The 557,500-nt window shown below is 49.1% G+C and overlaps 15 protein-coding genes and 2 pseudogenes across 36 annotated transcripts in view; 9 read left to right on the top strand and 8 right to left on the bottom strand.

Moving 5' to 3' along the window:
- Nucleotides 1-102,092, top strand: part of Trerf1 (transcriptional regulating factor 1) — a 212,864-nt gene extending 110,772 nt beyond the window's left edge. For 2 of the 7 annotated variants that reach the window (XM_036167830.1, XM_036167829.1), the window contains 15 exons: nucleotides 32,060-32,174; nucleotides 61,223-62,924; nucleotides 64,498-64,544; nucleotides 65,842-65,995; nucleotides 67,275-67,592; nucleotides 70,444-70,831; nucleotides 72,182-72,248; nucleotides 73,680-73,819; nucleotides 73,942-74,045; nucleotides 76,044-76,119; nucleotides 84,845-84,933; nucleotides 87,399-87,512; nucleotides 96,051-96,254; nucleotides 98,452-98,699; nucleotides 101,541-102,092. In XM_036167830.1, the coding sequence (XP_036023723.1) occupies nucleotides 61,482-62,924; nucleotides 64,498-64,544; nucleotides 65,842-65,995; nucleotides 67,275-67,592; nucleotides 70,444-70,831; nucleotides 72,182-72,248; nucleotides 73,680-73,819; nucleotides 73,942-74,045; nucleotides 76,044-76,119; nucleotides 84,845-84,933; nucleotides 87,399-87,512; nucleotides 96,051-96,254; nucleotides 98,452-98,699; nucleotides 101,541-101,862 (3,714 nt within the window). In that variant the 5' untranslated portion in view covers nucleotides 32,060-32,174; nucleotides 61,223-61,481 and the 3' untranslated portion in view covers nucleotides 101,863-102,092. The remainder of the gene's footprint in view (nucleotides 1-32,059; nucleotides 32,175-61,222; nucleotides 62,925-64,497; nucleotides 64,545-65,841; nucleotides 65,996-67,274; nucleotides 67,593-70,443; nucleotides 70,832-72,181; nucleotides 72,249-73,679; nucleotides 73,820-73,941; nucleotides 74,046-76,043; nucleotides 76,120-84,844; nucleotides 84,934-87,398; nucleotides 87,513-96,050; nucleotides 96,255-98,451; nucleotides 98,700-101,540) is intronic. The other 5 variants (XM_036167832.1, XM_036167836.1, XM_036167833.1 and 2 more) reach the window with 5 other exon arrangements.
- Nucleotides 102,093-105,924: 3,832 nt separating this feature from the next.
- LOC118569822 lies at nucleotides 105,925-106,699 on the bottom strand (annotated as a pseudogene).
- Nucleotides 106,700-120,717: 14,018 nt separating this feature from the next.
- On the top strand, nucleotides 120,718-131,051 carry Mrps10 (mitochondrial ribosomal protein S10). 2 transcript variants are annotated; one of them, XM_036168504.1, is made up of 7 exons: nucleotides 120,718-120,783; nucleotides 124,074-124,138; nucleotides 124,220-124,289; nucleotides 128,219-128,355; nucleotides 129,300-129,408; nucleotides 130,252-130,341; nucleotides 130,707-131,051. In XM_036168504.1, exons 1-7 carry the CDS (start codon nucleotides 120,736-120,738, stop codon nucleotides 130,788-130,790), a joined length of 603 nt encoding a protein of 200 aa, XP_036024397.1. In that variant the 5' UTR covers nucleotides 120,718-120,735; the 3' UTR covers nucleotides 130,791-131,051. The 2 variants fall into 2 exon arrangements, with proteins under 2 accessions (XP_036024397.1, XP_036024396.1); XM_036168503.1 differs by having other exon boundaries at nucleotides 124,217-124,289.
- A 7,878-nt stretch (nucleotides 131,052-138,929) lies between these two features.
- Nucleotides 138,930-145,652, top strand: Guca1b (guanylate cyclase activator 1B). Its single transcript, XM_036167237.1, has 4 exons — nucleotides 138,930-139,136; nucleotides 142,738-142,887; nucleotides 144,676-144,796; nucleotides 145,525-145,652. The coding sequence occupies exons 1-4, from the start codon at nucleotides 138,930-138,932 to the stop codon at nucleotides 145,650-145,652; spliced, it is 606 nt and encodes a 201-aa protein (XP_036023130.1).
- A 2,041-nt stretch (nucleotides 145,653-147,693) lies between these two features.
- LOC118569319 (guanylyl cyclase-activating protein 1) lies at nucleotides 147,694-157,416 on the bottom strand. The gene is made up of 4 exons (XM_036167039.1): nucleotides 157,117-157,416; nucleotides 149,086-149,235; nucleotides 148,158-148,251; nucleotides 147,694-147,947 (listed from the first exon to the last, which is right to left on the bottom strand). Exons 1-4 carry the CDS (start codon nucleotides 157,315-157,317, stop codon nucleotides 147,784-147,786), a joined length of 609 nt encoding a protein of 202 aa, XP_036022932.1. The 5' UTR covers nucleotides 157,318-157,416; the 3' UTR covers nucleotides 147,694-147,783.
- Nucleotides 157,417-164,929: 7,513 nt separating this feature from the next.
- Nucleotides 164,930-188,196, bottom strand: Guca1anb (GUCA1A neighbor). Of its 2 annotated transcripts, XM_036167050.1 has the most exons (3): nucleotides 187,890-188,196; nucleotides 184,246-184,333; nucleotides 164,930-165,271 (listed from the first exon to the last, which is right to left on the bottom strand). In XM_036167050.1, the coding sequence occupies exons 1-3, from the start codon at nucleotides 188,087-188,089 to the stop codon at nucleotides 164,930-164,932; spliced, it is 630 nt and encodes a 209-aa protein (XP_036022943.1). In that variant the 5' UTR covers nucleotides 188,090-188,196. The 2 variants fall into 2 exon arrangements, with proteins under 2 accessions (XP_036022943.1, XP_036022944.1); XM_036167051.1 differs by lacking the exons at nucleotides 184,246-184,333; nucleotides 187,890-188,196 and adding an exon at nucleotides 172,444-172,452.
- C18H6orf132 (chromosome 18 C6orf132 homolog) lies at nucleotides 187,832-219,453 on the top strand. The gene is made up of 5 exons (XM_036167049.1): nucleotides 187,832-188,232; nucleotides 197,913-198,019; nucleotides 212,240-212,315; nucleotides 214,553-217,754; nucleotides 218,001-219,453. Exons 1-5 carry the CDS (start codon nucleotides 188,088-188,090, stop codon nucleotides 218,116-218,118), a joined length of 3,648 nt encoding a protein of 1,215 aa, XP_036022942.1. The 5' UTR covers nucleotides 187,832-188,087; the 3' UTR covers nucleotides 218,119-219,453.
- Nucleotides 219,454-240,584: 21,131 nt separating this feature from the next.
- Taf8 (TATA-box binding protein associated factor 8) lies at nucleotides 240,585-253,485 on the bottom strand. Its single transcript, XM_036168088.1, has 9 exons — nucleotides 253,430-253,485; nucleotides 252,284-252,440; nucleotides 250,846-250,944; nucleotides 250,448-250,510; nucleotides 248,953-249,077; nucleotides 245,573-245,720; nucleotides 244,756-244,898; nucleotides 241,897-242,033; nucleotides 240,585-241,728 (listed from the first exon to the last, which is right to left on the bottom strand). Exons 1-9 carry the CDS (start codon nucleotides 253,466-253,468, stop codon nucleotides 241,716-241,718), a joined length of 924 nt encoding a protein of 307 aa, XP_036023981.1. The 5' UTR covers nucleotides 253,469-253,485; the 3' UTR covers nucleotides 240,585-241,715.
- Nucleotides 253,486-257,511: 4,026 nt separating this feature from the next.
- On the top strand, nucleotides 257,512-348,685 carry Ccnd3 (cyclin D3). 4 transcript variants are annotated; one of them, XM_036167043.1, is made up of 6 exons: nucleotides 257,512-257,592; nucleotides 329,029-329,096; nucleotides 343,828-344,043; nucleotides 346,463-346,622; nucleotides 347,053-347,189; nucleotides 347,587-348,685. In XM_036167043.1, the coding sequence occupies exons 3-6, from the start codon at nucleotides 343,873-343,875 to the stop codon at nucleotides 347,752-347,754; spliced, it is 636 nt and encodes a 211-aa protein (XP_036022936.1). In that variant the 5' UTR covers nucleotides 257,512-257,592; nucleotides 329,029-329,096; nucleotides 343,828-343,872; the 3' UTR covers nucleotides 347,755-348,685. The 4 variants fall into 4 exon arrangements, with proteins under 4 accessions (XP_036022936.1, XP_036022935.1, XP_036022934.1 ...); XM_036167042.1 differs by having other exon boundaries at nucleotides 257,512-257,697; XM_036167041.1 differs by lacking the exons at nucleotides 257,512-257,592; nucleotides 329,029-329,096 and adding an exon at nucleotides 341,946-342,955.
- Nucleotides 314,768-315,503, bottom strand: LOC118569323 (annotated as a pseudogene).
- Nucleotides 348,686-348,793: 108 nt separating the features above from the next.
- Bysl (bystin like) lies at nucleotides 348,794-360,667 on the bottom strand. Its single transcript, XM_036167040.1, has 7 exons — nucleotides 360,099-360,667; nucleotides 356,054-356,216; nucleotides 352,969-353,107; nucleotides 352,584-352,717; nucleotides 351,470-351,630; nucleotides 351,215-351,317; nucleotides 348,794-350,590 (listed from the first exon to the last, which is right to left on the bottom strand). The coding sequence occupies exons 1-7, from the start codon at nucleotides 360,361-360,363 to the stop codon at nucleotides 350,245-350,247; spliced, it is 1,311 nt and encodes a 436-aa protein (XP_036022933.1). The 5' UTR covers nucleotides 360,364-360,667; the 3' UTR covers nucleotides 348,794-350,244.
- On the top strand, nucleotides 360,447-374,111 carry Med20 (mediator complex subunit 20). Of its 3 annotated transcripts, none has more exons than XM_036167047.1 (4): nucleotides 360,447-360,556; nucleotides 364,245-364,399; nucleotides 370,418-370,671; nucleotides 372,692-374,111. In XM_036167047.1, exons 2-4 carry the CDS (start codon nucleotides 364,255-364,257, stop codon nucleotides 372,905-372,907), a joined length of 615 nt encoding a protein of 204 aa, XP_036022940.1. In that variant the 5' UTR covers nucleotides 360,447-360,556; nucleotides 364,245-364,254; the 3' UTR covers nucleotides 372,908-374,111. The 3 variants fall into 3 exon arrangements, with proteins under 3 accessions (XP_036022940.1, XP_036022939.1, XP_036022941.1); XM_036167046.1 differs by lacking the exon at nucleotides 360,447-360,556 and adding an exon at nucleotides 360,761-360,870; XM_036167048.1 differs by lacking the exon at nucleotides 360,447-360,556 and adding an exon at nucleotides 363,034-363,105.
- A 5,744-nt stretch (nucleotides 374,112-379,855) lies between these two features.
- On the top strand, nucleotides 379,856-453,310 carry Usp49 (ubiquitin specific peptidase 49). Of its 5 annotated transcripts, XM_036167605.1 has the most exons (9): nucleotides 379,878-379,906; nucleotides 384,696-384,777; nucleotides 404,499-404,573; nucleotides 441,718-443,092; nucleotides 444,884-445,088; nucleotides 451,272-451,380; nucleotides 451,870-451,924; nucleotides 452,007-452,075; nucleotides 452,921-453,310. In XM_036167605.1, the coding sequence occupies exons 4-9, from the start codon at nucleotides 441,746-441,748 to the stop codon at nucleotides 453,224-453,226; spliced, it is 2,091 nt and encodes a 696-aa protein (XP_036023498.1). In that variant the 5' UTR covers nucleotides 379,878-379,906; nucleotides 384,696-384,777; nucleotides 404,499-404,573; nucleotides 441,718-441,745; the 3' UTR covers nucleotides 453,227-453,310. The 5 variants fall into 5 exon arrangements, with proteins under 5 accessions (XP_036023501.1, XP_036023499.1, XP_036023498.1 ...); XM_036167608.1 differs by having other exon boundaries at nucleotides 379,856-379,906; nucleotides 451,870-452,075; nucleotides 452,921-453,179; XM_036167606.1 differs by lacking the exon at nucleotides 384,696-384,777 and having other exon boundaries at nucleotides 379,874-379,906.
- Nucleotides 453,311-459,147: 5,837 nt separating this feature from the next.
- Nucleotides 459,148-460,725, bottom strand: Tomm6 (translocase of outer mitochondrial membrane 6). Its single transcript, XM_036167478.1, has 3 exons — nucleotides 460,526-460,725; nucleotides 459,601-459,701; nucleotides 459,148-459,424 (listed from the first exon to the last, which is right to left on the bottom strand). Exons 1-2 carry the CDS (start codon nucleotides 460,651-460,653, stop codon nucleotides 459,605-459,607), a joined length of 225 nt encoding a protein of 74 aa, XP_036023371.1. The 5' UTR covers nucleotides 460,654-460,725; the 3' UTR covers nucleotides 459,148-459,424; nucleotides 459,601-459,604.
- Nucleotides 460,726-460,756: 31 nt separating this feature from the next.
- Frs3 (fibroblast growth factor receptor substrate 3) lies at nucleotides 460,757-477,425 on the top strand. Of its 5 annotated transcripts, none has more exons than XM_036167475.1 (8): nucleotides 460,757-460,886; nucleotides 461,086-461,255; nucleotides 469,478-469,620; nucleotides 471,163-471,251; nucleotides 471,977-472,163; nucleotides 474,326-474,487; nucleotides 475,289-475,440; nucleotides 476,059-477,316. In XM_036167475.1, exons 4-8 carry the CDS (start codon nucleotides 471,186-471,188, stop codon nucleotides 476,974-476,976), a joined length of 1,485 nt encoding a protein of 494 aa, XP_036023368.1. In that variant the 5' UTR covers nucleotides 460,757-460,886; nucleotides 461,086-461,255; nucleotides 469,478-469,620; nucleotides 471,163-471,185; the 3' UTR covers nucleotides 476,977-477,316. The 5 variants fall into 5 exon arrangements, with proteins under 5 accessions (XP_036023368.1, XP_036023366.1, XP_036023367.1 ...); XM_036167473.1 differs by having other exon boundaries at nucleotides 461,086-461,702; XM_036167474.1 differs by having other exon boundaries at nucleotides 460,757-461,702.
- Prickle4 (prickle planar cell polarity protein 4) lies at nucleotides 460,852-465,764 on the bottom strand. The gene is made up of 7 exons (XM_036168071.1): nucleotides 465,680-465,764; nucleotides 465,084-465,229; nucleotides 463,905-464,012; nucleotides 463,117-463,254; nucleotides 462,637-462,840; nucleotides 461,887-462,091; nucleotides 460,852-461,445 (listed from the first exon to the last, which is right to left on the bottom strand). The coding sequence occupies exons 1-7, from the start codon at nucleotides 465,762-465,764 to the stop codon at nucleotides 461,123-461,125; spliced, it is 1,209 nt and encodes a 402-aa protein (XP_036023964.1). The 3' UTR covers nucleotides 460,852-461,122.
- Nucleotides 477,426-505,704: 28,279 nt separating the features above from the next.
- On the top strand, nucleotides 505,705-512,880 carry Pgc (progastricsin). The gene is made up of 9 exons (XM_036167007.1): nucleotides 505,705-505,763; nucleotides 507,267-507,426; nucleotides 507,809-507,926; nucleotides 508,744-508,862; nucleotides 509,273-509,472; nucleotides 510,742-510,861; nucleotides 511,414-511,561; nucleotides 512,327-512,425; nucleotides 512,728-512,880. Exons 1-9 carry the CDS (start codon nucleotides 505,705-505,707, stop codon nucleotides 512,878-512,880), a joined length of 1,176 nt encoding a protein of 391 aa, XP_036022900.1.
- Nucleotides 512,881-557,500: the final 44,620 nt, after the last annotated feature.

Here is a 557,500-nt window from a genome sequence, read left to right as displayed (position 1 = left end):
AAAGGGCCACTTTAAATGTGTGGGAATGTTGAGGACGCTCTGGGTCTTCTCCAGTTACACAGCTGGTCCAACCCCCTCTACCTGTGGCTGCTCTCTGACCAGATGCTACTTCCCTGCTAAGCTTTGGACAACATCTCTGCAGAAATCATGGCAATCAGTGTCTGCCTGGGCTTCTCGGGGCTCACTGGTGCTCCACAGCCCCCCAGGGAAATGCATCAGAAGTCAGAGCGTCTCTGGTCGCCTCCTGCGTCCTGACTTTGTCCCCTCCCTAGGTGCTCACTCGCTCTGCAGTGATCATTGATCCATTGCTGTGGTGAAGCAGTAGCGCTGGGCACTTTATAAAGAGAAGTTTGTGTTTGTTTGTTTTAGGCTTATGTCTACAGAGTCCAGTCAGCATGGCCCAGGCTCTGATGCAGGCTCCCTACCCTCAGCATATCACAGTGGACGGCATCTTGGAAGTAATACATGGGGCAAAGGAGGATCACATCAGAGAGGAAGGCAGAGAGAGGGGTGGGTGCACATCCTTAATGACCTAACAATCTCCCATGAACCTCTACCGTGTAAAAAAAAAACCACCATGCCTCCTATATCTTCTTCTATGAATCCTTGGGGGACAAACCATATCCAAACCCTCCCCCCATATGTGTATTTATGTGTAAGTTTTGTGTGTGTGTGTGTATGTGTGTGTGTGTTATAAGTGTGTGCAGGTATAGGTGTACATGTGTGCCCATGCCTGTAGAAGCCAGAGGTCTGATGTCTTCCTCAATCACTCCCCACCTTATTTATTTATTTATTTATTTATTTATTTATTTATTTATTTATTTATTTATTTATTTATTTATTTATCCATTCATTCATTCATTCATTCATTCATTTATTTATTTATTTATTTATCTATCTATCTATCTATCTATCTATCTATCTATCTATTTATTTATTTATTTAGAGATTTAATCTCCCACCGGACTTGGAGCTCACTAAATCAGCTAGATTGACTGGCTAGCTATCTCCGGGGACCCTCCTGAGTCTGGGATTACTGATGTGTACTGCCATACCTAACTTGAGTGCTAGGGATGAAATTCAGGTCTCCATGCCGTAGCAGCACCAAGCATGATGTTGACTGAACCATCCCAGCCCTATATCTCTCTGACTCTTGCTAAGATCAGTATTCCATTGATTAGGTCACAGTGACCTTGTCATAGCTCTGGTGCCTTGCACATTCCTAGACACAGCAGGCACTTAATAAGTAAGAGCTGAGTGAACCCTGAGCATCAATGTGTTCATGGTAGGACTGAAATTTGTTCCCAAGACTGCTGGCTCCCCATTCCAGGGCACTGCCAACTTGCCCTGAGCCGTGTAAGCCACGTGTCTTCCTTTTGGATTTCTGAGCCAAGTATTGGAAGCAGGCAGTTGGGTAGGACACATCTGTACATGCAGAGCTGAGGGTGGGGAAGGAGTGACAGAGTTCCCTCCCTTGGGAGAAATAGTTGTCCTCAGAGATGGTTGCTTGCTCTGCCCTAGTATATCTCAGTCGGTGGAGTAAGTTAGCCTGCAGAGGACTTCCTGGCCAAGGCATATAAAACACACAGATACACACATTGGTGTCTCTGTGTGTTGCTCACATGTGTAGAGTTGTGTTTGGTGTTCTCTTGTTTTCTGCCCACAGCTGATGCTCACCTGAACCAGTCAAAGAGAGGGGCAAGAGATCTCTGCTTTTTCCTTGAAATTTTCCATTGCTTTGTGACTAGGAGGTGGTCCCATGTGGCCGTTGGGACTTGACATGCCTTTGGCTGGGCATCTTAGTATCCGTTGATGGGTGTCTGTGGGGCAATTTCCTCTTGATGTTACGTAACCACCAGAGGGGCCTGTGTGGCCCTTGGAAGCTCCTGTGTTTTTTTCCCATGGAGTATGAAGTCCAAATTGATACCAACTCTGGATTTGTGGTTAGTTTCCAATTCCTTTTGCCAGTTAGGGTGAGTGGGTATTGGCTTTTGGTGGTGGGAACCCTGCATCCTTGTTCCAAGCCTGAAGGATGGTTTTTCTCTAACCAAGAAGAAACCTTTCCCAGGACATAGTAAGGGTGGCGCCACCACTGATGGAGCTTCTGCAGGTTCTGCTAGACAGGACATGCGGGGGGTGGGGTGGGGTGTAGGGAGTCAGCTGGGAGGGAACAGCACAGCTCCGGGAAGCAGGCAGACACAGGGTTCACTGGTGTGTGGTCACATGTATTGACAGCAGTCCTGAACTCCCAGAAACACATTGCCTCATTGGTGTCAAATCCCAGAAAATTAAAAGCAAGATGTGACAAATCAAGCTTTGGAAAACCGGAATACATTTTCATTTACTGGTGACTTTTTTATAAAGGAATTTTATTTGATTTTTAATTATGTGTATATGTGTGCACCAGTGTGTGGGTATGGGCATGCATGTGCAGGCATGTTTGTGAGCTGCCTGACATAGGTGCTGGGAGCTGAACTTGGGTCCTCTTCAAGAGCTGTGTGTGTGTTTAACTGCTGAGCCGTCTCTCTGGCTCCTTAACCTGAATCTTTTTTTTTTTTTTTTAAGATTTATTTATTATGTACACAGTGTTCTGCCTGCAGGCCAGAAGAGGGCACCAGATCTCTCATTGTAGATGGTTGTGAGCCACCATGTGGTTGCTGGGAATTGAACTCAGGACCTCTGGAAGAACAGCCAGTGCTCTTAACCTCTGAGCCATCTCTCCAGCCCCTTAACCTGAATCTTAATGATCAGGGCACTGTCCTCTGAAATTCTTAGAAAAAAATTGAAGAAGCCAATAGGAGTCATCCTGGGTAGTCCCTGGGAGAGGTCTTTGGTTATGTGAGTAAGTGAGGGGTATGGTGATGGAGGCAGACTGCCTAGGCAAAGAGCCAGGATGTCCTTGCCTGTAGAGGGAACTTCCTCTTCATCAGGGAGGTGATACAGTTGTCTTCCCTCAAGATCATGACAGATGCTCCTGCCCCCCCCCCTCATCCAGAGAGGCCTTCCCCACCCCAGATCCTCCATTTCACTGTTGCCTACAGTTCAGGAGATAAGGCAGCCTCGCTTGCTTCCTTTCCATAAGAGCTTTTGCCTTCCAAGTCCATCTTCTAATGGCAGACTGCCATCTGAGCCATCCTCTCTGAAGAGACCAAAGGAACAGGTCATGTTTCCCTGGGCCTCGTCCCACAGACTATACCTCACCCCAGTCCCTCAGGGACAGTCTCTCCTCTGTGTAAGAACTGTCTTAGCCCGAATTCTGTTATAACTAAATACTAAGAGTAGGGGTACTTTATAACGAATAACGGTTTATTCTGCTTGTTGTTCTGGGGGACAGTGGGGGGATTGTGCCGGGTTGTACCATCCTTGATGAAATGGAGCAAATGAGACAGAGTCAGCACACTTTGATTCCAGAGCTACTTCATTGATGAGCTAATCTGTGCATGAGAGCAGATGATTTCCGTTGGCCCAGCCTCCTCCCGGAGGTCCCGCCCCTGCCCCTTACCACACAGTGAGGATGTTTGGAGGGAGTGGTCTTTACTTTTGGAAATGGACTTGTCTAGATTAGTTGCTTTTTCCGCTGTTGTGGCCAAACACCTGAGAAGCTGTAAGGGAGGGAGGGCTCTTCCCGGCTTAAAGGGTTTCTAATGCTCGACAGAGCACCATGGCCAGCATTAACTTGGGGAGGAGAGGGTTAATTTTATCATACGGTATCTGACGGTTTTAGTCCATCATCCAGGGAAGTCATGGCAGGAGTTGGTGCACAGGCCATAGGGGAACACTGCTTACTGGCTTGCTCCTCGAGGCTTGCTCAGCCTGCTTTTTTTCTCCTTCCTTCCTTCCTTCCTTCCTTCCTTCCTTCCTTCCTTCCTTCCTTCCTTCCTTCCACCCCACCCTAAGATAGGGTTTTTCTGTGTAGCTCTGCCTCTCCTGGAACTCACATTGTAGACCAGGCTGGCTTTGAACTCGGAGACCTGTCTGCCTCTGCCTCCTGAGTACTGGGATTAAAGGCACCCCCCCTTTTTTTTTAACAGCTGCAGAACCACAGCACAGGGATGGCACCACCCACAGTGATCTGGGCCCTCCCACATCAATCATAAATCAAGAAAATGCCTCACAGGCCAGTCTTATAGAAGCATTTTCTGAGTTGAAGTTACCTCTTCCAAAATGGCTCTTACGTGTGTCAGATTGACATGAGACCGTCCCGCACAGGCTGAGGAGACACAGACCGGCATGGTACTAGAGGCATGGTCCGGTGCTGCCAGTTCCTTCCACTCCGCCAAGCGCCCCTCGTGCCCCTCCTGGACCCACCCGCAGATGTGCGGTTTTTTGTCTAATCAAGCTGGCGTCAGAATCAACTATCTCATTCTCTTTCCCAACTTTTTGCTAGCGCTCAGAGGAAGTGGCAAAGGTTGCATGCTGGGGCCTGGTGGTTCTGCTTAACTCCTCTTTATACATGCAAGGCTAATTTGCATTCCATCAGCAACCAATGTGCCTACCCCTCTCCACCCCGTCAGTCAGTCCTGGGAGTGGTGGTTTGTTGTAGTGATGGGAGCTGAACCTAGGCCCTCATGTGTGCTAGGTGAGGGCTCCACCGTTGAACCATATTCTAGCCCTCTTGCGTGTTGTGCTGAGCACTGTTTTTTGTGTTACAGCATGAGCATTATGTAGGATAGGTTCCCACTTGGGTGTGTACACATTGACATTTGATGGATGGTAATCAATGGACCAGGGTCCTTCCGGTTATCACTAGCTTCTTGCCTACATTGCAGTAGGGTACAAAACTCATTTCCATTTGATAGGCTATTTCATCTACATCTTATCGATTTCTCCTGAGGTTAACTATTTCCTGTGTGTTGGCACTGGCTGTATTTCGTGTTTTGTGAATAGCCTATAACTAATTTTTCACCATGCGTATTTATCATTTCCTTAGTGATTTTTTTTTTAACCTTCTTTATGTATTAAAGACATGAACATGCACTGAGAAAATAAATTTCATTTTATGGGCATTTAATTTTATGTGGGCCTTGCTGTTCATTTACACACAGGATTAATAACTTTTTAACAGTTGAGCTTAGCTGTTTGGTGCCTCTGTGCTTGCTCCCAGGTGCACCTGAACTTCTGACTTGCAGGGTAATGCTGCCTGCAGATGTGCCTGGGTTTGAGCTCCAGGTTGTGGTTCTCAGTTCCTTTGGAAGACAGTCAACCCATCTCCTGGGGGCTGCTTAGCCACAGCTGGAGGTTAGAGAGTAGAAGGCTGGGTCTTGGAGAGATAGTCCCTACCTGCATCTCCACAGTTTGACCTGGGTGTCACTAGACAGACTGTATGATCTGCTGCACACTGGGATGTTGTAGAGGAAGAGGTGTGGCCATGAGGCAGCTGATGATGCCCGTCTCAGGAAGCCCCTCCCTCCTGCCACTGATATGGGGTCTCGAGGCCTCGTCAGGAAGCGTCTAGGACCATAGGAACCAAGGCAGTTGTCAAGAGGAGAGGCCAACCTGTCCTCGTCACATCTGTGCACTCTGACTGAGCCCAAGAGAGAACAAAGATGGACAAGTGGGACCATGCTTCTATAGACCACGTGACTTGGTTCAGCTCTGACTTTCTGTGGTCACAGCCCCATGACGTGGGTCAGTGTTATTCTATCAACTGTCCCATTCCCCACCCCCAAACCCCACTTAACAGAGTGACTTCCCAGTGAGAGCTGCTTGGGGGATGCTGGTAAACTGCTCTCATTGTCACTTGCTGAGTGGAAGCTGAGGGACTTCCAGGATCAGGGCCACTTGGCGCCTTGTTCTCTCAGCCAGTTCCCTATGGCTTAGAAAGTGTAAGCAGTTTTTAAGATGTGTTGACAGCCCTGGGGATGCAGCTTAGTGGTAGGCAGCTGGCCTGGCATGTGTGAGCCCTAATTTTGGTCTCCGGCCCTCAGAGTGATGATGATGTATAAGCAGTACTACAGTTTTCTGTGTGCCTGTATTTGTGTGCTGTGTGGGGTGAATACATGCCTGCATGTAAAAGCCAGGAGACAATATAACATGCCATTCCTCAGGGTTTACCCATCTCTTTTTTAAGGTGACATTTCTCACTGGCTCGGAACTCACTTAGTGGAGTAGTACCTGTTTCTGACTCCCTAGCATTGGGATTACAATCAAGTGTCACCTGCCTGGAACTCACTATGTAGACTAGCCTTGAACTCAGAGATCCACCTGCCTCTGCATTCTGAGTGCTGGGATTAGAAGTGTGGGTCACCTACCATGTTGGGTCTTATGCTCGTGGGTTGGCCAGAGCTCAGGTTGTGGAATGGTTGAGACAGGCTGAGCTGTCTCCCCAGCCTACCCCAGGGATTCTGTTGTTATTTTTCAGCAAGGCAGGCCCTCTGACCAAACCCTGTGAACAGCCCTTAAAGACAGCCCAGGACAAGCCTGCTGTACAGATGGATAGCCCACATTTTCTCATAAAAATTAGGGGTGACAATTGGACATAAAAGCCAGACTGGTAGCTGGGCGGTGGTGACACACACCTTTAATCCCAGCAGCACTCAGGATGCAGAGCCAGGAGGATCTCTGTGAGTTCGAGGCCAGCCTGGTCTACAGAGCGAGCTCCAGGACAGGCACCAAAGCTACACAGAGAAACCCTGTCTCAAAAAACCAAAAACAAAACAAAAAACCAAAACCAAACAAACAACCCAGACTGGTAACCAAAAAGGTGTGCTCCCTTCTGGCCTGCGAGCACACTACATGCATGCCGGTCCGTCACCTGCTCTTCCCTTCCCCAGCCCTTTGGACTACGTCTCTTTTCTTCACTTGGGTCTTCTCCATTGCACCCCCAGAAAGGCCTTCCCCATTGGCCATTGTGGCTCATGTCCTCTTACCCCTACTTCACAGGAGTGTTACAACTTCAGTAATAACAATAGCAACTGTAGCTAATATTACAGAAGGCCAGGTTCATGCCAGGCCGCACTGTGAAGCTTGGCATGTGTGGATGCATTTGGTCCTGGTATTAACTCCTTGAGAGGAATATTGTTTTGGTTTCTTTAGATACTATTTTTAATTTTAAATAGTAACGTTTTGTTTGCCCTCTTTAAATACTATTTCTATTTTATGTGTATGCGTGTTTCGCTTGCATGTAAGTCTGTGCCCCACGTGAATGCCTGGCGCCCTCAGAGATGAGAAGAGGGTACCAGATTCCCTGGAACTGGAGTTCTGAATGTTTGTGAGCTGCCACGTGGGTGTCTGGAACTGACCCAAGTCCTCTGCAAGAGCACCTAATGCTCTTGACTGCCAAGCCACCTCTCCAGCCTAGAGACGAACTCTGCCAATGCTCAGAAGAGTGAAACCAGAGCCCAAGTGAGGTGGATATGCTTGCTCATTCTGGCCATGCCATAAGCTTGATTTCGAGTGTTCACGGAGGAGGCTTCATTATAGAACGTGGGGTACAGAAATGAGTGAATGATGGTTCCTTGCATCTAGTCACGAGAAGACCATCCCTAAGACCAGGGTGGGTCAGTCACTCTCTCCTGAGATCTTGGATTTGTTGCTTACACCGGTATCTGAGTGTTAATTTTCCCATCAGTGAAAGTTAATAAAAGCACCTGCTCCTTCACTTAAATCACTCATGACATGCACGGGGCACCCAGATGTGGGGTACTACTGAGCACCCTCCCTCTGGGAACAGATGGTAGCAATTATATTCCCTCTTCTGGAGGAAGGAAAGAGAATCAGCCACCACTTTTGATCCCAGTTGTACTAAGTCTCTCAGAATTTGTCCCCTCCCTTACTTACCAGGCATCTCATAGCGTCAGGGGACTCTAAAATGTACCAGAGATTTGCTAGAATAATTTTTCCTGCCGTGTGTGTACACACACTGTGTTGAAGCCAGAGTCTTGCTGTGTAGCCCAGGCTGCCCTCAGTCTTGAGATAGTTAAGTCTAGAGTTCTAGAACTACAGACATGCTACCACGCCCATCTTCTGGCTAGAATCATTCAAGAGATGCTGTGATGTTATACCCAGCCAATGGAATTACAGTATTCAAGAGAGGAGCCGCTTCTGGTGGGGAGTGCCCAGTGGCTGTGATCTTCTCGAAAGTGCCCTTCCCACCTGCTCTGCGCTTCTCCAGCCCGCCCCCAAGCTGCCTCCTGAGACCACCTTCCCCATCTGCTATTCGACTTTGCTCGGCCCGCGGACAACCTGGAAACCCCTGGTCTATAACTGCCTTCACCCCTCAATGGAGACCGTGTGGTTTGGCTTCCAGCCTGGCTGTTTAATCCAGCAGCTGTTATCTGGGAGCCAATGCACAGCTCTGTCTTGCTTTCTGTCGTTTCCCCCCAAGAGTATTCATTACAGATCCGCCAGTCCCCACGGAAGCAGGACCGCCTCATGTCCTCTTCCTGAGATAGGCTTCCAGTCTTCTCAAAGCTTACCTAAGAGGAAGTGTTCGCCTCTGGTTCAGGCCCGCCCCACACGTCCCCCTTTTCTGTCACTCATAGATTGTTTCCCGGGTCTCATGTGCTGCTTGGTCTGTGAGAACCAAACATGCCCTCCCAGGTTGAGGGATCTTGCCGAGTGATAGGGCAGCTCTGCTGCAGGCTCCCCTTTTCAAAACAGCTGCTCGCTCAGGAATCATCCGGCCTGCCGGTCCCACTGAGTCTGTGGTTTTGTTCAGTCCGTCTGCCTGGTTCCCACCCTGCTACAGGCCAGTGGAATGTTATTTTTGAAATTTCCATCTCATGTCTTCATTGTATATGGTTCTGGGTGACAAGCACGTTTTCATCCAGTCTGAATTGTATTCTGTGCATAATCTCCCCCTTCCCCCTGCCCTCTCCTCTCTCCCCACACCCCTGGGTCCCTTTGTTCTTCTAGACAGTTGCTTCTACTTTCATGCCATGCATCTGTATGTGATTTTTATGTCTCAGTTATCTAGGAACCACATAGGACAGAAAATATAGGATGTTTGTCTTTCTGACACTGAATTCGCTTTCTGTGATTGTCTCCAGTTGTGTCCCTGCAAATGACACAACTTTATTATATGACTGAATAAAACCATTGTTCGCACACACACACACACACACACACACACACACACACACCACACACATACACACACACCTTTTTGAGATTTCTGTGTGTCTGTGTCAGGGTATGTGCATGTGAGTGCAGTTGCTCACACAGGCCAGAAGAGGGCACTGGATCCCCTGGAGCTGGAATCACTGCCCTTGAGAGGTTCCTGATGTCTTGAACTGAGCTCAGGTTGCCTGCAGGAGCAGTGTACAGCTCTTAGCCGCTGAGCCCTCTCTCTAACCCCATATACAACATTTTCTTTATTCATTCCTCTATTGGTGGGCACTCACTTAGTTCCATCATTTAGCTACTGTGAATAGTTCTGCACTGAACACTGATAGAAGCACTCACTTTTGTGTACTATCTATGGTCGATCTTGAGCTATGATATAACGAGTGAGTCACCATCCCTGAATGCAGAGGACTGATGCGTTAGTAGCAGGACACGTGAGTTCAGTGAAATGTCCCAAATCTGCTAACTGGGACCTCTTTGTCCCACCACAGTGGAGGGCAGGTTGTGGCCAGGAAGGCTTCGCACAGGAGAGGACCTGGCAGCTTCCTGGCAGCCGAGTCTTAAAGATGAATTAGGGGCTGGCCACATCCCATCCATTCACCTTCTTCCCCTCTCTCATTCAGACACTGAGTTCCTGCCTCAACCTCACCTTCTCTGAGTTGCCAGCCCACCCTACGCCATCAATCCCCTCCTGTCCCAGACATGTCACTTGATCAGAACACCTTGACAACATCCTGTCCCAAAGGATCCTCCACTGCGCTGTCTCATGTTGGCAACGACACCCTTTGAAACTCCCACCAGGTCTCACAGGCTGCCTTCGCCCACCGAATTCTGCTCTGTCTTCTGGAGCTGAGCATGACCGGCCTCCTCGAGGTTTTCCTCTTGGGCTTGGGGGTATTTGATTGCACATTGACACTTGATTGGCATTTAATTGTACCCTGCTGGGGATCGGCCTCTCCTCCCCCTTGTCAAAAGGATTCTCATCTTGCTCCATCTCCTCAGGAGACAGGGCTGGCCTGTGGCAGTCACCATCTATATTAACTGATGAAAGTTGGGGAGCAGCCATTGGGGTGAGGCACACATGTAATCTTGTCACATGGGGTGGGGCACACATGTCCTATCACACAACTGGTGTAGGCTTCTCTGGGTGAGAAGCCCAAGTCTAGCTTCAACTTTATGGCTAGTTCAAGGCCAGCCAGTGCTACACAGGGTCCATTCTGAAGGACGGAAGGACAAGGTGACTAGTGACTGGTATCTCCTTTAGAAGCCTTATACCCTGGGGCAGATCCGTATTGGTCAGTCTGTGTTCAGATGGACTCCTCAGGGTCCTGGAGTGTGGGAAGCGCTGGTGCATCCTCATTTACAGCTCACTGCCTGGTGGAGCCTGAGGGGTGAGGGCTGAGGCCTGAGGGGTGAGGGCTGAGGCCTGAGGGGCGAGGGCTGAGGCCTGAGGAGTGAGGGCTGAGGGCTGAGGGCTGAGGTACCTCAGTGCAACTGGGTCTGGCCAGTAGGGGGCGCAAGTAGCAGCTAGAGGAACAGGAAGAAGGAACAGCTGGAGTGCACGCTGCTTTACAGCCCCTGGCAGTGAATGGCTGCCCCACAGCTCCGCCCCTGCCTCTGGATGCTCCCGCTGGCCTCCAGGCCTGGGGTTCAAGGGCTTCCAAGTCTGTGGGGGCCACACTGTGTGTTGCTCATGGCTTGGCCCGTTTGTTTACAAATCCTTCTGGTGCTTTCTGTAGTTTACTGCTTCATTTTTGGGGACACCGTGTCTTTGGGGTGTGGGGGTCAGGAGTTCATAAACATTCCTTTTCTTTGAGGTTCACCCCACCCCCACCCCGGGCCATCCCTGTCACCGGCCGTCCCTGTCGTCACTCACCTCCACGTTTGCAATAATACAGGTTCATTTCCTCATACTTTAGAAATTATCGCGGCTTACTGTTTTGACAGATGACAGTGTCGCTCACTCACATCCCCTCTGCCGCCCTCCCTCACAGCCCCACGTCAGCGCATCATTATTTATAGCGCCTCCATCATTTCCTTTCTGAGGAAGAGTCTTGGCTGTTGCTCCTTTCTCCAGCTTCTCTTGAGTCCATGTTTGGTAAGATGACAATACTAGCCCCATACCTCAGCTGCTTTGCACACTCCATGTGTGTGTGTGTGTGTGTGTGTGTGTGTGTGTGTGTGTGTATGTATATGTGTGTATCTGTGTATGTATGTATGGTATATATGGATTTGTGTATGTGTGTATATGTTTATGTGCATGTGTGTATTTATGTGTATGTATGCATGTGTGTGTGTGTGTATTTATGTATTTGAGACAGTGTCTTGCCATGTAGCCCTGACTTCCAGGAATTTGCTATGTAGACCATGCTGGTCTCAAAGTCACAGAGATTTGCTTCTCTGCTGAGATTACAGGTGTGCGCCACAACTCCAGGCCTGTCTACTGATCTTTTAAGGTTTATGACTAACACTGAATGGAAGAAAATTGTCAGACTGTCATTCTGTTGCTGTTGACACCACCATGACCAAAGCAACTCGGGAGGGAAGGGTTTATATAGCTTGTGCTCAGGACACAGGTCAGGGAGGGAGGAACTTGCAGGCTGGTCTGCCTGCTGTTCCATATAGAGTTAGCTCTGGCCCAAACACTCAGCTTCACAGCCACAGAGGAACCAGAGGCTTCCTACAGCAGAACTGCAGGCTGGCTGGCAGGCGGGCTCGGCTAGCTTTCTTACTTTGTCCAAAGCCACCTGCTTACATCCCCCAGAGTGGGCTGGTCCACTACATCAGCTGACAGCCTACTGTAGACATGGCCGTAGGCCCATCTGATCGGGACAGTCTCTCTATTGAGATTCTCAGGTGACTTCTAGACTGTGTCAAGTTGATAGTTCAATCCAACTAGGACAAGGGAAAGGTAATTATAGCAGGATGCCAGGCATGGTGACTCACACCTGAAGTCCCAGGCAGGAGGATTGCCATGAGTCTGAGACTGACATGGATACAAAGTAAGTTCCAGGCTACAGAGAGAGACAAAACAACAAACCCTACACAATCAGGTGTGGTAGCACAAGCCAGTGATTTTGGCACTCAGGAGGAAGAAGCAGGAAGATCAGAAGTTCAAGCCTACCCTGGGCTACAAAGTAGCTTTGAGCCAGCCTGGGCTATGTGAAACCTTGTCTTTAATTCCAGCTCCTGGGAAGCAGAGGCTGTCAGATCACTGAGTTAAGGCCACAGTACTGAAAGTCGAGGGGACAGAGGAAATCTCTCCAAGGGACAGGATTGTGAATGGCTTTGCTTCCTTTTACTTTGAATTCTTTTGTTTTGTTTTCTTTTTTGTTTGTTTGTTTGTTTTGTTTTGTTTTTCGAGACAGGGTTTCTCTGTGTAGCTTTGCGCGTTTCCTGGATCTCGCATGGTAGACCAGGCTGGCCTCAAACTCACAGAGATCCGCCTGCCTCTGCTGGGATTAAAGGCGTATGCCACCACCGCCCGGCTAATTTTTTTGTTTTTGTTTTTGTTTTATAGGTGGGGAAGAGTAGCTTATCTTTTAAACTATTGAAGAGGGAGTTGGCTCCTATGAGAGGGTAAAATAAGGCACTGACTCCCACTGTGCATGCAAGCATGGTCCGGAGAATGAACTCAGAAATTCCCTTGGAACAAAGTCTCTCCAAGGCAGCTGCTCTTTCCCACTGCCCTGGCTAACTTTGTGTCAGCTTGACACAAGCTGAAGTCATCCGAGAGAAGGGAGCCTCAACTAAGAAAATGCCTCCATAAGATGGGGCTGTGGGCAGGCCTGTGGGGCATTTTTAAATAAGTCATTGATTGGGGAGGGCCAAGCCTGTTGTGCGTGGTACCATCCTGGGTCGATGGTGCTGGGTTTTATAAGAAAGCAGGCTGAGGCCCAGAGTGTTGGCGTACGACTTTAATCCCAACACTTAGGAGGCAGAGGCAGGTGGGTCTCTATGAGTTCAATACCAGCCTGCTCTACAGAGAGAGTTCCAGAGAGCCATAGACAGACAGACAGACACGCACGCACAGACACAGACACACGCACGCACGCACGCACGTGCGCGCACACACACGCACACACACGGGAGAGAAAAAGAAAGGAGAGAAAGGCTGATGGAGCCGTGGGCACAAGCCAGCGGGCAGAGGCAGCGCTCCTCCATGGCCACTGCCTCAGCTGCCACCGTTTTATTTCCCACCCCGGCTTCTCTCAGTGGACTGTGTTAGCCAGTTAAATGTTTTTCGACTGTGGTATTCCATCATGGAGGCAGTGACCCTGACTAAGACACTGACCTTCCCTCAAGTTAGCGAAGCTGTGTGAACAGCGGCCATGCAAGGATACTAGCCTTGTGCCCACACGGGCGATCTTTTCACTCACCTCAGATCCAGCTCCCAGATCCAGGGTAGTAACAGAGATCTAAAGTAACTCCAGTTCCAGGGTCCCATGCCCTCTCCTGACCACCAAATGGCACTAGGCATACGTGTGCTACACAGCTACACATACATGCATGCAGGTAAAACATTCATACATATAAAACAAGGTGAATAAATCTAAAAGAATAAAAACAAATTCAAATTAAAGTGAGGAGCTGAGGATGCAGCTCAGTCAGGAGAGGGCTTGCCTAGCATGCAGGAAGGTATAGGTTCCCTAGTACCACTCACTCTGGAGGTGGAGGCAGGAGGATCAGAAGTTCAAGGCCAACCTTGGCTGTTCAGCATGATGAAGCCAGCCTGGGCTACAGGCGATACTGCCTCAACTAAATAAACAGGTTAAGAATGAGTGACACGCTAGAAGTCAATTCCATGTCAGTCTTTTATCATCCAGCCCCTCCCCTAGACCTGTGGACTTAGCTGGCTTGTAGCGCTGCCAGGGGTGGCTGACCTGTACACCCACTCCCCCTCTCTACCCTCCCCCTCCCCACCCGCCGGCCACCGCAGTGGATCAGAAGACACCCCATTCTTCTGTGGTGATCACTGTAAAGTTGAATTGGATTATTTAGGCTTCTGTTGGCTCCTCATTTGCATACTCCAGGTTCTCTCTCTCTTTTAAACAAGATTTCTCTGTGTAGCCCTGGCTGTCCTAGAACTCGCTCTGTAGAGCAGGCTGGCCTTAAACTCAGAGATCCTCCTGCCTCTGCCTCCCAATTGCTAGAATGAAAGGCATGTGCCACCATCCTCTGGCTTTTAAGAGCTGTTTGTGATCTTTGGGGGTTTTTTTGTTTTTGTTTTTGTTTTTAAGATTTATTTTGTGTATATGAGTGTTTTGCCTGCATGTATGTCTGTGTACCACATGCATGCTTGGTGCCTGAGGAAGCGGAGAGCCACCATGTGGGTGCTGGCAATTGATCCTGGGTCCTTTGCAAGAACAGCAAGAGCTCTTAACCACTGAGCCAACTCTCCAGCCCCATCAGGTTCTTATTCCTCATTTGCATACCCCGGGCTCTGGGCCCCTCATTTGCATTCCCCAGGTGCTAGGTTTGTGGTACTCTTCCCTTGACACCACCTAAGTCCCTCTTCAGCTTGGGCTGTGTTTCTCTGATGGTTTCATTCTGGGTGTGTTTGTTTTTGTTAATCTTGGATGTGTGTGTGTGTGTGTGTGTGTGTGTGTGTGTGTGTGTGATGACATCCTTACACTCATTCCTCCAGAGCTGTCTACTGTGCTTTTAAGATAAAGTTTCTCATTGGCCTGGACTTGCCAAGTAGGCTGGGCTGTCTGAGCAGTAAAGTGCCGGAGACCTACCTGTCTCTCATTTCCCGTGGTTACTTATTTGATCCTTTCTTTCTCTCTCTCTCTCTCTCTCTCTCTCTCTCTCTCTCTCTCTCTCTCTCTCTCTCTTTTCTCACATGGCTTCTGGGCTTCCAACTCAAGGCAGGCAGCTCACTGGATGAGCAATGTCCTCAGCCCTGATGGCTTCATTCTTGAGGCCTGAGCTTTCTGTACACTGGGTCTGAATCATCGACAGACCTGTGGTGTTGCCCAGCCCTCCGCCATTTTTATTGGCATCTGTCTGCTTGCAAACAGGCTCCTTGACCATGCTGTGCTTGACCCCCCATTGTCTACGCCAGCGTCTTCCTTTAGCTCCAGGTCCGCTTAGAGAAAAGGCATCACAACTTCCTGGCTCTGCTCTTGCCTGTGTTCCGAGAGCCTAGGACCTTCCCCTTCATCTCCACCCTCACTGTGTCCCCACCTTCAAGATCCAGTGTCAGAGATTCTCAGCGTTGGTTCTGTTGACATCCTGGACCTGATAATTCTGTAGGGAAGGACTTACTTGTTCAGTATAGTGTGTTTGATATCATCCCTGGCTACCCAGTGCCAATCAGAGTTCCAGGGCTGGAAAAATGGCCAAGTGGTTAAGAACCATGATTGGTGCTCTCCCAGAGGACCCAGATTTGGTTTCCAGCATCATAGTGCGTCTCCCGATCACTCCAGCTCCCAGGGATCTGACTTCTTCTGGACCCTTCAGACACCACACTCACATGCAAACACACATGCTTATATATGGGTACACAATTAAAAATAAAATGTTTTTATAAAATGTATCCAGGCATGGCCAAATGTCTTCCAGAGGTTAAAATTACTCCCGGTGAAGAATTAATACCTTATAAGATGGAGTCCCCATGCCTCTGTTTCTCTGCCCGTCCCACTCTCCACACTCAGGGCCATCCCTGCTCAGAGCCACTGCGTCAGCTGTGACCACTGCGTGAGCATTCTCTCCTCAGAGCTCCCCATGCTGCTCAGTTTGATCATGGCTGAACCAGCCTCCTTTACCCCCCCAGACATCCTGTTTGTTTTAGTTTATACATTTTATTTTCCACACGGTGGGGGGGGCACGCATGTGTGCGCACACATGTGGATGTGTGCACACACATGTGGATGTGTGCACACACATGTGGATGTGTGCACACACATGTGGATGTGTGCACACACATGTGGATGTGTGTAGTGGAAGTCAGAGAATACTTCCAGGAAGTGGTTCTCCTCTTCCACTGTGTGGGTCCTGGGATCACAATCGGGTTCCCAAGTTTGACAGCAGGTGCCTTTACCCACTGAGCCATCTCATTACCCTCTAACTCCCCATCCCTGTTTTCTAAAACAATCTTCCAGCCGGGCGGTGGTGGTGCGCACCTTTAATCCCAGCACTCGGGAGGCAGAGGCAGGGGGATCTCTGTGAGTTCAAGGCCAGCCTGGGCTACCAAGTGAGTTCCAGGAAAGGTGCAAAGCTACACAGAGAAACCGTGTCTCGAAAAAAACAAACAAACAAAAAAAACCAACAACAATCTTCCAAGTGTCTCTGGTTCACTTCCTGCTCCTTTCCCTTGCTCTCTCTGGTCCAGCCACCATCCTTCTTGCTGAAGTAACAGCAGGCATGTGGCCCTGCTTCCCATCTGTCTCTGTGGGCCCTGTGACCCTAATTAGACCAAGCATGAATCAAAATAATCTGTGATAAACACTCTGTCTTTTCTGAACACTTACATAGTTTGGCTTTGACATCATTCCCTAAAAGACACAGCCAATGTAAATGGCCATTTGTGGAGTGTTTGCATCTTACTGGGTATCCTAAGTCCTCTGGAGATGGTTTAAAGTAGATACAGAATTGTGTGCAGGTTACATGCAACACATCAGGGACTTAATCCTGGTACTCAAGTGGGATCCTCCCATGATACCCTAGGAAGAAAACATATTTTTAAATTATTTCATTTTTATCAGTTAAAATGCAGTTTCCAGGGCTGGCAAGATAGCTCAGCAGGGAAAGGCGCTTGCCACCAAACCAGAGTCCCCCCATCTGCCCACAGCTGGAAAAGGTCTGGTTCTCCCTGGTTGTCCTCTGACTTCCAAACATTAACTGTGGCACACGTACCCAAAGACATACCACAGAGCATACAGCACACATGCTTGAGCACACACCCACACACAATAAATAAATAAAATTTAATTTTTATTTGGGGAGGGTTGGGTTTTTGTTTATTTGTTTGCTTTGCTTTGGGACAGAGTCTGTCTGTGTAGCCCTGACTGTCCTGGGACTTACTATGTAAAACAATCTGGCCTTGAACTCGCAGAGATCCACCTGCCTCCGCCTCTCAAGTGCTAGGACTAAGTTTTTAAACCGAGAGACTTTGCTTGAGTTGTCTTTTTGGTAACTTAATAACACAGTTCTCCTGCATGAAGAACTCTGTAGGTGACAGAGTGACATCACAGTGTCAAACAGTTGGACGCACCTACAAGAACAACATGCTTCCTACAGATGTTTACAAAGAGGATCATAAAGGCTGTTCCAGGCATCCCATTTGCTCCAAGTTCCTTTGACTGGCCATAGCTGCAGTTCTGACTTTAATTGTAATTTGCATTTGCCACGCCCTAGTTGACATTTTAATTTCCTATTATGTACATGTGCTTTCTAAGAGTAGTTTTTAGTTCATATTTGATTAGCGTAAGAGGCCAGGCCCACCACTATGGCGGTGCCCCAGGAAGAGCTGTGTTTGGAGAGTGTTGAGTCAAAGCTTTGCGTTCCCACCCCAGGAGCTTCCATTTCTCCCTCCTCACTCCAGCCTCACCCCTTCCCTCTGCCTCCTCTTGTACTCTTCCTTATCTCGACTCCCCGTCACCGCCCCCATGGCCCATGTAGACCAGGAAAGCAGAACCCAGGAAGCCCCGAGCATTCCCAGGCTCTTCAGAGGCCACAGCAGATGGCTTCTGCCACATAGTTACAGAGGCAGAGATCTCACCCAGTGCTCAGTGGAGGCTTGTGAGGCTTCCAGAAGTGCTGTCCCAGGACAGGTGGCCCAGGAGAGGACACACCTGAGCCTGTGTGCCTCAGCAGGGATAGCCAGGGACAGGAGACAGGAAGAAGAGGGGAAGCACAGAGTAGACCCTCCGTGTGTGTGTGTGTGTGTGTGTGTGTGTGTGTGTGTGTGTGTGTGAGACCAAGAGGAGTGGGGGCCAAGAGAGAGGGGAAGGGAAGAAGCAGAAAGGGGAGAGTGGAGGAGGGGCAGGATGTAAGGAGGAGGGGAGTAAGAGGGGGGCAGAGTGAAGAGAAAGGACAGGAGAGGGGGTAGGAAGAGATAGGAGCTAGAAGAGGAGAGAATTCAAAGAGACAGAGCCAGCGAGCGCACACAGGAGAGAGCAGAGAGAGCGGCGTGCTTAGGAGTGAGCTGTTGCTTGTCACTTGGAGACACCTGATGGGAACATTCTTCCCTCCTCTGCTTCCTGCACTGCCTCTTTGTTCTCTGTGTCATGAATCTTGTGAACGTGTGAATAGAGGAGCTTCATCCTGCAGTTATTTTTACAGGGTCCCTTCTCTGCCCTGATGACTCAGAGTGGAGATCTGCTCTGGAAGATGTACCCTGAGAAGCACCAGCGAGTGGCTGAGCCCTTGGGGATCTGGAGGGCAGGAGTGGGGACCAGCCCCTGACCTGCTCTTTTTGTTTAGAGCCGTGTCCACTGGAGGGAGGACACTTCCCCACTTCCTGTCCTGTTTGCCAGCGCTTCCCCTCAGCATCCTTCTCCTTTAGCAAAGCCTGCCATGCCTGCTTGCCAATCAGGAGAGAAGCAGACACAACCCCAGGGTCAGCACTACAAGCTGTGGGTATACAGGAGAGGCCTGCAGCCCCAAAGGTCTGGTGATCCTGGCTGAAAGTTAGTCAAGAGTATTAATGGCGCCCACGCCTGTCCCTGTTAGTCATGCTTCTTCTACACACCACAACTGGGTGTGTGGAGGATGGAGAACCATGTGCTCATGGGCTGTGGTGGGTTCCGTGTTCCAGAAGGTTCAGATACCCAGACTTTCCAGACCTGGACCAGAAGTCATCATCACACTCAGTGTGACTGACCTCTGATCTGATCCATCATGTCCACTCTGAGAGTGGGGAGTTGGGGTTTTTTTGTTTTGTTTTGTTTTGTTTTTGGTTTTTTTTTTTTTTTTTTTTTTTTTTTTTTTTGTGTGTGTGTGTGTGTGTGTGTGTGTGTGTTTCTGTGTGTGGCTGGGGGTGGGGGGTGGAGTAGAGGTGGTGTACGTGTGTATTCATGCACACATGTCTGGAAACCAGAGGTCAGCCCCTCCTTGTTTTTCGGTCTCTCACTGGCCTGGGGCTCGGGGCTTGCCCATGGTCAGCCAGTCCTGGCAGCCAACTGATTGCTCCTTCCTCCCACAGTGTGCCCCCTTCCCCAGCTGAGGATCCAAACCCAGGTTCCCACGCCTGTGTGGCAGGCACGTCACCCACGGAGCAGTCTCCCCTGGCCTTGGCAGTTCCATCTTTCCAGGGAGAATGCTGAGGCTCAGGAGTAGGGCTGGTGAGTGAAGGCATTTGCCTCCAGGCCTGGCAACCTTGATGGAGCCCACGGAGCCCGCTGATCGCCACATGTGTAATACACAAACGGCCACACACATACCCACAAAGCAAGCTTGAGGTCATTTTAAAAAGGTTTTTAAGACTTGGATTCTTCCCTGAAACTGCTGTGTCCCCAGATCCCAGAAACTGGTGGTAAAGACACTCCCTCACTGTTTCTGAACAATCTCCAGCTAACCCTTCAGGCACAGGGGCCGCCCACCACTTTGGGAGAACCAATCTTCTCCTGCCACGCAGCCATCTTTGGGAGAAGGATAGTGGGGTGTCCTACAATGTGGCTCTTCTCAGGCAGCCTTGGGGAGAGTGGCAGTGGATTGAAAAGTTCACTCAGCAGTCAAGAGCTGCTTGTTTGCTGTTGGTCTGTTGGTTTGGTTGGTTGTTTGGGCTGCTGTTGTTGTTTTCGAGACAAGGTCTCTCTGTGTAGCCCCAGCTGTCCTAGAACTCACTCTGTAACTCAGGCTGGCATCGAACTCAGAGATCTTCCTGCCTCTGCCTCCTGAGTATACACGACCATGCCCAGCTTCACAAACTGCCCTTGCAGAAGACCTGAGTTCAGTTCCCAGTAGCAACATGTGTTTCACCCGGGGCAGGTGTCTGACACTCGGCCCTGCTGACATTTTAGGAGAGGTAATTTGCTGTTGTGAGGTTGGTCTGAGCATTTCCAGTGCTTCACATCACTCCTGGCCCTAACCGTAGATGTTAGCAGACACCCCATCTGTGACATCAGGAAGGTCTCCAGGTTGCCACTGCAGGTGTCCCGGGCTACGTACACCCTTCCCAACGAGTTATCCAGCACAAGACGGACAGTGCCACGTTTGAGCTGCCTTTGGGAGTTCTGTCTAGTAGAACCGGGGTGTTTCCAGTGAGCTAGGGCAGCTGACCTCTCTGAACCTTAGTCTCCTCACTTATAAAATATGGGCCAGCAAGATGCCTTAGCAGGTGTGTCCTTGCCACCACGCCTGGCAATCTGCGTTCAGCCCCTAGACTCATGTGGTAGAAGGAGAAAACGCAGCTCCCACAAATTGTCTCTAACCTCCGCACTCATGGTGTGACACACAAAATAAATAAATAGATAAAATAAAATAAAGTGGAGCAGACTTGTGCCTTGAACATTATTCTGAAGTAGGCTCTGGAAACATCCATTCTGTGCAGCTCAGTCGGGTTGCCACAACCTCTTGTGACTATTGTGTGTCTTTAATGGCTGAGGGAACTGAGTTTTTCTTCAGTTTAATGGGTTTTTTAAAAAAATATTTTTTTCTTTTTTTCCCTTAAAAATGAAACAATTCTTTTTCTAGGCTCCATGGACCAAGGCTATATCCTAGTTTTCCACATCTGAAAGGCATACTTTAAGAGTCTCAGTTCTGGACATTTTTATTGAGCAAAGAGACTATAAAAAATGAATCACTGTGTCTTTTCAAGGAAGAACAAAATCAGATCTCCACAACAGCCTGTGTGTGTGTGCATGTGCCTGAATGTGTGTGTGTGTGTGTGTGTGTGTGTGTGTGTGTGTGTGTGTGTGTGTGTGAAATGTTAAATGTCCGTGGTCACATGTAATGAGTCTTTTCATGCCCTGCCAGCCAGTTCCCAAATAATGACAGGCAGAATTCTTATTAATTACAAAAGCTCTGCCTACAGCTTAGGCTTGTTCCTAACTAGCTCTTATAACTTGAATTAACCATTTCTATTAATCGGCAACAGTCACAGAAAGGTCCTGCTTCTCTTCGTTAGGAATTCGAACTGCTGACTGTGTCACTACTTGGACGTCTGTTCCCTGAAGTGCTCAGTGAAAATTCTCCCCACCTTGGGTTCCTTCCCCCATTTTTTAGACAGGTTCCACAGTCTCAGTACCTGTCATGTGACCAAACATGGCCATGGCACTGTTCAAATGCTTCCTCCAGAGTCTCTCCCACAGCAATGCGCATCAGCCATATGATTCCAATATCCTTACCTCCCACTGACTGGTCCTCCTTCAGGCTGTAATCTCTGACATCCTCCTCTTCTCCATGACTGCGGCCTGCAGCCTTGTTTTGTTTTTGATTGTACATGTGTGTGTGCCTGTGTGGGTATGTGCATGTGAGTACAGGTGCCTGGGGAGACCAGAAGGGGGCATGCGATTCCCCCTGGTGGATGTGAGCTTCCAGCCCAGATGTTGGGAGCCTAAGTTGGGTCCATTGCAAGAGCAGTACATACTCTCAACCACCAAGCCATCTCTCCACTTCCATTTTAGTGATTTTTAGTTGAAATTGCTGTTGTGGTCCTGGGGAAAGCCAGTGGTTCTCTCACATTCCAGCTCACCCAGGAATTATGTGGGGACGGCAGAATCTGGGGGTGAGGACTGAGTCTCCTGAAGCCTAGAGCTCCTGTCTGAGGGCACACTTTGAGTAAGTCAGAGTCCTTCCATTTGAACAGGGGAGCTTATTCACCTCTAGGCTGAGTAGAACCTCACCTGAAGTGTTGCTAACTTCAGATTTGGGGGCATCTGCCTGTATTAATGAGATTTCTAACGGCCCCGTGTGTACACATGGGTTGTGTTTCTTATGTATGTAACACATACAAGTTAAAAGGTAACTTTATGTAATGTTTTAATACATTTTTACTTCATTTACCGGTATTATGCATATATGTCTGTGTGCACACATGCCACCGTGTGCATGTGGAGGCCACAGGATAAGGGGGATTTTTCTTCCCCTTCTTTCTTGGATTCTGAGGATTGCTCTCAACTCATCAGGCTTGTGTGGCCAGCACCTACTGAACCGTCTCACTGGCCCATAACTTGACATAGTTTTTAAAGATTATGTTCATGAAATGATGTGACAGTGTGGAACTTTCATACATGCTTGCCTGTGTCTTTGTTTTTTTCAGACAGGATCTTGCTCTAGCTGGTCTTGAACTCATAGAGAGCCTCCTGCCTCAGCCTTCCAAATGCTGGGATTACAGGTGTGAGCTGCTGTACTGGGTGATAGTGTAGAAATTTCTCCCTGTGGTGATTCAGGTTTTGGAACATTTGAGATCAGGGATGTGGAACTGATACATCCCAGAAATGACATTTCTGCCCCCTGGAAGAGTCTGTTAGAGCACACAAGTGACAGGCAGTGGGAAGTATGTCTGTGACATCAAACGTATGTATTGTTAACGTGGCCTCTCTGAACCTGAGTCTCCTCATCTGTGAAACACAACAGTGGCTTTCCCTGCTCCGCAATGCGATTCTGAGTTAGAAAGCACCACAGCCGGCGCCTGGCCTACACTCAGCACTCAAAAAATAAATAGCCCATACTTACTGACGCTTCAGAAGAAAAGGAATCATTTACACAAATCTGCACCACCTTCTAGGCTGTGGTTGAAGTTACTCAGCATGCTCTTTAAGAATCCAGTCCCCAGCCAGGCGGTGGTGGCGCACGCCTTTAATCCCAACAGAGGCAGGCGGATCTCTGTGAGTTCGAGGCCAGCCTGGGCTACCAAGTGAGTTCCAGGAAAGGCGCAAAGCTACACAGAATCCAGTCCCCTAAAAACTTTTGGCTGCTTAGTAAGTCGGGGGCCAGTCAGGACTACATGAGACACTGTCTCCAAAAAGAAAATACAAACTAAGGGGATTGGGTGTGTTTGCACGTTGTGCACTGCCATCTGTCCCAGCTAAACAAACACTCTCCACCCCACCCCTGCCCCAGACGACATGGAGCTGCCCCGCCCCCTCTGGATGCCATGGTTCTGGGTGTTCCTAGTATTTGATTTATTTCTTTGATACGTTATACTCAAGGGCCACCATGTTTTAGCATTCCCACCTTCCTACACCTGCATGGTTTGTGTCGTTGAATGGGAACAAATGCCCACTCCTGGCTTGTTGGAGAAGGCCAGACCAGGGCCCACCGTGCAGAGCTCCCCAAGCCCAAGGCCCTGCAGCCAGTTTCTGCAAAGAGCCTCTAGAGATCCAGCTCCCCAGGGCTGGCCTGGAGGGCCCGTCCCAGTATGAACTAGTTTTTAACTTTCCTGGTTTTGTTAAAAGAAAGAAAAGAGGAAAGAAAAAAAGAAAGAAAAGGGAAAAAGAAATGAATTTAGACATTCTGCTGTCCAGGAAAGCTGGAGACATTTTAGTGAAAAAGTTTGTTTGTTGTTTTCTGAGACAGGTGTCTCTACATAGCCCCGTCCTGGAACTCTCTTTGTAGACCAGGCTGTCCTCAAAACTCAGAGATCCTCCTGTCTCTGCCTCCCGAGTGCTGGGATGAACGGCGTGGGCCACCACCTGGCTGAGGCAGACTTTGCTCCAGGTACTTCCATTGCTCCAGGAGTAGGCCAGGCCGTTCTTGCGGCTCTGAGGATGAGGGGTGGACCAGGGTGAGCAGACAGGAGTAGCCAGATGAGGAACAGCTGGAGAAAGGAATTGCAGTCCTCTTAACAGCAGGAGTGTCTCTCTCTTCCAGGCTCGCTTCGGAATTCATCTCTAGGCTGGAGGGCAGCATGCTTGTGTGTGTGTGTGTGTGTGTGTGTGTGTCTGTCTGTCTGTCTGTCTGTGTATTGGGCATGCCATGGCACCTGTGAGGAAGTCAGAGGACAACTGCTTTCAGGAGTCAGTCCCTCCACCTCAATGTAGGTCCCAGAGATGGAATTTAGGTCATTGGGCTTATTCGGTAAATACTTTACCCTCTTAGCATCTCGCTGGCCTCAACTCTTGGATGGTCTGTTATATGAACACCCGGAGGGAGCAGGGCCCTGGGGAACTCACTTCAGGCTTGCTCTAAGGCATAAAAGGGCCTCTTCCTTCAGGCATCGGTCTCAGGGTTGGCCACACACACTTCAGGCAGCTGGCCGGCTCTCAACATTCTGCTTACTTATTCATCCACTCGTGACAGCATCTCTCAGGTAGCGCAGACCGACTAGAACTCTCCATGTAGCTGAAGGTGACTTTCTGGCCCTTCTGCCTCCACCTCCCAAGTGCTGGGATGAGACCTGGTTTATGCGGTACTGGGGTTGGTACCCAGGGCTTTGTGCATGCCAGGCGAGCGCTCTATTGACCGGCTTCCGCCCTCAGCCCTCAGCACTCTAGTCTGGTAGGTCTGTGGTGGAACCCAGGCATCTGGGTTCTGAAGCTGCCTGGCTGCTCTGAATGGGCAGCCGGGACTGAGAACCACAGCCGGGACTGAGAACCACAGCCGGGACTGAGAACCGCTGTGGTAGACAGACAATAGACACAGTGGTGGGAAAAACAGGTGAAGGACGTGATGCCGAGCTTACAGACTGGATGGGGTGCCCAACTCCTTACTCAGTTAATTGGTGGTGACTGTGTTAATTTTCTGGAGGATTTGAGATGAGCCCCTGAGGCTCTAACTTGGGCTGTCAGTAGACATCCATCAAGGGAAGCTGGGGAGAGGCGTCCTGGGCAGTGGAGCTGGCATGTGCGAAGGCCCAGGGATAGGGACGGAGCTTGGAGTGGCCAGAGACTCAGAAAACCATGGAGCTGTGGATAAGGAGTGTGGAGGACAGGGCTGACCTCCGTCCACCAGAGACCTGGGCTGAGGCCTTCGGGGTCAGTGTTTGAGATGCTTCAGTGTTGACGTGAAAGGCCCAAGCGCCTGCATCCTGGAGTGATCGAACACGTGATGGCTGGATGAAGTGGCCCGCCTGTATCTCGCGATGGCTTGGGTGGGGGTCCTCACCTCCAGTTCATGAAAAGCACCCTTTTCTCAGCCTCTGTGGGGTGTGGGGCATCTGAAGAAAGAGAGAACAGTTTGGAGAAAGGCTAAGAGTTTCTTCATGTCTAATTCGCTTCTGGTCCTTGCTTGAAAATTCTGTTTTGGGGGTCGGTGAGATGACTTAGTGGATAAAGGCACTTGCTGCCAAGACTGATGACCTGAGACCTGTCCCCGGGTCCACCTGGTGAAAAGGAGAGAACTGACTTTTTCCTGCAGGTTGCCGTCTGACCTCTACACCCCCATCTGTACAGCAGTAAGTAAGTAATGTAAGAAAATGCAGTCTCCTTCCGCCCTCGCCACTGAGGGAGTGCATGTGACAGAAAGCCTGGTGTCTGAGGCGTGGCTACAACATCCCAATAGAGACCGCTGAAGGAAGGGCATTTCCCTGGGACTCCAGTTCAGGGATACAAGCGTTGTGGTAGCAGGTGAAGAAACGTCTGGTCACAGTTAAGGAGCAGACAGCACGCAGTCCGCGCTCAGCTGGCTCCTTCCTTTATTTTATTTTATTTTTTTAGCCTCAGGCCCCAGCCCATGGGTGATGCTGCTTCCACTCAGAGAGTCTCTCACCCCAGTTAACTTAACCTAGACAACTCCTTCATAGACCAGGGGCTCTGTGCCCTGGGTGAGTCCAGATCCCATCACAGAGAACCCAGAGTCTGATTTTTCACCGAGTTGATGGCTGGGTACTGCTTCTGGAATGTTCTGTGGAACCTATTGCATCCCTCCTCCCTCCCTCCTCCTCCCCACCTTCCCCCTTTTTCCATCTTTGCCAGTTTCTAGCTCACTGTGGGTGGCTGGCAAGGAGGGCATTCTCTGCACTTCATTTGGTCCAGCTTCCCATGTGGGAAGTCCAGTGGGCTATACCCTGTGTCCCTCCGTGGCAGACCCCCGACCCCTGCAGGTCCATTCCGTTTCAGCTGCTATCAGGCTGAAGGGAACAGCCCGTTACTTAGACGTCCGGGTCTCTGTATGTGTTCCCCACAGGACGGCCCGGGGCAGGCAAGGTGACTCCACTTAGAGTACTTGTCACATGTCTAACAGCCTGAACTCAGTCCCAGGACACACATCCTGGAAGCAGAGCACCAGCTCCCAAAGCTGTCCTCTCACCTCCACAGAGGCGCCATCGCACACGCGCACACACGCACACGCACACGCACTGCACACGCGCGCGCACACACGCACACATGGGCGCACATGGGTGCACACGCACACGCACACACACACACACCATCAGTGCAATAAAACCCTTTTTAACCTTCGTCTTCATTCTTCCTGATTCTAAAAGCTGTGTGGTGTGAGAGCCAACATTTGCTACCTTCGTTGTGCCGTATGGAGACGGAGGCTCAGGCGGAGGACGAGAATGTCTGGTGGATCTGGCTTTGCTGGTGGCCTGCTGTCGGCCATGGGTCCTTGGGAAGACATGCTTCTTTCCTGAGTTTCCTGGATGGTCACTTGGGAAGCGGCTCAGTCTGGTTTCTGTCCCATGAAGAGGACGGCAGTGGGGCCGAGAGGAAGGGCTGAGTGTCTGGACTCAGCCATTCCGTGTGGACTTGGGCAAATCACCAGGTCTTGGTTCCCATGTTTGTGTCCTAGTGACCTCAGTAGTGATTCAGAGGTGTGTACGATTGTGTGGGTGTGGGTGTGAGAGTGTGTGGAGGCCAGAGGCCAGTCTCAAGTGTATCCTCCTCAGGTGAGGTGGCACCCATCTTATTTGCTGTATTGGTTGCTGTATTTTTTATCTGTTTGCTTTGAGACTGGGCCTCTCACTGTCCCATTAGGCTAGACTGGCTGACCAGTGAGCCCCAGGGACCCTCCTGCCTTTACCTCCCCATCACTGATGACAGGCACATGCCACACCGCACCACTCCCCAGGGTCTAAGGATCCTCTCACTCACACAGCAGAGCTTTATTGACCGAGACATCTCTCCTTGCTCCTGTAAGGTGGAAGTCCGCTCACCATGCCTGCCTCCAGGACCCCTAATCATTAGTGATGGGTTTGGGGCTAGACCTAGTACCTAGGTCCCCAGCCCTGAGGCCCTGGGTGGAGTCCCCAAGTGACAACAGTATCACTCTGGGACCCAGTACGGTAGCTGTGAATCCTTGAAGACTGACCAAGAACCCATGAGTCAGTCACAGAGACTGACCTCCGGCCTTGCACAGCTGTCCAGGGCCTGACTGGGCAATCCTTGTGGATTCCTCTGGATTTTCACATTGAGGGAGGATCATGGCTGTCCCCACAGTAATGGCCACCCCATTGCCAGGGCCTGTTGGGAGCAGTGTAGACCGATTCATGGGCCCCTTGTGGGTGGGACATCCTGTCTCTCTCAAGGAGAAGAACAAGGCTGTGTGGCCTTAAGGGGCAGGGCCAGACTGGAGTCGGGTCTCCTTAGCCTCACCACCCATGGTCTGTACATGAGTCGGGGTGTTCCTCCTTACAGACTCATGAGGGTCCTGCAGCCCTAAGTTTTTGCTTCCCTGAGGACTGAGCCTAGGGGCTGTGTACTCAAAGTGAATACCACCGAGCTACACTCCCAGGCCCAGCAGTGAGTTTAATAACCTCGGCCTGTACATGCACTGCCCTTCTTACATCAGCGCTGCCCAACTGATTTCACCGTTGGCCAAATTGAAGTTCACCAAGACGCAGAGGTGTAGAAAGAACAGTCCTAGCTCACCCAGGACGTCTCATACACTGGGAGGAGGGAAAAGTGGCCCCTATTTTGAATACTCCGTGCCAGCTTAGGAAGAGGGAGGAGTTAGCAGGGATGCATAAATAGCTCCTGGTTTCTTCCAGGTAGCCTGGTGGAACTAATTAAAAACAAAGAAAAACCACTTGAATGCCTACCTTGACTGACACAGAGACTAGAGTCTGGGGACTAAGCCAGGAATCGGCTTACAGCTTACGTCCTTCCGCCACAGGACCTTTGCACAGGCCCACCACAGTGAGCAGCACGGTTCCTCTGCACCCTTTCTTCTTTGCTTCACAGGGCTCGTTTTCCTCTTTGTGCTGGCCTGGTACTGAAGCAGCCACTTGTTAGAAAACCACAGTCACCATTGTTTCTGATTGACACCAGACCTAAGCTCCCTGGAGTCAGGGCAGAGAGGTTTCACGTGACTCAGGTGCCGGCCGGTTCTCGTTACTGCCCATCAGACAGCTGCATGAGCGAATGGATGCTTGACTGGACTGCATTAGTTAATTTAATTTGCCTTCCCTTAATTCCAGCCACTGAGTTCATCTAAGTAAGAAAGGGCAATTGTAATTATCTGGTCTTGGACATTTTTATAAATTGGGGGAAGAGGTGTTGTTTTGTATATGGGATATGTATGTATGTTGTTCTGTATGTCGGATGTGTGTGTATGTGTTGTTGTGTATGTGGGATGTGTGTGTGTGTTGTTCTGTATGTGGGATGTGTGTGTGTGTGTTGTTCTGTATGGGATGTGTGTGTGTGTTGTTCTGTATGTGGGATGTGTGTGTGTGTTGTTCTGTATGTGGGGTGTGTGTGTGTGTGTGTGTGTGTGTGTGTGTGTTGTTCTGTATGTGGGATGTGTGTGTGTGTGTGTGTTGTTCTGTATGTGGGATGTGTGTGTGTGTGTATGTATGTGTGTGTGTTGTTCTGTATGTGGGATGTGTGTGTGTGTTGTTCTGTATGTGGGATGTGTGTGTGTGTGTTGTTCTGTATGTGGGATGTGTGTGTGTGTTGTTCTGTATGTGGGGTGTGTGTGTGTGTGTGTGTGTTGTTCTGTATGTGGGATGTGTGTGTATGTATGTGTGTGTGTTGTTCTGTATGTGGGATGTGTGTGTGTGTGTTGTTCTGTATGTGGGATGTGTGTGTGTGTTGTTCTGTATGTGGGGTGTGTGTGTGTGTGTTGTTCTGTATGTGGGATGTGTGTGTGTGTGTTGTTCTGTATGTGGGGTGTGTGTGTGTGTGTTGTTCTGTATGTGGGGTGTGTGTGTGTGTGTTGTTCTGTATGTGGTGTGTGTGTGTGTGTGTGTGTGTATGTATGTGTGTGTGTTGTTCTGTATGTGGGGTGTGTGTGTGTGTGTGTGTGTTCTGTATGTGGTGTGTGTGTGTGTGTGTGTGTGTGTGTGTGTGTGTGTGTGTGTGTGTTGTTCTGTATGTGGGATGTGTGTGTGTGTTGTTCTGTATGTGGGATGTATTCTTGTTAGCGTGGGTGTGTGCACGTTTGTACATGTGCGTACAGATACTGGTGAACTTGTGTAGCGGGCATTTTATCGAGTCGTGTCCCCCCCCACCTCAGGCCATAGCTAGTTGTTTGTCTTCCTTAAGTCTCTGTGATGAGCCCATCGTTGGGGAGTTAGAGGGCACCCCAAGGCTGACCACAGTAAATGACAAGCTGAGTTGCTGGCCTGGGCTCAAGGCTTACTTGAGAGACAAGCCCTTCCAAGAACTGGTCCACAGGGAGCCCAGGATAGGGGCTATGAACTGACTCCTCAGCTCCCCGGAATTGAGCCTTACTGCACTTCCCCTCTGCCATCTCCTGGCTCCCCATAAAGCCCACTGTTCAGATGCCAATAGCTATATCGACTTGTACACAGACATGTCTCCCCCAGAACCTTCTCCTCGCTGACGTTCAGAGTTAATGATGTACCATCTCCGGAGCGGTACAGACAGCCTTCAAAAACTTCCGTTGCCATAGGAATGTTTACGACGAGCCTCTTGATAGAATTTCGTGAGCAGCCAACTCCAAAATTGCAGATGCTTTAGGTTAGAATGGGGGAGCAAGGGTGTGTGTGTTTGCATTAAAAAGAAAACAAGCCTTTGAAAGGGGAAGTTTTCTTCTTCTGGGCTAGCTGCTTCTAAAGTTTAAAATAAGAACTGCTTAAAAGCAGATTCGTGGAAGCTCTGAGCATTTGCTCTTGAGTATTGAGATGGGTGAGAAGGGCCTGGAATGCTTCCCTCAGGCACAAGGCAATCGTGAAGACGGGAGGCATGGGAGGCTCCCCATCCCCTTCTTCTTTCTCCCTTCCCTCCTTCGTTACTTCCTTCCTTCCTTCCTTCCTCCCTCTCTCCCTCCCTCCCTCCCTTCCTTCCTTTCCTTTTCTCTTTCTTTGCTTTTTTTAAGCTGACTATCACTACAAAGGGTTTCTTGATTTTTTTTCTTTCTTTCTTTAATCAAGATGGCTGGTCACATAAAGGTGTCCCTGGGCCCCACATAGTGGAAGGAGAGAACCAACTTCTACAAGTTGCCCTCTGACTGCCAGTCACTGTGACTCCTTCAAGTCCCCCCCCCCCATGATCATGTGCACACACGCGTGCATACAAATCTGATAAATGTATCTGATTTTAATTTTTTAAATATTTGTTTGTTTTAATTTTGTGTGTACTGTATGTATTATTTGTGTTTACCTACATCTGTTTGCATGTCTGGTACCCATGGAGCCAGAACTGGGTGTCCCAGTTCTCTTGTGCAAATGGTCGTGAGCCGCCATGTGGGTGCTGAGAACTGAACCTGCATCCTCTGTGAAAGCAGCCAGAACTCCTGGTTGGTTTTGTTTGTTCTTCTTTTTCCTTCAGTTGTTTCTGTGAGGTGATGGCTTGCTGCTTGACGAGCTTACCACACAGGCATGAGGGTCAGGAATTTGAATCCCCAGAACTCATGTTAACGCTATAAATGTGGAATGAGCGTGGCAACCTGTATGTAATTCCAACACGGACTCTGGGTCCATGTAGCAACTGGTCCAGCTCTGAGCTTACCTGAAAACCTGTCCAGGGAGTAAGTGAGCGGTAGAGGAAGACTCCGTCAGCCCTGAGCCTCTGCACACTTGCGTGAGACCCACGAGACAGGGGTCATTTTTGTTTTGGTTTTTGTTTTTCGAGACAGGGTTTCTCTGTGTAGCTTTGCGCCTTTCCTGGAACTCACTTGGTAGACCAGGCTGGCCTCGAACTCACAGAGATTAGAGGCCTGCATCACCACCGCCTGGCTGACGGGTCATTTTTATAGCGTTAAATGGAGTGAACATGAGTGGCCCTCTTAATGTTTTGGAAACGATGTACTTTCTATCATAGAGGCCTCGTTGTCCTTGATTGGGAGGTGACTTGAACCCAGGTTGGGAAGGCGCAAGGGGCGCTGGGAGACAGATGAGCTTGCATTTCATTTCCTGATCATGGCAAGTGGGTGACGGTGCCTATCTCCACATGGCTGGAGACACTTCACCAAAGTTGTCATTGCGGTTCCTCTTTCTGGAGAGAGACCCTCATAACTAACTTTCCGTGTCCAGGGGAGACTTTGAAATTACTCCTTATGTATGCACTCCCTGAACCAGGACCCCAGCCAGACCTTAGGGGGTGTCTGGGTTGAGCCTTAGAGCACGGGTGTCCGTGCAGCTGTGCTCCACAGCTGTGCTCCAGGAATGGGACTCGCCAGTACGGTGTCCCTGCCTCAGTCCATGAAGGAAGCCAGAAACTGAGAGTAGACACTTAGGAACCATCACATCCACTCGACAATAATCTGAATAATTTAAAAATTTAAAATTTGAGTATCTTTCCATTTCTTTAGCAGTTAATTTGTCGTATATATCAGAAAAGTATTTGTCAAATGTTTAGAAATTAAGATGCAAAACAAATCAGTCCTTTGTTACAAATGGTTGGAAAAGTACTGTGTCACAGTACCTGTAGTTAGGCAGGGATGGTTGGAGAAGTACTGAGTCACAGTACTTGGAGCCTACACATACAGCTTGAGCAGTGCTGTTCTGTGGCACCATAGCTCCCTTTCAACTTTGTCTTGCTATTTTGGGGATCTCATCTAAGTCATCTTAGTGGCCTCTTCCTCAGAGTCCTCTGGACACATTGTACAGCTTGGGAAAGGTCTGTGGTGTGCGTCTGCCAACGGCTCCCCCAGTGCAAGGGAGGGTGAGGGAAGCTTCTGGAACAGTGGCCTCTGCCAGATGATGGTGATGTGGGAGTGAGTGATGGGAAAGTCACCCTGCCTTATCCTTTTCCCTCAGACCCAGGTCGCTTCTTCCCTCCTGCCCAGCAGTATGAGAACAGCATGACTGGCCAGCCGCAGGAGAAGCCCCCAGAGCCAGGCCCCCAACGCAGCCAGCCGCTACCAAGGTCAAGGTGAGCTTGCTTGCTTCTAGGAAGTAGATGCTTCATGTAAACAAATCGTATGTACCGTTTTCCGCCCTTGTGGTGTGCAGGAAGATCAGAAGGTTCTGGGGAAACTCAGGCACAGCCAGGCCCACACCTTTAATCCCAACACTTGGGAGACAGGCAGATCTCTGAGTTCAAGGCCAGCCTGGTCTACATAGGGAGGTCCAGGCCAGCCAGGGCTACACGATGTGAGAGCCTGGCTCAAGAGAAAACTGGCGAGCAAACACACAAACACCTTGGGTTGGGACTGGAGAGATGGCTTAGTTGGTGAAACGCTTGCTGGAATCCCAGATACAGTGGTAAGTGCTCCTAGTCCCAGTGATGGAGAGCTGGGGGCTGGAGGCAGGCCGGTCCATCCTGGAGCTTGCTCAGGAGCTAGTGTAGAATCCTCGGGGAAAGTTCCAGGCCAGTGAGAGACAAAAGGTCGAAGACAAGTTACCACGCTCCGAGGGAAGCACTTCGGGTTTTCCAGTTTGTGAAGGGTATCCCCGTCACGGTGGGAAGACGTGCGGCTGGAGCCGAGGCTACTATGTCTGAAGTCGGGAAGCAGAGAGCGCTGAATGCTGATGTTCCACTCACATCCCTTTGTGTATTTATTTTGAGACCCCAGCTCATGGGATGGTGACATCCCACATTCAGGGTGAGTTGTCATCCCTCAGTTAAAACTTCCTGAATACCTCCTTGACCCAGAAGTCTGTTTCTGGTAATCCCAAGTCTTGTCAAGTTGACAGTAAAAAAGGACCATCACAGACACGTGGTGGAAAATTCTTCTTGACGTTGGGGCTGCTTCTGCGTCTCTGTAATTTCTGTCTGTTGGCCCCTCGCTGCCACCTGGAACCTCGGACTCATCTTTCAGACGTCTCTGTCTTTGAATTTGAAGAAATACCTCATGATATTACTTTTTTTTTTGCATAGGTCATTCCTAGACACTGATATCACTTACTGACCTTGTCCCTCTGTCCTTTCCGTATTGGAAAGGACTCCATTAATTCTCAAGAGTCTTCCATTCCTCACTCACTGAGACAGGCTCTTTGCTCTGTTCGAGATAAAGAAAGGCTATAGCTGGCATGGTAGCATAACCTGTGGTCTCAGCGATTGGGGAAGGGGCAGGTGGTGTCCAGGCCAGTCATGGATTCATAGTGAAAGCCTGTCATGAAGAAAATAAGGAGGAGGAAGAGGAGGAAAAAGAGAGGGGCGTGGAGAAAGATAGACAGACCTATATTATTTCTCTCCTTAAAGTAGATTGGTTGTAGATTCTCTGAGAGAGTTTGGAGTATGTGTTGAACTATTCTTGTGGAATCCTTCATATTTTATATACAATCTCTTCAATTTTTAAAAAATATTTTATAAGTCCATGAAAGTGTTCTTTTATTATTGCATTTAGTTTTGTCTACATGATCAACACAATAAGGTTGACTTTGGGGTTTGATTTTGCTTGCTTGCTTGTGTTTGAGACAGTCTCTCTGTGTAACCTAGAACTCACCATATAGACCAGGGTGGCCTCAAACTCTCAGAAATACTTTGGTCTCTGCCTCCCAAGCACTGGGACTAAAGGCGTGAGCCACCACACAAGACAGTTGTTCTTTGTGTTGTTCAGATCATCTATATTATATCCTTTCCTGATTCTGCATGTTTAATCTGTTACTTATTGAAAGAGATGTGAACTGGGAGCATAGCTCGGTGGTAGTTTTCTTGTCTCACATGCATGAACTCCTAAGGGTCAGTCCCCAGCTCCACAAGCTCCCGAAAAGAGAGAGAAAAAAAATGTGTTAAAATTTCTCATTGGATTTGCAATGCGGACGTTTTTATTTTATGTATTTAAAGCAATGCTCTTTGATGTGTGACTTTGGTTATTTTCTGTCTTGCCTGGTAGATTAGCATATTCCTATCATTCCAGCACTCAGAAAGCTGAGGCAGGAGGATTCCAAGTTCAAGGCCTGCCTGAGCTACTGGTTGAGATGCTGACTTGAAAAACCATTAGAAAAAAAAGATTCATTGCATGTCTTAACGATGAATTAGGGTGGCTGGTACCATGTGAATACTTTTGTAAGTTTTCTGTTCTTCCCTCTGAACCAGTCTCCCCTTTGTTCAGGCCTCTATCTTAACTAGAATCTGTGTATTTTGTGCCTGTTTTCATGGGTTGCCCCGGATATTTTAACAGCTATATTAAAGTCTAAAATTAACCAGTGTTTCCCCTCCTCCCAAATAATACAGAACTGCAGGCTGCTTTCATTTTAACCCTAACCTCCCCCAACTTCCATTCGCTTGTGTTGCCCCTGATTTCCCCCTCAAACCCAGTTGGTCTTGTTTCCTAGTTTTTGTACAGATTCCCCTCATGCCTATCTACCTTCTCTTCTCAGACTTTGGGTTGTTCTTTCTTGAAACTGAGGTCATTTCTCATCTCCCTGAAATACATTCTTCGACATCACCCTGGGGTTTAACCGACAACTCCTGGGATGCGTATGTGTGTGTTTAGAGGTTTTCTTTTCGTTGGTTTCTATTATCAATGACTTTTCTTGTGGTTGTGACAAAACACCTCGCCAAAGCAGCTATGCTGGTGCAAGTCACAAGTGGTCACAGCTTGCTAGTGCTCAGCTGGCCAGGACTGCAGCCCGGGGCACGGGCCGCCCAAGGTTACCTGCAGCCTGGGACATGGGCCGCCCAAGGTTACCTGCAGCCTGGGACATGGGCCGTCCAAGGTTACCTGCAGCCTGGGACATGGGCTGTCCAAGGTTACCTGCAGCCTGGGACAGGGGCTGCCCAAGGTTACCTGCAGCCCAAGGTTACCTGCAGGTTTCCCCACTTCAATTAGCCTAATCTATGTAATCCCTCACAGACACGCCCAGAGACTTGTTTCCGTGGTGATTCTAGTAGGGTTTAACAGCCAAGGGTGAGGACCGCAGTGTAGGGAGTGCTTTCCCATGCTTTGTTTTGAAAAGTGCCTTTCTAGTGTGGAAATCACTGCACAAGGCCCCCAGCACTGAATCTTCCCAGGAAACTTGATTCTCAGAAGTTGTTTGTGATAGGGTCTCACTATGTAGTGTTGGCTAGCCTTGAACTCCTGGAGATCCCCTTGCCTCTGCTGGAGTTAAAGGCATGTGCCCCTTATTGTTTCAGTTAGAAATGTCGAGTGGAGGCCATGGCCATGCTCCCATGAATGCGACTGGACTTGTCTCATCTCAGAAGCTAAGCAGGGCCGGGCCTGGTTAGTACTCGGATGGGAGAAGTGTCAAGTCGGGTTTCTGCTGTTCCATCTTGTCAGGAAGCCTCTGTCTCTCTGTCTCTCCCCACCACCACAAAAGTGCTGTTGAGCAGAAACTTCTAATCCTTTTTCACTTTGGAGTGAACCAAGGTCCAGAGAGGTCACTCTGACAGGCTAGTTGGGGAGGACTTGATTATGGCCCTCCTCAGCCCCTCTTTCCCACCTTCCCTGTCCCCAAGACACCAACGACCATTTTGGACAGTGATGTTGATGGAGAATGTCAGTTTGTCAGGGTGCTTCAGATAGCTTTGGGAGATTTATTTGAGTCTGTTGTTTATCTCCCACGAGACAGGAAGTGGCTTCCGCATATATGGCGGTCTGCTTCTTCAGTGGGCACCAGCAAACCTTCCTGCTTTGTTTCCGTCCTGCCAAGGGCTTCTGGACCCCAAAGTCCAGCCCAGTGCTTCTCCTCTGGACCCTCACTTGCTCACCTCACTTTTGCCCCTTCCTCTCATGTCCCCTTCCCCTGCCACCCCGTTCCTCCTTCTATGGTTCTTTCTCTTCCCCACTGGTGAGCCTTTTGTGGAGGATGGCCGTGGAGCTCCTGGGTCAGGTGGGGTATGGCTGTGGAACACCAGGTTGGGTGGGGGACAGCTATGGGGCAAGAGGAGCTAAGTGTGACCCAGCTGTAGCATTTCCAGCCTTGCTTCTCTGGGCTTCCATCTTGTCACCCAAGGGCAGTAGCCGGTGCTGTGCCAGCGATGAGGAGCGGTGACCTTGTAACCTGGGCCTTGGAGGCCGCTGAAAGCACTTAACAAAACTCTCTGGCAATTAGGGATGAAAGGGTTTATTTCAGCTTACAGGTTACAGTCCATCATTAAGAAAGTCAAGAGTTCAAACATGAACTTGAAGGAGGGATGCTGCTTTCTGGCTCACTCACACTCCCCCGCCACACACACACATCACTTAATGATCAAGATGTGATTACAGGGCAGCCTGATCTAGGCAGTTGCTCATGATCATGCTGTGAGACCAGATCAGAACATCTTTCATGGCTGTGCAGAGGGACCAGATCACTTGGTGGCCGGTGCTTTTGTTCAATAGTGCTTCAAGTGGATAGAGCTGGTTTAGGAAGTGGGATGAAAGTGGAGTTGGGAATCCAATGTGAATGAAGAGTCCCAGCCTCACTATTGATGCCAATCTCTGAACTGGAGCATTTAGCAAATAAACCAAGGAGCTGTGTGTGACATGCTCTTGTCGTCCCGGCCATTCGGAGGCAGAAGCAGGACAATCACTTTATATTAGAAACTTAAGGCCAGACTGTGCAATATAGAGATCCCATTTCAAAAGCTGGACATGATGGTTCACACATACAATCCCAACACTTGGGAAATTGATACAGGAGGATCACTATGAGTTTGAGGGCAGCCTGGGCTACAGGTGGAATTTCAGGCCAGGCTGGTCTATAGAGTGACATTTTATCTCAAATAAATAAATAAAATAAAATAATTGGAAAGTAGAGACAACACATGGCTAGCCATTGCTTGCAGAGGGCATCAGCCTGGCTTCTGGAGGTGAGCCTGAGCTATCCCCACCCTCCACATACTGCTGTACCCCTCTCCTGTTCTATGCCGTGTCACAAGGGGCAGTGGACCTTTCCCTTACGGAGCCTTAGGTTTGGGGTGGCATAACTGCCCATAACCACGGACTTCAGGCCAGGGGAGAATGATCCCCGACATCCTTTCACCTCCATGTTGTGTGTGCGTGCCTGCATTTGCATGGATGATGATAGCGTGGGGTGATGTACACACCATAGCAAGAACACAGCAGTCGGAAGACAGTTCTGTGGAATCCACTCCACCTCCACATGGCCTCCAGGAGTCAAACACCTTTACCCACTGAGCCATCTGCTACCCATCTCCATCCGCCAGGTTTATGTTAGATCAGGTCCTGATTTGATATTGATTAAGTAAGTAGCCACTGTTGTCTGGGTGTCTGCTACTTGTGTGACTCTGGGCTCCGTGTGATGGGCATGGGGTATCAAAAAAGGTGTAGAGTCGCTGTGAACCTACAGGTTCCCTAAAATTAATTGATGAAAGAAAAAGACTCATAACCAACAAGTACATAAAGGATCAGGTTTCTTCATAATGCTGGACATCAGAGGGGGTCTAAGGAAGAGAGTGATGTGCCTGGGAGTGGTCAGGGAAGGCTTCCTGGATGAGGGAGACTGCCAAAGTCAGTGGTGCAGGTAGGTGAGGTGGCAACAGAGGGAGTTTGGTGCATTCGGTTGTAGAAATGGCAGGACTTACAGGCGGCGAGACCCTGCCGGTGACCTTACAGGCAGTGAGCACTTCCATGCCCACAGCTGGCCTCCATGGCCCCTCTTGCAGATCGCCAGCTGCTAGCATATCCAGATCCCTGGGAAGCCCTGCAGTCAGTGGATACCTGTGTATCCCCAGGCTCCTTAGTCTGTCTGGCCACTCATGAGTATCTTCATCTTGAATGACCTTTGTTTTAAGTTTTTCCCAGCACCTGGGTCCCCCGACACAGGGATTGGCACTTTTCTCTAAAGCCTCAGAACCATCTTGAGTTGCTTGGTTGTTTGGAGCGATGGAGGTAGATGGGCATGCTGGCCATGGAGGTGGGTGGGACCAGGGAAGAGATCTTCTCTTCTGCAGTTAGGAAACATGACCCGATGTTCTCAATCAAATGAGTGGCCAGGCCCACAGCCTGGGGCCCAAGGCCCAACCCCATGGTAGACCTCAGTCTGCTCCCAGCCTCCCTGCTGGGTGATTCAGCCTTCCTGCCCCTCCTTGCTTCCACTCGCCCAGAGCTGTAAATCGAGGTTGATGCTTACATCCAACTGGCCTTGCCCATGGGGAGCTCAATGTGGAGATTAATAGTCCCCCTGGTGATTTCCCCAGGGCAAGGGCTTGTCCTGGATACACCTGTGGAGATCATTCCAGAGCCGGGAGGCAGGGTGCTTCACGTCTGGGGCTGTCTGGGGAGCCTGGGCTGCCAGAGTGCCTGGGTGTGGAGCCAGGAGGTGCCCCGGGCCAAGGGCTCCTGTGCTTTCAGAGTCCCATCAGAGCTGACAGAAACATGTTCCCGTCTGAGTCATTAAGTGCTGTTCTGGAAACTAGCCATCCGGCTCCTCACTGTTGAGTGAGTGGTCTCTCTTCTAAAACTACCTTAAGAACCTGACTGGCGGCACTCATATGTTTGAACCATTCTGTTATTTCTATATCTCTGTGTTTACTTGTTCATTTGTGGATTTTTGAGAGGTCTCTCTCACTCTGTGGCCTAAACTGGCCTCAGGCTCATGGAGACCCTCTCGCCGCCTCAGTCTCTTGAGTGGTAGGGTGGCAGACACCAGCCACCGTGACCGGCTGTGTGCCTTTAAAATTATGTTTATGTGTATGTGTATGCTCGTGTATGGATGCATGCACATATGCGTGTGCACGTGGAAGCCAGAGGACAACCTTGTGTTAGTTTTTTGGGGGCGCTCTTACCCTGCGAGGAAACATCCCGAAACATGACAAATCCACAGAAGAGTTTTTATTAAGATGGGAGAGAAAGAGACGGACGTGAACAGGCCTGTGGGAAACACACGTGGCCAAGAGGGAAAGGAGAGGCCGGTGTAAGATGGCACCGGCTTATAAAGGGTGGGCCGCGCATGCGTACAGGAACCCATGTGGCTACTCCACACATGCGCATAGATCACATGGCTGCACGTGCTTTACGCAACCATGCAAAGCCACAGAGTCCTAGTCACGCCAGATGTTTTGACCCGGAAATGGCTATTTTGAACCGGAAATAACTAGGTGGAAGTGTCTAGGTTCGCCGGGCATGCCCAACCATGTGGGCATGTTGTGACTTCATATCACCTTGACCTTAGGTATCCTCCTTGGAGGTCTCACAAGAGCCTGGAACTCACAGATGAGGCTGGATTGGCTGGCCAGTGAGCTCCAGGAATCCTCCTGTCTCTGCTCCCCTGTGCTGGGTGCAGTACCCAAGGAGGCCATAAGAGGGGGTTAGATTCCCCTAATGTGGTGATATATTGTGTACCCTAATAAACTCCTGAGGATTAGAGGACAGAGCCAGCCACTAGATTAGACATAAAGGCCAGACAGTGGTGGCACACACCCTTAATCCTATCACTGGGAGGCAGCGATCTGGATAACTGAGTTCAAGGCCACACTGGAAACAGAGCCAGGCAGTGGTGGCACATCCCTTTAATCCTGGGAAGCACACACAAGTTTAACCCCAGGAAGTGAAGGCAGGGCAGAGAAAGGTATACGAGGCATGAGGAAACAGGACCTAAAGCAGTTCAGCTGAGACCCTTTCAGGTAAAGACTCAGAGGCTTTCAGTCAGAGGATTCTTGGAGTTGATGAGGTAATGGGTGGTGGCTGTGGCTTGCTCTACTCTGATCCTCAGGCAAGTTTATTAGGGTACACAATATATCACCACACTGGGGTGGAGTTATAGGCCATTGTGAGTCACCATGTGGGGTGCTGAGAATCAAATCGAGGTCCTCTGGAAAAGCACCCAGGTGCTTTCAACTGCTGAGACACCTTTCCAACCTTCCTTCCCCAATAGGATCGGTAGATCTTTAGGGATTACTTAGGGTACTAGTATGGAGGAAGAGCTGCTGTTTCAATATCCTGGCCCAGGATTTTGGGGTGTCCTGGGGATCATCTGGGAAACCCCTAACACTGAGTTCCCTCTTGAAGCTCATGGTCCTGCACTCTGCAGTCTGAGGTGCAGGAGCAGAAGTCACTGGCCAACAAGGTCACAGAGCTGGTCCTCTGCTGTTCAGGCCAACTTATCTTTATGTGGGGTTTGCATTTCCTGAATCTTTAGCAACTGGGTAGTGTTGGGGGAGCAGGGCAGGGGAAGTGGGCTTAAAGGAGCCCTGTCTCAGACTGTCTCAATTTCCGGTGACAAGAAGATTATCTGTGAGCTCAGAATCAAACAGACACAGGGAGACTTGGTTTGAGTCCAGAACGCCAAGGGTGGAGGGAAAGGATGGCACATGAGAGTTGTCACAGGCAGCAGGGCATGGTCAGTGCCGGCACAGAAACAAATAGAGGTTGGTCTGTGTTCTTGGAGAGTGCTCATGGCATGTGTCATCTGGCCTGGGCTCCATGGAGGCGCCTGACTTGAAAGCCGCTGACTTCTGTTCACGGACCGTCTATTGGGATGTGGACCTCTGGACTTCCACCTCCCTGGGGCGCCCAGCACCCAGCTCAGGATGAGTGTGCATCAGAGAGATGTGTCCCTCAGCTTGTTTTTTGCAGAGTTGACTTCATGCTTTTTTCTTCTAAGTCTGGGAGGCTAGAATGAGATCTGAAGGCATGGGGACCTTCAACCATCTGACCAAATGATACATGTGGAGCTGAGGCCGCTCCAGGCCTGCATCCCTGGGATGGCCCTGCTAGACACTGTATCCCTAGTTCCTCAGTGTGACTGTCACCCAGTGGGAGGAAAGGGTGCAACCTAAAATAAGGCAGTGGTGGCCGTGCTGCCGGCTTCCTGAGAGCTTGGGCTTCTTGGCACAGGAAATGACGAAAGCCTTACCCTCTCTGTGCCATAGCTGAGCTGAGCTGACTCCAGGCCCCCTGGGTGCACCCTCTTAGACTTTCCATTAATGGGTATTATTGTATTTTTGGTGCTTTAAATTTTAAAAAATAATTTTATGAGTGTTTTATCTGCATGCATGTTTATGCACCTTGGAGGCCAGAAGAAGATCCCAGATCCTTTAGAACTATAGTTGGTTGTAAGCTGCCATGTGGATGCTTGGAATTGAACCCTGGACCTCTGGAAGAGCAGCTGGTGTGCTCTTAACCACTGGTTGGTTTGTTTGTTTGTTGATATAGGGTCTTACTATATAGTCCAGACTTGCTTTGGTTATGAAATCCTCCTGCCTCAGCATTCTAGAATTGCACACATTGCTATGTTCCAGGTAGCAATGACACTATGATTTTTCTTTTCCTGGGAGGCGTGAACTGCTCAGAACCTGGCCCATCTTGAAAGGTCTCAGCTTTGGAGTCAGGCTGTCTTGGATCCTGGGGTAGTCTGGGAAGGTGAAGGTGTTGTGTTTCAGAGGAAGGAATGTGTGACTGTGAGGTTGTAAGGAAGTGGGGGAAAAGACCCATTTAGTTACATCATGTGACTGTGTCACCGGTAGCCCCTGAAAGCTCAGAGCCTGGTGACCTGACACCTGTACACAGACAGAACCAACCATGAGTTGGGAGAGAGATGCAGTTGTGGATGGTGGTGGCCTGAACAGTATCTGGTCAGGTTCTAACACACCTTTGTTACCTCTAATACCAGGTTAGAGAGCCTGGCCTGGCCCATAGCCACATTCAGAGCCCCCTACACACTCACACACCTGCACACATGTGCCAGCATGAACTCCAGGAAGCTACCTACAAAGCCAAGCAGAGGTGTGAGTTTTGTATTTTTTGGTGACTGCTCTGCCTGGTGGGGGTAACTGAGCCTTCTTCCTGTGGCACTTTGGATCTTCACTCTGGAAGCACCCTCATGCATTGGTTCCTGGGGGCGGAGGGAGGAGTAAGCAGGGTCATTGGTCCTTACACACAGAGGACCCCAGGCTGCCGAGGCTTTGCTCTTCCCTCTTAAATCATTTCATAGTGCTAATCGAAACAGGGAAGACGGAAGGTTACCCAGGCAACAAATTACCAAACCCAACTAGTCATGACTGAGTCACTGGGCTTGATCGGAACTGTATCCGTGCTAAAACTAAACATCAGAAACCTCACCCCGTCCAACACTGCACCCATCCTCAGTGGAGCCAGGTGTGGCCTGTAGTCTCACTGAATCTCCAGAACATCCAAGGGTAGCCGCTGCTTTCCTCTTCTGCAGATGGCAGAATTGAGAGCAAGAGGACACAGGTTAGAGTTTCCAACACCTACATGGTGGCTTACAACCTTCCGAAACTCTAGTTCCAGGCGATCTGACGCCCTCTACTGGCCTCCAAGGCTCCAGGCAGGTGTGGTGCGAACAAACACTTGTGAACATAAAATAAAAAGGAATCTTTCAGTGGGTTTTTGTTTGTTTGTTTGGTTGGTTGGTTTTGGTTTTTCGAGACAGGGTTTCTCTGTGTAGCTTTGTGCCTTTCCTGGAACTCACTTTGTAGACCAGGCTGGCCTCAAACTCACAGAAATCCGCCTGGCTCTGCCTCCCTAGTGCTGGGATTAAAGGTGTGTGCCACCGCTGCCTGGCAAGGAATAATTTTTTTTTAAGGGAAAAGAAGAAGTGAAGACTGAGGTTCCAAGGCTGAAGAGTTGGCTCAGTCAGTAAAGTGTTTGTCATGCAAGTGTGAAGACATGAGTTCCATACCCAGGCATGGCGGGTGGCTTAAATCCTGCTGCTGCTGCTGCTGCTGCTGCTGCTGCTGCTGCTGCTGCTGCTGCAGAGCCAGAGGCTCCATGGGCCTGTCCTAGCCAAATCAGTGAGCCTGGGTCCCCAGAAACAAAGTTGACCTCTGGCCTACCCACACACCCCAACAAAAACCTGCGCAAGTGGTGTGGACCTGTAGAGGTTCCTCACCTTGCCAGGGCAGGGTCGGGAGTTGAACCTTGACCTTCTGACTCCCAGATGCTGACTTTGTGAAGAAAGCCATTTGACCTCCTCTGGTGAGATGTTCAGGATGAAGGGCTCTTAGCCCTTTAAATATCATTGATTTATTCGTTTTCGGTATAAAGTATGTCATGTTCCCTCTTTTATTTTATATTTATTTATATGTGTTTATGTGCATACAGTCAGAAGAGAGAGTCAGATCCCCTGGGGTTATAGGCACTGGTGAGGTGCCAGATCTGGTTGCTCAGAATCAAATTCCCTTCCTTTACCAGCTCGGAAAGCCTAAAATACACTGTATTCTTTCTCCCACTTCCAAATTTACATCCATTTCCTGGAGGGCTAACTGTCTTGGAGCTGATGACTGCATCCCAGGACGCTTCTGTTCTTCAGTGTAAGCTGACGACCCTTCAGAAGTCAAAGCTGAACAAGGACCCAGCATGAGGGAGGCAGCCTCAGCCTAGTCAGATCTGCCGTGCCGAGCAATGCTCTGTGCAGAGTACTGTGCACGCCTCATCCTTTGGCACCAGAGGATTGGAGGGGGCTGGCCATTTGGCATCCATGGTGTGACCTTAAGACAATCCTGACCTGGTCTGGGATTGTAGCTCGGTTCCTTTCTACGGCCTGGGTTTCACTGCCAGCGTGGCTTAAAGCCAGATGTGGGGCACACGCTTGTAATCCCAGCACCTGACAGTTACTAGCACCGTGGAAAGCAGCATGGCAGGGTCTGTGAGAAGAGCTCAGACCCACTTGTCAGAGCGGACGCAGGAGGGTCAGGGGTTCGAGGTCATCCTTGGCGAGAGAGTGAGCTGGAGGCCAGCTTGAGTTACAGGCGGCTCCATCTCCAAATAAGAAGAGCAAACAACAAAAACTGGACAATCATCTCTTCGTGTCAATTTCTCATCTTTGAAATAGAAAGAGAAAACAGTTCCTACTGTCAGGATTATAGTGGCAACAGAGTAAAGTAATGTATGCCCATACTTTGTAGAGTACTTTCTAGAACGTTGCTGGTGGCCGTGAAACCTGCAAGCCTCTCGAATTCCTCGCTGTCCTTATGAGAGACCGTAGAGTCGGGGCTGTGTAGCTGTGACCCAGGAAGGTTGTCTGCTGAGTCCCGCTGGTGTCAGGGGAGCCCTGTGGACACTGCTTCAGCTCACTCTGGGTGTCCCCGCCAGGTCCCCTGCTTTGAACTCCACCCCCTGGGCCGCAGAAGAAACAGCCATGTTTAAGTCTTCAGGTCAAACTATTTTAACCAGAAAAGGGGTGGAGAAAGAGAGTTAATTTTGTTTAACCACCAGTTTTCTTCCCATCCCTCTCCCCACTGTTGTGAGTAGGACTGTCAGTTTAAAAAGTGTGTGTGTGTTGAGGGGCAGGGGGTATTATTACGTCTGTCTATATGTGATTATCTTGAGTGTGGGTTTGTGTTGTGACTGCAGTACCCAAAGAGGCCAGAAGAGGGCGTGTCAGATACCCCGGAGCTGGGTTAGAGGCAGTTGTGAACTAACTAATGTGGCTGCTGGGAATAGAACTCAGCTCCTCTGGAAGAGCATTATGTGCTCTTAACTGCTGAGCCATCTCTCCAGCCTTATATTGCCACTGTTTTAATTTTTGTAAGTGATGTTCTGGGTAATAGAACATAATATTTAGACGTGCTGAGCTGACAGCTAACAGGTATGTTGTCAATACACTACCATAAATCGTTTCCTAGGGTGGGTTGGGAGGCAGCGAGCGTGTGCACAGGTATGCACACTTGGATAATTGAAGGTGACTGGGGAAGGGTGTGGTGGGTCTCTTTGGAAGCATGTCTTGTGGCAGTCAAGCCATGGGTGTGGGTGGCCCTTCAGAGCAGGAGTGGAGGTTGCCTCCATTGTGCCCTGGGGAGATCCTATGTCCCAACTGTGGAAGCAAGCTCCTCCTTTCTATCTGTGTCACATGGTGGGTATAGATATGCTGCGTCCCTTCAGAACAGACTGAATGGGGCAGTCCTTAGGAGAACTGTTCTGACCAGTGTGCTGAGTGCTATAGGAAGATGTATTGGGTCCAGTCTTGCTCTGTGGGCATTCTTTTTAGTTAATTCATTAATCAGTCCATTAATTAATGTGTTGTGGAGGATGGAGGTCAGAGGACAGTTTTCAGGAGTTGATTTCCCTTCCACATGCGAGTCCCAGGATTGAGCTTAGCTGCCTAACGGCAACAGGCATCTTCATTCACCGGGACGTCTCTGAACATCCTTCTCATGTCCTGTCTTCATTTCCCACCTGTTGTCAAGAGCCTACAAATTCTCTGGGCCTTAGAATCCCTGTCCAGCTGCTGGGCAGTGGTGGCACAGGCCTTTAATCCCAGCACTCAGGAGTCAGAGAGAGACAGATCTCTGTGAGTTCAAGGCCAGCCTGGTCTACAGAATGAGTCACAGGACAGCCAAGACTACACAGAGAAACCCTGTCTCAAAAAGAAAAAGAAAAAAGAATCTCTGTCCAGGAAGCTCCGAGACAGAGCCCATCATAGGTGTCAAAATGAAACAAATTTCCCAGGCTTCATTTTGAACCCAACTTCTGGATGACACTCTGTCACCCCACACCTGACTCTATCACCAGGTCCCAACTGGCTCACTGTATCCTCTCCATCATCTCCCTCAGCTGTGTTATAAAAAGACGTCCCTGGCACCCGACGTTCTTAGGGAGCAGTGTCGTGTCATGACTGTTCACAGACGGCTTCTTCGTCGCACGTGACAGCTGGCATGGTACTGTGGCACCCAGCCGATAACGTCTTTGCCTACCTTTACATAACTGAGGGACGACCAGCTTTCTCCATAGCTGTCTTAGAACTGGCCAGGATTAGCAGCAGGACAAGTTAGATGTCATTCATGTGGGCACCTCCCAGGGGGTCCAGCTCACGGGCACAGCACTAGAGTTTCTCTTGCTGTTCTGAGTGCCCACCCCAGCTGACTTCCACGAGGTCCTGGGTATGCCCCAGGCTGCCAGGGGCTCTCTCACAGCCATCCTAAGCTAAAGTCTGCTCTGTGACTGATCTTTGGCTCTTTGATTTCCTGATCTTTAACCACGCATACAGGGTCATGGTCAACAAACTTGGTCACTGTGTTCATAAACATTGAGTGAGTCAGCTTTGAGCCAACCCCAGTGGGAAGAGGAGGAAGAGACTGCCAACTGAAGCAGTATGACCCAGTTCCACTCCTGAGGAACTTAAATCTAGTCGTGGTTGAAAACAGAACAGCCATGTTTCCCACTCTGAGGGGTGCTCGCCTGGGCCTACACCACACCCAGTGAGGGTTCAGGTCTCCAGTCTCCCTGCTCCCCCGGGCTTCGCACCCATGACTGTTCTGCAGGGCCTCTAGTGTCCTGGAACTTCAGCCTCCGGTCTCCCAGCATCAGGAGAAAGTTGTTTGGCAAGAAGCTTGGACAGCGAGATAATGTGGGCCAGTGGCCATCAGGGTGGCTGCCTTGAACAAGTCCAGGCAGGATCAGGGGTGTCTCAGGAGTGACAGGATTGTCAGAGGGAGAAGAAGCAGGTCCAGAAAGGGCAAGCTGTCCTCTACACTCCTGAGCCCTCCCCGTGCAGACCCAGACAACCACTCCCATGACACCGTCCACTCACAGAACTCACCGCACTGGGCTCCCTGGTCAGCTTCATCCTGCAGCACAGGATCTGCAAAGATTGTTGTGACACCCACTTTCTCACTGTTGTGACTCAGTTCCTATTAAAACCCAACTTCAGGGAGGGGAGGTGTGTTTGGGCTCAAGAGCAGAAGAGATACAATCCATCGTGGTGGGAAGAGACAGTGAGTGGGGTGGTAGGTGTCTGCTAGCTAGATCTGTCCCAAAGATCCCATTCTTCCCCAGAGCGGCATCCCAGCTGGGCTCCAATGTCCAAACACATGAGCCTGTGGGGGAGTTTACGTTCAACTGTAACTGCTCAGTTGTGAAATGCCATCTTTCTTAATCATGATGTCCTGCGGTTTACAGCATGTTGAGGATAAGGCCCTCCTGTCTTGTCTTCCACTGGGCCCATGACTTGGCCCTGTCCTCCCAATTCATTCCTTCATCTCTTCACACCTTGCGTTCCCCTCCTGGAGCAGCTTTGCAGGGGCCCTGAGAGCCTGGGTATGTCATGGTGCACAAGGCTCCTCCAGGAACTTCACATCAGGACTTCTCTCACTGATGGTGTTTGCAGGGCCTTGCTGCCACAAGGAAGGACAAAGGGAGTTCACCAGGGGCATCTGTAGAATTGAGTTAAGTCTCGGAGCTTTGTCCTGAGCCCTGAGACCTGTCCAGCTCCGTTGAGGTCATAACTCCACCAGGGTACCTAGAGGTCTGTGAGACACACAGAGTGATGGTGCCAGCCACACCCTTCTCCACCGTCCCTTGCAGGGGAAGCTGGTCTGTGTGGTGCTGACCTGGAGCTCTCTCGGCTGCTTGGAGTCCCCCACCCCCACCCCAAGGCTGTTGGGTGTGGTAGAAATGGAGCCCTGGGACACTTGTGTTTTCTCAGCTTAGTGGTTCACCTGAGACTGTAGGTGGGATAAGAGATGGTCATATCGGTCTTTTTCCTCCACCTCCCTCCACACTCCTAAGGTCTTGATGGAGCACCTAGGAAGATGTCTCCCCCATCTTCCCATCCTGCCCTGCTCATGGCAGCTCTTGGAGGGCATCCTTGTTCTGGCTGAGAGCCCAGGGCTGACTCAGAAGGTCTTATATTCAAGGACAATAGTAGATATTTCCTGAGAGCCCTGACTCCACACCTCTCTTCCCTACACAGATCCTGCCTGGGTCGCTAACAGCAAGGACCTACCCAGCGCCCCCTGCCAGGCCCTGACTAGAACAACTTTACTGTCCCAGGAGGCTGGAGGCCTAAACTATGGCCTATACCCTAGAAGGTCAGGATTGCCAGAGAGACCCCTCTTGTGGAGGAGCACCTACTCCTTGTGAACTTCCCTGGGGGGCTTTTGTAAGCACCTCCAACCTGCAGGCTGTGAGGTCCAAGGCACCTCTGTCGTAGCCGAGTGCCAGCACAGCGGTCCTGGGTGTGGGTTTGTATGAGGGAATTTGAAGAGTGGAGATGTCCATTTCCAAGCATCGGCCAGCCCACTTGACTGTCAGCTTCACAAGGCCAGGGATCCCGACCTCTTCCTCTCCCCTGAAACAAAGCGGTGCCTATTATAGGTTCTGGAATTTTCCTCAAAGCTGAAAGTGTTTGTGCCCTTGCCCCCTAAACAATTTTCAGGTTGATGCTATGACCACAAACACCAACTGCATGTACTTTCCGTAGGCAAAGATGGTGTTGAGATTATGTGGATTTTATTCAGGCTCTGTGTAAGAAACTTACTTCAATTTCTTGGATGTGTGAAAACAATGGTTGAGCACAGGACTTCCACAGGGTCCTAGAGAGTCTGTGGAACAAAACCCAGGGCTCCACGCTCTATCTCTATGCCCCTCCAGCCATCTCACATCCGCTCAGTGCCCATGGCCCTGACCAACCAACCAGGCACTGGCCAGTTGTAAAGGAGAGAGACTTGTGAGCGTGCGGAGACCAGAGTCCAACCCTGGCTGTCTTCCCCTGGGACTCCGTGTATATTTTTGAGATGGGGTTTCCCACTGAACTTGGATCTCACTGTTTCATCCAGACACGCTTGTCAGCAAGCCCCAGGGATATCCCACAGTCTGTACCCCACCTCAGCATTGGGATTGCAGTCTTATGCCACCATGGAGAGCTTTTGTGTGAACACTAGGGATCCAAATGAGCCCTCTTGCTTGTACAATAAACACTTCCCCACTAAGCATCTCTCTAGCCCATTGGTTTGACTTTTGGGGGAAAAAAAAATAAAAGAACTCAGATCTCCAGGCTGGCCTTGAACCCAACTTATAGCCAAGGGTGGCCTCGAACTCTTGGTCCCCTTGCTTTTGCCTCCCAAGTCCTACGGTAACAGACATGCTTCACTACAGTTAGCAAATGTTGCCTGGACCAGAGAAAGATGGCATTGACAGTGAACACCCGGGGTCTCCACACAGCAAGAGCCGGGAAGCAGTGCCCAGCCCGTCTACTTGGAAGGTTCCCGAGCTGAGAGTCAGGCTCCTCGGGCTTCAGAGGAGCAGTGATGTCACTGCACTAGAGGGTGGAGCAATCAGTGTCCCTCAGAGCCAGCAGGAGATCCTCCAGCGACAGAGAGGAACAGGGCCAGGAAGGAAGGCTCTCAGGAACTGTGCTGGGGAGGAGTTAGGCACTAACCACCATTATTGGTAGAACATCACTATAATCTGTTACTGGACTGTAAAACACCTCCAGTCTTATTTAGGAGACTAATCAGAAAGCATTTAGGACCGTGACATCCTCTGCTCAAAAGAGGAGGACAAGCCCATGTCCTGAAGAACCTTCCTCTTGTAGCTGCTGCCTCCTGGGGGAGGGGAAGGAGACAGACAGGCAGAGAGACAGAGACACAGAGAGAGAGAAAGAGAGAGGAGGATCCCAGAGGGATCTGAGTTAAGCATCTCTGAAAGCCGACAGGAAGATTTGCCTAAAGTGTAAGCCAAAGCCTTTGGGGAACTGTGTATACAGTCTCTAAATGATGCCCTGGCCGGAAAAAGGAAAGGCCTCTTGGATTTTCTTCCTCAAACAAGCGGTGGTGGTCTGGCAGGAGCAGGGTGTTACCCCTTCTGAATTGTAAGCAAACAAGTTCTACAGAGACTTCAGCCAAAGTCAACTTTCCTCCCCTCGTGTGCCTGTCTGTCTCTCTGGCTCAAAGGCTGGCCCCAAGACAGATGTCCTCCTTGAAGATTGTACCCCCATCTCTTGGCACCCCACGCTGGAGGGTCAGGGGAGACTTTAATGCTGGAGACAAGGGCCAGACTGTGGCTTGGGTCAAGTCCAGCCACATCTATTCCTGTGCAGTCAGTTTAGCTAAAAAGGAATGTGTGTGTGTGTGTGTGTGTGTGTGTGTGTGTGTGTGTGTGTGAATATGGCAGCCAGAGAACACTACACATCCTACTCCATCACTCCCCATCTTACTTCTTTGAGACAGGGTCTTTTCACTGAGCCTGGATCATTGCTGGCAAGCCATCAAGCTCTCCTCTCTGCCCCTCTACATGTTGATATGGTTACATGAGTATTCACACCCAGGATTTTGCATGGGTGCAGGGGTCTGACCTCAAATCCTTATTCTGGTACAGCCAAGCACTCTTTCCCACAGAACCATCTCTTCAGCCCACATAAGGAGGCTTTTTAATAAAAGAAAAACTATAGGAAGAAGATGGGGGTGAGGGAGGCTAGGGCTTTACTTCAGTTGGTGAAGTACTTGTCTAGCATGTACCAAACTTTGGGTTCCATTATCTGTTCCACATAAATGGGGAACGGTGCTGTAATCACAGTATTCAGGATGTGAAGTTTGAGGTCAGCTTATGCTAGAGACCCTGTTTTAAAAAAAAGTTGTTAGACACACCTTTAATCCCAGCACTCAGGAGGCAGAGGCAGGGGGATCTCTGTGAGCTCCAGGCTAGCCTGAGCTACATAGTAAGACCCTGTTTTTTCCTTGCCATAAGAAGATTAGAGGAGATTCCAGTTCCAGGGTCCATAAGTGTAAGCCTCATGAGGTCAGAGCCTTGTCTTGGTTGTGTTGGAGCATGCTCACACGCACCCAGTCTGCAGCCACTTTCATGGTATGTCTGTACCATTATAACAGACACCACAGTGCCCAGCTAACAGTACTTAGTAACTGGTCCTCTCTGTGCAAGTGTGCCGGCTTCTACGAGGCCTCTGCAAAACCTTGCTGTGGTCTATAGCACTCCATAACTCTGGTGTGTTGGGGCCCTCAACGCTCCAGAAAACAGAAGACATTTGTTGCTTATTTCATATCAGAGGCTAGAACCTGGGGGTGAAGTGACCCAGAGCAGGTGTCATTTGCTTGCCTCAGTATTTTGGTTCTGCAACTGTTCACTGAGTACATGTGAGAACCCAGTCACAGAGACACAAGATGCCTCTGCATGACTGGCTTAGAAGCAATGGGTTGTCTGTCCCAGAGTCTGTGTGGCAAGAAAGATGGGTTCACCCCTGTAGGGGAGTGTGGAGGTGGAGCTGAGTTCTAAGTGGTCACTTATTTGTCTGACTCACCCTGGAGCACCTGAGCTCTGTCTGTGGTACAGAATTGACAGAATAAATGTGTGAGTCGTGGTGTTGCTCATGTGTTAAAATGCTTCTGGTGCCAGTTACCCAAGAGGATGTGGACACCATGAGCAAAGCTGTTACCTCACCAGGAAAATAACAAGGTAACAAAAGCAATAAAAAAAATTATCTAAAAGTAAATAAATAAGAAAAAGATTACAGTAACATCCTCAGTATCCCAGCCGTTCTACAGATTGACGAGCCAGAGTGAAAAAACGGTTTCTGGGTTTTCGATGATGTGTGTAAAGTGTCAGTTTGGCGAGATGCTGACCTGGGGGCCTAGCGTGCTACCATCTGTGTCAGTGGGGCTGTGTACAGCTGGTCCCCAAGACGTGTAGGAGCCTAATTGTTCCTGGAGGGCTGCAGGGTGGATGGGGACTGAAGCAGGAGGGCTCTTCATAAACTCTCTGTCTGAAATATTGCTATGCTTTTTCACTTTATTTTCAAGCATTCGTTTGGGATCTTCTGCATGTTATTTTCAGCCTTTGAATTTTGAACTAAGTGTGAATAGGCATTCAGATAAATACACAAATTGTAGGCAAAATAAATAGCATGTGGTGCTGCCATGGCCTCCCTCTGCTGTGTGGGGAAGTCATTGTCCTCTCTGAGTTGAGCAAGTATTCATGGTGGCCAGGAGCCAGGCACTGTTCCAGTCTCAGAGGGCACATCTCTGGGTCTCAGTTTCTCCATCTGTATTGTGTGGAGACTAGATGACACCTAAGACTGTGTATGACCTTCAACTTGAGCATACAGGAGACACCAGGAAGTCAGGACACAGACTGGCATGGTGGCTGCATGTCTATTATCCCATCACTTGGAAAATGGGGGCAGAGGATAAGAGGTTCAAGGCCCTTTGCTACATAGCAAGTTTGAGACTACCTGGGCTACCTGAAACCCTTTATTAAAACAACAACAACAAAAAAGATGTAGACTGCTAGGTCTTGCCCAGAGTTTCTGAGCTTTGGGTCTGTGTGTAGCAGGAACACAGGTGGTATATCGGGTATCCTGGAAACTGAGAACTCACTAGAGGTCCACGTAGGGCCTGTGTTTATCAATAAGCCACAGTCCTGCTGTGGGTAGACTGAGGAATAGAGAATCACTTCTTCCAGCTCAGAATGCAGAGCCATCCTCTCTCCCCTGCAATCCAGGAAGACTTCACACAGAAGTGTGACATGGTCTAGCTTTCATACCATGTATAGGATGTCTGTGGTGAACGACATGTACAGGCATTTGCCCAAATGCATGTATGTGCACCATCTGTGTACCTGGTGCCCTGAGAGGCCGGACGAGGAGGTTGGATCCCCTGGAACTGAAGTTATAGACAGTTGTGAGCCAGCATGTGGGTGCTATGAACAGAACCCATGTCCTGTGCAAGAGCAGCAAGTACCCTTAACCACTCAGCACTTTCCCGTTTTTTTTTTTTTTTCTTTTAAATTACATTTTGTATGTGCTTGTGCATAAATGCTCCTGTGGAAGTCAGAACACAGCTTGGGAGAGTCAGTGCTCTCCTTCCACCTGTGGGTCCCAGGGATTGAACTCAGGTCGGCAGGCTTGGCAGCAAGCCCCTTTACCCTCTGAGCCATCTCACCAGCCCTGTTTCTGATGAGGATGTGATGCCCCAGTGTGGACACCTGGTTATACGGCTTCATTCGTGTTGTTCCCTTTCTTTCTTTTTTAAAATTTATTTATTATTTATTTATTTTGGTCATTCACCTCAGCAGAATGCCAAATGCCGTTTATTGAAGGAGGTAGGAGGTCTTAAATACAGGCCCTGGAGGGCAGAAGTTCGCTACTGATGTTTTACAATCTTGCATCTAAGCTGTTAATGCCCAATATGCAGCATAGACAAACAAGGAACTTCCCTCAAGCATTCAGGAGAGTGGAAACTGGCAGGGAATTAGCATAGGGAGGATATCAAGGTCAAGGTCAGCAAGCAAGGCAACAGTTACCCAAAACGGGGTCCAGGGCCCTACAGGTCCCCCCCTTTTACTAAAAAATGAGCTTCTGACAGAGCCTTTATTTTCAAGCTCAGAGCTTGGACTGTCTATCCAACACAGCAGTGAGAGCGGAGAGCCCTGAGCCCAGGCAGGGTGGTTTTAATCATAGCAGAGGTTGGTATAGGGAATGTTTGGAATGTCAGGTATTTCCTCTTAGATGCAGGCCCTCCCTAGATAAGGTCAGCATATGGCTTTTCCTGGGTCCAGGTGTTGCCAGCCAGAATCTGTGTCTGGGCCTATAAGCCTGTCATAGCAGCTGTGTGTTCAAGTTGTTTTGCCCCCCCCCCATTCCCCTCTTCACAAGTACCAATGACAGTACTCAATCATGAGTCCTGTTTCCCCAGGGATTTAAGGGTATTGGGACGTAAGAACCATTAGCTAACATAGTTTTCTAGGGCAGCAACATCTGTATCTATTGCCATTCTAAAAAAAAATTTTTTATTATTTATTTGTTTGTTTGTTTATTTGGTATTTTGAGACAGGGTTTCTCTGTGTAGCTTTGTGCCTTTCTTGGATCTCACTCTGTAGGCCAGGCTGGCCTCAAACTCACAAAGATCCGCCTGGCTCTGCCTCCCGAGTGCTGGGATGAAAGGCATGCACCACCACGCCCAGCTTATTTCCATTCTTAAGGCCCTGAAGTTCTGACCTTTGAGTCAACTGACAACTCTGACCCTATTTTCCTGGTATGTCAATGGGTGTTGTAGTTAGCCACTTTGTCCCCTATGCCAGGGAGTTTCGTTTTGATGCAGCATTTCAACCTATTTTGGGTGGGGAACATGAGGCAATGTATTCTCTTCTAGAACTGCTTCAAGCTAACATTGGGACATTGTTGTCAGGGCTCCAAGAAAGCCTAAAAGGCTAGTCATAGGCTGGAAGGCTGGTCAAAGGCTGGGCTGTAAGGCATCTCTCAGAAGCATGTGGCTATCTGACCTAGCTATAGAGACAGGGAATAATCACGTTGGCTGGGCTGGTCCACATCAGCTTTTAGCAAGTCTGGAGCTCACAGTCATCTGGAGCAGTGTGGTCAGCAACTGAAGCAGGAGGCGTCTGCCAGGCAAGAGGAAATCTGTTGAGACAAAATTAAACTAGGAACAGAAGTTAAAATTTATGAACTTATTTGGAACCTTCAGGCCCATAGTCTTAGTAATTGGGAAAAGCAGGAGTCCCAAGACCAGGAGAGAGAAAAATACCATCCTTAGGAATAGCCAAGTGGGGAAAATTTAAGCTGTACTTATCTAGAGTCCTTCCAACGTCCGTGAAGTGGATCCAGGTTTTATGACTCTTTTAATCTTCTGAGGCCTATATGAATTATGTTACAAAATGACATAAAAGTTTTAGATACATTAACATTACCAATCTGTACTGAAATCTGTATCATAAACAAAGCAGGTGATGGACGTCTGTAAAACAACAGAAGTGGACTCACACCTTTGAGTGCCAAAAAGAACTACAGATTTGGGATAAAAGCATGTGCATTTTCCCTCTGTCCAGAGAGCCAGGTATAGACTGGACAGAGTTTGGTTTGGTTGGTGGGTTTTGTTGTTTTGTTTTCTGTTTGTTTGTTTGGGGTTTACTTTGGTTTTTGGCCTGATGAGATAAGAATCACTTTTAAGTTTAAATGACAACCAAAATAAATCTAAAATGTTGAGCTATCATTGAACAGTAAGTCTAATGCTCTACCAGCTTATCAGAACTCTATTAAATGTCAAGCTCTGAACTTTTATATCATAGAAGGGGAAAGCAATCTGAAACATTTCTTATAATGTAACCCATTCATTTGTATCTTCATAACTTGCATAGACTTTCATATGCTCAGACCTTTTTTAGACCTATATTAAAACCTTTACGACTTATCTTAGAACTTTTTTTTTTGTTTTTTTTGGTTTTTGGTTTTTGGTTTTTTTCGAGACAAGGTTTCTCTGTAGCTTTGGAGGCTATCCTGGAACTTGCTTTGTAGACCAAGCTGGCCCCAAACTCACAGAGATCCACCTGCCTCTGCCTCCCGAGTGCTGGGATTAAAGGTGTGCGCCACCACCCGCCTGTAGATCAACATTTTAAATGCCATGTTCTGCAAATCTCTAAGTACAAGGGCTGTCCAGGTATATCTGAATAGAAAAACTTTGTTTCTAAGTTATTTGTTTTAAGCTCAACCCTGGAAACATATGCAAGGGACTAAGTAAAGCTTATCCCTGTGATTAATTACATCATTACTTAGCATGACTACAATTAAAGAGCTTGATTATTTATAAGAAGACTGACTATTTGCTTGTGTTCTCTAACAGTCGACAATAAGTGGCCTTAAAAACAATGATTTGGAATTGAAGCTCTTCCAGTATCAAATATGGGTTCAGTAAAGAAACCAAAACAAAATAGCCATATTGTTAATGGAAGGACCCTTAGTTCCTTTTACCAGAGATAAGGAGGGTGAGTCCCTTTTTAGGAAGTAGGAACTTTCTCCAAGCCCCTGAGAGAATGGGCGGATGGAACTGAGGGTCGGGTGTCAGGAAGCAAGTTACAAGCTGCTTGCAAAATAGTCCCGAAGCCATCTCCAGGGTCTCTTATCCTAGGATGATAGGGACACAGAGAGAGATGGAATTAAGAAAGTATCAGGGGGCAGCAGATGCTTCATAGGGTAAAGGGCTTTATACAAGCCTGATGACTTGAGTTAAAGCCCAAGAACAAAGGTGGAAGAAAAAAAAACCTCCATAGCGGGTGGTGGTGGTGGCAGTGCACACCTTTGATCCCAGCACTCGGGAGGCAGAGGGCAAGCGGATCTCTGTGAGTTCGAGGCCAGCCTAGTCCTCAGAGTGAGATCCAGGAGAGGCTCCAAAGCTACACAGAGAAACCCTGTCTCAGATAAAAAATAAAAATAAAAAATAAACTTCCACCGACCAAGTTGTCCTCCGATCTTCACATGAGCACTGAGGCATCTTCATACCCCAACACACACATACCCACATCATGTGCACATACTACAAATTAAAATTTTTATTTTTCATTGTGTGTGTGTGTGTGTATGTGTGTGTGTGTATGTGTGTGTGTGTCTGTGTGTCTGTGTGTCTGTGTGTGGGTATATGGACATAATGAACACCAGTGCCAGGGGAAGCCAGAGGCATCTGATACCACTGGATCTGGAGTGACAGGTGGTTGTGAGCCACCCGGTGTGGGCACTAGGAACATATTGCAGGTCTTTGCCATCCTTAACCATTGAGCCACCTTTTCAGCACCGAATAAGCCATTTCTTAACATTAAGAAGGGGCTGGATGTAGCTCAGATCATGGACTGCTTTTCTTGTATGCATGAAGTCCTGGTTTCGATTCCCAGGCACTACACAAACCAGTCACGGTAGCAGCAGAATTGTAAGTTTAAGGGCATTATGGGCTATGTAATGGGTTTAAAGCTAACCTGGGCTACATGAGAGCCTGTCTCAGAAAACAAACAGCAGATGGTTAGGAGATGCAGGTGAGGTGTGGAGGTTGGTTAGGGAGAATACAGTTTCATGACAAAATATAAGAAAGCAGCCTAAGGGCTGGGGAAGGCCTCGGCCATCAAGAGTGCTCACTGTTCCTCTAGAGGACCTGGGTTTGGTTCCCAGCACCCACATCGAGCAGCTCACAACTGCCTGTAACTCCAGCGCTACGAGATCTGATGCCCTCTACTGGCCTCCTTGGGAACACACCCACCAGCACATGTGTTCACATACTTAGACACAGACACATCCACATCAATAATTTCTTTTAAAAAGAATAGAACCTTATGTAAACTTGCGGTTGGGTCAACTGGACTTGACTGTGTAGCTTGAATTGTAGCTGAAAGTGACCTGGCAAGTGGCTAGTTGGAGAGGTGCCAGGAAGAGGAAGAACTCTTCATAACGGGGAGACAGCATGTCCCAAGGCCCTGTTATGGGGACAGAGCATGTCAGGTTCAATATAAAGGATCCTTGAAAGGTCAGCCAGTCCGACAGATGTGGCTGAGTTGCTTTGAACTTGACAGTGGTGGATGGAGTCAGCAGCTGATCCAGAGCACATGAGAACTGAGTCAGGTGAGATTGTCCTGGGAGAGGTAGAGTGTCTCCTCAGACTGGGGCACAAGGCTCTGAAGGGCAAGAATTACAGGAGTGGTTCTCCTGTCTCTGCCTGTCCATGCTCATCCTTACATGGGTTCAAGACTTCACCTCAATGCGGCTAGGTCGGTTCTTTCTGGTGGATGTGCACACCAGCCCCTAGTCATAGCTGGATCCCTGCATAAAATGAAGTTTCTGTTTTGGGATGTGGTAAATATACCTGTGATAAAATACCCTGACAAAAGCAAGTCACAGACGCTGGAGAGAGGTCTCAGTGGTTAATCACACTGGCTGCCCTTCCAGAGGACCTGGTTTCGATTCCCAGCACCCACACGGCAGCTCACAACCATCTGCAACTCCAGTCCCAAGGGATCTAATGCCCTCTTCTGGCCTCCACAGGCATCACACACATGGTGCCTAAGCGTGCATGCAGGGAGAACTCTCATACACATAAAATACAAATAAAGGAAAAAATTGAGCAACTTTGAGAAGAAATGTGTTTGTTTTAGTCCACAATTCCAGGCTATAGTCCATCACTGTGGGAAAATCACAGGGGCAGGATCTTGAGACAGCTGGTCACATGACATCCAGTCAAGCGCATGCATGCTTATTTGTTCCAGCATGCTTGTGTTCCTCTTGACTTCTCCATGCATATGCAGTTCAGGAGCTCCTGCCTAAGGAATGGTGATACCCACAGTGGCTGGGTCTCCCCACATCAGTCAGTTAAGACAATCCTCCATAGATATGCCCACAGCCCACCCAATGTAGACAATCCCTCACTGACACTCTCTTCCTGGGTAACCCTGGGTTGTGTCAAGTTGATAGGTGGGTCTGAGCAAGAGCCTCAGTTGTAAACTTCTAACCAGCACCCTAGTGGTCAGTGAGGGACCCTGCTTCTGGAACACATCACCCCCATTCCCAGCACCTTTGTGCATCTGCTGAGAAGCTTTCAGTGACTGCCTCACTTTCCATTCTACCTCAAATTCAGGGTCAACTCCAGATGCCTCCCCTTAAAAATATTCCCAAAATTAACTTTGTAAAACTCCTTAGGTTTTTTGAAACGGGATCTCATGTAGCCCAGAATGACCTCCAAGGCCTCCTGATTCTCCTGCCTCTGAGCACTGGGATTACAAGCATATGTCACCACACCCAGTTTAGTGTTCAAGTTTACATCTACAGTTTTTATCATGTCTACAGATGTGATTTCCAGCATAGTATAAATATTGATATTTTTAAGTGAAACTATGACATCATTTTTAAATTTATCCCATGGAATCTAAACACCCTAGCCATCCGGTACCCACCCATTACTCATTTAAACACATGTGCGCGCGCACACACACACACACACACACACACACATACACACACACAGTGTCCTCTGTTTTTCCTTGAAAATTTACTTGTATTTTACTTCCTCTAGGAATTTGATGTATTTTTAGGTTTAAAGCTCTTTTGTTTGTGCCCCATCCTATTGGTCTGTAACAACTTTATATAAAGTTGACGTTTTTCATTTCCTGAATCTTGAAGCTATATTGAAAGTTTCTTCTGGTTTGAGTTACAATTTTTAAGAGTACACAACTGATCAAACCATATAAATGTATAACAAATGGATAAATGATAAACAGTAAAGTTAAGTTTAAAATGTACCTCAGGACAGTGGTACTGAAAGCCGCTTTAAAAATAAACTTTCGCTGGCTGCAATGTAGCTCAGTTAGTAGTTTGCCTCGTATGCCTGATCAGGCCCTGGGTTTGATCGCCAACTCTGTGTAAAGCAAGAGTCCCCATCCTGTAATCCTAGCACTTAGCAGGTAGAGCTACAAGGCAAGCTCAAGGCCAGCCTGGGCTACATGAAACCATGGAGAGACAGCTCAGTGGTTAAGAGCACTTCCTGTTCTTCTAGAAAATTAGATCGGTCCCCAGCACCCATGCTGAGGGATAGATAACCCACCCCCCAACCCGCTACTCTCCCCCACCTCACACCTTACCCCCCTTCTATTCCTTATCACTCCAAGCTGTCCAGAGGGTCTGTCTCCTTCCGCCTTCCATGAACCCACTTTCATGTGTGCATAAACACATGTATCCATACATAAGAAACAATTAAAAACACGTCTAAGGAGATTATCATTAGTGTGAGAGCAGGACAAGCACTTTCCATCTATCCAGACATAAGACCAGAAAGCCACTGTTCACATTCAAGGAAAATCTCAGGACTGAGAGATGGCTCAGTGGTTAAGAGCACTTGCTGCTCTTCCAGGGGACCCGGGTTCAGTTCCCACCACCCACATCAGGTAGCTCACTCTGTGTCTCTGTCTCTGTGTCTGTCTCCAGTTCCAGGCACCCAATGGTCCGTGGCCTCAGCAGACACTGTGCACACATGATGCACATAAATTCACACAGCTACATACACACATATGCATAAGTTTAAAAATGAGGGAATAAGTCTTAAAAAAAAAAACAAAAACAAAAACAAAAAGAAAAAAATAACTCACTGCTGTTCAGTGTGTGTGGTGCCAGGAACCCAGCTCTAGTGTCTCTGTACATGTGACCACTGAGCTGTAGCCCCAGGTCATTCTGTTAAGCACACATTGTTAAAGCAAGCCACTCAGCTCTTTGATCTGCTTCTGAATTCTATACCAAAAGTAACATTGAGATCTAGCACCCAAAATTTTCATTTAATTATTTATCTTAGACCTTCCTTTTAAATCTTATTTATTATTATTATTATTGCGTGAATGTGTTTGGAAATGGGTAAGCATGCTGGGGCGTGGCTGTTGGAGTCAGAAGACAACTTTGTAACATCATAAAACTTCCTTTGGGATTTTTTTTTTTTGTAAGATTTATTTTATGTGTGTGTTTACATGTGTGCAAATGCCCCAGGAGGCCAGAAAAGGGCATCAGATCCCCCTGGAGATGGAGTTGCAGGAGGCTGTAAATTTCCCGCCTTGGGCACTGGCACCTGAACTCAGGTCCTTCTGCAAGAACGGGGATGCTCTTTAACCACTGAGCCATCTCCCCAGCCCCTTGGAACTTAATACGAAAAGAACTAGAAACAAAAAAGAAGGCCAGTGAGATGTCTCAGCAGGTACAGGAGCTTGCTGCCAAGCCTGATGATCCAGGTTCGCTCCTTAGAACGTACATGTAGGAGGAGAGCGCTGACCCCTGCGAGCTGTCCTCTGACTTCCATATGTACCGTGGCACGGGAGCATGCTCGCTCACGTGTCTGCTCCCACCCGCATGCACACACAATAAAGAAGTAAATGATGAACCCGGTTGACATATCCGGTGGAGGAGGTGAGAGTTCGCCTTTGTGTGAAGCAGGAGGGAAGACGGAAAAGAACCCCTCTCTCGTACCTCTCTCGTCCAGTTCTGGGGAAGCCCTTCTGCGTGAATTCGGGAATGTCAGAGCTGCGGCGCATGCGCAGTGCTTGCAAAGCCCTCGTGCTCACAGAGACATATGGCCCGGTTGGAAAATGACTGAAGAACTGAAATTGGAGGGGGAGGGCTTGGAAGGTGGCTCACTCGCTGCACAAATATGAGGGCCTGAGTTAAAATCTCCAGCACCCATATAAAAGGCTAGGTGTGGCTATCTGGCCGTAACTCAGCACTGGGGGTGCCGTGGGGAGGGAATCACCGGCAATTGCTGGCCACTAACACAAGGTTCATTGAGAGACCTTGGAATAAATAAGTGGGAGGTGATTGAGCAGGTCATGCAATGTCCTCTGATTGCACATACTCAGACACTTACACTCCCTACATGTGAGTATGCACACCATACGCACCATGTGGCTCCCTGGGTTTGAACTGAGCTCATCAGGCTTTGCAGCAAGTGCCTCACCTGCTGACCCAGTGCCCTAGTCCTACCTGCACTCACCTTTATAAATCATCACTATATATAGATATAGATATATAGATATATAGATAGATCGGCTTGTCAAGAAACGTCCAGGGAAATAATTCTGCCCTTCGCATCCTGTCTTCCAGGTGTGAACAACGTTTCCCCACCACGGTGGTGTCTGGTCCATACCTCAGCCCGGGGGAGGATGTAGACACCTCGGCTCTGCAGATGAGTGGTTCAAGCCAACACGAACCCCTGCCTCCAGCCACCCTCACAGACATGTCAGCCGTGGAGTAGGGTGGACACTTTGTCTCATCTTCTCAGGGTTTCAGGATTTTTTATTTTCTTCATTTCCTTTTCGTTTTTTTCTTTTTGTGGCTGAACGTTCATAACCAGGAAGACATCATGGGGGACCAGCAGCTGTACAAGACCAACCACGTGGCCCACGGTGGTGAGAACCTCTTCTATCAACAGCCACCTCTCGGTGTCCACAGCGGGCTGAACCACAGCTATGGGAATACAATCTCTGGGGCTGCAATGGACGCCCCGCAGGCCTCGCCCATCTCGCCTCACTTCCCTCAAGATACTCGGGATAGTCTGGGTTTGCCAATTGGCTCCAAAAACCTTGGCCAAATGGATACCTCCAGGCAGGGAGGATGGGGAAGCCATGCAGGGCCTGGGAACCACGTCCAGCTTCGTAGCAACTTGGCCAACTCAAACATGATGTGGGGGGCTCCGGGCCAGGTAGAGCCCACTGATGGTTACCAATACACTTATTCCCAGGCCAGTGAGATCCGGACCCAGAAACTCACCAGTGGTGTTTTACACAAGCTGGACTCTTTCACCCAGGTGTTTGCCAACCAAAACCTGCGAATTCAGGTCAACAATATGGCCCAGGTGCTGCACACCCAGTCAGCAGTGATGGATGGAGCCTCTGACAGCGCCCTTCGTCAGCTGCTCTCTCAGAAGCCCGTGGAGCCCTCAGCATCAGCTATAGCTTCCCGCTACCAGCAGATGCCCCAGCAGCCTCACCCTGGCTTCACGAGTGGACTGCCCAAACCAGCCCTTCCGGTCGGGCAGCACGCTCCCCAAGGGCACCTGTATTATGACTACCAGCAGCCCCTGGCCCAGATGTCAATGCAAGGAGCACAGCCACTGCAAGCCCCTCAGGTGCTGTCCAGCCATATGCAACCAATGCAGCAGCACCAGTATTACCCACAGCCACCGCCTCAGCAGCAGCAAGCCGGACTGCAGCGGCTCTCAATGCAAGAAATGCAGCAGCAACCCCAGCAGCAGATTCGCCCCTCACAGCCTCAGCAGCAGCAGCAGCAGCAGCAGCAGCAGCTCCAACTGCAGCAGCGGCAGGGTTCACTGCAGATACCTCAGTATTATCAGCCCCAACCCATGATGCAACACTTGCAAGAGCAGCAGCAGCCCCCGATGCACCTGCAGCCCCCTTCCTATCACAGGGACCCTCATCAGTATACCCCGGAGCAGGCACATGCTGTCCAGCTGATCCAGCTGGGCTCCATGCCCCAGTATTACTACCAAGAGCCTCAGCAGCCCTATAGCCACCCCCTCTACCAACAGGGCCACCTGTCCCAGCACCAGCAGCGTGAAGACAGTCAGCTGAAAACATATTCTAGTGACAGGCAGACTCCAGCTATGCTGAGCTCCCATGGGGACATGGGGCCTCCTGATACAGGGGTGGCAGACCCCACAAGCTCAGAAATGACCCGAGCCGGCAGTACCCTTCCTCACCAACCGCTCCTGTCCCCCAGTGGGATCCACCTCAACAACATGGGGCCTCAGCATCAGCAGCCGTCTCCCAGTGCGATGTGGCCGCAGGTATCTCAGAATTGAAGTTTCTCCCCATATCTGCACGTGCACAGGCTCTGCCAGGCGTGAGTCTCGGCAGTGCCCACTTCTCTCTCCAACCTTCATTCTTTCCGTTCTTTATACATGTCAAAAATGCTAACCTACACGTGCCAGGCACTTGGAATACAGAATCAGTATGGTTTCAGTCCTTGGCCTGAGGATTTGTCATGTCACTAAGGAGGTGATGAGAATATTGTCGTATGTCCTAAATGGTTGACGTAATGATCAAGACCTAGAGTGGGGCTAGAGGGTGGCTCAGTTCCATCTTGGGATGCAGGGCAGAGCTTGGAGGCATGAGCCTACAATCCCAGCCCCGGGGAGGCAGAGGCCAGAGGGCCCCTGGGCCTCACTGACCAGCTAGCCTAGCTTACTTCCAGAGTCCAAGCCAGTAAGGAAAATCACAGGTCAGGCTGTCATGATGGCTCAGAGGGTAAAGGCACTTGCTGCCGTGCCCAAGGCCCTGAGTCCATCCCCCGAGGACCCACAAGTTGTCTTTTGACCTCCACACATGTGCTGTGGCAACACATATACACACATGATAGATAGATAGAGAGAGATAGATAGATAGATAGATAAATAAATAAATAAATAAATAAATAAATAAATAAATAAATAGATGAATGTAACAAAATTAGCCATGTGGACAGTACCTCCACTCATGTGGCCCACATGTGCATACATAACCCAATGCACTGGGACACATACAAACACATGTGCACAATTGTCTAGATCAGAGACAAGGGAACCACATAGTGAGTACTTCTCACCCCATTGGATCTCTATCGTTGGGGTATTCTGCACAAACATTGTGCACATGTGTGCTCCCCTCCATCACACACACACACACACACACACACTGTACATGCACTCATATACACGAAGATTTTTGTTGTTGTTCTATCCGGTCTCCTGGAATGACGCTGTGCACCCATTTCCTCCCTGTCCTTTGGAAGTGTAGCAACGCCCGCGGTACTACGGGTTCACCATGTCCAAGCGAGGGGCTGAGGATTAAAAAGAGAGACACAACAGCGGGTCATTCATCTCAGTAGAATGCCCTTTATTGAAGGAGGGAGGAGGCCTTAAATACAGACTTACAGCACAGTGGGAGAACCTGGGAGGGCAGAAGTTCACTATAGCTGTTTTACATTCTAGCATTACACCAATATGCAGGATCCGCAAACAAGGAACCTCTGGTAAACTGTTTAGGAGCAATGAAACCGGCAGGGAATTAGCATAGGGAGGACATCTGGTCAAGGTCAGCAAGAACGGGGGCCAGGGCCCAACATGGAAGGATAGACCCTGTTAGTGCAGAGTAGGTGCAGATGGAATAAGGAGGATAAAGGAGGTCGTGTCCTTATTTAGGGAGTAGGGGGAAAGAAATCAGATGCAGAACAAAGGCATGAGTAGACTTGCAGGGTCATGAGCAGAGAAAGTTCTAGAAGGGTGGATCCCAGTGTTCAGGCCTCTTGAGAGTCCTCCCTTTAGAAATACATGTTTGTTTTTCTCTCGTTTTCTTTCGGTGTCCTGTTTGGCTCAAAATCAGATGCACCTACCTGATGGGAGAACCCAGCCAGGGTCCCCGGAATCAAGGTACGCTCAAAGGTTTGGGATATTTGGGAGGCTGTGAGTTTTCTGGATTTTTTTTTTTTTTTTTTTTTTTTTTTTTTTTTTTTTTTTTGAGCTGAGGATCGAACTCAGGGCCTTGTGCTTGCTAGGCGAGTGCTCTACCACTGAGCTAAATCCCCAACCCGAGTTTTCTGGATTGTATAAATGGCTCATTTCTAAATTCAAGGCCAATGTTTCAAAGAAAGTATAGGAACAGCAGTAGCAGCGGTGTTTGAACACTTAACTGTGTGCTTAACTCACGTGTCATATAAAGTAAAACCGCAGTGAGGCAGACATTGCTGTTGGGCTGTCAGGTGTCAGCCCCGGATTCTTGTCAGCTACTGCTGTTCTTGTTCTGGAAGGCCGGGCTCAGAGCTGAAGGTACACCTGGAGCAAGGAGCTACGGTAATGGCTTTGGCTCCCAAGCCTGTGCGCTGTTCTTCAGCTATCCAATCACTGAGCACTTAGCGAGTGCCTTCTGTGTACTAGGGTTAGCACTGGGCTTTGGGCATGTGACAGCAAATAGTACAGGCTCTCGTGCCCACAGTGGGTGGGCATTTAAAGCTGAGGATGAGCAAATGCCTGAAGGGCTGGAAAGATGGAGGGTGTATCTTATGTGACGTGATTTTAAGAAAGCCCTTTCTGCTGGGGAGACGGATTAGCAATAAAGAGCACTTGCTGGTCTTACAGCAGACAGTGTTGGGGTCCCAGCAGCTCACAAGTGTCTATAATCTCAACTCTAGGGGACCAGACCCTCTGGTCTCCCCAGGTACCGGGCACACACACAATGCACATACGTACAAGCAATTCAAACACTCAGACAAACTCAAATGTAATTTTTTAAAGGAGAGAAAGCCCCTCCCAGGCCAGTGAGATGGCCCTCCAGGTACAGGTGCTTACTGCTAAGCCTGATGACCTAAATTTGAACCCTGGGACCTATATAGTGACAGGAGAGAAATGACTCCAAGTTGTCCTCTGACTTGGGTGCATGCACGCACGCACACGCGTGCACAAACACACAAGCACGCACGCATGCACGCACAAAGACACAAAATAAATCTAATTTAAAATTTTACTTTTTTTAAGAAAGAACGTCCTTGGTCCATCTGAGCCTCAGTTGTTCCATCTGTACTTGGTCTTGGTTCTTTAGAGGCTATTAAGGCTGTGCACAATGGAAGATTAGATAAATAAAATGGGTACATTGTAGGTGTGAGGCCTTGTGATAAATTTGTGTTTTCCCTCCTCAATGTGTGTGTCCTTCCCATGTGGCCCTACCTGTCAGCAGTGGTCCTGCCAAAGGAGCGTTTGGGGAACAGTTTGATGCCAAGAACAAGCTGACTTGCTCCATCTGCCTGAAGGAGTTCAAAAGCCTGCCCGCCCTGAATGGCCACATGCGGTCCCACGGGGGCATGAGGGCCTCCCCCAGCCTCAAACAGGTCAGCAAGAGCCTACCCTATCCTTTGCAGGCCACGCACTGCTTGCTTCGCTTAGCCGCTGTCAGCGTGAGACAGAGGGATGTGTGCCGTGTGTGGGCGCCACGGGAGGCGCAGTCCTCCCTGGGAGCCAGCCAGAGCACACAGTCCCCACTTCCCCGGCTTTATAGACAAGTGTCCAAAGAAGGGTACTGGAAATTTCTTTAGGGGACACCATCTCTTTTTCCTAGAGAAGGGTGTGGAAGGAACTATGAAAACGAAGTCTACAAATCTGTAAATGCAGACTATGTAAATGTAACATAGATTGTTTAAAGCACTCAAGATCATATAATCAGATGGTCTCTGAGATCTGTGGTCAGTGGCTAAGAAAAAGCATGTAACTCTCAAGCTCTTGGCCAAAAGATTCTGTTCATCCATGCCGTGGTTGGCTACAGGGAAGGTCCAGTGATCCTGTAATGCCCTCAGTATCCAGGTAGGTAGTCAGGTAGGAAATCATCTCCAGGTTAGGTTAGAATGCATAGAATTTTCTGAAAATTCTTAAAATACTGATTTTATGAGATTCAGTCTCCCATCTCTATTTCCCACCTGTGCCAGATAAAAGAATTTGTCTTCACTTTTTAAAAAATAGTATTGTTGCCAGGTGGGTCACGGCTCATGCCCATGTGATCCCAGTGCTCAGGAGGCATAGACAGGAGGATCCCTGCACGTTGCAGGCCAGCCTGGTTTATATAGCAAGTTCCAGGCTAGCCAAGACAACATAGCAAAGCCATGTCTCAAAAGCAGAAAAGGGAAATGTGTTTTAAGCCTGGTGTGGCATTACACCCTTGTAATCCCAGCACTGGGGAGGCTGGGCAGGAGGAGCCTGAGTTTGAGGCCAGTTTGTGCTTAGACCTTGTTTTCAAGAAACAAACAAAACCATAGCACATTCTGCATTTTCAATGTGGTTTCCCAATTGAATAACATGTCTGCTGCAAAGACTGTTTCCATTAGATACCTGAGTAAACTGAGGCCCGGGGAATGGAATGCCCCCACATACGATCACATGTTCAGTTTTGACTGAACAGCAGTCCCTGTTCTTAACTTCGAAAAACCATGGAAGCCACCAGCTTTTTAATATTTCCATAGAGAAATGATACCTTAAATGTAGCTCAGGGACCCAGAGTCACAGGAAGGAAACCACCCAGCTGTGGTTCTCTGTCTCCCCACCACTGATATCCTGGAAACTGTCCCCCTTGGGAGAGCTGCTTTCAGCCCAGGATCAAAGCCTTTATTGTCTATGTAGGAAGAAGGAGAGAAGGCCCCACCGCCTCAGCCTCAGCCTCAGCCTCAGCCTCAGCCGCCACTGCCGCCTCCGCCTCCGCCGCCACCGCTCCCTCCTGAGGCGGACCGCCTCACGCCTATGGTCATGCCCGTGTCTGTCCCTGTCAAGCTTCTCCCACCCAAGCCCAGCTCTCAGGGGTTCACCAACAGCGGCGCTGCCACCCCCTCGGCCAGAGACAAGCCAGCCAGCTCCATGTCGGACGACGAGATGCCTGTGCTCGTGAGGATGAACCTCTCTCCCCCTCGCTCTCCCCAAGGGGCTGCCCCCTGTGCGCCTGCTGTGAGTTGCTGTGCTCCCACACCTGCCTGGGGTGGGGACCCCTCTTTGCTTTCCTGGAGATGAGGACAGCTTTTCCAGTCGCTGGCCCAAGCTCAGACCTAATGTCTCCCTCTCGGCTCAGGCTTTCAGGCCTCCTACCGATGACCAAGCCATACTTGTTACACCAGGATGATGGTGTGGATCCGATTCTGAGAACTGAGGGGTTCTCAGGGGTTCACCAACAGCGTTTAAACATACATGATAATCCATTTGACAGAAATCAAGATAACCTTACCAGTTGCTAAGATATGGAAGGTATCTCTGCCCCGGATAATGGACAGCTGTTGCCCCTGGCCCTTTCCCAAGACCGACAGGTCTCCCCAGATCCAGCTGCCGGAGACAGAACCCTTGGAATGGCAGGTCCTCTGGAAAGTAGCCACACTGTCTGCTCAGATGATCTGCCTTGTCAATAGCTTCTGACTCACACCTGCTTAAATACCCTGGGGACTCAAATCCATTACAGTCCCCAAAATAAGCCCAGTGAGAGCCATAGGCTGTAAATCTCAGGAAAGCAAAGTGATTTGTGTTTCTCAGTCACTGTTAAATTCTCTGCCTTTGTCACGCCCTCTCTTCCCTCCGCCCCTTCTCTTCTCTCTGCCCTGGGGAATTTATGACCTCCATGGGGCCCTACCACACCTGTCCCTGCCCACAGTGTAGTGTATTGGGCCTTATGTGTCCTTAGAGAATGAGTAGGAATCTAGAAGACATAAGGGTAGGGCTGAAACACCCAGAAAGAACTAGTTTGGGTTCTTGTGTGACAGAGACTCAGAAGAAGAGGGATGGCCTCCATATTCTGGCCGGAGGGGCCTAGCAAAGAGGAAATAGCATATCTACTCACACACACCCCTTATCTGGGGAAGTCGTGAGATTTGGTGTGAAAGGCATGTCTATCCTGGAAGTCTTCATACCCAGGGCTTACAGCCACCCATCTCATTCAGGACAGTGAACAGATGAGGGAGAGCTAAGGAGAAAGCTATGCAGGGGCAAGATGGAAATACAGATGTCTTCTGCTAAAATGGTTCCTCAGACATTTTCAGCTTGGCATACAATTAAAAGTTCTACTCACTGTCCTTTGGATTTTTGGACCTTGGTCTTCTCCAGGCTAGTGACATACAATACCGTCTTCCCTCCTGACTTTACGCCACAACTTCCAGTCAGCTAAGCGATCATGAGGGAGAGAACAGCTAGAGACTGCTGTGCACTGGGCTCTGGAGCTAGGATGCTCTATGGGTGGGGTGCCCTGAATTCATTTTTGACTTAATTTTTTGTTTTACTGTGAATTACTCGGATTGTAGCCCCGTCATAAATCAAGGTACACCTGTATACCAGGTGGGTGGGCCCAACAAGCAAGACAGTATGGTGGTGTTTTTGCTTAGGAGATTGCTTAGGAGATCGTTAGGGGTTCTAGTTGGCTGAGTTGGAAGAGGTGAACTTGGTTTAATGCAAGGGTGAGAGAGACCACGTCAGTCGACAGGCAGGCTGAAGTAGAAGCATGCGTGTGGAACGTATAAGGAGTGAAAGCCAAGTCCTTGGTGTAAAAACAGTTAAAATCCAGAAAAGGGCTCGGAAATCTTCTCTCAGCTCTGAGGTAATGCCAGTTAAAGAATGTCCCTCTCAGAGCCTCAGTTTCCCCCAGAGTGGTGGCCTTCCCCCCCCCCCCTAGTTAAAATCCTTCAGATGTGACCGGGTGTGGCATTTTGAGCAGCGCCTCTGGTCCAGGTGGCTCAGAGAGGCTAGCCTGAGCCTAAAGGGGGCTTTTGACCCTGTGATCGCAAGTTCGAGCCCCAGGGCGAGTTGAGGTCACCGAGGTCACCGAGGTCACCGAGGTCACCGGGCACAGACAGGGCTTAGGTTTCCAGATCTGCTCCTGGGGGAGGGTGGGGATGGCAGAGCCCTCCGCAAGCGTGCTCCGCAGCAGCCTCTCCCGTCCTGGGGGCCTCAGGCTGTGCAGCGCCCCTGCCCGAGGGAAGGAGGGCGGCTGGAGGGGCTGTCTGAGGAGAGCCCCCTGCCCTCCCCTCCCCTGCCCTCCCCTGCCATCCCCCTGCCCTCCCTCTCCCCTTCCCTGCCCTCCCCCGTCCGCTCCTGCCCGCCCCCGCCCTTCCTCTCCCCTCCCCTGCCTTCCCCCTGCCCTTCCTCTCCCCTCCCCTGCCCCTGCCCTCCCCCCGCCCTCCCTCTCCCCTCCCCTGCCCTCCCCCACCCTCCCCCTGCCCTCCCTTTCCCCTCTCCCCGCCCTCCCTCTCCCCTCCCCTGCCCTCCCCCTCCCCCGCCCTCCCTCTCCCCTCCCCCCCGCCCGCCCCCTGCCCCCCCTCCCTCTCCCCTCCCCGCCCCTCCCCCGCCCCCTGCAGGCCGAGCGGGGAGAGGCAGGCCGGTGGGGGGCAGAGCCCGCGCTCCCGCTGACAGGCGCCCAGCCGAGTGAGGGGCGCCGGGGCAGTCGGGGCCTGGAGGCAGCTAGTGGTCATGTGACCCGGGGGCTTTCCCATCACCCCTTGCTGCGGGCTGCACTCTGCGGCACCAGCAGAGCTGCTGCTGGGCACCCCGGCCGCCCCACAGGTACCCCGGCCGCCCGCGGGTCGGTGGGCGCGGGGCTCGCACCCGGCCGCCCTCCGCATGCCCCGCCGCCGCCGCTCGACGGGACGTGCACGGCCCGCCCGTGGGCCCCGCCGCACAGCTGGTGTGGCAGGCCCGGCAGGGGCTGGGCTGGGCCCGGGCCGGCGGGGGGAGGCCCGGCTGCCCCGACCCCGAACTTTCCAGACCCCGGGCAAGCCTGTGGAAAGGCCGGGCGCGAACCCCGCTCCCCTTCCTCCCGCTCCAGGACGTCCCCCGGAAGCACCCCCCACCCGCCGCCGCCAAAGCCGAGGAGCCCCTCAAGACCCTACCCGAGAAGAAGAAGTCCCGGCACCGGCCCGAGCCGCTCTTCATCCCGCCGCCGCCCTCTGCCTACGCCCCCACGCCCACCCCCTTCTCGGGGGCCACGCTGTACCAGAGCCAGCTGCGCTCCCCGCGCGTCCTGGGCGACCACCTGCTCCTGGACCCCGCCCACGAGCTGCCCCCCTACACGCCGCCGCCCATGCTGAGCCCGGTGCGCCAGGGCTCGGGGCTCTTCAGCAACGTCCTCATCTCGGGCCACGGCCCGGGAGTGCACCCCCAGCTGCCCCTCACGCCCCTCACGCCCACGCCACGCGTGCTGCTCTGCCGCTCCAGTGAGTCCTCTCACCCCCGTGTCACCCTGTCGATTCCGGATACTACCCCGGGGGGGGGGGGGGGTCCCCGCTTTCTTCAACAGGCTAGTGTACCGCTCGGATTTCCGTGAAGTATCAGTTAATGTGTTCCAGATACTTTGCAAGGTTCTTCCATCCTCAGCATCTCCTTTAGTAGCTCAGGGGACCCAATCTGAGGAGAACAGCAAGTGCAAGAGTCTTTGGGATGAAGAAACGGGAAATGTGCACACTAAGACTGCCTTGGATGGTCATACAAGATGCTTAAGATAAATATTTAACAGATGTACAGGGGGGGTGCTATAGGCAAGAGTAAATCTTAATATTTAGCGTGCTTTATGAAGAAGAAGAGGAAGAGGAAGAAGAAGAAGAGGAAGAGGAAGAAGAAGAGGAAGAAGAAGAGGAAGAAGAAGGAAGAGGAGGAAGAAGAAGTACAGGAAGAGGAAGAAGAAGAAGAGGAGGAGGAGGAAGAAGAAGAAGGAAGAGGAGGAAGAAGAAGAAGAAGAGGAAGAAGAAGAAGGAAGAGGAGGAAGAAGAAGTACAGGAAGAGGAAGAAGAAGAAGAGGAAGAGGAGGAGGAGGAAGAAGAAGAAGGAAGAGGAGGAAGAAGAAGTACAGGAAGAGGAAGAAGAAGAGGAGGAAGAAGAAGAAGAAGAGGAGGAAGAAGAAGAGGAAGAAGAGGAAGAAGAGGAAGAAGAAGAAGAAGAAGAGGAGGAAGAAGAAGAGGAAGAAGAGGAAGAGGAGGAAGAAGAGGAAGAAGAAGAAGAAGAAGAAGAAGAAGAAGAAGAAGAAGAAGAAGAAAGAACCAATCATGAACTCTGTAGGCAGCACACGAGTGTAACTCCAGTTACTAAGGAGCTGAGGCAAAAGGATGGGGAATTCAAGGCCAGCCTGCGCAACACAGGAAATCCCCATCTCCTCAGAGCTGTTGAAGGGACAGAAGTGAGGACTGAGATCTTTGTAGCTAGGTTTCTTTCTGGTTGCCTAGAAACCATGTAGCTTAGCCAGGCAACTTGTCCTCACACTATGTGAGAATGGGTGGCCTACTCCTGCAGACCCAAGCACTGGGGAGGCTGTGGCTTAAAGCTGTAGGAGAGTAAGTTCAAAACCAAGTTGGGCTACACATCAAGACCCTTGTCAGGGGAGTGAGGGAGGAGGAGAGAAAGAAAAAGAACATCTCACATATTCATCCAGTTCTCTGGAAATTGATGTGGGTTGGGTAGAAGAGCCTTGTTATTGCTGATTGGCTAATTACTGCTCAGCTAATTGCTCATTTGTTTTTGTGTCTTAGGAAGTTTTCCGTGTTAGCCAGTAAACTCTAGTTTCTGTGTTTCAGGCAGTATCGATGGTAGCAATGTGACGGTCACCCCAGGACCTGGAGAGCAGACTGTGGATGTTGAACCGTAAGGAAAAGCCAATGATTCTTTCGAGCACAAGCCTCAGATAAGGAAAGATCTGGAAGCTTCTAGAAGGGCAGTCAGTACTTCTGTAGTCAGTGGCCACTGAGAGGGGAAGTTGTAGAAATGGTAGGACTGTGGCTTTTCTTGAGTACTATTGTTCCCTTATAGCTGCTAGTATTTCAGAGTCTTCTTAGGACTACATGTGAATGAAGCCCTGGATTTGAAGAATCTAGCATCCCCACCTCCACAGGCTAGCTTCTAGACTGGACACTTTCATACACCAGTGATAGTGAGGCCTCTCTCTTGAAGGTCCTCCTGAATGTTCTTCTTCCTAGGTCCCTTCTTGAGACTCTTGGCCAGTCTTCTGAATGGGCTTGTTGAGTATTTGAATCTCTCATGATCAGTGGGGTACGGCACTCACACGCACACTGGTGGCTTGTATGTCCCGAGACTCCAGCTTTGGGCACCCAGAACCTCTGATGGTACCATACCCTGTGTATAGCCACTACAGTACCTCAGTAGTCAGTCTGAAACATCAAGACTGCTCCAACTGACTAACAGGCAGATATCTTAGACAGTGCAGATACTGTAGACAAAAGGATGAGACATCTTTTCTCTGGTCTGAGACATAAAAGTAGACTGGCTGGAGATTTCATCACATTACTTAAAATGGCATGAAAGTAACATGCAATTATTTACTTCTGGATTTTTCCACACAATATTTTCAGACATTAGTTGATCATGAGTAACTAAAAACCACAGAAAGCTGTAGATAAAGAGGCACTTCTTTACTATGGAAGGGCAAAGTCATTTCATGAATGCACTTGGAAATGGTACAGAGCTCTATAGAGTCCAGAGTTAGAAAGCTTGGGTTGACACCATTCTAGTGTTGATCTATACCGAGTCAGTTTTTCGAGGCCTTTGTTGGTTTCTTGAATGGGAATCCTGATTACAGCCTTGTTCATATGACAGGCCTTTATGAGCTTAGATGGCAAAATATAAGTGAAAGTCTGGGAAAGATAAATACTTATTTTCTTCATTGTTGCACACATGGACCCCACTTCCAGTTCCATGGTATTATCAGCCACATTCTAGGCAACTCTCCTCTTGGGATTAGCTGTCCTCCACTATGTCCTCAGGGAGCTGAGAATCCCCAGGCAAAGGGCTCCCTTGCCCCTCCCCCGGCCACCAGTATTAAAGCTATTCTTAACAGTGAAAAGGAGTTGGGGATTTAGCTCAGTGGTAGAGCGCTTGCCTAGCAAGCGCAAGGCCCTGGGTTCGATTCTCAGCTCAAAAAAAAAAAAAAAACCACAGTGAAAAGGCCAGGCCTGGACTTGCGAGAAGGAACTGCTCTCCTGTGTCTTCAGTTCCTGACAGCTGCCTCTGGCCCAGGCCATCACACTGAAGACCACACTGTTTTTCTTGTCATTAAAGACGCATCAACATTGGCTTGAGATTCCAAGCAGAGATCCCAGAACTGCAAGATGTCTCCACCCTGGCTCAGGACACACACAAGGCCACACTGGTGTGGAAGCCATGGCCTGAGCTGGAAAACCAGGCCCTCCAGCAACAAGGTACCTAGGAGGAGCCGGGTGGGTGAGGCTGACTTCTCGAGTGGGGACATCTGGCTCCAGAATGGGTGTGGGCTTTCAGGGCACTGAACCTGTCTGATCCAGTGACTTCTTCTTCTCACCAGTGGAGAATCTTCTGAATTTGTGTTGTTCCAGTGCGCTGCCGGGCGGAGGGACCAATTCTGAATTTGCTTTGCACTCTCTCTTTGAGGCCAAAGGTGATGTGATGGTAAGGAGGCTGCAAAGGATACTTGGTACTTTATCTCAGTGAGCAGGACCAGACCTGAAAGCCTACAGAAAGAACAATTCCAGTTAGACTCTTGCTGACATACCTGTTTCTAAATTATAATCAGAGCACATCTGCTCTTGGAAACTAGAATTTCACTTCATGTGTCAGTGATGGAGCTAGAAGGAAAGATAGACTAAAACAAGAATTGGCCTGAAGGTCCTCCCGGCTGTGGAAATCAGCCAAATGTGCATGCTTCCAGACCCCTTTTCTCTAACACGTTAATTGGTTCATTTTTTTCCACCTTTAACATGGTTCTGAATGGGGCCTAGAGAGATGGCCCAGCAGTTAAAAGCAGTGGCTGCTCTTCCAAAGATCCTGAGTTCAGTTCCCAGCAACCACATGGCAGCTCACAACCATCTCTAGTGGGATCTGGTGCCCTCTACTGGCATGCAGGCATACATGCAGACAGAGCACTCATACATTTAAAAAAAATTGTATTTTATTTTCTAAATAAGTTTTAAAATTGAAAAAAAAAAAACCATAGTTCTTAATGGTGGAGACCTTCATTGGGGACACTTAGATATCCCTAAACTAGAACTATGGAGCCATCTCCCAGAGTCAGGGCTGACCATTTGTCTAGTTAGCCTTCACTACCAGCCAGATAAGTCTCTTAAGCACTGGGCCATCTCTCTATCAAAGGTTCTGTGTTTCTTTTTTGTGTGGGGGTGGGATTTCCAGACAGGGTTTCTCTGTGTAGTTTTGGTGCCTATCCTGGATCTCGCTCTGTAGACCAGACTGGCCTCGAACTCACAGAAATCCATCTGGTTCTGCCTCCAAGTACTGGGATTAAAAGTGTGTGCACCACTGTCAGCCTAGGTTCTAGGTTTCCAAGCAGCTCCTAAAGGATCTTGAGGCTGGTGATCTGAGGACTCAGAGCAGCAAGATTTCTCTGCCTTGCTCAGCCCAAACCCATCCACTATCAACTCTGCTGTTGCCTTTTCTTAAAAAACCAAGATGGAGGCTTTTCCAGAGGACTCAGGTTTGAGTCCCAGCACCCATGTGGCAGTTCACAGCTGTCTGTAACTCCAGTTCCAGAAGAATCCAATACTGTTTTCTGGCCTCCATGGGTACCAGGCACACTCATGATGCACAGACATGCATGTTGACAAAACACTCATACACATAAAATAAAAATAAATAAATCTTAAAAAAAAAAAAAAAACCAAACTGGATTTGGTGGCGTGTACTTGTAATCCCAGTGCTGGGGAGGCAAACCCAGGCACTTGGGTTTCACTGGCCAGCCAGCCTACTCTGCTTGGTGACCTACAGGCCAGTGAGAGATGTTATCTCAAAAACAAGCACTTGAGGAATGAATGAGAGACTGAAATCTGACCTCCACATGCTCACACACATTCACCTGCTCACACACACATGAACACAGACTACATACAAGCTAGCTGAAGAAGGCAGATCTGAAAGGTTTCCTTGATGACACTCTGGAAGGACAGTGTGTGGTATACTTGTTATTAATACCTGTTTTCATTCAGTGATGAGACCTATGATTTGTCTATGAAACAGTTACCAGCCACCTACTCCTTCCTCTCAACCCTCCCCCAGAGACTCAGCCTCCATGCAGGGATCTCACTCACCTCTGTGAGGTGTATAGGCCTTCTCCAAGGAAGCAGCACTCAAGTCTCAGTGGCTGTTTGAGTTTTCTGTCTTGGGATCAACTAGCTTCAGGCATGGGCTAGGGGTTGGGGGCAGGGGCAATGTTAACATGCTGAGTCCTGTTGGAGCTGAACAGAGGGGAGATGCCCATTAGCATCATCCGCCCCTGGCTTTCTTCCCAGTCCACTGCAGTGCTACCCCTGGTCTCCACTTGGGTAGACAGGTGGTCTTCCCCAAGACACACACACATACACACACACACACATACACATACACACACACACACACACACACACGACTGACTTCTTCCTCTTCTCTCTGAATCTGCAGGCTACTCTGGAAATGCTGCTGCTTCGGAAGCCAGTCAGGTTAAAATGTCATCCCTTAGCAAATTACCACTATGCCGGTAGGTTGCCAGGAACCCTGTCCCCTCTTGCTTCCTGAGAGTGGGCAGCTCTCATGTTTGGCTGTGTGTCATTTTTTTAACAAATAGATAACACTGGGTCTTTTAGGCCAACACTCTGTCCCTGTAAACACCTGCCCCTTGTGAATGTTCTAAGACCTGGGAGATAGTGCATAGTGGATGCCCACCTGGCAGTGGGACCTGTGTACCAGAGGAAAGAGCAACAAGGCTACTAACACAGCAGACAACTATTAGCAGCCCTGTGGCTTTGGAGTCTTGAAAGGTAGGTTCAGGTTTTGATCGAGGTCTAGGCACTCTGGAGACTTGAATGTTTTCCCACTCAGAATGAGGTTTAGGTTCCATCCTTCCAGAGTTTTTATGAAGGCTAAAGCCAGTGTATGTATCTCAAGGTTGAAACATCCTCCTGGCTATTGCAATTCTGCCATTCAATGACTGTTTACTGGGTGTAGAGGATTGTACAAAGAAGAGGCAAAAGTGTACCTCGCAATCTGAAGGGATCCTGGGCTGCAGATGTAGCTCACTGCTTGCCTAGGGTATCCAAGGTCCTAAGTTCTCTTCCCAGTACCAAAAAAAGAAAGGAAAAAGCCACTCCAAGGCCAGGATAAAGACTTCATGCGTGCAAGTGTCTGGGGTGTGTGTGTGTGTGTGTGTATGTGTGTGTGTGTGTGTGTAAGTACAGTGCCCACAGAAGCTGGGAAAGGGCACCAGATTCCTGAAAGCTGGAATTAAAAGCAATTTTGAGGCACCTGTTTGGATGCCCTTTGCAAGAGCAGTATACACTGGTGTCTCTCCAGGCCACGCCCCTTGATTTTTAATCACTTGAGAGTTTCTTTGGTGCCTTGGGCAGACCTCCCCTAGGTAAATGCTGAATGCATCGTCGTAGGGGCCTCATAACACTATTAACAGTCCTTCACCAGGCAGCCAGACGCAGCCCCAAAGGGAAGGCTTCTTTACAGGTCCTGGGTCACCCACCATTTGTCTCCCCCTTCATCCTGTCCTTCACTCGTGAGTCAACTTTGGCACCTGCTGTCACCAGGTCGAAAGGCCTCACGGCTGCTTATGACCATCCTGAGCCCTCCCAGGGGATCAGTTCCAGCTGAACTGAAGAAAGCTGGAAGAAAGAAAAGCACAAAATGGACGAGTGAAATAATGGCCTCACATAACCGGGGACCAAAGGAGCCAGCGTCATCATTTCCTGCTTGTGTGGGTAGAAAGATGTGGGAGGCCACCAGCCTGCCCTAAAAACAGTTTTACCTCTTAATTCCCAGTGTCACCTGCTGTCCATTAAACCCAAGCAAGCCATCCCAACTTCCTGGATCCTATCCCGAACTTCTCCGCATAGGGGTGAGGCTGTGGGCTGGCTAGAAGAAGCTTCCAGACACTGGCAGACGCAGCTGCCCTTGGCCCCAGGTCACCCTGCCTAACCAGAGCCCCAGTGTTGGTCATGGCCAGCTGAGAGCCACTTCATCTAGGACACAATTCCTCTCCAGTTGTCCCCTGCATGGTAAACAAGTACTGTTTCACTTTTATGTACATCATGACACGAAAAGACTGGAAAGCCATGAGCTAGTCCCAGGCAAAACAAAACAGGAAAATGTTACCAAGAACTTTAAATCCATTGAGCTTTTGGGATTGAGGATTGCTGGTTAATCCTCCCCACCCCTTCCCCGTCGGGTAGCTTTGAAACTACCTTGCTTTCTGAAATCATTCAGCCTTTGGAGAGCAGAAGCAGAGGTTGCCAACACCCACATCTTCCAGTCACTTGCCTTTTTCTAGAAGTGATTATAAGCCAAGCCTCAGATGATATTCTAGAACTATGAGTGGATGGGGCAGAAAACACTGTCCCTGAGGTCGGACACGAGTCCATACCTTTAACAGTTGCCAACACATCATGGAAGACAGCTGAGTTCGTCCCGTCTTATGTCCCAGCCGCCATACCATACTCCGGCTACACTCTGAAACCCCCGAATTTGGATGTCACTGAATTCTGTCCATTCCAGTGCTAGCCTGCCTTGTCTCTGTGCCCACAGCCATTCTTTTACTCCCAGTTGGAACTTCCACTCAGTTTCAGCCTCATTGGAACACTTACCTTCTCGTTCTCTGCTGGCTTCCTCTCTAAGGCTGCGACCCACCTGCCTCCTGGAATTTCACTTTAGACTTCTAGTTACTCTTCTGGTTTGGTCCCCATTGCTGTGATGAAACACTGACCAGAACCAACACATAGGAGGATGGGGTTTGTTTGATGGATGTCTTACAGTCTATCATTGAGGGAAAGCCAAGGCAGAAACCAGGAAGTAGGAACTGAAGCAGACCATGGTGGAACACAGCTTACTGGCCTGTTCAATCTGGCTTCCTCTGCTACCTTTCTTACACAGTCCAGGCCCACCTGCCTAGAGATGGCACCATCCATGATGGCTGGACCTTCCTCCATCAATTAGCAATTAAGAAAATGTCTCACGGATGTGGTCACAGGCCAATCTGATGGAGGCAATTTTTCAGGTGAGGTTCCCTCTTCATAGGTATGTCAAAATTTGTGTCAAGTTGACCAAAAACTGACTGGGACACCTAGAGAAGGAAGTCAGATCTAGGCTTTCCTGTGCCTGGGGGAAAGACAGCAGGACAGGGTCCTGGGCAGAGGAAACACCCTTCTCAATAACTCAGGACCAGGAGGAGGAGTACTATGAAGCAAAGGACCAGTGAGGTGGACATCTGGCCCAGACCTGAAGCAGCCTGGCAGAGCTGGAGCAGCCTGTCCAGCATCCTCAGAGAACAGCTGTGCAATGCCTCCAGTTCACACCAGGACACCCTGGCCCCCTCAGCTCCATCCGCCCACCTGTGGCTAGCAGGTCTTTGCAGTGGTTTCCCTTAGCACTGGTATTGGGTGGGGAGTGTCCCACTTGGGGAGCCGTGGTGGAGAGGCACCTGGTTGTGGTCAGTAGTCTTGAGTTCTCCACTGAACAGGTCCTTGTGCAGATGTGTGCAGTGTTGGGGATGGTAGAATTGGATCTAGCTTCTTCACAGGGCACAGCAAAGACTTCTGTCATGTCCCACCACAACCGTGAGCATCCACTGAGTCCTCAAACCCTGCCTTGAGTTTTGAAAGGTGAATGAAACCTAGGAGAGACACCCTTTCCATAAGCAAAGCAGGGGCTCTTGTCTTGGATGCTGCCCAAGGTTAATAGAGACAGAATTATGTACTTGCTAGAATTACTTTGCAAAGAACACAGCTGTGAATGCCTTTTTCTTTTAACCAGAGTAGACTTTTCATGACAGGATCTGAGTCATTACATTCTCTGTGCCTCAACTGATACGCATTTGCAAAGAAAATGTTTAGTGACAAGTTCAAAATCTGGGTTCAGATTGAGGCTTTCCTCCATCCTGCACCTAGAAGAACCTAGAAGAACCTCGGCTAGCAACCTGCATCCCAAGGGGGATCTGACCTGTATGTATAACTCTGTGTTACATTGGACGTCTGTGTAAAGCTCCTGTCTTCTGCGGCCAGCATGTCTCTGCTATAACCACAATAATGACGCCAATAAAAGTTTGTGTGTTTTCTTTTAATCCTGAAAAGCCAGAAAGACCCTTTAAAAAGATACTGTGTCCAAGTTCTCTCTGCCCTAGGAATGTCTGTTTTTAATTGCCTGGATATGCTGTAGATTGCCCCCAAATTAGCCACCGTCCAGAGCCTGTTTCCCAGCAACGAAAGCTTGGTGCATTTTTCCTGTAGATACTACTCCAGTGGCCGTTTGATCCAGTTAATTAGGCTCTTCATCATTAGCCTTAATCGGCTTGTTAGGGGGCCCTGCTGATAATAGCCCAACAGCCAGGCATCCCCAGGTAGAACAAGAGTGTGGGGGAGTGTCAGCCCACTAACTCCACTTGCCAGCTGAGATGGGGGTGGGGCTCTTACAGAGAGAGGCAGAGCTGTGAAAACCCAAGCATGGAGTTCCAGCAGGGACAGGCAGCCTTGACGTAGTCACATATCAGAGGGAGAGTGTATATCCTGTAGCCCGAGCTGATACAGAATCTGCCCATGTGACCAGTAGAGAGACAGAGCATGTTGAGCACATCAAGCAGTGTTGATCACCGTGAACTGGCCACCATCCCCAATTCAAGGGCAAAGAAACTAAGAAGTGGACTTCCCTGCTGTCCCAGAAGGAAGAAATGCCTGGGGCACATTAACAGTCGAAGCTCTCCTGACAAAAGTCACCCTCTCTAGAAGTGACTAGAGATGTCATATGTTCAGATGTCATTTTATCTGTACCAAGAATTCAGTCCAAGGCCCAGGGGTGGAATTCAACGCCTGTGTGTAGTTCCTAGTCTAGAGGCCATCTCTGGTGTGTGTGTGTGTGTGTGTGTGTGTGTGTGTGTGTGTGTGTGTGTGTGTGACAGGTTTATTGTCTGGTCTAGCCTCCGCTCTTCAATTCATAGATGCTCCGTTGGGCACATGCACACACACACACACATACAAGTGCTGTCTGTCCCTTTTCACTCCACCACACATCCTAGGACTGTACAAGGGCCACCCTCTCTAGGCTGTGCTTCCCACCTGTCACTGTAGCCTCAAAGTACAAGTGACGAGAAGAAAGGGAACCACCATCCCACCTCTTTCCAGGACTAGTGAAGATGTGCGTCAGAAGACCTCGTTACAGAACAGCACCCCAAGGCACCCCCCCCAAGAGGTCTCCTTTCTTCTTGAAGTGTGGGGACTCCTGCCGAGCAAATGGACCAGCAAGCCTTGTGGATACAGAGGAGTGGATATCTTAAAAGGAGGCAGAGCTGGGAATGTAGCCCTGCTCTTGGGACCAGCAGTGAGATAGTGAGCCCGGCAAGCAGTAGAAGTAAGCATAGCCTGCATAGAGACGCTGCGGGCTTGAGAAGGCTGGATGACCCTGTCGGTGTCTCCAGGTAGAGTGGCAATAACTCCAAGAAATCTGTGATCTGAAGTTGGAAAGAATTTTCATTGATCAGCTTGGAGGTGGGTGTTAGCGGGAATGGGTGTTTCATCTGAGGAAACACCAAGGACCACCATCCTTGACCTGCAGGGGGCATCACAAGAGCCCCTGCTGTGACTGAGCTGTGTGACAGGACACCAGCATCTCCTTCTGACACTGTCTTTCTGATCCTCTCACCTCTTTGCTGTTTTGATGGACGCCTGAAGGGGGAACCATGACTCTTCTTTAGTCACTCAGCTAAAGTGGCTGGCTGGTGAATCTGCTCTGCTTTCTTCCTCTTTCAACCTCTGGAAACCCCCTCCCCATCAGGCCCAGAATGTTGGGCCTAATCTGAGGAACGTTACAGAATGACTATGAAGGTACAGATGTTCCCACCCTCCCTTATACATGTTCATATGCACACATACACACAGTTGTAGTGGTTTGCACATGAAGTCAGGCTCTTCAAATCCTGAAGATCTGGAAGAAGATGCTTCTCTACAACATTCTCTTCAATGCTGTAAAAATGCAACCTTAAGCTAGGCAGCTGTGGCACACGCCTTTAATTCCAGAGAGGCTCTCTTCATTCACCCAGTTTTTGCATACTCGAATAGAAAATGCTGTTCAGATTGCCTGTGCATAAGTCCTAGCAGACGGCCAGAGTAAAATGGAAAACTTGGACCTGCCCGAGCTAAGAGTAAAGATGCTGTGGGGGTCCGGCATGGTGGCACACACCTGTGATCCCACACCTTGGAGGCAGAAGCAAAGAGATCTCTGGAAGAGGCCAGCCTGGTCTACCCAGTAAGTTCTAGACCAGCTAAGGCTACATCATGAGACCCCTTTAAAAACAAAACTGCAGTTTTTATTTGTTTGTTTTTCGAGACAGGGTTTCTCTGTAGTTTTGGAGCCTGTCCTGGACTAGCTCTGTAGACCAGGCTGGCCTCAAACTCACAGAGATCCACCTGCTTCTGCCTCCCGAGTGCTGGGATTACAGGCGTGCGCCACCAACGCCCGGCCAAAGCTGCAGTTTTAAGAGATCTGAGAACGGTGATGATGGAATGTCCGTGGCCTGCCAGCCATGTGCCATCCAGGAATCAGAGATGTAGAGAATTTGGGAGCCAGAAGAACAGTATGGTTTTCTGTGTGCCCACCACGGTAGCTAAACCTTTCCTAGCACAGCCAGAGCTAAGAGCCCTGTGTTTTCTGTTGCTATAATGAAATGCTTGAGGTTGGGTATTTTATAGAGAAAATAGATGAATTTAGGCTACAGTTTTTAAAAATGGAAGCCTGTGTTTAGGTGCCCTCTGGTGAGGACTTGGTGGCAGCGTGGCAGATGGCACCCTCTTTGCAGATTGACTATAAGAGGGAAAGATCACTTGGTTGATGGCAAGCCAAAGACTGACTGCAGAGAGGCCGGGAATGACTTCCCACTCGGCCCCACCTCTCAAAGGGCCACTTCTCAACACCACCACACCGTGGACCACGATTATAACCTAGTGCTAGGAGTGCACATTTAAAGTCACCCAAACCACAGCAAGCCTCCCCCTGCCCAACATGTGGTCTGTGTTTCTCACTCTGGATAAGTCAGTTATATTCTGAATCCAGGTTCCTGGCATATCCTATTGCGTTGGAAAGGAAAAATCATTGAGTTTGATCAACAAGATATAAATGGCATGTTAGGACCACGGCAGTTTTGCCCCAACAGGCTACAAATCTGCTAACTGCTCCCCCATCTCTTCAGCCTGATGTGCTTCCCATTCCCCGAAACCTAGAACCGAGCCCTGCTAGAGGACCTCTGTTTCCTCATCTGTAGAGCAGGACAGTAGTAGAGACAGGCCTTACGGGGTTGTTAGTCAAGCCCAGGGACTAGTAAATACAAAATACTTAGTAATCTCAGATGTAGGGAATGTTCTTAAATGGCAGCTTCTTTTAGATGGTGTGAGTGTGTGTGTGTGTACACACTCTTCATGCTTGGGCACATGCAGAAGTCAGAAAAGAACAGGGCATCTTCCTCCATCACTCTCCACCTGATTGTTTGGGACAGTCTCTTTCTGAACCTGAAGCTTACTTTTTCTGGGAGGCAGGCTGGCCAGTGATACTGCAGGACCCACCTGTCTCTGCCTCCAACATAGGCTTCTGTGGGCCATGCATGCTTTAACATGAGTGCTGGGGATTTGAACTCAGGTCATCCTGTTTTCACAGCAAGCACTTACCCACTGAGCCATCCCCAGTCCCTGATAGTTCTTTTTTCCTGACACCGTGGCTTGCTTATACTTGACACCTGATAAGCATACTTATCAAATGAATGAGTGAATGAAGTATGTTATGCTTGTCTGTGAGTTTGCCCTCGGCGTTCCTGCCCCAGAATTCCTATCTCTTGCCTGACTGACCTTTGTGTGACCTTTAAAGTCCAGTCTAGTATTTTTTTCTACCTCGCAGCCTCCCCTGCTGCCCTGGCCCTGATCTGAACGCAGTGTCCCTTCTCTGTGTCCCACTAACTGTCACTTACCATCCTGGCAGTAGCTGTCGCCATGAACAGCATGGCCTTTGGCCTTTGTAATGGTGGAGACAGTGAACCTAGCCACACCCCCAGAATCACTGACTACATGAATACTTACATCGTAAAATAATAATTAGGTAAAAGCTGTAGATATGCTGCACCAGTGAGCACTCAGTCTCCCAGTTATCAAGCTGGGGGCTTTTGTATGGGATTGTTTTGTTGTTTTTCAAGACAGGGTTTCTCTGTGTAGCCCTGGCTGTCCTGGAACTCACTGTATAGACCAGGCTGGCCTTGAACTCACAAAGATATGCCTGCCTGATCCTCCCAAATACTGGGATTAAAGGCATGTGCCATCAAAACCTGACTCAGAAGGGTTGTTTTTTGTTTTTTGTTTTTTTTAATTTATTTATTTTTATTTTCTTGGTGTTTTGCCTGTATGCATGTCTATGTGAGGGTGCTGGATTCCAGAGTTACAAACAGTTGTGAGCTGCCATATAGGTGCTGGGAATTGAACCCAGGTCCTCCAGAAGAGCAGTCAGTGATCTTAACTGCTGAGCCATCCCTCCAGCACTCTGGGATTATTTTTATCCCTCACAAAAATCTAATTACTAACGGGGGCAGTTCTAGTTACTGCTGCTCATTGATTACAAACAGAAGTCTTAGGTTAAGTGACTTGCTGAGTTTTGAATCAGAATCAGGCCTGCTGGCTATTACATTTCACTGGCTGTTTTCTTTTTTTTTCCTTTTCTTTTGCTGTTTTGCTTTTTTAAGCAAGGCTTTCCTACGCAGCCCCAGGCTGCCATTGGACTCTCGGCCCTGCTTCCTGCTGCTGGGATTACAGGCACACACCACTGTTCCCAGCTCTAGACGAGCTTTATATTCAGACATGAATTTCACATGTGTGGCCCCTTTTTCCTGACACTCGGATCTTGACTTAGACCAGGTGAATGTTCAGAGAACTGGGATCTGCTCTTTTTATTGTTCTTGTTTTGAGACAGAATTTGATGTAGTCTAGGTTAGCCTTAAATTCACTATGTAGCGTAGGCTAGGATTGAACTCAATCTCCTGCCTCCTCCTCCTCCTCCTCCTCCTGAGTGCTGGGATGATGGATATGCACCACCACCATGCCAGACTTTTTTTTGGTGTGTGTGTGTGGGTATGTGTGTGTGTGTGTGTGTGTGTGTGTGTGTGTGTGTGAGAGAGAGAGAGAGAGAGAGAGAGAGAGAGAGAGAGAGGGAACACTATCCCTAATGAAAGTTCTGTTTTGTTCCAGGTTCTGACAAGTGGACATCTCTAGAAAGAAAACTGTTTAATAAAGCATTGGCCACTTACAGCAAGGACTTTATTTTTGTACAGAAGATGGTAAGCCTCTTTCCCCACTGCTCATTTGAAAGGACTTTTGAGATTCTGGACATTACCTTAGTGAGATGCTATCCTTTGCTGCTTTTAGAACATCCTTGAGATTGCATTTCTGATGGCACTCTCCTAGGATGTTGTAGAAGGGAGGGAGGGAGGGAGGGAGGCAGCCTTCCCTTACCTAGTGTCAGGATTCTGGAGTCAGACTCAAAATTGTGACAGTAATGATAGCAATTAGTATCTGCCAGGCATGGTGGCACACACCTGTACTCTCAGCACTTGGTAGGTGGATCTCTGTTGCATTCAATGCCAGCTTGGTCTACATGGCAAGCTCCAGGACAGCGTGGGCTACATAGTGCGATACTATCTTAAAACCCCACCACCCCCAGAAAAGAGGGGGAGTGATAACTATATAGCCTTTTACAGAAGAAAGATAGAGAGAGAGGTAGAAATAGAGATAGATAGATAGATAGACAGACAGACAGATAGATTTAGGTAGGTAGAGATAGAAGATATAAATAGGTGATAGATAGATGATAAGTAGATAGACAGATAGATAGATAGATCCTCCCAGGGTTGGAATATAGCTCAGTGGCAGAGTTCCTGTTAGCATGCATGAAACCCTGGATTCAAAAGGAAAAACAGAAAGAAGTAAAGAGATAAGGCACCCACAGAGGAAACCATGCGTTAATAGATAACATATTTCATAGGCTTTAATTGACTGAGAGTGATTTAGACAGAAAATTAAAAATATTTCAAAGTATTTCAACACTTTATAGTGAAAAGAACCCACCGTTTGGTGCCTGAGGTAGTCCCTTTGGTTTGGCCTCTGCTCAGAGCTTAGTGGCAGGTGGCGTAAGCAGAAGGGAGATGTTTTCCTGAGACGGAACCAGAGCTGTTGAGGGTCGGCTCACTCTTGGGACGGCTGCTCTTTGAAAAACTCCCTTAGACACAGGGATATGGCTATAAGGGAAAGAGTACCTTCTGCGCAGGCGTGAGGACTTGAGTTCAAATCCCTAACGTCCACATCAGAAATCTAGGCGTGACTATGCATGTACCTGTAACTCCACTGCTTTTGAGGCAGAGGCAGGAGGATCAGTGGGGACAGTTGACTGCCGACTGAGCTCCAGGTGCACTGAGAGACCATTTCTTAAAGAAATAAGGCAGGGCGTACTAGACCAGGACCCCTGGCATCCTCCTGCTTCACACACACACACACACACACACACACACACACACACACACACACACACCAACCTGACGCCTCCCAGGGTAGTGTTCCTTGAGACCTAATGGCCTTTTCTGAGAGGTTCCCTCCCCCCATTTTAGCAAGTTCTCACTATGTAGACCAGGCTGGCCTTCCTACTTCCCTAGTGGTGGGATTCAAGCCGTGTGCTGTCATTCCTGACAAGCCCCATTTCTTAGAAGTGTCACACCTACCCTGGGGACGAAGCTCCCAACACATGAGCCCTCGGGGACAAGCCACACTAACACTGTAGGATGCTGCCTGTGCCTTAGTTAGTCCTGAAAGGCTCTGACGTGGCTTCCTTGACCAGTTCATGTGCGGCATTTACAAGTCAGTACAGTTTTTTAATCAAGGGCTCTTTGGGACTGTATCTTGCTCCTCAGGGGTGGAACCCATGTAGTAATTCCAAATGGCAGGTGGCCTCCTCCCATCATGTAGGTAGCTGTATATCCACCCTCCCATCTTCATACCAGGGTGACTGAACCCCACCTGAGTATAGAGGTCTATGAACTAAACAAAGGAAGGAATGCTTCATTCCAAAACATGTGCAGGTTGAGCATCCCTAATGTGGAGACCTGAGATCGGGAATGCTCCAAGGGTTAGAGCAGATGTCTTCCAGGTGAGAGACTGCAGCCAGGGAAGGTTGTGCACGTCTACATCCAAGCCTGGTACTCTCTGCCCCTTGTGAAGAAAACGTGGTGGAGGGAAGAATATGCATTTGTGCTGGTTGTTATTACCTGCATAAAGAATTTCTGGAATGCGGCCTAAGATAATTGAATAGTAGAGGGTCAGTTAGATGGCTCAAGGAGCTTGCCCCCAAATCCAGTGACCCGAGTTCAATCCCCAGGCCTCACATGGTGAAAGGAGAGAACTAACTCCCACAAGTTGTCCTCTGACCTCCACACATGCGTGGATACACTCAAGGAAATACACATGAATAAATGTTACCTTTTTTTAAAGAAAGGATTAGGAGAACCCATTTGTGTTGCAGATGTCCAGGTAAAAACATGGAAAGAATAGTTCCTTCTCTTTGGGTTTTGGTTTTGTCTTTGTTTATAAGAGTCTCACCACGTAGCCCTGGCTGACCTGGAACTCCCCATGTAGTCCAGGTTAGCTTTGAACTCTCAGAGATCGGCATGCCTCTACCTATTGCAGAATTAGCTGGTCCACCAAGCTTGCCTGCCATCCAGTGCTGGAGCTAATCGTGGGCGCGCTTTCTTGGCAGGTGAAGTCCAAGACAGTGGCTCAGTGTGTGGAGTACTACTACACCTGGAAGAAGATAATGCGGCTAGGGAGGAGACACCGGACACGCCTAGCGGAAATCATCGATGACTGCATGGTGAGTGTCCTTACTCAGTTGGTTCCTCTGCCCCTACCTCCACTCAGACGTCATTGGCCCGAGGACATAAAGTGCGGTTTGGGGGGGGGGGGGGGGTGTCTGCAGTCACCATGGCAGCACAGTAAACAACCTGCAGGAGAAAGTAGTTCAGTTCAGCATGACTCAGGAGCCAGTATCAGTCCAAACTTCAGGAGTCTGACCTAAGTACTTTTGTAGGTGCATTTAAGCACAGCAAGTTCAGTGAAAAGTTTCTTGGTGATAATTAATTCTGTGTGAGAACTCTTTCTTTGTAAAGCACGGGTAACAACTTCCGTAAAGATGGGTTCCATAGATGACTGCATGTGACACCTTCCTTAAAGATGGGTTCTTAGATTGACAAGCTCATGTTAAGGGTCTGGAGGAGAATCTGGTGTCCTCTCTTCCACACAAATAGCTCAAAGGTCACCAGGCTATTAACCATGTCTGCTCCCAGCCTTCTGGGAAGATGACAAGCAATATGTCCCTTCTTTTGAAAAGACAGCCCTGTATGTTTACCATTCTCGGTTCCACCGGTGCTTATATGTGAGCAAAGGGACCTCCTCACCTCCCACGATAGTGCGTCTCAGAAAGGTGAAGCCATTCCAGGGTTTTGTGGCATTCTCTCTAAAGCATGAACGGCCCTGAAGAGCTACTGAGCAAGTATGGATGATTCCAGTCCTTGTATCACTGTCCACTCGGGGCATCGGTCTCCTCTATTAGCAGACAATCCTGGGTCATCTTCATATCTAAACCTAAGTACTAAGATGGAAGCTGAGAATGTGGCTCAGCTCGTAGACTGCCTGCCTGGCATACACAAAGCCCTAGGTTTGAATCCCAGTACTACATAATATTGGGTGTGGTGGCACTCACTTGTCATCCCAGCTCTCAGAAGGTGGTGACAAGGAAGATCAGAAGGTCTGGATCATTTTTGGTTACATAATTCATGGCTAGCCTGGGCTGTATGAAAATCCATCTCAAAGAAACTAAATAAAAATAAAATTTAAAAGTAAAGACCTGGGGCCACAGAGATAGCTTAGTGTGTAGAGGGTACCTTGCTCTTCCAGAGGACCTGAGTTTGGTTCCCAATGACAAAATGGGGAAGGCTCACAACTTCACGGCACCTCCAGCTCCAGGGGACCAGTTCTCTCTCCTAGACTCCTATGACACCTGCTTCCATATGTACACATATTCACACCTAGGCAGGCATGCGCACATACACACATACACACACACACACACACACACACACAAAGTAAATCTTTTGTAGTCAGCAGTGGTGGTGCACAGCTTTAATCCCAGCAATCAGGAAGCTGAGGCAGGTGGATCTCTGAGTTTGAGGCAAGCCTGGTATATAGAGCAAGTTCCAGGACAGCCAAAGCTATACAGAGACACCCTGTCTCAAAGAAACAAAATACATAAAGTCAGTCAGTCAGTCAGTCAGTCAGTCAGTCTTTTAAAATTTAATATATGAAATACGAAAGAAAGAAAGAAAGAAAGAAAGAAAGAAAGAAAGAAAGAAAGAAAGACAGACAGACAAAACAATACAGTATCCTGTGGTTCAGCCAACCAAAAGCAATTAACTCCCACAGCATACAAACAATATGTGAGCTGGAGAGACTACTCAGAACTCTTGCTGAGGGCCTGGGTGTGGTTCCCTGAACTCCCATGTTGTCTCACAGCTGTCTGTAACTCCAGTCTCAAGAGATCCAGCGCCCTCTTCTGGCCTCCTCAAGCAGCAGGCACAAACATGGTATATATACAGGCAAAACACTCATGCATGTAACTTAATTCTTTTTTATGCAGTTGAAGAAAGGCATTTATTGAGAATGAGGAAACACACACATGCATCAGATACACAGAGACAAAGACCCTCTGCAAAGCAGAGGGGACTCAGGAAGCCAAAAGAAAAGAAAATCCCAATTTTTTTTCCTTAATGTTTAAACAGCAGTATGTGTGGGTGTCAGCAGTCAAGATGCTAAATGGTGTCTGCCTTCTCTGTCCTCACCACTCACAGGACATATTCTAGTTGGGATGATGTCATGCTAACAATGACTGTGAATTCCAAGAGTATTTGAAAACAGTATGAGGTGAGAACCAGAAAGTCTTAAATGCTGCAAAAGGATACTCAGCTTCATGAGCTGCAGCCTAGGAAGGAGGTTTTCCCAGGGTCACTGAGCCATGCTGTCCACATGAGAGGAATCATAGGAAATGCCAGCCTTAGACCTAGGATCTCACTCCCTGCTGAATTGTAAAGTGAGAGAGATGATTTCAGTGATTTAGAGTGATTTGTTTCTGGAATATTCTAGACCATGTCAATGCTGTGTTTGGGGAAAAGTCAAAATCAGATATCAGGGACTAGGGAGATGTTTCAGTGGTTAAAGTGCTTGCCCTGCAAGTATGAGGACCAGAGTTTGGGTCCACAGAACCCATGTAAATGTAATTCAGGCATGGCTACATAGCCATAATTCCAGCATTGAGAATGCTCAGAGATAGGGGACCCTGGAGCAGGCTAGATAGCCAAACTAGCCACAGCTGTGAGCTCTGGGGTACATTGAGAGACTCTGCCTCAGTGGATATGTGGAGAGTGATAGAGAAAGACTCCTTACCTCCACCTCAGGCCTCCATACACATGTGCACACATGCATACACAAGCACATGAGGGAAAATCACATGATATGGTCTGCTAAGAGAACGTCATTTCTCAGGTTCTGGTGTAACAAAGGCCTAGGGACAGTGCCCAGGGAGATACTTATAATGGCACTCGCTAAGTATTTGTCCAGTGAATGAACGGTTTTCTGAGACAGGAGTCACTGGTCCATAGTAGCATCCCTCTGTGAACTCTGGAGGGAGATGGGATGAGCAAAGAGATGCTGAGCAGAGACATGCTGTGGGAGAGACAGCATCATACAATGTAGAAGAGCCATCTTGGTCAGTGTACATTAATGGAGGAAAGGCCAGGCCACAGTGCAGCCTCTGATGAGGAAGAGAAGTGGAGAAGGCATCTCTCCTACTGGCTCGGTGACAATGAGCCGTCGTCACTAGGCTGCATCAGTGGCATTCACACCCTTGTGCTTTACATGTTCGGGGAAAGCAAAGGGCTTATGTGAAAAGATGACTCGGGCCCATGAAAGCAGTCTTTGTGTAGGACCTGAGACATAGCTCCAGCTTCCCCTTGGCTTTGTGAGTACAGTCAACATTCTGAGCACCAGTTGCCAAGTAGAAACGGGAACCTGGGAGGGCAGGGTCGCATGCACATGCTCTTCTTCCTCGGTATTTTGTCAGAGGGCAAGGGAGGGTCCAACAAGATGGCACAGCAGGTGAAGGTGCTTGCTGCCAAGCCTGGTGATCTGAGTTCAGTCACTGGGACCACAGATGGAAGAACCCACTACTAAAAGTTGTCCTCTGACCTCAACATGTGGGTCTTGGTGTGTGGTATACACACACACACACACACACACACACACACACACACACACACACGTTAATACTGAAAGGCAAGTGAGCATTTTCTCCCAGAGGAAGTTCAAAGGGGCTCCCTGAGGGAGTCATGGGGATGGTCGGGATGGGCGCAGCATAATCACTTGCTCAACAGGACAGCGTGAGACCCAGCCTAGGCTGTCACTGGCCTTAGATCTTCCTCTTAGAGGAAGATTGGAGGAAAGTGTGCCTCCCACCTTGCTTTTTGAGTCTGGGTCTCCCTGGAATCCAGAGCTAATTATTGAGGTTAGGCTGGCTGTCAAGTGATCCCCTGTCTCCCTCTTCACAGCTCTGGGATTACAGGCATATGCCACCATGCCAACCTTTTTTGGTGGATTCTGGGACTTGAACTCAGGTCCTCATGATGGCAAAGCAAGAACTTTACCAACTGAGCCATTTTCCACATCCTCAATTCAACGCTCTTGTCAAGCTGTGTGAGCTCAGGAACGACTTACCTGCCTGACTTCCTGAATTGCTTAAGAAAGAAAGCTGTAGAGTTTTGGGAGAATCAGAAGTCTTACGGGGTGGCGGAAGGTGCCTGATTGACACCACACGTTTAATACCTTTTCTTCATTCCTTCACTACTGTCAGAGCAGCCCTGACCCTCAGACGTGACTTTGGCAGATTCCGGTTGAAAGTCTGTATTTCAGTTTCCCTGTTTCTTGAAGTGTGGCTATAAAAGCCCCATCCTCTACAAGGAGCTCTCAGTATGCATAATCCAGGGTCGGGCGCCATGTTAAATATAGATCCTCAGGCTGGAGAGATGGCCCCGGGTTAGAAGCACTTGCTGCTCTCCCAGGGGAGCTGGGTTTTATTCCCAACATCCACTGAGGGCTGCTCACAACTGTCTGTAACTCCAGGTACAGGGGATCTAACACCCTCTTCTGGCTTCTGCAGGCAGGGATGCTAGTGGCCTACACTTGCACAGACACACACATACACATACAATTATATCAGATAAAACTGTGTATACATATATGTATGTATGTATCTCCTTCCTCCCAGATTGCCATCTGAAGTCATTCTAAACACTTCTGTCTACAGTGCGTTGTACAGTGGCTGACATGTAGCTACAGAGTGCCACATGTTGGGGTTTGGTCCACCTATCTTTGTATCTCTGAGTCACTTTGTCTTGATGATAAATATGTTGTGAACTTGTACAGATTGCCAATTGAAATAAAAGCCCATCTGAATTCCTGAAATATACATAACCTCCATACAGTCGAATTCAATCAAGCTTTGTGGCTACGTGAAATATGTCTTCAGAGTTCTTAAGCCAATCGATGACATTGTGCGAAGACTGTAATTATAATAAGTACCATGGAACAAATGCCATTGTTGTCAAAAGTTTTGTTATGAAGCATGTTTCATAAATGCCAAACTGGAGACCATGGTCCACTTAATAACTTGAGACTACAAAGTCCCCATTCTTTGAAAGTAGGCGTTCACGGTTTTGCCTGAGACTCTGGATTTGAAAGGTGATAGATGAGTACAGAAAGAAGACCACCTATGTAAACTCAGCCTGTGTGTTCTCTACTAACAAGGGGCCTTAACTAGAAACTACTCCACAATAGGCGCTGGTCCTGTATCAGTTCACATTGACTACATAATCATTACTAACTGGTCACTGAACTGGCTGGAAACTGGCCACTTCTTACACATACCATGCTAATGCAACCTCTTGAATATACATCTACATGGTGTTACCCGTGACTATGGCTGAAACTAGGAAAAGTAGTAACTGCCTCGGGTTGGCTGGTATTATCTCTGTCATTCTCCCACAGCTCTCCCCTAAATTAAAACTGGAAAGAGGCCACATATGGTATTGTACACTTGTAATCCCAGCACTCAGGAGGTAGAGGTACAAGTTAGTCATGAGTTAGTCTAGCTTGGAATACATAGTGAATTTTAGACCAGTCTGGACTATAGAGTGATACTTTGTCTTAAAGGGGGTGAAAAGGAGGAAGAAGGAGGGGCTGGAGAGATAGCTCAGTGGCTAAGAGCACTTGCTGCTCTTCCATAGGACCTGAGTTTGATTCCTAGCAACCACATTGGGTACCTCACAACAGCCTTTAACCCCAGCTCCAGGGTATCTGATGCCTCTAGCTGCCAAGGGCACCCACATGTACACACCCATATAAAGACACACATGTATTTTAAAAAATAAAAGTTAAAAAGCCAGGTGTGGTATCACATACCTTCAATTCCAGCACTGGGAAGCAGAGGCAGGTGGATCTCTGTACTTTCAAGGCCAGCCTAGTCTACATAGTAAGTTTTAGGCCAGCTAGAGTTATGCAGTGATGAGACCTTGTCTGAAAAAATAAAAATAAAAATAAAAATAACGCATGAGAGAGGAAACCTGCGGTTTCTGGATCCGGGGTACGGCTGTTCTCAGAAATCTTTTTTCTTCTTGGAAATTCTTGCTTCTGGTTTCTGAGAATCAAAGGCTTGCCTAGAGCTTCCTGGCTCGGGAGACACACAAACTGGAGCTTGCCTGCTGTAAACAGTGGGTGTACAGGGAGGGCCTGGCAGAGGCAAATGGTCTGTCAGGTAAAGACAGCTGGGCATACCTTCTATTTCCTCGTTTGTACCATGGGATGACTTTACAGGCTCTTCCATGCATAATAAGTATGCAAGCCTCTTGTGAATGGTACAAATCTGGCTAGAATGAAAATCTGTCGCAGAGAATTCCTGTGTCCTGGTCCTCAGCGGCTTCTGAGCACGCAGGAGCCAGCCACCTTCACTCTACCCCGGGAAGACAGAGCAGAGTCAAGTAGCTGCTCAGGCAGGAAGTAGATGAGAGTTTCTTAAAATCCTGTGTGTGGCCAGGCTTGGTGGTGCATGCCTGTAATCCATCACTTAAGCTGAGGAAGGAGGATTGCAACTTCAGAGCCAGTCTGGGCTACATAGTGAGGCCTTGGCTGGGGAGAGAGGGGGAGGGGGGTATGGGTATAGGCTATGCTTACAATTCCAGCACTTGAGACATAGAAGTAGGAGAATCAGGAGTCAAGGGCAGCCTTGGCTACATAGCAAGTTCAAAGTCTCTGAGCTACATGAGACCCTGTCTAAAAAGGGAAGACAAAAAAGATTGGAGAGATGGCTCATCATTGGTACCCAGCACCCACATTAGGCAGCTCATAACTATCTGTAACTCCATCTCTAAGGAATTGCCTGCTCTCTGGCCTCCTTGGGCACCTCAAACACATGGCACACATAAACTAATGCAGGTGTAGACACATAGATAAATAAAAATAAATACAACTCTTTTTTTTTTTTTTTTTGGTTTTTTTTTTTGAGACAGGGTTTCTCTGTAGCTTTGGAGCCTGTCCTGGACTAGCTCTGTAGACCGGGCTGGCCTCCAACTCACAGAGATCCACCTGCCTCTGCCTCCCAAGTGCTGGGATTATAGGCGTGCGCCGCCGCCGCCACCACCACCCGACTACATCTCTGTTTTAAAACCAGATTAATCCCGGAGTTCTTTCCCAGCCCTACCCACACCATACTACTCAATCACTTGCCACTCTAAAGCCTATTATATGGGTATGAGTGTCTTACCTGTATAAGATGCCTCATGCCCGTGGAGTTCAGAAGAAAGCTCAGAGCCCTGGGAACCCTGTGGGTGCTGGGAATTGAACCTGGGTCCTCGAAAGAACAGCAAGTGCTCTTAACTGCTAAGTCATTTCTCTAGCCCCCCACCCCCACCTAAAGTTATCTTTATAAAAGGTTTATTTTATTATTTTATGTGTATGTGTTGTGGGCCTGAATGTGAATTCTCTACGTGCACCACATTCATGTACGTGCCTGTAGAGGCCACAAGAGAACATCATACACCCTCCAACTAGAGTTACAAGTGGTTGAGAGCCACCTAGTGAGGGTGCTGAGAGCTGAACACTGGCCATCTGCAGGAGCAGTATTCACTCTTAACTCCTGAGCCATCTCGCCAGCACTTATTTTATCTTTCATGAGTATGTATGTGTGTCTTGATAAATGTATGCCACATGTGTGCAGTGCCCAAGGAGGCCAGAGGAGGGCATCAGATCTCCTGGAGCTGGAGTTCTGGACACTGTGACCTGTTGGACTTTGAGCTGGGAACTGAACTTAGATCCTCTGAAAGAGCAGCAAACACTTTTTTTTAAAAAATATATTTATTTATTAATTTTTTAAAATTTTACATACCAACCCCTGTTACCCCTCCCTGCCCTTCTCCCGCCTCCTCACCTCCCTCCCACTCTACCCCCACCCACTCCTCAGAGTGGGTAAGGCCTCCCATGGTAGTCAACAAAGTCTGGCATACCAAGTTGAAGGAGAGCCTAGCCCCTCCCCATTGTATCAAGGCTGAGCAAGGTATCCCACCGCAGGGAATGGGCTCCACAAAGCCAGTTCATGCACCTGGGATAAGTCCTGGCCCTGCTGCCAGGGACCCCACAAACAGATCAAGCCACACAAGTGTCACCCACATTCAGTGGGCCTAGTTCAGTCCCATGCAGGCTGCCGAAGAGCAGCAAGCACTTTAACTGGTGGTCCATTGCTCCAGTCCCTCCACATGATCTTCGAGACAAGGTCTCTCCATGAGACTGAGGCGTAACTTCTTGGCTAGATTGGCTGGCCAGCAACCTAGAGGGATCCTGTTGTTTATACCTCCCAGCGCTGGGGTTACACACACACACACACACACAGACACACACACACACACACACACACACAGCTTGTATCTGGGGACTGGGGCTGGGACTCAGTCCTCATGTTTGTACAGCAAATGCTAACCCGCTGTGCTGTCTCCCACCCCTAGGCAGGGCACCTTCACAGCTCTACCCCCTGCCTGAGCATGATTTTTCTATGAGGGGTCAGGGGGACCCAAAGTGCAGTAGGTAGAGTGCTTGACCTCAGGATCCCAAGTGTCCAGAGATCAGCACGGCAGACTGTCACTTGCCATAGGAAAAGAAGTCACAGCCCTAGTGTCCCGTGAGCTCCTGGCTTGTGATTGCTGTCCACCACTAAAAATACCTTTTGGGGATATTACCTTCTTGCTTTTCTTAACACCAGACGAGTGAAGAGGAAGAAGAGGCAGAGGAGGAAGAGGAGGAGCCTGAGGAAGATAGGAAATCCATAAAGGAAGAGGAGAGTGAGGTGCCCAAGTCACCAGAGCCACCGCCTGTCCCTGCCCTGGCTCCCACTGAGGGGCCACCGACGCAGGCCGTTGGCCAACCATCAGGCTCTTTCATCTGTGAAATGCCCAACTGTGGGGCTGTAAGTACCTACCTATTGTTGTCCCTGGCTCTGGGGACATGAGGGTCATGCAGCTGTGCCTAGTCTAAGAGCAATGGCCATCTGGCAGAGGTCACGCCATGTAGCTATTACTTTCTTAATCAGCTGGACCAGAGGAGAGTTGACTGTGTTCTCTGTCGAGCATGATGCTGCATGCTGGAGAACTTAGAGGGGCCCCTAAATGTGGTAGCACAGGCTTGTAATCCCAGCACTCCCAAGGAACTGAGACTTTGAGGCCAGCCTACGGTATATAGTGAGACCTGGTCTCCAGACAGAAAACCAGAAAAGGCTGCTGCCCTCAGGAAGTGTGTGATTGACAGCTCCACAGTGAGAGCAGGCCTCCAGAAGGTACACTTGTGTGCTATACCGTCTCCTGGTAGGTACCTCTCTGCAGGCCCTCAGACTATATGTCAGATTTATCTTGTCAACATGCATTTAAACTCACTGGAAGAGCCTGCCAGGGTTTCCCTTTCCCAACACGGTGACTCTTAAAGCCTAACACATTTGGAAAGACAAGTTCCAGGGGTGTCACCCCCAAAATGAGGGCGTCCCTCCCTTCCCAGGGAGCATCATTGTCCTAAGCACATCTCTGCTCATCTAGTGCAGAGTGTATTGAATGTTGTGTATGGAGTCTGCCGTTTAAAGAAAGTCTTCAAACTGTTCACATCCTGGCTGGGCAGGTGGCACACGCCTTTAGTCCAGCACTCCGGAGGCAAGCCAGGCCTACATAGTGAGACCCTGTCTCAAAATCAAGAAATAAAATGTTTATGTACTCATACGGAAAATTCATGTTATTTACATTTTTTAAATGCAAAGGCTTTATAAGAACAGAAGTGTAGAGAACACGAGAACTGGCCAGCGGGTCGGCTCGCTCATGGCCTGGCCTCTGCATCCCTGCCATCTGCCCAGATCGCTTCAGTTCTGAGTTAAGATGTGACTTTCAGTGGCAGTGTTTCTTGGTAACTGTGTTCAGAAATTGGGTGCTTTTTCAATTCATGGGTTTGGGGTACAGTAACTGTTTGAGTTTGGGGTTGTTTGCCACGCAGGGCAGTCATCTTTTACTTTGCCTAATCAGACACACTCCGCAAGACAGACATTCTTAATGACTTTTTAAATCTCTCCAAGGACAGTGTGGCAACCCACTCCGTGCCTAACAACAGAGGCTGGGTTCAGTAAATCAGAAACAGACTTGTTTTTCTGTAACAAAATAAAAAGGGCCCATGAGCAAAATGGAAAAAAAGGGCTATAGGATTGGGAGTATGGATTATAGCCCTAGAATTCAGAGGTTCTGGACAGAGGATAATTTGGTCCTGTAAGGACTAGGAAGGTGGGACCCACATCTGGTTGGAAGAGGCCACTAAACACCCACTGTGCATGGGAAAGTCCCCAACTATCCAGCCCCTAGTATCCATAATTCTTAGGCCAGGAAGCCCTGTTGTGTGTCAGTATTTGTAAAGTTATCCAGGTGTGTGGCGCACACCTGCACTCCCAGCACTTGGGAGAGGCCGGCAGGAAGATGAAGAGTTAAGCTACACAGAAAGGCCAATACCACCTGGATTGTAGATTGAGACTCAAACAAAGTCACTGGTCTGCATATTTCCAGCCAGGCATTGTGGTTCATGCTAGCACTCAGGAGACAGAGGCAGGAGGATTGGCTCATGTTAAAAGCCTGGCCTCTTGTTTAATCCTGTTAAATTTTGGAGGTCTTAAACATGGCTTCTGCAGTGCACTTGGGTTGCAGTGTAGCTCAGAGTGAGAGCATTCACCTAGTGAGTACTCAGGTTCCATCCCTAGCATCACAGAACCAACAAGAATTAAAACAGTGGGTTACCGAGGGAGGTTCTGACTCCTCTCATTTTGTACATGGGCGGGGGGTGGGAGGGACCTTAAAAGCCAAGTAGGTTCAACAGCCTCTGTTAGTTGCAACAGAGATAGAATTTAGAGCTAGACGCTGGGTCTCCTGACTTCGAGGCCGTAGCTTTGTCCTTGGTGCTGAGCCACACTGCCTTGGGCTTAGGTTAGACCGCTGAGGAAGTGTCATTGGCACTGCTTGTGGTTGGGGTGTTAGAGCCTTGCTTTCTGTGCTGTATGCCCAGGGTTTGCTTGTATGAACCGTATGCTGTTTCATGTTTCACATGTTTTACCACCGAGTAACTAACAACCCTAATTTCCTTTTCAGGACTGTAGATGTCATGTGACTCCCTTTCTTCCCCAGGTGTTCAGCTCCCGACAGGCACTGAATGGCCATGCCCGCATCCATGGTGGCACCAACCAGGTGACCAAGACCCGAGGTGCTGTCCCCTCTGGGAAGCAGAAGCCAGGTGGCACCCAGAGTGGGTACTGCTCAGTAAAGAGTTCACCGTCTCACAGCACCACCAGTGGAGAGACAGATCCCACCACTATCTTCCCCTGCAAGGAGTGTGGCAAGTAGGTACACTGGAACCACGGACCAAACCCAGAGTCACAGTGAATGACTGTCCTGTGTGGGCTGTTTCTCCAACTAGAGAAAACAAAAAACAAAAAAACAGACTCTCAGGGTTCCCTTTGATACCATCCATGGGATCTGCAGGTAGACCTTCTCACTACCTCTGTTCATGCCTCTGCCCACAGCAGACATCACTAATCAATTACCACATTCTCTAACATCACATTAAGGCAAGGTGTCCTGTCTTTTGTATCATGATGATGCAAGCTGGCACGGCGAGTTGATTAGAGTCCATGCACATCCCTTCACATATAACTTAAAACAACAGCTAAGGGAGGAAGCTAACAGTAGGTGGGATGTTAACAGCTAGTGTCCATCACATACTTCATGTGTGTGAACTCGCTTAATCCCACAGGAAAAACTCCATCCAATCCGAGTTGTTTTCATGCTTATTTTACAAATGAGGATTTAAAGTCAGGTAAAGTGACTTGTCTCAAGTCACAAAGCCAGGAAAGCAGAGCTGACATTTAACCCTTGCTATGTCCAGATGCAGTGCCTGGCTTCCCCACACTGTTCCAGCCTTCGGCTTTGTTTTGCCTAGCTACTTTATCAAGAGCTTAACTAGTGGTAAAATACATGGCTCCTTCCCAGTTTCCTGAGTCTGCGAAACCTACAACAGCATCATAGCTTAGAGGCCATTGGGGGCCTTCGCTGAGTTTCTGTTTATAATCTCAAGGGTCTCAAACACAAGAATGGAGAGATACCTACCAGTGCCTCCGAAACTGTCAGGAAGATGTTCCTAGTTCCTTAACTGAGGCCAGTGGGGACCTCTATGTCTGTATCCTCATAGACTGTGTCAGGTTGGCTGGAGAGCTGGCTTAGCAGTTGGGAGCACTGGTTGCTCTTCCAGAGCACCTGGGTCTGCTCCTGGATGGTAACTAACAACAATCTGTAGCTCCAGTGCCAAATCTGATGCCCTCTTCTAGCATCCATGGGTGCTGCACACATGCAATGCACAGAATTACATGCAGCCAAACGCCCATTCACATAAAATAACAATAAAATAAAAAGGATAGTTGTGAGCCGGGCGGTGGTGGCACACGCCTTTAATCCCAGCACTCGGGAGGCAGAGGCAGGCGGATCTCTGGGAGTTTGAGGCCAGCCTTGATCAACAAAGCGAGTTCCAGGACAGACACCAAAGCTACACAGAGAAACCCTGACTTGAAAAACCAAAAAAAAAAAAGAAAAGAAAAACAAAAAGTGGGTATAAAGCATGTGATGTGAGCCTTGTGCTTAGAATGGATCCCATCTCAGGAAGTCTCACTGTGTGTACAGATGTGCGTACATTTGGACAGGGGTGCTTGCCTTATATTTCATGTTTCTGGCTGCTGCTCAAAGGCACGCAGTGAGCATTTTTTTCTTGTCTTGCCTTTATGTTACTTAAAAGATCTCTTCTTTCTGTTTGACTTTTCTTTGGTATTAGTGTATGTACCCATTGTACATGTCAGGGCATGTGGGAGGCCAGGGGACAGTTCTGTGTAGTCTGTTCTCTCCTGCCATCTTTATGTGGGTCCTGGGGCTCGAACTCAAGGTGGTTGGGCTTTCTCAGCAAACACTTGTACCAGCTGAGCCTCCCACCTGCCTCTTTTCCTATCAAAAGTTCGAGTAAGACTTTACAAAAACTCGAACTGCTTGCTGGGGTTCTCCAGTTAGGACTAACCCTGAGCAAGTTCGTAGGCAGCTGCTGCTGCTCATTTCCCTTTCAGAGTCCTCAACCTGGTGGACAGTTGGCTGATTAGCTTGGGAGAGTCACACAATCGTATTTATGCTACTCTTTCTCCATAAACACAGGCTCATACCTGGGCTAACTGTCCTGAAAATGGCTAGACGGCAAATCCTATAGAACGTACAGGCCATGCTGTCTCAACACCTCGCTTTCCCACCATATCCCAAAAGCAGTAGGGAAATTCAACAGACAGACACAGCGGTGTGCCAGTGGCTAGAATAAAAAGGCTGGACCCTTGATCTAAACAATCTGGCATCCTTTTATCCGGGGTTGTGGGCCCCATTGACATTTTGCATGATTCCTTGCCTGGGGGAGAGGCTGGCCTTTAAAATAAGACATTTAGCAGCGTCCTTGGCCTTTGCGTGGTGCTAGACAGACACCTTCCATCTCGGATACAGCAATCAAGTATGCCTCCAGACATTGCCAGGTGTTTCCTGGGAGGGCACAGCCTTTCCTGGCTGAGACCCACTTTCATTCTAAAGAAAACAGTATGAAATGATGATGATTCTGGTGGCCCAGAGGGGTCTGCAGCAAAAAGGAGTGGTAGATGGGGCTTGTCAGCCCAGCACAAGAAAGCCTGAAGAAAGGCCGTTGGAATCGGCTGCACCGGTTACTGGTTCAGTGAGGTTGAAGTGGAAGGGTCACGGGTCTCATTGGAAAGAGTGGAATGAAAAGGGGTGCATCAGGTGTGTGTGGACCTGTCCTTAGAGGACTTTGACTGGAAGAAGAGGCCCAGGAGCCAGGGGTAGGAGGTGGCCTGTTTTTTATGGTAGGACTTGGGATTCTCCAGTGTAGAGGGTGCTGTTAGTGATGGGGACAGGAGGGGCCATAGGAGAAGCAAGTGTGCCTGTGACTAGACAGACAGGACCCAGCCTCCGGGACTTTCTGTCCCCGTTCTTCTTCCTCATAATGCCCAGAAAGATGACTGGCCACAGCAGGAAGAAGGCACCCCAAACCTGCAGCCTGCACCCCAGTCCCTACAGGAAACGGTCATCTTTATCTGCAGGATCTCCACTGTCCCCAGAGTCTCACAAGCTGCTCTCTGCCTCCTTTTCAGGGTCTTCTTCAAGATCAAAAGCCGGAATGCGCACATGAAAACCCACCGGCAGCAGGAGGAACAGCAGAGGCAGAAGGCTCAGAAGGCAGCTTTCGCAGCCGAAATGGCAGCCACCATCGAGAGGACTACTGGGCCGGTGGGGGCACCTGAGCTGCTGCCCCTGGACCAGCTGAGTCTGATGAAGCCGGTCAAGGACGTGGACATCCTGGACGACGATGTGGTCCAGCAGTTAGGGGTCATGGATGAGGCTGAGGTGGTGGGCACAGATCTTCTCTTGGATGATCAAGATTCGGTTTTGCTTCAGGGTGATACAGAACTCTAAGCCCCTGTTCATCACCTAGAGACACAGAAGCCACAGCCTCCACCTTCATCAGTCAGGAAAACCTGGACTTCCTGCTCCTTTGAAAACCCTTTTAAACTACCTGTTTAAAAAGCGGTTCTTTTCTTCAGGTTAAGGGAGGGGGAAAATCCAGTTCTTTTCTCTTTTACCTTCTTTTAAATTGTTTTTGTTGGGGGTTGGGGGGAATAAAAAATTGGCACAACTATCTTTAAGAGGTGTCTCATCTGGGCTGTGTTCTCGCGAGGCCGTTTCCCGCGGGGATGAGCCTCACATGCGTGTTGCTTTGCTCTCAGATGTCAGCCACCCTGGTTGCCTTTTATCTCCAGACTTGCTGTGTGTGTGTGTGTGTGTGTGTGTGTGTGTGTGTGTGTGTGTGTGTATGCATGTGTGTGCGTGTATGTGTGTATGCATGTGTGTGTGTGCGTGCATGTGTGTGTATGTGTGTATAGGAAGCAGGTTACCCCATTTATGCTGGGACTTTAGGCCATGTTTTCCCATCAGGAATTATTTTTATTCTGCTCTGACCTGCTAGAAAGCATTCTCTCAGGTCAGAAGAACCTATTTCTTTCTTTCTTTCCTTTTTTTTTTTTCCAACATGGTTCCTGGCCAGTGGAGTTCTGAACTTACTTTGCACCACTTGAACATACTGTGAAAACTTTTCACTCCGATTTGCTCTCAATTGTGTGTGCTGGACTGAGGTTTGCCTAGATGTTAGCTGCAGAGAGATAGTTTTCTAACACATAGAAATAGCAGATGCAATGGAAACCGCTTTGAAAGCCAACAAAAACGGGCTCAGATTCAAGTTCGCTACGATGCTTGCATTCAAATCCTGAATGTATTCGTTACAAGTCACTTACCAAAGCGATTGTGGACTTCTCTAAGCTACATGACTCTGCTCTGCCCCTGACAGCAGGGGGCGCCATTTGTACTTGAAGGCAATAAACCTGTAATCCTTCAGAAATGTCCTTGCCCAGGCTTTTGGGCTCAGTTGGGCTGACCCCTCCCATGTTAATACACAGTCAGAGTGGAACTTGCCCTGGTACAGAGGCGCTCCTGTGAGCCCCCTTTCTGTGTTCATGGTCTGTGGCCTCCAGGCCAGATGTCTTCAGGTCATAACCCTCCTTGAGTAGACTAGCTCCCCAGTTCTATGTAAGTGTGGGTGTCATGCTGGGCCACTGTGCTGGCCCATGATCAGCTTGGCATTAGAGAGGAGGGAGTGGGGCTGGACATCCTTGACATGGGAATCTACAAAACCATTTGGCACATACTTGGGGCCAGGGCACCGTGGCCCACCACAGCCCCACTCAGGCAGTGGCTTCTGAGTCTCAGGAAAGCCACAAACAGAAGACTGTTTTCAAAGATTCTTTCCTTTCCATCATTGTTTTTAGAACTATCATGAGGTCCTTTCTAGGTGAGGGTGGGGGGATGTTTTCTTTGCTGTTGTTTCAACGGGTTATTGTAGCCTGTGTATGATCTCAGAAGTGTTGAGTTAAAACCTGCCTGGGCATCATGCATGAGCTTCCTTTCAGAACCATCCAGCTGCCACTCAGTGGCAGACTGCAAGGCCCCGTCTGCCTTGATGTCTGGAAACGCATAGCCACACGAAAGAGCAAATGCCCAGACAGCTTTAGGAAGTCCATGCACTCCTTCTGCTTGGGGATTTGCCCAGTTTGAATCCTTAGAAATAAACTGACCTGCCACCGCCAATATCCAATGCATAATGTAATTTTGATTTTTCCGTGCAGTAGAGCATAAAGGAATATTTTGACTTGAAATAACCAAAGAACTCCTCCTTAACGAGACAGTTCACATACCTGAGTTAGTATTTCCCAGCTATCAACTTAGAGAATTGACTTCCTGTTAAAATATTGCACTTTTTTTTTCTGGAAATGATTCTACCTGCATGTGCGTGTTGTGTTTTACCTGCACCCCACCTCACCCAGCCCCAAAGAACCTTTCTTCCTAATGGTTAATGTCTTCACATGGCTCCTGGTTGACGCAATGGTTTTTCAGTAATGAACTTAGACTCCCTTTGAGAAAGCTTGTACATAAAAAGTTAACAGATATATTTTATGGAAAAACCCATCTTATTTTCAAATATATTTAACTGCTGTTATATTTTATTAGAGGAAGGTTGTAAATATTTTCTAGGAGTTCTATTGTAAAGAAAAGTATTTTTGAAAAAAATTAATGTAATAAAAAGGAAACCGTTTCTAACTAGTGGCTGTGACTGCTTCCTGCCCTGCTTCTTCCTGCCTTCGTCCTTGTGTCCCCAGCCAGTGACTTGCATGCCTTCACAGCAGGATGTAATTCAGGTTTTCAGTGTTCGAAGTTGACATCGTAGTTTCCAATGTGCTTAACTGTATGTTCCTGGAATGCCGCTCCCTTGATGCACAGCAGATGCTGTGTGTAATCTACTTATGGTCTTTCTTTTGTAATGTGTGTATTTTTAATAAGGATTTTATGTAACATTTTGGCAAAAACAAAAAAATGAAGAGGACAGTATTTTCTATGAATTTTATATAACATTTTGCTAAAAATGTTTCTTCCTAGGTCAGTTTTTGTTAAGGTGAACCAAAAGTCTTATTTTCCAGGGGTTTAAAAAATAAAGTTTGAAGCTGGAAAGCAAAGTTCTATTTAAACATCATATGTAACAAATGAATAAAGATGTTTTATAGACCTGTCCTTAAAAGGTGCATTCCTTAACTTAAAATAATAATGATGGTGATCTGAAGTGTCCTATGCTATCCCCTGCCCTGGACGGTAAGCGTTGCCCTGTCTGGAGCATCCTACACTGTCCCCTATCCCGGGGATAAGGGGTAAGCCTTGTGTTGTTTCTGGTTTTGTTGCGGTAGCGCCCACGCTACCGCCACCCGTTTACCATGTCCGAGCGAGGGGCTGTGGATCGAAAAACAAGAGACAAAAGACAGCGGTCATTCGTGCCTGGGGATGCCGAATGCCCTTTATTGAAGAAGGGAGAGAACCTTAAATACAGGCTTACAGCACAATGGAGGAGCCCTGGAGGGCAGAAGTTCGCTACTGACTATTCTACATTCTTGCATCTAAGCTGTTTACACCAAATGCAGGATACACAAACAAAGAACTTCCCTTAAGCATTCAGGAGGGTGGAGACGGGCAGGGAATCAGCATAGGGAGGACATCAAGGTCAAGGTCAGGCAAGCAGGGCGGCAGTTACCCAACTTGGGAGTTCCAGGGCACTACATGTTTTGATTTCTTTTTTTAAAATGATCACAATGCATTTGCAGAAGAGGAACAGAAGGCTATTGAGGAAGTTCCAGAAACCTGACCATTCCCACAGATGGCCATTCACCGGGTAGACATATAACCAAATACACAGTCACATTTGTCTGTGAAAACCTGTCTCAGTGTTTCAGCTGCCCCGGAATAAACTCACCTTTTTTAATGTCCCTTGGCTCACTCATTCCTTCTTTGAGTCACGCACGACTGGACACAGGGCCAGTGCTGGCTCTGCTATCTTGTCTGTCTGATAACTTCTGTGGACAGTGGGTTTAGTCTGCTGGTCAGATTCTACTCTCAGTAAGTGCTCCTGCCTGGGAAAATAAGGACTGACCTTGGCTCCTTGGGTAATAGATGAGCCACTTGAAGACATGCTATTTTCCGAACTGAAGTATTCAATCTCAGCACTTGGAAAGCAGAGACAGGCAAAATCCCTGAGAGTTTGAGGCCAGCCTAGTCTACATAGTGAGTTCCACGTCAGCCAGGACCACACAGTGAGACCCTCTACCCCCCCCACACACACAAAACAAGAAAGGAAATCTTAACTGTAAGTCCTCAACAACAGCTGTGTCCACCCTGATTGATTTGCATTTTAATATGAATTTCCAAAATTTTATACGCATTTACTTTTTTTTTTTTAAACTGAGCAGTTTTTATTTTCCTTTACAGTTTAATAAATACTCCTTGAGGGCAGCTGCATAGGGTAGACAGCTTGATAGTATTCACAAAATCACAGTGATGGTGTTTTGCTAAAGGTGGGTAGTCTTCAACGGAAGTAAGTCACTATCAAACTGCATTTATGCGTCCATCACTTTCAGGGTTGTTGGTAACTTGGGCATACTTCCCCCAAATTACCTTGCCTCCTTGTGTGACGAGGCGCAGCTCACTCCAGTCCACTCCAATAACTGTACCTTTGGTGACCACACCCAGAGTTGTATATAATGGGGAGGATGGATTCTTTTTCACACCAAGTATTGGCAGGCAAAATGGAGCTTTCAGCTCAGGATGTGTGACATGGGCTTTTTTGAAACGCAGGCCCATTGGCCTAATGAATCTGTCATATTTAGGAAGTTTTCTTGTAAAACCATCACCAGCAAAGCAGGCTTTAGTGACCATCCCCTTCCATGCCTTCTGTTTTCTTTTTCCTGTTCGAATAACTTTCAATACTTCTGCTTCTCCTTGGGCCCGAACTTTGGGTAGAGGGACTCCCCACTTTCCCACCTTCTCTTTGCGTTTCTGCTTAATCATGTTGGAAAGTGCTTTTGCTCTAGACTGTCCCTCTCTGTCCAGCAGATAGGCAGGTACTGCTCCCTGTGGGGGCTTCTCATCATCCTTTTGTTTGGTGTTTCTCTTTCTGTGCATCTTAATAGTCTTTTTCATTTGTATTTTCTCAGCATGGTGCTGTTTGTGGTAGAGCTTAGCCTTCAGGCCAATCCTTTTTTTTGGCCTTCTTTGAACGTTCATGGGCCTCCCAACTTTCTTTCTTTCTCTTTTTCTCATGGTAATCCAAACGTTATTCATAGCGTTTACGGTGTAATTCAATATATTCATTTTGTGGCATGATGATGTTAGAGTCGGTGCTGAAACCAGAAGCTTCACTCCGATATTGGGTCACACAGAAACAGTTTATTTTACGAGTGCACACGGGTCAATCAGTCAAGCTTGGGACTGAAGACCCCAAAGCTCAAGCTCGCAGGCTTGTTATAGGGCAGTTTCACATGGGTTGGGGAGTGGGGTCGCTCGGAGGATGGCTGGACCACACATGGGTTGGAGAGTGGGGTAGCTCGGAGTTCACCATCCAGCTGGATCTTGTGGCTTTTAGGTGGTTTTACAAGGTGGTTCTGCCACAAGCAGCTTATTTTTGCAAGAGCTGCGGGCTAGCTTTACAACGTGGAAGCCTTCTGTAAGAGCTAAGCAGAAATATTTTCCACTAAGCAGAAATACATTTCTCTACTGGGATAGAGCCTAAAATGGAGCCTTTACATTCCCTCCTCTCCTTGTACTGACCTTTAATCCTAAAGGTCGGTCTCTGGTATAGGCTGATATCTTTGTCTCAGGACCATCATTTTAACCCCGTCTATTTGGGACCGAACAAAGCCTGAAATCCGATTCAGGACACAGGGTCCAATAATTAGTACTAGGAGCAGGACAATCAGGGGCCCCGTGAGGGCTGAGAGCAGGGCGGTCATCCAGGGTGATTTTTCATACCATTCCTCAAACCAGCTCTGGGAGCCCCGTATGGACCTTTCCCTTGCATCCAGTCTCTCTCTGAGTTTTGTCATGGATTCCCTTACCACCCCTGTGTGGTCAGTATAGAAACAACAGTTTTCTTTTAGGGCGGCACAAAGTCCTCCTTCTTTTAAAAATAGTAAGTCTAGGCCGCGTCTGTTCTGCAAGACTACCTCTGACAGGGAGGTTAAGGACCTTTCCAGAGCAGTTATGGATGTTTCTATTGCCCTTAGATCTTGCTGTATTGCGGCTTCTAAAATCCCTAGCTGTCTAGGGCCCTCAATCAAAGCTGTAGTTCCAGTCCCGACCCCCGCCAATATACCTGCTCCTAATAGAACAGCCAGGGTGACACTGACAGGTTCTTGTGTGAACTGAGTTCTGCCCAGAAAATGTCCTTCAAATTCTTCTGTTGAATAAGAAACTAACCTTGGGTAAATCCGGACTAACACACAAAAATCCTTAGATTGGCTAAAGCTAGCAATTGAGACACATGGTGTGATCCCAGTATTGCATGCCCAGTATAAACCTGATGAGGGGACTATGTACTGAGATGTGTCAGAAGAGGACACACTCACTGTACGTGCACAGAGCTTGCTTCCCAGCACTTGGGAGTGTCCTAGGCATGTTCCTAAACCAGTCACCTCAGGTAAGGTTAGCATATGCTTTGTTCCCCAGTCGCAGCTGTTGGAGGTGTTATAGGTGAAACTCCCATTAACAGCTATCCCTTCATAGTATGGGGGACTTGCTTGGAGGCAAATCCAGCAGGATTCAGTAAGGTTGGGCTGAGTAGAGTTGAGGGCTTGGTATCCCCCTTCAATTATGTCTATCAACCGTTTTCCTGACCCTGGTAGAGTGGGATTCGTGACAGCCGGTGTGGTCAGCGGGGGGGGGGGGGGGGGGGGGGGGGGGGGGGGGGGGGGGGGGTGCGGGGGGTGGTGGGGGGGGTGGAGGGGTTCTGACGGGTTGAGTTAGATGGGGGTATTTGCCTCGGGGGTACCCGTTTATTATTTGTTTTAGGAGGAGGAGCTTTCTGGTCCTGTAATACTTTATTAGGGCCTATCGGCTAAGGGTCGGCGTTTATTATTAACTTGATTTTGAATAGGACTCCTGGATCATAGGCCGTCTGGTGATATACCCTCAGGCCCCACAGTCTACCTTTTATCCAATCTCTTGATGCTTTTCCTGCCTAGGTGAAAGTGATGTTCAAGGGGTTGCAGGCAAACTCTGTACAAGGTCCCAACCCGTACCATAGGGTCGTGACTGTCCTAGGTGTGCTCCGGCAGTAATCTTGAGAGAGTGGGGGTTCATTCCCACCTGTCTCCCTCTTTACCTGGATCAGATCCCAGGATGAGCTCGGCTTCCACCAAGCGTCCCCTGTAGTTTCACATCCCCATGACTTATAATAGTAACTTTCATGCTGCCCACAAGAGCACGCTAGCGACCTGCTTCTCCCATCCCTAAGACACACATAAAACGGTCTCTTTCTCAGGGCCACTCAGGCCCTCGGGTCTTGGCACCCTGCCGGGTAACTCGAACAGGGGCAGCGTCCACTTTGGGTGCACACTTCTGGTTCACCTGGGTTTGCCGGGTCAGTGGTTGGGATGTCAAAATCTTCTGCTCCCGCCAGCATGTGGCAGAGATCGGGTTCCAGGGCAGGCCACCAAGTCCAAAGGGGGTGCCTACCGGTTTTCTCCCAAACCACATCCCCTGCCCCTAACAGAACTTGCCATGTTTGGCTCACAGGTTGGTTCGGATTAGTTCGGCTGATTTCCACGTCGGATCCGAAGCTTGAGGGGATTGTCAGTCTGTTCCACAGTCCAGTCCAAATCCACATCCAGAGCAGAAGCGGGCTTAAGGTGGGAGCCATGGATCCACGCAGCAACTCCGTCAACTTTAACTGCCGTCGGGGTGGTCAACAGGACTTGATAGGGACCCTTCCACCGAGGTTCTAGGGTCTGATGTTGGTGCCAGCGGACATACACGAAGTCCCCTACATGGAACCGGTGGGCAGGACCATCTCCACTGGGCTGGTACGCAGCAGACAACTGTTTCCACAGGGTGTGCTGGACCACCGCCAAGGCTCGCAGTCTGTCAGATAGGAAGGAAGGCATGATTTCCCCTTTCTGGAAAGCTAGGTCCTTAACTGGGGGAGCATAACCAAAGAGCAGTTGAAAAGGGGTAAGGCCCTTAAGGGAAGGGGTATTCCTCGCTCTAAAGAGGGCATACGGTAGGAGCATCATCCAATCTCTAGAGCCAGTCTCCATGGTCAATTTGGTTAAGGTCTCCTTAATGGTTCTGTTCATTCTTTCTACCTGTCCTGAGCTCTGGGGTCTGTATGCACAATGCAGCTTCCAATCAATCCCCAGTACCTTTGCCAGTCCCTGACTTACCTGGGCCACGAACGCTGGGCCATTATCTGACCCAATTACCTGAGGCAGTCCAAATCTTGGGAAGATTTCTTCCAGGATTTTCTTAGCGACTATTGCTGCAGTCTCCTTTTAGGTGGGGTAGGCTTCTACCCATCCTGTAAAGGTGTCTACAAACACTAGTAAATACCTTAGGCCATATTTAGCCGGCTGTATTTCAGTGAAATCTACTTCCCAATGTTGGCCAGGCCAACTTCCTTGTAGCCTCTTTCCTGGAGCCAACCGACCAGGGTATGCATTAACCTGTTGGCAGGCTTGGCAATCCGCTATCACTTCCTCTGCCATCCGCTTCCTTTCAGACGGGGAGTGAGTTTTATTTTCTTCAGTGAGTTGAACTAACTTTCGGCTACCCAGATGGGTCAGCTTGTGGATTCGCTCCAGCGTGTCCTTCAGGGATTCGGGGGATGGGGGTTCTTCAGAGACCGGGCTTTCAGGGGGTGATAGGTGGACTATCAGGTGCCTGGTGCCTCAGAGAGCTGCTTCCCTTGCTTCCTGGTCAGCCCTCCGGTTTCTGACCACAATTGGGGAGTCACCTTTCTGGTGCCCTGGGCAGTGCACGATGGCCAGTGCATGAGGCAGCATGATGGCGTCTAATAATGCCTCGATTTCTTTTTTATTTTTAATTTCTTTTCCGGCTGAAGTTAACAGTCCCCTCTCCCTGTATATGGCCCCATGCACATGCGCGGTTGCAAATGCATACCGGCTGTCTGTGTAGATGGTAGCCCGTTTACCGGCTGCCATGGTAAGTGCTTGGGTGAGCGCAATCAATTCGGCTTTTTGAGCCGAGGTTCCCTCTGGGAGGCTGCTAGACCAGATGACCTTATTTTTGTCCACTACTGCCGCTCCCGCTCTCCGCTGGCCCTCATTTAGGAAACTGCTGCCATCTGTATACCATATCAGGTCAGGGTTGGCCAGCGGTTGGTCCGTTAAATCTGTCCAGACCCCGGTTTCTTCCGCCAGAATGGCACCACAGTTGTGAACCGGCACCCCCTCCTCTTCTTGTTTAGCAATTGGGAGGAGGGTGGCCAGGTTCAGGACGGATGGGGGCCTGAAGGTGATGCGGTCCCGGTCCAGGAGAGTCGTCTGATAATATGTGGCCCGAGCATTGCTAAGCCATCGGTCAGGCGGCTGGCGGACAATGCTCTCCAATGCATGGGGAGCTATCACAGTCAGATGCTGTCCCAAAGTCAATTTGTCCGCATCCTGCACCAGCATGGCTGCTGCAGCCACTGCCCGGAGGCAAGTCGGCCATCCCCTGGCCACAGGATTTGAGCCGCTTGGATAGGTAAGCGGTTGGCCTTTTCCACGGACTGAGGGCTTGTACTAGGACGCCGACAGCCACCCCACCCTTCTCATGCAAGTACAAAGTGAATGGCTTCCTCACATCCGGGAAAGCGAGTGCCGGAGCGGATAAGAGCGCCCTCTTTAACTTTTCGAATGCAGCCTGGTGTTCTTCCTGCCAGACAAAGGGGGTCTTTTCTTTTAACAAGGGAGAGAAGGGCTCTGTGATGGCAGCAAACTCTGGAATCCAGAGCCGGCAGTACCCAGCTGCACCCAGGAATTCACATAACTGCCAGCGGTCCGTTGGAGCCGGTATGCTGGCCAGATTCTCTTGCGGGCGTCCGTGAGCCACCTCTTTCCTCCCTCCAAGGAGTAACCGAGGAAGATGACTTTGTTTTGGCAGATCTGCACCTTCTTGGCAGACGCCCTGTACCCCAGGCTGGCCAGGGTATCCAGAAGTTTCTCAGTCCCTTGTTTGCAGGCGTCCCGAGTCTCAGCTGCCAGGAGTAGATCATCTACATACTGGAGGAGGGTGACATCAGGGGTGGTTTCTCGATACTCCCGAAGGTCTTGGTGTAGGGCCTCATCGAAAATAGTTGAAGAGTTCTTAAATCCTTGCGGAAGTCTGGTCCATGTCAGTTGCCCTGTCCCCCCTCCCTCAGGGTCTGACCATTCAAAGGCAAAGAGCTTTTGAGAATTGGGGTGGAGAGGGAGGCAAAAAAAGGCATCCTTTAAATCCAGAACAGTATACCAGTTGCGCTCTGGAGGTAAGGTACTCAAGAGGTTGTAAAGGTTGGGCACTGTAGGGTGAATGTCTATTACCCGGGAGTTTACTTCTCTCAGGTCCTGGACTATCTGTAGTCATCTGTTCCTGGCTTCCTTAAAGGCAGGAGCGGAGTATTCCACTCTGATTGACATGGTTTCAGTATGCCCAGTTCCAGAAACCTCTTGATGTGGGGTTTTATGCCTTCTCGGGCTTCTCGACTAAGCGGGTATTGTCTTACTCGCACGGGTACCACGGTGGGTTTGAGGGTGACCACCACTGGGGATTGCTCCTTAGCCAGTCCGAGGCCTCCTGTCTCTGCCCACGTGTTAGGGAACCTATGAATCCACTCCTCATTGTTCGGTGAAACAGTGGCTACAGAGGCTTTTGCCACTGCTCCATACAACCGGTATTCCTCAGCAGCTGGGAGTTCTAGCGTGAGGAGATGGAGGTCCCCTACTTTCGGGTGGGCAAATTTTAATTCTGGGCCCCGAGAGGTAAAGGAGATCTGAGCTCCCAGTTTTGTCAGGAGGTCTCTACCTAATAGGGGTGCCGGACAGTCAGGTAAGACCAGAAAAGAATGTTGCACAGTACCTTTTCCCAAGTTGACTGTTCTCTGGGTGGTCCAGGGTCTCTCTCTGCTTCCATTTGCTCCTTGGACCAGTGACTTTCGGGTAGACAGAGGGCCTAGTGGATGCTTGATGGCTGAATAAACTGCCCCCGTGTCCACCTCAAAGTCCACTGGGGTCCCCTCCACTTCAAACGTTACCCGGAGTTCGGGGAGGGGGTCCGAACCCTGACTCCCTCAGTCCCCAAGGGCGAGGACCTGCCGGCCCCGCCCTTTCTGCTTCTTCGGGCATTCTCTGACCCAATGACCTTCCTCTTTGCAGTAGGCACATTGATTTGGTCCCAAAGGAGGACGGCCTCCCCGACCTCCTCCTCCTCCTCGCCCCCGTGGCCCCGGCCCGTCTCTTACCGTGGCTGCAAGAATCCGTGTTAGATCCCGATTTTGGCGTTTTTGCCGCTGTTTTTCTCTTTCTTCTCTTTGTTTTTCTAACAGAGCCTCTTTTTCTTCCACAGTCTCTCGCTTATAATAGACTTTTTCTGCCTCTTTAACCAGGTCCCTCAGGCTCAGCCCTTGTAACCCATCTAATCTTTGCAACTTCCACCATATATCTGTGGCAGACTGCCCTATAAAGGCCATGTTCACTGCTCCCCTCAATTCCTCTGACTGTGGGTCAAAGGGTGTATACCTTCTATATGCTTCCATGAGTCTCTCAAGAAAGGCAGAGGGGGGTCTCTTCAGACCCTTGAAGAACCTCGCCTACCTTAACCAAATTAGTGGGCCTTCTGGCCGCTGCACGGAGACCTGCCATTAGAGTCTGGCGATAGAGGGACAGATGCTCCCTACCTTCTGGAGTGTTCGGATCCCATGTTGGGCACCGCAGGGGAAAACACTCATCAATGAGATTGGGGATCTGAGTTGGCTGCCCGTCGGTCCAGGGACCAACTTCCTAGCTTCCAGGAGGATGCGTTCCCTTTCTTCTGTGGTGAAAAGGACCCCCAGAAGTTGCTGGCAATCGTCCCATGTAGGCTGGTGGGAAAACATGATGGACTCTAGGAGTCCAGTTAGGCGGGAGGGGTCTTCAGAAAAGGGTGGGTTATTATTCTTCCAGTTATATAAATCTGAGGAAGAAAATGGCCAGTATTGGAGGGCAGGCATGTCTCCTCCAGCCCCATCATCAATAGTTCCCCCAACGGGGCGTAGGGGCAGTGTGACTGCCAGTGGGACCTCATCATGAGGGCGTGCCCTTCTCTGGCGAGTGCCCTGTGCAGGCCCCGAAGGGGAGACCGGGACCGGTCCAGATCCTGCCCCCGCTGGCGGCAGCGATCTGTAAGGCGGCGGGGGGGGGGGGGGGGGGGGGGGGGGGGGTGGTCTAGGTCAAGAGAAATGAGATCAGCCTGAGACTCTGGCAGGGGTGCAGGTGTCGGGATCAATGGGGGAGTGGAAGATTTAGGTGAATCAGAGGTTTTGGTTAGAAGGAGAGAGGTATGATCAGTAGGTGGTGCAGACGGGCCGACCTGAAATGACCAAACCCACTTAGGCGGGTCCACCACTAAGTCTTCCCAGACCCAGATGTAGGCTTGTTGGTCCGGATGCCCATGTGAACCTGGAATGAAGTTTTTTTGTTTAACTGCCCTAATAAGGTTCAGATCGAAAGCACCATCAGCGGGCCACCCCACGCCGAAGGTGGGCCATTCAGATGAGCAGAAAGTCTGCCACTTTCCCTTCTTCACTCGAACTTCCAGGTTCGATGCACGAGCCGACACTTCTGACCAATGAGAGAGAGTGAGAGAGAGTGGTGTAGAGGCAGTTTGTCCCATACCGAACAGATAAAATAAGACACCGAAGGACACAAATGAAATCACAACACACAGAGACAGGACAAGCCGGCAAAATGGCATAGAAAATGAAACCAAAAGATTATCTAGCGGCCTGGGCCTTCTAAAAAACCTCCTAGGCAAGAGGGTGTCCAAAGGGGTCCCTCTTACAGGATCCCCACACTCTAGAGCGTCCTCCAGAGTTGCAGCCTGTGGGTTTCCGGACACGTCTGTCCCCCACCGTCCAGGAGTCCTCACAGCAGCCTGGACAGCTGCTCACCCTCCCAAGCCGACTCACCACCAGACGTGAAGACAATCTCGGTGGAACCTCCAATGTTAGAGTCGGCGCTGAAACCAGAAGCTTCACTCCGATATCAGGTCACACAGAAACAGTTTATTGTACGCGTGCACACAGGTCAATCAGTCAAGCTTGGGACTGAAGACCCCAAAGCTCAAGCTCGCAGGCTTGTTATAGGGCAGTTTCACATGGGTTGGGGAGTGAGGTCGCTCGGAGTTCAGCCATCCGGCTGGACCACACATGGGTAGGGGAGTGGGGTCGCTCGGTGTTCAGCCATCCGGCTGGATCTTGTGGCTTTTAGGAGGTTTTACAAGGTGGTTCTGCCACAAGCAGCTTATTTTTGCAAGAGCTGCGGGCTAGCTTTACAAAGTGGAAGCCTTCTGTACGAGCTAAGCAGAAATATTTTTCCACTAAGCAGAAATACATTTCTCTACTGGGATAGAGCCTAAAATGGAGTCCTTCAATGAGAGCCCCGGAGCAGGCGTCCACGACCTCCTGGGTGCCAAAAACCTGCTGGGTCTTGCTGGTCCACGAGCCCACTTTGCATCCACATTTACTTTTTAGTAGCCAGCAGCAAACTTGAGAAAAAATTTGAAAATCTGTGTTTTATACAGTTTGCCCTAAGTGAAGCTTTCTCATTCAGCATCTTGATCTTCGAAGCCCCCTCTTTTAACTTGAATTTTAATTGTTCTTTTAGATGATCCTATATAAAATTAAACAGCTGATCTAGATGCAGTACACATATGGCGAGGATTATAGCTGAGGCGGTTTCTAGAGGCCAAGATTCCAGTCCCACTACCGCACTCAGTCTCCTCGTGAGTCGCTCTGTACCGGACACTGTGGAATGTAGGAACGCTAAGATGACCTTGCCGATTCCTTCACTAGGAACTGAATACTGAACAAGGCACACGAGGGGGGGTGGGGCGCGGTCCACTTAGCCACTGGAAGAGCAAAGTGTAGACGTTACCAATACCAGGAACTGCCTCACACACACCTCCAGGGTGATTTATAGCCAGCACTCCACAGCCACCCGGTAAAGCTGTTCTGTTCTCCCAGGTACACTCTGTCTAAGAAAGAGCACTCATTCTTTTTAGAATGAAAGTCGAATTTGAATTCCACAAGGGTCATCTTCCCTGGGCACAGCCAGTCAGCTGAGATGTATGTTCTAAGAAATTGGGTGGGTTTTTTCATCAAAATATAATTAGGAAGGCACTTTAAGGAATTGAGCAATACATCCATAAGAGAAACAGATGTGATCTATGGATCACAGATATCTCTACATAAAAGAATATTTGGGGAAAACAAAGTAATTCTAAACAACAAAAGCTCTAGAGAGGTGGATTGCTTCCTTTATGCAAGAGAGGCAAAGTTGAGTACGGAGGTGCTTGCCTATGATCCCAGTGCCTGGGAGGTGTAAGTACTAGGGTCAGGAGTTCAAGACCAGCGTTGGCTACATAGCAAGTTCTAGGCCAGGCTGGGCTACACAAGACCCTATCTCAAAAAGAGATGGTGAGATGGCTCAGCAGACAGAAGGGGCCAGGCCTAATAATCTGAGTTGGATCCCTGGATGGGAAGAGAGAACCAACTTTTGAGAGTTATACTCTGAGCTCCAGGACATGACACTCAGCAGGCACATACACACAGAGTATACACATACATACATACATACATACATACATACATACATACATACATACATAAAAGAAGAGAACGAATCTTTTGAAGGGGGCTTTCTTCAAAAACAGAACAACTGAAACAGTCAAAATAGAATGGAACCTAGAATTGCCTGCACCTGCCCTGCTCTCTGGGCGGAAAGCAAGGTGCCCTTGCAGGAACTCTCAAGAACTGCCCCTCTCAGTGGGGTGGGATGTTTCAAAGTTCTGGCTGTAGGAAAGGGAACTGTAATACTTGCCCAGCTTCAGAACGCTGCTAGTGCCCACACAGTATGCTCCCAGGATCCTGTCTATACCCAGAGTTTCCAGACTCACCTGCTGCCTGTGGCCTAAAGAAACCAATGAGCAGAGACAAGAACTGAATCTTTAAAACTACACTTCATCCAGAGAGCTGTCAAGCAGACTGTGGACTAACAGCCTAAACACTGACCTGAAGTCTCATCTCTTATTAGCAGATCATATGGGGGAAGCAAAGGCAGGTTGTTGGGTTTTTTTCCTCTTTGGGCTCTTTACTCTTTTGGGAGCCCGGAACCCAGCTCCCAAACCATGACAGAGGCTTATTATTCCTTATATTCCTTAGCTTGGCTTATTGCTAGCCAGCTTTTCTTAAATTATCCTGACTACCTTTTGCCTCTGGGCTTTTTCCTTTTCTTCTGTAATCTTACTTTTACTCTTACTCCATGACTGGCCCCTTCTTTTCTTACTTCTTGATCTCTTTTTTCTTCCTCCTTCTTTTTCTCCTTCTGTCTATTCTCTCTGCCTGCCAGCCCCTCCTCGCTATTGGCCATTCAGCTCTTTATTAGACCATCAGGTGTTTTAGACAGGCAAAGTAACACAGCTTCACAGAGTTAAACAAATGCAACATAAAAGAATGCAACACATCTTTGCATTGTTAAACAAATGCTCCATAGAATAAGCAAATGTAACATATCTTAAAATAATATTCCACAACAAAGGCAGTCTGTAGTGGGTAGCTGTTCTGTCTATGGCCTTGAAGCACCACCCCTAGAGATGCAGCAGGTGATTGATCTACCTGCCTATGACCTTGAAGTACATGCCCCTGGGGCGTGGCCTCAAGGAGACCCTTAAGTTCTGAGATGCAGGTAAGCCTCTCTCTTCTCTCCCTCGTGGGACTTGGATGCTGGGACAGTCTCAGGTGCAGAACAGTGTGGGACCTTGCCTCACATTTTCCAGGACCCTGCGACAGTTCCTCTATTCTGTCTTGTGAAGTTTCCTTTCTTTAATAAATCCCTTTGCCGGCTGGAGAGATGGCTCAGAGGTTAAGAGCACTGCTTGATCTTCCAAAGGTCCTGAGTTCAATTCCCAGCAACCACATGGTGGCTCACAACCATCTGTAATGACATCTGGTGCCCTCTTCTGGTCTGCAAGGACACATGCAGACAGAACACTGTATAATAAATCTTTAAAAATCAATCAATCAATCAATCAATCAATCCCTTTGCCCTTTAAGCAGACTCTGTGAATTTCTCGCTATAGCAGTCTGTCATTTAGAGGTCAGTCTCTCCCCTCTGGGCAGTGATTGGCCAGGTCTCTAAGATTTGAGGTCTCTGTGCCTCTCATTATCACCCCCATGCACTCCTCCCTCATTCCATGGGTCTTTGGCCCCAAACTCTGCTTGAAACCCAGAATGTAGAGGCCACCAAGATGATTCAACAGGTAAAGGTTCTTGCTGCCAAGCCTGGAGACCTGAGTTCAATTCCCCAGGACCCATATGGTGGAAGAAGAGAGCCACTTTCCAAAAGTTTTCTGTTCTCTGACACACACACACACACACACACACACACACACACACTAACACACATACACAACTAATAAATAAAATATGTTGGAGGAAAAACCATGAATCTAGTTATTATCTGTCAGTATCAAACCTCCTCCAGGGACATTGGGGCTGGGAGGAAGAGTTAACATAGACCATGAACAAGCAAACCATGACCGGGTTGGGGATTTAGCTCAGCGGTAGAGCGCTTGCCTAGCAAGTGCAAGGCCCTGGGTTCGGTCCTCAGCTCTCGAAAAAAAAAAAAAAGTTCATTTAAACAAGCAAACCATGACCAAAGTGTATGTGCTAAGCTAATAATGGCATGTGTGTGCCAACTCCTTTTTTGCAACGTGCAATACAAGTGTGTGTTTTATACAGAATGTGAAAGTGGCTGACCCTGTCATGCCAGCTCTACTGATGGCAAAACCTGGCTTTTCCTTTATAGTGGTTGCTGGACAAGCTAAAGTCTCAATTAAGAAAACGTCTCTCTAAGATTAGGCTGTAGGCAAGCCTATAGGGCATTTTCGTAATTACTGATCGATGTGGGAGGGCCCAGAACATTGTGGGTGGGGCTACCCTTGGGCTGGTGGTCCTGGGTTCTATAGGAAAGCAGACTGAGCAAGCCATGAGGAGCAAGGCAGTAAGCAGCACCCCTCCAGGGTTGTACTGCTGCATCAGCTCCTGCCTCCAGTTTCCTGGCCTACTTGAGTTCCTGGCCTGACTTCCTTTGATGATGAACTGTGACGTGGAAGTGTAAGCCAAATAAATCTTTTGATCCCCCCACATTGCTTTGGTCATGTTTTTTTGTAAAAGCAGTAGAAAACCTGACTTGGACATGGTGACTCCCACCTTGTCCTGGCTAATTGCACAAGGTTCATACTTGCCGCTGAGGCATTACACTGAAATATAGTTTATGACTTATGACCTGACTTACATGAGGAGAATGAGGGGATCAGTAAACCCCCACATTTGATCACAGACGTGGGGAAATCTGAGGAACCAAAGGCAGCTGCCATGGCCACATGTAGAGTCCTGAGCGAGCTGGATCTCACCTGCGAGAGACCATCAAGAGAAAGGCCAAGCTTGGCCTCTGAGGAGTGGAGGGCATCCAGTCCTAAGGCTACATAAAGCACGTCTCTCTGGTTCCAATGAGCAGATCATGCCACCAAGTCAATAAAAACTCAACTCTCTTTTCTTTGTGAAGTGGGGGGTAGGGGAGGGTGGGAACCTTCAGTCCCCTCCTCCAAAAGTGACAACAAAAGCTGATCATCATCATAGACAGACCCAGCCCACTGCACAGGGTAGAGCAGGCCTTGAACTAGGATTGTGAAGATGATTATGGATTCAGTTGTAACTCATCATCTGACCTTGACCAATTCAACTAGTCTCTGAGCCTCAGTTTCCTCACCTAAAAATTAAGATACAATTATTTTCATGAGGATGAGATTGGGTAACATAAGTGAGAATCATTTTCAAGTGGCCCATCATCAAGGATGCGGCACACTCAGATAGCTGAGGCCACCCAGAAGGACAGGAGACTGGCAGAAGAACCATCGTGGAAATGCCATACAGAGCCATGGATGCAAAGTTTAGAAGTAGCAGGGAGATGAATGTTGGGGTACTGTCAGAACAGTACCAACAGTACCACAGAGACCACCTTGAATGTCACAATTTAGAGAGAACCTAATTCTGAGGAGGCCTCTGGGTGGCCTGTCCAGGTAGGGCATAGCCAAGTCCAGCCAAGTACTAATGAAGACTCTGTTTCCATACTGAGGCATGGAAATACCCCCACATAGCCAGCCTGGGGAGCAGGAAAGTGGTTCATACTCTTAGATCTTTCATCCATTTGCGCCATCTGGACCAAATCATTCTACTCTTGGCTTAGTTCTCTCCCCTGCTGAATAAGGCAACCAACACCTACTTGGGGGAGACACAACTTTACATTTGCATGGTGCTTTATTGAGATACTATGTGTCCTCATGAAGTTGATCCTCATCCATCTCCCCAGCAACCTCTTAAGACTCGGGATATAGAAGAAATCTTGTGTGACAAAGGAAGGCACTTATCATGTGGCAGGTATTGTACTAAACACTATACAGTATCTTATGAATCCTCTACTCTAAGTACACTTTACCCTCTCATCTCTACTCGGCATATGAGAAATGGGTTCAGAGTAGGGAAGAAATTTGAACAAGTTACCCAGCTAAACAGACACCAGAGCTCCTAACTGTAGAGCTTTCCAATATGTTGAATTGCATGTGAAGATATTTTGAAAAACAAAGCTTAAATTTTTCTATTAACAAACCAAGCATTCTAGTTGGTGTGAAGAAAGTTTAAGAATAAAACAGGGTTTGCAACAAGGTAAAAATGTTAGAATTTGGACTCAGTAGTAGCAGTAAATTTCTTTTCCAAGTATGTGTTTTGTTGTGTTTGTCTCTAACCAAACTGAACCACCCAAGACAAACAGGATTTTAGGATAAACAGCGTTTGGTCAGAACTTGGTAACTAGATAGGGGCTGAAGCCAGTTTACCCACACCACAAAAGCGACACACCCATTCAAAAAATTAAATGAATGAGTTAATAATCAAGTAAGTAAGTAAATAATAAAGTCGAAATTTAAACAAAAATCAAAGAACCACGTCTCTGTGGTTGTTTCAGGGCGGGAACACCAGGAGACGCTCTCTCTCTCTCTCTTTGTCGAACTCTATGGTCTGAGAACAACGCTGTGACCCCGGAAGCGGTCCTGAGAGGTCAGGGCACCGAGATGGCGGCGCGCGCGGCGAGTGTGGCTGTGTGCAGGCGCCTGCAGCAGGTAAAGGGGCGGGCGGGGGCCCGGCCAGCCGTAGGCGCCGTCGCTGGGTCTCGCTGCCGCCCGCCGCCCGGCCGGCCGGAGTCCTCCTCCAGAGTTGCGACCTTGGGTTGTTTACAAGCGACAGGGCTGGCTTTTCTGTCTCGGGACCCCACGCCAGTTGCTGAGATAGGAACGAGGACTATCGACGGCAGGGCGGGAAAGATGGGAAAGTCTGTTCAGAAACCCACCTTTCACGTTAGGCAGGGAAATGGAAACAGCCCTGGGCTCCGAGGAGGCGGGAGCTAGCCTCGGACACTGGCGTGGCACTGCACCGAGGCGTCTCCTTTCTCCGGGGAGACGGACGCCGAGGTGTCGGAGGGCAGGGCGGGGGGAGCTCCGAGAGCGTCTCTGAAGACGGAAATCCTGGCCGGCTTTCTCATGCCTTTGATCGCAGCGCCGGGGAGGCCCTGAGGCAGGAGGATTCTGAGTTTATTGAGATCCTGTCGCAAAATAAATACTAAGAAACTTAACAAGGCGGTAACTTTGGCCTCGCAGCCTCCGTGAGTCTCACCAGTGGCCAGTTAGTAGTTTAGAGAATTAAGCTGGGAACTGGATGTGATGGTTCACACTCTGATACCAGCACTTGGAAAGCAAGAAGATTGCCACCAGCCGGGCCTGCAATCGAGACTCTCCAAAAAATAAAGACACATCCTAGCGCTTGGGAGGCAGAGGCGGGAAGATTTCTCTGAGTTCGAGTTCAGCCTATCCTACAGATCGAGGTCCAGGGCTACACAGAGAAACCCTGTTTCGAACACCACCACCACCACCCCCAAAAGAAACAAATGAATGAAAAAAAGGGGGCCCGAGAATGTAACTCAGTTTCTAGAGTACTTGACTAAAGTGCTTAAAGGTGGTCCTTGGTTGGTTCTATATCACCACATAAACCAGGAAGTGGTGGCCCACACTGTTCTACCAGCACTTGAGAGGTTGAGGCCAGAGGATCAGAAGTTCAAAGTCATTCTCAGCTGCACACAGAGTTCAAAAATAGACTGGGCTCTCTGAGCTTGTGTCTCAAAAAAAGAGAAAAAAAAAAATCATGCTAAAGACTGAACCCAGGGCCTTGCCCACAACAAAGGTCCTGCCGCTGAACTGCGTTCCTAGCCTTCAGTGGAACTCAGGTCCTCTGCGTTGGAGTCTTCACATGTTTAATAGTTAACACTTTAGAAAGGTTTTCAAAAGCAAATTTAATGAAGAGTAATGTTTAAGTGCCTGATGCTTTATTCTCAGGTCTGTTTCTGCATTCTGCCTTTATTATACAGTACAACTCATGCAGCTTTGGAAACATCCACTGTACACCTGTGAGAGAATGAAAACAGAGCTGAGGACCGAACCCAGGGCCTGCGCTTGCTAGGCAAGTGCTCTACCACTGAGCTAAATCCCCAACCCCAACAGAAAAGTATTGAGTCATATCTATTGTTACTATGAAACGGTTTTGGTTACAGACCTTCTGAAAGGTCTTAAGGATTTCTGAGAGGTCCTAGCCACACTTTCATATCCACCAGTCTTAAATATACAGGGCCAAGAGAGGTGGTCCAGTGGCTTAAGCACTTGCTGCACAGCTCTGAGGACTGGGATGCAGCCTCAGGAGCAGGGCTTTCGTGCTCACTGGTGACCCCACTACCAGGGGTCACAGGAAGGCTCCTGAAGCTTTCTGGCTTCCAGACTAGCCAAGAAAACCTAAGTCTGGGGATGGGGAGAGACCCTGCCTTAAAGAAATAGGTGAGATGACAGAGGATGACACCCAACAGCTTCCTCTGTCCTGCGCATACATGGACATGCATGTAGACACACCCATACAAATGAAGACATTTTAAAAAAAAAATATGATGCTAGAGACTGAAACCTTTGCACTTGTAAGAAAAACATTTTCCAGCCAGATCTGCACACACCCTAGCCCTCAAAGACTAAATAAAGCTAGGTGCAGTGGCTCACAGCCAACACTGGGAGGTGGAGGCCACGGTCATCTTCCAGTTGGAGGCCAGGTGGTGCTGCATGCAACCCTGCCTCAGAAACAAACATTTTAGAGATGAATATGACTGGGAGTCATCATGCTTGTTAGGTTTTGGGGTCACCGATGTAGGAGAGCTTATGGTATGAGTGAAGTGGGGAATCACACATGCTCTTGCATTGTGCCTGGTTTCTGTTCCTGCATGTAAGCCAAGTCAGATTGGATGTTGGTATCTCACAGCATGAGTGAGGAACAAGGAAGCAGAAGCATGGGCTGCTTTGGGTGTTTGTTTGTTTATTTGTTTTGAAACAGGGTCTCAATGTAGTCCTGGCACTTGCTCTGTAGACCAGGCTGGCCCAAACTCACAGATACTCCTGCGTCTGCCTCCTGAGTGCTAGGATTAAAGGTGTTCGTTCATTCACCACTAGGCCATTGAAAACAGGCTGTTTTAAATGCACTGTTAGCTAAGCCTTACTTGTCCTTAAAGATTACTTACTTGTCCTTTTTAAAGATTTCTTAAATCATTTTTTTTATTTATTTATTCGTTCATTCACTCATTCATTCATTCATTCGTTCATTTTATTTATTTATTTATTTATTTATTTTTTCCCTGCTTCCCAGGGCTACACTGTTCAATCTCGGGAAAGTTTAAAGGATTACTGGGTGGATGAGAAACCCCAAGTTCTGAACAGTGCTGGTTGCCTCCTAAAACAGTTCCACCAGGGGGCGCTCACTGAAAGGGTTTGGGCAGTGCTGAGTTGGGGTGGCTTGCCCTGTAGTAATGATGGGTATGGGCGTGATGTGTGTTGTGTTTCTTTACAGGCAAGGTGCTTTAGCCAAGCAAAGATTATTCCAGCTGTTAACAGATCAAATCACACAGACATGTAATTTTAAGATTTTTGTTGTTCTGTTTTGTTTCTGAGACAGAGTCATTCTAGATCTGGCTGTCCTTGAACTCAGGGATCTTCCTGCCCCACTTCCCAAGTACTCCAGTCAAAGGCATGCACCATCATGCCTAGCTGAGTGTTGTCTGTGTGTGTACCTATCTATCTGAGTTTTCTGTGCATCACATGCATGTGAGTGCCCATGGAGGCCAGAGGTCACCAGATGCCCTGGAGTTAGAGAAGGGTGGGTGTTGGGAACTGAACCGGGGTCCTAAGAGCAGTAAGCATTTTGTTTTCGATGAAATCTAATTTGGTCATTTTCATGCCCAGTATCTTCCTCAGAAAAACCAAGACCCTTAACTGAACACCGTGCACCTTCTGACTTGGGGTTTCTGACACCTGCGTTTCCCTTCCCTTAGGAACTGGGGAATTTGTCTGTGAATGGTTCTAAGTGCAGTACAGCCCAAACTGGCGGCCTCCTGCTGTAAGTATTCCACTAGATGTGCTTATTGTGCTAGAAAACAGGCCCGTGCTGTTTGACCGAGACCTCTCTTCCTCACAGCAGCACCAATATGAAGTGGGCACCGTTGTCAAACCTGCACATTGATGTTCCAAGGGATTTGACCAAACCTACGGTAGGTAACCCCCATTAGGCAGGGCATGGCAGTGCAGGCCTCTGGCTCCAGCACTTAGGAGCTAGAGGTAAGATATCCTCAATCACATAGCAAGTTCAAGGACTGCCTGGGCTATGTACAACCCCATCTCAAAAAACAGCAACAGCAAAGGGAGTTACATTAACAATTTCATTTTTTTTCCCCCTGATTATTTCATTCCGGCCTATTTCCCACACACCTGCACCATTTTATCCTAGAACACCAGCAGATGCACATTGCGGACTGTCTGAGGTCCCTGGGAGCTCCTGTGCTGTTTGCATGCTATCCCAGTAAGTCCTAAGGGAGTGTGGTATTTATTCCAGATAACTGCTAATGAGTGCTCTCTTACTCTAAGCTCAGCATAATTCAGGAGTGCGATAATTAGCAATGCTGAATCTTTGATGTTACAGAAAAATAATCTTTCTGTAGCCTTCAAGTCTTATCTTTTGAATATTGAGCCTGGGCATTTGCCATGCTCTGTTCACATTGATGCAGATCATCAGCACAGTGGGAATACACAAGTAGCTATGTGACCTTGTAGAGTTTAAGACAAGAATGCTGTCTAGCCCAGACTAGTCTTGAACTAGCTATGTAGCCAGGGATGACCTTGACCTCCTAATCCTCCTGCCTTGTATTAAATGATAAGGTTACAGATATGTTTGATGTAGGATGTTCTCTATGCTGTGAATGTATTGCTATGATTGATTGATAAATAAAATGCTGATTGGCCAGTAGCCAGGCAGGAGGAAGTATAGGCAGGACTAGCAGAGAGGAGAATTGGAAGAACAGGAAGGCTGAATCGGAGATGCTGCCAGCTGCCGCGATGAATAGCAAGATGTAAGCTACCGGTAAACCACGAGCCACATGGTGAGGTATAGATTAATAGAAATGGGTTAAGATATAAGAACAGATAGCAAGAATCCTGCCACGGCCATACAGTTTATAAGTAATATAAGTCTCTGTGTGTTTACTTAGGAGATGCTAGTGAGAGAGATATGTCCTGACTGGGCCAGGCAGGACCAGGAAAACTACATATGTCTTTACTCCTAATTCTTGCTTGGGTGTTTGTTTTGTTTTATTTTCCCTTTTTGTTGTTTTTTTCAAGGCAGGGTTTCTCTGGATAACCCTGGCTGTTCTGGAACTCACTCTGTAGACCAGGTTGGCCTTGAACTTAGAGATCTGCCTGTCTCTGCCTCCTGAGTGCTGGGATTAAAGATGTGCATCATCATAGCCCATTGGGATTTTTTTTTCTAAAGTTGTAAAAATTCCAAATCCTTCCATTTCTACTTTTTAAAAAACAAAACGAAAGCCAGGTAGCAGTGGTCAATGCCTTTAATCCCAGCACTCAGGGGGCAGAGCCAGGTGGATCTCTGTGAGTTCGAGGCCAGCCTGGTCTATAGATCAAGACCCAGGACAGGCTCCAAAGCTATACAGAGAAACCATGTCTCAAAAACAACACAAAACAAAAAATCTCTTTTCAGTTTGGTGTGAGTCCATATATATGGTTTATTCAGGCCCATGGAATCATTCATCCACAGTGTTCAACTGTTTCCTTTTTCTTTATTCACTTAATAAATACTAGAAATATTGGGGCTGGAGAGATGGCTCAGCAGTTAAGATCACTGATTGCTCTTCCAAAGGACCTGGGTTCAATTCCCAGCACCCATATGGTAGTGTAGGTAGAACTTTCTGTGCTGCCCACCAATTCCCAAATAACCAACAAGAAGACTCAATTACAAATGTTCAGCCAATTGCTCAGGCTTATTACTAACTAGCTCTTACAACTTAACCCATTTCTTTTCATCTGTGTGCTACCCCAAGGCCCATGGCTTTTTCTCAGTCTGGCTGGTGACTCCACTGACTCTGCCCTTCTTCCCAGCATCCTTTGGTCACCCCACCTATTCTTCCTGTCTGGCTAATAGCCAGTCAGCTTTTTATTAAACCAATTTGAGTGGCAGATCTTTACAGTATATGAAAGGATTATTCCACAGCATGGCAGTTCATAACTCTCTGTAACTACAATTCCAGGGAATCTGGCATCCTCACACAGACATACATGCAGGCAAAGCTCCAGTGTACATAAAAAATAAATAAATCTTTGAAGAAAAAAAAGAGAGATATCCATGAGAATGTATATGTAAATGCTCCAGCTCAGATGCTCCACGACCATGCCTGTGTGTGAGAAGTGGTGGAGGGCTGGAGCACCGCGTGAGAACCCAAGTTTGGATCGTTTGGATCGTTTGGATCTCCAGCATACACGTAGAAAGCTGGGGACAGCAACATGTGCTTATAATCCCAGTGCTAAGGGGACTAGATAAGGAGTCCCTGGGGCTTGCTGGCCTGCTGGTCTAGGCCAGTCAATAAGTACCAGGTTCAATGAGAAACCCTGTTTCAAAATAGATGGTCCAGCCAGTGAGCTGACTCAGTGGCAACGGCACTTACCACTCAGCCTGACATCCTGAATGCAGCCCTAGGATCCGAACGGTAAAAGGTGAGAGCCGTTCATGAGAGGTGTCTCAGGTGACCGCCGAATGTGTGCCACGGCATGCACACAGACAAGTTAGTGCATGCCAAATGTTTTGTTATAGTGACCTAAATACCAGAAAGATGGTTCAGTGGGTAGGGGCACTTCATCAGCCTGACCTGAGTGCATTTCCCAGAACCCACATAGTAGAGAAGTTTTCCTTGGGCCGCCTTCACGTGCATGCCAGGGTGCTCGAGTATGTGCAAGCCACACACACACAGTCTCCTCACTGCTTGTCCTAGTCACTTGAGGACCTCTAAGACCTTGTAATGTTAGATGTCTAACTATTCTGTGCTAAATCGATAATGTTCTCACAAAACATTTCGAGAAATCTGTTGAGATTCAGTGCAAATTCACAATAGCTTTAGAAGCCAATAGGGAAGCTTGAGGCTAGCTCAGTGGTAGAGTTCTTGCCTAGAACTTTCTAATACCACAAAATTTTAAATAAATAAGATAAACCCTGCAAGAATCAAACAGAACACATCTTAGGACTGTAAACCTTCTCTACATCCCCAATTTTGATGTAGAGATAGTTAATTCTGTTTTTCCAACCATCTTATTTGGAATAATTGAGAATAGATGTCTGCCTTTCTATTTACTAAGTAGCTATCTTTTCAGGGGTGAAGTCATTTAACCCTGACTCACGGATTAGTAATAACATTTACCAGTTAATGGGTGAAGGAAATGAAGATAATTCACCTCTTGGAAGATAGTCAGAAATGTCAAGCCCATTATTTCTAAGGTCTTTAGGTATTAGTGTGGAAGGTCCAGCTAGTGTCATAACATTTTAATTAGACATGAGTAATTTCTGTGTGAAGACAGGCCAACCATACATGAATAAATCCTAATAAAAAGGATGAATAGAGCTAGCTGGGCTTTGTATAACAATTACAGTGTTCAGCAGTTGTATAGCAGTGTGTAACGATTGTAAGCACTTTAGTTTGTGTCTTTGTAGCTTTTCCTCACAGAAATGCTTGAGCTTTAGCACAAGTGTGCTACCTTCAACATGAGTACACGGAAGAGGCAGGAAATCAGACAGCTCTCTATCCGGCCGCCAGAAGATAGCTCTTCAGCCCAGCTCCTTCCCACGTCATCTGTTAGCAGACCCTGAATCCTCTCTTACTAGAATCTGGGGCTCAGTAATAATGAATTTGGAACATTCATGGTGATTTTGTAGTAACCTTGAAGGTTGTTTGATCCTCTGTGGATTGACAGGTTTGGAAGGTCATTTGGCAGATCGGTGTGACTTGGAAGTAGTTAAGCTAGTTGTTTTCAAGAATCGCTTACCATTTTTCTCATTTATTAGAAAGTTGTTCAATCAGTAATACGTTAAATTTGCTGGTAATATTACAAGAACCAAAACCAAAACTTCTCTCTTTTATTTTAGATAACCACTTCCGATGAGCCAGACACATTGTATAAACGCCTGTCCATTTTAGTGAAAGCTCATGACAAGGCTGTACTAGACAGTTATGAGTATTTTGCCGTTCTCGCTGCTAAAGAACTTGGCATTTCTATTAATGTGTGAGTATGACCTTTCCTAACCTGACTTGTCTGCCCTCGTGTGATTAGCCAGGAACCTGACTGTGTAAAACAGGGTAAGTTTGTGGGTAAAGCTGAAGCCTGCCCTGTATTATCTTGGAAGTACCGTCACTTCATGTCAGCTAGAATTGTTAAGTACTAGACTGAGTAAACAAGGAAAATTAAAGAAACCATTTCTAGACGTAAGTCAACCCAGGAAGCCTTCTGTCTGGGATCCACGAGAGGCAGTGCTCCATTTATACTCTGGCCATGGGGGTTCACTGGCTAACCCTCCATTATGTGCAACCACCCTGAGCAACACCACCTCCCTGGAGCCTCAAGGAAGATGAGCTCATGAGGTCTCAAAGTCACTGCAGGGTAAAGGGAACTGCCTCTTGGCACCTGCTCCTTCTGGTGTTGAGCAGGGCTGTCTGAGGCATTGGCAGCCTATCCTCATAGCACAAACGAAAGACTAAATTGTTTCCCCAAACAGACTGTTCTGGGATTGTCAGTGTATCCGTAAACTCCCCTAACACAGCAGACATTGTAGTTCTGCCCACACTGTTGCCATTCTTCATAACTGGTGTGCTGGGTGCATGAGGGAGGGAGGGCCTTAGGAAGGATCAGATGGCGTGCGCGCGCGCGCGTGTGTGTGTGTGTGTGTGTGTGTGTGCGCGCGCGCGCACGCGCGCGCATGCTCATTCTTGCATGGCACTGCTTGATGGGGCTGTGGGGAAGGTTCCTCTTGCTGTCTGCAGTATTTATTTTGGCCTGAGATTTGTAAAAGCAGCTGTTGGAAATGAGGTTTGGCAATTGGAGTCAGTAAGTGGTGGTTAGTGCCTGTAGTTGAGCGAGTCTGACCTGCAAAGCTGCAGACTGAGGCTTTGATAGCAGTGACTCACATGGGACATCACGGAGCTAAAGTTTGTCCTGTCCATTCATTTCAGACACGAACCACCAAGGAAAATAGAGCGATTCACTCTTCTCAAGTCGGTGCACATTTTTAAGAAGCACAGAGTTCAGTATGAGATGAGGACGCTCTACAGATGTTTAGAGGTGGGTTCAGTCAGCCCATCTGCATCTGTGCAACACCCAAAACCTTTCCTTAGCATGTAGCTGAACTTTTAAAGCCTTTCATCAGGTTCAGTCAGGGGATGGATACTTTTCTTTCTTTCTTTTTTTTTTTTTTTTGACATTTATGTATTTGTGCTGAGTGGTGGTGGAGCACGCCTTTAATCCTAGCACTGAGGAGGCAGAGGCAGGTAGATCTCTGAGTTCAAGGCCAGCCTGGTCTATGAGTTCCAGGACAGCCAGGGCTACACAGAGAAACCCTGTCTTGAAAAGTAAAAACAAAAACATTTATCTGTGTGGAGAGGGGCACAGGCCACATCCGTGTGTGGAGGTCAGAGGATAGCTTGTGGTGGGGGCTCTCCTTTGACCACGCTGAGTGCCAGGGATTGCAGTCAGGTTGTCAGGCTTTGAGGGCTACCTTGTTGGCTCCTACATCTTAAAACAACAACAACAACAACAACAAAACTTCTTTAGCTTCATTAATTTTTTGTGTATGAGGTCTTCCTGCATGTATGTCTATGCATCACATGTGTGCCTACAGCCAGCAGAGGTCAGAAGAGGGAATTGGATCCCCTGAAACTGGAGTTACAGGTTGTGAGGCATTGTGTGGGTGCTGGGAATTGAACCTGGGTCCCTGCAAAGCAGCCAGGGCTTGTAACTACTAAGCCATCTCTCCAGCCTCCTGTATGTTTTAAAATGAGATTCTGTATAAGATCTCTTAGAACAGGCTTCATCACTGGAGGGAGCATGGTAGAGAGTGACAGGGACAGAGAACTCAAAGATCTGTGATCTGGCATTGTGGCAGATGTCTTCATGTTTCCGTTTTAGTTAAAACACCTGACTGGGTGCACAGCCAGTGTCTACTTGGAATATATCCAGCGGAACTTACCCGAGGGGGTCGCCATGGAAGTAACAAAGGTAAGGCTTGGATTCCTGCCTCAAGGGGCCTAGCTGGGTTGTTTACTATACAGCCTTGTCCTAGCTGTGGGGGTGAGGGCCTGTGGCACCCTGGGAACAGAGTTAGGCCCACCCCACCACCACAAACATCCTCATTAAGCCACTGTGGAAGTCTCTCTAACAGACGTTTAGGCTTGGGGAGCACAGGACAGCCCTGGTCACTGGGTCAGACAGCTTGTGCACCATGCTTTATGCTCCCTTCTCTCCTTGAAGGCAAAGGGATCAGCGAGAAGCAGGAGGATGTTGCAGGTCAATAGATCTGGTTGTAGGCAGAGTCCATTTCAAAGTCCACACTGTATTCCAATTGGGTTTGTTTCTGGTTTTAGACACAGATACAGCAGTTGCCAGAACATATCAAGAAGCCAATGTGGGAAACCCTCACTGAGGAAAAAGAAGAAAGCAGGTCGTAGCCTTGGGATGCCACCTGGGCCTGGATCAGAACCAAGCAGGCCTGCTGTGAGTTCCATGGACAGCTCCAGGTGAAGGCAAGTCAGGCCCGCCTGACCCTGTTCTGTTGACTCCTCACACACTGGAGCCTTCATGGCAGGCTGAAGAAACACTATATCTGTTCTTTTCTACCTGACATTGCTTCTGTTCCAGTTTGAACAAACATTAGCAGACTTCTGTATAACTTGAAATAAAATATCCAGATTTACACACTTACATAGCTACCACTGACTAACTGTGCTAATTTTATTATTGTCTTTATTTATTTATTCATTCATTTTTATTTCTCAAGCTCACAGAGATCCTCCTCTGCCTCCCAAATACTGGGATTAAAGGAATGCTCCACCATGCCCAGCTCGTTTGTCCTAATTTTAAATGTTTACTTGTTCATTCAATAGAAAATGAATGATACAATTTTCACACACGTTTTTATTTTGAAGTTCCCAGAACAACCTGTGGTTCATGGACTGCTGAGCGGTTAGGAGTTTGGCTCTTCCTCTGTGCAGCCCGGCATGTGCTGCCTGCCCGGGCCAGCAAGTGACCTGATGGCAGTGCTCTGTTTCAGAAACTGAGTGGAGCCTGGAACCCGGGGACTCAGAGCCACTGCCCATGGCCACGGCAGAGTTGGTTCTTTCAAGGAATTAGCATCATTTCGTCCCCCCTGCGAGTCATTCACGCTTCTGTGCAGTGTGCTTTGCCCTGAGAACTGCGTGAGCCAGTGACTCACTGGATCCAGTGGCTTGCAAGTAGTGGTGGGTTTAAGTACTTTTCTTAGTCCCTGCAGATGGCGTTCTTGTTTGGTAGGTGTGCCTGCCTTGTCTGAAGATACACATCTGTGAGATTCAATTGCATGTAAAGCCCACGATAAGGCAGGACTCCACTGGACTGAAACCGTTGCGCTTTTTGGCGTTTGGCTTAGAAAGTAGAGAGTGGTTGGCATGGCACTCGCCCCCCACCCCAGGAGAAGGCTTCTTTTAAAGCATACAGAGGCCTGTGTCCTGTGGGTTTCCTTCACTTCTCTGCCCTGTACACTGAATCCCTGACCTAATAGCAGGTGACTGTGCTCTGAGTACATACTGCCTGCATGCTGGACTACATCACTGCCATCACCATGGCCTGTCGCTCGCCTGTGACCTTCCACTCAGGTGTTGGCTGCCATTCACAAGGTAAGCCTGAAGTGTACTTACTCATGAGTAAAGCTCGCTCAGAATCAGGAGCGAGCGCTCGGGATTAGGAAGGAGCTGGTGCTGGGTCTGGCGAAACAGCGCTCTGACACACTTGTATCTAAAAGGTGGTCAAAGAAATCGGGACCCACATAAGATCGGGGGCTTTTCCTTTTGTAGACAGTAAAAACGGAATAGATGAATGCTCGCCTCCAAGGACCAGTCCTCATGAACCACTTCAATGGCTGTACGTCCACTTCAGCTTTTTCAGACAAAGACCCATGAGCCAAGTTACTTAGTTCAGTCATACACAGTCACATCTTGAGCACCTGTGGACTGGATAAGACTGCTGCAGCGTCTGCACCCCAGTTCACCCCCAGAACCCACCCAGAAGGAAAGAACTGCCCCTGGAAGTTGTCCTCTTATCTGTGCACATGCATGCCCAAACACACAAGTAGAAATAATTTTAAAATCGCATTTTAAGATAAAGATGCAGCTGACTGCAGTCCTCTAGAGCCCATATAAAAAGCTGGGCACATTGGTGCAGTTCTGCAATCCCAACCCTAGGGAAATGGGACTTGCTACCAGCCAGTCTAGCTGGTTGGCAGATTCCAGACTCAGTGAGAGAGCCTGCCTCAAAAGATAAGGCAGAGGGGCAGGGGAGATGGCTCAGTGGTTAAGTGCGTACCATGAAAGCACGAGAACTCACATAAATAAATACCAGGTTGACATGGTGACCCATCTGTAATTCAGCCTCCGAAGGAGACCAGCTCCCCCAACAAGCTGCCTGGTGAGAAGAGCAGAGTCGGTGAGCTCCGAGAGACTATGCCCAGTGAGCAAGGCAGACGTCAGCTGAGGGTGATTTCCCATGTAAACCTCTGGCTCCACATACACGCATGTCCTGTGCACGCACACTCATTCCATGTGCTCACATACATATAGACATGTACACATGGAAGAAACATGGAGAGCAGCTGAGGAGGAGACACAGCTTCTACCCTGGCTAACACATACACGGACATGTCCAGCCCAAGGGGTGACTGAATTAGCTGGAGCCCGTTTGTCAGCTAACCGCTCATCTGTTGATGAGTGTCCCTCCACTAACAGAGGAGTGTGGACTTAAGTCAGACAGACTTACCACCTAAGAGTTCACACAAAGTGCTGTAAACCCAGGCAAAATGCTTAACCCTACCACAGCCTGCGCTTACTCTTGAGTGGGATGTAGGAAACTACCTACCTTTTAAGCTGGGTGCGCTGGTCTAGACAAAGCAGCTTGGTAGAGCTGGGCTCATGAAAGGCATTCACTAAGCAGTGTAGCTGGCAGCGGCATCCCTGGGGCAGTGGTGTGATGCTTGTGTGTTGTGTTAAGAGACACCCAGAAGAGATAGGGAGAGAGACCAGCTTAGAGCTGGCTAGATGGGACACATGCGACATGCCCATTATAGACACTATGCCATGCCGAGTCTCTCCCAGGCGGCCTCATATGCACGTGCCATCTGATTTACAGTAACAATCAAACCCTTTACATCAGAGCCAACACTTGAAGAGCTGCACCTGAACCCGGGCAAGAAATGATGTAATTGACTTAAGTCCAGGGGAGTGACGGGGACAAACACACCTAAAGGGGCTGAGAGCCAAGCGTGGCGATTCACGCCTGTGACCCCAGCACTGAGGAGGCTGAGGCAGCCTGGGCCACAGTGAAACCCGTCTCAAAAAAAGAGAGACTGTAGCCAAGCATGGTGACTCGGGAGGCAGAGGCAGGCGGATCTCTGTGAGTTCCAAGTCTTCCTGGTCCACAGAGCGAGTTCCGGGACAGCCAGGGCTGCACAGAGAAACCCTGTCTAAAAAGGAAGAAGAGAGGCAGAAAGAAAAGAGGCTGTGGACCACAGGTAAAGGGACTTGCCTCTTGAGCCTGACAAGTTGGGTTTGGTTCCTGGAACTGGCATGGTGGATGGAGGGAACCAACTCCAGAAGGCTGTCCTCTGCCCACCACACGTGCAGTTGTACACACACACACACACACACACACACACACACACACACACACACACACCAAACAGCTTCAGCTACATAGCACGACCTTGTCTTACAAAATAAGAAAACCCCTACTGCACCAGACTGCAAGATGGTTCAGCCAAGCATGGTAACCGAGTTCAATCCCTGGAATCCCCATGGCGAAAAGAAAGAACTAACTCCCCAAATTCCCTCTCACCTCCACACAGATGCAGTGGCATGCATGTGCACCCACACACTCACATGATTTTTAAAAAGCAGCTTTGAAGAGCTCAAATGTACTTGTTCATTTCAGTATATTCAGACCATATTTCCAGTTCCCTTTCCACGGTTCCTTTTTCCCCATTAAGAGACTGATTAGGGGAGCCAGGCAGGGTGGCGCACGCCTTTAATCCTAGCACATGAAGACAGAGCCAGATGGATCTCTGTGAGTTCGAGGCCAGTCTGGTCTACAGAGCCAGATCCAGGACAGGCACCAAAACTACACAGAGAAACCCTGTCTGGAAAAACCAAACAAAGAAAGAAAGAAAAAAAAAAAAAAGATTGACTGGGGGCAGGGGTCCTAAGGAATAAATAATGTACGCAAAGGGAGCAGACACACATGGCTGTGGTAGGCCCGATGCTGGCACAGGCCAAGCATGAGGGGACAACCCAGTGTTCGGGCCTCAGCAAGGCAGCGGGCTCTGTTGTGTGGGAAGGACAGCAACATGGGAACTATGGCAGGGCTTCAGCCAGGCCTGGCGCGGGTCAGTGGACTCAGCGCCTCTCTGGTGCCTTCCAGGGTTCCTGCAAATGCCCTGCTCCATGCTGGGCCCTGCCCTCTTTAAATCCTACTATTGTTATCCCTTCAAGCTCCCCTCCCCGCCATAGATTCTTAATCTTCTTTAAAGTGATATATTTACACCTCAGTAGGTCAGCGGTATTTATAGGGCAGGTCATGGGCAATTGGCCCACGTGAAAACCCAACCCAGAGACTATGTCAAGTTGTGTTTCATTCATAGAGTCTTTCATCTGCCTTCCCCTGGGTACTGGGGATTGAACTTCATACATGCTGGGCGAGTGCTTACTGCTGAGCTAAGCCTGCGTGCTCTCGCTCTCTCTCTCTCATACAAGGGTCTCACTAAGGCTTTGAGAATATATTTTTCTGTTCCTGCCCTCCTAAACTGGAATTATAGTCTGTGCCAACAGGCCCACATACAATTTGTTTCTTCTTATAATTAATTTTTGAAGGTTTATCTTTTATGTGTATAAGTGTTTGTCTCCATTTACGTCTATGCACTACATGCATGCTGTGCCCGAGGAGGCCAGAAGAGAGGGTTGGAGTCCCTGGAACTGAAATCATAGGTGGACATGAGCCACCACGTGGGTGCCAGGAACTGAACCCGGGTCCTCTGTAAGAGCAGCAAGTGCTCTTAACCACTGAACCATCTCTGCAGCCCCTGTTCATTTCTTTTTCCTAGAGGCAAAGCCTTGCTATATAGTCCATGCTGGCCCAGAACTCCCAGCCCTCATGCCTAAGCCTCCTAAGGGCTGGAATTAGGGCCTGAGCCACCACTCCCAACTCTCAGAGCAGTGTGTGAGTCATACCCGCTGCTCTCTGGCTTTAAACCTGCAGCTTCCTATTCATATGATGGCGCCTGTACACTCTAGCCCCTGTCCTCGTCCATCTTCACGTCCCACTTCCCTCCACAGACACCAGATTCAGGCGAGGGAGGGTTAGGGTCTCGGGGATTAGTGGAGGGTGTGAGGGCAGTCATCTTGAAGGGGGTGACTTCGCTGGGGAACCACCCCTAGGGTGACAAGATGCAGACTGTGCCTGGTGCTCCAGCGGCTCTCAGCCTCCGGGGTGTAGGCTGGGGTTAGGGCATAGGCAGGGCTCCGCTAGGCGAGGGTTAGATGGGGAGGTCAGCGTTCCACAGGAGACAGCTTCAGCAGGAAGCCGGCCGGTCAGGTGAGGATTAGCTGCGAGGTCAGAGTTCCACGTGGGGAACTGAGAGCGTGTTGAGCTGAGCGGTGACAGAGGGTGAAAACCAGTGTCGGCAGGCTGCCAGTGTGGTCCGGTTGGTGAATTACTGCAGTGATGGAGTTAATGTAAATGAACTGGAAGGGGAGGAAATACCAACAAGATGGCTGACTTTCAGAGACAGCAGAGAAGCTGGTCGGGCAAGGCCCAGTGCTTTCAAACTCCACTGTGTTCAGGGCCCTGCAGGACTTTCTGAACAGTGCTGTGCCCCACCCCAAGGTGCCTGAGTCGGCTCACTAGGAGTGGACACCTGGGAAATTCTGTCCGTAAAAAATTCCCAGAGGCTGCTACTGTTTGGACCACGGGTGAACAGGGGAGGTGGTGAGGCATTTTACTACTAAACTGGCGGAGGGCAGGAAGATAGCCCAGGAGGCAAAAGTACCAGTTGCTGATGATTCGAATTCAGTCCCTGGAACCCACAGGAAAAGCTGAACATGGCGGTGTGCACCTGCAGCCCGATGCTCACACCGTGAGATGGGAGATAGAGACAGGAGAATCATCTAGACCTTCACAGGGGTAGGAAGCAGAGCAGCAGAAACAAGAGAGACCTTGACTCAACAAGGTAGAAGGAGATTCCTGGAAATGCCCTCTGACCTCCGCATGCACAGTGTGGAACATGTGCCTGTGCTCACACAGACACAGATTAATTAGCTGAATAGACAACAACAAAAACAATTAGAGGCCAAGGATGGTAGTCATCCACGTGGCTGTTGAACTCATGGACACGGCGCCTGGGGACAAGTGTGACATTACTCTTGAAGGACAGTAACAAGGAAGAGTAAAACAGAGCAGAACATGGCCTCCTAAGGGACAGACATTAAAATTTTTATTATTTGTATTTATGTGCATGTGCTGGCCTGTATGTGCACCATGTGGACCTGCAGAGGCCACAAGAGGGCGTTGGATCCCCTAGAACTGGGATCACAGGCAGTTGTGAACACTCACTGTGGGTATTGAGAGCCGAACCCAGTCTCTCTGGAAGAGTAGAAAGGATTTGTACCTGCTGAGCCATCTCTCCAGCCCTGGAACGGACAGTCTGAGGGAGAAAAGGAGCCGTCTGAAGAACGGTGGGGTGTGAGGAGAGCACTAGCCTCAGACCCAGAGGAACGTGGGATGTGGGAGAAAACTTCACTAGACCATGAAAGGGAGACAGCAGAATCCCTACACTGGGATTGAGGGATGAGGCTCAAAGAAACTGGGGTATCAGCTGACAGAGATCGCTGGAGATGAGCTCCGGCCTGAGCACATCATCAGTTCCAGAATGAGCCTCCCTTCCACGGTGGAACCGCAAGTGTGCACTACCACGCCCACTTAAAGAAAATAGGTGCGGCCAGGCCCTCTGAATGTGGGTGAGTTATGTAGCTAGATCTGTCTGGAGAGCCAGGACTCATCCTGGGTGCATGAAATGGCTTTTTGGACACACTCCCTAGGGTGGGATACCTTGTTATTCAGTCTTGACACGCGGAGGGCGGGGGATGCTTGGTCCTGCCTCAATTTAGTATGCCAGACTTTTAAACTCCCCAAGGGAGGCCTTACCCTCTCTGAGGAGTGGATGGGGGTGGGATGGGGGAAAGTAGGGGTCAGGAGAAGGGAAGGAGGGGGAACTGGGATTGGTATACAAAATGAAAAAAAAAAACTTTATAATAAATAAATAGGTTCTGCTTGGCTGCTTACTGGTTAAGAGCTTATGTTGCTCCTCTAGAGACCTGAGTTCATACATCGACACCTGTGTTGGGTGGTTCACAACTACCTGTAACTCCAGCTCCATTGGATCTGACGCCCTCTTCTGGCCTCCGTGGACACTGCACCTACATGACCATACACATACACAACACACACACACACACACACACACACACACACACACACACACACACACACATAATTTTAAAATAAGAAAAATCTTCAAAAATAAAAGAAGCACAAGGGTTGGAGAGATGGCTCAGTGGTTAAAAACACTTGTTGCTCTTGTAGAGGACCCAGACTCAGTTCCCAGCATCCAACGTGCTGGCTCACAATAAATGTAACTCCACATCTCGGGGAACCGACACCTTCCGACCTCTATGAAACACTGTGTGTGTGTGATACACATACGTGCATATATACAAACAAACACCTGTTCACGTACAATAAAAATAAAATGCAGCCAAGCGTGGTAGCCTTTAATCCCAGCACTTGAGGCAGAGGCAGGTGGATCTCTGTGAGTTCAGGGCCAGTCTGGCTTACATAGTGAGTTCTAGGACAGCCAGAGCTACAATGTGAGAACCTGTCTTAAAAAAAATAAATAAAATCTAAAAGATATCATAAATATATAATTTGATTGTTTTGTTGTTGATGTGTTTGTTGGGGGGGTGTCTTCCCGTGTCCACAGGGTAGCCCAGAATTGCTTTGAACTCAAGATCCCCCTGCCTCTCATGAATATGTAATCGAATATATACTTGGTCAACAGAGTGAATATGTAAGCTTGTAAGGAGATTCATGTGGCCTTCCACGTAGGACACTCCCAGATCCTGCCGGGCGTTAGTGCTTGCGAGAGTTCAGGCCTTGAGTGATGGCTGGGGAGAAGCTTTTGTCCTTTAAGCTGGAAAATGAAGAATTCCAGATTCAGGCGTGGCCTGTGAGGGAGCCACAGACACTGGTGGGACCGAGAACCCCGTCTGCTGCCTCTCACGGGACCTGTGGAGGGGCGAGGCCGAGGCAGCTTAGCCATGTGGAGGTCAGACACTTTGGGAATCTTCTAATGGTCTTACACAGCTAAGCTGGCCCGGGCTGCCCCCCCTCTGGAGGTCCTTCACCACCGATCAAGGCCAGCTTCCCGGAGACAATGAAAGCGCTGGTCAAACCAAGGCGAGGCAGGCGAGGGGCCGGAGCCTAAGGTCAGCAGAGGCCTTCGAGGAGCCGAGATGGGGCAGCAGTTTAGCTGGGAGGAGGCGGAGGCCGCCGGGGAGATGGACGTAGCGGAGCTGCAGGAGTGGTACAAGAAGTTTGTGGTGGAGTGTCCCAGTGGGACCCTCTTCATGCACGAGTTCAAGCGCTTCTTCAAGGTCACGGGCAATGAGGAGGCCACCCAGTATGTGGAGGGCATGTTCCGGGCCTTCGACAAGAACGGGGTAAGGAGCCCTCCCTGCAGGTCCCTGAACCCTCAGAGGAAACCCTCCGTGCCCTGCGCCCTTTCTGTCCCGCCATTTCCCCACCCCTCGCTCTCCCATCATGTGTCCCTCTCCCTTCTTCTCCTTGGCTCTCTGCATCCTCTCCCAGAGAGCCAGAGGTCACTGGCACACAGCCTGGGCCTTCCCTGTGCATTCTGAGTCAGGAGCCGCAGCAAAAGGGCAGTTTGTCGACCCCCGTAGAGCCCCTGCTGCTCTTAATGCAGGGAACTGGGAGGTCCAAAGCTGTGTAGCACAGAGGAAGAGCACCCCTTGCTAGGGTCCTTCAGATGGAGGCCGCTGGGTTCTTCCCTGCTGTGGATGCTGGACGGGGCTTCACACTGACTGGGAGGTGGGTGGGTAGTTACCAAAGTCTCTTTTAACTCTTAAAAAAAAAAAAAAAAAAAAAAAAAAAGATTAGTTGTACATGCGCGCACATACCTGTGGAGGCCAGAAAGGGGCATCAGATGCCGTAGAGCTAGAGTTATAGGGTGTTTGTAAGCTGCCCAATGTGGGTGCTGGGGTCCAAAAATGCCAGTCCTCTGGTAAAACAGTTAAATTCTCTAACTGCTGAGTCTTCTCTCCAGCTCCCCTCTCCACTCTTTAAGACATGAATCAAATTCCAGAGTTTCTTTAAGCCTTCCAATGGCACCAGCAGCTAAAAGACACTAAATTACATAATAAACATATGGTAATCGGGCCTTATAATTTGTATGTATGTGTGTTTGCATTCATGTGTTTATGGATGGGAGGTACATTTGTGTGCATATGGAGGCCAGAGGTGGATCTCAGGTGTCATTTCCTAGGAGGCATCCATCTTGTTTTAGTGACACCATCTCTCATTGGCCTGGAGCTCACTGATGAGGATAAGCCGCTTGGTCAGTAAGCCCAGAAATCCTCCTGTATCCACTCTCTCAGCAATAGCAATAGATGCCACTATACTCCGTGTTTTCAAAGTTCTACTGAATTTTAAACTGTGTGAGGGTTTGTGCACATGAGTGCAGTGCCCATGGTGACCAGAAGAGGGCAGTGGATCCCCTGGAACTGTAGTTACGGGTGGTGGGGAAGTACCCGCCCTTGACTGAAGAGACATCTCTGGGGGAGGGGGCTGCCCAGCATTTGTATAGGTGCTAGGGAAGGAAATGGGGGCTTCATGATTGCATGGCCATCTCCTGGGTCCACCCTAATGTAATCCAATGCTCCTGTCCTTTGAGAAGCCCAGAGCCACAAGTTCTTAATGTCTCTTCTTTTCTTCCCAAGTTGTCTCTCTCTCTCAACCCCAGTATGTAAAATCTGTACCAAATTCTCTTAGATTCTAGCTTTGCTTCAAATGTGTATTTTAATTCAGGGGCTGGAGACATGGCTCAGTGGTTAAGAGCACTTACTGCTCTTGCAGAGGACCCAAGTTCAGTTCCCAGCATCCACATGACAGCTCACAACTGTCTGTAACTCCAGTTCCAGGGGATCTGACTCCCTCATACAGACATACATTCAAGCAAAATACCAATGTACCTAAAATAAAAATAAGTAAATTGATTTTTAATAAAAGAAAGAAAGAATTATGTGAAAAAAAAAAGGACTTGGTTTTTAAAGGTTATCTAGTTCAGTGTCCTGAGGTCCTTTTTGTTGTGGTGTGTTGTTTTGAGTTTTGTTTAAGACAGGGTTTCACTATCTAGTCTTGACTGTCCTGGAACTCTTCAATAAACCAAACTGGCCTCGAACTCACAGAGCTCCAACTGCCTCAGCCTCCTGAGTGCTGGGATTAAAGGCGTGCACCACCATACCCGAGCCCCTGCAGTTTGTAGTTTGGAATAAAGACCAGTTTGGCTCCCTGAATTGAGGGGACACACAGGTGATCTGAAGAAAATGTCTTGCAGAAGAACTTGTGCCAAGTTGACTCGGTGGGAATGCCACCCAAGGTCTAAGACATTCAATGCAATGGTCTTCTGTTGAGATCAGCCATGAGACACCCACAGGGCACAGAGCCAACTTCCGACCTCGCAGGTCACCTCCTCTTCTCCTCAAGGCTGTAGGAGGGGTGGTTTTTGTTTTTGTTGTTGTTGTTGTTTTGTCCAAATTAAATTAAATGATAAAAACAACTGGGGTGAAAGGGGGCACATGGACAGCTAGGTATGGCAGTGTATGCTGCCATTCAGCTCTAGAAAGCATCGCTAGTGTGAGGCCAACGCTGACCACACAGACAGACTGTTTCACACCAACACATCAACCCAAGAAAGTGAGCCCGTTTGTCCAAAGTCAAGTACTCATTCGGGTGTCTTAACTCCGGGTCCAGTGCTCCTCTAGGACTGGGAATTTTGTTGTTATTTTGAGATCTATTTTATGTTATGTATATGAGCGTTTTGCCTGCATGTCTGCGCATGTAGTCAGCATGTACCTGGTGCCCATGGAGGTCAGACGGTGTCTGATTCTCTAGAATTGTAGATGTCAGCTGCCCTGAGGATGCTGGGAACTGAACCTAGATCCACTGCAAGGATCTTAGCCACTGAGTCACCTCCAGCCTGTTTATTTTGAGACAGGGTCTTACTAGGTAGCCCAGTCTTGCCTAAAACTTGAGATCCCCCTGCCTCAGCCTCTATCTCTGCCCCTCCTCTCTCTTGCAACACCCTCCTGAGAGTAGTCTGGGGATGATGGAGTTTTGAAAAAGGAAGACGAAGGGTGGAGATATGGCTGGAAGTTCAGTGGACCCAGGCTTGATTACCAGCACCCACATGGTGGCTCACACCCTCCATAACTTCCTTCCATGTGATCCAATGCTCTCTTCTGACCTCCATGAGTACCAGGCACACACATGATATACATATACACATGCAGGCAAAACAGTCATACATGTGAAACAAAATAAATATAAATCTACAAAAAAAATGTAAGGGGTAGCTGAAGCCATCTCTTTTGCTAGTCAGGATTCCTTCTCTTTGCTTGCTGAACTTTGGAGACTGTGTGGTCTGGACTGGCCCCCAGCACAGGCACCAGTTTGAACTTCCTGTGTAAGAGCTGTAGGGCCAGTGTACCCCACAACCAAGCCAGGGAAGTTAATCTCCCAGGTGCCTCCAGCCTGTGCTGAGGATATGGTGTTTCCATCCATCTCAGGCTGCCGTGGGTAATTGTTGCTGACCTATGCAGAGATGAGATTAACCCCAGCCAGAGGTGTCCCAGAAATGGTCGGTCCCAGAGTATCCATGACCTCACAGGGAGGAGGCTACACCAAGAAGGAGCTATGCCAGAATGTGCCTCATAAAGCATGGGGGTCAGTGTGGAAACTGAATTATGGTGGGAGATAATATTATAAGAATAGAAAACTCTGGACACGTGAAGAACAATTCTCTAGCCCTGGTGGTGTGGGCCTGCCATCCCAGCTACATGGAAGGGTGAGGCAGAGAATGAGCAGGGTCCCAGGGTGAGAAATGGCATGCACAGCGACACAGAGGCCTCTGGTGTGCAGGGGAGAGGGAACACTGGGTCTGGGGACATAGTCTCAGTAGGACTCACGCTCTGGGGAGGAGAGGCTGGGGATCTGGGGCCTCAACACTGCCCACACGCAATGCAGGACAACACTATTGACTTCCTGGAGTACGTGGCGGCCCTGAACCTCGTGCTAAGGGGCACTCTGGAGCACAAGCTCAAGTGGACCTTCAAGATCTATGACAAGGACCGGAATGGCTGCATCGACCGCCTGGAGCTACTGGACATCGTGGAGGTCAGTATCTGCCTGTGAGCGTGCCCTGTCCCCTTCTCACTTCTGGGGCATGGTGGCCCGCTCAACAGGGAGCCACCTGGCACTGAGTCGGGGTAGACGGGATGGAATCATTTACAATGTGTTATCTGGGGCCATGAAGATGGCCCAGCTGCTGGGTTCCCACCACCCCTGGGATCTATATGGCAGAGTGGGAGAAGGGAGTCCTGGAAGCTGTCCTCTGACCTTCACTTGCCCACCGTGGTACACATGTGCTCGCATATACAGAATATACCCTCCGACACACACACTGTTACACACATGCACAACAATAATAATAGTGATAATAATAACAACAAATTTTACTTTGAGAAAAGAAAACAAGAATGCCAATGATCTGAGAAGCCACCTACAGAAATTAAAAGCCAATTAAACCCAAAGAAATTAAAAACAAGAAGTGAGTAGGGTAGAAAACAAAGCTCACGCTGCGATCTCAACACACATGAGGCTTAAGGATGAAGGTGGAGAGTTCAAGGCCTGCGCGCCGGTGTGCTGAGTCCCACGCCAGCTTTGGCTGGAATGAGAGGCAGTCACAAAAGGAAAGAAAACACATGCCTGAGAGGGCAGTCTGAGTCAAAACTCTCACCGCTGGGACGAGGGAAGAATTTAAAACAGGAAGGGCTGGTTTGGTTCCTGACCAGAGGGTCTCACTCTTCCAGTCTCCTGTCAACCATGGGCAGAATACCGCGGTGACCGACCGTAGCATGTAACCAGGGCTAGCGACACCAGGAAAGACACCCTTCTAAAGGCTGTGTCTTCTAGGCTCCACGACCCGCCTTCCACAGTCTCCTCGGGGTTTGTGCCATCAGTGGGTTAAAGCCACTCATTCCTCAGAGCCTCTTAGGTCTGCTTGGCTCTAGAAAACACCTCACTTATGTGGAGGTGTACTTGACAAATCCAATCAAGTTGACCGTCTCAAACAACTAATGTTAAGAAACAAGTCAATGAAAATCAAATTTGTGCCGGATGGTGGTGGTGCACGCCTTTAATCCCAGCACTCGGGAGGCAGAGCCAGGTGGATCTCTGTGAGTTCGAGGCCACCTGGTCTAAGAACAAGATCCAGGACAGGCACCAAAACTACACAGAGAAACCCTGTCTTGAGAAAACAAAATTTTTTTTTTTTTTGTGGGGCAGGCAGCATATGTGGTGTGTGTTTGTAGTTATATTTTTTAAGCAACTTATATTTTGCTTTGTTATGTGTATGGATGTTTTTCCTGCATGTACAGTGGTGTAGCATTTTTGTGCTGTGCCCTCAGGAGCCAGCCAGAGGAGGGGTCAGATCACCTAAACTGGAGTGACAGGGGTTTGTTAACCATCATGTGGGTACTGACAATCCAGCCCAGATCCTCTGGAAAAGCAGCCAGGGTTCTTAACCACGAACCACGTCTCCGGCCCCTATACTTTTTATTTCTTTGTTTGTTTGTTTTGAGAAAGTCTTTCATTCTTAAAGCTCTCTGATTCTACCGAGTGGCCTGGCCCGTGAGCTTCAGAATGGCTTAGCCCACAGTGGCCTGAGCCCGCCCACACCCATTATTAATCAAGAAATGCTGAAGTGCCCAACAGACTTGCCTGCTGGGGTCGTCTTCTCCATTGAGATTCCCTCTTCCCTGTCAAATGAACAAAAAGTAACCGGGACTTCTGGGTCAGGTGGTATGAGGGTGCTCCGCCTGGAGGCCCGCGCTAGGGAGGTGGCGCTAAGGGACACAGGTCCCTGAGGTCAGTCAGAGGAGCCTAGTTCTTTCTCTCTGACAGGCAATTTACAAACTGAAGAAAGCCTGCCGGGTGGAGCTGGACCTGGAGCAGCAGGGCCAGCTGCTCACACCCGAGGAGGTCGTGGACAGGATCTTCCTTCTGGTGGACGAGAATGGAGACGGTAAGAGAGATCTGCGGAGAGGCTAACCTGAAATCTCAAAGGAACACGAAAACACCAGAGCACATGTTTGTAGGGGTGCAGCTCTGCTGAGAGTGGCCGATCAAGGCTGAGCATGAAAATAAGAAGAGTTATTTTAATTTTGTGTTGTGTACATGAGTGTTTGCATGCATGTACATCTGTGCAACATGTGCATGCAGTACCCACCAAGGGCAGAAGAGAGTAGTGGACCCCCTGAAGCTGGAGCTACAGACAATTGTGAACCATCATGTGGGAATCGAACCTGGGTCCTCTCAAAGAGCAGCCAGTGCTCTTAACATCTGAGCCATCTCTCCAGGCACAAATATATTTTTTAGAAGATAAAAAGGTGCCAGAGACATGGTTCTGTGGATGAAGGAGCTTGTCACCAAGCCTGGTGACCTGAATTAAATCCCTGGTTGAAGGGGACAACCAGCCACTGCAGTTGTCCCTAACTTTCACACTCACACTGTGGTGAGTGTGTATGCCCACACACACACACACACACACACACACACACCACACACACACACACAACTTGTGAGTTGCAGGAGGCTCCTGTGGACTCAGAATTGACAAGCTACGGACTAGAATCTGAGGTTTCGGTCTGGTTCATAGCAGGGTGAGGGCCCAGACTGGAAGAGGCTCTCCCCATGTAGCCAGGCCCGGCTCCCCTCCACCCCCTTGTGACCATCTCTCCCATCCTTGCTCAGGTCAGCTGTCTCTGACAGAGTTTGTTGAAGGTGCCCGGCGTGACAAGTGGGTAATGAAGATGCTCCAGATGGATGTCAACCCTGGAGGCTGGATCACGCAGCAAAGGCGGAGGAGTGCCATGTTCTGAGGGCCTGGGGACCCCGCAGGAGCCCTCTAAGGCTCCAGGGTGCTCCAGGCTTTCAAAGTAGCAGGAGGCCCCTGGCCTGGTTGGCTCAGGCCAACTCTTGCTTGGGGTGGACTTCCTGATACTCAGGGTGTAGGAGAACAAGGGTGTGAGCAGCGGCTGCCGGGTCTGCAGAAGCCCACTGGGGTTCAGCCCATCCTCAGGGTTACTTGTGTTGTAGGGAACTCTGTCACACTGCTCCTCGGCTGCTCCTGGAAGAACTGGGCTTTGGCTGGGAGCTGTGGGGCTCCTCTAATCTTTAGGAGCTGTGGGGGTGGTAAGGGGTGGGAGTCATAGATTGGTAGGAAGTAGTCAGAAGAGAGAACAACGACGGGGAAGGACCATGATACAGCCCCACCCACCCTGAGCAGCCTCCTCCCCCAGGTGGCCACCAGGCTTGACAAAAGGGGCAGATGGCAGCAGACAGTTACATCTGAGATCTTCCTGCTCTTGGAGACCTGCTGGGCTTAGCAGAGAAGGTGTCAGCTCTGCTGAGTACTGCTCCCCAGCTCCTCCTCCTCCTCACCCCATCGCCAGTGTGAGCCTGCCATCATTTCCAGCCATAAGCCCACATGCCTCCTTAAGACACCTCTTCATCTCTGGGGAGAACCAGGAGCCTGTGCACTGGGGTTCCAGGCCAGACTTTGCCTCCGACTGCTGTTGGACTCCCTAATGTCCTGCAGGCTGAGTAGACAGTTTCTAGAGAATCATGTAAACAACTTTCATGCAACAAGAATATAGAAGTTAGATTTACAGGGTTCCCTAGTTAACCCTTTCCATCAGCGCAGCTGCGGAAGGCCCCTCAGAGGACAGGAAGTGGGAACAGTGTCAGGCTGAGACACTGAAATGTGAAGCCTGATGGATTATTGGCTTTACCTTGAGTAGATATGTTTTTACGTTTAAATAAAGTAAACTAACTTATTGACCTTGAGGGGAAGTTTCTTTGCTTGTTTGAAGAAGTTCCCATACTATAGCTCAGGCTGCCCTGGAGCTCACACTATAGCCCAGGCTAGCCAGAACTCCTGCTTCAAGCTCTAGAGCCTTAAGTGTGAGGCAATAGGCCTAGGTTTTTGTTGTTTTTGTTCCTGGGTGGGGGGAGGTTATTTGTTTTCATTTTGTGAGGCAATTGAGACAGTTTCAGAAGCCCATGTTAGCTTGAGACCCATGGCAATCTTCCTGCCTCAGCCCCTTGGGTGCTGGTATCACAGGTGTGCACCACTGTGCCCAGCTTGAACTTGAGTGTTTTTTGTTTTATTTCATTTTTTAGTCTTATTTTTATTTTATGTGTATGGGTGCTTTGCCTGCATGTCTGTGCGTCGTGTGTGCAGTGTCCACAGTGGCCAGAAGAGGGCATCCAATCCCCTGGGACTGGAGTTATGAGGTTTGTGAGCCACCGTGTGAGTGCTGGGTCCTCTGCTAGACCAACCAGCTCTTGCTGCTGAGCAAGCAGCCCCTTGGGGTTTTGTATATAAAAGTTGCTATAAAGTTTCCTTTAGAAATCACTTAGATGAAAACGGTCCATGAAAAATACAAACAGTATCCCAGGTAGGAAAGGAGATTTGTTCCCCGAGTCATGGAGGTGTTTGAAGCGGTCTGGAGGATGCTCAATTAGCACTGACAGACAGTAGAACCTCAGTAAATGTCTGTTCATCACTTGAAGCCACACAAACAGGCTCCAGGGTCAGGGCAGGGTGTGACTGCCTCAAGCTCCGTAAGCAGATGCCGGGATTCCACTAGAGGTCCAGGAGCCTCTTAAACTTCCACATCCGAAAGGACGTGGCCTGGTAATACAGCAGGGAAGTTGGGCAAGAAGATGTGAGGGGCAAGAGAGGGACGTCAGGACGGAGAGATACCAGCAGGAAGCACCAAGCAGGAAGGAGGGACCAGGGACCATCCTCTGTGTGGGAGGGGAAAGGGGGCGGAGTGTGTAGGGGGGCTCTCAACTCCACACTACTGCCCTCCACTGGCACTATGCACCCAAAGAAACAAGCCGAGCCTCTGCAGAGTTCAGGAGAGTCTATGTAATGCAATTAAGACAAGAACAAGACAACCACATCAGGCACCGCCCAGGCCAACCCTCAGCATGCGGTGAGGCTCAGCCCGCAGCCTCTGCTGCGGGGTCACCAGCACCTGCCTCCTCCTGTTCACCATTCTGGAGTCTGCGCACAATGCGGGTCAAGTCCAAGCTTCGGGTCAGCGTGTCCAGGAGCATCTGGTCCTTCTGGACGCCTTCCATGAACTCCTCCAGAGACAGTTCCCCTGGGATGGAGAGAAAGGGATTCGCAAGATGAGGTCTCAAAGAGCGAGGACAGAGCCAGCTCTGGGGGGCAATGGTAAGTAAGGGATCCAGAGCCCAAGATCTGGTGCAGGGCTCCCCAAAATCTGGTTCTGAGCCAGAGCAGAGGTGGGTGTCTGGCCCCTCTCCATCCCCTGCCATCCCCTGGGGAACCCCTTTCTCGGCCCTCTCACCGTCCCCGTTGATGTCGATTTTGGCAAACACGGTATCTGTGAACTCCTCGGCGCTCATGGATGAGTCGCTCCAGGGATTAATGGTTCGGATGGCCTGGGAAGACAGACAGAAGTCAGGACATCCGTCTCAGGGGTGGGAGGGCGAGCAGAGCAAACTTGTCAGACCTGAGAGCCGTTCAGAGTGGAGATCGTGGTACCTCAGGGCCTCGGGTGCTTGGGATTCTGAGGCAGGGTTGCCTCAAATTCAGGTCATTATGGCCAAGTAGTTGTGAACCAATCTACACTAAAATGTAAGACCTTGTCATTAAAAGGGGGACAGGGGGTGTCGTGGTGGCACATGCCTTTAATTTCTGTACTCGGGAGGCAGAGGTAGGCAGATCTCCATGAGTTCCAGGCCTGCCTGGTCTACATAGTGAGACTCTGTCTCAAAACACAAATGCTGAGATGGCTGTAATGCTTGCTGGGCTGGAGAGATGGCTCAGAGGTTAAGAACACCCACTGCTCTTCCAGAGGTCCTGAGTTCAATTCCCAGCAACCATCTAATAATGAGATCTGGTGCCCTCTTCTGTATACATAATAAATAAATAAATCTTTAAAAAAAAAAAAAAAGTATGCTTGCTGCCCAGGTAAAAACTGGGTGTGGTACTGCTCCTGTAACCCAAGGGCTGGGGGTGGGGGTGAGGGTGGGGGTGGGGCAAGAGGCCTGCTGGGCTTGCTGGTCACCAACCTAGTTCCCGTGAGAGACCCTGTCTCAATAAGACAGAATGTCAGAGCAAGACACTTGACACCCTCCTCTGGCCTCCCATATACCCCCCACCACACACACACACACACACACACACACACACACACACACACACACACTCTCAGCCCTGGCACCCACCCTTGACCACGCACCACTGGCCCAGCCCTCTGCACCTGAAGTTACCCGGATGATGGTGAGCAGCTCGTCCTTGTCTATGCATCCGTTGCCATCGACGTCATAGAGCTTGAAATACCAGCGTAACTTCTGTTCCACCTTGCCCTTGAGGACCAGGCTGAGCGCGGCTACATACTCCATGAAGTCAATGTAGCCATCCTGGGTGAGCCGAGGGGTGAGGCGGGGTCAGCACACCAGGGCTCCGCCCACCCTACACAAGCCCCGCCCCCCCCCCCTCCAAGGCTCTGCCCAATTCTCCCTCCTCACTCCCTGCCCCCACTCCTGCATCCGAAAGCCCTCAGATGCTAAGTAGAAGGGAGCAGAGACCTGTGCATTGTACCACCAATATCTGTCTTTCTGGACGCTTCAACATTGCCCGCCTCAGAGGCTGTCAATCAAACCTGTCAGAACCGGAGAGCTCTCGAGTTGCTGGCCTGGCAGGTAGGGGGAGGATGCCCACGTGGAGGCTCTTCCCTCTTGGCTTCAAGCTCCACTGAGCCCTGTTGTATGCTAAGTCTGTGAGGACTCGGAGCTCAGTGAAAAGTCGCCCTGTCCTGACAGGAGTTCAGTGTTGGAGGTGCGGGTTTGAATCCCGCCTCTTGGCATCTCTGAGTTTGAGGATGTGGAACTTAGCATGTCCCTTCTGTGGCACTTCCCGATCTAGAATAGCGGCAGTGGTGGCCGGGACTATCAGCATTGCTTTTGGTGAAGTGAGTTCCTGGAGCTTGAGCAGCAGGCACAGAGGAGCACAGGAAGCCAGTGAATGCTGCTTGCTTTGTCTTTTTCTCTCTCTTGGTTTTATTTTGAGACAGAGTATCTCTGTAACCCTGACTGTTCTGGAACTCCCTTTGTAGACCAGGCTGGCCTCAAACTCAGAAGTCAACTTGCCTCTGCCTCCCGAGTGCTGGATTTAGCCAGGAGGTGGTGCACGCCTTTAATCCCAGCACTCGGGAGGCAGAGGCAGGCAGACCTTTGTGAGTTTGAGGCCAGCCTGGTCTACAGAATGAGATCCAGGAAAGGCGCAAAGCTACCCAAAGAAACCCTGTCTCAAAAAAACAAAAACAACAACAAAAAATTTATTGTACTGGAGAGATGGCTTAGCAGTTGAGAGCACTGACTGCTCTTCCAGAGGACCCAGGTTCAATTCCCATCACAGCTGTATGTAACTCCATTTCCTGGGGACTGGACACCCATGGCAAAACAGCAATGCACATCAAATAAAAATAAATTAAATATTTAAAAACATCATTTATTTTTATGTGTGTCTGTGTGTTTGCCATATGTGGGTGGGTATTCTTGGAAGCCAGAAGGGGAGGTCACAGTCTTTGGAGTGGTTTTGAGCACCCTGATGTGGGTGCTGGGAACCAAGCTCTGGTCCTTTGGAAGAGCAGCAAGCACTCAGCCATGTCTACAGCACCTAACTCGTTTCTCAGTTGTGTGTGTGTGTGTGTGTGTGTGTGTGTGTGTGTGTGTGTGTTGCCCAGTGGGGTGTGTGCAGATGCGAAGGTGTCAGATCTGCTGGAGTTACAGGCCACGGTGAGCTGCCCCACATGAGCAAGTGCTCCTAACCACTGGGCCATCTCTCCAGTCCCAGGATGACGACTGTTATGACCAGTACAAAGTCACTATGGGGTGAGGGAAGATGCCTATGCCATCACAGTGCATCCAATACCTGGACAGGACATTCTAGCATCACCCCAGCTCTGATAGGGCAGGACAGAAGGGGAGTTCAGATGGCCCTTAAGAGAAGGTGGCAGTCCCCCTGGGTATTGAAGGGGGGTGATCATGGAGGAACATGTGACTTTCATATGTAGCATAAAGTTGTTGCAATACTGGAGATTTAACCTAGGGCCTCAAGTACCTCAGGTAAGCATGCTACCCTCGACTATGTCCCCAGCTCAAGGAGCACAAGACTTGTTTGTAGGACAACCCTCCAGCATCCCCACTGCTCTGCTGCTGCCTCCTGTTCAATCCCAGCACATCAAGGAAGGGCAAGAGCGGCAGTCCCTGATCCTCCACTTACAACCAAGATGTCCAAGCAGGCCGATCAGAGCTGTAAATGGAGAAGCCTGTGAGAGGGCCATCTGAGTCAGGAATGAGATCTCTGTCATCGGATGCATGCAAGGGGAGCTGGCAGGATGGGGAGTGGCAAGATGGCCTCTGAGATCCCCCTGGTCTGATTGGCCATTGGCCTTAAGCAAGACCTTGACCACCCTGAGCAACACAGCAAGGATCAGGCTCAGAGTGAACATTTGCGTAGTGCTGTCTTGTGTTCGAAGGCTTCCCGCACACACCTGAGCTCATTCCATCTCTGCTCAACGTACCTCCCCAATGGCCATTGGGGTGGAACAAGGCCCTATGCAACAACGTGTGAAGAGAGAGAAAACTGCTTGGCACGTAATAAGCACTAAAGAAGCAGGGTCTTGTTATGTAGCCCAGGCAGGTCTGGAACCCGGATCTTCCTGCCTTGCTTCCTGAATGCTGGGCTAAGAGTGCATGCCTCCAGCCCTGATGACTTTTCATATTCTTGTATTACTGAACATTCTAACAAGGAGTTATAATAGTGTTGTGATTTTATTTTTAAATGACTACAAAGAAGCAATGGAAAAACCAAAAAGACCGAAGCCACCTCTCGGGAAAGAGGTGGCCTTGGACAAGTCACAGGGTTCCTTGGAGTCCCCATGTCCTCAGCGGAGATGGGAAAGACAATATGAACTTTCAAAATTGTAGCAGGGTGCTACACACTTGTAATCCCAAGAACTTGTGAGGCTGAGGCAGGAGGATTGTTTCAAGTTTCAAGTCATAGTGGGCTATATAGTGAGTATCAGACCGTAGACACACACCTTAAAAAAATAATTTAAATAAAGAGATTGTGAAATGGATTCTCCTCAGTAACAGCACAGCTGTGTGTGTGTGTGTGTGTGTGTGTGCGTGTGTGTGTGTGCGTGTGTGTGTGTGTGTGTGTATGTATGTATGTATGTGTGTGTGTGTGTGTGTGTGTGTGTGTGTGTGTGTCTATACTTTTGGATGCCAGAGGTTAATATTAAGTGTCTCCCTCTATCACTCTCCTCATTGTGTTTTGAGACAGGATATCTCCTGGGACCTGGAACTGATTCAGCTAAGTCGGCTGGCTAATGAACCCAGGGACCCACCTATATCTACTCCCTTTCCCAGGGCTAAAGTTACAGTGTGCATCCAGCATTTTGGGGGGGGGGGGCGGATTCGAGACAGGGTTTCTCTGTGTAGTTTTAATGCCTGTCCTGGAACTCGCTTTGTAGACTAGACTGGACTCGAACTCACAGAGATCCGCCTGCCTCTGCCTCCTGAGTGCTGGGATTACAGGCGTGCGCCACCACTGCCTGCAGCATCCAGTTTTTTACATGGGTGTTGGGGATCAAATTCAGACCCTCACACCTGCATGGCAAGCGTTTTACTGGCTGAGCTATTCCCCTAGCCCTTAGTCCTTTTATCCAGCACTTTCCATGGACTTCCTGTGCTGAGAATTCCCATTCGCTCACTTCAACCCACAGCTCCTCCCAGGAGCTGCCCGCTCCTGTCCCCACTCACGCTGAAGCTGAGAGCCATGAGGCCGCACAAGTAGCTGAATGACAAGCCTTGTCTGGAAACTGGTCTTCTAATCTCTACACCAGGGCACGGACACAGGACAAGCAGATCGGGGTATGGTGTGATGACCCTGCACAGTCATGCCCTGGAGAGACTAGCAGGGGGCAGGTGCAGCTCCCTGGCACCCAGAGGGCTTCTCACTGGAATGGCTAACTTTTTTAAAGGAGTCGTATACATCAGCGTTTCAGCCAGACAGTCAGACAGCAGCCAGACAGGCAGAGAGCAGACAGCCACTGTTATTTCAGTGCTGCTAGAGTAATTTTTTTGAGATAATTTGAGATATTTTGAGAATAGAAATCCTTTAAATAAAAAATCTCTAAATCTTTTTATAAGTCATCAACTCCCTATATAGCCTGGATAACTTTGAACTTCTAATTCTCCTGCTTCTACCTCTTGGGTACAAAGACTGCAGGTGTGCACCCTCACAGCCAGTTTATGTGGTGAATTGAATCCCAAGCCTTGAGTACGCTATGCAAACACTCTACCAACTAAGCCGCATCCACAGAACTCAGAGCCTTGTGCACACTAGGCAAGCATCTACCATTGAGCTATATCCCAGCCCCATCGTTCTTAAATAAGTGAGTATAGTATGCTCTAATAAAACTTTATTTACAAAGCTAGATTCTTGGATAGTGAAGCATGGTGATGCACACCTGTATCATCAGCACCCAAGAGGCAGTTAGAAGGATCAGACACAGTTCAAGGCCAGCCTTGAACCAGTAAGACTCTGTCACAAAAACAAAAGCAGGGGCGGGGGGGGGGGGGGAGTAGCCTGGTTGGTAGAGTGCTTGCCGAGCATGCTTCAAGTCTTGGGTTGGGTTCCCAGCATGGTATAAACCGGTGTGGCTGTGCACCAAGGAGGGGGAAACAAACATTTAAAGTCAGCCAGGTGGTGGTGGCACACGCCTCTGATCCCAGCACTTGGGAGGCAGAAGCAGGCAGATCTCTGTGAGTTCGAGGCCAGCCTGGTCTACAGAGTGAGTTCCAGGACAGCCAGGGCTGCACAAAGGAACCCTGTCTCAGAAAAAAAAAAAAAGTTCAAAGTCACCCCCAGCAGGGTAATGACTTTGAGGCTAGCCTGCACTACATGAGACCCTGTCCTTGGGCTGCCATCTGAGCAACTGCACTTTAACCGTGCTCTGCTTCCAAAGGAAGTGGTCAAGGATGTGTTCCATCTCAAGGCCGGGCTATTAAACCACCCTGTGCTGATGCCATTGGGCCAAGGTCAAGACAGTGTGGCCCACGGAGCAACTGAATACAATGGTATGGGAAGGTACTATCCAGACTCGTGTGTGTGTGTGTGTGTGTGTGTGTGTGTGTGTGTGTGTGTGTGTGACAGAGTCTTGTTATAAATGTTATAAGCCCAGGCTGGCCTTAAACCTGTGATTCTCCTGCCTCAGCCACCTAAGTGCAAGCATTACTACCATGCCTGGCTCTGCTCTTCATTATAATAATTGCTTAATTAAATTAATGTATATTATAAAATCCATATTAGGCCATAAGGCTCAGGATTTCTCATATGTTCACTTTCTCATATAACTAATGTTCCGGCACTGTCCTGAATCTGGAGCCACAGCAATCAACAAGGTAAGTCCCTGTCCTCACACCTCAGCAAGGAGAGTCAGACCAGAGGGGTCAGAGCTAGTTAATATCCGGCACCAGAAAACAAGAAATTAAATGAATAAATTTTTAAATTAATAAGTATGAATTAATAAAAATAAAAATAATTTTTTTCATGCATGTGGGTATTTGCCACATTATTATTATATATTATGCACCACATGTATGCATTACCCAAGGAATCCAGAAGAAGGAGCTGGATCCATGGAACAGGAGGTTGCTCCATATGGTTGCTGGGGATCAAACCCACGTCCTTGGCAAGAACTCTTTACAGCTGAGCCAACCCTCCATCCCAAAAATAAAAATTTAAAAATGAAAGCTGCTCTGGGTAGAAAGCCATGGCTAGGAACAGCAGAAGTGTGGCCAGACCCAATTATCTCAATAAAGTTTAAGCCAGGGAGTGGGTTGGTGAGATTTGAGCAGAGATAGCAAGGGAGGCAGGAGCCAGCAGGCTCTAGAGCACTGCTTCTCAACCTGTGGGTCGCAACCCCTCGGAAAACCCTGTCTCCAAAAATATTTACACGTCTTTAATCCCAGCACTCGGGAGGCAGAGCCAGGCAGATCTCTGTGAGTTCGAGTCCAGCCTGGTCTTCAGAGCAAGATCCAGGACAGGCACCAAAACTACACAGAGAAACTCTGTCGCAAAAAGAAAAAAAAAAATTATGATTCATAATTTATTAATTCATTATTAATTCATAATAGTAACAAAATTGCAGTTATGAAGCAGCAATGAAATAATTTTGCTGTTGGGGGTCACCGCACATGAGGGACTGTATTTAAGGGCCGCAGCATTAGGAAGGGTGAGAACCGCTGCTCTAGAGGGAGAGGGCCACAGCGACACAAAGCCCCGGGGCAAGGTGTGCAGGGTCACAAGGAGCCAGGCTGGGCAGAGACAAGAAGCTAGCTGACTTCCTGTTGTTTAGGGGGCGTTGTGGGGAGGGACAGGGTCTCATGCACCCCAGGCAGGCTGGTAACTAACTGTGTTGCTGAGAATGAACATTTCCCTGCCTCCTCTTCCCACATGCTGGGATTGCAGCAAGCAGCAGCGTGCCCAGCCCCTAACTTTGAGTGAAAAGGATTGAGTTCCAGCTCTCACACGCCACACAAGCTGAAGAGATGGCACACAGTGGCTGGGGTTAGGTGAACGTGGGGGAGTCGGGTGGTGTGTGACTTGGACTCTTCCTACAGGTGTGTCTGGACACAAAGGGCTTCTGTAGCAGATGGGGATGTTTCAGGGAGTTCGGAGGTAAGGTCTTGGGGCCCCTCCCAACCTGACCAGGAGGGACCACTACTTCCCCTGAAGCGTTTTGGGGTATCCACCCTGAGGCGACTCCTTCACCTCAGCACCCTATCTCAGGCTCTGTGGCTCAGCTCCCCCCATTGGAAGAGCCCTCAGATACCAGGACACTGCCCTTGAGCTGGTCCTCGAGTTCATAATCCTATTCGGCCTCTTAACTCACATATTAGTGAGTTTTAAATAACCACAGCAGGATCTTGGTGTTCCCTAGAAGCCCTGACCACAATGGTGTGTTCAAGGGGCTCCCTCTGCCACAGTGGGTATGTAGCCCCCATCGCTGAGAGACCCCATGTCCCAGTGAGAGGCTAGCCCAATTGATGAACAGCAGGGCACAGGGTGGGGAAGCAGGTCTGCAGGTTTGGATTGCTCCATCATTATACCTGACCAGATAATTGGCAAATTGACAGAAGAGCGCCAACAAATCTGTATCTCTGTCTTTGCCCCTCCCCATCTCAGACAGGGTCCCACTATGTAGTCCTGACTGGTCTCACAGAGACCAGGCCTCCTCTGCCTCCTGAGTGCCGGGATTAGCAGTGTGCACCACCACACCCATCTCCAACAGAAACCTAGCCAACAGCGCCCATCCTCGAAGCAGGCCAGGTGGACGAGCTGATCCTAGGTTCAATCATGGGCTCAAGGCTGTCCCTCCAGCATCTCCATAAATCCCACTCAGTGCATCTGGGTAGTTTCCAGGAAGACACGCAGCTTGTTCTCCACCTGCACCTTCAGACTGCCCTGGGGAAAGGTGAACCGAGGTCCTGGGAGTTTGGGAGTTAGATGTTTGGGACCCAGCCTGGATCCAGTCCTAATATTCAGAATATCATGGAAACGCTGGTATGGTGTGCCTGCCCAGACCAGCTTAGCCTCGGCAGCAACTGTTCTCTCTCTCTCTCTCTCTCTCTCTCTCTCTCTCTCTCTCTCTCTCTCTCTCCACCCCTCACTCCTCACATTCAAGGAGCTTCTAGGGGTCTCTGCATAGGCAGTACACCCACCCTGAAACAGCACCTCAGGGTGCTCAGTGGCCATCTTGGACATGTTCACACCTGTCTTGGAAGCCACTGAGGTGTAGAGCAGAGGACAGAGAACACCCTTGCTTTCATCCTCTGACCTCTGCTTTCCACTGTGAAGTGGGTCTTCTTACTGCTGCATCCCCAGGGCCTAAAGAGGACCCTTACCATCTGCTGATCAAATCTCTAGTGTCAAAATCCACCTTCCAGACGAACAAGATGCTGGAAACACCCATTGACTCAGCTCCCCGGTGGCTAAAGCCGGGCATGGCAATTTACACTTGTAATCCTAGCAACTAGGAAGCTGAGGCAGGAGGATCACTGTGGGTTGAAGTCCAACCTTGGCTCCACAATAAGACAGCCTCAGAAACAGTGAAAACCTGAAGTAACTGTTAGGATGGATACTTCCTTTCTCTTGTTCTCTCTCCCTCACCGCCAGCTGCTCAACCCCCAAGAATCACCCCCTTCCCCTCCCTCCCAACCTCGGCCCACCTTGTTGAAGTCAAAAGTCTCGAACATCTGCTCCACATATTGGCTGGACGAGGGGCTCAGGTTCTTGAGGCCAAAGAACTGGCGGAATTCGTAGAGTGTGAGCTGGCCGGAGGGACACTCCGTCATGAACTTTTTGTACCACTGATGGCATTCGGTGCTGCTCAGCTCCTCCACCGACTTGCCCTCCATGACGTTGCCCATGGTCCAGGCCCACCAGAGACTGATGTCCTAGATGGACAGGTGGGTCCTGTTCCCTAATGTCCCCTGCACAAGGTGGCTTGGCTTTACAGAACCTGCCCTCCCTTCTCTCAATGACTCAGATGGTGCAGGCAACTGGAAAGGGTGGTGAGCAGGCTGTGACTCCCCTCCAAACTAGGGGATGCCAGAGGACTGGTATTAAAACCAAATCCTTACACCAGTGGGGGCTGCAAGGAATGGAAATAGCATAAGCTTAGGGACCCATGGTCCTAAGATTACAGCCTTGAGCTGCAGATGAGAGGGACATTTCTACCCAGTTGGCAGTCTCTAATCCCTTAACAGGATCCAGTGGGTGGCTGGCCAGCGGCTACTCTGATCCTATGACCTCCATGCCCTTCTCGTATTCCTGCATCCTCAATGCTCTTGCCTTCGGACATGGGACTGCCACACACGTAAAACAGACCTGGCTTCTCTCCCAGAGGCCACACGGGGCCCTGATAGCCTGCTGTGCGCAGCTGTCCAGGTGCACACTATACTGAGAGGTCACTGAGGGATCCAATCACACAAGAGCTGCTGTGTGGATTCAGAGTTTAGGGGCTTCTAAGACATGTCCCCAGGAGCTGGAAGGAACCCCTAAACATGCACACTCAAATCCTCACTGATGTTTCCTCTGGGTTAAAGCACCCCTCCTGGAGAGAAAGAAAAAGGATCATGAAACTCCCAAGAACAAGATTTAAAGGTCTGTCCCAGCAGGTACAGGAGCAGGAAGTAATTGCTGAAGGAGAGGAGACCGTGGACCTGCCTTCCTCAGGGGGCTGGAAGGAAGAAGCTTTCGTGAGAGTCATTACCCATTGGTAGGGCTTTTCCATGACAGAGCTGACCATGTGTCACCCAGGCTCCTGTAAATGCTGAGTCCCAAACCCAATTGGCACTTTCCTGTAGCAGGTGATGGCAGGGCAGACCCTGCTCATCGTCTGAAAAGAGCTTATAATGGCAAACCCTTAAGTTTCTTAAAAATCTGTAACAGCGTCTATGAAACCAGTAATTGAACAATGACACACAGCAAGGGTGCAAAACGTCACTACCCAGGAGCTACAAGGTTGATGGGTGAAAATCTTGGTGCCATGGGTAGGCTACCTCCCTAGGAGTTTTTGACAAGAGGTCTCTGGGGTCCCACACACCATAAAGGCCTGCCAGTGCTGTGGGCTGCGTCCCCAGCACTCAGTGGCAGGTCCCTACTGCTGAAGACATGAGCTGGGCCTGAGCTGGACACTTCCTCTCTGTGTCCGGCTTTCATAGTCCCAGAGGGAGAATTGTTTCCAAGCGTCCTCCTGTGCCACACTGTGGTTAGAATGTGAACTGTCCGCCACAGGCTCATGTGTGCCCAGCTGGTGACATGTTCGGGAAGGTTGTGGGTCCCTGAGGAGGTGAGGGCTGGAAGAAGAGGGTAACCAGGGTGGGCCCTGAGGTCTTATGGCCTGGCCCTACATCCTGGGCTAATGGGACATTTGAGTCCTTTCCTTGTAGGCACAGGTGAGTGACAGGTACAACAATAAAGAGCAGCTGTACCTCAGCCATTCGGAAGACACACACATACCACACCGCATATATACACCACACACACACATACCACATACAACGCACACACACACACACACACACCACATAAATAAAAATGTAATAAAATATTTGAGGCTGGGGCAGTGGTGGTGCACGCCTTTAATCCCAGCACTTGGGAGGCAGAGCCAGGCAGATCTCTGTGAGTTCAAGGCCAGCCTGGTCTACAGAGCAAGATCCAGGGCAGGCACCAAAACTACGCAGAGAAACCCTGTCTCGAAAAAACAAAAATAAATAATAAAATATTTGGAAATACATAAAAACCATCTGTTCTTTATAGTGATTCGTAATGAATGTATGTTCACATAACCCAAAGGATGGTCATCTTTTGGAGAGGAACCAGTCAGGTCTGTTTTGCATCTGCTCTCCTGAAAGGATGGGTTTAAGGTACACAAAGGGGGATCCCTAACTTTGATTGAGTTCTGTAGACTTGTAGTACAGAAATCGTGTAGTGCGAATCCTAATTAGTCTTAATAATAAAAACCTGAAGCCAGATATTGAGGTAAATGCTGAAAAATCAGAGAGACAAAGGAGCAAGCCACAGCCACTTCATACCTCGCCAACTCCTTAGCCTGAAAGCCCCCCATCCCAGCTCCTGTCTCCACCTGCCTTTTTATAGTCCCTCCTCCTCCCAGCCAGATCACTTCCTGTCTCCACCTCCCTAGTGCTGCATCAAAGGCACGAGATCCTAAGTGCTGGGATTAAAGGTGTGTGCCACCACTGCCTGGCTTTTATCACCATATTGAAGTGTATAAGGTTGAGAGACATTAAAAGATAAATTTGGCGGGTTGGGGATTTAGCTCAGTGGTAGAGTGCTCACCTAGCAAGCACAAGGCCCTGGGGTTCGATCCTCAGCTCAAAAAAAAAAAAAGATAATTTTGGTAATGCAAGTTAGAATAGGAAGTGAATTAGGTACAACCTTTTGGATTCACCAAGATAGGATAAATATGGAATATTTTCTCTGTATTTGTGAATTGTTAATGGACTAGATGTATTTACTGCCTGTATATATTGTATGTAGTTATTATATTCATTGTATGTAGTTTTTCTTATATTAGTTATAACTTTTTTTATTTTAGACAAAAAAGGGGAGATGTGGTGATATTTTGTTTGTGCCTAACAAATAAAGCTTGCCTGGAGATCAGAGTGCAGAGCTAGCCACTAGTTAACCATAGAGGCCGGGCAGGGGAGGCACACACCTTTAATCCCAGCACTTGGAATCTCATGCCTTTGCTCCCAATACTTAGGAGGCACAAGCCTTTAATCCCAGCACTAGGGAGATAGAGACAGGAAGTGATATGGCTGGGCAAAGAGAGGAACATAAGGCAGGAGGAGACAGCCTCTTTTCAGGCTGAGGAGTTGGCAAGGTAAGAGGTGGCTGTGGTTTGCTCCTTTGTCTCTGATCTTTCAGCATTATCCCCGATATCTGACTCCAGTTTTTTATTATTAAGACAATTAGAATTCAGGCTAAAGGATGGTCCCCAAATCTCAGCAGAATTCATCTCCCCTGCAGCACCACTGACATTTGTTTACATGCTATATGAGATTTCTACACTGCAGAATAAATTACAATGTAGCCACTTAAACGGACACATACTCATCATTCTGCAGCCCAGGGTCCCACATGCTGCTGTCGGGGAGTCAGTGGGTGGTGCTTTCCTCTGAGCGCTCAGCGGAAGAACAGCCTTCTAACTCACTGGAGCTGGGCCAGGATCCCTGTCCTTGTCCCTGTGTGGCGGCGGTGGCGGCTGCAGTTCTCTGCTGGATGTTGTCTGAGGACAGCCACAGGCCTCAGGCTGTCTTTCTATAAGCTGCCACAGCTCCTGTTCCAGAGTCTTCCATGGTGTGCCTCTTACTCCAGGCCAGTAAGGGGAGTCTCCTCCAATCGGCTAAGTGGGAGTCTTATACAATGTAGCCTCTCGAATCAGTGACATACCATCACCTCTGTCATCTCTGTCACATTCTATGGAGCCTGTGGAAGCAAGTTCCAGGCCTCACCCAGGGAGAAGACTATACAAAGACAGGAAGTCACCAGGGATCTAGGATCTGTGGTATCATTTGTGGTTGGACAATAACAGAGACACAGCACTCAATCCTTCTGGGTCTGCAAGTAGTTGTCAGGCCAGGCTGCCCTTAGTAAGCTGGAAGTTTCCAGAAGGCAGACATTTGCATTCATCTCCGTATGCTTCATCACATGCTATGCTGTGTTCACATGCTGATTCTCCCCTTCATCGCATCTGTGCAGCCCAGAGCCTCCTCAGACACTGATCCCCAAAGACTAACACCTGTAGACTGGCTTTCTCCGTCCTCTGACTCCAGCTGGCTCGTCCACTGAGGCCTCTAGAGACTGGAGGGACAGGGCAGATGGACTGGGTGTCATTGCCTTCACTCCCGCTGCTGGGCACAGTGTAGAGGACTTTCTGCTGGGTTCAGCCCCAGTTCTGGAGTTCCCTCCCTTCACTCAGCAGCTGTGATGTGTGTCAGAAGAGGGTGTGGGATGCTCTGGAACTGAAGTTACAGACTGTTGTTAGCCACTGTGTGGGTGCTAGGAACCAAATGGGGTCGTCGGAAAGAGCAGTCAATGCTCTTGGCCACTGAGCCATCTCTCTAGACCCCTTGATTAATATTTTTCAAGAGTAACATTTTGATTTGTTTAACTGGGAATTGAACCTAGGATCTCACGTGTGCTAGGCAAGCTCTCGACCACTGAGAGCCTCCCCAGGATCTTTTTACTTTTTATTTTGAGACAAGGTCTAGCTAAAGAGCCCAGGTTGCTCTCCAACTTGTGGTTCTCCAGCATCTGCTTCTTGCATAGACGGGATCACAGGTCTGCACAACCAGACAAGGTTTCAGATTAACACTGGAGAGGAGTTGGGGTTCAAATACATTGTCAATGGACAAGTGAGCAAATGAGTGATTGCAGAAAGGGTTGAAGTATGAACAGATACAAGCGTGGCTGCAGAATGTGCGTGCGTGCGCGTGCGTGCGTGTGCGTGCGTGCGTGCGTGTGCGTGCGTGCGTGCGTGCGTGCGTGTGTGTGTGTGTGTGTGTGTGTGTGAAGAGTGCAAGCATGCACGATTACAGAAATGGGGAAGTGTGAGACACACACGTAATTGCAGAAAGGTGTGGAGAGAATAAGGACAAGTCCTCTGTACAGGCAAGGCGCCATGCTGGTGTGAATAGTTTTACAGCTGAATGGGCCAAGAGGCGTGGGGCAGGAGAAGGAAGGCAGAAGTTGAGACAGGAGGTTCCTCCAGGGTAGTGGATGAGCTCACTCTGACCCCTTAGAGACACAACAGAATCCTGAGCAAACTGCTAATCCTGGCATTAACCCACCCCAACCCCGGGACGGCCGGCAGTTTCTTTAAAGGGTGTCCCTGGTGGCTACGCTGCCAAAATGCGGCTCCAGGGGGCGCAGAGGCTCTGGCTCATGGAGTTGAACTCCCTCTGAGAAGCCTGCCCTGCACCCTCCGGGCCAGCAGAACAGTCTGGGAGAACACAGATGGTTCTAGCAGTATCTCTGCGTCTCAAAGAAAGACCCAGTTCTCGCTGTTGTGGGAAGACTAATTTATTGAATAAATGATTAAGACCTCTAATTATACAAAGACTGAACACAGCATGTATCTCTGCTGCGTTTACAAATCTCACCAAACTGCAATAAATGATTTTTTAAAATGCAGGTCCCCAGAGATTAAGGCAGAAAGCAGACAAGATGAGCATAGTGGTGTGTGCCTGTAATCCTAGCACTCAGGAGAAGCCGAGGCAGGAGGATGGCAAGTTTCAGGCAGCCTGGGCTACAAGATGGGACCCCACCTCAAACAAATATGGTAGAAAGTAAGTTCGGGGGAGCTGGAAAACGGTGATTTATTATGGTGGAGAACACTGAGACCTCCGTTTCCTCCATGAGGAGAAGACTGCTGGACTAGCTCAAGGGGGCGTGCCAACACAAACCAAATCCCGCCACAGAGGCCTAGGAGTCTGGGACGCACAATGTGAGAGTCGTAAGAGAGGTCGAAAGCTGTGTGTGTGTGTGTGTGTGGGTGTGTGGGTGTGTGTGTGTGTGGGTGTGTGTGGGTGTGTGTGGGTGTTTGCTAGGTTCTGTTGCATTTATTTTTTTTTTTATTTATTTATTTATTTTATTTATTGTTTATTTATTTTTTAGGTAGGGTCTTACCATGTAGTCCTGGTTGACCTGGAACTTGGTATCTAGACCAGGCTGCTCTTGAACTCATAAAAATCAGTCTGCCCCTGCCTTCTGAGTGCTGGGATTAAAGGTGAGCACCACCAGACACACTCTGTACAGCTGGAGAATAGGCCTCGGAGGCCTCTGTCCCTGGTGACCTGCTTGAGAGCTATCCTGCAGGACTAGTCCAGAGAGGCCCGAGTCTGCAGCACAGTCTGGGGAGGAGGAGAGGACCCCCTGAAAGTGGAGAGCCAAGGGCAAGTTTGTAGAATGAACTGTGATGACAAGCCCATTCTTTCCCAAACTGGTTCCTTGAACACTGGCTTGGTTTCTGTCAGGGTCGGCAGGCACTGGAGGAAAGCCTCGAAGCTGAATGAGTACCCACAGTAAGCAGATTGAAGCATGGGTTCCTTCTGCAGGGACAGCCCCTCTCTAGGGGTCCTTTTCATCTCTTCCTAATCATCAGAAAAAGGTATCCTATCGCTCCTAATACCAGCCTCAGCCCCCGTGTGGCAGAGCCACGCTCCACTGCCAGCCTCAGCCCCCGTGTGGCAGAGCCATGCTCCGCTGCCAGCCTCAGCCCCCGTGTGGCAGAGCCATGCTCCGCTGCCAGCCCCAGCCCCCGCGTGGCAGAGCCATGCTCCGCTGTATTTATGGTAGAACTGTGACTCTCACAGATGAGAGCAGCCCGATGCACCCAGGTGTGCTGCTGGCAAGCACTGGCCAGCTTGTTGCATAAGAAACTCATGTATAGGCAATTGCCATTCGGTGGCATAAGTGATGTCTTAATGACTGATTCCATTGTCTCTGAAATCACAGAAATGGAAAGTGACTAACACAGTTAGGTGTGGAAGGCCAGCATGAACATTTCTCAGGCCACTGCTACAGGCTTAGTGATCTCTGCCTTCACCAACCTCTCCATGACCACAGACCCATAAGACTTTCAAGTCTTAGCAGGGCGATGGTGGCGCATGCCTTTAATCCCAGCACTTGGGAGGCAGAGGCAGGTGGATCTCTGAGTTCGGGGCCAGCCTGGTTTACAGAGTGAGTTCCAGGACAGCCAGGGCTACAAAGAGAAACCCTGTCTTGAAAAGCAAAACAAAACAAAACAAAAAAATCCAGAAACAATTAAGTATGTTGCTTAATTTGTAGAGTCCTTGTCTAGTCCTTGGGTATGAACCCAAGTAAATCAGGAGTGGTGGTGCATTTCTGTGATTCCATTCCTTGGGAGGTGAGGCAGGAGGATCAGAGGTTCAAGGTCACTCTCAGCTACATAGTAAGTCTGAAACCAGATGAACTATATGCGATCCTGTCAAAACAAAACAAGAGGTCATTTTTCCAGGAATGGCTTACCAGAGACTGGTCCATTTGCTGTATTTGTCCACTCTCCCGTGGTTGTTACAGGGGTAAGAAGACCTCATTGAGAAGACAGGATGCATATTGCCAGCAGGTGGATGTCGTTTTAGTTTTTGGAGGCATCACCAAGTGTGGCCCACGGGAAGGCTGGGGTAAGCATTGACTGACACTTGGGCCTGGGAGAAGCACATTCTTGGGGGTACTGGGGATGACAGAGTAAAACCTTCCAACTCTTCAGGCCCTCCCAGAACACACTCACCATGTAGCAACCTGTTCGTTAGATGCCAGGAAAGGAAGGCCAAAGTTTATTGCTGTTGTGAAGAAGCCTCCCTCTGCTGTCACAGCACACCTGGCTAGCCCAGGTAAACACTGCTCCTCCAGGAATGAATGGCCTTTCCCTCTGGGGCCCAGGACCACGGGGGTAAAGGTGCAGGGTGGGGACTTCCAGATGCTGTGGACTTAGGTACGCCACAAGATTAGATTCGCTGGAGGAACATCGAAAAGTTTGCGGGTGTGGTCAGTCTCCCTGCGGTACAGGTAGCCACAGGTGGGTTTCTGCAAGGTGTAGAAGGGGTTCAGAGAGTTGGAGTACTGGGAGGTGTAGAAATTGAACCTGATGTTATCTGGGTTGTGCCCCCGAGGATCCACCACTACTGGTACAAAAGCTGCCACCAGGGACTGCTCTCGGTCTCGTTTCCACGTCTGTGACAGCGGTGGTGGCCGGGGTGACGGCGGCGTCTTCACTTTTTTGTCTGATGGCATCTTTTGTCCATGGCTGGGGGTTGAGGATTTTTGTGAGTCCTAAGAAGAGAAAATAAAGGAGAAAGTTGCCAGGTCTGAAAGCTGGGGAATCGGACTTAGATTTGGTTTGCTAAAGCCAGGGCCAAAAGGAAAATGTGCCCTTTGCAGCGACCCCAGAGCCACCCTGGAACACAGTTCTACTGGCCAAGATTCTAGAACAGGGGGAAGAACCTAGAACAGATGGGACTTCCCTGCTCCTGCGGACTTCCTGCCTAATTATCAGGGGCACCCGCCAGTTCAGAAGGCGGGGAGCCTGGATGCTGCCTTCCATGTCTCTCCTTCCTACAGCCGGTCATCACTTCTCCCCAGGGCCATTGGAGCATTGCTCCCCAACACCTGACACTCTACTAGGCCTTCATCCTCTTCCTCCTGAAGGATCACCCCAGCATCCTTTGAAGTCATTCTCTCTTCAACCTCTTGCCTTTCCCTTTCACTCCAGAAGGTACTTTCTGTATTAATAGCTAAATAATCCAGATGTTCTCAAAGCACCTTTCATGTCTACTACCTGGAAAATAAATCCTAAAGCTTCGAGCCTAGAATGCAGGATGTTTAATGGAGGTGTGGTGCCATCTCCCCAGCTTTTTATCATCCCTTAACCCGCCGTGTGTCGTGCCACGGTGGACTGTCACCCAGACCACACTTCATCATTCCAGACCCTCCAGATCATTAGAGAATCCCATCCGTGAAGGCCAGTACAAGCTCTCTTGCTGTATGTAGGAAGACCCCTTACCTGTGACATAGAAGCCTTGAAAATTCTGTTTCTTTGCTCCAGACCAAAGCATTTAGAGAGTGCTCAGTAAACGTGGTTCGCCTCAACTGAATTCCAGTATAGGGCAGCCTAGCTTCCAAGCTGCTGGCCCAGTTCTGTTTTAGAACCTCTCATTGTTACCAAAGGTGTGTCCTTTCTACCTAGGCCCACCTCCCCTTAACCTCTGCCCTTGACTGATCGGGGGTCCGCCCACCTCTACAAGTCCCCCATTGTCACATTGGTCATGCGTACTGACATTTATTTACCCTCTGCTATCACCCTTCTTGACTTCCTATGATGGAACTGCTTTGCTCCTTGAAACCCCCAATGTCTTCCAGGGACCAAGTGTCCATTTTATTTACTTATGTGTTTATGGGTTTGGTTTGGTTTTTGCTTTTTGGATCGAGTTCTCTTGTTGCCCAGGCTGGTCTCAAACTCAGTGGGGTAGCCAAAGGTAGCCTTGAATTCCTCATCCCCCTGTTTCTACCTCCCAAGATCCTTTTTTCTTAGACTTACAGAGTCAATACAATCCAAAGCCTGGGCTGCCTGCAGGTGACCATCCACCAGCGTGCATCAGGGTACATGAGTTCTGTTCCCAGGGCTTCCACTGCCAACTATTTTCTTCCTGCCCAACCTCAGGGCTCAGAAAAGCCCTGATGATGTAGTTAGGGAAGGTGGAGTCCTCCTACGGAAGCCCCTGGCTCAAGTGAGGATAGAACTTTACTTCCCAGGCAACACATGACTGTACAAGGCCCCCATTTCTCCTTTTTGAAATTCTCCCTGTCTTCCCTGGGCAGGCAGCTCTCTTTACTGCCTTCCTCTCCAGAAAATGTTGTCCCAAGCCTGCCACATCCCACACCCCATCCTTTGCTCTCTGCCACCCCCAAAGATGAACACCACACCCAATCTTGGGCAGACCCCCATTACCTCACAACTTTGTCTTCCACAGTCTTTAGAGGAAGGATATTTTCTTTCATGTTCTTAAGTTTGACCAGAGAGAGGATCTCTGGGCCCCCTCTAGCCTATCTGTTGTGGAATATGTTGGGAACTGCATGCTGGCAATGGGATCAGAGGCAGGAATGGCCTACAGAAATAATCCTTGTTCTTATTATTGGTAGAACTGAAAAGTACCCCACACGTGACTATGGATGAGGACCGGCCAGTCCACCGTGAGAAGGTGACAAGCCATCCCCCGTTGAGGTAAGGCACTCACCAAAACACCTACATACACCACCCCCCTCCATCAGTCTCTCAGCAAGATGAAATTTGGACATGAGTCCTCTGTCTTCTCCTCTACATGAGTAGAATCACTGTCCCTCAGCATCTTGTCTCATGACTTAATTCTCCTGCTGTGTGGAGAGCAGCTAGACCTGATCTGCTCACATTCCCAAGATGTTGTCCTTTTCTAGGAGGGACTAAGGTAGGGACATAGTTTTTTAAAAAGTTGCAAACTAGGCCTGGAGGAATAGCTCAATGGTTACAGGCACTTGCTGCTCTTCCAGAGGACCCAAGTTCTGCTCACAGCAGCTCACAGCCGTCTGTGACTCCAGCTCCAGAGATTCTACGGCGCCCTCTCCTGGCCGTACATTCACACACACACACACACACACACACACACACACACACACACACACGCACACACACGCATGCATACACACACACAATACACATAATAAAAATAAATATCTGGCTGGGCAGTGGTGGTGCACACCTTTAATCCTAACACTCTGGAGGCAGAGCCAGGCAGATCTCTGTGAGTTCGAGACCAGCCTGGTCTATAGAGTGAGATTCAGGACAGGCACCAAAACTACACAGAGAAACCCTGTCTCGAAAAACAAAACCAGAACAAAATAAAACAAAACAAACAAACAAACAATCAAGAGAAGTCATCTCCCTGAAACTTCTCAATAGTTCAGGAGACAGCCGCCAGGGCTGACAGAGGCAATGCTTCAGAACGGTGTGGGGAGCTGAGAAAGACCCCACAGTAGGAAGGGTAATGCATTTTGCGACAGACTGTCGCATCTGCTGTGGTGGGTGGAGTGAGAATGGCCCCCACAGGCTCTTATATTTGGATGCTTGGTCTCCAGTTGGTGGAACTGTTTGAGAAGGATTAGGAGGTGTGGCCTTGTTGGAGGAGGTGTGTCACTGGGGTGGGCTCTGAGGTTTCAAACGCCCACACCATTCTAGTTGGCTCTCCTATTGCCTCATGGTTGTTGTCTTAACATGAAAGCTCTCAGCTACTGCTCCAGCATCATGGCTGCGTGCCTGTTGCCAGGCTTACCACCATGATTGTTATGGACTACACCCCCCTAAAGCAGTAAGCCCAATAAACTCTTCCTTCTCTAAGTCTCCTTGTCATAGTGTCTCTGCACAGCAACAGAAAAGGAACTTAGACACCTACCAAGTCCCAGGCACTTGTCACTCAAATGTCAGTCACCTCTGCCAAAGCTCCTAAGAGACAAGTACGATGTTAGCTCCATTTTTCTAATCCTGAAGCAGAGGCTCATGGGTATCTAAGCTATCATCAGTTGGCACTCACAGTTTGTAACAAAGCACAGAGTGCTTTTCAGAACTCTCACAACTGACTTAGGCAGCAGCCAGAATTCCAACACAGCCTTCCCTCTTGGCCTCAGCCCAGGGCCTGGACCCCCCTGCCCTGGGCCCACCTGCTCTGGACCCACCTGCCCTGGGCCCACCTGCTCTAAACTCACCTGCTTTTGACTCACCTGCTCTGGGCTCACCTGCTCTGGGCCCCCACCTGCTCTGGGCCCCCACCTGCTCTGGGCCCCCACCTGCTCTGGGCCCACCTGCTCTGGGCCCTCACCTGCCCTGGGCCCCCACCTGCTCTGGCCTCACCTGCTCTGGCCTCACCTGCTCTGGGCCTCACCTGCTCTGGGCCTCACCTGCTCTGGGCCCACCTGCTCTGGGCCCACCTGCTCTGGCCTCACCTGCTCTGGCCTCACCTGCTCTGGGCCCCCACCTGCTTGGGCCCACCTGCTCTGGCCTCACCTGCCCTGGGCCCCCACCTGCCCTGGGCCCACCTGCTCTGGACCCACCTGCTCTAAACTCACCTGCTTTTGACTCACCTGCTCTGGCCTCACCTGCTCTGGGGCCTCACCTGCTCTGGGGCCTCACCTGCTCTGGGGCCTCACCTGCTCTGGGCCCACCTGCTCTGGGCCCCCCTGCTCTGGCCTGACCTGCTCTGGCCTCACCTGCTCTGGCCTCACCTGCTCTGGGCCCCCACCTGCTCTGGGCCCCCACCTGCTCTGGGGCCTCACCTGCTCTGGGCCCACCTGCTCTGGGCCCACCTGCTCTGGGCCCACCTGCTCTGGGCCCACCTGCTCTGGGCCCACCTGCTCTGGCCTGACCTGCTCTGGCCTCACCTGCTCTGGGCCTCACCTGCTCTGGGCCCACCTGCTCTGGGCCCACCTGCTCTGGCCTGACCTGCTCTGGCCTCACCTGCTCTGGGCCCCCACCTGCTTGGGCCCACCTGCTCTGGCCTCACCTGCTCTGGGCCCCCACCTGCTTGGGCCCCCACCTGCTCTGGGCCCCCACCTGCTCTGGGCTCACCTGCTCTGGGCCCCCACCTGCTCTGGGCTCACCTGCTCTGGGCCCCCACCTGCTCGGGGCCCCCACCTGCTCGGGGCCCACCTGCTCTGGGCCCTCACCTGCTCTGGGCCCCCACCTGCTCTGGGCTCACCTGCTCTGGGCCCCCACCTGCTCTGGGCCCTCACTTGCTCTGGGCCCCCACCTGCCCTGGGGCCTCACCTGAAGGCTCTGCCCTAGATACTGCTGCTGCCGCCACATGCAAGTGCCTTACTACATCCAGAAAATGGCTCCCACAGAAACTGGGGCAGAAGGACAGTTCAGGGGAGGTGGGGGAAAGAAGAGAGGAAGGAAGAAGAGAAAAAAGTACTGGAGGAAGTTGCTAGGGAGAGGGCTCATCAGTTAGGAAAGTTTGATCTTCTTCCAAAGGACTCCAGTTTGACTCCCAACAACTGTGTTGGATGGCTCACAACCACCCGTAACTCCAGCTTTGGACTCTGCGAGCACCTGCTTACATGTGACGTACACACATACACATAAGTGAAATAAAGGAAATCAAGAGAGAGAGAGAGCACAAAGAAGGTGAGGAGGAGGAGGAGGAGGAAGAGAGAGCTCGCAGCCTAGCCTTGCCCTGCCCCTCCCAGGGGCCAAGCTGGGCAGGCTCTGGGTGACTAACCCAGCGGGCTGAGAACTGAAGGAGGCTGGGGCCTGGCAGCAGAGTTTCCGGTTAGCACCAGTTTTGTTAGCTCTTTCCTGTCATGCCCTTCTTACTTTGGGGGTGGGGGTGGTTAGAGAGAGATCCCTCAGTGCTCAGGGGAGCCCACACCCCACCAAGAATTCTCACTGCCCGGGATCAGCAAAGCCAAGGTTGAGGCCTGGTTCAGAGCCTGAGGGAGACACTGTAAGGTGTCACTTACACCTCTCCTTCGACAGTCCGGTGACCGACCTTGAAGGGCAAGTGGAGAGGATCACATCCCCTCCCTTCCCTTTGGAGCCCTCTTTCATTTCCAAGCTAGAGCCCAATCAGTGCTCCCTCCCTCAGTGCCACAAGCAGCCCCAGAGGCCTCTGGGACGCACCTGTGGGCATGTGTTTGTCTCTTCTGTCAGGATTTAGAACAGGCTGGGGCTGGATCGAGAAAGTCCTCTGGGGCTGAGATGTTCCCTCCAGTGCATAAGAGCACTTGTGCAAAAATAGGTACCAGAGTTCAGATCCCAGGGAGAAGCCAGGGCAGCTACACACACACACACACACACACACACACACACACACACCGGTAATCCCAGCACTGTGGAGTTAGGAGCTACTGACCACTTCTAGCCTAGCTAGCTCCAGGCTCAGTGAGAGCGCCAGTCTCAAGGAATTAAGGTGGAGTGTGATAAAGGAGGACACCACACATGTTCCTTTAGTCTGTGCACGCGAGCACTCATACGCCTATACACACATGCACACATCACATACACACACACACACACATACACACACACACACACACACACACACACACACACACAAAGAAAAAATCTGACTTTCTGAGTAGGGTAAGCCCTCATATGATATCAGAGTATGTCTTCTAGGAAGGCACTCTGCCCTTTCAAGTCCTCAGGCCCATGGGTACATGGCCTGAGCCTGGGTACCACAGCTTAGAAAGCCGATTCCACACCAGCCGAGAACCTTTTTAAATCTGCGTTTCTGATGGCTGACCCCAGGGTCTTGCTTTTTCTAGGCAAGTTCTCAGACCACTGGAGTACACTCTCAGCCCTGGTCCAGGCCTAGATTCGTCCATTAGCATCTCACATTCTGGCAGCTAGCCTTGTGCCCTAATGAAATGCTCATGGCATCGGGGTGAGGCACCTGGGGAGTCTTCCCAGGGCACCTGCTGCTGTAGAATGTGTCAGGGCTCTGCAGTTTGAAGGCTGAGCTCTGGCCTGTCTCCGCCCTCAACAGGTCAGGCAAACTGAATTTTTGCAAAAGGGGCAAACTACGGCCATCAGCCTCACCAGCTTGTCGTGGAATGAGGCAGGCAGTGCTGCTGTGGAAATGCAGGGCACACTGTGAGCAGATTGGCACATAGCATGGCATCCTTACCAAAGCATGCTGCCTTGCCCCCGGGCAGAGGGGCTCCAAAGACAGCAGGTGGGAAGGCCAGGCTTCCTTACAGGGCTGGGTGGCCCAGGATCTGGGGCTAGCTACCCATTCAAATGGTAGCACCCCCCCACACACACACCAACTGAGTATAATCTCTGAGTATATTATAATACTCTATACTTGGTTCCCCTCTTGTAAAGTAAGAAGAAACTCTAAGGGCCACTGAGAAGGCTCCGTAGACAAAGGTGCTTGTGCCTGAGCCTGAGAACCTGAATTTGATTTCCAGTACCCACATGGGTAGAAGGAGAAAACCAACTTCTGCAAAATTGTCTGTGACTTCCTTACATGTGCTGTGGCATGCACACACACACACACACACACACACACACACACACGCACAGGCACAGACATACACATGGACATACCACACTCAGACACATGCACACACACAGACACACACACACACACACACACACACACACACACACACACACACCTAGATTTAAGCACTAACTTAGCAGACTTGACTAGGAGATGATAACTGAAAAGTCTGGAAAGCACGCTGCAGAAGCCAAGTGTAAAGGGATCAGAGGAACTGGGAGGTAGTGTTCCCCTCTGCCCCCTACAAAAGACAACAGAGGCCCTCAGGAAGTGAACAAGTCAGGCAGTGACCCTGTAAGCCAAGCCCCAGCTCCAGGACCACAAGGGGACCTGGTCAGGGCATCATCTCCCTCACGCCATTTCAATTGCTCGTGACCTTGGACTGCCCATCCCCCCCCCATGTCATCTCACTTTCAGCATCCTTGACCAGGGCCTTCCTTGATGGTGATGGGACTTCCAGTGGTCAGGGCTCCAGAGGCACCCAGGGACTCTTGGGAGGGCACTAAGGGTGCCAAGGTAAGGGGCCCTTATGTGGGGCTTGGGGTATTGTGATGTCTCCTTACAACATAAACTCCTCTATCTTCCCAAGGAGACACAGGTGCGGGGCCTGGGAGGGCCTTTTAGCTTTGATGCTCTCCCTCCCTCTTCTCATGTACCCTTAGAACCCCCGCAGGGTGGACAGCGGGGCAAGACATTCATTCCTGCTCTATCATCAGGTCCCCAGTGTGTCACAAGACGTCACTGGCAGAGAGGAAACAGACCCTCTCTCTTTCTTTTGGTTGGTTGTTGTTTCGAAAATAATGAATTTATTTTATGTTAATGAGTATTTTGCCTGTATATATATATGTATGTGTACCACAGAGAAGCCAGAAGAGGGCAGCAGGCCCCTGGAACTGGAGTTACATCGGTAACAGTAAGCCACCACTTGCTGGAAACTGAACCCTGTCAGCAAGTGCTCTTAACCACTGAGCCATCTCTCCAGCCCTGAACACTGTTGTTAGTGACAGGCTCCCATCTAGCCCAGGCTGCCTTCAAACTTGCCACACAGCAGAACTGGTTCCTTAAACCCTTGATCCCTCTGCCCTCTGAGAGCTGGTGTCTCTCTCCTCACCTGTCCACACACCTTCTAAATTATAGAGAGAAGGCAAGTGCTGAGTCAGCACAAAAATGATCGGGGATGAGGTGTTGCTAGGTAGCTGGGGCATGGACCAGCCCTCCTGACTGGAGCCATCTCTGCCCCTTGGTTCCTCCTGTTTCCTTTACTCTCCATTCTACAGCCACCTCCTATTCTGTCCTCAGAAACTTTATAGATGTGCCTCCTCTTACACTGCTTTGAACCAGAGTCAGAAGTGAAGGAATAGAATGCATTGTTGGATAGACAGCTAGCTGGCTGACTAGGAAGTAGGTGGATGGATGATGGATGGATGGATGGATGGATGGATGACAGGCACTTGGCTTGCTGACTAGAAAGTGAGTTGATTGGTAGATGAACAAAATGGACAGATGGACAGACAGTTGACTTGTTGGTCAAAGAAGTGAGTGGTAGGTATGTAAGTAGATGGACAGATGGATGGATGGACAAGTAGATGGACAAACAGCTAGATTGCTAACCTAGAAGTAGGTGGATGGGCATACAGATAGATGGGTAGACAGACAGTTAGCTGACTAAGAAGTCAGTAGACTGAAAGACAGATTGGCAGGTGGTTGGGCGGGTAGGCAGACAGCTTGCTGGCTGGGAAGTCAATGAGCATATGGATGGTTGTAGCACAGAGAACAGATTGTAGCTGAGCCCCACCTTTTAGGTGTGTGACTCAGGACACACTGATCGACCCTCTTTGCCTCTTTCTCCTCCCGACTGTTCACCAATGGGTGAACCGAGAGTCTCTTCTATCAGACTGGGGCAGAGCTGATAGGACGATGACCAGGCACAAAATCATCACTGCGCAGACACAGCAATCACTGTGTGGGCAGCTAATTGGACTGACAGGTGGGTGGTTGAATGGTCTGCTCTGAACTCATCTTCAAAAACAAGGCCAGGGGCCTGAGGGGTGGCTCAGCAGTTAAGAGCACTGGCTGATCTTCCCCTAGGACCAGGATTCAATTCCCAGCACGCACATCACAGCTTAGAACCGGTTGTAACTACAGACCCAGGTAATGTAACACTCTCTTTGGCCTCCCCAAAAGAGGAGGTGCACTAGTACACTAGATGCACAGACATACATGCAGGCCAAACATCACACACATTTAAAAAAGTAAACAAACTTTTATAAAAAGTCCCTACCCATTAGGGTCCTGCCTCCCATGCACCACACTTGACGGGCACCTCCCCAAAACCACACATGTAGGAAGGACCCAACTTCTCTTGAGGATCAGTAAGCTTCAAGAGGAGGAAGACAGCCCTGCCTGGTGCCATCTTGCTGTCTGCTGCCTGACTTAGGCTGGTCCTGGCCTTGTTTGTTTTCTTCCTGGCACAGTCAGTGCTGACTATTGGTGGCAGAGAGGACTTTGGGGCCCACAGGCAAACTGGAAGTGGAGGTGTTGATAACGTGTAGGCTGTGCCTAGATCTCGTACCCTGATGGTAATAACCCCTAATTTCTCAGGAGGCTGGGAGGGCTGAGCACTGGAAGATGAGGCCCCACTAATCAAAATACTGAGATGTTGGTCAGGAAAAAGGAAGGTGGGAGAAGTGGCTTTTCAGCAGGGTGGCCAGGCTCTCTGGCCCAAGGGAGGAGGCCTGGCTTTAGTCCTGGGCCTGAAGAAACTTTCAGAGGAGACTGTGAGGCAGGAGAAGGTTTGGGAAAGATGGAGAGGGCAAAACTTAAAATACCAAGTGGGCGAAGGCTGGTAGCCCAGAGTTCTAGGTGATCGGAGACAGATCCTGAAAACCTTGAGACCCAGCTTCCTTTTCGTTCCATGATGTTGAACATTTGATGGTAGATGTCTTAGTTAGGACTTCCATTGCTGTGAAGAGACACCACGACCCCAGCAACTCTTAGAAAGAAAACATTTCATTGGGATGGCTCGTCTAGTTTTCAGAGGTCCAGTCCACCATCATCATGGTGGGGAGCATGCTGGCTTGCAGGCAGACATGGTGCTGGAGAGGTAGCTGAGAGTCCTACTTCTTGCAGGCAATAGGAAGTCGACTGTCTAAACAACGGAGCACAGTGTGAGCAAAGAGCCCTCAAAGCCCACCCCCACAGTGACACATTTACTCCAACAAGACCACACCCACTTCAGCAAAGCCACTTCGATGAGACTGTGGGGGCCAATTACATCCAAACTACCACAGTGGGGTATCCTACCGCACTCTTAGGCTCTTAGGTGGGGACCCCTACATGACTACCAGACTAGGCTCTGCAACAGTGTCCTTAGCCCAGACCATGCCTCTTTGCTGTGGAAATGTTATGGGGGAGGTAGCCTGGGACATCCCCTTAGGAAAGCCTAGCCAGGCAAGCCTTGACTGTTTATTTCATTTGCAAATGTTGTGATGGGTGTAGAAGTGATAGGCAGGTGGTAGAAGCATACACAAGGCCTGAGCATCAGCTCTATAAGGCTGGGCATAGTGGCGCACAAGCTTTTAATCACAGCACTTGGGAGGCAGAGGCAGGTGGATTTCTGAGTTTGAAGCCAGTCTGGCCCATGCTAGTCAGGGCTACCTTCATACTATGACGCTGACTCTAAATAAATAAATAAATAAATAAATAAATAAATAAATAAATAAATAAATAAATAAATAAATAAATAAATAAATAAATGCATGTATCCATGAATGAATGAATGACGGCCTCTGCATTCACTCTTCCTGGGATTGAACCCCGGCTCTGACATTTCTCAGCTGTGTGATTTGCACAGATGACTTCACCTCTCTGCCATCTCCTAATCTACTAAGGGGAAGGAACAGTAGACTTGCTCTTGATGGCTCCTGGGAAGGACCATGAACTTAGAATATGACATGCAGCTTGGCAGTGCTCTGAGTTACCTCCTCACTATTTCTAAACTGGATACAATGCTGAATCAGTCCCGCCTCCCGGAAGCCCTGCTTCTGACTTATGACCTCATTTTATTCGTCCTAGAAATTCCCAGAAGGTAAGGGCTGTGGTCCCTCCTCCACAGTGCTCAGCGGGTGTTTGGGAAAGCTAGACAGAGCCAGTGGGACTCTGGGCTGACCCAGAGCACAGGAAGAGCCACCATCACCCTACCCCTTGCCTCCCAAAGCCTCCAGCCTCCCTGCTGGCAGGTGTAGGTGGCTGCAAGTGTCCGAGTACTTACGCCTTGCTCTAAAGACCTGGTTCTGGGGCATCTTCCCTACCCTCCTAAACCTGCCCTGTGGCTTGTGCAAATGACTTAGTCTCTCTGGTCGTCAATTGTTTTTCCTTTGATATGTCTTAAGTATAGAGGGCTGAGGTGTTCATCCACTTGGCTTTCCAGCAGATGATCACTCCAGGTCCACACTGTATTAATTTTTCGCCTTTATCTCCCTTCTTCAATGGCATCCCTGACCCAGCCAGTCAGCCAGAGGCCAGCATTAATGAATATCTTCTTGCGCGTGTGTTCTTGCAAAACCTACACTGTTGTTGGGTATACAGGTAGTTTTCATTTGCATAAGTAGTGGTATTGTGTGTTTTAGATCTCACTCTGTTGTTTGCTTTAGAGTTTGATTTCTTTAGAAGATTTTTATCCGTCCCTGCAGTTTCGAAGCTCTGATCCAGTTGCTGGGAGCATCTAGCTGCTCACTTCTGACCTCTTCCAAGTCCTGCGTGGACGGTGCCCACATGTTCCTTCCGCTTCCAGGAATGGAGCTGTATGCCTGCTCTCCATCCCACAGATGACTTCACCTCTCTGTGCCAACTCCTAATCTACTGTAGTGCAGTGGCACTACAAACACGTTTTTCCAAACTCCCCTCAATTGTTTTTTAATCACACTTACTTGTTTGTGCATGTGATGTGTGTGTGCAAGGATGCACATGCCACAGCACACATGTGGAGATCAGGTCAGAGGACAGCTTGTGGGTCTTGCTTCTCTCCTTCCACCATGTTAGTACCAGGGACCAAATTCAAACCATCAGCCTTGGCTGCAAGACCTTTACCAGCTGAGCCATCTTGCAGTGCCCTCTTTATTTTTGAGGCAGGATCTTGAGATGTTGCCAAAGCTGGTCTGGAGTGCCTGTATTCCAGCAATCCTTCTGCCTCAGTTCCAGAGTAACTAGGACTGCAGACTTCATCAAGAATCAAAGCTTGGGCCTCAACACATTCAACTGCTGAGCTATATCCACACCCTCTTAAAAAAAAAAAAAAAAGTCCCTTTGAGACAGTCTCATTATAGCTGAGGGTGGCTTTGAACTCTCCTTATTACAAAGGATGACCTTGGATTCCTTGATCTTCCTTCCTCTGCCTCCTAAGTGCTGGGACCATAGACATGGGCCACGACCCCTGGTCTAACTTTCTGTTTTGATGTAGGGTCTCACCAAGTTGTGCTGTGGGATATTGGTACTCTGTGTGAAGATGCCTTTCTGTGATTGGTGTAATAAAAGCTGGACAGCCAATAGCTAGGCAGGAGAGTGTAGGCAGGACTTCTGGGCAGAGAGAGAATTCTGGGAGGAAGAAAGGTGCCGGATACTGAGGAAGCAGCATGAGCAATATGGAGAGATGAGTAATGAGCCATGACACAAAACATAGATTAAAATAAACGGCTTAATTTAAGTTATAAGAGCTAGTGGGACGAGCCTAAGCCAAGGCCGAGAGTTCATAGTTAATAAGAAGTCTCTGTGTCATTATTTGGAAGCTGGCTGGCGGGACAGAGAAAGACTCGCTACAGAGCTGCCTGGGGTGTCCTTGGACTTCCTTCTGCAGGTTGAACACCTTTGATTTTTGATACTCTGAGTACCTACAATCACAGGCCTGCACTACCAGGCTCGGTTCTATTTTTTGAAGTGTACACATGCACATACAGTCTTTCAGATTGTGGGTAGGTCTCCCTGGCCTTCAAGGTGACCTTGTGGGTGCCTGCTCCAGGCCTTGCTGGAATTTTCCTTCTTAGCTACCTTTTGAATCTACACTGATCTCTTGCCTGTTCTTTTCTGTCATTTTTGTTCTGTTTGGTACCTCTGAGTCCAAAGTTAGTGCAGTGGGCAGGGCAGGGGCAGGGCGGGAGCAGGGTGGGGGCAGGGAAGGGGCACCTGGGCTGGCGCCTTGACCTACCTCTCCCTGAGTCTTGTGACACTTTGAATACTTACATCTTGCTTTCCACAGGAACAAGGAAGGCCAGGAGAGGTGACTGTGGCCAGGGTCACAATCCTTAAGACATGGCAGGGCCAGGAGTAAAACCTAGTCTGTACCCACAAGTCTCCCCCCCGGAGTTCAATCCCACCAACCCAACTCCCGGGAAAAAGAAAATCAAGAAGCTAGAGCTTTGGTTCATCAGATAGGCCTGCTTGCTGCTCTTCCAGAGGGTCCAAGTTAGGTTCCCAGCACCCACACTGAGCAGATCACAACACCTGTGACTACAGCCCCAGGGGGATCCGACACCCTTCTCTGGCCTCTTTGAGCGCCTGCGGGCACATGGTGCACCCACAAAGTAAAATACAACAACACATACCTTTAATGCTAGCATTGGAGAGGCAGTGGCAGGTGGATCTCTGAGTTCAAAGGCCAGCATGGAGCCTGGTCTACACAGAAGTTCCAGGCCAGCCAGGGTTGCATTGTGAGACTCTGTGTTTTATATATATATGTATGTATGTATGTATGTATGTATGTATGTATGTATGTATGTATGTATTATGCAGTGTGTGTGTGCGCACGCGCTCATGCACATGCATGTGTGCTTGTATAAGTAGATAAATAGGAAAGTGAACGTCTTCCCAGCACCAAACACAAACTCCCTGGTCAGGGCACACACCAGAAGTCCACACCTCTCAACGCCAGCTAAGCAAGTGTTCCTGAGCCCTGTCAGAAGGAAGCTCACAGTCCAGATTTCCATTTAGCACGGTCACTTTTCCAGAGAGAAGACAAGTAGACTAAAGTCCCCCCCTCCCCAGACTCCTCCCCCACAGGTCTCCAGGAACTGATCTGAGGTAAGATGTCCTCTGCCTGGAAATAAGATGCTGCGCTGCATCCAGGCTCAATTGGGCTCCCGGTAGTGGCAGTTCCGGAGAGCTAGCCACAGAGACCAGGGGCAGGATGGAGGTGTGCTGAGGACTCCCCAGACTCCCCCATTCAGAGAGAGGTGGGATGGGGTTTCTGGATAGACTGTAACTTCCTGGGCCAGACCCCACCCCACATTCCAGAGCTGGCCAGGTTACAGGTTGCTGACTAATGGCTGAGTAGAGATTAATTACAGGATGGATTTTTGTCTGTGGTGATGGGTGCCTGCTGTTTGGCTGTTTCTTTTACTGGAAGAACAGGCATGTGGTAGTGGTGTTAGTTGACTAAGTCCAGGTTAGACAGAGAGTTAGGCTCCTGGCCCCTCCCTCTCCTCCCCATGTAGCCAAGGATAACCTAGAGTTTCCATGCTCCTGCTTTAACCTCTCAAGTGCTAGAATACAAGGACTCAACCGTCATGTCTGTCTTATGTGATGCTGTGGGTTAAACACAGGGCTTGCACATGCCAGGCAAACACTCTGCCTACCAGGCCACATCCTCAGCCCCAAAGCAAGCCCTGACTCCGCTGTTTCCAAAGCTGTTGGGCCGACAAAATGAAACTGGGAGTTAGGGATGGGTTCTCTACATGGAACCAGGATCTTCTGTAGAGACCACCCCATGCCGGAAAGCAGTGGAGGGAGATGAGTGCTGGGAGAGCCAGCCTAGAATACACTGACACCCAGACCTCAACCACAAACTTCTCTGGTATTCACAGGTCACAGCAGGGCCTCAATGTCCTCCATCCCCAGCCCAGCCACACCCATAGGCGCAGGGAGAAAAGAACAAATATTTAAGGGTGTCCCGTGTGTGCCAGGCACTGTAAGGGTGCCCCTTGTGTGCCAGGCACTGTAAGGGTGACCCGTGTGCTTTGCGCTATGGTCTCCCTAACAACCTCATCCTCTTGTAGTTCCCACCCATCCTCTTGTGCCACAGCTGGAGAAACTGACTCAGCAAATCTGCCTTCACATGCCAATCATGCCCAAGCCCATTGTTTTTTAAGTCGTTCCACAGACTAGCAATTATGCCCTTTCTGTTTGCAGTGTGAGCTCACGAGTCCCCACCCTCATCCTCTGACCAGTTGATTGACTAATCAGCTAAGTGATTTCCTTCAGGCCCTCTGCCCCTCCTTCCCGTCACCTTTCCTGGAGCTGTTAGGTGAGACATCCATAACACACGCGGTAGGGATTGAGGTGTCGTCAGGTGGCCGAGCATGAGGGGCTGGATCCCCTTGCACCATTAAAACAAACAAACCCTATGTTTCCAGTCTCCTTACCTGCTCAGGAGCCTATGTGGGCATTCTGATAGCCACTGGCTCTCAGCGACAGCCTGCCAAACGTTAGCCGACATCCTGTTTTGCAGGTGAGTCAGTAAGCCGAGAGAGGTTGCCACATTTTTAGTAAGACCCTCTGGGTAATGTCAGTGACGATGGCTCAGAAGATAAAGGCACTTGCTGCCCAGACTTCCAACCTGAGTTCCGTCCCCAGGACCCACATGAAAGGAGGAGAACCCACCTCTCCAAGTTGTCCTCTGTTGCAGCCACCACCCCTCCCCCAATAAATACAATGTAATTTTAAAATAAAATAAATAGGACAAGAGATGGCTCGGCAGTTAAGAGCACTTGTTGCTCTTCCAGAGGACCCAGCACCTGCATGGTGGCTCACAACCACCCTCTTTTGACCTCTAAGGGGACCAGGCACACGTATGGTGCACACACATGCAGGCAAAACACTTACACACATAAATAAATAAATCTAAAAATTTGCTGGGCGATGGTGGCACACACCTTTAATCCCAGCACTTGGGAGGCAGAGGCAGGTGGATCTCTGTGAGTTTGAGGCCAGCCTGGACTATAGAGTGAGATCTAGGACCGGCTCCAAAGGCTATACAGAGAAACCCTGTCTTGAAAAAACAAAAAACAAAAAACAAAACAAACAACAAAAAAAAAAAAACCTAAAAAAATTTAAATAAATAAACAAAATAAAAGAGACATCAAGGGATTCAGAAACCTGCAGTTGGTGGACGCACCAGATCCTTGTAGACCAAGAGCTCTACCTGTTTTTATTTGTTTGTTAATTTACCGAAGTTGGGTGTTCTGTAGCCCAGGCTGGCCTTCAACTTGTTCCCTGGCCAAGGATGACTTTAAACTGATCCCCTACCTCCATCTCTCGCAAATGCCTTGTGAGATTAACAGTGTGCAACACCACACTGGCTTTATTTCCATTTTAATTTTTGAGACAGGGTCACACTGTGTAGCTGGCCTGGAACTCACTATGTAGACCAGGATGGCTTGGAACTCAGAGAGATTCTCCCAAGTGCTGGGATTAAAGGTGTGCATCACCCTGAGCAGCTGTTTCTAACTTTAAAATGGGAAGTGCGTTTAGATGAGGTAAACTTTCTGGAAAGTCTCCCTCCCCTTGACCTCCTCCCTCAGTAAACACTTTTACTAGGTTTTAATTTATGTTTTCAAAGTTTCTCTGGGCCAACAAAAACAAATGAGAGCATACTTACCTGTCCCTTGCCCTTCCACAACGGCAGGCCACTGCTGCACAGCGCTGGCTGAGACTTTATCGTCGCATCTCGGAGATGTCTGGGTCAGGTCGGCAGGCTTACTTATTTCTCTTCCTTTCCCAAGATGGTACTTTACTGTGTTAACCCTGCTGGTCTTGAACTCCGGGCTCCAGTGTTCCTCAACCCTTAGCCTCCTGAGTGACTGGGACTACAGAATGTGTCACTGTCCCTAGCGAGTGACATTATGATCTCATTGTGTTGATATGCCATAATTTATTCAACCAGCTGTCTTCTGGTAGACATTTGGTTGTATCTGATTATTTCAAGTGCCTTTCTTATTTTAATTTTTAAATATTTTCAATTTATCTTTGGGAGTTTTATACATGTATACAACGTATTTTAATCACATCCACACTCCTTTTCATTTTAATATGTGTGCAGTATATGTGTATGTCTTCCTCAATCATTCTCCACTTTATTTATTTATTTGTTTGTTTGTTTGTTTTTTGCGACGGGGTCTAACATTGAACCTGGAATTTACTTTTTCAGCAAGACTGGCTGGCTAGCCCGCTTGTGGGATGGACCCACCTGTCTCTGCCCCACCCCGCCCCCCAGCACTGGGATTACAGCTGCACACCACCATACCTACCTTTTATGTGTGTGCTGGTGATCTGAACTCAGGTCACATGCTTAAACAGAAAGCACTTTGTCCTTTGAGGCACATCTCCAGACCCCCAGCTGGTTTTCTTAGCCCTCCATACTCTGGACAGCCTTATTGTTGGATCCGTACCCAATTCCCAACTCCATCTTCCTCACCCCTGCAGATAGCTCCTGTGTGCTCTCCCTTAGTGCCCAGCCCCTGTCTCCATCTTTCCTCCTCCTCTTTCAAATTTGTCTCACCTTGGCTCTGCCTGTCTCTCCAAACAGCCTACAGCAACTGAGACTCAGAAACCAGGTCTTGGATTCATCTGGCTCCTTCACAGTCCGGAGCTGGGCACACAATAGTTTTCAGGAGCAGCATTAAGTACGCAGTGGGTGTCATATATGATTGGAGCTATGGAGGATGACTCTGCCAGGCCACGTGCTGGATCTAAGAGCCCAAAAGCTACTCAGAGCAAGAGAGACCTCATGTCTCTTAGGTCTCCAAGAATGAAGCCTCTGTCCTATGCCTAAGTGTCTAGATAGAACACTTGGGTGGGTCATGATGATGTCCACGATCCCATGGGGATCCTTGCGGGGCTGGGGAGTCCTTGTGTCCTTTCCATTTGGACAGTAGAGGAAACCATGATGTAAAGACAAAAGGTAAAGGGATGGGCCCCTTCAAGATGGCTCAGTAGGCAAAGGTACCTGCTACCAAGCCTGTGAACTAAATCAATCCCCTGGACCTACATGGTGGAAGGAGGTAAGTAACTTCTACAAGTTATCCTCTGAGCTCTGCAGGCACACTGCCCCATGCTCATGCACATACAGGCATGCAAATAAATAAATGTGATTTTAAAAAATGGTAAGGGAGTCAGTAGTTTGCTTCTTGCTCTTCCAGGGGACCATATTGGTTCCCATTACCCATGTCTGGTGGTTCAAAACAGCCGGTCTCTCTCCCTCCAGGGGATCTGATGCCCTCTTCTGGCCTGTGGGCATTCACACACAGGTTGTACATGCAGACAAATAAATATCTTAACTGAAAAGAAGGTAAAGGGATTATGGGTCACATGGCTCTGTGCACTGTCCTGGCTGGATTCTTTGCTGTCTCAGTGACATCTGTGTCTTCCTGCACAGGCCAGCTCCAATCTCCATTTTTAGAAACCTTCCTGGACTAGCCAGTGCCTGTTGACCTCTGCTCCTGTGAACTGCTCTACGTGTCAATGATGGCCACTGCAGCGCTGTCCTTAGTCATCCCCAGTCTGCCACCTCCAGTCACACAAGCCTGTCTTCCTGCTGAGATCCCAAGATCCTTGTAGGATAAGAAAGTTAAAAAAAAAAAAAATGACCTTACTCTCCCAGTGGCCACTTTACCTAGTCACTACGTGGCCACAGAGAGGTCTTCTATGGGTTCTGTGTCTCAGGACTGCTGTGGTCCTGGAGGGGACAGTGTCGACCACAGTTGGATCTCTCTGGCCACAGAAACATTTGGAGAATACAAGATTTTAAAGTTGTTTTTCTGGTTTCTATTGTTGCTTCTTGTTTATTTGTTTTGAGACAGGGCCTCCTGTAGCCCAGGCTGGCCTTGGACTTAGAGTGAAGCCAGCTCCTGATCCTCCTGCCTCCACCTCTTGAATCATAGGTATGCACCACCGCACCAGATTTATGTGGTACAGGGGAATCGAACCCAAAACCTTGTGCTTGGTAGGTAAGCACTCTACCAACTGAGCGACACCCTCAGTTCCTATGAAGTTTTTAAAAATGACCCTCACCCCAGGGTTGAGACTGTAGCTCAGTGTAGAGCCTTTTCCTAGCACATCTAGCATGTTTGAGGTCCTGGGTTCTATTCACAACACTACCAAAAAAAAATTAAGCCCAATCCATCCTCCTATGCCAAGTGTTACTCCACCCCTGCCCATCTGGTTTACCTGGAAAACAATGTCCGCACAGCAGCAAGCCCCGAAGGCATGGCTCTTCTTGTCTCTTGAAGCCGAAGGGGACTTCTCAGAAATGTCACTGTCATGGAAAGCAAACAGGCAGAGAACTGTGAAATTAGAGACTAAAGGGACAGTGACAAATGTCCGTGTGTGGCTCTGCGGGCAAAGAACTGAGAAAGAAGAGATGTTTGAGGGAGAGGGACAAGCCCAACAAAGTGGACAGTGAGTGATAACAGTGTGTTAGTGTCAGACGTGTGTGTGTGTGTGTGTGTGTGTGTGTGTGTGTGTGTGTGTGCAGGGCATATGTGTACATGTGCATTCAGGTGTACAAACGCTTGTGTGGGTACATGCAGGAGCAGATAATAATGTCACATGTCTTCCACGGTCACTGTTGACGTTACCAGTTGGTTGTTTGTGTTGTTTTGTGTTGTTTTGTTTTGGGGTTTTTTTGGGGTTTTTTTGGTAGGGGGGTTGGTTTTTCGAGACAGGGTTTCTCTGTGTAGCTTTTTGTGCCTTTCCTGGGACTCACTCTGTAGCCCAGGCTGGCCTTGAACTCACAGAGATCCACCTGCCTCTGCCTCCCCAGTGCTGGGATTAAAGGCGTGCGTTGCCACCACCGCCCAGCTCCACCAGTTTGTTTTTTAATTTTTAAAATTACATTTATTAGCCAGATGTGGTGGCACACACCTCTAATCCTAGCTCTGGGAAGGCTGAGGCAGGTGGATCTCTGTGAGTTGGAGGCCAGCCTGGGCTACAGAGCTGTGCAGAGCGACTGGGGACGAAACCCAGAGCCCTGCACTAAGTCGTATCCCTATCTTATTTTTTAATTTATTTTAATATTTTTAGATAGAGTCTTGCTAAGTTGCCCAAGCTAGACTTGAACTGTCTTTGTAACCCAGATAGTTCTAAATTGGGCACCCTCCTCCTGCTTCAGCCTTAGAAACAGCAGGGATTACAAGGCTGAACCGCCAGCCTGGCTCCAGATATGGGTTTTTGGGGGGTGGGGGGAGTTGAGACAGTGTTTCTCTGTGTAGCTTTTTGCCTTTCCTGGAACTCACTTGGTAGCCCAGGCTGGTCTCAAACTCACAGAGATCTGCCTGCCTCTGCCTCCAGAGTGCTGGGATTAAAGGTGTGAGCCACCACCACCCAGCTGGTTTTTTGTTTTTTGTTTTTGTTTTTTTAAAGATTTATTTATTTATTATGTATACAGTGTTCTGCCTGCATGTATGCCTGCAGGCCAGAAGAGGGCGCCAGATTTCATTACAGATGGTTGTGAGCCACCCTGTGGGTGCTGGGAATTGAACTCAGGACCTCTGGAAGAAAAGCCAGTGCTCTTATCCGATGAGCTATCTCTCCAGCCCCCAGTTTTTAAGGTTTTATTTATGGGGCTGGAGAGTTGACTCTGAGGTTAAGGGCACTTGTTCTTGCAAAGGACTCAGGTTCAATTCCCACCATTCACACAGTGGCTCAGAACCATTTGTAACTCTAGTGCCAGCAGTTCTGATGTCCTCTTCAGACCTCCAAAGGCACCAGACAAACATGTGGTAACATGTATACATACAGGCAAAATACTCATACACATATAGCAATAATAAAATTTTTAAAGATTTTTTTTTTATATATATACCTTGCCTGGTGGCATATGCCTTTAATCCCAACACTATGGAGGCAGAGGCAGGGGTGGGTCTCTGTGAGCCCAAGGCCAGTCTTGGTATCTACATACCAAGTTCTAGGCCAGCCAGAGATACACAGTAAGATCCTGTTTCCAAAAAATATTTTTAAAATTTTATGTGTATGAATATTTGTGCTCATGTATGTATGTGCACCACATGCGTGCAGTGCACACTGAGGCCAGAAGGGGGCATCAGATCCCCTGTAACTGGAAGTACGGATTATTGTCCACTGCCATGTGGGTGCTGAGAATTGAACCTAGGTCCTCTGGAAGAGCAGCCAGTGCTCTTCTGAGCCTTCTCCAGCCCCCCAAATCTGGTTTTTAAAAATTGCATTCACAGTTGGGCATGTAGTACACCTTTAATCCCAGTACCTGAGAGGTAAAGGCAGGCAGATCTCTATGAATTCGAAGTCAGCTTGGTCTATGTAGAAAGTTTCAGGCCGCCAGGCGGTGGTGGCACATGCCTTTAATCCCAGCACTTGGGAGGCAGAGCCAGGTGGATCTCTGTGAGTTTGAGGCCAGCCTGGGCTACCAGGTGAGTTCCAGGAAAAGGTGCAAAGCTACACAGAGACACCCTGTTTCAGAAAATAAACAAACAAACAACAAAAAAAAAAGAAAAGAAAAGAAAGAAAAGAAAAGAAAAAGGAAAGTTTCAGGCCAAAGCTACATAGTAAGATCCTGTCTCAAAATAATAATACAAGAAAAAGAATCTGCTGTCTACAAAAACACACCAACATTCCCAATGCTAAGTTCAGGCCATGACGTGGTCATTGCGCCAAGGGACTGACTACAGTGTGGTGACCCACACAAGATTCGGCTGATGAGATTAGCTAATATTCCAGCAGGCAAAAATAACTGGACCCAACAGATAAAAAAAAGAAAAAAGAAAGAAAAAGACAGGTGGTGGAGGCGGCTCACGCTTTTAATCCCAGCATTCAGGAGGCAGAGCCAAGCGGATCTCTGTGAGTTCAAGGCCAGCCTTGTCTACAGAGCGAGATCCAGGACAGGCACCAAAACTACACAGAGAAACCCTGTCTCGAAAAAAAAAGGGGGGGGGGACTGAAGGGGAGAAAGGATGGGCTGGGGTTGTGGGGGAGTGGAAGAGGGAGAGTTTGCATGGATGTGCTCAAGATGTATTGTTTATATGTATGGAATTGTCAAAGATGATTTCATTAAGAATATATTAAGCCAGGCTTGGTGGCCCAAACCTTTAATCCCAGCACTTGGGAGGCAGAGGCAAGAATATGTCTGTTTGTTCGAGGCCAGCCTGATCTACATATCAAATTTCAGGATGGCAGGGCTACATAATAGAGAGATCTTGCCCACTATATATGAGATATTAATATGTATATTTATTAAAATCTCCTCTTTGGAGCCCTAGCCATGAGGACAGTTTCTTCCTGTGTTCTCAAGAGTGAGTGGTACAGAAATTTTGCAATGATAGCTGGCTTATAACTTCCTGTGTAGACCAGGTTGGCCTCGAACTTATGACTATACTCCTGCCTCTGTCTTGCAAGTGCTTTTTCTTGCTTGCATCACCTTGTGGAACCCTGCTCGCTACCTTTTTGCTGTTTTAAAGGCATTGCTTATATTCCTTAAAGTCTCCTACCCACGTGTCAGAGGGTCCACAGGATGTGTTAGCCCAAGCTTGTTTGGCCGGGTAGGTCCCTTTGCTGGGACACAGGAACCACGTCTAAACTGCCCACCCTCATCTGCTCAGGAACGGCCCACAGAAGTAAGGAACTGGCTCCAGGCCTTTCCTGGCCCAGGGAAAAGGTGGTGGACTGGGCGGGCCGTGGAACCCGGGGCAGGGGGCGGCTCTTCTCCCAGGCAGGGCGTGGGCCGGGCGAGGTCCTCAGCCCTGCGCACCGTGCCAACAATGGGCTGTTGTAGAAGGAGGCAGGAATGTGGCCCGAGGAGTTGGGCGGCGGGGCGGAGCCGGGTCCCAGCGGCAGCCTCTTACCTGTCCAGGTAGCTCGCATTTCCAGGCGAGCGGCGGCGGCGCCCGCACCACCTGTCGTGGGGTGCGCGGGCGGGGAGCGCGGCTGGGGGCCATGGCCTGGTAGTGTCCCCTGCGGAGACGCTGCGGAGTTCAGTCAGGGGCAGGACAGAGCGCGGGAGGGCAAGTCCTTCCCTCGGGGACAGACAGGCCTGCAGCAGCATGAAAAAGAACCAGACGATGCAGGGAACCTTCAGCAAACTCTTTGGGAAGAAGCATGCCAACTCTGCCACCACGTCCCTCTACGCCACCAACCCACCCTGGATTTTCACCCAAGAGGCCCAGGAGGAGGGGACCAGGGACTTTGGTGAGTGCACCCCGGGGGGGTGGGGGAGAACAAGGGAGAACTGATGGCGCCTCCTGCCTCCGGGCTCTGGCGTCACTTGGGCGCTGGGAAGGCGGGCAGGGGCAGGGACACGTTGGAACCTGCGAACCGGCCAAGGAGATGCTGGGAAGGGGGAGGAGACGCCGCAGCCCGAGTCGGAGAGGTGCAGGGACCCTCTAACGCGAGGCCGGCGAACCCTGCCGCCCTCACCTGCCATCCCGGCCCCCTTCGCAACCTTGGGTGGGGTTTCGGTTTGTGTGGCTGTCTTTGCTGTGTCTCCCACCCCACCGCATATCCGCATTCTCTCTGAGTCAGAAGTGTTCCTGAGATCTAGGCATCTGTCCCTCACCCTTTCCGCTTCCTCTGCCCGGCAGAGAGCCGGAGCCTGCCTCAGGTGCCTTGTGTTTCCCTCTGTTTAGTAAGACAGGCAGCCACTGCAAACAGGTTGCAGCCCTTTGCAACACCGAATTAGTTTTGTTTTGTTTGTTTGTTGTGGGGTGGGGGCGGCGGGCAGGGTCACAGGCTCCTGCCAGGTCCACTAGGGTCTGGGTTGTCTACTGTCTCGGGTTAAAGTCAGAGGTGTGACAGTGGAGAGTAGGGAGCCCTTGAGTCAAGGGTGGTTGTCTTCACAAACTTCTGGAAACAAATTGGCCCTGCTCCAGGTCTGGCTACGGGTCACCTTATCTCTTCCTCGATCTACGGTTTGTATACTCTTAACCGAGGAGAACCGGGGAGATGGGGGGCAGGTATTCACTTCGTTTTTGATAAGTGTGTGTCTCTGAGGGAGACAAAGGTGTGTCACTCTATTTTCTTCAGCACCTTTAGGGCCACTGTTTGGGGCCACAGAGGATAATGCAGCCTCATTGGTGTTATAGGTTGTTTGACACCTATATATACTACATTGGGAGCCAGGACAACAACAAGATGTCACCTGACCCAAAGACCTCTCACAGCAGGCAGACGAAACTAGCAGTATGCTCTCCCGCCCTTTGGGTCCTCAGCTGTAAGACAGTCTTTGGGTGCCTGAGGAAGAGAGAAGAGATGCCTCTAAGAGGACCTAGCCTCAGAGTGGAGGGCGGGGTGTTCCTGGCAGAGCAGAGGCTGCAGCACAGGGAAACAGAGCAGGGCAGAGTGGGGGTGTGTCTTAGGAACTTAAAGACACCCTTGCAGGCCAGGTACTCAGGAGTACTCTGTGAGGCCCCAACACCTGAATGAAGCCTGAATGAAGACGTTAATAGCAAACTGTCCCTCACCCTTGCCGAGCACAAGCTTCCGTGAAACATTTGATGTTGACTCACTGGGTTTTGTCTCGTGTAAGATACTATTGTTGGCTTTCCAGATGAGGACACCAAGGGCCAGGGAGGTTACAGAACTTGTTGAAGATCACAAGATTGAAATGGTACAGCTGCAAACAAATGCTTTGCAGTAGACTACAGACTTACAGAGCTGTCACAACCAAGTCTGAGAATTTCTGGTACTCCAGAGTCTCGCTGGTGAGAGAGCCAACGTCTAGACCCAGGTAGAGCTCTTAGCAGCTTTGCAGACTTTACTCTGGAGGAAGGGATGTAGGGTGAACTGGGATAGCAGGTGCCTTAAGAACCAGCTCCCCCGCCTTCCCACAGTCCCTCTCTATTTTCCCAGGATGACGGGACTGTTGCTAGGGATCGGCACTGGAAAGAGGAGAGAGACAAGGTACCCTGTCAGCGCTTACCAGTCTAGGCAGGACAGGAGTCTGGGGACTGCTCCTCCCTGTCCCCAGGGCAGGGCCAGGCCTTCAGCTGACTCAGTTAGGCTGTGTCTGCACTGGGCTGGGGTTTTGGGGGGCAGAGAGCACCAACCCAGCATGCTGGCTCTCCTGCTTTCTGGAGTGTTCCCTGGGGTGTTCCCAGGCATGAGAACCCCTCTTCCTTGCTGTTGTTGGGGTTGAGGAGGGGAGGAACCGGTGCTAGGGATTCTGGGTGGTAGTGGATTTGACAGCCTTACCTATCTGCGCCTCAGAGTTTTCTGTTCAGTGTGTAAGGTATCAAGACTGCTTAGATCCGTGGTTCTCACCCTTCCCAATGCTGTGACCCTTTAATACAGTTCCTCATGCGGTAGTGACCCCCCAACTATATAATGATTGTGTTGCTACTTCATAACTGTAATTTTGCTACTGTTATGAATTGTAATGTAAATACCTGATATGCAGGATATCTGATATTCAACCCTCAAAGGGGTCTTGACCCTCAGATTGAGAACTACTGGTTTAGAGGGACTGCTTGAGGTCATGTATATGGCAATCTTTGAAAACACAAAGGGAAGCTGGTCTGTGGTGGAGCACGCCTTTAATCCCAGCACTTGCAGAGGTGGTGGAGGCAGAAGCAGGAGGATCTCTGTGAGTTTGAGGCCAGCCTGGTCTACACATCGAGTCCAGGACAGACAGGGCTGTTACACAGAGAAACCCTGTCTTGAAAAAACATACAGACAAACAAAAAGAGGAAGCTGCCTCAGTGAGGAAATAAGTAGTTGCAAGAGACAGTTAAAGTCTTATTTGCTGCCCAGCCTTTCCAGAAAGTTCTCCAGCTATTTCCAAATCACAGTTTGTTACACTCAGGTCAATGAAGCTTTTTGTTGATGTTTGTTGATTTTGTTGAGATGTTGCCCAGGGTGGCCCTGAACTCTGGACACTCCATCGATCTCCCTGCCTCAGCCTCCTAGTAGCTGGGACCACAGCATGTGTCACTGTGCCTGGCTCAGTCTCACTCTGAACTTTGCCTGTCCCCACCGACTTCATTTCCTTGTCCTCAGGTGGCCATCGTACTCCAGAGGAAACAGGCGCGAAGAGGCACCCCAAGGTTTTGAGGGCATTCCAGGTCTAAAGCCCCCCCACCCCCAGACTGCGGCATCTGCCCGGTTTTCAGTGCTGGGGGACAGGTGATGGATGAAAGGGTGGGAACCAGAAATCCATGTCTAGGTACATGAAGGAATTGTGGCTACAGCCACGTCTCAGGTCCTGGTCTGTTTGCACAAGGGTAGGCTGGGTTTGGATAAAATGCAAACAGGCACAGGCAGTGATTGGTAAACTTTTCTAGACCGCGTATCTGCTGATTACAGCCTTACTGAATGCAGTCACAATCCTAATTAAGCCTTCTGCCTCCCAAACAAGAGCTTCAAAGGGCCGTGCGATTGTCTTTTAAGTACTGGAGAAAACAGATTTGAATCTTCACAGATCTTTGTTGTCTCTTTTGATAAGAGGCTGGGCCACAAAAGCAGCTGCTGGAGCAGCGGTGCCCAAGCTGCCCAAGTTCCTGATGCTCTCTCTACTCGGTGGCCTCTTAGCTCAGCTCATCTGAGGTTCCTTCCCAGCTGCTGATCCTCCCCATCCCAGCAACGGGAAGCTGGGGACTCTCCTGCCCAGTTCTACTAAGTGAACAATGCCTGCCTTGCACAAGCACGCCAGACCCTCATCTGAGGCAGATTCCTCCGGGCCCAGGAGCTGGGCTAGCATTCCCTGCGTGCCTCATTCCCAGGTGGTTCTTTGCACCAGATGCTCTGAGAATTCTTGGGATTTCCTTCCCCCGCTGGAGCTGAGCTGCTGGCTTTCTCCCAAAGACCCCTGCAGGGTATACAGCAGGCTAGAAATAAGTGTGTGGTGAACTGTGGCTGGCTCCTTATCAGCATTCCCTATGATAGTGCTGGTTCTAGCAGCCTTATTCCTGAGGCTTTCTCCCTAGCCCCCCCCCACACACTTTGCATACCAGGCCAGGCTAAAGGGTAGCAAGCCAGGACCCTCCCAGAGTTGAGCACCTATGTCCAGCCAGGGCTGGCCTGTCACCGGCTTGTAGAAAGCTGACTTGTGCTTTGCTGGGGTGTGAAGGAATCTTGTTTACACTTCTGTCACCTAGAGTAAACACAGCCTGCAGATGCACTTTTGAGATGGGCTGTGGCTTCCTGGTTCAGCACACACTTGCACATACACCCACCCCATACCAGATACACATGCACACTCTCTCTGTCTCTCTCACCCTCACTGTGGCCCCATTATGTAAGTACCTATTTCTGCTGTAGCTGACTCCAGAAAGCAGGCCCCTCCTTGACCCTGCAGACAGCTATATGTAGCCCATAAGTTAATAATGATCATAGCGTTTTTCTTTCTTCTAAGGTGTCAGCGATAGGACTCCAAGCCTGACTCATGTTAAAGTGCTCTACTGTGGAACACACCCCTAGCCTGAGTAATAGCTTCATTATTAGTCCCCGGACCCGAGCTTGTAAAATCCATCTTGTCTATATCTTCCTGTATCAAGACTCCTTGGTGCGTTGAGGGGCTAGGCATCAGAGTGCACCCGATCGCACGGGCTCTTGTCAAGATCAGTTCCTGATTTGACAGGTTTGGAATGGAGAGGTTCAGAGTTTCTAGCAAGTTCCAGGTGAGATCATCCAGCTGTTCTGGGCTGAGACACAAGCCTTCCCTAGAGAGTGGATGGCTACCTTTGCTGAATCCGTGTCCTCTTCGGTCCCTGTGCTAGACTAGTGTGCTTTGGGCTGATCACCAATTTTTGTCAACTCCCCTGCCCTACCTCTCTTCCGCCCCAGTTCCGTCCCCTCTGCCCTTGGACAAAGGCCTCCCTCTGGTGCTTAGGTCAGACCTGCTAGGGCTTGCTGGGACAAACTGGCCTTTTCAGGTTCCTGTCATGTGAACCTGCTAATTAGCAAGGAAGGGCCTCATTAATGTCATTTGTGGGCTACATTCACCCCTTTTTGCTGCCCTGGAAAGCAGGTGATCTCCAGTAGTGGTAGACTGGAAGTCCCAACCTTCCCACTCCACTATACAGGCCCCCACTGCGAGTCTGCCTGTGTGGTAGAAGCAAGGGGAGGTATGTTTGGGGATTCCAGGTTACTCTGGATCAAAGCCGTAAGACCCCTAAGGTCCAACCCCATTCTTCCTAAGTCCCTGAAATCCAGTAGATCTGTGACCAGTGCTCTGGAGGTCACCAGGGGCTCCTGGCAATTTGGGACTCTCTGTCCCTTTTCTTACCCCTGATGGCTTCACTGCCATGAGCTTGGAATGCTTCCTACAATGTAGGAGTCATTATCCCCACTTTACAGGTGGAGAAACTGAGCCTGAGAAAGTGCTGGAAGTTCATAGGTGTTGCCTAGAGGAGCTGAGCCGTGAACCTGGCTATGCCTCCTGGGTCCTAGGTCCTTTTGCCTCCCCGTGAACTACACTGACTCCAGGACACCCCCAAACTCTGAGTTCTTCCCTGCTACACTGGCTGTGACCAAGGGGTTAGATTCTAGGGGCATGTTGCTGGCCCTTGAGTAGTGGCCCCTCTTGTTCACCAGCTGTGGTAACTGTGAGCATATAACCTCTTCCAGCTTCAGGTTCCTCCTCAAAATTAAGACCCTTTCAAGTAGTTCCCCAGGATGGCAAGATGACTCAGTGGGGGAGGCAGATCTCTGGGTTCGAGGCCAGCCTGGTCTAATGAGTGAGTTCCAGGACAGCCAGGGTTTCACAGAGAGACCCCATCTCAAAAGAAAGGAGTGCAGAAGATGGTCCAGTGGGGAAGGGTGCTGCTGTGCGGGCATTGAGTCCACAGAACCCATGTGAAGACGGAAGGTCTCCTCAGGCACACTGTGCCTCCCTCACAGATGCATGAGAACATGCACACAGTAGTAACACATTTCAAAATGGTTCTTTAGAAACAGTATTTCCCTACAGGAGACCTGAGGGCTTAGAGGAGGGTGAGAGCCTGGAGTGTGGTTCCCTGTGGCTCTGAGCTTAGCTCAGTGGTGGCAGACTGGTTTCCTCACAGACACAAGGCTCAGGTTCAGTTGCCTGGAGTGCAAGATAAAGAATCCGGCCTACACCAGTGTGGGCAGCTCAGGCCAGTGAGTTCCGGGCCAGCCTGCGCTAGCGTAAGAAGAAAAGTGCAGAGGTCATATTGTATGCTTAATATATACTAAATAGCAATAGCTTAGCTGGGCGGTGGCTCACGCCTTTATTTTTATTTTTATTTTTATTTATTTATTTTATGTATATGAGTGACCTGTCTTCATGCACACTGAAGAGGGAATCAGATCTCATTACAGATGGTTGTGAGCCACCATGTGGATGCTGGGAATTGAACTCAGGACCTCTGGAAGAGCAGCCAATGCTCTTTACCACTGAACCATTTCTCCAGCCCATGGCTCACGCCTTTAATCCCAGCATGCAGGAGGCAGAGGCAGGCGGATCTCTGTGAGTTTGAGGCCAGCCTGGGCTACAGAGTGAGTTCCAGGACAGGCTCCAAAGCTACACAAGGAAATCCTATCTCAACAAAACAAAACATATATATATAGTTGTTAGACATTTATTTATTTACTTATTGATTGATTGATTTTCTTGCTACTTTGTACAGATCTAGGATTTAGAGAATATGAGCTAAGTCACTGTCCCAGAATAGCTATCTCAATGACCATGGAGATCCATCACCAGATTTGGGTCTGGGGAATGAAAAGCATTTTACTAAAAGGCTTTCGACCTGAGCTCTGTGGAAACAGACATACAGGAGATCCCGTGGCTCCTCCTCTTGGGAAAAGGGTAGGAAAAAGGACTCAAGAGTCCATAAGCAGCTTGTGGTGAGTCCTCGGCTTCCTTGAGACACCCCCCAGGTTAAACACACACACACACAGAAGTACACGCGTGCCCCACCCCAGTCCAAGAACCAGACGTGCCTGTTATTGGAGAGGCATTGAGCCTCAGGCCACGTGAGGCACCACATTGCTTGTGCTAGAGGTTTGTCTGGGACCCTGTAAACCCTGACACCTGACAATGACCCCTGGCAGGAAAGCAAGAGGCCACCTCCCTCCTGATGGCTCTCACCCATGGGCACAGCACAGGTGACTCAGGCTCAAAACCTTAAACTCTTAACAGAAGAGGGGATGGGGATCAGTGACGGTGGTGGCGGCGGCGGTGATGCTGATGTGTGCCCATGATTTCTTTGGGCTTTCTTTTAAAAGTTGCATTTGATTTAGTGGGGTGTGTGTGTGTGTGTCTGTCTGTCTGTCTCCCTCCGTCCATCCGTCCGTCCTCAGTGCCATTGTGTGGAGCAGGGGACAGTTGCAGCTCTCTTCCTCAGATCATCCGGCTTCTCAGCAGTGACTTTGCCTACTAGACTAACTTCCCAGCCCTAGGTGTGTCTGTGGTGGAGTTAAGACTCACACCTTGCTCATGAGACTCTGGGGCCCAGCTCCCAGGACACTCCGCAAGGCCCTCTCCCCTTCCCCCTGGAAGATTCTCCCTCTGAGTGCAGATCCTTGCCCTTTCTGGCCTTTTGGCCACCCCAGCACCCGGCACTCCCCAAACCTCTGGGCGCACAGCCCCTTCCAGCGAGCAAGAGAGACCCGGCCTTCTGACTAAGACTGTCACTGGGTGCCAGCCTCCTTTACCCTGTCCTTTCCTCTCCTCTCTCCGCGGGGCCTGAAGAGGGGGCTGCTTTTCAGGAAGGCCCACTCCAGTGTTCCTTTCTGATCCGCAGAGTTCAGCTACTCTAAGAGGAAACTCCACAAGGGTGGGCTCCTGGCATTCTGTTGGGAACTGTCTGGGAAACATTTTGACCTTGAGCTCTTGAAAGACCTGGCTTATGGTGGCCATACAGTCCTCCGCTGATGCTGCCCCTCACTTAGCAGGGACTGGGCCTTATGCCTTGGAGGAGGGCTGGAACAGACCAGCCACTGCTCCTTTCCTATTAGCTTTGCCCTTGTTTTCTTTTAGGATTATTTTTGCTGGGTATGGTGGCGCACGCCTTTAATCCCAGCACTCAGGAGGCAGAAGCAGGTGAGTCTCTTTGAGTTCCAGGTCAGGGCTATATAAGGAGTCTCTTTCTTTTTCGTGCGTGCGTGCGTGCGTGCGTGCGCACATGCACCAGGTCATGTGCATGGAGATTAGAGGGGAGTTTACAAGAGTTGGTTCTTTCTCCCCATCATGTGGGTCCTGGAGATTGAACTCAGGTCAACAGGCTTGGGGAGCAATGCACTTTACCCAGTAAGTCGACTCACCAGCCTAGCTCAATCTCTTTTGAAAAAATTATTGGGTTTTCTTGAAATTTCCTCCTAAAATGCGTGAGGAGAAAAGCAATCCCTGTTGTTTCCATGTAACAGGCAACAGGATTCTGGTTAATTAGATTTATTTATTTTGGACAGGGTGTCATTGTAAACTTGGCTGGCCTGGGACTCCACCTGCCTTTGCCTCCTGAGTGCTGGGATTAAAGGTGTGTGCCATTACAGCAGCCTTTTTGTAACTGGGATTCAGACCTCTTTCCTCTCTGCATGGAGAGGAGAGGATCCCTCATTTCCTCCTGTCTGCTAAATAGGACGATGGCCTTCTGTGCTTATGACCCACAAAGCAGGAGGCCTGTAGATGTGACGTGTGGACCTGGGAGGAAATGGTGAGTTCTTATCAATGATATCAAAGGTCACGAGGGAGACTGGTTGAAAACAGGGACATTGCTCTTCATAGGTGCATGGCTGTGGACACAGCCCCGAGCAGGGTCTGGAGGAACAGGAGGGTCCATCATGTGTCATCTTCCCTTGGGGGAGGGAACCACTTTTGTTCAGTCCGTCTACTATGACTGGCCACATCTATACCTCAGAGCTGTTATATAAAGTTGGCACCATCACTTCCATTGTACAGATGGGAAAACTGAGGCCCAGGGAGGTTAAACAACATGTACAGGCAGTGGCAGAGTGGGTTTATTTGTTTGTTTTTTGTTTGTTTTTAACCCTTGAAGCAAGACCAGCACAGACACACACTGGTGGTGGTTTGGGCTGGGGAGCACTTGACCTAGAGGGGTACAGGAAGGGGGTGCTGGCCACAGGGGACAGCAAGTAGGGTACTCTGATCTGCATGTTCTGGATTAGAAATGCAAACACTTGAGAGAAGAGGGCTTGTTTTCTTGTGTGAGAGATAAGTTCAGACCTCGGCCTAGCTCTCAGGCAGGTGCTGTGTGAATATGGAGGGTTAGAAGGACATGTGGGAGGTGTTGGAAGAGTGGTGGCTGCCGTGGGCAAGATGCCCCAAGAACACACCCCACGTCCCTTCCACAGTGCCACCTCGGAATTCCCACAAGCACACCCCCTACCCATGAGATCTCTCTATGTTAGGGAGGTGTTGCTGAGGCAAAGCTGGCAGCCCCAAGGTCCAATTCCCCCTGGGATCTGCAGGTCTGGTTCCCCGCTGGGATTTGCAGGTCTGGTTCCCCCCTGGGATCTGCAGGTCCGGTCCCCCCCTGGGATCTGCAGGTCCGGTCCCCCCCTGGGATCTGCAGGTCCGGTTCCCCCTGGGATCTGCAGGTCCGGTTCCCCCCTGGGATCTGCAGGTCCGGTTCCCCCTGGGATCTGCAGGTCCGGTTCCCCCTGGGATCTGCAGGTCCGGTTCCCCCTGGGATCTGCAGGTCCGGTCCCCCCTGGGATCTGCAGGTCCGGTTCCCCCTGGGATCTGCAGGTCCGGTTCCCCCTGGGATCTGCAGGTCCGGTTCCCTCCTGGGATCTGCAGGTCTGGTTCCCCCTGGGATCTGCAGGTCCGGTTCCCCCTGGGATCTGCAGGTCCGGTTCCCCCCTGGGATCTGCAGGTCCGGTTCCCCCTGGGATCTGCAGGTGCCCCAGTCCCCGATCCCCAGCTCACTATCCCCTTCTCTGTCCTTTAGATGGGATCTATTACGGAGACAGTCGATTCAACACTGTGAGTGAATCGGGAACAGCCACGCTGAAAGCCCGGCCCAGAGTCCGGCCCCTGCTGACCTTCCTTCCCCTGGTGAGTGTGCTCAGTGCCCAGGCCTGAGCTCTGAGTCCACTCTGGGTGGTCACCTGGCCCATCACAGACGTCAGCCTCCCCGTCTACCCACGTCCTTCCTGATGCCAACCCAAGAAGGCTGCTGGGAGGAGGCGGGGCTGAGATTTAGAGCAGGAAGCCTGGGATTATGGAGAGGCACCCAGGGGTGGGCACCCAGCTTCATGCACAGCAGGAGTTATTTTTTACTGATGGCTGTTGGCTTCCTGCCAGGCCCTGAATGCAGGCATGATGTAGTTGGCACAGCGGCTTTCTGTGCCCACTGTAGGAGATGCCACCTGTTAGAGCGTGAGACAGCCAGTGTGTTTACAATGGGTAGTCAAGAAGGGCTTCCTGGAAGAAGTGGCACCGGAACTTCCTCATTGGATACATAGTAGTGACGCTTGGGAGAAAGGCATTTGAGACACATTTGTCTGTGTGTATGAAAGTACAGGAAACCAAAAACTAGCATCTTTTGTTCCAAGACAGGATCTTGCTAGCTAGCCCCTGCTATCCAGAAACTTGCTATTTAGATCTTGAATAATGTTCCTGCCTCTGCCTCCTAAATGCTAGAATTACAATTTTGTCCAGTAAAACACACACACACACACACACACACACACACACACACACGCACGCATACGCACACGCACACGCACACACTTGTGTGTATGTACATATATATGCCTGTATTTTTATCTGTATGGGTGTTTTGCACACCAGAGGTCAGAGGAAGGTATGAGAACCCCTAGGAAGAGGAATTACAGGCACTTGTGAGTGGCCATGTGCATGCTGGGAATCAACCTGAGTCTGGCAGAGCAGCGAGCCATCTCTCCAGGCCCCAAACAAAAGCTTAGAGACCATAGTTGGGATTTGCTCTTTGGTGAGTAAAAGAAAAACCCCAAACCTGACAACTTCAACTTAAGTTTGATTCCCCGGAACCTACGTATCAAAAGGAGAGAACCAATTCCTACGAGCTGCCCTCTGACCTCCACACCCGGGCAGTGGTGTGGCTGCCTCTCCCCGACACAAAACAAATGAGCGAATGTAAAAAAGAACCGCTGGACAGATGGTTCCGTTCTGAGCCTGGAACAGTTGCAGGGCTCTCTGCAGCTGTTCAGCCAAAAGGAAATGCAAGTCTCATGCGTGACTTTCAAACTTCTAGGACTCTATTAAAGTAAAAAGAAAATGCCCCATGTGGTGGCTCGGGCCTGTCATTCCAGCACTTGCTGGAGGCAGGAGGATCAGGAGTTCAAGGATAGCCTGGGCTCCAAGCCTAGGCTACAGGGGACCTTGGCTCAAAGGGCCCAGAAAACAAAGCAAACAAAAATAAAAAAGAAATAGATGACCCTGGGCTCATGTCCCAGCACTAAGAAAACAAAGCTGGGGGTGGAGTTCCTTCAACTTCAGTGGAACCAGGTCCTCCTCGGCTAGACAGCAAGGAAAGGCAAACCCGGGCTGTGTCAGACCTTGTCTCATAAAATCAAAACCAACCAACAAATGACCGGACCTTTCAGATCTCTTATTTTCTGTTTAAAATTGACCTCTGAGGCTGCAGCCGCAGTTCAGTTGGCAAAGTGCTTGCATGAGGCCCTGGACTCAGACTCCAGCATCACAAAAACCAAACAAACCAGGACCACCTGAGCCTTCCTGCGATCCATGCACTCGGGAAGTAGAGGAAGAAGGATGAGAAGTTTAAGGTCACCTTTAACTATATAGTGAGTTTGAGGCTAGCCTGGGCTACATGAGATCTTGTCCCCCAAACAAAACAACAACAAAAGCAACCCACAGACAGATACAGAATTGTTACTTCCAACCATAAGAAAAAACAAACAAACAAACAAAAACAACAACAAAATAAAGCTAGTTCCAGGACAGTCAAAGAAACCCTGTCTCGAAAAACCAAAAAAGGCCAGGCGGTGGTTGCGCACGCCTTTAATCCCAGCACTCCGGAGGCAGGAGCAGGCGAATCTCTGAGTTCAAGGCCAGCCCCGGCTACAGAGAGAGATCCCCGACAGCTAGGGCTACACAAAGGTTCCCTAAGATTCACACAACTGTGTGTCAGGGGCTGTGGCAGCCATGGTGATGAAATGATGCTGCCATCCTGTTTCTAGAAGTGAGTTCCATTCTGTCCCCTCACTGACCCATAGCACATACTGGGGATGGTGGTGTGGGAGATTGCTGACGTGCCTGCCCCTGAACTGGTCATTAAATCATGACTGGCTCCTGTTGTCCTGGCCCCTCCCCGGTCACTTCAAGACCCCTGGCTGCAGGGTCAGTGAAGCCCCCTCCAGTCTCCTCCATCTTCTCCATCTACCCACTCTGGGCCTTCCGAGCTGTTATTCCCACCCCACCCCACCCCAGCACCGCAATAAGGGCGACACTAGGGAGGCTGGTGGAAGACTCAGGGCAGGTTCAGGCTTGGAGGGCTGCTCAGGCCTGGCGTACTGGGGCTCCTGGGGACAAACCAGAATGGCCCCACTATGGAGAAAGGGAGAGAAGCCACACGGCAAGCCAACAAGTAAAGCCCAATTAGGTCCATGGGCGTGTCCTTCACAGACCAGGAACTGAACCCAGAAGGGGACATTTACCACATTCCTTCGTGCAGGTTAAGTGAGGAATGGCGGGTGGAGCTGCTTGTGCCCCACCCGCTCTGTGTTCACCATTCCAGAGATCACACATGTGAACAGAGCTACCCCCTCCAAAGCACTGGCCACAACCTCCCAGCTTACAGCTCCAGGGACTGCAGCCCTGAGACAGGAAATGGCTTGTTTATGGTCCAAGAGCCAAGACTCAGCCCCTACAGCCAAATGCCCCTCAGACTCCCCCAGCCTTCCCTCCATGCCCCACCAGGCCGCTTTTAGACACTTCCAGGACCCTTGACACAAACCCGCTAGCATCTCCCTGGCTTGGCCCCCTGGATCCTTGTCCTGCGGCCCCCTGGTTCTTGGACCCTTTGAGGCTTTAATGAAATGACTTCAAAGGGCCTAAGGTGAATCTTAGCTGAGGACTCTCAGGCCCCACTGAAGCCTGCCTCTGGTGTGCTCTAAGTACAGACCCCTTGGCCTAATTGCGGCTCTCGAGCCTGCTTCAGGTTACGGGTCTGGAGGAGCTTTGAGCGTCGCTCACCACCTGCTCTGGGAGAAGGGCCGTTGAGCAGCTCATTTTCTCCTATCTGATCTCAGACCCCTTCCATAGCTCTGGGCTTTCTTCCAGTGCCTCAGATGTGTGTGGGCTCACGCACGTGGACAGACACACCAGCCCCCAGCCCGTGTCGGTGTGGGAGGGGCCCTGGGCCAGTACCTGAGCCTTGCCCCTTCTGCCTGACTTTGTAGTAAACCTCTGAGGGCCTCGGCCCTTCCCTACCCTGCAGAAGGCACCACTCAGGTCAGGAGGCCAAGAAGGGAGTCACCAAGCGGCATCACCTGAGAATACAGATGACGGGCTCACCAAGGGTCTTGGAGCTCGGCCTGGGCCGCCCTCTGGATGTCCCCTCATCTTCAGGACCTTTCAAGAGCCAGCCAGGGGATGTGTTCAAAAAGAAGTTACCCTCCAATGTCCTCCCTCAAAGAAATATTTTCTCAAGTGTCCATAACCAAAGGCCAATCGTGAAACGTGAAACAGACCCTTGGGTTACTAGGTGGCCAGACCAGGCTCTGGGATTGGTCATCAGGTACGTGTCCCCAGTGCCAGCCCTGCCCTGAGCTGTGGAGTGGCAGAGGGCCAGGTCCTTATTCTCTCCAGCCCTCTGACTCCTCGCCCTTGGGTGGGGTTACTGTGAATGGTCCTAGGGGTCCCTGGCTGTGACTTTCTGTGCTAAATGACTTACTCTATAATGGCACATGAAACTCTTACACAAGCTCAGGTTGCTTCCTGGGGATCAGTCTTCCCGGGGGAGATTAGCTTTCTAGCCACCAGGGCCACCCACCTCACCATTCTGGGGGCTTCTGAAGTTTAGAGCCACTAGATGGCAGAAGTGGGTGGACCTCAGCTGTCATCAAGAGGAGAATATACTGCCGGCATGGTGGTACATGCTGGGATTCCCAGTTACTGGGGGCCAGAGGTAGCAGGATTGAAGGTTAGAGAGTCTGGGCTGCAGGTAGCAGGACCTTGTCTCCAAATACAGGTAACTAAGAGCTGGGGTGTAGCTCAGTAACAGCACTTGTCTAGCATGTATAGTACGCTGGGTTCGCTCCCCGGTGTGGGGCGGGGAATAAGAACGTGGGGGTCTGGGCCTGTGAGAGAACTCGGTGGATAGAGGCTCTTGCCACCAAGCCTGACAGCTGGCCTGAGTCGATCCCTGAAACCCACATGGTGGAAGGAGGCAGCTGACTTTTGAGAGGCATCCTCTGACCTCTGACTCATTTGTGGACATGGCATTTGCACACAAAATAGATAAATGTGATAATAATGATGATAACAATAGTGAAAAAGAATGCTAGACCCAAGGGAGGGAAGGCCTGCCCTAGACAAGAGCAACCCACAGAGGCCAGGCTTGGTGGAGGCCAGGCTTGGTGGCCCACGCCTTTAATCCCAGCACTTCAGGCTGAAGAGGGAGGGTCTATGTGAGTTCTAGGATAGCCGGGGATCCACAGAGAGACCCAGTCTCAAAACAAATAGAGCTGGGTCTTTGCCACAGGCCTCTGGGAGACCAATCTCTTCCCTATGTTCTTGGGGAAATGGAGCCCCAGCTCAAGGCAGAGCCTGCCCTATGCTTCCAAGAGCTAACCTGAGCAGCCGCTGATCGAAAGATTGTACTCTTCTCTGGGGTGACCTCTTCTCCTCACCCCATCTGATTCGGTCATCCCCAGGCTGATGCTTATGAGAAATTAGAAATTAAATGCCCATGTGGTGAATATGGGCAAACTGGCTGGACAGGTCTGGGGGTGCCCAGGGCGGTGAGAGCTCCCTGGGTTGCCCTACCCTCTGAGTCATACAGACCTGGCCTTGCCAAGAGGAGGCATCCCTGAGCTGCAGGAGAGACCTGTCTTCTCCAGGCCCCCTCCCTCTAGTCCTTGGTCACCTGGGAGCTCAAAGAATCAGCTGAAGGCCTGCTGTGGAGCCTGCCCAGCCATTTTGGGAGCTCATCCCTAAACTCAAGGCCCAGACGAGGCAGTGTGGGTTTGACTGACTCTGTAGGTGATGTTGTAGGAGAGATTATGGGGTAAGAGGTGTCAGAGGCCTGCAGTGAGAATAGAGTTGGAGTATGTGCTCCTCCCTCACCCATCTGACCCTGTTACTCACAAGAACCCCAACTCAACCCCCCCCCCAGAGCCATCTCCACCCTCACCCTTACCTATAAACAGCTGCCTCTTGGCTAGCCCCCGGGCTCCTGAGCATTCACCACTGTGGATGCCTCAGGAGGGTTGACCAGGAAGAGGAGAAGTTAAAAGTGGACGCAAGGAATTTAAGCAGACAGCTCTGGAATCAGGTCTGGAAGACAAGAGTGTGGACGTCAAGGACTTGTCCCTTTGGCCCTGCTTACTCCTTGCCCTGAGGGGAGGGTCAGAGCTGAGACCTGGGACACAGGCCCAGTAGTTCTGACACCAAGAGGCAAGGAGCAAGGGGCGTGAGGAGCACCGAGATCAGTTTTAGACTCACACATCCCAGGCTAGCCTTGACTTCGTTACAGTGCCAATGATTACTCTGAACTTTTAATAATTAATGAATTTAAACTTCTTTGTTTATTGAAACAGACTCTTAACTATGTTTCCCTGGCTAGCCTGGAACTCTCTGTGTAGACCAGACAGGCTTCAAACTCAGAGATCCTCCTGCCTCTGCTTCCTAGTGGTGAAATTAAAAATGTTAGGCATTAATTTGCATTTTTAAAATTACATTTATTTCTTTATTTAGTGTACTCATGCTTTAGTGTGTGGGGGGAAGCCAAAGAACGTGTGGAAGTTAGTTCTCAGTTCCGTCATGTGGGTCCTGGGGATTGAACTCGGGTCATCAGGCTGTGTGGCAAGGATCTTTGCTACTGAGTTATCTTGCCAGAGCAACCTTGAGCTCTTGGTCCTCCTGTCTCTGCTCTGGAATGCTGGAATTGCAGGCATGCACTACTGTGTCTGATTTATGCAGTGCTGGGAATCAAACCCAGAGCTTTTTATGTGCTAACTAAGCATGCTGAGCATTCTAACAGCCCAGCCACAGCCCAGCGGAACCCACACAGCTAGGTAAGCACACTGCCAAGTAAGGTGTCCCCAGGCCAACTAAGCTCATTTCTAAAATCGCCCACTGGAGTCTGATTTCAGAGACACTAGATGCCAGGGAGACCACACAGCTGTCCTCAGGTCTGTACCACGCCCTGTCTTGAGCCCCCAGCACTGTACTTGGCCAACACCCCTACACGGCCCCCCACAAGGCAGTGATAGCTAGCTGGCCTTCACTCAGCTGAGCCCCCTGGTTGCCTGGAAAATTTTCCTTGTGACTCCCACTCTGGGTGGGCTTGGGAGAGGACCCAAGCATGCCTGGGTCTCATTTAGGAGCAGGGTCTTCTCCCTCCCCATCCCTCTCACAGTTCTAGCTAGCCTCCATCTCCAGGGCGCTGACCGGCCTCAGGAGGAGGCGGGTGAGGAAGGTTTTCCGGCTGCAGCGAAGAACTATCAGAGCTCACTGACACCAAGGTCAGCCATGCATTTCCTGCTGGCCCAGCCTCTAGGGTTGTACCCTTGGCTGGACCCTTAGGAATCCCTGGCATGAGGATGTACGTTGCAGGGCAAGAGAGAGTCAGCGGGATGGGATGGAGCCATCAGAGTGTTGAGTCCTGCTCCTGAGCTCTCGCTGGCAGTCGGGGTGAGCAGCAGACTCTAAGGTGGGGGTTGGGGAGGCTTCCTCTGCTCTTCCACCCTAAAATTATAGCAAAAGGGCAGGAGAGGATCCCTGGGCACTTGTCCGTGACCGTAGGGAAACACCCATTTCCTCAACGCATGCCTACAGAGGAGGCACAGGGCTGTGCCCTCTGCAGAGCATCTGGATTTCTAGGCTCTTACTAACTCACAGAGGGGTTCTGTTGTTGCTGCTTAATTAATTTTTCTGAGGTTTACTTATTTTTGTGGTGTGAGTGTTTTGCCTGTGTGTGTGTGTGTGTGTGTGTGTGTGTGTGTGTGTGTGTGTCTGTTGCCCACAGAGGCCAGAGAAGGTATTGGATCTCCTGGAACTGTAGTAACAGTTATGAGGCCCCTCCTGTGTGGGTGCTGGGAATCAAACCAGGTTCTCAGGAAGGACAGTCTGTGTCCTGACTGCTGAGTTGTCTTTCTAGCCTCCCGCTGAATTTTGGTTAGACACGGAGAGAGGGCCTTAGACACAGGAACCTTCTTCCTCTGGCCTGGTTTTTTTTTTTTTTTTTTTTTTTTGCCTATGGGCATGCCTCAGCCTCTAGTCCAACAAACCCAAGCAGGGCCAGTGGGGTCACTTCACTTTACAGAGTACAGGCGAGGAGGCACTCCTGGAGCTGACTCTGCCTTTGTGACACTTTATTTGGTTGTTGTTTAGAACAGAATTCATGTAGCCCAGGCTGGCCTCGAACTCAATGCCCCTCCAGCCTCTATTTCCCAAGCGCTGGGATTATAGGAGTTTGATACTACACCCAGCTCATATTTTGTTTTCGTATGTTTTATTTTGTGACAGGGTCTCCATATGTAGCCCAGGCTAGCTTCAACCATGAAGCACTCCCCCTGCCTCTGCTGTCCAAGTGTGGACATTACAGGCATGCACCACCAAGCTGAAGGACACCGAGTGTCCTTTAGTTTCCTTCAGTTTAGTCCTTTAATACTCAGTACTCCTCTGTAGCCCAGGCTGGCCGGGAGCTTAGCCTGCTCTTCTGGCCTCACCCTCCCGGCTAGCTGAGTGGACTGGGTCTGAGCCGAACACCCTACAACCGCAATAACTTTTAAGAATCAGAACAGTGTTGGGTGTTTTTTGTTTGTTTGTTTGTTTTTAATTATGAATGAAATAAATCACTTGTTAAGAAAGAGACGGGAAAGACTGTAAGATGGCTCAGTGAAAAGGCACTTGCCACCAAACCTGATGCCCTAAACTTGATCCCTGAGCCCCCCATGGTGGAAACAAAGTGATCCCACAGGTTGTCCTCTGACCTCCACAAGCTCACCAAGGTATGTGTGTCCTCCCCACATACATATATACACACAAACATGATTAATACATAGATGACATTTAAGAGAGGAAGGGCCAAGTGTAGTGGCGCATGCCTTTAATCTTGGCATTTGAGAGGCAGAGGCGGGTGGTTCTCTGTGAGTTCAAGGCCAGCCTGGTCTAGAGAGGGAGTTCCAGGACAGCCAGAGTTACATAGTAAGACCCTGTCTTGGGGGGAAAAAAAGAAGAGGGAAGGAAGGTAGCTGGACACAGTGACTTAATTATATAATCTGGCATATGGGAACAGAAGCAGGAGGATCAGGAGTTCCAGGCTTACCTTGGCTACATAAGGACTTAAAGACCAGCCTAAAGTGGAGAACTAGAGAAGGAAGAAAACAGTGTGAATCTCCTTAGAGTGGTGCTTCTGTCCACAGGCCCCTGCCAGCCCTGCCAACACAGTAGGTTCACTGGCTGTGACCTCCCTGAGCTCAGGCACCGCCATGGACCTCTGTGAAGGGAGCAAGGCGGCCCATGGCTGTACTTCTGGGTGTTGTCTGGTTGGGGAGACAAGGAAGTGCTGAGGCCCAGTTTCATGACGTTCTTGACTGGCAGAGCTAGGCTGGACTCTGCCCCAGGCACTGCCACAGCAGGAGAGGGTGTGTCCCTGAAGGCTCAGGTGCTCCTCTGAACGCTCTTTGCTGCCCATAGGCCAGTTCTCTCCACAGAGAGGTGGACAGCCACCCTTACTCACAGTGCACAGAGGCACAGGCTGATCCCCACACAGCGTCTTGGTTATCAGAGCGAGAGGCCAAGGATAGGGTGGTGCTGAGGTGAGCAGGGTAACACACACATACACACGCCACACACACATACACCACACACACACACACACACACCACACACATACACCACACACACACACACACACACCCACACACATACACCACACACACACACACACACACACACACACACACACACGCCACACACACATACACCACACACACACCACACACACACACACCACACACATACACCACACACACACACCACACACCACACACACACACATACACCACACACACACACACCACACACACACACACACACACCACACACCACACCACACACACATACATCACACACACATACACACACACACCACACATACACACACCACACACACACACCACCACACACACACACCACACACACACACACCACACACACACACATACACCACACACCACACACACATACACCACACACACACACACCACACACACACACACATATACCACACACACATACACCACACACACACACACCACACCACACACACACACCACACACACACACACACACACACACACACACACACACACACACACATGATGTATAACTGCATATTCACATGTCAGAGGACAACTTTGTGGACTTCTCTCCTTCCATCTTTATGGGGTATTAGGAACTGAATTCATTATTGCATTATTGGGCAGCAAGCACATTATTGTCTAAGCCATCTTGTTGGTCCAGAGGAAGGATATAACTTTGCTTTTATTTTTCTGAGACAGGGTCTCATATAGCCCAGGTTACTGTTAAACGTGATCCTCCTGCCTCTACTTCCCAAGTGCTAGAATTACAAATGTGCAGCACAATGTCGGGCTAAGCCTTTTAATGTGGGATTAAACATTTTTAAATGTTCCTGTGCTTTTGTATGTGGGGGATGCATGTAGGCATGCAATTACACACACGGAGGTCAGAGGACAACCTTAGGCGTCGGCCCTGAGGTATCTTGGTCTCACTTCTGCTGCCCTGACAAAGTGTACTGACAGAAAGCAGCTTCAGTGAGAAAGGGTTTTATGGGTTGTAACAGTTCCCGGTTACAGTCCACCCTGGAGAGATCACAGCGGCGGGGGCTTGAGACGGATGCTCACGGCACATCCACGGCCAAAAGCAGAGAGGATGCAGGCACACCTAGTGCTCATGTAGCTTCTCGCTCTTCTTCAGTCCCGGGCTCCACCAGGGAATGCTGCTGCCCACCTTCAAGCTGGGTCTTCCTACATCAATTAAAGCATTCAATACAATTCACACAGATAGCCCACAGGCCAGCCTGCTCTAACCAGGTGGTCTGGGTCGTGTCCAGTAGACAGGTAAGCTAAGCATCGGAGTCTTCCAAGTCTTCCATCTTTTGTTTCAGAGTCTCTCACCAGGCTGGAACTCCAGCAGGTATGCCAGACTACTTGACTCGCCCCTTCTCGTTTAATATCTCTCTCTCTCTCTCTCTCTCTCTCTCTCTCTCTCTCTCTCTCTCTCTCTCTCTCTCTTGTATTTTGACTGGGCAGTGGCTGGTGGAGCACGCCTTTAATCCCAGCACACAGGAAGCAGAGGGATTTCTGAGTTCAAGGCCAGCCTGGTCCACAGAGCAAGTTCCAGGCTACACAGATAAACCCTGTCTAGGAAAAACAAAAAAGAAAACAAAACTGTATTTTGTGTCCTTGTGACTCTCTTAAGAGCTGAGAAATTGCTATTGCAAATCATTCTGAAGATGGCGGGCTTCCACCCTGGGGTCTGGGGAGTCTGACGTGTTGGCAGTGTTTTAGGGTCAAAATGGCTGTATGTTGTGGTGCCTACCTGCAATTCTGCACTCAAGAGACTTGGGCAGGAGTTTGGCCACCTGAACTACATAGTTGGACCAAAAATTTCTTCTTTAGTACATGAAAATCTAGAGTTCACACGCAGCACCTCAAAACAAGCAAGCAGGCTGGCCATGGTGGCACACAACTTTAATGTGAGCACTCAGGAGACAGAAGCAGGTAGATCTTTGGGAGTTCGAGGCCAGCCTGGTCTACATGGAGAGTTCCAGGACATTGAGAGCTACGAAGGGAAACCCTGTCTCAAAAAAACAAACAAATAAAAGGAGCAAGGATGGAAAGGCAGAGGGCCTTCTCCTGAAGGTGCTCCCAGGATCCCAGGCAGCTGGATTCGTGGGGAAAACATCAGAAGATGATGTCCTCAGGCAGTCGCATTGTTCTGGTTTATGTGTTGAGTGTTTTGACTTCATTTATGTGTGCTTCTTAGCATCTGTATTTTATGGAAAGAAAATGGGTCTCAGGGATATGTAGAAAAGGAGGAGCTGGGGGCTGGAGAGATGGCTCTCACCAGTCAAGAGCACTGGCTGCTCTTGCAGAGGATCTGGGTTCAGTTCCCAGCACCCACATGGCTGCTCACAACCGTCTGTAACTCCACTTCCAGAGGATCCAATGCCCTCTGCTGCCCTTTGCAGCCGCCAGGATGCACATGGTGCACAGACACACAGAAAGGTGAAGGACTCACATACATAAATAAACCTAAATTAAGACACACACACACACACACACACACACACACACACACACACACACCCCCCGCCGTGTTAATCCCAGCCCTGGGGAGGCAGAGGCAGGCGGATCTTGGTGAGTTCAAGGCCAGCCTGGGCTACCAAGTGAGTTCCAGTAAAGGCGCAAAGCTACACAGGGAAACCGTGTCTTGAAAAACAAAACAAAACAAAAACAAACAAACAAACAAATCTAGAGGGGCTGGAGAGATGGTTCAGTGGTCAAGAGTATTTGTTCCTCTTCCAGGAGTTCAGTTCTAGCTGCCATGTGTTCATAACCCCTGTAATTCCAGTTCCGGGTCTGACACCTTCTGAATTCCAAGGGCTCCTGCACACCACACACACACACACACACACACACACACTCACACCACACACACACACACACACACACTCACACACTCAGGCACTCAGGCACACACACACACTCACACACACACTCACACTCACACACTCAGGCACACGCACATAAAAGTAAGAACTATGGGGAAAGCAAACAAGGCATGTGCCTTACGCAGTGGAGACTATGGAGTGGGTGGCACGCCTCTGGAGCACAGGCAAAGCCTTGCTTGGGTGGTTCAGACAGCAGGTCAGGAGGGCCCAGCACAGGCAGTGGTGGCTCCTTTGTTACATTGGGCTTTCCTGTGTGTGCCGTGAGCCCAGTGCTTTCTGGACATTGTTTCACGGACTGTTCATGGCCTCCTTAGATGGCTGCATGGGTACCCATTTAGAACCATTTCATGGGCAGGGATAGCAGACACAGTCCTGTGGCTAGGCAGCAGGGCTGATCACGCCTCGGCCTCAAGCTCCAAAGCCAGTGCTCACAACTCTTGCCCATTTCCAACACACAGCGCAGCTAGTCCTTAGAGGGCGGCTGTGAAGAGCCGAATGCCCAGCGGGGGCTCCACGGACCTAGGTTTGGTAGTCCAGTTGTATGCTTTCATTCATTTCTCAAATGTTCCTGAGTGTCATTTCCTCACCCAGTAAATACAGGGGACGGACACCTTTTCATTGAGTGGTGACTGAGGGTGTGTTCACAGGAGCGTTCTTATTCTTAGAAATGAAGGGGGCTCTGGGCATGTGGCTCAGCTGGTAGAGTGCTTGCCCAGCGTGCACAAAGCCCTGGGTTCGATGCCCAGTGCCACAGGAGCCAGGTGTGCTGGTGATGTCTGGAATCCCATGGGGCACTGGGAAGGTGAAGGCAGGAAAACCAGAAGTTCAAGGTCATCTTTGCCCCGTAGTGACTTTAAGGTCAGTCTGTGCTATCAAAAAAGAAAGGGGGCAGAAAGAAAAGAGGAAAGGGAGGGAGGGGTAGCTAGCCCAATTCCAGCCCCCGCAGGAACACAGACTGAAGATGGGCGGACCGATGGGGACTGTCAGAATGTGAGGTGGTGTGACAGTCGAGTGGGGACGGATTAGGCTTGGGGACCGGAGGCCAGGCCACTGAGAGCCTCCAAGAGCACCATGTGGTGGTGCTTCAGAGCCTCAGGTGTGTGCACGTTGTTGATCTATGGAAATGTGTGTTTGCCGGGGATAGGATGCAAACCAGCTCCCGAGCTGACAGCTGTGTAAACAAGTGCTTTGTTCCGTTTGGAGATCAGAAGACACCTGCACTCTTTCCAAAGCCCAGGCTCACCGCTTGCTTTTCCCTGTAAATTCCTGATGAAATCCTGGAGTAAACAGGAGGTCGGGATGTGGATGTTAGCTTTTGGCCACGGGGTGGCCCGAAGTAGTCACTGCAGGGTTCTTTCCTTAGGTTTGGGGTCAGTTTCCAGGAATTGGTTCTCTCCTTTCCTTCTGGGTCCCAGAGACCCAGCTCAGCTCAGGTCATCAGCCTTGTCAGCAAGCACCTTTACCCTCAGCCATCACCAGCCCTTGTATTTTGTTTTGACAGGGTCTTACTATATCCCGGAACTTACTATATAGACCAGGATGGCCTTGATCTAGAAATAAAGGCGTGTGCCACCACGCGTGGCTCCCTGGTTCATTTTTACTTGAGATTTTCATTCATACATAGTTGATCCTCGTACTTGCTGACTCTACATTGCAAATTTGATCTGTGACTAGACAACTAATACTTCCGTTGCTATGTGGTTGTTCTCAAACATGCATAGGGAGATGAAGGATTTGACTGGCAGCCCCAAAGCACAGTTCTAGCTGAGGACAGACAACAGGACACTTTGTTTTTGCTTTGTTGTTGTTTTTTTAGCCTCATGTCCCTCAAGCTGGCGTCAAACTCACTATATAGCTGAGGATGTCCTTGAACTTCCTACCCAGTGTACTGAAATGACAGGCATGGATTTTGCAGTCCCGGGGCTCGAACTCAGGGCTCTGTGTATACTAGGCAAACACTACCAATTGAAATATATCTCCAGCCCAGATTCATTGTTTAAAATTCACTCACAGGGCTGGAGAGATTATTTATTGGTTAAGAGCACCTGCTGCCCTTGCAGGGGACCCAGGTTCAATTCCCAGCACCCACAGGTCGTTCTCACGTGTGTGTAACTCTAGTTTGGCCTCCTCTGGCCTCTGTGGGCACTGCACACATAATTAATCAATTAGTGAATCTAAACTAAATGAATTCGCTCTAATATTTTCATACGATTAAGAGGTTGTACAGTTACTGCCATCCCTGTGATTTCTTCAGCAATACAACGGACTCGCAGCTGGGATCAGAGCTCTGGCTGGCCACGCAGCCATCTCTCCATGTCCCCTGACCTCTTTCTGGTCTCTTTCAGAATGCCCAAGAGAACCACGGGCTGGCTGTACCCACCCCCTCAGTCCCAGAGGACTTTGCAGACAAAGAAGTGGGAGGTAAGAGGACTCTGATCTTGTGGCTTCTCCATCTTTCCTTCCTCCATAGGCCCTGAACTCCAAAATACCAAACACCTACTCCATCTCCCCAGCGGGAGACAAAGTCAGAGTCACCTCTTAGCCACCGGCCAAGGTGGGTGAGAACAGTGGGCTGGGAGATGCTGGGAGCCCTGGTTGGCTGAGACCCATTTGAGGAAGTAGGGAAAGGGGCGGGACCAGGTCACAGCGGGACCTCTGGGGTCAGACAAATCTGGCTCAGCTCTACCCTGATTAGTTCTGTCCTGGGACACTCGCCCTGCCTGGGAACAGCAGTGCCAACTCTGGAGGACTGAATGTGTGGGATGCATGGAAGCCATGGTGTTAAGGTGTCTGCTCACACCTGGCCAGGGACATCCCTTGTCACGCAGAGCAAAGGTTATGGAAGACTTCTGGGCTCACTCACTGCTTCCCCGCCCCTCCCCCACTGCGGCCACATGGGATTTCCTTAATTAGCCTAGGCAGGTTTTCACCCCAGGGTCTGCAATCCCTCTGCTCCAAGGTCACCTTCTCAGTGGGGCCTTGCTAATGAAATGGCACCCCTCATCACCCTTCCCCTGCTGGTTTTATTACTGCCTTCACCCCGGTAATGATTTACTAATGTATGGTGTCGGTGGTCCGTCAGGTTGACCCCTTACTGAATAAAGTTCAGGGGATGAGCATATAGCAAGTGGCAGAGTGTGTGGAGGCCAGAGGTCAACATCACCTAGCATGAACAAAGCCCTGGGCTCGAACCCTAGGACAAAACAAACAAGACTAAGCTTTAGTGAGTGGTATCTATTTGTTCACTGCTGTCGGGACCCCAGGTGCTTCATTCCAGGCCCGCCAGGATCACACAGCTAAGAGAAGCCTTCCTGGGCACCCTTCCTTCTCCAGGCTTGCCGCTCTCTCTGCTAAGCACTCTGAGGTGGGAGAAGGAAAGACAGGAGGGAGGTAGACTCTTCAGGGCTGGGGCCCAGGAGAGGAAGATGCTGCATCCCCATGTCCATCTCTGTAGCCACATTGCCCTGGGTACCTTCCTTCCTCTGCACCATCCATCAGTCCAGACCCTGCCACAGAGGTTCTAAGCGACAAGCGACGTGACTAAATGGGTCCCTACAGTCTCAGTCTCCCAAAAGCATGACTCAGCCATCTGTTTGTGCAGGCGGCTTCCTCCTCGTTTTCCCCCCGTCCCCACCTCTCCGTGACCCCTGATTTGTCCCCTCTTCCTTTTTTTTAAATGTGTAAAGTATGTATGTGCACCTGTTAGTGTGTATACACAGTATGCATGTGTACATGTAGGGGTGTGTGTGTGTGTGTGTGTGTGTGTGTGTGTGTGTGTGTGTGTGTAGGTGTGTGAGGAGGCCAGAAGTTGGTATCAGGTGTTTTCTCTCTTCTCTTACCACCCTACTTTTTTGAGGCAGGGTCTCTAACTGAACCTGGATCTTAGTAATTGGGCAGGACCAGGTGGCCAGTGAGCCCAGTGACTTGGCCTGTCCTGCTTCCCAGCACTGCTGACAGGAGGCCACCACACCAGCTTTGTGGGTGCCGGGGCTCTGACCCCGGGTCCTCATGTTCACACTGCAGGCCTTACTCACAGGGTCATCTCCCCAGCTTCCCTCTTTATCTTTCTTTTTGTTCTTGTTTGTTTGAGACAGTCTTACTCTGTAGCCCAGGCTGGCCTTGAACTCATGGCAATTCTCCTGCCTCAGTTTCTCAGCTGTTGAGATTGTAGGAATGAACCCCCACACCTGGCTTCCCTGAGTCACTGGGAACCACAGTAACCTCAAAGAACTCTTCCCATGGGCTTCCACGATTTAGGGTAAGCCACAAAGGCTGCCCTAGGGTCTGGAGTGGGAGGACAGTAAGAGGACCGAGTGCTCCAGGACAGCTCAGCACATAGGGGCATTGCTGCTTCCTCGGTCAGGTTTGGGACGGAAGGCTCGGGAGAACTAGTGTTTTTTCTCTTGGCCTCCTCCTGTGCCAGGCACAGAGATTGGCTTTGGGTTAGATAGATGGCTCGGCAGGTAAGGTGAGCCCCCCAATCTGAGCCGAGTTCGGTGGTGGGAGGAGAGCACGTATTCCCACAGTTATCCTCAGACAGCCATGCCATGGCAACCCCACCCCTACACACACGAAAGCGAGAAACAGAAAAAGGGCGCCCTGTTAGAAGAGGGCGGGAGACTGGCTCAGCTCCACCTCTCTGCCTCCCCTTCTTCCAGGTACCAGCTCTCTGGTGAACGGCAACCTCCGGCTCTACAGCTCTGTGGGCGACCTGAGGCCTGGACACTATGACCTCGACTCATCCATCCCCCCACCTCCCCCAGGCCCAGCCCCAGGGCCACCCCAGGACACTTCACAGCCTCCAGGGGAGTCCCCTCCACCACCACCTCCGTCTGTCCCTCCCCCTCCCCCTCCCCCTCCCCTGCTGGTGGAACCCCCACCCCCACCCAGCACAGCCCCACCTCCACCCCCAGTACTGGACACTTTATCTCCCTCAGCTACCCTCTCCCCACCATCGACACCTACCCCTCCAGACTTCATCCCCCCTGCCCCACCGTCAGCTTTCCTGAACCTCCCTCCGCCTTCTTTGCCAGCCCCAGGACCCCCAACCCCAGTCTCTCCTCGTGCGACTGGAACGCGTATTATCAAGTGGAAATCAGAAGTGGCACTCAATGGCAGGCAGCCAGAAGACCCCAGAACCAGTGCCCCCCAAAGCCCCGCTGAACTAAAGGGGAGCCACCTAGGGCCTAGCCCCGAATCCCACCTCACCTTCCCCAGGTCATTCAAGGTGCCTCCCCCAACTCCAGTCAGGACCTCATCTATCCCGGTTCAGGAAGCACCAGGAGCTTCCCCAGAGGAGGAGGAAGCCAGCCAGAAGGCCTTGACACATCTCCCCCTGCCTCCCAGCTTCAACATCCGCCCTGCATCTCAAGTTTATCCAGACAGGGCCCCAGAGCCAGAGAACCCCAGAGAGCCCAGGCTTGAGACATCAGGCAGCCCAAGGCTCAAGCAGTCTGAACCCCAGACAAATGGACAAGCTGGAGTTCCACCTCCAGCCCCTCCCCTGCCCCCAGCTGCTCCCCGACTCCCTCCACCAGCACCCACTCTGCCCCCAGCTGCTCCCCCACTCCCTCCACCAGCCCCTCCCCTGCCCCCAGCTGCTCCCCCACTCCCTCCACCAGCACCCTCTCTGCCCCCAGCTGCTCCTCCTTCGCCTTCTACTGAGCAGGCAGTCGGTCCATCTTCTGGACTTATGAAGACCCCCAAGTCCAGCTCCCCTACTCTCCAACCCAAACCCAACCCCCCCACTCTGGAGGACACAGACTCGTCAGAACCAGTTGACTGGAGAGACCCCAGGCAGATGGAAAAACTTCGAAGTGAGTTGGCAGCTTATCTCTGTGGGTCCAGGAAAGAGGATCGGTCACTCAGCCACAGGCCAGTCCCTCCAGTGGCCTTGAAGGACAAGGGGAGCAAGAAGGGTCCCAGCCTATCAGAGGAGGCAGCGACTCCAAGCCTGCCCGAGAAGATACACCCATGTGGTCCTGAGAAGAGCCCCTCCAGCAGCAGCCTACCAGAGAGAGAAGCCACCAGCAGCCTGACCCTACCCCCTGTGGACTACATCCCCCAGCCTACTCCAGCCCCCAGTGTCAGGCAGATCCGGGATGAGCTAGAGGCTCGGTTGGCCTCCTCAGTGGAGAAAGAGGCCAAGCCCAGCATAGCATCTCTGCCACCCAAACCCCGGCTGGAAGGGGGGAGAATCTTTGAAAACGGCTCTGAGAATGGCAGATTCCATAAGCCTGTCACCAAGCTGTCGGCCACTCCTCTACCTGCCACACCACTCCAGTCCAAGATTACACCTAGTCCAGCAGCCCCACCCAAGGCCACACCTGGGCCAGCCACACCATTCAAGCCTGCACCCAGGCAGGCCATACTACCTAAGACCACACCTGGGCCGGCCTTGCCACTGAAGCCTACACCTGAGCAGACCACATCATCCAAGGACACAGTTGGGCAGGCCACAGCACCCAAGGACGCACCAGGGCAGGCCATACCACCCAAGGACACACCTGAGCTGTCCATCCCAGCATCTCAGCTGATTGCCAAGAAAGACCTTGTCCCAGTGAGGCAGAGAGAAAAGCCAGAATCTCAAGAAAATGCAGTGGCCACCCAACTGTCCACAAATGGAACACTCTCACCTCCAGCCCTCCCACCAAAGATGTCCACTGGTGGAGAGGAGGTACCATTTCTCTACAGACCCCATCGCAGCCAGAACAGCCACAGCCGAGGGGTTCCTGTGGTAATTCCCACTCCGGCCAGGGGGGAAGCCACAGGCTCCGGGGGACAAGCGGACGAAAAGGAGCCCGAAAGCCATCCCGCCAAACCTCTTACCCAAGTCCAGCCTGCCGACCAACTCCTCAGACACCCGGTGACTGGGGAGGTGGTGGAGCGGGGCTCCCCAATGGCCCTGCTCCTCGCAGCTAGACAGAGGGCACAGAAGACCAGGCCTGGAGGACCTGCCATGGGACTGGGACGGTCCTCTCTGCCAGGGAGTCTCCGTGACCATAGCAACCAAATAGAGGCCGGCTCTGACAGCATCTTTTACAGAGGTAGCCGGCCCAACTCCTTCCTCGTGGTCCCTAAGGCACCCAGCGAGACAGAGGGCTCCCACCTGACCTCAGCACGGCCCGCTGGACCCAGTCAGTGGAAGCCCCAGCAGGAGCGAGACTCACAGGGCCCAGAGCCAACCCATAGGCATGGGTGGACCAAGGCCGAGTCCCGGGAAAGACCCGCTCCCGCAGGCTTGCCCCCGGGCCGCGCCCTCCCCAAATCCTTCTCTTCTCCGCCCTCTCCTTCCTACAAGAGGGAAGAGGAAGAAGAGGAGGAGTTCAGCTTTGATATCATTCCGCCGCCGCCAGAGTTCAGCAATGACCCTGAGCCCCCCGCCCCTGCGCTGCAGCATCAGGGCCGCCGCGGGTCCCCACCCAGGAACAACTTCTCGGACCTGGGGCAGCCCTTGGACGCGGGCCCCGGGGCCAGCCCGGCGCGCGGCTACTCGCGCTTTCCCGGCGGCGCCCAGTACCCCGGGCTCGGGGGCCTGGATCGCTTCTCCGGCAGCGGACGCTCGCTCATCAAGAAACGCCTGTACGTCGGGGAGCCCCACCGCAACCCCGGGACGCCCCGCGGCGCCACTGGCCGCAGCCTGAGCTCCCCTAACTGCTTCGGACCGCAGCCGGGAGGCCCCGAGATGCGGCGGGTCAACTCGGCGGGCCGCGCGGCCCCCGGAGGCCTGCACGCACGGAGGCTGTCGCTGGAGGGCGCCCGAGGCGCAGCCGAGGTCAAGTACAAGGCGCCCGGAGGCAGTGGCAGTGGCAGTGGCAGCAAAGCCGGCGACTATGGCTTCGTCCCAGCCAAAGGCAGCAGGTGAGCTGGGGAAGGATCTCTGGGGGTTCCGACATGGGATGCGTGAGCAGAGTTAACGCCAAGCCCACGGCCATAGCTTGCGACTAAGAGAGAACGGAGAAAGGCCCTGGAGAGGGTGCTGTTGGCTGGAGTTCAGAAGTCCATCACATCACATTTAAAAATTTTATGTTCTAAGGGAGGTGGGTAGAGCGGGGACCAACCAGTTGCATGTGAACCTTCACCGCTCCGCTCTTCCACTCCCTCCAGGTCTCCCCACGGCGCCACCCACTACGGAAGTCCCATCAATACGTTCACCGTGAGGCCAGGGACGCGCCATCCCATCTCCTACGCCTACCCTGGAACCCATCGGAAAACCACCTCCTGAGCTGTGTGTGGTGCACTCGGCTGACTTCTAGGGGTTGGGTTTGGGCAGTTGTTTTGTGTATAGGTGTATAGGTCCCAGCTCACAGTACCGAGAGCCTTTGCTCTGGAAGACAGACAGACAGACAGGCCGATGTGTGAGTGGCAGAGGCCTGTGGAAGATGGAAACATGACCAAGGGACAGCTTGGCGGATGGGGGTGGGAGGGGGAAGGAGGAGCTTTCTGGGCCTGCCCTGTTTCTGCTATCTGGTACTGTCCGCTTTAGCAAGGGCTATTGAAACCAGTTTACAGGCAGGTTCTAAAAGAAGGGCTGGGCCTCAAGGCTGAATTGAAACCCATGGGGGTGACAGTTTGCCTGTCAGAACCTCACAATGTGAGGCTCTCTTTAACACCTGCCTGCCCCCCCCCCCAACAGGTAATAGCTAGCTGATCTTAGGCACTTGGAGATGAGATCAAGACTGTTTGCATAACACAGAGCACTGGCCAGGGCCAAGGCTAGGTTCCTTCTCCTTGGCCTTGGCTCTTACCCATGAGAAGGCCTTGACAGAGCTTGGGGTGGGACATGCTTTTCCATCCAGGCCCTGATTCAGTCCTGATTGAGGGGGTGGGCCCAAGGAGCCACAAGGTCCAGAAAGTGTGCTGCCAACATGGAGATGGGTCTTGGAAAATCAAGGGTAGTGTGCTGAGGCCAGTTCAGAGCAAGGGAGACCATTTGTCCTCTGTCTGGGCAGTCCAGGGTTATACTAGTGAATTGGAGTGTGTGGAGTGTGTGGTGTGTGTGTGTGTGTGTGTGGTGTGTGTCCTGGTTTGTGTGTTATGTCAAATATATCAGGAACAATAATTGTTCAGGTGAAGACTGACTGGATTCCTGGGACCAGGTCAAGGCAGAAGAGAAAGGAAGGGCAGAGGGGTGGTCCATCTCATATGAACAGACATGAGGAAGCTCCCTGAGGGAGCAGGATGTTGGGCCTCTGTGATCTGTGGTACTAATTGAAGTATTAGGTGGTTGGAACAATAGGTGAACCAGCCAGGTGGCTCAGACAGGGTGACAAATTCACTGTGTTCATGAAGCCACACCCATTGACACAGCACTGGCCTATAACTGTTCCCCTAAGCCGAGTTTTAGGAAAGAGTTTGCTAGTTCAACAGCAGCATCGAGGCTTGAGTGGGGTGTGGCCTCCCAGCTCTGGAGTGCTCTGGGGTGGGTAGAGAGGGGCTTGGTCTCACTTGGCATGGGAAATAAACATCCAGTTTGAACTGGCCCCTGCTCTGCGGCTGTGGATTGGTGACTTGGATCTTCCCTGGCATCATGGGACTCGGAGTGCTCAGCTGGACAGTGCCAAGCACAGGGCACCAGGCCCAGAGGTGAAGCCAGATGATAAACTGCAAGTCTTTGGTTTTCTGAGCCTGTTTCTTCCTCTGGGCCTGATAGTGATCCTCCCTCAACCAGCAGCTATGAGGAATGGAGGCAGCCATGTGTTCCTTTTGTGGCAAGACAATGGTGTGGTTCATGTCCTGGGCCAGGCCATAGTCTGAAGCCTGGCATTGTGGTACCAACCTCCAGTTCCAGCACTGAGGAAGTGCAGGCAAGAGGGATACAGTTTAAGGCCAGCTTGGCTACATGAGACCCCACCTCAAACTGGAACAAACACAGGGATTTGTGAACGGAAGTAAAAACAGTTACAGTTCAGAAGAGGTGAGAGGTCAAAGGTTGCAGAGAGCACACATGGGCTGGGGGTGTCTCAGATGGGAGAGTGCCTGTCCTGCCAACACAAGGACTTGAGCTCAGTCAGACACCCCCCCCCGGGGGGGGGGTGCTCAGTCCCTGAAGCGCTGGCCTTAAAGCTTGATCCCCAGAGCCCACATGAAAACACTACATTTGCTGTCTGCTCATAACCCTGGCACTGAGACCAGGGGATCTCCGGGACTTAGCCACACAGCCTAGCCCTAATTTTTAGGCTCCGACCCATGAGAGAACCTGTGTCAAGGTGGACAGCCTTCCTAAGGGCTACACCAGAGGCTGTCCAGCAGATCTCACACACACACACACACACACACACACACACACACACACACACACACGCAGACAACATGGAGCACACAAAAACATCAAATATTATTTTTAAAAATGGGGGGCGTTGGTGAGATGTTTCGCTTAGTAAAGCAAGCTGCTCGCTGGTCTGACGACCTAAGTTCAATCCCTGGGATCCATATGGTAGAAAGTGAGAACCGACCCCAGCAAGTTATCCCCCGACTTTACATGTTCCTCCCTGCTCACAAGCACAAAATAAATTAAAACGCAAGCAAAAGGCTGGACGTGGTGGTGCAGGCACACGCCTTTGATCCCAGCATCTGGGAGGCAGATCTGAGTTCAAGGCCAGCAAAGGCTACATAGTGAGATTCTGTCTCAAAATATATATGTGTGTGTGTGTACATATATATGTATGTATGTATGTATGTATGTATATGGACCTGGGGAAGTGGTTTAGTGGTAGAGTACATTGGTTTCTATTTCTAGCAAGTCAGGAAATCAAGACAGGAGGGCCACTGAGTCAGGCAGCCTGGGATACCCAGAAACCCAGTGCTATATAAAAAGGCATTCAGTTTGGGCGGTGGTGGCACACGCCTTTTAATCCCAGCACTGGGGAGGCAGAGCCAGGTGGATCTCTGTGAGTTCAAGGCCAGCCTGGGCTATCATGTGAGTTCCAGGAAAAAGGTGCAAAGCTACACGGGGAAACCCTGTCTCGGAGGAAAAAAAAAAAAAAAATGGAATTTAGGGATGTGTCTCCATGTAGTGCTGTTAGGGTGCATAAAACACTGGGGTCTACCCAAACTGCTTGTCATAGGGGGGCCTGTCCCACTGAGCTGGTTCTGTCCACCCACCTCCTCCACCCTAGTTTTCAGAAGGGAAAACTGAACCAGAGAAGTCAGCTCAGGATGTGTCAGGAAAACAAGCATGTTTCCTCCTTAGAGGTTGTTTTGGGGGAGACTTGGGGATAAAGGGATAATTCAATCAGCAGACGAGGTTTCCAGCCTCTGGTATCCTTCAGAACCCAGTTCCCCTGTTTCTCATGGTCCCTCCATCTCTGGATGAGATCCTGGTGATGGAGGCCTATAGATGTCTCTCCATAGCTGGCCTCTTTCCCCTTCCTAGGGCCTCTGAATTTCTCCCTTCATACAGCACCAGAGGCACATAGGTCGTGGAGGTTAACCCAGGATAAGGACCCCACATTTGGCTCTTTTCTTTTTTTTTTTTTTTTTTTAATGGACAAAGTCTCATGTAGCTCAGACTGGCTACAAACTTGCTACGTTGCAGAGAATGGCCTTGAACTCTCCTATCCTCCTGCCTCCTAGTTCAGAGTGCTGGGCAACACCATGCCCAGCAGTAAAGTTATATTATTACTTACATTTTGTGGTACTGGAGGTTGAACCCAGGGCCTCCTGCACGCTAGGCAAGTGCTCTACCATTGAGCTATGGTATTGAGCTATACCCGCAGCTGCCTCTCCTAACTGACCTTGAGTGTCCACCAGCTGGTCTAGAAGGACAGGTCTGCACTTCGGCTGTGTGGTCTTACACTTTCCTGATCATTGCCCACTGAGCTCTTGAGCACTTCCCATTAGAAGACACCCTGGTGGCCATTTTCACACGTTTCCTCACACCCCCCACACTTCAGGTTGAAAACCACCAACACATACATAACCCAGATGGTTTGGAAAGACCGCTCACTCGCTGTTTGCTCATGACAGTCCTCTAGCATTCACTGGTGTGTAATACTGTGTTTGCATTTCATTGATGAGGAAATCAAGCCTCCAACGCAGGCATCAAGTTGCTCCAAACAGCGAACCTGACTCACTCTCTGCCCTGATTCATCACAGCTGCCTTCCTTCTAGCTGTGACCATTCCCTCTGGCTCAGCCTTTCCTAAGGGCGCTGTTCCGCATACTTTCCATTCACCCAACACGGTAGGCATGGGGAGGGGTACAGGGGAAAGCCGCTCTGCAGTTAGTGGACAGCTGAGGTTGACACGTGTGTGCCTGGGTCTGGTTGGCCACACCTTAGTTGCAGAAGCCTTTCTGTGACTCCAGCCCCAGTGACCCAGCCTGGTCTAAAGCAGCCAGGGCAGGTACTAAGGATGCCTGTGTGTGGATCCTGGGTCTGGCATCCCTTAGCATCAAACTTATATTTTTCTGAGGCAGATTCAAGAAAGGAAGCCTCCCTCAGTGGAAGATAAAGACTCCACATCTGGGTCTCCTCCACCACCACCCCTACAACCCCCAGACAAGGTTTCTTGTAGCCCAGGCTGGACATGAACTTGCTACATAGCAGAAGGCAGCCTTGAACTCCCTATCCCCCCCCACCTCCACCTCCCAGTGCTTGGTTCCAAATGCCCAGCTGTTTTATTGATTTATTTATTGTCTTTATTTTTGTGGTACTGGGGATTCAAGCCAGTGCGACCGAGGTAATTCTGGACCCAAAGGGTGAGGGCTGAGCTGCCAAGTGGTCCTGTCCCGACCTGCCTGCTCCACTACCCTCTGCAACTATGTCCCCTTTCATCTCTACAGCTCAAAGGCATGGCTGGCACCCCATCATTAGTCAGGGGGCCAGGGTGGGTGGCCATTGAGACCAGGGTCTCATCCTGTACCTCCTTCCGATGGCCCTGCACAGCCAGGTACAGCGGACTTGCTTCGGGACCTCTGGTTGCTTTTAGCCAGGATGGTGAGGGAAGAGTGTGGGACAGGGACCGTGGCAGCCTTCGGACTGGATCTACGCAGGAGGAGGGCCACTACTGGCACGCTTGTCACATTCAAGCACTGGACAAAGGTCCTCCTTGTTGTGACCAACGCAAGCTCTGCTGTTGTACTTTGGTGACATCTCTTGGGCGTTTAATGCTGTTCTTGACATTCAGGTCACCTGACTTCCCCTGGTGGCCGGCAGGAGAGCTAGCGCGAGCAGTTTGCCCGGGTGTCCTGGCTGCACCCTGCGAGCACACTTGCCTGCACGTGCAGCTGGCATCAGCCAGCAGGTGGCGCTGTACTCACAGCTGCCTGTACTTCCCTGGGGGAGGCGGGCAGATGAGGTTGAGTTCAGATTTAGATCCAACAGTTGTTGATTGACCTGGTTTGTCCAGGGTGTGGGATGCACTAGGGGACTTTGGAAAATAACCTCCTGAGCCTTATTTCTAACAGGCTCCCAGGTAAGGCAGGTAAACATCCAAGAGTGTCTGCTTGGCCCCCCGCAGCAGAAATTACACTCCCCACAGTGCTGCAAATGACCTTCTCAGGGCACACAGCTGGAGGGAGATGGGAACTCCCTCCTTTCTGCCCTCTGCCTCCACGGCAGTGGGGTGGGTGTGGGTGTGCCTGCACCTGTCCAGATTCTTGTTCCAAGAAGGACAGAAGGAAGGCGGGAAAGGGGAGATGGCTTGGGAACAGTCAGGAACAGGTCACTGTTTAGAACAAGAGCAGTACCCTGGTATCCACACCGTTCAGAGGCATTTTCAGTTCAAACTCTAGCTTCATATGGGCCTCAGCTCACTAGGTGACTCTGTCCTGCCTCTTTGCCACAGCCCCCAGTACACACACTTTGTGGTAGCAGGGATGGAAGCCAGGGTCATGCATGTTTGGTGCGGGCGAGTGCTCTACCACAAAACTACAATCCCAGCCAGAAGTCCTCAGACTCTGGACGCCAGAAGTGTCCCACTAATCTCTCCTGAGTCTCTCCCAAGGAACTGTCTTCCAAGGCCATGCTCCCCCTCCCCCAATTGCTGCGGAGTCCTTTGAGTCCTTCATCTCAGTCAGGACTGTCCTGGAAGGTCATGGCAGCTCAGGCAGTCCGCCCCGCCCTCCCTCTCCCCACCCCCCGACAGCCCTAGGGCACTTCTACAAGACTCCCCACACATAAGCCTCAAGCTCCAGAGGGGCTGCTCTCACAGCAGCTGGTTCAGAACCAGGCACGGGCTCTACCATGTGGTCCTCAGGAGAACCCTGGGACACAAGCACCTTCATCATGAAACGGTGAAGAAACGCCCCTAGGTCACAGAGCTATGGGAGGCAGAACTAGGATTCCTGTGTAAGGAATCAAGCTCTGGGCTTTGAAGGTTTTGAATTCTTTTTTTTTTTCTTTTCTTTTTTTTTTTTTGTGGAGCTGAGGATCAAACCCAGGGCCTTGCGCTTCCTAGGCAAGCTCTCCGCCACTGAGCTAAATCCCCAACCCTTGAATTCTTTTCTTCTCCTGGAACATTCAGAGAAAATTATACAGACTTTAGCCAATGAAGATGTATTCTAGCCTGGGGAATCTCTGCTGCTCATACTTCTTTTCCAGCACCTTCTTGTTGCCACCTGCATGCACAGCCCTGGTGTTAAATTTAAGTTCAGTGCCCCTTGTCTTGGGGCTTGGTCCCCAACAGGACAGTGGCAATGTCTGGAGACACGGTTTTGCTGACGCTTATGAAGAAACCTACCAGCCTTCTCTAGGTAGAGGCCAGGGATTTGAGTAAGTGAGCCAAGGTCACAGGGCCATTCCCCAGAAATGAGCCCCAAATGTCAGCAGCACTGAGGATGAGGAACCCTCCGCTGCAGGCCGGAGAGCTGGCCGGCTCAGTGGGTGAAGAAGGGGCTTGCCACCAAACCTAATGGCCTCAGCTTCATCCTCGGCAGCCCACAGGGTGGACAGAGAACTTCGGGCTGGCTCCTGACTTTTTATAGGTGTTGTGGCACATGCAAAACACACACACACACATTCACTAATAAGGAGATTTTACCTGCCTGGTCTACATAACAAGAGTTCCAGGCAAGCCAGAGCTATACAATGAGAGCCTGTCTCAAAATAAGTAAGTAAAATAATAAAGGACACCGTACAGCAGTCTGGCTTGCAGCCTGGCCCGTGGCGGTCCTAACTGAGGGAGGGCCAGTGTGAGGCCACTTAGAAGCACACTTCCGGGAAGGTGCTCAGAGATGTCTGATGGGGACTGAGAGAAGGTTGGGGAGACAAGCCGCCTCTTTCAGGACTCCTGAAGACTAGCTTCTACTGCAAGTGGGCTCAAGGGGCAGTCACACAGCTTTAGGTGGCTTGCGTGGCTAAGCTCTAAAGGCCCCCTTCCCTTGGCCACAGTTCCTCCCTTCTTCCCACTCCAGAGAGAGAAGGGTCAGGGGCTCTCCCCCTGAACTCTTATCTTGAGGATCCAGCTCTCTAGGCCAAGGCCATCTCTGTGAGACAAGGACTCCAAGGAGCAAGGTGAAAAACACCATGACCAAAAGCAACTTACAGAGAAAGGCTTTGTTTTGCTTTACAGTTCTAAGAGAGTCCACAATGTCAGGTTTGGGGAGGCAGGGCAGCAGGTGGTAGGGAACTGAGAGAGCACAGCCAGCCAAACAAAGAGACAGTGAACTGGAACTGGGCTGTGCTATAAACCCCCAAAGCCTATCCCAGTGACACACTTCCTCCAACAGGGCTGTACCTCCTCAAGTTTCCATAACCCCCTCACACACACAGTGTGCTCAAGTGGGGACCAAGTGTTCAAATACCTGAACCTATGGGGACCATGGCTCATTCAAACTGTTACACAAGGTACCTGCTCTTCCCTTGCCTAAGGGTTTTTGTTCTTCAATACAGGGTTTCTCTGTGTAGCCTAGGCTGCCCTGGAACTCAGACAGGCCTCAAATACAGAGGCCTCTCTATGTAGACCAGACTGGCCTCGAACTCACAGAGACCCACCTGCCTCTGCCTCGTGAGTGCTGGGGCTAAAGGTGTGCACCACCACCCAGCTTTTTTGCCTAAATTTTGACAGTAACTTTGTTGTATGCGAGGAGGTTATTTTGAGACAGGAGCATATGTAGCCCAGGCTAGCCTGGAACTGTCTAGGTAGCTAAGGATAATCTTGCTTTTCTGCCTCTACCTCCCAAGTGCTGGGATTTGACATTTGTGACACCACACACTTGGTTTATGCAGTGCTGGGGATTGAACCCAGGCCCTTGCTCATGCTAAGGAATACTCTACTGACTGGATATATCTTCAGCCCCCACTTTCTTTCTTTCTTCCTTTCTTTTTTTTTTTTTGAACTGAGGCTCGAACCCAGGGCCTTGCGCTTGCTAGGCAAGCGCTCTACCACTGAGCTAAATCCCCAACCCTCTTTTTAATTTTTTTCAAACAAGGTTTATTTTGTGTGTTTGAGTGTTTGCCTGCATGTGTGTAGGTGTACCATGAGTGTGCAGTACCTGAGCTGACCAGAGAGGGTGCCTGATCTCCTGGAACTAGAATTAAGAATGGTTTTGAGTCACCATGGGGGGCTGGGCAGCAAACATGGGTCCTCTGGAAGAACAGCCAGTAAGCTGTCTCTCCACCTGTGGCCCTAGTTTCTCTTCTTGAGGCAGGATCTTGCTACACAGCCCAGGCAAACTGTTTGTTTGAAGACAGGGCCTCACTAAACTCATAGAGATCCACCTGCCTCTACCTCCCTCACGCTGGAACTAAAGGTGTGTGTCACAATACATGGCAGATCTTGCACTACAGGCAATTCTCCTGCCTGGACTTCCAGAGTGCAGGGATTGTGGTTGTGTATCACTACATGTTAATTCAGCATGGCTGCAAGTGTCTGGGGTCCTTGAAACACCCATTTCTTACCAGGTAAAACACTATACACAGTCAATGATCCCCATTACCGTGATGCACATGTGTCTAGGGCAGTTAGTGGAAGACAGGAAAGGCTGGGTCACTGTACTGAGAAAACCAGAGTCTGAGCCCAGGCTGTGATCACAGTGGAGAACCTCAGTCTGTCAGCCCTTCAAGTAACCTAGGCCCATTCTCTCCTTGGATCCCCACAAAGTTAAGCCGTGGAAAATAGAGGGGACATGTGTGGCTCCCATCCATACCCTGATGACCCCCCGCAGCTCTTCCCTGAGCACCGGCATTTCCATGTGACCGTCTGGTGTCTGGTGTCATCTCACTTCTGACAACGGCATAGCTGAACTGAGTCTCATCTGGCTAACCCTGCTCCTGCCTCAGGCCTTTACCCCAAAGTTATTTTCCAGATATTTGGTCTAGATTCAAATGTCACCCTCCTGGAGCGGGCAAGCCTTCCCTACCCACCCCATGAAAAGGCATTTTCTACATGCTACATCCTCTATTCTCATACCCTCATCTGCTTTCCCCTTGGCAGTGATGGCCATCTGATACACACTGCATTTATTTGTTTATTCCAAGCCAGCCCCTGACTTCCATTCTGAATTATTTATATCCACCTTCCACTGGCTCTGCTTTGTGTGTTTCTTTATGTTTTGGCTTGCTTTAACTGTTTTGACACAGACATTTGCTATATAACTCTAGCTGGGATACTCACTATGTATCACAGGGTGGTCTCAAACTTGGCAGACTGAAAAACCTTCCTCCTGCCTTGGCTTCTTGGGTGTTGGAATTAAAGGTCTCTGTCTCAAGAGAACAGGGAGGAAAGCCTTTAGGCAATTCCCTCACCATCCTCCTCTGATCTCTCAGGAATGGAATCCACATTAGTGCATGTGTGCATGTGCACACACAAAAAACTCACTCTCTCTCTCCCTCTCTCTCTCTCTCTCTCTCTCTCTCTATATATATATATATATATATATATATATACACACACAGATACATATATAGATAGATATAGATACAGATACAGACACACACACACACGTATATATGTGTATATATACATACATACACACACACACACACACACACACACACACACACACACATATATATGAATGAATAAGAAACAAATTTATCTCTCTCTGAGGCTTTACCTTTCACGGACATTTGCTTCTTACTTTCTAGTTCATTTACACAGATCCAACTAGAAGACTTGCCCACAGTGTTTTCTAGTCAGTGGGGATGATGTCACACACATGCAACCCCAGGACTTGGGAGCTGGGGGCAGGAGGAGCAGAGGTTCAAGGCCAGTCTTGGCTGAAGTTGATCTTCCTGCCTCTGTGTCATAAGCACTGGGCTTTCAGATATGGGTCATCCCAGTTCCTGGCCTCAAGATTATCTAGTGTGTTCAAGGCCAACCTGGACTACATGAGACTTTGTTTTGGAGAATAAAAACAAGCAAGCAAACAAACAACACCCCAGGAGAGGGAGACTGGAAAGGAGTGGAAGCCTCCTTCTGTTCTTACCCAAACTGTGTCTAAAGAATACAGTCCGCAGAGTAATAAAAATACTACTAACAACAACCCCACAAGGGGCAGGGGAGAAGACTCGATTACAAGTACTGACTGTGCCGGGCGGTGGTGATGCACGTCTGTAATCCCAGCACTCAGGAGGCAAAGGCAGGTGGATCTTTGTGAGTTCAAGGCCAGCCTGGGCTACCAAGTGTAGTTGGAGTTTTCCTGCCTGGCCCACAGTCAGGACAAGTCTCTCTCACCCACCAGTCCCACAGTCGCTCAGACCCAACCAAAAAAGCACACAGAAACTTACATTGTTTAGAAACTGTATGGCCGTGGCAGGCTGCTTGTTATCTACTTCTTCTCTCTTAAATTAACCCATTTCTGTTAGTCTATACTTTGCCACATGGCTTGTGGCTTACCAGTGTCTTTACATGTTGCTTTTCATGGCGGCAGCTGGCGGTGTCTCTCTCCAACCTTCTACTTCCCAGAATTCTCTTCTCTCTTGTCCCGCCTATACTTCCTGCCTGGCCACTGGCCAATCAGAACTTTATTTACACAGAGTGATATCCACAGCAACCAAGTAAGTTCAGTTTCAGGGGATCCATGGCACCAGGCACACATATACACAGGCAGGCAAAATACCCATAGACATAAAATGAATAAAACTTTTTAGTTTTTTTCGAGATAGGGTTTCTCTGTGTTGTTTTGGTGCCTGTCCTGGATCTCGCTCTGTAGACCAGGCTGTCCTCGAACTCACAGAGATCCTCCTGCCTCTGCCTCCTGAGTGCTGGGATTAAAGGAGTGCGCTGCCACCACCACCACCACCATCTGGCTTTTAAATAAAACTTTTTAAGAATTAAGATAAAATAAAGTGCATCTGGCCTGAGGAAGGCAGTGAAGGAAAAACCACTTTGCTTTATTTCTTTAGACATCAGGGAAGAGACAAATGCTGTCCCTGGAGAGAAGGTGACATGGTTTTGGAGAGCAGAAGGGAGCCTTCACACATGCGCACACCAGGGTGATTTCTGGCCAAAGTGACTGGCTGCTACCAGGAAGTCCCGGGAAGGTGAGAAGGCCATGCTCAGAATACACCCTGGCTCCCTCCTCAGCGGGGCTGTCTCCTAGGGATGCTATCTCAAACATCGCTCTGTGGGAAAGCTCCCTCCATCATCTTAATAAGCATAAAATGAAATGCTTCTGAAATACTGTTTTTCGCTTATCAGATTGGCAGGAGATTAAAACACTCGGTGTTGGCTGTAGTGTGGGAAACTGGCTCTTTCTTCTCCTGCAGGGAGGCTAAGGTGCTACAAAGCTAACCAGGGCATCTGGCCGTGGCCGCTCCCTCCAGCTGCTCAGGTTGCTGGAACAAAAGCTCCATCCATTGAGACTTGTGAACTGATTTCTTACAGGTCCTGAGGCTTGGAAACCTGACATCCAGGAAGACTGGTGTCCAGTGAGGGCTTGCTTTCTGGTTCATAGCTGGTGCCTGCTTCTGTCCTCCTGCTGCAGAAGGGACTGGACCGTTCTCCATTTTCTATTTTTGATAGTGTTTGAGGTAGAACCCAGGGGCTTGCACATGCTAGGTAAGTGTCTTACCACCAAGCTGCAGTCCCAGCCCCTCTGTGTGGTGGGTATTGTATTCCCTGAAATATTGTGTGCTCCCCGAAATAAACAAATCTGGGGTCAGAGAACAGACAGCCACTAGAACAATGCCAAAAATGGTGGCTAGAAAATGGGAAGAGTAAGCTATAGCAGAAGTTGGGTGGTAGTGGTACACGCTTTTAATCCTAGCACTTGGGAGGCAGAGCTATGTGATCTCTGAGTTCAAGGCCACTTTAGAAACAGCTAAACATGGTGACCCACGCCTTTAGTCCCCAAAACCCAACCTTTAATCCCAGGCAGTGACAGCAGAAAGAGAAAGATATATAAGGCGTGAAGACCAGAACCCAGAGCAATTAGAGTAAAGCATGTAGTTAGTTAAGCATCTGGTTGGTTAAGCGTTAAAGCAACAGTTCAGCTGAGATTCATGTGGAGGAGGACTCAGAAGCTTCCAGCCTGAGGGAAAAGGATCACCTGAGGAACTAGCAAGGTGAGATAGCTGTGGCTTGTTCTGCTTATCTGATCTTCCAGCATTCACCCCAATAACTGGCCTCAGGTTTGAGTTTCATTAATAAGACCTTTTAAGATTCCTACTATACCTCTGAGTCTTAATTTTATGAAGGAAGGCTGTGACTTGGTGGTCTAATTACCTCTGCAAAAGCCTTATCTCCTAATACCATCATCTTGGGTAGGATCTTAACCTGAATTCAGGACACAAATATTCATATTCTAAAAGCTAGCACTGGGCTAAAGATATGTTCAACAATTAAGAGTACCTACTATGGGCTGGAGAGATGGATCAGCTGTTAAGAGCACTGCCCCTCTTCCAGAGGTCCTGAGTTCAATTCCCAGCAACCACATGGTGGCTCACAAACTGTTTATAATGGAATCTGATGCCCTCTTCTGGCCTGCAGGCATACATGCAGACAGAGCACTCATACATTTAAAAAATAAAGAGTGCCTGCTTCTCAGCCTTGAGGATGAGAGTTCACATACAGCACCCACAGTCAAGCATTTCACAAACACCTGAAACTCCAGCTACAAGGGCTCTGACACCCACTTTGGGCCTCAACAGGCACATGCATGCACACAGGCACGCATATACAGATACACACACACACACACACACACACACAAATGATGATGATTTAAAAAGTCCTCTTCCATGGGGTAAGAATTCTGCTTCTAGGAAGTTGGTTCCAGATATACTAGTAAAATGACATCATGCCATTATATCATTGCTTGCTGTAAACATCCTTGATTACATCTTCAACATAAATAACAAGTAATCAATAGGTAATCAATAAGGCATGTGATAAGACACTCTGCAGTCACAAAAGCCAATGAGGATGTTGTTTACATAGCAGGAATGACCTCTAAGAAATATTAAGTTGGGGGGGACAGTGGGGATAGAAGTGTGGAATAAGCTAGGCATGGTGGTATAAGCCCTGTAATCCCAACACTTGGGAGACTGAGACAGGAGAATTTCTGTGAACTTGAGGCCAACCTGGATCACATAGGGAAATGAGCAGTACATTCCTGAGCATGCTCAGTTTAAGGTCAATAAGAAGAAAGGAGAAACTGAGTGTAGTCCTGGCTCTCAGAAGGCTGAGGGAGGAGTACGGCTGAGGGAGGAGCACGGTGAGGGAGGAGTATGGCTGAGGGAGGAGTATGGCTGAGGGAGGAGCACGGTGAGGGAGGAGTACGGCTGAGGGAGGAGCACGACTGAGGGAGGAGTACGGCTGAGGGAGGAGCACGGTGAGGGAGGAGTATGGCTGAGGGAGGAGCACGGTGAGGGAGGAGTACGGCTGAGGGAGGAGCACGGTGAGGGAGGAGTACGGCTGAGGGAGGAGCACGGTGAGGGAGGAGTACGGCTGAGGGAGGAGCACGGTGAGGGAGGAGTACGGCTGAGGGAGGAGCATGGTGAGGGAGGAGTATGGCTGAGGGAGGAGTATGGCTGAGGGCGGAGTATGGCTGAGGGAGGAGCATGGTGAGGGAGGAGTACGGCTGAGGGAGGAGCATGGTGAGGGAGGAGCACGGCTGAGGGAGGAACATTGAATCTGAGGTCAGCCTGGGCTACCTAGTTGAGTTCAAGGGCAACAAACACAGAAGGAAGAAGAGCACAAGGAAGTATTAGACACATTAAGGGAAGCTTGGGCCAAGGGCATGGAGCCCTTTGAAAAGATTAAGGTGATGGGCAGGGATGCCTGTGGGGCACGCACAGCCTGCACCATAAAGGAAGGGATGCTGTGAAGGTATATAATACAGGAGTTTGCCTTGAAGGTGCCTGCCCCCACCTCACCTAGCAACCAAGAGCATGGCGATCTTATGCCAGATGCTTAGCTTTCTACTAAGAAATGAGGTGAGACACGTATAAACCGGGATGACTGTAGTGCACTTAGAGCTGAGAGTGAGCAACGAGAGGTGATCTATGGGTGTTAGATGAGAGGTGATCTATGGGTGTTAGATGATGAGAGGTGATCTATGGGTGTTAGATGATGAGAGGTGATCTATGGGTGTTAGATGATGAGAGGTGATCTATGGGTGTTAGATGATGAGAGGTGATCTATGGGTGTTAGATGATGAGAGGTGATCTATGGGTGTTAGATGATGAGAGGATCTATCTAGTGCTAGTGCAGCAGCATGGGAGCCAGTGCACGCTCACATATGTACACACTTACACAGTATATAAATAAATGTAATCAAAATACAGTATTTAAAGCAACAGGAAGCAAAGGTAGGTGGATCTCTGTGAGCTTGAGGCCAGCCTGATCTACATAATGGAGTTCTAGGACAACCAGGCTAAATTGTCTCAAAAAAAAAAAAAAAAAAAAAGCAACAAGAATAAAGAGAAAACAAAGAACATCTTGGGCCAGGTGCAGGCCAGCATCTCAGTCTCCAGATTTAGGAGGTGGCTGCAGGGGTCCTCGGTTCAAAGGCGTCACCCTCACCTCCATAGTAACTTTGAAGATAGCAAAAATCAAAAACAAAACAAAACAAAAGTACATCCTGGTTTCTGATCAAAATGCAACTCCCCAGTGAGGCCTACAAAGCTCTTGGGCCTGTGTCCCCCCTTCACCTGCATACTCAGTCCTCGCTACTCACTTACATTCTGTGTTCTCCTCTCTGCCTAAAAGGTTCGTCTATTCTTCCTTCCTTCCTCCCTCCCTCCCTCCCTCCCTCCCCCCCCCTCCCTCCCTCCCTCCCTCCTTCTTTCCTTCCTTCCTTCCTTCTTTCAATCCTTCCTTCCTTCTTTCATTCCTTCCTTCCTTCCTTCCTTCCTTCCTTCCTCCCTCCCTCCCTCCCTCCTTCTCCCTCCCTCTGTCCTCCCTCCCTCCTCCTTCCCCCCTCTTTCCTCCCTCCCTCCTCCCTCCCTCCCTCCCTCCTTCCTTCCTTCCTTCCTTCCTCCCTCCCTCCCTCCTTCCTTCTCCCTCCCTCTCTCCTCCCTCCCTCCTCCTTCCCCCCCTCTTTCCTCCCTCCCTCCTCCCTCCCTCCCTCCTTCCTTCCTTCCTTCCTTCCTCCCTTCCTTCCTTGACTTGGCAGCCTGAAGTACAACTCAATTGTCACCAGCCCCAGCCCAGAAAAGGGACTGTGCACCCTGCTCTGAGACGCCAGGTATCATAGCACACTTCTGCAAATACCATCACACATGGAGCATAAACACACACTTGTTTGTGACAGTCACAGACAAGGTGACTTGACTCCACTCAAATGAAACCATAGTAAGACAATGTTTTTACTGTCAGACCAGTAATTTCTATGAGTCTCAAGACAATGGCATCATAAGGAAGCAGGCAATCAGTGGCAATCAATTGACCCAAAATCAGAGAATGGGTGACTTGTTTAGCAAGCATATGCAGCAACTGACACACTCTGTCTACTGAATGAACTCACAAAATAAGCAGGAGGTGGGGTTGAAGAGACGGCTCAGCAGTTATCAGCGCTTGTTCTTACAGATGACCCAGTTTCAGTTCCCAGCATCCACACGGTGGATCACAATCATCTGGAACTCTAATTCTAGGAGATCTGATGCCCCTCTGCTGACCTCTGTGGGTATTGCACACACACACACACACACACACACACACACACACACAACACACACACATATACAAGCAAAACACTCATATATAAAATGAATCTTTTTTTTCTTTTTTTGGTTTTTCAAGACAGAGTTTCTCTGTAGATTTGAAGCCTGTCCTGGAACTCACTTTGTAGACCAGACTGGCCTCGAACTCACAGAGATCTGCCTGTCTCTGCCTCCTGAGTGCTAAGATTAAAGGTGTGTGCCACCACTGCCTGGCTCAAAATAGATGAATCTTTAAGATGAAAAAAGAACTTGTACTGCTTGCTCTTCCAGAGGATCCGAGTTTGATTACCAGCATCCATATCCAACAGTTTACAAATTGCCTGTATCTCCAGCCCCAGGGGATCTGGTGCCCTCTTCTGGCCTCAGTGGGTTCATATCTCACAAGTACATACCCCTCCACCCAACACACACACACACACACACACACACACACACACACACACACACACACTTAAAAATAAAATAAACCTATTTGTTTATTTGTTTGATTATTTGTTATTTATTTAGAGACAGGGTCTCTTTCTAGAGTCCTGGCTGTCCTGGGACTCTCTATGTAGACTAGGCTATTCTTGAACTCACAGAGTTCCACCTGCCTCTGCCTCCTGAGCGCTGGGATTAAAGAAGAAGGTATAAAGGACCTGTCTGTCACCTGAGAGATGAGTGAAGGAAGAGGCCAGTGTCACAGCATTGTGTGACATGAATCAGAAAGAAATTCTTTTATTATTGACACGGAAGACACGCTAACCACTAGGAGAAAGCATGGTGTTTATACACATTATAGAAGGGAGAGATATACATAAGTGTTTGTTGCACACAAGAGTACATAAAACCATACCGACTCATCAGTAGGCCCACCCCATGGGTGGGCTGGATAGTCTGGGATTTGGGAGGAGGAAGATATTTGTTATATATATAATTAAATATATATTTGTCTTTTAAATTTTATGCTGTATACATATATTATCTATTCACAATTAAATAACTTAGAACAAAGAAAAAACAATAAATTAAACAAAGTGTAGATGAGCCTAAGCCCTTAGCACCAAGAGAGGAAATACCTTGAATTTGTCTGCAGGGCCAGGAGGGTCCATGACAAAGCTTCACCTGCAGGCCGCTTCCTCCACAACTTGCAGCTGGACCATCAAGTCCAAGCTGATGTTCAGAGAGTCAAGCACTCACTTCAGGGGGAGCCTGAGAGAGGGAGAACAATAAGCCTGTCACCAAGAAGATTCAGAGGTGGCAATAAATGACAAAGCTCAGGCTCCTGTTCCTACAAAGACACCGAGAAGGGCCTCTGAGGACCCTGGCGTGCCCTGGACACCAGAGCTATCACTCAGTGTTAGAGCATGTGCCCAGCATGCACAAGGCCCTGAGCTCTGTCCCCAACTCCAGAAAAGGAAGAATTACATAAAGCCCTTGGAGACCCTGGGGACCCTCAGGATAAAGGAGATGCTTCCCAACAGTATGGGAAGGCTCGCCAGCTCCAGCCGCCCTGGAGTAGTCCTGATTTGGAGGTGACAGAAATGTCTCGCCCTCCTCCCTAGCCTGGTATAATCTGGCTTTATAGGGTAAAGACTCCACAGAGACAAGAGGAACAAGAGCCTCAGGGCCAAGCAGGACTGATGCTCAGGCCTCTCAGGCTGGCTCCATCAAGCTGCACCTCATTCCTCATCCCCCCCCCCCCCCCCCCGCCCCGCGTGCATCTGCTTACTCACCTCTTCCAACCTCACTGGCCAACCCCACCCCACTGGGATCTCAACAGAGGCTTCAGGCCTCACGCAGGCCTTCACTCACACCTTCTTTTGGTGGGAGGAGGCAGAACATGTCCCTGTGTGTTTATCCATCTCCCTGGCAACACAGGCCTCCACAGGAGGGTGTCATCCAGGTATCTATCTGTAGGTTTATGTGTCCTGCCTCTCCTTAGGTCCAGTACTTCTGGCTCTCTGGGGCTAGGGGCCAATCCACCCCCAGCTCCTGTATGGCTAACTGCCCCCCTACCCTGCCATGAATCATAATTGGCAAATGCCAAACTGTGTGGAACTGACTGAGAGAAATAGTGTTTCTCATAGTCCCTCTAACTGGAATGTCCCAGGCCTTCCCATGATCCTCTGGCTACCCATCCCTCTGAACAGCAGCCCAAGCCCTTGTCAAGTGGTACCACCCCTGACCCTCCCACCCTCTAGGTGCACACACACTCCTGCCTCTGTCTGAGAGTGTGTGTGCCTGTGTGTGCTGCTGCTCCCTTTCCACAAAGATGGCTGCACTTGTGTCCGCTCATCTAGAACATTCTTTTGGGGCCATTTTTTAAAAAGTGCAGCTCCTGAAGCAGCTCCTGCCCACCCTACTTTGTGGTGAGCGCTGCCTTTATCTGCCCTGCCAAGAAGGTGGCCACCCATAAGGCCTGCATCACCAGGTCTCAAGCCCCTTGTCAGAGATCCTGAAAGCTGTGGGGTGGAGGGCAGGACCTTCATTTCTCTGGTCGGCTCTGCCTCACACAGCCTGCTCCCTGTGTTACCAGCCCAGACTTTGCACACTACCCCTGTGGCTCTTTAGTTTGCTTGTCTATTGAGCCTCCAATTATCCAGCACCATGAACAATCCTGCTTCCCTTCCAAGGCTCGCCACTGGGCTGACGCTCCACGAGTGTTTTGAGCTGTCCATCCTCAGATACTGTAAGTGCCAGGAAGGCAGAGACCTAGGTCCACTCTGGGCTGTTTACCAGTGACTGCATCTACATGGTCACCCACAGAAGCTCAAAGGCTGTTTGTCACATGAGTGGCTGGAGATGGGAAGGGTAAAATGGGGAGAAACCGGAGGGCTGGGAGGAGAGGCAGACAGCAGGAGTGAACTGCACACCCAGAAGATGCGTAAAGACCTTCCTTCTCCTTGCGGGGTAGGAAGCCCTCCCTCGCCTCCACAACTTACGATGGTCTTAGTTTTGTTATCACTGTGAATGAATTCCCTGGAGGCAGGGACTCTGTCTGTCTTGTTCACACAGAATCCTCAGGGCTGGCACAGAACCTGGCGTGCACAAGAGGCTCCAGATCTGTTATTTGTTAAATCAATGGAGGACAATGACCCTCAAGAACACAGAACTGTCAGGGCACCTGGTGGCACTTTGGACTCGGGGTGGAAGGTATCTGAGAGAATTCACAGTCTTAGTGCAGAGGCAAGAATGGGGGATGAAGGCTGGGGAAGAGCAGGGAGCCCCTGACATCTGGGGGAGCAACAGCACCTGGTGAAGGTGGCAGCGTGCTGACTGTCTAGATGAAAATGAACAAGAAGACCCCACTGTGGTCTGTGCAGAGGACTTGGAAATGAGGCCATGCTGCCCAGGCTGCACCCTGCCCCAAAGTCAGAACACCTAGAAGGCAGAAGCAGGAGGATCTCTGAGAGTCTGAGGTTAGCCTGCTCTACATAGAGTTCCAGGACAGCCAGGACAGGACTACATAGAGAGAACCTATCTTAAAAAAACAAAAACAAAACAAAACAAAAAAAACACCGGATACAGTATAGCTGGGTACAGGGAACACTACAAACAGCCAGATGCTGAGGCCAGCTGGGAGGTGCTGGCTGGAGGTGGAGGAGCAGAGAACCGCGCCCACCGTCAGAGAGGGCACTTCCAGGACCCTCCCTGGCTGGACAGGCTCAAGGGAAAAGCCATCCAAGGAAAGGAAGACCAAATTGTTGGTCAAGGACAGGTGGGGTTGACAGAGAGCAAAGAAACTTTCAAAGAGAGGACCTAGAAAGAACAAAAAAACCAGTATCAAAGAGGGAACACAGAAGGGAAAGGAAGTGTCCAAGAGGGAACCCAGAAGGCAGAGAAACCACTTACTGGTCGCACACCAGGCAGAGGCTGTGGACTGACCCAGGGGCTGAAGGGCACCTGGCAGTGGCCGGCTAGCTATGACTGCAAAAGTGACCGTGTCATGTCAGGTGCTCAGCACTGTTCTGCAGCGTGCTGTCTGTCCCAACAAGACTTTCCTGAACACACCCTGGAGCCTCATTAGTGACAGGTTCTCCACTGCCCACAAGCCCATCAGTTCCTTCTCTCTGAGGTAAAAAGCCCCTCAGTTTTTACCTAGGCCCAGAGCCACTCTGCTAAAGCCACATATCCTTACCTCCTTCACAACTAAGCAACCCCATGTTTAGGGTGCTGCAGCTTCTGGGTTTCCCTCTTAGAAGATCAGAGTTCCCCGGCCTCTTCACTCCTTCCTCTTCCCAGGAACGCATATGCACCCCAGAAATGGCTTCTGCCTCCCATCCTGTGACCACAACCAGAGCCCCAGAGGACGGAGGAACCAGGAAGCAGGAAAGCTGCAACACACAGTCCAATCACTGTGCTAGCTGCACCTTTCATGGAAAGCAGATCTTTCATTTGTGTGGAGGGTATGTGTATGTGACATTTGTGCGACTGTGTTTGTAGGGGGCATGTGTATATGTGCATGTTCGTGTGTGTGTGTGTGTGTGTGTGTGTGTGTGTGTGTGTGTGTGTGTCTGTCTGTCTGTCTGTGCAAGTCATGTTTAAGGACAGGGTCTACATATTCCAGAACGGCCTGCCAGGCTGGGGCCATGTCCAATTTCTCTTCCCACCTGTGAGCCAATCAGTGTGTGGATGTGGGATGGAATCGCTGAGTAAGTACCTGGTAGTGACCAGTGCATTGACAGAATCACCAACCACTGGTAGACAAGAGCATCTAAGGAAAACGGCATGGACTCTGAGCAGAAGACCTGGGTACCACTGCAGATACTGAGCAGGTCAGGCTCTGTGACCTCAGCTGCAAAGGCCATAAGAACATTTGCTTTTAGAGTATATGTGAGGGTTCATGAGTTGGTGTTGGTATGTGTGAAACAGAACTGTGGCCAGCTAGAGTATTAGTCTCTATGGATATGGGAGTGTAGTTCAGTGTCTAGCATGCACAGGGCCCTCAGAGTATATCATACACACACAAAAAAAATGTGGGAAAAAAAAAAAACAAACGATAATTAGAAGTGAATAAATATCTTGACTTCAAGGCCAGGCTAGTCCACACAGAAGATGGAGGCCAACCAGGGCTGCCCAGTGAGAGCCTGTCTCCAAAAGAAGTGGGTCAGCAGCTAGAGATGGCTCAGGGGTTAAGAGTGATGATTGCTCTTCCTGAGACCCTTGGAGACCCTAGCATCTATATTTGGCAGCTCATAATTTCTTTTTCCTTTTTTGGTTTTTCCAGACTGGATTTCTTGAGACAGGGTTTCTCTGTGGAGCCCTGGCTGTTCTGGCACTCACTCTAGACCAGGCTGGCCTCAAACTCAGAGATCCACCTGAGTGCAGGGATTAAAAGTGTGCACCACCACCCAGATCACGATTTCTTATAACTCCAACTCCCAGAGACCCAGTGCCCTCTCTTAGACTTCAAGGGAAACTGCCCTTTGATTCTAACATTCAGGAGGCAGAAAAGGCAGAAGCAGGCAGATTTCTGTGAGTTTAAAGCCAGCCTAGTCTACAGAGTGAGTTCCAGGACAGCCAGGGCAGTTACACCCAGAAACCCTGTCTTGAAAAACAACCAACCAAACAAGCAAAACCCACTGCAGATGTCTAGGGTGTAGTTCAAGGCAGAACGTGCATTCAGGTGCTCACAAGCTAAGCACAAACCATTTGTGCCCTAGCACCTGTAGAAAACAACAAAAAATTTCAGCAAAGAACAGGAAAAATTAGGGGGAAACAGACAAAACTGTCACAACATGCTAAGTATTGAAGGTGAGTGAGGAATCGTTTTTTTTTTTTTCCCTATAGATTTTTCATTTCCTGAGTGAGGACTCTTCACATACTTTCTAATTTGGGATGGTTGAAGCAGGAGAATTGCCAAATTCAAGGTGGTGCCTGGGCTAAAGCGTGAGTTCAAGGCCAACCTGGACATCTTAGTGAGACCCTATCTCAAAACTGAAAGTTTAAAAAAAAAAAAAAAAAGCTAGTCTTATATCCAGGAAAAGCTGTGTATAGTATTTATTTGCCTACCATTTGAAAGGCTCTAGGTTCAATTCATTTACAAAAATTTTATTATGAATTTTAATACAGGCTTTTCATAAATCACACTTTATTTTTCCCTCTAGGAAGACTCTCCCAACTTATAAAAATAGAAATATCTAGACAGACATTGAGAATTATGTATGTCAACACAACACCCTTCAGTCACTGTCCCAGCACCTCTCTCCTAGAGAAATCACAGGCGTGCAGTTCCCACCTCCCACCACATGCTCAACGGTGTCAGCTTCAGGCCGTGATAATGGTGCAGAAGTACAGGCGTGCTGACCACAGCGTCAGGAACAGCAAGGTGTGGGACCTCCTGTCTGACCTGGGGACTGGATTTCAACTGACTGGGCCATGAGTTGCCAAGTGTATCACAAGCTCCAAATCCACACAGGCAGCCTTCCTGTTCTGACCTGGAAGTTGTGAGTCACCATGAGAACACGCCTGTCTGGTCCCGAGCCAAGGAAGCTCACTGTCTCACCGTTCCGAGTCCTTCCTTCAGTTCTGGACACAGAGCTGTTTTCCTCCAGGCAAGGGACCAAAGACTCCAGAGCAGCAAGGAAGGCGGAACCTCCCTGCCAAAACCCTGGAAGCCAGGCATGGTGTCTCACACCTGTAATCACAGCACGAGGCAGAAGAATCACTGGGATAGCCTGGGCTACAGAGCGAGATCCCATCTCAAAAACACACACGGGCAGGGTGAGAGTAAAAAAAGAGGATGAGGAACGCAGCAGCCAAGGTGGAGTATGGATAGAAAAATTAAACACTGGCCCAGCATTCCAGTCCACGAACGACTTAGCCTCTTTATGGCAACTGCGTGTCCCCGCCACTCTTCCTTGGGTTTGGTTTTTCAATTCCTCTTTTCAAAACCAGCCAAGATACCAACTTGCCCAATATCTTCCTTGAGGCACGTTCCATGATCAGTGGGCAAAGTCAGGGGTGGCGTCTTCTCTCCAGGAAGGTGGGGACGGGCGGGTGCAGACGTGCTTCTTGACAAACGCATGGATTGGGCAGGACCCTCTCAGCGGACCCCTCCAGCATGGGAATGTGGCTTTCCATCACCATTATGTTTCTCAGCTACGCCTAGCCCTCAAAACAAGTCCCACCCCCACCTACTGAGCCCTCTTCCTGGTGCTTAAAATCCATGGCTCCTCTACCAAGTCCTGGGAGAACTAGCTCTACTCCAGGCTCTGGTGAGACCATCCTTCCCAGAAGGGCGCTCCGAGGCACCGTCTCAAGGGGAATGACCCTCACTGCTGTCAGCTCTAATCAACGCTGGTCAGAGGTTCAAGGCTGCTGACGGCTGTTGTCCTCTTTATATTACACACACTCCCAGCTCCTGCCAGCCCCAGATCAGAGTCGCAGTGCGGGCCTGTCTCTAACATGATGAGAGATACAACGTCACTCTCCATCAGCTCAGCACGGATCTTGGGGCCCAGGTGCAGAGAGAAGTGAGAATGAGGTTCTGGGCTGGTAAATCAATGCCATGATTCTTGCGGGTCAACGAGGGGGATCCAGGTGGCCTGGAAGATACACTTGGCAGTCTTCCCGGCAGGGCACGGGGCAGTGGACCCTCTTCTTTCTACCACCTTTCCTGGCCCTCCAGGTTTCAAAGGAATCAAGTCCTGTGATTAGTCGAGGAAGTCACCTGGCCTGTTTGCAAGACAGGTTATCCTCACGGAAGGCTGCCACTAAAACGGTCTTCTTCTCTCTGACCTCACCCCAGGAAAGCGGTGTGCCCCCTTACAGGGCAGTCTCCGTCTCAGCTCACGAGAGGGACCTAGAAAGAAGGAGAACCAGAGAGCCTGCCACGGGGCCCTCATGCTGTCCTAGGGGAGCGTAGCTCTAGGCCTCACAGGGAGCCCTGGGAGCCGAGGAGGAGAGGCAAAGGAAGGCGACTCCCTCCTGCCCAAGCCTGCTCCTCCCAAGACAAGTGACCCCGACTCACTTCTTCCTGCGGATCTTGGGCTTCTTCACAGGCCGCAGATAGGGGTTGTCGATGACGCTCTCCTCTCCGTTCCGGCTGCCAGACAAGGAGTTCTGCTGCAGGACAGATGCGTTCTCCTTCTCAGCTCCGGAATCCTCCTTTGAGCAAAAGCCGAGACAAAGCACCAGTGGTGTGAGGGAAGAGACCGTGCCCACAGCGAGAACCACCTTTGGTGTCTCTTTACTGAGGTGTCAGAAGACGGAGCCACTGTCTTTCCAGGGTCGCCATCTCCGCCCCAGACTCAGTGAGCCCTGGGCAGTGCTGGTTCTAAAGGGAGCTTTGGCAAGGAGAAATCCTCCAGGGGCCTCAGCCTCTTCAGAACGGGGGGGGGGGGGGGGGGGGGGAGAAGTAAAGGAGGCCTGGGAGTGAGGGTTAGAATTTACATGCTTCAGGGAAGAAGCCTAACCCAACGGGAAGAAAAAAGGAAGTGGCCATGGGTACCCTGGAATAAGAGACACAGGATCAAAACAAATCAGAGCACAGGACAGCTCTCCTAGGCCCAAACTAAGTCCTAACACATTTCTCCAAAATCTCTCGTTTCTGACACTTGGAACAAGGGACCAATAACCATATTCCAGCATATTCCAGAACCTTCAGGAATCCTGAATGAAGCTCAACAAGGCAAAGCAGAGTCCACAGATACCCACACTTACACACTGACAGTGTGATGCCTGTGACCTATCCACACTTACACACTGACAGTGTGATGCCTGTGACCTATCCACACTTACACACTGTCAGTGATGCCTGTGACCTATCCACACTTACACACTGACAGTGTGATGCCTGTGACCTATCCACACTTACACACTGTCAGTGTGATGCCTGTGACCTATCCACACTTACACACTGTCAGTGCTGCCTGTGACCTGTCCACACTTACACACTGTCAGTGATGCCTGTGACCTATCCACACTTACACACTGTCAGTGCTGCCTGTGACCTATCCACACTTACACACTGTCAGTGATGTCTGTGACCTATCCACACTTACACACTGTCAGTGCTGCCTGTGACCTATCCACACTTACACACTGTCAGTGATGTCTGTGACCTGTCCACACTTAGACACTGTCAGTGATGCCTGTGACCTATCCACACTTACACACTGTCAGTGATGCCTGTGACCTGTCCACACTTACACACTGTCAGTGATGCCTGTGACCTGTCCACACTTACACACTGTCAGTGATGCCCGTGACCTGTCAATTGTCAATGGCCTCTTTATTAATTTTAGCAAAGTTTGAATCTGGACCAATGGGGTGTGTGTGTGTGTGTGTGTGTGTGTGTGTGTGTGTGTGTGTGTGTGTGTGTGTGTGTATTCAGTGTGAATTTAAATGTAAATTTAGAAAGTGACCTGGACACATGGGTAATTGATTCTCCTCTCCTTATTAATATTTATACTGTCCTTTAGTTTCCATGTTCCTCTTTTTAGTTTATTTTTGTACTTCTTTAAAGTGAACAGTGGCAGCAGGGTCAGGGCATGAAACACCACACCCAAAACCCGGCCTGGCCACACAGGCCTAGCAACCAGAAGCTGGCCTAGCAGTGCCCCCTAGTGACACACCAAGGTGGAACCGAGAGTCCTCCAATGGGAGGTCCAGAGGAGGCCTCAGAGCCCAGGCAGCAGCGGCTGCTGTCACTGTGATACTGTGACCAGCTGGCCTGGGGTGCAGACACCAGCCTCGGGCTTACTGGGCCTGAAGACTCTGGATGACTTCTAGGTTTTGCTACATACCCATACTATCTCATTAAGTCTGTTCTCCTCAAATAGCCATTTTCCTGTAAAGTACATGTGCTGGACTACTCCTGCACTAAACCCCATGAATGGACCCACAGCCATTAGAGTCCTCTTCAAAACAACTGCCACAGGACACTGTGCTCACGTGGGGCCAGGTGAGGGGCGGTCTGTGTGGCCACCAGCCTGCCTGAGTTCTAAAGGGCACAACAGAGTATCATCACATACCAACACCTCCATTTACCACTCCTCCACATCAAACTCCAACTTAAATTGTGCCTTCAACACGTTCTCAGATAACAGCGAGTGACATGGAGCACTAAAACATTGGCTCTAGGTCCCACAAAAGTCGGATGTCGGCAGCTTATGAAAGCGCTACTTTCTGTCCCCTTCAGGCACAGGCAGCTTTGAGACCGGAAGTAAGCATCCAATCGACTCAAACACTGATGGGAAACTGCGGGGTTTGTCTCACCTCCTCGGGCCACTAGGCCAAGGCAACCCTGCCGTCTCCTCAGCACCAGTTCCCAGTTCTACCCCACCTGCTGGCTGACAGCTTCACAGAAGCATACTGCAGGCATGCACACTCCATGTGCCTCAGCTTTCCTCGGGTGCCCCACCCCATCCTCCCCTTGTGGGGACCAAACTACCCTCCTTCAGGCGCTGGGCCAGGGAGCTCTGCAACCACACTTGGATGGCTGTTCAGTCTGAAACACGAGTTAGCTCGCTCTACCTCAGGCTGGCCTCGCAGGTGCTATGCCACTGACTGCCAACTCCACCCCGAGACACTTCAGACACTGTCTCTTCACTCTTTCCTCAAATGTCACTTTCTAACGCCCGTCCCTTCACAGCTCCAAGGGTGGGCTGTGTCTGACTTCCTCCTAGTTACCAGCACCTGGAACAGTATCTGCCAAGTGAGCGGCTCTCTCGGGATGGAGACTGGTCGGTCACACAGGCCTATCAGGCAAGCTTCTAACAGACAGCCAGAGACCTGGGGAGGGTGCTGTTCAGTTCCCTGGGGTAGGGCCTCGTGTAGGACAGGCCGTTTTGGGGTACTATGAGGAAGGCAGAAGGGGAGAACCCACCGTGCTGATATGAAGAGCGAGGTTCTCGGTGTCTGTCTGCTCATCCTGCTCTGAGGAGTCTGTCTCTTCCATCTGCTGGATCTCCAGCTCAGAGGGAAGCAAGGCTGTGAGGTAGGGGATGGTGAAGGGTCTGGCAGCAATCACTGGGAAGTGGAAAGAGACACAACTCTGTCGAGCAGCCAGAAGGAGGCAGGCATGCCGCCCAGTGACCATGACCTTGAGCTAGACCATTTCCCTCTCCTACAAGCCGCCATGTTGTACATAGACAGCTGCTGACTCAGCTCTGGAGGGGCTGCCTGAGATCCGTGTGGGGAATGGTCAGCGCCTGGTGCCCTTCAGCCACATGACTGCAGAGCAGGCACCCAGCAGGCGCCCAGTGGAAGCGTGCTGAGTGAACAGACCATCTCCCCACTCACCTCTGCAAAACCCGAGCTGAGTGACTTGGTCAACAAAGCCTAAATGAGATGGAACCCAAGAAAGGACACTGACAGGCAACTGGCTGCAGACGCCAGTGTTCCTCCTGCCACCTGGGCCACCAATTCCACAGGAGACTGCTGCCCAGGCAGGGCTCAGCCACCAGTGAGGTAACCTAAACTCACTGCCTTGAGCAGCCAACATATGGAAGCCTTTCTGTTTGGAGTCATCAGTTCGGAATAGTCTCTCCGGGGTTGGGGGAAGGATCCAGAGGTCTGAAGAATAAACTGCACTAGAGAAAAATATGAAGACTTGCTCATCTCTCCCCACCACACCGAGAGAATAGAAAGATGGTGTGATTATCTCCAACAAGAAGACAGGCTCCCAGAGGGGCGACTCTCACAGGGGAAAGTGCTGACGTCATCCTTGAAAAGACTCTGGGTCTCGCCCGTCTTGGCCATGAAGCGGGTGAGCGCTCGCTCCACGTCCCGCCTCTGAGATGCAGCCTTCTCTCGCAGGACCTGGTAGTCAGACACTGGCTCACGGTATGTCTAGAACAACAGAGAGTCGAGGCTGAGCCCGGGCCGCCTTCAGCTCTCCTTAGGCCCTTGCTGCAGCTGTGTCCTTCTGAGAAGGACATGCTAACTAACGTTGGAGTGAAGCTATGTGAAGAACAGCATACAAAAGAGAGGACCATCTCAGTACACACATACTAATGCAAACGTCTAGTACATAGCTGACCACGGCAGCTAGCCTTAGGTATAAGACACACAGCCCCAAGGGGCCTTGGGAGAGAGCGTGCATGTGCATACTGTACCATCCTGCTGTTTTCAAACCACCCTGTCCAAAAGATCCCTCTAGGAGTACAGACTACTAGCCATGGTAGCACACGGATTTTTTTTTTTTTTTTTTTTGGTTTTGGTTTTTTGAGAGAGGGTTTCTCTGTGTAGCTTTGTGCCTTTCCTGGAACTCACTTGATAGCCCAGGCTGACCTTGAACTCACAGAGATCTGCCTGTCTCTGCCTCCCGAGTGCTGGGATTAAAGGTGTGCGCCAACACCTGCACCACCACCACCACCACCACCACCACCACCACCGCTGCCTGGCTCATCACCTCGGGGCAGATGTAGGCAGATCTCAAGAGAGGTCAAGGCCAGCCTGGTCTAAGAAGGGGGAGGGAGGGAGGGAGGCAAGGAGGGAGGGAGGAGGTGTTTAGGAGGGAAAACAAGTACAGATTAAGAGGAAGATGGCTCTAAAGATAATGGCGCTCATCAAGCCTGACCACCTGAGCTCCATCCTCAGGACCCACGTGGTTCAAAGAGGAACCAATTCCCTCACATTCTCCACTGATCCCACACATCCCTGCAACATACACACACACACACACACACACACACACACACACACACACACACACGCACACACACGCGCACGCACTGGGTGAATGCCCACCCACACAGATAAATGAAATAAATGTAATTTATTTTCAAAAGGAAAGAAAAACAGACTGAGGCTGTTACTGTAAGGACAACTGAGAAAGCCAAGGACAGGAGACATCTCCCAGTTAGTGCCTTGTTGGCCATCTCTGGGGAAATGCTCCAGATCCAGTAAGAATGAGAGAAGACCGTCAAAACACTTTAAACTGCTGGGCAGTGGTGGCGCACGCCTGTAATCCCAGCACTCGGGAGGCAGAGGCAGGTGGATCTCTGTGAGTTCGAGGCCAGCCTGATCTACAGAGGGAGTTTTAAGCCAGCTTGGTCTACAGTGAGTTTCAGGGCAGCCAGGGTTACAAATGACACCTGACTAAAAACAAAACAAAAAATAAACAAACAAAAATGTTGTAGTTATTTCAATGACATTTGACATTCAAGAACCTGGAATTTAATTTTTAAATAAAAACCACTTATTTATATCTATTTTATGTGAGTATAGGTGCTGGAAGTACAACTTCTACAAGCTAGGCCAAATGTGTCACCACTGAGCTACAACCCTAGGCCCTAGCTTTGAAGATTTTATTTCATTTACTTATGTATGGGTGCAGGGGGAAGAGAAAGGAGGAACGGAGGGAGAGAAAGAGAGAAGGGAATGCTCACACCCATGCAGGTTCCTGTAGAAGAGAATGAAGAATGTCCTGGAACTAGTCACCCATGGCTGTCAACTGTTCATCACAGGTGCCAGGAATTGAACCTGGGTCCTCTGAAAGAGCAGCAAGCACTCTTACGTGCTGAGCCGTCTCTCCAGTCCTATGTTGTTGTTGTTGTTGTTGTTTTTGAGACAGGGCCTTACTATATAGCACTGGTCTGTCCTGGGACTCACAGAGATCCTCCTGCCTCTGCCTCCCAAGTGCTAGGATTAAAGGTGAGCGCCACCACACCTGGCCACATCTTTCAGATAGAACTTTTTCAACTGGAGAACCATTAAAGAATTTAAAGTAAGCAGAGGCAGAGGCAGGTGGATCTCTGTGAATTTGAGGCCAGCCTGGTCTCCAAAGCAAGTTCCAGGATAGGCGCAAAGCTACAGAGAAACCCTGTCTCAAAGAAAAAAAAAAAAAAAAAAAAAAAAAGAATTAAAGTAAACTGATCTAAAGATTGAGCTTGCAATTTAATATCCTACACCAAGATTTCAGAGAGAAAAAGCAGAGGCCAGGGCTGGAGAGATGGCTCAGAGGTTAAGAGCGCTGATTGCTCTTCCAGAGGTCGTGAGTTCAATTCCCAGCAACCACATGGTGATCCACAACCATCTGTAATGAGATCTGGCGCCCTCTTCCATATACATAATAAATAAATAAATCTTAAAAAAAAAAAAAAAAAAAAGCAGAGGCCATAACAGAAGGTCACAAGTTTCCTAAACTTTTAATCTGTAGTGGATTAAGTGGTACTATTCACATAATCAAGCGCTTTGATGCAGGTATAATGCTACACACTTGTAACCTCAGCATGGAGGAGACAGGCGCAGAGGACCTGGAGTCTGAAGTCATCTTTAGCTCCATATTGAGTTGGAGGCCAACGTGAGATGTTTGAGACTGTCTCAAACAGCCAACACTAAAAGGAGCTTCTTACATTATCTTTATCGTCAGGACCCATTCACACACTATAAAAAGAGGGATGAACACTATGAACCGAATTGTGTTCCCATAAAAATGTTTAGTGTGAACTCCTGACTCCTGGCATCTCAGATGACTTTATTTGGCCAGAGTCACCAGAGATGTCATCAATTAGGAAGAGGCCATGAAGTAAGGACAGATGGTATCCTCATGGGAAAACAGAGTAGTTTAAACTGCAGAGACAGGAAGGTTGGAGGACACACTATACACCAAGAAGCGCTGGAGAAATGCGGGCACACCCTCAGCTAGGGTGAGGTGAACTGGGACTCCCTCACAGGGTTTAGAGGGAGCAGGGCCCTGCTCACACCTGAATTCTGAGCTGCTGGCCCCTAGCCTAGCCTGTGAAACAAGACATTTCTATTGCTCTAAGTCATTGCTTTGTAGCACTTGGTCACAGTAGCCCCAGGACACTAGAGAGCCCACAGTCCAGGGCCAGGGCTGGGTCAATTCCTTCCCTGAAGCCTCTCTCTCTTAGAGACAGCATCTCACTCTGGCCTCAAACTGATAGCGACCCCTCTGCCTCAGCCTTCCAAGTGCTGGGATTACAGGGGTGAGCCACCATACCCTAGAACCAGACTGCTTCTCTCTAGGGGAAGTCATGGTGAGAAGTGACTGGCACTGGCAACCTTTCCTCAGCTGCCTTTACAGCACTCACAGCCCCTGGGAGGCTCCGCCACTCACCGGAGTTTTGATGTAGGTGTGGGGATCCGGAAACTCAGGAAAATGGCTGGGGATGTGTGGTGGGTGGGGTCTGTTCTGCCCTGCAGTGAGGGCCTTGGGTGTCACTGGCTGATTGGTCACCGGAGCTGCAGCAGAATCACAAATGGTTACTTCTCCACCCGCTGCATTCAACAGACAATAGTCCCTGTTCAGTCCCCGCTCTCCCCACTGGACCATGATTAAGCATCTCCTATTTCTATTGATAAAAGGCCCTCCATAACCTTTTCAGATCAGCACACAAAGCCCTGCCTTGCCAGGTAATCTTGCTTGATATTTCAATCTGTGACAATCTGCCTGTAAGCCCCTTGCTTACAGGAGAGAGGCTTTCCCAAAGCCACTACATAAAAGAGCACGCTAAAGTTCATTAAGGGCGTTAAATGAGCTGCTGGCTGTCTTTCCAGAGACTGTGAGAGCATGAGGAGGAGTGTTCAGTGAGTACATGCTCAGCATGGAGGAGGCCCCGATGTCCAATCCTCAGCACACGCACACTGTTCAGAGACCCCAAATAACAAACACTGAGCTGGGGAAGTATGGGCTTAACTATAAGAGGGAAAGAAAATGGTGCTTTCCACTGCTTCTCTCCAATGTAGGAGGCAACATGGTTCAGTGGGGAAAAGATTCTTGCCACCAAGCCAACCTCCAGGACCCACATGGTGGAGGAAGAAAGCCTCTGACAGCCACATGCACACCATGGCATGTGCGTGCACACATGATAAATAGATACAGTATCTAAAAAGATGCCTATGCAAACAAGTAACTTTAAGAAACAAATACAGCGGGTTGGGGATGCAAGCGCAAGGCCCTGAGTTCGATCCTCAGCTCAAAAAAACAAAACAAAAAAAGAAACAAATACAGCAAGTTCCCCCCAGTTGTAAAGACTAAAGCAGTTACTCCTTACTTAGCTTAAGGGACTCATTTATCTAAAGCAGAATTTAACTTTTTACATAAAGGGATGCATGATATATATTCTGCATCCTTAGTGCACTACAACTCTGGAGCACCCCTCACCCCGTCACCAGTGCAAGGATTACAAGTGTAGCCACCGAACAGTGGCAGTTCAGATTATGCAAGCCACAAAACTCTGCCTTTATAACATGAACTCAATCCCAGATACGTGACTACAGCTGCATGCCAATCTAAGTTTATCTACAAAGGAAGCAGTGGACCACATCTGCCCACAGAGTCTGCCAACCCTGATCTAAAGAAGCAAGCACCTCACGGTCTTCAGGGCTGACGTACAAGAGCAGCAGCTCGGACGTGGTTCAGCTGCGTGGTGGTGAGTGAGCATCACATCCTAATCCCACTGCCCAGAGAAGATCAGGCTGTGGGTGGCTAACCCACCCCGAGAGACTGGAGACTGGAAGGGAGCCTGTGACAACTGCTGTCTCTCTGATGGAGGCCTGTCCTAGTCTCCAACTTGAGTACTTACTAAGCACCTGAGTTCAAAGCCACTTACGTGCAGTGATGACCATCCTCTGAGACCGTTTTGCATAAGCTGGAAGAGTGTCCACATTGAACCCTAGGGACAAGAGAGCAAATCACTGCCTGGGCCACTGGATACTGAACACAAAAGGGAAGTTCATACTGTGGAAAGGGAGCTTAAGCTCCCAACTTAGCCACTATTCTGCCCCTCAAAAGAAGCTCCAGAAGAGCCCCCCAACAAGGACTTAGAGGGTTCTCTGAGAAGAGTTCAAAGGGTCCCTCCCTCTTAACTTTCTAAACTAAAAGCAAATCGAGGAAAACACGAGGGAATCCATGAACACCCATTAGACCACCCAACCTCTAGGCTTTCCTCCCTCCCTAGTGACCCTAACACAGAGATGAGAAAACATTAGATGCTGGAGATGCACTCACCCATTTCAACCAGTGTGACCACGATATCTGACAATGTGGGCTGGGTCCTGGCTGTGTGCTCGCAGTAAGACTTGGCACTTCTCCCGATTTCTGAGATGTCTACAAGGGTCAAAGGCCACAGTTCCTCCAGAGTTCAACACAGAATTACCAGGTGAGCCACCAGTGCTACATACACCCAGTGACCACAGGCAGGGCTCAACAGGCACTGTGTACACTCACAAATTCACAACAATCTGACAAATGGATGGATAAACCAACTGGGGTACATACATAAAATGGAGCATTTCTGTTTGTTTTGAGACAGGTTCTCATATAGCCTCAAACTCCATATGTAGCAGAAACTAGACTTGAACTCCTGATATTCCTGCCTCCACCTCTCAAGGGCTAGGATTATAGGTGTGCCCACCCTACCTAACTCAACAAGGGAGTGTGTACTCGGCCCTCAAAAGGAATGAAATCTATAACATGGACAAACTTTGAAACATTATATTAAATAAAAATAAGCCAGGCACAAAATGACAAGTATTTTCAGATTCCATTTATCGGAAGTACAGAGAAAAAGCAAATAAAAGGCAAAATCAAAGCCAGTGAAATGGCTCAATGGTAAAGGTGCTTACTGCCAGTGACCTGGGACTCACATGGCGGAAGGAACAAACTGATTGCCACACGTTCTCCTACGACCTCCATATGTGTGCTATGGCATGCACATGGTCCCTACCACACACACAAATGAGTAAAAAGAGTAATTTTAGGATGTGAGATATGTATATATATACACACATGTGGTGGTTTGAAAGACAATGGCTCCCAAAAGGGGTGAGACTGTTGGGTGTTGGAGTTTGTGTGGCCTTGCTGGAGGAAGTGTGTCACTGCCGGGGTAGGCTTTGCAGTCTCCTCTGCTCAAACTTCCTGGGTGTCACAGTCCACTTCCTGCTGCCTGCATATCTAGATGTAGCCAGCAACATCTTGTCTGTCTGCATCTCGTCATGCTCCCCGCCATGATGATAATGGACTGAACCTCTGAAACTATAAGAGGCCACCTCAATTAAATGTTTTCTTTATAAGAGTTGCTGTGGTCATGGTGTCTCTCCATAGCAATAAAAACCCTAACTAAGACAATATATATAAAGAAAAAGCAATCCAAAGACAAAAACTAGACAGAAGTTCTTGGGGCTGGGGAGAAGACAGAGAGAGTTTTGTTCATGGGTGCAGGGTTTCTGGGCACTGTGAGTGTGCACTTAATGTCACTACAAATCATTAAAATGACAGTATAGCTACATATCTCTTACCACACACATAAACATCAAAACTAGCAGTCTTATTTTACAATGAACAATTTTTGTTTCTTCTGTCTGAAGGTGGGACAGTATCTAAGACGGAGTTTCTGAAGCCAGGCTCCATAAGCGAGGAAGAAGGTCCAGTGTTTCTTGGTACTCACAGCTCTGCAGCATCTCTGTCAATGTTTCCACAGATGCTTTCTCGGCACTCTCAAATCCTGCCTCTGTCAACAAGGAGCTCACAACCACTTGCAGAGTCCTCCTCCTGGCCAGATGGTAGTTATCAGCAGGATTAGTGGACTGTTTACTTCCTGATCTCTAGGAATCAGAAGCCCAGAAAGAGGAGACTTTTAACCACTAGACAAGGATGAATGAAATCACAGAGTTCATATAGCATCAATGGCAAACAGAAATCTCACTATGTAGCTCACTGAGGCTGGCCTAATGCTAAATATGCAGCCTAGGATGACAATGCAATCCTCTAACTTCCACCTCCCAAGCATACAAATTACAGGTGTATACCAACTTTTGCCTGGATAGCAAAGATTGCCTTTAGCTAAATATTTATCAGTGTTTAATACTTAGACTTACAGATCTCACCAAATGGGTAATAACTGAGCACTCAAATCCAGAGACTTCAAATAGAATAAACGCTACTTGTTCAATAAATAAATAGATAAATAAAATTTATGCTGGGCGGTGGTGACGCACACCTTTAATCCCAGCACTCGGGAGGCAGAGGCAGGTGGATCTGTGTGTTCAAGGCCAGCCTGGGCTACAGAGCGAGTTCCGGAGCAGCCAGAGTTACAAGAGAAACCCTGTCTCGGAAAAAGAAAAAAGAAGAATATATACACGAATTGTGGGATTAGACGAATAAATCTACTGTCTCTTGTTCCATCTCCGCACCACTTCATTAACAAGGAAGTTAAAACAGTAACAATGCCGGACGCAGAGGAGAGCTGAAGTAACCTCAAAGAAAGGCAAGGAAGGTAAATATTTTGAAAGGAACTCCCTTCCAACTTCGGCTGTCCAGTAAGAGGATGAAAACAGCCTCCCCAGGCCAATCAGAAGGTGTTCCGGGTTCCCACCCTCAGCAGGGAACGAGCCAATCAAGTCTCAGGTGCACCAATTTAGGAGGCCGCCTCCAAGTCCACGCAGCGGGGAATGTATGTGGCCAGAAACATCTTCCACCCATCGGATCTCAGAATGAGCTTGGGTTTCTCGGTCTGAGATTGTGGCTCAAACCATGGAAAAGATCCAGAAGACCCAAACTCTCTCGGCTTTACGCCGCGCCTCCCCATCCTTACCGTTCCGGAGCCACCAGGCCCGGCCGCCGTGTCGGCCATCTTGCTCTCGCGTAGTGCGCGTGAGCGCGGGGCACGATGGGACTTGTAGTTGTGGGGTGGGGAGGTGGCGAAGGGCGGGGCTCGCGGAAAAACTAGGAAATGTGTGTAGGAGGTTGGGAGGGATAGGTCGAGAGACCCCCGCTCATGTGACTTTGGGTGAGCCAAGCTTTCGTGGGCCTTTTAGCGGCTATGGCAATGGCTCTGGAAAACACTCGGTGGGTTGTACCGAGTTAAAAAGAACCTATTTTGGCCAGAAGCCAGCCATCTATAATCCTAGCACCTTGAGGCTGAGCCGGAGGATCGGGAGTTCTAGGCCAGTGTGGGACCACATAAGGAGACCTTCCCTGTAAGAAAATTAATTAATTAATTAATTAATTAATTAATTAATAGATAGATAGATAGGTAGATGTAAGTAAATAAATAAATGTAAAAACAAAGCTATTGATATGAAATAATTTCTCAGAAAGAATACACTTAAGAATGCAATTTTGGGGCCTGGATAGCTCAGCAGCTGAGAACTGGCTGTTCTTTGAAAGGACCGGGGTTCAATTCCCAGCACCCACATGGCAGCCTACAACTGCCTATAACTCTACCTCCAAGGGATCCGACACCCTTACACAAACAAGCAGGCAAAATACCAATTGCACATAAAATAAAAATGAATGAGCCGGGGCTGGAGAGATGGCTCAGAGGTTAAGAACACTGACTGTCTTTCAGAGGTCCTGAGTTCAATTCCCAGCACCCACATGGTGGCTCACAACCATCTGTAATGAGATCTGGTGCCCTCTTCTGGCCTGCAGACATACATGCAGGCAGAACACTGTATACATAATAAATAAATAAATCTTTTTTTTTGTTTTTGTTTTTGTGGAGCTGAAGATCGAACCCAGGGCCATGTGCTTGCTGAGCTAAATCCCCAACCCCAAATAAATAAATCTTTAAAAAAAAATAAAAATAAAATAAATAAACCATTAAAAAATGCACTTTGGGGCTGGAGAGATGGCTCAATGGTTAAGACCACATACTGCTGTTGGAGAGAATTGGAGTTCACAATCTTAGCACCCATGTTGAGTGGTTCACAATTGCCTGTGAGTTCAGCTCCAAGGTGATCTGATATCCTTTTGGGGGCATTCACATGTTCAAACACACACACACACACACACACAAATGCAATAATAAAATTAATTAAGTGCTCCTTTTTAAAATGCCTTTGTTAATGCCCTGGTGCTCTCCACAGCACTATCCGGGTTTGTCATCAAAGAGCTGCAAAAGGATCTGATTCTACATTGGTTTAAATGAAGGATTTCTTAAATTGGATCCACACAATAAGATATTGACATGGTTCTAAGACTCTGATGGACACATTCTGAAAAATACTTATTGATACATCATTGAACATGAAATTGTTGAATCATTTGATGTAGGTTTATATCTTACTTTTTTTTTTTTTTTTTTTTTTTTTTGGTTTGGTTTTTCGAGACAGGGTTTCTCTGTGTAGCTTTGTGCCTTTCCTGGATCTCACTTGGTAGCCCAGGCTGGCCTCGAACTCTCAGAGATCCGCCTGCCTCTGCCGCCTGAGTGCTGGGATTAAAGGCGTGCACCACCACTGCCCGGCTTCATTGTGGATCTTTACATTGATGAATATGGATTTATTTTTTGCTTGGTTGCATTGTATGCACAAAACTTTTTTTTTTTCTTTTAAAAATACTTTTTATGATGGACAGTGGTGGCATATGCCTTTAATCCCAGCACTCTGGAGGCAGAGGCAGGCAGATCTCTGTGAGTTTGAGGCCAGCCTAGACTACAGAGTGAGTTCTAGGAAAGGAACAAAGCTACACAGAGAAACCCTGACTCAAAAAACAAACAAACAAACAAAAACAAACAAAAACAAAAAAAAACACCCACTTTATTATTTTTTTTAATTTCTGCATTTATACCATGTATTTTGATCATATACGCCATCTACTCCCCTCTGGGTCCACAACATGTCTCCCTCCTCTTAGCCACTTTCTGCTCTGCTCTGGCCCCACCACCCAACTTCATATCCCTATTTTTTTTTTTTTTTTTTTTTGGTCTATTGTTTAAATGACACATGGAATCCAATTAGTGCTGTGAATATGTTGTATGCACAAAACTTTTAAGTGATCTATTTTGCACTGTGATTATTTTATTAAATAGCTTATTTAAAAAGTATGCATTTAAGCCGGGCAGTGGTGGTGCACAACTTTAATCCCGGCACTCAGGAAGCAGAGCCAGGTGGATCTCTGTGAGTTCAAGGCCAGCCTGGTCTATAGAGTGAGTTCCAGAACAGGTTCCAAAGCTACACAGAAAAACCCTGCCTCAAAAAACAAAACAAAACAAAAGTATGGATTTCCTTTATGTATATGGCCATTTTGCGTATGTCTGTGAACCATTTTCGAGCCCGGTGCCGAAGAAGGTGAGAAGAGAGCTTTGCATATCCTAGAACTGGAGTTACAGACCTCCGGGAGCTGCCAGGTAGGTGCTGGGGATTGAATCTCTGGAAGAGAACCAGTGTTTTTAACTGCTGCACCATCTCTCCAGTCCTTAAAGGCATGTTTGAAAAGACTCTAGAGATTGTCTACATTAGCAGGGTTTTCCCAACTTACCTGATTTTTAGCTTTATCCAGCTGGGCCAGCCCAGTTCCAGTGATCTCACTCTCTCAGAGAGTGTTGGTTGTTTTGTTTTGTGTGCGCCCACGTTTCATGTAGCCCAGGCTCTGTAGCTGAGGATGACCTTAAACATTGTAGTGGTTTGGCTATGAATGCCCCCATAGGCTTATATATTTAATGCTTAGTCACCAGGGAGCAGCGCTGTAGAGAAGGATTGGGAGGTGTGGCCTTGTTGGAAGAGGTGTGTCACTGGGGAGGGGCTTCAAGGTTTCAAAAGCCCACACAAAAGTCTCTCTCTCCCTCCCTCCATCCCTCCCTCCCTCTCTCTCTCCCTCTCCCTGCCTGCAGATCAGATATAGCATAATGTTTTCAGAGTCATTTATGCTGGCTGCCATGTTCTCCACCAGTGGAGATGACAGTGAACCAACCCTATAAAACTGTAAGCAAGCCCCAATTCAATGCTTTCTTCTGTAAAGTTGTCATGGTCGTGGTGTCTCTTCACAGCCATAGAACACTGACTAAGACAGACAACCTACCCTGATTATCCGACCCATACCTCTCCAGAGTGCTGGGGTTACTGCAGTTCACCACCATGCTCCATTTAAGTAGTACTGGGGGAACTCAGGGTTTTCTTCTTGCATGCTAGGCAGCTACTTTGCCTGCTGCCCTCTACCTGGGCCCAGGCTTTAGTTTTATTACCAAGCTCCTTGTGTGATTCCCCTGCACTGTTGCCTCTAGCCCTGGCTTGCAAGTGACTGCTGAGTGAGCCAGGAAGCTTGTCCCTTGCCCCTCTCACTCCCATCAGCCTCTCTGGAGAGACCTTGCCTTTTCTTATCCATTCTGGCCCCGGGGTGGATGCCTGGCCAGATGAAATCACTTATTAGCCCTCTGACTCTGGCCACGTTAAACCTAACCTCACTATTCCCCAGTTTCCCGGTGTGATTAACTGGGAACAGGTTGAGATAACAAGTGTCTCGGTGCCTAGCTGTGTGGTAAGTTAACAACTCAGACCTGCTGTTTACTTCCTGAGCAACGTGCACCACGAATTGCAGATGCCCAGAAGACATCCTCTGGACTGTGTACACCTGAGCCTGGCGAAGCCGCATCCCCACCCCCACTACCTGGGGCTAAGGATCAGGTGTGTTAGACCCCCGGTGGACTAGGGATCAGAGCTGGATGAGCCTCCTCTTAGCCGCTCTAGGGGGTGTCAGGGACCAGACCCTAGCAGAGCGCAGCACCCAGCTCCTTTGTCTCGCCCGCCCCCTCGTCCCCACTTCCTGCCCAGCTTCTAGCTAGCGATCTGCATTGCGGCGAGGGCTTTGTAAACACTCTGGGCACTCTCTCTGTTTGGGTGCCACGGAAGCGGAGTGCACGCCCCTGTCCTGTCTGTGATTGGCAGCTGTGATCACTCCTACCGTCCAAAAACAGATGTCCAGCAGCGGGAGTGAGCGTGAGGCCACCATCCGAGCTCCGGAGGATTCATCTGCCAAGAGGTAGGCTTGGGGGCTGGAGAAGCCCGAACAAACGTGACCTCAGCAACTCCTGCTTTGCCTGGGATGTTAGAGTCCAGACTGGAGACCCCGAGGTGGAGATAGCAGGTGGGTAGGTTCGCGCCACTCTCCCCTCGGTTTTGGCCCCAAAAGCTTAGCCCCATTGAGAATGATGTTTTGACCAGAGCAGAGGGTCAGAGAAGCCCCCAAAGATCCTTGAGCCTCCTTAAACGCGTGCCTCACAGCCTCCCCTCCAGGCTAACGGGCAAGCGCAAGGGTTTAGCAGCATACATCAGCCTTAGAGTTTGGACGGCTGACCGGCATGGCTAGAGGAACAGTGGTGTCTGAGCCGGTCAGAGCCAAGGAAAGGGCCCAAAACTAGAACTTTACCGAAGGTCCTGAGGGTCTGATGTGTACAGTTCTCAGCCTTCTGCATCTTCTAAGAGTAGACCAGAGTGGGCTGCTGTTGCCAGAAAGCAGTATTCATCTGCACTGGCTGAGCCCCTACTGTGTGCTTGATACTGCTTCTGTATGCTGCTGACTAACCCAGCCACTGCTGGTGTTGGTTCAGGGCTCTGGCTGGGGAGGCTGGGAAGGGATATTTGGGTTGGGTTCTGGAGGATGGTTGTTGACCTCAGAGAATTAGGTGGGAAGTCTTTTGAGGTACTTACTCCTCAGAGCTAGACTGAATCAAAATGGTGTTATTGGGATATACTAGTACCTGGAGACGGTTCCTGCCTGTTCTCACTCGCTTCCAGGCATAAGGGAGTGGGAATAAGCAATTCTGGGAAAGACAAGCTGGAGCCCTGAACTAAAATTGTATGCAGCTGGAGGGTCCCCTCGGGATGACAGGACAGGCCACACCATACTGGACACCGGCTCCCCGTCCTGCACCCTGGGACTGTTTTCTCCAACAAGCCTGTCCTCTGCCCATCACCACAGCGTCCCCCAGGACTAGTCCTGGGTGGAGAAGTGGTTCCCCTGCTGCTTCCCCGCCACACTCTGCCGATGATGGGGACATCGTGGAGTAAAGTTAGTGCTTGTAGCCACAGAGACAGGAATTGGAACGCGTCCCTGATCATTCATTCCATCAGCCTACCAGTCTATGCTCAACCCTTGAACCCATGGTCATGACCCCCATGGTTCCAACCTTTTTTTTTTTTTTTTTGTACATTTCTCTTCGTCAGGGACTTGGGATGCTGGCAGGCAGTTACATAGCACCTTCAAGTGTTTATATAAGTGGTTTAGATTAATGCCTCTAATAGCCTTGTTAAATCATCAACTAGTATTAGCTCCATTTTATAGACAAGGAAACCTGAACACAGGCGGTAAAGAGGGAACAAGAAATGGATGTCAGGGAGCTGGAGAAAAGGCCCAATAGTTAACAGCACTCTCTCACAACTCCCTGTTTCCAAGAGTTCTGATGCCCTCTCCTGGTCTCTGCAGGCACTAGGCATGAGCGTGGTACATATACATACATGCAGAGAAATGCTCATACACATAAACAAAATAAATAAAAGTAAAGAAATGGTTGTCAGCCTGGCGGTGGTGGTGCACGCCTGTAATCCCAGCACTTGGGAGGCAAAGGCAGGCAGATCTCTGTGAGTTTGAGGCCAGCCTGGTCTACAGAGCTAGTCCCAGGACAGGCTCCAAAGCTACAGAGAAACCCTGTCTCGAAAAACCAAAAAAAAAAAAAAGAGAGAAAGAAAGAAAGAAATGGATGTTAAGCTGGGTGGTGGCAGTGGTGGTGCACACCTTTAATCCCAGCACTTCAGAAGCAGAGGCAGGCGGATCTCTGTGAGTTTGAGGCCAGAGTCTATACTGGTCTACAGAGTGAGTTCCGGAACAGCATGGGCTACACAGAGAAACCGTGTCTGGAAAAACAACAATAAAGAGGGGAGAGGTTGGGGGCGGGGGCAAGATGGGATGTCAGAAATGGACTTTAAATCCAACTCACTTGACTTGGGAGATCCTGTGCTTTCCTTTGAGACGGGGTCTTGCTATTAGCCCAGGCTGGACTCCAACTCCCAATCTTGACTCAAACTCCCAAGTGCTAGGATGAGAGGTACCCATCATCACAACCAGCTCAGAGTTCCTGCACCTGGCTACCAGGTCAGCTGCCTCTTGAACTAGCCATGTAGAATGTGCAGCTGAGCAGCTGCTAGCTGAGGGGAGTCTGTGGGCTCACACAGTCTCTTTTGTAGAAGAGCTTGGAAACTGGTACTGTTAACACAGAGTCCCCTAAAGGTCTGCTCAGGATTCTGGGGACAGTACAGCACAGAGACAGTATCTTTCTTGTGTGGAGGTGTGTGTGCGCATGGGTGTGACATCACATACCTTTAGTCCCAGCACTTGGAAGGGAAGTGCAAGCGGATCTCTAGGAGTTGGATGCCTGCCAGGTCCAGATTCTAAGGCAGCCAGTGCTACACAGAGAGAGCCTGTCTCAAAAAGACACCCAAAACTTATGCATTTGATATGTATGTCTGTGTTGTCTGCCTTCATGTCTGTGTACCACATGTGTGCCCGGTGCCCACCGAAGCCAGAAGAGGGTGCTGGGTCCCTTAGAACTGGAGTTGACTTCTGTGCCAGCTAGAAGTCCTTGGGCCAACCCCTGGGATCCTCTTGTCTCCCTCCCTGTCCCACCTCGCTGTGCTTGGATTACAGATGTGTGCAGCTTTGGTATGACTGCTTGGGATCTGAACTCAGGCCTCATGCATTGCAGCAACTGCTTTCCCCAGTCCCCTTCCCCTCAGTCCCATTTGTCTTTTTTTTTTTTTTTTTTTCTTTCGAGACAGGGTTTCTCTGTGTAGCTTTGCGCCTTTCCTGGATCTCACTTGGTCACTTGGTAGCCCAGGCTGACCTCGAACTCACAGAGATCCGCCTGTCTCTGCCCACCCAGTGCTGGGATTAAAGGTGTGCGCCACCACCACCCGGCTCCATTTGTCTTTTGAGACAGGGCTCCTAACGCCAACTGGCCTGAAACATGTATGTAGGGGAATATGCCCTTGAACTTCTGACCTCTGAAGAGTGCCAACATTGCAGACATGTGCTACCACACCTGCTTTGTCCTGGGCATATTCAAGCTTAGAGCCCCACATTCTAGATCCCAAGAAGAGCATTCAAGCTTGGTATCTGATTAAGGGGATGGTACAGAAGTAGGAGAAGCTTAAGGTAGTGTCCCCTTGCATCCCAGTGTCACTTCATGAAAAGAGCACCCTTGTGTCTGCCCCACTTCCCACAGGTTGGAACGATGCTTGTGACATGAGCCCCTCTATGGGGAAGCCTCCCTGAATTCTCGATATTTTCTCTGCCTCCTCTCTGAAACTCCTGGTTTCTCTAAGGAACCCTCTGCACAGACTTGGGAATGCCCAAGGCAGATCCCTATGCCTACTGTAATAAAAATTGAATAATCCCAGCACTCAGGAGGTCAGAGACAGACCAGTGTCTGTGAGTTTGAGGATGACCTGGTCTACATAGTGAGACCCTGTCTTTAAAAAGACCAACTATGGGGCTCAGAGGTTAAGAGCACTGGCTGCTCTTCTAGAGGACAAGGGTTCAGTTCCCAATATACATGTGGCTATAACTCCAGTTCCAGGGGATCTGAAGCATGTGGCTGCTCACCATGTCTGTAACTCCAGTTCCAGGGGATCTGAGGCCCTCCTCTGGTTTCCACGGTATGTGCATGAGTTGCACAGACCTAGATGCAGGCAAAACATCCATACATATAACCTAAATACAATTGTCAAATAAAGAGCTCGGCACTGATCCCAAGAAGGGGTGTCTCTTGAGATGGGTGTTGATGCTGGGGGTTGAGGTGGAGGGAGGGTGTGAAAGTTATGAATAATGCGAACAGAGGCTGTTCTGAGCCTCCCCCCTCCTCCCCCCCTCGCCCTGCCCCGCCTGCTCCTAGTGTGGGGTGCAGTGGAACCCTGGGCACGCCCCCTGTCCTCTGCCCTCACTTGTCTGCGAAGAACAGGCTGTACCCTTGAGAAACCACAAGAGGAAGTTTAGGGCGGCTTGTGGGTGGGGAAAGTTCTGGGACCTCTGCCAAGTTTCCCTTTCCCTGATGAGCAGTAGGTGTGTTTATCTCACCCACAAAGACTTTTAAATTTTAAATCCTCCGAGTTTCAGAAAGCTGTCAATTCCTGTGCTGGCCCTGCTGCTGGCCCAGGGCACCCTTTCTGCAGTGAGATTTAAGTCTGTGTTTCCATTCGGTAGTGTCTGGTTTCAGCCCGTCACCTTTTTCCCAGAGTACCCCTAAAACCTTCCAACTCTGGAGAACTTGGCTCCAACAGCCACTTAGGGGTTTTGGAGTGTTCCCAGGGGTTACTAAGTGTTTCTCTTATTTGATACTCACTGTAATTTGAGTAGTCCAGGTTATCACTGAGGAAAACAGAGTTCGCAAAGGCTTAGCAACTTGACAAAGTCACACAGCATTGAGTGGCGGAAGGCGGACTTGTCTGTCTCAGGTCAGAGCGTCTTTTTCAGTAATACAAGTTGTAGTCTAAAGTTTGGGTTGCTGTTTTGGTTTTTTGTTTTTCAAGTTAGGGTTTCTTTGCGTAGCTAGCCATGGCTATCCTGGAGCTCCCTCTGTAGACCAGGCTGGACTCTGTAGACCTCTGCCTCCAGAGGGCTGGGGTTAAAGGTGTGTGCCACCAACACCCGGCCTTTCTTTTTATTTTTAAGCAATGCCGCTGGGACTAAGAGATGGCTTGATGGTTATGATGGCTTGGGAGGCAGAGTTTGGCGGGTCTTTGTGAGTGGGAGGCTAGCCTAGTTGGGTCTACAAAGCAAGTTTCAGAACAGCCAAAGCTGTTATACAGAGAAACTCTGTCTTGAAAAAAAAATTCTCCCAGAGGACCAGGGTTCAGTTGCCACACAGGGCATCTGCACATGCTGCAAAACACCCATATGTGTAAAATAAATAAATGTATTAAAAACAATGCTGCACCCGTAGAGGAGTGCTGAGGTGCCTGCCTTTAATTCAGCAGAGGAGGTCATCTCTGTGAGTCTGTGTAGTTCCAAGGACCCCATCTTAGAAACAACAACAGAAATGCACAGGCTGTTCGTCCTGAAGACCCAGGTTCGATTCCCAGCACTCACATGGCAAACTTATAACCACACATCTGTAACTGCGGTTCCAGGGGATTTGATGGTGCCCTTTCCTTGAGGTCCACAAGTCTTCAGTCTTGATCGGGTTCATCTTCTCTGCCAATTAGGGAACTAAAAAGCAGGAAACACCTCAGTACCACGGGCAGCATCAGAGAAATCTCCAACACTACAAGCAGACAGCAGCAGGCAGAGTCAGCAATTGAATCTCTTGGAAATGAGGAGATACAAAAGCAGCAGACACAGAGAAAAGGGCGCTCAGCATAGCGGAAGGGGACCTAGGACACTGGGAGTTTTAGTTGTTGTTCTCAGGGCTGGGGGCCTTCTCAGTCTCTGCAAAGCTTTCCCCCTCTAATGTGGGTTGGTCAGTTTGAAGGAAGACAAAACTGTTGAGTCAGTCCATCCGCAGGGGGTCTGCAGGTGGGAGACAAACACCTAGAGGCTTGCTTTTAAGCTGCCTGGCTTTTGTCTCAAGTCAGGAGGGTGAGGAAGACGCTGTCCATTTGGGGAAGTCGCTGCCAGCATTACCTAGCCACGGCCCCTATGCCTATCTGCCTGCCTACCAGGAGAAAGTCACTTCTCATTCTGACCTCCATGGGCACCAGACACACAAGTGGTGCACAGTCAAAGACATAGCCAAAATACCCTTACACATAGAATCAATATACATACATATACATATATATGCACACACACACACACACACACACACACACACACACACACACACACAGAATGATGCAACACAATAGTGTGGAGAGGGGATAAAAAAGGATTGGATTCTGTTATTTTGTCCTTTTTTTTCCCCCCAGAGCTGAGGATCGAACCCAGGGCCTTGTGCTTGCTAGGCAAGCGCTCTACCACTGAGTTAAATCCCTAAACCCAAGGAATGGATTCTTTGCAAGTAAATTTTTTGAGAAAGGTCAGTGGAGCTGGAGAGTTGGCTCATTGGCTGTTCTTCCCGAGGACACAGGTCTGAGTTGCAGCGTCCTCTTTGGGCACCTCTCAGCTGCCTGTCACTGCAGCTTCTGGGGTTTGATACCCTCTGAACCTCTATGGGCACCTGCATACAGCTGACAAACACATAAATAATGTTTTAATTAAAAAATAAAGGGGCCGGACAGTGGTGACGCACGCCTTTAGTCCAGCACTCGGGAGGCAGAGCCAGGCGGTTCTCTGTGAGTTCAAGGCCAGCCTGGTCTCCAAAGCGAGTTCCAGGAAAGGCACAAAGCTACACAGAGAAACCCTGTCTCGAAAAACAAAACAAAACAAACAAAAAAGGACAGGAGCTAGAGAGATGGCTCAGAGGTTAAGAGCTGTTCTTCCAGAGGTCCTGAGTTCAATTCCCAGCACCCACATGGTGGCTCACAACCGTCTGTAATGAGATCTGATGCCTTCTTCTGGCATGCAGTCATACATGCAGGCAGATCACTGTATATATACATAATGAATAAATAAATCTTAAAAAAAAAAGTCAAGTGGGAGAAAAAGATAAAATACAATGGTATTTGGTGTGGTGGTGAATGTCTGTAGTCCCAAGACCCAGGAAACTGAAGTAGGAGTATCATTGGAAGTTGGAGGGGCCTAGGCTATGGATTAAGACCTTGTCTCCAATCAATCAACTGATCAATCAATCAATCAATCAAGGCAGTGTGAAAAAGTGAGGTTAAATTCCAGAAAACTGACTGGAAACAAAAAATGTGAAGTGTTTAAATGTTTGAGGTAGTTCTGGGAAGCATTAGAGCTTTAAAAAATGTTTATTTTGGGGCTGGAAGGATAGCTCAGTGGTTAAGAGCACTGACTGCTCTTCCAGAGGACCCAGGTTTAATTCCCAGCATCCACATGATAGCTCACAACTGTAATTCCAGTTCCAGGAGACCTGACATCCTCACACAGACATACATGCAGGCAAAAATACTAATTCTCATAAAATAAATAAATCAAAAAATTTGTTGAAATAGGTGTTTTTTAAAAAAAAAAAAATGTTTATTTTGCCAGGCGGTGGTGGCGCACGCCTTTAGTCCCAGCACTCGGGAGGCAGAGGCAGGTGGAGCTCTGTGAGTCTGAGGCCAGCCTGGTCTACAGTGTGAGATCCAGGTCAGGCACCAAAACTACATAGAGAAACCCTGTCTCAAAAACAACAACAACAACAACAAAAATGTTTATTTTGCCAGATGGTAGTGGCACACGCCTTTAATATCAGTACTTGGGAGGCAGATCTTTGTGAGTTCCAGGCAAGCCTGGTCTGCACATCGAGTTCCAGGACAGCCAGGACTGCACAGAGAAACCCTGTCTCAAAAAACCTCCAAAAATGTTTTATTTTTCATTATGTATAAGTGTGTATCTGTGCACATAAATGCAGGTGCCTGCAGGTTGTGAAGCCACATGTGGGTGCTGGGTCATCTGCAAGAGCAGTACAGACTTTTAACAGCTTTGCTCTCTCTCCAGCTCCACAACTTTTATTCTTGAGTGGTTGGATTTTTTGTTTTCTGCTTTTTAACCGTTTTAACTTCTTATTAATTATTATTATTGCTTGATTCTCACCATATAGCCCTGGTACTATCGTATGTAGACCTGGCTGTCCTCGAACTTTTAGCAAGCCGGGATTACAGGCGTGGAAAGCACCACGCCTACTTGGCAGAAATGGAAGGGCTTTCTAACAAATAACCGCCCCTGTGACGTGAGTCCCAGCCGCGGGAGTCTAGAGCGCATGCTCTGGGAGCCGCTGCCAGAGTGTCAACGCTCAGACTCCACCCCTTTCTGCCCGGAACCCGGCTGCTCACCGAGGCCCCCTTGCGTCATCGCTCGGCCGCCGCCGGCCCGGGCCCATGGTTTTCACACTCCATCCACCAGATGGAGCTGTTGGCCAGAGCGTCGCTCCAGGGGCCCCTACTGGGTGAAGAACCCCACCTGGGCCTTCAGGCGCCAGCTGGTTTCCTGGGACCTCTGGTTCCCGCCCCCGCCCCCTGTCCCAGCTGTTTACCCCGAGAGCTGTTCTGGCCGGACCCGGCAGAATCTCCATAAAATGTGCTCTCAACGGCTTTGGCCCAAGTGTGCAAGCCTGGGAGAATGTGCTCCTTCCCCAGGCAGAGGCCTCCCCGCACTTCTTCCCCCTCCTGACCTTCCTAAGTCCTTGCACAGAGGGACCCAAGTTGCCAGCGCCAGCGTGTCAGGGAAGCTACCCCGGAATGGCCGGTCCTACCCTCCAAAGGGTGTGACACTAGAATTGTTGCCTGTAAGGGACCTCGGAAGCCACACCTCTCTGAAACTCTTAGCCCTCTGCAGCCTGACCCGCTCCCACGCTGGGTAAAATTCTCCAGCCGTCTCTCCTGAGATTAGAGAGCAGAGGCCGAGCCATGGCTCTCAGGAGGTGGCCAGAAGGAAGATGCTGGTTCCTCCAGTACTGGGCCAGATCTGCTTGCTGCCGGCCAGACCCTTAAGAAAGCCATAAAGGGCACAGGCCTTTAATCCCAGCACTGGGAAGGCAGAGGCAGGTGGATCTCTGAGTTCGAGGCCAGCCTGGTCTACATGAAAGCTCAGGCCTGCCAGGGCTATAGAGTGAGAGCTTGTTTTAGAAGGAGACAGAGAACTAAGCAGTACAGCCGATGGGCTATAGGGACACAGCACACAGAGCCCAGGACGAGCAAGATGGCCTCAGGCACCTGAGGACTGACCCAGAAGAGTATCTAGCTAGTATTTCTAAGCACTTAGTAATCCATTCCTTCCTAAGCCCATCCCTCAAGAGACAAAGGGAACAGGAAACCCATCTTACAGGCCAAGAAGCCTCTGCACAGAGACGTCAGCTTCCGTTCACACAGCTCAGCCAGCAGGCAGGCTAATTGTGCCGTTTGGCTGGAAAGGTGGTTCACCGTTCATTTTCACTACCCAGTGGAGTGGCCAGAGAGCAGTCCCGAATGGACAGGCTGCCTAGCCTTGTCTTTGCTGGGCTCTTTCTGGCTGGTATTTCTTCGTCTACTGTTGTCGTGTCCCGACACCCCCCCCCCCCCGTCCGCGTCCCCCCCACCCCCACCCCGTCCCGTCCCCAGCCCAGAAGCTAATACTAGCCAAATGCCTACTAAACGCTAAATAGCATCTCTGTGTCCTCACAGTCCAGGGAGAGAGTGGGGCATGCCGAGGCTCAAACCCAGACCTTTGCCCAGGCTAGGCAAGTACTCTGCTACTGAGCCCCAGCCCCAGCAAGACAAGCATTTATTATGCCTTTACGGAAGAGGAATCGAGGCACAGCCTAACCTGCATTGGATATAAGGGCAGGCCACAGATCCTTCTAAGTGAGAGTTGCTGTCTTCATGTCTTCCAGCCTATACTCCGAGGGGTGGGGGTTATCCAAAACCAGTGTTGGTTTTTTTACTCATCATTCTACCTATGGCCCCCCTCCCTCTCTCCCTCCCTCCCTCCCTCCCTCCCTCCCTCCCTCTCTCCCTCCCTCTCTCTCACTCTCTCTCTCTCTCCAAGGCCTTACTAGTAGTTCTGGCTGACCTGAAACTCACTTTGAGGTCTAGGCTGGTCTTGAACTCACAGAACCTGCCACTGACTCCCTGGTGCTGGGATCAGGAGTGTGTGCTACTATGCTCTAGCATGTTTGTATTTGTTTTTTGAGACGTGGTTTCACATAGCCCAAGCTAGCCTCAGGCTTGCTCTGTAGCCAAGGATGGCCTTGAGATTCCGGCATGCACCACCCCATCTGGCGTATGGGGTGCAGCAGCTCCATCCCAGGGCTTGGTGTGCCGGCTAAGCCAGAGCTCTACCACCCAGCCAGGGCCTCAGCCCCACAGCCCTGTTTCTTCTAGAATAAAAATAGACCTGCGAGTTCTGGCCTGTGGGGAGAAGGTTGGACAGAGTCCTTGAAGTTGGGGCAATCCCAGAAACTCCCAATTCTGGCCCCAGCATTTCTGCTCCAACTCACCCTCCCTCTGGTTCTCTGTTCTCCTCTCTCCAGGCTGCTCCTCCCTGCCCCTCCCCTGGGCTCCGGGAGTTCTGGGAAAGGAAGTCAGGGCTGGGGCCTCAGACAGATGCAGGCCTTGAGCATCCACTTAGGCTCCAGCTGGAGGAGGGGGGCCCTGCCAGGGGAAGAGAGGGCACCCGTGGGTCCCATCCGCCTGCCCCTGAAGGTTTCTGTCACAGAATCTTTCCTGAGCTCTAGTTTGTGGAGCTCGCTGGGCTAGGAGCTTGGAGTCCACTTTGAATAAGACCCTCAGGAGAGTTGTTCCAGCAAGTGAACAGTACTGAGTTGGCTTGGGGGTGTTGGGGAGGGAGCTGTTTCCTCCAGGAGCTGGCTCAGAAGTTCAAGGCTGTTCTTTCTACTCAGCTCTACCCCTCTTCCTAAGACACGCCCCCTACAGACCCAGAACCACAATGGAAAGAATGTTGGGGTCCAGGCCCTCAGATATACTAGGGGGCGGAGCAGGAGCAGAGGTGTGAACATTCTCTAGGCCTCCCTTTCTTCAGTCAGCTGGCACCTGCTGCTCCTAGGAGCAGCCCCCATCTCTTCTTTGATTGACTTAGTTTCTGCCCATAAGCCCCGCTGAATTTTCTTCTCAGATTTCTTCATCTCTAAAGAGATAGTCTCTTTGGGGGTAGGCCCAGACTTGATAGAACCACTAAACTTGACCTTGGTGCCTCTGGGCGGTCCTTAGAAACTTTCCTCAGACACAGCTGCTGAGAGTCGTTTTGGGTGATACACTGTGTGGATCTTCTTTCTTTTCTAAAACAAAACATGTATTTTGTGTGTTGCTGAGGTGTATGTGTGGGGGCATGTGCTTGGAGGTCAGAGGGAGGGCAACTTGCACAAGGTGGCTTTCTCATTCTCTCATGTGGGTTCAAGGGATTGGACTAGGGTTGTTAGTAAATAAATTTATAATAAGTATGTATGTTTATTAACTCAGGTCTTACTTATCCTTCACCCTAATGCTGTGCAGAGCTGGGGGATGTAACTCAGTTGGTAGAGACCTGGCATCAGGTCTCCCTGTGCTCAGTCACCAGTACCACACAAAACTGGATGTGGGCACATGGCTGTGACCCCAGCACTTTGGAAATAGAGGCCCAAGGATGAGATGTCCGAGGTCATCCTTGGACTTGCGGCCAGCCTGGGATACATATGCCTGTTATCTTAAAAAAGAAAAACAAGCTGGGCAGTGGTGGTGCATGCGTTTAATCCCAGCACTCGGGAGGCAGAGGCAGGCGGATCTCTGTGAGTTCGAGGCCAGCCTGATCTACAGAGCTAGTCCAGGACAGGCTCCAAAGCTACAGAGTAACCCTATCTCGAAACAAACAAACAAAATTAAAAACAAAACAAAACAAAAGGTTGGAGGATAGCTCAGTCAGTAAAGTGGTCGGCTCACAAATCTGATCCTCACAACATGTGTCAAAATGCCTTACATGGCATCAACTGCTGGGGAGGCAAGGACAAAATCCTGGGGCTCCCTGGCCAGCTAGTCTAGCCCAGCTGGTGATCTCCAGGCCATTGAGAAACCCTGCCTCAAAGGAGGCTGAACCCCAGGATTCTCCTGTGGCCTCCACAGGTGTACACATACATGCACCTGTCACACACGAGTGCTGTGAGTCTTTCTTATTTCACATATGAAGAAATGGAAATGTAGGGCCCAAATGAGACTTAGCCCAAGGTCAGTACTGAGAGCCTGATGGCAGGGACCTTAGTGGCACACAACTTTTATCCCAAAACTGAGGAGGCAGAGCCAGGTGGCTCTCTATGAGTTCAAGGCCAGCTTGGTTGGCATATGTGTGTAGCCACTCATCAGGAGAGTGTAAGATGACACCAAGTTCCCCATGTGATGGTGCCTTAGGCCTAGTTTCAGGACTAGTAAAGCGGAGGATTGGGGACCCTGAACTAGTTGTGAGTGACATGCACATGTGTCTTGGAAGTAGGTGGTGTTGCAAGGGTGTTGTCCCCAACCCCCACTCCAAGCATGCCAGGGCATACTGGATCCCTTAGGTCTCCTTGACACAGACCCTTGCCCCAACAGGCAGCTTAGGTGTCAGAGAGGACCCAGGAAGCAGGAGCTGTGGGGTGGTGGTGGATGTGAGCATTGCTAGGTGGGGCTGGGACTCTGATCTATCTGTGGAGCCCTGGATGAATCAGCCTGACCACAGCCACCCAACTGAAATGAAGGTACAAACATTTTCTTCCGACTCCCCCTCCAACGTTCATTTTCTTTTCCCTCGGTCTTTCCCATCACAGCTTTATTGGGGTGTGGCACCAGGGCCATAACTGAGGGTATAACTCAAGCTCATGGTTAAGCTGGGTCCTGGGGCTGAACCAATGACTTGGCCCTTGAGGAAGGTTTGAGGACTCCCATAGTTCTCCTAGAGATGAGCATCAGTCCTGCGTAGGGTGGAGGACATGTGTCCCATCCAGAGGACTGCATAGGTATAGGGCTCAGCCACCTGATACAGTCACCAGCAACATCTGAAGTACACGAGGCTTTGAAAGCATTCATTTGTCTGTTCTTCATGTTCAGTAGTGTTACGATGTGTTCAAGATTGGGTTCAGAGTCAGGGAAAAGACCAACAGCAAAGGCACTATTGGGGGACTGCAGAGATGACTCCATGATTGGGAGCACTATCACTTGCTGCTCTTCCATAGGACAATTCCCAGTCCCCAAGTCGGGCGGCTCACAGTAGCCTGTAAGCCCCCAGGGGATCTGAGGCCCTCTTCTGGCCCTCCTGGGCACTGTACTCACAAGTGTATATCCACATACATACACACATACACATTAAGTGACAATCTTAATTCCCCATCTCCCCTCTGCCTCAAAAAACAAACAACAACAACAACAACTCCACTATTAAAGCTAGACATGGGTTGGGGATTTAGCTCAGTGGTAGAGCGCTTTCCTAGCAAGCGCAAGGCCCTGGGTTCGATCCTCAGCTCAAAAAAACAAAAACAAACAAACAAAAAAGCTAGACATGACAGTCTACTCTTGTAAACCCAGTACTTGGGAGGTTGTGGCAAAGGGATCATAAGTTCAAGGTCATCCTTGGCTATATAGTGAGTTGGAAACCAGCCCAGGACACTTAAGACCCTATATATAGAAAAACAAAAACAGCCCCCCCTCGAAATACCATTGTTAAAATGACCTTAGTCTTCTCATCCAACCCAGTTTGCATCTAAGAATCTGTAGCACGGATGGTTTTCTCTGGGATAGCCAGCGGAGTCTCCATCTTGTGCTGAACTTGGGACCAGGAACTGCAGTGGACTAACAGCGCACTGTTGATCAGCTGCCCTCTCCTCCAGCTGCGTTAGTCACTGGTTAGTGTTCATACTTAGGAATTCACTCTGCATGCTCCTGTGTGCTAGCAGGGCCACAAGAAAGAGGTTACGTGTCAGTCTTGTGGGAATTGGGAGGAAGGATTGGTGACTTTTGCACAGTATTAGGCAGGTAAACCAGGAATTTCCTCTTGCTCAAAAGTGTTATGTGAGAAAATCAAAGAAAAGAGGTTTTGGTTCTGGATTTTGTGCTGGTATGTCCCCTGCTCCCAGGCTAGGGAATCAAACCCAGGGTCTAACCCATGCTAGACAAGTACCCTACCACTGAGCCCCAGCCCCCAGCCCCAAGAAGAGGTTTTGGTGAACTCATTCCAAAGCACTTTTCCGTTTTAAGACAGATGGTCTGTTTGCAGGCCGGACTAGTGTTAACACACCCTGGAGCCCAGGGCTCATCTCAGACTCATGGGTCCTCATGCTGGGATTGAAGGTGTGTACCTCCGAGTCTGAGGGTGTCAAAGGGCCATTTTTATAAGGCAGATGAGAGAAAAATGAAAGCTGGGTGTTGTATGGCATTCCTGTAATCCCGGCAAACTCAGCTGTCAAGGGCTGGAAGCTGGAGAATCAGGAGTTCAAGGCCAGCCTCAGCTACCTAAGACCTTGTCTCAGAAGACCCCAAGAAATGCAGCTGGGTTGCAGAGCAAGGTTCTGTCTCACAAAGCAACAAAAGTAAAAAGATACAAATTAAAATCAGTTTTCTAGTTGGGAGTGGTGACATACAACTTTAATCCCAGAACTCAGGAGGCAGAGGCAGGTGGATCTCTGTGAATTCGAGGCCAGCCTGGTCTACAGAGCAAGATCCAGGAAAGGTGCAAAGCTACACAGAGAAACCCTGTCTCGAAAAAACCTAAATAAATAAATACATAAATAAAATGATAAGAGCAGTTTTCCACGGTACAGTGTTTCTGTTTGTGTCTGTACCGAAAGCCACAGTGTAGAATAACCCCCTCTCTCTGATTTCAGTGGCAGTTATTGGGCTCACTTCTTCTCTTTGTGGGATGTCACTGATTATCTCCTTAAAAAATAGTTGCTAGTTTTATAATCATCATTAGTTCTATGATAACAATCATCCCCCCCTTCGGTGCTGGGGGCTGGCTCAGCACATAGCCCAATGTTCACTCCATAGACAGGCATCCCCTGCCTTGTTTTGATTTTTTTTGCTTTGTTTTGAGATGGGCTGTGGTGTGTGTGTGTGTGTGATTTAAAGGCTGGTCTTAAACTAACTCCTCCTGTCTTCTGAGTGCTGAGATCACAGGGGTGTGACATTAGTCACAGCTAGCCCCTGGTGTTTTTGAGAGAGAATCTCATTGTATACCCCTAACTGGCCTGGAATTCGAATCCTCCTTCCTCTGCCACCCCAGTGCTGGGATTATAAGTGTGCACTGCTACACCCAGCAGGATATATGAAAAATTTTAAATGTTCATTATTAATTCCTTAGAAACAACATTAACTCTTTGCATGTTAATATGATCTTATCTTTAAACACAATGATAGTCCTGCTTCCCCAAATGAAAGAAATTAATCAGAAGCATGGCCCTAGTTAACATTTCTTGCTCTCTTTAAATGCCTAATTTAATGGAAGACAGCCGGATTATCATGGAGGCTTCTGCTTCAGTCTGTTGCTCTGGGGAGCTTGGGTGAAAGTATATAAAAAAAAAAAATGGAGCCTCAGACAGATATGTCATCAGAAAGCGGGGAACCTGTGGCCTGGGCCAGAGGACAGTGGTCCTAGCAGGTCACCAAGGTGGAAAGAATGTTTGAGACAGCAGTAAGAGGCTGAGAGTTTGTACAGAGGGAACCACTCTGGCTTTTGTGTAAGGAAGTCACGTGACCAGAGTGGTTTCAAGACAATTCCCGAGGCTGTAGAGCAAGGGGGAGTCTCCATAAGATTATGAAAAGGCTTGAAATGAGGGTGCTGGTCACCTTTCTCCCTGCTGTGACAAAACACTTACAAGGGCGATTTAAGGAAGGAAGGGGTCCCCCGGGCTCCTATTTGAGGGGGCTGCTGTCTACCATGGTGGGGAAGTGAGGGCAACCTGAGGGTGAGGCACAGCTGGTCGCATTGCTTCTGCATCCAGGAAGCAGAGAGAAGTGCATGTTGGTGCTCAGCTACCTTCCCCCTTTCTCCATCTTTATTCAGTCCAAGAACATCCCCTCCATGAGAAGAAGGTGCCACCATTCAGGGAGGGTGAGTCCTCCTCAGTTAAGCCTCTGCGGGTGTTTCCTGGGTGATTCCAAATCCTGTCAATTCAGAGTCGAGTCCTGCGGTCCTGTCAGGTGGTATCTGCAGAAATGGAGGTGGGGGGCGTTTGACAACGGATGTTAAGGGCTTCAGAAGCAGCAGAACTGGGGAACTGGTAGAAATTAGAAAGTCATCCACACTTCCCCCTGCGAGGCACCCTGCATATTTCTGCGATGAAGTATGTGGTCTGTGTTGTACTTGCTGCTCACATTCCTTCTGCCCCGCCAGGCTATGTGCTCCAGCTCAGGAGGCAGAAGAATCAGGGACAGTTGGGTGGACTCGTGCTACAGGCCTGTAACCCCAGCTTCTTAAAGGGCTGAGACAGGACTGAGTTCAGGGCCAGCCTGGGCAACTTTATGATATCCCCCGTCTCAAAATAAGTTTAAACAAAACAAACAAATTTCACCATGGTTTACTGGCAGAATGCTAGCAGCATTAATGGAGAGAGCATAATCCAGAGAAAAGGGTCTGACATCCCGAAGTCTCGTTAAAGGAAGGACGGCGTGTTGTCAGGCTGGGAAGGGAGGAAATCAAGAGTGGATCTTGAAATATACCGTCCTCTTGGAGATAGATAGGTGCTTTTCAAGACAGGGTTTCTCTGTGTAGCCCTGGCTGTCCTGAAACTCGCTCTGTAGGCCAGGCTGGCCTCGAACTCACAGAGATCCGCCTGGCTCTGCTTCCTGAGTGTTGGAACTAATGGCAGGCACCCTCATGCCCAGCTAGGAAAGCATTTTGGTTTTTAGTACTAAAGATTTGGGGAACACTATGAAAGCCTTGTAAGAGGTCTTGAGTTCGTTCTGAGTCTCAAGTAACTCAGGGGAATTTTTTTTTCCTTTTTTTCTTCTTTTTTGGGTTAGCACTTGGGCGATAGAGGCAGGAAGGTCACACGTTTGAGGTCATCCTTGGCTGCACAGTGGATTTGAGACCAGTCTTGACATAGGGCAAGCACTCTACCCACGGAGCCACATTCCTGGCCTGGAAATGTTTTTAAAACTTTTATTAAGCTGGCCATAGTGGTGTGCACTGTAATTCCAGCCTCTGGGAGGTGGAGGCAGGAAGATGAGGCCTCAAGATCTCCTTGCCCACAAAGCAAGTTTGAAGCCAGCCTGTGCTACTTGAGACCTTGTTTAAAAAAAAAAAAAAAAAAAAAAACCAAACCAAAATAGAATAAAACAATCCTAGAAATGTTTTCATTTTAAACCATTTTGTCCACACATGTACAGAAACACACAAATATGTATAAAAACCAAACAAGATGTGCTGTAATGTGCTTATGCTTGCTAGAGCAGATGTACTTTTAATGTCTTTAAAAAAAGATCTATTGTATTGGTTCATTTGTAAAACGTGCTGGTCAAGCTTAGCCTCAGGGCCTGTAGGCTCAGCACAGTCCAATTGGCCGCCTGAGCTGACCTCCAGAGCCCACTGGGGAAGGAGAGAACCCACTCCTGAAAGATGTCCTGTGACCTCCATAAGCACTCCAGGGCATGGTGCATCCACAGGCATACAATCACATATGATGATAATAAAGTTTTAATTTAGCTTCACGACTTCAAGAGAAGCTGGGCAAACATTCTGTCTTGTAATTGGAAAAACAGCGAGTTTGGGCTGGGGGTGGGGATCAAGCTGTAAGTCGGAGGTTCTGGTAGCCCCAGCAACAGATTATCCAAAGTAAAGCAAAGGGAGCACCTGGGAACTCTGAGATCTTTCGGGAAGGCTGGAGAAGGAGCCTTGGAAATGGACAGGGCTGACAGGGGCCTGAGGGCAGAAGGGGGCCTGCTGGGAGCTGGCTGGGCCTTGTGGGGACAGTTTTCTGGGGTACGGTCAGGGGCCTGACTTCTGCATTTATGATAAGGAGCAGGTAGCAAAGCAGTTAGACGGGAACAGGACACAAGCAGATGGGAAGGAAGAAAATCTAACTTGGAGGAAGGGGATGGCCCTGCGCTGAGTCTAAACCGCCATGTTTGTGCTGGTGTCTTTTCACGGGAACCTTCCCTTCAGAAAGAAGTCTAGGGCAGAGCTTGGCAGCATCATATCCCCAGATAAAGAAGGAAGGGGAAAGAAAAGGTTGGGAGCCAGGTGTGGTGGCACCCTTAATCCCACCTCTGAGGAGACAGAAGCAGGAGAATCTTCATGAGTTCTAGGCCAAAGGAGAAGGGTATGTAGTTAAGTTGGTGGAATGCTTACCTAAGTATGCAGGAAGGCCTGTGTTCAGTTCCATAAACTCCAAGTAACCCTGGAGTTTGGAAATGGGAGGCAAGAGGGTCAGGAGTTCAAAGCCTGCCTCAACTCCCTAGCCAGTTTGAGACCAGCCTGAGCTGCAAGCTGTGGATCCCTGCAAAGCGCCTCCCATGCATATGGTTTAGATATACTACACACATATTTAAAAAGACAAAACTAAAAACTGAAGGAAGTCTACACAGTGGGGTTTTGTTTGCTTGGGCTTTTTGGTTTTGTGTGTGGTATGAAAGTAACAGAACTAGAGTTGTTTGAGGGGGTTTGTTTTCTCTTTTAGCCCCCCCCCCTCTCTTTTAAGGTAGGCTTTCACTGTGTAGGCCTGGCCAGCTTGGACCTCACTATGTAGACCAGGCTAACCTAAAACAATTCTGAGACTAGAAGTGTCCAGCAACACACCGGCTCTACTTTCCCCCCTTTTAAAAAACATTCCAGCTGAAGCTGTGTATGATGTGACCCCAGTGCCACATGATCCCAGGACATGTAGAGGCAGGAGGATCAGGGGCTCAAGGTCCCCTCAGGTACCGATTAGGTTTGAAGGCAGCCTGGGCTACATGAGACCCTGTCTAAAAAAAATCAGTTCTCTAGTAACAGGGAGAACAGAAACCACACCAGGAGTGTTCTGTGAGCTTGGAGTAGTATCTATCACTAGTTTGTGGCATCTCATTGGAAGCCAGAGGAACTAAGAGTGAAGCTGGCATCAAAGGCCCAGAACTTGGTGTGGACTCTGCCCTCAGCTCTCAACGGCCAGATCCTTAAGTCTAGTTACAACAATTAAGCAGCGTCCTGTCTGGCACTTCTTGGGTGACCAGCTCATGCCGTCAGGACAGTTGGGGTAGGAGGAGTTCGATGAGGGAGCAGTACCCTCAGAGAGGCACAGAGTGGGTCTGAAGAAGGCCAGTCTGTGCTTCTTTAGTTCTTCGGAGCAGCCTGGAGCTGCAAGGGTGGAGGGGTGGGGAAGGGCCGCGGTGGGAGCAGGAAGCTGGGCAACATCCCGCAGAGTCTGCCTGGGCAGCTCAGCAACAGAGGAGGAGGTGGAGTCTGGGTTGAGCCCTGAGATAAGGAACAGGCAGCAGCTGACAAGGGGATCAAAATAAACAGCTGTGCCCCGAGGAGAACAAGCTTTGCATTCCGTTCTGTGATCCCACCCCAATCCCTACTTCTCCCTAGCGCACCCCACCCCCATCCAAGCACACTCGGCGTCCCCGTCAGCTCCGGGGGCCTCCACTCAGCCTTGGCTTGGCTCCCTGAGAGCTGTGTTCCCACATCAGCCCCCTCCTTAGGCAGAGGCTCTAGGGGCCTTTCTCCAGCTGTCTGGAAGGACTGAGGACTCAAGACAGGTGGCCGGAGGTGGAAGAAGAGGGGCCTCTTCCAGGGCCAGCCCCCATCTGCCAGGCCGGGCCACCCTCAAACTCTCCCCTGGGTCATCTAGGAAGGCCTGGGAAACAGAGTGGGGGCTAAGCTCTGATAGCCCGGCTGGAGAGGCTGAGGCAGGGTCTGGGGTGTAGTGGGGGTAGAGTTTTTTACTGGGCAGAAGACATCTGCTCCCTGCCCCCTCCTGCCACCCCCCATCCCCCAACACACAGAACTCCGTCCAGAAAGGAGACAGACAGTGGCTCCTGAGAGGGGCCTCCTGAACTGGCTTACGGGAGTTCATTCCTCAGTACAGTGCCTGAGGGCATCCAGGCAGGCTCCAGGGATCTGCAAGGCTCCATATCTCCTGAGGCTTGGTGCTAGTGCCCCAAACATCCCCCATTTATTTCAACACATGCTAGCCTCGGGGTTAAAGTCTAAGCTACAGGAGCGAATGCTTGCTCTTTCCCCAGGGCTAGGCCAGCTCCTGGGGCTACCATAACTAGCAGCTGACACCCCTTCTTCTGAGATACCCCTATAACCAGTTCCAATCTGCGGACTGCAGGATTTCAGGGAAGCACTGGGCGTCACCAGGAAGTGTCCTCATTGTCTTGAAGAAGGTCTGATGACTTCTGTGTTCCTGAGCCTGGACAAATGGCTTCTAGCCTGGGTGTCCAAGGGTCAGATCTAGGGGGCAGCAGGGGAAGTGTTTGCTTTGATACACCAGGAAGATGGTCAAAAGAAGTAAGCTTGTCCCCTCAGTTCTAGGGCCCAGTGGGAGCATATGCAAGTCTCCCTCTCCTTAACCTCTGATGATGGGACATGCCACGCTCCCACACCACTGTATTCAAACATCCAAGACCCTCCAAGGTACTACATCTTCAACAGGCTGCTAGGCATGTCCTTGATTATGAAGCTACCCACACCCCTGGCCAGAGAATGTCCCAGATAGTTAGGAGCAGCCACTTATATATAAGAATCTCAAGGTTGTAGTGATGGAACATTAAGTCCAGTGCAGAACCCATTTGAGCCTTAGGAGGCTGCAGTATATTCAGGCCCAGGAAGCCAGCCCGGGTGGTGACTAACATTTATTGGACATTTGCAATATGCCAGACACAGGCGATCTTCCTTCATCTTAACAGTCCTATTGTCCATACTGAACAGACAAGGAAAGGAAGCTTAGATGAGTCATCCAACTTGCTGAGATCACTTAACAGCATTTCAGTGCGTGAACTGGGGACAGAACCTAGCCTGCCTGTCTGTAGAACCTCAGCTCTTTCCCATCACCACAGACAGCCGCAGCCTCCAGGCTGGAGAGAGGGCTGTGAGGGCAGCCACGTCCCTTCTTCCCTCTCAGGCCGGAAGGAAAAAACAGTCAAGGAGCAGCAGTGGGCAGTGTGGCAGCAGCGGTCATGGCACCGAGGGGGGCCAACCCGGGGCAGAGGCTCCAGGGCGGGCGCAATTGCAAGATGGGCAGAGGGATTGTGTGAGCTGCAGGCAGCTGATAGATACCTCAGCTGCTTCCCCCACCCTCCCTCACGCTTGGTGTGGCCATCATGGGGCTCTCCTCTTTCCTGCCCTGATGTCACCTCTCTCTTCCTCTTTATGACCATAGTTTCCTTTCCGAAGCTGTCTCCTCTGCTCGCTTCCTGGCCACTGGGAAGGTCATTTAGGTCTTCTCCAGCTGTATCTGTGACATTCCCATACCACAGCAATAGCATCTATTATCAACAAGCACCTACTGTGTGCCGGGTTTTGTTGCTAACTACTTAACAATATGGACTCTGTTGTGTTTTCCTTAAGACAGGGTCTCATGGCCCAGGCTGACCTGAGTTCCCATTGTGGCCAGGGAAGTCCTTGAACTTCTTCCTGACCCTCTGTCTCTGCCTTCCAAGTGCTGGGATTACTGGTGTTCACAGAATACACTTGGTTTAGTGGTGCTGGGGATTGAACCCAAGGCTTTGTGCATGCTGGGCATGCGCTCCATCAGCTGAGCTATATACCCTAGCCAAGGATGTGTGCTCTTACTTCTCCATGTAAACCCATGAACAGTTGATACCAGCTCCATTTTACAAAGGAGGGAATTGGGCTTAGAGAAGTTAAGCTGTCCATGGGCTCAGCAAGACTGGTGAGCTGCCCCAGCTCAGATCGGAAGCTTGCCTGTTCTCCCAGCATTTCACCTCCAGTAGGATCCTGTTCATGCAGTTCCCTGAGCACATCAGAGCCTTTATCAAACAGAAGAAAAACAGTTTGAGAAGTGGTCAGTTTGAGGCATGTATTAGGGAAGGTTCATACTTAGTCTCCGTCAGACATAAATGGACGAGGGGCTGAGGTGGTGTATTTTATCTCCCTGGCAAGTTGTTCTCTGACACTCAGAGAACAGACCTGATGAGATTGAAGGTCTGGGGGATACGGATGGAGAGGAAAGCCCCTTTCACACACTTAAATATAAGAATCTCAGGGGGGCGGTGGTGGCGCACGCCTTTAATCCCAGCACTCAGGAGGCAGAGATAGGCAGATCTCTGTGAGTTCGAGGCCAGCCTGGGCTACCAAGTGAGTTCCAGGAAAGGTGCAAAGCTACACAGAGAAACCCTGTCTCAAAAAAACCAAAAAAAAAAAGAATCTTAAGGTAATGTGGCTCTGTAGTAGAGCAGATGCTTAATATGTAGGAGGTCATGGATTCAATCTTCAGACAAAAATAATAAATAAAAAGGCCAGGCATGGTGGTGTGTACCTTTAATTCCAGTGCTTGGTGGACAGAAGCAAGCAGATCTCTGTGAGTTCAAGACCAGCCTTATGTACAGCTAGGCTGCATGGTAAGACTGTCTAAATAAATAAATAGGCTGGACTAGCATTAGGGGGCTGGGCTTCTGCAACAGACACCTCACAATCAGTCACTTGGCAAAATGGAAATTTCCTCCATGTAAGGTGAGCAGATGGCCTGACTCCTTGACAGTCCCGGGAACCAATGCTCTTCCATGTTCTAGGATGTGGAAGGTAGCACCCTCCTAAGCCCGCCAGGAAGCCCCATAGAGTAGCAGGAGCAGCAAAGGAAGGAGAGAGGAGAGAAGAGGTACTTACGTTAGAAAGTGTTTCTATATTATTATTTTGGTGTGGGGATGCATGCTTCTGTACACATGGAGGTCAGAGGAAGCTTTGTGGAATTGGTTAGTCCAGGTCACCAGGCTTACCCAGAGCCTTCTCTCCATCTCTGTCCTTTTGTCAAGACACAACCCAAACCTGGCCCCATTCAGGCTGGAGAGATGACCAACGAGAGCGCACACTGCTCCTACAGAGGTCCTGGGTTTGATTCCCAGCACCATGTTGAGCTTTTCACAACTGCCTGTGAGTCTAGCTCTGAGGACACCAGTACTTGCATGTGCATATCCACACAGAGATACACATAATTAAAATAAAACAAATCTTTTCTACTTTCTTTTTCTTTTTTGGTTTTTCAAGACAGGATTTCTCTGTATAGCTTTGCACCTTTCCTGGATCTCACTCTGTAGACCAGGCTGGCCTCAAACTCACAGAGATCTGCCTGCCTCTGCCTCCCGAGTGCTGGGATTAAAGGTGTGCGCCACTACCGCCTGGCGGCTCTTCTTTCTTTCTTTCTTTCTTTCTTTCTTTCTTTCTTTCCTTCCTTCCTTCCTTCCTTCCTTCTTTCCTTCCTTCCTTCCTTCTTTCTTTCTTTATTTCCTTCTTTTTCTGTCTGTCTTTTTATATTTCTTTCTTTCTCTCTCTCTCTCTCTCTTTTTTTTCCCTGAGGCAGGGTTTCTCTGTGTAGCCCTGTCTGAACTGGCACTCATTCTATAGACCAGGCTGGGCTCAAAATCAAAGATCTGCCTGCCTCAGCCTCCTGAGTGCTGGGATTAAAGGCAAACACAAAAACAAAAACAATCCAGATCATGTTATCGCCTCCCCCTGGAAACAGGGTCTCATATAGCCCAGGTTAGACTCAAGAGTCATATGTATCTGAGGATGACCTTGAACTCTTTTTTTTTTTCCTTTGAGACAGGGTTTCTTCTGTGTAGCCCTGAATGTTCTGGAACTCTCTGTAGACCAGGTTTGCCTGGAACTCAGAGATCTGCTTACCTCTGCCTTGCTGGTGCTGGGACTAAAGGTGTGATGCATGCACCATCACACCTGGGGACCTTAAACTCTTGTAGACCCGTATATTTGCCTTGTGTAGCTCCTAAGGAGCTTGGGGGACATATGCATGGGGCTTCTAGTTAAAAGGTACAAGCTGGGAATGGATTTAGGGAAGGGTTAGCCATCTCTGGCACTAGGTCCGAACAGAGGAGCCCATGGCAGGTGAATGAGAACGGCTTTCCGGGGTGGAATTCACAACCCCACACTTCTGTGAGGCTGCCGAGAGCGGGATGTGCGGTCACGTGGGGCGTCAGGTAATGGAGGCTCTGAAAGGGTCAGAGGCAGGGATGGAGACTTCCAAGTCTGTCCTGACAGAAAGAAAGCAGGGCTGAGGCAAGGAGGACGGACAGCCAGACATAAGAGGGAAAACCCTCTGCAGAGGAAGTTCTATGTGGCCAGATGGCGACCGGCCATAGGCACACACTCATTTATTGAATACCTACCGTGGGTGTGGAGGAAGGGGAAGGCGAAGGACAGGCATGGTCCCTTACCTTGCGGAATTTATGATCTCTCAGCTTTTCCTGGTCCCCCCTGCTAGCTCTGAGCCGACAGGCGAGGCCGTCCCAAGGGCGGCCTGGGAAGCCTGTGGAACTGGATGAACGCCATCTCGGGGCAGTGTGGGCTGCTGTACTGGTTGGAATGGGCACTGAGGTTGTGGGCTTGCTTCCTTCCCACACCAGGCATGTGACCTGATTTCTCAGGCTGAGGTGGGTGGCCTCACGTGGGCTGGGGGCGTCGGCCCCTCTCAGGTCCCCAACTCGAGTGGCCCCTTTTTTGTCGGGGGTTGAGTAGGAGTCCTCATTCCCATCACCTGAGACCCCAGGTCACCGACTACACCCCCGTTTTCCAGTGTGCATTGGAAATTCTTGTGGAAACACTTCTGTGAGGCCTCTGGGCCTCGGCCTCGGCTTCCTGGGCCCCTCTTGGCTTGACTGGAAGAGAGGCCCCATGACTTCACCTCCTCAGAAAACGCCCCAGTTCCCCGTTTCCTCTCCGCGCATTCCAGACCCTCTGCCTGCCTGCCTGCGTGCCTTGGCCCGTCTCACACAGCCTTCCCTTTATTCCCCCATGTGGGCTCCTCCAGGGCTGCCTGCCTCCTGCTCAGACTTCAGAGCTGCTCTCCTGCAGCTGAGCACCACTGACACGGCTGAGGGGCCCCTCTCCTCTGTGGCTCCTGAAGCCCGTGAACCAGGAGACATTCTCTTGCTGACTTTCCGACTTTCCTGTCTTTTTCTTCCTTCCTTTCTTCTTTTTGTTCCTCTTTATTTTATGATCGGTCTCACTGTGTAGCCATAACTGGCAGGAAACTTGGTATGTAGACCAGACTGGCTTGGCACTCACAGCAATGCCCCTGCCTCTGCACTCCTGTGCCTCTGCCCCTACACCTCCCACGTGTTGGGTGAAAGGTGTACACTACTATGCCAGGCCTGTTTTCTTTTGAAAAATATTTTTTGTGGGTGGAGATGCAGCATAGTTGGTAGAGTGCTCGGTAAATGTTCTGCCGTTGAGCTTTTTCTCCAGTCCCCAAGAGCATTCTCTGTGTGTGTGCGTGCGCGCGTGTGAGTGTGCATGTGTGCGTGCACGCGTGTGAGTGTGCATGTGTGTGCGCGCGCGTGAGTGTGCATGTGTGTGCACGTGTGCGTGCACGCGCGCGTGTGTGAGTGTGCATGTGTGTGTGCGCGCGCGCGTGTGAGTGTGCGTGTGTGAGTGTGCGTGTGTGTGTGTGTGTGTGTGTGTGTGTGTGCGCGCGTGCGCGCGCGGAAGCCAGAGGTGACATTGGGTATCTTTTTCTATCACTCTCCATCTTATTTTTGAGTCAGGATCTCTCAGTGAACCTAGAGCTCACCATTTTGACTAAACTGGCTAGCCAGTGAGCTCCTGGCATCTGCCTGTACTTACTCCTGCCCAGTGCTGGGGTTAAAGATGCTACCACAGCCAGCTGCTGCTGCTTTTTCTTTTTCTTCTTCTTCTTCTTCTTCTTCTTCTTCTTCTTCTTCTTCTTCTTCTTCTTCTTCTTCTTCTTCTTCTTCTTCTTCTTCTTCTTCTTCTTCTCCTTCTCCTTCTCCTTCTCCTTCTCCTTCTCCTTCTCCTTCTCCTCCTTCTCCTCCTTCTCCTCCTCCTCCTCCTCCTCCTCCTCCTCCTCCTCCTCCTCCTCCTCCTCCTCCTCCTTCTCCTTTTGTTTTTGTTTTTTGAGACAGGGTTTCTCTGTGTAACAACAGTGCTAGCTGTCCTGGAACTTGCTTTGTAGACCAGGCTGGCCTCGAACTCACAAAGATCCACCTGCCTCTGCCTCCCAGGTGCTGGGACAAAAGGTGTGTGCCACCCCCACCCAGCCCATACCCAGGTTTTTTTGTTTTTTGTTTTGTTTGTTTTTGTTTTTTAAGCTAGGTGCTGGGAATTGGAACTCAGGTCCCCATTTTACTCAATGAGGTGTTTCCTCTACCCCCTCCCACAAATTAATTTTTTCCCCCTGGAATTCACTGTGTAGACCAGGCTGGACTCCATTTTACAGATCTGCCTGCCTCTTGAGTGCTGGTGTTAAAGGCATGCGCCACCATGTCTGGCCCACAGTGAATTCTGAACCCTCTGCATTCCTGTGCCTCAGTGCCCTTGTCTGTAAAACGGTGACTGTGACAGAGCCGTCAGGAGAATCATATGTGCTGTTAAGAAGACGCTGTAGACCTAGAGAGCCCACAGAACAGGGCCTGGCCCATAGCAAGCTGTTGCATAAGTGTTAGGTTATTGTTACGGAACACATTCGCCATTATGATGAAGATGTAGACAAGTTTTAGGGCCAGTGCTGGTTTATAAACCCAGGGATCTAGACTGAATCAATCAATAAAACCTTCAGCCTTACAGGACCCATCTTCACAGTGAGGATGGCTCTGGGAATAAAGACGTGCGGCACTCTGCCCAGCCGTCAGTCCTCAGTGTTTGCAGTGTTTGAGTTCTTCACAGTCACGTGAACACGGCACTGGCAACTGCTGAACCTTGCTCCTGTCCCCCACACAATACAAAACCAATGACAAAATCAGCTGTACACACATGGGTTTTTACCCCCCTGCTGCCTAGAGGCACACCTCTGCTCTTGTCCTGACCCCCGCCCGAAAAAAAAAATTCAGCAAAGGATTGACCACCTGACCCAGTAGGGGGCTCCAACATCTCTGAGGGTGCCCATACATGCCACTCAGCCGTCTTTGCACCTGACCAGTAGGGTGAAGGGGTGCTGCAGCTGCCATTGTCTGTACTGGAGGAGGGGTGAAGTGGCCTACCCTGCCTCCCCCAACTCACTGCTTCCCCACTGCACCAGGGCCTCCTTGGTGAACCAGACCTACACATGCGTGAAGGGAGGTGGGGATTACTCCAGCCCGCAGCCACCTGTGACTTCTCTAGGGCAAGTACTTCGCCAGCACCTGGGGAAGACCCTTGGCGGTTTGGGGGGAGCCTGTTTGGGTCTGATCTTTATTTACGCCTCAGAGGAAGTAAATAAATAGCTCTTCATGTGTCTGGGTGGATGCGAGGATGCCAGACCGTGTGCCTGCTGCACACCGTTAACAGCCGTGACCCAGCCCTAGAGGAAGTGGTAACTGAACGATTGCTTGTTTTATTTTCCATTTACTCTTCTGCCTCCTTCCCGCCTCCACCCTTCTGCATGTGCTGAGTGGTTTTCTTTGTTGGCCTGGGATCTAATTGTTAGTCCGCTTATTCTTGCATTCACTCATTGTGGTGTGAGACTATGAGGAGAGTGGCGACTCCAGATGAACTTGAATTAGAACCCTGAGGTGTGTGCCCAGATGGCAAGCCAGCAGCCAAGTCACCCAGGCTTGTGGGACGTTGAGCCAGCTCACATCTCCCAGGACTGTTGCAGCCATTTAACGGTCCCTTTTACCTGGCGATGGAGGGACCGTTGAGGCCTGCTGACCTGAGTTCAGTCTCCATAACCAAGGTGACACCAGAGAACCGACTCCGCAGAGTTGTCCTTTGACCTCAACATGTGTGTGTGCCATGACTTGTACTCCATGGCGCACATGCACACACACAAACTAATAAAAGAAATATTAAGTTGTTTTCTTTTCCTCAAAGATAGCAGTGTGGCCAGAAGTGATGGCACACACTTGTAATCTCAGCACTTGGGAGGGAGAAGCAGAGGAACAGTTGTGAGTTCAAGACTAGCTTGATCTACAGTGTTAGTTCCAGGACAGCCAGAGCTGTATTCCAAGACTTTGTCTCAAAAAAACTGAAGAAAGGGCGGAAGAGGGGAGAGAAGACAGTCCGGGCCAGTCATGTCTGTAATTCTAGCACTCAGGAAGCAGAGGCAGGCGGGCCTTGAGTTTAAGGACCTACAGTTACCTGAACTTCGCAGTAAGACAATGTCTCAGACAAACAAGGCTGGGGTGGGGGTGGCTCAGTGGGCCAGAGAGCTTGACCTGCAAGCATGAAGACCTGAATTCAGATCTCCAGCATCTACATAAAGAAAATACCAGGCATGTATGGCGCCTTTCACCCCAGCATTAGAGGTGGGGGCAGAGACAGGTGCATCCAAAAGGCAGCCAGGCCATCCAGCCTAGCTAAAGTAGGGAGAGCTTCCAGGTTAGTGAGATACCTTATCTCAAGGCAATATGGTAGCTAATGCTGGAGGAAGACGTTCTGTGTCCTGCTGTGACCCCTGTGTGTGTGTACCTCACACCCATGCACACTAAACACTGAAAACTAGAAGCAAGTCTAGTAGCACAAGAGCTAAGCTGAGAAGCTGATGCTGGAGGATTGCATGTTCAAGGCCAGCCCAGTCAATCTAACAAAACAGGAAAATCGAGAGGGCTAGGGATGTAGTTCAGTAGTAACATGCCCCAGGTTCCATCTGTAGTCCTGGGAGTGTGGTGGTTAGGCGCACAGGACAGGAAGAGGTGTAGGTTAGTGGCAGATTCTTGGTTACCGAGCATTTCCATGGCTCAGAAACCATCCGAGCCTCTTAGCCTCTCTCCCACAAGTTCAGCTCGTCCTGGTACGTCCATGCTGGGATCAGGCTTAGTCCATCCTTCCAGGCATTTTGCCCGTGGTCAATCACTATAATCCTCAGTTACCCATGATTCCAGTTCCAGGAGATCCCATTCCTCTGGCGCCCAGGGGCAGCAGTACCTATGTGCACACACTGTCTTCCCCATACACATCCTTAAAAACAAAATTGAAGTTGGGATATGAGCCAGGTATGGTGGCTCACTCCCATAATCCCAGCATTTAGTTGGCTGAGTCAGGACTGGTAGAGTTTGAGGCTAGAAGAGTGTGTGTATTTGTAGGGTTCTCTCCTCCGTGCATGTACACTCACCATTTACCCTAAAATAGAATTGTAGATATAGTTCATGTATGATCACGGGTCAGGCTTACTTTGCATACCCAATGTTGCATTTCACACTCTCTAAAAATATGTATTTGGGGCTGGAGAGGTGGCCCAAAAGTTAAGAACAAAGGTTGCTCTTGGAGAGGACCCAGATTTAGTTCCCAGGACCCATGGTGGCTCACAACCATCTGTAACTTTAGGTCCAGGGGATCTGATGCGTTCTTCTGGCTTCCAAGGGCAATGCATGAACGTGGTGCACAAATATACATGCATAAAACCCCTAACAGCCTGTGTGCGTGCACGAGTGAGTGAGTGAGTGTGTGTGTGTGTGTGTGTGTGTGTGAGTGAGAGAGAGAGAGAGAGAGAGAGAGAGAGAGAGAGAGAGAGAGAGAGATCAGCGCATGGATGCTTGCTGCTAATCCTGACCATGCAGAATTTGATCCCAGGAACCCACATAGTAGGAAAATAGATAGGATTCCCGAGAGTTGGCCTCCGACCTCTGCATGCCCACCTTGGTGTGGACAACCACACACATGCACATAAACACACTAAAATAAATACATATGTAATAAAAAGAAGAAAATCCAACACATATATCAATAAATGAATGTCCTTTTAGACAGGCTACTGAGGCTGGGATATCACTAAGCAGTAAAACAATTGTCTAGCACACACAGAACCCACAGCTCCCACCCTTCACTGCAATAAAACAAACAACCCTTTCTTAACACTTTTAACACTTAAAATCTAGCCTGGTGTGGTGGTGCACCCCTTTAGTCCCAGCCCTTGGAGGCAGAGGCAGGTGGATTTCTGAGTTCAGGCCAGTCTGGTCTTCAGAGGGAGTTCCAGGACAGCCAGGGCTGCACTGAGAAACCCTGTCTCAGGTAAGGAGAAAACAACTTAAAATCTAGCTGTGCCGTTGAGAAAATGGGTGGAGATGCCTTTGCAGGTTTGTTTTGACATATGTGAAATCTACAACAGCATTCTCAGAGCCGAAGGGAATGAAATGGCTTCTCTAGTCAACATTTTATTGGCACAATGTAAGGTTTAAGGGCTGGGGAGAGGGCTGATCAGGAGAAGGCTCTTCAGGACCCATATCGGCTTGACTTCAAGCTCCAAGACCCATAAGTTTGAAGGAGACAACCAAGTCTCAGAAGTTATTTTCTGACCTCCACATCCAACACAGTGGCACCCACACATCCACACCCAACACAGAGACATAATTAATAAAAATATAATAAAAACACTGGGCAGTGGTGGCACACGCCTTTTATCTCAGCACTCTGGAGGCAGAGGCAGGCAGATCTCTGTGAGTTCGAGGCCAGCCTGGTCTACAGAGTGAGTTCCAGGACAGGCTCCAAAGCTACACAGAGAAACCCTGTCTCGAAAAAACAAAACAAATAATAATAAACACTTTAAAAGATGCTAATTAGTATTTTTTAAAATATAAAATTCCCAAGCATTGGTTCCTACTTATGTAATGAACTTTAATAAACTGTTTTCCCTATGCCAGTATATAGATTTTGTGTGTATGTGTGTGTTATATGGTGTGGGTACATGTAGAGGCCAAGGCTGACATGGAATGTCATCTCTCGTCACCTATATTTTTGAGAATATTTTTATATTTCACTGAACCTGGGGCTAGCTATTTTGGGTAGATTGGTTGAACAGATATCCCTCATTTTTGGGTACAGCAGCGGGCATTCACATCCACACTAGGGGTCTGAACTCCAGTCTTCCTGCTTGCATAGCAAACATCTTATTAACAGTCTTCAAAGCCCCAGTAGATGGATTAATGCTTGTATACTATTTCCCCTGTTTTTCTCAACCCTTGTACAATTTCCTGAGTTTTTGTGTTGGCTCAGGAGACAAACTGACTTCTGGAGCCTACTGCTGCTCAGGCCTCTTAGCACTAACCAGTGTCCACTCATGTGATGTGTGACGCGATGATCTTCCATTGGGTGCATAGAAAGCTTCAGGGGATAGGGCGGTTGGGGGGTCCAATCAGGGAGGTCTTTGTGGAGACCAGACATGTTTGTGACGCTTCTTGAAGGGGGAACGGAAGTCCCGGGATGCAGAGGCTAGAGGACAGTTTAGAAGGCAGCTCCAGTGTGACTCACTATCAGTTCTGTCAGCCCTATCACCCCTCCCCCCATTGGTGGTTTGTTTCTATTTTTCCTTTAGAGATGACAGATGCTGCAAACAAGGGCTCCAGCTGTTTATCAGGGGCCCCTCCTAGGCCCGAGTGCCAGAGGCTCCCACTCCCTGCTAGAGAAGCTGTAGGGTCCTGATTAAGCCCACAGCTGAGGCTGGGGACTGGGGCGGGGTATGGAGGGAGGCTGGAAAGCACAGTAAAGGGCAGAGGTAGAAAGCTGCAGGAGAGGAGGTGGTGCCTCCCAGGGAGCCTGGGCACAGAGAGGAAGCCAACCTTGCCCCTCGGTGCTGCCAGGGCGTGTCTCACCCTCCTCTGCCTGGAGGAAGGATGCTTCCTTTAAGGCTGTGACCGCGGCACCTGCTGTGCAGCCCCACACGTTCTTCTGTACTCCGGATTGATCCCTCCGCTTTGACCCCTCAACAAATTAATCAACATGGCTTCCAGATGTGAACTCCAGGGGGCTGGAGATGTGGTCAGTAGTACAGTGTTGGCCTTACGTGACAAAGGCCCAAGCCTTGATCACCAGCACCAATATCAAAACAACACAGCTGGGGTGGTGGTGGCACATGCCTGTAGTCCCTGCATTTAGAGGCAGAGTCAGGCAGATCTCTGTGAGTTCAATGCCAGCCTGGTCTACAGAGTGAGTTCTAGGACAGCCAAGGCTACACAGAGAAACCATGTCTCAAAAACAAATAAACGAAACATACACACACACACACACACACACACAGACACCACATATAATAGTAATAATCATATAACCTTAGGTCATGCACTCCTGTAATTCCAGTGCTTGGGAGGTGAAGGCAGGAAGATTGGTGATTCTAGCCTGTCTTAGCTACATGATACTGTCTCAAAAAAAAAAAAAAAAAAAAAAAAAAAAAAGCCCTGATTTCCTCTGTCTCATCAGTGAAGATGCTGTGTGGAGTCAGTAGACACTTGAATTAGATGGGTTCCTTCCATTCTCATATTATACCTGAGATGAAAAACAAGGGGTAAGCTCTGTGACTATCAGGTGGTGTAGAGAAATGCACATTAACCTCATTTCTGTAGTCAGGAATTCCCAGGGCACACTTAGATTTCCAGCGTGTGAAATCTGAAGTTCACAGAATATGCCTCTCCTCACTTTGGTTTGGGGTTCAGATGGGGCCCCCAGCAATTTCAGAGGGTTAAGGAAAAGTTCAACAGGCAAGTCACAGGGCGGGGCAGGAGCCACAGGACTGGACAATAGACTCCAAATCTTTTTTTCTTCTTTCGTAAATACTTATTTATTTTTAATATTTGTTTATTCTTATGTGCATTGGTGTTCTGTTTGCATGTATCTGTGTGTGAGGGCACCAGATCTCCTAGAACTGGAGTTACAGACAGTTTAAGTTGCCCTGTGGGTGCTGGGAATTGAACTCAGGATCTCTGGAAGAGTAGCCAGTGCTGTTAACTGCTGAGCCATCTCTCCAGCCCCAGGGGAAATATTTTGGTACAGTTCTTGCTTCTTTATTCTAAGTCTGAAATTATATCAAAATTAAGATTTGGTGTCTGGGGGCTTACATGGCAGCTCACAACTGTCTATAGCTCCAGTTCCAGGGGATCTGGCACTGTCACACAGACATATAGGCAGGCAAGATACTAATGCACATAAAGTAAAAATAAATAAAAATTTCCCTATATTCTTTATGAAGATTACCCAAATGAAAACATTTTAAAAAATATTGGTGCCGGGTGATTTTGGTGCATACCTTTAACCCCAGCACTCAGGAGGCAGAGCCAGGCAGATTTCTGTGAGTTCGAGGCCAGCCTGGGCTACCAAGTGAGATCCAGGAAAGGTGCAAAGCTACACAGAGAAACCCTGTCTCGAAAAACAAAACAAAACAAAAAAATATTGGCTTTTGTGAGTGAGTGAGTGTGTGTGTGTGTGTGTGTGTGTGTGTGTGTGTGTGTGTGTGTGTTGGGGGGTTAGTATGCTGCACAGGTGTGGGACACACAGGAGGTATATTGAGAACAGTCACTGCTTGATTGAGACAGAATCTCCTGTTGTTCACCACTGTGCACTCCAGGCCAGCTGGCCCATGGGCTTCTGGGGATTCTCCTGCTCAGCATCTACCTTGCCTTAGCTCTAAGGTAACAGGCATGTTGCTGCACCCATACTTAATTAGGTCCCGGGGATCCAAACTCAGGTCCCACTCACACTTGGCAAATTATTTACCCCGTAAACCATCTCTCCAATCAATTTATATCATTTACCATTCTGGTGCGTGCCCAAGGACTTCTTTCTCAAGAACTTTTATTTTTGTAAGACCAGGCTGGCCTCAACTGTAGCTGAGGATGGCCTTGAACTTCCTCTTCCTGTCTCCATCCCCTCCAAATGGAGATTACATATGTCCATCACCACTCGGTTTATTTGGTGCTGGGGACTGAACCCAGGACCTCATGCTCACTACACAAGCATCCTATCAACTGTGCTCCATCTCCAGCCCCGAGGCAAAGAGCGTTAAAGCCACAAGTCTTTAACAGGAGTGAGGATGAGGAGGCTTTGCTGTTGGGCTCACTTATCAAGCTCTGGTTCCCCATAGCTGTGGCTCCAGGAGCATCTGAGCTAATCCCTGTGTTTATTTCTGCAGCATCCATACACAGATCCTTGAAAACCACAGAGTCAGAAGAACAGGAGTCCAGTCTCTCAGTTCTGGAGGCCAGAGCTAACACTCTGTTACCAGGACAACAGGCCCTTGGGGCAAGATCCTCTTGTCTGTCTCTTCCATCATCTCATAGCTCCAGGCACTCTTGGGTTTGTAGCTGGATTGCTCCAATCTCTGTCTTCAGAAGTCATTGTCTCTGTGTCTTTCACTGGTCAGATCAGATCGGGCCCTTCCTGCTCCAGTACAGGCTCATCCTAATGATAGCTACAATGACTCTGCTTCCAGATGTGGCCATATTCTGAGACTCAGGGTTAGAACTTCCAGCTTCCACGGAGCTTTGGGGAGAAATCTGTAATATCCTCTACCTCATGTTTCCATTTGGAGGGCAATCCATACACCCCTTCACCTCATTTTCCTAGCTTGGCCCTGCACTTCCTTGTGTGTGGGCCCTCTGCTTCAGCCATACTATCTCTTCAGAGGAGTGACTACTTGGGGTGGGGGTGGGGGTGGGGGTGGAGTCTGCTTTCTCAGCCTGGCTCAGTTCCTGTTTTTCTCTCCTCCATGTCCCTCAGGATCCTTCCTTCCCGACATGGGTGATAATGCTAGGTTTCACTTACCTGTCACCAATTATATACTGGGGATAGTTCTGAACTTCTCCATGAAGCTGAGCATGGTGGCCCACGCCTGGAGTCCCAGCACTCGGGAGGCAGAGCAAGAGGGTCTCAAGGGATTCAGGCTAGCCTGGGCTACATATAGAGAACCTATCTCAAATTAGAAACAAACTGCCGGGCGGTGGTTGCGCACGCCTGTAATCCCAGCACTCGGGAGGCAGAGGCAGGTGGATCTCTGTGAGTTCAAGGCCAACCTGGTCTACAGATCCAGGACAGGCTCCAAAGCTACAGAGAAACCCTGTCTCGAAAAACAAAAAACAAACAAACAAAAAATCAGAAACAAACAAAACCCACAGAAACAACAAAAAACCCAAACCTGAGCCAAACCAACTAACCACCCAGACACCCACCCACACAAACAAAAGCAAGAACTCTCCCATGCAGCATCTTTTTAGCTGCTGAAAAAGATTGGGGTACTCCTCATTTGACAGTGAAGAACAGAGGAGCCGAAAGCATCCCTGCCGAGGACTGGCAACAGGTAGTCCTGGCCTCGCTCCTTGTTTACTCCCTGCTGAGTTACTGGTATAAGGTGCCAAGAACAGCAAGCATATTCGTTGCTCTTCTTTCTGAGGTTTGCAGAGCTGTAAGCCCCACGTCCTGCCTTGTCCGCCACAGCCTCGGTAAACTGAGGTGTCTTCTTCCATCTGCCTGTGTGGGAGAGCTCGGTGATGTCCATTCAGGTTCAGGACAGTGTCCTCCGTTCTGTGGTGGGAGACCTGGTGGTCGCTGCTGCTTCCATCCCCAGAGTAGCTCCATTGTCTTAGAGGCACACATCACTGTTGCCTTCCCCAGAGGGGGCTCCACGTGGCCCAGTGTGTCAGCACCTCCTAAGGGGATGTGTCAAAAACACACAATGGCCCAGTCAGTAAAGTGTCCACACACAAGCATGAGGACCCGAGTTCTAACACCAGCACCCAAGTGAAGAAACTAGGTACGGTGGTGAATGCTTGTCATCCCAGTGCTGACGAGGCAGAGGCGGGAGGGTCCCTGGGGGCTGGCTGGCCAGTCAGATTCCAAGGAGAAACGCTGTCTCAGAAAATACGGTTGATGGCTTCTGAGAAACGACTTCTGAAGTTGTCCTTTGGTCTTGGCACATGTATTTGAATGCATGCACCCATGTACGTGCAAAAACGTGGGTGTACAAAATAAAAACAAATGATAAGACATCTTTGGATACTCATATGATACATCAATTAACCAACTGACTCCTTGAACTACTGCAGTTCAAGTTATTACGTTTTATTTACTTTGGGGAGGCGGCAAGAGCATGACATGGCCTACGCCTGGAGGTCAGAAAGACTTGCAGGAGTTTTCTCTTCCCACAGCGTGGGTACCGGGAATTGAACTCAGGCCGTCCTAGCTTGGCCGCAAGACCCTCACCCACTGAGCCGTCTCACGGACCTCTGCTGCAGTGTCTGCCCTATGGAGACAAGCCAAGAAGAAATGTAAGACTTCTGCTTCATTTGACAGTGAACCAGACACTGCTCTAAATTAAAATCTATTAAATAAAATTGATTAGAAAGGGAGGGGAGGGAACGACCAGGAATTGTTCCAAAGATTGCTGTGGAACGTTCTAGGGCTTATCAGCCGGGAATTCCTTGGTATAGATGACAGCCATGTCTAGTTCAGCCCTGGAAGTCACAATCCTAGGCGACTTTGCCCTAGGGCGATTGAAGACAGTTGCTCCACACCCCCAGAGGAGCCCAGCTGTCTCTGCTTACCCTCATTCAGCCACCTGAACTCATTCACAGTTTTCCTGTCAGTTGGCCCATGGCGGGAAGGGGCCCCTGTGGGTGGGGAGGGGCTGTGTCTCTTTTGCTGTGGGGTTTGGTGTCTTTCCTCAGGCTTCAGCAGAACAGGTGCCAGCCAACCAGCTGGGTGAATTGAGGACATTCTCCCCACCCCACCCCCATCCAGCTCCCTCCCCCAACCCAGCCACACCAAAGCCACATCCCATTTCCTCCCCCACTCCATTCAAAAGCTTCCCTCCCTTCTCATCATCTACCCTGCTAGAGCAGCCCCCCAGGGAGGGGACCTACAAGGAGAGTGATGGCTGAATGTCCCACTGCTACCCTTCTGCTGTGTTTTATTCAGAGGAGAGAGGGGCGAGCTGTTCTGGGGATGGCCCAGGTCCCTGATTTTGCCTACAGGCTCCAAGCATGCGCAGTAAAGGCCAGTTAGGTAGTTGAATAGCTATCCCTCCAAGGCTCCCTCCTGGTCACCTAAGAGAACGGGCCCCTGGGTGGATGGTGAAGGAGTCAGACTCAGAAACACATTCTAGAACAAAGATTGTCACAGTTGAGCCTGGACCTGCACAGCCTGGAGGGCCTCACAACTTCATTTGAGAGTGTGACTCTATGGGACTGAAGTGGGGCCCGTGAGCTGCCTTCCCTGCTGGTGGGGACCACACTCAGCACCTCTATTCCAGCCTCCTCAAACTCACAGAGATCCACCTGCCTCTGCCTCCTGAGTGCTGGGGTTAAAGGCGTGCACCACCACCGCCCAGCTCAGGCTCCTCTTATGGGATGAGAACAGACCACTCAAGGAGGAGGGCCCCAGCAGTGGCCTCTCCTCTTGGAGATCTGTGTGTCCTGTTTATACTCAGATGGGGAATCTGGCTTAAGAGAAAAGTTCAAGGCTACCCTTGCTGTGATGCCTTACTGCCTGAGTTCCATCATCAAGACCCACAGGATGTAAGCAGAGAACCTATTTCCACAAGTTTTTCATCAAACTTTCTAACACACACACACACACACACACACACACATAAATACAATGCAGCCATGAGGAGACCCCTCTCGTCTGCTTGCCCCCACCTGGCCTGCCCTTCTGAGCAATGCTGCCTGCCCACTTGAGTCTCTTGTTCCTACAGCTCCTTTCTCCCAGCCCTGGGAAAAGAGATGCCCCTCTCTTCTCTGGGGTTTGCTTTTCAGTTGTCCTGTGCTGTGGAATGCTGGGCAACAGGTCAAAAGCACAAAGCTAATCCCACTGCAGCAACCTGGGAGGGACCCGCAGTAATGTATTAGACATTGCTCAACTCCAGGTAGCGAATGTTCCTGCTTTTGCAAAATTAACTACCATACAGTGGAAGCTAGTACTTACACACTTGCAGACAAAAAGCTTGGCAGGACCCCTTCAGGACCACCAGCCAGGGCTCTGCTGGGAGATTTTAGTTCAGTGGCAACATTAGTTAGCCTTTGGCAGGCCCCAGCACCTTGAAAAAAATGAGGGGAACTTGTGCGTTTACTCTCTGTTTTGTGTTTTTGTGAGGTTTGTTTGAGCTTGTTTAGCTTTAATTTTTATGTATTGACTTTTATGTGTAGGGGTGCTTTGCCTGCATGTTTGTGCAACATGTATGTTCCTGGTACACATGGAAGCCAAAGAGGGTGTCGGAGTAGCTGGGACTGGGGTTATAGACAATTGTGAGCGGTCATGTGTAAGCTGGGAACCAAGTCTGGGTCCCCGAAGGGCAGCCAAGTGGCTCTTAACTCTTGAGCGGTTTCTCCAGCCCTGATTTAATTTTTGTTAAAAGACTGGCTCTCATTTAGTCAAGGCTGGCCTTGAATTTTATATAGCTGAGGGTGATCTTGAACTTCTGACCCGTCTGCCTCTACCCGTTCCCGCCCCCCCACCCACACACACACCAGGGCTGGGATTACAGAAAGTGCCAGCTCCTCTGGATTATGTGACATTAAAGCTCAAACCTAGGGTTGGTACATCTAGGGCAGCATTCCACAAAATGAACTGTACCCCCGGCCCATTTACGGTTTGTTTTGCTTTGAGATGAGGTTTGGATATGTAGACCAGACTGGCTTTGTGCTCACTGTGAGCTTCTGTTTTCCAAGTGCTTAGGAGTATAGGTTTGCAAAACAGTGGCCAGGTACGGTGGTTTATGCCGGTAATCTCAACGCTGGAGAAGCTGAGGCAGGAGGACAGCTACAAATTCAAGGCTAGCCTTGGCTTCATAGTGAGTTCCAGGCCAGGCTGGACTACTGTGTAAGACCTTTTATCCTTGTTTTAAAAAGTAAAAATATAGCTGGGTGGTGCACGCCTTTAATCCCAGCACTCAGGAGGCAGAGCCAGGCAGATCTCTGTGAGTTCGAGGCCAGCCTGGTCTATAGATCGAGATCCAGGACAGGCATCAAAACTACAGAGAAACCCTGTCTCGAAAAAACAAAAACAAACAAACAAAAAAGGTAAAAATTAAAACATTTTCTGGGTGTTGGTGGCGCACGCCTTTAATCCCAGCATTCGGGAGGCAGAGGCAGGTGGATCTTTGTGAGTTCGAGGCCAGCCTGGGCTACTGAGTAAAGTTCCAGGAAAGGCGCAAAGCTACACAGAGAAATCGTGTCTCGAGAAAAAAAAAAAATTAAAACATTTGATTATGTAATAATGTGAGGATGCGTGCCCTGCTGATCATAGGGAGCAGGAGGCAGGGCTTGGGACGTGTTATTTTATAGCTATGGAGATCTGTACACCTCTAAACAGTTTAGATTTGTCTCAAGTTTGGTTTTTAATTTAAAAAGAGATGGGGGTGCTAGAGAGATGGCTGGTTAAGTGCACTCGCTGCTTTTGCAGGGAACCCCAGTTCGGTTCCCAGCACCCAGGTGAGGTGGCTGGTGACTGCCTAGAACTTCAGCTCCAGGGAGCGCAGTGCCTCTGGCCTCCTGGCCTCTGGGGGCACCTGCACTCGTGTGCACATGGGCCCACACTGACTCATAAGTACACATAATTAAAACAAACGGAGCCTTGGGGTCCCCACCCCTCCCTGTGGGCTGTCGGCAGCGGAGGGATCCTAAGAGGGAGGCAGCCATTGCTTTGAGCTGTGTGACAGATGACACGCCCACTAGGCTTCAGTGAGCGGTTTCAAACTTAGAGCCACACACAGTGTCTGTTTCAAAACCGAGGGTCACAGACCAAACCCAAATGGCAGGAATCTGGGCAGTGGGCCTGTAGAGAAGAGGAAGGAATAACAGTGGTGGGAGACAGATAAGAGGTGGTGGCTGAGGGTGAGCAGTGCAGTGTGTACATGGGTGACGTGGACAATACATTCAATCAACTAAAAAGAAAAAAAAAAGATGAGACCAGTGAGATGGCTCACTGGGGGAGCATGCTTGCTGCTAAATCTGACAAACTGGGCTCAATTCCCAGGGCCCACGTGGTGGGAGGAAGAAATCAGCCCCCATAAGCTCCTCTGCCGGGGTACTCACCATAAGCATACACACAGGAAATTAATAATGTGATTTAAAAAATTAATGACCACCACCCAAAAGATGGCAGTGCAGACAGATGTGGTGGTGCATAGCTGTAATCCCAACGCTAGGGAGGTTAAGGCAGAAGGGTCAAATGTTCGGGTCATCTTTGGCATATAAGGACTTTGCAGGCTACCCCAAGCTACATTCTGTCCAAAAAAAAAAAAAAAAAAAGATACTAGGTCGTGAATGGTTGGGTCTCTAAAGAAGGCAGGACAGCCCCCTCCCTTCCTCCCCACCCCAGCCCTGCTGGTCTATGTCACCACAGCCCTCAGTCCCCAGGCTTCTCCAGCTCTTCCGCCACCTCATTCCTAACTGTCACTGTCGTTCCTCGTTCCTCCCGAGTGGCCTTCACTTGCTGGCTCCATTTCCTCGTCGGCTACTTTCATCTTAAAGAAACACTGCATGTTTTTGTTTGCCCATCAACATCCTTCCAAAAAAGAAGATCCGGAGACTTTAACGCAGCCTCTGCAAGCAGGACTCCATCTTCTCCGGCCTCTCTGGGGCTCGCAGCACACGCATGTCCTTTCATTATTGTAATCTGTATAAATGCCATGCTGTGTCTTCAAATGCTTTACGTCACCTAATTTGGGAAGCCCGTCTGTGTGTGGACACAGCATCATTTCTTCTGGAGACGGTACTGGGGCTGTTCAGCCAGGCTCTGACAGCTACACTCTTGGGTGCTTTCCAATCTGGGGCTACTTACTTACCCACTATTGAAATCCCTACATTCAGCCTGTGCCTGTCTCCAGTCTATAAAACCTGCCTTCCTAAAGGTCATGGCCACCGGTCTTCCCTCACTCCCACTTGTCTTCTGTATTCTCGACTCAGCCCCGGTTCTCACTTTCACTGGACCTGCCTGACTAACCACCCTCATGGCCACCCACCAGCCCATCCATCAGTCTGGAATTCCATCCTCCTTTCCTTCCCTTGTTTTCTTTAAGACATCCCAGCAGCCTGTGGGTACCAGGCCTATAATCCCAGCTGTTTCAAATCCCGCTTGGGTCACCGAATAGGTTCAAGGCCAGACTGAGCAATTTAGGGAGACCCTGTCTAAAAGAAGTGAGAGGTGGGACTGAGGATATAGCTCAGTTAACAGAGCACTTTCTTAACATGTGTGAGGCCCTAGGTTCAAACCTTAGCTTAGTGGGGAGGGAATCCAAAGTTGATAAATCCAATAAACCAAGCCCAGAATCAAGGAAGTTAAAAATGGATGGATGGATGGATGGATGGATGGATGGATGGATGGAAGGAAGGAAGGAAGGAAGGAAGGAAGGAAGGAAGGAAGGAAGGAAGGATGATGGAAGGAAGGAAGGAAGGATGGATGGATGGATGCATGGATGGATGATGGATGGAAGGAAGGAAGGAAGGAAGGAACTGCATTGCAGGTATGGTTGCATGAGCCCGAGTGCCTCTGGGGACTAAGGTTGGAGGATTCCTTGAATCTAGGCCTTTGAGGTAAGTCTGGGCATCAAATCAAGAGCTTGGCTAACAGGAGCAGACATGATGACACACACCTTTAATGCCAGGCAGAGGCAGGAGGACCTCTGAGTTTGAGGCCAGCCTGGTCTGATGTCTATTTAACTTGTTTATTGGTGTTGTCCTGGGACTGAACCCAGGGTCTGGTGATCCTTCCTTGCCAAGCATGGATTCTGGGAATTGCACTCAGGTTGGCAGGCTTGGGGCCTGGGACCCTTACCCACTGAACTATCTCAGTGGCCCACAGCTGTTTTTTTTCTGAAGCGCTAGGATGAAACCTGGGGCCTTAAACATTGGGCAAACAATCTATCAACTGTCTACATCACTGGCCCTACATTTTTATCTTGTTTATTTTAGACAGGGTCTCCCTAAGTCGCCCAGAGTGGCCTTGAACTCACTCTGTAACACAGGAGGATTTGAAATTGGGTCCTTCTGCCTCAGTCTGCCCAAAGCTAGGATTTATGGGGTTTATAGGGTACATCCTTTACCACTGAGCTATATCTGCAGCCCTAATTTGGGATCTTTTAAATTTTTTCTTTTCTTTTCTTTTTCTTTTTCTTTTTTTCTTTTTTGTTTTTTGTTTTTGTTTTTGTTTTTGTTTTTTTGAGACAGGGTTTCTCTGTGTAGCTTTGTGCCTTTTATGGAACTCACAGAGATCCACCTGCCTCAGCCTCCCAAGTGCTGGGATTAAAGGCATGCACCACCACAGCCCGGCTCAAATTTTTTCTTTTCTAACTAGGCAGTGGTAGCACACATCTTTAATTCCAGCACTCGAGGACAGAGGCACGTAGATCTCTGTGAATTTGAGGCCAGCCTGGTCTATAGATCAAGTTTCAGGACAGCCAGGACTACACAGAGAAAATCTGTCTTAAAAAATAATATAATAAATAATAAATAAAATAGTACAAACATTTCCTTTCTAATGTATGCATTGGAGGCCATCTAGCCCCATTTGTGCAGGTTTCTTCTTAAATCTTGTAAATGGTTTTCTTTATTCACTCTCCATAATACAGAATACACAGATCCATAGTCTTGTAGACTTTGACAAATGTGAACACCCTCATTACCATCATTGAATGATAAAGTAAAGGACATTCCCATCACCCCAGAAAGCTCTAAGGAGCCCAATTTGGATCAATTTCCATTTCACCTCCAGAATTAGAACTGTTTTTGTGTAGAATTCCAACTAAATAGGATCCGGCAGTATATTTTCTTTTTGTATCCAGTTTTGCACAGCCTGTACGTGGTGTGCAAAAGCAATTTGTTCCTCTCCAGAGCCAAGTTGCATTCCATGTATGGCTGTATATGTGCGGTTTGTTTATCCGTTCTGGTGTTGACAGACATTTGGATTGCTTCCAGTTTGGTGCTCTTAAACATCTATGAGCATCCTTGTGCAAGGGTTTTGTTTTTTTTCCTATTGTTGTTGTTATTTTTGTTTTATATTTATTTATTTTGTGTGTGCATGTGTGAAGGTCAGAGAACAACTTAGGGGAGTCAGGTCAGTTCTTTTTGTCTACCATCTAGATCCTGAGAATCGAACTCAGGTTATCAGGCTTGGCAGCAAGCACCTTTGCCTGAGCCATCTCGCTGGTCCCTGGTTTGAGACTTTTACGCACATAAGGTTTCTTTTTAGATAGGGACCTAACTGAGGGTGGCGGGTCTTAGTGTAGACATCTCAGCAGTTTGATTGCGTCTGGTTGTTTATTTGTGAGACAGGGTCTCACCATGTTGTCCACATGGGCTTTGAACTGCTGGGCTCCCACAGCCCTCCTGCCTCAGCCTCTGGAATAGCTGAAACCACAGACATGCGTCGCTCCTACAGTTTAAGCGGTGGTAGTTTTGTTGTAGCAGGGTACACCGTTCTAGCCCAGGCTCGCCTTGAACTCAGACGCAATCTCTGAAGTGCTGGGATTACAGATGGGAGCTACTGTGTCCAGTCACCGTGTGGTCTTATCATTTGATTCCACTGTTTTGAAAGCTTCTTCAGACTTTTTATTTCATTGACATACAACTTGAGAGAATGTTTTAAAATTCCCACCTGTGGGCTGGGGACGGAGCCCGGCTGGCAGAGTGAGTGCTTGTTGGCCACATAGAGAGTTTAAGGGTAGCCTGGGCTATATGAGACCCAAAAAAGAAAGAAATACTCAAGTCTCACCCATGCAGCATTGTTTGTTTGAGACAGAGTCTCATGTAGCCTAGGCTGACCTCAAACTTCTGAAACCAAGGCTGGCCTGGAATTTCCTCTCTCCTTCCTTCCCAGAGTTCTGGCATTATAGGTGTGGGCTGTTCTACTTAGGTTATGCGGTGCTGTGGATCTAACAAGGTTTCGTGTATTCAAACATGGACCATCTGAGCTACATCTTCAAAGCTCTGGTGTAATCAGCCCATGGAGCTACGCCTTTTGTATTCACAAAGGTAAATATACTAAAAACAGTTATCTGAAGCACAGTAAATGTTCATCAAATAGTAACTGTATACCTTTAAAAAATTATGATCACTCTTGTATTACTTATTGTTTTTAGTGTGTGTGTGTGTGTGTGTGTGTGTGTGTGTGTGTGTGTGTGTGTGTAGGCATGTGTTCCTTTGTAAGTGTGCGTACACATGCCATAGCCTGCATGTGGAGGTCAATGGACAGCCTCGGAAGTCAGGCCTCACCTCTTACCTCATTTGAAGCAGGGTCACTTTCTTGTTCACTGCTGTGTACTCTAGACTGGCTAGCCCTTTTGCATCTAAGGATTCTCCTCACTGCTTCCCAGCTGTCCCAGGAGCATTGGGCTAATGGATGCATGTCACCATACCTGGCTTTTATGCAGGCTCTCAGGATTCCAGCTCAGGTCAGTGGTCAGAACTCACCCTGCAAGAGAAGCTGAGAAGTGTAGTTTCCCTGTGCATCCTGGACAAGGAACCAAGGTTACTGAGGGACCTAATTAATCTCTACCATAATTGCCTTGGGGATGCTGTGGTCGTTACCCAGTTCAGATTTTCCTTTTGCTTATCAGGGTGTGGAACATGTAGCATGGGACATCAAACGTCCAAGGGGGTCAGTATGGGATTTGGGGTGACTATGTCATCAGTTTCCAGGTTTGTCATGGAGTTTTAGATGAAGCACATTGGTGTAATAAAACTCATAGACCAAGTTAGACACAGTGGTGAACTCCTGTAATCCCAGTACTTGGAGACAGAAGAATGGTAAATTCCAAATGGTTTTGACTTTCAACTGTCTGGCAAAGTAGGTAGAATTTACTTTAATGACCTCCCCCGCTGCCAAGCCTGCCACCCAACCCCAGGCTTTCATGTGACTCCCACCTCGATCTTTATCTGACACCCTCTCCCAACCCCACATTTGTTTCCCCGGTTTCTGGCCCAGGGTCAGATTCTGTGTCTGTTTAAGGTGCCGCTGGTTAGTCCGCCAAGCTACCGATGGCAGTGCAAAGGTTGGCAGCTGCACAGGGGCTGTCTTCTGACTGGGGCTCTTCTGGAGCAAGGGCCCTGCCCTTTGGGAAAGTCCTGCACCTGAGGAGGAAGAGCTGAGCCCCACCGAGCCAGGAAAGGGAAAGAAACAGACAAGTGAGGACACTGGCAAGGCTGGGACACAGGCATGTGGTCAGTAAATATCTAGACACAGCGCTGGGATGTGGAGGCAGGAGACTCAGATCAAGGCCAGCCTCTTCTACGCAGTGAATTTGAGAAGAGTCGGTGCTGCCTAAGATAGTGTCAGAAAACAGATAGTGCACGCCAGGCCAGCCAAAGCTACATAGTGAGGCCCTGTCTCCAAAGCAAAAGAAAAAAAAATAACAAACAGGTAAATAAATAGGATAGGTAAGATGTCTAAACAAGTAAAGGTGCTTGCTGCCAAGTCTGATGAACTCAGTTTGATCCCCGAGACCCACTTAGTGGAAGGAGAAAAGTGACCCCCACAAGTTGTTCTTTGTACACACACATACACATACACTGTCACACACCACACACACCACACACACACACACACACACACACACTCACTTTAAAAAAATCTAGATTTAATTAGGTGCTGGAGGTGATGGGAAAAAGGTATCAAATAGGTAAGACATGGGAATGGTCACTCATACCTGTAATCTTAGCCCTTGAGAGGTAGAGGCTGGAGATCAGGACTTCCAAGGCTAGTGTTCGCTGTATACTGAGTTCAAGAAGGGCAGCCTGAGCTACACAAGACTTTTTTCTCAAAAAAAGGACCTGTCCCTGCCAAGAAGAGAGGGAAATGTCAGGCACATAACTAGTAGACAAACACAATAAGCTTTGGCCAGTGCAGAGAGAGCTGTGGCCGACCACAGGTAAATGGGAACTATCCATTCAGCCTGCAGCAGGCTCCCTAGGGTGACAGTGGTTTTGGAAACAGTCATTCCCCAGTGGGGACATTCACCTGGATGCTTGAAACCTCACAGGGATACATACCCTATAGAAACTACTTTTTTCCTATATATATAATGCGAGAATAATACTACCCTCACCTTTTTATTTATTTAGACAAGGAAACCCCATGAAGCAGTGGTCAGCTTGTTTACCCATATACCTCTCTTCTCCCTTCCCAATTGGTTTTTTTTTTTTTTTTTTTGAGATAAGGTCTCATCTAGCCCAGACTGGCTTTGAACCCATGCAGCTAAGGATGACCTTGAACCTTCTTTTGTTTTGGTTTTGAGACAGGGCTTCTCTTTGCAGCCCTGGCTGTCTTGTGAATCCTTCTGTAGACCAGGGTGGTCTTGAACTCACAGAAATTTGTCTCCTCTGCCTTCCAAGTGCTGGGATTAAAGACTTGTGCCACCATGCCCAGCCCAACCCTGAACCTTTAATGTTCCGGTCTTCATCATTCAAGGTCTGGGAGCACAGACATTATCACCTCTGTGCTAAGGAGTGAAGCTTGGGCTTCCTCCTTGCTGAGCTAGCCTTCTACCATGCGAAGGGCGTCAGTATCTGCCCTAGAACACCCATCCCTTTTAAAGACAGGTTCACTACGTAGCCCAGGCTAGCCTAGAAGTCTCACTCCTCCCTCAGCAGCTCAGTGTTTGGGGTTTCAAATGTATGCCATCTTGCAAGATCCAGACTGGCCTTGAACTTGCAATAAGCTTCTTGTATGTTCTTCCTGAATGCTGGGATTGCAAGCCTTGCTTTTGTATTAACTTTGTATCCTCCAGTATTGCCTATTCATTAATTCCAGGGATGTTCTTTCAGATTTTCTACATTGATAGGTTAAAGAAATTCCTTCATTTCATTTTATTTTTTTTCAAGACAAAGTTTATCTGTATAACAGCCCTAACTGACCTGGAATTTGCTTTGTAGACCAGGCTGGCCTCAAACTCACAGAAATCTACCTGCTTCTGCTTCCCAAGTGCTGGGATTAAAGGCGTGTACCAACATACCCAGCCAAGATTATTTTATTTTAAAAGCGTTTTTTGGGTTGGAGATTTAGCTCAGTGGTAGAGCACTTGCCTAGCAAGCGCAAGGCCCTGGGTTCTGTCCTAAGCTCTGAAAAAAAAAAAAAAAAAGACAAAAAAACAAACAAACAAACCAAAGTTGTTCTCTGATCTCCATATGTGTGCCACTACACATACATAATAAATAATAAATAAATAATAAAAGTGTGTTCTAAAAATATTGAGAGAAAGCCAGGCCTGGTGGTGCAAGCCTTTAATCCCAGCACTTGGGTGGCAGGGACAGGCGGATCTCTGAGTTCAAGGCCAGCCTGGTCTACAGAGCGAGTTCCAGGACAGTCAGGGCTACACAGAGAAACCCTGTCTTGAAAAAAAATCATGGAAGAAAAATAAAAATATTGAGAGGAAACAGGAAGCAAATGCAGACACGTACGTGTATCCTATACATCTCGGGGACTTCTCATTATGTGAGAGAGCTTGGCACGCAAACCTGAGGACCTAAGTACATATCTCCAGCATCCATGCAAAAAGCTAGACAGAGCCCAGTGCGTACCTATGACTCCAGCACTGGATAGGGCAGAGACAAGAGAATCACTAGTCAGACAGCGTCTCCACCACACTGCTGGCTCTGGGTTCAGTAAAAGACACTGTCTCAAGGGAGCAGGGCAGAAGCAGTAGAGGAAGACGTCCAACATAACGTTTTCCTCGTGGGTGCACACACCTGCACACGCACCCTCATGCACAAGACAGCCAGATAATGCACACACACACACACACACACACACACACACACACACACACGCACACGCACACGCACACGCACACGCACACACCTGTAAACCCTTGGTCTGTGAAGAAGTTCGGAAAAGTGCTGGCATGACCAGTCAAAGCCCCAGTCTTCTGACTATGATTTCAAATCAGTTTTCATGAAATCACATGGATGTGTTTTGTTTGTTTTGCTTTTTGAGATGGGGTCCTATGCACCCCAGGCTGGCCTTGAACTTCCTATGTAGCCAAAGATGACCTTGAGATTCCTGATCCTGGGGCCAGATGGTTTGCTGGGTAGAAGGGCTTGTCTCCCAAGCCTGAAGACTCGAGTTCGGTCGCTGGAACCCCTGTTAAGATAGAAGGAGAAAACCAACTCCACAAAGCTGTTCCCTGACCTTTGCACACAGGCTGTGACACGCACATGCCCCGCTAATACAAATAATAAATAAAGAGTTTTTAAAGTCTTTTCCTCCTTCCTCTACCTCCCGAGTGCTGAACTTACAAGCCATGCCTCCCAGTCTAAACTTGGTTTTTAATTGTTTGTTTGTTTGTTTGTTTTTCGAGACAGGGTTTCTCTGTGTAGCTTTGGGTCTTTTTCCTGGAACTCACTTGGTAGCCCAGGCTGGCCTCGAACTCAGAGATCCACCTGCCTCTGCCTCCCAAGTGCTGGGATTAAAGGCATGCGCCACCACCGCCCGGCTCCCCCCCCACCAGGTTTTTAAATTTTTAATCTTATTTTATTCCTATCTCTCTGTGTGTGTCTGTTTGTGTATGTGAGTATGGGCACGCCCATGCCATGGTGCCTATGTGGAGGTCAGAGGACAACTTTCTCAAGTCAGTTCTCTTTCCATCATGAGTGCCGGGGATCAAATTTGGGTTGTTACATTTGTGCAGCAAGTGCCTTTAAACCCTGTGAGTCACCTTGTTGGCCCCTGAGGGTTTGTTTGTGTGAATCATTTCTTCTCTTATAAGTTCGTATTTATTTTATCCTATGTCTATAAGTGTTTGTATGTATTCCACTACATTTTCGCCTGGCACTTTGAGGACAGAAGGTCACAGATCCCCTGACATCTGAGTCACAGATGGTTGTGGATGCTGGGAACAGAACCTGGGTCCTCTGCAAAAGCAACAAGTGCTCTTAACCAGTGAGCCATCTCTCCAGCCCCCTGAGTTTTCAAAGTATAGCAAATTCATTTCATTTAGTGTGCTTCCCTTTGCTCTAAGCCCTTGCCAAAGGGGACATACATACCTAACACATGCTTACATATTAGGTTCTTTCCCTAATAGCCTTACTTAGCAATAACCTTACTTCTTGGTCTCCAAATTTGGGGGGGAAATTTTCTTGGTCTTTGAAATGTAAATTTCTGGGAATTAGTCATGGGGAAGGTGAATAACTTGGTGGAAGAGGTTCTCTGAGAGTGTCTCAGCTGAGGGTCACAGGCTAGCCCTTTCCTCACACTGAGTCACCTGCAAGCAGGCGCTCTCTTGGGGACTGGAGAGCGATGAATGGCTCCTTTCAACCTTCTCCCCACCACTGAGTTTGGTGTCTTTGCATACACCTGCCTGACAATGATTCAGTCTGTTTTAGGGACTGTTGCCCTGTGGCCCACTCTGTAACAGGCAGCCTTAAGCATCCACACATTCAAATTAGCAAGCCTGGTGTGGTGCCACCACCTCTCATCCTTGCACTTGGCCGGGATCAAGCTCAGGGCTTCTACTATGCTAGGTTGGCACTAAGCAGTCAGATCCCTACCCCCCCCCCCCCCCCCCCCACCCCCCACCCCGCTTAAAGTTATTTACTTATTTTTGTTCTCTTTTGTTCATTTGTTTGCTCTTTTTTCTTTTTTGATTTTAAGATTAAAAAGTTAATTATACATGTGTATGGGTATGCAAACGAGTGCAGGTACCTGTGGAGGCCAGAATTGGGCATCAGATCTCCTGGAGCTGGATGGAGTTACAGGCAGCTGTGGGCTTCCCAAAGTTCTGGGATCCAAACGTGGGTCCCTCTGCAAGAGCAATGCAGGCGCTCTTAGCCACTGAGCCATCTTGCCAGCCTCTCCCCACCCCACTAGCTTTTCCTTTAGGGTGTTGGTTTGGCTTTTTGAGACAAGGTCTCACTCTGTAGCCCAGGATGGCTTGGAACTCACTGTGAAGCCAAGCAGTCCTGTGTCAACCTCCCAGGGTTTGACTGGCACTCCTGACTCCCCCAGGGTTTATATGAAACTGAAGTCATTTAGTGAGGAGAAAGGACTTTCTAAGATAGTTCAGCAAAGTTGAACACATGACGCAAACCTGTAGTCCCAGCTACCTAGGAGGCCGATGTGGGAAAAGATGGCATGAATCGTGGAGTCTGAGACCAGCCTTGGGAGCAGGAGAGACCCTATCTAAAAAGGTGGAAAGTAAAATACTCCTGCTCCTAATACATGATTAAACACTGTCTATGTAAATTGTAATGATCATGTCTTTAAAAAAAATTTGAAGTATAGTGTGGGTCTGGAGAGATGGCTGGGTGGTTAGAGCGCTGGCCATTCTTCCAGAGGACCTGGGTTTGATTCTCAGCACCCACCCGATGACTCAAATGCCTGTCATTCCTGTTCTGGGGAATCTGATGCCGTTTTCTGGCTTCTGTGGGTACCAGGCATGCACACGGCACACATACACAGATGCAGGCAAAACACTCATACATAGAAAATAACAATAAATAATAATAGAAAGGGGGATGTTAGGAAGGCTCCCTGGTTAAAGGTACTTGTCACACAAGCCTGGAAACCTGAGTTCAAGCTCCACATAGTGGAAGGAGAAAATCATCCCTACAGAGCTGTTCTCTGACCTGCTGTCCATGGTACATACAGGCTGGACACACATCATACATATGCGATTTTTAAGAAGTATAGTGTGTCATATGAATCACCCCAATTCTGTGCTATGCAGAGAGCTGTGGGAAACCGATAGGCCAGACCAGATAACACTCGCCAGCAATTCCAGGACATAGAAGATAGAGACCACCCAAGAATCAGAATGTTGAAGGTCATTCTCAACTACCAGCAAGTTCAAGGCCAGCTTGGACTACATAAGACCCTGACAGGCTCAAGAGAAATACCAGATTGGTTAGCCATCTTTGTACCCCATGTCCTTTTCAGGGTTCAATTGGTAGTAGTGACAGAGTTTACCAGAGGAAGAATCAAGATGGGAAGTGAACTAGGTTGTGGTTCAGCAGATGGTTACCCCTCTGTGACCCTTTCTAACTTGGGCTGTTGTTGAATAATAACGTGGGCACCAGGGACGCTCCTTCAGGGGCCCTCTGCAAACTGGCAAGGGATTTTCTGTATGAGCTGCTGCTGTGTGACTGTGTTCTGAGTTCTGCTTAGTGTTTTCCAACCAGACCGAAGGGAGCTCCAGCTGTTTCCGTTCAGAGGAAGAGGGAGCTGGGGGTGGTGGCTCAGACTTGTAATCCCAGGACTGGAGAGGTAGACTCAGGAGGATTAGGAGTTCAAAGTCATCCTTGGCTACAGAGAAAGCTTGAAGACAACCCACAGCTACATGAGAGCCCATCTTTAAACAAAGCAAAGCACAAGAAGGGAGAGATGAAGGCTGGAGAGGGGGGATGGAGAGATGGAGGCTGGAGACAGGGGGTGGGGATGGGATGGCGAGATGGCACCCATGTTAGGCAGCTCACAGATGCCTGTAACTTCAACCCCAGGGAATCTGATACCCACTTCTGGAGGGTACCCAAATACATGTAGCATACACACACACACACACACACACACACACACACACACACACACGGAATAAAAAAGCTTCTCACCCTCAAATGCTTGTGTGGGATATCCTGTTTACAGATGAGAAAGCAGGCAAGTGATAGAAGGACTCCCCAACTCTCTCAGATTGTACAGCTGCTAAAAAATAACAGAACCAGAATTGAAAGCAGGCAGGAGCTGGAGCTGGAGGGCCTACTACCACCGTGAGACCCTGGCTCCCATTCCCAGCACCACAAACAAAACAGATAAATCAGGCAGGGAGCCTGCTATGGAATGAGATCTTGTTTTTGTTGTCTTTTTTCTGATGTCCAACGTAAGCAGAGAGACACAGACACTCAGCAAGGCCACACAGCTGGTACCTCGTACATCTGGAAATCAAACCAAGTCTACATCCAAAACGTACACTGGTAACCATGACCCTATTCCAAGTCCATGGTAGTTCTTTGTGTGTGTGTGTGTGTGTGTGTGTGTGTGTGTGTGTGTGTGTGTGAAGCTGAGGACCGAACCCAGGGCCTTATGCTTGCTAGGCAAGCACTCTACCACTGAGCTAAATCCCCAACCTCCTTTTTTGTTCCCATGGTAGTTCTTAATATCACCCACCCATTTGTTCTTTTGGACTGAACCCAGGGCCTCACTCATGCTGAGAAATTGTTCAGACAAGATGGGGTATGTTCAGTGTTATGGCCGAAGACATGTGCTGAGCTCTGCCCCCAGGCCTCATGGCTGCTTTAATTCTTCTTTCAAAATATAGATCATCAGAGCTGGAGAGGTTGACAGTGGTTACAGGCGTGCACTGACCTTCTAGAGAACCCCACTTCTGTTCCAAGCACCTGTGTCTGACCCCAGGGGATCTGACACCTCTGGCCTCTGAAGGTACCTGCAGCCACATACATGTACCCTCACACACACACACACACACACACACACACACACACACTTAAAAATAAAACATACATGTATATGATATATATACATAATACTATAAAAAATAGCTCTAGGGCTGGGGGATAAGGCTCAGTTAGTACAGTGTTTATCTAGTATGAATGAAGTCCTGGTTTCCATCCCTAGCACCACATAAACTATGTGTGCTGGTTCTCACTTGTAATCCCAGCACTTGGTAGCTGAAAATCCATAGGTCAAAGTCAGAAACAAAACAAACAACACAAAACAAAGTAGTGGGGACTCGGTCACTAAAGTTCTTGCCACCCAAGCATGGGGATTTGAGTTTGATCCCCAGAATCCTTGGAAAAACCTTGGCATGGTGCATGCTTGCAATCCCAGCACTGAGGCTCACTGTCCAGCCATTCTAGCCTAAGGAAAGCTTGGTGAGCTCTGGGCTAATGAGAGATCCTGTGTCAAGGCACTTGGATAATGTTTCTGTGGACGATACCCAGGGCTGTCCTCTGTTCTCCCATGTGTAAGCACACATGTTCAGCTACACACTCAAACACACACACACACACACACACACACACACACACACACACAAGCATAAGTGTGAGGTTAGCCTGGGCTACATGAGACCCTGCCTCAAAATATAAAATGGGGCCGGATGTGGTACACCTCTTTAATCTCAACATTTGAGGGGCAGAGGTAGGTGGACTTCTGAATTCAAGGTCAACCTGATCTACAAAGAGAGACACCACCACCCCAGCTCACAAAACAAAAAGAAATAAAATATGGCTGGTAAAGATGGACCAGTAAATAAAAACTTGAAGACCTGAATTCAATTCCCCAAGTCTACATTAAAAAGCCAGATGCATTGCACATCTGTAGTTTCTACAAAATGGATTGTGGAAACAGGAGAATTATATGTAAGCTTTCTGGTCAGCTAGCCTGGAATATATAGTGAGAAGAAATGAGAGAGACCCTGACTTACTAAAGTGGGAGGGGAGAGACCCTGACTTCCTGAGGTGGGAGAGACCCTGACTTCCTGAGGTGGGAGAGATCCTGACTTCCTGAGGTGGGAGAGATCCTGACTTCCTGAGGTGGGAGAGAGACCCTGACTTCCTGAGGTGGGAGAGACCCTGACTTCCTGAGGTGGGAGAGAGACTCTGACTTCCTGAGGTGGGAGAGAGACCCTGACTTCCTGAGGTGGGAGAGATCCTGACTTCCTGAGGTGGGACAGAGAGATCCTGACTTCCTGAGGTGGGAGAGAGACCCTGACTTCCTGAGGTGGGAGAGACCCTGACTTCCTGAGGTGGGAGAGAGAGACCCTGACTTCCTGAGGTGGGAGAGAGAGACCCTGACTTCCTGAGGTGGGAGAGAGAGACCCTGACTTCCTGAGGTGGGAGAGAGAGACCCTGACTTCCTGAGGTGGGAGAGACCCTGACTTCCTGAGGTGAGAGAGACTCTGACTTCCTGAGGTGGGAGAGAGAGACCCTGACTTCCTGAGGTGGGAGAGACCCTGACTTCCTGAGGTGGGAGAGAGATCCTGACTTCCTTAGGTGGGAGAGAGACCCTGACTTCCTGAGGTGGGAGAGAGATCCTGACTTCCTGAGGTGGGAGAGACCCTGACTTCCTGAGGTGGGAGAGAGATCCTGACTTCCTGAGGTGGGAGAGAGACTCTGACTTCCTGAGGTGGGAGAGAGACCCTGACTTCCTGAGGTGGGAGAGAGACCCTGACTTCCTGAGGTGGGAGAGAGACCCTGACTTCCTGAGGTGGGAGAGATCCTGACTTCCTGAGGTGGGAGAGAGATCCTGACTTCCTGAGGTGGGAGAGAGATCCTGACTTCCTGAGGTGGGAGAGAGATCCTGACTTCCTGAGGTGGGAGAGAGATCCTGACTTCCTGAGGTGGGAGAGAGAGACCCTGACTTCCTGAGGTGAGAGAGACCCTGACTTCCTGAGGTGGGACAGAGAGATCCTGACTTCCTGAGGTGGGAGAGAGACCCTGACTTCCTGAGGTGGGAGAGACCCTGACTTCCTGAGGTGGGAGAGAGAGACCCTGATTTACTGAGGTGGGGAGGAGAGATCTGACTCCTGAAAGGTGCCCTGTGATCTCCACATGTATGCTTTCACTGGAGAATACATACACACACACACACTAAATTAAACAAAAACAAAGTAATCCATATAATATGTATAATATGATACAACGTTCTAAAGAGTACTATGTATAACATTCTAGTAGAAGGTTGGCTCATTTACTGGGTCTTCTACAGGTGGGACATTTAGTTGTTTTTATTTTATTTTTTTCAGGGGGGGAAGAGAGAGAGAGGGGAATGGCATGAATGTGGTTGGGTTTATCAGCTTGCTTCTTTGTGTAAAGGGTTTCTGAGACTGGAATTGGAGGCCTGGAGTCGACCACTGGAGCAGGAGAGGAAGTTCTGATTAGTAATGGTGCCAGGGTGGAGAGAAGGAAGAACAGAGCAGTGCTATTCAGCAGGGGTTTGGCACAGGCTGCTGAGATGGGAGATTTGGGATGCATTTCAGAAGTATTTGTAATTCCCTCTCTGGGTATTGTAGCGTTCTTCAGTGTTTTCCAGCCTAGCATCTCACTGACATTTCCCAGACACGTGTGGGAGGGGCAGGGCAGGGTGGGACCATTCTCTCCCCAGCTCAGCCATCTGGAGTCCTAGGGACCATTCATCCTATGTCCTTCCCTGCTCCTCTCAACTCTCTGCCCCTTTAAAGTATTTCCTTTAATGTTCAACTTTCCTGGGGCTGGGGGACGGCTCAGTGGATGAGGAGCCTGCTGAGCAGCATCAGGATGTGGGTTTGGATCCCCAGCGCCCCACATAAGATAGCAGGGCCTGGTCTCTAACCTTTGTGCAGGATGGATGGAGACAGGTGTATCCCCAGAGCCTGCTGACCAGTTAGCCTAGACAATCAGGGAGAGACTTTATCTTCAAAGAATGATGAAGAGCCATCTGGAAAGACAACAGATGTCAACCTCTGGCCTTCACACACACACACACACACACACACACACACACACACACACACACACACATGTACTCCAACATTTCAAGTCCTAACTGATAAGAAGGCCCAAGACCATCACCAGATGAATCTCACCATGATGCTTTTCATCTGTGGCATCCTGAGCTTGGTCGTGGGCACTGCCCAGGCTGTGTCCTAGCTATCATTACAAATAACTTTATGAATGCTAACATCCAGCACTGAAAACAATTATTGCACTATTTATTTACTTGTTTTGTTCATGACGTTGGCACACATGTGGAAGTCCAGGGACAGCTCTTGAGAGTCAGTTTTCTTCTCCATCATAGCAGGGATAAAACTTGGGTCATCAGGCTTGGCAGCAAGTGCCTGGTGAGCTGTCCACCAGCCCCGGCCAGCATCTTATAGAGGAGGGAGGAGGAAGCTTCTAGAACCTAAGGTCTTATCCAAGCTACCTTAATAGGGTTTATGACCTGGGATTCAAGAGTCAGGGCTGTCTAAGCTCCCTGGTCACATCATGGTAATAACCTTCATGATGTCCAGTAAGCAAGGGAGATCATAGTGAGGAAGAAACACCCCAGAAGCCACAGGAAGCTTTCATCACTTAAAGTACATTGAACAAACTCACTTACAGAAAGTGGGGGCTACACAGGACACTGGGCATGCACCTTTCTCCTGTCTATACTATCTTAGGATTGTGTCTGTGTGCTGTGGCCATGTAACTGTGGGTGTGGGTGTCATGGATGCTTGTGAGTTCTGAGGTTCTCTCCTTCAACCAAAGGTTCATCAGGCTTGTGTGGAAAGTGCTTTTACCCAAGAGGCCATCTTAGCAGCCCATCAATTTTATTTTATCTTTTGAGACAGTCGATTTAGCCCAGGCTTGCCTGGAACTCACAGTCCTCCTGCATCTGTCCCTACATTCAAACTGCAATGTGTTGGCTATCATTTATTATTTATTTGTTTGTTTGTCTGTTTACTTCATTTGTAACATCCTCAGTATTGTACTGAGAACTTTACAGGCTCTGTTCCTGCTATTTTAAAAACAACTTTATGTGTATTTACATATATCATATAACAAATAACAACTATTTATTTATTATGACCAGCTGTTGACATATAGCCTAGGCTGGCCTCAACCTTGAAACCCTGTCAAACCTCCTGAGTGTTGAGATTACAGGTTTGTACCACCTCTATTGGTTTTATCTATGTAAGATCCTAAGTGACTCTTGAGTCTCTGTTTCTTTAGTCACAAAATGAAGATAATAAACACTTATTGTATAGGACCACTGGGAAAATAAAATGAGATAATGCTTCTGTTTTTACAAAATGGGCACATACCACATGTGTGGGGCACACTTACAATGTCAGCACTCCAGAGATGGGAGACAGGAGGATTCCTGGTATACATTGGTCATCCAGCCTAGCCAAACTGATGGGCTGCAGGGCCAGTGAGGGGTCTAAGAAGATATGCTGGGGAAGCTACAGAGGCACTCAGCATTTTAGAGCACTGTGTGTTCTTGCAGAAGATCTGAGTTCAGCTCCTAGCACCCACATCAGGAGATTCACAACCACCTGTAACTCTAACCCAGGGCATTTAATTCCCTCTTCTGGAATCCACAAGCTCGTGTGTTTAAACCCATACACAGGCACACATATACACATGTAATTAAAAGTAAAATAATAACAACAACAATAATAAAGTGGAGCCAGATGTAGTTGGCACTCACCTTTAATCCCAGCACTTGGGAGGCAGATGCAGGCAGATCTCTGTGGGTTCAAGGCCAGCCTGAGTTACATAGTTTCAGGTCAGCCAGGGCTACATTTTGTGACACTGTCTCAAATAAGAAAATAAAATTAAAAAAGAAAATGTGAGGAGCTACAGAAGAAGACACCTGATGTCCATATGTTCATGCATGGATGCATGCACACCCACCCCCATGTGTACACAAGAGCGTGCGCGCACACGCGTGTACACACACACATTTATATGTATGTACACACATACATATACACACATATACATACACATATAATATATACACACATATGTGTATATATATGTGTGTGTATGTATATATATATATATATATATATATATATATATATATATATTATACTTAAGGATCTATTTCCTGCCTTGGAAGGGATAAATGAATGAGAGGAAGTAAGATTATTACTATAAGCTTGAAGTGCAGATTTCCTGAAGGGTGTCCCCTCAGCTCTGTGACCTTAAGTGACTGAACAGTCTCAATTGTCTTTTGACCACAAGCTGGAGGAAATGACCCCAGAGCAGACACCGTCCATAGAGCAGGAACTGAAGCAGAGGCGTTGGAGGAGTGCTGCCTGCTGGCTTGCTCCTCACGGCTTGCTCAGCCTGCTTGCGTGCGTTCTCTCTTCCTTCCTTCCTTTCTTTTTTTAAAGTTTGTAATTATATTTATGTACAGAAAACTTAGCAGTGTACATTTAACCCAATTTAGTGGCAAGTTCTTTGGCCTTTGCCTTTTCCAGTTTGGCAGTCCGCGCCACAGATTTAGGACCCAGGACGCTGCCTCCCCAGTGGCTGCAGATCTCATTATATCTGTCGTTGTTACTGGTCCTAATACGTCCACCATCTTAGCCAGAGCACCCTTGTCTTCTGAGTTAGCCTGTGTGAAGGCAACAGTGGTGCATGTCTTCCTGTGGACCAGCCGCCCAGACTGGCCTTTCCCTTGATGATGCCGTAGGGGACCCCCATCTTTTGACACAGGGCAGGCAGGAAGACCACCAGCGGTCTCTTAGTTGGGACATCCCCTTTGCCAGCAGCTTTCTTAGCACGGGCCAGCACCCTTTGCTTGTCTTCCTGCTTCTCTCTGACCTGTACTTGTGGGCAAGCTTGAGCAGCTGGATAGCTGTTTGCCAGTCCAGAGCCTGGGGGAACTGGTGAATGGCAGGAGGTACTTTGGGCCACTTATAGAGAGAGGATGTCCCTTTGCCGCTGCAGCCTAATGTAGCCGGGCCATTTGACGAAGCGTGTGAGATCTCTTTTGGGCTGGATGTCCTGCCCAATGCCAAAGTTCTTAGGCCTTTGCTCAAACAAAGGATTCACCACCTTTTTGGCCTCCTGTTTCTTCATGACAGCGGGGGCTGGAGCCACCTTCTTCCTCTTGGCCTTCTTTCCCTTGGGCATCTTGCTTGGCTGGAGGAGAGAGCACTCAGCCTGCTTTCTTACACATCCCAGGACCACCTGCCCAGGGATGGCACTGTCCCAGTGATACAGACTTGTCCACAGGCCAGTCCTTTGAGGCATCTTCTCAATTGAGGTTCCCTCTTCTCAGATATATCTAGGTTTGTATCAAATTGACAAAAACCAATCAGCTGCAAAAGCCTCCTTTAGGCCAGGCAGTGGTGGTGCACGCCTTTAATCCCAGCAATCGGGAGCCAGAGGCAGGTGGATCTCTGTGAGTTCCAGGCCAGCCTGGTCTACATAGTGAGATCCAGGACAGGCACCAAAACTACACAGAGAAACCCTGTCTCAAAAACAAAAAACAACAACAAAAAAAAAAAAAAAAAAAGAAAGAAAAAGAAAAGGAAAGAAAAGAAAAGCCAATCAGCTAAGTGACCTAATGGGTTTCAGGAGAGCTGCTCACAGGAATGTGGGTGGGGAGAGAAGGGGTTACTTACAGGAGTGTGTGCAACTCCCCAGTGGCTACACTATTAAAGAAAATGTTCTGTCTCCCCTGCCATCTACAACTGTCAGCCGCCTATAGAGCAGTGGTTCTCAACCTTCCTAATGCTGTGACCCCCTTAACCATAATTTGTTTGTTTTTCGAGACAGGGTTTCTCTGTGTAGCTTTGGAGCCTGTCCTTGTTCTCGTTCTGTAGCCCAGGCTGGCCTCGAACTCAGAGGCCTGGCTCTGCCTCCCATGTGCTGGGATTAAAAGCATGCGCCACCACACCCCACTCATAAATTATTTTTATTGTTACTTCATAACTGTAATTTTGCTGTATGAATTGTAATGTAAATATTTTTGGAGATAGAGTTCTGCCACAGGGGCAGAGGCTCACAGGCTGAGAACCATTGCTATAGATCCTCCTGAGCCCGTCCCTGTACCCATTCTGTCTTCCAGAACCATCTTTGTCTATTGCCTTAAGAATCAGCTTCTGAGCCTGGCGGTGGTGGCTCACACCTCTAATCCCAGCACTTGGGAGGCAGGGGCAGGTAGATCTCTGTGAGTTCAAGGCCAGCCTGGTCTACAGAGTGAGATCCAGGACAGCCAGGCCTACACAGAGAAACCTTGTCTCCAAAACTGGAAAAAAAAAAAAAATCAGCTTCTACAGTAGGAGGCTGCTGTGGAATAATCCTTCTGTACACTATGAAGATGTGTTGCTCTCATTGTTAATAAAAAGCTGATTGACTGGTGGCTAGGCAGGATTTTCAGGACAGAGAGAATGCTAGGGAAGAGAAGGGTGGAGTCTGAGACACCATAAGATGTAGAGTAAGCAGGGTGGAAAGTATATACATGAGGTAAACAAGTCTCGGAGCAGCATATAGATTAATAGAAATGGGTTAATTTAAGTTATAAGAGTTGGCTAAAAACAAGCCTAAGCTAAAGGTTGAGCATTTATAATTATTAAGTCTCTGTGTGGTCATCTGAAAACTGGCTAGTGGGAAAGAAAAGTCCACCTCCAGGAGGCATGTCATCATATTGATTCAACACTTCTCTCTCCCCCTCAGTAGCTCACAGAGAACCTAGGCATGGTTTTTTTATTTTAGTTACCAGCAGTGCCTGGCACACAGGAGCAGCTGCCCATGGAATGCCCATTGCATGCCATGATCCTTACCCCTCTTTCCTCACTCAGCATTTGACTCATGCTTATAGGCCGAAATGGATAGACCCATTCTACAGATGAAGCAGCTGAGGCTTAGTCCCCTATCCAAGCTCAAAAATGGCGGGGCTGGCAATCAAATCTTGGGGTGTCCCATTACAAGCCTTCCATAGGTGATCTGAAAATGCTGAGTTGCTTGTATACTGAATTTCTTGTTAAGCATTTGTTAATACCATTTTTTCTATGTGTATGAGTGTTTTGCCTGCATACATTTCTATGTACCATGCACCATATGTTTGCCTGATCCCTGAGATCAGAAATCATAGGATCCCTGTAGCCAGAAGTTTCTCCAGTGTAGATGAACAGTCTTATTAAATAAGAAACACAGCCAATTGCAGAGTTAAAAGCCCAAGAGGTCAGAGCAGGAGCTGAGAGCAGCTGTGAGCTGAGACTTAAAACCGCCTTTCTTACCCTTCACTGCCGCTGTCATCCTTCCCCTCAGAAAGAGGCCTACTTCCTGTGTGTCTGTCCTTTTTATTGACTTTCTGTTCTGCCTTCTCATTGGTTGTAAACCCAACTACATGACCTCCTCCTCGTCACTGCCTGTCTGTACAGACCTCCAGGTCTTCTATGGCTGGTATTGAGATTAAAGGCATGTGTCTGCCATGCTGGCTGTGTCCTTGAACACACAGAGATCTGCCTAGCTCTGCCTCCCAAGTGCTGGGATTAAAGGTGTGCGCCACCACCGCCCAGCTTCTGCAATGTACTGAAATGTGATTATATTTGTATGTTAATAAAGAAAGTTGCCTGGGGGTCAGAGCTAATAGCAAGCCATAGCAGTTCCCCCTGGAACTGGAGTCACAGATGGTTGTGAACCACCATGTGGGTGTGGGAACTGAACCTGGGTCCTCTGCAGGAGTAACACGTGCTCTTAAGCCTTCGCTCCAGCCCCTAATGTCATCGTTTGCTTTTGATGAGCTGCAGGGGAGAATGAGGAAGCTAGGCAGTGGAAGTACTACCCCTTGGTCAGAAAGAGGAGCTGTGTGTGGTCAGACTTCCAGGGCAGAAAGCCCCCTCCCCAAACCCGGCCCAAGGGAGAGAGAGAGACTGCCACTCTGCTCCACCGCTTATCTCTTTCAAGATGTTCTCTGTGACTCAAGGAAGATACCAAGGGCCTGAAATCAGAGATGACCCAACAAAAACACAAATTCCTCAAAAATGTGTTCTCTTCCTGGAGGAATTTCCCTTCCCATATCTTTTATTCCTGTGCCAGAGAGTCCCAGCCGTCTGCAGCTATGGTCACTCTGTGTTTCAGCCTGGGTTCCTGGGACTCACTTCCTCTGGTTTCTCCTTGGGCCTAGGAACAACAGCAAGCTTCCCTCCTTTGTGTCCCTGATTCTGGCTGCTGCCAGTTCTGATCCACTTAGATCATTAAGTCCTAATCTTGGGTTCTATGATCTGGGTCCAAATGCTGTCTCCACCTCTTGCTGGCTGTGTGACCTGGATAGTTTAGCTCACCTCGCTGAGCTTTGGTGTAAGAAAACAATACATTTGGTCACTAAGTCTTCTAGGGGCTGAGTTTGCTGAGAAAGAACTAATCTGGACTAAGCCCATTTTCTGTTTAAATATATTAGTATTCTCGTAGTCAACTTCAAAATATATATTAAAATACATTTGTGGTATATGAAGTATGTTTTAAAATATAGTATTTACAGGTACATACCTCCATGGGTCCTTATGTTTATGAGGCAGGCTATCTCCCTAGCCCAACAAACGAAGGCTAGAACAGGTACTCACGCACACATTTTTTAGATAAGGTCTCACTATGTAGACCAAGCTGGACCCTCTGCTTCCTCATTTCTGGGACTAAGGCATGCATGTGCCACCATACTCAACCTACAGTTGATTTTATTTTTATCTCTGTGTGTGCATGTTTGCATGTTCACATATATGCAGATACCATGTAAAAAAGGCCAAAAGAAGGTGCTGGATCCACTGGAACTGGAGCTCTAGGCAGTTGCCAGCTTCCATGTGGGTGCCGGGAACTGAACTCGATTCTCTACAATAGTAGCAAATGCTCTTAGCCACTGAGTTGTGTCTTCAGCCCCCTTTCTTGTCTGTTTCCCTCTCCTATCCCTCCCTCCTCCAAGTCTTACTCTGTAGTTTAGGCTGGAACATGGGATAATCCTGTTGCCACAGCCTCCTGAGTGATGGGACTGTGGGTCTTTTCTTTCCTTTTGGAGACAGGGTCTCATGTATCCCAGGCTGGCCTTGAACTGCTGATCCTTCAGACTTCATCTTCCAACGGCTGGGGCAACAGTCATGAGTCACCATGCTTGGCTCCCTTCTCTTTTCATCTGTCCTAGCCCAACCCCAGAATTTTGTGAATTCTCAATTATTTATGCTGTGGAGAGCTTAGGGGGTAACTGCAAATGAGGGAATACATTAATAAATTAGGAAGTTCTAGTTGCGCTCTGATAATAAGACAATTGTTATGATGCAGAGGCCTGACTCAATAGATTATTGATTTGAGAATAATTATATTCAGTTTAGGAGGGGGCTGGCCCTCTGGGAATTTCCGATATGGGATGGATAGAACATCCCACCAAGAAGCAGTTACTGACCCAGTTCATTGTGGGTTTGTTTGTTTGCTTTTGAGACAGGGTCTTACTTGGTATCTCTGTCTGTCTGGACTCTTGACTGTCCTTGATCTCCCAGAGGTCCATAAACTGGTTGGATTATTTGTTTTTATCTTTTTTTTTGTTTTTTGTTTTTTGTTTTTTGTTTTTTGTTTTTCGAGACAGGGTTTCTCTGTGTAGCTTTGCGCCTTTCCTGGGACTTACTTGGTAGCCCAGGCTGGCCTCGAACTCAGAGATCCACCTGGCTCTGCCTCCTGAGTGCTGGGATTAAAGGCATGCGCCGCCAAGGCCACCACCACCCAGCTTGTTTTGTTTTTTTTGAGACAGGGTTTCTCTTTGTAGCTTTGGAGCCTGTCCTGGAAACCACTCTGTAGACCAGGCTGGCCTTGAGCTCACAAAGATCTGCCAGCCTCTGCCTCCCGAATGCTGGGATTCAAGGTGTGCGCCACCACCTACCCGCTTGTTTTTATCTTGACACAGGATCTCTTGTAGCCCACGTTGGCTTCGGCTTCATTATACAGCTGAGGATGACCTTAAATCTCTGGTCCTTCTGCCACTTAATGCTTGAATGATGAGTTCGTAGGAATCCATCACCATGCCCAGTTATGTAAGATAAATTCTTTATATAGAGGTACAAGACAAAGAGGGTTGAGTCCTGCCTCGGGAAAGTTCTGTAGACCTCAGCTCAGTTTCAGAATCACTTGGGGATGATGTCTGGCCTGGTGGCACATACCTATAATCCCACCATTTGGAATTCAAGATCAGTCTAGGGTACCCTTCTCTCTCTCTCTCTCTCTCTCTCTCTCTCTCTCTCTCTCTCTCTCTCTCTCTCTCTCTCTCTGTCTCTCTCTCTCTCTCTCTGTCTCTCTCTCTCTCACTCACACACACACACACACACACACATGCACAGAGTACATGGTATTGCATTCCTATAATTCTAGCACTGTGCAATCCCAGTGTTCAGACAGGTGGAGGCAAGAAGATCAGGAGTTCAAAGTCATCTTCTCTTACTTAGTGAGTTCAAGGCCATCCTGAACTACAGGAGACCCTGTCTCAACATAGCACAAAAGGAAAGGACGGAGAGAGGAATAGCCATAATAGGACTAGGGGCTTGGCTCACTGGCAAAGGTACTTGCTGTACAATCACGGGGACCTGAGTTTGAAAGCTTAGTGCACACATTAAAGCTAGGCTAACCTGGAGGCGGTGGTGAATGCAATCCAGAACTTAGGAATTTAGGAGGCAGAGGCAGGAAGATCTCTGTGAGTTCGGAGCCAGCCTGGTCTACAAAACGAGTCCCAGGATAGCCAGGACTACACAGAGAAATTATGGCTTAAAAAACAAATGAAACAAAACAAAATAAAAAGCCTAGGCAAAGCTTCGCATGACTGTGACCCCCAAATTGAGGGGCAGAGGTAAGGTGCTGTGGGGTGCTCGATGACCAGCAATCCTAGCCAAAATGGTAGCCTCAGGTTCAGTAAGGGACCCTGTCACAAGGGAATAAAGTAGAGACCGAGGAAGATAGCCAGCATCCTTCTCTGGCCTCTGCACTCACATGGATGCAAATACTGGCACACGCACACATGCACACGTGCACAATGCATACATAAGCATGCCTCCCCTCATACCACATAAACACGTACCAATTTTAAAAAATAATAGCATTTGTAAAGATAAAGGACTGGTTCCGTGAGAGAATGCTTGTCTAGCATGTAAGAGGCCTAGTATTGCAAACCAGTCAGTGAGTCAATCAATGCACACTTCCCCTTCCTTCCTTTAGACAGGTTCTCACTGTGTAGGTCAGGGCCATCCTCAATTTCTGCATTTCCCTGCTCAGCCATTGTAACCTGTATCACATCATAGCTGTGGAACAGGGCATGAAGTGCAGCAGAAAATGTAGAATAACTGCATGTATTATAAACTGGACATTTTAGACCACCTCTACCCACCAGGCAATTTAGATTACCCTGCTGTATAGACAAGAACACTGAGGCATAAGTGCTACAGCCAGTGTGCCCAGGCAGAGCTCCTATTTGATCCCAGCTCCTGGTCTACTTGGTTTATGTATGTGGTCACATCCCATGTATCATGGGAAGTCAGTGTAGAGTCTTCTTCCCAGAAACTGAAATGGAGATAGTTCACGTGTGAATCAGAGCATAATGGGTCAGAGCAAAGATATGCAACCGATTGAGAGAGACACAAAGGCTGTGAGGCAGAGCAAGCCTCGACCTTTACCCTTTGGCCTCTGTTAGCATATCTAAAGGAGGAATGTGTCCTAGGGGTGGGCCTCTGAAGGGCAAGTCAGTCCACCCAATACTTGGAGGTCTATTGGAGGGAGGGATCCTGGCCAGCACTCGGGCGGCCTTGTGAACATTCCCTCTGACGTCCTAGGCTGTCTGTCTCCCTCAGTGGCCTCTTCACCTCCTTCTTAAGTATAGATGTTTGCTGCTGTCCACTCTCTCACATTCCTTACATGACAGCATCTACCCTGGGCTCAGCTTCCTGTGCCCGAGACTTCAGAGTTCCTGACTCAGTAGAATCCAGAGAGAAATGTCCCCACACAGGACTGACTTCATCTTCCATCCCTGCTTGGGTCTTGGTAATTTTCTGACCTGGCGCCTGGCAAGCCTGATGGCAGGGTTGGAACCCCCAAACCCACATGATGAAGGCGAAGACCCACTCCTTCAAATAGTCCTGATCACCACACATTAAGTGAGGTAAATACACTTCTCTTCCCACACACAACATGCACCTACCCCATCCCCCGCAACACACAACATGCACCCCTTACACACATACACAAATAAAATGTGAAAAGAGAAGTTTTATTGGGCAGTGGTGGCACATGTCTTTAATCTTAACATTGGGGAGGCAGAGGCAGAGGCAGGTAGGCCTCTGTGAGTTGGAGGCCAGCCTGGTCTACCAAGTGAGTTCCAGGACAGCGAGGGCTACACAGAGATACCCTGTCTCCGGGAAACAACAACAATAAATAAATGAGACAATAACAAATAAAATAACAAAAAATAAAATATTGAGGTTCCCTGTTCCGTGTTTGAGATAGTGTTTTGCTGTGTAGCTCAAGCTAGCATTAAACTATCAATTCTGCTTCAGCCTCCAAATAATTGGGAGCATAGTCCAGGGAGCCATGCCGCTGTGCTTGGAATTTTTCAGGGGTTTATTTACAAGAACCTTTTAATGACTTCCCACTTACATGTCCCCAGACCCTAAATGCTTAGAACTCCACTTCTGGTTTTGATTAAAGCCCTTTAACAAGTTTGAAGTGTACAATAAATTACTGTTAACCCTTATCTGCCTGTGCTGTAGCATAGGATACTAGAACTTGAATACACACGTGGTGATATATATGTTGTTTGTGTATTTCGAGACAAGGACTTACTCTATAGCCCTGCCTGACCTGAAACTCCCTATGTAGACCAGGCTGGCGTTCAACTCACAAAACTCTGCCTGCCGCTGCCTCCTGAGTGCTGGGACTGAGGGTGTGCCCCACTGTACCTGCCCCATATGTGTCAATGTTTATTTTAAAGCCTTCAACATAGTGCCATGTGCTGTAATCTCATTATTGAGAGGTGGAGGCAGGAAGACCCGGAGTTTGGCGCCAGCGTGACCTGTCAAAAGTCAGAATACGTAATTTGCACTTAGGCTGAGCATGGTGGTATCCCTGGAACTTTAGCTTGGGAGGTGGTGAGGAAGATTTTTTTTTTTTTTTTTTCCAAGACAGGGTTTCCCTGTGTAGCTTTGTGCCTTTCCTGGAACTCACTCTGTAGACCAGGCTGGCCTCGAACTCACAGAGATCTGCCTGGCTCTGCCTCCCGAATGCTGGGATTAAAGGCGTGCGCCACCACCGCCCTGGTGGTGAGGAAGATTTTTGCATGACCATCCTAAGATATATCACAGGTTCAAGACCAGCCTGGACTGCAGTTAGACTCTGACCCAGAAACAAAAATTTCCTTTGGGCCTTGTTCAGATCCTCCTGCTGGCACAGTCCCCTCAGGATTGATCCTGCCTTCCTAGCCTGCCTCTGCCTTTGCCTCTCTGTGTCTTGGAAGCTTGCCACCCTACCATGGTGTTGGGGTTTGGTATCTGGAGTGAAGACATGCATAGGCTGGTTGCCTAGTAGGATTTGGTTCACTTGGTAGCTCTGCCTTTTCTGCTCTGTGTATGCTTCTGTGACCTTTATTAGGAATGGTTGGCAGCTGTTCTCCAGGCAGCCTCAAAGAGCAAGCTTCTGTCAGCCGAAAACAGGGCCCTGAAATATAGGCACTTAGCAGAATCTGGGTCCTCCCTCACATTTCAGCAGGGAGCAGAGGTTCTTTACAGGTGACATTCTAGTGGGCCTTAAAGGGTACAGGGCACTACTAGAGTGATGGAGATGGGTGAGGAAAGGGTTTTAGGTAAACAGAAGCCTATGAGCTAAGCAAACACGCCAATGCCGGGCACACTCAATGTCCCCAAGTCTAGATGCTTCCGTGTTGGGGAAGAGATTACAAGGGTAGAGAGAGAATTTAGGGCTCAGCCCTACACCACGGCAGCCTTTGCCTTTTTTTTTCCTTTTCTATTTTTTTCTAATGGCCTACTTGCCACATTTCAAGCTAGAGCTTGGTGGTTCTGAAACTTCTTTGGCAGCTTTGGATTTTATTTTGTAGTGGTAAGGGGTTTGAGATTTGTAAGAAGTGAAGGGTGCGTGTGCATTCCAGAAGGTTTTGAAAGACTGCTTGGGCCGGGCAGTGGTGGCACACGCCTTTAATCCCAGCATTTTGGGAGGCAGAGGCAGGCAGATCTCTGTGAGTTCTAGGCTAGCCTGGTCTACAGAGCAAGATCCAGGAAAGACACAAAGCTACACAGAGAAACTCTGTCTCAAAAAACCAAAAAAAGAAAGGAAGGAAGGAAGGAAGGAAGGGGAGGAAGGAAGGAAAGAAGGGAGGAAGACAGACAGACTGCTTGGGGAGCACAGGTTAGAGATGCTGGCTGCTGACAGGGACCACACCAGTCCAAGTGTTAGGTAGGAATGCCTGAGCAGCAAGTGGAAGGACCAGATTCCAGAAGCATTTTGGAAGAAGCGGGCAGGCTTGCAGACTGTTGTGTTGCCTGGGATGGGAGAAGTTGAGAAAGAATGGTGTGGATGTTTACAGCTTGGGTCACTCAGCAGACCCCAGTTAATGGACACACAAAACACAAAAGATGGACAGAGGGCTTCGAGGGTCTGGAGCAGCGAGCATCATGTGACGTCCAGTGGGGACGTGCGGTGGGAGTTTGGGATGGAGGCGGGGACTAGCGAAATGCGAAAGCTGACTAAGTGAATTGAACAGGACAGTTCCTGGAGGTGTGCCTGAGGACATCAGCTGAGGCTTTAGCTTCATCTGGAAGCCAGTGGAGGAAAAGCCAGTGGAGGTGGAGGGGGCTGGAAAGCCAGTGGCACCTTTGTCCCAGAACTTAGGAGGTGGGGGCAGGAGGATCACCCTGGGCTACACACCCGGTTCAACACCAGCCTGGGCTCCATGAAGCTATCTGCAGGGTGGGGGTGGGGTGGGGGTGAAGAATGTGTTGCTCAAGGCACTTCTGGGGCTCCTCGGCAAGTCTCAGCAATGGCAACTGCCTATCAGGGGAGAGTAGAGCTGACCTGTCTCTTATCTGCTCAGGGACCAGATGCTTCTGCTTGGCCTGGGCTTGCTCCCATGGTCTTTCTTCCTGCCATGTGCTCAACCTTTTTCTGCTGAAGGGGAACTCATGAAAATGGGGATGCTCCAGCCTCGTTTACAGAGCAAATTCCAGGGCAGCCAGGGCTACACAGAAAAACCTTGTCTCTAAAAACAAACAAAAAATATGGGACTGCTGACTTACCCCATTTTTCTTCAGAGACTGAGCATCCAAGCAGGATGAGCAGCAATGTGATCTCAGTTCCCTGCTTTGCCTAGAGCATGAAGTCACTCTTTGGTAGGGTACCTACCATCTCACCTTCAGGCATGGGTAGAACTTGCTCTGAATTTTGAGTTGTTTAGACTTGTTTTATCCCTCCTTCCATATATTTGTCCATCTGCCCATCCATCCTGTATTCTACCTAAAAATTATTTTTATGTGCATTGGTGTTCTACCTGCATGTATGTCTGTGTGAGGGTGTCAGATCTTGGAGTCACAGACAGTTGTTAGTTGCCATGTGGGTGCTGGGAATTGAACTTGGGTCTTCTGGTAGAGCAGGTGGTGCTCTTAACCATTGATCCATCACTCCAGCCCTAAAAATTGTTTGATTACACACATTTGCAAGCACACATTTGAGTGCCTTGACATCATGTAGATGTCAGGACAATTGTGGAGTGGCCTTGCTGCTTCTGTCATGTGGGTCCCAGGAATTGAACTTGGGTCTTCAGTCTTGGTGGCAGGTGCCTTCACCCAATGAACCATTTGGCCACTTGTAAAAGTTCATTTATCTTTACCATATGTATGGATGATGGTGTGTGTGTGTGTGTGTGTGTGTGTGTGTGTGTGCGTGCGTGTGCGTGTGCGTGCCATGGCACTTGTGTGGAGAGTACAGCCTTTTGGAACCAATCCTCTGCTTCCAGCCTTCCGTGGCTTCTAGGGCCCAGGCTCAGCTTGTACAGCAAGAGCCTTTGCCTACTAAGCCATCTCACTGGCTCCATTCCCCTTTGGCCGGTGTTAAGTATCTGCTCCAGCACTCTATGTTGGCCTAGACATAGGGATTGCTACCCTAGTTTGTAGACGAAGAGTCAGATCATCTCCTCCAGGTCACACTTGAATAAGCAAGTGGCAGAGGAGAGTCAGACCCAAGCTAGCATCCCCGTGTTGTCAATCATTCATCTGAATCCACCACAGAGAGAAAGGGACCATCGATTTGTTACCGAGACTGAAACACTCATTTGTGCTTCTCTCTCTCTCTCTCTCTCTCTCTCTCTCTCTCTCTCTCTCTCTCTCTCTCTCTCTCTGTGTGTGTGTGTGTGTGTGTGTGTGTGTGTGTGTGTGTGTGTGAGTGTGTGTTACAGGTGTGCCTGTGGACACTCACACACTTGGGGGCCAGCCAAAGTCTTAATGAGCTTCTACACAGTCAGAACAGCTGTATGGCTCCACGCTGGATTTTATACTTGCACTGTCAAATACATTTTTATGTGCTTATCCACCACCAAAAATGAAAAGTCTGGAACAGAACCAGAAAACAGTGCTCTTTTATAACTTGTGCCCATTACCAGCTTTCAATTTTAGAAAAAAAATTACAGTCTAACAAAGTAGTTCAGTGGATAAAGGTGCCTGCTGCTGAGCCTGAGGACTTGAGTTCTCAGAAACCATAGTGGAGCCCGCCTTTAATCCCAGCACTCAGGAGGCCGAGGCAGGTGGATCTCTGTGAGTTCCAGGCCAGCCTGGTCTACAGAGTGAGTTCCAGGACAGCCAGGGCTACAAGAGAAACCCTGTCTCGAAAAAGAAAAAAGAGCCCATAGTGGAAGGAGAAAACTGATCTCTCTCTCCACAGCTGTCCTTTGAGGTCAGTACCCTTGCTGTGCTCACAGAAACCCTCCCTGTCTCCCATACACTCAATAATAAGTGTGATATTTTTTAAAAAAATTAATGAAATGGAGGCTGAATGTGGTGGTACATACCTGTAATCCCAATGGAGGACTGAGGCAGGAGGACCAAAAGTTAGAGACCAGTCCATGTCACAAGGGGACTGGAAAAGGGAGACATGGACTGCAGACTAGATGGCTCATTGATAAAGGCGCTTGCTGCAAGCCTGAAGACCTGAGTGGATCCCAGGACCCACAGGGTCGAAGCGAAGAACTGATCCCCACAAGTTGTCCTCTGACCTCCATTGGCTCATGCACCCACACGCATATACGTAAACACAAAATGAATAAATAATTTTTTTAATGAGCTGGGTGTGATGGTGCATACCTTCAACCCCAGCACTCTGGAGGCAGAGGTCGAGGCCAGCAGATTCAAGGCCAGCCTGTTTTACAGAGAGAGTTAAAACAAAAAGTAAAGGTAAACTATTAAGAAGGAATCTAAAATGTATCTTAATCCATGCAGGACAATGTTTTTTTTCTTTAAAATAAACCTGAGGCAGACGTGGTGGAATGCCTGAGATAAAGAACAGGAATACTGTCTGAGCCCAGGATGAGTTTGAGGACTTGAGGTCAGCTTAGACGACACAGTGAGATGACTCAACACAGAACACACACACACACACACACACACACACACACACACACACACACACACAAGCTGGTCATGGTGGCACTTGGGAGTCAGAGGCAGGAATGAGGTCAGGAGTTTAGTTAGGGTCATGCTTGATGTGTAGAGTTTGGGATGAGCCCGGGCTACATAAGACTTCATTTAAAACACAAAAAGGTAAAGGAGATCTTGTCTTTTCATTGTTCATGGCCCAGAAATATCTTAGGGTTAATGGTGTCTCAATAAAGACTTGTAGAATGAGTCACAATGAAGAATACAGACTTCCTGAATGAGAATGAGTTGATTGTAAAGGCTAAGTGAGTTTCAGCAAAGGTGTGAAATTGACTGATTAACTAATTGATTAGAGATGGATGTCTTACTGTGTAGCCCTGACTGGCCTGAACCTTGCTGTGTAGACCAGACTGGCCTTGAACTCTCAGAGACCCACCTGCTTCCTCCTAAGTGCTAGGATTAAAAGAAAGAGCCACCACACCCTCCTCCATTTACGCTTAAATTACATTTTTTCCCTCTGCATATAGATGTGTGTGGGTTCACAATTTCTACAGCATAGGTGAGAAGGTCAGAGGAGATCAATTGTTGGGTTCTTTCCTTCCACCACGTGAGTCCCAGGGATTGAACTTAGGTCATCAGCCTTGGTAGCAAGCACCTTTACCCATTGAGCTATCGGGACAGTCTTGGATCTTTTTTTTTTTTTTCTTTGTTTTCCCATTGTCATAACTTTGTAACACACTAATAACTAATTTTAAATTAGAAAAAGAAATAACCCACAAAACCTGTGATATAAGGAAACTTTGAGTTAGACTGTACAAGTATGAATGATGGCTAGCTGAGACCAGGTAAGAAAGACTGTCTGTGTGGGGAGTTACCTGAACATCCATCTTTAGGCTCTTCTGACAGGCCAGCCAATTCTGCAACTTCTCTCACACCCACCCACGTTCCAAATCTTTGAGGACAAAGAGGACTTATTTATAGGACACAATGAGAATAACTTGGAACAGCTATTAACCTGCTGTCCCTGATCTTTTATTCTGCAGCCCTGAATACTTTTGGAAGTTGTGGACCAGCCAGACCTTCAAGAGGGGAAAGGCAGAGGACGGCAGGGGTGAGTGATAAGGCCCTAGGTGGGCTGAGTGCTGCAGAGGAGATAACATTGACTAGGCCAGCTGGGGCCTCACAGAGGAGAACTTTAAAAGCCGGGCTGGCTGACTTATAAATTGACCTGATAAGCAGGTCCTTGGACTGGGATGAAAGAGGTGTCACTAAGAGATTAATCTAATGGCCATGTGCCACCAGTTCAGGATCTTTCTGGGAGCAGTGTGAAGGTGGGGTGCTTTAGAAACTGTCGATAGCAATGGGGCCCAGCCTTTCAAACTTGGATTTAAGAAACCCACTTGAAACCCCCTGCCACTTGAATGACATGTAGCTTCCTTGAAGTCCGTCTTTCCTTAACCATAAGAATTCAGCCGGGTGGTGGTGGCGCATGCCTTTAATCCCAGCATTTTGGGAGGCAGAGGCAGGCGGATCTCTGTGAGTTCTAGGCCAGCCTGGTCTACAGAGCAAGATCCAGGACAGGCTCCAAAGCTACACAGAGAAACCCTGACTCAAAACAAAACAAACAAACAAACAAACAAAGAATTCAGAAGCCTTAGGGAGATGGCTCAGTGGATAAAGGCAGATGCTGCCAAGCCAGGGGACATGAGTTCAATCCCTGGGACCCACAGTTGTGGAAGGAGAAGACAAATTCCTGTTAAATTGTCCCCTTACCTTCATATGAACATTGTAACATGTATGCCTTCCCCATCAATCAATCAGAAATCAATCAATCAATAAAATAACATTTTAAAAAGAAATGAAAAGACTTATTTATTTTATTTATTTTTTCTGTTAGGAGCTGTTATTTATATATTACAATAATTAAGGCTATCTCCTGAACCAAAATTAAAAAATGTGTACTTTTCTGAGATAGACTATAAAGACTTCAAATAAATATTGGGTTTGTATGGGGCATGATCACACCATGGGGTTGAGTTCCTAACGTTATCCCCTCTGCTCTGCTGTGAAGGAATTTATTTGGTGGCAGGTTTGGAGGAATCTGCGGTCTGGCAGGCCCGGATGCAGAGCATCATCCGGTACCTGGGTGGGAATGGGAGGACCAGGTACTTACTGAACCGCAGAAGATCCTGTTTTGGAAGGAGTGGAGGAACAGGAAAGTAGGATCCAAGAGCTCTAAGGAGTGGTTCTTGTTCTCAGCAAGCAACCATTGGATCAGGAAATCAACGCAAGGAAGAAATCCAAGATGGCACCAGGGCTTAAAGTGTGAGGACCTTGTTGGGCATGGTGGCTGCTCACACCATTAACCCCAGCAAAGGCAGGCAGATCTCTGTGAGTTCCAGGCCAGCCTGGTCTACAGAACGCTCCATAGTGAGACCCTGTGTCTTAAACAAACAAACAAATAATACAAAAATAAGTCCAGAAGTATAATAACAGAATTTCATGCTAGCTCCAGTTAAAAAAGAAGAAAAACAATAAATCAACGTGTAGTTTAGTAGACAGTCAACTTAATCAGGATATACTACTCTTTTTATTCCTTTATTTTTTTACTTTTTTGGGGGGATTGTTTGTTTTACTTTTGAGACAAAGTCTCTCTATGTAACCCTGGCTGGAACTCTCTATGTAGAGCAGACTGACTTAAAACTCATGAATATCTGCCTGTCTGTTCGGTACTAGAATTGTAGGCTTAAAATTACATTGATTAGTTAATTAACTAGTGTGGGGGTATGCCATGATGTGAGTGTAGATGCCAGAGGATAACTTGTGAGATTTGGTTCTGTCCTCCTATGGTGTGGGTCCCAGGGATTGAACTCAGGTCCTTAGCTTGGCAGCAAGTGTCCTTACTGCTAAGTCATCTCCACATCCCCAATGGCTGCAGTTTTTATGTCACCGGAATTCATTTGCTGCCATCTTGGTTAGGGCGTACATGCACGCCCTTAGGTGGACGTTTCTTTCCATATAGCATTCTTCTCTTTCCTTTGTGCTGTGAGTTGAACCTCGGACCTCCAACATGCTGGGCAGATGTTCTACCAATGAGTTATACCACAGCCATGAGATATTTTTTTACTTTTGAGTCAGGGTCTCATATATCCAAGTCTTGTTTCAAACACTATTAGAAGGTGACCTTGACTTTCTGATCCCCCTGCTCTCCTCCCAGGTGGAGACTACAGACATGAACTGCTAGGCCCAGCTTATGTAGCCCTGGGGAATGTCACCCAGGGCTTCATACATGCTGGACAAACACTCTATCAGCTAAGCTCCATCCACAGCCTAAAACAGAATCTTGCTAAGTTACCCAGGCAGGCTTTGAACTTGTAATATTTCTGCCCTAGCCCTGCCTCCTATCTGGATTTTGGGCATGTACGAAGATGCCTAACTTCTCTTTGGATTTTGGAATTAATGCTACAGTAAAAATGAGTTGAGAGCCGGGGGTTGGGGTTGGGGTAGCACTCATAAGGCAGATAGATCTCTGAGTTTGAGGCCGGCCTAGTCTACAGAGTGAGTTCCAGGACAGCCAGGACTATACAGAGAAACCCCCTCTCTCAGCCCCTCACCACTGAGGAGACAACTCAAGATGTAAAGTGCCAGAATGAACTGTGCAAGCGTGAGGTCCTGAGTTTGGATCCTCAGATCCCGGGTAAAGCTGGATGTGCTGACAAGCGGCTGTAACCCCAGTGTGCCCGTGGAGAGATGAGAGGGAGAAAGGGAATTCCTGGAAGCTAGCCCAGGGCATATAAACAAGAGAGACCTGTCTTAACAGAGTAGAAGGTGAGAACCTCTATATAAGACTTAAACAGATGTCTCGTGACACATATATTCACACACACACACACACACACACACACACACACACACACACACGGCACCGTAAAACAGCTCACAGAAGTTGTGTCTCTTCCTCCACATACAGGTTTTGAGGACCAAACTCAGGTCATCAGGATTGGTGGCAAGCACTTTTATGGAATGAGTGAATTTGATGACTTTCAAATGACCTTGGGGGGAAAAAATCTAAGACCTGTGATGAGTCAGGTGGTAAAGTGCATTCTGAGAAACCTGATGACTGAGTTTTACTGCTGGATCCCACTGTAAGGTGGAAGGAAAAAACAGAGTCCACTAGTCCTCTGACCTCCGCAGGCACGCACACACCATGGCATGTGTGCATCCTGGCCCCCTATATCATATACACAATTCAATAATAATTAGTTAATTAATTTAAACAGTCTATTAAGATGGGCCAGATGTGGCAGTGAACATCTTTAATGTCAGTACAAGGGTGACAGAGGCAGGTGGATCTCTGTGAGTTCGAGGCCAGCCTGGTCTATAGAGCGAGATCCAAGACAGGCACCAAGACTACAGAGAAACCCTGTCTCGAAAAACAAAAACAAACAAACAAACAAAACTATTAAAATGGTCTTTGTTTGCCAGGTGGTGGTGACGCATGCCTGTAATCCCAGCACTCGGGAGGCAGAGGCAGGTGGATCTCTGTGAGTTCGGGGCCAGCCCGGTCTACAGAGCTAGTCCAGGAAAGGCCCCAAAGATACAGAGAACCCTGTCTCAAAAAACCAAAAAAAAAAAAAAAAAAAAAGTCTTTGTTGTACAAATTCTAAATGGTTTTATACTAAAAACCCGGAGCCAGATATCAGGGTAAAAGCTGAAAGATCAGAGAAGCAGAACAAGCCACAGCCACCACCTCTTACCTCACCAACGCCTCAGCCTGAAAGAACCTGAATTCCTGTCTCCTTCCCTCTTATATTCCTTTCTCTGCCCAGCCATATAACTTTCTGTTTCAACCTTCCTAGTGCAGGGATTAAAGGTGTGTGCCACCACTGCCTGGCCTCTATGTTTAATCTAGTGTCTTGTTCTGTCCTCTGATCTTCAGGCAAATTTTATTAAGAGTACAAGCAATATATCACCGTGTGTGTGTGTGTGTGTGTGTGTGTGTGTGTGTACACACACTTGTTTGGGTGTGTACTCATGTGTATATTCATGGGAGTATGTGGGTCCGTGAGCCTAGAAACTGAGGACTGAGCCTTTCTCTGTGGCTCTTCCTTTTGTCTTTTGATACAGGGTCTTTCACTGGACTTGGAGTTCATGGGTAGGCCAGACTGGCTGGCAGGCATGTTCCGGGAAGTCTCTGGTCTCTGCCTCCCCAGGGTTGGGATTGCAGTCACATGGTGCAGCTCCGGCCTTTTACATGTGTGCTAGGGATCCAAACTCATCATCTCATGCTTGCCCGGCAAGTACTTTACTGACATGACAAAGCTATCTCCCCATCCCCAAGTGGTCCTTCCTAGGCACCCCACTCTTCTCTTCCTCTCTCTCTCTCTTCCTGTGTATGCCAGGCTATATAGAAAACAACCTTGAAAACCTTGAATTTCTTTTTAACACTTTTAGAAAGTATTTTTAAGTGTGTGTGTGTGTGTGTGTGTGTGTGTGTGTGAGTGAGTGTGTGAATGTGTGCTCGAGTGTGCACATGAGTGCAGGTGTTGAAAAAGGCCAGAGGAGTTGGATTCCCAGGGAGCTGGAGTTACATACAGATGGTTGATAGCCACCTGACATGGGTGCTATGACTTGAACCCAGCTCCTCTGGAAGAGCACCACATGCTCTTAACTACTGAGCTATCTCTCTAGCCCTTGAATTTCTTTTTCTTTCTTTTAAAAAGATTTTTATTTCATTTTACTTTATTTTATTTGAGACAGGGTCTCACTATGTAGCTCTGGACGATCTGGAACTCAATAGGTAAGGCAGGCTGGCCTCAAACTCACAGAGATCCTTCTGCCTCTGGCTCCTGAGTGCTGGGATTAAAGGTGTGCACCACCACACTTAACTTATTTTTACTGGAGTGTAGGGGTGTGTGTCTGCGTGTGGTTATGTGCACAAGAGTGCAGGTGCCTGTGGATGCCAGAAGACTTTTGGAGCTGGAGTTATAGACTGTTGTGAGCCACTTGAACTTGGATCCTCCAGGAGAGCAGCTCATGCTTTTTACTGTTGAGCCATCCCTCCAGACCCACAACCTTGAATTTCTGATCTTCTGCCTTGATGTCCAAAGTGCTAGGATTATATGAACATACTGTCACACTTGTTTTACATAGCGCTGGGATTGTACCTTGCTTTTCTTCATGATCAGCCTTAACATGGTCATCATTTAATTATTTTTTTGTTTTTTGTTTTTTGAGACAGGGTTTCTCTGTGTAGCTTTGGTGCCTTTCCTGGATCTCTCTCTGTAGACCAGGCTGGCCTTGAACTCACAAAGATCTGCCTGACTCTCATTTAATTATTTTTAAGATTTATTTTTATTATTTTGATTTTATATATGTGTGTGAGGTGGTATGTGAAAGTGAGTGGAGATGCCCTTGGAGGCCAGAGGTGTTGGATCCTTCTGGAGCTGGGGTTACAGGTAGCTGTGAGCTGCTTGATGTGGTTCTGGGAACCAAACTCAGATCCTTGGAAGAGCACTAGGTGCTCTTAACCACTAAGCCATATACCCTGTCCCATTTCCCGCCCCCCCCCCTTTTTTTTGAGACAGGGTCTCACTATGTAGCCTTGGTTGGCCTGGAACTTACTATATAGACCAGGCTGGTCACAAACTCACAGAGATCCATCTCCCTCTGTCTCCTGAGTGCTGAGATTAAAGGCATGCATTACCATGTACAGCCCCAAATAAGTAAAAGTTAATAAAATTAGTTGAGAAGTCACCCCTCTTGATATTCTCTGAGTTGGTGATGACACCTTTCTTGAATGTTTGTAAGACTCTGCCTGTTTGCTGCTGAAGGCTAGCCTAGTGTGTAAGTGAAAGCTAGCCCAGTGAATCAAACTTTTACTTGAAGAGTGAAAGTGATTTAAATAATAAGGAAGAGGCATCACTTCACTCATCACAGAAAGTCCAGAGGTAGTGTCAGGACTGGTTAATTAGTAGCTCAACAATGTCACCCAGGAGGGAGATTCTGGCAATCCACTAGGCCCTTTTCTTCATTGCCAGATGGCAGAGGCTGGCCTAGCATCACAGCACTATGGTTAAAATGGTAGATTTGTGTCACATTTACCTATGATCCCTTTGATTGGGAAGCTGGAGTGAGAACATTGCCAGCCTACGCTACATAGTGAGTACCTGGTAAGTCAGGGCACACAGCAAAATCATGTCTGAAAAGGTAAAAACAAAACAAAATGGCAGGGAGTATATAAACCCAGCTTGGTTGCTAGAATGCTTGCCTACTTGTCTAGTGTGTAGGAACCCCCCCCCCCCCCCCGCCCCACCAGGCTCCATCCCTAGTGATACATAAACTGTGCATGGTGCTACATACTATAATGACCCACCATTCCTGCACTGGGGAGGTAAAGGCAGGAAGATCAAGAGTTCTAGGCCACGTCAAGCTAGTCTAGCCTGAGCTACATGATACCCTGCCTCAAAAGAAAAAAGTTCAAGGTTATCCTCAACTACACATGAAGTTAGAGGACAGCATGGGCTACATGATATGTTATCTGAAGAAAAAAAAGGGAGGGGGCAGCAAGATGGCTTGGTGACATAGTTCAGCGGATAAAAGCAGTTACTGGACAAACTTAAAGACCTGGGTTTGAGCCAGGCCTTTGATCCTAGCATGCAGGGCAGAGGCAGGTGGATCTCTGTGAGTTTGAGGCCAGCCTGGTCTACAGAGTGAGTTCCAGGACAGCCAGGGCTACTTAGTAAGGCCCTGACTATGAATAAATAAATAAAAAAATATAACACAATATAATGTGGCTTCAAGATGGCCACCAGGTAAAGACTCTTGCTGCCAAGCATTCAGGAGACAAGGTCAAGGAGGATCAGAAGTTCTAGGGTAGAAGATCATCTACGAAGTGAGTAAGAGCTAGCCTGGACTACAGGAGACACTATTTGAAATATATCAATGGGTATAGATATCTCTACAGCTGGCACATGGGAGTGTATACATGTAATCCCAGCACTGGAAAGGCAGAGGCAGCTTGAGACCAAATGTGTTCACAGTGAGTCTAAGCCAGGTAGACCTTGCCTTAGAAACATTAACAAAACAACAGTACTAGTTTTTATTCATGTGAGACAGAGTATTTCACTAAAACTAAAGCTTGATGTTTAGAGTAGGCTAACTGGCCAGAAAGCTCTGCCTGCCTTATTTCTGCCCCATCTTCCCCGTGCTGGGGTACCTGCAACTGTGCCTAGTATTTATGTGGGCCAATCAGGTCGTCTTGATTTCCTAACAAGTGCTCTTAACCACTGACCCCAGTGTAGAGTTAATTAATTAATTAGTTAATTAAATAGTTTGTAGTCTTTCTTTCTTCCTTCCTTACCTTCTTCCTTCCTGCCCTCTCCTCCCTCCCTCCCTCCCTCCTTCCCTCCCTCTTTCTCTCTCTCTTCTCTTCTTTTCTCTTTTCTTTTTCTCAAGACAGGGTCTTATTATGTATCTCTGGCTGCCCTGAATTCACTTTGTAGACCAGGCTGTCCTAGAACTCACAGAGATCTGCCTGCCTCTGCATCCTGAGTTCTGGGATTATAGGTGTATGTCACTACACCCAACCCTTCTTTCTTCTTAAAATTACATTTATCTATTTATTCATTCTCTCTGTGTGTCTCTGTCTCTCTCTGTGTCTCTGTCTCTGTCTCTCTCTTCCTTTGAGATAGGGTTTCATGTAGCCCAGTTTGGCTTCAAACTCACTAAATAGCTGAAGATGATCTTGATCTTAAAAAGAAATTAGATTTTTATTTTCTATTGTGTTTGTGCATATATGAGTGTTTGTGTGTCCATGGAGGCCAGATGCCTTGGATCCCCATGAAGCTTGGTTCTGGGAATCAAACTCTGGTCTCCAAGAATAGCAAGAACTCTTTTTTGTTTGTTTGTTTTGTTTTGTTTTTTCAAGACAGGGTTTCTCTGTGTAGCCTGGCTGACCTGGAACTCAGAGATCTGCCTGCCTCTGCCTCCCGAGTGCTGGGATTAAAGTTGAGCCCTTGTTTTGAAAGGGTAAATAACTATTCTTCTTCTTTTATGAACTATTCTAGCTCATATTGGCTTGGAATTCACTGTATAGCCCAGGTTGGCCTTGAACTTGGGGAGATTCTCCTATTAGGATGCCCAGCTTATGGCATTGTGTTTATCAATTTTTTGTTTATTTTTATTTTTTAGATTTATTTATTTATTATGTATGCAGAATAGGGTGCCAGATCTCATTACAGATGGTTGTGAGCCACCATGTGGGTGCTGGGAATTGAACTCAGGACCTCTGGAACAGCAGTTGGTGCTCTTAACCTCTGAGCATCTCTCCAGCCCCTATTTCTCAATTTTTAAAAAAACTGTATTTTTATTTACGCATAGGGTATTTTGCCTGGTGTATTTATGTGCACCACATGCATGCCTGGTGCCTGTGGATGCCAGAGGAGAGCATCAGATCTAGAACTAAAGTTACAGATGGCCATATGAGTGCTGGGAATTGAACCTAGGGTCTCTGCAACAGCAGGAAGTGCCTTTAACCACTGAGCCATCCTCCCAGCCCCTTAGTTTCTCAATTGTAATAAATGTTAGTAAAACAGTTATAAAAATGGGCCATGCCAGGTGGTGGTGGGACATGCCTTTAATCCCAGCACTGGGGAGGCAGAGCCAGGTGGCTCTCTGTGAGTTTGAGGCCAGCCTGGTCTACAGAGTGAGTTCCAGGAAAGGCACCAAAACTACACAGAGAAACTCTGTCTCGAAAAACCAAAAAAATAAATATAAATAAATAAATAAATAGGTAGATAGATAGATAGATAAATGAATGAATGAATAAACAAACAAACAAACAAATAAATAAATGGGCCATAAGGGACACATGTTCTTGGCATACAAGAAGTCTTGGGTTCAGTTCTAGCTACTATTATTATATTGATGATTGATGATTGTAAATACCTGTACACATGAACAAGTTTGGCTTTGAAGTATCTTAATCACAACTAACTTTTTTCTTCCTGTGGGTTTGTGGATTGAACCTAGGGACCTCAAGAATTCTGGGCAAGTGCTTTACCACTGAGTAATACCCAGGCTAAGAGAAGGGTACTTTTGATAGAGAGATGGGGAGGAAGAGAGGGGTAGATAGAGGGAGAGAGGGACAGGGAGGGAGAGAGGGAGGGAGGGAGAGAAAGAGAGAGAGAGAGAGAGAGAGAGAGAGAGAGAGAGAGAGAGAGAGAGAGAGAATTGTTATTACAGAAACGACTTTTTTTTTTTTTTTTTTTTTGTGCAGAGGAATTAGGAGGACAAGTTTCACTACTAGGTAGCCCAGACTAGCCTTGAACCTACAGCAATCCTCCTGCTTCACACTCATGAGTATTAGGATTATAGGTGTGGGCCACCACAATTTAGAAAGTACGGGCCTTTGCATGTTCACTTTGCCCCAGATATGTGCAAGCGACTTTTGGCCCTTTGGTCTTCAAAACACCCCTGTAGGGTAGGGACCTTTGTTATTACCCAACTGGAGGAAAAGAGAACCAGATAAAAGAGGACCAGTCTTTCCTCAGAGTCATGGGTGTGGACCCAGATTTTAAACTGGGAGAAGCTTTTGTCCACCTTCCTGTTTGGGGGTCATATCTCCTCATCTTAGCCCACACCTGCCTTGTGTCTCTCCCTGTCATTCCAGTGGGTCTGAAGGGAACTGTGAGGTGAGAGGCCTCACCTGTCACCTGGTTCCTCCTTCTGGGTCTCAGATGGAGACATTCCAGTGATAAAGAGGTGAGGGAGTGGCAGGAGGAAGGAGGCATGGTGTCCTTCCTTGGGGCTTCCCTCTGGCCTCTGACGGCTCATTCCAGCTCTCCTCTAATTTGCTGTTTCATTGAGTAACTTTTGTAATTGGATGCACCTGGCCCGAAGCTCTTCGGCTACTCTCCTGGTCCTTCTCCTCCTCCTTATCTTTTCTCTTTTTGAGACAGTCTCCTGTAGCCCAGGATAGACTTGGATTTTGGATCTTCCTGCTTCCACTCCTGGGTGCTGAGATCGCCAGTGTGTGCCACTACCCCTGGCCTTGCCCCGTTTTCTCTTCGGTGCTGGGAACTGACCCTAGGGCTCCATGCCTATCAAACACTATGCTCGCTGAGATACGTCCCCAGCTCTTGGGAGTCGCTCGGTCTTCTCAGTTCTGGTCTTTGAGGGGCAGCGATGGTGGAGCACATGGGGCACCTCTCCGGAGTTCTCCAAGGAGCTGCCTGCCCCCTCAGCAGCCAGCCTTCATGTGGCCGGTCAGCTCCTTGGCTCTGGAGACCCCGGAAAGAGGGGCGCTTGAACAGCTCCGAGGCTCAGCTGTCTCTGGCTGCCCTTTCTCCTTAAGAGACCCAGGAGGAATAAGTCAGTATCCACCCATGGGCCAGCACAAGAGGCAATGGAATGAGCGGTCAAGAGCCGGCGGGCAGGCCGGTGCTCCCCGGCCCCCACTGCTGAGCCTCCCTACTCTTCTAAATCAGAGTGTTTGACCTTTTCTATCCCCCATTCTCTCTTCCAAATTCTTAAGCATGTGTTGCCCTGGCGCTCTGGGATGTCTCCCTGTTTTTTTTTTTTTTTTTTTTTTTTCTGAAGACACTCCCACCCTACTTCTACAGATGCTAATAGATCTCCATTGCTGATCCTAACTCAAAAGGTGTGGCTTTCTCTCTCCTCCCTCTTCCTGGCAGCTACCTTCCTTGTTTTTATTTTCAAACTCTAATACAATGATTCTCAAACTTAAAAAAAAAAAAAAGCCATGGGGCTGTAGCTGTAGCTCAATGGTAGAGCATACCTGCCTAGCATGTACCAAGTCCTGGCTTTGAACCCTGCATCTCTCTCCCTTTCTCCCCCCTGATCCCCACCCCCCTGCAAGGGCATGAACTCTGGTGCTAGACTAGACTGCAGCCTGCTTCTACCACTTGGTAGCTATGTGACCTTTTGATAGTTAGTCGCTCAATCTAATGTATTAACACTCCAGCCCCTGTTAAATAAAGAGCAAAATAGTTAGGTGGTGGTGGCACACTCCTGTAATCCCAGCACTCGGAGGCAGAGGCAGGTGGATATCTGTTTGAAGCCAGCTTTGTCTACAGTTTCAGGACAGCCAGAGCTACACAGAGAAACCCTGTCTCAAACTCCCCCTCAAAAGGGAAGGGGGTAAAATCATATACTTCCGTAAGGTTGTTGGGTAGATGAAATGATTCGTTACATCTCAGGTATGTGTATGGACATGAAGACCTGTCACTGTTGTTGGTGCTCACAGCAAGGTGCTGTATCCAGAGGACAAGCAGCCATCCAGGACATTTTCTTTGCCCTTCGGGACAGGAAGTTTGGTGGTGCATACCTGTAATCCCAGAATTTGAAAGGAGGAGGCAGCAGGATTGTTGCAAACTGGAGGCTATCCTGTTCTTCATAGGCCAGAGCTACATAGTGAGACCTTGTCTCAAAAAACTAACAAAATGTTAGTGTGGGTGGTGCATGCAATTGGAAGGTAATGGCAGAAAGATCAAATCCAGCGTCAATCATACAGTACGTTAAAAGCCAGCCTGGGTTACATAAGACCCTGTCTCAAAACGTGCCCGCCTCCCAGTTTTTTAAGTGTACAGTTTACAATATAAGCATGGTGGTACACATTTTGTAATGCCAGCATTTGGGAAACAAGACAAGGAGCCCAGTGTTCAAGGTCAGTGTGGGGCTAGATGGTAAGACACTGGAGAGGTGACCTTCTGTGAGCTAATCCTGTCATGCCTCATTCTTCCCGTATGAGGATATGGTGGTGGATTCTAACCCCTTGCTCAGTGCCCAGCATGCACATGGGCTCATGCTTATCCGATGTCTCCTGCCTGTGCTCACTTGGGCACAGGGGACAGAACAGTGCCTGAGTAGTTCAGTCTCTGCCTTCCTCCTTTTCTCCTTCTCCCTTCTTCTCTCCTGCCTTCCTTCTTCTGTTTTTGTTTTTGAGACAGTCTCACTCTATAGCTCTGGCTGGCTTAGAACTCTCTACTTAGACTAGGCTGGCCTTGAACTCACAGAGATCTGCCTGCCTCTGCCTCCAAAGTGCTGGGATCAAAGGTGTGTGTGTGTGGGGGGGGCCCACCCGTCTTCAACTTTTCTTTCTCTTTTTCTTTTTCTTTTGAGTCTTCTGATGTGGCTCTAGCTGGCCTGGAATTCTCCACAGGCTTCCTGACTCCTCCCAAGTGTTTGATCACAGGCATGTGCCATCATGTCCAATTCTGCAATTTGATGATTTTTTGTTTTGTTTTGTGCAGAGGAGATAGGGTCTCATTCTAGTCCATGCTGTTTTGGAAATATACTGTAGTTCTCTCAGCCTCTGAAGTCCTGTTTTAATAAACATAAGCAATCACTATATTATTATTATTTGGTTTGGTTGTCTTTTGTTTTTGAGATAGGATCTTATGCAGCCCAGGCTGGTCGCAAACTCATTAAATAACCAAAATGACCGTAGACTTGTTTTTTTTTTTTTTTAAGTTTTTGTAGACAGGGTTTCTCTGTGTGGCTCTAGCTGTCCTGGAACTCACTCTGCAGACCAGGCTGGCTGCCTCTGCCTCCTGAATGCTGGGGATTAAAGGCGTGGGCCACCACTGCTGGGTCCAAATGGCTTTTAATATCCTGATTTTGACCAACACTGCTCATACTTAAGTGTTCCACAAATCTCAAAACAGTGCAGTGTCTCATTCAGCAGACCTGAGAAATTTCATTTCTTCTTTTGCTTTTCATTTTTTCCCCATCGAGACAGGGTTTCTCTGTGTAGCTTTGGAGCCTGCCCTAGAACTCATTCTGTAGACCAGGCTGGCCTCGAACTCACAGAGATCTACCTGCCTCTGCCTCCTGGGTGCTGGCATTAGAGGCGTGCGCCACCACCGCCCGGCTGCTTTACATTTTTATTATGTGTGTGGTGGGAAGCATGTTACAGCGTTGGTGTGGAAGTCAGAGGACAACTTATGGGAGCTGATTCTTTTCCACCATGTGGGTCACAGGGATCACACCCAGGTTGTCAGACTTGTGACATAATCCTTTACCTTCTGAGCCATCAAATCTGCCAGAAACTACATTTCTGGTCAGCTCCCAGATGCTGCTGCTGCAGGTCTGTCGAATTAATCTAAGTAGACAAGATTCTGGAGCCAGGTTTCCTGAAGGACTGACAGATTTGCAAATACTACTGTGCCTCAGTTTCATGGTATGCAAAATAAAGCCCAACTCGGTCCATCCCTGTTATGCACCTTAAAGTATGAGTGACCCAACTCTGCTGCTATTACCGCATTCCCTAGAGCAATGAAGTAGGGTGCATAAGTGAATGAATGAATACATTTGGCCACCAGTTCTTTCCTGGGTAGCTAGAGACACGACAGGGCCCATTGATGGGGAAGAACGCACCCTCCCAGAAAGTTCTCTCCACCTTCTTGGTCAGGAGGGCCCTGAGGGCCCGGAAGCCTGCAGGCGGGCGCTCAGCGGACCAATGGGGCTGCGGGGAAGGAGGGGATAGCGCCCGCCAGCCCTTTCCGTCCGCGGCCCCGCCCCCTTGGAACGTTGTGACGTCGGAGCATTCCACGGTTGCTACATCGTCGCGAGGGGCGGGGCGCCTGTCAGGGAAGCGGTGCGCGCGGGTGGCGGGCGGGCTGGGGCTTCTCCGTACAGTGCCAGCGCCAGCGCCAGACCCGCCCGCACCCCGCGCTCTCCCTCGTGCGCGTCGCCTCTCCAAGGACTTGCCAGCACGCACTCCTGCTCTCTCCCGTGAGCCGTCGCAGGATGGAGCTGCTGTGTTGCGAGGGCACCCGGCACGCGCCCCGGGCCGGGCCCGACCCGCGGCTGCTGGGGGACCAGCGTGTCCTGCAGAGCTTGCTCCGCCTGGAGGACCGCTACGTGCCGCGAGCCTCTTACTTCCAGTGCGTGCAAAAGGAGATCAAGCCGCACATGCGGAAGATGCTGGCGTACTGGATGCTCGAGGTAAGGCCCGGACCGGTCCCTTCTCCTCACCCCACCCCCACCTCCGGCTCTGGGCAGATCGAAGTTGCCCTGTTGAGGCATCACGATCCGGACCACAATCTGCAAGATGCTTTGGCCGCCCAGACTTCAGGGGCCTGGTCCTTTCACACAGGCACCCTAGCCAGCTGCCTGCGTCCTGTCCCTTTCCTCTCCCCAATCCTCATCGGCTTCTTCTGTGACTGCCAGTCACTTGGCACTGTAACTAAACTTCACTTTGGGTCGGGAAAGCGGGCCAAGGGCCACTATTTCCCCTCTGGCTTTTCTCGGTGTCTCCTGCTTCCTTCCTCGCCCGGTGTTCTCGGAGAGCGCGTTTGGAAAACTCGGGACCCGACCGCCTTCGCCCCAGAACTGGTTCCTGTGTCTGTCGCGGGGTTCTGGCGGGGGAAGCTGGTGGGGGTGGCGCGCGCTCGGTTCCGGTCCACAGGGAAATGAAAAGTGCGGGAGACCGCGGCAGGAGTTCCCTCCCTTCCCCTTGGGAGTGTGTGTGCAGTGGGTGGTGGTAATGAGGGTAAGGTCCCAATTCTCTCTAGGTGACCCTTCCGTCCCCCTTCCTCTCGCCCTGGGGGGAGGGGAGCCTGGAATCCTTCGTGAGCAAGGGCTCCTCTCTCCTTTACACCCCCTCCACTCCGGGGTGGGGAGGAGGCCATGCAGAGGAAGTGGGGGGGGGTCACCTTGGGGAGGGCGCATCCCCTCGGTTATTGATACTTGTGACTGTAAGTTTATCCCCCGCTCTGTTGATTTTTTTTGCTCCACATTCCACTCTCCCTCCACCCCCCACGCTGTTGTGTTTCGCTTGGTCCTTCCCTAGTAATGACTCGTGCGCCATCCCTCAGGTGTGTGAGGAGCAGCGCTGTGAGGAGGATGTCTTTCCTCTGGCCATGAACTACCTGGATCGCTACCTGTCCTGCGTGCCCACCCGAAAGGCGCAACTGCAGCTCCTGGGTACGGTCTGCCTGTTGCTGGCCTCCAAGCTGCGCGAAACCACGCCCCTGACGATTGAGAAGCTTTGCATCTACACCGACCAAGCCGTGGCTCCCTGGCAGTTGAGGGTGCGTGTGGAATCCCCCCCCTTGCCCCCCCGCTCTCAACATACTGTCGCCCTGTGTACTAGAAAAAGGAACGCAAGCTCACCCCTTCACTCACCAACCCTCCCCTCGCCCCGGGCCAGTTTTTTGGAAAAGAACTAGGGTGGGACAAAGGCCATGTAGTGTGATAGTTGTGCTTCATTTGCACGCTTAAACGAACCCCCTTCCTCTGACCATAGTGAGGCTCCACTCTTAACTCGGGCTTTCCCCCAGATATAGCAACCATTCCAATTGCCGGTCTATACACCAGTACTTTGCCTCTGGGTTTACACAGCCACTGTGAGTTATTTATTGGCAGCAGCAGGGCATGTCTGCACACCCCCACCGGAGTGGAATGTGCTTCACGTGGGGGAGGGGGCTGCCTTGCATGAGTCTTTATCCCCGTGTGGACTTTGTGATGGAAAAGCCTCCCAGAGCTGATTAAAGCCAGGCCCTGATTGCTGGAAGTGCTGAGGTGTTTTCATCCCTTTCCCTGCTATCCCCAAAGACGGAGCCCCTTCCCCACCCTCCCTTCCTTGTCTTCTGAAAAACTGGAGCAGCTGCCCTGGGCCAGTGGAAGGATTTCTCCCTTTGCTTCTTAGCCAAAGGCCAGAGACAGACAGGGAGCTGAGCGCAGCTGCTTCCGACGTGATAATGATGCCGGGCCCCTGGCCCTCCCACTCAGACCAAGGGCTTTCATAACCCTGTGGGGAGCTGCTGTCACTCCTGTGGTTTGGGAAGTGGCTCCTTGGGGCCTCTTGCTGGGAACTTGGGCTGGGCTCCTCCAGGCGGGGCAGAAATCGGTTGGGTTCTGCCCTGCCCCGGAGGAGTCAGGGAGGAGGTGGAGGAACTGCTTGGATCTGGAAGAGAGCATGAACATCATCTCCCACAGGGTCTGGGGGAGAGGGTGGGTGAGCTGGCACCTCCCTCCACCTTATTCTGTGGCTGGCCGAGCCTTCCCTGACCCTGAAAGGAGTCTCTGGGCCCCATCTCCTAGGGAGGAGGGCAGCAGGCAGACTAATGTGATTGGCTGGCTGGGAAGCTAGGGTACTGGGGCCCCTGACTGCTGTGAGTCGGGGAACTGGATTCCTCTTCCTGTCAAGTTGCTCTCACGGATGGGAGGCCTGAGTTGGGAATCTGGGAGGCCCCACAGCTCTTTGTGATGAATCTAGTAGTTTCCAGAGCCAGGGAGCAAGATGTTTTTGAGGGATTGAGGCAGGGAGGTAGGAGAGTTCCTCTTTGTGAAGAGATTAGGGTGGTCTACACGAGTGTGTATAAGGGGAGTTTTTCAGAATAGGCAAGTCCTTCTCCTCGAGGCCTGCACTGTGACTGGCCTGTGGTCAGAGTTGTGAGGGACCTCCAAGAACCCCAGCAGTCTAAGCCCTTGCACAGCAGAGGCTGAGGCCCGAGAAAGGAGGGGAAATTCCAACTGCACAGCAGTGACCAGAACTCCTTAAAGCCAGGGCTGAGATGTATGCTGCCAGTGTGATGTTCTGGAAGTTAGGGCTGGGCTTCTCGTGTCTGGATATAGGGGAGGATGGCCACCTTCCCTCATGAGGACTTCACACACTTTAGTTGCCTCTTGCTCCCAAGGAGGCTGGTTGCTATTGGTTACCAGGGCAAACCTCTGTGCCTTATTTCTGGCTCTAGCCCAGGTTTTTTTCTGTAGGGTCCCCTAAAAAACCTGGGGCTGACACCTGTAGGGGTCATGGGACAAAGAGAGGGACAGCTGTTGCTGGGGTCCTGGAAGAGGTTGGGTGGGGCTGACATTTCTACCTCATTGAGGAGTCAAACCCATGAGTTCCTTCCTGAGATAAAACAATGAAGAAATCCTCATGTGTGCAACTCGGAAATGCAACTCAGGCCAGGACTGGGAACCCCAGACTAATGGGCTGGGGTTGGGGCTCCTAGCCTCCTTCTAAGACCTCTCATTGGTTATGTAGGCTTGGGCAGGTTCCTCAGGGGTCATCTGGATTCATCCTGTTTGGCTTGGCCTCCCTGTCTTGAGACAGGACCCACCCCTGATGTCCCACAAAGGGGCTGTGGGTGGGGTTGGGTAACCTCCCCTTTGAGGAACCTCAGGAGTGCCTTATGCTCATTCTGTCTCTTTAAGAGACCCGCTTGAGATGCAGGGATGGGGAGGGATGGGCTAGTGAGGATAGCCCTCTTTCTGAAGTCCTTAGCTTAGAGGGGCTTCAACTTCCAGCGGCCTCAAACTCGGGAGGACCAGGAGGGATGTCATGCCATTCCAGCAGCCAGTGATGAACGGATGCTCAAGTAACTGCCCCAGCTCTTTCTTGCCTGCCCTGAACACCTCATTCCACAGTGCCAACCCCTGCAGCCAGAGGCAGGACTGTGAAACTCCTGCCAGCCACTGACTCCATGCTTATTCCCCAATCCCCAGGAATGGGAGGTGCTGGTCCTGGGGAAGCTCAAGTGGGACCTGGCTGCTGTGATCGCTCACGATTTCCTGGCTCTGATTCTGCACCGCCTTTCTCTGCCCAGTGACCGACTGGCCTTGGTCAAAAAGCATGCCCAGACCTTTTTGGCCCTCTGTGCTACAGGTAAGAGCCTTGAACACATGTTTTTCCAACCTGAGAAAATCAGGATTTGAAGAAGTAGTAACCAGGAGATTGTGTCAATACTCAGAGCTATTTATATAGGATCTTGGTGGTCCTGGGATGGAGATGAGGCACTGTACAGTGAGAAGTGGCTTGCATAAGGTCTCCAAATGGCAAGGTCCAGCCTGGGTAGATGGAAATTTTGCTGTTCACTCACATCTCAGAGAAGGTTGGGTGGGGTATAGTGGTTCACTGATTGTGTGCATGCCTGTCCATTGCCAGCACCATGCACACACACCAAGCCCTCCCCTTGGCTCTGAGACACCCCACCCACCACTGGGGGTTCCCAGTATTCAAGCAAGCTGGCATGTTGTAACAGGGACTAGGAAGTATAATAAGGTAGCTCTTCTCATGGTTCCCTCTCTTTTATAAGATTACACCTTTGCAATGTATCCTCCATCCATGATCGCCACAGGCAGCATTGGAGCTGCAGTGCAAGGCCTAGGTGCCTGTTCTATGTCTGGAGATGAGCTCACAGAGTTGCTGGCAGGAATCACAGGCACTGAAGTGGTAAGTCTCAGGCCCCATTCACAAAAAGCAGTGCTATCCCTTGAATCCCCAGAAGAGGGTGGCATCCACCCCCCACCTCCCAATTGTACAACCTTGCCTGCTTCTGTGGCCTTTTATCTCCTGCCTCTGGAGAGGACTGGGTGGGGCGAGGGACACGGCATGGAGCTGCCCCTCTTGCCAGGGGCGGGGGACTTGGTGTCAGATGTAGGGCTGCTCTCACACCCTTGCCACATCCTCTTGCCAGTTTCTGAGAACTAAAAACTCGATTCCTGGGCTGGGCTGTGGCCTAACCTCCCCAGACTTCCCGGTGTGCAGGGGGGTGGCCTGTCCTTAGACCTGCCTGTTGTCAGTGCTGTGGGTAAGAGTCCCATCTCACTGACCTTGCTCTTCTTCCTAGGACTGCCTGCGGGCTTGTCAGGAGCAGATTGAGGCTGCGCTCAGGGAGAGCCTCCGGGAAGCTGCCCAGACGGCCCCCAGCCCGGTGCCCAAAGCCCCCCGGGGCTCCAGCAGCCAGGGGTCCAGTCAGACCAGCACACCCACAGATGTCACCGCCATCCACCTGTAGCTTGGGACAGGCCCCCTCAGGTGGCCACCAAGCAGAGGAGGGGTCACTGCCACCCCCTCCCTTCCTCTTGGAACAATCCATGCCATATCTGAAGCCCGAGGGGGGCCCTTCCCCTCACAAAGCCCAAGGGGCCAGGTCCTGCCTATCCCCACAGTGTGCACTAAGGTGCTGGTTGGCCAGGAGGGCTCTGCATGGCCAGTCAGCGCCTCCTCCTTCCCACGTGACCGGCTTGGCTGTTCGGGGGCCATGCTGGTCCGAGAAATTCAAACAGGTAAAACCCACACACCAGCATTCCTTTTTGAGTCCCTCCTCTCTCCGGGGCTCTAATCTTCTCAATTGCCAAAATGCCCCAGTACCTTTCAAAGGCGTTGCCCCCACTAGGGTCAGTGCGTTTGGGTTGGGGTCCTTCGGGCATCCTGATAGACACGCACGAAGAGCCAAATCGATGGCTGCCGTATAATCCATGCTCCCAGCTGCTCTTAGAGGGAGGAGCCTAGGCCTTGGTCAGAGGGGCAAGAACCTACAAATTTCTAGCTCTGCTTCCTGCTTAGCTTCTGTGATTGAAGGGTCTTGAGGGGTGCTGGTGGTCATTTTAATTTATTGCTTTGAATACAACTGTAAGAGGGTACAGTGAGGCCTGTACCCCACAAGCAGTGGTAACCCTGGCGGTTGCTATTTTCTTCCCCTCTGCTACCGCTTTGTGGTCCAGGAGCTGCTACAGCCTGGGATGGGGCCATGCCTTCCTCTCCTGAGGCTCTGCACCTCATCTTCCAGCAGAGGGTTGAAGCAGGGGTGGATGCTCTGGAGGTGACAGAGCCTATCTGGAGAGGTCGAGCCCTGTTGACACAGGTCTTTCCTTAGGCCACAAGGTTTGGGCTGGTGGCCCATTTCTATCACGCTGCCTTAATAAAAATTCCGGAACAAAGCTGGCTTTGGCAGTCCCTGGGACTTTGTGTAGAAGGGGGGCAGTGGGGAGGTGTGTGTGTGTGAGGGGGGCATGGGACAGACGGGCCTGTGCACTTACACAGACTAACGGGGAAACAGGGCTGCTCAGTTTTATTTGGAACAAATGTTCTCTTGTGCTCCGGCATGGAGTTTTCAGGAGTGCTCACAGGGCAGAGGAAGACATTCTAGGCTAGCATGTGCTACATGGCAAAGTTCTCTCCAGAAACATGGAGACTGGAGACCACATGGTCTAGCAGCCAAGAGCCACTGGCCACTCTGAGAACTTGGAATGGACCACAACCACTCTGTCTCAGGGGGTCTGATGGCATGCAGGTGCCATGCTCATGCACATTAAAACAACTATGAACGGGGCAGGGTGTGTCTGCAAACACTTCCCCTGGGCTCAGTACTGCAGAGGCAAACTGCTGGAGATGGAATAGGATGCAGTTTGGCATGGCTGAGTTAGGCGTTGTTTTCTTTGCATTTACCTGTTGTTTCCAAGATGAACTAAGAGTGTAATGTGAATGCCTCAACAGACGGAAACTTTCCAGATACATGAACTGGATTGTACCAGTGAACCTTTTCCATAGCAAAAGTGATACATCACTCAGAGTCAGTCAGCTGTGATGTAAGTGGGTGGGACATGGATGTGCTCTCCCATTTTGGGGAGTCAGGGTTTTCACTGTATAGCTAGCCCTGGCTGGCCTCAAACTCAGAGATCCATGCCTGGCTGCAACTAATATTTCATACAAATTTCCCCAAGCCATTAAAACAAATGAAGATTGTTCTTTGCTCATCAGCAAAAACCAGGCTCTTGACCCTGGTTTGTCAAGCAACCTAAAGCTCTTGGTGCTCAGAAAGCAAGGACCTTTTCTGACTTACTGCTGTCCTCTCGAAAGGGCCTGCTCCTCCACGCAGTCCTCACTCCAGTGATGACGGCTATCACTTTCCCAATGGGCTGCTCTATGGCAGCAGAGGCTGCTGCCCCCCCAGGAGCCCATCAGCATGCCATGTCAACGGTAGGTGGCGCGCACACACGCACACACCCACACTTCCTCTGTGGAAAGCAAGGGAAACAGTCTAGAGAGACACTTTTGAGAAATAAGGGGTAGGGTGAGGGGTCTGTGCGACTAAGAACCCACTTCTCAGAACTGGGAACAGGGAAGAGCCTGGAGTGACTCTCACCTCTAGCCATGGGAGAGGCAGGCACCTCCAGAGACTGTACCAAACACAGAGCTCCAATAAATAACTGCCCCCGCTTTATCTGTGACCCAGCGAGCTGACAGTGACTGCAGAGAGTGACCGTAGACCAAGTGCCAGCTGGGTTGTGGTGATGCTGAACTGGGGTAACTCCAGTTAGCCTCTGCAAGTGAGCAGGGACCAGAGCCTAGAATGGCAGAGAGCCAACCAGATCAGCCTGCCCATGACTGACACCACAGATGCCACCCAATCCTCAGGGCTTTGACCCAGGTCTTTACATCTTGGGTGACGAGCTGGGGTCTTGGTGTCCTCCCACGGCCCCTGGGCCATGGCAGGTGACCGTTCTCATTCCATGGTGACGGCAGCATCCTCCACATCTCTGGGGACCGCACTCTGAAGCTCACGCCTGATCTCAGGAGACAACTGGGGGTGGGGCTGCAGTCGAAGCAGTTCCAGGAGGGCTTCCTTCTGGTCCGTGGCCAAGTCGGCCTTGTAGCGCTGTGCCAACGTCAGAAGGCACTGGTGCCAGAGCACGGGCAGCTGGCGCTTCTCCGTTCGGAAACTCAGGAAATGGAAGACCAGGGCGTCTAGCACCCGGTAGGGCAACGCATACTTCTTATCTAGCAGCAGGCGCAGGAAAATGCTGTTGGCACCGCTATACTCCATCTCTGCAATCTTCAGCATGGCCGCACTAGAAGAGAAGGTGGAGTCAGAGATGCTGGACAAAGTCTTCTCCCCAGACTGACCCTTACCTACAGCCTTCCCAATGGTGTCACCACAGGCTCCCCATCTACTTATGATTCTTCTGGGATTCTCTGCATCATCTCTCTACATCCAGCCCACACCTCCACCTCTGGCTCACAGAGCCAGCAATCCCTATATTCAACTACAGAGTGCGTCTGACTGTCTCACTACCCCACCTTTCATCAATCACACTTTCTTTCTTGCTATCCATGTATTCACGCCATCATGCGACATGCACTATGTACCAGGCCCTATGATCCCACCTTTTTTTTTTGTTTGTTTGTTTGTTTTTGTTTTTGTTTTTGTTTTTCAAGACAGGGTTTCTCTGTGTAGCTTTGTGCCTTTCCTGGATCTCCCTCTGTAGCCCAGGCTGGCCTTGAACTCACAGAGATCCGCCTGGCTCTGCCTCCCGAGTGCTGGGATTAAAGGCATGCGCCACCACTGCCCGGCTGGATCCCACTCTTGAAGACCTATTCTACTGGAGTATCACACACGCCTTTAGGTAATCACAGCTCATTCTCTACTCTTTGCCCAAGCCTTGGCCTCTCCTCCTCCACCTCACCAACACTACCTGGAGTGCAACACAGGGATGGAGCACTTGGTGATGATGCTGCCCACGATGATGGCTTCTCGGAGGGTACAAGTGCCAGACTCGCACAGTGGGATCAGGATTCCTAAGCAGAGTCACACATACAGTGACCTTTCAGTCTGCAGGGAGGGAAAGGAAGTAGTGCCCGCCACCCGGCCACCTAAGGACCACCTAAGGACCACAGCCACTCCCCCAGCCACTCTGACCCCCTTCTCTCCCCTACTAGTGGGTTTTCACCTTTGAACCATGCTCCAGGCTTGAACAGGGCCTTTTTGAGTGCCATGTAGAGGTGAAAGTTGAGCCGCTTGTACTCAGCGATGTCATCGCGTACCCGAGGAAGCAGGACGAGGTTGTAGAAGCGCTGGGCCATTCGTTCCTTCAGGTTAGAGGCAAAAATCCTGGCGGGGTGGGAGTCCCGAGTCACACAAGAGTCTGCCCTGGCCCTTTAACTATCCCCGTGGATGGTGCATGAGAGACGTTATCTAGTTCAGAGGGGTGTGAGGGAATCGTGTGCATTCCACACCCTGGTCAGCTTCAAGAGGAAATGCACAGCACATAGGATGACCGCGAATCAGAGCATGTACTGTCTCTCTGGTGTTTTGATTTTGATTTTCTGTCTGTGTGTTTGGACTGCATGTATGTCTGCACCACATATGTGCCTGGTACCCATGGATGCCAGAGGAGAAATCTAATTTCCTGGAGTTAGAGGTGACAGAGAGCCACCATGTGGGTGCTGGGAACCCAGGGCTTCTAAGAAGAACAAGTGCTATTAACCACTGAGCCACCTCTCCAGATCCTAGTGTTTTTCTTAAAAGTGCTGATGCTTGAACCCATGGCCTTCTGTGGATGAAGCGAGGCACCTCGAGCTACTGCTCCAGTCCAGTCTTTGCTGGCTCCTCAGCCACTTGCTCTCCTTCCCCATCACAAGGGAGCCGAGCTCACCCAGAGAATCAGAATTCTCAAGCTACTCCCCCACACCAGGGCTCTGCCCTGGAAGCTACATAATCCTTCCTCTTAGGAGTCTACCAAGGACTCTGTCCTGAAAATGCAAGAGGAGAAGCTAGGGACTGACAGGAGCAAGTCCAAGGGGGGAGGTCCATGGGCCAGCTAAGAGAGCCAGAGCCCACACAGCCACCCTGCCCCACAGCACAGCCACCCCTGCCTCACAGCTCAACCACACCTGCCCCACAGCTCAACCACACCTGCCCCACAGCACAACCACCCCTGCCCCACAGCACAGCCACCCCTGCCCCACAGCACAGCCACCCCTGCCCCACAGCACAGCCACCCCTGCCCCACAGCACAGCCACCCCTGCCCCACAGCACAGCCACACCTGCCCATCTACACTACCTGGTAGCTTGATACATTGCAGCTGCTGTCCAGGCCTCAGGCTCAGTGACATAGAGGATCTGCTCCCAGTTGGACAGTGCAGGGATGATCTTAAAAGCCTTGGGCAGCTTCCCACTGCGGTACTTGGATAACACCTGGGGATGAGGGAGGCAAAACCATCAGCACCCAGGGTTGAGGTCCTGGCCCGTTGCTGTGTTTTGTGCACTGCCTCACTTACTTCAGAACGATCCCCCAAAGGCTCATTTTTCAGGTGACCAGAGTTTTGTGACTTCCAGGCAAGAGGCAGCGCAAGAACCTGAGCCCACCAGTTCTGCCTCAGTCAGGTACCATGTGTGACAGCCCTCCTGTCAGGATACCCCACCACACATACCCTCATAGCCCTTACCTCCCGGACTCCTCTGTAGACCTCCAGGACTCGGGGATCCAGCTGAGGCATAGGGAAGCCTGACACCTCTGACATGACCGTCTCCACCTCTGTCTGCTTCTCAGTCAGCTTCTCCATGATGATGTCAGCCAGAGTGCGCCTACGGAGACAGAAGGGAGAAGGATGAGGAGCTAGGGCCACTTCCAGGAAGCTTTAAAGTCCCCAGCCCCTGTTCATGGAAGGACCAAAGGAGGGAGGGGGGAAGGAGGTAGGCAGGCAGCCGTGGTGGCACAAGCCTATAATCCCAACACCCAGGAGGCAGACAGATCTCTGAGTTTAAGGCCAATGTGGTGGTCTTCACTGGGAATTCCAAGTCAGCCGGGGCTATATAGTGAGATCCCGTCTCACAGGAGAAAGAGAGAGCTATAAAACAGGAACGCTTCAAACTTGCATGCCCTCCTTGCACCGGGGCCCCGCTGGTCTCTGACTGTTCCATAAGAGCGGCTAGAAGTGAGCAACTTCTAATTCCTCTGGATGCTGACAAACTGGGATCCTGCTGCCTCAGCTCCCTCTATGTCCACCGAGCTGCAGAGAGCGAAGGACCTGAATTTCACTGCACTTAAGACAGAGCTAGCAGTGGCGTGGAGGTTAGGTCCTTGGACTCTGCGGTCAGTTCTACTCAGGCATCACTCTTCTGTCCCGTGTGATCTTGGGCCTGTCACCTTACCCTCTATGCCTCCCTCAGTTTCCGAGCTGGAAGTGGTGACAGCAGGACTAGCTTGTCCGGTCAACGACAGGGTAAAATGGCAGACTGCACGGGTACCACTCGGACTGTCAGTCAGGAGTCACTGCGTATCAAAGGCTGCCCACTCCAAACTCATCCACCACTGCTGGCAGAATGGCGAGCACTGTCACAGTACACACCGGGGCTCTGGCCTCGTGGCTGTGACACACATCTCCATTCCTTGCCAAGACTCCAGGGAGCTTCATTAAGGAGACTACAGCAACACCTTCTCTCCACTCAGAAACTGTCCTAAGACCAACTGCATCCTTCTCAGCCTCTTTCAATTATTTTTTTAAACTTTATTGTTCCTGTTGTGTATGCTCATGTGGAAGTCAGAAGACCTCTCTGTGGAGCTGAGTTTTCCTTCCACCTTGAAGTGAGTGCAGGGATTGAACTCACATCACCAGGCTTGTGTAACAAACCTGCTAAGCCCACTGAGCCATCTTGCCGCCTCCCCATCTTCAGCCTCTTTAAGGCTGGAGAGACTGCTCAGTGGTTAAGAGCACTCACTGCTCTTGCAGAGGACCTGGGTTCAGTTTGCATCATATACATAGTGGCTGTAATGCCTGTTCTAGCTCTTCTGACCTTCATGGGCACCAGGAATGCACATACAGGCAAAAGACATACACATAAAATAAAAGGAAGAAATCAAACAATAAAACTTTAACATAATTACCACCACAGTAGGCTATAGTCTACTAATGGCATCTTCAGAATTCACTGATGTATACTTAAAACTGCCCCTCGGGTTGGGGATTTAGCTCAGTGGTAGAGCGCTTGCCTAGCAAGCACAAGGCCCTGGGTTCGATTCTCAGCTCAAAACAAAACAAAAAAAAACAAAAACAAAAAAAAACACAAACAAAAAAACAAAAACAAAAACAAAACCCTGCCCCTCAGTTGGGAATGCCACTTCGTGATTAGCACACAGGAGACCCTGGGTTCTAGCCTCCAGCACGGCAGGAAGTCGGGTGGCAGTGTCCAGACTTTCCAATATATCCTATGGTCTGCAGGACACTGATGGGAGGAGGCACTTTTTCCCCTTCCTTCCTTTTTTTCTTTCTTTCTTTCTTTTTTTTTTTTTTTTTTGGAGACAGGGTTTCTCTTGGTAGCACTGGCTGTCCTGGAACTAGCTCTGTAGACCAGGCTGGCCCAAACTCAGAGATGCAGCTGCCTCTGCCTTCTGAGTGCTGGTATTAAAGGTGTGACCACCACTGCAGCTGATGGGAGGTACTTTTATTCTCAGACATAGACATGGGGCCTGAGACTCAGAGGTTAACAACCTACCTACGGCCTAAGGCTTTATGGGAAAGGGTGAAATTTCAGTCTTCCAACCTCTAGTTTGGATGCTTCACAGTTCCTCCAATATGCCCTAGATGACATGGCCTGATGGCTGTGTTCCCAAAGACCTTGGCCTGGTTTCTGAAGATGCCAGCAGCAAGTGCTGAGTCTCCGAGCCCCTTCTTCTGTCTTGTCACTTACAGCAAACTGCAGAAACCCATTCTGCTACACTTGTCCAAATCATGAAGGAGCAGATGCGAGGTGGGCCTGAGAGCCCTCTGGGGACAGGCCCAGACACACCCTTTGCGACCTCTGTTAGAGCTGTCAGACGCCCATCTGGGAGGGTGCTTCTCTCCATTCCTCATGCTCAAGCCACTCACCCGCAGTCCCCTCAGCATTGCAGTCACGATGAGAGACGGGCTACACCACTCTGAAGGACTAGGGACGGCCCCATGTCATGCAGGGGCAGATGACACTGGCTGAGGGTCCTTTGCCCTAAACTCACTCCCCTCCACTGGTCCAGATACACCTGCCCAGCATCTGCCCACAGGCCATCTAAATACTGCAGGATTAGAAGCAGCCTTTAAACTAGATGGGGATGAATCTGTGCTTCTCCCTGGAGGCAGTTTAACCCTCTGGTGATATTTAGCAATCCTTGTGATAATTTTCATTATCACTGCTGGTGTCGAGAGCAGAGATGTAAGAGACAGTCGCTAAAGGTCCTTAGGTTCTAGTCCCAGCCCAAATGCCAGTGCGGAGACGGAAAGCCCTAATTTAAGGAAGCTGAAGAGCTGAGAGCAATATACCAAGAACAAACACAACAGAATGGACCCCAGATAGAAGAAGGCACCGGGTAACGCAGGAAGCTCCCCATCAGATGGACAAAACAGGGAGACACTTGGAGTCTGGGTCACACCCATTCAGAAGGTATGGTAAGGTAGTATTTTCACAGCTGGCATTGCTCAGACCAAAAGCTGGCCAGGAACCTTACTAGCCTGTGGGAACTTTCTCCCAGGACCCACTGTCCCAACTCTGGAGCCCTACCTGATGGGAGGGTTCTTGTTCATGAACATTTCAATGGCACGTTCATCCTCAGGGTCCACAACCACCTCTGCCTGGTAGTCCACCCCAGTCATTTTGGCTGCCTTCTCCAGGGTGGGCCACTCCTCATCCTCATCATCGGATCCATCCTGTGGCACCCCGGGCCCTAAAGAGGGAAGATAAAATGATAAGCATGGAGGACAGCAGTGGCTTCTGTGTCAGCCCACTTCCGCCAGGTACTGCACACCCCGAGTGGCTGAGACACACATGTGCGCAAGGAAGGAGCAGAGTTACAACGATCTTTCTGCTCTCAGAGACTTGGCATCTTGAGGGATAAAATACAACAGATGAAAGAGTGATGCCGGTCAATAATGGTTGACATGCCATCCCCAGGGTCTAGAAGGATCCATTCTAGTACACACGTGAAACCTGGTTAGTCTAGATAACCCCAGAAACAGGCATCATCACTGTACGCAGCTCAAACGGGACAGGGAAGCTGATGTGCCCACAGCAAGCAGTCTGCCCTGACAGTGCCTTCTACCCCACCATGCTACCTGCACAGCAGAGCTGTATCATGAGCTCAAACTAAACCATGGGAGAGGCAGTATGTACCACAAGCACTTAAGATTAGTACAGAGGGTGATGAGGCTTTGGATGGGCAATTTGGGAGCAAGAGTGGGTCTCATATCAGAGAAAAGGACTTTAATATTATTAAAATTAAAGAGCCATAGCCAGAAATAGGACCATAGGGCCAGAAGGGAAAAGTACAGCCAACTGGAAGGCCCCAAGGCTAGGAGTGGCGTTCAGTTTCTAATCAACCAACATACAAGTTACTGACTTGTAGCAGGCTTCTTGGACCATCAGCCCCCAAACCATGACACGGAGACTTATTATTAACCATGAATGCTCAATCTTAGCTTTAGGCTTGTTTCTAGCTGGTCTTAACCGCCCGGCAGTGGTGGCGTAAGCTTTTAATCCCAGCACTTGGGAGGCAGAGCCAGGAGGATCTCTGTGAGTTCGAGGCCAGCCTGGTCTATAGAGCGAGATCCAGGACAGGCTCCAAAGCTACACAGAGAAACCCTGTGTGGGGGTGGGGTGGGGTAGGGGTAATCAACCCATTTCTCTTAACCTATGTGCTGCCCTGAGGCTTGTTTACCTCCTCTATGATGTACTGTCCACCCTGTATTCCTGTTTCTTCCATGACTGGCTGGCTGGCCCACGGCAGGTTAGCTTTTTCTCTCTCTGAGCCCCAGACCCTCCTATCCCTCCTCTGCCCAGCTACTGGCTGTTCAGCTTTTTATTAGACCAATCAGGTGCCTTACTTAGGCAGGCAAGGTGAAAAAGCAACACATCCTTACAGTTAAACAAATGCAGTATAAATAAATAAATAACACATTTTTAGATAGTTAAACAATTATTCTATAACACAAACAAATCTAACACATCTTTACATAGTTACTGACTTATGTAGTCAAGGATGACCTGGAATTCCTTGTTCTTCTGTTTCTACCTCCCAAGTGTTAGATTTACAAACATGTACCACAAATGCCTAACATTGAATTCCTGACTTTTTTTTTTGAGACAGGGTCTGACCATATAGCCTTGGCTAGCATAGAACTTGCTCAAACTCACAGAAATCTGGCTGACTTTTGAAACACCACACATAGCTGGCAAAGCCCCTGGAAAGGGTCTAATAAACCAAAGGAGTTGAAATGTTACATAACAGCAGGTCATTTGCAACAGAACTGGACTAAGGGTATACATAGCTCAGGAGAGTATGCAGAGCTCATCCAGTGAGAACAAAGGTTGTTTTTCTTTAAATTTTCTTTTAGATTTATATATATAATTTTGTGTATGCCTGTGCATCACAAGTGTGCCTGGTCAGAAGAGTGCATATGATCTCTTGGAACTGGAGTTAGAGATAGCTGTGGTCTGCCACATGAATACTGGGAACCAAACTCTGGTCTTCTGCAAGAACAGATGTTCTTTTTATTTTATTTTATTTTGTTTTTCAAGACAGGGTTTCTTTATGTATCCCTGGCTGACTAGAACTTACTATGTAGACCAGGCTGGCCTTGAATTTGGAGATCTGCCTGCTTTTGCCGAGGACCAATTATTGAGAGTTTTCCTCTGCTCTCAACACACATCAGGGTACGCTGCACATGCACACAAAATAAATAAGTGTTTAAAAAGAAAAAAAGATGAGTGTCATGAAACAAACAGGGCAGAGATGCATGTGGAAATCTGTGGGGTAGACATTTTAGTTTTCGTATGTGTATGCACACTTACATCACATGTGCAGCAGAGGTGACTCCTTGTTATTCTTCAGGATCTGATGACCTCTTTTTTTTTTCTTTTTTTCTTTTTTTTTTTTTTGAGATAGGGTCTGGCTGGGACTTGGGGTTAGCTGATTAGGCTTGACTGGATGCTGGTGAGCCCAGGAGATCTGTCTTCAACTCCCTAGCTCTGGGATTACAAGCTGCTTCGCACTGAAGTCAGGGCCTCCTGCTTTCAAAGCTTGTATTTGACCAACTGAATTATCTCATCACCTCCCTAGCCTGACAGCAGAGACAGACCAAACAGGGTGCTGTTGATCTCTAGCTGTTCAATGGACCACAGAGGTTACAGAACACAAATTATGACGTTACCACAGTGATTCAGGGGAGAGACCATGGTCGCTTAAACAGGAGGATGTCTCAAGTTGATGGAAACTGATCCGGTTCTGGATATATTCTGAAGACAAAGTCATCAGGGTTTCCTGACAATTTGGATGTAGAGTAAGAAAGAAGAGCCCAAGATTCTGTTTTGAGCAAGGGAAGGCTAATGTGCTAATGGACTCCATGGAGCAAGTAGAGAGACGTCAGGTAGACAGTTATAAGGATATAAGGATGTCAGGCCACTGGAAGAGCTATGTCTGGGAGAAAAAGCAAGAGTAGTCAGCAAATAGCTTCCAACTGGAGTCTGCTGACAGCAACACAGGAGGATCAAAAGCCCAGGCCTGCCTTGGTCACAGAGTAAGTTCAAGTCCAGCATGAGCAACTTCAGGAGACACAGTATCATAATTAAAAAAATTTTTTTTCTTTTAAGGGAAGGTGTGGTATCAAACATGTATAATGCCACCACTTGGAAAGCAGAGGCAAAACCAGTAGTTCAAGGTTATCCTCACCTACATATGGAGCTTAAGGCCGTTCTGGGCATGAGACCCTACCTCAAAACACCTAAAAGGAAGCAGGTAAAGCTACTGTGGTCCTAAAGCCATATTCAACTATCTCAATACTGCTTTTAGGACAAATAAGAATGGAAGACTAAGCAACTGGAGGTCAATATAGTTCCTCCCCAATGAGACAGGTATCAAGCACTTCCCACTCATCTGTGCCGCCCACCCCACCTCCCTCGCGCTTCGAAACAATACTGCTTTCTTTCCTCCGTTACTGGAACATTTCCCATCTGCTTTTCAGATCTTCGTTAGAAAGGCACGAAACCTGGGAAACCTGTCCTGTAGAATTAATGGCGGTTTTTGTTGTTGTTTTGAATAGGAATATATTCATTTTCTCTCATGCTCTTGCGTGACAGGGTGATACTATGTAGGTAGCTCAGGCTGTTCTGGAACTTACTATGTAGTCCAAGAGGGTCTTCTGCTTTAGCTTCTCGAGTGTTGGGATTACAGGCAAGCACCGTCGCTCCTGGCTGGAATACATTACTTCATTATCTATTTAATGTTCTCTGCCTTGGGACAGACTTCCAGTGCTAAAAGCAGGGACGAGTATCTTGCTTATTTCGGTATCAAAACTGCCTAAACTCTTAGCACTGTTAAAAGCATTACGCAGGGAGCCCACAAATACTTCACAAGCCCAGAGAATAAATATCAGAAAGTTGATGTGAGCGATCACTTCCTGTTGGCTTAATTCTGAGGTTCCGGAAGCCAGGAGTGGAAGTGAAGGACCACGCGGGGAAAAAAAAAGCTGCCTCTTCTTTTTAATTCCAACCCAGTATCCGGATGGACTGCGTTAACCCGGCCCAACCCACCACTCCACCCCTTGTCACTCACCCAGCCGCGTGGCGCGCTCTCGCGGTTTTGCAGGCTGGTGTCCAGTCCCGTGTTCAGTCTCGAGCTCCTCTTGCTGCTGCCGGGCTTGCTGCAAAATCCGTCTGCTCAATCGGGGTCCCACATACTCTTCCTCCTCTTCGACCCCGCGTCCCCGCCGTTTGTCTCGGGTCCCCGCGCGCACTGCGTTCCCAGCCAGAATCTGCTCGGCCAGAGGTGCATGCTTCTCCTGATTCCCGGCCCCACGGGCCACCTTGAGTTTGGGCATTTTTCTCGAAAAGCTCGCCCACTAGGTTTACACGTGGGAAGCCGGCTTAAAGCTAAGACTGCGCTTGCGCCTTGTATTCCGGTGTCCAAGAGGTCACTGAGAGATCACAGCGCCTCCCAGCGTCCGGAGGCCGGAAGTTCCTCATATACCGCCATCTCTCCGGGACCTGGAGCTGGACTCCCCAAATTCTCAGGTAATTTCATTGTCTGGAAGAGGTGGACGTCCAAGTCACCGTTTCCAGAATTCATGAATGTAACGTAAGGTGTGCTGTCAAAGCCAAGCGCGCCTTGGGGGCGGAGCCGGGTCCATGACGTACCAGAGGTGTCACCGCCGGGGTGGTCGGACACGCCCCTTTCCTGTGGGCGCTCCGCCCTGGCGCTCAGTATTTGCGTATTTCCGGAGCCCGTTCTACGACCGCATCCTGCTTTAGGTGGCTACACCTCTGGATTCTCTGAGTGGAGTGTTTGAAGTGCCACCTTTTTGACCCTACGCCATGGGAGTGACTTGGTAGGAATGCAAGGGTTTCTGTAGGGCGGAGCTTGGGGTCGTGAAGGCGCCTGTAAGCCTGTAGGGCCCGGGCAGGGGCATTGGGACCGAGATTCTCCGTTCCTTGCGGGCTGCAAACCTGTCTTCGGGTCTTGTGGAGCAAGGGACATCGTGTGGTGCTTCTTCCTTCCCAGACGCATCCATCCCTTTGGCAAAGCGAGCGCTTCATCCCGAGAACCTGCCAGGAATTGTACCTTCTTTTTCTTGGTACTTCTTCCCATCCTTGAGGCATTTGTAACGTCGCGAGTAGGACCCAAAAGTTGGAAATAGGGTTTCTGGACTAGGAATTATTTGCAGGCAGGGATGAAAAAGGGCACAAGGAGAAAGTGACTTTTACATTTTGTTTGCAGTGACAGCAGCCTGGCTTTAATTTGGCCGCTTTAAGATATTGGGTCTAGTGTTAGAGGGAGGGGAGAGGGAGCTGTTGAGGGTTTGGAGAGCGGGGTCCCAGGCACATTAACGATTCAGGAACGACTTCCTGCATGTTTGAGTCAGCTTTTATTGACGTTTTATCTCAAACATGTTTTAAATCTCCTTTGGAAAAAGAGAGGTGGTTGGTAACGTCTGCACACTGTGCTTTTCTGAGCATTAATTACAAAGCACCAGGTCTCAGCACTTTAAAAAATCTCGGTAGTGGTGTGCATCTTCCCAGTTAGAGATGCCTGGAGGCCAGGATTCGTGAAGTTATGCGCCACAGGTTTGTTCAGTGAAAGGTGCGTGTGGGAAGTTGTTCAGGTAGCCTAGGCTCTTGCTTTTTAGTGAGTATATTGCCCCACAGTTGACACCAGGAGCCTTGTCTCAACCTCATCACACTGTGAGAGTGCTTGTTGGGGATGAAAATAGAAATCGCAGTAGAGTCTCTGAGTCCTAGAATCCGCCATCCCCCATCTTTATGTGTGCTTTTATGGGCCGTGTAGAACAGGTGCTCTGTAACTTTCGATCACCTGCCTCTGGCTCCTGCATCCTGGGATTACAGGAATGCACCACCAATGCCTGCCTGCCTTGCGTTCGTTGTACAGAGAAGGTAGTCCTTGGGAAAAGGGTTCCCCTGCCTACTGGCATCGGTTCAACTTCCTCAGAATCCCAGAATTTCTGTCACAGCATCAGTTTAGCGATTCTCCTCTGTTTCATATATTGCTTATTGGTGCTTTTTTCAAACAAAGTACAGGTTTTGGTAACAGTAGGGTTCCCACTTACTAGATTTATCTAACTGATTGATTGTAAAGTAAAACAAAACACAGTAGTTTGGAAAAAGTCTTGACTTTTTTATACAGTTAAGTACCATCTGTACTATTATTTATTCACTGTTCATACAGTAGCGCTCAGCCAAGTGTGCTCCTCTAATGCCAGTACATGGGAGGCCAAGCAGGAGAAGGCAAGTGTGAGGTCAGCTGGGGCTCATGTAGTGAATTCCAGATGGGCAATGGCTGCAGTGTGAGTTCCCAGTCTCCAAAAGTCTCTTTAGAACCATTTTAGCAGACTCTACCTTACCAGTCAATGTGGCTCATGCCTTTAATTCCAGTACTCAGGTAGGAGAGGCAGGCAGATTTCTGAGTTCAAGGGCAGCTAGGGCTACACAGAGTAACCCTGTCCTGAAAAACCAAATAAATTAAATAAATAAAGTTTAATAAATATTAGCAGGCCATGACATCCCTAGAGGCAGTGTAGGAGAATGGATAAAGAGCGCAGATGAGGCACTTGGGAGGCAGAGGCAGGTAGATCTCTGTATGTTCGAGGCCAGCCTGGTCTACAGAGCGAGTTCAAGGACAGCTGGGTCTCCATAGAGAAACCCTCCCTCAACAAAAAACAAACAAACAAAGCAACAACAAAAACAGCACAGACAAGGAGCCAGGTTGCACGGCTTTGGACCTTGATTGTACTGTCCATTAACTGTATGACCTTGTGCAGGTTCTTTAGCCTTTATAATTTCAGTTTCCCCATTTGCAGTAAGTTGATGTAGGACAGTACCTTTAGAAGGTTCAGTCACTCCATCTGAAGGTGCACACCTTTGATCCTAGCACTTGGGAGGCAGAGGCAGGCAGATTTCTGTGAATCAGAAGCTAGCCTGGTCTACATCGTGAGTTCCATGATAGCCAGAGCTACATAGTAAGACCCTGTCTCAGAAGAAGAAGGAGAAGAAAAGAAGGAGAAGAAGAAGAAATTCATCAGAAGGCCTACAGATCTTGCACAGAGCTGGTGCGTGACAGTAATTGCCATGGAAAGCTACTCCTTGGGGAAGCTACATCATAAGGTGGAAACCTGGAAAACAATTGAAGTTCTTGAAATGACTGTTGAGTCTCTTTTTCTAGGCTGATCCATTTGAGAGCTGCTTTCTCTTGGTTCCTGGTGCTGTTAAATGGAACTCTGTGATAGTGGGAAAGCTCTGGTCACAATGTCTAGAGCATTATCTGCCAGTTGCCTGTGGCTCAGTCCCTGACAGAAACAACTTCTGGTAGAGTTTATGTTGACACACTATTTGAGCCAAAATAGCAAGAAGTGGCTGGTCACATTGTGTCCATAGTCAGGAGGAGCTGTCCTGCTCAGCTGTTTATCCACTGCTCGTTTAGTTAGTTAAATATAGACCCTCAACAGACATATTCAGGAGTCTAGGTCTCAGCTGGGTAGTGGTGGCGCATGCCTTTAATCCCAGCACTCAGGATGCAAAGCCAGGCGGATCTCTGTGACTTTGAGGCCAGCCTGGTCTACAGAAGGGAGATCCAGGACAGGCACCAAAACTACACAGAGAAACCCTGTCTCAAAAAAACAAAACAAAATGAAAAAAAAAAAAAAAAAAAAAAAAAAGAAAAAGCTAGGTCTCAGCCAAGTGTACACCTGTAAGTTCAGCACCTGGAAGGCTGAGACAGGATTGCTAAAAGACTGAGGTCAACTTGGGCTAACGTAGTTAACTCCAGATCAGCTTTGGTTGTGCTGTGAGACCCTGTCTCTAACAATAATCAGTGATTCTAGGTCCTATCAGCCTGGCAGCATACACCATCAATCACAGTCACTGTACACCTCAGTGGTACTTAATGTGTGCAATGTGTTCCATCTAGAATCATCACTTAAATGTTGGCACACATGCCTTACTTGGGGAATGTTGATGTGGTAGAGAATTTAATGCCCCCTTGTGAGACACTGGAGACCTGTGCTCTGCTTGTTAGAGGAACCCTTGGGAACTGTGGGCCTCTTTCTTTCTCAGGTTTAAGGGGCAGGGATCAGAGTTAGTGTTGTCTAAAGTAACTCCTAGCACTGTTGATCTGTTACCTGTTTGAGAAGTGGCTGAGCCAGAACATATCTGTCTCTGGACACTGCTGACTTGGTGTTCTGTTTTTCAGTGTGTCCCAGATGCCTGTGGCTGAGGGGAGGAGTGTCCAGCAGACGGTGGAGCTCCTCACCAGGAAATTGGAGATGCTTGGGGCAGAGAAACAAGGAACATTTTGTGTCGACTGTGAGACTTACCACACAGCTGCTTCCACCCTCGGTGGCCAAGGTCAGTAGATGGTTGTGAGCAGATGGTTCGATCCTGGCTTGGAGTCTCACACATATTTATATTCATTGGCATCTGTTTGCAGTGACCACATTGCAGTTTGGACCTACTTGTTTGTTGAGTTAAAATTTTGTTTTTATTTTTAATTGTGTGTGTATGTGTGTGCTTAAGAGTGTGTACACTCCTGTGTGTGTGGATATGTGCACGTGAGTGAAGGCGCCTATGGAGACTAGTGGTGTCAGATCCCCTTGAGCCAGAGTTACAGGTGGTTGTGATCCACCTAATATGGGTACTGGGAACTGAACTTGGATTCAAGGCCAGCCTGGGCTAGAGAGTAAGAGGAAAAACAGAAATTGTCTACAACACCCGGAAGTGCTTTCTTCATTAAAGAATAGTGTTGGGGCTGAGGTGATGGCTCATCAGTTGAGAGCACTGGCTGTTCTAGAGGACCCAGGTTTGATTCCCAGCACCCACATGGCAGCTCACAACCATTTGTAACTCCAGTCCTAGGGGATCCAAAGCCCGTGCCCTCTGTGGACATCTGGGCGCAAGTGGTGCACTAACATACATGAATGCAAAACAGCTGTGCACATAAAAACAAGATAAAATATTAAAAACAGTGTCCTAAGAGGTGATGTTATAGCTCAGTGGTAGAGCACTCGCCAAGCATGTGTAAGGCCCTGGGTTCAATCCCTAGCAATCCCCCTTTCTATTCATACAAAGTTCTTAGTTGCTTTTTAACAATTTCAAGGCTTCATGTAGTATGAATCAGATATGTAATTACAGTGTGTAGACTTGAGAACAGAATAAGATCAACTTTGAGTGACTCTGAGGACTGACATGCCATTAACTGGATTTTTAAAAAGGTGAAAGGTATGAATTGGCAGTGCAGACTGAAGGGATGGGTACTGGAGGCTCAGTGCAGAGCCTGCTAAGTCCAGCAGGTGGCAGCAGAGAGGCCAGTGCCACACAGGGAAGGCCCTGAACTCTCCACTCTTGCCGTCTTTCCCCTTTCCATTACTAACTTTTTAGACAAAGGATTTGTTTTACTTTATTCATTTTGTTTGTTTTTTTCAAAACAGGGTCTCACTGTGTAGCCCCAGCTGTTCTGGAACTCACTTTGTAGGTCAAGGTGGCCTTGGACTCATAGAGATCAGCCTGCCTGTGCCTCCCAAGTGCTGAGATAAACAAGTACACCACTATACCCAGCTTTATTTTGTTTATGTAGATGGATGCCCATGGAGGCCAGAAGGGAGTGTAGGATCCCTTCGAGCTGAAGTTCCAGGCACTGTGGGCAACCGAGTGGGTGCTAAGATCTGAACTCTAGTCTTCTGACAGAACAGTGATCAGAACCATGGCTCCGTCTTGACAGCTTCTTGTTATACTCGTTTCCCTGCCGGAATACCATCTTTCTGCGCTATGGGGCGGAAGTACTTCTTCCACAGCCTCCTTCAAGTGCTGTTTTTCCTTCGATCTTGTCTTATGCTAAAGTCTTAGATTTCTGGTCCCTTTCAGGTAGTTACTCTCTAAATTTTATTTTGTATTAGTTAATTAGTTAGGTTTTTTGAGATAAGGTCCTGTGTAGCTCAGGCTAGCTTTGAACTTGCTTTGTAGCTGATGACCTTATATTTCTGATCCTCCTGCTCCTACCTTTCTAGTGCTGGGATCTGAGGTATACATCACCACATTCAGATTATGTGGTGCTGGGATTAGAACCCAGGTCTTCATGCATGCTAGGCAAGGACTATCATTACCAGATCCTTTTTATTCATTCATTTGTTCATTTAGTGTGTGTGGGAGTGTGTGGGAGGTGGGGTAGGGGGTGGGTGTGTGCACATGGTCTCACGTGCTGGGCACATGGCATGGGTATGAAATTCAAAAGCAGCATTCTGGCCGGGCCGTGGTGGCACACACCTTTAATCCCAGCACTTGGGAGGCAGAGGCAGGCGGATCTTTGTGATTTCGAGGCCAGCCTGGGCTACAGAGCGAGAGCCAGGAAAGGCACAAAGCTACACAGAAACCCTGTCTCGAAAAACAAAAAACAGAACAAAAAGCAGCTTTTCTGGAGCCTGTGCTCTCCTCCCGTCATGTGGATCCCAGGGATCAGCCCTAACTTATCAGGCTTAGCACCTTTACCTCTGACCCATCGCTAGCCTTATTTGTGTGTGTGGTTTTTGTTTTGTTGTGGTGTGTGTGGGGGCATGCACTGCAGTGTGGGTTTAAGAGCTTGTGCATGTACACCCCTGTGAAGGCTAGAGAAGGACATTGGATGTGGGGTGATCTCTTCTCTGGCTCTGTCGATTGCCTTGAGAGGTCCCTGAGCTGGAAGCTTGACATTTTGGATAGCTGACTGGCCAGTGGATCTCAGGATCCACCTCTCTCTGCTTCTGACACTGGGATCACAGACATGTACAGCCTTCCAGGTTTTTTACCTGGGTGCTGAGGATTAGAAATTAGGCCATCACTGAGCTATCTTCCTAGACCCCACTCCCGTTTTTAACAGTAGATTTGTGCATCTGTTTATCTGTATTTTTACTTCGTGTGTGTATGTGTATATACATGCACCCCAACAAGGAAGCAGAGGTCGGAGGACAACTTGCGGACGTTGGGGCTCTCTCTCCATCTCCCAGACATCAAACTTGGGTTGTCAGGCCTGTCAACAAGAGCCTTAACCCATTGAGTTATCTTCCTGGCCCTCTTTATCTTTTTCAGATAGGGTCTTGCTGGGTAGCCCAAACTCGGGGCAGTTCTATACTGCCTGCGCCTCTTGAGTGCACGGAGCTGCCGTACTGTGTTTTGTCTAGGGACAGACAGGTCTTTTGTTGCTCTCCCACCCGCAGCCTCAGCCTTCCAGTGCTAGGATTACAGACTGAGCCACTTCTGTTTATGTTATAGACGCCTGACCTTCTTTTAAAAGTTTCTTTTGGGCTGGAGTGGTGGTGGTTGACAAAATGGTAAAGGTGCTTGCCACTGAGTCTGACACTTGAATTTTTTTTTTTTTTCCCAAGACAGGGTTTCTTTGTGTGGCTTTGCATCTTTCCTGGAACTCACAGAGATCCGCCTGCCTCTGCCTCCTGAGTGCTGGGATTAAAGGCGTGCGCCACCACTGCCCGGCCTGACACTTGAATTTTATCCCCAGGAACTGCATGGTAGAAGGAGAGATCAAGACTCTCCCAAGTGCCCTCCTCTGAATCATACACATGCCATGACATGCTTTGGGGGCCTAGGGAGATGGCCTCATTGGTAAACTTCTTGCCTTGTAAGCATGAGAGTTTGAGTTTGGATCCTTAGAACCCACTTTAAAAGTTGGGTGCAGGGGTTGGGGATATAGCTCAGTGGTAGAGCGCTTGCCCAAGGCCCTGGGTTCGATCCTCAGCTCTGGGGAAAAAAAAAAAAAATGCCGGGCAGTGGTGGCACACGCCTTTAATCCCAGCACTCCGGAGGCAGAGCCAGGCAGATCTTTGTGAGTTCGAGGCCAGGCCAGCCTGGTCTACAGCATGAGATCCAGGAAAGGCGCAAAGCTACACAGAAAAACCCTGTCTCAAAAAAAAAAAAAAAAAAGTTGGTTGCAAGCCAGGTGTGGTGGTGGTGCATACTTTTAATCCCAGCACTGGGAAGGCAGAGGAAGGCGGAGCTCTGTGAATTCGAGGCCAGCCTGGTCTACATAATGGGTCCCAGGACAGAGTTCCAGAGCTACATAGTGAAGCACTGTCTCAAAAAAAAAAAAAGAAAGAAAGAAAAAAGAAAAAAAGGTTGAGTGCAGCAGCAGATTATTGTCATCCCATCCCTGGGGCTTGCTGGCCTGATAACCTTGCTGTGGGTTCAGTGAGAGCCCTATCTCAAAACATAAGATGGTGGTCCTACACTCATGCGCATAAGAAAGCACTAATTGGACTTGGTGCATTCTTAAGAACAAAATAGGCAAGGACATGAAGTTGGAGGAGCAGGCAGGGTTTAAAGATGGATGGTTTTAAGTGGATAGTAAGTATTTCAAATTGTGGTCGTCTACTCTCTTGTAGTGTTAAGGAGAATTTTGGTTTCAATGTTTTGCTTTCTTTCAAGCCCTATATAAAAAAATCTATCCGTAGCTCTCCCTCCTTGGAGAAAGCCTGTAGAAAAGCAGATAAGGTTCAGCAGGAGGCTGGGCGGTGGTGGCGCACGCCTTTAATCCCTGGAAGGCAGAGCCAGGTGGATCTCTGGGAGTTCGAGGCCAGCCTGGTCTACAGAGTGAGCTCTAGGACAGGCTCCAAAGCTACACAGAAACCCTGTCTCGAAAAACCAAAAAAAAAAAAAAAAAAAAAAAAAGAAAGAAAGAAAGAAAGAAAAGAAAGGCGGCAGGTAAAGGCACACGAGGCCAAGTCTGATCTGAGTTTGATCCCCAGGACCCACAGGATGAAAGGAGAGAATTGCTTCCCGGGGTGGCCCTTTAACCTCCATATGAGTGTTGTGATGTGTGCATACCTGCACACACAAATGTCTGTGGGGGAATAAAAGAGTTTAGAGACAGGCGTCTGGTGCATGCCTTCAATCCCAGCACTCTGGAGGCAGAAGCAGGTGGATCTCTGAGTTGGAGGCCAATCTGGTCTACATAGAGAGTTCCAGACTATCCAGAGATACATAGTTATTACCTCATCTTTGAAGAAAAAGCATCTAGAAAACCAGTAGAATCAGTGAGTGAGCTGGGACTCTTCAGTGGGGAGTGTCAACCTAGCACGTGCAAAACTCAGGGACCTTGCTTTGTAGCCCCAGTGCCACAAAGTAAGCAACAAGGAAATCAAGCCAGCTTTGGTAGCACGCTCTGGTAATTCCACATTAGGGAGTAACAGCCACATTGCAGTCCTTTCTGGGTTATGTAACAAGACCCAGTTTCAAAAAACCAAATCAAGCCAGGTGGTGGTGCACACCTTTAATCCTAGCACTCGGAGGCAGAGGCAAAGTAATTTCTGAGTTCGAGGCCAGAGTGAGTTCCAGGAGTTCCAGGACAGCCGGGCTACACAGGTAAACCCTTTCTCTAAAAACAAAAGAAGAAAAAAGAAAGAAAAGGAGGCAGTGGTGCTGGAGAGGTGAGCCGTTAAGAGCACTGGCTGCTCTTCCAGAGGACCTGGCACCCACAGGGCAGCTCACACTGGCCTTAGCTCCAGTTCCAGGGCTTCTGACACCCTCATACCACATACATGCAAAACACCAATAAACATAAAATAAAAGTAAATTTAAAAAAAGAAAAGGAAAAAACCAAACCAAATCTAACCAACTAGAACAACAGTACATAATGAGGAAACTCATTTGACAGAGAGTAGAAAGGGGCTTGAAAGTACAGCTTCAGGTCCCAGCGGCCAGGTTCCTTCATAGTGTACATGCTTTCCCAGCTGTTTCCCCTAACAACTGCAAACTTTTGCCCTTACCTGCAGGAGGCAGATAAAACGTAACTCAACTTGGCTGTTGCCTGCTGTGCTAGCCTAATGTTCACAGGCTTCCCAGTCCAGAGCCTCTGTCAGAGCATTTCGATTTCTTCTCTGTGTAACAGCCTACCTGTCCTGCAACTCTCTTTGGAGACCAAGCTGGCCTCTAACTCATGGAGATCCACCTGCCTCTGCTTCCTGAATGCTGGCATTAAAGGCGTGCGCCACCACGCCCAGTAAACATTTAGAGTTCAAAAGAGGCATTTGCTGAGTTATGCCAAATGTTGTTACTTCTGCTTTACTTTTGTTTCATGTTCCAGGGCTAGAACTTAGAGCTAGGCCGGTACTTAGTGCCAAGCACCACCACCAGCCCTTAGCCGTATTTATTACAGATGATAATCTAGACGAGAGTCTCTGTATGGTTTACTAATCATCATGATAAAGTAGCCATCTGCAAGCTCACCACACAACTGTTCCTTAAGGATCTTAAGCTCTTAAGGATCCTTCCCCTTCTCAGACTGCCAGGGCACCAACTGCTAGCCGGCCTTGTTTGGTGCCCTTGACCTATCCTGGGGTAAGTCGACAGAAGTCCTGACCATGAGTGGGCTGTCTGTCCCTGCAGGCCAGGCTGGGAAGCTGATGTACGTGATGCACAACTCTGAGTACCCGCTGAGCTGCTTCGCTCTCTTTGAGAGCGGCCCTTGTCTGGTTGCTGACACCAACTTCGACGTGCTCATGGTGAAGCTCAAGGGCTTCTTCCAGAGTGCTAAGGCCAGCAAGATCGAGACCCGGGGCACTCGCTACCAGTACTGTGACTTCCTGGTGAAGGTGGGCACGGTCACAATGGGGCCCAGTGCCCGTGGCATCTCTGTGGAGGTAAGACCTTGGTGAAGGACAAATGGAATATGACATGGGCGGCACAATAAGGGTTCTGGAAGTTTTCCAGGGCCTGCTTAGTTCAGACTCTTCAGTATCTATCTTGCCTCCACTACAGGGGTCTTTTGTTTGGGGTGGGGGGCAGACTCAGGCCTTGAACTTACTTTATAGCCAAGGATGATAAATTTATGGTCCTCCTGCTTCTAGCCCCAAGCACTGACATTCCAGGAGCGTCCCACTACACCCAGCTTCTTTCTTCTGGTGTTCATTTATTTAAGACAGTCTCATTTGGCTTGAACTCTAATTCTTGTGCCTTCACCTCCTGAGTGCTGGGATTATAGATGTCTGTCCCCGTGCCTGGTTTGTGTGGTGCTGAAGATACAGCGCAGGCCTTTGTGCTTGAGAAGTGGGGGGAGAGAGGGAGAGAAGGGGGGGAGAGGGAGTCAGTCAGTCTTAGTCTGTGGTGTAACCTGCTCTTGAATTCATGCAATCCTTATATCTCAGCCTATAAAGTGCTGGGTTTGTACGAGTGAGCCACTGTGTTTCTCTAAGAGATTGTTTAGATTTATTTTTTATTTTGTGTTGGTATTTTGCCTGTGTGTATGTCTGTGTCCCACATGTGTGCAGTGCCGACAGAGGCCAGAAGAAGGCATTTGATTGATGCCCTGGAATTGGAGTCAAAGGCTTTTGAAAGTTGTTAGTCACCATGTGGGTGCTAGGAACCAGCTCCAGTCCCAAGGGCACATTCAGTCTCTGACCTAGGGTTGAAGTGGGTCCACGGCAAGTAAAGAGCTTAGCAAGGCCTGCTTGCTGAAAGCTGCAGCCATAATCAGGAACGCAGAGGGAGGGTAGGATATGGAGACACCAGCCCTTCCCAAGAAGGGCTGCGTGGGGGGGGGTGGGATGTCAGGCATGTGCCTCTGTATCCCTCCTTGTCTTGTGAGAGGTCTCCAGAGCTGTGGAGCCTTCCTTCCAGAACCTGTCAGTCTGCATGGTGGGCAGGAACATGCACACGAGATGCCTCCATCTCATTTGGATTTAGTCAAAAAGGTGGCTCCATTTATTTATTGTGATGTAGATGTACATGAGCACAGCACATGTGGAGATCAGGGCAATCAGTTCTTTCTTCCTACCTTGTGGGTCTCTGGGGATCGAACTCAGGTTATCAGGCTTGATGGTAAGCATCTTTATTGGCTGGTAGCCTTCATCTTTGACCCTAAATATGTAGGTATTGAAAGTGGCATATGGGGAGTGTGGCAGGCAGGAGATAGCTTTCCAAGTGAAAGTTCATAGCCTATTGTGTGTCCAGTATTAACTGAGGTTTAAAAAAAACAAAATAAAACAAGATGTAAGCTTGCAGCAAATTTTGAAATGTGTCATTTAGTACGTAAGCAAAGCTGAAACACAAACTTTTTTGAAGCTAGTTTAGAAATACCAGCCGGGCAGTGGTGGCACACACCTTTAATCCCAGCACTCAGGAGGCAGAGGCTGGTGAGTTTCTTGAGTTCAAGGCCAACCTGCTTGACGGAGCAAGTTCCAGGACAGCCAGCACTGCAGAGAAACCCTGTCTTGAAAAAAAAAAAAAAAAACCAAAAACCCTGAAAGGCATTTGGTGTAGGGAATAGGCTGTTGAGAGCCCTGCAGACTGTAGTTCCCTGTGGATCAGTGTATCAAATAAGGAGTCCCAAGGCTGGTGCACGCCACCTGTCTCAGCACTTAGGAGGTAGAGGCCATAGGATTCTGAGTTTGAGGCTAGCTTGGCTACATAACAAATTGAAGGCCACCTTGAGCTACACAGTTAGATCCTGTCACAGAGTAAGAACCAGAGTAAAGTGATTCTGGGGAGCATCCCTGGTAGAGAAATGTACCCTATTGGCAGTTTCTTTTCCGGGACCTCCAGAACCAGGATTCTGTAGTCTTTTCAACGTGTGACTCTGATCGGGGCCAGTGGTAGGAGGAGGAGGGAGAGAAGCAAGCCTCAGCCTTGTCCTTACCCTTGCTGTTTGCTCTTCTGTCCCAGGTGGAGTATGGCCCTTGTGTGGTGGCTAGTGACTGCTGGAGCCTCCTGCTTGAGTTCCTACAGAGTTTCCTAGGTAGCCACACACCAGGGGCCCCCACAGTATTTGGGAACAGACACGATGCTGTGTATGGGCCAGCAGATACCATGATACAGTACATGGAACTCTTCAACAAGATTCGCAAACAGCAGCAAGTGCCAGTGGCTGGCATCCGTTAGTGACTGGCAGCTGCCCACCTGCTGAGCTGTCACCAGGGTACTGCCCAGGAGGAGCAGGTGCTGTACTCGGGGTGCTGGGGCTCTGGACTCCCCTCCTGACCCATTTCAGCTGTTTTTACTTCATGCCTTAAATGGATTTGGCTTGTCCTCAAGAATGATAATTGTGAAGAACGGAGAAGGTTGGGCCTTTCCTGCTGTAGGGTATCAGCAGGACAGGGTTGTCCCTGCCAGCACTGAAGGTGAAGACTGTGTGTGACCCCAGCTCCGGAGGATTTGGTATAGGCCACAGTGGCCACACTCTGCTGTATGTGGCTGTACAACACTGGGGGAGCCCCCTTTGCCTGAGGACGTGGCTGACCTCTCCTGATGGTTGGGTGGCATAACTGGACTGCTCTCGCTTTCGGGCTGTGGGCCATAGTGATGGGGAGCAGAGCTGAGTCTGCTCGAGTGTTGCTGTCATTCTTTGAACTCGATGGTTTCCGTTTTGAAGTGTGTGAACCCATAGGCTAGGCTGCTACAGCAGAGCCAGAGCATGGGCTCTTACTGCACATTTTATTTTTTCTTACCTAATATAATAATAGTTCAGAGGCAGCCAGTTCCCCAGGGCAGAATTAACTGTAGGGTTAGCACGAACTAGGCTTCTTACATCTTATTGTTCGGTCACCCCAGTAATGTTTTCCTTGCCACAGGATCTCAGCGCACTCTTTAGCTCCATATTCACAGTCCACTGAGGGAAGAGGGAGAGAAGGGAGGTTTCCTGCCAGGGATGCTCAAATCACTGCGGACACACTTGCCGCCCGACACAGACTGGCTTTGTTGAGGACCTCCTGCACTGTGCTTCACGAGTTGTCTTCTTGTTGAACTTGAGCATTGAAGTTACTCATTGACACCATTGCTACCTACCTCACCCCTGCCACAGAATCAGTTAAGCAGGCTAACATTTGAGATACACATAGATAGGCTTGGGAAATGGTTACTATACAAAGTGTAGGGTGTCACCAAGCTAAGCAGACTCCCGAGCACGTTTTACATAAAGCAGCTGCGAGGTGCTGCTCCTACTTCCTAGCTTTGGCTTTAGGATCTGTCATCCACATTGTTCACTGTTACTTTCCCTTGCCTTTGTTGTTAATGTTGGTTTATTTTGTTTCTGCACTTTAAAAATTGAGGTATGTTTTAGGTATCACAATAAAATGTACAAATACTACATTTTGGCCTTCTATGTTTGGTCTTGTTGTAGTCTATTTACTTTGTACTTTCTATAGTTTGCCTCAAATCTTTTGTGGGTGAGACAATGTGCAGGCAGAATTTTGAACATACGTGCTCCTGAAAACACAGCTGTTAAATGCAGTAAACATGGACTCTTGGTGCCTACATAAGAAGGGGCCCAGTTCTTAAAAGGTAAAGAGAAGTGCATACAATCAACATCTTGTTGGTTGTAGTTGGCTTACTTGCACATTCCCAGTGTTCTTTATTTTGGTGGTTTTTAAAAAAATTTTTGTTTTTAATTATTTGTGTGTGCGCACGCGCGCCCCGCGCCATGCACACAGTGCCCTTAGGAGCCAGAAGGAGGCAACAGATTCCTGGATGTGGTGTGGCAGGCAGATGTGGGTGCTGGGAACTGAATTGGGTCTTCTGTAAGAGCAGCAAGTGCTCTTCACCCCTAAGCCGTCTCTTCAGGCCCTTCATTCAGCTTTAAACCTAGTGACAGGAAATGAAGCTTGAAGAATGGCCGCATGATTGCTTTGCTTTGTCCTTGTCACTTAACGGGAACATGGCACTGAAAGAATCTGGCGAAGCCGCACACCTGATAAGGGAGCAGGTGATGGCTCTGCGGGCAGAGGCACCGGAACTGAACTGTGACTGGTGGGAAGGCTGGTGTGTCATCTGGCCACCATGTGCACATCTGGATGGGGCTTTTTAGAATACTGTGGGACACAGTTGTCATCATGTAACTGCTTGAAAGTCCAGTTGCATGCACATTGGAATTATTTGTATAAATTTAAGGGAAAGAGTGATGATTATCATCATTTTATAAATACTAGAATCTGGGGCTTCTGATTCAGCCAGACTTGCTGGCCAGCAAGCCTCAGGAATCTACTGTGATTACACACGTATTCCTCTATACTTGCCTTCTTACCTGGCTGCTGGAGACTGGACTCAGGTCCTCGTGTGCCAGGTAAGCATTTCACTGACTGAGCTATTTCCTCAGTTCCAAGGCAGAGAGTCTTTGTTTTTTTGGTTTTGTTTTTTTGTTTTTTGTTTTTTGTTTTTGTTTTTGTTTTGGTTTTTTTTGAGACAGGGTTTCTCTGTGTAGTTTTGGTGCCTGTCCTGGATCTTGCTCTGTAGAACAGGCTGGACTCAAACTCACAGAAATCCATCAGGCTCTGCATTCCGAGTGCTGGGATTAAAGGTGTGCGCTACTGCCACCCAGCTAAAGGTTCTTGATTTTTTTGCATTCTGTTTTATTTTCCAACATAGCCATTCCATGCCCTATCACATAATACAGGCTAACTTTAAAATATTTTTTAAATTTTGTGTGTGTGTGTGTGTGTGTGTGTGTGTGTGTGTGTGTGTGTGTGCAGTGCCTGAGGAAGCCAGAAGAGGGCATATGCCCTGGAGCTGGAGCCATACACAATTGTGAACCTGCTGACCTGGATGCTGGAAACTGAACTGGGTTCCTCAAGAAGAGACTTTTACACTCTTAATCCCTGAGCCATCTCTCTACCTGCACATAGGCTCATCTTTAAGGGTTATATAAATTATACTGAACTTTCTTTGGAGTCCATTGAAAAGAGAATGCAGCCCAGCACACCTTTAATCTCAACACTCAGGGGGCAGAGACAGGAGGAACTCTTGAGTTTGAGGCCAGCCTCTTTATCGTGAGCTCCAGGACATCCAGGACTATATAGACACTGTCTTTTTGTTGTTGTTATTTGTTTTTGTTTTTTGAGACAGGGTTTCTCTATGTAGCTTTATGCTGTTCCTGGAACTCACTCTGTAGCTCAGGCTGGCCTTGAACTCACAAAGATCTGCCTGGCTCTGCCTCCTGAGTGCTGGGATTAAAGATGTGTGCCATCACTGCCCAGCTGACACTGTCTTAAAAAAATAAATAAATAAAATAAAAAATTTAAGGCCTGCAAGATGGCTTGCCAGGTAAAGGCACTTGCCGCTCAAGCCAAGGGATCTGAGTTCAGTCCAAGTAAGGTAGAAAGAGAAGCAAGCCCACAAACATGCTGACTTTCACAGGTATGGGTATGGCATGTCATGTGTGTACATCCCCCTAACATGTGCACATACCCGCACACACACTAAATACTTCAAAAGGAAAATTTGGTACATTTATGTCACCCAGTTATCCTGGAACTGAATTTTAACAGTGGGAATCTTTTGTGTAGGAAAGGCAAGGCTGGGGTTGTGACAGGTGTGCTGGGGCTGCCCGTCAAAGGGGTGAGAATGCTGGCTTAGAAGACAGCTGACTGGGAGCTAGCTATAGTACTGGGCTTAACTTAATCACATTTGCTCTTTGGGTTCTGTCTGTATAGTGGGAATAAAGCCTGCTTTCTGTATAGTGGAATTGTAGAGATGTTGGAAGGAAAATAAATACATTGTGCTTTGTGAACATGGAGACGCTGTCTCTGGCTTCTCTTTTATTTAAAATTTTTTTAATTTTATTTTATGCTTTGTCTGCATATATGTGTGTGCCCCACATGTATGCCTGGTGCCCACAGGGGCCAGTAGAGGGCAGAGTTACAGATGGTTGTGAGCACCCATATGGTGCTAGAATCAAAGCCAAGTCCTTTAGAATAGCAGCCAGTGCTCTTAACCACTGAGCCATCTTTCCAGCCTGTCTCTGGCTCTTCATAGTTCTGATGTTGATGATGGATTGCAATGTTTAAGGTGGAAAGTTAGGCATTGAGGCACATGACTGTAATCTGGCCACAGGGAGGCAGATGCAAAAGTAGAAGGCTAGCCTGGGTTATAGAATGAGAAGCTGTCTCACAAAAGACAGAGAGAAAGCAGACTGGAAGAAATGATGGGAGGTTGTGGACTCATTGCTTAGTAGCAGGGTAAAATTCACTTGATACAAAGAATGTTCTGTGTTAGAGAATGAGAACTGTGGAGGGTCCAGAGAAAAAGATTTGTTACACAGCTTTTTTCTTAAGACAGTCTTACTGTGTATCTCTGGCTGTCCTGGAACTGGCTGTGCAACAAGGGATCTTCCTGGGGCCCAGACTTACATACACTAGACCAGCCTTCAGTACTCAGTGACCTCCCCGCTTCCCTCCCCCATAATATGAGTGTAGTTTTTGGAACAAGGTAAATGAGCCACGGTTGTATAGGTCATCTGTGGACTATATATATGTATTTTATTTATTTTGAGAAATGTTTTGGGTTTTTGTTGTTAGAGTTTGAGACAAAGACCAATCTGTAGCCCAGGCTTGTGTAGAACACATTATGTACTTTCAACTCGAGGTGATTTTCCCTGCCTTACAAAAACAACAAACAAAATAGAATTTGGGGGTTTGCTTGGGCTGTTGATTTTTTTTTTTTTTTTTTTTTTTTTTTTGAGACAGTCTCATTTACCTAGATTGACTTGTACTCTCCATGGATCTGAGCATGACTTGAACTCTTGCATGGACCTAAGTGTTAGGATCCTAGGTGTGTGCCACCATACCTGGGGGATGTCTACTCAGAACTAATAACCTTCAGTGTTTAACCTGAGATTTAAGTGAAACAGTTGTTTTTGTTTTGTGCCATCAAAGAACACTTGGATGCTGCTTTGGTTTCTTGCAACTGATTTGTGCCTTTGTGGTAAGTCAACAGCAATTGTATTCATTGTTCTTTTTCTGTTGTTTGTTGGTTTTTCGAGACAGGGTTCTCTGTAACAGCCCTGGCTGTCCTGGAACTCACTTTGTAGACCAGGTTGGCCTGGAACTCTCAGAAATCCCCCTGCCTCTGCCTCCTGGGATTAAAGGTGTGTGCTGCTGCCGCCACCAAACTTCATTGTTCTTTTTTAAAACTTTTTAAAGTTGCATTCACAATTTGTGTGTGTGTGTGTGTGTCTGGGCACACGTGTGCTGCTGTGAGAGGACAATGTCTGGGAATTATTTCTCTTCCATGTAGTCCCTGCATCAAATCCAGGCTGTCAAGCTTGGTGCAAAGTGCTTCATAGACTGAATCATCTTGCCAGCATTAACCTTAAGTCACATGCGTGTGTGTGTGTGTGTGTGTGTGTGTGTGTGTGTGTGTGTTGTGTTTATTGTCTGGAAGTCAGAGGACACCTTGCAGAAACCTGTGCTTTTCTACCATGTGCATCCAGGGGATAGACCTGGAGAGGCAGGCTTAGCAGCAAGTGTGTTTACCCACTGAGGTCATGCTTTACCCTTACTGTTCTTTTTTTTTATTATTATTATCAGTGTAAATGACATTCCCACAACAAAGAGCGATTACTTCCAATATTATTTTAAAATTAGTTTGGGTCTCAGAGAACCACTGACGGCGCAGACTTTGAGAGCCACAGATGTAATGTGTGCTCACAGTGGTGGGACTATTTTCCTTCTAGCTAGGCTGAGCACACACGACTTCCTCAAATTTTAAGTGGCTTCCAGATTCCTCACTCAGAAAAGCACCTTGTTAGGAACACTGAACAAGATGCTTAATTGTCTTCTCCAAGAAAAGTTGTTGGGAACTGGGGAAAGAGAAGGAAAAGCAGGCTTTAAATGTGTATTATTGCATCCTCTTAGGGCAAAGAATTCCACTAGAATTCCATAAAGAGAACTGTTGGAGTGACATGCCCTGCCAAGGTAACTGAACCCAGGGCCTCAGGCCTCTGCGATGAGGCTCTTTCCTCCTGGGCTACAATCCAGACATGGTCATGTCCAAAACTGTCTCTGAATTCACCATGCAGTCTACAGAGACTAAGAACTCAATGCCATCCTCCTGCTTCTGTCTCCTGATTTGCTTTGATTACCACGTCGGTTTTAATCTTTGCCTTTTTTGCTTCCTTATTTCGTATTTACAGACGTAAAGCTTTGATCCACTGTAGCATGTAATATACATTTACTTCTTAAATTAAAAATGTCTTTATCCGCCTTAGCCTTGTCTTGGGTGTTCTAACACTTTATTTGGAGGGATCCTTCCCTGACAGGTTTGTCAGGACAGTGTGCCCAGGAAGCTTGCCTACCTTGCAAGCCAGTCTTTCCTTTCCGTTTCAGAATGGACTTCATCCTTCTCGGAAGTCCTTAGGGCCACCGCCACCTCGGTCTGATTTATTTCCCAGGCCCCATTTGGGGGCAACAACGATCTTTTCCCTCTCCGGTTGAAGAGGATTTTCATAAAACAGCTGAATCCCGCCTGGGTCGTCAGTGGTGAAAGTCCACACGTGTGTGCTTGTCTGGGCGCCAAGCGTAACTTTTGCAAAGGCTGCCTCGGGGAAACTCCGTGGTTCGCTGACTGTCGCTGCACCGTGAAGAAAACAACAAAGCCAAAACCCAAGCAGGACTGGAAAAGGCCTCCTCGGAGCGGTGAGACGTACTAAAGGTAAGCCGCTGAGTAAGCGGAACTCGCGCAAATTTCCTTTACGGTAAGGTCCGGGGAGACAGGGCTGGGAAGGAGGAGGAGTGCTCGGGAGAGTGTCTGGCCCTTTAAGGAGGAGGGCCAGACCTAGACTGCACCTTTAAGAGTCTCTTTGTCTAGAGATCTTCCGTACCCTCTTGTGCCTCAACCAAACTTTGCCTGCGGCTCCCGCGCCACTCCGCGCCTGCCCTCTCACGCCGGCCGGCCACCCGCGCCTCCACGGCTGACCCGAAACTGGGTGCCCGCGGCGCGAACCCGCGGAGAGGGCGCTGAGGCCAGGGGTCGCGGCCGCGAGGCGCGCCGTTGGCGCAATGCGGGGCCCTGGGGGCGGGGCTCTGGTGGGCGGACCAATGGACGGCAGGGGGCGTGGCCTGCTCGCTTGTCTCGCGCCCTGGTGACAGCTCGCGCGTGCTGATGATGGCGGTAAATAGAGGGGGGGGGGGAGGGGGCGGAGGGCCGGCGGAGCGGCCGAGGGGGCGGCCCGGGGGGCGTGGGGGGCCGCGGTGGCTGGGAGCCCGCGCAGACATTCGGAGGCGGGGACACGCGGCCCCGGCATGCCGGCCCTCCCCTTTTAAAGGAGAGGGGAAAAAATCCCCTCAAACACCGGGTGAGGGGCGACAAAGGCGGCGCGCGCCTGGCGGGCGGGAGGAGCGGCGGCAGGGGGCGGGGCCGCGACGCCGGCGGTCCTGGGGCGCCCGGGGCGGGGACGACGGGCGGCGACAGCCAAGGCGCGAGCCCCGGCGCGCGGGCGCTGCGTTTTGGCGGGGTGGGCGACGTCTGGGTTCTGAGGTGAAAGCCTGGAGGGGAGAGAGGGGCAGGCAGGCTGCGGGGGGAGCGGTCGCCGAGTAGGAGGTGAGGAGGATTAGGAGGAAGGGTTAGAAGCCGGGGAGAGGAGTGCAAGGGAAGCCCAGCTGGCTCCGGGATGAGGTTAGGAAGCCCCGGGCTGGGAAGAGGGATCCGGGGTCAGGGCTAGGAGCAGGGGTCTGCCAGAGGCAAGGCTCGGCAGGTGGGTGGTGTTGGGCCAGGGGTCCCAAGGGCAGAAGTGGAAGACAAGGAGCAGAACCGGGTAATAGTTGGGAGTAGGGGAGAGAGAGTGATTAAGAGCCAGACGTGACAAGGGTGTGAACTAGTGCGGAGCCAGGGATGAGCTGAAGGGCTGGGATCGGCTGGGGTGGGATCTCCAAGGTGTGGGTCAATAGATGGGTGGTGGGTGTAAATTCTGCAAAGTGAGGGCACAGAAGAGACCTGGATGACGACCAGGTGGAGTCAGAAATTGGAGCGTCAGTGGAAAGGGGAGCTTGCTTAGAGCTGGGCGTTAATAGGACAGTGCTGGGAGAAAAGGAACCGCTGAAATGACGCTAGAAGAAGCAAGGCTCAGGGAGTGAGGGTGCTCTGGGGCAGGAAACCTGGGGAATTGGTGACTGCAGAGGGAGGTTCAGCAAGGAACAGACAGGGGAGTGCAGAGACTGGCCGGAAAGCAGCCTGAGAAGATGAGCAAGGAAGAGATGGGCCCTGGGGTGTAGAGGATGGAGTGGGGAGCAAGGGACGAGAAACAAGGCTAAGGGGAGGAAGCTGTGAGAGTCCTGATGGGTAGAACGCGAGTGGGCTGCACAGCAGTGAGGACTGAATGTGCATTTTGCCCTGAGGTGCCCCAGAAGGTCTGGAAGGGGCAGGGCACAGACGCTGCTGTCATGAAGAACCCAGTGTGGGGGCCTTTGCTGAAGAAGATAAGGAACCATGGTGAGTGAAGGGGGCCCTAGAAACCAGGATAAAACCTGAAAAGTAGGGGCCCAGGTGGGGTGCAGCAAAGGAGTTCTTTGTTAAGAGAAATGTGGATTGAATTTGTGAGTCCTTTTGTCCCTAAAAGTAGGAAATTCCAAAAACCTTGTTCTCTCTTCAAGGAGTCTTGGAACCGATTTCTGCCCTTAGCTGCTTGAAAATCCACTTCCATGTCCACTCTGAAAGGATGAGACCCATTTTGGTTGGATTTTGTTCTTGTGTAATAGAAAAAGTGGCAGCCTGAGGTGCCTAAAACCCTCTTGGTTTCACGAATGTGCTATTAGGTGAAAGTGTTTGTTTACACTGTATTTGTGTTCTGTGATAGTCTGGGTGGGTGGTGTAGTAGTTTTGTACCTGACAAGTGCTGGCAGAGCGTCTAATGGACAGCGCTTTCTTTCCCACTGAAGAGTGCACCATTGGGATAGAGAAGGACAAGATCCTTTTTGTTCTCATTCATCAGCCAGGTTTCTGCCTAGCTGTTTTCAGGGACTAAAGAATGAGGATAAATCATTCAGAGAAAGGTGAATAACCAGCCAGGGAAGTTTACTGAGGGAGATTGAACTCAAGGTTCTGAGGGCCTTGAGTTCCTAAGCTGCTTTCAGCTTTGTGTGGAACATTTTTGTGTAATTGCTTATTCCCCAGTTTTTCAGACTGTAAAAAAGGAAGGTGGAGTGGAGAGTTGTGGAGAGTTTTGGAGCTGTGGACTTATCTTTTAGATTATATAATGCATTTATGAGTACCTTTTTTTTTTAACATTTATTTTTACTATATGTGCATTGGTGTTTTTTCTGCATGTATGTCTGTGTGAGGGTGTGGGATCCCCTGGAACTGGAGTTACAGACAGGTGTGAGCCGCCATGTGGGTACTGGGAATTGAACCCAGGTCCTCTGGAAAAGCAGTCAGTGCTCTTAACCACTGAGCCATCTCTCCAGCCCATTATGAGTACCTTTTATGAAAAAAAATTCTGTAAGATAAGATTGTAGCTATATTTTATGCCTGTGAATAGGAAGGGCATATTCTTTAGAACCTTTTGATTTGTAAGATTTATTTTTAATTAAAATATTTACATTTAATTAGTTGTATGTATGTAGAGCACATGTGGAGGTTGGAGACAACTTGCAGAAGTTGGTTCTTTCTTTCCATCATGGGGTTGCCGGGGATCGAACTCAGGTTGTCAGGCTTGGCGACAAGCTCCTTTACCCAATAAGCCATCTCCCTGGCCCTGTAAGACTGATTTGGAGATTAAAAGGAAGATTAGAATTTGGGGACAGAATTTAGGTTATTCTTTCTTGGTAGTGTTTTAATGATTTTCATTATAAAGTGTTTGCATTTAGCTAAAAATATTGATGAGATTTACTTTGCATTTGATAATGTGAAAGTAATGTATAATTCTCTTTCAGGGGGACAGAGGGTACAAACTATTCTTGAGAATCTTTTTTAAGATTAAATTAAAATTTAATGTTTATGTGTATGGGTACTTTGTAGGCGTGCATGTGTATGTCTGTATACCACATGCATGCCTGGTGCCTGCAGAGGGGCACTACAGAAGAAGGAATCAGAGCCTCAGGAACTGGAGTTACAGGCAGTTGGGAGCTGTGTGTGGGTTCTAAAAATCTAACCTGGGTCTTCAGGGAAGAGCATTCAGTGCTCACCCACTGAGCATCTTTCTAGTCGAGAATATTTCATCGTATACATTCAGATACACAATGATACCCTTTCTCCTTGAAGTCCTGTAGAGGTTGCAAGGGTTGCTGATGGTGGAGCACTTGTCTAGCATGTGCAAGGCCTTACGTTAACCCTAGCACTGCAAGCTAGACAGCAAACTTCAACAACCCCTATTCTAGGGACTTGGGGTGTAGTTCAGTTGGTAGAGTGCTTGCCCAGTATTCATGAAGGCCTGGGTTTGATTGCCTGGCACTATATGGTAGTTCATGCCTGTCATCCTAAGCACTCCAAGGTAGAAGGGTCAGCCTTGCCTACATGAGTGAGTATGAGGCCAGTGTGGGTGACATGAGACTCTGTCTCAAACAGACAGACAAACATAAGGAGAAGCAAATACCCACCTCTGGGATTAGTGCTATCTCTAAAAAGCAAAGCCTAGCCCTCCTTCCCAAAGTTGTGTGATTTTACATTGCTCTTATTTGGTGGGTATTTGCATAAGTAGCAAAACTTAGGTTTCTGGCAAAGTTTGCTTTTGATTTGTGGATATCAGAAACACACACACACACACACACACACACACACACACACACACACGCACATTTGGATAATTTAGAATCTGAACTCTGGGTTAAGTTTTTACTGCTGGGGCAAGCTTATTGTTCAATGGTTTATTTTCTGGATTCTTCTAGGCAGATTCAAGGTAGGTAGATTTATTTAGCAGCTTATAGAAAATTTAATTACAAAGTTTTGCTTCTTAATTTGAGATTAGTCTAGAAATAATAACTTTGGAAATGCAGAGTGACTTTAATATTAGATGCTTGTTTCTGCAAGGTATGTGCACATGCCTGTGTAGCTGTTCTTGGCTGCTGCACTGGTTAAGATAGTAGCATTTTTGTGATGCGGTCGTCTTTGTTTTGTTTCCGTTACACTGCTGTAGTGTGCTGAACCACTGTTGTTGTCAGTGGTTGTTTCACAACATCTCCTCTCCCTTTTCTTTCCCCTCCTCCCACCCTCCTTCCTTTCTTTTTCTTCCTCCAGAGCATCATCACACATGCTGGCCACACTCTTAGTCCTCAGTTCATATTTCCAAAACTGAAAATGGATGATCTTTTCTGGTTTTGAGACACTGATCTCAATATGTGGCCCTGGCTGGCCTGGAACTTGCTATGTCATCCAGATTGGCTTTTAACTCACAGAGATAGGCCTGCCTTTGCTGCTGTTATGCTGGAATTAAAGCAGTGGGTCACCATGCCTGGCTGAAAATGGATGATCTTTTAATATAGACTCTATTACTTATCAGAAGGACTCCAATGTTAAATTTAAGCTGTGGTTTCTTTTGTTCACCAAGTAGAAATGTTTTGTGTTGAGACAGGGTCTCACTGTATATCCCTGGCTAGCTAGCCTGGAACTTACTAGAAAGACCAGGCTGGCATGAACTCATAGAGACCCACCTTCTGCTTCTCCTATGCTGGGAGTAAAGGTGAGCTTTGCCACACCTGGCTTAGCTCTAGTTTTTTGGTTTTGTTTTGAGATCTGACCTCACCCTGTTAAAACTGACTGTGTAGTCTCACTTAGCCTTAAAGTCATGGCGGTCCATCTGCCCAGTCTTAGTACCAGGACTGTAGGCACTGGCTGCCATACCCAGCTGTCAGTGGAACATCACTTTTATTTTGTTTATTGTCTTATTTGCTAAGAATAAAACTTATTTATATTTTTAGATTTGGATGAGTAGGTTGTACATAATTAATTTTTTTTTTCTGGTTAATCTTAGAGTCTTTGGATGGGAAGAGACCTTGAAAGGACCTTGGGTTTATCTTGCAACTTCAGTCAATATCCCACCTAAATCATCCCAGGTAGATCAAAACACCCCATTTTCTTATAAATCTTGAGTGGCAGGAGGACAACCTTGTAGGTAATCTCTTCTAGAATTTTATTATTTTCAGGAAGTCTTTTTTTCTAATCAGCACACATTTAATGCCATATTTGTATTTATTTATTCTTGCCTTGTCCACAGTCTTTTACTGGAAAGAAATATCTGCTTATTATAGTGTTTATAAAAGCTCTAGCTGGTGTTGCAACCCATGCCTGTAATCCAGCATTCAGGAGGTTGAGGCAGGAGAATTTCTGGGAGTTTCAAGCCTTGCCTAGACTATGTAGTAAGTTCCAGGCCAATCTGAGCTGTAAGATGAGACCTTGTCTCAAAAACAAATAAGCAAACAAGCAAACAAACAAAAAATGAAAACCTTGGCCGGGCAGAGGTGGCTCACACTTTTAATCCCAGCACTCGGGAGGCAGAGCCAGGCGGATCTCTGTGAGTTGGAGGCCAGCCTGGGCTACCAAGTGAGTTCCAGGAAAAAGGTGCAAAGCTACACAGAGAAACCCTGTCTCGAAAAACCAAAAAAAAAAACAAAAAAAAACCTTAATTATTTCCTGGTACCAGAAGGTGTCAATGAAATGCATGACCCTCATTCCAGATTCTGTTGGAAATCAACACCTCACAGTGATCCTGAGGCAGGGTCTACTGTATTGAAATAAAGTGTCTCTTGAGATGAAGTGACTTGCCTATATCTATAAAGACGTACTTGGTCGTTAATAGTCTCTCAGCACAAATACTGTTTTTGTCAATTGTTAACTCAAGGACACATTTGCTCTTTTATTTTTGATGATGGGGATTGTACCCACTGCTTCATGTACACTAAGCTTGTGTTCTACCACTGATACCTCTCGGCTCCTCAATCTTGGGTGTGCACATATACGTGTGCAGGTGGAAGTGTGTATTCTTCCTCGGTCACTCATTCCCCACCTCTTTCTGGGATAAGGTCTCTCATTTAATCCTGACCTCCCAACTAGGCTGGGCTGGCCAGTCAAGAAGCCCCAGAGTCTGTCATTTCTGCTTCCCTAGTCCTAGAGTTACAGACAATGTCACCCTGTCTGGCTTTTTATGTGGGTACTAGAGATCTAAACTGTGAGATCAGGCCTCTAGTGGGGCTTTGCCACAAGCCTCACTCTCCTTCGTTGTTGTTGTTGAGATGGGGTTTCATGTGGTTTAGATTGCTCTAGAATCTGGAACTGTCTATGTATGGAAAAGGATGACCTTTAACTCTTAGTTGTTGTTGTTTTTGAGATGGGGTTTCATGTGGTTTAGATTGCTCTAGAATCTGGAACTGTCTATGTATGGAAAAGGATGACCTTTAACTCTTTGTTGTTGTTGTTGTTGTTGTTTGTTTGTTTTGTTGTTTTTTTCCAGACAGGGTTTCTCTGTGTAGCCCTGGTTGTCCTGGAACTGACTCTCTAGACCAGGCTGGTGTCAGAGACCCACCTGCCTCTGCCTCCCACCAGGATTGAAGGCCATCACCCCCAGCTGACCTGGAATTCTTAGCCTCCTGCACTCACCTCAGTTCTGGGTTCCAGGTGCCTGCCGCCGTGTGCCACCCTCTGCTTCTTTGTAAGTGGTGAACCTAGGACCACAAGGGTGCCATCTAATACACATATTGCATCAAAGTTCTCCTGTGCCTTTTCTTATATTTTATTCCAAAATTGTTTTTACAAAACCAACAACCCCAAACCAATTTTATAGCACCTTACTGTGTTGCAAATTGCCTGTCTATGTTTGAAGTTGGAAAAATATTTTTCACTCAGTTGAAAGATTATTGCTGTTTGAGGAAAAATGAAAGTTATGCTTCATTGCAGATATCCATAAGTAAAAATCTGTTCAGAAACTGCTATTTTGCTTTATTTTCTCATTATGTATGCCTGTCTAAAAAGTGTACTCTGCTTTTATTTGGTGAAATAAATCAATTTATGCGTTAAAATTAAAAATGTAGCTGGCCTGAACCCACAGGGATGGGCTCTCTCCCAGCCTCCCACCTGCTGAGATTTAAGGTGTTTGCTTGTTTGAACTAGGGTCTGGTGTAGCTGTACTTGCCTTGGACTCTTGAACCTCCTGCCTCCACCAAGTTCTACAAGTGTAGGCCTGTGTCAGTGACACAGTTTAGGGATCTTGAAATGGTATGGTCTTGGGGTCTGGATTGGGTTCGTTTTCTCTGCCAGTTAGAGAATAACAAGAGGGAAAATCTGAATCATGACAGGCAACACCAGAGAAATGTCAAGTACCACAGCCAGAATGACAGTTGAAACCGTCCTTTACTGAGTAAGAAAACGCATACACCAGGCAAAGCAGGGGGCTCAGGACTTTAAAGCCTTGGAGAATTTTCCTTCCTTAACTGAGGGTGGTCAGATCGAAGATAGGTAGGATGGTTGACTGCTCTGCAACTGTCCTGTGACATGTTCTGATCTGGCCTTGGACCTGTTGTGTAGGTCCATCAGCAGGGGCCTGCTGGTGGGGGACAGGTCTGAAGGGTGAGGAAGGAGCTGGCCATCTTGGAAACTTGACACCTTTATTACGTATCTATGACCTCTCTCCCTGTCTGTCTATCAGGGAGTCTGTCTAACTCACTACCATGACCTGCAAAACTATTTTTTTTTTTATGGCTATGAATTTTATTACAATTTTTCAATCTGGAGGAAAGTTACAGAAATGATACTCAAAATTGCTACTTGTTTTCATATCACCTAACTTGCTTTACCTTTTCTAAGTATTTTTAAACAAATAAAATAGGAAAAATTAATATGAACACATTTGTTTTAAAAAAAGGAAGGGGGGTTACTGATGTGGTGGCTGAATGGTTAAGAGCACTTGATGCTCATGCAGAGGATCCAGGTTTGGTCCTCAGCACCCACATGGCAGCTCACAATCGCCTATAACTCATCACCAGGCCTGCATGTGGTGAATGCACATATATATGGGCAAACACACTCATGCAAATAAAAAATTAAAATAGAGGCCAGGTGTGGTGGCCCACACTAGAGGCAGAGGCAGGAAGATCTCTGAGTTTGAGACCAGCCTGCTCTATATAGTTCCAGGACAGCCAGGGCTATATAGAGAAACCATGTCTCAATAAGTAAATTATTATCTTGGGGAAAAAATGAAAGGGAGTAAGTTTGGTATAAATTTTATTTTAGTCAAAGCCTTTAGGGCAAAGTAATGTCAAGATGGAATTTAGAAGTCAGAAGTATTGGTACAGGGCCTGGCATCACACCACTCAGGTTGGGCCATAAGGGTTACCATAAATTCCAGGCCAGCCTGGGCTACATTGTTTCTGTCCAGCTTGGGCTAACAGTGAGACCTTCTCTCAAGAAACCTAAGTAAATAAATATCAGGAGGACTCCCTAAGGTTATACAGTGTGCTTTCTTTAGTAGATGCCAGGAAAGATTCTGTGACCTGTGAATGACAGATGTGTAGGTCCCTGCTATTAACAGAACATTGTGTTGTCAAATGCTTTTCTGTTGAGAACTTCTTGGAACTCACATCCTTAGGATGTAGTAGCTGCTAATATTGCATGATGATGACTGTGGAACGCCATGCCATGAAATATTTGAGAAGAAATTCCTACCTCGAGGATCTCTATGCAGCTCCAAGGAGCCAGAGAGGGTCAAGGTACACAGGGTCTACTTCAGAAATGTTGACCTGAAGTCATACAAATAAGTCTACCTTACAGTGAGGTGATCCACAGAAATAGTAACATGGCCACCACCCCCAAACGGAAATGAACTGACTCCATCTCGTCTCCAGTCACTCTCCAGTGTTTAAGATGTTAAATGTGTGAGTGGAGACAGGCCTGTCTAACTTAAGCCAGAAGGCTATTAGTTGCATCCTGACAAATGTGAAACACAGAACTTGTGGGCTTTGTCTCCTTTCTCCCTCCTTTTAAAGCTGTTATCAGAGCTATGAAGTATAGCTCCTTATAAAAGCTGATTGTAATAATTAGAAACACTTTCCTTTCATAAGGACGAGAAAATTACAAATTATTTGGGAAGCATTGTTTCTAGTCATGTGTTATTGTTTCTGAGACATGGACAGTTTTTAAAGACTATAATACTATTCCTTTCCATTCACATGTTAATAGAAGTCTGGGAAGTAAGGGCTCCTCTGAAATGTTCAGGGCTGTTTTTATTATGTGTCAAGTTGTAAACAGCACTGTGTGACAGGTATTTTCTCTCTTTGTCTTCCTTTGAGCTAATTAGTAATTTACACTCTGGTAGCATCTCTCCCAGTCTCGCTGTGTGAAAATGCTTGCTGCTCCATGCCTTCCATGCAGTGGTGGCTGACAAATGATTGGGGGCAAATGTTGGCTAGCACATTAGAAGAATCAGGGTAAAAATTAGTTTTTGCGTGTTTTTGATAGGCTTTTGTATGTGTCTCTCTCCCTTTCCACCGTGCCCTCCTTAGATATAAGAATGTTAGGAACTTCTGGAACCCAGAGCTACTGCCCATGGTTCAGTTTGATATTTTGTGTGCTGTTTCCCACCCCCCACCCCTGAGCTGTGGGATTTGGGGAGGATTAGCACAGCACTCTGCATAGTTTACTGCTCCCACCCCATTAGAAGAATAGCAGGCGTCCAGCATTGTCTTTAGAAGCCACCCAGCAGTGCTGCTCTAGATGGGCAGTGACTCCTCAGTGGTGGGAGGGCAGCACCGTCGCTGGTGCCTTCGGAAGATGCTTTTATCTGCTGCTCTGTTCCCCAAAAGAAAGACAGTCTTACCATGGTATCAGCTTTTTCAAAAGGCAGCTAAATGACCAAAATATAAATCACAGCTAAGTTTTAGCACATATTGCGTCCAGGTCCTGCTCTTTCCAGCCTCTTGCTCTCTTTCTTCGTTCAATCTGACGTGGAGAGGATCTGTAGGGTCGCTTTTGTGTGTTCCCTTGCACAGGCCCATGTGGGGGTGTGAAAGCCGCAAGAGCATTGACTCTTAAAGGACTGAAGACCCCATCTATGATGGAAATCTTACCTGACAATTGACTAGGATGGGTAGAGGTTTATTGGGTTCTCAGTTTTGAGCTGAAACTCCTCTAGAACGGCAGATAAATTATGCCACTTATTTTTATAATATTAGCTACTGATTTATCAGGATAGTAAGGTCAAAGTCCCTGTTAGAGCTAATTTGATTCTCCTTGAAAAAAAAAATGTTACCTGGAGGTAATCTTGAAGAGAACTGGGTAAGAAAATGTGTGACTAGCTTATTTCAGCCATCATTGCTAATAGGTTTATCTTTATAGGCATGAGCCTTTGACAGCGAATCAGCACTTGTGAACAGAGGTCATCTCATTTATGTGGTCACTTACAGAGTATGTGGGTCTGAATTAGTGTTTTGTTTTTATAAACTCAAATCCCAGCCAGGCATGGTGCGATCCCAGCACTTGGGGAGGAGGGATGGAGGCAGAATGAGCTGGAATTCAAAGTAATCTGCAGTTTTCATACCTGAGCATCACAGGAGACTAGATTTTGGTTCTCAGGACTACTTTGGGTGTTTGAAAACTATCTGTTACTCTAGCTCCAGGGGATCCATTGCCCTCTTCTGGCCTCTGCAGGCACATAAACCTAGTGCACATAACCCCCACTGCCTCATACATACATACATACATACACATAATAATAATAATAATAATAATAATAATAATAGGCTGGAAAGATGGCTCAGTGGTTAAGAATTCTTATTGCTCTTATAGAAGAGGTTTGGTCCCAACACCCACAATGGCAGTTCACAACTGTCTGTAACTCCAGTTCCAGGGACTCTAACACCCCTTTCTGGCCTCCTCAGGCACCTACACCTATGTAATGCCCATATACTTACTCAGGCTTGTGCACTTACATATAAAATAAGCAAATCCTTAAAAAAATAACTCTTTAAGTCTATTAGTCATTGTTCTATTGGTGTGAAGAGACGCCACAACCATGGCAACTCTTATAAAGGAAAGCATTAAATTGGGGCTGGCTATGGTTTCAGAGGTTTGGTCTATTATCCTCATGGTAGGGAACATGGCAGCATACAGGCAGACTTGGTAGCTGAGAATTCTATGTCTGAACCTGAAGGCAACAGGAATAGAATGAGCCTCTAGACCTGGTTTGGGCTTCTGAAACCCCAAAGTCTACCCCTAGTGATACACTTCCTCCAAAAAGGCCACACCTACTCCAACAGGTCACATCTCTTAATCCCTCTCAAGTAGTACCACTCCCTAATGACCAAGTGTTCAAATATATGAGCCTACAGAGACCATTCCTATTCAAACTACCACATTAAGAAACAAATCCCGCCTGGCGGTGGTGGCGCATGCTTTTAATCCCAGCACTCGGGAGGCAGAGGCAGGTGGATCTCTGTGAGTTTGAGGCCAGCCTGGTCTACAAAGCGAGTTCCAGGAAAGGTGCAAAGCTACATGGTGAACCCTGTCTCAAAAAAAACAAAAAACAAAAACAAAACAAAAAAAAGAAACAAATCTCAGAATGTCTAGGATATCCTCATGGAGTGCTAAACTTTAATCTTTTTTTTTAAATTATTTATTTAGTGTATGTGTGTTGTCTGCATCTGCCACAGATTATATTTATGGAGGTCAGTGGACAATGTGGGAGTTGGTTCTCTCCTTCCACTAATGTGGGTCCCAGGGATCAAACACAGGTTATAAGGCTTGGTGGCAAACATTTACCCACTGAGCTATGTTGACTGGCCCCAACGTTTACTTTTCTGTTCCTTTTTCTATGTTCATTACAGCTATCTATATCTTAATTTTATTGGATGCTCAGGGTTAGACATCAATTGCACCTTTGTACTTTATAACATCTAGAAAAGATCAGATTCACTAGCAACACTACATAAAATCTATTGATCAGAGAGATGTTATCAGTAAAGAAGAACTCTATAGGCTGGGGATGTAGTTCGGCAGTGTCCTAACATGGTCAGAGTGGCAAAACTAAGTAAATGTGTAGCCGGGAAAGTGAGAACAGGACTGTAGAACCAAATGCACTCTCCAGTGTCCCGAATGCAGGCAGAGCCTAATGACCTTGTCGCTGCATGTCAAGTGAAAGTCAAATAAGTATGCCTTGGTGACACCTCTGTGTCATTTAGTTGATGCCTTGGTGTACCCCATGCTGAAATTCTTAATCTGTAAGCGACACCAGCTTCTCTGGTTATACTGTTAATGTGACTCTTGACTTTTTTTTTTCTGTAAGCAGTTCATCTTAATCTACAGCTACTATTCATTGTAAAATGCACCTGAGCTTTAAAGTCAGTAGTTCAAAACATTTAAGTATAGAATGAGACTTAGTTTACTATATCTGGAAGACTGGCGTTTGAAGTCAGTGCTTGCCAGTAGGCTGTGGGAAAGCTGAGAACCTCTTACAGTGTGATCAAGAATGGGAGCGTTTGTGGAGGTGAATTGGGCAGTGTTTATTAGAATTTAAAATGTATATATTCCTTCCTAGGAGTTTGTTCTATGTTCATATATTTGAGATTAAAAAAAGAGGTACAGGCCGGGCGGTGGTGGCGCACGCCTTTAATCCCAGCACTCGGGAGGCAGAGGCAGGTGGATCTCTCTGGTCTACAGAGCGAGATCCAAGACAGGCTCCAAAGCCACACAGAGAGACCCTGTTTTGAAAAACCGAGAGAGAGAGAGAGAGAGAGAGAGAGAGAGAGAGAGAGAGAGAGAGAGGTATAATGCCTGACATGGTGCCTCATACTGTAGTACCAGCACGGAGGAGGCTAAGGCAAGTTGACAACCACATGTTTAAGCTAGCCTGGGCTACATAGCTAGACCTTGTCTAAAAAGACCAGAGAAAAGGGGGAAGGTGACAGTTTTGCTTGTTATTTAACCCCATGCTCTGTCCTAAGAAGATGTAGAGTAGAGCTGTGGTGACCGCACTGAACGTGTTAATCAGGTTCTTTGTACATGCATGAATGTACATGTGTGTGTTCAAGTGTGTGTGAAGGTCAGAGGTCAAACTCATGTCATCCTACAGGAGCCATCTATGTTGTTCTTGAGAGAGAGTCTCTTACTGGGACCTGGGGCTGGCCAGCCAAAGAACCCAAAAGATGCTCCTGTCTCTACCTCTCTGCCACTGGGATTACAAGAGAGTTAACCACCGTGCCTTACTTTGTATGTGGGAACGGAGGTCTTCAGGGCTTGTGCAGTGAGTACGGAATTGACAGCCCCTCCCAGTGTGCTTCAGTTTGTGTTAGCATGTGGTCATGAGCACATTGTGAGGCACCGATGTCGAGTCCCCAGTCTGCCTGTGAAGTCTCTCAGGACATGGGGTCTGCTGAGATGGTTCCTGAGCAGGTAGAAGGTTTTGATGTTGTTTTTATTGTCTTTTTTTGAAAATTATCCCAATAGTAGTTGTTTATCCAGTGGAAGTGTGAGGGAATGTGTCTTCCTTGTGGACTGAGGCATGGCTGTCACTAGAGCTTTAGATTTTGCTTTTGTGTCCCATCCCAACTTGTTGTTTAAAGAACTTAAAGCTGCCTTTTAGTATTTCTGTTTTGTTTTATTTTTTTGGAGATAGGATCTCCTGTAGTCCAGACTGACCTTGAATTTGCACTAGTCTTGATTTCTTGATCCTGCCTCAGCCTCCCAAGTGCTGGCATTAAAAGTGTGAGCCACCGCATTTGGCTCTCCAAATGTATTTCTATTTTATGGAAAAATTGAAGGATATAGCTTAGTGGAGCATAGCGCTTGCCTGGTGTGCATCAGGCTCGGGTTCAAGTACAGCTTCATGTAGTTTTGAGAATGATGAGTTCTGAGGTTGGAGGGATGGTTCAGTGGTTAAGAGCACAGCTGCTCTTCCAGAGGACCTGGGTTCAGTTCTGGGTTATCTGATGCCTTTTTTTGAAATCTATGGGAACACATGTAGTGCATATACATGCATACAAACAAAAACTCATACATATAAATAAATCGTTTTTTAAAAAAAGTTAAGATCCTGGGAGATTGCTTAGTCAATAAAGTGCTGCTCCTACAGTCTCAGTGCCATAGGGCTGGGGAGCAGAGAAGCTCCTCAGCCAGCCAGCTTAACCAAATCATGAGTTTCAGTGAGACTCCACCTCCAAAACTAAACAGTGGTGGTACATGATCAAGGAAGGACACCTGGTGTTGACCTCTGGCCTCCACATGCACCTCCACACACATTCAGGAGCACACACACATATACAAACCCACAATCAATAACAAGTACATACAATATATAGACACATGTTGAACTTCTCACTTTGTAGTAGTAATATATATAATTGACTTGTCCCCTGTATGTCTATTTAAATGTAACTCTTGCCGTGTAAGAGATTTTAGAAGGTTTCATTGCATCAATTAATGTATGCATGAGTACAAAATTGTTCTTCAGATTTTGGGAGGTTTTCGTTTTGTTTTGTTTTTTTAAGACAGTTTCACTATGTAGCCCTGATTGGTCTGGAACTCACTATGTAGACTAGGTTGGCCTCAAATTCACAGAGATCCAGCTGGCTCTGCCTCCTGCGTGTTGGAATTAAAGGCTTGTGCCACCACACCTTGCCCTTTAAGAAAGATTTTTTTATTATTATTATGGGTTGTGTGTGTAGGCTGAAGGATAACTGTGGGTGGGAGTTGGCTCTCTTTTTCTGATATATCCTAGGGATCAAAACAAGCTCATCAGGCTTGGAGACCTTTACTCTTCCATGGTTTGGGTATTCTTGCAGTGGACAAAGGCCTCTGTTCACCTTTCCCGTATTCCTTCCCTACAGAATCCTCCCCAACATAGCTTATATAAGCTCTTAATTATACATACATCTTTGTAAAACATTTAGTAATAGGGTGGTGTTTATCTTTAGTCACAAAATATTTGGTTCCACCCTGCTATTTTAGAATTTGGCTTTAGAATCTCTTGGAAATGCCATCTTACTCTGGTTTTCACTTTGTTTACTATTTGAAGATCTACTTACGCTGGATGCAGACTTAGCTAATCGGTCTTAACTGTTGCATAGTATTCCATGGTGTATGTAGATCCCCATAGCAATGGTACCCAGGCTACTGTAAACAATACTACCAATAGCAGTCTTGCAGTGCCTAATGCGGGCATGTTTTAGAATTTCTGGGAAACAGACTCAGGCTTGCCATGATGGCATAAGTACTGTAAGGAACTGAGTGGATGTATCACTTTGCACCCCACAAGCGTGGCATTTCTATACTGCCCCAATCCTTGGTCTCCTTTTTACCATTTCGTAGTAATGTTTGAATGTAACTCGTGTAACACTGATGAGCTGGAGCATTTCTTCATGTTTCAGTTGATTGTTTCCCTTTTGTGCACTGCCTCTGTATGTTCTTTGTTTCCTATACAAACTAGAAATTACATATGATCATAATAATCATAAACTTAATATCTAGACATAGTCACACAATCCCTGGTTGGTTTTGAACCATAAGAATATTTGAGTTTCATCTATTTGTCTGTGTTGTTCAAATGCTTGAATTTCATGTAGTTAGACCCATTAAGACTTTTAGCCTTGGGCTGGGGATTTAGCTCAGTGGTAGAGCGTTTGCCTAACAAGCACAAGGCCCTAGGTTCGATCCTCAGCTCCACAAAAAAAAAAAAAAAAAAAAAAAGACTTTTAGCCTTAATATGTTTTCCTTACTAGTGCTTCTTGGACTTAACATTCCCAGGTTGTCTCCTAGATTTCTTTCTTTTAGCTTTATGGATTTACTTCTCCTGCTATAATGTATGTAGACCCTTCCTTCCTTGCCTCCTTCCTTTCCTTTATTTCTATCCTCCCTTCCCTTCTTTTTTTCTTGTGTTAGGGACCAAATCTAGGACCTCCACAGCTGAGATATCCTCAATCTCCTATTGCAGTTTTGACTGACATTGTTTTAACTTTAGGCTAATTTAGCAAGATCTGGCATAGCGTACGCGCACACTTACACACACACACACACACACACACACACACACATACACATGCGCGCGCGCGCACGCATGAAAGAATAAACATGGTTGATTTTTTGTTTTTAAGATAGAAGACATTTTTAAGAATAGTAATACAGGGGCTGGAGAGATGGCTCAGAGGTTAAGAGCACTGACTGCTCTTCCAGAGGTCCTGAGTTCAATTCCCAGCACCCACATGGTGGCTCACAGCCATCTGTAATGAGATCTGGCACCCTCTTCTGTATACATAATAAATAAATAAATCTTAAAAAAGAAAAAAGAATAGTAATACAGTTTCTAACACTTTAAATGACACACATTTTGTAGTCTCAGATACTGGGGAGGTTAAGATAGGATTGCTTTATTATTATTCCTTTTTATTTCTTTGAAAAAAATGTTTTTGAGAAATTGTTTCACTTTGTAGCACTGACTGCCATGGAGCTCCCTCTGCCTCTAGAGTGCTGGAATTAAAGATGTGTACCACTGCACCTGGCTAAGTATTTTTTTTTATTTTTAATATGTATTTGTGTGTGCATGATATGTGTGTGTGGAGGTCAAAGGACAATTTTGTGGAGTCACTTCTCTCCTTCCCACTTTTGTGGGGTCCAGGGATCAAATTCAGGTAGCTAAGCTGTGTGACAAGTGCATTTGACCACCGAGTCATCTTGCTGGCCCAGGAGGATCTCTTGAACACAAGATTTCAGGTCTGTTTGGATAACATAGTGAGAGCCTATCTCAAACAAACAAACATAAAGGGGAGGTTACACTTTGTGCAAAAGTATAAAGTATGATTGACTTCCTGATTCTAGGGGAATTTTTTTTCTTAAATGTTCTACTTAAAGGCTGTGGGGTATGCTACAGTTACTCCCTACCTTGCCATTTGTCTTTTCTGATTGTCTTCATTAATGCTGAACGCTGACAAGTGGCTTTACTGGAGTGAATTTGGCTTCGTTTGATTAAAACCCCCAAACTCCCAGTACTCAAAACTCAATAGGCTATCAAAAGATATCAAAAATCATTAAGCATGGTGGCGTATGCCTGCAATCCAGCCACTTGAGAAGTAGAAGCAAAGGATCGGAATTGATGGCCACCTCTGCTACATAGCCAGCTCAAAGCCAGCCTAGGCTGTATGATAACCCCGTCTCAAACCAACAAGGGGACAGGAGATCAGAGCATGGAGAAACAGCCACAGTTGCTTTCCATGGCAGAGGACAGGGTTAGGAGTCTGGGATAAAGATGAGTTGTAGAGTGCTCATCTAACATGCACAAAAACCCGAGTTCCATCCCCACTCAGTCCTTGCTGACACAGTGAGTTTAAAGCCAGGCTGTGCTACATTGAAACTATGTTTCAAAAAGCAACACCCTCCACCCCCCCCCCCAAACAAAACAAAAAAACCTTTGAGATTTATTTTTATTTTTAGATGTGTATATGTGCATTTATCTGTATGTGGGATATGTGCACAGATGCCCAGAGGCAGCTACAATGCCCTCGAGTTGTAGTTAAAATTGGGAGCTCCACAAATGCTGGGAACCAAACTTGGGTCCTCTACAAAAGCAGAAAATGTTCTTAACCACTGAACCATCTCCAAATTTTTTTTTTTTTTTTTTTTTTTTTTTTTTTTTTTTGAGACAGGGTCCCTATTCTATAGCTGTGGCTGTCCTGGAACTCGGTGTATAGACTAGACTAGATTCAAATGCACAGAGATCCACTTGCCTGTGCCTTCCAAGCACTGGAGTTAATGGGCATGCGCCACCACTCCCAGCTTACCTTAGCGTTTTTTAAAATTACCTTATTTGTCTTGGTCTTTTATCTAGAGATTTGCCTTAAATATATAACTGTGAGTATCTTATTCATTCAGGAATGAGCCGCTAAAGATCTAAAGTCTGGTTTTGCCAGACTTGTTACATTTATCCAGAGTTCTTCCCTGTAAAATTGATTAACCAGGGACCTAATTCTTTTGAAGGGTCGCTGATAGTAGTTGGCATTTGTGGGTGTTTTTCTCATAGCACTGCTCTACTGTCCTTGGTGTATCTAAACCCAGAGTCACTAGTCATCTTTCTGGAGACTAACCCTCTCAGCCTTGGTCAGTGGCCACTAGGAGTTAGAGTGGAAATCTTGGGGTAGAAGTTTTCGCTGTTCTGCAGGTCTGCCTGCTGTCCTCTGAGAAGCCTTCTGTCTCCCCGAAGGCCACTCTGCCGACACAGCAAACCGGATCAGACCGAATTGGAAAGCCCAGGTCTAATGGGTAAAGTGCTCCCAGGTGCTTCCCCAGCCCCACAGAGAGGAGACTGGGACATGAGACCGGAAGAACCACATGTCTGTTTTTGGGGATGCTGCTTATATACCCTGTGAGAGTGGTCTTGAGCCTCTCTGGGGGAGGAGCTGTGTTTGGTGGGCTTAGGGAAAGAGATGGGGAGGGGAGTTGAGGTGGATCTTCCACCAGACTCCTTCCAAACATTCCAGACTCTGGGTGTAGGGATGCCAGGGTGCCAGGGGTTGAGGTGGAGCTCCCACCCAAACATCCTCCTTTTCATAGGCATGCCAAGGTATTCTGATGTAGCAGGCTTCCTTTGGGTTACCAACCAGCTCCCAAATCATGACATGGAGACTTAAAATTAGTTATGAATGCTTGGCCTTAGCTTATGCTTGTCCCACTGGCTCTTATAACTTAACCCGTTTCTCTTCATCTACATTTTGGCTTGGGACTTCTAACCTTACATTACTCATATCTGGCTGGCTGGCCCTAGGCACCTCCCTTCTCTCCTCTCCTCTCCTCTCCTCTCCTCTCCTCTCCTCTCCCCTCCCCTCCCCTCCCCTCCCCTCCTCTCCTCCTCTCCTCCTCTCCTATCTTCTTCTTCTTCTTTTTCTTTTTTTTCCCCCTCTCTCTCTCTCACCTAGATTCCTCCTTCTACTTATTCTCTCTGCCTGTCAGGCCTGCCTATCCCTCTACTGCCTAGCTATTGGCCATACAGCTTTTTACTAGACCAGTCAGGTGCCTTAGGCAGGCAAGGTGAAATAGCAACACATCCTTACATTATTAAACAAATGCAGCATAAACAAATATAACACATCTTTACATACTTAAAGTAATATTCCACAACATTCGGGTGTGTCTTAGCGCCATTCAATTTTCTTTTCAGTCTCTACAATTTTACTTTTTTTAAAAAAAGACATTTCAGTCATTTGCAGTCCTGGTTGTCAGAAACTCCCTATGTAGACCAGGCTAGCCTTGAACTCAAAGCTATCTGCCTACCTCTGTCTCCATGGTGCTGGGGAAAAAGGTGTATGCCACCACATCCAGCAGTAACCTGCACCTGAGGTTGTCTTTTGACTGCTACATATTGTTACAGGCATGTGTCAGTATTCACAAACAGGAATGTACACATACTCATATTGTACACACGCATGCATACATCCCTCAAAAGATAAAAATAGTGAATTGATTAAAAGCTCATCTAAGAGTGATTTTTCTTATTTGAAGTGTTTTTGTGCTGAGTCCTTTGGAGTCAGGGAGCCCATTGCTCACCCTGCTTCCTCTTACGGACCCGTGTTTACAGTGTCAGTGGGGTAACTGCTGGAGCAGAGCTAAAAGCAGATGACTTGGCCCATGTATTTCACTGGACACCCAAGTGTGTCCAGTTGGTAGGACTTAAAAAGAGGATGGCTTGTGGCAGTCGCCAGCTTTTGCTGCAGTAGAAGAATTGTACATAGCAAGTTCATTTTCGCGCTCCTCCTTGATGAATGCACTTGATAGAGCTTGATCAGAGATTAATAACATCTGAAGGATTTTGCAAGTTAACATAATAGAACTCAAGTGTTCCATATACAGACATGGCATCTGAGATGCAGAGTAGAAGCAGCTAACCAGAGTTAATCTTCTGTCTAGGGCTACAATAGCCTCTCCTCTAAGTGTGATATTCTCGGCAATAGCACTCCATGATGCTAGGATTAAACCCAGGGCCTCAGGCATGCTAGGCCAGGGATCTACCACCAAGCTAGACATTCCAAGTCTTCTCCAAATGATGTATCCATGGTTTACCTCACCACATGTTCTCTTAGTTTACTTACTGTTCTGTGAAATTTAAAAGCTATATTTTTCTTCCTTGTTGGGGTCTAGTTTTATTTTGGTGAATGAGATCTAGTACCCTCTTCTGGGCAGAACACTGTATACCTAATAAATTAATAAATCTTTAAAAAAAAAAAGTGGTGCAAAAAAACCACACACACACACACACACACACACACACACACACACACACACAAAGAGCTAGTTAAGAACAAGTGTGAGCTATCGGTCGAGCATTTATAATTAATAATAAGTCTATGTGTGGTTATTTGGAAACTGGCTGGTGGAACAGAAAAGTTTCTGTTTCTCTGTATAGCCTCAGCTGTCCTGGAACTTGCTCTGTGGACTAGGCTGGCCTTAAACTCAGAGATCCACATGCCTCTGCCTCTTCCTCCAGAGTGCTGGGATTAAAGGAGTGTGCTACCACTGTCTAGCTTATTTTGGTGAATCTTAAAATTGTGAAAATCTACGCTTTACATTTAAAGGTTTTTTTTCTTTTGGTTTTTGGAGTTAGGGACTTATTCTGTAGCTCAGGCTGGCCTTAGAACTATGTAGCCAAGACTGGCCATGAAGTCAAGGCATTTTCCCTGGCCCAGCCTCCTGAGTGCTGGGATGCCAGTACTGACACACCACATTAGGCCAAATGTTTATGTTTTAAAGAACTTAAATCAAGCATTAAAAGGGCTTCTCTTCTACTACTGTTCCTGCTTGGTCGGTTCTAAAAGTGAGTTGTGGGAAAGGGTAGGTTCATCGTTCAGTGATTTAAAACCATAGGCACAACACTGTAAACTGTGCTCCTTGGTCACTGGAATACACCAGTTAAGCACTGGCCCTCGGTGCCTCTATTTCCTTAGCCGTGCATGGGCTAGTCATTTACTGAGCAGTCTGGCCCTACTTTGTTCTGTCACATACCACTGACACCTATCTCATGTTGACACCTGACAGAGCAAGTGTGTTGGAAACACTCCAGCACTAGTGATGTCTGGTGGAGTGCAGCGAACATCCCCACATGTTCCCTCCCGTTAAAGCTGCAGCTCTGTGCTTGTAAAACTGGTGTCTGGCGTTTTTCGTTTAAATTTTAATTTATGTGGTTGTGTATGTGTGTGTGTCTAGGTGGGGATATTGTAAGTGTGAATGCAATGCCCACACACTACAGGCCCTTATGAAAACCTGACATGGGTGCTTGGGAACCAAACCTGGGTTCTTTGCAAGAACAGCTTTTGCTCTTAACTGAAGGTGGACTTTTCTGTCCCACCAGCCAGTTTCCAAATAACCACACATAGACTTATTAATTATAAATGCTCGACCGAGAGCTCACACTTGTTATTAACTAGCTCTGTGTGTGTGTGTGTGTGTGTGTGTGTGTGTGTGTGTGTGTGTGTGGTTTTTGCACCACCTTTTTTTTTTTAAAGATTTATTAATTTATTAGGTATACAGTGTTCTGCCCAGAAGAGGGCACTAGATCTCATTGTAGATGGTTTTGAACCACCCATATGGTTGCTGAGAATTGAACTGAGGACCATGGCAAATTCATCTTGCTTCTCTGTGTCTCTTCTTTGACTCCTCCCTTCTTCATGCTCTCTTTTTGTCTGCAAGTCTCCCTAACCTCTACCTGTCCAGCTGTTGACAAGTCAGCTCTTTTTTAACCAATAAGAGTGTTCCACGGTAGTTAACCACTGAGGTCATCTCTCCAGCCCATTGTCTACTCTGTCTTTCTTCTTTTTTAGAACTTTATTTATTTATCTATGTGTGTGTGTGGGGGGGGGTACCCTTGGAAGCCAAAAGAAGGCGTAGATGCTAAGATTTGAGGCCAGGTCCTTTGGAAGAACAGCCAGTGCTCTTAACTGTTGAACCATTTTTACAGCCCATTTTCTAGTATTTCTTTTCTTTTCTTTTCTTTTCTTTTTTTTTTTGAGTTTTGGAGCCTGTCCTGGACCTCACTCTGTAGACCAGGCTAGCCTCAAACTCACAGAGATCTACCTGGCTCTGCCTCCCAAGTGCTGGGATTAAAGGCGTGCACCACCACTGCCCGGCCATTTTCTAGTATTTCTAAGGAATGCTTGATGACAGAATTACTGTTATAAAAACAGTGTGACTCTATGGTGAAGGTTAGACCTTTTCCCAGCACTTAACACTATTTATTGTCTGTAGAGGTATAAAAGCAGGATTAGAATTCCCAAGTGATGAAATGGGTAGCACCGGTCATTATAGATGCAGTTTGGGATTGCTTCTGCTGACATTTAACTAGCAAGATTGGGAGGAACACCAACTAAGCCATTGCTCCTAGCTCTTTCTTTCTAGGAAGAGATTCTCAGTCTAGTAGAATTCTCATCTAATTATGTCCGTTAGCTCCTATGAAGCTTGTTGATTAAAACCAGATATTATTTAACTAAAATGAAGAACCAAATGCCCAACATAGTTCAGAATTCTTTGCATTCTCTGTAGATGACCTGGCTCTTTCCTCACAGCTTGCTCAGAGCTCCTGGAATGTTTGAGTACTATGTTCTCTAACCAGAATAATATCACAGGTGTACAGTTCTTGTCTATTTATAATGTATTTATACACATTTTTCTTATTGATCTTTGTGACATCTTTGGGAGTACAGCTGATTTTATATTCATTATAGGGAGGAAGTGTAGGGTCTCAAGTCATAGGTGAGTTGTCCAGGGTCTCACAGCTCATAAGCCTGGGCCATAGGCTCAAGCCCCCTGATTCTAAATCTGTGGCTTTTTGAAAACTTCCATGCTCTTGTGCCCCTTATAAACAGGTTCTTCTAGTGTCTTATTAGATATAATGAATACAGAGCCAGATCTCATTTGAGATTTGTGGTGCTGGGATTTGAACTGAGGGCCTTGAGCACACTAGGCAAGCACACTATCACTGAGCTATTGTCTCAGCTTCTCTTATGAAAGTGAAGGTTGTAGGCTAGGGATACAGTGTTTATTGGTAGACTGCTTGCCTGATGAGAACAACCCTGGATTCAATATTCAGTTCTATACTTAGCACCACAGAGCAGGCTGGCCTCAAACTCAGATATCCACCTGCTTCAGTCTTTAAAGCACTGGCATTAAAGGCATGTGCCACCACACCTAGCATGGCCTTTTGATCAAGATCAAATATAGGATGCTAAACATAAATTCCATGTGGTTACATATCCTACATGCTATTGAGTGTAGAGGTGGTTAACATAGTTAGCTTAGGGGCCATCTAGAATTAAATTAAAATTACTTGGTTTTAACTGTAATTAGTGTTTGGGGGTATTGTTACTTTGGCAATCAGGTTTGAATAGGAGACAGGGGGACTGTTTGAATTTGAGGCTCCATCCATACAGTTTTGGTGCAGTTTGTCAGAGTAAGTGCCTCAGCCCTGCAGCCTATAATATATAGCAGATAAAAGCTCTCCCTAAAAGTATCTGAGTTTCATGGTCTTGCAACTCCTTCTGCCATGTGGGGCCAGACTTTCTTGCCCCATGTGACTGATTTGCGCCAAGTGCACCCAGATGTGAAACTTGGAGCCTCTGATTTTCAGAAAGGCTCTATTCACACGGCGCATTGTGGATTTGTATATCTAACTAAAGAAAGGGAGCAGAATAGAGGTGGAGAGCCTAGCTTTGCATTAATGCAGACAACTTTTGGCGGTGCCTGGCCTGGGCGCCCCCCCCCCCCCCCCAGTCCCAGCTTGGCCCTATTGTACTGGCTCTTCCTTTCTGCTCGGTCCTCTCCCCATTCTCTCAGGCCTTTAGAGATAGAACAACAAATTCTTCTCCTGGAGAACGCAGAGCAATCTCCCTTTCTTGACAGACAGCCATTCTTCAGGGAACCACCCACTCTAAGGGGACTGGACCGGAGAGGTTGGGGCCCCATACCAAGGGTGCGTATTTTTGCAAAGCAAGTTTCTTTTAAGAGGAATTCTTGTGTTCACTGTTAGCCTGATAAAATGGAGAATTTGCCATCCTGTTACATAGCAGCTAATACACTTTATTAAATCCTCAATAAAGTGTCAGAAGTCTAAACAATGTGTAATTTATTGAACTCATAAACTCTAGTTACCTTTGCTTAATATAATATCCTGGTGTATAGAATATGTTGCCTTTAAAGATACTTGCTGCTTACATATAGGACATAAACCCAGTTAACACAAAGGAATTGTCTCATACCCTTTCTGAACCATTATTCATTTCACTTATGCATAAATAAGTTTAGCTTTTGATACTTGAATATTTTTGTTAGCATGAGTTTTCAGTTCTGACAGTTTTTAAGTTATGTAAAGACAATGTGTATTCTTTACAGAAATCCACTTTTTTCGGAAGAAAACCTTTATTTAATTTAAAAATTATTTATTTATTTATTTAGTTAGTTTTTTTTAAATAGGGTTTCTCTGTGTAGCCTGGCTGTTCTGGAACTTGCTCTATAGACCAGGCTGGCCTCGAACTCAGAGATTCACCTGCCTCTGCCTCCCAAGTGCTGGAATTAAGAGCGTGCGCCACCACTGCCTGGCTAGAAGAAAACCTTTAATGCTTGTGTTTATGGTTCATTCTTCCTGTAAATGACTGAATCTTTGGGTCATATTTTTTTCCTATTTTTTAGAATGTCAATATCAAAAAGTTGTAGGGATTTCATTGTGTTGTAATATATTAATCCTTTTCTGAATTTATAATAAAATTTATAAAATTGCTTTTTTCTTGCCATGTATCAGCTCAGGCTCACAGATTGTTTCCCCTCATAGGTAACAGAGAAGAAGAAAACCCAGCCAATGAATATGTGATAATATGGAAGAAGATGGAAAAAAGCTGTTTAATGGGTAAGGAACAAAGCTGTAGTAAAATCTTATTAATGAGAATCATTCCTGATGGTATGACCAGTCTGTTTACAGTCTTGTTGAAGGAGTGTTAATTATGATCTGTTTTTTTTTGTTTTGTTTTGTTTTTGCCGGAGCTGAGGACCGAACCCAGGGCCTTGTGTTTGCTAGGCAAGTGCTCTACCATTGAGCTATAGCCAGGCTTTGATCTGTTTCTTGGTGATGTTCTGAACTTCTGATCCCAGCATCCATCTTAACCTTGCACATTTTTCATACCATCAACTAAGAGGAAGTACAGTTGTATTTAGAGATCAAATGGGCCTTGAGAGTAGCAAGAATACTGAAACAAAGCTTGAAGTCAATTGGTGGTTGACTAGAGACTGCACTCGCCATGCCTGTCAAGAGTAATTACCCACTCTTCCCCCGCCAGTACTGCCAGCTGCTGTGACATCAGGCTCACCGTGGGGGTCTTGTTCACTTGAGCAACTGCAGGTATGTGTCAAGAGGCAATCAAATAAAATTTCAAAAGCTCATAGATTTTTATTGTCTAGAATCCAAATATTCTAGATAACCAAAACTGTCCACGAGTATGAGGTCCCTACCAGAGTCTAGAAGTTTATGCAGCATTTATTTGGGCAGCCTTCTTCTCTGTCTGGTGCAGGGCTTCCCAACCCACCTAGTGCTGTGACCTTTAACACAGGTCCTCATGGTGTGGAACTCCCAACCATGCAACTATTTTCATCTCTACTTCATAACTGTAATGTTGCTAGTGTTATGAATCATAATGTAAATATCTGGCATGCAACTCCTGTGAAAGGTCATTCGATAAGCCCCAAGGGTTTGTGACCCACAGGTTGAGACCATTGGTCTACTGATTGAAAACAGGAGCTTTGAGAGCAGACAGCTTTGGGGCAGTTGTTCTTAGCTTGCTTGAGTAAGTTGGTTTCTGGGCTTCAATTCCCCGACTTAAAAGTAGAGACAATAAAATACTTAATATGTTGCTGCAGAGGACTAACTAGTCCCTATGACAAATGTGCAGTGATGCCTGGAACATAGGGAGTACTTGGTAACGACCAGCTACGGGTGTCAGGTACTGTCCCAGTTAGCATGTTTATGCATCGCTCTGTGACGTTATATTCTGGGGGTTCACCTGTCTTAGGGAAGGCTAATGCTGAGGGCAAGAGAGTCTTTAGGGGAAGTTTCCATTTAGCCTCATTTCATTCTCTTGGAGTGTATTGCTCAACTGTGAGAACAGAGTTATACACCTCCAGCTCTCACTGGGTATCTTACAGTGTATGTGGATAAACAACCATTCTTGGGCTATATATAATAGTTCTACCTCAGCTTATGTCAGCTGCTGGTGGCATGCACCAGTAGTCCAGCACTCAGGAGGCTGAAGCAGAAGGATCATGAATTTGAGGCCAAACCTCAGCTCCATAGTAAGATCCTGCCCCCCCCCCCCCAAAAAAAAAGTTCTGTCTGTGCAGGATGCACGTAGTTTTTCTTCTTTCTAGATAGCTATGGCAGATTTTCTGTTCTGAGTCTGACAGCCTAGTTGAATGAAGAGTCCTCTGAATTTTTTTTTTTTTTTTTTTTTTTGAGACAAGCTGGCCTTGAACTCACTATGGAGCTGAGGGTGAGCTTGAACTCCTGATCCTCCAACATTCACCTCAGTCTTGGGAAGCAGATGTATAGCACCATGCCCCTGCTTTTGAGTTTCTTTTTTGTTATTGTAAAGTATTATTGTACCTTTGAAAATGTGTTGTTGGTTTGTTTGTTTTTTTGTTTTGGGGTGTGTGTGTGTGTGTGTGTGTGTGTGTGTGTGTGTGTGTGTGTTTTGCTTACATATACCTGTTTACCATGTGTGCTTGGTGTTCATGGTGGCCAGAAGAGGGCGCTCTATCCCCTGGAACTGGAGTTGCCGGAGGTTTGTGAGCAGTGGCTGTTGTCTTTTTCCTCCCTTGGTCTATTTTGTTGTTGCTGTTTGAGTCAGAGTTTCTCTGTGTAGCTCTGACTGTCCTTGAGCCCCGTAGACAGATCCGCCTGCCTCTGCCTCCCGAGTGCGCGGATCAGGGGCCTCTGTGCTTCCTGTTCTGGCCTTGTCTTGTCGGAGGAAGCATTGGTTTCTCTTTTCAAACAGCAGTCGCTGCCTGATGTTAATGAATGAGGGAACTGGGTGCTGAAGGATGAAGAGTGATCGTTCAAGACCCGTGACGCTGACGTCTTGGCTTTGCTCCAAGTGGTGTCGCATGCGGGATGTTGCATGCGGGATGGCTTCCTTTCTCTTTTCTCCCCCCCCCCCCCCCATCCATTGTTTGAGCATCTTTCCTAAATGGAGATCCAAGTATGTCTGCCCTTAACAATGTCTTGCAGGGATTCCAGGAACTGCTCAGACTTTTTGAGGTTGATGAGGTTGGCTTTGTTTTAATAACAATATTAAAACATGATTTGTTTTCCATCCTTATCCATTCCTGGGAATGTGAGTTTTCAGAAGGCTCTATACTATGAAACTGACTGGATGTAGAGTTAGATGAAGAGTCTCTGCCTTAATTAGTCTTGGACGTTAAAAAGATTTGTAGAAAGGGTACATACCGCTTGCTCTTCTCTGTAGGTTTGCTATGAGCAGTAAGCCCAAAGTGCCAGAAGCAGGAGCCCTGTTCTTTGTGTGCCATGTTCCTGGCTTCTTGCTTTATAGTGTTAGCCGAGCATCTACTTTGTTGCAGTCCTGTGGTTGGACTGGAAACAAGGTAGTAAACAAAATGAGAGAGAGCCCATGTCCCTTCCAGCCTTTCAGTCTGTTGCCCCAGACATCACCCCCTCCCCTTCCAGGAGAATCTGAGTTAACAGTCACTGTGTGTGTGTGTGTGTGTGTGTGTGTGTGTGTGTGTGTGTGTGTGTGTGTGTGCAGCATGCGCTCTCAAGGTCTCATCATGAAGCCTAGGCTGGCCTTGAGCTCATAGCTCTCTGTAGTGTGTGCTACTGTGCCTGGGTATCACTGTGGATCTTACACACTTACTCAGTGACTCATATTTCCCCGGGTATATTAAGATCAATCCACATGAGTCTATTAAATGGGTAACAGAATTTATTAACATATAAATTGAGGAAATACACTCATGATTACAGAATGGAGTAGACAGCAGAAGTCATCCTCTGATCTGAGTGAATCCACCTCGCAGCCAGGAGCCTGGAGAAGGGGCCTCTGTCCTTTCTCCAGCTCCTTTATCAGAGGTGACTTAAAAACCACACTAAGCACTGCCTCCTTTGGGCTGTGTAGCCCAGGGTCATGGGCAGAGCAAATACCATTACACAGGTGCTTGAAGGATGGTGTGGTTTGACATTTTGTGACTTTTTAAAAAAATTATTGCCGGGTGGTGGTGGCGCACGCCTGTAATCCCAGCACTAGGGAGTCAGAGGCAGGTGGATCTCTGTGAGATAGAGGCCAGCCTGGTCTATAAAGCGAGTTCCAGGACAGCCTCCAAAGCTACAGAGAAACCCTGTCTCAAAAAACAAAAACAAAAAATTGTTTTTACTTTTTAAAAAAGATTTATTTATTTATTATATATACAGAAGAGGGTGCTGGATCTCATTACAGATGGTTGTGAGCCAGCTACCATGTGGTTGCTGGGAATTGAACTCAGGAACTCTGGAAGAGCAGTTGGTGCTCTTAACCTCTGAGCCATCTCTCCAGCCCTAAAAATTATTTTTAAAGGCAACAAATGACTTAGAAAGGTTACTATCATTTATTTATTTATTTATTTATTTATTTATTTATTTATTTATTTATTTATTTATTTGGGGTTTGGTTTTTGGAGACAGGGTTTCTCTGTGTAGCCTTGGCTATCCTGGAACCCGCATTGTAGTTCAGGCTGGCCTTGAACTTCAGAGATCCACCTTCCAAAAGTTAAGTATCTTAATGGAACCCCAGTATAGCAATAGAGATGGGTCTGCCCAGCATTTCTGTTGTATCTGATTTGATTTCATTTGTTTTCAAAATTAGTGCCAGTTTTGTCAAGATATTTAATGGAAATAAAATGCCAGTTAGTTTTAAGTTTATTCTTTTTATTATTTGGAAAAAAAATATGTGTATATATATATATATAATTTTTTTTCAGTTTTTCGAGACAGGGTTTCTCTGTAGCTTTGCGCCTTTCCTGGAACTCACTTTGGAGACCAGGCTGGTCTTGGAACTCACAGAGATCCACCTGCCTCTGCCTCCCGAGTGCTGGGATTAAAAGTGTGCGCCACCACCTCCTGGCGAAGAAAAATATTCTTAGGGTTGGGGATTTAGCTCAGTGGTAGAGTGCTTGCCTAGCAAGCACAAGGCCCTGGGTTCGATCCTCAGCTCCAAAAAAATAAAAATAAAAAAAAAATATTCTTGCTTGTGTAAGATTTTCTTTACATAGTACGTTACTCCTAAGGCCCTGTAATTGCCTTGAAGAGATTTTCATATCAAAAGAGATTAATTACTTGGCGCATTAGATTGAGTCACGTAATAACTATTTGAAAGCTAATTAATGCAGCCATCAGACCCCTGTATCAGCTCGATGTCTGTCCGATCACTTGCCCACTCCAGCCATTTCTAAGTGCAGATAGTCACTAGCGTCAGTAGAGTACTCGTGGGAAAAGAAGCTGACACTCAAACTGTGAATGACCACAGAGTTTCTCTAGTTTTTATTTTAACCTCAAAATGCACTTTACTTGAACTTTTATTATTCTTTTGAGACAGGGTCTCTATATATCCCTGACTGTCCTGGAACTTGCTGTGTAGACCAGGCTGCCTTGGACTCAAAGAGATCTCCCTGCCTCTGCCTCCTGAGTGCTGGGATTAAAGGCGTGTGCCACCATACCCAACTTGTAGTGTCTTATTACGGCAATAGAAACCCTAACTGATACAGTATCTAACCAAACTTATTTTTTTAAAACAGGGTCTCATATAGCCCAGGCTAGTCTCAAGTTCCTGACCCCTGACCCTCCCACCTTCACTCCTAACTGTTGGGATTATGAGAGCGCACCGCCACACATGTTTTAATTGTGTTCTTGTGTATGTGTGTATCTATGTGAGTCATAATCTAGAATTCTCTCGAAGGGAGTCTCAATGAGGGATTGTAGGGTTGTCTTGATTGTGTGACGAGGTGGGAATGTTTGACACTGTGAATGGTACCATGCCCTGGGGAAGGGCTCGTGAGTGTGTAAGAGCGACGAAGGCTATCTGAACACTAGCACACACGTATTCATTGTTCTCTGCCCATCACTGTGGATGTCGTCACTGTGGATGCCATCACTGTGGATGTCATCCTGTGGATGTCATCACTGTGGATGCCATCATCACTGTGGATGTCATCCTGTGGATGTCATCACTGTGGATGCCATCATCACTGTGGATATCATCACTGTGGATGCCATCATCACTGTGGATGTCATGTGACCAGCCGCGTCGAGTTCCTGCCACCTTGACCTCCCCACGGTGATGGATGTGACCTGGAATTGTAAGCCAAATTCCCCTTTTCCTTAAGTGTTTTTGTCAGAGTGTTAACCACAGCAACAGGAAAGAAAAGTAGACAGTAGAGAAGGGGCAACTTCAGGTACCACTCTTTAAGTATTGTGTGTGTGTGTGTGTGTGTGTTTCTCATCCATGTGTGTGCCTGGTGCTCAAGAGGGCATTAGATCCCCTGCAACTGGTTGTGAACCACCATGTGGGTTCTGGGAACTGAACCCAGGTCCTCTGTAAGAGCATCAAGTGCTCTTTACTGCCAAGCCATCTCTCCAAACCCCATATTTGTCTTCTTTTACTAGGTGTTGAGGCCCTAGCTCAGATCCTTTTGCTTGCTAGGCAAACACTTTCCAATTAAGCTATCTCCCCAGCTCCTAGATCTGTTCTCAAATAAAAACTGTTGTTAGCAAAGAGGCTAGATAGGACCTGACACTTTCTTTTTTAAAACAAGTACATATTTTGTAGCCCAAGCCTTCCCCTAGTTCTGGGATGGCAGGTGTGTGCCACCTGCCTGACACTCATTTTTTTAAATTAGTAGTTCTTGGTTGTAGCAGGAATCTTAAAGGTACTTATTAATAAAATCAAACCTGAGGCCAGTTATTGGGGTGAATGCTGGAAGATCAGAGAGACAGAACAAGCCACAGCTGCCTCACCTCACCAGTTCCTCAGCTGGACTTATTTCCACAGACTGGAAGCTTCTGAGTCCTCATCCACATGAATCTCAGCTGAACTGTGCTGCTCCAAAGCCTGAATGCTTAACCAGCCAAATGCTGAACCAGCCAAATGCTGCTAGTTTCTGGTCCTCACGCCTTATATATCTTTCTGCTTTCTGCCGTCACTCCCTGGGATTAAAGGCTCGATTTCTGGGTTTAAAGGCGTGTGTCACCATGCCTGGCTGTTTCTAATGTGGCCTTGAACTCAGAGATCCAGAAGGATTTCTGTCTCTGGAATGCTAGGATTAAAGGCGTGTGCTACCACTGCCTATCCTCATGTTTAATATTGTAGCCATCCTGCTCTCTGACCCCACATAAGTTTATTTCGGGGAACACAGTATCACCACACTTGGTGACTGACTGACTGATGTAAATAAGGCTTTTAAGAGAATGGCAGAGCTGGCTGCTGCTCAGTAGTAAAGTTCTTGCTTAGTACACGTGCCTCCTCCGGGATTAATCTTAGCCCAGTAAAGGGAGAGAGGGAGGGAAGGAAAAAGAATGGGAAAGGGGGAAAGTGAAAATGGATGAATATGAATGAGAAAATGTGTGTCTGAATGAATTTTATTCCCTTGCTGCTAGCTGATTTTCTGTTTTTGTTTGTTTGTTTGTTTGTTTTTGTTTTTTCGAGACAGGGTTTCTCTGTGTAACAGAGTCCTGCCTGTCCTGGAACTTGCTTTGTAGACCAGGCTGGCCTCAAACTCACAGAGATCCTCTTACTTCTGCCTCCCGAGTGCTGGGTTTAAAGGCGCGCACCACCACGGCCCAGTTGCTTACTGGTTTTCAAGTCAGGTAAACCAGAAGATCATACTCAAGTCTTGGAACAGTTTATAAGTATTGAATTAAGCTGGGCCATAGTGGCACATGCCTTTAATCCCAACATTCTTGAGGCAGAGGCAGGAGGATCTCTGTGAGTTAAAGGCCAGCCTGGCCTACAATTCAAGTTCCAGGACAGGCAGGGCTACTGTGGGGGGAAGGGGAGAGAAAAGAAAGTTAGAAATATTGAATTAAGGGAAAATTTTTTATTTATTTTGTTTTTTGAGACCAAGTCTCATTATGTAGCTCTGCTATCCTGGAGCCAGATAATGTAGACTGGACTGACCTCAAACTCACAGAGACCCACCTACCTCTGCTGGGATTAAAGGCCTGGGCTAATACATCTGGAACAGATGCCATGTCTTTTTGACATTTGTTTGAATATCCTATACTTGCATCATATGCTACATGTCATTGGAGAACTGCATTGTTTACTGCTATGCAATGTGTCATCTTATTTTTAAGATGATTGTAAGTATTTTATTTGTTTGTTTGTTTGTTTGTTTTGACATAGGGTTTCTCTGTGTAGCCCTGGCTTTCCTGGAACTCCTTCATAGACCAGGCTGGCCTCGAACTCAGAGATCCACCTGCCTCTGCCTGTGCTGGGATTAAAGGGATTATATAATTTAAGGGCCATTCTCTCCCCACCCCCCCTTGGAAAATAAGTACTTTGAGTTCATTAGAACACACGATTTTTTTCACAAATCAATTTTTACCAAGTCCAATAAAAAAAGATTTCCACCAACAATTCACATAAAACAAAAAAATTGATATTTACCACAATTAAAGCCATACAAATGAAAAAATGTGAATATAATTTTTCAAATGTCATACTGAAACATACTGAAGATGCCACTTTCATTAGGGAAACACAGCTGGTGGAGAGTGTGAAAGGGGCTTATAAAGCATTTCTCTCAAATTTCAGTAAATATATCCCTAGACGTGTAAATTATTTCACAGGCATAGTTGCGTGTGTCATGGTACATATTCAGTGACATCCATGGTGTATGGTACATGAGTACTGAAAACATCATGGGTCTCCTCTTGAAGGGGTGGTAACTATGGTGACACTTTCACACATGTCCTTTATGTATTTTGATCATTTTCACAACTCTGTTAACCTCCCCCCCCCCTCCTGCTGACCCTCTTTCTCTTCCCAACTAACTAGACCTATTTCCTGCTTCTTTTCTTTTTACTTTTTGGTGAGTCAGTGAGTTTCATTAGGGTTGTTTGCAAGAGTGTCAATGGGAATTTATTTGACTACACCACTAAAGAAAATGTCCCTGCTGGGCATGGTGGCGCTCACCTTCAATCCCAGCACTTAGGAGGCAGAGACGGTGGATCTCTATGAGTTAGAGGCCAGCCTGGTCTACAAAGCAAGTTTCAAGACAGCTAGGACAGAGAAGCCCTGTCTTAAAAATTCACAAACAAATAAACAAAGAAAACGCCCCCCCCACACACATTAGAGTTTTAAACTTTTTTATTATATTAAATTTTTAAGATTTTAAAATTTTATTTTGTGTGTATGGATGTTTTGCCTGCATGCATGCTATGTGCCATACTTTTGGATCCTCTGAAACTGGAGAATTGAACTTTGAGTCCCCTGCAAGAACAACAGGTGCTCTTAACCGATAGCCATCTCTCCAGCCCCATTATATTGTATTTTGAGGATTTTTAAAAATTGCTCTTAGAGAGTTCTAGTAATGGTAAGACAGAGTAAGCACATTCTGTGTAGTCTCTCACAGAGAATGCAGCCAGAAATCTGCACAGAGCAGCAGCCAGGGGTCTGAACTGTAGGTGCTAGCAGCTGGATGAGAGAAGAGCAGGATTTGAAGTCTCACAAACCAGGTCCCTGGGGTGGTCAAGGCAGGCAAACCCAGAAGTGCACCAGGCTCAGTCGTACACCAGGTGTGACAGTGCTTCAGTCTGTAGACTCTAATGTATGTGTTACACTTACTGACTTTATGTGTTTGAATGCACATGTAGAAGTCAGAGGAGAGGCTGGAGAGATGGCTCAGAGGGTAAGAGCACTGACTGCTCTTCCAGAGGTCCTGAGTTCAATTCCCAGCAACCACGTGGTGGCTCACAACCATCTGTAATGAGATCCAGTTCCCTCTTATGGCCTGCAGAGAGATACGTGCAGATAGAACACTGTATACATAATAAATAAATAAATCTTAAAAAAAAAGAAGAAGTCAGAGGAGAACTTGTAGGAGTCGGTTCCCTTCCGCAGTGTGGGTTCTGGAGAATCGGGCCCAGGCTGTCAGGCTCTGCAGGGTGCAGTTGTACTTGCTAAGCCATCTTGTTGCCCATAAGGCTTTTAGTGCTGACAGGGTTGGAAGGGGAAAGCGTCCTACTTCAACATTCTCATACCTCAGTCCCCTCAGTGGGGACCTTCTTCTTCAGTGCAGGGTCTGTGCTGGTACAAACATCAGAGGAAACATCTGTTACTTTCTCCTTTCTCTGTCCTGCAGCCTTACTCCTCTAAGAACAAAATCAATGCTGTCATAGCAAAGTGTTCTAAAGTGGGCTCTCGAAGGCCTCAGTCTTCTGCTGGCAGAGGACAGTACCTGGAGGAGGTAGAGAAAGACAGCCTATAGCAGGGCTTATGAGCTCCTGGGCCTACCCTAAATAGCACACACAGGAATCTAATCCTAAATGTTGATCTTGAAAGACTGGAATGAGACTTTAGGTCAGAGGTTCTCAACATGTGGGTCAAAACCCCCTGTGGTCAAATAGTCCTTTTATTGGGGTTGCCTGATACCATCAGAAAATACAGATAATTATTTACATTATGGTTCATATCAGTAGCAAAATTACAGTTATGAAGCAGCAATGAAGTAATTTTATGGTTGGGGGTCAGCACACCATGAGCAGTTGTATGAACGGGTTGTGGCATTAAGAAGGTTGAGGACCACTGCTCTAGTGGGTCACTACCCAGCTCCTAGAATGGCAATGGAGGCAACATTCACAAAGGACAGAGCCACACAGTTCTGCAAAGCTTTGTGAATGTAAATTTGTCAATATAAGATTATCTGAAACCGACCTAAACTCAACCAGGACTATAACTTACTAAATCAGACAAAAACAAAACAAAACCCCTCAGGATTCTTGAGAGGACAGAAAGAGGACTCTGTGACTCAAAAAATTATGCAGCCTAAAAAGAACTAGCATGGCCTCAACTCATGTGGACAAGAGAACCAAGACACCATCACTGAGATGACAACTCTCTCCTTAATGTGGATCACTCCCTTCTTGTCTGTTTGATGGGCTAGCCTTGGCCACATCATGCCCTCTGATGAGCTAGTGACCCTAACTGCCAGGCTAACCCTTGCAGAGAATGGCTTAGACTCTCAGCTCCCCTGAGCTTGTCCTGAGGCCCAGCTCCTCCCGAGTCACATGTGTAAGAAGAGTAGATACTTAGGGTAAAAAGCAAGGCTGTTTTCAGTCTTCCTGATCCATCCCTCTCTAACTCTTAGGTTTCAAATTGGGTTTTTAAATTGTTTTTAACAGTGGAATGCAAAGAGGGTTGAGAGGAGTTGGCTTGTCATACGGCTCAGTACAAAAATTGAATAGTCCTGTTGTGTGTTTTCCCTTTGTGAGTGAGCCTCTCCGTTTTCCATTTTTAGGAAGATGAGTAAATGCCTTGTGGCCACCTGCCTTTAGCAATAAGATAAATAACCAACTGAAGAATGCAGGTATAGAGAGCCACACCTGATCCTTTGTCGTTGAAGATGACAGTCACTGGCCAGAATTTGCTGTGAAGCCAGCAGATTCCTACCAGCTATACATCCCAGCCTGTGATTTACAGCCACGGAGCCCACATTCCACACTTGGCACAGTTTGCTCCTGCCATCTTCTTCAAAAAGACTCTAGATGCTCACGAGGCCCCCTAGGTAGATCTGCTACTGCGAGTCTGTGTCTCCAGTGGAGCTGTACCATTTGAAGTGACATTTCCATGTATCTTCAAAGTCTTTCTTTGGCAAATACTGCTTGATGTTTGTCTGTTCACCCAGCAGCTACTGGAGCATGCAAAGCAGAGGCTTTCAGAAAAAGGATGCTTGAGAGAGGCTGCCCAAGTGTCACAGCTACAGTACTACAGGGTCTCTAAGCCTCCAGTTGTGGAGGCAGAGAGTTGAAAATCATAACCCAGTAGTCAAACGTAACTCAGTGGCATGGTAGGTTGTGTTGGGTTTCATTTGAAGAAAACTAGCAATAACCCAGAGTAATGATTTCTCCAGTCATACTTTGTCCATTACCTGGATCATTTGACTGGTAGGAAGGAGAGTTTGTCAGGGTCTGCCAAAAGGACCTCAGCAGGAGCCGGCTAATCAGGGCTAGTCTGCTCGTGGTGACTTCTGATCGAAGTATCGCTTGATGACATAAGTGTTTCCTGAGTTCTGTTGGTGCCAGGCACTGCTTGAAGCATTTCTTACCTGTTAACTAATTGACTAATGCAACAATTCCATGTGTATTAATAGGAATATTCTTTCTGTTTCCTGAAGAAACTAAGGTCTGGAGACACCACTTGTCAGTCACATAGAGTTAGCAGGAAAGAGATAAAATCCCAAGCTAGCTAGCTTGGCTTGACCTAACCACTGTGCTGATGCTGCTCACTGCTTCATTCATTTGTAAGTGATTGTTAAAATTCTCTCCATTCACATTTTATAGTTGTAGGACCAGAAAAAATTTAAATTAAAAAGTACTTTTCTTTAATCCCAGCACTCGGGAGGCAGAGGCAGGCGGATCTTTGTGAGTTTGAGGGCTACCAAGTGTGTTCCAGGAAGGCCCAAAACTACACAGGGAAACCCTGTCTCGAAAAACAAAAAAACAAAAAAACAAAAAAACAAAACAAAACAAAAAAAAAGTACTTTTAATGTAGCAGAAAGCTCAGCACCAGTGCTCCAGCTCACTTGAGAGACTCTCTAGTGTGCTGTGTTCTAGAGTCACAGAACCAGAGGCTGGCAGGGCTCTCCACGCTTGCTGTTGCTGGTTTTTTGTTTGTTTGGGTTTTATTTTTTTTCTCCCTCCCTTTCCCTGCCTCCCTCCCTTCTCTCTCTCTCTCTCTCTCTCTCTCTCTCTCTCTCTCTCTCTTCTTTCTTTTTCTTTCACAGGGTGACAGGGTCTCACTGTGTAGCTCTGGCTATCCTGGGACTCACTATCAACTTAGCCTCAAACTTCCAGAGATCTGCCTGCCTCTACCTCCATCATGCCCGGTGTTTTTGTTTTAAACATTTATTTTATTTGTGGGTGTGTATTACACACACACACACACACACACACACACACACACACACACACAGGAGGGCAGAGGACAGCTTGCAGAGTTGGTTCTCCCCTCATGTGAGTCCAGGGATTTTGCTTTGTTTTTGTTTTTGTTTTTGTTTTTTTGTTTTTTGGTTGTTTTTTTTTTTTTTTGAGTCAGAAAGCAACTATATACTTAACACAATAAAAACTTGAGATATCGTAATAAATACATTTGTTTTTCCACACACAAAACAAAATATAGTGGTTCTTCTATTCTTACAACCACATCTGTTTCAAAATAATGACAAGTCCACATGCCAAGACTGTTCTCAGGTGCTTGGACCTGTGACAGTGGTTCCTGGTGATTTTAATTTCATGTATCTTTCAGATATGCACACTAAACTTCAGTCTATTGTTTGCTCCATGAAAACAAAACAACAAAATACTTTAACGTCAGGAATGTTGGTGATAAAATCTCTCTGTAAAGAACCAGTATTTCCCAAGATCAGAACTGATAAGACTCACTCTGGCCAGTGAAGACTTGTGGTTAGGTGCTCTTTTATCTGGGTTGCTGGGATCAGACTCCGTTTGGAGTTAGGATGGGTCACCTTGGACCAGATGAGTGGCTGCTGCAGGGGTAGCCTCACCCTGTCTGTCCAAAGCACGCACAGGGACATGGATGGGCAGAACACCTGCTGTGGACAGTCCCACCCTGTCTGACCACATTCTTTTTTTCTTTTAATTACTACTGCAGATGTACATGGTTTGCTTGCTTGTATGTATGTACATTGCATGTGTGTCTGGTATCCTTGGAGTTCCAGACAGTTGTGAGCCCTCATGTGGGTGCTGGAAGTGGAGCTGTGTCCTCTAAACGAGCAGCATTTCCCCCTTTTGTTCTGAAAATGGCTTGAGTGTTATTGTTTCTAGCTCTCGATGGTTGACCAGAGGTGCTCTGGTCCATATGCTGTTAACGGACACCCTTGCTGATCTCTGGCCTTGCTCAGACTGCCCCCACTTCAAAGAAGAGCCTCCACATCCCCTTCTCTTCTCTTGTTTTTTTGAGACAGGGTTTCTCTGTGTAACAGCCCTGGCTGTCCTGGAACACCAGGCTGGCCTCAGACTCAGAGATCCGCCTGCCTCTGCCTCCCAAGTGCTGGGATTAAAGGTGTGCGCCACCACGACCAGGCTTTCTTCATTCTTTTAGTACATACTTTGAATACTGACTAGGCATTCTGTTACTCTTAGAAATGTGTGTGTGTGTGTGTGTGTGTGTGTGTGTGTGTGTGGAGAGACCATGGTGCCTGCTCTCTCCATCTCCTGGGGAAGGACCTCTAGCTGCCTACACCACTTTACTAACAGCACTCTGTTTCTTTCTTAAGAAAAATTTTGTTTTTATTTTGTTTTAACTTAGAGTCTTTATGTATAGAAGAGGCTGGTGCACACGTGCATTTTTAAGGCAGTTTGCAATGGCATTGGCATTGGAGACAAGAGGAAATGACAGTTGCCTTGGAATCATTTACCTTCCTACTTAGAAAAGATGTGTTTGTAAGTTGAGAGTACCTGTATCCGGTAGACTAGTGAGTAAGTGCCCTGCAAATGCAATAGGAGCTCAGCTCAGAGTAGGACTTATGTTTGTGGGCCTTGAATTTAGTGGTGGTAATAAACCCGTCTGTCTTTGGAGGCAGTTTTTAATGGAAGAAGATGTTTGGGTGGAAACTTTTCCTCGAAGATGAGGCAGAGCCTTTCAGTCCTGATCTGGTGGGGAAGTTGTGAAGCTGTTCGTGGAAAGGAGAAGGAAAGCCAGGGAATGAGAGCATTTCAGTTAGTTTTAAATAGGACAGACTCCATGTTAACTGGTCAGTGTGTCTTGTTCTGGGGCTTCAAATACTCTCTTGTGAAGACTTTTAGTATTCCCTAAGGGCCAAAAAGTTCCTTCTCAGCTTCCTTCAGGCCCCTCTGCCTGCTCCTGTCTCACCCACTCTGCCCTGTGGTTGAATATGGTTTCCTTAGTCCCTGCACCACGCCTTATGTGGAAGGGTATTCTGCCTACATGTGTGTCTATGCATCACAGTGCTCTTGGAAGCTAAAAACGGCTGTCTGATCCCCTATGACTGCAGTTACAGATGGCTGTGAGCTGCCATGTGGATGCTGGGAGTTGAACTCAGATCCTCTGGATGAGCAGTCAGTGCTCTTAACCAGTGAGCCATCTCTCCAGCCCCTGTTGTTGTTGTTTTTTAAACAAACTAAACAACAAAAGGTTGAACATTGTATTGTTTTACCATATGCTACAATCAGTATAGATAAAATGGTTATAACCTCTTGAAATGGAAATCCATGAAAATTCAGAGGTTAATGTTAAAGACTAACAAAAGATTGTATAGCATGGCACGTGTGCTACATGCTTCACATTAAGTTCTCTTCAATATTCATGAAAGGGTTTCAAGAACTCTCAAAGGTTTTACCACAGAAAGGAGCAGTGGGGGCTGGAGAGATGGCTCAGTGTTTATTGCGTTGGCTGCTCTTCCAGAGGACCCAAGTTTGATTCTCAATATGCACAGGGTAGCTTACAAGCCTGTAACTCCAGTTCCAGAGAATCCAACGCCCTCTTCTGGCCTCCACAGACATGCAGAAGCATAATGCACATACATACATGCAGACAAGATACTTATACATAAATAAAATTTAAAACTTTAAATGTAACAAAAGGAATAGACTTTCTGGTGTCTGTAGGGATCATACTTGAAGATACCCCATCAACAGAGGGTTATGTTGAACATTCTGCAGACAGAACTGTTTTGAGTCTGCAGCTGCCTGGGCAATGTTCCTGAGTTCAGTCCTTGCTCCAGCCAGTCACCTTCACAAAGGTGATGCTGGAGGAATTCATCGTGGCATGGCACACTCGAGAGCTGGGTTGACTGTCTGCCCAGAGTCCTCCTTTAGCTCTTAAAACAGTTGTATTTGCATTTTAGTGCTTCCCGCTTCCGTCTTCCAGTAACCTAGCAAACCCAAGCTGCACTCAAACTGCCTTTCATAACTTTTTCCTCTTTGAGTCAGGGTTTCTCTGTGTAGTCTTGGCTGTCCGGCTTTCAGAATCTTGGAATGGTGATGTTAATGGCATGAGCACTCCTCAGCTGACCACAGCCTCCCTTGCATGCTAAATGTGGCTTTGTCATCCTTCCGGCTACTTACCCATTCTTCCAGGAGGCCTCACTGAGAAATGTCAGATCAATATAAAATATGGCAGCCTTCTAGCAAGCTGTGTTCTGTAACCTAAGGATTACCTGGGACAGTGGGCAGAGACTGCACTGAAACTCAGTGGTCAGACAAGCTGAGAATCTCTCTCTCCAGAAACAGCCACCACTTGTCCAATTTCTTCGGGGAGCATCTCCCCATATCTGTTGTTACAGGTTTTTCCTCTCTATTCTTTTCTTTTTGTTAAGAGGTGGTTGAGTTGAGGCCTCTTATAGCATAGGTCAGCCTCAAACTTGAACTGCTGGGTATCTGAGACTAGCTTGACCTCCAGATCCTCCCGTGTCCACCCGTCAAGTGCTGAGACTACAGGAATGTGCCACCACTCCTCTGCTTCTTAAATAGTCAAGTGCAAAATGCTCCCAAATCAGGATACCCGAACTGTTTTAACTTTACAATGATGTGAAAGCTATGTACATTACATAGAAACTATACTTCACATTTGCATATTGCTCTTTTTCTGGTCTAGTGATGTTCTCTCTCTCTCTCTCTCTCTCTCTCTCTCTCTCTCTCTCTCTCTCTTTGTTTGTTTTGTTTTTCAAGACAGGGTTTCTCTGTGTAGCTTTGTGCCTTTCCTGGAACACACTTGGTAGCCCAGGCTGGCCTTGAACTCAAGAGATCCTCCTGCCTCTGCCTCCTGAGTGCTGGGATTAAAGGTGTGAGCCACCACTGCCCGGCACAATGTGCTTTCTTAACAACTGGGACAGTGGCAATAAGCCACAGCTCCTAGTCTACCCGGTGATCATGCGGTGAGGGACCTATACACAGCTGATGAGACGGCTTAGTAGATAAGGTGCTTGTATTCAAGCCTGCTGATCTGAACAAGCTGGTGGAAATCCTCAGTTAAAGGGGAGTCTGACTCCTGAAAGTTGTCCTCTGACTTCCACATTCACACCATGGCACGCACATGCACACACATACAGATACACACACATACACACACACACACACACACACACACACAAAAACAAAATCACAATAAAAACCAAGCAAAAACCTGTACACTAGAAAATACCATGTTCTCAGCTATGGTTAGATTCAGTATGTTAGGTGACATCAAGTGCATTTGACATCACACACCAAAAGGCCTCCACTTGGATTAATAACCAGGGTTTTCCATATGAACTATCAACATTCATCACTGGGTGGTAGGTTTTTGTTTGTTGTTTTATGTTTTTAATTATGAGTCTGTGTAGGGGTATGTACATGTGAGTGCAAGTGCTCTTAGAGGCCAGAAAAGAAGTGTTGGATCCCCTAGAACTATAGTTATAGGTAGTTGTGAGCCCCCTGAAGTGCATGCTAAGACCCAAACTAGGTCCTCTGCAGGAGCAGTACTTGCTCTAAGTAGTTACTTAGCCTTTCTGGGTTTTTGTTGTTGTTTATTTAAGACAGCTGAGGTGGATGTTGGATGTTTTCCTTAGTTACCTAACACTTTATTTATGAGACAGAGTCTCTCACTAGAACACAGTTCACTAGTCTAACTAGCCAGCTTACCCAAGGAATTCTGTGTCCACCTCTGGAGGCCTAGGGTTACAAGCAGGCCCCCAATCCCGTTTTCACATAGGTGCTGGGGACCAGAACTCCAGGCTTGCATCTCCCAGATCTTCTATCCCCTCCTCCGTGCTTTCTTTTTTAAAACAGACCGATTCTGTAGCCCAGGCTGTCTGCACTGTCCAGGTATTGGTACTACAGGTGTGAATTACCATCCCAGTTGCAGTTGAACATTCCAGAAAATATATTTGGGCAAAATTATATAAGCTTGTTGTGAACTTCATAGGTATGGAGACAAAAGTAGTCAAAATGACTTTACAAAAGAATTAATGAAGAGACTGTGCTTTGGGCCAGCAAATTTGCACAGCTTGCTTCTCTCCTAATCAGAGTGGTGTAGTAATGGGAGAGGGCAAGTACCGTGGGCCACTAGAAGAGACACACACCGAAAGCTTGATCGATGTAAGCAGCCTAAGTAGGTTATAGAAGAAACAAGAGGGGATATTTTATTATAGTGGGGTAAAACGTGATTTTATAAAATACATCATGTGAGGACATTAACTATAAATCTCATATATGAAAAGCCACTTGAAACAAGAGACAGGCCACAGAAAAAGGTTTTGATAATACCTCTGTCTGGCAAGAGTTTGTATACAGCTTATATAAAGAATGCTAATCTTTTAATGAAAACAGACAACCCAACTGAAAGCAATTGCTTGATCTCTTGGACTATGGAATATCTAATTTGTTTCTACTAATACTAAATCTCTAGTACTTACAAAGTAGTTTCATTCTTAGTTTGGCAAGTTCTTGTGTGAATGGCAGGAATAGTGGAGAGCATGTTTTATCAGCTTACAGAAGAGAGAAGAAAATGGCTGATAAGCCAGGCATGCTTGTATTCCAGCACTAGGGAGGGCCGGCCTACATAGGAGACCTTGTCTCAAATATATAAAAAATAAATTTAAAAATTCAAACTCTGACAGTGAATTGTGCTGATGTTTTGTTTGTGACTAACAAATAAAGCTTGCCTGAAGATCAGAGTGCAGAGCTAAGCCACTAGTTAGCCATAGAGGCCAGGCAGTGGTGGCACACACCTTTAATCCCAGCACTCAGGAGGCAAAGGCAGACAGATCTCTGTGAGTTCAAAGCCACCCTGGGCTATACAAGATTGATCCAGTCTAAAAGAGAAACAGAGCCAGGCAGTGGTGGTGGCGGCAGTGGCACACACACGCCTTTGATCCTAGTGCTTAGGATCTCAGCCTTTAATCCCAGCATTAGGGAGGTGGAGACAGGACGTGATAAGGCTGGGCAGAGAGGAATATATGGCGGGGAGGAGATAGGAGCTGACCCCTTTTTCAGGCTGAGAAGTTGGTGAGATGAGGTGTGGCTGTGGCTTGCTCCTTCGTTTGTCTGATCTTTCAGCATTTGCCCCGATATCTGGCTCTGGATTTTTATTTAAGACCAGTTAGGACTCATTTGTATGTACTACAGTGAATAATCACATAAAAATGTTTGTTTATTAATTTATTTATGAGTGTTTTGCCTGCATGGATGTCTGTGTACCATGGGTGTGTGATGCCTAAAGAGGCCAGAGGAGGTCATCAGACTCCCTGAACTGGAGTTACAGACTGTTGTGAGCCACTATTTTGGGTGCTGAGAATCAAACCCAGGTCCTTTGAAGAGCACCGAGCAGTTACTCTAAACCGTGAGCCATCTTCCCAATTATGTTTCTTTATTATTGTTATTATTATTATTATTATTATTACTGTTACTATTTCCTTTATTTTTTGAGACTATAAATTTATGGCCTCATTTCATTCATTGTTGTTACATACTATGTATGTATATATGTATATCTGTTTTTATGTCATGTGTATATATGTGTGTGTGAATATATATATTTCTAAATATGTAAGTACAATGTGCTCAGTTAGTATGTATGTTGTATATATGTTTTTAGGTTGACCATTTGGAATTGAATAACCAGTTGGTGTGGTCTTCCCTAGGGAAGACTATGTTTCTTGCTCTTATTCCTTAGTTGCCTGTAGTTTTTTGTATAGAGTTGAGGATACCTGCCCCCAAGACACACACACACACACACACACACACACACACACACACACACACACACACACGAATGTCTATTGTTGTCCTGGTTCAGCTCATGTTTAGGCAGTCATGTTGGTGAGACTTTGAGTGTAGCTTCTGACATTCCCAGAAGACACAATCTCACAACAAACTCCCTGTCCCTCTGGCTGTTACATCCTTTCTGCCTTCAGTTACATTTTCTCAAAAGGTTTTGGTTTATTTTTGTTTTGTTTTGTTTTGTTTCAGAGAAGATCTCCCTACATAGCCCTAGCTGACCTGGAACTCACTATGCAGACCAGGCTGGCCTTCAATTCACAGAGATCCGCCTGCCTCTGCCTCCTGAGTGCTGAAATTAAAGGTGTGTGCCACCACTGCCCGGCTGATTTTCTAAGCCTATTTATGTTTAAGAGGTGGTTACAGAGCCAGCAAGATGATTCAGCAGGTTAAGGCACCTGCCACCAACCCTAATGACATAAGTTCAGTCTCTGGATCCACGTGGAAGAAGGGGAAACCCAGCTCCTACCTCTGACCTTCACACATGCCCTGTGATACATGCTTGTCTCACCCCAAACATAAATATAAAAGAAATAGATCAAATAAAAAGGGATATAGTCATTACTTCAGCAGCTTGTCATGGGAAATGAATGATATTTATCTTCCATTTTAGAACAGTTCCAGGATACAGTTTTTGATAATTGAGAGTAGGTTTAATCATTGATAATATCAGTTAATTATATGAGTGTGAAAAAGCACCTTTCCCTGACTAAATTTGTCTGCGTTCTGCATGGATGGAGAGCTACCTAGTCTGAAAACGCAGCTGGCCTCAAGCGTCTCACGCACAGCCCTCCTGCCAGGCGCATTACCACAGTGCAGTTATAACTAGGGTCTGGACCTTGACGCTGGAAGTTCAGAACCTCAATTTTGTGAAAACATGATGTGATGACCGGTTTTCTTGGGAAGAGGCACATGTGGTCAGAGTCACCAGAGTGAAGATTCATTTACAGTGAGGAATAGGACTGTTAAGCACACTGATCCTAGAGTGTGGTGGTTATGGCATTCTGTCCCTGAAGGCCAGCTCCGCAGAAGATCAATTGTGGTTTTCTGCACGAGGAGGAAGTGCAGAGAGGGCCTTGCTGGATAGTGTAGTGACTGGCTCCTTCAGATGCTGTCATTGTGCTGTCAGCAGGCTCCTCCGCTGTGTTCATGAGTTGGGAGACCTACTCCCCCTCAGCCCCGTGGGAAGAACACTGACCAGTTAGTGCGAAGACTGTGCACACACTGGTGAGCCCAGTCTGTAGTCAGGCATAGGCTCATAGTCCTTTACAGTCCATTCTCTCTGGCTGTCTAAAGGTGTACCGCTGGATCACTTTGATCAACTTGAGGCTTCTCAGAACTCTGAAGTCACTTAGGTGTTGACATCTTGTTAATACTAGACCTCAGTGTTTTGGTATTTTCTTAAAAAGATGAATTATTGTGTGTCTACTACATAACTTTCTTCATTCTCAGGTGTTAACCCAAAACTTACTGTGGAAGCATTTTATGTCATTGCTGTGTATAGACATAAAGTGGTCGTTCTGTGTGTGTGCCTGTGTGTCTGTGTCTGTGCATGCGTGTGCATACACTAAGGTTTAGAACCTCGGACCTTGCACCTGCTAGGTAAATACTCTACCAGAGCTACATCCCCAGTCTCTCTCCCTCCGCTTCTCTCTCCCTCTCTCCCCAGGAACTTGATATCTAGACCAGGCTGGCCTCAAGCTCATAGAGATCCACCTGCCTCAGCCTCCCAAGTCTGGGATGAAGGTGTGTACCACCATGACTGGCTTCTTAAATCTTGACTGTGTTCAATGATTTTATGATGGTGAATCTCAGTTGCCACCTTAATGAGAGCTCTAAAATTACCTGGGACAGAATGCTCTGGGCATGCCTGTGAGGGCTTGTCCTGATTAGGTTCACTGGGTGCCACCATTCCCTGGGCTAGACAAAGGAGAGAGAAGGGTTACAGTAAATATAAGCGTCCTTCGCTCTGTCTCCCTGACTCGGGGCACAGTACTGACACATACATGTCGACATGTACGACCAGCTGCCTCAGCCTTCCGCCACTTGGCTTCCCTGCCCTATGACCTGTACCCTGGAACTGTGAGCAGAACAGGAAAAGTCTCTGTGCAAACACAGCACTTAATTGGTCCTCCCTCCACCCTCCCATTCAAGCCCAAGTCCTGTCTGGGCCCTCCTCTGCGTTAGTTTCTCCTGGAGTCCTATAGGAACCAAGAAACTGGTCCCGACTATTATAAAACAATAATAGCTACTATTTCACCCTGCCGATATTAGGGAGAATGTTTCTAATCTGTAGTTCCTTCAGAGCAATTTAGTTCTTATTTGCTGTAGTAAGTTTTCAAACGATATACACCGAGTGAAGATATATATGTTTGTACAGTTTGTTGGTGTTATTTATTTATATTATTATGTTATAAATAAACTATTATTTATCCTTGGCTGTGGGCTGTTACCAACCATTAACTTAACGTGTCTAGAATGTGAAGGGCCTAGGTGTGATTATAGTACCACAGACAAATAAGAAAGGTAAGAATAAGGGCTTTTCTTACCCTTATTAGCTGAGTTCAGTTCCTGGAACCCTCAGTGGAGGAGAAAACCAACTCCAGGAGGTTTCCCTGGTTCTAGACATACCGTGCATGCACAAAACAATACCAGTAACTAAAGTAAGTAAAATAAAATACATTAATAGGGACAAAGGGTTCAGACAACATGTGTTTCATACATGAGAAATTTAACTTTAGGATATTCTTTATCACTGTTACATTCTGTGTTTAACTAGGCAGTGTTGCACACCTGTAGGCGAGACACTTAGCAGGCTGACAGAAGAGATAACTGGAGCCTGGGATTTGGGGGCTGGACTAGACAACTCTGTCTTAACAAATAGTCAGATACAGGTTCAGACTAATGAATGGCCTTGTCTTTTTATTTGATCTTTGTCATAAACCTGCGTCGCTGCCGGTGTATTTGGTCAGTGTCTGCAGGCAGCCCAGGAGGGATGTGGGAAATGAAGTGAAGACTCATGGTCTGCATCCTCATGTCTGTCTTCTCATGACCCATGTCTCCAGTCGAGTCCGCATTGCTCAGTTCTTCCTTCTGTGGGAGGGAGCTCAGGCCGTGGCTCTCACTTCCCCTCCTCCTTCTGTCTGTCTGTGTTTGTTCATGCACTATCCTGTCCCCTAGTTCTTCTTTCTGATCCCTGCTGTGAGAAGTGAACCCACAGACAGATTATATGTTTGCCTTGGTACGGACTTGGACACCTTAACTTAATGGTAGGACAGGCTGGCAGGGCAGGGTGGCTGTTTGTTTGTTGTTGTTGTTGTTTTTGTTTTGTTTTGTTTTTGGTTTTTGTTTTTTGTTTTTGTTTTTAGAAACAGGAGCAGAGGTGCTGGGGCTTGTGGAACTTGAGCCACAAGAACATTCATTGCCTGGGTGTGTATGGCCTTTGTGTGAGAGCTGGGCCAGTCCTCACCTCTTGGGCCTGCTCACTGGACTTGTGCACTATTCTTACACAAGAATGAGAGTTCATGCACAGTTCATGTCTTTGACACCCTTCTGTGCCTTACTGAAAGAAGACCCTTATATATTCCTGCCACACAGCACCTTCTGCAAGGATTCAGTGTGTACCCCCGCTGAAAGCCAAGCTGAGGCCAGCTCAGCCTCTTTAATTCAACTGTACTGAGTTTGCTTTTGACATCTTAATTGGACTTTTACTATCCTTGCTCTGTGTTGCTATTAAATAACTTTGAAAGACTTTAGAAAAGTGGAAAATATTGTATAAAACCTTTCAATTTATTTTGAAAAGATAGTACATTTTATTGTTTCTAATTTTAACATGTTCTCTAATTGTTTAACATCTCACTATGAGTACCTTGTTGGATGAAGCTCTTTGGAGGAAGTCAGGACCAGTTTCTTGGTTCCTTGAGGACTCCAGGCTCTATAGAGGCACCCGGATAAAGCCTGCCTCAGAGACAGGGCCAGTTGGCCAGCTCTATCAGGGCCTTGGTTACATCAGCAACTTAGGATGCATAGGGAGGGAGTCTGTGGACAGTTCTTCACTGTGCCTCCCTCCCCTCAGCTGCTTCTCCTTCCTAAGCGCCCTATCCTCTTCAGAGAGGCTAGTGGGTATTAGAGAAAAAAAGATACTGACCGCTAAACTGGAATATTATTGGAGCTGTCCCATTGGGGGAAAGACAGTCTCCTCAAAAATTCACTCCTATGAACAACTTTTGGGACCGGCTCCTGGGAAAAAGAGAACTAACTGCCTTGCTACCTTGCTTGATAGGAAATGTCAAGCAATGATGGAGGCTGAGATGTTCTGCCACTCTGCAGCAAGCTGAAGAGGGCTGCACTTTGCTACTAAAGCACAGGGAGTTGGAATGAGGAGAGGGCTTTTTCTGAAATGACTAGTTTTTAAAAATAGATTTTCTTAGTACCTCACAGTTCATGTCATTAGACTGCCTGTCTTGACATTATGTTTCCTAATGAACGTGTGGTAAACTGTATGGCTCTATGCTTAACATTGGTCACCTGCCTAATACCTGAATGTTCACTTTTGTTCGTGTGTGTGTGTGTGTGTGTGTGTGTGTGTGTGTGTGCGCGCGCGCGCGCGCTAAGCCAGAGGCATTGGATCCCCTGGAGCTGGAGTTATAGGCAGCTATAAGCCATCTGACATGGATTCTGGGAGTTGAACTCAGGTCCTCTGCAAGAGCAACCAGTGCTCTTAGCCACTGAGCCATGTCTCCACCCCTCATGCCTGAATTGGTTGTTTTTGTTTGTTTGTTTGTTTGTTTGTTTGTTTGTTTTGGTTTTTCGAGACAGGATTTCTCTGTAGCTTTGGAGCCTGTCCTGGACTAGCTCTGTAGACCAGGCTGGCCTCAAACTCACAGAGATCCACCTGCCTCTGCCTCCCAAGTGCTGGGATTACAGGCGTGCGACACCACCGTCCGGCTCTGAATTGTTTTTTAAATATTTATTTATTATGTAATGGTGTTCTGCCTGCATGTGTCCCTGCAGGCCAGAAGGCACCAGATCTCATTACAGATGGTTGTGAGCCACCTGTGGTTGCTAGGAATTGAACTCAGGACCTCTAGAACAACAGTCAGTGCTCCTAACTGCTGAACCATCTCTCCAGCCCCCTCATGCCTGGATTATTTTTTTAGAGATTTATTTATTTAACCTACATTGGGGTTTTGCCTGCATATATCTCTGTATGAGAGTCTCAGATCCCCTGGCACTGGAGTTACAGACTTTTGTGAACTGTCATGTAGGTTCTGGGCATTGAACCCCCCCTAGGTCCTTAGGAAGAGCAGCCAGTGCTCTTAACCGCTAAACCATCTCTCCAGCCCTCTCATGCCTAAATTTTTAAGACAACTGAAATACCAAGTCTCTCAGTGACATCTCCTTTTGAAAATAAATAACAGTGTTTTCTCCCTCAAAGGAGTCTCTTTTCCGTCCCTACCCACATTTCCAACAGGACGGGTGGTGTGACTCATTTCTTCTTTATTCTTTGGCTTTCATTAGGTTGGAGGGCACTATGACATAGAATACAATATCTTCCCTTTGCTTTTTTTTTTCACATACTGTATTTTTAATTACACACATAGCCACCCCCTTCTCTGCATTTTAAAAACAATTTATAGATTCCATGTGTAGCTGATTTATAATAGCTTATTGCTTTTATTTAGCTTTTTAGACAGTCTCATGATGCAGGCTGGCCTAAACTCACTTTGTAGCCAAGGATGGCCTTGACTGTCATCTTTACTCTTAAAATCAAATGCTAAAAGTTTGTGGCTCCCTTCATGCAAAATGCAGTGGGTCTCTGTCCTAACAGATACACTCAGGCGTGCTGAGAGTAGGCAGGGCACACAGGGCTGAAAGCACCCCATATCTTCACATAGCCACTGAAATAATCGACTCTGGCATCCTATTCCAGAGGATCCCTTTGAAAATTCTGGTCAGATCTATTTCTTTTTTTTTTTTCTTTTTCTTTTTCTTTTTCTTTTTGTTTTTCGAGACAGGGTTTCTCTGTGTAGCTTTGCACCTTTCCTGGATCTCGCTTTGTAGACCAGGCTGTCCTTGAACTCACAGAGATCCGCCTGGCTCTGCCTCCCGAGTGCTGGGATTAAAGGCGTGCGCCACCACCGCCCGGCCAGATCTATTTCTTATTTACAGAAATTGTCCTTTTTTTCTCTGCCAGTGGTTCTTAACGTGTAAACGTGGCTTCTGTGCAAACAGCCACGTGTGGAGAGCCATCTTCAGCCATGTGGAGTAAGTAGCTTGGGTTGCAGGGGGAGGAACAATTGCTGGCATCTTGAGTTCGAGCTTGAACTGATTTTCTTTGGAGAAAATACATTTGGGCCAAGAGTAGTGCCCCATGCCTATAATCCCACTACTTGTGGGGCTAAGGTAGGAGGATCGCTGCAGTTCAGGGCTAGCCTGGGTTACATCAAGAGACCTTGTCTCAAAACAAATACTTTTTGACAGCTAGCTGCCTGTGTGGTAGTGCTGACACTCTAGCCTCATATTATAGACACCTAGTAGGTTCAATGGGCTTTCTAAAAATATTTTTTAGACTTGTTGTTATTTATGTGTATAAGTGTTTTGTTTGTATGTATGCCTGTGCACCACTTGTGTGCAGGGTCTTTGGAGGCCAGAAGAGGGCATCAGGTCACCAGAAGATGGAGTTAGAGACAGTTGTGGACTATCACATAGATGATGGGAATCAAATTATCATGCTCTAGAACAGGAACAGCTAGTGCCATGACCACTGGATCATCTTTCTGGCCCGTCCATCTTATGTCTTGAGACAGTATCTCTCACTGAACCTAGGCCCACTGATTCACTACAGCGGTTGACTAGTGACAGCTAGACTTATGAGCCTGCATCACCATGCTTAGCTTTTACATGGCTTCTGAGGATCTGAACTCACGTCCTCGGTACTTGGAAATTTCTTTGGGCCACCAATCAGCTCCTAAATAAAGACAGGGGGACTTATTAATTACGAATGCTTGCCCTTAGCTTAGGCTTATCCCACTAGGTTTTTGTTTGTTTGTTTGTTTGTTTGTTTGTTTGTTTTAATGTAATTTAACCTGTTACTATTTATTCTATCTATCTACATTTTGCCCCGGGGCTTCTTACCTTTCTTCCATTCTGTATGTCCTACTTTCCTGCTTCCTCTGTGTCTGGCTGGCTGGCCCCTCGTGTCTCCCTGGCATCTGTCTCTTCTCGATCCCGTAAGTTCCACCTATACCTCCTCCCTCACTATTGGCTGTTCAGCGCTTTTTTTTTTTTTTTTTTTTTTTTTAATGTGCATTGGTGTTTTGACTGCATTTAGGTGGGGGGTGTCAGATCTTGGAGTTACAGACAGTTGTTGAGTTGCCGTGTGGGTGCTGGGAATTGAACCCAGGTCCTCTGGAAGAGCAGACAGTGCTCTTAACCACGGAGCCATCTCTCCAGTCCCAGGCTGTTCAGCTTTTTATTAGACCAATCAGGTGCCTTCGGCAGGCAAAGCAACACATCTTTGCCTACTTAAACCAGTATTCCACAGCAGTCCTCAAGCCTGCACCTCAAGCACATATCTGTAATACCAGACTCCTGAGGTTCGAGAGGAGGCAGGGACAGGGGAATCCCTAGAAGCTAGCAGCCAACCAGCCTGGCATACATAATGATGGACAGCAAAGAGAGTCTGTCTCAAACAAGGGTGGAGGTGAAGGCTGACACCCACAGCTGTCCCTTGACCTCCACACATGTTCTGTGGCACACATGTATTGGACTCACACTTGAACATACACACATATTCATAGATGCATATCATACACATACTGCTCCCCGGGGCAGAAAGGCCATAGATTTGGGTCAGTGGGATGCTTTAACAGGTAACTTGGTTTGTAAACTTGACCACATGGGTCCTGTTCCTAGAACCCATAGTAGAAGTAGAGAACCATTCCCAAAAGTTTTCTCTGGACGCTCTGACATGGCCCAGCAGACTATTCAAACTACTAAACTTGAAGTGGGCACACACATGTAATGCTTACATAGAATGTGGCTTCCCATTCTCAGCTGCCATCTCTCTGTGTAGTTGGGGATTGTTTTTTCTTGAGGTTCTAGGAATTAAACCCAGCCTTGACCACGCTGGGCAAGTACTCTATCAATGACCTATATCCTCAACCTTTTATTTCAAGACAGGGTCATACTAAGTTGTCGTCTTAGTTCCTCTTCTGTTGCTGTGACCAAGCACCATGACCAAGGCAACTTAGAGAAGAGTTTATGGGGGCTGCTTACAGTTCCAAAGTTAGTCCATGGCCATCATGGTGTGAAGCATGGCAGCAGGTAGGCTGGCATGGCACTGGAGCAGTAGAGCTGAGAGCCCACATCTGATCCACAGGCCGGGGGTGGGGGAGGGGAGAGTAAAAGAACACTAACTGGGAATGGCATGGGCTTTTGAAACTTCAAGGCCCACCCCCAGTAACACATCTCTTCCAACAAGACCACATCTTCTAATCCCTCCCAAACAGTTCCACAACTTCAGAACAAGCATTCAAAGTATGAGCCATGGGGGCCATTATCATTCAAACCATTACATTGCACTCCTCAGCTCCCATAGGCTTATGGCTGTTTCATAATGCAAAATGTATTTAGTCCACCTTCACAAGTCCCCATAGTCATTCAGTCTCAAGACTGATCTCTGCAAGTTCAAGGCCAGCCTGGGTCTACAGAGAGAGTTCCAGAATAGCCAGGGCTACACAGAGAAACCCTGTCCTGAAACTCCCCCCCCCCCACAAAAGGGAATAAAATGGGGTATGGGATTTTTTTTTTTTTTAAGTCTCTTCTGAGACTCAGGGCAATCTCTTAATTGTAATTCCCTGTAAAATAAAAAAGCAGCCGGGCAGTGGTGGTACACGCCTTTAATCCCAGCACTCGGGAGGCAGAGGCAGGCAGAGCTCTGTGTGTTCAAGGCCAGCCTGGTCTACAGAGTGAGTTCCAGGATAGTCTCCAAAAGCTACACAGAAAAACTTTGTCTTGAAAAAACTAACTAACTAAATAAATAAATAAAGGAAAATGCATTCTTCCAACATATACACAGAGTATACATTACCATTCCAAAAGGGAAGAATAGGGGCATAGTGAGGAAATACTTGATCAAAGCAAGACTGAAACTCAGCAGGACAAACTCCAAATCCTGTAGCCCTGTGTCTCATGTCAGAGGGCTCCAGTGACTTGCCCTTTCAGCTTTGCTGACTGCAATACGGTTTCTCTCTTGGGCTGATTCCACCCCCGGTGTGCAGCGCTCTTTGTTCCACATCCCACCTAGACCTGTCACAACAGCAGCTCACTCCCAGGTACCATGGTACCTGTGTCTTTCTACAGCTGCTACAAAGCACCATGACCAAGAGAACTTACAAAAGAAAGAGTTTGCTGGGCAGTGGTGGCGCACGCCTTTAATCCCAGCACTCGGGAGGCAGAGGCAGGTGGATCTTGGTGAGTTCGAGGCCAGCCTGGTCTACGGAGGGAGATCCAAGAAAGGCGCAAAGCTACACAGAGAAACCCTGTCTCGAAAAACAAAAAACAAACAAACAAACAAAAAAACAAAACAAAACAAGAAAGGAAGAAAGAAGAAGGAAAGAAAGAGTTTATGGAGGCCTGCTTACAGCTTCAGAAAGTTGGTCCATGACCATCATGGGGCAAGGGCATGGTGCTGGAGCAGTCTTTGACAGCTCAGAGACCCGCCTGCCTCTCCTCCCGAGTGCTGGGGTTGCAGGTGTGCTCAGCCAAGCTCTGTGTGTGTGTGATCTCCAAGTGAGTGTAGGATTTCTCTGAACTTCATCTCGCCTTCAACCTGTTATTCTGGAAAATGAGTTAAATTTTTGGCACAGATCTCATCAGAAATCTGGTTGATCCTTTGATGATCTGGTGGTTCAGCGTTGCCCCAGGGTGGCATTTTCTTAGTCCTTTTGTTGATCTTGCTCATCTGGAGACCCAGATTCAACAGTGTAGAACGCAGTGTGGTCATCACTGCTGCCCTACAACAAAGGCACAAGCCCTGCTTCTTCCGACAATTGTCACTCCCAGTGGTGACCCACAGTGTAGGGTAAGTGTGACGTTTCAACACCAAGTTGCTGGAGTGAAATAGAAATGTTTTCTCTTTCAAATTATAGTATGACATTGTGATGTTAGTAAAAATTATTGAGCTGTATACTGTTGTTGTTGAGTTGAGGCTGGCCTCAAACTCAATGTGTATCAGAGTCTGGCCTTGAACTCCTGATCTCCTGCTCCCACCTCCCAACTTCTGGAGTTACAGGTGTGTGCCACCATGTCTGGAGAGTTGCAAAGTGGATGAGCTTGTGATATGAAATTATTTCTCAGTAAGCAGTTTTAAAAATTATCTACGGAGGGGTTGGGGATTTAGCTCAGTGGTAGAGCGCTTGCCTAGCAAGCACAAGGCCCTGGGTTCAATCCTCAGCTTCAAAAAAAAAAAATTATCTATGGAAATTAAACATAATCCTGTATTGAAATGATACTTAAAGAAATAGATGAAACTGGAGAAGTGTGCTCAGGACAAAATTTAAAGGACAGCCTACATGTCAAGTAGTAAAACAGAGCCATATGACAGGTGTGGTTACAGAAGAGCAAAGGACAGCGGTCACCTGAGGAAAGGCACGGCCACTGTCAATGCAGAATAAGGAAAGCTGATGGATATAAGGCAGGTGCTGATAACCCTGAGAAGCAGGGGGACTAAGGAATGTACTCAAAGGGAAATAATACTGTACATCATTCTCTTTCTCTTTGGCGGAGGGAGGTTTTCATAGGGTTGCCTAGGCTCAGCTCAGGCTGGCCTCAAATTCAAGACCACTCTTGCTGCAGTCTTCCTAGTGCTGGCTTACAGAGGTGTGCATTGCCCTTGCCAGAGATAAAACAGGCGCTTGATGGGGAAAGCATAAATGTGCTGTCTCAGATAGTCAAGAGACAAGCAACTTGCATCTCCTTTCTTGCCTCTATCTTTGACTTATGCAATAGAGGCCACTTGAGAATATTTTACAGCAGAGGAAAGGAGGCAAACAGCAGAGCAGAAGGGGATGTGGAGAACAGGGACCCAGTTCTGGGGCTTTCTGTGGCTAGGGAAGTTGGTATTTGGTGCAAAGCATTTGTACTTAGAGCTGTCAGTTGACATATCTGTCTTTGTCATTTCTCCCATCATGGTAGGAATGGTTTCTTTCCATAAACAAACCAGTGTTGTAAGCTGGGCCTAGTTCCAGGATGAGGCTCTCTTCCTTTTTTATCAATGAAAGCAGATCCTAATGTCCCCGAAACCTCAGCAGGCTCACTTGACTATAAACCTGTTGTGACTGGCCTGTGACTTAGCATTAGTGCTTGGTCACTGACAGCTGGCAAGAGCATGCCTTGGGAGGGAGGGAGGGAGGCCTTATCACACTGAGCACACTAGAAGCTGTCATCTGTGGCCAAGGCCCGCCGCCCATTCCCTGCCTGCCTGCCTGCCTGCCTTTCTTTCTTCCATCCTTCCAGACAGGGTCTTTCTTTGTTCTGGGCAACAAAGGTTGGCCTAGAACTTTCTGTGTAGCCCAGGCTGGCCTTCAGTTTACTGAGATCCTCCTGCCTTAGCCTCCCTAGTGCTGGCATTAGAGGTCTACAGAGTTAGTCCAGGACAGGCTCCAAAGCTACAGAGAAACCCTGTCTCGAAAAAAACAAACAAACAAACAAATACATACATACATACATATACATACATATATGTGTGTATATATATATACATATATATGTGTGTGTATATATATATATATATATATATATATATATATATATATATGTATCAAGCAAACACCCTATGTGTCAGAATATGGTGATGGTGCAGGAACAGCACAAGTTCCAGGTGCAGAAACCTAAATGCAAGGTGGGGGAGGGGCACTGCAGCAGAGCAGAGCCAAGAAAAGGTAAGTAGGTCATCACCCCAAGAAGGCGCGCTGTGCAGCAGCAAATGCGAAAGAAGAGCCCAGAAGTGGGGATCCAGAAGAAAACTGAGCATGAGCTGGTGACAAAGGCCAGCTCTAAGGCTGCCTAAGAAGCCGGCACTGCTGAAGAAGACAGGCCACACTCCTAAAGACACCAGGATTTTGCAGGTGACCCCACAAACTGGCTGGTCTTAGGGAAGAGAACCCTGCTCCAGTCCTGGGGCACCTGAACAGCAAAGAACAAGTGTGCTTAGGGCAACTCCCCAGGTGCTGGAGAGGCAAGCAGCTTCCTCTGGCCTGAGTACAGGCTTCACTGATGTGGCACGTGGTGATAGACCTAGCTCTATTGATCCTCCAAAAAACCACACTCATTTAACACATATTTAAAAATGTCTTTACTATGTCGCCTCTCTCTACAGTCTGTGTAGATTTTGTGTGAGACTCAATTCTGAGTTCATTTAGTGAATGGGAGGATTAAAATACTCAGCGAGATTGCATATGGCAGTGAGCAGAATCACAGATGTTGATAATACCATGTAATTAATATTCTTTTATGTAAATGAAGGCTGTAAGCATGTTACCATAGTGTCTACTCTCTCTGAGCTGGGATATATGCCATTTGGTCTCACCAAGACCAAGAAGGAATTCCTTGGTCCTTAGGTAAGAACAGAGAGAGAGAGAGAGAGAGAGAGAGAGAGAGAGAGAGAGAGAGAGAGGGAAGAGAGATCTTCCTTTAGAGATTTCCTTAGTTTGTTTCCTGTTCATTGAAAATTTCTGATGATGTAGTTACACATTGCAAACATATTTTTGGTGTGAGAATAATGGGAATAATCCAATTAAAAGACATTTTCATTTAGGGTTTCCCCCCCCCTTTTTTTTCCCCCAGAGCTGAACCCAGGGCCTTGTGTTTGCTAGGCAAGCGCTCTACCACTGAGCTAAATCCCCAACCCCTTTTGTCTTGTTTTTTAAACAATGATAATTTATAAATGTTCATCATTTCTTGGAGAGATGGCTTAGTGGTTGAGAGTGCTTCCTGCTTTTCCAGAGGTTCCAAGTTAAGTCCCCAGTACCTGCATCTGGCACCTCTCAACAGATAGGATTCCAGCTCCAGGGCCTCCAGCTTCCTCTTCTAGCCTCCATAGTCATTTACACATACATAAAATTAAAAATAAAATAAATCTTTAACCATTTTAAAATCATGTAATAAGTCTAGAAGTTTCTCATCAGAACAAAAGGCAATGGTTGAGGTTTTGCTAACATTCTATTTGACACTTAGGGGTAGTTAATTGTGGGAATCATTTAAAGCATTGATTCTGCTTTTATACCCAGCTGCTTTAGCTTTTGGCTTCCTCTCCCTCCATGGTGACTGAGGATACTGAATCTAGAGCATCATGACTGCTAAGCAGAGCACTCAACTAAACCTACAGGCTTTACTTCAGTTTTTTTTTTTTTTTTTTAAATAAAATGAGGTGGTGGGATTGTGTCTTATGCCTATAATCCCATATGCTGGCTAGTTTTACATCAATCTGACACAGCTAGAGTCATCAGAGAGGAAGAAGCCTCAGTTGAGAAAATGCCTCCATAAGATCAGGCCGCAGGCAAACCTGTAGGGCATTTTCTTAATTAGTAACTGATGTGTGAGGACCCAACAGGCCAATCCATTGTTGGTGATGTCATCCCTGGTCAGGTGGTCCTGGAGGAGCAAGCCAGTAAGCAGCACCCCTCCATGGCCTCTGCATCAGCTCCTGCCTCCAGGTTCCTGCCCTGTTTGAGTTCCTGCCCTGACTTCCCACAGTGATGGACTGTTACCCAGAAGTGTAAGTGAAATAAACCCTTTCCAAATTGCTTTTGGTCATGGTGTTTCATCACAACAATATTAGCCCTAACTAGGACATCTAGCACTTGAGAGGCTGAGGCAGAAAGATTGCTGTGAGTTCAAGGACAGCCTGAACTAGGAGTGAGACCCTGCCTTAAAAATAAATAAACAAACAAACAAACAAACTGTGATGATTAAAAAATCAAATGCTGCCGGGCGGTGGTGGCACATACCTGTAATCCCAGCACTCAGGAGGCAGAGGCAGGTAGATCTCTGTGAATTCGAGGCCAGCCTGGTCTACAGAGCTAGTCCAGGACAGGCTCCAAAGCTACAGAGAAACCCTGTCTTGAAAAACCAAAAAAAAAAGCTAATACTTGCTGGCTTTCCTTTCACATATACACATGAATGCAGGGTGTGCAGGGCTTTTATAAATAAAGTAGTTGATCTCCTCGATAATGCAGAGCTGCTGAGACACTGTTACACTCAGGTTCATCTGTTTGGAGTATCGAGTACCTGTCACTGGGTGATGTATGTGTCTAGTGAATATTTAGAATTATTGTGGCCTTTGGGAGTATGAAGAGGAAGATGTATGTGTCAGAAAAATACAAAGTAGAGTTGCCCTTCCTGTTAGTAGGTTAGGGCCTGTTCTGAGCTCAGGTGGTCTTCAGAGCCTGTTGGAGAGTCACACAACTGAGATGTGCTCCTTTCAACCTCACACTGGACAAGGGGGTGTTTTCCTTTCACCCTAGGAACGTCGTCCTTTCGAGAAGCTAGTCTGCCTCGCTGAGGTGTGCTGCCGAGTGGCCCAGTGTTTCCCTGTTGTGTGCACTCGGTCGTGTGGCGGGCCGTGAGTCGCCACTAAAGATGTATAATGAGGAAAAGCTGAGCAGGAAAAGATGTGTCCGATCAGCAGTTTACAGACTGTGAGATCAGGAGGTAAGGTTTTCAGAGCGCCTTTTCCTTCAGCACGTCTCCACAGAGACAGTGTGGTTGTTTGGTTGGGGCCTGCTATTGTTTCTCCATTTCATGTTAGCCCAGGAGCTGGGTTTAGAAGACATCAGTCTTCTGGTGCTGTGTTTCATGGCATCAGATTTGGTGGCAGCTAACTTCCTGAAGACACACCAGGGCAAAATGGGCATTTGCTGGGCATCAGGATATTTTGAGAGGAAGCCATTCCCATATGAAGCCAAAAGCCTCGACTCAGCCTGTCCTGGTGTGGTTAAGCCTGTGTTATCACAGACTGTAGTCACTAGCCAGATGTGACTGTTTGGTTGTTGTTGTTGTTTGGTGTTTTAAGACAGGGTCTCCCAAGTGCTGGCATTAAAGGCACGAGACACCATGCTCAGCTTCTCGTGACTATCTAAAATTAATGGAGTTAAAAGTTTAGTCCTGGGCTGGAGAGATGGCTCAGGGGTTAAGAGTACTGACTGCTCTTCCCGAGGTCCTGAGTTCAATACCCAGCACCTACATGATGGCTCACAACCATCTGTAATGAGATCTGGCACCCTCCTCTGTGTACATAATAAATAAATAAATCTTAGGGTTGGGGATTTAGCTCAGTGGTAGAGCGCTTGCCTAGCAAGTGCAAGGCCCTGGGTTCAATCCTCAGCTCAAAATAAATAAATAAATAAATAAACCTTATTTAAAAAAAAAAAGTTCAGTCCTGCTGGGCAGGCAGTGGTGGTGCACTCTTTTAATCCCAGCATGGGAGGCAGAGGCAGGCAGATCTATGAGTTCAAGGCCAGCCTGATCTACAGACTGAGTTCCAGGACAGCCAGGGCTGCACAGAGAAATCCTGTTGTCTCCAGGAAAAGAAAAAAAAAAAAAAAACAAAGTGCAGTCTTTCAATGCCATTAGGCACATTTCACGTGCTTGGTAGTCACTGCTGTATTGGGAAGCAAGAGAGGGAATAGTTTGTCATTGCAGGCAGTGTTGGTCTGAGTGGAAGGATTTAGAAATAGCCAGGTATGGTGGGCACGGCTTTAACCCCAGCACTCAGAAGGCAGAGGCACACCGATCTATGGGAGTTTGAGGCCAGCCTGCTCTACACTGCAAGTGCCAGGCCAGCCAAGGCTGCATAATGAGACCCTGCCTTTGGGGAGGTGGGAGGGGCTTTGGAAAAAGGAATTCTTCACTGGTTTCTGAGTTCTTCATCTCTAATTTGTTGAGTTAAGGCAGTGTTTATAGGGCTTTGTGTGTGAGACATGCATCCCTGGAGTTGGTTTCAAATGGATATGTAGGCCCTCTATAGGTCCTGACTCATCAGGTCGGAAGTAGAAAGTGGTGGCTAGGAGCCTAGGGAAATCTGATGCTGCTGGGAGTTCAGGGACTAGAATTTGAAAAGCGGAAACTTACCAGTTTCCTGCTGTATTCTGTTTCCCCTTTCATTCTTCATGGGTTGTGTCCCCAGTGGTTGGTCTGAGCGCACCATCAGCAGTGTCCGACTTGCACTGCCGCTGAGTGCCGTTCATCTCTCACCCTTCGGTTTTCAGTTAGGTGCGCTGTAATTTGGACGTGCCCCAAAATGCTGATTTCAGGACTGGTCCAAAGTGGGAGAATAACTCTCTTCCACGCTCGCGTTGAGAATTAGTCGTGTGCTCTGGCGGAGCTATGCCCCAGCCCTGGAGAGAGCCATTCTCATAATACTGTCCAACCTATACTATAGTTGAACACTCAGGTCTTGGCCTTACAAGGGAGGGAAACAAATACACATGAACTCCTCTCTAAAGAAGGTTATGCCTAGTCAGAATGAACAGACACATCTAGAGAAATGATAAAGGGCACATAGCTGTAAATCAGTAGGAAATAATGGCAGTAAGAATGAGTAATGATTAGAAAAACAATGCAGTAGAATCGAGGACTCAAAGGGAAACCATTACCTTGATTAGGATAGTTCCTGGACACCCAGAACTACATAAGAGCAAGACCCTGTTTCAAAAGTAAATAAGTATAAATAAATAAGCATAAATAAATAAATCGTGCTGGAGAGGTGGCTCAGAGGTTAAGAGCACTGACTGCTCTTCCAGAGGTCCTGAGTTCAATTCCCAGCAACCACATGGTGGCTCACAACCATCTGTAATGAGATCTGGTGCCCTCTTCTGTATACATAATAAATAAATAAGTCTTAAAAAGATTAAAAAAAAAATAAGTAAATAGCTTGAGAATTTAGGGAACTTCCTGTAGGATCTACCCCCGCCCAACACACACAGGGTTTCTCTGTGTAGTTCTGGCTGTCCTAGAACTTACTCTGTAGACCAGGCTGTCCTCAAACTCAGAGATTCACCTACCTCTGCCTCCCCAGTGTGGGGACCACCATTTGGCACCTTTAGGATATTTTTAATCCTGGGAAAACTTAAGGTTTCCAAAGAATAAGACATTTTTAAAATATTCATTCAGCTTAATTCCTTTGGAGAAGTTGCCTACTATATTTCCTTTATGAAGAACATTAAAAGCCAGACATGGGTGGTGCACACTTGTGATCCCAGTACTGGGGGTGCAGAGAAGGTAGATCTCTGTGAGTTCCAGGCCAGCCTGGGCTCCATATGAGCTCCAGGCCAGCCAGGGCTACATAGTGAGACGCTGTCTCAAAACCAAACAAACAAGAGACACAAACAACAACAAGAAGACAATGTTAGGGATTAGTAATCCTAACACTTGTTTGCTGGGGCAGGAGGATTACCACCAATTTGGGCCAGCCTGGGCTACAGAGTAAGTCTCAAAACGGAAGGGCAGCAAGCTTGCTTCTGTGTCTGTGTCTTTAGCTTAAGCACTGTGGTCCCAATAGCCACACCTCCTCTTGTCCTGTCAGATTCATTTGTGTATTTACTTTTCAGTAAAGATGTGAGACTTTTGCCATTCTTTACAAAAATATGTTCTCTTCAGAAAGGCTAGCTTCTAAAACGGTACTTAAATTGAGGCTCAGGCTCTGCCTCCTCAGGTGTCATCTGACTTTGTTTTTCTTGTCTTTTCCCTATTCTGTACCTTTGCTTTGGAATACACTGAAACGGATCTAAGGTGGTCGGGTTGGTTTTGTTTTGAGGCTTTTGTCTCTCTCCTAGTGGGACTTGAAATACCACTTTTGACTTTCAAAAGAACAAATTTTGAATTAAAAACTAGTAAGTGTTGCACAGAAATGCCAATTGCAACCCTTTATTCTGGGGAAATATTTTGCTGAAATTCTTTTTTTTTTTTTCTTTCCCTTTTGGGGGCTTCGTGATGCCAGATTAAGAGAGTGGCGACTGTGCTAAAACATGGATAGATGCAAACATGTAGGGCGGTTACGGCTCGCCCAGGACCACTCCATCCTGAACCCCCAGAAATGGTGCTGTCTGGAATGCTCCACCACAGAGTCTGCATGGGCCTGCTTGAAGTGCTCCCATGTGGCCTGCGGCCGCTACATTGAAGACCATGCACGGAAACACTTTGAGGAGACCGGACACCCGCTGGCCATGGAGGTCCGGGATCTCTACGTGTTCTGTTACCTGTGCAAGGACTACGTGCTCAATGACAACCCCGAGGGGGACCTGAAGCTGCTGAGAAGCTCCCTCCTGGCGGTTCAAGGCCAGAAGCAGGACCAGCCCGCGAGGCGTGGGCGGACGCTGCGGTCCACGGCTGCAGGCGAGGACGTGGTCCTGCCGCAGCGCACTCCTCAGGGACAGCCGCAGATGCTCACGGCTCTGTGGTACCGGCGCCAGCGCTTGCTGGCCAAGACGCTGCGGCTGTGGTTCGAGAAGAGCTCCAGGGGCCGCGCGCAGCTGGAGCAGCGGCGGCGGGAGGAGGCGCTGGAGCGCAAGAAGGAAGCGGCGCGGCAGCGGCGGCGCGAGGTCAAGCGGCGGCTGCTGGAGGAGCTGGCCAGCGCGCCGCCGCGGAAGAGTGCACGCCTGCTCCTGCACGCGCCCGGGCCCGTGGCCGTGCGCCCGGCTACCCTCGCTACCTCCCGGCGCGCGCCCGCGGCTGCCCTCAAGCCGCGCCGTCAGCCGGCGGTGGCCCCGGGTGTCACCGGCCTACGCAACTTGGGCAACACCTGCTACATGAACTCCATCCTCCAGGTGCTCAGCCACCTCCAGAAGTTCCGGGAATGTTTCCTTAACCTCGACCCTTCCACCTCCGAACACCTGTTTCCCCAAGCAACCAATGGGAAGGCTCAGCTCTCTGGTCGGCCAGTCAGCAGCTCTGCTGGCGAGTTGTCAGTAAGGAGCGACCAGGCCCAGGGGTGTGAACCCCAGGGCCTCTGCTGGAACAGCGGAGCCTCCATCAGCAGGAGCCTGGAGCTCATTCAGAACAAGGAACCCAGCTCAAAGCACATTTCCCTCTGCCACGAACTGCACACCCTCTTCCGAGTCATGTGGTCTGGGAAGTGGGCGCTGGTGTCGCCCTTTGCCATGCTTCACTCGGTGTGGAGCCTCATTCCCGCCTTCCGTGGCTACGACCAGCAGGACGCACAGGAATTTCTCTGCGAGCTGCTGCACAAGGTGCAGCAGGAACTTGAGTCCGAGGGCTCCACGCGCCGGATCCTCATCCCCTTCTCCCAGAGGAAGCTCACCAAACAGGTCTTAAAAGTGGTGAACACCATATTTCATGGGCAGCTGCTCAGTCAGGTAGGTGTGTACCTACCCAAAGCAAGGTGGGAAGCTTGGGTGGAAGTTTGGGCTTCCAGATCCCTGGGCTAATTAGTATAGCCAGTATTTTCTGTGACTCTGCATGTTTCAAAATGGTTGTTTGTACCTGACACTGGACACTGGTGATCATGTAGGTGAACTTGGGTGTTCTTGCTGTCCAGACCTTTAATCAGTCCAGTTTACAAAACTGAACAGTTTGTGTAGAACACTGCTTCCAAATTCCTTTATTCAAAGGAGTAGTGGGGAGCATGCCGCAGACCAGGCGAGCCTCCTTCCCGCTGCCCATAACTCCCTTCACTCCCCAGAGTATGTCCCCAGTAGCCCAGTGTGCTTTAACTATGAAGCTGAGGATGCTAGTAAACTTCCCATCCTCCTGCCTCAGCCTTTCCAGTGCCTGATTCCAGACTCCATGTCCTCAGTACCTTTCATTCTCAGGATCAAGACCACGTCGAGACCTGAGCAAGGATTCCCAAGCATCATAAAAATATGCACAGAGAGAATTAGTGTAGATTTTCAGAAATAAAGAGTGGACAACATGGGCTGTCCACACTGAGTTGCAGAGATTTTTGTGCCTCAGTTATTAAGATTGTCAAGACTGATGAGTAGGCTAGGAAGGAAAACAGGCCTCTCTCCCACCTTTCTGCATGTGGGACAGCATCCCAGAATATTATGGTAGAGAGTAAGTCTAACCATTTTGAGGTGCTGCAGATGGGATACTGTAGGTATGGCGGTGACATGTGTCGTCACCCCATCACTTGAGAGGCTGAGGCAAGAGAAACCAGATTTCAAGGCCACCTGGGCTATGTAATGAGTTCTAGGCCAGCAGGGAATACACAGTGAGACTCTATGTCAAAGGAAAATAAAAGTAAGAATGGGGGGTGGGGGGGAAAGGAAGGGAGGGAGGGAGGGTGGGAAAAGGAAGGGAGGGAGGGAGGGAAAAGGAAGGGAGGGAGGGAGAGAAGGTGGGAAAAGTAAGGGAGGGAGGGAGGGTGGGAAAAGGAAGGGAGGGAGGGTGGGAAAGGGAAGGGAGGAAGGGAGGGAGGGAGAGAGGGTGGGAAAGGGAAGGGAGGAAGGGTGGGAAAAGGAAGGGAGGGAGAAAGGGTGGGAAAAGAAAAGGGAGGGAGGGTGGGAAAAGGAAGGGAGGGAGGGAGAGAAGGTGGGAAAAGTAAGGGAGGGAGGGAGGGTGGGAAAAGGAAGGGAGGGAGGGAGAGAAGGTGGGAAAAGTAAGGGAGGGAGGGAGGGTGGGAAAAGGAAGGGAGGGAGGGTGGGAAAGGGAAGGGAGGAAGGGAGGGAGGGAGAGAGGGTGGGAAAGGGAAGGGAGGAAGGGTGGGAAAAGGAAGGGAGGGAGGGAGAGAGGGTGGGAAAAGGAAGGGAGGGAAGGAGGGAGGGAGGAAAAAAAAGAGCTATTTGCTGCATAGAGGGGCCAAGTGAAAGAGGAAGTTGAGTGTGAACAAGGCAGACAGATGTGCCAGTTCTCAGCCCGTTCCTGAGCGCCTCCCAGGTAACTCGCTATCTCCACTGAGGCAGCATTCATTGGAGAGAGGGTTAGAAGGAAGCAGAGGTGGCCTCAGTTACAACCAGTTAGTCACAGCAGGCTTTGAAATGTAGCCATGCATAATATGCTCCAATGCCTTTAGTAAAGTTATTTAAGTTCTTATTAACCTTTTTGGGGGAAGTGGTTGGTAAATTTATATATCTTCTCTTAAACAAGCACAGTTGTATGTGGGAAGCATGAAAACTATAATCTGCAAACCAATCTTGTCATTCCAGGTTACATGTGTATCATGCAATTATAAATCTAATACCATTGAGCCCTTCTGGGATCTGTCCCTGGAATTCCCTGAACGCTACCACTGCATAGAGAAGGGGTTTGTCCCTTTGAATCAGACAGAGTGCCTGCTCACTGAGATGCTAGCCAAGTTCACGGAGACAGAGGCCCTGGAAGGGAGAATCTACGCTTGTGACCAGTGTAACAGTGAGTGCTGCTTGGAGAGGGCGGGGATTGCAACTGGAACTCAATCTAAGGAGCTGCCTTTGACCCTTTAGTCAGAAGAAACATGGAGACACTAAGTGGGTCTAACCCTTCTTTGTGAGATCTTTTTCTCAGAGTCTCTATAATAACTAATGTGGACTTTACATATTAAAAGCAGACCTGGGCCAGTGAGACAGCTCAGTGAGTAAAGGTGCTTGCCACACAAGCCTGGCGATCCGGGTTCACTCCCTAGAACCTACACAGAGGTGGGTAGAGAGAGCTGACTGCCACAGCACACACACCTACATACACACACTTTGTAACATTGAAAACAATGGCCTAAGAATTGTGCCTCCGCCAGGCATGGTGACACACGCCTTTAATCCCAGCACTCGAGAGGCAGAGGCAAGCAGATCTCTGAGTTTGAAGCCAGCCTGGTCTACAGAGCGAGTTCCAGGATAGGCTCCAAAAAGAATTGTGCCTCCTTTTACCCTTCTGACTGACCTTAGTTATTTGGGAAGTGTGTGAAAGTGGTTTCTGAAAGAGAGGCTATGAGAGCGTTAATACTTAGATTCATAATGCTTCCGGGCTCCTATTCACACACGTAGTCTAACAGTTCTTATGTAGTCTAAATTCAGGTGCTATACCCCATTTGAGTGCTGTAGGGTGAGAAAGTATGTTTTGTACTGAGTCTGTAGATTTAAAGTCTGTTCAAACTCATGCTAAAGAATGATATGATGGGGCTGGGGAGACCTCAGTTGTAAAGGGTTTTCTTGGAAGCAAGTGGGAACTGAGGTGGGAGCCCCGTAACACAGAGTCAGGTGTGGTGGTGTGTCCTTTAAACCCCATCACTAACAAGAATATCCATGGAAATCCCTGGACTCGATGGCCACCAGCCTAGCCTGCTTAACAAGTTCCAGGCCAGGGAGAGACCTTCTCAACTAAGACAACCAAAGCCACCATGGACGGCTACTGGAGAATGACACCCACAGTATTTTGCTGGCCTCCACAGGCACATGAGCACAAACATCTCCATACACATATAACATACACAGACAAAAGATCTGGGGGCTGCCAGGATGGCTCAGCAGGTAAAGGCACTGCCACCAAGCCTGACGACCTGAGTTTGATTCCCAGGACCTACATGGTTGACAAAGAGAACAGACTCACACAAGGTATCATGTGACCTACACAAACACACACACACACACACACACACTATAAATAAGTAGATAAGGAAATCAATGTGATTTTTGGGGTGGGGGCGGTTTCAAGACAGGGTTTCTTTGTGTAGTTTTGGTGCCTGTCTGGATCTTGCTCTGTAGCCCAGGCTGGCCTCGAACTCACAGAGATCCACCTGGCTCTGCCTCCCGAGTGCTTGGATTAAAGGCATGCACCACCACCACCCCGCTTAATAAATGTGATTTTTTTTTAAAAAAAAGATTTATTTATTATGTATACAGAAGAGGGCACCAGATCTCATTACAGATGGTTGTGAGCCACCATGTGGTTGCTGGAAATTGAACTCAGGACCTCTGGAAGAGCAGTCGGTGCTTTTAACCTCTGAGCCATCTCTCCAACCCAGTAAATGTGATTTTTAAGATATTGGTACATGTAACCAATGCAGCATATCTTATGGCACTTGATGAATGGCAGCTGCATGGATATTTTCCATTTTTTTTTCTTCACATGCTTGCAAAGCATGCATTTCAGAGAGAGTCACAAAGAAGAGTTTGTGGCATTTATGTAATTTAAATTGGGTCTCTTTCTGTGGTTACATGGGCAACCTGTGCAGGCCCTCTGTGTCGCCATACTGACATACAGTGCTTCCGCTAGCCCAGCGTGCAGACAGCGGTGCAGCAAACAGATGGAAGCTCGTATCTGGTGATGGTGTCAGAGACTGATTCATTCTGATGTCTGTCTCCTTGTATGTACACCTGTGTACACATTCGTGCCGGATGCTTTTAGAAGTCAGAAGAGGGCTTCTCCTCAAATTGGTTGTGAGCTGTCATGTGGGCCTTGGGACCCAAACCTGGGTTGTCTTGCAGGAGCAGCCAGTACTCTGAATGCTGAGCGATGTCTCAACTCTGGTGTCTGGATTTTATGACATATAAAGCTTTAGAAATGAATAAATACGGGCTAGAGGGATGGCTGTTCTTCCAGAGGTCCTGAGTTCAATTCCCGGCAACCACGTGGTGGCTCACAACCATCTGTAATGAGATCTGGTGCCTTCTTCTGGCCTGCAGGGATACATGCAGGCAGAACACTGTATACATAATAAATAAATCTTTAAAAAAAAAAAAAAAAAAAGAAATGAACAAATACAAAATTATGGGTTATATAACTGTTAATCCCACCAATTGAGAATAAGACCATTACCACAGTTTAAAGCCAAATTTGAAGCAAGTTTTAATTAAATACTGGCCAGGTGAATGGGCTTTGGCCAGGTCCATACCCAGGTTCCTGGGAAGTGGCCCAGAAGCACAGTTTGCAGTAGCTTTAGAAGGAAAATCCACAATTCATTGTATTTCCCATCAGGTCCAGTCAGGATAGGCAAACATCCTGACGTATTTCCTGCCTGTGAACCTCCCGCCCACATGTGATTATGCACATCCGGTGCATGTGGGTCACACAAAATTGTTTAGGGGAGTGAAAACATGGGGCTTGTTATCTTCCATAAACAATAACCTCCAGCATTTCAGGAACCATCTGTCCTTGGGCAAAGGGCTTGCAGATCAGTGGCATTTTTGTTTGGAGTATATGCTGGGTTGTTTTTTGTTTTTTGTTTTTTTGTTTTGTGGGAAAGGGTTTATTTTCTGTGTTTTTGCTCTTGTTTTTTGCTTGTTTGTTTGAAACAGGGTCTATTATATAGCCCTGGCTGTCCTGGAACTTCACTATGTAGACCAGGCCACTATGCTGGCCTCAAACTCAGGGATCTATCCACCTGCCTCTGCCTGCCGAATGCTGTCATTAGAGGTATGTACCACCACACCTGGCCAAAGCTTTTGGCCTATAAAGAACAAAGGGGAAGTAATAACTTTGTATCCTTTTGGATGTGACAGATTAGGCGGGAACACGCAGTTTTCTGGGCTAGTCCGCATTAGGGTTTCTCTGTGCCCACTGCAGAAGACTGGCTTCAGCAGTGAAGCGTAAGGACCATCGATCGCTCTTCTTCCTCTCTGGACCTTACGGTGGCTGAATGGAGACAAAACTGCTCCATCCCAACTGAGTCCGGAATCTTTGTTTTTTTAAAATTTATTTATTTTATTCCATGTGCATTGGTGTTTTGCCTGCACTGAAGTTACAGACAGTTGTGAGCTGCCATGTGGGTGCTGGGAATTGAACCTGGGTCCTCTGGAAGAACAATCAGTGCTCTTAACCGCTGAGCCATCTCTCCAGCCCCCAGGAATCTTTCTTTGTGAAATTTCATTTAAGGAAACAAAAACAGTCTACACTGTGTTCATCTTAGCTCCAGTACTCCCTCTGCTGTGGACTGTGGTCATTGCCAGTTTCCTAAGCAGAGCTACAGTCCTTTTCAAGAGTCTGGTTGTCAAGAATGGAAAAATTGGGCAACATCCCTCTCTGTGTGCATCTTTGCATAGCACACAAGTCATGACTGCATCGCTGGTCAAGGTCCTCCAGCAGCACACACACTCTGATGCAGTCTGCCCTGAGCAGACTGCTCTGTTGTCCCACAGGGCTGTTTTCACAAGTTCTACAACAGTTTGAAATCAGATGCCATGCTTTCTACTCTGAGCCCTCAGAGTAACAGCCTAGAGACAAGCAGCAGCCCCCCCCCCCCCCCCCCCCCGACCATGAACTTTGTGTTCTAGTCTGTTCACTTCTAATGGATCAGTAAGTGCTTACAGAGGCCTCTGATTCAGAGACTGAGAAAGTTGATTCCCATTGTCTATTTTCTAAGGACTTAGGGCTCCATTGCACTTACAAGTCTATAGTTTAAAAACAAGAGTCAGCATTTGTTCTTTTGGACTAGAGCAGTGGTTCTCAACCTTCCTAATGCTGTGACCCTTCAATACAGTTCCTCATGTTTTGGTGACCCAACCATAACATTTCATTGCTACTTCATAACTGTAATTTTGCTACTGTAATGTAAATATCTGTGTTTTCCAATGGTCTTCGGCAACCCCTGTGAAAGGGTCATTTGACCTCTATAGGATCATGACCCAGAGGTTGGTAACCAACCACTGGACTGGATGACCTTGGCTATCTTCCCACCTTGTCTATAAGAAACACATACTTCAGGGGCTGGAGAGATGGCTCAGAGGTTAAGAGCACTAGCTGCTCTTTCAGAGGTCCTGAGTTCAATTCCCAGCAACCACATGGTGGCTCACAACCACCTGTAATGAGATCTGGTGGCCTCTTCTGGTGTGCAGGCACACATGCAGGCAGAACACTGTATACAAAGAGAGAGAGAGAGAGAGAGAGAGAGAGAGAGAGAGAGAGAGAGAGAGAGAGAAAGAAAGAAAGAAAGAAAGAAAGAAAGAAAGAAAGAAAGAAAGAAAGAAAGAAAGAAAGAAACACATTTCAGCCAGGCAGTGATGGTGCATGCAGGTGGATCTTTGAGTTTGAGGCCAGCCTGGTCTACAGAATATGTGCAGAAGAGCCAGGTCTGTTACACAGAGAAACCCTATCTCAGAAAAAAGGGAGAAAGAAAGAGAAACACATTTCAAAAAGTGTGGCATGAACACAGAACTGCTGCCCTGGTCAGCTTTCTGGTGCTGTGATACACACTGTGACCTGAAGCAACCTGGGAGGAAGGGCTTTATTTTAGCTTTCGGGTCATATACAGCCCTTCATCAAGGGGAGTCAGGGGAGGAACTCAAGGTAAGAGCTTGAAGCAGAAGCCCTGGAGGAAATCTGCTTCCCGGCTCGCTTCCTGGCTCCAATCCACCACCTTTCTTATTCTGCTAGGCGCAGTTGCCCAGGGGTAGTGCACCCACAGCAGGCTGTGCTCACCTACATCAATCCACAGTCATGGAAATTCCACACAGACACGCTCACAGGCCAACCTGATGTAAGCAGTTCCTCAATTAGGAGTCCCTCTTCCCAGGTGTATCAAGATGATAACAAAATTAGCCATCACGATTATGGTAAAAGTTGGTGGGGTTTTGTTTGTTTGTTTTATTAAGGTTTGTGTATGCCATAAGCAAAACATATTGGGGGGGGGGAACTGCTCTCATGTTCTGTTCTTTAGTAATCATAATTTTTTATCTTTTTTCTAACCCTGAAAATGAATATGTAACATTCAAAAAGTGAATATGTAACATTCAAAACAAAACAGGGAGCTGGGGCTCAGAGTTTTGAGTAACTTATTCATTTGGCCTATTGATAGTTAGGAGCAGGAAGTGCAGCGAGACCTAACTGGTGAAAAGAGAAGACCTTTTAAACACAGCATGGATGCTGTTGTGAGTGATAGGGGTGGAGAAGTACAGACCCCTGGTGTGTTCAACTCCGTGTTCACTGTGGTGGCGAGCATCTGTTATAGTCCATCCAAACAGTCACGACACCTGGAGTACACTGTCCTGAGCCCCATCACTTCTGGAAGCTGCTGACAGCAGAAATTTGAAAGCAGATGTATCAGGAACAGGTTTGGCTGCTTTTTAAGAGCCCAATAACAGTGACTGTTATATAAAGGAAGTCTGGGGGCTGGAGAGATGGCTCAGAGGTTAAGAGCACTGACTGCTCTTCCAGAGGTCCTGAGTTCAATTCCCAGCAACCACATGGTGGCTCACAACCATCTGTAATGAGATCTGGTGCTCTCTTCTGTATACATGTATACATGTATGTATACATAAGAAATAAATAAATCTTAAAAAAAAAGAAAAGAAAAGAAAGAAGTCTGGAGGACACCCCAAGGCTAGCGTGTGGCTTACATGGTCATGGGGAATGCAGGCTCCTACTGTTTCACTATCTCGGTGCAAAGCTGCCATCCCTCAGAGTTACCTCAGGGTCCATCACTCCTTTCATCTTAGCCACAACTCCAGAGCCGCTGCATTCAGGCCTGTGAAGCTGGGAAATGCAAGACATATTTGGGATGTGTCCCATTGTTACCATAAATAAAACTGAGGTCGAATTTTTGAAAGCTAAGGAGAATGTCTGTTGAGTGGTCAGTAACTGGTTGATGCTCCTCACTGCCTACATCTTATACCTTTTCAAATGATATAGGCAAACGACGAAAATCTAACCCCAAGCCCCTTGTTCTGAGTGAAGCTCGAAAGCAGTTAATGATCTACAGACTACCTCAGGTCCTCCGGCTGCACCTTAAAAGGTTCAGGTGAGCTTTGGGATGAGATGCCTATAGGGCTTGGGGAGGACAGATGTCTTTTTTTGGTGTGGGAAGGAGAAGCCTGTTCCTGTGGGGCTTTGCACTTGCTGTTGAGAGTCGATGGTTCTTGTCCAGTGTGAAAAGCTGATGTTGGAGCCAGCAGCCTGGGCTTCAGCTCTCTTGCCCTGCTTCATTTCTAGCTTGCACCTAATGTCTGCCAATACTCTCCTAGCCTTGTTTGGCTTATACAAATTCATTCCAAGGATTCAGTATAAAATAACAGTGAAAAGGGCAAGCAACAGGCTATACAGAGGCCATGCCTGAACGGTTTCTTTCGGGGTTTCTAGGTTCAAATACTCCATGGAACTTTCACAGCAGATAGACACACAGATTTTGATTAGCAAGGGGCAAAAGCAAAACAAAAGTTATTTTCTTAGCTCCCTGTTTGACTAGCTTATACCAGTCTGAATGAGTAAGAAATTCATTTCCACGTTCTAGGTGGTCTGGCCGTAATCATCGAGAGAAGATTGGGGTCCATGTCGTCTTTGACCAGGTATTAACCATGGAACCTTACTGCTGCAGGGACATGCTCTCCTCTCTTGACAAAGAGACCTTTGCCTATGATCTCTCCGCAGTGGTCATGCATCACGGGAAAGGGTTTGGCTCAGGACACTACACAGCCTATTGCTACAACACAGAGGGAGGTGCGTGCCTTTACTCTGGGGGTCGGGACATGGAAAGGGGGTTTGCTCACATCTGACCGCTTTTCATTATTTCCAGCCCCTGGGTCAGCTAGGGACAGATTACAGACATTAAAATTCAGAGAGAAGCGTTACGAAAGTTGGGGGTTTGGTAAGAGTGTAAGGTTATGCGAGCAGTGAACAGAACTACCCGTATCATAGTACATAGTACTTAGATCCAGTGCTGTAGATTAGCACAGTATCATCAGTAGTGTTGATTATTGATGGGATTACAATGGTATGGTAATAATTCTGCAGACCTCATCTTCCTTCTTGGTCATGCAGAAATAATGGGCCTTTGTGACTTCCTGGTGATATGTTATAAATCTCTGGCCTCACTCAAATAACTCTGAGGACATTTGGGGCACTTTCTGAGTCCTCATTAGCTCCCTTACCTTGAGGAGTGTAGGAACTTCGGCCTACCCCAGGGCAGCCTCCAGCTGCTGCACAGATACAGGTGGGTTGTAAGTAGGTTTTCAGCAGCCCGAGCCTATAAACAAGTACTGCTGTCAATCCCTCTGCTTCCTGTTCTCTCCCCTCTTCCTCTGCTTAGTCTGAATTATCCTGACTGTCTCTGTGGAGGCTTTAGGAGACAGTAAAAAGGCTTAAAGGAAACAAGGACAGAAGATTGGTCAATCAATACTGTAGGCAAGAGTCTTTGTGGTGGTATTTGGTGGGGTGAAAGCCAGAGGTTATGGGGAGCACAGTGTCATTCACTTGTCCCCCTGTCCCCACTGTCCCCTCCCCATCTCCTGGCTGCACTTGTCTAGACATGTGAACTAGTCGTCATTCTCTCCCCGGCTTCCTAGGTTTCTGGGTCCACTGCAATGACTCAAAGCTGGATGTGTGCAGTGTCGAGGAGGTGTGCAGAACCCAGGCCTACATCCTTTTTTACACTCGGAGAACGGTTCAGGGCGGCGCAAGACTTTCAGAACCCCAACTCCGAGCTCAGGTGCAGCCGAGCAGCAAGGACGAAGGCAGAACATACACATTCCCTTGACTGGGAGGCATGCATCCAGATGTCCTTACGTTTTTCCTTGTGGCTAAGGAGGCTTGCCATGGTAACAGATTACTGGGTTTGCCTCACTGGGCCTAGAGGAGACAATGCCAGGTGATTCCTGCCCTGTCAAAAAATTGGTAGTCACTGTCTTTTGAAAACATTTGGAAATTCCCTCCTTCCATAAAACAAATCTAAAGGAGTAACTTCTATGAAGATTCTTTTGTCAGTTGCTTCTGGATAATAGAGGGACCTGGGATGGGGGCAGGGGAAGGGTCAAGTGATCATCCAGCCAGGAGAGCAGCCATGAATGTCCTCTCTGTGTCATAAGTCCCCACTAATCAGGACCTCCCTGCAGCACTACAGAGTGCATGAGGAGGGCCCCGGGCTGATAGCTGCTGGGAAGATTGGTTCCAAAGTGGAAGGTGAAGTCACAGGATTTATTCGCACAAAAGAGGTACCCATCAGGGGTACAGCTTGCAAGCTCCCTTTTAGGAGAGAAAGTTGAGAGGAGTGGGGGATGGGGTACATTTCCCCTGACAAATAGGAAGGCTTTCAGAGCTCCTCCCAGGCAGCTGCTGTCATCTCCTCACTCCACACTGGTGACAAGAGGCGTGAGTCCTAGGAGGAGGCACAGACCAGTGCATGCTTGGTCTGTGCATGTTAAGCCACGGATACTCATGACTCCCCGAGTCCTGCAGCAGGAGCCTGGCTCAGGTCTGGAGCCAGCACATAGTTTTGTCCAGATTGGTCTTTGGGTCAGTGGTCAGAAGCCTTCTCAGAATTCAGTGAAGGTGAATGGGGGTTGTCCCAATGCCTGCTGTCCCCAGGGTTTCCTCTGTGTTCTCCTGCACCTAAAACATTGGTGCTCACAAGGTTTAGGAGCTTTCGCTTCCCCAGGGACTGACGGTGTGTCTAGCTCTTACTTGTAACCCTTGCCTGGTCTCTTCCCACTCTGCTACTTATTCTCGCCTGCTGCTCTGGCCACCCGCCCTCAGTCTACGAGGGTACAGTGAGACAGACTCCTTTTACTCTGCTATTAGTAAAAACACCTCTTTCAAATTTGCTCCATTTCTAAATGGAATTCGAGTGTCCAGACAGAGGCACTGTAAACCCTCATTCTCTTGCAGTGACCTCTGCAGTGCCCACAGCCTCTCCCATGACTAAGTAGCTGGTGTTAACGTGGTCCAGTTGTCACTTGAAGGGAGTAGACAGGGAAGGGAGTTGAAGGGGTGGGGACAGGGGCAGTGAGGCTGAAGGAGGCACTGCTCCGTTTCCCAGGCACCTCGGTAGCCTCTACTGCTGCCCTCATCTGAGATGAACTCTCCCTCCGGCAGGCCTGCCAGACATCACTGAGACCTAGAAGAAATCAGGCAGAAAATGGCTCCTGACAGGGACGGCATGGCTAGATTTAAACTTGCTTTTTTACAACACTGTGAGGTTTCTGTATTTAGCTTTTATTTGGAAGCGATAATGTATGGCATTTTTGTGCTGTTTGGTTTTTACTGTCTACTGCAGGCTATTTTGTGAACTTTGCGTGGCCTGCTCCTCTCCAGGACACTGTTTTAAAGTGTCCTGGTTGCCCACGCTGCCTGAGGTTGATATAAAGCAGTACCCTGAGGTCCACATTACCAAGATGCATGATGGTGATGATGTATTACCATGGTAGAGAAGCCCGTTCAAAAACAAAGCCAAGTGTGCGGGTACACCCCGGGGAGGCCAGCACTTCTAGGCTGAGGCAGGAGGATTATGAGTTTGAGGCTACATTGTGAGACCCTGTCTGAAAAACAAGAATAACAAACCATTGAGAGTGAAAAGGGGAACGGGACTGGATTGCAGCTCCTCTTGTACTGTGTAGTTTGCTCTAGACACAGAGAGAGCCTGGAGGCAGAGAAGACATATCTGTCTGTCCAGAGGAGAGAACAGTCATCAATATAAACACTTAAAGGAAAATTAGAAGGTTCTAATTCTTTTTTTAAAAAAGGTCTTATGGCAACTATCAGCAAGACTGGTAAGCTAATTAGGGACTTTATAAAATAAATGTTCGGCTAACCTGAACACCCACATATGAGATTAATAAAATCACTTAAAATGAGTTGCAACTGAAACTAGCTGTCCCCACTGAGCCACCCTCCTGAAGGTGCCCTGCAGCCAGCCTCAGCCACAGCCACCACCTCAGGCCCCAGAAGCAGCAGCATGAGTTAGGGAGCTGGTGCTTCAGGTCTCTGCTGCAAAAGCGCTGTGCACTGTGTCTGGGCTGCTGTGCTGTACCGTCTCTGCCTCTGGTGTCTGCACAGCCAAAGCAGGGGCTGTGTCAGTTACATCACACTGAAACATTCTAAAGAGAAGAACCAACAGACAGACCTTGACTAGCTGCCTCCAGGGCAAATGCCAGGTGCTGCCTCCCAGCAGCAGTCTCTCTGTGAACCCTCCGTAATTGGCTGGTGTGTTTACTTACCACTGTAGCCAGCCAAGATGAATACACCCCAGCCCTCAAAAACGATTTCTTACCTCAGTCTAGCCTGGCCCTCATGCTTGTGGTTGCCTCTAAGAGCAGTGCCCATGCTAATGCAAAAGTAGCAGAAATACCTTTGGCAGCCAGGAACTGCAGCGCTCATCAAAAAGGCAGAGCTCTTGCCAGCTTTAACCAGCCCCTCTGGCTGAAATGGGAGGGCAGTGCCACATGGTAAAGAACTTCTAGATGTCTCTAAAAATGTCATGAATAAAATTGGAAACTGTAGAAGTGTTCATGTGTCCTATGGACTCAATAGCAGAGTTTATTTTTGTTCACAATGTATGAGTTCCCTGCTCTGGCTATGCCTTCAGCTCCATCCACATTCAGGGGAGGAACCAATGAGGTGGACTGGTTGGCAGTGTCCAGAGTAAGCTGAGAGGTGGTTGATAGTAGTGCAGAATGAAAACTTGGGGCTGGGGTGGGGGTGGGGGTGGGGCAAGGGAGATCTGAAATTTGTTTTACTGATAAAGCTTTGTAAACTAATTTTATACAATTCATAAAATTTGGTGCCTTGTACTTCAATTATGGTTTGCATGCGATTGACAAGTTAAGGGAAAAGGTTCCTTTTGTTATGTCAAGTGGCAGATGGCTCTGTAGTGTTTAAAGGATATGTGCTATCAGATTTTATAGAACATTCTAATCTCTTGTGTACAAATGCAAATTGTTCTTACCAGCAAGTTCTAGAGTTTCAATGTCCATAACTGTATTTGTAATCTCCATCAAATGGCTGTCTTTCAAGGCAACCAACATACACTCTTGTTCATTGCCTCTTGTGTATGCCAAACATGAATGCTAGCCTTTTCTGGAAGGTGACCCTTTCCTGATGTGTCTCACATCCCTGTCTGGGGTTGCAGTTTATGTGTGGAAGGGTTTCCAGCTAGTTGGGAGAGCCAAATGATCAGAAAAGCCTTTATCAAAACCATGACTGAGGCTAGGCAATCAATAGCAATGGAGTCTTCATCAATTCTAGAGTCCTTCTGCACAGACCATCAGGAAGCAGTGTAGGAAACAACCCCCTACATGTGAACCTCAAGATTGTAAGACAAACCAGTACACTGTGTAATACGCAGAGTAAGTGATGCAAAAATGATGTCCCTGTCACTGCCACCCTCAAGACTTTCTGGGCAGATGCAACTGGGATGTTGCACAGTGGCTGTGGAAGGTAGCAAGACCAGTCTGTTGAGTTAGGGCTGTTCACTCCAACTAGAAGTTTCCTGCTGAGCTCGTGAGACTTCCCCAAAGGTGTTGACAAGCTCACCATTCAAAGCACACTTGGACACTGGGTCCCTCAGCCTAGTTCCTGGACTATTTAAGTGAAGAGTTGTATCTTTGGGGCGAAATTTCCCAGGGTCCCTTTGTTTCTCACCAGCTAAGTGTGGGAATCTCTTTTTGTCAGTGCTAAAGCACCTGCTCAGGACTGTGAGCTTTTCCACAGTCCAATCTGCTCTCAGTCCAGGGCTTCACATGAACCTCTGTGTACTCGTCAACTCACACTGGCTCTAACTACACCACAGCTCAGTAGCTGTGAGGCAAGCAGTCACTTTGGTTGACTCTGCCCTTATGCTGGCATGCTTCATTTAAAATACACCCAGCTGCTGGCGAAATAGCCCATCTCTAAGAGCACTTAGCATGCTTGAGGCATGGGCTCCATCCAGCTCTACTGAACCAGGTTAAATGAAACTGCCAAACCAGCATTGTGGCTTCAAAAAGCAACAGTAAACATTACTTGAAATTATACCTTAAATTTGGAAAGAAAATTACATCTCAGTTAACTTTTGAAAGCTATCATGTCTTAATTGTCTAGATTCTGGTTCCAACACAGAATTTTTTTTTTAACTAAATAGAACTAACTACTCAGTTACAGGATCATATAGCATACTTTAAGGTTTCTTTCATATGAGGAAAAAAAAATCAGGCTGCTATTTCCTAGCTTAGCCAAGGTCATGTGGGGGTCTGCGTCTGTCATAGAGTCTAAAGCTGCTTCCTCATCACCTTTCGGGCCACTGGAAGTAATGACTTCAAACCCAAGCCTTATCTTTGGATTCATATTGTGACCCTGCCCTCCCAATCCCACCCTTTTTTTTAAGGCATGGTCTCACTGTGTAGCCCAGGCTAGCCTGGAACTTACTGTGTAGACCACGCTGGCTTCAGAGATCCACAGGCTCTGGGATTAAGTGTGTGCCACAAGGCCCAGGTCTCTCTTTTTTTTTTGGGGGGGGGGGGGCCTGAGGACCGAATCCAGGGCCTTGCACCTACTAGGCAAGTGCTCTACCACTGAGCTAAATCCCCAACCCCAGGCCCAAGTCTCTTAATGATCTCTAAAACAAACTTCAGAGTATCTGTGACTCAGAATAAATTCTAGGGTCTTAATTCATGTTAAGCCAATTCTAGGCCTATAGTTTCTCCTAGCCATCATCACATCTCACAGGCTCTACCTGATAAACATTCACAAGAAAATAGTAATCCCCACCCCATATATGGCTAGGCATGTAGCACAGAGTGCTTGCCTAGCAAGCCTAAAGCTCAGAGTTTGATCCCAGCACCACATAAAACCAGGCATAGTATAGTACACCCATAATCCTAAAGATCGGTTGGTGCAGGCAACAAGGTAAGGAGTTCACGGCCATCCTCAGCTATGTAGTTAAGTTTGGGGCCAGTCTGGGCTACACCCTGTCTCAAAAAACAAAACAAGCAAAACTTTCTCAATTGCCTTCCCCAACACCACCACACCCCCTTTCTTTCGGTGGGTGTTTGGAGGTCAAATGCATGAGTTTTCTGCAGTGAGCTACGCTCCCAGGCCCCAGGAACTGACTGAATGAGATTTCTATCTGCAGATCTAGGAAAGGGACTAGAAGTAATTGTCACGGTCATGCAGCTGTGGCCCAGTCACACTGACCCTTGCTCACTCATGCCATCATCTCGACCAGCTCCAAAGGGGCCTTGGCACCTAAAAGCAGTATTTATTTTAAATGCCCAGTAAATTGACTAAAGGAAGATATGGAGAGCCTATTTTGAGCACCACCTCACCCCATGGCCACAGGACTCTTCCCATGCCGGCTCGTGCTCCAGAGACCACCCGACAGTGGCACTGGCATTAATCTTGGGGTAGGAAGCTGCTTCCTTGCGCCCACTAACGAGTTTGCCTCCACCCACACATCAGTGCCCTCTCCTGCCACCAAATCTGTCCCAACAACAGTGCCTCCCTGGTGCCTGGACAAACCTACCCAGTGAATTCAAATACCAAACCACACCAAATGGCTCTCCCCAGGACTTCTCAACAGAGGAAACCTGAGAGTCAGCTTTGCAGCAGGTCTGCACCCTGTGGAGTAGGTGGTTCCCTTTCAATTGCTTTTTTTCTTTTCTCTCTCTTTTAAAACGAGACAAAACATCTCCACTACAATCTGTGTTTGGGGCTCATTCCTGTCTCTTGAGTGTGAAATACAAATCATGTTTCTTGATTTTTGTAAACTGACTTTTTACACCTCGGTTTTGAAAGAAGTTTCTTATTAAAAGAATAAAATGTCTGTCTTTGTGTGCAGGCTTTATTTGAAATATGTTTTTCAAGAACCATTACTACTCCTCAGGACAAGGGCAAATATCACCCTCTGCAGAAACCTGGGAACTGCACACAGAACTGTGCAGAAGCAACATCCCAGTTGAAGCTGGAGGCTGCCCCGGAGTGGAGGGGTAGGGTGGAGGTTCAGACAAGGAGAGGGTGTCAACTTCGGCTGCCACCAGGGTAGTATGGAACTAGACAGGAGGCTGTCTTTGGGAAAGTTGAGTACACAGGAATTCCATTATCTGCAACCAGATAACAGGTGGAATTAGAAATGGGAAAACACGAAAAGAAAACTGTTTTCTCCTAGGAATCCAAGGGTGAGGACTTACACCAAGTCTCTGCTACTATTCTAGCTTCATCTTTTAGGAACGCCCCCCCTCCCCCTGTAATAGGCAGAGACAGAAAGTTAAGTGCTTACTTGGCTACACCCCTGGCTGAGGTGCCATCAAATCAATGTCACTCAAGTTCCTGGCCAGCCAAACTCCGGCGGCAAAGAGTCCCAAATTGAGGATCAAGTTCCTGGGTAGAGAATATACTTAATTAACACTGAAGTCACAGAGTTCCAAGAAGCTAATGACATACCACGGGAAGTTTCCCCTCAGCACCGCCTTCTAGAGTGGTGATTGACACTTGATACTTGGTATGTCGCCCAACATGCACGTGAGAATTTGGAGTTTACATTTATTCCTAGCACAAGCAAAGCCAACTTATTAGCACTCTTCCCTACCTGTTCATGCGTTGGCAACCTCTTCCCTGCCTCCTTGGTCAGGGTGATTTTTTGTTTTGTTTTGTTCTTTGAGACAGGATTTCTCTTATGTAGTCCTAGCTGTCCTGGAACTCGATTTGTAGACCAGGCTGGCCTTGAACTCACAGAGCTCCACCTGCCTCTACCTCCCGAGTGCTGGGATTAAAGGTGTGCGCCACCACCGCCCGACTAGGGTGACTTTTTAAAAATATTACATTCATTAGTTTGTGTGTATGTGTGCGATCGTGCATGTTGACACAGTGCAAGTGTGGAGGTCCAAGTACAGCCCGCAGGAATTGGCATCTCCTTCCACCTTGCGGGGTCCCAGGGATCGAATTCATGTCTCAGGCTTGGCGGCAAACGCTTCCACCCGCTGAGCCATCGCTACAGCCCAGGGCGACATTCTATATACCTTGAGAGCCACGTGACAGATGTCTTTTGCCACCAGGACATGTTCTGAGCCTACGGCCTCAACAAAACACAAAAGACACCATGAGACCACTATGTTGTCAATGTGGTAAGCCCCCTAGGAATGCCAGCCTCACCAGGAAGGGAAATGCAAGTTTATGAGGACCAGAGAGGAGCCAGCCTCGGTTACCTCCGGAAGTCGTTCCGATCGGTGGCGAAGCGGTAGACGCCGCGGAGCCAGTCTCCTACGTTGTCTGGGACCTCGGGGGCCTCGCTGGCCGAGCCGGAGGCGCTCACCGTCACCCCACTAGAAGCCATAGCAGCACCGACCACCTCCGCACAGGCTGCGCGCCGCCAACAGAGTCGGCGCAGGTCGATCGCGCAACTTCCGACCCTGCACTTCCGCCGGCCGGTGGTAACAAGCGAGAAGGCCCGCCCCCGGCGCTTCCACCAGCCCAGAGAACTTGAAATCCAGGCCGGAGGTGGAGCCCAAGCTTGCTGCCCCACCTCCCAGTGCCTGGAGCCCGTTAGCCGCGCTGTTCCACCACTCGGTTAGTTTAAGCAAGGTGCTGACGGTGGGGCTAAGCGCGAGGGGATAGGGGCTGGCTCACCCAGGAAGTTCTGGGCAGTGGTGTGTCCCCAAGAAAGTTTTCTCCAGGTTAGAGAGTGTGCCGTGTGGGTGGGACTGTCCCGCGTGCCTGCCTCCAGTCCAGGGTCTTTTACACAGCAGTCTGGTTATCCTGTTTACAGGTCCCCCATCCCTCTACCCCATCTCTGGGCCGCGCCACTAACAAATGGTGCAGTGCTTCCTGGAGATGTCTCTGTCACCTGCCTGGAGGTTTTCGGGGGTCTTCCAGGGACCTGGAAGGCGCTGGCCGAAGAAAAAACCTTCGGGTTCCGACTCGGAGGAAGAGGAGCAGGTAGGGCAGGGGCTGTCATCTTTGGGGTTTCTGGGCGTCTGTGGGCGGCCTCGGTCCTGCCTTTTGGACGCCCCGCTCCGGTGTTCTAGGGTGGGGCTAGCGACTGTAGAGGGAAGCGCAGCTCGGGAGGTGATTTTGTCATCCGAGGAGGCACAGTTCCAGCTGATGCTTGGATCGGGTCTTGTTTCCCCTGTTTCGGACCGGTTAAAAATGCCCGTGTCAGAGCCCCCAAATCCCTGAGCTAGAGGCGGGCCAGGGCTGCGTGCAGCCTCCCGCCCCGCCCCAGGCTGTGCCGTGCGCGCCGCCGCTGCCTCCCGCCTACCCCAGGGGCCCCCGCCTCCGTCCACCAGTGGGCGACCGAGTCCCCCGCCCGGGAGCGAGTCTGGCGCTGCAGCCCCGCCGGGTGGGTTCAGGAGGCCTTCGGAGCGCTCAGGCCAGGGACGCGCGGTGAGAGCTAGGGGCCCCGATGCTCGCGTCTGGGGGTTACGGTGGGAGGACGGGGCGCTGCTGGAGTGGGCAGGACAGCATGGGGATGGGACCAGGGGTTCCGACCCGGGAGATGACCCCCTTCTATGTTTAGCCTAAGCCGCCGCCCTCTCCCCCTTTAGATCTGCACCGTCCCCTCCTTTACCAAGGGACGCTTGCCCTTCCAGTGCCCCCACTGAGCTAGGGCCTGCACTCTGGTAGCGGCTCGCGAAGCAGCTGGGGCAGCAGGGACTGCCTCCGGGCAGGGCATAACGTCCTGCACCCAGAGGCCCGGCGCAGTCTTGGCAGCAGAAGTGGTTCTCATGCCAGCGCCGTCCCTCGGCCTCGGTGCAGCGCTGAGAGAAGATCAGCTGGGAGAGGTTGAGGAAAACGATTGATTCCTTCACTCATTCATTCATTCATCCACCCAATAACGACGCCTAAATCCATTAACGATTGGAGTACTTTGTCATTCTTGGATTCAGGGAGGGTGACTGGCTTTGGCCGGATCCTCTACGTAGCAGGTGGTACGGCAGCAGAAGTTGGACCCCAGAGCTTTCCTGACTCCCATGCCAAGGCTCAGTACTGTCTTTCATGTTGATGTTCAAGCTCAGCACTGAGCGTCTGGCATAGTGATGAGATAAATATCTGTTCAAGAGTCTAGAAATGTTCTGAGTCCAAACTAACTTAAAGACCTCTGCTTGCACTGCGGGAGAGCAGAGGTAAAGGCAGCAGTTCCCACATGCCCCGAGCTCAAGAGAGAACACCCGGCAACAGAGTAGCCCTGGCTGTTGCCTAGTTCTCTCTACTGTTTCCCACTTCTACCAGGAGACCTTACAGCCTAGGAAGGTGTTCCCTGCTCCCGCATTGCTTCCCCGGGGAAGAATTACCCTAATGTCTGCCCTGGGTGCTCTACCTGGTCACAAGCAGGACATCGAGGTCGCAACAGCTCTGCATGATGGCGGCCACAGTAGAGATGCCCATCGTGGTAAAAGTAGATGAGGTTTATCAGGGCCTGACCACAGGCCTGGCAAGCAAAACAAGGTCTGTGCCAGCAGCACCGCTCACCAGCCCTGGCCGCAAACACCCCGTACTCTCCTGGATTCAGCAGCTTCTTGCACTGCCAAAGCAGAGGCACTGGGTTGGGCAGAGGCCGAACCTTCTTAGCTTCTCTCCTGGCTCTTCAGCCACAACCCCATCTGATTGTTCGTATTGTGCTACAGGCCCATCTCCACCACAGAGGCCAGCTCCCCAAACCTGGCTTCCCACTTCCCTCACATTTACCAAATCACTGATCCTGAAAACTTTCCTCCACTCACCTCCCCAAAACCCTTGCTGCAGAAGTGAAGGAGCAAAGGGTGGCAGAAGGGGAAGGAGAAGGAGAGGCACTCCCTACCTTCTCACAGGTGTATCCTTCAAGCTTGGGAGGCAGCAGGCGGGCCACCCCCTGCCCTAGGGATTGCTGCTTCCGCTGGGCACAGAAGAATCGCAGTTGGACCAGCTCCTCCTCTGCTAGGGCCAGACAGTAGCGCTCCTGTAGAAACGGCCCGAGCACCCAGACCTCGGACAGAGCACCACTGGGGCAGCAGTGTTCTCTAAGGCTTAGATGCTGGGTCAGAGTGGGGAGGTGATAGGACCTTGGGACAGAATAGGGGACGTGCTCAAGAGGGAGGGAAGAGGACACAATTAAGGGCTTAGTTCACTGCGCTGCCAGGAGATGACCATCACTCAGGGCCACATAACACTTAGTACCATCACCAGATAGATGCACTGGCCCTTGTTCCCACTGAGCTAGATCTCAGTATCACTTTGACTTCTGTTTTCTTTGCTTCATAGATTGTCTTGCCTCCCTAGTAAACTGTAAGGCTTTAGGCTGCACATGGAGGGGCCTCAATAAATACTAAACAACCATCTTTCTACATTTGTGCATTCCATTCTTGATTTCAAATGCCGTTTCATGTCCATTTCCCATTTGCTCTTGAGCTAAGCACGGTGACACGCAGAACATGTATTACTGTTATTAGGTGTGGAAACTCAAGTCATGGGGAATTACTTCCTCCAGCGGCTAGGAACTAGGCCTTTCAGTCCTATCTCCTGAGTTCTAGACCAAGACTTTCTACACAGTACGCAACAAGGTGTGGGGAGAGCGAAGGAGGAGAGAGGGGAGTCAGAGGGGCGACCCACATCACTGTCCTGTGGAGGAAGCTGCTGAAGGAGGTTCTGAAACCCAGGCCAGTTTGAGGCTTGCTTGATATCCAGGCAAGGCAGGCCCAAGCTTGAGCCTGGAGGAACCTGAGGAGAGACAGGAGGAGAAAGGGAGGGCTAGGTTTTCCCTTGCCTTGTCCTTATTACTTACTCACCCTCCATCTATAGCGACTCCCAAGCACACCTCTCCACTTGGAGGGGAACCCTTCCTGCCTGTCACTAAGCAAAACAGTAGGTCAGCTGGGTATGGTGGCGAACACCTTTAATCCCAGAACTCAGGAGGCAGAGGCAGGCAGAGCTCTGTGAGTTTGAGCCTGGTCCACAGACTGAGTTCCAGGACAGCCAGGGCTACGAAGAGAAACCCTGTCTCGAAAAACCGAAAAAAGGAAAAAGGAACAGTAGGTCCACTCCTGATCTGTGGTCTGCCTGGAAGGGGCTCCCCAAACACCACTCCCTGGAGTTGAAGCTCTCCCATTCCCTCACTCCCTGGAGCCAGTGTCTGAGACTCAGACAGAGGAGTCCACTAGGAGAGGTACTTTATGTTTGCAGGAATGAATTCCTGAAAAGAGAACAGGCCTACAGAGCTAGGCAAAGCTGAGGGGTGTATCCCTACAGTCCCACCCAGTGGGAGGCTGAGGCAGGAGGACTTAAAGTTCATGGAGTAACAAGATCCTGCCTCAAAGTGGGGGAGAGGGACAGGGAGCAGCAGGGTGGCTCAGCCCTGAAGGCACTTAGCAAGCCTGAGTTTGATCTCCAGCACCCACATGGTGGAAGGAGAGAGCTGACTCCCACAGGCTGTCCTCTGACAACATGTGTTGTGGTACACACATACACACTCTAAGTAAATACTTAACAGTTTGGGCTTTGTTTGTTGTTTGTTTTGTTTGAGACAGAGTGTCTCTCTGTAGCCCAGGTGGCCTGGAACTTGATACATTATAGACCAGGCTGGCCTTGTACTCACAGAGATCTGCCTGCATCTGCTCCTAAGTACTGAGACTAAAGGTGTGCACACCACACCTGGTAATAAAGGTTTGGCTGGTGTTTTTGGTTTTTGTTTTTAAAACAGAAAGGAAAATTCAGACTATCTCCTGGTTGGTAGAAGGGGAATGGGGGCCAGAGGCTGAGAGCATGGTGGTCTCGAAAGAGTGGCCCTCCTACCTGAAGAGAGGTTTCCTCATAGCCCTCCATTGGCTGGTGGCCTGAGTCACTGACTGAGTTGACTGGTGGATCTGGCTCCCTGAACATAGAGCTGTCCTGTTGGAGGGACCAGTCAGAATTGCGAACTGACACTGGTGGCAGTCTGCCTGAAGAAATGCACAGGAACACCTCATTCAGTAAGCCTTCCCAGCATGCCAGGCAATGCAAAGCGCTTTACATCGCACAGTCCTGTCAACAGCCAAGTGACTTGGGTGACATTGTCCCTATTTTACAGATGCTCAGGCTGGGGTTCAGAGAGCACTGGTAGATACCCAAGGTCAAAGAGCTGATAAGTGGCAAAGTCAGATCTTTGAGCCCCTGGGTTTGTGAAGTTCAAATTCTTGGGTCTTGCAAAGCTGGGTGGAGCAGAAGAGGGGGACCACAGTGCAAGGAACCATTTTGCTGGACCTCTCCTACTTACCTTTCCAGTCTTCCCAAGGTTCCTCAGGGAACCCTCCCTCTTCCCACACACCTGCCTCCTCACTACACCCTCCTCAGGCTGCATATTTCCAGCTATGCACTTTTGGAGCCTGGTTGAAGGTCTCCTCACCAAGAACCTTCCCCAGCTTCTCTGGCCTGTACCAGATCGCCCTGCTGAGTGCTCAAAGGAAGCATAGGCAGTAGCTCCCAGTGTTTCCTCATCTGGTCTAAGTGCCTCAAAGGAACAAGAAAACTTGGTGTCCACTCATTCTCTCTGATCAAACCCACAGCCTGCCACAAACCAGGGAAGCCCTCTTCCACCAAGCTATACCACCTGCCTTTAAAGCAACATGAGGTAGGGTCTCATAGAGCCAAGGCTAGCCTTGAACTCCTGATCCTCCTGCCTACACCTCCAAAGTGCAGAAATGCAAGGCATGGGCCATCACCCCCAGCTTTACAATAGCACTGTTAGTGGATAGCCTGAGTGCACCTCTTTAGCCACAGTTAAAGTGGGGTCACAGTGTCTTTGGGTGGGACTACTGAAGCAGAGAAAAGATGGTCCCTGCTCTTGATGAGGTCGAGTGTGAGTTAGTGAGCAAGAAATGTAACCAGAGAGAACAGGGATCCTGTGCATGCATTCTGGGTGAAGGGTTGGGTTGTGTGGGGTGCCAGAGCAAACTTCTATGTTTATTCAGTGTGGTGACTATTCTAGAAAGTTCCATAATATGGTCCATTCTTACAGTCCATTGATGCAGTTTCGTCTAAACTGTTTTACAGTTGAAAAACCAACCATCAACCAATCCATTGACCAATAGCAAACTAGAAGGCTACGTTTTTTTGGATTTGGGGTGTAATCTACCTCAGAGCAGCAGCTAGGCTCAGGAGGACCAACAACAGTAAATCACTAGGCTTTGGGGTGTTGTGCAGGTTTCCTTTGTAACCATCAGAGTGCCTCCCAACTCCACACGCCCCCCCAGGCCCCTTCAAATGTCCAGTACCACCCTTCCCTCCTTCCTGGCTCCACACCCACCTGCTTCCTTCCTGTTAGTCCCTCAGGTCAGGTTTCCTGTGGAAGGTGGCCAGGATGGACTGTCCACACTCAGGGGTAGGAACAGCCACACCCCTTAGCAGCACTGTTTCAGCTCCATGAAACAAGGGCGGGGGTGGTTTCCGGGGCCCCAGAAGGGGACTTGTACCCTCTTCCAGATTAGTTCTAGTTTGCATGGAACTGTCTGGCAGAGAAATAACTATCAGAAATCACCCTTCACCCTCTACCCATCACCCTTCCTGTCCCCCACCACAGAGCAACCTAATTCATCTCCAGCTACCATTGGACCGCATCTTACTAATATGCTGGTTTCCTCTCATAATTCCCTCCTCTCTCCTTTCAGGTAAAACCAGGCCAAACACAGGCCCCGGCCTCTCGCCCCAGATGCAACCAAGCTCCGGGGTTCGGCCTCCCCAAACAACACCTATTCTTGGAAGGATGAGCCCAGGGGCCCTAGGGTCCGGGGCAGTAGACATGGGAAGGTGTCCCGCAACCAGAGGGAAAAGGGAGGGGCGTGGACATTTTCATAAAGTGGCCTCTCGACAGAGCCCCAAAGTTTTCTAGGACTTTGCAGGTCCACCCGCAGGGCAGAGGCTCGCCGTGCGCTTACCGAGTTCGCTTGGGGTCCCTGTCTAGCTGCTGGTTTAGGAGTGGGGACTCGACCCTCCGCGGGGGTCTCAGAGTGGCCAAGCGCAAGCGCCCGCGCCGTCCGGGGGGACCCGCCGTCGGGCCACGCCCCAGCCAGAGGAAGGCGCTCGCGGGTCTCAGGGCGGGAAGGGCGCGGGTTTCCACGGACTTGGCGACGCGACGCACGGCCGCCGGGCCGCGAAGTGCCGGGAGCCCCTGGGCCGCCCCCGGCCTCAGCCCCGCCCCTCCGCCGGCCTCTCCAGCCCCGCCCCCCGTCCCCAGCGGTCCCTCGCTACTTTCCCTCCGGGATTCCGAGTCCCGCCCTGCTTCAGTCCTCCGCTCCGCTCCGCTCTCTTCCGTGACTCCCTTCGGCTAGAGAGACTGCCGATCCCTCGGGTCCCCGCCCCACCCCGCGCCCGGACCCTCCTCAAGACAGGCCACGCCCCTCGGGAGTCCCTGTCACCGGCCCGGAGCGCCCTCTGGCGTCTGCGCATGCTCTCTGTCCCCGACTGCAAAGTCCTCCAAAGGGACCTTCTAGGCTGCCTGCCGGTCGCCCCCGCTCGGGTCGGCCGGCCCGCAGCGTCTCGTTGGTGCAGCCGGCGACCTCCGACCCCGCGGGAGCGGGGCGGGGCGGGGCGGGAGGCCTTAGCTGCGGGCGGGCGGCGGCTGCTGCAGCGGGACCCGGGAGCGGGGCCCGGCGCCGCCCGGGCCGCGGGGCGATGTGAGTCGGGGCGCGGCGGGGCGGGGACCAAGCGGCTCTACCCAAGCCGTGTCGTGCCGCGCCGCAGTCTCCGCTCCTACCCGAGAAAGCCCCAGGCGGGCGGGCTAGCGGCGGACCCGGGGGCTGGGGGCGGGGATGCAGGCTGGGAGCGCGGCCGCGACCTCCGCATTCCGTCTGGGTAGCTAGGAAACCTGTAACCAGTTCTGCCTCCCGCTCCCCAGAGCCCCCTCTCCCCTCCCTCTGGGTCACAGCTTCGGGACTCCGGGATCCCGCAGAACCACCCCCTCCCCGCACTCACTCCCCACCCCCTGAAGTACCCACAGACACACCTCGTTCTCCCCTCAGCCGCCCTAAGGCTTCCGCAGTCACCCTCCTGAAATTCCTCAGCCTTTTCATTCTCTGCATCATGCCCGAATCCAGAATCCCTGCCCATCTTCTCCCAAGGCTTCGTATACATTTTCAGACCTCATACCTCCATCTAGTGCCTATTCCCAATCCTACCTACCTCAGACCGGAGCCTCCCCCGCCCCACCTAATGTAATCCCACTCAATGGGTTATCGATAGCGTGCTTGATAGCTAGAAGAAAAAGAGGGGAGTCGGGAAGGTGCAACCCCTCCCCATCTTGCATCCAGCAGCTCTTGGCTTCACATCCCCCCAACACCCTGTTGATAGTTTAAGCCCCCACAGTCTTTTCAGTACCTGCCTTTAGCCTGCACACACACCCTTCAGCCTGCTTCCTCCTTCCAAAGAATTAGCCAGACCAAGAGTGTAGGGTTCTTTTACCTAAGTTGTGCAAGGACGCAGGGCTGGTAGGGGGGACTCTGGGAAGTACTGTTTTCCTGGAACAGGAAGGAGGGATTTCAAGAGTTTTCTTCCGAGTCCTTGTTTGTTGATTCATCTACCTAGGGCTCAAATAACCTGAAAATTTGCCTCTTGTAACTGGCCTTTCTGACAATAGGAACAGAAAGTCCAGCTTTCAAATGGGAAGTGCTTTATTAATACCTACTTCTGGAAGTTACTTCAACTAGAACTCCCATAATTACAGATATTTCCTCAAGGGGGGGCAGGAGTTAGAGATGGTGGAGAGAGAATGACAGAGTCCCCCCCCCCACACACACACACCCAGATATGTCATAGCAACAAAACATTCTAGACTGTTGGTTTTTAGTCTTAAACAGGTGCTCTTGCTGATCTAGCATATTGTTACATTGTTCTGAGAAAGAAAACTTTGTAGGATTAAAGTTCTCTGCGAGGTCAGATGATGGTCAGAATGGTACTTGTACCAGGATTCAGAGAGGACTTCAATGGTGGCTGTGCTGGGCATCTCAGAGTTCATCGTCATTGGTCCTAGGGCTGAGAATTGGTGGTCCTTTCGTCTGAGATCTTGTGTTCATTGGTCTTTCTAGTAGGACCTAGGACCCATTAGGACCTAGACCAGATAAATGCGGATGGGATACACTGATAACAAGTCTGTTTCATGAAGAGTTGGGGCTGAGGACAGGTTTCCATTCATGTGTGGTCTCTGTCTCCTGTGCTAGGTGAGCCCCAGGTGTGACCCACAGGGATCCAGGTGACTTCTCTGCAGACTCTTTGCCATGACATCCCACCAAGGACAGGGGGACTAAAGTGGGGATCCTTCCCATGCCCCTCCCATGGTCGGCTCCCCAATGGCCTGGGTAAGGTAAGAACTGGGGCTAGGTGTCACTCTTGTAGAGTTTCTTGTGAGGAATGTAGGGAACAGGTCAATGGGTTGTTCCAGGTTCTTCCACAGCAGCAGAAGTTCCTGGATAATCCACAGCCTCGTGGCTTTTTGCAGCAAAGGGAACTTCTTTAAACTGCTGTCCGGGCCTAGAGTGTAGCTCTGCAGCAGAACACTTGTGTAGCAAAGAGTGCGGAGCACTGGATTGGATTTTCCACACAAAGACCACAACAACAACAAAACCTCTGTTTGGGATCTGTCCAAGTATTTCTTGTTCCCTTAGGTCACAAAGGTCTGAGTGGTTTCCTCTCCATATTAAGGCAGAAACCTGTCTGTCGGGACATGTCATCCAATTACCAGTATCCTGAAGGGAAAAGCCAGCTAAGGTCTCTTATCTCTGCCTTGGTCTTTGGGAAGAAAACTCAGCATTTTGTTAGTTGTTTTAGTTTTGGAGTGCTGGGAATTGAATCTGGTGCCTCATATAAAGTATCTACCTCTGAGCTACATGTTCAGTCCCAACATTTTTTTTTCCTCAGTGAAGAAATGCCTAATCAAGGTTTTTTTTTTTTTAAAAAAAAATAATGCTAGTTTGAGCCCAGCCTGGTAGTATGTGCTCTTACCCGAAGTTCATGGAAAGTAGAGACAAGAAGATCTCTGTGAATTCCAGTGTTCAGTCATTAAGGGTGGGTTTGTTCTTGATGGTGGTGGTGGTGGTGTGGTGGTGGTGGTGGTGGTGGTGGTGGTGTGGTGTGGTGGTGGTGGTGGTGGTAGGGTGGTGTGGTGGTGGTGGTGTGGTGGTGGTGGTGGTGGTGGTGGTGGTGGTGGTTTTGTTTTGTTGTTGTTTGTTTTGTTTTGTCTTGGTTTTTTGAGACAGGCTTTCTCTGTATCTTTGGAGCCTGTCCTGGAATTCGCTCTGTAGACCAGGCTGGTCTTGAACTCAGAGAGATTCACCTGCCTCTGCCTCCCAAGTGCTAGGATTAAAGGGGTGCGCCACCACCGCCCGGCTCACTGTGTTTTATGATCACAGTGTAGCAACAGTTTACTTGAAGAGGATATCAGAAATACTAATTTCCAGTGGAAATTGGGGTGGGGCAAGGGAGGGAAGATAGAGCGTGGGTGGGTGGAACCGGTTAGGTGAAAATGAGGAAAAGAGGTGGGACCAAGATGGTGTCCGGACACCCAAGTGACATCATGATGGCTGACTGCAAATGAGGAGCTCAGGCTCCTCACCAGAGGCAGCCACTCCTTTCCAGCTCAAGACTCCATCCATATCACTCCATGGGTCAGAAGCCCGGGTGTTTTCCAGGGCCAGACTGACCGTTAACCTCTGAGAAGCTTGCCATCCCTTCACCTGCAGGACTTCTTAACTCTTTCTAACTTGAATTAATGTTCACCCCAAGCATGTTTGGCTGTGGGTTGAGAGTTCCCTCAGGGTGTGTCTGTGTCATGCAACCTCTTGACCAGAGGACGTGCTCACAGTGCAGTGCTCTGCTGGTGGCCTGCTCATCCCTTGTCTTTCCCTAGGGTGGATAGGCTGCTCTGACACCATGGGGAGCTGCTGTAGCTGCCTGGACAGAGACAGTGTGCCACACAACCACCCTACCAAGTTCAAGGTACCCAGAGCCTCTCCCCACTGTTCAGCTTAGGCCTCCAGTATCTCTAGGGAAGGGGAGAGGGCAGCCTGTGGTCGTGGACTCATTAAGGCTCCTTGAGCTTGGCTGTGGCTTCTGAGGTAGTTGGGGGAGGGGGGGTTACTAAGCTTTCTTTTTATTTTTGGTTGTTCTCCACGCCCCCCATTACCACCAAGAATAATGTGTTTTAAAGAGAGCATACACCACCACCCCCAAAAGAAACTATAGTGGTGTTTCACTGAACCCATAGGAGGTGCCTTCTCCTCACACTGGGGTTTCTCAGGCCCAGTGTTTCTCCTTCCCAACTGGAGAGGGAGCCCTCTGCAAGTTTGCACAGTTGAGGGTTGGAGGCTGCTTGTATTTGGTCTGCCTTGGGTTTGTCAGCAAGTCTTCCGACTTTGAATTAACAGTTAAACCCTTCCTCGTGGACATCCTGGCCTTTGAATATTGAGCCCCAGGAAGTTCTTGAACATTGAACAGCTAGCCACCCGGCTTTGGAGGTCAACAGCCTCTTTGCTGTCAGTGCAAATGACAGAGAACTGTCATGACCCATGGCACCGACTGCTCTGTGTGACCCAAGGGAGCCAGCATACCTGTGGTACAGCTGAGGGCCACTTAGTCTCCTGGCCCTAACCCTGCATGACACTGCCTCCCAGGGGTCCAGGCTTCCTGGGTCCACTCTGACCCCGGGTCCCCTCTCCCTACAGGTGGCAAACGTGGATGATGAAGGGGCAGAGCTGGGCTCGGGGGTGATGGAGCTGACCCAGAGTGAGCTGGTGCTGCACCTGCACCAGCGGGAAGCCGTCCGCTGGCCTTACCTCTGCCTGCGCCGCTATGGTTATGACTCCAACCTCTTCTCCTTTGAGAGTGGCCGCCGCTGTCAGACGGGCCAGGGTGAGTGCCCGCTCTGCCTCCAGGGCAGGGACGAGAATTTGTTATAGAATTGGAGAATGTCCCTTAACATCCTGCCAGCAGACATCAGACTTGGTGGTGTTGCTCAGAGTGGGGAAAAGCCCTAGCCAGGGGCCCACAGCCTGTTTGGAGAATCACATGGACCCAAACCACTCCTCAGTCACTGCTGTTCCTCTTGGGAGCCTTTGTGGGAACACTTGTTGCACAATCCATGAAGAAGCCAGTGCTCCTAGGCCAGAGCCTACCTAGGAAAGACAAACCACTCTTTCCATTGTTGCCATGGTTCCAGGGTCCTACTGCCCTTGCAGTAAGGAAAAAACCTGAGCTATCATGTCTTACACCCTGGGCCCATACATAGTGGAAGAGAGGTCAGGTGAAGACTGAGTGGCTCGGGGTGGAGATCTGGGGAAGCAGGGTCTTGGTTCTCTCGTATACAGATTAACCTTCAAGAACCTGACCTTTGTCTGCCATCACCTGTGGGCAGTGGAGTGTACGGCATCCTCTGCAGCAGAGGTCAGGACAGCAGTGGAGTGTACCGAATCCCTGACATGTGCCCTCTGCAGCAGAGGTTGGGGGCAGAAGGTTGCTCCATTAGGTCTGGGCTTGCCTGTTAGGTCCAGATGTGGCTCAGCACACGGAGTCCTTAGGATTGTGCTGCAGGTAAGCAGAGGTAGAAGAGATCGGTGTCTCTCCTGAGACAGCGACAAACCAGTGAGTCTCCAGGTTGACTGCTGTGAGGCCTTCCCCCGCACATCATGCCGTCGTTCATGTGAGCAGAGAGGTGAGGCAGGGTCAGTCTTGCTCCTGGTGAGGTTGATCGACACTTGGCACCTGAAAGGACTCGCCCTAGTTCCCAGTGCAGGGCTTCTCCCAATACCAGGCTTTCTCTGACACACACACCCCCCCCCCCCCCCCCACACTCTCCTCCCTCCCCCTCCCCTCCTCTCCCTCCCCTCCCCTCCTCCACCCCTTTTGTGATGGTCTTGTTCTATGTGGCCTTCACTGGTCTCCAAACTCAAGGCAAGTCTCCTCTCACCTCCCAAGTGCCAGGACCACGGGACCACGGACCAGCAGGTGTTACTGTCTCCTTGTGTCTTTTCCAGCTTTTACATTTCCTGCCAGGATAGCCCTTTCTCTCCTCCTTGTCATTCTTATTATTTCTATAGACTTCTGTTACACTATACTAGGGCTAATGGATAACGCTGTAATGGTAATAGAATGTTCATTGTCCATATTCCCATTTAACTGTATTCATCATTATGTGAGTGTGGTGCTGAGGGTTAAACCCAGAGCCTGTGTATGCTAGGCAAACATTTTACCACAGATTCCACCCCTCCCCCTGGTTTTTTGAGACAGAGTTTTAATGGGTAGTTCAGGCTAGCCCTGAACTTTGTGACTAACTGAGTGTGTGGTGCCAAACCTGGTAATGTCTACCATTGCTGTGGATATGTGCATAAGGTGTCCCTGTAGCCTCTCCTGAATTCCACGATCCTGTGTTACAGAGCTCCAGGCTAGCATCTTCAGAGCCATTGAATTCCAGGTGCTCAGCCCAGCCCTCCCACTTTGGGGACAGACTGGACTTGGAAGGGCTTAGAGGCCGACCGCACTCAGGAGCCACAGGACTGCCTTGCCCTGTCTCTCTTCAGCTCTGCTCATCTTTTCTTTTTGCACAAGAACCCAAGCTCTGTGAGGGACCTATGTGCAGAGACAGGAGGCCTTTGCTTTCTGACTAGCCTTTGGGCTGAATGTTCTGTGAATGATCTGGGAGTAGATCAGACCCAACTGTCCTTAAAGGGCCGTGGGGTGGATTTGGCTCCTCGCTGGATGAAGCTTACTTTTCCTGAGGGGCAGAAAGTGGTAGGAACAGGAAGATAGGGCAACTCTCTGTGGCTTTCCCCTCACCCCGGATGGCACCCATCCTTATGAAAACAACTGTACCTTGGAGAATATGGCTGCAGTGCTGGGTCTTGGGATGATATTAGTGGGTAGTGTAGGGAGCTGAATGTTTTGTGTTTATCCCCCGTTTGGGGTTCTGGAATGCCCCTGGGACAAATGCTCAGGAATCGGGGAGAAGCACCAGTGTGGGACTTTTGACTAGTCAGCCATTGGTGGGAGGAGCCTCATTACTTCTTTGCCTTCTCCAGGGATCTTTGCTTTCAAGTGCTCACGGGCAGAGGAAATCTTCAACCTGCTGCAGGACCTCATGCAATGTAACAGCATCAATGTGATGGAAGAGCCAGTCATCATCACACGTAACAGCCACCCCCCAGAGCTCGACCTCCCTCGGGGGCCCTCACAGCCCACTGGTGAGGAGACCCCCACCCTAGGAACCCTAGTGTGTATACTCATGAGCACAAGTCTAGGAGGCCCAAGTTAAGCTAGCAGGTAGGGGACAGCTGGATTGAGGCAGCTTTTCTGGACATTCAGCCATCATCAGAACCATTCCTGAGGATGGATCAGTCCTGGGCAGGGCCAATTGAGTGACTCAAGCTGGAGCTGCAGAGTCCTGGGCCTTGGGTCGACTAATAGTTGGGGAGCAGACAGGAAGACGTTAGGTTGCCATAGAAACAGCAGTCTGGAGCTTTTTGCTTCCTTCTGTCTCCTGGGCTGGGTTATGTACAGCATGCACCTCTCTTGGCTTGCTGGTGCAGCCATCTCTGGCCATGACTGTGTAGAGGTTCCCAGAGTCTGTGCTTGCTGGGTCCCTGAGTTAGACTGCACAGCTGTCTATTGCTCTGCGTTCTCTAGCCTGGTCTGTGAGGAACAGAAGGGATAGAAATGGCCCCTGTGTTTGTGGAGTTTCTGTGGTGCTTACTGGCAAAACTTGACTGGGGTCATGGGATGGTCCAGGGGTGGTGACGGGTGTAGCTTCAGTGTTTAAAGAAGGCTGTGATAGAGTAGGAGGCTGGGTCAGCCTCATGATGGCTTCAAAAGGCAGGGCAGGGTTCGATTGCAGAGGTGAAGGAGAGTGAAGGGCTTCCAGTTCAGTGTGGCTAGTCACATAGGGGGGGCCTTGAGAGTCACAAGGCACCCCACAAATGTGTGCATGTGATTGTAAATGATTGTCAAGTGATGCCCATACCTCTCCCCTTGCCTGCCACCTCTAGGCTACACTGTCTCCAGCCTCTCCAATGGCTGTGCTGGCTGCCCTGGAGAGGGCACACGGTTCTCCGCTCCCCGCCGACCCTCCACAAGCAGCCTGCGACACCCCTCGCTTGGGGAAGAGTCCACCCACACCCTCATTGGCTCCGATGAGCAGGTGTGCATGTGGTGGGCTGCACTGTAGTTGGGGGGTGTAGGAATCCGTGGGAGTCCAGCTCCGACCTATCGAAGGGTTCTTGGGGGAAGAGAGGAATGAGGAAGTATTAGATAGAAATAGAGATGGAGATGGAGAGAAAGACAGAGACACAGGATAGCTTCGGGAGGGCCTGGGTCAATACCCAGCCACCCAGAGCTTTATTCAAAGGGGTTTTTTATATGCCAAGGGGAGAGGCAAAAGACCTTCCCCTTGCAAGATCAAAGCACAAATGTACGAAGTGCAGACCTTTCCAAATACCTGGTAACCATGCCCCTGGCCAAATCATCCCATTGTGCAGCCCTGCTGGGTAAAGCAAGCCCAGACTCTCTGACCTTGAGTAAGGTCTCACTAGGAAGCCTCTGTGGGCCTCCACAGGATGGGGCCTAGGAAAGACTGTGGGAAGGAACAGAAACTGAGTGGGCCCCTTTCTGCCCCCAGAAGGGTGGTAGCATGTTGGGAGGTTCGGAGGCAGCTAAAGAAACCCTGGCTCTTTTCCTGTCTTCTCTCATGCTGTCCCTCTGCCTTCCCCTTCCCCCCAGTCCTTGAGCCCACTGTTTCACTTGACTTCTTTCCCTGCAGTCCCACACCTATGTCAACACACCAACTGGCGAAGAAGACCACCGCAGGAGTCGCCACTGCCTGCAGCCACTGCCTGAGGGCCGGGCACCCTTTCCACCACAGACCCGGGTTTCTGACCAGCGGGACCCACAGGTGTTCTTGCAACCAGGGCAGGTCAAGTTTGTGTTGGGCCCCACCCCTGCTCGTCGGCAGGTGATGAAGTGTCAGAGCCTCTGCCCCAGCATGCACGACCCTCCCCATCACAACAACAACGAAGGTCCTTCTGAGTGCCCAGCCCAGCCCAAATGCACATACGAGAATGTCACCGGGAGCCTGCGGCCAGGGGCTGGCTGGAGACTGAGCCCGGAGGAGCCAGGGTGGAGCGGCCTGGCTCACCGTCGGGCTGCCCTGATGCACTATGAGAACCTTCCCCCGCTCCCCCCTGTGTGGGAGAGCCAAACCCAGCAGCTGGGCGGGGAGGCTGGGGATGATGGGGACTCCAGGGATGGGCTTACACCATCCTCGAATGGCTTCCCCGATGGTGAGGAGGATGAAACCCCACTGCAGAAACCCACCAGCACCCGGGCCTCTACCCGTAGTCACAGCAGCTTCCCCGTCCCACTGACCCGCCGCCGGCGCCGAGGCTCCCCAAGGGTCTTCAACTTTGATTTCCGCCGGCCAGGCCCTGAGCCCTCAAGGCAGCTCAACTACATCCAGGTGGAGCTTAAGGGCTGGGGCACAGACCGTCCCAAGGGGTCCCAGAACCCCTCAGTATCTGGAGCTCCTGGACCCACCCCACACCCTGCTCGCAGCTCAGACTCCTATGCCGTGATTGACCTCAAGAAGACAGTGGCCATGTCCAACCTGCAGAGGGCTCTGCCCCGAGATGACGGCACTGTCAGGAAGACACGGCACAACAGCACCGACCTGCCTCTGTAGACCTGGTCCTCCACCTGCCTCTGCTCCTGCAGGGAGACTCCACCTCACCCACCAGCCCAGGACTCACAGCTGCTTTGCAGAAGCACTGGGGTGGACCAGATGTCTCCCTGCATTGCTGGCGTCCCCAAAGATGTCAGCCACTGAGAGTCCAGTTCCCCAAGCTGGGGAGGGAGAGGGAGGGTGAGCTGGAGAGGAGGGAGCCATGGTGTAAACTGTGAAGGGTTCCCAAGGTTGCAGTTTGCACCCTTCCCTAATGTCCATTTGTCTAGTCTGTCAGCTGTCTGTCTGGATGTGTTTTCTTTTTCTTTGCTTTTTTCTTTTTTTTCTTCTTGGTTGAGTTTTGAAACATTTTGTATCTGATGATTTTATTTATCAGTTTATTTTTCTATTTATTGTTTTAAATGTAACTTAACATATTTATTATTAATATAATTATTTTTAAATTCTGGCTCAGTGAGTGCTGTCTGTCTTTCCTGGCAGGAGTCTAGATAGCAGAACGGGCAGGCTGAATAGAGATAGGGGCTTCATTCTGGCCAGACCAGGGCTGCTGTGAAATCTGTGGTCATTGCTTTTTCATCTCTAAGAAGCCCCAGCATGAAACTTAATAGTTGCCAGGGATGGACGAACTCTTGCAAAACAATACCCCAATTGCTGGGAGCTCAGATGGAGAAGGAACCTGGAGATGAAACTCCCCTCACAGGCTGGCGTGGACCAGGGAGAGGAGGAGAACCGTTTCACAAGACTCTCCTCTGCAGCCCCTCAGGGAAACCCAGGGCCTCCTGCTATCTCTTAGGATGTTGGCCCAAAGGTAGACCACAGCTTCTCAGCTACCCCCAGCACAGCTGAGCCCAGGTCAGAACCTTCACACAGGATTTTGCTAAAATTCCAGAAATAGCCCAAGGAAAACCATATGACAGGTGACTAGCCTTCCAGCTTGTCGTTCGAGGCTTTCCTGGAGAACCACCTCAGGATGGGGCACCCAGGGGCCTCTACCACTCCTCAGGCCCAGCAGGCCCAGCGGATCTCCTGCCAACCCCCATCACTCAGGCCACCTGGTGCCCTCTTGTGGCAGGGACTCCATTCTCCCTCAGGCTGTTTGTGCCTCCTGTGATGAGCTCTGAAGCCCGAAAGAGGATGAGAGCCAGTTTGCCCAAGACGGTCCTTTTCTCTGGGCGCTTTTTGTGTGCCAGCTCTCCGTCCTGTGCAGTGAGCATGTGACCCTCTTCATCAAGGCAGCAGTCCAGGATGGGGCTCACTGCCTTCCCTCTGCCTGACTGGCCTCTTTTCTTGGACCTCTTCTGTGTGGAGAGTAGACAGAGAACGCCCTCCTGGCTGTGGATGTTACTTACACGCTGTAAACGGACAAGGAGAGCTGGTCACAGCAGGATTGAGAGTGTCCCCTCAAGTGGTGCCCAGTCCAAGAGCAGACTGCTGCCTTACCCACGAGCTGCCAGCCACAGACCCTTCTCCCTCTTCCGCCCTGTTGATTCCTGAACTGAAGGATAACTCTCTGCAGAACAGACTCGTGGGCACTGTGGCAGGTGTTCCTGGCCTCTGCAGCCTCTGCTCCTGTGTGCTCCAGCACACACCTCTGTTCTGTGGTCTCTAGTCAGGAGGGCTTGTGTCTATACACAGGAAGGTCAATTGAGGCCTGGGGGGCAGGGTGGAGGAGATATGGCTGTACCAGCATCAGGCCTTGGGACCCTAGCCACACTTCAACAGTTAATGGTCCATGCTGACAGACTGCCCACTGCCCCAAGTCCCCACCCCGGTCTCTTGCCCTTTCTCTCTACTCCTGTGGGAATGGAACCCAGGACAAACAGTCCATGCTGAACTACACCCCAGTCCTCCAGATTCCTCCACACTGCCGAGGGGTGGCCAGAGGCTGCTGTAGTCAAGAGACCAGATTCTGCCCCCGGCTCCACCACTCTGCAAGGTTAAGCAAGTGGGCCTCACTCTGCACCTGGAAGATGTGGCGCTAATGTGACAAGTAGCCAACTAGATGATGAATGGGATTCCACTTTGAAAGTAGACAGATTTCAGGTATGGTGCCGTGGACCTTTAGTCCTAGCACTTTGGAGGTAGATGCAAATGGATTTCTGAGTTTAAGCAAGCCTGGTCTCTTCATAGCAAATTCCAGGCCAGCCAAGATATATAGTAAGGTCCTGTCTGAAAAGCAAGGAGCCCAGCTGTTCCTGAGGACAACAAGCAACAGTTGTTCCCACTCTTGAGGCCCCCCACTTCAGACTTGCTGCATTCCTTTAGAGAGCCTAATCCTTGTTCTCTTGGTTCCAAAGGCTGCTCTGACTCACTGGGTACCCCAGAACAAGCCACCATTGCTCCAGTGGGAAAGTCTAAAACACAGGCCCCAGAAATTGGACCCCAGCCCAGTGGGGCCCTCAGCCTTCCCCCTCTGCCTCTGACCCACATCTACTACAGGAATGTTCCTCTCCCAGGGACAGGGTAGAGCGAGAGAGGAATGCTTTCCTACAGGAAGGGGTGGATGGACAAATGGACGCAGTGCACAGGAGGTTCACAGCTGCCCTTGTGGTGGGACTTGTCCCTCAACAGTCAGGGCTGGAGCTTAGATGGAATCAGCCATGTTGTCCAAAAATCATCAGCCAACATTAATGGTTGAACACTCCCTCCTTTAGAAGCAGGTGCCGCTGGTTCCCTGGGCTTCACTCAGGAAAGGACAGGATCCAGCATCCTGTCTGAGTGACATTTCAGGTCAGACCGGAGAGGCCCTCCCCAAACCCACCCCTGTGTAATAACAAGGCCTCACCGAATACACACAGAGCGGCTTTCCAAAGAAGCTGAGACCATTTATCTCTGTCAGGCCTCACTGGGCAGGTTTTGTTATCGCTGTGTCCAGGAGAGGAAACAGGCTGGGATGTGAAGAGACTCACCTCAGGCTATGAGTTAATTAACGGCTTGGACTGGGGCCGCATGCCAGTCGTGTGTCTTTCCTACCCCATCCCACCCCTGCTCTGGGCCAGGCCCGGCCTGACTGGGAACCGCTCCCCAGGCCCAAATGATTCCATTCTCAGTAAAACCACATTCCAGTGCCCCCACTTAGAAAGCCTTTGGAATTCCGGGCCAGGACCCTGCTTAACTGCCCAGTGACCCTGCTCCTCCCAAGCCTGTCCAGCACCCACAGAGCCACCCTGGTCTCTTGTACATCCTCAGGGACAGCTCCCTCTGTCCATGGGAGGGGCCAGGGCAGGTATGTGGGAGGCTTGACCTTCCCTGCCCTAATTTCTCCTTGTGGGTAGGAGGACCTCTCAGGTCAGGTCAGGTTAAAGGATCCTGAGTACTGAGTGCTCCAACAAGTACCTTAGAGTGAAATCCTACTCAGAGGCGAAGGGGTCATGCTAAAAGCCACGGCAGTCTGGTGGAGAAGAGCTGGGCCAGGGTAAGCAGTGTGCCATATCCCAGCCCAGAAGTATTAGTTATGAGTCCCCTGTGACAAAAATACCTGACAAAAGCAGGTAATGGAGGGGTGTGGCTCACAGTTTGAGGTACACAGAAGAAGGGTGGCTTCACACAGAATCCATTCAGTCAGGAGCTGCCGGGCTGGGATCCATGGAACGGTGCTGCCCACATGTCATACCTTCCTACTTCCTACCTCAACTAAACCAACCTAGAAACTTCCTCACAGACATTCCCCAAAGTTTGTCCCCAAGGTGATTTTTTTTTTTTTAAGATTTGTTTATTATATATACATTGTACTGCCTGCATGCCAGAAGAGGGCACCAGATCACATTACAGATGGTTGTGAGCCACCATATGGTTGCTGGGAATTGAACTCAGGACCTCTGGAAGAACAGCCAGTGCTCTTAACCACTGAGCCATCCCTCCAGCCCACCCTAGGTGATTTTAAACTTTGTCAAGTTGGCAATCAAGGTTGACCAGTACAGGGCTGGGAGATGGCTTGGCAGTTAAGACCACATCCTGCTTATGCACAAAAACCAAGTTCAGTTCCCAGCATCCATGTTGGTCAGCTCACACCTCATGTAACTTCAGCTCCAGAGGATCTGGCACCCTTTCCCCCACCTCTGTGGGCACACATACATGTAACACAGACATATATAAAAGTAAATTTTTTTTGGCTTTTTGAGACAGGGTTTCTCTGTGTAGCTTTGGAACCTGTCCTGGACCTTGCTCTGTAAACCAGGGTAGCTAGCCTTGAAGTCACAGAGATCTGCCTAGCCCTGCCTCCCAGGTGCTAGGATTAAAGACATACACCACCACCACCGCCAATCACAGTAAAAGAAAATCTTAAAAACTGGATAAACCACCAGGTGGTGGTGTACACCTTTAATCCCAGCACTCGGGGCAGAGGCAGGCAGATTTCTAAATTTGAGGCCAGCCTGGGCTACAGAGTGAGTTTCAGAACAATCAGGACTTCACAGAGAAACCCTGTCTCAAGAAACTAAACCCCTACCCCCCCCCCCAAAAAAAAAGGATTAACTGTGGCAACCAGCTGGAATCCCAGCACATGCATGCATGCATGACATGGTCCCTCACCAGTCTGTTATCCAGTCTGTTCAAGCCCTTCCAGGGACAGGGTCACCACCTCAGAAGACCTCTCTCCTCTCCACTCAGTACTAATTCTGCACATAACCTGCACATGACCAAGGCAGACCTCTCTGCCAAGGGTGCTGAGCCCTGAGACTCGGCGGCACCATTTGACCACTTGGCATCCGTTTCTTCGTCGGTCACATAGGGATAATAACAGTCCCTCCCTCCAGGAATTATTGCAAGCGTCAAATAAGAAAATGTCCCACCAACATTAACCATGCAACTGGCTTGTAGTTAAGTGCTCAGTAAACTAGTGATTGGTGCCACTAATCCTCTGCATTTGACTCTTCCCAGCATGCCTCCTGAGCTCTTGTTTGAGCCATGGCAGAAAGCAGCACCCAGGCCTGACCTTCACTTACCTCCAAGCAAGCATTGCCCTGTTTTAGACATCGTAACTCCTCCAATGCAGACCATAAGTGTTCACTTGCTGCCAGTTCTCGGGAACTCAAATCTGGCCTGAAACCATCTTCTCTTTTTCTCCATAAATACCTGCCATGATCCTTGTCCCCAGATGCATCTAGCATAGGAGTTCTTGGCAAATCAAACACTGAATGGTCCATGCATCCAGGTGTTACTACCTCTCAGCCCTCTGAGTGCGCCCTGGGATTGAGTGGCCCTGGTTCTCGCTATGGGCATGGAGGTGACAGACGCTAGGCATGGGAACTCGGTTTCAGGAAGGGCCTAGTTAGAGTGTCTTCACAGGGCTGGGTCATGAGAGTTTGGCTTCGGTATCCCTGTCCCTTGGATTAGTGCCCCCTGGTTCACTCTGTGCTGGGGATAGGCAGGAAAGCACCCTGGTCACAGCGGCATCTTCTCTTTCTCTTTGGGTTTCTCCAGGATGAACACTGCTGGCAGAATGCCCCTGGAGAGGACCTGGGAGGTCAGGGGGTCAAGGGCATCACTCTCGTGCCAGATGTGAGGTGTTATTACCATGATCATTGTTTTCGAACAGTGCAGGGTGTGGTGCTCCCACTGAACGTGTGACCTAGTGGCTGTGTCTGCCCGCTCCCTTTCTTCAGCCCTATCTGTTAGCAGGGAGCTGTGGCCCCTGGGAGGGGCAGGGCTGGGGGAAGACTCCCTGCTGCTTCTTTCCACCTGCTGTCCTTCAGCCTGCTCCAGTTTCCCTCCGGCAGGTTAGTGAGATGAGAACCAAAGACACTCACTCACCAGGGAAGGAATGTAATCACTGAAATGGCTACCCTGCTCTGGACTCTGGGCACTAGACTGGAGCAGCCCAGCAGTGCTAGGAGCAGCTGAGGCTATGGCCGGAGGGCATCGACCTGCAGAATGGGGGTGGGGAAGAGGTACCAGGTGTTCCTGGAGGCTCCTTGTCTCCCTTTGCCTAGGAACATATCAACCAATTGATACATGGTGGGTGAGGCCCAGTGTACACAGGTACAGTGGCCTTGATTTCCCAAGTAAACATTGGACGTCCAGGATACAAATGGATTGTGTGAGGTAAGCCCCAACAAAGCCTCGGACTCCCCAAAGCTTTTGTCTAGATGGAGAAATGAAGCTTTAAAAGCACAGGATTATGGAAGATGTGCCCATGTCTCTGATAGCTGTGGGACCTCAGGCATACCCCTTAACCTACTCTGAAGCCGTTTCTTCAGCTATTGTGGGGAATGATTGGTACCTAGAAAGTTGCTAAGTAAAATAAAAAAATGCACATGAGGACTGGGATGGTGAGTGGGTAAAACACTGGCTGTATAAATGTAAGTTCGATCCCCAGCAATTACATTAGTAGCCAAGTGTAGCAGTACACACCTGTAATCCCAGTAGCAGGGAGGCAGAGACAGGGGGATCACTGGAGTTTGCTGGCCAGTCATTTTAGCAACATCAGTGAGCTCCAGGTTCAGTGAGAGATCCTGTCTCAAAAATTAATATGGACAAAAATTAAGGAAGACATCGGACATCCACCACTGGAGCCAAAAAGTACACACATGCATACATCCCTCACACACATGTGCATGTACACACACACACACACACACACACACACACACAAAGGCACATAAAATTCTCAGTGGTTACTGATACACAGCATGAACTTGGCCTTGTTGTGGTTTTCATAGCAACAGCCAGCTGATATGCGAGCGTTCCTGAAGGAGGTGGGCCCTGATCTTGTAGATTTGGGAAGGAGAGGAAGGTGTGGGCCTAGCAATTGGCCCGCTGAGAGAGGAGAGCCTAGACTGTTGAGAGCAAAGAAGTAGGTGGGGAGGGCTGAGGAGAATAGCTTGGGGTGAGCAGGGAGATCAGAGGCGACCTCCCTCTGTGGTCTATGGAACGTGGATCTGTGTACCTATGAACGGCCTTTAGGGGCCAGGCTGTGGGTGGTGAGGAGGTCTGGGGTTCAGTCCAGTGCAAGTGTTCATCCATCAGTCCATCCAACGAAGTATTTATTGAGCAGTTACCTGCTAGGGTACTAGGCACTTTGCTGGGGACCTCGCCCTCACAGTCCTGCATTCCACTGAGAAGAATGACCTCAGGGAGGTTAGATTGGAGCAGAGATGTGAGTGGCAAGACAGACTGAGGAATAGCTGAGGGAAGGAAATTCCAAGCAGAGGGAATTGCAGGTGCAAAGGTCCTGCATGGGACAAACAGACTTGAGTCCATGGAAGAAGGGTCAGAAAAGACCAGGGGAGCTGTTGCAGAGAGAGGAAGACACAGGCTGGGGTTACAGAAACAGGACACAGGGCCAGTGGCAGGTAGACTTTATCCAAGAGCAGTAGGATGCTTTTGGAGGGTCCTGAGCAGATGCCATGTGACATAAGGTGTAATTAGGGTGGATGACAGGGCTGAGGAGGGATGGGGCGGAGGCAGAAGTCGGGAGTTGTTAATGAACTGAGTGTTTGTGCCCTGATTCTGTATGTGGACATCTACCCTCCATTGAGATGGCAAACCTAATGGGATGCTGATCAATGAAGCTCACGTTGCTACAGGGACCCAGAGGGTGTGAGTGGAGGAGAGAAGTGAGGGTGCTCTGAGGCTTGGGACTGGAAGAAGGGTTCACTTCCCGAAGTGGAGAGGGAATGTGGGGAAGAAGGAACAGATCCTAGCAAGAGTCCCAGAGGACAAACCCTGGACACTTGTGGCCCACCCCTGGAGCCTCAGAGTGTCCTCTGCCATGCTCTCACTGTCCTGGAGGCCAGGCATGGCTTTGTGGGGCTCCACATCAGCAGCCTGCACCCCCAGTCTGACCTCTGCTGTCCGAGGACGACCTGGGTAGCAGCAGGACCCCTTGGACTTCAGAAACTAGGGTAGCAATGCTAAGGCTGAGACCACAGCGATGTCCACAGTAGGCCTGAGGGACTCCAGCAGAGAGGACCCTGGGAACTCCTCCTCAGCCATCAGGGTCACAGCTTCAGCTACTCTAGAAGCGGGAGGGTCTCTGCACCCTGCCTACCTCAGAAAGCAGGTCCCCAAGGGTAGTTTCTGACAGAACACCTATGGGGTCACTTAGGCCTCTATATCCTTCGTTTGCTATCCCCACGTAGAACATGAAGACCTCCGAGGCCATCAGTCCCTTGCCTGTTCCAGGCCTTGGTTTCTCACTCTGTGCAGAGCTAGAACCTCCATATCTGAGTTATGTGTCTTCCCAGTCTTGTCAAGGACATCTCTCAGGACATTTCCCATCCAGGCTCTCTATTCTTCTCCTTGGAAGCCACCACAAGCACACTTAAGCTCAGAAAGAGCCAGGCACACCCATACAGACCCAAGCAAGCCTGGCAGGGCTACCCAGCTGAGGCTTCACTGGGGCTTGGTGGCAAGGCCTAGGCCGGGCCAGATGGCACTGAGCTCATTATCAATGTTTAGCTTGGGACTTTTGGATCAGGTCCGGATCCTGCTCCTTATCCAGGGCCCTGATTAGACTCTGGACTTCCATGTGTCCACAGGACTCTTACTTCCCTGCCACTGGGTCTCCAAATTCAGCACCGCCCTCACCTAAGGATACCCAGCTGGGTATGGCCTGCTGAATCCCAACAACCCTTCCCCATGGACTCTTCTCCTCTGCCTCCTGCTGCTACCACCAAGCCTTTCCTGTGCCTCCGGGGAACACAAAACACCGGCATTCGGGGCCATGCAAATCTAGGTCCTTGAGACAAAGGCAGGTCAAGAGCAGAAGGGCAGGGCTCTCTGGTAGCTCCCAGGGTCCCACACTCCCTGGGCCCCACTCTCTGATGCAGAAAAGGAGAAAGGCCATGGGCACCCACAGGTGGGACCAGGACCGACTGGCCATCTGGTGCTACTGTGGGCCCCGTATGCACCCATTTCTTCTCTAGTCACCATACAACTGCCTTCCCTGATCACTGCTCAGCTGTGGTGCTGCTAAGAGGTCCTGGGCTGTCACTCGGTAAGGGCCCAAGGAAAGCAGGGCCTGCAGAAGATTTGGCAAGCCTACTTGACCTCTCCAGTGGGACAAAGAAGAGGGGAGGGACCATGGGGAGGTCTTTGCCCCCCTCCTCCCAGGAAGGTGCCTGTGCCATAGAGACAGGCATAGACACATTTCCTGTTCCTGGCCTGCCCCACCCACCCACCCAGTGCAAATATATCCTCACCCAGACTTGTGCCCCAGTGAAGATGTCCTCATGGAGCCCACGCAGTGGGGCCATCTTGGACAGGAAGACAAAGACAGGGCTGTTGCAGGAAGCCTTTGAGGAAGACACAAGTACAGCAGCAAGGCCGATGTGCAGCCTACATCTGCATGGATAAATGTGAGCCTGCATCGATGCATGCATGCTTCTGTGTGTAGGCTTGTGTGTGTGCACATGCACTTGTGCTCAGGCATATCTCTGAGATATGCCGTCATAGGACAGATCTGAGCCACCATCTGACCCATTCTTTCTGGTCCGTTGCATCGAGAGACTATCTGGGCTAAAGTTGCCTCAGTGGTTAAATGCTTGGACTGATTCTTCTTACAGAGGACAGGGGTTTGGTTCTCAGCACCCATATTAGGCAGCTCATAACCACCTAACCCCTAGTTCCAGGGACTCTGACACCTTCTTGCCTCTGCAGGCACCTACATTCACATGCACATAAATAAATAAATAAATCTTTAAAAATATGTTTTTAAGCTAAATCAATGAATAAATAAATACAGCTGAGCATGGTGCACACACCCTTAGTCCCAGCACTCAGGAGGCAGAACCAGGCAGATCTCTGAGTTCAAGGCCAGCCTGGTCCACAGAGTGAGTTCCGGGACAGCCAGGGCTACACAGAGAAACCCTGTCTCGAAAAACAAACAACAAATGAAGTTTTGGGGATTTTTTGTTTTGTTTGTTTTGTTTTTTCAAGACAGGTTTCTCTGTGTAGTTTTGGTGTCTTTCCTGGATCTAAATCTGTAGACCAGGCTGGCCTCAAAGTCACAGAGATCCACCTGCCTCTGCCTCCCGAGTGCTGGGATCAAAGGCGTGCACCACTGCTACTGGCCATATGAGGTGGGGGTTTTTTTGTTGTTTTTTTTTGAGCTGAGGATCGAACCCAGGGCCTTGCGCTTGCTAGGCAAGCGCTCTACCACTGAGCTAAATTCTCAACCCCATATGAAGTTTTAAAAAAACAAAACAAAAACCCCAAAAAACCAGAGAGAGCCTCAGGCTGAGGATACAGCTCAGTAGCTAGAGTGCTTGCTTGGAATGCAGGAAATCCTCGGTTCAACCCCTAGCTTCCCACAAGCCAGCTGTGGTGGCATATTCCTGTAAGCCAATTCTTGAGAGGTAGAAGCAGGAGAATCAAGGTGATCCTCAGCCACATGAAGAGATCCAAGAAAGAGAGATGGAAAGAGACAGGAGTGGGGGGTGGGGAGTGCTCCTCACCAGCAGGCTCGCTTCATGGTGTGCAGATGGAGAAGACCTACCATTGTGAAGGGCCCTGTGTCCAGGGAGCTCGGCAGGGGGGTAGGGTTGTTTCTGTAGTTGGAGGGGAAGATGGGCCCAGCTGGGAGGCTCTAAGATTAGATTTACCTCTGGTTCAACCTTGCCTTGCGTGGCCTCAAGACACCGTGAACACAATGTGGCCCCACACTGTGCTCCTGACCTCCACTCAGATCCCAGGTCTGTCCGAGGGCCACACACTCATTTTAATTTGCAGCCCCTCCCAGGGTGGGGGATGGAAAGTACTGCCTCCTGCCTCCTGCCCCACAACAACCCTTCCAGACTGTACCCCTACACCACCCCTCCCTTCCGGCTTGGGTCTTTCCCCAGCTCTTCCTGTTTTCTCTTATTTCCTCAATAATGTCCATCTGCTTCCCGAGGCGAGTGGCCTAGCTCAAGACATCTTTCTCTCCAGTTTGGGGCATACTTGGCGAAGAGCTGAAATTGCTTGTAAACCCCAATTACCCCTGTTTCTCTGGAGACTCACTCAGGGCCAGGGGTGTAAAAAAGAGCTGGCTTGTCTCATACCTGCTGTCGTCACCCAGGACCCTGGAGCACTGACCCTAGAGGGTCCTTCTGAATCCTGGTCTCCGAAGGTTTGCTTGTGGCATTCCTGCGAGATGATGCACGCCAGATACACTGACACCTTGTTCCCTGTCCTGCCCTGTACCCTCTCCTTAAAGGCTTTCCCTGCCTTCTTTAGAACTTCCTGTCCAAGACGGCCCGAGTACTGACTCCACCATGGAGTCTTCAGTAGCGTGCTAATCTGGGATGAGGATGGATTTATGTACTGACTGGTTTTATGTGAATTTGACACAAGCTAGTGTCATCAAAGAGGAAGGAGCCCCAGTTGAGGAAATGCCTCCATGAGATTCAGCTATGAAGCGTTTTCTTTATTACTGATCAATGGAGGAGGCCCAGCCCATTAAGGGTGGCACCATCCCTGGGCTGATAGTCCGGGTTCCATAAGAAAGCAGGCTGCAAGGTGGATTTAGTTTTGTTGTGCATGACAGGGTCTCATGCAGCCCCAAACTTGCTCCTCTGGAGCTGAGGATAATAAAGATTATCGGCAAGCCTTACTCGGCTTACAAGGAGACCGGCCTGGTCACCTACTGAGGGCTCTCACACTTCTCACGCTTACCTCTTTGCCCTTCACTATTTCCTCTGTGCAGCAGTGGCCAGCGCCTGCCCATCTTCACTGTCCACATCAGCGCATGGAGTTCCACTGCAGGGTCTCATCCGCCCTCCTCCCTCTGCTGCCTCCCCACCCGGGATGGAGAGAGCCAAGCAAATGTGGGCTGGGGAATGACCACTCTTCAACCCACAGGCCCGTGGTGCTGGGCTTGGGAAGGGTTTTAGGGGTCATTTTATCTGCCTTCCCAACCGAACAAGCTACTGCCCCCTCCCCTCCTTCCTTTTCCCCTTCCTCCCTTCTGCCCTCCACTCTTCTCCTATCCCCCTCCTCCTCCCTCTCCCCCCAGCTCCCCTCCCGTTTCCTCCTCTTTCTTCTTCTCCCCCACACTCCCCTCATACTTCTCTGTGGCTTCACCTGCCTGGAACTTAGGACCCTCCTGCCCGCCCTCTCCCTCCGACAGCATTAGCTGTGTGCAGTGTACAGGGTGCGGATGAACTCAGCGGGAGCCAATGGGTCAGTGCACCTTAGTATGCTCTATCTGCCTCACTCTGGTCACCACGCAGGTCTCAGCGCTGTTGAAACTCTGAACCTCAGAGAACCTGAGGCTCGCTTTGGCTCACAGGGTTACCCACAGGTGGGCAAGGATCCAAACCCAGGCCCTCTGACTTCTGAGCTAAAATTGCTTTATTATTATTATTATTATTATTATTATTATTATTATTATTACTTTAAAGACTTATTTTATTTATTTATCTTTTATTTTATTTATTTATTTATTTAGGTTTTTTGAAACAGGGTTTCTCTGTGTAGCTTTTGGAGCCTGTCCTGGACCTTGTTCTGTAGACTAGGCTGGCCTCAAACTCAGAGTTCGGCCTGCCTCTGCCTCCCGAGTGCTGGGATTAAAGATGTGCACCACCGTCGCCCGGCAGATTTATTTTATTTTTTAAGTTTTGTGTATGTGTAGGGGCGCTGTGCATGTGAATATGGGTGTCTGAGGAGGTTGGAGGCATTACCCTCCTGGAACTGAAGTTACACACGGTAGTGTACCTCCTGATGTGGGTGCTGAGGACTCAACTCAGCTCCTAGGCAATTGCAGTGTGTGCTCTGAGCCACTCAGCCGTCCCTCCAGCCACCGTTACTACTATTATTTTTAAAGAAGGGTCTTTACGTAGTCCAGGTAGGCCTGGACCTCATTGTGTGGCAGCCCCAGCCTTCCCTCCCAGTGTGTACTTTCATACTCAGCTTAAAATCCACCCCCCCATCTCTCTTTTTGAGAGAGGGTCTCATTTGCCCTAGGCTGGCCTTGAACTGATGACCTCCAACAAAGTGGAAGATGAGGACTGACTCCCCTAAGTTGTTCTCTGGTCTCCACATGTGTGCTGTGGCAGGAGCACCCACAAATGAATGAATGAATGAATGAATGAATGAATGAATGTGGGGCGTTTACCCACCAACCCCAGAGTTCCCCAGAGTTGTCTTGAGTGTGAGCAACAGGAAATATTAAATAGAAGGATTTATAGTGCAAAGATAAACAGATAGAAAATAAAGGATAGCCTCGAGAGGGCCTGGAATCTTTTCCAAAGAGTCCTGACTGTCTGTGCCCCAGGGTATTTATAGAGAAGCCAAGGGGTAGAGCAAAAGACCTCCTCCCCCAGCACAGCCAAGTGCAGACCATCTCAGACACCTGCACTCAGGCCCATGGTCCTAATCATCTTCTCCATGTGGACCTGCTGGGTAAAGCCACGAGGAACATGAAAACAGGCTCCCACAAATGAATGAATGAATGAATGAATGACTCAATTAATTAATTAATTAATTAAAAACCCGTGGGTGTCGTCCTTTGGAACAAAACAAGCAGTTGAATAAGGAAGTCTGGTGAGTTTGTCCCTCATGCCACCTCAGGGGTGACAGTCCTGTTTTTCAAACAGCTCCTCCTGATTGCTCTCTCTACTGGCACTGCTTAAGACTGTGCAGATCTGAGGGCAGGAGGAGAGGGGCAGGCTGGGTTCCCTCCCAGCTTCCAGACTCACATAAGGCACCCTCTATAGAGGACCAGGAACTAGGGAGGGTGCTGAGGGGTGTTGCCTCTGGGTCTGCAGCCCACATGGACACAACTGAACTGGGTTACTTGCATATGATCCCCACAGCCACATCTCCCTTGGTATGTGCCTGGGCCAGAGGACAGGATGGATGTTTCTGGAAAGTGCCCCTCCTCCTGGGGCTGGCTTGGGAGCAGACGGACAGAGAAGTCCAACACTCCCGAGTCCCCCAAGTGACTCTCAGTGTCCTGGGTGACTAGCCTGGGGACCAGCTAGCTCCTCAGGAGCAAGGAAGCAGGCCTTGAAGAACTCCTTGTTCCTGTTCCGCGTAGATGCTAGAGCATGTTATAGTAGATGTGTGGCTGTTCAAAGGGGAGAGATTCCAGACTCTGACACCCAAAGCCTCTGCCTCTGTTTTATGGCTGGCTATGCGGTACCCCAGCAGACCTGAGAGCAGGACTAGCCCACATTGCTTGGAGTTCTTTGAGGATACACATTCCCCTTCCTCTCTCCTCTCTTTTCCCCTCCTCTCCCCTCCTCTCCTCTTCTCTTATCCTTGTTGGGATTCCTGGCCACTCCTCCATTTACATGACTGCACACACACAGTTCAGTAGCCAAGCAAAGGGCCTTACGGACTATGTAATCCATGCCCTGTGTGATCGCGTAATTTGCGCGCAGCGTGATCACGTAATCTATGTGCATGGGTGGCGTAGCTCTGGTAAGTACATATGCACATGAGCAGGGGAATCTGTAAGAATCAGGTCTCGGGCTGGAGAGATGGCTCAGCGGTTAAGAGGATTGGCTGCTCCTCCAGAGGACCAGGGTTCAATTCCCAGCACCCACGTAGCAGCTCACAACTGTCTACAACTCCAGTTCCAGGGGACCCAACACCCTCTCACAGACATATGTGTAGGCAAAACATCAATGCACATAAAATGAAAATAAATAAATTAAATTAAAAAAAAAAGAATCAGGTAGCCACAAATGGACAGTAGTATCAGGACATAATATCATGAATGTAATAAATCAATACAATTAATGTAATTAATGAATATCATAAATATAATTATTGAATGAATAATGTGAAAGTAATCAATGAATACCACAAATGTAATTAATATCATGAGTGTAATTAAAATAAATAATAAATAAATGAAATAAATAAAAATAAAAACCACAATAGTTAAAAAAAAGATCAGGTCACAGACTCCTCTCCCCTCTTTCTCCTCCTCCCCATCTCTCTGAGCACGTGTCTTCCACAGGCCTGGTCACCTTCCTTCTGTCCTCCCTTCTAATAAAGCTCTGATACTGGGTTTTGTCATGCCTCATGGCCTTTCTCGCATGGTAACAGAGAAACTTAATGAATAACATTGCGCCACCGCACCGCCACATTAAAACCAACAATCCTTATTCATTTTTCTTGGCAATACTGGAACCCAGAGCCTGCTAGGCAAGTTTCTACCACTTGAACCCTTTGTTTTAACAACATGGTCTATTTGTGTGTGTGTGTGTGTGTTTGGGACTGAACCTAGAGCCTCATGCTTGCTAGATGAGTGCCCTGCCACTGAACAATGAACATCTCAACCCCCCACCCCCAGCTTTCTGTTGTTGTTTTTTTTTTTTTTTTTTAAAACAAAGGTCCAACTAAATTGCCTAAGCTGGCCTTGAACTCACTCTGGGTTTGTTGTTTTCTGAGACAGGCTGTCCTGCAATCCAGGCTGGCCTTGAACTCCCCATGTAGCTGAGGGTGACTTTCAATTTCTAAAGCTTTCACCTCCACCTCCTGTGCTGGGATTACAGGCTTGCAGTGCGGTATGTACGTGATGCAAACAATCAGACCTGGGGCTCTGCATGCTCAGCCCTCTACCAACTGAGCCACAGCCTCAGCCCTCCCTGAACTCACCCTGTAGTCCACAGAGGCCTTGAATTTGTGATTCTTGTACCTCAAACCTTTACACCAGGCCTGGCCTGAAATTGTTCTGCCTGCTCATCCTCTGGTTGTAATTGTGGCTTCACTGAATTATGCTCATCTCATTTTATATTCAAGCTCACCAAGGCTCAGACAGCAAGTGGTTTGTTGGAGCCAAAGAACAGGTAGATGGTAGAGATGGTTTCCTAAAGAGAAGCCAGCAGCAAGTCACCCGTCCCGTCATTTCACACTCAGGAAGAGGGGTGAATGAAGGTGGGTGCAGGGTCCACCCCAGAAATGTGGGCATTTCAGACAATGTCGGCCCAGAAACATCCTCTTGCTCCTCTTGAGGACTTACTGTCCTCTCTCTTCAAGATCTTTCCAGAGGGAGTAGCCAGGCTCCAGTAGGTTCCCACCTGCTGGCCACAGTGGATGTGTCCAAGAGTAGGTGCCTAACCCAACAGAATCTTCCCAGGAATTGTGATCTCATTCTTTCTCTAGAAATGAAAAGCTTAGCCCTTTTTTCTGTCAGTGATACAGAGAAAGTAGTTGAAGACAGGCTGCGTGGTACATATCTATAATCTCAGCATGTAGGAGGCAAGGGCCGGATGAGCATGAATTCAAGGCCAGCCTGGGCTACACTCTAAGACCTCGGTCAGAAACTCAGATAGAGATGGGGAGGGGTCACACTTGGAGGAGGAGCTACGAAACCGGAAGGAGAAACACACAAACAAAGCATCCTAGGGGTGGCTGAGCCCGATCTGGGGCCCCACCCCTCCTCTCCTTCCTGGGGCTGGCCAGCTCAGTGGCCAGCTGAGCATACCACCTACCCGGAGCATCTCCTTTGCAGCCAGGCGGTGAGCAGTCATCTGTGAGCAAGCATAAGTTAATCAACAGACCAGAGACAAAAACAATCTGCCTTTGGATGTATCCACTGATGCACGGAGATTTCTTTCCAGATAGTTAAGATAAGAACAGATAAAATTGACTTCTCTGTAGAAGGGGACAAGGTGACTTATCTGTGGGGCAGTTGTGAGAGTCCTGGGATTAACGGATACAAAGAGGCCCTGCCGAGCGCTCCCCCAGGAATGGGGAGGAGGAAAGCCCGGTTCTTGCTTGCAGCAGAATCCCACTTAATAAATTCAAAAGGAGTGATGGAGACAGGGAGTCACCACCAGACGACACCGTAGTGGGGACAGCTGGAGCTGGGACCCAGCCACCAATGTTAAAATCACAAGCAGAAAGCTGGGCATGGTGGTGCACACCCGTGACTTTAGCCCTGGGGAGGCTGAGGCAGGAGAATCAGGAGTTTAAGGTCCTTCTCTGCAAAAGAGCTAGTTTGCACTTATCCTGGTCTACAGGAGAGCCTATCTCAAAAGATCCAAAAACTGGGGGTCACCAGGTCTGATAGCCTGAGTTTGATCCAGGATCCACATGGTGGAAGGAGAGAGCCAGGTCCCTCAAGATGTCCTCTGACTTCTGCACTCATACTGTGGCATAAATAACCCTCTATACAGCACATGCATAAGCGCGCGCGCACACACACACACACACACACACACACATCATACTAGTGTAAATTTGAAAATGAACATATCCCAGCACTCAGGAGGCAGAGGCAGGAGGATCTCTGTGAATTCCAGTTTAACCTGACCTACATAGTGAGTTCCAGGCCAGCCATGGTGACATAGTGTGACTCTGTCTTCAAATCCAACAACAAAAAAACCAAAAATCCAAAGAATCATCAATAAAAGGCTCAAGCTTGTGATCCTGACAGCAGATGCAGAGGAACTGTCTATGAGTTCAAGGCTATTGGGGCACAAAATGAGCCTTGCATCCCTCCCCTCAAACAATAATAGAAACAAGAAATACAAAACTCCCACAGCACTTCAGGAAAAAAGTAAAAACCAAGCAAATACCAGAAACTGTAGCTAAAGATTCATGTTGTGAGCTGCCAAAGACAAGCTCAGACTTCCCATCACACAGGAGAATTCCAGATCCAGGGCCCAGTCTCAGACCCAGGGCAACCCTCAGAGTGCCTCAGAAAGGCCCATGAGCCTCCGCTTGCATACCCCTGATCATGGGAAACTCACTACTCTGTGCCGTTGGCTGCATCCTAGTGTGGGAGTCCGAGCTATTGATAGCAATAGGAAACTGGAAGGTGCCCAAAAGAGTTGGGCCAAGTACTCCCAGCTACCGAAAAGATACAGCAGTGTGCAGCCCGCGAAGCAGATAAGGGCTTGGCCTCTCTATATGCATGGAAACATGTTTCTGTGGCAATCCGACCCGATAAGGACAGAACAGAAGTTGCCTTGGCATTGGAAGTGTGGTTGTGTTAAAACATACGTGTGTACAATAAGCGCTGCTGGATACTTTTGAAAGGTGTAAATACTTGCAAGCTACCTAGATTTTTTTTTTTATAATCTTCCCCCCCCCTTTTTTTTTTTTTTTTTTTTTTTTTTGCTGATGTTGGTCCTTGAACCTAGGATCACATGCATGCTAGGCAAGCACTCTGCCACTGAGAAACACTTCAGGCCCAGCTTAATTTTTATAAAAAGTGATGTGTGTGTGTGTGTGTATGTGTGTGTGTGTGTATGATTTTAAATGAAATTTAGAATTCCTAATTTTTCTTCAAAATCTTTATATTTTTTAAAATATATTTTGTTTATGTATTTTGCATGTGTGTACCACAGCACATGCATAGAGATCAGAGGACAATCTGTGGAGGTCAGTTCTCTTCTTCACCGGGGGGGATACTGGCAACAAACTCAGCTCATGAGGTTTGGCAGCAAATGCTTTTACTCTAGCATTCAAAATTTAAAAAAAGAAAAGAAAAGAAAATCAAAGCTACAAAACAAAACAAATAAAACCCACTTTTTATTCAGTGACTTGGAAACTGGGGGATGGCTCAGTAGGTAAGCTTGAGAGAGACCTAAGTTTAGAGAGAAGCCAGGCCTGGTAGTGCAGACCTGTGACTCCAGGGGTGGTGGATGGAAAGAGGAGGGCCCAAGGTCTTGCTGGTCAGCCAGTAGAGATGAAGTGGTGAGCTTTAGGATCAGTGAGAAAGCCCACCTTAAAAAAATATGGTGAATGGGACTGGAGAGATGATATATCAGTATTTGCTGCTCTTCCCAGAAGATCCAAGTTCGGGTCCCAGCACTTATTCTGTAACAACCATCTGTAACTTCAGGCCCAGGGGATACAATACCCAATTCCAGTCTCCAATGGTGTTCACACACATGTGTGTATGTGTGTTTATATATCTCTTAGAAAAATAAGGTGGAGAACTGATTAACAAAAATACATCCTGACATCAACCTCTGACCTCCACATGTGCTTACACAGATGAGCACACCTCTTACACACACACACACACATACACACACACACATATGCATGCACACACACACAGACTTGGGGGTTGTTGCTTTATGATGGACTGAGAAGGGCCACAATCTGAAGTCTAAGGCCTTGTCTGAACACTGTATGAAATAGTAACAGAATCGACTAGTGATGTCTGCCAAGGTTTATTTGATTGATTGGTGATGTCTACCACAGGTGAAGGACAAGCAATGGTTGTCATATTCTTTTTTGTTTTGTTTTGTTTTTTCATACAAAGAACCTACTACATAGACAAGGAAAGCCTCAGACTCACAGATATCTGCCTGCCTCTGCCTCATGAGTGCTGGGATTAAAGATGTCCGCCACCACATCTAGCTTAACAAGCATCTAACTCTGGTTGTCATATTCTAGAAACACTGCCAGCTCCCTGTGTAACTTTGTTCCCAACTGTTTAAGAAGTCGTGTGCAGAAAGAGACCCTGCCTTTGAGTTAGAGGTTGTAGAATTTGGGCGAAGTCATGGGGTTAGTAAATAAACACTACAAGGAAGAGAGAATCAGTTCTCCACAGTGTTTTCAGAGTAGGTGGGCACCACAGGGAGGATTCTGGGGGCTTTGTCTGGGTAGGTAGCTTTCACAGTGGAGGATGTGTAGATAGAAAGGGAGGGTCCGCTTGGGTAGAAACCTGACCACTGGGGTAATAGGGTGTGAGGAACAGCTGAGCCCCATTGGAAACAGTCGGGAGGGGTTTATCAACTGTTCTTGATTTCTTGGCCTGAGACAGGTATGGGGAGGTGAGCACTCAGCCTCTGCACACTGGGAGCTTCAGAGAGGTGAAATGCACCAGGGCAGGAGTATGTAAGATGAGCAGCAGTAAGATGGCTCAGTGGGTCAAGATACTTGTTGCCAAGCTTGATGATCTGTGTCCCATCCCTAGGACCCACATGATAAAAGGAGAGAACTGACCCCAGCAAGTTGTCCTCTGATCTCTACATATTAGCCGTGGCATGTAAGTGCCCATGCATATAAATGCACACACAATAATACATATGTAAATAAATTTGATTTTAAAATACCCCAGGAAACAGCTGATGACCATCTAAGACTGGCAGAGATTAAGTGCCAGGCAGGCTGCACTGCCTGGGTGTGCAGTGTATGGGGACAGAGGATGAACTCAGGCTGAAGCCAGTGGGTCAGTACTCCATACATACTACTACACTGCACAGAGGAAGATGTCCTTGGTGATTTCTGAGACGTCCTCAGGGCCTGTAGATCCATGACACATGAAAAAGTGAGCTTTATAAATATTGAGTAGGGGGACAGACCAGGGGCAGTGAAGGACTTCGGACATCTGGGAACCCTAAAGTGACCGGCAGAGCTGTCAGAGGGTCAGCTTGGGTACACAGGGTCTGCAGAACCCCAAGGAGCTGTCAGCTGAACAGGGATGTCTTGGCCTGCTCTGTAGATGTGTGGGGACTTGGCCTAGAGGTTCTATTGACAAGGACTCTTGGGGTCCTAGCAAGTCAAAGATTTTTGAATGGTGAGGTTGGGGGACCCAGCAGGTATACAGGACTTAGAATACCCCACAGGCTGGCTTCTGAGGATTCTTTTTCCTGCTCTCCCAAAGATGAGGGTCTTCTACCTTACTCCCCCAATCCAGACTCCAGTGGGTCTCTGGGGACTGCAGGGAAAGAGAGCTGTGCTGGCCTTGAAACACAATAAGCAGAGACCTCCCAATCTGTGCCAGGCCAGGCAGACTCCTGGTCCCTCATCTCCCTTCTCTGCCTCATCACAGTTCTGTGGAGGCTCCAGAGTTTTGGCTGGGTGGTGGGCAGCAGTGGCCAGAATGGAAAATTCCTATGGGATAGATGACAGGTGGCTAGCAGATCTGGTCCCAACCTTCTGCTTATGATGCTAGGGTATGATAAATCTATACGGGGCTGTGAGTCTGGGTTAAAAGATGATAGAGAGGGTGCTGGCAGAGGACTTTTCCCACTCACTCCAAATAGAGAGCTTGTTGGTGACCTAGCCAACTCAAGTCATGGGAATGTTGTAGCAAGGTTGAGAGGGGTGGAGAGCATGGTTAGTGGAGGTGGGTAAGGGCTTGGGAGAGGGTAATAGGAGAGACAGGATTTTCAGAAGCCCTAGAGAGAGGGGTGCCTTGCCTAGTGGTATAGGCCTATTTATTATCCTACCTACCTAACAGAATTTTCCCAAGGGCCTGCCCTGAGTAGATTTCTCCCAGAGTCCTGGGAAAGATGCAGGGGGTTATCTGAGGGAAAAGAATCTATGTACACCATGCTCTTTCATCCATTGCTTCATTTCTCTAAGAAAAAATTCCATCTGTACAGCTTCAGTTCCATCCTGACTCTCAGTTCCTCTCTGTACCTACTTTTCCTGTCCCCTCATAGCCCTAGAAATAACTGAGCCCTTATGCTCTTGATCTCATCTTCGTCCTCTGTTCCTTCATCCTCCATCTTTCTTTCCTTGCTTCTTACTCCTGCCTCTGAGAAAACTCTACAAGAGATCTGCCTTACCATCTACAGAATCTCTGCCTTTCTCTTCTCTCTCTGGCCATGCAGCTCTGTCTCCATCTTCAGAAAAACACCTTGTTCTTTTTCTCCCAGTCACATGATTCTACTCTGGCTGGGAATCCTGCCCCATCCTTCACTCCACCTGGATATGAAAAAAACTTCCTTTGTTCTGAGTCAATTGCTCTGGAATGCCACTAGGCCTGAAGGCAAGGGATGGTCTGAACTTCATTTGCACAAGAAACAAAGCTATGCATCTACAGCCCACCTGTCTTCTAGGCTCTGCAGGGGTGTTAGTTACCTAGTGAATCAGCAGTATGTCTGAGAAGCTTAACTCTTTGCAATGGCCTGGTAGTATATGGGCATACAAGAATTTCATAGCAGCAGACAGCTGAAATATTAAAAACTGAATAGCACCAAATATTCCTTGATAAATGGTTTCCTTTAGAAAGAGGCCTTGAATTTTTTCCAGGTATAGCTTTAATATACAGCTGAATCTCTATAATATATTCTTACGGCCCACTAGAATTCCTGTTTTCTTGTATAGTGAAAAAGGGATGTTTAATTCTTTCTAGGGCAATGAATGACGTGTATAAATATTAAGTTTGAAGATGACTGGAAAAATGATAAGTAATGGTCAGTAAATATTGACACATGTCAATATTTGTATCAATAGTATATATTCATAATCTATAAATATATTTATAATTAATAATCTATATAGATGGCAAGCTGAGAATTAGTTTAACCATCTAATAGGTGTATTTGTATATAATTAGAATATCTCTGTCCCAAGAAGAGGGTCAGAGGAATAACATTAAAATCTATCATTAGCTAGTATAGCATAATATGGTCAAAGGTTGTCTAAATACTATGATTCTGACTTATCAAAAAGAAATGGTTAGTTTGGAACATTGACTTTATCTGTTAATCTCTGTAGTGTTGTAAATTTGGTTAAACTGTATTTTAAGGAGGTATAGCTAGATAAAATTATCTGAATTAGTTATGAGCATCTGTGGGACCAAGGCTGCAGCTGAAGATTACCTAATTTAAATCTGTAATCAATGCAATATTAAACCATTAGCTATGAGAGCACAGTAATAACCTGTGCCAGGGTATACATAGCAAGACTTACCTATAGAACAATTGTGAAAAGTACATGAGGGGAATGTCTGGCAGTATATACATTTCAGGATCATGGGCAGAATTTATACAATTAATAATAGAGCATTTTTTTAAGGGCACTCCAGCCCCCAGGCTGGAAAGTTCAGTACAGAAAGAGGGATAAGTGACAAAGGGGCTGTAGAAATTGTTCATGGTCACTGCGTGCTGATATAGGGGCAAAGCTGAGGGTCTTGAAGGCTTGAATGCAGTGGAAACCCAGGAAGAGCAGGCTGTTTCAGGCTCTATGAGACAAGTGTAGCAGGATTTCTTGTTTTGTGGGCTGAAGGATGAGATGCAGACCTGCAGCTAGACAGTATGTCCAAGTCCACAGGGTGACAACCTGTAACTCTTTAGATGATTAGAATTTCTGCTGAGAAGAAATATATGCATTAATGGTAGAACATGCAGTTGAGGAGTTTTAAAGAGGAAACTTTTCCTCTTATGCATACCTATGGAATATTAAATGCATGTTATCAGATGAGAGAAGTGGGTATCAGGCCAGGGAGAGGGAAAGCTCCCCTCACCCCAGAGAAGAAAAAGAAGATTTGCAAGTGGGAGACATAAACTGTAGTCAGGTTACATCCCTCCCAGTCTTCTTGGATTGTGAGCATTGGTGAATTTTAATCTCCTGAAGCCTATAAGAACCTTCTTAAAAGATAAAATCTTGGGTTGGGGGATTTAGCTCGGTGGTAGAGTGCTTACCTAGCAAGCACAAGGCCCTGGGTTTGATCCCCAGCTCAAAAAAAAAAAAAAAAAAGATAAAATCTTTAGGCATATTAGCAACCCAACAGTGATGAATTTTGTCAGAGCAAAATTATGAATTCTTAGAGTCTCAACACAATAACAGGACAGCCAGAGAATGAAATCTGAAATGTGTCATTTATATATGTGTCAAATCTTGTTTATCTTTTGATCAGAATTAATAAATGCATTTAGAACAGAATTATTATTTACAATCATAACTCTATAGGTTTTTATATCATTGATGAACAAAGTTTATCAAAAGAATCTGGAACTGTATCAATTCATTCATAAAGCCAAAGCTCAATATTGAGAATCTATGAGTAATTTACAGCCTGTATTCAGAGCCTGTAATTCACAGCCTGTATTCAGACTGGCAGCTTTAGAGCGCCCTTGTCCTTCACTGACCTGATCAAATGGTGTGACCAGGCAATCCAGGATCCATAAGGTATGTCAGCATCCTGTGAAAACATGTAAGCATATCCTCTTCCTGACATTATGAAAACATCAGGACCTTTTCAAACATCAATGAGAAGGTCATAGAGGCTTAGGTGTATCTTTGTGGCTTGGCCTGGGGGTAATAAGGAATGCTGTTGGGGGAGATATGAAAACTTAACCACCACTGCTTAAGAGCTCTTGAAGTATATGTAAGGCCTTTGTCCAATTATGAGCTCTAGGCATTCCTAAAATTGAAAAGCAGTGGAATAAATGGTGTATTACTTCTTATTTCATAGCCATAAATCATAAGGACATAAGCCTCGTGGGTGAGCTTCCATAGGGAGAGAATTAGTAATTGTTGGACAGACATGAGAAGGTGCCAGTATATCCTGTAGAGCTATCTGTATAGACTCATAAATTTTTTTAAAGATTTATTTATTTATTATGTACACAGAAGAGGGTGCCAGATCTCATTACAGATGGTTGTGAGCACCATGAGGGTGCTGGGAATTGAACTCAGGACCTCTGGAAAAGCAGTCAGTGCTCTTAACCTCTGAGCCATCTCTCCAGCCTGACTCATAAGTTTTTATAGTTTGATATAAATATAATATCAGCTTGCAATAAAGGTACTGCAATACACAGGTACATATATATTCATATATAGTATTGGGCTGGGAGTTTGTGAGGAAACTATAATTGACAGTTAGTTCTGATTGTTAATCTGTACATATAGTGAGGAATTCTGCCGAATAAAATGAGTCCTGGAATAAACAGAACTTGTATCTCTTGCTCTCTGTGTCACTTTTGGCCTCCATTGTGGCAGGAAGAGAAGGCAAGCTAAAAGCAAAATGCTGGAATTCATTAGAGTGAGGAGGTATGGTAAAGAAGTAATCTTGTAAATCTATAACAATCCTTATTTTGATTTCTAGCAATGGCCATGGGAGATGGCAAGCCAGGCTGTGACATTCCTTTTGGCTTCAATACATTTTATTTGATTTCTTAAGGTCTTGTAAGAGTCTATAAGCCTGATTTTCCTAAATAAAAATGTTGGGGTGATTTAAAGGCTGGTGGGGGCCTTTATATGCCCAATATTTAAGATTTTCTTCCACCAGACAGGTAGCAGTTACAATTCTTTTAACATTTAAAGGTCATTGCTTAACCCAGATAGGAGCATCAGATTTACAAATAATAGGGTCAGCAGTGGACATGGCCTGTAAGATAAATTTTGATACTCTCGGCCATGTCTGCCTTTTATAATTTCTGGAATAATGGGCTCAATTATGCCTTGAGCTTGTATACCCAAGTTCTTCTAAGTTTAAAACCCATCTATAGCATTTGAGCTGATGTGAGTCTACAACAGAGACTAATGATACACAAATTAATTCCAGCATGTCTCTTCTCCACAGACTGTTAGGCAGAAAAGGGATGGCATATGGGCAGAATATGTCACAGTTTTGTCTGCCTGACCACCTTAGGTATTCCTGAGCTTCTGGCAATAAATATTAGCTTGACCTAGGCCTGTAAGAGATGAAGGAGTAATAGTCGTCTTAAGTACTTGGCCAATCTTTTCCTGAAATGTAAGAAACATCTGTGCTTATATCTAGCAGGCCAATTATTTTCTTTCCCTGGATTTTAAGTGTTTAGTTGGTCTGGAATATTTAATTTCCTGAACCCAGAAAGCCATAACAATAGAATCCAAATCGGCAGCTCCCTTAGGTGCTGCTCTGTATGAATATGAATTGTTTTTGTAGGAGATGGTACAATAATCTTAATTTTTTTCAGTAAGGTCAGGATCTACCTTTCCTATGACAATTTTTATACCTTGTACAGCAGAGGAGCTACAGTCTATTATTAGTTCCAGTGTCCCTTCTGGGGGAGGATCACAGCAGAATTTATACAATTAATAATAGAGCATATTTTAAGGGCACTCCAGCCCCTGGGCTGGAAAGTTCAGTACAGAAAGAGGGATAAGTGACAAAGGGGCTGTAGAAATCATTTATGGTTTCTACTGATGAGATGGGGGTGAAGGCTTGAATGCAGTGGAATCCCAGGAAGAGCAGGCTGTTTCAGGCTCTGTGAGACATGTGTAGCAGGATTTCTTGTTTTGTGGGCTGGAGGGTGGGATGCAGGGTTGAGCCAGACAGCACATCTGTGTGGGCTGGAGGGTGGAATGCAGACCTGCAGCTAGACAGTATGTCCAAGTCCACAGGGTGACAACCTGTAACTCTTTAGATGATTAGAATTTCTGCTGAGAAGAAATATATGCATTAATGGTAGAACATGCAGTTGAGGAGTTTTAAAGAGGAAACTTTTCCTCTTATGCATACCTATGCATGTTATCAGATGAGAGAAGTGGGTATCAGGCCAGGGAGAGGGAAGAAAAGAAGAAAAAGAAGATTTGCAAGTGGGAGACATAAACTGTAGTCAGGTTACATCCCTCCCAGTCTTCTTGGATTGTGAGCATTGGTGAATTTTGATCTCCTGAAGCCTATAAGAACCTTCTTAAAAGATAAAATCTTTAGACATATTAGCAATTTAACAGTGGTGAACTTTTTTTTTTGAGCTGAGGATCATTCGATCCTCCAGGGCCTTGTGCTTGCCAGGCGAGCGCTCTACCACTGGGCTCAATCCCCAACCCAACAGTGGTGAATTTTGTCAGAGCAAAATTATGAATTCTTAGAGTCTCAACACAATAACAGGACAGCCAGAGAATGAAATCTGAAATGTGTCATTTATATATGTGTCAAATCTTGTTTATCTTTTGATCAGAATTAATAAATGCATTTAGAACAGAATTATTATTTACAATCATAACTCTATAGGTTTTTGTATCATTGATGAACAAAGTTTATCAAAAGAATCTGGAACTGTATCAATTCATTCATAAAGCCAAAGCTCAACATTGAGAATCTATGAGTAATTTACAGCCTGTATTCAGAGCCTGTAATTCACAGCCTGTATTCAGACTGGCAGCTTTAGAGCGTCCTTGTCCTTCACTGACCTGATCAAATGGTGTGACCAGGCAATCCAGGATCCATAAGGTATGTCAGCATCCTGTGAAAACATGTAAGCATATCCTCTTCCTGACATTATGAAAACATCAGGACCTTTTCAAACATCAGTGAGAAGGTCATAGAGGCTTAGGTGTATCTTTGTGGCTTGGCCTGGGGGTAATAAGGAATGCTGTTGGGGGAGATATGAAAACTTAACCACCACTGCTTAAGAGCTCTTGAAGTATATGTAAGGCCTTTGTCCAATTATGAGCTCTAGGCATTCCTAAAATTGAAAAGCAGTGGAATAAATGGTGTATTACTTCTTATTTCATAGCCATAAATCATAAGGACATAAGCCTCGTGGGTGAGCTTCCATAGGGAGAGAATTAGTAATTGTTGGACAGACATGAGAAGGTGCCAGTATATCCTGTAGAGCCAGCTGCCAATCTATAGACTCATTAGTTTTATATGATATAAATATAATATAAGCTGTGCAACAAATGTACTGCCATACACATGGACATATATATTCATATATAGTATTGGGCTGGGAGTTTGTGAGGAAACTATAATTGACAGTTAGTTCTGATTGTTAATCTGTACATATAGTGAGGAATTCTGCCGAATAAAATGAGTCCTGGAATAAACAGAACTTGTATCTCTTGCTCTGTATGTCAGCTTTGGCCTCCACCATGGCAGGGAGAGAAGGCAAGCTAAAAGTGAAATGCTGATAATTTTTAGGATGCAGAGGAAGATTTCACGTGACCATCCCCTCCCTCCCTCCCCCATCTCTCTCTCTCACACAGAATAAATACATTAAAATTTATTTGAAAATTCAGAAAAGAAGGTGAATAAGCAGTTGAAGAAGACATTCAGCCTTGGCCTCCACATGTGCCTGCATAGATGAATGCATGTGCACACACAGGTAAGCATGCATACACCACATGCTCACACCCATGGGCTGAGGGTGCATCTCAGCGGTAGTTGACTAGCTCCTATGAGACCCTTAATTCAAACCCCAAGCCCCCAACCAAATAAAGACCCCAGGCAGCAATGGGGAGGAACAGCAAGGGGCAGCTGTGGCTCCTCAGCTCCCATCTTGCTCTGGGCATCTGCTCTGGCTCCTATGGCCAGAGCTGGTGTGAGTGAGCTCTGCTGACTTAGGACAGGAGTTGGTGCCGAATACTTTCGAAGCCACCACTCCATTCTGACTTCATCCACTAGCACCGGCCTCAGCACCAGCACTGCCCACACGACCACTGTTGCCGTTATGACCAGATCCAGCAGCCTGATTCTGACCCCTTAGCTCTCAGACACCCTGAACTCCAGCTCCCAGAGGTTAAGGGGTCCTGGGAGGCAGGACTTTAGTTGGACCTCCAAGTATGTCACTTGTAGGTAGAACAACATTTCTCAAGCACTTGTCCCCAAGGGAAAGCCAACAATGCCTGGACACACTTTGGTGGCTGCAGCTGGGGGCTGCTCATGGCATTTAGTGGGCAGATGGGGTACTTTGAGCACCCTACAGTGAACAGGACTATGTCCAGAACAAAGAATCATTTCCTTCCTAATGTCACTAGTGCCAAGCTTGAAGAACCAACCATCACGTCCCTGGCCCGTCTTCACCCCCAAATGCCTGTATCATGCCCCCGGTTCCCAGAGCTGTAATCTCTGCCATGGCACTGTTTGGCCACTTTGTTCCTCTTATCACTTTTACCTCCTGGCCTTTCCTGCTTGAATTAAAAAGTCAATAAGATGAAAAGTGCCATGGTCATGCTCCAGAAGGAAAAATACACAGGAACAGTTGATACACCGAGTCCAAGGGACAGCTTAGCTTGGGGGGGGTCATGCTTACCTGGGGCTGGGAGGCAGGGCCTGGGCTAGCTCCTGGGTGTATAAAAGGCAGACTCAGTGCTCAGGGCTTCACTCCACCACAACGGTTGAGCTCGAAGTGGTTTATCCTGTGAAGCCAGCTTCGAATCGGCATCATGAAGTGGATGATCGTAGCCTTGCTCTGCCTCCCGCTCTTGGAGGCAGCTTTGCTGAGGTAAGACCTGAGCTAGACTGTAGGTTCAGGGAGCCTGAAGTGGGAGCCAGGAGCCTGGTGCCTGTGGAGGCCCAAAGAGGGTGTCAGATCCCCTGGGACTGGAGCCACAACTGGTGGTCGGTGCTGAGACTTGAACCCTGCTCCTCTGGAAAAAGCAAACAGTGCTCTTATCCGCTGAGCCACATTTTCAGCCCCTTACTGGGTGTTCGAAGTAACCGAGGGATAACTTAAGGTAGTGGGAAGAGTCACACAGGTTATAATAATACCCATAGACTTGAGTGTCTGTAGATTTGGTACCTCATTCTTTCTTTTTGTAAACTATGACTCAATTTATCTTGTGTATGGGAGAGGAGTGTGAGTGTGCCTGAGCCACTGACTACATGGAGAGGTAAGAGGAGATTGCAGGAGTCAGATCTCTTCTACCATACGGGTTCTAGGAACCAACTCAGGTCAGCAGGCTTGGCAGCAAGTGCCCCTACCTGCTGAGCCATCTCACCAGGCCTGCTACCTGGTAGTTCCTTGGGTGAAAAGCCGGCTCCTTCCAGAAACTTCTGTTACGCAAACTCAGTGGAGGTGCTTGGTGTGGCTCTTGTAAAGGGGGTTAGCAGAGAAAGTCCTAAGAGAAGGAGGATTTAAGATGGAGAAAGAAGTAAAAGAAAAAGGAATTCTGGGTAGTGGCGGATCTGCAGCGCCCCTGGGAAATGGCAGCCAGCAGCTCTTAGATCACCTTTATGATGACATGGGCAGAAGCCATGACTCCTAATTTCTAACTCTGGAACCAAGTCACTTTCCCCATGGACGGTCTGGGGAGGCACAGTGGCGTCCCTGGGCTGTAAGTAGGGAGGGTTAGTACTGTTCCCTCACTCCATGCTCTGTCACATCAGTCAGTGGCAGAGGGCCACCATAGGAAAGGAGTCTTTGAGGTGAACCTGCTTTCTCTAGCACCTTTAAAAAATGTACCAGTGTGAGCTGGGATGTGGCTCAGTTGGTGGAGTGTACCTAGTTTGTATGGTGCCTTGGCTTCGATCCCCAGCTCTCTGTAACTTGAGTGTGGTGGCACATCCTTGGGAGGTAAAGACAGAAAGATCAGAAGTTCAAGGCCCCTCTTCGATAAGTGTTAAGTTTGAGGCCAGCCTGGGACACAGGACACACTATCTCAAAAGCATAAACACTGATTCTAACCAGGATGAGTCTCCAGTTCTTCCCCTTCTTGGGAGAGAACTACAGTGTATATCAGAGCAAGGGGTCTGGGTAGCAGGGGTACTTTCATGTGGGGCGAGGGTGGACGTGGTTGAAGTTGATTCGTTTTGAAACCTTGGAGCAAGCATTAAGGAGGAGTTTGAAAGCAAGAGGGAAGAAGACAAAAGAGAAAAAAGCTGGGAGGGAGTCAAGACCGAGAGGTGGGGGGACAGACAGACAGAGATGGGGGTGTAGAAGGAGAAAGGGAGGAGGAGGGGGAGGAGGGGGAGGACGGGCCCTGAGCTGACACGCAGCCTTCTGCAGGATCCCTCTGAAGAAAATGAAGACTTTGCGAAAGGTCATGAAAGAAAAGGGTGTGCTCAATGATTTTCTGAAAGCCCACAAGTATGACCCTGGCCAGAAGTACCGATTTGGCAACTTCGGTGACTTCAGTGTGCTCTACGAGCCCATGGCCTACATGGACGTAAGTCTTAACACTCCCCGCCCCGCCCCCACCCCGCGCCACCTTCATGGTGCCATGGTGCCTGCTCCCAAAGCTGAGGGCTCCCTGTCTTCCCCCACTGGAGTGCACTCTCTTCTTCCAGTCTGCTATGAGGAGCCTGGAGAGGAATCCTTACTGACCTTGCACCTGAGCCCTCAGAGAGCTTGGTGACTGACTGCCCTGGGTAGCATAGACGGAGCATCTTTGGCCTTCGGGCAGGTTTCCAGGGGAGACTAGGACCACCAGTTTCGGAGTCTGGAGGGCAGCAGCTGGGTCCTTTCCTACTTACCTTTGGAGTTGAGGAGCCTCTGGATCCCTCAGAGCTAAACAGTCTACCTCATGACATGCCTCTCTCCCCCATCAGGCAGCCTACTTTGGCGAGATCAGCATCGGGACTCCACCCCAGAACTTCCTGGTTCTTTTCGACACTGGCTCCTCCAACCTGTGGGTGCCTTCTGTCTACTGCCAGAGCCAGGCCTGCAGTGAGTGCTGGGTGGGAGCAAAGGGGACAGGCACCTCCCTAGGGACTCTGGGGGAAAGTCACTCCTGGAGAAGATGGTGGTGTTATGCAGGCACATGACCTATCCAAGCCTTGTCAGAGAGGCTGGCCCTGCAGCTGGGTGGCTTTCCTGCTAAGCAGTATATACCTTCATCTATGCCAGCCTGCCTCACCTGCTCCATGCTGTTCCTTCCCACCCATCCTGTGACCAGGACAATGCCATCTCTTTCTTAGGGTAATCTCTATTCTATTTCACATCAGTCGGTTCTGCCTTCTGCTCACCCCACCTGACCTCACAACACATCAAGTTTGCATCAAGTGTGTCTAAAGAATGGGCTGGAACAATCCTGGATGTGGTCTTGTCCTGCCGTAGTTTGGGCAGGCAGATGGAATTTGGGCAGGCATTTTGCAATACTGTCTTGGTCCCTGTCAGAGCTTTGGGATCCTATTGTCTCTGGTCCAAGGAGTCCCCCTTTGGTTATATCTCATGCTACCCCTGGATCTTGGTATGACCGACTTCTTGCAGGGGTGGAGGCTGTGCAATGAAAACATGCTTAGAGGCCCATTCCCTCCTAAAGCAGGTAACAGTCAGTCTGCGCTAGGGACCATAGTTCCAGAGCTTACCCTATGAGTCACAGGGGGCCTTCAGGGCATGGGTGATTCCATGCTGGAACTTCAGCTGTCCCTCCTTGACTTGCTTTTGTGAGTAGGGATGCTGACATCCCAGGTTTGAGCACAGGCTGAGGAGGAAGCCCTCCACTCAATAGTCTGACCTCCATGTCCCGTCTTCTCCGCTGCAGCCACACATCCCCGCTACAACCCCAGCGAGTCCTCCACCTACTACACCGAAGGGCAGACCTTCTCCCTGCAGTACGGCACCGGCAGCCTTACTGGCTTCTTCGGCTATGACACTCTGACTGTGAGTGAGGTTCCTATTCCTGGGGGGGGGGGGGAGGAAGGTGGGGGCCTTAAACAAAGCCCCTCAGATGTGATGGAAAAGCTGTTCATAGGATGGGAGGTCAGCACAGACCTCATCCATTCACGATGCTGACACCGATGGGCATTCTGTGTTAGGAGCTGGGGAAGCCGTGATGAACCCTTCGGTTGTAGCCGTTTTCCTTCGGGAACATAGATAGCTCTTTAGAGGAGAGAGGGGTGGGGCAGGACAATGCAGTGGTAGAGAAGACGGCTCCTGCTAGACTTTGGAAAGTGGGGCGCAGTTGAGGCGAGGAGAGATGAGCAAGCGTGGTCTCTGGGAGAGGACCCTGGCTGATGGAGGAAGGTCCAATTGGCTGCGTCACTATCGCTCTATTTTAACCTCCACTCCAGCTCCAAGGCATTCAGGTCCCCAACCAGGAGTTTGGCCTGAGTGAGACCGAGCCCGGTAGCAATTTTGTCTACGCACAATTCGATGGCATCATGGGCCTGGCCTACCCCGCCCTGTCTGTAGGGGGCGCCACCACCGCCATGCAGGGCTTGTTGCAGGAGGGCGCTCTCTCCCAGCCCCTCTTCGGTGTCTACCTCGGCAGGTAAGTAACTACTTAGCAGTCTCTCTGTCCTTCCACTACCCAACTGTGGTTCAGAAGTTTGAGAGCTGGAGGCTTTGGCCACACCTGGCCCAGAGCCTTCCTCTCCAGCTCCGGAATTTTGCACTCCCGTCCCATATCTGTTTCCTGTCCACTCTTTTTTTTTTTTCCCCAACATTTCTTTATTTGTGTTAGAGCAGAGGTCGGGGCACACACCACAGTGAGCTTGCAGAGGTCAGAGGACAATTTGCAGGAGTCAGTGTGGGTCCCAAAGATGGAACTCAGCTTGCCAGGCTTGGCCGCAAGCACCTTTCCTTGCTGAGCCATCCTGCCAGCCCATGCGATTGTTCTGTGTGTTCCTTGGCTGGGACAAGCTCAACTCTGGGAGTGGCTTTCACGCCAGCACTTCCTGGGTCTGCCTCCTGTGCCCACACCACTGAGGTCCCCCTCTAGCTGAGATTTTCCACCCCGTATCTCTCTTGCATGGTAATCTCTTGCTTCATCTCCTTTGATCTGTTTCAACTGGTGCTGGAGTCTTGGGGCTTGGCCCAGGACCGACTTCTAACCTGTTGTTAGTTATCCTATCAGCAAACATGAGTAGGCACCGTCTGGGCCTCCTGTTTCTCTCTTTCTTCAGTGTTAGCTACCTTCTAGAGAGTGTCCATACACTCACTGGAGCTGAGGGGCCTGAATCTGACATTGACCCCTTCGCTGTCACCCACTCTGCTGACTTGTTTTTTGCTTCTGTTTACAATCATTCCGCATGTCACCTTTGGGAACCCCACCCATCCCCAGACGCTGCTAGAACAATGTGCAAAGTCTCTCCTCCTCCTCTATCATCAAATCCCCACTTCTCCGCTCCAGGAGAAAAGTTAACAAGCTGGGCTTTCACGGACTCCTGGTGATAGGCTCCACCCACCGGCATGGGGTAGAGGCAGAAGACTGTAGTACCGGGTGGGACTCACCAAGTAACTGCCCCTCCAGAGGGGCTGGGACTCCATGGGACAGCATGGCTCCAGGGTCTCAAGCACTGGAGATTTGGAGAGGCCCAGATGGGGAACCCATCTGAGGGAAACACAGGCAGTCCTCGCGAAGCCCCAGTCTGAGAGAGACAGAGCCTATCCCCAGGGAGCCCCAGTCCGAGGGAGACCTAGCCTGTCCTCAGGAAACCTCAGTGTGAAGTGAGGTCCGGAGCTCTTCTCTGAAGATGGCTAACTCACCACAGGAAGCCCTTTGCCGTTCACTCCTTACCCTTCCTTTTGTCTTCTACAGCCAGCAGGGATCTAACGGTGGACAGATTGTTTTCGGGGGTGTGGACGAGAACCTGTACACTGGGGAGATCACCTGGATTCCTGTCATCCAGGAGCTCTACTGGAAGATTAACATTGATGAGTGAGTCTGTGGTGGGACCTTGGGAGTGTAGCCTTCTCTGCCTGCACCTCAGGACACTATAAACCATCTGTCCATCCATCCATCCATCCATCCATCCATCCAGACACTGCTGGTGGGGATGGGTGGGAGAGGACCTTTGAGATCCTCCCTCCCCCAAAGTCACAGCTGACCTGGGCAGGAGTATCAAAGTCCAGCTAAATCTGGAGAAGAGGGGTTGGTTGTAAACCAGGAGGGGCAGCACATAAAACCTCAAACAGGAGGTCCCCTGTAGTCTAACACCACAGATAAGAAACCGAGTGTTTCAAAGTCCTAGCAACAACCAGCAGCTCTGACTTTCAGTGTGCCCACAGACGCCCTTGAAAATTTGGACATAGGTTCCATGGCCATTCAGATGGCTTTGGATAGACTCTAGGGTGCTATGAAGTGAGGCCCCCTTACCTTCCTCAAGAACAGCTTGTCTCTGCATGAAGCCTTGTGTGTCACTGTGGTGGGAAGCCCCTCTGACCACCTTGAGCAGGTAGGGACCCATGCTGTTGTCTTCTTACCATCCAGCTTCCTCATTGGTGGTGAGGCCTCCGGCTGGTGCTCTCAGGGCTGTCAGGGCATTGTAGACACAGGCACCTCTCTGCTCACCATGCCCACTCAGTACCTGAACTCCCTTCTGCAGACCATCGGAGCCCAGGAAGGAGAGTATGGAGAGGTGAGTGTGATAGGAAGGGCCCCCTTCCTCAGGGAAGGCCATCCTGTGGCGGGGCAGGAGTGTGTGTTACTGACAGTTTCTCTTTGGGAACACGAAGCTAGCTGAATTCTTGGCCTCCAGGCTTTTAGCTACTGAGGGCACTAGGAGGTAGTGACTCTGGCAGAGTGGAGACCTGGACGCTGGAGCTGAGGGAGTATGGCAAAGCAAGAATCTCTTCTGAACTTATGTCACCTTGGAATATGGATTCAGCACTGGCCTTTAGGATTGGCAGAAAATGACTGACAAGAAGTCAGGGCCAAGCAAATGAGTGACAAGGGACAGTTCTGTAATCCACCCATCCTTCACCTCCAAAAAGCCATGCTCTCTCCTGCTCCTTTCCATCTTAAGGTCAGCAGAGAGTTTGCCTGCTGAACCGATTCTCACTAATTTTGGGGGGAACTGATTGGCTACATGTTGTACAGATCTGTATGTTAAAGTGCACTTGCTGAGGAAGGGCAACAATTCAATCTCTCTCTCTCGGAGTGGAAATTCAGTCGGGAGCAAAGCTTCAGCGTAGTGGGTTCCTCAGGGTTCCTCGAACCCCTCCCCCTCTATGCTCTAGCTACTGAGTGCTAATAGAATGTAAGTCAGGGTTCCCTTGGAGCTGTGTCCCCCATCCAAAGCAGACTGGGGTACGGACCCAGGGTGTAGGGTGCTGAGGTGGCAGGTGTGATGGGCACTGTTCTAAGGGGGCCGTGTTGGCCTGGGCCTTGTTCCTCTCTGCAGTATTATGTGAGCTGTGACAGCGTCGGCAACCTGCCTACCCTCACCTTTGTCCTCAATGGTGTCCAGTTCCCCCTGTCACCCTCTTCCTACATCTTGCAGGTAAGGCCTACTTTCTGGGGGCGGAGCCTCCAGGACTTAAGAACGGGTCCAGAAAAGCTAGGGTAGGGTTCGAATCCAAGCTGGTCAGTCTTCAGGGCTTAACTACCAGGCTGACCTACTGCAGACCGGGAGCAGGGGGAGGGCCGTCTGTGGAGGAAGAACATGGCAACCTGAAGTCAGCTACTGGGGAGACACCACCTTCCTCCCCACGCCTCGGCTGTCCTACAGTCCTTGTGTCACTCAAGGGTGGAAGTTCAGTCCACCTATGAGCGAGTGAGTGACGCTCTCTCTCTGTTGAACAGGAGGATGGCTACTGCATGGTGGGCCTCGAGTCCTCCTATCTGACCTCTGAGAACGGCCAGCCCACCTGGATCCTCGGGGATGTCTTCCTCAGGTCCTACTACTCCATCTTCGACATGGGCAATAACATGGTCGGCCTCGCCACTGCCGTCTAGACTTGCCATCTGGACAGCCCCGTGCCTTTTCCCCTCTCAGCTGTCCCCTGCTTGTGAGGGGTACCCCTCTGTCCTTACTCTCCACATCCAGTCTCCCCTTTCTGTACCCTAGACTTTCTCTAATAATAAATAGTTCTCCCCATTGACCAGCCTGTTGGTTCATCTGTGTGTAGGGTGTGTGGGGTGGGGGAGCTGGGCAAAGTTGTAACTTGTCAGATTCCTGGGTCTGGGGGAACTGTGGGAGCCAGGGCAAGTTCCACTTTGACTGACCTCAGTGGCCACCAGGTTCTCGGTGGGTCATTAAGATGCTAAGTGAAGCAGTTTGAAGCCAGGCTTGGAGACAGGCTGTACCCTTGAGGGCCTCTTCACAGATTCCCTCTGAAGAGGTAAAGACCCCTGGTGGGAGCAGGCTTGTACATGATGCTCTGTTGAACAACTTCTCAGATGTCCCCTGCTGACTTCAAGGCACAGCCATGTCCACTAGCAACATGTCTGACGGTTTGTCTCTTCAGCCTTGAATCAGTTTTGACTAGAATTTTCTGAAGGATGTCGTACCCATTTCTAACAGTTGTGGGTCCTTGAGGAAGCAAGATGCTTGTTTCTAGAAGGCTGCAGAAGGTTGACGCTGAGTTAGGGTGACTATACTTTTCCCCAGTCTCCTAAATCTCAGGACTTGGGTTTGAAGTGGGGAGGAGGAGGGCCAGCTCTTTCCCTGGCTTTCTCGGACAGCTCAGTGAGAGGTCTGTTGCTCTAGGCTTCATTCTTGCACTTCCTTAGAAAGCTCCAGAAAGGTGCAGTCACATGATAGGGGAAGAGGAGAAAGAGAAGAAGAGGAAGAAAATAAGGGTAAGGTGGAGTGAGAGGGGGAAGGAGGGAAGAAAAGGGCAGGGAATGCGGAGCAAAGGATGTATGGGAGAAGGGGTAAAGAAAAAAAGGAAATAATGCTGTCTTAGTGCCCTTAGCTTCTAGTCAGAGGGAGGAACAGGAAAGGAGACTGGAAACTGGGCAGTAAAATGGTGGTGGTGATACCGTTCCAACTGCCTCTTACATTGGCTGGCACACAGGGGAAGATCCAGGTCATGCACCCCATTCCAAACTGAGACAGGATGGATAGGGGACATTGTAGGACTTGAGAGGGAAAGGAGTCTCCTTCATTCTGCAGTCTGGATGAGGTCTTTTGTCAGCTGAGAACCATGACTCTTAGCACAGAGAACATTTCCTGTGAGGACTGCCAGCACAGAGATCATTTCATTAAGAGTTAAAAAAAACAAGCCAGGAGTGGTGGCGCACTCTCAGAAAGCAGAGGCAGGCAGATCTCTGTGAGTTCAGTGGTAGCAGAAGCCACTAGGGAATTCCAGGCCAGCTAGAGTTATTTGGTGAGTCCCTGTTTCAACAAAATAAAACAACAGTAAAAATAACAATAAACCAGGCTTAAGGCCTTTGCATGTGTACCCTGGACTAAGGCCTCGACTTTAGCCCAGATGCTCTCTGGGAACCTGACAAATAATACTGCTTTGTTTCCAGTTAAGATAGCCTAACTTCCTTTATGATCACTCACCTGGTCAGTTACAACACTATCAGGGACACCGCAGGAAACATCCTGTGATCTTATTTAAGTTTCTCAGGGGTCCTCTGAAGATAACTTCAGAGCTTACCAAAACAAGAGATCTGGCTATCGTAAAAGACAATGAGAAACCCACACCCAATTTCTCCGATGGGCCTATTCTTTCCCTGATCATCTCTTCGTCTTAACCTCTGTGTTTTAAATATATATTTTAAAATATATTTTTAAGTCGGGCAGTGGTAGCACAGGCCTTTAATCCCAGCACTCCGGGGACAGAGGCAGGAGGATCTCCATGAGTTTGAGGTCAGCCTGGTCTACAGAGCGAGTAGGACAGCCAGGGCTACACAGAGAAACACTGTCAACAAAACCAACCAAACAAACAAATACATATAATATATATGTTATTTATATATATTATTTACACATATATTTTAAAATAAACTACAGTTATGCTTCATGCTGGCTTATCCTAAAATAACAATAATTAATAGAACAACAACAATTGTTATTATTATTAAACAAAGAAGTCAAAAGTCTCTCCAAGTGGAGGTTATGAAAGGATAAGGTAACTCCCCAGTCTGACGCTGGCAATTCTGAGTGTCTCCTGTTGCATAAACCAGGAGGGACCACCTGGGATCCCGTATCTTTCTCACATTCCTGGAAAAGCAGCTTAGTCCTTTCACAAGATGTCATAATGTAGTAAGTCCTAGCTCTGGACATCACTGATAGAGAAGAGAAAGAAAATCTGAAAAGGGAAAAAGGGGGCAAACGTTTAAAATCAAAACTTGATGCCTTTGCAACTTCGTCCAGCAGAGTAGAACTGCAAATCCCGGCGAGCCCCGCGCGGCTGAGGCAGGGACTACGTTTCCCAGCGGGCGCCGCGGGAGGCCTCCGGGGGCGGTCCGCAGGGGGCGGGTGCTGCCCTCTGCCGGGCGCAGCGGGAAGTGGGCGCGGAGTGACAGCCGGAGCCCGAGCGCCGGGCGCGGGGCTAGGTGACAGCGGAGGCGGCAGCTGCGGGCGGGACGCAGAGAACGGCGACGGCGCCGACGGCGGCGGGAAGGACGGACGGGGCGGGCCTGGCTGGTTGCGCGTAGCCCGAGGAGCCCGAGAGCGGGCGACGGGCGAAGATCGGGGGCCCGGCACCCGAACTTGGGACAAGTTACCGGAACCACAGGGCGCCGGCGGCGGACAGATTGACCTTCAAAGCGAGGTGAGCGGGACTAGCGGGCAAGGGGTGCACGGGGGCCTGGGGAATGCCAGCTCCGCACTTCCCATCCTGTGGGTGCCCGAGACAGGTGGGGTGGGTGGACGGGGGTACAGACTTGAGCAGGACTGGGTGCACCGCACCGCCACCCATCCGCAGCCGGTGCAGCCCTGGGTACCGGGCGCGTGGCCCCGGCGGTGCAGCTCGTCAGCCGGGGAGCCCCTCGGGCCCCTCCCTTCAGGCCGGGCAGGGGGCCGCCTCCCCGCGACCTTATGTAACCGGGGCGGGAGTGGCCGGGGCGGGCACGGGCCTTCCTGGCCCGGGGAAGCTGAGTGGAGCTAGGGCGGGAGGCGCAGGAGTGAACTTGCCAGAAGTTTTGAGGGACGCTGGGGCCCTGGGCTCGCTCCCCCTCCCCCGATACGGCGGGGGCGGGGGGCTCGGGGGAGGGAGTCCGAGGCCCAGGGAGGTGTGCAAGTATCAAGGCCGGCGGGGCCAGGCCCAGCCTGGATGGTCGCGGGGGAGTGGGAGGGCCGGAGAGGCGCCACGCCCCGTGGGCTGGGCTGCCGTGTCCGGGGGTGGTGTGGACGTCCCATCCCTCCCTCCCTCGGAGCCTGTCTCCCTCTTGGGTCTCTTGCAGAAAGACACCCCTGATTTCAGCCCCTGGTGTCCCTGGCAAACTTATCCTCCTGCATTATCCCACCACCCTAGGGAACCCCAACTCGGGTCGCACCTTCTGTGCGTCTCGCTTTCTGCTTCCCTGAGCTTCCAGTCGTCTGCCCTCCTCCCTAAGCCACCCTCTTGGTCCCCAATTCCGGGAAATTCGCCCCCTTGTCCCTGTCTACCCCTCTCACTCTGTATCGTCCAACCCCAGGCTGGCCCGCCCCGCCAGGTCAGTGTCTTCGTCTCCCCCACCCCCCAACTCCGGACCCCGTCGCCTCTTCCGCCCAGCGCCTCCTGGAAGGGAGCTGGCGGATGCCACCTGGGTCTCCGCCCCTCGGCCCCCGCCGTGCTCTGGGTTCTGGCTTCACGCACCGCTGCCCGGAGCTGCTTCGGGCTGCGCGAGCAGGTTCGCGCCGCAGCCGCCCGGCGCGCCCCAGCCCCGCGCCCTGGGGAGGAAGGGAGGGCGTCCGCCCGGGTGGGGCTGGTCTGCGCCAGCGCTCCCCCGGCCCCCGCCCTCCATTCTGCGCCTGCCCCTCACCACAGTGCCTATCCCCCCCCCCCAACCTGCGTCAGCTTTCGCTTGTCCTGCAGAGGACTTTTCAGTGTGACAGTTGCAGGACTAAACTTGAGTGCTCCGTGCACAGGGGAAGTGTGGCTTCCACCTTCCCCGACCCTTGATGCAGCAGGCAAGGGGAGCCTCTAGGACGTGGCCTGAGGCCCCTACACCCTCCCTGGCCCGGATTCCGCTGGCCCAGACCAGGCACTGTTGTGGGGTGAGGTGGGGGCGGATCTCCAGTTTCCTCTAGGGCGGCCAGGTGCAGATGCTGGCAGATCCGAGCGCGGAGGCCGGGCTCGGTGGCCCGCTCCCTTCGTAGCTGCTTGGTGCCTCGCCGGGGAGCTGGTCGCCATTCCCCAGGCTCTGCCCTTCCGCAAAGAGAGCCAGCCGTAGTAACCGTCCAGCCAGGAGAGGCAGTAGAAGGGGAAGGGGTTGCTGCCTCTGGAGCTTTTACTGTGCCTCAGTTTCCCTCGGCTCTTTTGGTTCCCTTCTTTTGGCTTGCCTCCTAGTTATAGGACAGTTTTGAGAAACAGAGCATGTGATGAAGGCAGGTCTGTTTTGGGGTTCTCCTGTGTGAGAGGAGCCGATACTGCTTACACTTTAACAGGGCCTGTTGCAGCTGAATACTAATTCCCTGTCCTCCTAGGAGGTGGAGCTAGATGGAGACCCAGGTCTCTTGGTTCCAGGCCCCATGGAATGAGGCAGGGGACGACGTCTGAGGCGAACATTGAATCCACAGAGAGGCAACAACTATGCATTTAGGGCTGATGGCCTGGTGACTCAGTCAGAGGTGGGCAGGGAGTGGGCCAGGGAAGGCAAGCGTTCATTCAGGCACCACTGGGGGTGTCCAGTGCCCGCCCATCCCATCACCAGTGAGCCGCCACCTGCCCCCACCCCGTTTCCTGAATGCTGGGAAGTAGGTGGGAGGGGACCTACCCTCTTGCCTGGCTGCCCTTTGAGGGTCTGGCTTCTGGCCCTGACCCCTCCTGGGCTCTGTTTATGGCTGTAATTGCATCGTTAGTTAGGGTTTATAGAGTTACTTAGCGCCTGCCCCCACAGGGAGTGGCCCAGCCACCCTTCCCTCTGGCTTCCGTCTCTTCCTTTTCAAAGTCAAGTTGGTTTTTGCAGGCAGCAGGGGTTTCCCCAACCACAGCTGGCATGAAAGCCAGGTTGAGAGCCTTTGTCCTGGGGATGGAGGATAGGGGACACTTGGGGCCCAGCTTGGGGCTGCCATAGAAATGACAGTGGAAATTGAGTTGGCCTCCTCTAGTGTATGTGTGTGGGGGGGGGGGGGGGGGGGATGGGGAAGGGGTGTGCTCAGATTCTCAGAGCTTCCAGAAGTATCCCTGTCTCAGGGTATAGCCCGCCTCTTTGCATGTGCTGTGAAAAGAGAGAATAGAAACGGAGTCATCTTTAGCTGCTGTGAGGACTGAGGGCAGAGAAGGGCCAGGTACCTGGAGAGTACATGGTGGGGTGTGTGTAACGGATGTGGAATTGTGGACTCTAGTCAGTGTTGTGGATGAGTTGTGTGGATGAGTGTCTCTGACGGAGTGATGGGAACACACACTGTATTTATTAGCATATTCAAGTGCTGTACCAGAACCCGACCATAATAAAACCTGCAAGCCAGCATTGAATGCGTCTCCCTGCACCAGGGCAGGGATTATTGTTCCTGTTACACCGATTCAGAGAAGTTAAGCAAATTGTTGAAAACCACACAGCCTGGAAGTAGAGGGCTGGGGTTCTAACCCAGGCTCAACCGATTCCAAGACCCACATCCCTAGTTCCTGAAGGAGAGCACTTAAGTGTTAGTCAGAAGTTCTTTTTTATTTTTCTTATTTATTTGTTTGTTTATTTATTTTTGTTGGGTTTTTTTTTTTCCAAGACAGGGTTTCTCTGTGTAGCCCTGGCTGTCGTAGAACTCATTCTGTAGCCTAGGCTGGCCTCAAACTCAGAGATCTGCCTGCCTCTGCCTCCTGAGTGCTGGGATTAAAGGATAGTGCCACCACCGCCTGGCCAGAAGTTCTTTAAAAAAAAAAAAAAATGTTTTTTTTAAATGTATGTGTGTTTGTACGAGGCTGTGTGCACAGAGTGCAATGCCCATAGGGTCCAGAAGAGGGCATCAGATCCCCTGGAGCTGGAGTTCCAGGCAGTTGTGAGCTGCCAGGGTGCTGGAAATTTACAGCCAGAGATCTACCCACTGGGCCATCCGTTCTACACACACACACACACACACACACACACACACACACACACACACACACACACACACACGGTGGAGAGCTGACTCAGCAGTCAGCAGGTAAGCACACCGGCGGCTCTTCAGAGGGACCTAAGGTCAGTTCCCAGCACCCACATGGTACCACACAACTGTCACAACTCCAGTCCTGTGGGGCCAATTCCTCTTCTGGCCTCCTTGGGAGCTGCACACGTGGAGTGCACAGGCATACGTCCAGGCAAACACTAACAGACATAAAATAAAAATTAAAGAACAAATTATATGGAAAAAGAAATACAAATGAATTTTTTTTAAGTAGAGGTATGGTAGTTTGGGGACCTTCTGACCTGGAACCCCACTTGTCTCCTGGCCTCCTCTCTGAGCTGCCGAGCCAGGTGCCCAAAGGTCTCCTGGGAGACCCTGTCCTGGGAGGACACAGGTCGATGGGGCCTTGTATGGCCTCTCTGGAAAGCTCACTTGACCCAGGCAGGGGAGGAGGCTTCTTACAGGACAGCCTTCTGGGTGTGTGGCTTTGGCCATGGACGGCATGCCCTTTAAGCCCCAGTATACCTCGATAAGAATGTGTTTCATCAGATGTGGAGGAAAGGCAGTGGCACCTTTGGTTGAGAAAGTCACAAGGTCACAGGACTGGGAGCCCAGAGACCCCACACCATCCACGGCTACCAGTGCAGCTCTGCTCAGACTCCTTGTGCCTGCCTATGAACACTAATCATCGGTGGGGTCCCCTCCAGCGGAGGCCGTCTACAGGTCTCTACCTCAGGCACCAGGACACCAGGCTTCAGAATGGGAGGGGGTGGGTGGCAGAAGATCTGGGGACGGGTGGAGGCCCTGGAATCAAGGCTGGCTCATGGGCTTCATTTTGTCAGGACATGACACCAGCCGCCAGTACTCAGCACTGTACTGAGAGTAACTTCATCTGGATGAATGCTGGGGCCAGGCGACCTGGCTTGGAGTCCTAACTCTGTCGCTTACCACTGTGGGCCCCTGGACAAGCTGTTTAGCCACCCACCATGCCCGTTTCCATGACTGAGGCTTGCCCTCCCTAAGAGCAAGGGCTGAGTGTGTTGGTACCCAGAATGCACAGCAGACCCAGAATAACAAACACACATTCAACTCTGTGGCTCTTTTAGTTTTCATTTTTTTCAGGGGCCTAACATGCTCAAGGAGAGGAAAAAAGAACCATGGAAGGGCTGGGGTACCTGTATAGCTTAGCGGATAGAGTACTTGCCTAGCATGCAGGAGGCCCTGGGTTTGACCCCTGCTGGGCATGCTGGCACACACCTGTAATCCCAGCACTTGAGAAACGGAGGATCAGATGTTCAAGGTCATCCTCGGCTATGATAGTGAATTTGGAGTTGGCTTGAGAAACATTGGACCCTGCCTTAAAACAAAAACAAAAAACCAGCAACAACCAGTAAGTGGAGTTGGAAAGATGGTTTCATGGTTGCCTGCTACTCTTCCAGAGAACTGGATTCCCAGCACCCATGCTGGGCAGCTCCCAGCCTCCTGGAAGTCCAGCTCCAGTCTTCTTGGACACACACAGCACATACATTTTTAAAACATCTTAAAACAAAACAAAGAAAAAAGCTGAGCGTTCTAACACTTCACCCGATGTGTCTAGTGCCCTCAAATACACCACCTTCCTGGAGAAATGACTTGGCCCTTAAGAATACTAGCTGCCCTTTAGTGGCCCAGGTACAATTCCCAGCACACACGTAGTGGCTCACAACCATCTATAACTCCAGTTCCAGGGAGCCATGGCCCTCTTCTGGCCTGCATGCACATGGTGCACAGACATACATGCAGGCAAAACACTCACACATAAAATAAATACTATATAGTATATGTTTTTCGGTGGTGGTGGCGCACACTTTTAATCCTATCGCTCAGGAGGCAGAGGCAGAAGGATTTCTGTGAGTTTGAGGCCAGTCTGGTCTACACAGCAAGTTCCAGGACAGGCTCTGTGGCTTTGAACTCACAGAGATCCACCTGCCTCTGCCTCCCGTGCGCTGGGATCAAAGGTGTGTGCCACCACTTCTGGCCCTTTCCCTCTCTCACCCGCCTACCTCTTCACTCTGCACCACAGACACTGGTTCTCCTGGCTGCTGGGTTCTGCCGCGGGCAGAGATAAAGTCCTAGCGATAGGGGAGGACCTGAGATTTATCGCGTCCACAGGAAGTGCTTTGCTGTGGAGTGGGCTGCTAGGGGGTGAGATCAGAGGACAGCAGAGAGGCAGGAGCATCAGGCAGGATCATCGTTGCATCCTGGTTTGTATATTTTTTTCCTCCTGGTGCTGGATATCAAACCTAGAGCCTTGTGCATGCTAGACAAGTAAGTGCTGGACCCCTGAGCTCCACCCCCACCGTGTTCCCAGGGACCCCTGAGCTCCACCCCCACCGTGTTCCCGGGGACCCCTGAGCTCCACCCCCACCGTGTTCCCGGGGACCCCTGAGCTCCACCCCCACCGTGTTCCCGGGGACCCCTGAGCTCCACCCCCACCGTGTTCCCGGGGACCCCTGAGCTCCACCCCCACCGTGTTCTGGCTCTTAAACAACGCCAGCATAAAGAACAGGGGACAGGAGTCTGGCCGGCGCCGTCCCTGCCCAGTTTTGCTAGCAGACATTCCACCTTGTTGGCAGTTATGCATACAGTAGGATTTGATGCTGTGGAGAACAATCCAGAACTCGAGCGGACTCCGTGTCTAGAAAGCTGTGATTCATGTGTCCTTGTTTCTGCCCTCCTTCCTTCAAGGGCTTTCTCCCGACACACCTTCCGTGTTCTCTCCCTCCAAAGTTTTCTCTCAATGAAGTCATAGTTCTCAAGGAGGCCCTTGGACCTTTCCATCCCACGGCAGGCCTGGCTGATCATTCTAATCATCTGGGTGCTCTTACAAAATGCCCTTGCCTCCCTGTCTCTGGGGGTGGGGCCTGGGCATCAGTATGAAAACAAAGCCCAGGTGGTTCCCACGCCCGCCCGTTCTCTTGGCCCCAGAGTCCAGGGCTACAGTTCCTGCACCCAGCAGGCCCAAGAAGTGCCCAGCCCGACTCTTCCTCTCCGCTTTCTCTGCCCTGCTCCACTTCTCGTGCTCAGTAGTTCACACAAGTTTCTGAGGTCTGGAGTTTACCTCTTTAAAAATAATGATTTTTGTTTATTTATTTTTCATTTTTTCAGTGTGTGTGCACATATCCATTTGTGTATGTGTGCAGGTATACTTGTGTGCAGAGACCAGAGGCAACTTTGGGCGTCATACTCAGGAACACGCTCTACCTTCTTTCAGACAGGGCCTTTCATTGGTTTGGAGCTCACCACTGAGGGGAGATTGGGAGATCTCAGTGATCCCCATGTCTCTGTCTCTCTTGCTGTGGATTATAAGCATGTGCCATCACACCCAACATTTTTACACAGTTCGAAGGACTGAACGTTGTAACACAAATCTTAAAAGGTCTTATTAATAAAAACAAACCTGGGAGCCAGGTATTGGGGTGAAAGCTGAAAGATCAGAGAAACAGAACAAGCCACAGCTAACCTTACCTTGCCAACTCCACGAATCCTCTGACTGAAAGCCTCTGAGTCCTCACTCGAAAGGGATCTCAGCTGAACTGCTTAAAAGCCTCTAGTTCCTGGTCCTCAAACCTAATATACCTTTCTGCTTCCTGCCGTCACTTCCTTGGAGTAAAGGCATGTGTGCTTCCCAGTACTGGGGTTAAAGCTGTGTATCACCACTGCCTGGCTCTGTTTCCAGTGTGGCCTTGAACTCACAGAGATCCGGATAGATCTCTGCCTCCTGACTGCTAGGATTAAAGGCATGTGCTACCACTGCCTGGCCTCTATGTTTAATATAGTGGCTGGCTTTGTCCTCTGATCCCCCAGATAAGTTTATTAGGGTATACAATATATTGGGGGACAAAATATATCACCACAGAACATAGGTGCTTGTGTATTATTCACTGAACCATCCTCACAGCCACTATTTTATTTTATTACTTTTGTAAAGATTTATTTTTTAAGTTGTATGTGTCTCTATGGGTATGTGTGCTCATGTGTGCAGTTGCCCACTGAGGCCAGAAGAGGGCATCAGATCCCTTGGAGCTGGAGTTAACAGTTGTGGTGGGTTCTAGGAATCAAACTTGGTCCCTGGAAAGACAACAGGCACTCTTAATCACAGAGCCATCACTCCATCCCTACTGTATTTGCTTATTTATTTTAAAAAGCCCTTTTTTATTTTTATGTGTATGGGTGTTTTGCCTGGCATATCTGCCTGTCACATCCATGCAGCACCTATGAGGGCCAGAAGAGGGGGATAGATCCCCTGGAACTGGAGGTACAGATGGTTGTCAGCTGCCTTGTGGGTGTTGGGAACTGAACCCTGGTCTTCTTCGAGAGCAGCCAGTGCCCTTAACCAGTGAGTCATCTCTCCAGCCCTATTTTATTTCTGTTTGAGACAAGGTCTTACTATGTATATCTCAGGCTGATCTCAAAGTTGTGATCCTCCTGCTTCTGCCTCCTGAATTCTGGGTTCACAGGTGTATGCCACTACACACTACCACTACACATCTGGTGTGAACTGAATTTCTGGCAAGTTTTCACATGAAGCCAAGTTCTTGGTCCCCAGAACACACTTTTGATTTATAGCTGTGCAGGTACCCAGGAGTGATGTCTTAGGCTATTGTGGATTTGTTTGGCTGATGTTGTCTTTCAAGGCAGATCTCCAGGGCAGGGCCTACTTCTGAGTCGTGTGCCAACATTTCTGTCCCAAACTCATTTATTATTGTTATCATTTATTATGTCCCAAACTCCCAGACCCATTTATTGGTCTGAGTTACTACAACAGAATACCAAAGAATCAGTAAGTTCACAGTTTGTGTTGAAGGCAAGAGACCTCACCTGATATGACCCTTCTGGTCTTGTGTTGGGAGAGTGCAGTGTGTTGTGTTGCATAAGCTTTTAAGTATGGATGTGGTGTGTGTGTGTGTGTGTGTGTGTGTGTGTGTGTGTGTGTACAGACCAAAGGTCAGCATCATTAAATCACTCAATACATTTATTTGTTTGCTTATTTATTTATTTATTTATTTATTATTTTTGAGGCAGAGTCTCTCCTTGAGCCGGAAGCTTGTTAATTTGGCTGGGCTGGATGGCTTCAGGGATCTGCCTGTCTCCTCTCACTGTGCTGATGTCAGAGGCACATGCTGCCATGCCTGGCTTTTATGTGGGTCCTGGGTATACAAACTAGGGTCTTTGGGCTCTGGCTACCAGCACTGAACCACAGGGACTCCATCCTGATGGTTTTACCTAATTCTGATCACTTCCCAACGGCCCTGCCTCTGAGTGTCAGGACTGTATTTCCAGCATCTTAATCCCCACCAGGAGTAATGAGGATTAAAACTCAACCCATAGGGGACATTCCAGCCACACCCAAATTTGAGTGTCTCAGGAAGCTCAGCATTATTTAGCTATCTGCTTCTTGGTCTCACTTTGGGACAAGTGCTTAAGAAATCTGTGCTGTCTGCTTAAGTGAGTGAGATGGATGAGTTACAGCTCTGAGCACAGTGTCATTGAACTTGTGGTAGAGGCCAAAGCTGCTGAGTGTGATCGGTGTTGTCCTGAGACATTGTTGGAAGGAGGGAGCCATCCTCCAAAGTGAGGCTGTTAAACACCTGTCACCTTAACTCTCTCCACACAGGGCCACAGGGCAAGTATTTGATCACTGACTCATGTTTATTTTTTGAATCATTATTGTGTATAATGGGGGAGGGCACATGCCAGGGTATGTGTGCATCGAGTTGGAAGACAACATTGTTTTGTTTTGTTTTAGACAGGGTCTCTACACAGCCCTGACTGTCCTGGAACTCACTCTGTAGACCAGGCTGGCCTCAAACTCACAGAGATCCGCCTGCCTCTGCCTCCTGAGTGCAGGATTAGAGGCGTGCGCCACCACCGCCTGGTAGAGGACAACTTTGTGGAGTCAGTTCTCTCCTCCCACCTTTACCAGGCGTCTAGGAATCAGGCCTGCGCAGGCGTTGCTTTGATCTGTGGAGGCATTTCATGCGCTCTAAGTCACATCCTAAGTAAGCAGAAGATGCGGAAGAAGTAAGTGCTCCTTTCTTTGCTTAGATAGGTGTCAGGAGGACCCCTGGGAGAGGACATTCCATCTAGAAGGTTCTGGGCTCCTATTTACTTACGTTATTTTAAAGTTTATATTTACTTACTGTGCGTGTGTGCATGTGCGTGTGCGTGTGTGTGTGTGTGTGTGTGTGTGTGTGTGTGTGTGTGTGTATGTGTGTGTGTAGACATGGTTCTTTTCTTTTCTTTTGGTTTTTCGAGACAGGGTTTCTTTGTGTAGCTTTGAGCCTTTCCTGGAACTCACTTGGTAGCCTAGGTTGGCTTCGAACTCACAGAGATCCGCCTCCTCTGCCTCCCGAGTGCTGGGAATAAAGGTGTGCGCCACCACCACCTGTCGACATGGTTCTTATGTGAGGGTCAGAGGACAACTTTCAGGAACTGTTTCCCTCCTACCATGTGGGACCCAAGGTCAAACTCAGGTCATGGGGTTTGACAGCCATCTTGTTGGCCCCTGTGTGGGTTTTGTTATTGTTGCTTTTGAGACCTGGTCTTCTGTAGCCAGGCTGTCCTTAGACTGTCTGTGTAGTCAGGGGTGACTGGAAACCTCTGACCCTCCTGCTTCCCTCTCCCAAGTGCTGGGAAGACAAGCATGCATCACCATGTCTGGCTTTGTTTATTTGTTTTAAAAAGTTAAGACTCACTGTATATCCCAGTATGTCACTCAGGCTGGCCTTGAACTCAGGATCTTCCTGTCTTAGTCTCATCTCCCTCTTGAGGGTATTACTATCAGGAGTGCCGGGAGCTCAGGGTTGGAGGAGCTGGACCAAAGCTGGAGGAGCTTAGAGTCCCAGATAGCAGATGATTGGTAATACTGGACCTCAGCTGCCTGTAGTTGGGTTTTGTTGTTGTTGTTAGTTTTTAACTCTTAGGGGGCCCACACCCTGCTCCCAAGTAAATACACCCATGGAACTATGAATGCCCAGCCTCAGCTTCGTTTATTCCTAGCCAGCTTTTCTAACATAAATTATCCTCTTTCTCTTTAACTATATTTCGCCTCTGGGCTTTTACCTTTCTTTATTCTGTATGTCTTTCTTTCCTTCTTACTCTATGACTGGCTGGGTGGCTGTGTGGCTGGGTGGCTATGTGGCTGGGTGGTTGTGTGGCTGGGTGGCTGGGTGGTTGTGTGGCTGGGTGGCTGGGTGGTTGTGTGGCTGGGTGGTTGTGTGGCTGGGTGGCTGTGTGGCTGGGTGGTTGTGTGGCTGGGTGGCTGTGTGGCTGGGTGGTTGGGTGGTTGTGTGGCTGGGTGGTTGTGTGGCTGTGTGGCTGTGTGGCTGGGTGGCTGTGTGGCTGGGTGGCTGGCTCCTGATGTCCTTCTCTCCTCCTTTTCTTGCTTCCCCCTCTCTTTCCTAGGAGCCTAGATTTCTCCCCTATTTATTCTCTCTGCCCAGCAGCCCCACCTGTCTCTCTCTCCTGACTTGCTATTGGCTGTTCAGCTCTTTATTAGGCCATCAGGTATTTTAGGCAAGCATAGTAACACAGCTTCACAGAGTTAAACAAATATGTTATACAACATAAAAGAATGTAACACATCTTTAATATTCCACAATAGATATTCTCTCAAGACAGGGATTTGGTCTGTTTTGGTCTATTCCCCCTGCCTAGAGGAGAGCCTCCAATATGGTGGATGCCCAGTAAAGCTTTTGGGATGAATGAGTGAACACAAATCAAATCCCATCATATGCCCAGAACTGAGGGCCTAAAAGATGGCTTCTCCATGATCCCTGCTGTATGGGTACTTCATTACCAGATTCCCAGGACCCCATATACAGTTCACCAAAGACCTGGGTCCTCTGCTTTGGCTCTGATCCCCCCTTGCCCTCTTCTGCGGTGATCCAACCCTAGCCCCTCTGGCTTGGGGTTCTCAGCCTCCTTCTCCCTATAGAAAACTTGCCAGCACCCCCAGCTTATTCCAGTTCTAGTGGGTCCGTGGGGCGGGGCTTCTGCTTGTTTGCAAGGGAAGTCACAGCCTGTCCTCTGGTTGTTTATAATCCGTTTGGGAACAGCACCTGTTCAGCCCCCCATAGTCCCTGAGGGATGTGGAGTAGCCGGGAGATGACACACTATACCGTCCACCCTATCACTCATCTCCTCCCAGCTCTAGCCAGGTGTGCTCAGCTGTCCCAGCAGGGCAGTGCTGGCTGGCTCTGCCATGGGCTGACTGGAGTCTTAGCAGCTGCCTGGCTAGCACTGTTATTGAGAGGAAGGAGGAGGAGGCTTAGAGACCCAGCAGCTAGCAGACCATGGCCTTCAGCACCATGGGGGTCATTAGATGTGGAGTTGGCACCCAAGTCTGTACTGTCCAGGTAGGTGGTTAGGCACAGAAGCTTCTGGAAGTCTCAGAGAACAAACAGCAGATAGAATAAGACAGGCAGAGGAGGCCTATTGACTCTCGGGTGGGCCCTGAGCCCTCCCCGCCTTCTGGACCCCAGAAAGGGCTGGCCTGCCACACTCTGGGCTGTTTAGTTAGGGGTCACTTCTACAGGCCCAGGAGGATTTCTTCCTGGACAGAGTCCTTCCTTCTAGGCATTCTGGAAGAGAGGGGAGGCCCTTGGGCCATTCACCTGCTGTGTAGAAGCCTTGGGGCTGTGAGGTCTGCATACTTGGAGGCCTGAGGACAATGTGTCTACTCCTCCCTCCTCCAGCACCTCCTCTCCCCTCTCCCCACTTCCACAGAACCTGGAACAGCCCCAGTATCTATCTCTAATGCATACTAATGCATATTCCCTCTCTCTCTCTCTCTCTCTCTCTCTCTCTCTCTTTCTCAATTCCACTCTCTCCATCCACTTCAGTTCTTTTTGTCTTCCTCCTTTCCTCGTGCTCAGGGGATGACCCAGAGTGGCCTCCAGGGCCTGCCGCTGGGCCCTCAAAGGAATGACCCAGGATAGAGTGAGGTGGGTGTACAGACATCTGGCCTGACTCTGCCCTCATCCAGGAAGGGGCATCCTGGGCAGGGTGAGAAAGAGGTAGCCAGCTCTGATTGGCTGAGGGGCAGCCTGCAGCCTGGACCACGCTGGGCACATTGGGGGGTCTCCATAGAGAGGGCCCCAGGCATCATCACACACTCTAGAAATGTGACTAATTATAGGTTATTATCTAAATGATTTGAGCCTAATTATAGTGTTTTCAAAGCCAGGTGTGGGAAGAACATATTAGAATTTCTATTACTATTTACCTATATCTTGTCCTTTCCTGCCCTGTTTTATTGTGAAATGTAGCACAGTTGCCAAAGACAGCATAAATATACAGGTACAAAAGTGACTGGGTCAGCAGGATTGCCCAGCAGTAAAGGCACTTGCTGTTGAGCTCAATGACCTGAGTTTGATCCCCAAACCCACACAGGGGGAGGAGAGAACAGACTTCTGTCTCAGCGGTGTCCATAAATGATCATGTGCATACACAGAACAAGTAAATAACGAGGGAGCTTGAGGGCTGGAGAGATGGCACACTGCTCTCGCAAAGGACTGGTTGGACCTCAGCACCCACATGGGGCAGCTCGCAACCACCTGTGATTCCAGCTCCAGGGGATCTGGCACCCTCTTCTGGCTTCCAAAGGTACCTGTACACACTTGCACATACAAGCATGCACACATAGATAAAAATAAAATAAATTCAAATAAAAGGGATGCCCCAGATAACAAGCGCCTGGATGGAGGAGCAGACTGCACTCTAAGATCAGCACTTGTGAGCTGGCTTTGATGGCTCTCCCCTTTGAGCTCAGCTCTCAGCAGGCAGAGGTGGGTGGATCTCTGTATGTTCAAAGCCAGCCTGCTCTACACAGAGAACCTTAAAGCAAGAAAACAACAAGAAGAAACAGCTTTCTTCCCTTCCAGAACTTGCCACTGTCTTTTTTTTTTTTTTTTTTTTTTGAGACAGGGTTTCTCTGTGTAGTTTTGGTGCATGTCCTGGATCTCGCTCTGTAGACCAGGCTGGCCTTGAACTCACAGAGATCCACCTGCCTCTGCCTCCCGGATGCTGGGATTAAAGGCATGTGCCACCACCACCTGGCTCAGCCCCTCATATTTAAAATAAATCTGTTTTTTGCATATGTTTGCTAGCATGCATATGTTAAATAATTATTCTATACAGTAGGCCCTCTATCTATGAGTCCTACATCTAAGAATTGAGCCGACTTCAGATTAGAAATATTTGAAAGGGAGACTTAGTGGCTAAGAGGGCTTGCTCCTCTTTCAGGGGATTTAATTTCGGTTCCCAGCACCACAGTGGGTGGCTCATAAACTATCTGGATCCAGCACCTTCATCTGGATTCCATGGGCATGGCACTGTTGTGTATACACCCACGCCTAGACACATACACATCCGTGTATACCTGTATTGAATCCGCACAGTTTTTCTTGCCACTGTTCCCTAAACGGTACAATGACGGTAGGTTCTGGAGTAACCTAGTGATGATTTAAAGAATATAGGAGGGTGTGCAATGAGTTAGATGTCCTGTGTTTAAGAGATTTTAGAATCCAAAGGGATCCTGGAATGGATCTTAAGAACACCGAGGAATGGGAATGATGGGGAGCATTTCTGAGGCCAGGGAACGTATTCATTAGGATTGACTGGTTTCTTTCCTTCCTTTCTGTTCTGTGATGGGAGGGGTCTCTGGTCAAAATGGGGAAAGGCCACTGCTGTACTGTTGGAAAGCTGCCAGTGAGTTGTGCTTGAGTGGGAGGGGACCCCAAGTGGCAGTGCCTGCTGTGGAGGTACCCTCTTTCCAAAGGGTACCCACAGCCTTGCTTCTGGATCTGCAGCCCAGGGAGTCTAGTACAGGAGGAGGACGTTGTACCTTCCGCTGAAATTGGAAAGCCCTTGACTCTCAGCCACTCCTGGGGCAGTAGTTCTCAGGTGGGAGCGATTTATTGGCCAGAGGCATTTGGCAATGTCTGATGACCTTGGCTAGTGGTACTACGAAGCATCCTAAAAAGGACAAGTTGTCCCACATCAGAAAATGGCCTGGGCCCAAGTCTCAGTGGTATGGCCTCTGAGAAGTCACTTGGGTGCTTTGTGCCTCAGTTTCTCCATCTGAAAAATGGGGGTGGTAGGGTTGCTGCCTGTCTCCACAATGGGGCTGTCATCAGGATGGGGGCACAGATGTTCTGTAGGGAGCCCTGGGGCTCCTGTGGTTCCCAGACAAGATGGGTTTGCTAGCTCTCCCCGTTCCACCCTCACTATGTCCCTGTCCACTGAACTACAGGCATCAGTGATGAGCCTGGTGCTGTGGCTCCTCCTGCAGGGAACCACCCTGAGGGCCCCAGGCTTTTGATGAAGGCTGCAGAAATGTGGGGCTCCATGGGAGCCCTGGGGCCTGGGCAGAACCACTTCCGACTTTGTCCTTACCTGGAGTCCAAGGTTGTGGGGGTGATAAAGAGGTGCTTATGGCTGTTCTTTATCTGAGGCCCCATTGCAGGCCCAGGGTGACCTTGGGGCTCTGCACGTCCAGCCAGGCTTCTGCTCATCCTTCACATTCCTTCCTGTTCGCTAGCCCAGGGCAAGTCAGAGTCCTAATTGTCCTCTCTGGGCTTCTCTGGTCTCTCTGTTCTGGGCTCCCTCATCTCACTGTCCTCTGCCTTTTCCCGGCGTTGTGACTGCTTCAGTTCGCTGCTACACCTCTGAAATATGCTGGAAAGAAGGGTCCAGCAAACTCCTCCATTCTGGGGTAGAGGTGTCTGAGAACAGCTTAAGAATGGCCTGTCCTTCAGATCTACCCACGGGCACGGGGATTCACCGTCTCTTCCCTCACCATCCAATGCAGGCTCTGGCATACTTCTGTGACAAACTGTTATGGAAGAGGCCTCGAGCCATAGAAATCACCTGTGCATAAGAATTCTTTCCCACCGGGCAGAGTGCTTTGGCTCCAATCTGCCCAGAGCCTGATGGGTGACATTTGGGTCTCTCATATCAAGAGGGTCTACGTAAGACTGTGAAATGGGTGCCTAGAGGCCAAGGCCCCAGGTGTGTGGCTAGTGGGGAAGATGGAGAACTCTGGTATTCTCTGGAAGGTTTGTGTTGGCCATTGTCCCTCTGTGTCTCTCTCTGGGTGCCTTGAAATCGAAGTGGTGACTAAGAAAGCCTCTGTCTAGGACTGGAACCTGGGGTTGGGGAGGTTGGAGGCAGCCTGCCTGGGTAGGGTAGGCTTTTGCAGGGAGGGGAAGAGTCTTCCGGCTTTCCTCTGTGCTGTGAGTAATCCTTGGCCACATTTGCAGCTCCCAGGGGATTGTGCAACTTCCTCTCACTGAGGTGTAGGGGGCTGGATGAGAAGCAGGGCTGGGGAAAATGAGGAAATGATTGGGGCTTGAGTGGGGGCTGGAGCTGAGCACCCCAGGGGCCTCCTTCCAAGGGTTACCCTCTCCCAGGTCCCTGCAGGGGTGTGTGTGTGTGTGTGTGTGTGTGTGTGTGTGTGTGTGTGTGTGTGTGTGTGTGTGCGTGCACATACACTGTGCCATTTTCAGGAAGGAAAATCCGCTCTGGCTCAGGGGTCTTTACCCTGAGACTTTGTCTCAGCATGTATAGCGGACTGTCCTCTCCATTTTCTGTTCCAGCCTCCTGGACTGGACTGAGGGCAGAGGGGAGAGTGGGAAGGGTCCAGTAGTTAAGGGGGAGTGTGCCCAGATCCAATTAGGAACAGAGGGTGGTGGGAGTCATGGGAAATTAGGAGCCACACAGTCTCCTCACCTCCCTAGACTTGTTTCTAGGTCTTAGTGAAAAGGTCGTGTAGGTTTGGTGTGTTTAGCTGAGAGAATCCCATTTCTGTTGAGTCAGGGCATCAGTTGTGGTTTGAACCCTGGCCCTGCAGCCTTCCAGCTATGTGATCCTGGCAGGTAACTTGCTTTCAGAGTGCCTCAGTTTCCACATCTCTAAGATGGAATTGACAAGTCTGGGTCCCTCATCCTGTGTGTTCATCCTGGGTACTGGAAGACATGAAGTGCTTGGAAACAGAGGCTGGCAACCAGTAAGTATTCTGTGCCTGTTAGCACGCCTTACTCACAAGCGAATGTGTCTGTGCGTATGGCAGAACGCTGCCCCAGCAATAACAATAACAATAGCAAATATGGCATTGTTCTTCTGAGGGTTTGAATTAGGCCTTGCCGATGCTGGACCACCCCACCCCTCAAGGTGGTTGTCTTTGATGGAGAGTGGTATGGTAAAATCTGGCTGTGCATCTGGAAGACCTGGGTTCGTTCTCCTGGAGCCATGTACTGTGTGACCCTGAACCTTGGTTTCTTCCTACTGGAAATGAAGACCCAAAAGTTCCTGCTTGCTAGAGAGAAGGGAAGGGCGAGGTCAGGTAGTATATAACATGGTTAGCAGACCATCTGCTAGGTCTAGAATTGTAGCTGCGTAGATATGGAAGTGGTGGTCAGGAAGGGCTTTTTTGAACTCTGGCCCAGGCTACTAATTAAACTCATGAATTCAGTGCTGTGGTCTTCATGAACAGTTTTTGTTGTTGTTGTTGTTGTTGTTGTTGTTGTTGTTAAGAAAGAAAATATGTGTGTTTCTGTGTGAGTGTATGCCATGTGAGTGCAGGTCCCCATAGCAGCCAGAAGAGGGAGTCTAATCCTCCCTGAGACTAGGGTTTCAGATGGTTGTGAGCCACCTGACTTAGGTGCTGAGAACCGAACTCAGGTCCTCTGGAAGAGGAGGAAGTGCTCTTAACCACAGAGCCAGCCCTCCAGCCCTCCATGAACATTTTTAAACACTGAAAAGGAATCATAGGAAAGGGCTGTGGAAGCCGGGTGGTGGTGGCACACACCTTTAATCCCAGCACTTGGGAGGCAGAGGCAGGTGGATTTCTGTGAGTGAGTGAAATCCAGGACAGCTAGGACTGCACAGAGAAGCATAAGGATCTGCGTTTGAATCCCCAACACCCACATAAAAGCCAAGAATGGCCACAGATGCCTGTGAGCCCAGGGTTGGGAGTCAAGAGACAGGGGGATTCCAAGAGCTGAAACAGTGAGCTCAGGCTTGGTGAGAGACCCTGTCCCAGAAGAATGAGCGGGAGAGGGATAGAGCAGGAATCTGCTGTTAGCTTCTGGAGTGTGTGTGTGTGCACACTCATGTACATACATGTGTACACACACACAGAATAGAGCAGAACTATTTGAGTGTGTTACACAGTGCCAGTGTATCGGGAACTTCTGTTTTGGAAAGTACTTTGTTTTGTGTGTGCGTCCAAGGTCAAATGAAATACATCTTTCTGTGAGTCACGGTTCAAAACTTTGGGGCTGTTGCCTTGGAGATTCTCTCTCCTGCACAGGGTTTATTTGGTACCTATTGATTATAAGGCCCGGCACCCCAGCTGGGTAGCCATCCTAAGACCCAGAGATATGGCTTGGGGGTGAGGGGGCTTCAGGGCCCGGCTCTTCACAAGTATAAGCCGAGGATGGAGGCTCTGGAGTGTTGGTTAGGGGTGCAGGGAGCAGACAGTTCCTGGCATGGTCGCTTGGCTGTGGTCTAGGGGCTAGAGAGGCAGCTCCTCATTGGTGGGGGCTGCAAGGCTGGTCTGGCAGGAGGTGTCACGTGTGTCAGAGTAGAAGGGTGGGTGAGTGTCTTCTGGGGACACTGGGGAGGGTCATTTCTATCACCCCCAGATGGTGGAGTAGTGGTGAGGATTCAGGGTTGCCATGCCCCTCCTCCCTGCTTGCAGTAATTGGGGTGAAACCAAGGGGTTGGCCCTTCCCTTCTCTTGCTGGGTCTCTGTAAGCTCCTGGACTTTGTCCTGCCCTCTGCAGCCCCAGCTGGCTCTGGTGGGCCTAGTCTGTGACCTGATCCTCAGCTCTGAGTCTTGCTCCGGAAGCCCAAAGCCTTTTTATTCCTTAAAGCCTAGCTTTGACAAGTACTTGGACCCTTCTGGGCCTCAGTGTCTCGTCTGTAGAGTGGGTGTCCTAACCTATTGACAGCCTGATGGGCGATGCCTGTGCCCGTCTTGTGACTCCACACTGTAAACTGATTGCAGGAAGTGTGGGAGCTCTGGGTGGGTTACTGTTGTGGTCTCTCAGGCAGAGATGGCTGAGGAAGGTCATGAGGACATCAGCTGCCCGTCTGGAGAATCCTTCTTCCTCCCCACCCTGTGACCGAGGGCAGGAGGAGGAACTATGGGGAGAAGCCTATGATCACAGCAGGCCTGGGATACCCCTGGCTTTGAGTGGAGGTGGTCTGTTGAGGCCCTAGAGAGCGAGACCAGGTCTGGCACCTCCAGCCTCTGGGGCACTCCCTTCATTGAGTTTCCAAGGAGCCCCAGCTAGAGGTTTATGTTGCTAGGGGAGGGTCAGTGCCCAAGGTAACCTCCAATTTCTAGAAAGCTGTGGGCATCTTCTGATCTGCTGAGCACCGAGCCAGAGGCTCAGGCATGAGTGTAGTAGTACAGTGTGGTGTTTAATAGAAAGCTGCCTGTATTGACTACCTGCTGTTCAACTGTGACCTAAGAGTTGCAAAGTACCTTGTTCTTATGGGCCCTGGACTCGGTGTCACACACCTGATCCATCTTTGCCCCTCTAGGTAGGGAATCCAAGTCCCCACGTGAGCTAAGAAGGTCTCTGTGGCAGAAGAGCTAGCCTACTATAGCCCACAGGGCTGCTAGAACTTTCCAGTATTGGCGGCTGCCCTTGGTTTGGGTCACTTCAAATCCTCATGGCTCCTGTTGCCCTCTCTACAAAGTCCTCAAACTGATAAACCCGAATCTCCTAGGGGTTCTCCCAGGACAGTTTCTGTCGATGGCTTTGGTGACCAGGCAGGTATGGAGGGTGGAATTTGAAAGTGCAATATGGGTGGCAGAAGGTGAGAGGTGCCAGTCAAGGGAAGCAGAACCTCAATGTGACAAGAAAACATTACCCCCTCCCCTCGGGCATGCCAGACAGTACAGCAAATTCAGTGAATTATGATGTCTTATACATTTCAAAATAGCTCAGATCAAATTTTAAATGTTATCATCATCACCAATGATAAATATTTGAGGTGTCAGACATGTTAATTAGCTTGGTTTAATCATTCCACATTGTGTGAATATATTATAATGCCAATTGTACCTATAAATATGTATGCTATTTATTTATTTTATTTATATGTGTGAGTACTTGCAATGGGCCTGTGTATCATATGCACTCATGGTGCCCACAGAGGCCAGAAGAGGGCGTCAGGTCCCCTGGAACGTGAGTCATCAGTGGTTGTGACCATCCTGCAGGTGCTTGGGACCAAACCTAGGTCCTCTGCAAGAGCAGCCAGTGCTCTGGGCTACTGAGCCGTCTCTCCAGCCCCTAGACAGAAAAATCAGAGAGCTGAACATAGTGGTGCACACCTTCAATCCCAGCACTGGGGAGGTAGAGATGGGCGGATCTCTGTGAGTTCAAGTCCAGCCGGGTCTATAAAGCAAATTTCAGGACAGCCAGGGTTACACAGAGAAACCTTGTCTTGAAAAAACAAGGGGGGGTGGGTGGGAGAGATGGCTCAGAGGTTAAGAGCACTGGCTGCTCTTCCAGAGGTCCTGAGTTCAATTCCCAGCAACCACATGGTGGCTCACAGCCATCTGTAATGAGATCTGGTGCCCTCTTCTGGCCTGCAGTCATACATGCTGTATATATAATAAATAAATTAATTAAAAAAAAAAAAAAAAACAGAAAAAAAAGACAAAAAATGAGGGCCGGGGTGTAGCTTGGTGGTAGAGTGCTTACATGTTGTACAGTGTGGGGCAAGTTCTTTGCTGGATGTGTGTGTGTGTGTGTGTGTGTGTGTGTGTGTGTGTAAGTGTACTTGCCGGCGCACATGTGCAGAGGCCAGAGGAGGACATTATTTGACCTGCCCTATCAAGGTCTACCTTATTCTCTGGAGACAGGCCCTCTTACTGAACCTGGAGCCAGATTGACATCCAGGAAGCCCTAGTGACCTGCTCCCGATTTTTGTATGGGTTTTTCCCTGGGGATTTGAACTCAGAACCTTATGCTTTATGATGAGCCATCCCTACCCCCCCCCCACTAATCCTCTTAATGTCTCTCTAATGTGCCTCATGGTGTTGAAATCCTGATGTTCAAAGCTGCATTTTCTTTTTTCTTTTTCTTTCTTTCTTTCTTTCTTTCTTTTTTTTTTTTTGTTGTTGTTGTTTTGTTTTGTTTTTTGAGACAGGGTTTCTCTGTAGCTTTGGACCCTATCCTGGACTAGCTCTGTAGACCAGGCTGGCCTCAAACTCACAGAGATCCACCTGCCTCTGCCTCCCGAGTGCTGGGATTATAGGCGTGCGCCACCACTACCCGGCCAAAGCTGCATTTTCTGGATGGACCTGGAGCACTGAGTCTGGACTCAATGACTGACTCAATGACCAGGGTTGGCCTGGGACCCTGTTCCTCTTCTTCCTCCCTCTCTTCCTGGACTGGAGCATGTGCACCAAGAGTTCTGCCCCCCTTTTTCCAGCCCGTACCCTCTGGCTCCCAGCATGAGAATGTCCTGTGTGCCTAACATGTGGTTCTTGGGAGACACTTCAAAGGCTGGTGCTTGGCGCTCCGACTTAAACTTCTGTCCTCTGGGCCTGGGGCTCCCCCTCTGTGGAATAAAGCCCTCACCCTATCTTGCTGCACTGATGTGGAGAGGAGTTTCTTCAGTAGAATGAGTGTGCTGCATAGATCCCAAATTCCAGCTACAGATGTGCACAAATAAACAAGTTTGTGATTTCTGGAAGGAGACCCCAGCCGTGATTCACCTGCTGTGTGATATCGGTCCGGCAGTATACTGCTGCCCTCTCTGGTCTCTGCTCACTGATGACCTCTGGAGAGAGCAGGTCTGGCTGGCTCTGGAGACCCATTTCACAGGTGAGCAGAGGTGCCAGTTAGGGGTATGACTTTCTATGAAGAACTGGTGTTAGGACAAAGAAAGGAATGTGTGTTGGTGCCTCTGCATCGGGCATCTCTGAAGCTCTCAGATGCCTGTTATCCCGATCTTTCATGCAGGATGCTGGATGATGATCTGTACTGTGGGTGTGTGTAGGCACACCTTGTCTGGTCGGGCAGGTGCAGAGGTAGGGCTCCTCTGTGGGTGACCTGGGGCCCAGAGAAGGGCTGGGAAGGGCAGGAGGTGGTGCTTGCCTGGCAGAGTGTCCTTTCCCAGAGAGGGCTGTTTGCCCACTTATTCTTAGCTCTGACTCATTATGGAGTCTATTTTTAGCTCTGGTTCCAAGTGTTGCCAACATGTGCTGCAGGACGACCCCTGTGGACACTTCTGGGGGCTGGAGGAGAGCTGGGGCAGTCTCTTATGTCACACCTGTCACGACTTGCAGCTGGGTGTGCATCAGGTGTCATGTTTGTGTTCCTGTGTCACTCTCTTGCCATCTCCTCCTGGTCCAGCCCTGGGGGTGGGGACAGTGGGGATGCTGTGGGTGTTGCTACTAGCTACAAAGCAGAGGCTAAAGGTCAGCACATAGGCTTCCCCAGGCAGCCATCTGTAGGTCCAGTTTGCCTTTGACCCCTTGCAGACTAGGGTCTCAGAAAAGGGAAGGAGGCCCCAACCAGGATGAAATGGAGCAGCCAAAGGAGGAGGCATGAGATAATAACGGGGTGATGTGGGTGATGCTGAGGGGCTGTGACGGGAGACTTCTTCGCTTTCCTCTGCATCAGTTGACCCCTGGGATGGGGTTCAGAAGAATTGGTAATGCCAGACATAGTCACAGTGGTGACTTTGGCACAGCAGCAGTGAGGGGGGTTGGAATCTGGGCTTATTCCTCACAGTGGGGTCACGTCCACGGCTCTGCAGGCAAGATGCAGACTGTAGTACATGCATGGCACTGTAATACAGGTGCATGGGCTGGCGCCATGCGGTTGTCTGGGAGATGGCTGTAGAAGGGCCTCCCTCTTGCTTTGGAAGTGTGGGAAAGAGGCTGGCCTTTGGAGCCAGGGGCTGCGGCCTTGTGCTCTCTGGACTCCGTGGCACACACCTCATCCATTTCCTCTGGCTGGCTATCAGATAAGCAGCCAGGGATAGCTGGGGTCTTTAAAACAAACAAATCTGCGCAGATACACAGAGAAACCCTGTCTTGAAAAAACAAACAAACAAACAAAACAAATCAATATGTATCTTGGTCACCTCCCCCAATACTTCCCAAAGCTGTGGTCTCGAGAATGTGGAGGTGCCCCGTGACTCTCTGGTACCCCCCCCCCCCCACCTTGCTCCATGTGTTTTGTCTGGAAATGAGGTTCTGCTGCTTCCGTGGGCTTGGGGCTCTAGTGGGTGACTGCCCATGTCCCTGTCCTCTGGTGTTCTGTGCTCTGCCCCTGGCTGATGACTCCAGGGGTGCCTACAGCACAGACTCTCCAGTGCTGTGTGCCCCTCAGTGTGGGGCATGGACAAGCTGCTTGGGGTAGACCTTTGAGCCTGGTGTCGCTGCTCTTCCACACTGGGCAACCTCGGAGACCGTGGTCAACCTAGAGCTGGCTCTTACAGGTGGCATGATCCTGGACAGAGAGGCCCCCATACACTGCACAGAAAGCTGTGAAATGACCGCAGCACAACATCCCAGAAGAGTGGGACCGGCACAGTGATCTTTTCCCATCTTGCTCCTCCTGCCCTTTCCGAGTCTCTTGCTCTGTCGAGCTAGGCTTGTGCTACTGAAGCCCTGGATTCCAGACTCCATCATAACCTTGAACACACACACACACACACACACACACACACACACACACACACACAGACTAACTTTGCTCTGAGACACTGTGCTGTGTAAGGCTGATGGGACGCCTGTGACCTCTTGTCACTTGGCTAGGGAGATGGAAGTCTTTGGCCATCAGAAGATGAGTGGTCATCCATCTGTGTCTGATGGGCAAAGGCTGTGACTTGTGTGTGTGACCTTTGGGGAGTGTGGGCAGAATCCTGTGGAGCCCCACACTTGTGTGAACGAGTGTGCGAAACCTGTTGCCGAGCCCCAGAGGGAGCAAGGGCAGCGAGCCTGTCACCAGGTGCAGGAGAATGGAAAGTGACTTCAGCCGAGGGGTCTGTCCCGTTTGGGCCACAGCCCGAGGTATAGGTTGCTTGGCTTCCTCCCTCGCCTGTGCCCACAGGTGCTCCATCCTCACTCCTCCCTGCTCAAACCCTGCTCGGTCCTGGGGAAGATGGCTGCCTTTTCCTGCCGTCCAATGTCCTTGTCTGTAGTGCTTCTGCCTGCAGCCAAAGGAGATAACATGGGGACTAGCCCCAGAATCCAGGCACCAGGCAACCCCTGCCCCCAAGGGAAGTGACCTGTTGAGGTCCAGTCTGGGACACTGTGGTCAACACCTGATACCAACTGAGTGGTTTTCCAGCTTGAGACCTGCCAGGGAGGGGAGCGAGCAGCTGGCCCTGCCCACCGCCTGCCTGACACCCTGGCTGCAGCCAGATGGTGACTCATTCCCCCAGGGAGGGTGCCAGCAACTCTCCTGGGGCACCCTAAAGGTATGTGAACAGGATGGCCAGAAGTCGTAGGTGCCTCAGAAGACCTGTACAGATGGAGCCCACACCTGGACAAGCAGTGGAGGTAGCAGCAAGGTCCTATACATGGGACCAGGCTTCTCTCTTGTCTCTCCACTGTCTCTCTGACTACTGAAGAAGCTGCGATCCCAGGAATACACTGTCCCTATTATGTAAGAGCAGGCAGCCAGTGGGGGTGGGGGGACTCAGGAGTCCCTATTTCTAGTATCTGTCCCTGCCTGTCCCTTCTCTCTGGACCAAGGGTAGGAAGTGCTTGCTCATTCTTGCAGCCCCTGCTCCAGCCCTGCTGCCCAGGAGGGGTGGGAGGCTCTCTCCAGGGAAATGAATTCTTGGCTTGAGCCCAGATGCTGGCCTGCCCAGCTCTGCTCCAGGGTAATGCTGGGTGCACACACAGCCCCATTGTGTGCCTGGGCCTCAGGCCTGCGTCATGGGTCTGGCACCGGCACTGTCGACAGGCTCCCTGGTCTCTTCGGCAGCTCCCACAAGGCCTGAGCCCTCAAACTCCGGTGAGGGGGTGGGGGGCTGGTGATCAGGAGGGTCCTGTTCTGGGGTGGGGCCAGGAGTGCTCAGCTGCTTACCCACTGGTCCCTACTTCCAGGCTGAACTTGTGAAATTGCATGACCCTAGCCCTTCAGAGCCAAGCTGGGAAAGCAAGGTAAATAGCTTCTCGTAGGTTATATGGGAGCCGGATACATGAGGATCCAGACCCCCCATGTGCTGCGTAAAGTGAGATAAATAACAATCAAGGATGGTAAGGTTGGTGGGGAGAGCAAGCCTCCAAAGCTGGAGAGCAGGCTCTACCTCAGTCTCCTCACTCCAGGTGCATTATATGTTCCCTTCCAATAAGGAAAGGGGTGCGGCAGTAAGGTGTGATGGAGACTGTGCCTAGAATCTTCTCTTGAGCACCATAGACTGGCCCTGAGCCCCTCACAGGCCTTGGTTCCACTGGGAAGCAGGACATTCTGCTTCTAGATGCTTCTATTCTGAGAGTCTGGCCTGAGTCTCTCTACCTCCTCAGGTTTCTAGCCTGAAGGGGCCTCTGCATGGAGCCACCTCTGCCTTGTGCCCAAGACTGAAGGCCAAGGGAAGAGTCCCCAGACACGCCCTTTGTGGAGACCAAATGTTTTTCACCTCTGTGGTTGGGCTTGCTCCAAGAGCCCTGTTCCCCACAGCCCACTTCCCTAGCTACCCTGTCCATCCTGGGCATGAGGCCTGTGCCTTCCTCCAGTGCCTTAGCGAAGGGACAGGGCATTCCTTAGTGACTATGGGGCTGTGACATGGGGACAGGTGGAGATGGGTGCTGGAAGGGGGCAGGCAGGCTGGCTCCCATCCCGCACTTCCTCCCCCCATGCTGCTCAGGCTCCTCACTCTGTCCCATCACGACCTCCCCTCCTCCCCTGGGACGCAGCAGTGGATATGACAAGGCCTCAATGTGTGAACATGGCTGGCATGACCCAGAGGGTGGCATTGGGTACCTCCTGAAGGATTATGGGAGTTCCCAGGACAGGCCTTGGAAAGCTTACATACTAACTAGAAAACTGGACAGGGCACTAGAGATTTGGGTCAGCAGGGTTTTTGTTTTGTTTTGTTTTGTTTTGTTTTGTTTTGTTTTTTTCCAGAGCATTTATTGCTCTTGCAGAGGACCTGAGTTTGAGTCCCAACACTCACATGGCAGCTCACAGATATCTGTTATTCCAGTTTTAGGGGATCCAACACCCTCTTCTGATCCCTCCAGGCTCTGGGCACACGTGTGGTACATATACATATGTACAGACAAAACACACACACACACACACACACACACACACACACACACACACACACACACGAAATGAAAGAGAATGTAAAAGCTGGACAGGAACTTCTCAGGGCCTCAGTTTCTCTGTTGAGTTCCTTATTCCCCAGTCTTATTGAGAAGGTCCCATGAAGGAGCACATGAGAGTCCTTAAGAGCATCCCCAGCAAGCGGTGAAGTGAGGCTTGCAGGGGCCAGAGCGGGAGCGTTAGTACCATGCGATCAGAGTGCCATAGTCAGTTCAAGGCCAGGGACTACATGAGACTGTCTGTAAAAGCGCGTGGTGCGCAGACCTGGCGCCCCAGTTGACTCCCTAGAACCCACAATGGAAGGAGAGAAGTGATTCTTGAAAGTTTTTCTCTGCCTGCCACACCAGCACTGTGGCATGCAGTGGCATGCATGTGTGGGTGTGTACCCACGCAACAAGTAAAATAAAAAGCATACTGTATACACCCATTATATACTCCATTATATCCGTCCATCATATATAACTATTTATCTCTCTATTTATAGATTATGTCAATCCATCCATTCATCCATTTACCCATCGCCTATCTATGTATCCATTCATCATCCACATACATCTACCCACTTGCTCCATCCATCCATCATCCATGAATGAATGGTATTCATCTCTGAAGGTTTATTTTTGAGCACTCAATCTGCCAGATGCTAGATTATATACTTTACACTTGGTCCATATAGGAACTCTACAGGATGGAGGTTTTTTAATTTTATACACCAGGAGCCTGAAACTCCATTAAATAAGATAAATTAATGAATCTCTCACAGCCAGTAACTGAGATTCAACCCCGTCTGCTTCAGAACACATACACTTTCTAAAACAAGATTTACATTTTTGTCTTATGTATGTGCATGTGTATCTGCACCATGTGTGTGCCTAGTGCTCACAGACCAGATCACTTCGGATCCTGTGGAACTAGAGTTACAAATGGTTGTGAGCTGCCATGTGGGTGCTGGGAACAAGACCTGGGTCCTCTGCAGGAGCAGCCATTGTTCTAAACTGCTGAACCGTCTCTCCAGCCTCAAAGTGCGTTGCTGTTCAATCACATGGTATCCGTTGGGGTCCCGAGTGCTCCCTCCTGAGTTCTAAACACGACAGCGCTGTTAGCCAGTGAGTGGGACTCTGAGGTCCTAGAGCATTCTACCCTAGATGCACCGGGCCAGTGGAGGGGAATGCCAGGTTTCCCAGGAACCTAATGTTACCGTCACCACCCTTGACACACAGTGTTCTCTGCACATTAGCATTTCTGCTAAGCCCTGTTCCCTCCACCTTTACAACTCTGCTTCTAGGGACATTCTCACCTGCCCACAGGTCAGGAAGTTCTAGGCACACATCTGGCCAATGCATCCCAGTGACGGACTCTGGCAGTCTTACTTCTCAGGTCCCCAAAGGGAGGTCAGCTCCTGTCCCTGGCTCATCCACAGCTGGCCCTTCTAAGCCTGAGAGCTAGCAGCTCAGTTTCAGTCCAGATTCTTCCTGGCTGACAAAAATGTAGCTGGAAATAGTTTATTTGGGAGTTTTCCAGGGACTACCTGGAAAAGTAGGGTCCATGAGTCCTGGAAGGGCGGGAAAGTGATAAAATACAGATTATGGAGGTGTGCTGTTGGCTCCCTCTCATGGGGTGGGGGTGCTTAGATCATGCTCTGAGGTTACCCAGGGTTTTGGCTAGGGTATGTGGGGGTCACTGGGCGGGATGTTAATGCCATCACCTCTGGCTGCATATGGTAGTGCTTAGGTGGACTGCCAAAGGATGTGACTGGACCCTCAGCAGCATCTGCTGGGCTCACCAAACCCAGCCTGGTGGTCAGTCCAGCCCTCTTTCCACAGCTCCCTTTGGTCTGTGTCCAAGGTAGCTCCTTCCCCCGGGCCAGTCGCCATGCCACAGTCCGTGTTTAACAGATGTGCAGAATCCACAAGGTCCCGTTAGCTGAAAGGGGAAGGAAGCTGGCAGGAGCTCCCTTGGTGAACAAATATGTGTTTACTCCATTCCTGACACTGGCTAGTCCTTTTCTAGTCTCACAGGTGAGAGACCCCTGGGTGCTGCGTTTTCACCTAGAAAGAGCCTGCAGCCCACAGTCCCCCTTTAAAAAGAAAAATACGGTTATTATTTTGTTTGTTAAGATAAGGTCTCTCTATGTAGCTTAGGCTGGCCTCGAACTCACCTCCGGAGGGCCAGGATTTTATGCATGTGCCACTACACCCCGTTAACAGTCCCTTCCAACTTCCCGAGACTTCGCAGCTGCTCTTCTTCATTTCTTTTACTGCCCGGGCCTCTTCTCCAGGCCCACAGCTGCCTTTGACTACCCATTAGTCAGTGGACAGTGGAGCCATGCTGCCCCTCCCTTTGTGTGCTCATCCGAACAAGGTGTAGTTGGTGAAACATGGTGTGTGTGGGGGATTGGTTTGGCAAAGTCACCCTTCCCCACATCGTTCCTAGTGAAGGATCTTTCAAGTCAGCTTTGAGAAGGGCCGTATCTCTGGTTCCACCGCTGTCTACCCTAGCCCTGCCAACCTGCTGCTGTGCCTTCCACCTAGTGGGGCCAGGGAGAGTCAAAAGAGGGAGTGAGTGGCAGGCTGGGAGTGTGGCTCAGTTGGTAGAGTGCTTGTCTGGCATGCATGAAACTCTGGGTCTGATCCCTATGCGAAACCAAGCCTAGAATCTTAAGCCTGTGATCCGAGCACTCAGAATGTGGAGGTTGAAGGTCAGAAGATCAAGGTCACCCTCAGCTCTGTAGTGAGTCTGAGGCCCCTGTGGCTACATGAGACACTGAGTAAGAAAGCCCACCGTGTGAAGCTGGGGCAGGGCTGAGGCAGGGCTGGGGCAGGGCGGGGGCTCACCATACATCCCTGCTGGATAGCACACCCCGTGGACCTCCATGACTTTGACTCTTCTTCCTAGCTGTCACTTGCAGCTGTTCTGATGTCTTGGTGTGGTGTCCGGTCCATGCCTGTCACAGTGGGCCACCCACCTCGCCGCTGACACTCTGCTTACTAGTCTCTTCCCATGTCCATTGTACTTCCCCTTACTCACTGGTGTAGAAGGTGGCCATGCTCGTTCCAGGCCCAGCTGAGCTGGCCAAGGACTGGGGGCTTCTTTCTGCTCAGGAACTGTAAGGTGGCCGTGTGCTGGGTGTGGTTTTCTGGGCCTCTCTCAGGTTTGGGCTCGAACATCTTCCATATGTGGGGAATCTGCTGCTGGAGTCATACTCCTGTGAGTAAAAATGGCTCAGCTCAGAGTCCTAGAGAGGCGGAAGGACGTGGAGATAAAGATAATTACTGGGGCAGGATGCTGCCCCCAGCCCAGCGCATGGTCTGGGTTCCTCTGCCACCTGGGCAGGGCAAAAGGCTGGTGTTTAAGGACTAACAAAGGTAGACATAGCTGGAGGAGAAAGACTTGCATGTTCCTCTTCTACCTGCATGTGGCTCTGGGGGAGCTGCAGGTGGCCGGCCTGGACAGCACTGGGGGCTGGTCTGGAAGGTCCTTTCACCTCAGTAGAGGAGAAGGCAGCTTTCAGGGCAAGTGCCCTCTGGCTTCCTGGTTGGCCGGCTGGAGAGGTCAGAGTGTTCCCAGGCAGTGCAGGTGTACGGCTGAGTTCTGGGTTAGGCAGCTGACATCCCTGGAGACACCCAGGTGGGCTAGCTGGGCATAGCCCCCTGGCAAGGGAGCCTCCTGGCCGTAGTACCCTGTTGCCTCTTCCCCAGAGCCAACTCACTCTTGGGTAGGGCAGGAGCAGAGGGTGTGGAGTCAGGGAGAAGGGCCCCTCGGCTGAGGGTTCTGGACCACTGCTTGTGGTTGTCCAGTGGCCTCAGTCCGTACTGGCCACCCTCTCCTGCCCCCCCAGACGTGAGTCAGATCGAAAGCAGAAGCAGCCAGACACTGTGCCGGGTGAAGTGAGGCAGAGCCGACTGTGCTATTTTGGAACCTGGTTAATTCCCCCTCCAGCCCGCCACCTCCTGTTCTCAGGGCTCCTGTCCTCTCTTGGTCCTCAGTACTTTGCCTTCCCCAGGAGACAGTCTGGATAGTACTTGGTTTTCCCTGCTCTGTGTGGGGGTGGTGTTAAAAATTCTCCTGCCTGGACTTCCTTGCTGGCTAAGTTAGAGGGGCTGGCTTCTAGGGTACTAGTCCTTAGGTGGGTGTTGGGGCACAGTGCCCCCTCCTGGTGGGGGCTGGCAAACGCTAATGACCCTCCCCTGCCCTGCTGGGCACCACCCTGCCCTGCCCTGCCCATCTTTCACCAACTCTCAGGCCAGCTGTCAGCTGTTGCTCCCAGGGTGGGAGCTAACTAGAGCTTCAGGTGGGAGCCCGGCCCAGAAGTCAGTCTCAGAGGGGTGGGGGTGGGGATTTCCAGACCCAGAGGGAAGATATTTTGGGGTCACAGACCTTTTCAGAACCTGTGAAATCACTCTCTGAAACAATCCTACCAGGCCCCATAGTCAGTGGCTCTTTGTTAGGAATGCTAGGCCTGTTTAGGGTTCTGGCCCCATACTTTGGGGTTTCTGTGGTGCCCACATGAGTTTGGGTGCCCCAGAAGTCCAGCCTGAAGTGGTGAATGAGGTCAGGGGGTGTGGGTTGGGGGGTGCTGATGGTGGGGGTGCTGGAGGTAAGAACTGTCACCTGTCCATGGATAGAGTGGACAAAGGCCTTTCCTGAGTCTGTGTAGCTGGAGACAAGTATGATTGCCATTGTCCCGTGTGTGTGTGTGTGTGTGTGTGTGTGTGTGTGTGTGTAGTGTGTACTTGGGAAACCATACAATAAGAACTGAGCATGGCTGTCTGTCAGGGGACCCTGAGGTGACAGTACCACTTTGCTGTTCATCTTTCAGCAATCTGGCATGTTGCCTCACTAACTACTGGTAATGAGGGTCCATCAAGTGGTAACCAGTAAAAATGTGGGTCCTTGTCCATCTTGGGCGTGTGGGAGGGCAAAGCCTATATGGACAGAAGAGACTCCTTGGCCTGCTGCGTGTGTGTGTGTGTGTGTGTGTGTGTGTGTGTGTGTGTGTGTGTGTGTGTTTCTTAATGCCCTGAGGCTCTGTGTACCTGAGAGTCCTCTGTCTCAGAATTATCCTGTTTTTTGGGGAAAGCGAAGACCCAGGTTGGTGTGCCTGTGACAGGGAGTATCTGTGGGTGCTGTGGTCTGTGTATGAGTGGGTGTTCCACATGCAGTTTGTCCTGACCAAGTCTGGGTACCAGCTCAGCCTTCCTTCTGCTATCCCATAAACACTGGGTGTGGGTGCCTCATGCACTGGGCCTAGCCACCCACACTCCAGCCTGCACTCAGGCTCCTGGGCTGTTTTCTCAAGTTCATAGTGGAGATTATCCCTGTCCTGTACCCTTCTAGGGCCTGGACCACCCTGTTCTCTTCCTCCTTGTCACCAATTTTCACTCTTGGAATCAGGTGACCAAGTCCTTGGAGGGCAGCATGTAAAGTCTCTGTTTACTGCCCCACAGATCTGGAGCTTGTTAGAATACATCCTCAGTCTGACTGTTGGGGGCCAAGGCCTAAGGCTCTGCCCTTCTAACCCACACTCAGAAATGTGACACCTGTGGATCGTGTGTGTGTGTGTGTGTGTGTGTGTGTGTGTGTGTGTGTGTGTGTGTTTGAGAGAGGGTTTCATGGAGCCCAGGCCACCCTCAAACTTAGCATGTACTTGAGGATGACCTTGAACTCCCGATCCTCCTCCCTCTGCTTCCCAAGTGTGGGGATCACAGGCATGCGCCATCACCCACATCAGGTCATGTGTGGATGGATAAAGACATAAAAGGCCTCTACCTAGATCTAAACTCCAGTTGGTGGACAGGCAGGGAGCTGACCATCTCCACCACCCCCTCACCTGCTCCAAGGAAGACAGCATTGCTACCATCTCTCTCCAAGAGGCTGTGCGCCTGCCTGCCTGCCAGATCTGACTTCAGCTCTGAGGGGTTCAGAACACACGTGCACTCTGCTGAACCTCAGTACTCAAGTAGGCCTCACTACACCCGAGGCCTGGGCCTCAGGCCGTCAGGGACAGCAGCACAAGGGGTGGGTGGTTCTGCTGGCTCTTAGTGGGACAGCAGCCTCTGATGGGAAGGAAGGACGGATGGACAGAATGGAGTACAGTTCTGGGGGAGGGCGCTGTCTTGTTCCCACCCACTTCCTTGTGCGCATCCCAAACAGACATCTGGGCAGGGCATGTGCGCTTGGGTATGTGGGTCCAGAGAGCAGGTGCTCCATTGTGGACCTACTGTGTACCTTAGGAATGTCATCTGACCCTCCTTGTTGCCCCTGTGTAAAATGGGGTACATTAGTACCTCTGTCACAGGTTGCTAGGGTTGTTTGGAGGATTAAATCAGCAGCATATGACAGATGCTTTGTGTATCATTAGCTCTTGGTAAGGGAAATGATTGATGTGGGCAGTTTATGCCTTGGAGCTGCCGAGCTGTGTCTGTTCAGGGGCATTTTCTCCTCCATGCCCCATGCCTTGTTTATCTGTTTGTTATTACTTGGCGGAACCTGGATGTGTTACGAGGCCACTTCTGAAACACTCATACAGACTAGAGGAAGTAGTCCCTCACAGCCACAGGCAGGGTGGGGTGGGGGCAGGGGACAGCAGGGACTGGGAGGAGGGTCTGCAGACCCCAAGGGAAAGGAAACCCTTCCATCAAACTTAGGGAGTGTGACGGTGCAGTGACCCTGAGGGCTGTCAGGAGCTCAGGAAGAGGGAGGCCTGGGGATAGAGCTGGGACAGAGTTAGGCCTTGGGTCCAGAGCCAGAAGTTGCTATGAAATTGACAAGGAGCTTTTCCAGCTCCAAGAAAGGGTCCTAAGAGGCTGGGATGGGGTGGGCAGCTTGGTTCCTAAGGCCCTTAGAGTTCTGGAGAAGGGCTTCTAGACCATCAGGCAGCGACAGTGGAAACAGCCCTGGCTCTTCCGTCTAAGCCCTGCAGTCCTATCCACTGTGTACACAAGCCCCAGCCTTGTGTGCATCCATGCCGCCAGGATCTTCACTATGCCAGAACAGGCCGGAAGGAGTCTGTGAGGAGCCTGTTAGCCTCACACAGGGAGCCGAGACCCTGAGAGAGCAGGATTTGTCTAGTCACCCAGCTAGAAGTCTTGCCCATTGTACATCTTTACCCCTGCTCTGGCCTTGGGCAAGCATTGCTGGAGCCTTTGTAACTTGCCATTGTGAGCATGGCTGCCATTCACTGCAGGGGGGCACAGATTGCTGAGTGGGCACAGATAGAGCATGGGTACTTGTGGTCCTGGTCTTGGAGTCTCCCTCATCTGTCCTCAGGCCCCGTTCTTGTTGAAAAGCCATCTGAGAGCTAGACCTCCCTCTGCTCTCCAGTCAGACTTCTGGGCTGTGTTGGGCGTCCCATCTCTGATTTGGGTAATCACATTCTGCTGACAGTTTGTAGTGCTTCCCAGGCATCAGTGGCCAGAGTGAGATCTGGATACATGGTCTCCAAGGCTCCTGGCTGTGGGCTTGAGTCAAATGGCCTCTAGGAGAGCCAGAGGGGTGGTACCCAGGCCTTTATAGGAGTTCTCTGTGGGGCTCACCAAGGGGAGCATGTGTGGATAGGTGGGCAGGACTTGGGGTGGGTACAGCAGTGGGGAGCCCTCCTGTGCCCCTGTTCTCCTGTTGAAGGTAGTGGTGGCGTACGTTGTGGGGAGGCCTGAGCTGTGACTCCCCTGCAGTGTGACACCGGACAGGCCAGCTCCCCTTGAGCTTCAGTGTTGCTAGTTTCCTCTTTGTCTCATGGGGTGTTTGTGGGGTACACAAGGGCCGATGTGAGCCCTGTGTCAAGTGTGATCCTGACATACAGTAGGGACTCAGAAGTGCCTGCAGAGCAAGAGGACAGGAGATCTGTGAGCATGTGGGGTGACTGTGTCTGACGAACACCCCGAGAAGTCTGCTGGATGGACGGGTAGAGAGGGTCTGAAGAAAGTGAAAGGTGGTTTTGCTGGGAGCTTTCTTGTAGGAAAGCTGGAGAGCCTGATGGGTGACCAAGAAACCAAAGAACAAAACAGAGTGCACACAGGCAAGACACCGAGTGGATGAGAGCCTGGGGTGCAGAGGGGCTCAGCCCCTTTTCACACACCAGCCAAGGGAACGGGTGGCATGCCAGCTAAGGCAAAGCTCGGGCTGCAGAGGGACAGGAGAGAAGGAGAGAGGCTCGGGGAAGAGAGACAGAAAGGAGAGAGGATCGTCAGAGACAGGTGAGCAGGCGGAGAGACAGGGACTGTGTGGAGTCAGAACCCAGTACAGCCCAAGGACTTTTCTGAAGTCCCCTCCCAACACTGGCCTTGGCTACACATCCTCTTCCTGTCTCCCCATCCTCCCACTTCAGTGACTGCCCTCCATAGGAGGGGTGAAGCTGGTCCCTGAGGGGTAGGACAGGCATGGTCTCTCTGGTCTGGGTTGCCTTTGAAGCTGTTCGCTGTGTGTGCTCAGTTGCTCAGGTTGCCCCAGACTCACAGGCTGGTCAGGCAGGGGGTGGCAGCTCCCACCCTTTCCTGTGGGATGTGAGCTGGGGCTTGGGGTTGATGAAGTGTGAGGGCTGGAGGCTACCCCGGGCCATCAGAAGGCCATGCTGTGTTCTCACCCCCTCCCTTTCGTTCCCTTCCGCCCTGTGCCTCTGCTCAGAGCGAAACTGTGCTGCTCCAAAGCCTAAAAGCTTAACCAGCCAAAATGCTGAACCAGCCAAATGCTGCTAGTTTCTGGTCTTCACGCCTTATATAATCTTTCTCTTTCTGCCTCCACTCCCTGGAATTAAAGGCTGTTTCCAATGTGGCCTTGAACTCACAGAGATCCGCCTGGCTCTGCCTCCGGAGTGCTGGGATTAAAGGCGTGTGCCACCACTGCCTATCCTCATGTTTAATATTGTGGCCATCCTGTTCTCTGACCCCAGATAAGTCTATTTCAGGGAACACACAATATTTTGGGGAACACAATACCACCCTTGCCTGCATATATGTAAGGGCATTACATACGGGCCTGGTGCCAACCCAGGTCAGAAGAAGACATCTGATTCCCTGGTAATGGAGTTACACCTGGGTCCTCTGCAAGAGCAACAAGTGCTTTTAACTGTGAGTCATCTCGCCAGCTTCCAACTGGCAGCCACTCGTGGGGTTTGTGCCAGCACTGTGGGTATGCTCACAGCTGTACATGGTGTGTGCATGTAAAGGCTGCATGCTGCAGTTGTGAGGAACTCATATCCCACATGGGAACTGTGGGCAGGTATTCAATATGTGCATTTGTCTGTGCACCTGGTGTGGGTCCTGCAGGGGGCTGGGGGAGGGCACATCTCTGTTCTCTGTGTACTGATGGCATTCTGTCCTTCAAAGGTGAGGGCTAGAGTGGAGCTGTGGCAGGGTGCTTGTGTGGCATATTCAGGGCCCTGCATTATGTCCCTGGCATCAAGAAAAGGTGGAGCTGCAAATGAGAGGGGGTAAGAATTTATCCCTCCCCACAGGTTTTTGTTTGTTTGTTTGTTTGTTTGTTTTGAAACAGTGTCTCATGTTGCCCAGGTTGGTCTCCAACTTTCTATGTAGTCAAGGATGGCCTTGAACTTCTGGTCTTCCTGCCTCTACCTCCAGAGTGCTGGGATTACAGACAGTACACCCAGCTTATGTGTCTGTGGCTGGAGCCCAAGGGCAGCACTACCTACAGAACTCCATTCCCAGCCCTTTCCTCTTTTCCAGCAGAGGTGGTGCAGAAGCCCGGGGAAGCTCTCTGACCATCCCCAGAGGCTCAGGGTGGCTTTCTCAAGACACGACACACAATGTGCATATGAAGACCATCACATGACCTGAGCATGTACATGCAGAAGCTTATCTCTATATGCTTGCTGGGCCCCTTACATATACATGTTGATAGCATGTAGGCACATATTTATACAGCATGCCAATATGGGTCTTTGGATGCACAGAAGACATATGTGACTTGGGTGATAAAAACATATGTGTGCTGCCTGTCTGTTTGGAGAGTGGCATCTAGGCCAAAGGAAGAAGGAAGGGTGGAGGTAGGAAAGGCTGCAACATGAAAGACCTGCTCTTCACACCTGTTTCTGTCACCGCCTGCTACAGTGATCTAAGCCTTCTTCCTCGTTTCTGCATTACAGATGAGGATAATGATATAGCCAGGCAAGGCCGTGCATACCTATCATCCAGAACTCAAGAGGAGGAGCCAGGAGTTCAAGGTTATCTTTGGCTACATAGTGACCAGCCTGGGCTACATTAGACAGCAACAGAGCTGGAGAGATGGTTCCGGGGTTAAGAGTATGTACTATTTCCAGGGGCAGGGGGTAGTGGGAGGTGGCGCACATCTTTGATCCCAGTACTCAGGAGGCAGAGGCAGGCAGATCTCTGTGAGTTCGAGGCCAGCCTGGTCCACAGAGCGAGATCCAGGACAGCCAGAGCTACACACAGAGAGAAACAAAAGCAACAACAATAACAAAAAAAGAGTGCTTGTACTATTCTTGCAGAGGACCTGAGTTCATTCCCAGTACCACATCTGTAACTGTAACCACATCTGTAACTGTAACCACATCTGGCCACTCACCACTACCTGTAGCTCCAGCTCCAGGGGATCCAGCACCCTTCTCCTGGACTCTGTAGATACCCACTCACATATGGACAGGTAAACACACACACACATATGCACAAAATAAAAAATTTAAATGTAGCCCTTGAGGAACTGGAGATATGATTCAGTGGTTAATAAAGGCTGCTCTTCCACAAACAGGGGAGTCAGTTCCCAGCACCCACATGGCAGCTCACAACCATCTGTAACTCCAGTCCCAGGGGATCCGATGCCCTCTTCTGGCCTCCTCGTGCACAAGACACACGTAGAACAGATACACATGCAGGCACAGAAAATAAAATTAATTAATCCACAAATAAAGTGACTGTGTAAAAGAGGGGGGGATGTGGGGCGAGGCAGTAGGTGTTCAGTGCATGCTCACTGAGAAGGCAATTGTGTGTGGGTTTACATGTGCCTATGCACAGAACTTTTCATGTTCTCAGGGAGTATACTGGGCAAGCTGTGCATGTGCATGGCGCCAGGTGCAGGGTCACATGGGAAACATGCCCAGGCCCTGGGGATGAGCGCGCAAGGCTGAGGGGTGTCCAGTGATGTGCCTGTGGGTTATATAGCATGTGTTGGAGGCTGCAGCCAAGACCCTTATTCTAGGTGGGGCTGCAGTTGAGGGGGCCTGGCTGAGCCCAGGGGGTATCCCTGGCTGTCAGTCCCATGGTGGGTGGGGGTGTCCCCGCCAGCGGTGATTGAGCCTCTGCTCTCCCACCAGGCCTGCCAAAATACAGCAAGACAGGGTGTAATTACCAGCACTTACTGCGGCCATTACCCCCCTAGCTGCTGCCTGTGACACACGACCCGTCAGCTCAGCATTTGCACCATTAAGGGGCCTCATTAGCATCCCGGCTCTGAAGCAAAATTACCCTCACTGCTCATTTCAAGATGTCATCAATTTTAATTTAGGGCCCAAAGATAGTACAATGGGAAGGCCCTCCCTGGCCTGCCGCACACGGAGTGAGCCAGTGGGGGAAGGGTTGGGGGAGCCAGGCCAAGGAGGGCATTGAGGGATAGGGACGGGGCAGGCAAAAGAAAAAGCACAGCCAGGAAAAAGTCTATCCCCCAACAAAGGACATCCCTAACCCGGAGCTTCCAATGATGCCCCCTCGAAAAGAAAGAGAGGTGGGGTGGGGCAGTGACCATTCACCCCCGGGATCTCGGGAGAGCTAAAAGCAGCGTCTAGCTCCTCCTCGGTCCCTTACAGCAGCCTGAAGTTATAGATCTCCATTGCAGGTGGGGAAACTGAGGCACAGACTCTGCCACGCAGCAAGCTGTGTCAGAGTCCACCATGAAATGTAGATCTGTTTGGCTCTGCTGCTTCCAGCCTCCCGCCCAGACGCTGTGGCCTTGGGGAACAGTCTCAAGTCAACACACCTAGGATGTGAGTGGGCAGAGGCAGCCGTGTGCCCACCTCAGACTGCCAGGCCCATCCACAGGGACCCCCTCACTCATTAGGCCTCTGCACCTTGAGCCCTTACTGCACCATTGGTGTCCCATACCTGGAGTGTTCCCTCCTCCTCCTGCAGGGGGAGCGCTCCTGTCACCTGGTCCCCAGAGACTCAGCTCACTGTCAACTCTGCCCCTTTCATCACTTCCGACCATCATGTGTCCCCTCCGTGTCCCCAGCTGACATGCCTGTAGCTCACTGAAACAGTCTGGTCCTTTATCAATTGGACGTAGCAGAAAAGATCATATTACGTCGGGTGTGGGGTCACCGGGTCAGCAAGTCTGGGGTGCTTAAGGCGTGGCATTGGGATATGCGTTAACTGAGCGTCGTTCAGTGCAGAAACCGAATCTATGATTGATTTGGCTGAGGGTGAAGGAGTCCGGTTCAAGCACGATAGCTGGCACAATCAGGTTAACAGATGCTGGCGCGAGGAATTTCAAAGGAATAAGAAATCGCTGACGCGTCGAGTGTAGAGTCACCGTGTTGATTGTGGGTATGTTTGTAGTGTGGAGTATCGACCTGCGCCTAATGCGCACGATGTCAGTCTGCAAGGAAGAATGTGGATCCGAGGTGCGTGGAAAGAGGGTCTCTAGTGGAGCAGGTGTCTATACGAGCATGGTGGATTAGCTTCTAGTCCGGAATTCTTAAGATACCCAGGGGGGGATATCCCGGAGCTAGCTAGTGCAAGTGTGGATGTTTATATGCGAGTGATGAGGTACCCAGGAATGGGTTTCGAACAAGTCACAGCGTCCCCGTAATTTGTTGATTACGAGTTTCGTTGCGCGAAACGGAATAGTGCCGCGCGTATGTTAGTGAAGGAGGGAGGTGGTGGTCAGCCGTCCATAGACCCTCACTACTTTTCAAGGCATATAGGGGCCGGACAAGGTTATGCCCCTGTGGCTGGATTGCCGGGTAATAACGGGTCGTTGGGTTTAGTCGGAGGAACGCCGTCGAGCGGATGGATTCGCATTGGCGAGATCAGATGGTTATGATTCACTAAGTGCGCGAGGCTGCGATGCGCATTGATCCTGATGGGCACATTTGAGGCTCTCGGTGCAGCAGAAGCATTCAGGTGGATAGATCTAATCGTAAGAAAGAGAAGAGCACCTGCCAATATAATGGGAAACTACAAAGTCAACAGGCTCTTGTCCTGTGGGTATCCTACCTCTCCCAGCATCTATCAGTCACGTGATTATAGTCGGGGTTCAAAGCATGGACTTGGTCTGACTCATGGTTTCTCCATCTAAGTCCATCAAAAGTGTGCCGTCACTATTTCCGTATTTGTAAGATGGGGATGATAAGGGCATCTGGACCTGGACACAGCTGCATGAGTCTATAGGTGCAAAGCACACGGTGTCTGGCCTACCTCCAATAAATATGTGGGGAGGTTATGTCCTGGCAAAGAATGTTCTTCAGAATGGGACGGGCACCAAGGAGCTGGCAGTGGAAAGCAGAGCAGGGGTACCCACCTGAGGCTGGGATGGTCGGGGGAGGCTTTGGACTATGGCAGCTCGTCTGTTCACCAGCACCTCCTCTGCTACTCGGCTGTGACCTGCCCAGGTGGACGGTCACACCAGAGTAACAGGAGATAACTGAGAGCATCTGGGAGAAGAAAGATGTAGCCCGCTCTATGCGCAGGGCCAATAGCATCCCCGCTCATACCTCTGTGGTGTGAGCAGGGCAACCCCGAGCCCTGTTGGTACACTTGAGACTCTAAACAGGCCTAGAGAGGGTCACGTACCTGGTGCCTGAGTCTCAGAAGGAGGAGGTGACATCTTGAGAAGTATCCCAGATAATACTCACAGTTTATTGAAGGGAGTCAGGACAGGAACCCAAGCAGGGCAGGAACCTGAGGCAAGAGCTGACGCAGAGGCTGTGGAGGAGTGCTGAATCACACTTGCTGTTCTGCAGCCATTGCTCAGCTAACTGTCCCTTCTTTCTTTTCCTTCCTTCCTTCCTTTTTTCTGGGGGGGGCAGGGTCTCACTGTGTTGTCCTGGCTGACTGGCTTGCTGCCAACTCATTACATAGACCAGGCTGGCCTTGAACTTATAGAGAGCCACATGACTATACCTCTCCAAGTGCTAGGATTAGTGAGGTGCACCAGCACACCCAGCTGAATTCTTGTATAACCCAGGACTACCTGCCCAGGGGTGGCACCACCACAGTGGGGTGGACCCTCCCCATCATTCATTAGTGAGACAATGTCCCATAGACTTGCATACAGGCTGAGGGCTGGAGGAATTTTCCTAAGTGAGGCTCCCTCTTCCCAGATGAAGCTTGTTGATGTAGCCAGCATAGGTAAGTACCAGTCTTTTTTTTTTTGCTGTGTGATGTCTTTCTGTACCCTGTAAATATGTGTTGCTCTGATTGGTTGATAAATAAAACCCTCTGGCCTATGGCAGGGCAGGATGGAGCCAGGCGGGAAAATCCAAGGGAGATAGTGGAAGGAGAAGGAGAAGGAGAGGCAGGGGAGACGCCATCCCAACATCCAGGGAGCAGCATGTAATGACACACAGGTAAAGCCACAGAACACATGGTGACATACAGAGTAATAGAAATGGGCTGAGTTTAATTATAAGAGCTAGCTAGCAAGAAGCTTGAGCCATAGGCCATGGCCATACAGTTTGTAATTAATACAAGCCTCTGTATGTTTATGTTTATTTGGGTCTGAGTAACTGTGGGATCGGGTGGGACACAGGAAAACTTCCAGCTACATTTTTTTTTCTCTTCAGGACAGGGTTTCTCTGTGTACCCTGGCTGTCCTGGAACTCACCTGTAGACCAGGCTGGCCTTGAACTCACAGATCCACCTGCCTCTGCCTCCCAATGGCTAGAATTAAAGGTGTGTGCCATCATGCCACAGCTCTGAGTACAAATCTTTGAGTCTTGAGTTGCAAAATTCAGAGAGAGGTCAAAACTCAAAAGTATAGGTCTGGTTTGACTCCTTTTGAGTCATCTTGAAGTTGAAAGACAAAACACAACAAAAGGTAGAAACTATGAGTGGGGCCAGTGATGGCGGCACACGTCTGTAATCCCGGACCTGGGAGATACAGGTGAGAAGATCAGAAATCCAAGATCACTCTTGCCTTTATATGGATTTCAAGACCAGCCTGCTATACATGAAATCTTGTCTAAAAAAAAAAAAAAAAAAAAAAAGTAAAAAGAGGGGCTGGGATGTGGCTCAGTTACATGCACGAGGTCATGACATCCTAGGTTCGACCCCACACAAATAAACCAGGAATGGTGGACCACATCTGTGATGCTAGTACTCAGGAGGTGGACAGAGGAGTATCAGGAATTCAAGGTTATCCTTGACTACAATGAGGCCTTAAGACCAGCCTGGCTGCACGAGAATCTGTCTCATAAGCAAAAAAAACCCAAACCAAACCAACCAACCAACCAACCAAACAAACAAACAAATAAACAAACCTGAGTGTCCACCTCCATCCTCAGCTGGGAAGCATATATATTTACATTATTAGAAGGGCACCTGGATCCAGACTGGGACAGTGACCATTCCCAGAGATCCCCTGGGGTGGCGCTAGGCTGGGTGGGCTAGGCTGGGGTGGGCTAGGCTGGGCTGGCGGGTGGGCTAGGCTGGGGTGGCTAGGCTGGTGCTAGGCTGGGTGGCTAGGCTGGGGTGGGCTAGGCTGGGGGCTAGGCTGGGTGGGCAGGCTGGTGGGCTACTGCTAGCTGGTGCTAGCTGCACGATCAGGGAGGGCGAGGGCCTGGGAGAGGGAGGGGAGGGCTGCTTTCTAATGAACAATTAGTGTCTGCTGTGCCTCTAATCATGTGGTTCCGTGTAATTAAGAAGTTAATTAGCGCTGTGTCAGTTCAGGTTTAATTAGTCCCCTCTTCAGAGAAGGCTAGAAGACCCTCATGCTAGAAGCTTCTGGAATGAAAAATGTGGAAGTGGTGAGGTGGTGCAAGGAAGGACAACAGGTATGGGTACTGGGAGAGCTCCACTTCCTCTTGTGACCCTTCCAGTCCTAGACC

This window comes from Onychomys torridus, chromosome 18, assembly GCF_903995425.1.
Source record: "Onychomys torridus chromosome 18, mOncTor1.1, whole genome shotgun sequence".
NCBI classification, from domain to species: domain Eukaryota; kingdom Metazoa; phylum Chordata; class Mammalia; order Rodentia; family Cricetidae; genus Onychomys; species Onychomys torridus.
This window is presented reverse-complemented; position numbering and strand designations above follow the sequence as displayed.

What these genes read in the sequence shown, in the direction of transcription:
- Mrps10 (XM_036168503.1), top strand. Translation starts at nt 120,736, where the DNA reads ATGGCGGCGCGCGCGGCGAGTGTGGCTGTGTGCAGGCGCCTGCAGCAG. An exon ending in CAAACTGGCGGCCTCCTGCT is followed by an intron (nt 124,139 to 124,216) that starts GTAAGTATTCCA and finishes TCTTCCTCACAG; the next exon opens with CAGCACCAATATGAAGTGGG. An exon ending in CGCTCTACAGATGTTTAGAG is followed by an intron (nt 129,409 to 130,251) that starts GTGGGTTCAGTC and finishes TTTCCGTTTTAG; the next exon opens with TTAAAACACCTGACTGGGTG.
- Guca1b (XM_036167237.1), top strand. Translation starts at nt 138,930, where the DNA reads ATGGGGCAGCAGTTTAGCTGGGAGGAGGCGGAGGCCGCCGGGGAGATG. An exon ending in GGGCCTTCGACAAGAACGGG is followed by an intron (nt 139,137 to 142,737) that starts GTAAGGAGCCCT and finishes CACGCAATGCAG; the next exon opens with GACAACACTATTGACTTCCT. An exon ending in GGTGGACGAGAATGGAGACG is followed by an intron (nt 144,797 to 145,524) that starts GTAAGAGAGATC and finishes ATCCTTGCTCAG; the next exon opens with GTCAGCTGTCTCTGACAGAG.
- LOC118569319 (XM_036167039.1), bottom strand. Translation starts at nt 157,317, where the DNA reads ATGGGCAACGTCATGGAGGGCAAGTCGGTGGAGGAGCTGAGCAGCACC. An exon ending in AGCTGCTCACCATCATCCGG is followed by an intron (nt 148,252 to 149,085) that starts GTAACTTCAGGT and finishes CTGTCTTCCCAG; the next exon opens with GCCATCCGAACCATTAATCC. An exon ending in AATCGACATCAACGGGGACG is followed by an intron (nt 147,948 to 148,157) that starts GTGAGAGGGCCG and finishes TCTCCATCCCAG; the next exon opens with GGGAACTGTCTCTGGAGGAG.
- C18H6orf132 (XM_036167049.1), top strand. Translation starts at nt 188,088, where the DNA reads ATGAAAAAGAACCAGACGATGCAGGGAACCTTCAGCAAACTCTTTGGG. An exon ending in GGAGGGGACCAGGGACTTTG is followed by an intron (nt 188,233 to 197,912) that starts GTGAGTGCACCC and finishes TCTGTCCTTTAG; the next exon opens with ATGGGATCTATTACGGAGAC. An exon ending in GTCCCAGCCAAAGGCAGCAG is followed by an intron (nt 217,755 to 218,000) that starts GTGAGCTGGGGA and finishes CACTCCCTCCAG; the next exon opens with GTCTCCCCACGGCGCCACCC.
- Guca1anb (XM_036167050.1), bottom strand. Translation starts at nt 188,089, where the DNA reads ATGCTGCTGCAGGCCTGTCTGTCCCCGAGGGAAGGACTTGCCCTCCCG. An exon ending in AATGCGAGCTACCTGGACAG is followed by an intron (nt 184,334 to 187,889) that starts GTAAGAGGCTGC and finishes TTTCCATGACAG; the next exon opens with TGACATTTCTGAGAAGTCCC. An exon ending in GTGCGGACATTGTTTTCCAG is followed by an intron (nt 165,272 to 184,245) that starts GTAAACCAGATG and finishes TTCTCTTCTTAG; the next exon opens with GACTCACAAAAATCCTCAAC.
- Taf8 (XM_036168088.1), bottom strand. Translation starts at nt 253,468, where the DNA reads ATGGCCGACACGGCGGCCGGGCCTGGTGGCTCCGGAACG. An exon ending in GGTCACACTGGTTGAAATGG is followed by an intron (nt 250,511 to 250,845) that starts GTGAGTGCATCT and finishes TCTTGTCCCTAG; the next exon opens with GGTTCAATGTGGACACTCTT. An exon ending in GAGGATGGTCATCACTGCAC is followed by an intron (nt 249,078 to 250,447) that starts GTAAGTGGCTTT and finishes ATTCTGCTGCAG; the next exon opens with CTCCGGTGACCAATCAGCCA.
- Ccnd3 (XM_036167041.1), top strand. Translation starts at nt 342,758, where the DNA reads ATGGAGCTGCTGTGTTGCGAGGGCACCCGGCACGCGCCCCGGGCCGGG. An exon ending in TGGCTCCCTGGCAGTTGAGG is followed by an intron (nt 344,044 to 346,462) that starts GTGCGTGTGGAA and finishes CCCAATCCCCAG; the next exon opens with GAATGGGAGGTGCTGGTCCT. An exon ending in TTTGGCCCTCTGTGCTACAG is followed by an intron (nt 346,623 to 347,052) that starts GTAAGAGCCTTG and finishes CTCTTTTATAAG; the next exon opens with ATTACACCTTTGCAATGTAT.
- Bysl (XM_036167040.1), bottom strand. Translation starts at nt 360,363, where the DNA reads ATGCCCAAACTCAAGGTGGCCCGTGGGGCCGGGAATCAGGAGAAGCAT. An exon ending in AACAAGAACCCTCCCATCAG is followed by an intron (nt 353,108 to 356,053) that starts GTAGGGCTCCAG and finishes CTGTCTCCGTAG; the next exon opens with GCGCACTCTGGCTGACATCA. An exon ending in GCAATGTATCAAGCTACCAG is followed by an intron (nt 351,631 to 352,583) that starts GTAGTGTAGATG and finishes CCACCCCGCCAG; the next exon opens with GATTTTTGCCTCTAACCTGA.
- Med20 (XM_036167046.1), top strand. An exon ending in TTCCACCCTCGGTGGCCAAG is followed by an intron (nt 364,400 to 370,417) that starts GTCAGTAGATGG and finishes CTGTCCCTGCAG; the next exon opens with GCCAGGCTGGGAAGCTGATG. An exon ending in CCCGTGGCATCTCTGTGGAG is followed by an intron (nt 370,672 to 372,691) that starts GTAAGACCTTGG and finishes CTTCTGTCCCAG; the next exon opens with GTGGAGTATGGCCCTTGTGT.
- Usp49 (XM_036167606.1), top strand. Translation starts at nt 441,746, where the DNA reads ATGGATAGATGCAAACATGTAGGGCGGTTACGGCTCGCCCAGGACCAC. An exon ending in CGCTTGTGACCAGTGTAACA is followed by an intron (nt 445,089 to 451,271) that starts GTGAGTGCTGCT and finishes CAAATGATATAG; the next exon opens with GCAAACGACGAAAATCTAAC. An exon ending in CTGCACCTTAAAAGGTTCAG is followed by an intron (nt 451,381 to 451,869) that starts GTGAGCTTTGGG and finishes TCCACGTTCTAG; the next exon opens with GTGGTCTGGCCGTAATCATC.
- Tomm6 (XM_036167478.1), bottom strand. Translation starts at nt 460,653, where the DNA reads ATGGCTTCTAGTGGGGTGACGGTGAGCGCCTCCGGCTCGGCCAGCGAG. An exon ending in GATCGGAACGACTTCCGGAG is followed by an intron (nt 459,702 to 460,525) that starts GTAACCGAGGCT and finishes TTCTCTACCCAG; the next exon opens with GAACTTGATCCTCAATTTGG.
- Prickle4 (XM_036168071.1), bottom strand. Translation starts at nt 465,764, where the DNA reads ATGAGGAAACACTGGGAGCTACTGCCTATGCTTCCTTTGAGCACTCAG. An exon ending in GGCCAGAGAAGCTGGGGAAG is followed by an intron (nt 465,230 to 465,679) that starts GTTCTTGGTGAG and finishes GCATTTCTTCAG; the next exon opens with GCAGACTGCCACCAGTGTCA. An exon ending in GGAAGGGCAAGCGTCCCTTG is followed by an intron (nt 461,446 to 461,886) that starts GTAAAGGAGGGG and finishes GGTCCGAAACAG; the next exon opens with GGGAAACAAGACCCGATCCA.
- Frs3 (XM_036167472.1), top strand. Translation starts at nt 471,186, where the DNA reads ATGGGGAGCTGCTGTAGCTGCCTGGACAGAGACAGTGTGCCACACAAC. An exon ending in ACCACCCTACCAAGTTCAAG is followed by an intron (nt 471,252 to 471,976) that starts GTACCCAGAGCC and finishes CTCTCCCTACAG; the next exon opens with GTGGCAAACGTGGATGATGA. An exon ending in TCATTGGCTCCGATGAGCAG is followed by an intron (nt 475,441 to 476,058) that starts GTGTGCATGTGG and finishes CTTTCCCTGCAG; the next exon opens with TCCCACACCTATGTCAACAC.
- Pgc (XM_036167007.1), top strand. Translation starts at nt 505,705, where the DNA reads ATGAAGTGGATGATCGTAGCCTTGCTCTGCCTCCCGCTCTTGGAGGCA. An exon ending in TTGGAGGCAGCTTTGCTGAG is followed by an intron (nt 505,764 to 507,266) that starts GTAAGACCTGAG and finishes AGCCTTCTGCAG; the next exon opens with GATCCCTCTGAAGAAAATGA. An exon ending in AGGAAGGAGAGTATGGAGAG is followed by an intron (nt 511,562 to 512,326) that starts GTGAGTGTGATA and finishes TCCTCTCTGCAG; the next exon opens with TATTATGTGAGCTGTGACAG.